This window comes from Embiotoca jacksoni, unplaced genomic scaffold (assembly GCF_022577435.1).
Source record: "Embiotoca jacksoni isolate LCO1_2020_lvr unplaced genomic scaffold, fEmbJac1.0.p SCAF_15, whole genome shotgun sequence".
NCBI classification, from domain to species: domain Eukaryota; kingdom Metazoa; phylum Chordata; class Actinopteri; family Embiotocidae; genus Embiotoca; species Embiotoca jacksoni.
The window spans coordinates 5,726,642-6,288,295 of record NW_027185285.1 but is presented as its reverse complement, the minus strand read 5'-3'; the positions used below and the strand labels follow the sequence as shown (position 1 = coordinate 6,288,295).

The 561,654-nt window shown below is 42.9% G+C and overlaps 22 protein-coding genes and 1 non-coding gene across 49 annotated transcripts; 11 read left to right on the top strand and 12 right to left on the bottom strand.

The window, feature by feature from the left end:
- Positions 1 to 7,858: 7,858 nt before the first annotated feature.
- On the top strand, positions 7,859 to 23,856 carry gprc5ba (G protein-coupled receptor, class C, group 5, member Ba). Of its 2 annotated transcripts, none has more exons than XM_069149137.1 (4): positions 7,859 to 8,727; positions 16,793 to 17,827; positions 18,051 to 18,202; positions 20,189 to 23,856. In XM_069149137.1, exons 2-4 carry the CDS (start codon positions 16,795 to 16,797, stop codon positions 20,231 to 20,233), a joined length of 1,230 nt encoding a protein of 409 aa, XP_069005238.1. In that variant the 5' UTR covers positions 7,859 to 8,727; positions 16,793 to 16,794; the 3' UTR covers positions 20,234 to 23,856. The 2 variants fall into 2 exon arrangements, with proteins under 2 accessions (XP_069005238.1, XP_069005239.1); XM_069149138.1 differs by having other exon boundaries at positions 7,860 to 8,727; positions 18,051 to 18,178.
- iqck (IQ motif containing K) lies at positions 20,629 to 39,623 on the bottom strand. 3 transcript variants are annotated; one of them, XM_069149140.1, is made up of 10 exons: positions 38,724 to 39,623; positions 38,512 to 38,639; positions 38,270 to 38,420; positions 38,058 to 38,155; positions 37,566 to 37,618; positions 37,357 to 37,434; positions 37,071 to 37,155; positions 30,447 to 30,558; positions 26,633 to 26,877; positions 26,148 to 26,236 (listed from the first exon to the last, which is right to left on the bottom strand). In XM_069149140.1, the coding sequence occupies exons 1-9, from the start codon at positions 38,773 to 38,775 to the stop codon at positions 26,636 to 26,638; spliced, it is 999 nt and encodes a 332-aa protein (XP_069005241.1). In that variant the 5' UTR covers positions 38,776 to 39,623; the 3' UTR covers positions 26,148 to 26,236; positions 26,633 to 26,635. The 3 variants fall into 3 exon arrangements, with proteins under 3 accessions (XP_069005242.1, XP_069005240.1, XP_069005241.1); XM_069149141.1 differs by lacking the exon at positions 26,633 to 26,877 and having other exon boundaries at positions 20,629 to 26,236; XM_069149139.1 differs by having other exon boundaries at positions 26,147 to 26,877.
- A 168-nt stretch (positions 39,624 to 39,791) lies between these two features.
- On the bottom strand, positions 39,792 to 64,758 carry sun1b (Sad1 and UNC84 domain containing 1b). 8 transcript variants are annotated; one of them, XM_069149129.1, is made up of 23 exons: positions 64,506 to 64,758; positions 62,047 to 62,144; positions 53,241 to 53,429; positions 51,289 to 51,533; positions 49,934 to 50,191; positions 49,645 to 49,779; positions 49,080 to 49,208; positions 48,131 to 48,214; positions 47,129 to 47,239; positions 46,848 to 46,967; positions 46,632 to 46,725; positions 45,949 to 46,007; positions 45,194 to 45,378; positions 44,731 to 45,006; positions 44,532 to 44,624; positions 43,822 to 43,913; positions 43,534 to 43,678; positions 43,066 to 43,380; positions 42,844 to 42,928; positions 42,152 to 42,267; positions 41,813 to 41,980; positions 41,612 to 41,704; positions 39,792 to 41,523 (listed from the first exon to the last, which is right to left on the bottom strand). In XM_069149129.1, exons 2-23 carry the CDS (start codon positions 62,127 to 62,129, stop codon positions 41,407 to 41,409), a joined length of 3,192 nt encoding a protein of 1,063 aa, XP_069005230.1. In that variant the 5' UTR covers positions 62,130 to 62,144; positions 64,506 to 64,758; the 3' UTR covers positions 39,792 to 41,406. The 8 variants fall into 8 exon arrangements, with proteins under 8 accessions (XP_069005230.1, XP_069005229.1, XP_069005231.1 ...); XM_069149128.1 differs by lacking the exon at positions 64,506 to 64,758 and adding an exon at positions 62,602 to 62,708; XM_069149130.1 differs by lacking the exon at positions 64,506 to 64,758 and adding an exon at positions 62,391 to 62,510.
- Positions 64,759 to 69,444: 4,686 nt separating this feature from the next.
- On the top strand, positions 69,445 to 80,123 carry LOC138198022 (centriolar coiled-coil protein of 110 kDa-like). Of its 2 annotated transcripts, XM_069149125.1 has the most exons (15): positions 69,445 to 69,603; positions 70,373 to 70,580; positions 71,539 to 71,667; positions 72,274 to 73,474; positions 73,644 to 73,765; positions 73,937 to 74,111; positions 74,695 to 74,804; positions 75,031 to 75,147; positions 75,312 to 75,413; positions 75,488 to 75,604; positions 76,047 to 76,120; positions 76,223 to 76,288; positions 76,414 to 76,473; positions 77,887 to 77,946; positions 78,346 to 80,123. In XM_069149125.1, exons 2-15 carry the CDS (start codon positions 70,419 to 70,421, stop codon positions 78,419 to 78,421), a joined length of 2,571 nt encoding a protein of 856 aa, XP_069005226.1. In that variant the 5' UTR covers positions 69,445 to 69,603; positions 70,373 to 70,418; the 3' UTR covers positions 78,422 to 80,123. The 2 variants fall into 2 exon arrangements, with proteins under 2 accessions (XP_069005226.1, XP_069005227.1); XM_069149126.1 differs by lacking the exon at positions 78,346 to 80,123 and having other exon boundaries at positions 76,801 to 77,892.
- A 2,001-nt stretch (positions 80,124 to 82,124) lies between these two features.
- Positions 82,125 to 84,669, top strand: LOC138198023 (serine/threonine-protein kinase pim-1-like). The gene is made up of 6 exons (XM_069149127.1): positions 82,125 to 82,777; positions 82,863 to 82,910; positions 83,003 to 83,212; positions 83,895 to 84,072; positions 84,199 to 84,372; positions 84,500 to 84,669. The coding sequence occupies exons 1-6, from the start codon at positions 82,715 to 82,717 to the stop codon at positions 84,610 to 84,612; spliced, it is 786 nt and encodes a 261-aa protein (XP_069005228.1). The 5' UTR covers positions 82,125 to 82,714; the 3' UTR covers positions 84,613 to 84,669.
- Positions 84,670 to 144,383: 59,714 nt separating this feature from the next.
- On the bottom strand, positions 144,384 to 163,162 carry pdgfab (platelet-derived growth factor alpha polypeptide b). 3 transcript variants are annotated; one of them, XR_011178247.1, is made up of 7 exons: positions 162,504 to 163,162; positions 161,101 to 161,197; positions 156,623 to 156,757; positions 155,202 to 155,392; positions 146,830 to 146,956; positions 146,100 to 146,225; positions 144,384 to 145,430 (listed from the first exon to the last, which is right to left on the bottom strand). XR_011178247.1 is itself a non-coding variant. In XM_069149124.1 (6 exons), the coding sequence occupies exons 1-6, from the start codon at positions 162,564 to 162,566 to the stop codon at positions 145,417 to 145,419; spliced, it is 627 nt and encodes a 208-aa protein (XP_069005225.1). In that variant the 5' UTR covers positions 162,567 to 163,162; the 3' UTR covers positions 144,384 to 145,416. The 3 variants fall into 3 exon arrangements, 1 of the variants encoding a protein (XP_069005225.1); XR_011178248.1 differs by lacking the exon at positions 156,623 to 156,757; XM_069149124.1 differs by lacking the exon at positions 146,100 to 146,225.
- A 12,618-nt stretch (positions 163,163 to 175,780) lies between these two features.
- On the bottom strand, positions 175,781 to 239,967 carry prkar1b (protein kinase, cAMP-dependent, regulatory, type I, beta). Of its 5 annotated transcripts, none has more exons than XM_069149118.1 (11): positions 239,829 to 239,967; positions 238,012 to 238,202; positions 224,865 to 225,035; positions 220,533 to 220,624; positions 201,303 to 201,364; positions 197,811 to 197,857; positions 194,686 to 194,844; positions 189,702 to 189,762; positions 187,023 to 187,144; positions 179,589 to 179,670; positions 175,781 to 178,837 (listed from the first exon to the last, which is right to left on the bottom strand). In XM_069149118.1, exons 2-11 carry the CDS (start codon positions 238,186 to 238,188, stop codon positions 178,665 to 178,667), a joined length of 1,146 nt encoding a protein of 381 aa, XP_069005219.1. In that variant the 5' UTR covers positions 238,189 to 238,202; positions 239,829 to 239,967; the 3' UTR covers positions 175,781 to 178,664. The 5 variants fall into 5 exon arrangements, with proteins under 5 accessions (XP_069005219.1, XP_069005221.1, XP_069005222.1 ...); XM_069149120.1 differs by having other exon boundaries at positions 239,893 to 239,910; XM_069149121.1 differs by lacking the exons at positions 238,012 to 238,202; positions 239,829 to 239,967 and adding exons at positions 228,086 to 228,131; positions 228,292 to 228,510.
- Positions 239,968 to 241,542: 1,575 nt separating this feature from the next.
- LOC138198019 (dynein axonemal assembly factor 5-like) lies at positions 241,543 to 266,549 on the top strand. Of its 2 annotated transcripts, none has more exons than XM_069149117.1 (13): positions 241,543 to 241,916; positions 242,507 to 242,691; positions 242,916 to 243,040; positions 243,256 to 243,374; positions 244,908 to 245,137; positions 245,551 to 245,775; positions 250,012 to 250,155; positions 251,635 to 251,803; positions 256,245 to 256,392; positions 259,381 to 259,531; positions 261,072 to 261,228; positions 261,466 to 261,657; positions 265,949 to 266,549. In XM_069149117.1, exons 1-13 carry the CDS (start codon positions 241,628 to 241,630, stop codon positions 266,101 to 266,103), a joined length of 2,289 nt encoding a protein of 762 aa, XP_069005218.1. In that variant the 5' UTR covers positions 241,543 to 241,627; the 3' UTR covers positions 266,104 to 266,549. The 2 variants fall into 2 exon arrangements, with proteins under 2 accessions (XP_069005218.1, XP_069005217.1); XM_069149116.1 differs by having other exon boundaries at positions 244,905 to 245,137.
- Positions 266,550 to 266,779: 230 nt separating this feature from the next.
- Positions 266,780 to 272,243, top strand: LOC138198016 (glycerophosphodiester phosphodiesterase 1-like). The gene is given in 8 exon segments (XM_069149113.1): positions 266,780 to 267,267; positions 267,948 to 268,061; positions 268,063 to 268,124; positions 268,532 to 268,637; positions 269,144 to 269,236; positions 269,633 to 269,677; positions 269,679 to 269,845; positions 270,479 to 272,243. Coding segments are annotated over 8 exon segments (996 nt in total). The 5' UTR covers positions 266,780 to 267,006; the 3' UTR covers positions 270,627 to 272,243.
- A 423-nt stretch (positions 272,244 to 272,666) lies between these two features.
- On the top strand, positions 272,667 to 276,594 carry LOC138198017 (MAPK regulated corepressor interacting protein 2-like). Of its 2 annotated transcripts, none has more exons than XM_069149115.1 (5): positions 272,667 to 273,028; positions 273,158 to 273,224; positions 273,793 to 273,935; positions 274,788 to 274,880; positions 275,857 to 276,594. In XM_069149115.1, exons 1-5 carry the CDS (start codon positions 272,974 to 272,976, stop codon positions 275,925 to 275,927), a joined length of 429 nt encoding a protein of 142 aa, XP_069005216.1. In that variant the 5' UTR covers positions 272,667 to 272,973; the 3' UTR covers positions 275,928 to 276,594. The 2 variants fall into 2 exon arrangements, with proteins under 2 accessions (XP_069005216.1, XP_069005215.1); XM_069149114.1 differs by having other exon boundaries at positions 274,721 to 274,880.
- trap1 (TNF receptor-associated protein 1) lies at positions 276,539 to 286,813 on the bottom strand. The gene is made up of 18 exons (XM_069149112.1): positions 286,594 to 286,813; positions 284,022 to 284,192; positions 283,848 to 283,930; positions 283,605 to 283,745; positions 282,812 to 282,883; positions 282,470 to 282,630; positions 282,177 to 282,286; positions 281,976 to 282,049; positions 281,112 to 281,267; positions 280,815 to 280,935; positions 280,585 to 280,654; positions 279,729 to 279,876; positions 279,376 to 279,561; positions 279,097 to 279,235; positions 278,919 to 279,004; positions 278,507 to 278,652; positions 278,040 to 278,112; positions 276,539 to 277,240 (listed from the first exon to the last, which is right to left on the bottom strand). The coding sequence occupies exons 1-18, from the start codon at positions 286,715 to 286,717 to the stop codon at positions 277,139 to 277,141; spliced, it is 2,163 nt and encodes a 720-aa protein (XP_069005213.1). The 5' UTR covers positions 286,718 to 286,813; the 3' UTR covers positions 276,539 to 277,138.
- A 1,097-nt stretch (positions 286,814 to 287,910) lies between these two features.
- crebbpb (CREB binding protein b) lies at positions 287,911 to 321,519 on the bottom strand. Of its 2 annotated transcripts, none has more exons than XM_069149110.1 (31): positions 320,672 to 321,519; positions 312,553 to 313,181; positions 305,804 to 305,971; positions 304,997 to 305,249; positions 303,890 to 304,003; positions 302,878 to 303,108; positions 302,660 to 302,759; positions 302,290 to 302,427; positions 302,071 to 302,188; positions 301,698 to 301,872; positions 301,513 to 301,575; positions 301,073 to 301,194; positions 300,281 to 300,469; positions 299,743 to 300,144; positions 299,346 to 299,510; positions 298,915 to 299,092; positions 298,009 to 298,127; positions 297,658 to 297,897; positions 297,348 to 297,436; positions 295,725 to 295,805; positions 295,506 to 295,562; positions 295,318 to 295,395; positions 295,157 to 295,224; positions 294,904 to 295,054; positions 294,517 to 294,663; positions 294,300 to 294,413; positions 294,023 to 294,188; positions 293,428 to 293,595; positions 293,017 to 293,178; positions 291,348 to 291,629; positions 287,911 to 291,227 (listed from the first exon to the last, which is right to left on the bottom strand). In XM_069149110.1, the coding sequence occupies exons 1-31, from the start codon at positions 320,754 to 320,756 to the stop codon at positions 288,927 to 288,929; spliced, it is 7,353 nt and encodes a 2,450-aa protein (XP_069005211.1). In that variant the 5' UTR covers positions 320,757 to 321,519; the 3' UTR covers positions 287,911 to 288,926. The 2 variants fall into 2 exon arrangements, with proteins under 2 accessions (XP_069005211.1, XP_069005212.1); XM_069149111.1 differs by having other exon boundaries at positions 299,743 to 300,141.
- A 374-nt stretch (positions 321,520 to 321,893) lies between these two features.
- On the bottom strand, positions 321,894 to 356,031 carry LOC138198013 (adenylate cyclase type 9-like). 2 transcript variants are annotated; one of them, XM_069149108.1, is made up of 10 exons: positions 352,588 to 356,031; positions 334,269 to 334,441; positions 331,862 to 331,975; positions 331,203 to 331,459; positions 330,951 to 331,053; positions 330,001 to 330,209; positions 328,931 to 329,090; positions 328,552 to 328,694; positions 328,367 to 328,390; positions 321,894 to 327,883 (listed from the first exon to the last, which is right to left on the bottom strand). In XM_069149108.1, exons 1-10 carry the CDS (start codon positions 354,398 to 354,400, stop codon positions 326,590 to 326,592), a joined length of 4,290 nt encoding a protein of 1,429 aa, XP_069005209.1. In that variant the 5' UTR covers positions 354,401 to 356,031; the 3' UTR covers positions 321,894 to 326,589. The 2 variants fall into 2 exon arrangements, with proteins under 2 accessions (XP_069005209.1, XP_069005210.1); XM_069149109.1 differs by having other exon boundaries at positions 331,862 to 331,972.
- Positions 356,032 to 358,189: 2,158 nt separating this feature from the next.
- On the bottom strand, positions 358,190 to 373,069 carry srl (sarcalumenin). Of its 2 annotated transcripts, XM_069149105.1 has the most exons (7): positions 372,993 to 373,069; positions 364,744 to 364,836; positions 364,269 to 364,364; positions 363,445 to 363,480; positions 362,179 to 362,295; positions 361,527 to 361,760; positions 358,190 to 361,399 (listed from the first exon to the last, which is right to left on the bottom strand). In XM_069149105.1, the coding sequence occupies exons 1-7, from the start codon at positions 373,051 to 373,053 to the stop codon at positions 360,588 to 360,590; spliced, it is 1,449 nt and encodes a 482-aa protein (XP_069005206.1). In that variant the 5' UTR covers positions 373,054 to 373,069; the 3' UTR covers positions 358,190 to 360,587. The 2 variants fall into 2 exon arrangements, with proteins under 2 accessions (XP_069005206.1, XP_069005207.1); XM_069149106.1 differs by lacking the exon at positions 363,445 to 363,480.
- A 3,089-nt stretch (positions 373,070 to 376,158) lies between these two features.
- Positions 376,159 to 390,372, bottom strand: tfap4 (transcription factor AP-4 (activating enhancer binding protein 4)). Of its 3 annotated transcripts, none has more exons than XM_069149101.1 (7): positions 390,170 to 390,372; positions 382,229 to 382,394; positions 382,032 to 382,130; positions 381,735 to 381,905; positions 381,486 to 381,632; positions 379,410 to 379,577; positions 376,159 to 379,263 (listed from the first exon to the last, which is right to left on the bottom strand). In XM_069149101.1, the coding sequence occupies exons 1-7, from the start codon at positions 390,289 to 390,291 to the stop codon at positions 379,105 to 379,107; spliced, it is 1,032 nt and encodes a 343-aa protein (XP_069005202.1). In that variant the 5' UTR covers positions 390,292 to 390,372; the 3' UTR covers positions 376,159 to 379,104. The 3 variants fall into 3 exon arrangements, with proteins under 3 accessions (XP_069005202.1, XP_069005203.1, XP_069005204.1); XM_069149102.1 differs by lacking the exon at positions 390,170 to 390,372 and adding an exon at positions 385,611 to 386,013; XM_069149103.1 differs by lacking the exon at positions 390,170 to 390,372 and adding an exon at positions 384,414 to 385,356.
- glis2b (GLIS family zinc finger 2b) lies at positions 390,373 to 416,204 on the top strand. Its single transcript, XM_069149100.1, has 7 exons — positions 390,373 to 391,193; positions 410,139 to 410,339; positions 411,285 to 411,415; positions 413,633 to 413,788; positions 413,889 to 414,022; positions 414,118 to 414,236; positions 414,409 to 416,204. Exons 2-7 carry the CDS (start codon positions 410,162 to 410,164, stop codon positions 415,149 to 415,151), a joined length of 1,461 nt encoding a protein of 486 aa, XP_069005201.1. The 5' UTR covers positions 390,373 to 391,193; positions 410,139 to 410,161; the 3' UTR covers positions 415,152 to 416,204.
- Positions 416,205 to 419,785: 3,581 nt separating this feature from the next.
- On the bottom strand, positions 419,786 to 423,969 carry pam16 (presequence translocase associated motor 16). Its single transcript, XM_069149104.1, has 5 exons — positions 423,862 to 423,969; positions 423,389 to 423,473; positions 422,403 to 422,539; positions 420,899 to 420,964; positions 419,786 to 419,976 (listed from the first exon to the last, which is right to left on the bottom strand). Exons 1-5 carry the CDS (start codon positions 423,862 to 423,864, stop codon positions 419,887 to 419,889), a joined length of 381 nt encoding a protein of 126 aa, XP_069005205.1. The 5' UTR covers positions 423,865 to 423,969; the 3' UTR covers positions 419,786 to 419,886.
- Positions 423,970 to 424,880: 911 nt separating this feature from the next.
- Positions 424,881 to 531,048, bottom strand: coro7 (coronin 7). The gene is made up of 28 exons (XM_069149099.1): positions 530,877 to 531,048; positions 528,721 to 528,817; positions 528,273 to 528,353; positions 528,059 to 528,129; positions 526,947 to 527,133; positions 525,744 to 525,820; positions 521,459 to 521,509; positions 497,642 to 497,725; positions 497,092 to 497,174; positions 432,049 to 432,103; positions 431,823 to 431,880; positions 431,573 to 431,718; positions 431,359 to 431,457; positions 431,170 to 431,274; positions 430,877 to 431,036; positions 430,593 to 430,768; positions 430,345 to 430,453; positions 430,177 to 430,263; positions 429,767 to 429,909; positions 429,398 to 429,502; positions 428,909 to 428,994; positions 428,609 to 428,750; positions 428,406 to 428,495; positions 428,113 to 428,229; positions 427,842 to 427,977; positions 427,526 to 427,617; positions 427,334 to 427,420; positions 424,881 to 426,805 (listed from the first exon to the last, which is right to left on the bottom strand). Exons 1-28 carry the CDS (start codon positions 530,934 to 530,936, stop codon positions 426,797 to 426,799), a joined length of 2,793 nt encoding a protein of 930 aa, XP_069005200.1. The 5' UTR covers positions 530,937 to 531,048; the 3' UTR covers positions 424,881 to 426,796.
- vasnb (vasorin b) lies at positions 451,213 to 475,665 on the top strand. The gene is made up of 3 exons (XM_069149098.1): positions 451,213 to 451,419; positions 458,529 to 458,590; positions 471,578 to 475,665. The coding sequence occupies exon 3, from the start codon at positions 471,609 to 471,611 to the stop codon at positions 473,664 to 473,666; it is 2,058 nt and encodes a 685-aa protein (XP_069005199.1). The 5' UTR covers positions 451,213 to 451,419; positions 458,529 to 458,590; positions 471,578 to 471,608; the 3' UTR covers positions 473,667 to 475,665.
- A 388-nt stretch (positions 531,049 to 531,436) lies between the features above and the next one.
- Positions 531,437 to 536,516, top strand: dnaja3a (DnaJ heat shock protein family (Hsp40) member A3a). The gene is made up of 11 exons (XM_069149097.1): positions 531,437 to 531,656; positions 531,937 to 532,073; positions 532,167 to 532,250; positions 532,373 to 532,579; positions 532,727 to 532,879; positions 532,973 to 533,120; positions 534,248 to 534,312; positions 534,478 to 534,606; positions 534,700 to 534,815; positions 534,930 to 535,027; positions 535,699 to 536,516. The coding sequence occupies exons 1-11, from the start codon at positions 531,449 to 531,451 to the stop codon at positions 535,719 to 535,721; spliced, it is 1,368 nt and encodes a 455-aa protein (XP_069005198.1). The 5' UTR covers positions 531,437 to 531,448; the 3' UTR covers positions 535,722 to 536,516.
- A 736-nt stretch (positions 536,517 to 537,252) lies between these two features.
- On the bottom strand, positions 537,253 to 542,452 carry hmox2b (heme oxygenase 2b). Its single transcript, XM_069149096.1, has 7 exons — positions 542,008 to 542,452; positions 541,682 to 541,840; positions 541,020 to 541,136; positions 540,785 to 540,902; positions 540,049 to 540,540; positions 539,528 to 539,651; positions 537,253 to 539,420 (listed from the first exon to the last, which is right to left on the bottom strand). The coding sequence occupies exons 3-7, from the start codon at positions 541,100 to 541,102 to the stop codon at positions 539,293 to 539,295; spliced, it is 945 nt and encodes a 314-aa protein (XP_069005197.1). The 5' UTR covers positions 541,103 to 541,136; positions 541,682 to 541,840; positions 542,008 to 542,452; the 3' UTR covers positions 537,253 to 539,292.
- Positions 542,453 to 548,363: 5,911 nt separating this feature from the next.
- On the top strand, positions 548,364 to 553,677 carry LOC138198003 (tubulin epsilon and delta complex protein 2). 3 transcript variants are annotated; one of them, XM_069149093.1, is made up of 9 exons: positions 548,364 to 548,474; positions 549,627 to 549,685; positions 549,983 to 550,550; positions 550,651 to 550,704; positions 550,809 to 550,887; positions 551,089 to 551,233; positions 551,611 to 551,706; positions 552,568 to 552,761; positions 552,935 to 553,677. In XM_069149093.1, the coding sequence occupies exons 1-9, from the start codon at positions 548,371 to 548,373 to the stop codon at positions 553,082 to 553,084; spliced, it is 1,449 nt and encodes a 482-aa protein (XP_069005194.1). In that variant the 5' UTR covers positions 548,364 to 548,370; the 3' UTR covers positions 553,085 to 553,677. The 3 variants fall into 3 exon arrangements, with proteins under 3 accessions (XP_069005194.1, XP_069005195.1, XP_069005193.1); XM_069149094.1 differs by lacking the exon at positions 548,364 to 548,474 and adding an exon at positions 548,488 to 548,887 and having other exon boundaries at positions 552,962 to 553,677; XM_069149092.1 differs by lacking the exon at positions 548,364 to 548,474 and adding an exon at positions 548,489 to 548,887.
- trnat-agu (transfer RNA threonine (anticodon AGU)) lies at positions 549,136 to 549,209 on the top strand. Its single transcript has one exon. It is a non-coding gene; the product is annotated as a tRNA-Thr (tRNA).
- Positions 553,678 to 561,654: the final 7,977 nt, after the last annotated feature.

The following is a 561,654-nucleotide window of genomic DNA, read 5'->3' as shown; positions in this document are numbered from 1 at the left end:
TTAATTAATTATTAGGCCTACTATTAGAACTGTCAAGCTAATACCGTCAAAGACAAATAACTAGAATATAAACAATGTTGTGCAAGTCTCTGCACTTGTTTTGTTGGTTAAATCAAAGCACCACGCGACGGTTTGGACGGTGTCCAGGTGTCTTTCATCAGGTGGAGGTAGTCGAGGTAAGTGAAGTCATTAACAAACTGTTTTCTTAGTCAAAAAGTCCGTTTCAAGCGTGTCAGCCATGCACACCTCTTTCTTTGTTATCTTTTACAGGGTTCGAAAGAAACGTTTGCCAAACAACAAATGTTTGCATTTCTTTCGTGAAGTGTCACGTGACAAGCGTTTGTTCAACGTTGGGAAAAAACATTGTTAGCAAATGTAACGGCACCAACCACAAAGTCCAGCTGATGCTGATGGGGACATGTCGTAATTTTTTTTAGTTATTGTCAAAAAGCAAAGTGAGCAGGTTCATTTTAGTAATGATAGCGTAAGATGAGAAATCAGATACAGTTACATGTGGATCATTAATCTCTGTACACCAAATTTAATTATATCCAGCTTTTAAGATATAAAAGCCTACATTTTCAACCGCAAGATGTCACCAAACGTGTTGGCTGCATCCTCTGGGGACCATGAATGTCTGTAGAAAATTTGAATGGAAATCCACATTATGTTGAGATAATGAGTTTGGATTGGATGTGGTGAAAAGTTGGAAAGAAACGAGCACAAAGTCCTAAAGTTTGTACATGTGAGTGAATTAGTAAAGATATTTACATTGAAAGGCTTGTCTGTTTATGTTTTATATGTAAAAACATACGAACTTTGAAAGCAGGAAGGTGAAGCATCAAATCTGCACTTTGCCTAATTTAAATACAAGCAACCAGAGAAAAACGAGGCTCTGACGACCGAATATCACCCCGTTTTGGAGCTGACAATATCAGCTTGCCGTCACTGTCACATACCCCCGTGTTGTCTGGCAACATTTTCCCACAGACACTCACCCTCTGCAGTCTTCTCACAGCCTCCCTGGTGAACAAGGCCAGGACCATGTCATGCCAGCAGAGAAAAGGAGAGGCAGAAGAATGGACAAGAGAGAGTGTAAGAGACGCCACATAACAAAAAAAACCTGGCCTGCCACTTTTGATTCGGGAGCTTGAAAAGGACAGCTCCGAAAGCTGGGGCCCACGTTGGCTGTTGCCATGGTACTCACCTAGGAGATGGCTCCTTGCTCCCAAAAATGGCTGTGCTCCTTTACTGGGGCGTCCAGTGGAGATTAATTTGAGTGGAGCTCCTTCCTTCCTGAGTCTGGTCCTGCTCACCAGTCCTGCCAGTTCCATTTATATGATCGAGCTTACAGAGGCACAGAGAAACACACGCCGAGCGAAATGTGGCTAAACTTTGTCTGCTGTGAGCAGCTGAATTCAGGCTGTTAAATGTATCACTTCTATATCAAACAGTCACTGCATGGGTTTCATTTTATTGCCAGAATAAAGCCTAAAATCTGAGCAAATGGAGCGACCGGGACGTGATGCAAATGCAGAGAGGGAAAATAGTGGAAGAGCGGAAAAGGGAGCTGAGTGAGAGATGCTTGACAGACAGAGAAAGCAAAGTGCAGAGATAAAGAGATGGAAAATGGCTTATAGATGAAGAGCAGGGACAGTTTGAGAGACATGGGATTTGTGACGTTGACACAGAAGAGAAGTCGTTCGTTGTTTGGACGAATTGATGGACCCACAGTATATTAGACGTGAATGAAATGGCCTGAGAGAGGGACATTAACAAGGCCATTACGAATGGAGGGAATTGAAAGCACTCTGGCAAAGCTTTCACTGGGCAAGACTGCTGCGGTGTCGAAATAGTCCGATTTTTTTTTACTACGTATCAGTGGTTTTGTGGGTACATCTGGCCAGTGTCCTAAATCAATAATCCTTTACTCTCCCCAAAACTAAAAAAAAATAGTTGCATGCTGAGACCTCAAATCCTCCCCACACTGTGTGTGTGTGTGTGTGTGTGTGTGTGTGTGTGTGTGTGTGTGTGGATTTGTGTGTGGATTTGTGTGTGTGCATGTGCATGCTTGTACATAGGCATAACACAGGCATGTGTATTTGAGAGGGGGGATGGGGGGGGGGGCATCAAATGACAGACTTTGTGAAGGATTATCTGTCTGTGCGGTGTCTGATTCCACACAGGGGGTGAGCAGCGTGTCTGAGCGTGGAAAAGCAGTTTGACTGAGTTAAAGTCAGACGGGCTATGTGTGTAACGAGCGCTCCGCTATCTGTGAGGCCTATGATCTCGTCCAATAACCCCCCTCCCCCTCCCCGAAGTCCATGTCCCCAATCTCTTCAGGACTCCGCAGACACGGGGCTCTCGTGTCAAGATTGGGTAGCGAAGCCCCCCCCCCCCCCCCCCCCCCCCCCCCCCCCCCCCCCCCCCACACACACACACACACACACACACACACACACACTCCACCCCGTACCCCGTCACAAACTCTGCCCCATGCCAAACAGGGCAGCTTCTACTTCGCTGGGTAATTGTGCAGAAGGGTGGAGAGTAACACAAGACCTCAAGAGGTTACAGCTTGGGCTGGAAGGAGTGGTTGAAAAAGAGAGACTAAGACAGGCGGTAGACTTTTACATAACTCTGCTGTAGTCTTAATTCCTCCCTCCTTTCAATTGTTTGATCACACGGAGCCTGCAGCCGCGCTCGTGGCTCTGCGAGGCTGGTTCATGCTGAATGTTTCAGTGACCAGTAACATTGCTACTGTTTAGCGGGTTGACGGTAACGTCGTGTTTACCATCTTAGTTTGGCACGTTATCGCCGTGTTTACAGTCTGGAAACGCTGTTTGCATTCATGTTTGCGCATCCATTCTGAAGGGCGGACCAATCAGGGGGCCAGTGTTGGTGTTTAGATACGATGACTTTGAGGTCGAGCGTTTTTTTGTCTTCCTAAATGTAGTAGTGGCAGTGTTGGAGTTTTAATGGTGTTCAGTGCTGATTGGTTAAAGGCTGCTCCAGTATTTTCAAAATGAACCTGAGGTTTACACCCAATAGGCTGGTCGGACCCATATACGCTCACATTTAGGCCTGGTAACATCGGATCACCAAAGTACAACAGGGAAAGGTTTGAATGTCCAAAGTTTTGCAAATATTGTGTCATATAAGTATCAGGAAGTAATACATTTGACCTGATGATGCCGTTAGATAAAAAGTGAAGGAGGGACATAAATGTGTGCACCAAATTTGATAGTGATCTATCCAGCAGTTGTTCAGATATTTCAGCCTGCATGAAATTTGCTGACTGACTGACAGACTGATATTGCTGTCCCTAAAGCCACACCTAAATCACCTAACCTCAGACATCCTCAGAAAGACGCTCGTAAAAAAAAAAAAGAGTCCGATGACTTTCCTGTATTCCACCGTCGTTTTTCTTCTGTGGCAATTCTGCTGTGCTGATAATAATAACAAAAGAGCATCCTTTACTCGATTGTGACTGAAACCAGGCGCGGTCCTTGAGACAGGCTTTAAAACCAAAATGTCATTTTCAGCATTTCGACACTGTGACTTGATGACAGAAGAGGAAGGTAAATCCTGGAGCTGCCTTTGTTCAACTGACCTCAGCCCGACCTTCCGAGGGTTAAATCCTCCAGCCATTGAGAAACCTGATAATCTGAGAGAAAGGCCTCCAAGGCTCACTGAATGAAAACAAGAGCGCAACGGTCCGTGTTGTGGTCTTTGAAGAGTTCAGATAAGACCGTGTGTGTGTGTGTGTGTGTGTGTGTGTGTGTGTGTGTGTGTGTGTGTGTGTGTGTGTGTGTGTTTGCGCGTGCGTGCGTGCGCGCACCAGAAATGTATGCATTAGGGTTTTTGTGTATGTATCCTCCGGAACATGCAGATCTACTGTAGGTTGTTTTAAGTTGACCTGACTAAGTGGCATTCACGTGATCTTTTAACATCGATCGTCCTTCTGTGGGGCTATGTTTCTTCAGGAGGTCGTGACATCTGCAGGTTTTCAGGATACTGAACAGCCGGAGGGTTCAGGTCAGATGAGGTCTGGATTATCCAGCTCGACATACAACCCTCATTACCTCGATGACCAAGTCAGCTCATTTCACTACACAGCACAGTTATGAATATGAGGTGCGTCAGTGATTTAGTATGGCACTTCTATAGAGTTAGGGTACTCACAAGAGACATACTTAAACAAAAGTCAAAGCAGTGGGTGCTTTGATATCTTAACATTTAGCTCTAAGTATTGGTCTACCTTTGCAAGTCCTACCAACTCAATGTCCCCTTTTTGTAAAACAGTCTTTCTGGTGAATATTTTCAATTTCCAAGCCAAACATGGGATTCATTAAGTGATTTTACTTGAGACCTCCTTTTGTAGTATTTGTAGTGTTCACTCACATTCTCTGTCCTTGTTAGATATATTGCAATCTGTTTAAAATGGGATGTGTGTCTGGAAACAAAGTGGTCTTTAAAATTAGATTCCCTTCCTGCTAATTTTGGACACCTGCATCCTGCCTTAGTTAATACATCCTGTGAGGTCACCGGCGCTAATTCTGATGCTTGTCGCTGGAAACAGATGCAGCGCGTTGGGCCACCCTGCTGTCACTGTGGGGTTTGTTGCGTTGAGCCAAGCGGGGCCTTGACAAGGCGAGGTAACGTCCGGGCCACATGGAGGCATGAGGAAGGATGAGAGAGAGGAAAGAGATACAAACAGAGGCCCGAACATGTGAAAGCTGTAAATGTTCAGGTTCAGATTTAGAGTACAACTTTATTGATCCCAAGAAGGGCAAATCATTTGCTGAATTCACAGTCCATACACATATCTTTTTAAAAACTCACAAAGTAGTAGTTTTGGCCATATGGCAGATGTAACAGTTCAATAAATTAACAAACATAGATCGACACAAGGAAACCAGCAACACTAGATGAGAAATGCGTTTTAAATTATGGTTATACATTTTTTTTTTAATAATTTTGGAGAGAAATGTTTGTTAAACACAGAGGTAACTACACAGACTTAAAAGACTATAAGATTATAAAATACAACACAGCATAATGCTGGGTCTTCTCTACCATTATAATAGCTACAGCACCAAAGTGTTTTTTCACAGCACCTAAGCCACTATAGCTTCACTATAAACTCTGTTACACTAATGTTTGATGATTATTATGTTCGTGGCAGAGAGTAAATTTTTGCACAAGCACTGTAATGATAATAGTCTAAAGTTAAGTGAAATTGCCCAGTTTGTAGTCAAATAATTACCCACTACTCCCCCACTGCTACCACAGCACCTAAACCTACCACAAACCAGGGAAACCCCCGATACTGTCAGCAGAAAGAGACACGGCAGACGGCGGCTGTTGTGCTGTTGTTCTTGTAGACACAAGACACTTTAAGAGAATGTGCTCTCCTCGGTAAAGGACCGTAACTCCCCAGGCAGAGCCAAAGTTAGTCAACTGCCTGTCAGTGAAGTTATATTAGTCAGCAACTGAGCCACACACATGATCACACTGATCCAGAGTTACCTTGTCACCTTCTATAAATACTGAAGCGGTCGCTCTCCACTGGCTGCTTCCATCTGAGCCTCGAGCTGATCATGGCACCGTACGGTAGATACAGAAGAAAATATTCAGTTTCAGTCGGCGCTTAAATTATTCAGGAAGTCTCAGATCAAGATCTCCTTTGCAAAAGATACACAACAAGACGATTCATTCACACAAAGCAGTCACACAACAGCAGCAATCACAAATATTATACGAAATGCCAGCAGATAAAGTTTTGAAGGACCTCTAAATTCTCTCATAATATATTTTGCACAATAAGATGCATTGTACTGTGAAACCAGCATTCCCAGTTCAGGGCATTGAATTTAACTGAGAACAATGTAAAATAAATATATCAATAATATGCAAAATAAAAAATAAAACATGTTGCATTTTTTTTCATAGTTGAATGACTTAAGCTTTGTAGAATATGTGTAAAATATGAATATAAATACATTCATTAATAGTTAAAAAAAAAAATCCAGGGGATTTGCTTTCATACGGGGGATTAAATAAAATGAATACAAGGCTAATTTAGAGGAATCGGTCTTATCATCTACCGCACCAGAAAACAAGTGGACCACTCTGTTCTGCAGCACAAAATGTCTCATTTACCTTCCCTGCTCTACATTCAGTAATTAAATGGTAATAAACCTCTTAATTGCCCTATTACTCTAACCTGAAGAGGTATTCACATTAGGATGTTCTTTCAAATCCATTTATTGTGATTAACTGTGCGTGATCGTAGAATGATTTCTTCCCCTGCCCACATACATTCACTGCACATATAAAGAGAACGAGAATGGGGACGGTATTGATGACACAGTGCTTGGGCCTGTCTGCTGATGGCGAAGTGAGAGAACCATTAATCTGCTCCTGCCTCCTGTTTTGAGCTCCTCCTCTACCTCCACCCCCTCTTCCCATGTCATTCTCCCAGCCTGCACCTGTCAGATTAGCCTCACATCCTCAGCTGCCACTCCATATGATACGCCTCCTTACTGCCCAGAGCCTGCATGTCATTTCACTTTGCATGCATTTATGACTTTGTGTGCATGTGAAAGGGAAAGTGTGTGTGTGTGTGTGTGTGTGTGTGTGTGTGTGTGTGTGTGTGTGTGTGTGTGTGTGTGGGGTGGGGTGGGGGGTGGGGGGGGGTGGAGAGAGACAATAAGAGGGCAATCCCCGGCGAAATGTGCATGTGACAAATGTGAGCCTGACTGGTTGTTGGTTCCCAGTGTCTCCCTCCTGTTGCAGCAAGATTTGGTTTCGTGCCATGAACAGGCAGAAGCTAAATAGTAGATTCATCACATTAATTGCATAAAATGAGAACTTGCTCTGTGGGTGGATATTTTACATCAGCAGCACACTAGCAACATTGTGGTCACCTGGTCAGAGGTGTCATGGCTGCTTCTGCTCCCGGGAGCCTGTAGTTTTGGAAAATCAGTATGAAATGTTGGCAGCAGTGGCACAAATCACTTCCACTGGCTTGTATCTTACACCACAGTAAAGGCATGAGAAGAGGAGGAGGAGGGAGCAGTGGGGGGGTTCCACCAGTGAAAACCTCCCTGGTAGATGGACTGGAGCAGCTGAGGAAACAAGCATGTGATGAGAGGGAGAAATAATAAGCATCACAGCAGTTTTAAGCCGGGAGCCTCTGAGAGAGCTAAAGAAATTCCGGAAGAGAGACTTGATTGCTTTCAAAATAATAGTGTCACTTGCGACGACATAAAACAGGCTTGCAGAAGAGAAGAGGCAGGGATTTGGAAGTAGTAAAACGAACATACAACAAGGCTATAAGGTGGAATAATAACATGGCAGAGTGTCTTTGTTGAACACAGCAACGTAGCTCACTTAACAGCACAATTAGTGGTTTTGTTGCTGCCGTGACACAGCAGGTAAAGTGGGGTGTGCATTGAAAGCAGGGTTGGTAGTTTGATCCCCAGCTCCTGCGGGGAAGACTTCTTAGGCAAGGCCCTAACCCCCTACATCGCTTCTGGTGGCTCAGAAGATAACTTGTGTGGTATCCTGCTGCCATGTCTGTGAATGAGAGGAAAATTGTAACGTGCTTTCAATAAAAGCACTCTATGCGGTTCAATTACCATTCAGTTTATTCAGCTTGTCATTTTTGAAAATCCATGTATTTCCGTTTGTACATTTGCATATATTATACATTTTATATTTGTATAAATAGGACTTTTTGACTTGGCAGTTAGCGGATAACTTTATTCTGAAAGGTGTAACCGGAAATTCATTTTTAATAGTTTGACTTGACGTTGTATCGGCATGTTTTTTGTGACTTAGCGCAGTGAAAAACAGAACCTCTCCAGCTGGATATAACAGAGCAGCAGTTAGAGTCCAAGTTGTGCTCACAGACCGTGAGAGTGACATCAAGGCAGCAGATTTAGGAGGAGTGTAATTGCACGTGTGAGTCTCGCTGCGGATTCAGCAAAGGGTCTACAACGTGTTAAAAAAAAAAATTCACGGATCAATGAATTATCCAGAGTAAAACAGTCAAAGTGAGGGAGGATAGAGGAGTCCGCGGGGACAGTGCAGTCCTGGAGAGCTGTCACTTTCTCTGTGTATATGTGTGGGTGCGTACAAGGATTATCATTACGCACGTTATGCGGAGCGCAGTTTTGGTGATGCATTCAGTCGGGAGAGGTGCAGCGGGCAGCAGTGAGTGTCAACCGGGATATTCAGCGGCATAATCAGCGCAATAACTGGAGGAAGGGGATCCGGTTGTTATGGGGGCACCGTTCCCGTGCATTAAAGGATTTCGTTCATTTTGATGAATGATTCGTCGTGGTTGCTGAGGGAAAGTCAAAGATGCGCACCGCCGAACAAAGGATTTAGGGGAAAACGATAAAGAATCTCTTTTCATATTTTAATCCTTACACCTCGTTGCGTTTCGCCTTTCCCCATCGGACTAGCATTCATGCTCATTCTGCCTCTGAGGACAACGGACACGGGCTGAATAACCGGGATCTGGTCAGAAACCCGGAGCGGGAGGAATCATCTGGGCTGATCGCATACAAGTCCATGTGGATGGAGAGAGAATACGCAAACACAGCGAGCGGTGCTCATTCCGAAATGTGACATTTTTGTTCTTCTGTCTCCCATCATACCTGACAACTGAGCATCCGTCTTCATTCTAGAGCTCATCTGTTTACATCGATCAAGGTACGTGCTGCTCACCATGTAGCCCGAAGAATATAATTAATAAAAGAAAAAAAAAACGGGGCTGTATGGAGATACCCTTGTGGAAATGTGTGCGCCTGACATTTTTCCAGTAGGTAGGACTATTTTTTTTTGCCGAATATCCCACAGGGGATCACGGTTTATTTTGAATGCATCTCTGTTTGTATTGTATGGTAAGGCTGTTCTTCGGTGTGTATGACCGCTGATGTGGAAGTTGCATCACTGACAGTCCTGGGAGAAAGGCGATGTCGATGCACCAAATGCATAGGTGAGTGAGGCAGAGAGGGCACAGCTACAGGACACGTTGTAGAAATATACATTTACGCACAGGCTGGGCGAACATGGCGTTGACCTGAAGGGGCATTTCTCAAAACCGTGTAAAACTTAACTAAGGACAGGTCTGTGGAGGACTCTGACCTGTGTGAAATTTGACGACCAAATTGGCTTTGGCACATTTTTCTCACGAGGATAAAAACGCTCACGTCTTTGAGTAGCTGCGCCTCCATTTTCATCCCACAATACACTGGGATATTTTTGGAGTGTCAATCACGTCTCCTTTTTTTAGTTTCGAGGTTAGATGTCATTCTTTATTTTTGGATAGCACACACACACACACACACACACACACACACACACACACACACACACACTCGCACACCTCAGTAACAATAGTCTTACTGCTGCTCCCTTAAACAAACACACTCTTCTGGAACTCCCCAGGGACCCTCCCATGTTGCTGGTATTGTTAAGTGACGGGGGTGTGCTGAAAAAAGAAAAGGGGGAAAAAAAAAAACAGCATTCTCTAAATGTATGTTTGCATTAAGCTGCTCCTTAGGTCAGCTAAAACTGGGGGTGTCCCCTTTAGAAGATGTGTCCCTCCCACACTGGCCTCAGAAACAAGAGACAGGGCCCTGGATAAGGTTGTCTAACTCGGGAAGAAATTGCACTTAAATGCCCAGTTGGGTCCAGTTAGACAAAGTAAGTTTGCAAGGAAATTGATGTCAATGTATGGATTGACTTTGTGTTGGCCAGTAGATGGATGATATTTGAGTCTCGAGCCATTGTCAGTGCAGGATTTGTGTACTCCGAAAGCTCCCAGGCCTATTTTGGAATGTTGTGTTTTCCATCATTAATCGATATTCAGCAGAGTGGAGCAGTTAATTCTCTGACTGCACACATATTCATGGGTTAGTTAGCCTCCTCTTGGGAAAAGATGAAGCTACAGTATCTCCTCCGGGCTGATGCCATATGGGCCCCATTTGGAGGATTGTGTGTGTGTGTGTGTGTGTGTGTGTGTGTGTGTGTGTGTGTGTGTGTGTGTGTGCATGTGAGTGTGTGCATGGAGCCTCTTTATGTACACATGACGCAGCTGAGTGTATGAGCTGGAGTACGATTGTCACATACATGCTACTCCTTTCGTACGTGCATGTGCTCCTGCACCCACCCCTCCTCCTGACGCGCACGGGCACACACACACACACACACACACACACACACACACACACACACACACACACACACACACACACACACACACACACATGCTCCAGGCATGAGGCTCGCTCCAATTCTTCCTCTGCACATCCGGCTGCTCCTTGTTTCTCTTGCTCCTCTGATCACTATCAAAGTCTCTAACCAAATCTGATCTCCCCAAGCTCCTGTGATCAACCCCCCCATTCATCCCACTCCAGATCCCATCACTTAATCTGTAATGGAAGATGCTTATATATCGCACAGAAGCCGAACACACGACACTGGAGGTCTGTGAGTTTGGTTTTTGGGGTTTTTGCATGCCTTCACATCTGACCGGTCACCTCATACTTGTTGTTAATGTTGGAGGAAGAGGGGAAAGAGGGTGCAGAGTAAAGGGGGGTGAGGGTTGAGATTAAACATTGGCACTGTTAATTGCCAAGGCAATTAGCATATGGTCTTGCTGTGAGCCTAGTCACATGGTAATGAGGCCTAATTAGGGTGGCCAGGGATGTCTGAAGAGGCTGGGGAAAATACTTCCACCGTCAGTTTCTTCATGATGGCACCCAGGAGGTTGGTGCAGTGATTGGAATACCTCTTTTTCAGTCTCGCCATTCAATATATTTTTTTCCCCTCTTAAACCTGCTTTCTCCTGTGGTCTCTGTCTATTATTTTTTTCCTAAAACTAGTCCTCCCAAAGCCTTTTAAATATTTTAGCACACCCATACGTCATTCCTTGATTTCTACTGCATCTCCTTCCCTCTGTCTTCTTCTTCATTCTTCTTTTATTCCCATCTTTTTTTTTTTATCTGTCACTACCAGCTGAAAAGGATACTACACTTTCTGTGTAGAAAGTGTCGACAAATCCGGACAGATCAGATGATGGAGTGCACTCTCCACATGGTTATCTTATATGAAGTAAGACATTGGATTTGTTTCTAGTGGTAAACTAAATGCATTCCTTTGCATTTGTTCATGCAAAAAAAAAAAACTGTCTGACAGCTCAGTCCATCAAACAAATAGTGTCGTGAATAGGCAGCTGCCACAAATGTTGTGTCAAAAATATTAAAGAAAGCATATAATACCTTAATGATAAAAGTTACCGTCGATGTTTTAATGCATAAATCTGTGAACAGGAAATCTGTATTAAAGTCCACCTGCGTCTGCTGCTGTGCAGCTGTGATCTCAGGTCTTTTTATTCCAGCAACCTTGCACAAGAAACATAATGTAAGACTTGGAAATCAAGCTGGTCACGTTTTTGCAGTTCTCTTCATAAGGTCTCTAACTCCAGCTGAATGCAAAACTGAACAGGTCATCTCTGGAAAGTTACAAGTCTGGGGACGCCCATGCTTCTTGCCCTTAATTGAGAAGCAAAGCTCCTCTCTATAGTGGATAAGAACATGTTTACATTAAACCAGACTCATTTAAACCTGATAATCTGCTCTCAGTTCAAGCCCTCAATCCACTAAAACTGAATTTTTCTCAACCAAATATTGAGCTTTTCCAAAAACAGGACAGGTTGGTGATGTCAGAAATGTACTGTACATTTAAAATAGGCGAGAGGAAGATTTACCAGCTAAGCAGTTGATGTTACCCTGGTAATCCTGTACAGAATCCTGTTCAGCTTTAACATTAAAGGGGTAAAGATCAGCCTGCTATCTGCAGCTCCCTTCTAACTGTGACAGTTAATGGAGTTGTTGGATGGGATTTAAAATGCAAATATGCTTTCATGAAATGTTCATTTCTGAGTGTAGAACAACTAAAGAGTGCCTTCATCCATGGACCTTGTCAAGTCACAATATGTACTTACACTGAGGTAATTCTTTAAAGAAATAAACGAGAATAATAAAATAAAAAGAACATATGGACATCTACAACACACGGAATCTAACAGCAATTAACAGTAGAAATAGATTAAATGTTACCAGTAGATTTTTAGCAAATAACTAATGTAAGAATGTTCCTATGTAGAAAATTTAACATGATGCACCGTTATAAGAAAAGGTCTATTAGTGTTACAGAAAACAGTGAATAATGTTGAAGTCATGAGTGGCATCACCAGCAAGCAGATGCCAGCACCGGACCTGCAAATGACCTGTTCACCTCAGCAGCTGGATCGGTGTGTCTCCAGTGCCTCCACTCTCTCTCTCTCTCTCTCTCTCACTTACACACACACACACACACACACACACACACACACACACACACACACACACACACACACACACACACACACACAGTCTCCATTATTGATCAAAGGGTCTGAATAAAATAGTTTTGAGAAAAATGAGAATTAAAGCAAGTCATCAAAATGCAATAATCCTACTCATTTTCACCCCACTAATTAGACAGCATCTGGTTGTGTGCTGTGTCTGATAATAATAGGCGGTTGTAATTGTGCAGGACGGCCTGCTACATTTCCCCCATCCCGCTATCCAGCCTGAAGCAGATCTGAATGACTGCAGTGCTGCACATTTGCCCTCTCACGTTTGTATTCCTGTTGTGTGTTAACAGCAGCGCTGTGAGGAATCCATGCTGCATGCTTTCCACATTCAGCTTCGTGTCGGGTTGTGCTGCCTGCACACACATGCATAATACATGCCACCAAGCTGAATGTTATATTTACATGTAAATAGAGGCTGCAGACATGGGCATAGTGCCTGGGCGAGTGACACATGCACCATGAATGCATGTAACCCCGCTACGTGCGGAATACAAAACTAAGATCGACCCTTAGAGTGCCAGCAGGCTACTTGGCACTGAGGAAGATGATGCCTGAGAAACAGCAGCCATGCAGCAGAATTGGCAGGAGCTGGATCCTTCCCCCAGTTACATAAGATGCACGGCAAGAATAAAGGCAAGGGGAAGGGAGGGTAGGAGGTGGGGATGATAGAAAGGATGAGAGGTGGTGGAGGAGGAGGAAGAGGAGGAGGAGGGAGCACGAAGAGGGAAGAAAAAGATGCCAAAATGGAAGGAAAAGGGGAATGTTTAGGATTAGACTGGGGATGAAAAGAGGAGGAAAACGTGGGGAGTGAAGGTGTGTGAGGCGCATCTCTCACAGCACATCTTCAAATGTAGCAGAGAGTTGAAACCGCTCTGGTGGAGAGGTGGCATTGAAATCCAACAGAAAGGAGGATTTCAAATGGAGGAAAGGGCAGAAATGGCTGGATGGAGCGGGAGTGACAGAGAGAGAAACATGTCTGGAAAGATAGAGGGGAGGGGACGAAGAGACGAGACGGCGGCAGCATCCTCCGTGCTGCACAAAGCAGGAGGCCAGAGGCTCGCTCTCTTTCCCGGTCTCTCTGCTCACATGACTCATATCTGTATGAAGGAAAGAAGAAGACTGGAGTGTGTGGCATGTGGGCTATAGGTGTGCGTATGTGATTTTGCACACGCGTGTTGTACGTGCGGCCACTCTCCCGTGCATCGTTCAGCTCTCTCCAGCCTGCCAGCTCGCACTCAAAAAGCAGCCAGAGCAACCGTCTGTGCAAGACGGAGGGACTGAGTGAGAGGGTGAGTGAGTTAAAAAGTCACTTGTGTGCACAACCCAAGCTCCGGTCTCTTGTTGTGAGCGTGCGCTCGTCTTGACTGTGTGGCTTTATTGTCCCTGTCAACGTGACAAAGAATGTGGCAAAGAAGACAGAAAAAAAAAAAAAAAAAAAAAAAAAAAGATGGAGGAGGAGCAGTCGCCTCAGCTTATTGAAGATGAGTGAATGAGCTTTTCACTCTTTGTCTCCTCTCTCTTTTGTTTTGTTTTTTTCCTGTGATTTCGAGGTGGGGTGTAACCATGGCAATCAGGGGCTCACTATTAAAAACAACATGATGTTTGGAGAAAGCTTCAGTTTTGTTCTATTTTGTTCAGATATGCATGTTCAAATCAGGTGTTTCTATGAGGATAAAGATCAACCACTGCTATTTAGCGTTTTGGTGACTCATCCTTTCGTATAAGCACTGATTGATGTTAATGTAGACCAGTCATAACCAGCAGCTTTGAGCCGCTGCAGTAGGGCAAGAAGGAAACAACAGGAAATGAGGGAGTGACGAATTTTAGTAATGAGGGGCATGAAGGAGATTTTCGGAGGGTGCAAATCTCTGAAGGATACATGAAAGAGCTCTAAACAAATGAATATGCAGAAAACACACATGGTATATGCACACAAACATCTTTCACTGTTATGGCCTCTGGGGTCTAAATAAATAATTATATTTCACGAAGTTGTCAACAAGTGCTGTCTAAAAAAAAAATATACAAAAAAACCCAAATGGATATGAGGAGAGACACATCAAAAGCTTGTAAATAAATGGATGGACCAGCTATGCTGGCACCACGTGTGTGTGCACGAGAGCAAGAATGAAGAATTATATTCCCCTCGTTTTGATTAAAAAAAAAAACAACTATGTCGATAGCAGCCGTTCTCTGACTATATGTGGTCTAACTGGTTGTGAGCTCAGTTTCCTAATAGTGTTAAATTCATAATGCCGTTTCACATTTGTATGGCGTTTCTGGTGTGAAAATAGTTTGGACATGGACAAACCAATGCCAAAATAAGATAAACCTGCTCGGACTTTTTAGAGCCAGCGGAAACTAGTTGTACACACTTGACATTTGACCATAGGTTGATAGGGAAAACTTAACAAACGGATGCTTATTTTCACATTCAGCCATTACAAATCAACTTGATCATCCATTTAGTGTCTTGTCTTTGACCACCTAGTGAATTTAAGTTAAATAGTTTCTCCTTTTAGGCCTGCTTTAGACTGAACATGATTGCAATATTTGGCTTTTTAAAAGCTTGATGCTCCATTTTAGCTGGTAGAGCTATGAAAGTGAACTAAACCAGTAAAGTTGCAGCCAGAAAGCCAAACAAACTCACTCAAAAGCCCCATAAAGCAGAGGTGAGTTGCAGATTCAAGTTTTAATTCTCCCTATGAGTGATCCCATTCATATTGCTTTTACATTGTAATTTGACAGGCTACGACGTTATCATAAAATGTTGATTATAGCTGCTTTACATTTTACTGTCATTGCCTCATAGGAAAATCAGAAATGTCAAAGCTTCATCATACAAACAAAAGCAGGTCTAGTCCGAGTATGTCTGCTTTTGACCGACGAGACTTCCTCTTCTTTCCCTTTGTTCCTCATGGTAAAATAAATCTAAATATCACGGGTCTGTCACCTCTCTTCTTGGAGTCTGCCTCATATGATAAGCTCCATGCTGGAAGGAGTGTGTGACCAGGCTGGTGTTTAGCCTGACCATGTAACTCAGCCTGACTCTGGTACAGTAAGAGAATATGAACCTGAGGATATCCAGTGGTCTTTATGTGGAAAGCAAATATCGTGGTACAGTCTATTTGTGGACGCAGTGACACATTTGATGTCACACTTATAGCGGGACAAAAAATTCTCTGAAATAAACAATCCAGTGTGTAGCTTCAAGCATGGAGAGGAAAGAAAAGTGCTTCGTGGAAGCGGATTGTTTAAAACTCAAATGTACGAGCCAGCGTGGAAAGAATTTCTAACAGCTCAGTGACAGCAACCTGGCAAGAAGATATGTTTGTGCGCGGTGTTGTGGTGCCTTTAAATACAGATCAGCCTCCCATAAAACACACCGCTTGTCAGGTGAAGCGACAGCACTGATCATCCCAGCAAAGCCCTCGATGAGAGAATGCGTGTGTGTGTGTGTGTGTGTGTGTGTGTGTGTGTGTGTGTGTGCGTGTGTGTGTGTGCGCCTGACAGCTGTGACGAATAAAGAAAAAGGTAGACTGAGACTAAATTGATTTGTGCTGATGTTTTTTTTTTTTTTTTTACATCACCGAGACACTTCTCTCAAAAGTACAGGAGTGTTTGTGCTTGCGCTCGAGGCGCTGTGTATTGGTGTGCACTGTATTATGTATTGTCTCACACCTCGCTAGATGCCCTTAGATGCCTGATAGTGAGTCGAATTGCTTGTGAGCACTAGTTCCTTTCTCTGTATCTCTGTTTTGTCATAAAAATATGCATGATGCTGCAGCTTTCCTGTCAGCGCTCCGGCTGCCGGTTCACCGGATCAGACTGGACAAATAGTATACCCGAAACTCTTTTCAGAAACATTGTACTGCGGGTGCTCGGACTCTCACCTTACATTGGGAATGAACAGAAGGCAGCTGGCTCTCAATTCTTCTGAGTTTGTTGGTATTTTTCTTACATGTGGGCTGTTGTTTCTCTTTGTAGCGGTTTGAAACACACTTTAAAACCTTTAAGTGGTTCAAAAAGAGTGAGGCTATAGGCTACTATTGGTGAAACAGGATATGTGTGTGTGTTTGAAAAGGCTTCAGTCAGTCACCCTGCATGAACTTCTGTCCTTTGTTTCCTCTCTAAAACACAGCGGTGGTCTGTATTGTCACACAGACAGATGATTACTGTATGAATGACTGACTTCTCAGCTCTATAGCTTTACAAACATTTATGACCAGAATGACTCACTGCCTTTCTCCCGCCTCCTTTTCTCCATTCCTTTAACTTTCTTCTTTCCCCCTCATTGCCCCTTGTTTCTCTGCATCATCTCGCTTTCCGTCTTCTCTCCTGTTGGTCTCTCAGAGATGGCGTTCCCACCAGTCCTCCTTCTCCCGCTGCTGCTGACTGTCGCTCATCGCGCCAGCAGTCAAAATCTCATTGAACCCGAGACTCTGCCCAGAGGCTGCGGCTGGGGCCTCGTGCGTCCCTACACCCTCCTCTGTGACCTGGACTCCATATGGGGTGTGGCCGTTGAATCCGTGGCTGCCGGTGGGGCGCTGACTGCCATGTTGCTCGCCCTCGTCCTGCTGTGCCGTTTACACCACATCAGCGAGGCTGAGAAGCGCAGCGGCGTGGGACCTATCCTCCTGCTGCTCCTCGGCATCCTCGGTTTGTTCGGCCTGAGCTTTGCTTACCTGATCGAGCAGGATGAGTCGCTGTGTCTACTCCGCAGAGCCCTGTGGGGTCTCCTTTTCGCTGTCTGCTTCTCCTGCCTGCTGGTTCAGGGCGTCCGCCTTCGCAGGCTGGGCCGGGAGCGTCGAAGCCCTGGCGGCTGTGCACTAACCGGCCTGGCACTGGGTTTGAGTGCCGTGCAGGGCATCATCGCTGCAGAGTGGCTACTTCTGACCGTGCTGAGGGAGGGAAGAGCTGCTTGTCAGTACCTTCCTCTGGACTTCTCACTAGCCTGCAGCTATGTGCTGGTCCTCCTACTAGCCGCGCTGACTGCCGCCTCCCTGGCCCTGTGCGGGAAGACACGTCAGTGGCGCTGCAATGCCGTCTGGCTGCTGGTGACCTGCCTGATGTCACTGCTGCTGTGGGTGGCCTGGGTGGGCTTCTATCTGTATGGCAACGCCTGGCTCGGCAGGTCCCCGGACTGGAATGACCCGGCACTGGCGATTGCTTTAGTGGCTCAGGGCTGGCTGCTGCTGATCTTCCATGCCATTCCTGAATCCCACATCTGCCTGAGACCCCCACCACAACCCACTGCCCCGGATTACTTCGACACATCCCAGAACTCCACACGGATGAGGGAGACGAGCTTCGACGAAGACATCCCTCTATCTCACAGGCAGTTTGTGGAGAACCAGGGATACGGATACAGCGACGAGAACACTGCAGGTACAGCACAGTCCAATATTTCAGAGCAAACGGACAGCTTGTAGGAGGAATGTAGGCCAAAGTGAGTAATAGAACACCATGAAATATTTGCATGTGATGCTAGAAATTAGTACGGAGGGAATTTTCTGTTGTGCAGGGAGTGTTTTATTTCTCCAAGAGAGACTGTGAAGTGATGAGTCACAGTGAGCAATCTCTGTTCGCCTCCCCGCCTTTTCCATTCCAGGCTTGAGAAGCGGTGGCGGTGGCGCAGCCGGGCAGCACAACAGCAACACCGGCGCCAGGCCCAGCGCTCCTTTCCGCAGCAACGTCTACCAGCCCACCGAGATGACCATGATCCTGAATGGGGGAGCGGTGAGTACATCCTCGCAGTCGCAGGTACACGCCGCTTACACGCCGCTCTCTCATTCGACCACGCCGACAAGACTGCATGCACATTTGTGCGTTCTGGACCACATGACATTGCACAAGAATGAGGGAGAGGTGTGAGTGTGTGTGCGCATTCTCAGTTGTGTGTGCATGCTCCCGTGCCTGTGTCTTTTTAAAAAAAAAAAAAAAAAATTATTGTGTGGGCACATGCATGGATGGATTTGTCACAAATGTTCTCTCATCTGATATTGATTTGTTTTCCGGTGATTGTGAGAGACTCCCAGGACTCTTGCGGGTGTAAATAACCTGCAAATGCTCTCTGTAGACTGAGTGATGCGACTTGTCAGCTGACCTGTCACAGCCATTATTATGCAGGATGAATGAGCGCTCTGGCTTGGCACAGGTGAACCACTTTCCAGCCACCGTGCTATATATTTAGGCCGCCACAACACCTTACGTAGGAGGTTGAAATGCGGAAGTAACACTCTTCTGACAAAAAAAAAGATCATTTGTAGTAACGATTCGTAGACATTGCAGCTCGGCGTCCTGATTTAGCTGACAAAGGGAACTTAAACACTTCTCTGTAAGCTGCTTTGCATAAAATATCATTAGTTTGCATGAACAGTGTTTTTGTGCATCCATTTGAAAGGCAGGCAGAGTTTATTTATAGAACATACTTAGGATACTCACAGGGAGGTGCTTTGTGTTAGGCTTAAAATATAATGATTACAAATGTCAGCTTTAACAGCAATTTAAAATGATAAAAATAATACGGATAAAAGCATAGGGAATTAAGTAGAAAACAGTAGGTTGCAAGATATGTCAGAATGAGCTAATAGAATAGTTTACCTTTTGGAAATTCACTACCTTGTGTTGAGTAAGAGAGAAAATCACACCACCCTCCCCACTGCATGGTGAATATGAAGCTACTGCCAGCAGTTGGCTTAGCTCAGCAGAAAATGGAAACAGGGAAACAGGGAAACAGTTGCAGTCTGGACATGTCGTTTCCAAATTGTGGTTGTTGTAGAACGATATAATCAAATTTGTGCTAAGCTAAGCTAATCAGCTGCTGGCTCAAGCTATGTACTTATACTCATTAGGTGACTTGTTAATGTATAACAGGATGAGAACATTTAGCAACAGAATGTGAATTATCAATACACAGCACAGTTAGGCCACTGATATTTCCAAGTCATGGTCAGGGTCATTGATTCTAACCTGCGCAAATCTCAGCCAGATAAAAGATCAATGACCCTTGTGCCCCTGCACTCTCTTTGCTACAGGGGGATGGCAGGGTAACAAGGCGGATGCATTTTGGTCATTTTGCTGACCAGAGGAATGGAATCCCTCCTCATTCCTCCTCGAATCGCCTACTGCTTGTACTAATATTAATCTAGGAAAATAAATAATCAATGTCCCATTGACCAATAACGGGATCGGTTATCAGGATTCCAAATTAATAGTAGTCTAATTTCAAGATTCAAATAAACAAACAGCATCTAAAAGTTGCCAATAAAAGAGACCGAGCACTTTATGACAGACAAACCTTGTATTTGTTTCCTTAGTACAAAAAACATTGCCCTGCGTGACAATTGACTGATGCAGAATAGCATTGTTTATAGAAAATATGAACTATAATACATAAAAATAAAAATAAAAATATTAAAAAAAAAAAAAAAAATGTCGCCATAAAAATGCAGGGGAGTAAATCTTTAAATCTTTTCACAGCTCTGAGTGGTGCCGCAGGTCTTCCTGTCAGACTGCAGGGAACAATCCACCAAACGGAGGACAGAGCATAAGCCTCCATGTAACCTGAGGCCCCCCCAAAAAAACAATAGGATTTTGAAATGACACCCTAGTCATAAATATATGTATGCTGAGATTTGTAAACAAGTGTGAACGGAACCCTTGCAGCTGCTGTACGCGCGTGTGAATATATTGTATCTTACTCTCCAGATAGTTTATCGTTGACAAACTTAATTTTTCCCACCGCAGGTTCCCTCTGCCCCTCCCACCTACACGGGGAGGCAGCTGTGGTGAGCGAGAGGTTTGGAAAGAGGATGTGTGATAGAAAACGAACAGAAGAAGAGGATGGAGAGGGTGAGGAGGGGAGGGGCCCAGGACAAGGGGCCCGATGTGGTTGGATTGGATTTACAGCACAGATGCCTACAGGGGCCCTTTCACTCCGTGTACAGACTTTAACACTGACTGCGTGCCAATCAACTATTGTATGAGTGTGTGTGTGTGTGTGTGTGTGTGTGTGTGTGTGTGTGTGTGTGTGTGAGATTGAGAGAAAGTAGGGAATGGAGGACAGAGCTAAAGCTTTTCTAGCACACAAATCTCTATGGAAGAGTTTAAAAACTTGAAATGTGACCAGCAAGTAGCAAAACAAGACATACCGATCTGGATCTGAAAATATCAACCTGCAGTATTCATTTTTAGATTTTTTTTTTTTTTTTTTTTTTTTTTTCTCGGTGTCGTGTGCTCTTCTGACACTACAGTGTTGTAGGCATCCTTGAAAACTGTGAAATGTGTCGCTTTTTTCCTGCTCTATCTCGCTTCCTGTGGGGCAGGATGTTTTTTCTGCTGCTCCTTCACAATGCTGGCACTCAAGTGGAAATTTTGGCTCCGTCCTCCATCTATCCACACTGTAGGTGAAGACAGAGCACATGGGCAACTGTACAGCTCGAGCACCGCCCTCTTAAAAATAATCCAGGCTCTGTGGGTGTGTATGTACAGGATATGAGAGGAGAGAGAGCGTGTGTGTGTGTGTGTGTGTGTGTGTGTGTGTGTGTGTGTGTGTGTGTGTGTGTGTGTGTGTGTGTGTGTGTGTGCGTGTATTCCCAACAACTCTCCAGCTCCAACAAACCCTCTCTTTTCTCCAGACTGTTACCCCAGTAAGCCTTTTTCCTCCCTCTCTGTCTCCGGTCTGCATTTCTCTGCGCCGTCTGTGAATATAACGCATAACTCTTCTCACCTGGTGTCATCCTCCCACCTGCATGGACACTTTGCAAACACAATCTGTGAAGCCCGAACTGCAGCTCCAAAAGAAGCTCCCAGTGTCCCAGACACGACAAAAGCAGCCTGGACGGAGGGATCACGAGCTGCTAATGAGCCGCCGTTAGAAGATACACGACGGAGTGGATTGGATTATGATTGGACGAGGAGGGCGTCAGTCATCAGTGGGGAGGCGCTGCTTCCACGAATCTAGGTCAGACTGCTGTGCTCTCCCACATCTCCGGTGGCCACTGGCGGCTTGAAGCAGCCAGGAGAAACTGTCACTTTATATCAGCAGGAAACTGAGCGAGGAAAAGAAATGCGCTCCCGTTCTCAGTTCCTCTACCCGTGTTTGTGTGTGCGTACGTGAGTGTTGTAATTTCATGAGCGTTGGCGGGGAAATTTCAAAGTCCAAGTTGGTTTTCTGGTGCTAAATATTCCTCCACACGAGTCTCCAGTGAGGCCCAGAACTGCAGAAACAAACACCGACGCAGATACAGTAGTCAAACTGTGAGTTACAGCCTATATATAGAGCTGCGGCTGGTGTGTGGAGATATCCTAGAGCCTTAGAAAGATCAGATTTACAGTGCAAGGTAGAAAGAGGAGGATCAAATATAAGAGGAGACGGAAGGTGGGGTGGTGGTGGTGGTGGGTGCGAAGGAAGGAGATAGCAAGAGACGGTCCAAGGGGAGTTGATGCGACAATGAAATCTCTTTGACTTCCTTCATTCAGCCTCCGATCCATGTGAGAAAATGGCTCCCTGGGTGTGTGTTTGTGTGCGATGTGGGGGGGCGGCCGTGTTGCTCTGCTCCATGTGGTTGTCTTCTTTATCTGGTTAAGCGTCTCTCCCTCCTCTTCCTCCTCCTCCTCCCCCTCCTCCTGTCTTTCTGTGGTCATCTATAGCTCAAGTCCCCGTGCCAAGAAGGACTCTTGTTTCACTGGAGTCTCTGTTTCACACCCTTTCCCTTCATCATGACACCAGCTCTCTCCATCACCCGGGAAGCTGTGTACATAGTAGTGCAGTAAAGCTTTGCTTGCTTGTTTACTTTTTTTTTTTTTAAACTGTAGGCTGAGTTTAGACACCAGTTGAAACACTGACCACTGCAAACTGATTTTCTCTCTCTCCCTTTTTTTTATTTTTTAAACTGGTTTGCTTTGTGTTCACACATTTGCTTGTTGCTACATTATGCTTTTATTTTTATTTTTTCTCGCTGGTGTCTTTTATTTTTTAAACTAGCATTTTGGAAATGTTTTGCCAACACTAGATATGCTTTTTATTTTTTTTTTGTTTGTTTGATTAATGTCCGAACAAATTATGCGAGTTGTCATTTAAAAGGATATACGTTGGTTGTACCTCCTATTCTCAGTCAAGACAGTGGTCCACTCTTTGCTGTCAAGGTGATACAAACATACTTATTTTAAATTTTTCACAAAAAACTACAATGGCTGTGAATAATTTTGGCACTTCATGCAGTAAACGATGACTTATTCTGTGATTCTTTGGGGATAACTATAAAAAGCAGTGCAGGGACGGCAGACTAAACTAACTTCAAGCCCACCAATAGTCAGTCTAGCGACCCCTGATCTTACATCAGACCTCGACTAAGAAAAGACTAGGGGTCAACTTTTAACTGCTGCTGTATGTTTATGTCTTACACACTGGCTATTCTAAAATAGGACTGGTACTTGCAGGCCAGCTTCATGCCCAAAGACAGCTTGTCTCGCTACGTCAGGCTCTGTTTGGGCCAACCCTGGTCAGAAACAGGCTGCAGGCCTCAGATCCATGCAAGAAGAACTGTCCTCAGGGTTTTGAATGGTCAGTTGTAAAGGGACAAAGCTCCTGAGTCTCAACACTCTTGAGGTAAAGGGTGGAGGTTTCAATTCTTGTGATGTTTTCACTCAATGTGGAGTACAAAAAAAAAGAAAAGAAAAGAATAATAACATGATGTGACTTCGTAGATTTTGCACTCGTCGACTACCTATCTGTGCATGCTTATCACCATTTCTACATATAAGACCTTTCTCAGACGTACTTTTGAATACTAACTCTATTTATGTAAAGGTCATGTGACAGCAATCATAATTTCAGTGTATATCAGACGACACACTTTCTTTAACACGAAAGAGAGCTGGTTGTTGAGAAGCAGAGATTAAAGTCAGGGGAAATGGTCCAAAATAGTATGATTCCCCAAAAAGGAACAAAATGCCACCATCGTTGGACCTAATAATAACTTCCTCTGTTAGTTTGAAGTCTCGAGGGTAAAAAAAAAAAGAAAAAAGAAAAAGAAAAAGGAATCTTCCGACTGATATTGTCTCTGTGTTTAAAATCAAATAGACTGTGGTGAAATTTGCACAAAACTTCTATGTTAAGTTTGTCGTCCCCAGGTAGCCCATTTGAACACCCATCCTCCCTGGGGTTGACATGTCCTTGCCTGTCCTCTCCTGATTTTTCTTGCCTTCGGACTGTTCCAGCGGGGCAGCTGACAGGGGTAATATTGGTTTTCACAGCTATGACTGTGCAGTGACGCAGCATGCCTATGTATAGAACTTGATCCCCCTGATTAGAAAAAGAACAAAAAAAAAACCCGGTTAACTCTCTTGTTTCTGTAACTGATTCAGGAAAAAAAAAGTTCAATAAAAGTGTCATGTTTGTAGTTAACTTTTAATTGAATGTGGTGTTTTCTTTTTCTAATAATACAGTTATACAGGAGAATATCAAAATGAAAAGCAAAAGATCTTTCATTTTTTAGGCAAATATTAATATCATTATGAATGTAAAAAAAAGAAGAGAAAAAAAGAAAGAAAAAACAATATAGTGTCAGGTATTTGTTATTTAATAGAATTGACCAATGTATGTAAGTGTAGCATTTACATTTAAAGGAAAAAGCTTCAAAGGTCTACTACAGGCTACAAACTATATAAAAAGGCAAAATCTCCTTAAATGGCAAAACATTCAATGATTATCTTTTTTTTGTTTGTTTGCTTGCTTGCTTGCTTGGAAAATATACTTATTTGCTTTTTTTTTTAATTTTTTTTACTGAGAATTAGTGGTAAATCTGAGGCTACGGCAAAAAGTTGCTATTTTTTAGCCTCGCCAAGATACTGAAAACGGGGTGAAACTCTTAACCTGTACAAAAACGCGTTTGTATAGAGTGATCACGGAGATGTAACACGTTGATGAGTAGGTTTTCACTGTGCTTATAGAAATATTTTGTTTCCTTTTTAACATAGCCAGGCAAACCGTTTCTCCTTGGTTGCAGTCTTTATGCTGACTCAGCTAACACGCTTGATCCACGGAGACGAGGAATGTTTTCAGACATACATTTTTCCTTTTGAGGATGCAGGTTGACGGACCATATCTAGCCAGGAGTTCAACTATCTTTAATTTAGGCCTCCGATAACCTGCGTAGTTGTAGTTCAAACAATGTCTGGCATACTGCGTACTTCTAAGAGCATGAAGTATTAGTATGACAAGTGTATTACTGAACTGTTTCAGTTTTACTGAACACGGGGTTTTTTAAATCTAGACTTCCACCTTCGGCCCGGAATCACAACTCGTCATGATCTGGCTGCGCTCGGATGGCCCGGTGCCTGCCTACTTCCCTTCTGCTGCCGTGCGATCCGGTTTCAGCCGGGGCCCCGAGTGCTGCCAGACTCTCTGGAGCTGGCTGCACTATCAGATGTCCCCAGAATGAAATGGGCTGTTTTATCACCTCACCCACTGGCAGCTGTCTCCCAGGAATCCACATACCTGCAAAGGGAGATACATGACCTCCTCCCCCTCCCCCTCCCCCTCCTCCTCCTCCTCCTCATGCCTCACGGTGAGGCAGCGCGCATCACCGACTGGGATGGTCAAGAACGCCGTCCGTCATGAGACCGCCGAGGCAAGAGGGGGGAAGCAGCCGTATTCTCTCAGGTACGCCGGGTTTGTGGAGAGATGGGAATATGCCAGGAGTGCACTTCGTTCACTCAGCTTAATTGAACACGCAGTAAGGAGAAGACGGTTAAAAACCTGGATGGTCTTTTAGTGTGGCATAAAAGAGAGCAAAGAGCTGCAGAGTCGGATGAGCAGCACGCAATGTTTTTTTTTTTGTTGTTGTTTTTTTTGCAAATCAAATTTCACTAACTTTTCACGGCCGATCCGTGACATTTGAGACGATGTTTGATCGCCACCGGCTGCCAAAAACAGATAGCCGAAGGTGCCGGCCTCAGTAAGGGCAATGCAAAAATGTCTAACCATCGGGTGCATGATGCAAAAGACCAAATACTAACTCAGCTGTTGGATGGATGGATGGATGGATGGATGGATGGATGGATGGATGGATGGATGGATTTCTTCACTACAGCAGCATGTACAGGTAAAGGGTAAAAGCAATAAAAAATTTAAAAAAAGACAGAATAAAAAGAGAGGTAGTAAAAAATATTAAACATTACATACAAATGAAATAAAATAAAATTTAAATTAAAGCACAGTGGAACAAATTTTAACAAACAACAGTGTGTATGCAGGATTACGCGGGAATAAAATGCAGTATGGACAAAATCTACGAGCAGATCCACTCCGTGCTGAAAATATTAGGCGAGCACTTTCATCATACAGTGAAATTCTTCTATGTATATATCTACTGTGATGTTGTTACTTTATGTCATGTACTTAACTTTTCTATTTTAGCCAAAGTCCAATTAGTAGAAATGTTATATTATTGATAAATTTGCACATTACATGTTTGTTTTTTTTGTCTGTACAGCTTCAGCATAAACACACTAAAATATCTATTGTGAAAAGGGCACCATGTGAAACTTCTTCTGAGGTTATGATCGCCTGCAAAGTGGTAACATCTCGGGAGAATATCAGACTTTACTTTTGCTGCAGTCAGACAGCTGTCAATCACCCACCGGAGATCTCGCTGATGTTTTTGAACCCTCTTTAATTCTCCGTTTCCCTGATAAGCTTTCTTGATAAACAGGACAGGGGGTGCTGCTCTGTGGTCACCGATTTCTGGCCCTGGGAACACCATGACCCCCTTGGTGAAGCGAGATGTGTCACTAGAGGAAAAGGAAAAGACAGATGAAGGAAATATGGTTATCTTCCAGTTGGGTATCAGCTAGAGGTCCTGAGAGGGGATATTAAGTCCGTTACAGGAGGTTTCACTCTCCACAGCATAATACGTGAACCGTGCTACGTGGTTTTCATTTGTTGGACGAGACTCGTGAAGGGAAGTGATCCATCAAAAAGGCAATGAAAGCAATAAACTAATTAGACACGGATCTCGGAGCATAAATCCTTGCCAGGCCATATCCAATTGGTTAGAGACGTTTTTAATGGCTTGTTTTGAGTGATCACTTTGGCCAGTTTGACATCAACCTAATACAGTTTAATAGCCTTTAAACACCAGGAAAACCTTGTACACAGAGTTAATGATTTCAGTTAGCAGTACCAACCGTCTAGCTCGGGTTGTGATTCCCTTGTAAAGACAGAGACGCCGCATTTGGAGATTTGTCAACAGGCTCGGACACAGTCAGGAAATTAGTCATGCTGGTCGTGAGCAAGTCAGCGGCCTCTGGGGTCATCTGAGTGGTGGGGGTGTGGACCGTGGTGCTCTGGGGGGTCGGGGAAACCACCTGGATGGACACGTCAGAGTTCCCGGGTTGGGGGCTCTCTGGAGGATCCGTCATCAACAAACCCACTGGAGACGAACGAGAACTGCATCTTTAATGTGTTTATTGATTTTCAAGCAAATCGTAATGCATTTTCATCGTTTAGAAATGCACATGCTGTACCTCGACAACAAGATTCACTGCGCTATTCTGCAGTGCTAAATTGTTCACCGAGGTGACTGAGTAGTACCTTTAAAAAAAAATAATAATAATAATTTTTTAACTGTTAAAAATGTAAAAGCTCAGAGTTGTCGGTCAGATTATTTCCAGTGAAAGATTTTATAGACTTTATTTTGCGCAACTTTCCAATTCTAACACAAACGTGTCTACATTGGTAACCAATTTGTTTTTAAAAATTGTAATATTAAGTATAAGTTTTGCTATTCCCAATTATAGATAGATACTATGGTTGTCTCGGAGGAGTAAATCTATGATGATCAGACAGTTACATTTGACCATTCGGGCCTCAAACAAGAGCGACAAACAGATTGTAAATTATGGCAGTGATAAGTTGCTTTGATTTATTAACACGCTAATGACTGATGAAGTGTACATTTGAACTAACCTGCAGTATTTTAGTCGAAAAAGTGCATCGATACTACAAGCGGCATCAGTGTATGGAGTGGTGGAGCCATTTAGTGCTTTTTCCTCATCTAAAAATTAATTTTCCCGTTTCAGATACCACGACTTTTTTTTGGGCTATTTATAAACAGGATGAGGAGGGTCTTTATATACGTGAAGATCTTAAAAACGGAGGAAAGTGCTACAGCAATTCACCCATTTCTACATCCATTTCATTTCATGATAAACTACTGACAACAACATGAAGTACAGCAGTCAAAACTCCAGCAACACTCAGTACATATGGAACAACTTTAATTTTAAGGTCACTTTTTTTGTTGTTGTTAAATACTACAAGTGTTGCTGCAATTTTGACCTCTGTAGACTCTTTTTTTCTTTCTTCGTGCGCCCTTGGCAGCGGGTGAACCTGCCGGAAACCTTTATCCAACAACATGAAGCACAAGACGAAGCTGTGACAACTGCCTCCGTTTTAACAGGGTGATGGTAAACGCCCAACGCGCCGGGCTACGGTCAAGGATGGACATGTGGTGATTCATTAACTGTTGAGAGCTGCACCTGTCAAGGGAGCTGTGACCTTTTGACCTTCTGACATATCGGCGTGTGTCTGCTCTTTGCCTTATTGTTCTTCTCTCCCATCGCTGACCGATTCTGATTTCAGACTATGAAATGGCCGGAGAGCTTTGCATGCTGGCTTCCCCCCCGGGGGAGGGGGGGGCAGATGAGATGAGTGCAGCTGCCGCTGCTGGACCGACTTAAAGGGCGTGCATGCGGTAGGGTGAGGGGTGAGGGTGAGGGGGTGGGTGGGGGAGGGGGGAGGCTTCCCTAAATAAATTCTTCCACACCCTCTCTCTCTCTACCTCTGTCCCACATGGGTCAGTTGTCTGCGAGTGCTGGAGGGCAGTGTTCGCTTCATTACACCCCCCCCCCCCCCCCCCAAAAAAAACAACAAAAAAAAAAACAACACTGGAAAAACCAGCCAACAAACTGCAACTTCAGCACCGTCCCCCCCCCCCCCCACCCCCCACCTCCCTCGCTGCTGTCTCGCACATTTCTGGTTCTCTCCCATTCTCGTCCGTTTCGGATTCTGCTGAAGAGGTCAGGCAATGGTTCCCATTCAGGGATGACCGTCTGGACAAGACCCCTCTCGCGCACCGACACGCTCTCTTGCACGCACATCCCCCCCCTCCCCTCTCCCCCCCCCCCTCTTTGCCAGAATGTCCAGGTCAGCAGTTAGCAGTAGCAGCAGTTAGCAGCGGGGCAGCGCAGCGTGGCCGTGGAAGAATGTCAGCTGAAGGCCGGCCGGCCGGCCTTCAGCTGCAGCTGCAAGCGAGCGCCTTTGTTGCGTGGAATGTTGCCGGTGTGGAAGCGACCTGCGCTCACGATGGTGTCGTTCATTGTTCGCAAAGCGACAAAAACAGAGAAAGTGTTGTGACCAGCTTTGACGTGCATTACCGGAGCGCGCGCGGAAGGCCTAAAGCGCGCGCGAATTAATAATCGTTGGGTCTTGCGAAGACAACAATCTTGTGTTACTCCTCGCTTTGTTTTATATTTAATATGTCAGAACTACATCTAGAGGCTGACTTTTTTTTTTTTTTTTTTTTTCTAAAATATGTATTCCCCCCCCCCCCCCCCCCCCCCCATGCATACGTCATTATTTTACAAAACATACATCTGAGGATTCTTTTTTTTTTTTTGGGGGGGGGGGGGGGGTTCCCACATAGAAATGGGTTCAGTACAAAGAACAGAACATTTTGAAGAAATTGTGGCATTCATCGTAAAGCATGCTTCAGTAAAATGTGGAGATTTTAATTATTCGGGGTGTACATGCTGTATTGAGGTATAGCTGTGCTTTGAGCTAAATGCTAACGCCAGCGTGGCAACATGCGTCCAATTATGATGTTAACATGCTGCTGAGCAGATATAATGCTAACTGTGTTTATCACTTTAGTTTAACACGTTTATATGGTCATTTAATTTAGCAATGAGCACAAAACAGGAATTTCATTCCGGTTTTTTTTTTTTTTTTTTTTTTTTAGATAAAACAATTCCTCAAATTTAAAAGAAGTTGATCTCGTAGTTGATCAAAAATGTCATCCTGGGGATGCAACGAAGGGAAAGTTATGAGGCTTCATCGCCATGCATCTTTTCATCGAGCTCAATTTCGCAGTGGTTCTTTTTGTTCGACTTGGGCAGCCTCTTGTTACTTGTTCTCCAAGGAGGCACCGGTCGGGAATCATCTTTGCGTCATTTCTACACCGCTGTGTGCTTTGTGTGCATTTCCGAGGACAAAGTTTTAGTCTCTATCCTTGAGCTCTAATGTCAGTCAGTCACACCGGACATGGGTCTGCATTCCCAGCTGCTCTGCTCTGTCCTTCAAGTGTACACACGGTACACACGCAGTACACACGATACACGCAGTACACGCACATTCACTCGAGGGCCCAGACACACAAATCATTTTACACGTCTCCGTCTTCATGTCACCCTGTAACTCCTCTCTTTCTTCACATGGATGGACCCCCCCCCCCCCTCCTCCCCCCGCTCCATCCTCTGCCATCTCTGTCACACAAACACACCCGTGACCCGTGCAGACATTCTCGCGACCTTCTCTCTTGGTCTTACTCGCTCCCCTTTTTTTTTTTTTTTTTTTTTTTTTTCTCGTTCTCTCTCTCTCTCTCTGTCGCTGCCCCCGGAGTCCACATCTTACAGCTTTAACGTCAAAGCCCCCCCGCTGGGATGAATACTGTATCTTTGCAGCGATTTATAAGCGTGAGACTATCCCGCGCACATGGTTAACAAGCGTATATGTGTATTCATGAACAGGGTTGATGTCTCTGCATTCTGGCATGTTTGTATGAACATGAACGCGTCTATCAGCCTATCAGCAGCTGTTGTCGGCCAGAGACGGGAGGAAAAAAAAAAAAAAAAAAAAAAAAATCAATGGTATTGTGTTGCCAGCCAGCCTGAGGCCCGGCGATGGGTGATACCGTGCGAGTGTGTTCGTGCGTGCGCTCACCTCGGCTCTCTTGCCGCGCCCAGAACCGCTCGACAGTTTTGGCAATGTTCTGGTTTCCCCTCAGCTTTTTCTGCCACTGGCGCAGCTGCTGCACATCTGGGCATGCTCTGACCTATAACAATCGCAGCACACGTGTGAAGGCAGCACATGCATATATTCACACAAGCAAACATCATCAATAACTTGATTAGGCTGCAAGCCAATCAGTACCAACAAGTCACCGCTGTTGTTTAAGGTGGCCCATTTAGAAAGCTTTGGTTAGTACAGCTTCGACTTGTACAGGGAAAATGGCTCATTTGCTTTGTTTGGAGACGCCACGTCTGGATTTCTTCATCCTTCCAGTAAATCAAATATTTATGTTCATTTTACAAGATTGATCGATTATATCTTTACTGCAAATTAAAACCAAATAGGTGAAACAACTTAATAAACATGCTGTTAGATACTCTGTCATCTTTCCTGCTAGTCCAGCCCGTCGTTTTAAAAGCTGTAACTTCTATTTGTCTATTTCACTTTTCTTTATCTTTTTTCTTACCATGGTGTATTTAACTGTACTGTACAAAAAAAACAAAAAAAACAAAAAAAAAAATCTATATATCTATATATAACTGTAGTGTTGAAGTATTTTAATCTTGATTTTTTTTTTTTTTTTTTTAATGTAAAGCTCCTTGTAGCTTTAATTTCAAATGTGCTCTTTCAATAAAGTTTGTTATTATTACGACATCCGACAGGTTCCTGTTGTTCTGCACAGTCGCTGTTAAGAGTAATCAATCATGTAAAGATATAATATATAATTAATGTAAATATAATATGAATATATTTGTGTACGTGTCATGTGGGCGGTAAATAGGTGGAATTATGCTGTAGATGTGTGCAGCCTTTTGTTAGGGAGCAGTTTTTGATTCTTCTTTCTGTCCAGGCTGTAGTTAGCATGAATTATGCGATTGTTCTTGGAGGAAACCCCCACAGTCGCTGTGAGTTTGTGTGAGGGCTGCTGGGTTTCCTCAGAGATTACTAAACAGGTTTGCTGCTTCAGATGAAAAGAAAACGTCCCCCGAATAGCACACTCTCCTTTCTTTATCTCCCCCTCCTACAACTGCTCCTCACTAACCAGGCCTCCTTCGCCTTCCGTTTCTTCCCTCTATCTCCTAGTTCCTCCCCTCTCTCTCTCTCTCTCTCTCTCTCTCTCTGGGAGGCTCTGGTCCTCCCCTCTCTTCTCCTTCACTTCCCAGACCTGCATCTCCTCAGATAGTGTCTCTCAAACCAAGTTCACCTCACCTCTCTCCGACACGTCAGTGTTTCATCCCGCTCCGTCCACAGTCTGTCCCACCTCAACCTCTCTCCAGTCTTGTTTTTACATTACATTTCATTCAGCTGACGCTTTTATCCAAAGTGACTTACAATGAGTTGTGTTTCCCACTGCTCCGTGCAACCCCAACATTCTCCCATGTGCCTGGTTGTGTGGCAACAATAGTGTTGCTATTAATGGGTATGAAAGTGGGGCTGTTATATAAGCCCAGCGATGGGTTTAAGAATGGGTAAGACGAGCGAGCTAGTTAATTCATTGGGTGTCACAGAGGCGCAACAGCCCCTCCACTGATGGGAGCAGACCATAGAAATGGAAATGAGGGGTGAGGGTCAGTGTTGGTTAGGGGGTGGGGGGTGGGGTTGGAATCAGTTGTGTTTGCTCACCATCGCCTGTGTAATCTGTTTGTGTCCGTGTGTGCCATTGGTGTCCTCCATGAATCTTAAATCTCCTTTTCTGCCCGTGTTGCTGTCAGTTACTCCTTAATTGATAGAAACGTTTGATGGGCAAGGAACCACACTGCTTCATAATGTGCCTCACACACACACACACAAAATCAAATTCAGTCCTTGGAAAGCTGAATGTACAAGCTCTATACAGTGTGTGGACGGTTTGATTGTGACAGCAGGAGACAAATAGCTGTGTTGAGTGAGTGAGTGAGCGTGCGTGCGTGTGTGTGCGTGTGTGTGTTTTGAAGCTTGTCTGTGTGCATCAGCACAGCTGATTAGTAGTGGTATGGTATTGTTTTGATCTTGTGCATGAAGCTGGCATCGGACTCTGTGCGATTGGGTTTCTTTGTGCTGTGTGTGAGCATAATGCCGTTTGACTGACACCAAAATGGTGTTCTTGGTAAATCTTCGCCAACACGGTATCTTCTTATAATCATCCGCGTCACTGCAGACGTGGCAGAGTGTGGTTTAATGTGCATGTGAGTCAGCCCCCATGCTGCGTGCTGGCATGAAGGCAGGGATTAGAGCGATTGGAAAAATGACCAAGACATCGCAAGGCCGCAGTCGTCCGCATGCATTACTTGAGATGCAAAAACGCAACCACAAGCAAATACACACAAACACACAGATAAGTTCTGTGGACCATCAGCAGCATAAGTAGACCCCCTCCCCCAAACACACGCGCATACACACCGCAGTAACAAATGGCATTCAACCATGCGGTGACAAAAAACTGTGCAGACGCTTTGTCACACAAACTGCAGTCCCGTTGCAAAGCCTTTCAAGCTGCATTCTTTTTTTTGTGTGTGCAGAGCTGCCTGTGAGACCGAGGTTCTCACCCGGTCTCACACTCTGCAGCGGCACAATGGCTTCTGTTTGGAGGACCTGGCCGCAGTAATATCACTGACAAGCTGCATAAAGACACGGCCACAATCTGCTCCATCTACCCTTCACACTCCATCCACCCACTCATCCATCATCTTTTTGTCCATCGATGCCTCCATCACCCAGCGACCTGTGGTCGTGTTTCAAGCCTCTCCAGTCTCAACCACAGTAAGTGGTTGCACTTTGACCCTACTGGCCTCTGTAAAAACACTGACAAGTTAATAAGGGCTAAAATACTTTCTTTTTTTTTTTTTTATTACAGATGAAAATTGAAATCACAGGTCTGACTATGTAGGCTTTTCATGCTCTGACCGGTCCGTCTCATTTTGGGACAACATGCCACCACAGCCCATCTGCAGGAGGGGCCAGTGAGGACCAGGCTACTGAATGTCCTGCGTGCCTGCTGTGACATATTTTCTGCATGAGTGTCCCTGCACGTGGTCCACCACCGACTTAACACTGAACCTCAATTCAAACCATTCATCTAACGCTGCCCTCGGATCATTTCGGCTGGAATCACAGACCTACTTCTGCTGTTGACGTTACAGTTCTCTCTCTGTCTGTCGGGGTGTGCGTGTGCGTATGTGTGTGTGTGTGTGTGTGTGTGCGTTTGTGTCAACCATCTCTATTGGTTTATGTCAAGTGGGATACCACTCAGAACTCGTAGTGCCCTACTTTTGAACAATAAGTGTGCCTGCTAGTCCAAGACGACTTCTTAGGCATGTAGGGAGTGTAACAGGGCTTTTTTTTTTTTTTTTTTATTCAGTCAAAATGATATAACCAAAGAAAATAATAATAATATAAACCTACAATTAAACCGTCACAATAAAATGTGTGAGCATTCTAAACACAGAAATCGCCATGAAAAGTAAAACAACTTAGGCTTTTGAAACACAAGTTTAAAATTTTGGGAAACATTTACTTTCCTACGCAAATGAACGCAAAGTGTAAAAGCAACAATTCAATATCTCATCGGTAGTTTTATGGTGGACTTTTGTCTTGGCTCAAGAGCTGCTTGACTGCTCCCTCGGAGCGAAGCCAGCTCTATCCCTCTGTTTGCCAAGATAAAGTACAAGCTTCTAGCTGTATGGCTTCATATTTACCAGACAAATATGCGAGTAGTATCAGACTTCTCATCTATACATCTCTCCACCAGAAAGTGAATACGTGTATTTCCCAAAAGTGTTGAACAAAAGAATCACATCTAACAACCCATCGTGGACGGAAACAAGATAACCAGTCAAAAACAAACATGCTAACTGATTTGACTTTAGTTCGACTAAATTGTGATTTATTATGAGGTTTGGCGGTCCAGGCGGTGGCCGTGCTCCAGTTAGGACAAGGCCAGCCATAGTGATTACACACTTAATAAATCTGCAAATGGACGCAGTGGAAATGACGATGATAAAAGCCTTCGTCTCTACCTGACCACAACCACCAATATTGATGGCCGAATTATCATGGGAATTTATTACACAGCAGCAACACTGCTCTAACTCGGCTTCTGAGACTTGAGTAATCCTGAGACGTCTTAGCGATCACTGAAGAGTGCGTGTGCGTGTGTGTGTGTTTGTGTGTGTGTGTGCACGTACATATGTGTGCATTGCAGTAGCAGGCATGGATGAATGGATTAGAGTTGGGTTAAGGCACACAGTGCAAAGTAGATTATGTAATATGTTTAGACCTAGCAGCTCTTTAGGGTTCTACGTGAGTGAAATAAGAGACAATCGCATTGTCTGGGTCAGAGATGCGAGTTAGCGTGCGTGTCTCTCAGTGTGTACTAATAACTCCCCCGCTGCTCTTCCACAGTCCTCAGCGTTTTGATGAAAGAGATTAATAATGGAGGGATAAAACTCAGATCCATGAACATTCGCCCCATCCCGGCTTCCTGGCCTTCAGTCTGTCTGTCTGTCTTTCTTAGCAGAACACAAGTACACACACACACACACACACACACACACACACACACACACACACACACACACACACACACACACACATGCTCTGCAGTCAGCGCTGCGTCAGGCAGGTTATATAACAGCTGGAGAGAGGGGAAAGAGATGGTGCATGTTGGGGGTTAAGAGAACAGCCTATATTGATCTTATACTGATTGCATATTCTATAGCAAAACCCTATAATCCTATTATACTTATATAAACCCTGGAAAATATTCTCAAGTACTTAAAAATCTCCCACTGAAGCAGGTTTTAGTGAAATACCGTTTTGTTATTGTTCACTTAAGAGAGGAGATCTGTGAAGTATGGTGTCTTGATTGGAAAATTACTTGAGAATATATGCAATAAATGATGTTTAATTTTCATTGAAATGGGAGACAATAAATTGTAACTTTCAATTACCACATGCCGTTTGGAAACACTTATGCCAGCAGAAGTTGGACTGTGCTTCACAGTGGAGTGTTTGTGCTGTTGACTGCTGTTTGTCTACAGTCAAGGTAACAGCAGCCGTGACACACTACAGCGCCTGACAGGACTCTGCCAACCCAAAATATCTCCACCCCGTGTATCATAAATAAGTCATGATCCTCTGTGTCTTTAAGAGGCCAATCCTCAACTTCAGACCCCGATTGCGCTGCTTCTCTCGGTGCCCCTGCGCCTCTCGGAGGCTATCTGAATATTCGTACTCTACAAATGTTGGCAAGGCTGCATTTGCCTCCATCTTGCTCCATTCTTAATCTGAAACATCCGCTCGCCTCTTTCCTCCCTTTTGTCATTCAACCGAAAATGTTCCAAACATAGCCCGAGCTTCATCCTTCCACATAATCTTCCCATTCTCTCCCTGTTGACTTATGTGTCTCTCTCTTCCTCTAGATCCCTTGGGGTGCTCGGCTGCAGTGCTATCAGTGGCCCGACTGAACCTCTCTCAGTTCCGGGTAAACACAGTGACGAGGGACAGGCAGCTCACTGCTGCCACCTCATGTGAGCAGAGGCCAATTAGATTTTGTGCAGTCAAAGGAAAATAAAAAATAAAAAGAGAGGCAGTGTTGCCCCCTACTGGTGCGCAAGCAGTTCAAAACTGGATACGTGCGCCACACATTCAATCCGCCTTTTCATGCCCACACAACAATGCTCAACGCCCACATGTGCAGACACAGCTTTAGGTCATTCAAATGCATTATAATCGTACATGCCAGCACAGCTGGCATCTTTTCCTCTCAATGATTTGTGCAGCGAGACTGATTCCTTCCATAAGCATTTAGGGATAATTTAGGAGAAAAAAAAAAAAAAAAAAGAGTTTCTGTTGAGACAAAAAAAAAACAAAAAAAACATGACCCTTGCTTGTCGTGTTTATCAAGTGTGTGAATGTGAAGAAAATCACTGCTATTTGCCTCTGGTAGTGTTTGTGTGGGTCTATTTATATCGCAGTACAGAGCACTTGAGTCCACAACACCCACACAGGAGGGAATTAAAGCCTGGCATCACTGATGACATAATCAAGCTGCTGAATAAAATTGCAGCCCCTGTGGAAGAAGGGATGGGATTATACAACAAGAAGGCATTGAGGGCCAATGCACATGCAGGAGGATGCCTATTTTATCCTAACAGAACCCCACCCCAACCCACCCCCCCTCTAGACTGGTCTCGTGAGATGGTTGCAGGATTCCTTCACGCTTTCTTCTTCTTCATTTCCCCCCCCACACTAACTTCTTAAATCAATTTGGCTATGGCCAAACTTATGTGTAAGTATGTTGAGTGATAGTTTGTAAACATTGTAATGCAATATGCATCCAAAACGAAGCAACATATTTGTACTTTTTCTTGGCTTTGAATGTGACAAACCTCCCTGATTTTCCAAGACTTTATGTTTGTGTTGATTGACCTTTTTTGAGGCTTTTCAGACCCATGTCAGGACCCTGCAACTAAATTTACACAGAGTCTTTTCCACTCTGCTAGCCCTTCTTCTTCTATAAGTGGTTGGACAGAAAGCCTCTAAACAACATTCTGCTTCAAGTCATGTCCGGTGTACCTTGTATCCCCTCCAGAAACCCTGAATGAGCAGTGCAGCCTGATCCTCGCTCAGCAGCAGAAACAGAGGGATGGGGGGCCTGGGGCTAGAGAACGGGAAGAGATGGGGGAAGAACGAGTGATGAGACAAGATGGGAGAGTATGTGTCTTCTTCTGCAAGAGCGTGCATGTTTGTGCATTGTCATAATTTAAGATTGTTTTCTGTTATAACCTCTAGACGGAACCATTAGACTATACGTGTGTGTAGCAAAGTGTGTGTATGTGAGGCACGTTGAGCAGACACTCACTGAATGCTGAGCCAGTCCTTGACAAAGGGGATGTCGAGAAATTTCACTGGAACCTGTCCTCGCCTGCAGGGGTTATTGCTGAAGAAACATGACCCATGCACAATTTTTCCATGCGCAGCACTTACAATATGACATCTGAGTGAATTTACGTTGAGTATCGAGTGCAGAGGTGTGTGTGTGTGTGTGTGTGTGTGTAGGAGGGCTCTTACTTGTAGAGCCACTCGGTTAGAAAGTCGCATCCATCAAACGCCGTTATTTTCCTCTGAAACACAAAGGAGCGGTTCAAAGTAAAAGTCCTGCATTCAAAATTTCTATTCACTAAAAAGGACAGAATTCTTATTAGCAAAATGTACAAGTGCTAAAACACAAAAACTACTGTTATTATTATTATTGAAGATCATATGACTGGTTTATTACATACATATAACTATCAGCATTTTATTGCAATAGTTGCAAAAAAAAAAAATGTGTGGCGAATTTCAATGTACTCGTACACACAATTTTATAAGCAGATAATGTGATTTTTTTTTATTCAAACGTTAATATTCAGTACAATTACATTTTTGGACAATAAATCTTTATATTTAAACATAAATGCATTCCAGTGCAGTGCAAAACAAATTCAAAATTTTAGAGTCGTAATAAATCTGTGGGGCATTTTAACCTTTGGCCACGAGATGTTTATCAAATGAAATATAGACCTCAAAACATCTGTGTTTCTTTGCTTCACCCAGCAAAGCCTCCAGTCCAGGGAGCAGCACCGGAAACACTCGGCTCTCCAAGAAACGTGGGACAGGACCTGACGCAAACACACCAATAAGTAATGAATACTTATACAAGTCTGGATAGCATGATATATTTGCATAGAGTGCCCCCCCCCCCCCCTTTGCAGGGCAGAGGCCTTTCATCTTACGTATATAGAGTTGTGGAGCAGATGCAGCTTCAGGGGCTGAAGTGCGCATCCGGTGTGAAGGACGACGTTTTTCTGACACGGAGCAGCCGGAGAGAGCAGGGTGGCCGAGAAGAGGGTCAGAGACTCTCGGAGGATCATCGTCCACAAACACCTGATTAAAAAAAAAAAAAAAACCACAGTTATGTCAAAAGTTGCTGCCAGACAGATCAGACAGACGGACGGTGCATATTTGTACCACTTACCTTGTCTGCGGTAAGTCCATAGAAAACAGGGGAGTGTGCGCTGCCGCTGTAGTGGGAGAGCAGAGTGCTCCCCGAGCTGCAGTCTGTCCACACAGCGTTGGGAGAGCTTGGCTGCTCAGCTTCAAACTCTCCAAAAAAACCCACACCAAACAAATAAACTTCAATTTCTCAGCTCACAAACGCCTGAGCAACCAGTGCGTCTATTGTCTTACCTTCACACACCGTTTGCCACAGTGATTTTTTGTCAGCGACTATCTTTGCCATGATCGTGCCTGTTTTCCCCCGAGTGGTTGCCAAGGACTGTCCAGTTGCCAAGGAAGTATATCCCCGACTTCCGGTGTAAACAAGTTTTAGAGCACAAGAGCAGCAAACTCGTTTTCTTTTTCTTTTCTTTTTTTTTTAACTTTAATATACGATCTATGAGCGGACACCGGTAAGACGTATCAGATTTCATTAAAAATTTTCACGATGACAAACCGTTTTAACTCCAAACTGAGTCTTTGGGAGCTTCACAAACTAATAGTTTCCTGCATCACGAGGACGTCAAAGTTAACTACAACGAACACAACAAATCATATAAAATAAGCGGAGTAGTTTTGTTAACAACTACTGCGACCGATTGTGTGGATGTGTGCCGTCCTCTTTGGGACCCCTAAAATGATCTATGGAGAACTTCTCTTTAATTCTACAGTCCCCAAACTGGCCACTAGACTGCAGCAAATAACTTGCCATTAAAAATAATTTACCGAAGCTCTGGCGAAATATTTTGATAAAAAGGGTTGATAATCTATTGATACTGCAACTAAAACAAGGAAAAATACTCCCAATAGTGTATAAACGGTTCCAACTTTAAAGAAACATTATTAAATTTGTATTTGATTTTTTTTTTTGCATTTCTATCCATTTTTTTTTTTTAATATTTAAGGCATTTTTCAAAGAGTATTTTAAATTCATGTGCAAACTAAGTAAAAACTCATACTTATTTTAGTCTTCCCAAATTGAGGGTCATCTGACTATAGTAGCAACCACCCGAATTTAATGTGAAAATGTGTATTTTTTGAAATAATGTAAAAATGGTATTTTAAAAGAAATACTAGTGTTATAAGGGATCCTTGTTTCTCATCTTTTAGTTAAGATATGATAACATAATAACAAGAGAGCAACATCTAAAGTTAACTCTAGTAATCTTAGTCTTTAGCCATGATTGTTATTCAGAAAATTTCTTCAAAATTAAAGTCTTTATTGGAATATATTCCAAAGCAGTTAAGTCATCTCATGACTGAACAAAAATAGCCATTTATCTTAAAAAAAAAAGTCCCAAGATGGTTCCAAAATGCACTGAACAGCTTTTGACAAAATATACATCGCAGTAACTCGTATCTTGTAGCCACTAATTGACTTGTTAATAAATAAGATTGTGAACAAAACATTTTTACACAACATTTTAGACTTTTTGCAACCAAAATGGACTACACACACCCCCATTTTTAAACAAATTATGAAAACCTGTGCCAAACATTTGTCTATCAAGTTGTTGCAGTGCATCCTCTGATATCATCAACAACCCCCCCAAAACAAAACATGATGAGCAACAGTAGAAATAATAGTAATACAATAATAATAATAATGACAGGATGATTTTTTTTTTTTATAAAGCAACACGGATAAAAGTAGATATCATGAAGGACCAGCTATCAATGAAATATACAGATTACATTCCTTCAGGGTTTGAGAATAGTGGGAGTCTGTGTGAGGAGGACATTTAACTGCGCTAGAGGGAGACAAGAGAATCTGGTCAGGAAAAGCAAACGTTTGTCTACAAGAGTAGTTATATTATTCAGCTTTCAACATTGAGTGATAATTTGAGATCCAGGCACAGGACTCAAACGTTCAGAGAGCACACACTCTCTCTTGTAAATCCAGGATGCATATAAAAGTTAAGAGTATGGTGACATGCGAGTATTAATCCATGAGTCAATTCATAATCAGACACGTATTTTGTCTAATGTACATCGTGAAGAGCCTCCTAATACTTGAGTCACATAGAGCTCAGGTCAGTGGTTTTATAGTGTTTTTTTTGTGTAGTTAAAGGAAAGTTGCATCCGGCCTCCTCTTGAGAAAACATTCAGAGCTTGTCCATAGGCAGCATGTTCAGTTACAAAACAAAAGTCTTAGTTATGGCTGTGTGAAAGTATGAAGCCAAGCCCACAATGTCGTGAACATAACATGTCCTGTGTGCACCCCTGGGGAGGGGCCGACCTTCAGACTGCCCAAACAGTTCAGTTGAAGCCTTTGCAGAGACTTGACAGGGAAAAAATAAAAAGGGAGTGACATGCCGGGACAGCATCTCAGGCAAAGATGCAGTGGTCTTGATCCTAAAAAAATTGTAGACTCTAATGGGAAAAGTAAAAAAATAAAACCCAAACAGTTAAATATATACGATAAAGAACAAAAAACATATCAGACTGAGATACAGTGTGTGAAGAAATGGCAGAGATGAGTCTGTAACCCCCGCATTCCGAGTGTCCACCTTCCTATAGAAGGGGAAAGTGGATCTGTCCGCTCATGTGAGCCTGGTGCCCTCATGGGCTGATTCAGTGCAAGAGGCCTTTGATGAAAAGGGGTCTGGGACTTTCAGCTTCTTCCGTGGATCCATTTCTCTTTAGCGTTCCTCGAGGCAGACTTTCCTGTTATCCTTTCAATAATACAAAAACATGTGTTCATGATTCAGTCTGGGCACATTCCTTTAACAATCCACAACTTCTGTGTCTTCGTGTCTTTCATACAAAAACGTCCTCAGTTCTGCAGAGTCCCCTTCGTTTTTAAACAAGTTGGCAAGAGCTATGTACAGATGGGTGACATGATGAATACCAGCGTTTAGCGGTGGCGGTTGGTTCACTGAGGGCGAGGTTCTCCGTGGACTCTGAAGCGGTACATGCAGGTGTATTCTGGGTGACCCCAGTTAGACAGCACCCGCACCTCGATGATCTGGAAGGCCTTGTCGTTCTGTTCCTGAAAGGGAAAAGAGGGGGAATATTCAGCAAATGCTGGCAGACACCAAAGTGATTTCTATTGGTGATGGAAGAGTCTCTTAAGTTACCATAACGGGGAAGGCCTGCAGTGACTCCCCATCGTCCTGGTATGTGTAGTTCCCCAGCAGCTTTCCTTCTTCTTGATACTCATCATCAAGACCCTGAACAAATAAAAAAACATCAGTAAAATCAGCCATTAGTCACTGATGCTTGTATTGGATTAACAAGTGTATCATTGTATGGCTTCAGGTCCGCTTTATATTTCTTACATAGACGGTGAAGTTGCGTGGGGCGCTGGTGATGTTTCCAGTTGGGGACAGAGCTTTGGGGATGTGCTCCACACAGAAGGATGTGGGAAGGATCCTCAGGGACAGCCGGATCACCAGATAGCCCTGAGATCCTTTAAACGCCCAGCAGTTACCTGGATACACATCAGGCTGATGGAGGGGAGGAGAAATGTATTACTTTTGATAAAGCAGCCAACACTTTAAGATGCTTTCTACAGATTGGTTATATTTACCTAATTACAATTGTTGAATGAAAAGACATTACATCTTTCCCTCGTCAGAAAAGTATTTCTACCCTGAACATGTCATGATGAGACTCACCTGGATGACAACACGTGGAGACTGGGAGAAGTACCAGAGCGGCAGGCCAAACAGACTCATGAGGGCCGTCTTGGTCTCGTATGTCTCAGAGCAGCGGGTGCTGAGGATGCTGCCACCTGAACACAAACACAGAAACAGGAATTATGGAATTTTTTTTTCACAATGATTAATATAATAATATACTTGACAATTTCAAACCTAGTGAAAGTTAAGAGCTTATCATAACTTCATAGCTGATGTTACACAACCTTTCAAATGTATCTAGAACAAAACAGTATAGCAGTAGTATAACCCAACAAGGCCATGGCCACTCTCAATTCTGCAGTCCTTCTTATACTAGCTATAATGTAAACACAATACTTGTTTGACTGCTTTTACTGACAGCGAGACAGAATCAGACTGAGGTGTTACGATTAGACATCTTCACTACTAAATTACCAGAATGTTCCGATGGTCATCCCCGCTGGGATTTTAATGATGTAGGTCAATAGACTGCTCACTAACACACTTAACAATTGAGTCTGAGCTTTTGCCATTAATACCATTTTGTCATCCAGCCTGCTAGTGCCCTCATTGCATAAGATATGTAAATTAGAGCACAGCACTGAGCTATGGAACAGCTAGTTTGCTAATCCTTTCTATCCATCATAGGGTTATGTTTTGACCCGAGATGGATGGGCTTCCTTTCTTACCTCCAGATTCCAGGGCATAGTCCACCAGGCCGGTTCGATCCTGGGAGTAGAGCCTCAGAGCATTCTGGACGATCAGCTTCACTTGCTGGGGTGGAGACACAGCACAAAAGATGAAGATTAAATAAGACTCTCAAAACATGGCAAACCAACACTTCAGGAGCCGAGTTTAGATAATGTGATTAAGATGGAAATCCACAGTAAGTGAAAGTGTACAATTATTACCTCTTCTGTGAGTCCCTCGGCAGCAGAAGCGTGCTGGACAGTCCCGGTTATGGTATGAACCATGGTCTTGGCTTGGGACTCTGCCTCAACGAGAGTCTGGGCGTGGTTGAGCGCCAGCTGCAGGGATATGTTCCTCAGGATGCTCTGCTCCAGTGAGGCCAGTGACGCCTGCAGGTCTGGTGTGCTCACGTAGCGTTGGGAAAGCCAGTGGATCAAAGACTCTGGAACCTCTCCCTGCTGCTCCCCTGATCCACCGCTGCCAAAGAACAGAGCCTGCAACTCTTTACGCAACTGGGAGGACACCTGGACTGAAATCTGGGAAAGAAAAACGCAGAAATACAACGGAGGGAAATATTATAGAATGCCTGTCAGGATAATTAATAATTCATGAAAGAGCATTACAGTATGGGAATGTAAAAGTGATATGACTATAAAGCCCCCCCCCCAAAAAAACGTTGTGTTACTTACCGTCTCCTGCAGTGTGTCCAGCTGCTCACACTTGCCCTTGCATCCCACGACGCCCTGCAGGTCCTGTCTGATTTTACTCAGCTCGACCTCGAGTCTCTGCACTTCTGCTAGCAGAGCATCATGTTCCTCCTGCTTCACACCCACCCTGAGCCAAAGACACAAAACTGCATGTGACTTTCCATAATCTTTAAGAACTTGCTCACAAAATGTGAATGATACATAAAAAAGAGAGAAAATTCAGTCATCATGTAGATTTGACAGTCTCTTCATTTCTCTTGGTTTTTGTACCTGACAGGAGCTGTGCCTGCTGCAGAAGTGACAACCTCTTTCTCTTTTTCCTCCTTCTCATGCTGATACTTCAGCTGCTTCTGCTGCACCTCCTACAACACATACACGGAGAAGTGTTACTGAAGGCAGAAACGAAAAGGCAATTTACAAAACCCCTATTGACCGATAAACAACATACTTTTATGAGATATTTGACACAGCACCACTGTTCCTTTGTATACAGACTTAAAACTTTTAAACCAGATCTGCTTTTATCTCGAGTCATGTCTGTCCTCACATGTTTGTCTTGCCTGTCTGAGCTAGTCAGGATATTGTTTTTCCTTTTATAACATTGTCTCTACAGTTTTTTTACATGTCCCTTTTTCTTTTGTCAGTAAAACTGTACCGTGTCGGTTCGTGTTAACCGTTTGATCTCTTTCTTTTCAACTTTTTGTGGTTTTTAATCATTTACTTGCTTTCTATGATGTTTTATCTACTACGTTTTCCTTTGTGATCACACTTTGTCCGTTTCTTATGATTGGGAAATAAATGGCAATTAGACAGGTAACACGGACATTTAATGTGACATCAGCTTATCCTGTAACACATATCAAAATAACTGATGAGAAATAAAGGTTAATAAGCCACCTTGCCACACATCTCCATGCATTCTATAGGCATGTTTTCAGGGTATTTTCTCAGTGGAAAAGCAGTGAATGGGTTGCACATACCTCAGTCTTGGCAGCCAGAGCGTTGAGCAGCATTTCTAAATCAGCCAGCCGTGCTGCCTGATTCTCTTGGTGCCGTTTCTGCTGCTCAGCACTCTGCAAAAAAGTAAAACTACATGTAAATTTTCTAAGCAAAATGTCACTCTTGTAACTCAACACTTTAACTTTCCAGAACAACATGTGTTTATCCTCATCCACCTACCTGTGCTCTGTGAGTGTTTTCCTGCTCCAGCTCTCCTCGCAGCACCCCAAGTCTCTGCTCCAGCAGGGAGGACACCCACAGTCCCAGGCTCTCCCTGTCGGTCTGAGTGTGGACCTGCTCCCTCAGGGTGCTGTAGAGACCCAAAATGTCCCCGTGACGCTGCTCCTGCTTCTGGCCACCCTGCTGGACTTGCTCCCATAATAGGGCTAGTTGGCGCTCGACACGTTGAAGACGCTCCAAGTCCACACTGGAGACTGACACAGGGGGAAGGATTGGCTGAGGAGGGCAATGAAGGAAAAAGGGTGGAAATGATACAGAAAGAAAGTTAACATTTTGTGGTAACAGTCATCCCTTGATTTCACCATACATGCAAGATATACATCGTGTAATAAGGTTTATACACCAACACATCACTCAGTGCTCTCTAACGATGCTTTAGTGCAGCTTCCGTTTTCTCTCTTACCGGTGCCTGTGAGACTGGGGTGGCTGGGGTCTGTTCCAGTGGAGTCTCTGGTGCAGGGACAGAAGCAGGAACTGGCACCAAGTTGGACAACAGCGTAAGGGGAGACACAGGACGCCACTCGGTTAGGTTTATGGCTGGGAGGTAGGCAAGCAGGACAGCAGTGGACGGACCCCACAACCATAAAGCTGCATAAAGACAATAAGAAAGTGCGGTTAAAAGCTTACTCATCTGCTGGTTGGTCACTCAAACAAACTCTTGACGGGGATGTTAAACTCCAAACATTGGAAATGTATTTCTATTTCTAGATCATTCAACATCACAGATACAAAATAGTCTAAAGTGTAGGTAAAGTGTATAAAGCAACACACAAGATATTGAAAATATTTGTATTTACTGTAAAGCTACAGCTGTAAAAACATGGCATCTTAGATTTAACTGTTTTCTTCCATCTAATCATAAAACTGGAATAAACAAGGAAAATCAAATCAGATGCAAGGGATAAGTATGTATATTGTGGAGTATTTCAGCAAGTAAACAAAGAATCAATAAGTGCAATTATGAGCAGGACTGAACTACAGAAAAGACCTGAAAAGGCTGATATGAATCAGGTACTGGATTTGGAGCACACTCAGGGGAGGTGTGCTGGTTATACCATCTACTGCTTCACTGCACACTATTTTTTCTCTCTATGTGCCCAGTGAATGGGTTATATCTGTGGTAAATTAAGGGAGTACTGCAAGTTCTTATCAACTTACCAAGGAGGAGCAAGAGGGGCAAAAGGAACAGCAGCAGCTTCCAGAGTTTGGGAAGGCATCTGAAACACAGAATGACACACTTATCAGATAAATACACAGATGACAACAGTGTATGTTATCAGTTCAAAAGGAAAAGGACCTTATTGAATCAAAACTGTTAAACCTGCTCAGGATAAAACGGGCATCACATAATACGCTCAGCTCAAGATATTGAATTAGATGTCAAAATTGTACGATTTCAAAACTCGAGGTAAAATTTTTTTTTTTTTAAATCCAATCATGATTGCTTTCACAGCTCTGAAGATCTGCTTTTACAATAACTACAAAATCAAAAATATGTATGCAATACATTTATGAATGTTGTTAATTCAGTGCTGTCACTACATCTTAAATAAGAAACGATTGTGGCCTCTTGGGGGCGAACTTGTATGTTGGGCAGCTAAACAATGAGTTCAAAGTCACTGCAAAGCGCCATAAAGCTTGGTTAATATTTCTCTTCAGGTTCATAAGTGACCACATTTCCATGGTTACATTAAGTTCAGTTTTTTGTAATTTCACACTTTGTTCATACAAAAATATAAAATGTAACCGTTTTAGTATTTTGAAAACCATTTACATGTTAAAATTATTTCTTCTATGCATTGCAAGTTTCAGACAGAAGTTAACAGAAGGAGGGCTCTTACCTTGTCAGAAAGAAAACGTTGAGGAGAGACATAAGAGCCACCAGCTGGTACCATCCTCTTGCAAGAAACCACAGAAGTCCCCTGCCTGCCTTCACTGGACAGATAGAAGAAATATATATATATATATAAAAAAAAAAAACACGTACAGAGAATGAGAACAACAACGAACCAGAAAATGCACATTTCTACGGAGCTGAAAAGAAAAGTAAAACCAACCTGGAGCTACCAGGAGCATCCAGAACATTGAGAGCAGCCTCTGTGCTGCTGTCCCAGCCCCTGATCCTAAAGCTTTGCCTGCTCTCGCAACACAGTAACCTGGCAGAAGGAGGCAGTGACCTGGAAGACAGGGTGAAAAAGCGGGAGGTTTAAATTGATTAATTACAGCGTAAATGGTCCACAGCTACAAGCAGGTTGTGCTGTAAACGTATGAGACCTGAACATGCATGTAACAGTATATTTATAAGGTGTCATCAACATAAAGAGAAGCGTTGGTTAACCTGCATAAACTAGGACGCTCCACAGTGCCCCCACCAGGCGTTGAGGCCTGGAGGACTGTGTGAGGAGGACGGTGTGTGTCTCAGAGTACTGCTTCCCTTTACAGTCATCACCTGCGTATGCCAAAATCATGAATAGCAGGCAAGCAGAATGCCCAAAAAGAAAAGATGCGTGAATAAACTCATAAATATCACAATAAAAAAAAGAAAACAGAATTTTGCAAATTATATAGGCAGAACAAATTAAAGAGAAGCAATCAAATTATATGTATATTATGAAAAAAATTGTAGGCCACTAGCATGCATACTGTAAACTCTGCCATGTATGTGAAGCCATACCACACAAAGCTTGATGAAAAAACTTCAGCCATGTTGTCTTCCCCGAGCTGTGTTTCATGATTGACAAACACTTTTACTGTGCACTTAATTGTTCAATTACAGGCCTCAATATTCAGTTATGTTATTGGCCTTGATCAAGCTGCATATTGTCAGAGCTACTTCACTCTGTTTTTCTGTCATTTTCCATTATTCATTAGTATTTAACTTACTTTATTTATAGTTTGTTCAATTTAATTTATTCCTGAATTTGAATTCTCCATTGTAAGACTACTTGACCTTTCGTGTCACATCTGTTTCAATTCTTTATCCTGTTTGTGTAAATGCAAAATAAAAATCCCAACGAGACTAAAAACAAGAAGTTGATATCTGGAACGACGGTCACTCATGTCATGTTTGGAGCTTTCGTGTTAAACTGGACCCTTGAAATAGGTTTGGTTTACAAACTAAAGTGAAAGAGAAGCTTCTGCAGGTCAAGACGGTCAACAGCCTGCTGACTACTTAAAGCAGTTCACACAACCTCTACCCGCTGGGTCCGACACAGGTCATGCATATAATTAACTCTGTCAATCATGGCTACACATAAGAAAACAAGGGCAGAGATTTAAAAAAAAAGAAAAAAAAAAAAGAAGGAGAACATGTGTATGTGGTTTGTGTGTGCAGGCTTACACAGGGAACCATTGAGATTAAGATGTGACGTATCTTCAGTCACCAGATCCTTCACATTCATGCTGCCACAGAAACTCGAGTGAGCTGCAACATACATACAACACATTTATTTGCATGACAAAGACGTGTTGCGTGAGAAGATTTTGACGAAGGTGCACGACGGAAGATGAGAAAATGCACATGTCACTAATGTGACGGCTGCGGAGCTCTATAACTTCATGAGGAAAATGAGAATAGAGGGAAGTGAAAACAGTGAAGAGAGTGCACAGTGACAACTCCTAGAAACAAGAATAAAAAAAATAAAAAAACGGTGGTGAAAGCCAGGCTTCAGGGTTGATCAAATTCTTCTGCGGCTGTGAAGAGAGCCAGCTTGAAATCAGCAGTATACGAGAAATAAAACTGACCTTGCACAAAGTAAAGCTGCAGTCCAATGATGGGTGCATGCTTACCAAAAACTAAATGTTTACTGATTGCAGACCATATCTGAGGAGCTTGAAATAAATGATGAGTAATCAAGAGGTACGAGTCAAGGAGTCTTGTTAGGTCTGCTTGAGTTGTCGTTTAAGTGGCCATATCCTCAACGAAAAGAACCACTAAAAGACTCGCAGCAAAAATGCAGCTCATCATGTGAAGCCAGGCAATGGTAGTTGGGCTTTTAATTTTGTTTCTTTTTTCTCTTCCTCTTTCAGAAATAAAATGCAAAGTTGTGAAAGTGCAGGCTGGATAGATTGAGAGAGAAGCAGATGTGATGGACGAGATTCTTCAAAAGTCATATCCCACTTCAAAAGAGAGTTTACATATTTATCCAAATATGATGGTTCTTTCTCCCTAAACAAGAAAGTAAGAGCTCAGGAAGGAGAGAGATTGTAGAGGAAAGTTCATCAACAGAAGAGCAGCAGCAGACGTCAGGAGCTGTGACCCTTTGCCCCTTTGTAGTAACAGCAGGTACCTTGTCCTTCATAGCCATCGGCCCTGGAGCCCATCATCCTGTGAAGAATGGTCTGCTTAAACAGCCACAGTTGGGATAACCCGGAGGACGCCGCATGTCTCACTGAACCCGAAAATGATGCAAGGATACCTGGTGACACACCAGTCCATATGCTCACTGTTAGTCAAAATGCACACCGTGTCATGGCTAGAGACAAAATGCTACAAATAAATATTGACGAGAAGGAGGTGAAGTTGATGATAGAAGAATTCCCCAAACATACACCGAGAGGAAAAACAACAGGGAGCTATGGGAAGTCCAATAAGGGGAAAAGGTAATAAAGTTACATGTGAAATACCAAGAGACTGCGAGAGTGATGATGAGAAGGCTGCTCAGACAGAAATAAAGAGAGAGAGGCGGTTTCAAATTAGCTGCATAAATCTCTCAGGACTCTTGAAGTCAGTATTTCTTTCAAGATCACTTGGAGCTGAGTAGCTCAGGAAATTGCCAAGACAAAAAACAGGAGAAGAAAAAGAGAGAGTGATGGGTAAAGGATGAAGACCAAAGAAAGTCTCTTGTTGTATACCTTTTCCTGATTGGCTCTTGGCCCTTGAACCCAGCCAGGCCACACTGTTGAAGACCAGGGTGACTAAGGACACTATGGGGGCCAGAGCTTGTTTGCCGTAGTGCAAACACGTTTTAGACATTGACACCAGGAACCCTGGAGAGAGACAACACTACCAATTATACTCCTATTATCACAACTTAAAGACATGGACACAATGACCTTTAACCTTCCAGCTCCAATAATTTCAACATTTAGAAGGAAAAATGTGAGAAAAAAAAACACGAGTCTAGACACAAGTGTTTCTCACCCGTCTTGTTCCTCCGACTCCTGTCTCTGGTGTATAACCTGGTGAAAGGTGAAGAGGGGGAAGAGAGGGCGTCGGTGGAGGCTTCTGCAGCATGAGATGATGACCATGACGAGGAAGAAGACCGTGTGATGAGGGAGTCCATCTTCTGAGAGTGTAAAGAGCAGTCTTTGCAGATGTAACCATTTGCGAGCGAGGTGTGGGACTTTGATGCATTGGCATCGCCGTTGACGCTCGACGAGCTGTGGGCGGAACTCTGCCCTGAGGACGCACAGCATTTAGAGACATTCGTTAAGAAAGACAGGGGAATGGTTAACTTCATAACGTATTTACACAATAGCATCACTAATTACATGTGTTGTTGCTTCAGTTGGATGGAATACTTTGTCAGAGTAACACATTGCAAAAGTAAATACCTGCAGGGCGGGAACACTTGAGCATGACTAGCAATAACACACACATTAAAAGTTAATAAAATACTAGTAGAAGTCTTGCATTTAAAATCACACTTAAGAGTACACGTGTCACAAGGACAAATACAGGAGATCATTCCTGCCCGCTGCAATAAGACTGTACAATAACTCACCTCTGGCAAAATCCATCACACAACAATAACACTGTTGTCTGTGTTCTTGGTTGTTTGTATATAATATATATATAGATATATACTGTACTGTATATACTGTGCATTTTATATTTTATATTTTTACTGCTATTTTATTGCTTTCTATTATTCTATTATTATCTATTGCTTCCTGTATGCTGCTGTAGCGAAAAAAAATTTCCCCTCGGGGATTAATAAAGTAACTACCTAACCTAACCTAACCTAGATTAGGGTTACTGGAAAAATAACCTTGAAATATGAATGTGCTGTAAAAGCACTCACTAATAAGCAGCAGCAGTGGGTGTTGTTACGGATTATTGTCAATACATGAACATGCAAGCCAGTAGAGTTTATTTTATTCCATTTGCACTATTTAGGGTGGTTTAATTTAATGTTTAACAAAGCACTGTATTCACATGCTACTTATTATTAAGTCATTGAAATCTTCATTTGCAAATTAATTAATAAACCACAGCTGCAAAACAATTAAATTAAAGTATAATAATATATATATAGTAGATAAATAAATAAAGTAAAAAATAAAACTGTTTGCTCTGAAACGCGGTGGAATTAGAGCCATAAGACCAAATGAAAGTATCTCTTTAATCATTCTTAACATGTTAAAAAATATTCACCATCTTCACCATATATTTCCTGAATGGTGGAATTAAAATGATCAAATAACCTCAATATTTTACAAAAACATAATGCTTCTTTTGTGACGGAATCTGGAATTATTATTTTTTGAACTGACCCCACTGTCCATCCACAGTTCTGGCGGTGGTTGTTGTGACGGTGTGTTGTTTCAGACAGGACCGGTCCAGGATGGAGGTGAGCTGAGAGGCATCAGACGCCGCGTTGCTTTCCTGAAGGTCGCTGCTGTTGTTGATCGGGGTACTTGTGGCTGAGAAGGTGAGGTTTTTCCTCGGTGTGGCGGCTTGGCTCAATGATAAAGTCAGGGAGCCTGTAGTGGACTGCTGTTTTCTGCTCCGTAGCGTCCTGGGACAGCACAGATAGGAACAGATAGAGCTGTGAGTTTTAGATTGTGTATGACTAGGAAAGGCATGTTGAAAGCACTAAAAAAAAAAGTATTCAAGATGTGTCCCGATACAGCAAATGCAGTGGCACAGGGTAGCGTGTCCAATGCTGACAAAATACACTCACTACACTTAACCCACATATATTCACACTTCTCCTAATAGCACTTTTACAGTAGCTGTGAATACGACTTTAGTCTATCTTACAACTATCTACTGACTCACTCGTCCAGATGGTACTTCTGAGTGGTTGTGTGCCCAGAAACATTCAACAAACTTCAAGAAGTTCCGGACATGTTGGATTCAGCAGGAATATTATGTCCAAACACAACAAAATTATAACAAAAACTACACAGATGGTTATCACTTAGATAATAAATTGTTTTAACAATCTCAAAACGTATGCCATATTTATATACAGTAAACAAGGTTCCCACTCCAAATCAGATGTAAAATTCCTTGACTTTCACTGACTAAAACTGAATTTCAGTGACGTATATTAACCAGGATCACAGTCTGCCTTTGTGCTAATCAGACAAAATCCACCGACATTATTTTATTCCCAGCCATTTGTGATCTTTATTTATTAGTTCACTGCCGTTTTCAGTACAAAACTTTTTTTTTTTTTTTTTAGCTACTTAAACAATAAGCGGAACAAAATATTTATTTTTAAATGGGGAAAAAAAAAAAAAAATTCCAAGGGCTGCCCTCGCCTAAAGATGCACCTCCACTGAGCTGCAACTGAGCTGTGATTGGCACCCGGGTCAAAGTTGAGTCTCCTATCGGCTATATGTGGACAGCATGCTTCTTAATGTTGGTGCTGCATCAAAAGGCTTCCTCTCTCATATTTTAATAGATCAATGGTAGTTTTACAGACTTTTGGCTTTTCTGTTGTCTAATTTACCCAATCTTTGAAGTCATCCTTTTGGAGCCAAAGCTCTTGAAATTTGTATTTTCTTGGCACGTTTGCCTTCGCTAGCACCTACAGGAAAACGCACAGCTTCACTAAAGTAATTGTTGATGAGCGGGAAGGGAATAAATCCACTCATGAAACAAGTCAAATAATATTGTATGCAGAAAAATAATGGAAATGATTACATTTTGATAAATGGCAATTAAAACTTAAACATGCAAAAAACTAAATTCAATGATATTCCATGAATTGGCCAAACAAATTATGAAATCTCCTGACTTCCCATGCTTGGAAAAGAGTTTTTATAAATCCCTGATATTTCCGAATTTCCATGACCAGTGGGAACCCAGAGTTAACCTACATGCTTCTCTTTCAGTTTAATTGCTTTATTAATTGTTACTGTGGCTCACTCCTGAATGTTGTTTTTTTTGCCAGTTATTTCAAAGTAACTGGATGACTGAATCAACTTATTTGTACATTATGTAGGAATTAAACTAAACCAACAAAACATCTAGGCTTAATCTAATGTCACTGAGCTCTGAAAAACTTCACATGACTGCGGTTTTAATGGTCAATTGGGAAGTTACTGTAATACGCCAACAGGTGCTTCACAACTTACAAATACCATACAAGTGGGTACTGGGAAAACTTATAGATGTATGCACGGAAATAAATAGATGAAAATGTTGATACTGTTGCTATTCGATAAGGCAACACATCAGAGTCAGGGAGAGAAGTGTCCATTGCTAGTCTCACCGTGTCTCTTTTGTGGTGCTGGTGTAGTTGCTGCTGTGGTTCTGGGAGTAATCGGCCAGGCTTTCGTTGCCATAGTTACCGGCACCGGTCTGTAGACGCAGGCTCCGTCGTGACATCCTGGGCGACTCGTACACGGGAGCAATCTGGTGCTCCTTCTCAAACTCTAACGCTGCCGTGGAGTAGCTGGAGCTGAGAGAGACGGCACGGAGGAATGCAGCAAGAACAGAAAGAGTGAGAAAGTTGGAAGAAAAAAAAAAAAAAAGTTCAATGAAAGGAGGACTTGTTTAAAAGTTCATTACAAGGCACGGCATTGCCATTAACGATATCTGCTGCATAGAAATTCATTTGGAGACAACAAACAGGCTCTGAGTGACTTAAACCACATATCTATACTGAAAGGTGATATCCCGCACTTCCTGATGTGTTTGGCTTTTTTTTTTTTTTTTTTTTGTCGAACGAAAATTAACACAGCCTGTTTATAGAGCTGTTGTCAGTGTTCTTGACAGGAAGTGACTCACTCACAAGGGAGACAGATAGGACAAAAGGATAAGCACACTGTGTCCCTGAAAATGAAATTTAAAAAAATAAACCAAGTAAACACCCCCAAAGTATGCAAGAAGGCTGAAAAAAAAGCAATCCAAAGCCAACCGTAAGTGGAAACATGCTTCACTCTGACTCACAGGGCCACACCCACCTGGCAGAGAAGGCACTCGGAGACAAGGCCAACATTCAGAAATGACTAACAGGCAACAGAGCAGCAGCTGCCACTCACTGGAACCATTAGAAAACATACTGTTGCAACAATGCCTCTTAGCTGGTGGAACCAGACAAGCAGTGAAATAATACAATACCTGTGCCCTCTTTCTAAATGATAGAAAAGCAAGTATAATTATACAAGTAACATAAAAATAATTTTCTTTTTTAGATATTTATTTGTTTTCACTTATACACTAGCTTACATTACAGGGACTGTCAATAGTCCCCAAAGGTCTGTTTGCAAGTCCGGACTTTGGACATTTGCATTCAGCCCGTCACTGCAGACAGAGAATAAACTTCCTGTTACCCACCTTCACTGTTTGAACAAGAGCTGGCTGCTTTAAGGCGCAAGAACGCACTTCCAGTCAGAGGCTGTTGTACAGTGTTTGCAAAGTCTTGCACACAACACATGATTTTCACGAGCAAATGAACTCATACATTTGCATGCATTTCAGCATGCACTTTTATTATACAGGTTGCTCTGCGGCCCTCCCTCTGACTCGAAACCCTGAGGATTACACGCTCCCGGCAAGAGCCTATTATGCGCTTTCGTCCTCCTCGCTCTGCCTCCTGATCCAACTGACTCTTCTCTGGACACATGACCAGGGCAGTACCTTTCCCCTCTGTACGCTGTTGTTCCAAAATGAACCAGCTTCTCTAAGCATTTGCCAAGGAGCGTGAATATAAATACATGTAAAAGTTGTTTAGGACACGTGGCCATTTACTGCACATATCTGCCATTTTTTTTTTTAAAAAGAAGCAAAAGCCCCAACTTCCACTTGTTTCAACACCAGTAGAATATCACAACGTATGCACACCAAACTAATACCTAGGAGTTGCCCAAAAATTGGGGCTGGGAAAAAAAAATTAAAAAAAAAATCAAGGAAAGAGTCAGAGATATGGATACAATGGTTTAAAACCACATAACCAAACAAAACTGTGCAACTGTTTCAAGTATATGTATGCGTGACAGAACACTCGCCTAGGGTAAAAAAAAAAAAAGAAAAGTACAAGCGAACATTCAGTCCCTGAAAAGACATTTTCTTTTCAACCAGAAGGAATGCAGATATCATCTGCAGTGGTACCAGATGAAACCACCAATATAAATCGTTTCAGAAGGCAGTGAACAGCACTGCTGCCTGCAGGAGCAAGTAACATAAACGGTGCTATTTTATTGACAGATAAACATCAAATTCTTATCCATGTACAATATCAACATATCAACATGTATACAATATTAATTTGCCCATTTGCCTGTAGTTGAAAATGACTACAACAATAGAGACCATGAGGACTCCGGGGGACACAGTTTAAGCAGTAAGAGCGAGTTAATAGTATGCACCTAAACACAGGTGGGCTGGATATCAACAGAACAATTCCTTTTCCATATCACTGTGTCACTGCTTGTCTTATTCAAATTTGATTCAAATATTGGAAAATAGCTGCGGGGCAACACCAAGTTTGTTTTTGCAAATCTGTTCGGAGTTTCAAACTCTATGTATGCATTCGAGTGGGCAAAATGAGCCACACAGCAGTTCATCCAGTGAGTGCGGTCTGCAGTGAGAGCACCACGCTCGTTTCCAGGTTACGTACTGAACTATAAAAATAAAAAAAATTAAAAAAAACTTTGCTCAAAGATACACGTCTTCTTTTGCATAAAAACACAGTTTAGCTTATCACACCAGATCCATGATTCATAATGATTGCAGGGAAGGGCAGGGCTGGATGTGTGTTAGACAAACAATGTACTGTCTGTGTAGCCCGCAGCCAAGTACAAACATTAGTGCAACCTTCTGCTCTACCTGGCAGCTCGTGGGCAAATCACATGGCTTTTCATTTGAACAACACCGCCACCAATCCCATTTTGATTTTACTAAACAGAGCGTGTATCTCCCTGCAGTGCTGGTAACAACTCCTCCTTCAAGATCTCAACAGAAGCTCCAAACAACCTTCAATTAGTTTGCAAACTCTTTTCACTTGTTCTGGGGATCCAAATTGCTCTGCGTGCCGCTCTCTCCCAGGCGGCTCACACGGCCCACATCCGTGATATAAATAAAGATGGACACAGAGCTTTCAGAAGAGAGCGAAGAAGACACAGATGAAGAGACAGACATACAGTATAGAGAGAGAGGACACTTCCATCCTGACATTCAGCTTCCTGGAAGCTCACCTTACGTAACACCGGAGCTTTGATTGTCTTCCCACACTCAGTGGGCACAGCCAAACTTTATTATAACGCACAACTACACAAAGAATCTGATCCGATAGGATCCTACATCCCACCAGCTTCTGGGCTGCTTTCTGGTTACATTATAATGCTGAGCAACAAGCAATGAACATGCAGTTTATTGCTGGTGGTAATCACGGGACAACAGGTGATACAACACTATCAGGATATATGACAAGACCTTAAAAAAAGATCGAGATAGACTTCAAAACAAAATAGCTGATCAGCCAAAACAAGCAATTTGAGGTTGGGATCTGTGATATTCTGAGCACCTCTGCAAACAAGTATTCAAGTTAACCCTATTTATACAGAACGTGATCTATGTTTGGTTTAAGATTTTTACGTAAATTTGATGTGTGCACGCACAACTGGAAAGTGATCAGAGCTTTCAGACAGCTTCCAGATGGACTTACTGGATCTACGCCATTCATCCAGGTGTAAATGCAACATGATGAATGCCTTTGCATCATTGAGAAAGTATCGGCCCACGGGGTGAAAGGGCCATCTCTCCAATGTCTGCTCTTTACTGGCTCATCAAGATTACGTACCTCGGAGACATCAAGAAACCTGATTATAGCGGTGAGGAGTTCACAGAAGCCACCAGGTAACTGAGGCATAAACCAGCTCGTCATCATTTCCTTCAGATTCATCCGGAGAGATACACGAGAGACAAATAAGCTCCAGTGACATCTCTTCTGGTGAGTTTACACCTCCAGTGCCACGTTTGGCTTCCTACCACTAAAGGGACCTGCCACCCGCCCACACACTGCCTGCTTTTTATAGTGCAGGCAAACTTTTTATCCCATCACAAAGCATACAGAATACACAAGAAGAGACATCATGTGAACATCAAGTTTACAAGCAAGGACAAACAGCTTGTTGTTTGTCATCTACACAGCAGATGTGGTTTGCATTTGAAAAGATTGAGAAAACATTTGGACTCCAAGAAATATCTGTTTGGCCTGCTAGAGAAAATATGCAAAATATGTATTTGAAGCAAAACATCATTTACTTTCATGATGTTTCTCTTTCATTCGGCAGCCCAGTCTGCATACAGCAAAGCTGAGCTCAGCAACTCTGCTGCTACACTGCTACCTGTTTTCAGAAATTTCTCTCCCTCCACCTCCGCAGTCTCACCCAGTATAAGCATTTAGTTTGATGTGAATTTTGAATATTTTAATATCCTGCTCATTAAATGTTGTGTATCTCAGGCACTGTAAGGGTGGGTTTGTGTTCTCAAGGATAATGTGTCGTATCACAGAGTCACGCCGCTAAACTAAAATGCATGTTGCTGCAATATATGGTAAAAACCTAAATGTGTGTCCTGAATGAATTGAATACATTTTTTGCATTTTATTTTTTTTCTGTTTGCTTGACTTCCATTGGTAAATAAAACGGTCAAAATGAAAAGAACATGAGATTAATTTCTGTTAAATACACAAAGTGATCACAATATAACCTAAGCTGAAGTTCTGGGATGCAAATCTATTGTAATGAGTTCACAACAAATAAATAATGTTTTGTCCTCTTTTTTTTTTTTTTTGTACAAAGACAGCACAGAATGCATTATTTGGGATTATTGCAAGCCCAAGAAAATTTGAGGCGACAGCCATGTATCTAAATCTTCTTGGGTTAGATCTGTTCCAACAACAAATCATTTTTGAGACTTGCTGCAATTTGGCTCAAGCATACTGAATATTTGATTATCCATTCCCAACAATTTATCTAAATCTCCTCCAACTGACATTATTGGACCTCTGGCAAAAATGCCAAATCACAGCACAAACATACAACAATCTGACTTCCAGTTTCTCTAAACTGTTTAAACAGTGGAGATTTTTTTTTCCCCTCACAATGCTGAGGACTATATTTACCAGAGACCAGGATCTGGGGGGGCTGGGCCCAAGCAGAGTCTTCAAATTTCCATCCAACTATCTCTGGGTGGGTAGGACTTGGCACTGCATTTAAGATTGCTCCAGCCCACCGTCATTTTTACTCCCACAGACAGCACTTCCCTTCTGCCCCACTTTCTCTGTGGTGTACTTCGCTCTACACGCTATAGCACTATAGTGTGCCGTTTCATGTTGCTGTGGTTGCTATGGAGACCACTTTAAACAGCTCCCAGGGTCCAGAGAGACTGCGATCAGTAACATAGGCTGGACATGTACCACGTCCAAAGACAGACTGAACACATGCCGGGCTCAGACAAAAACAGAAATGTTTCCGGCATGTGAAATACCTAAACATACGCTCACAAGAAATAACTTTGCCGTAGGCCAACTCTCCAGAATCCAGCTGCTGTCATTTGCTTGGTGCTTGACCAGCGGTGCCGAAACACACTTGGACCACATATCAAAACAACTGTGACGGCAGAATGAACAACAACTGTCCAGCTGGATCTCAGGGCACTCAGCTCGAGCTTGCTTTGGTTGCATCTCTGAACCTCGTCTTGCAGAGCATGACTCACGGGTACAAATCTGCAATCAACTACTGTATTTTATATGCTCACTCAGCTAATAATCTTAAATGAACATCAAGTTAATGAGTGATAGGCTTGGGGGGGGGGGGGGGGGGGGAGACAACCTTTTTGCATTTAAATAAATCTTTGTACGGATGGGAGGCTGAATGTGTAGGTTTTCTACTTTTATTATCTTACAATTTATGTATCTTTAACATTACTCATCGGTGCCTATTCTTCATAGATAGCCATATACGGTATCAGAGAACTCAATCAATACTGCTGCTGACTATTGTCACACTGCATCTATCACTTGTGGGGGGAAAAAAAAAGACACTCCAACCAGAGGCTCCAGCCCCACTGACCCACTTCCACAATCATCAAATATGAAGGGCCTGTGTGAGTCAATGCGCAACACACACACACACACACACACACACACACACACACACACACACACACACACACACACACACACACACACACACACTCCCAGTGACTACACGGGCGCAGTCAGCCTGTTTTTCTGGAGGTGGTGCAGCTACATTCTCAGCCACAGAGTACGACTGTTCCGCTTTCCAGCAGAGCTGTAAACTACAAGAATTTATCAATGCCTTACATCTCTAAATCATAGACCACTTCAGTCAAATGAAGGTGAGAGCTTGCATCTGTGAATGTGTGATATTTCAAAAGGAATGATGATATTACTACTCATTAATTCAAATTATCGTATTTCCATCAATTTCGACACCTCTTTCCATCATCTTCCATGAGAGATTTGAGCTTTATTTCCACTAAAGTGGAGTTTTATCTGAATAGTTTCACTGAGAACAAAAATGATTGTATCTTCTCCTATGAATTATACTATTTCCAGGAGATAAATTCAGAAGCTACAAAAATGTCACACTTTTATAAAATCAAAGAAGCATTAATTTGGTAAAGAGTAGAGTCAACGCAGCTGTAAGGAAGTGGGAAAGCACAGAAAACTCTCAATTTTCTAAATTAAACCTTGTTAGGTTATGAATCTATTCATTAAAGTGTTCCTCTTGCTGTAACAACACTCATTAAATCAACACAAGGCTGGTGGGCCATGTTGTCAGGGTTTTTTTTCCAAGGCCTCTGGAGGTGCTATGGTGAGGAGTAGTGGGTAAATATTTAACTAAAAACTATGCATTTTCCCATAATTTTGGATTATCATCGTTACGATACTCATAAAAATGTACTGTCTGCCGTAAAAAAATAATCATCATCAAACACTGGTAAAACTAAGCTTATGGCGGAGCTACAAAAGCTTAGGTGCTCTGAAAAAGTGTTACAACAGTAAAGAAAACCCTGCGTGTTGTCATGGCCACCCTCTGGTTTGAGGGGGGCTTCTCAGAGCTGATCATGGATGCAAACAGAACATGAAGGCAGGCCTCCTCTTCCTCTTTCTCTTGGACTATTCAATGGCACAAAACTTGTCGCTGCTCTTTTGAGTTTTGACAACAGATGGACCAACGGTTTCTGTCACCTGACCCTGCCTGTCTGCACTGCTCTCTTGTACTCCTGCATACCAAGTCTGAACACACTAAGCTGCAGCTTTGAACAAGTAGCAAATACAACATCTACTGCCAAGCTGTCCTACGATGTATTTAGAATGCAGGCAAATACAAAGAGATGCAACATTTCATTACGTTTGCTTCTCAGGGGGAGCTGAGGATTAGCAGCCTCTCGGCTGCAATGGACATAGGCTAATAAAAACAACAGATCTCTCTACTAGCTGGTCAAGAAGCAGAAACTATTAGTCTAATCCTGGGATCAGGGCCATGGTTGTGACTGTGAGGTTCATTAATAGCTCCTCAGCTGACTGCATTCAAAGGAATACGATTAGCTTGTTCCAGCCTAACAGTCTACCTGACAGATTCCAGTGGGGTGTCAAACTAGCTCATTGCACATTCATCTTACTCTGCCACAGTTCACAGGATGACTCAGAAGACTTGCTACGAGTTACCTGATTTTACATTGCTGGAATGCACCGTGTGCCACAAAGCTGACCTGAAACAATGACAAGTTGAAGTTATTTTGCTGCCGACACATCAACTACAGAAAGAAACTGGCACTGTTAACAGTACAGAACTGTCACATAATGTGACATATAATTGCCGAGAGAGACAACAGTCTGAGTTTGTTCAGTTGCGTTAGTGTTGCAGGTGTGCTGACTCCACTTTTCACAATGTGTTCTGCAAGACACATTGGTAAACCTATAATGAGAGGGCGACTCGATGTTTTACGAAACACTTCCATACTCTCACATAATAGTTATGCAATCACGCTTCCTTTCCCTTAAGTCAGACAGTGAGCAAAGCAAAGGGCGAGGTAGGATTTCATTTTCACACCCAAATACCTTTCTCTGTCTTGTTCATCAACAGTGACAGCAATAAAGACAAGAACATTCCTCCACATTCAGACCTTCTTAAAGAAGTGTCAAAGACGCCTACGGCATAAGCTGGATGAGGGACAGGCAGGTGTTACAGGTATGGCGTACATTCCCAAAACTAAGTCCAACACCAATTCTGACTTCTCTTAAAGGATCAACAAGTTAAGGTTAGCGAAGCCACCTTGATTCTACATTATAGTAAAAGTATGTATAGGTACATGCTGTTTTACCCTGAGCGAGGCCTTTCCAATTCCCCACTAAAGCATACAAAAAACACAGCCCAACTGAATCATGAGGCTGACTCATCAAACCACAACCACAGGGTATTTTTAGAGAAGGCACTAACTGTTTTACAAAACTTCTCCAAGCTAAAAAAAAAAACAGCAATCTAACAAAAAGCAAATACTTAAAACATCTTGCGCTGGATTTTTGTTTGCAGCCTATTGCCTTTTTAAATTAAAAGCTAATAATCTGAATCAGCTGAGAGACACAGGGCTCAACCATTAAAGCAAGTTGCATTCTATAAATGATATACAGTGAGCTCATTGCTCCTAAAGGCTTAAATCAGCACACACATAGTGAAGAATGTAAAAACAACCTCTGGGATAATATGAAAGTCTAGAAACATTTCATTATATTACACTTTCAAAATGACATGAGGAAACTGACAACAGTTATTATACTAGTATTAAAGTTGACATCACGCAATAACAAACTTTTAAAAGGAAACTACAACAAGATCAAATGGAATTTGGAGTAGCTGGTCGACACTGCACGTACAAAGTCTTAAAGCTGATTAAAATGCAACAGCAGCAGCATCTCAAGGACAAGTTTGCTCCATTCATGCCACCTGGAGCCACAAATGACATGCGTGGTGTAATTGAAATGCCATAGGACTGATTGCTTGATGCTGCAGCCGGAGTACCGCAGCACAGCACTGAGGTCTCACCTGAGAGAGTAAGTATAGCCGGTGTTCTCTGGAGCACACTGTGGTGGTGTATACGTGTGCAGCTGGGAAAAATCCATGGTCATTCTTCTTTGTTTAGACTGCAAGAGTTAGGATGCAAGGGATAGGACTCTTTTAGCCAAAAGGTGACATGGCAGAGGAAAATAACAAGAACAAACTAACTTCTACACAAACACACACACTCGCAAAAAACACATGCACTGCCTTGTTCAGCCCGTCTCTTGCGCACAAATTAGCTCTGCCAGTGAGCTCAAGCCTGCCACAGTTTAACCACTTTTAAAGAAAAGATTCAGCGTTGCATCTACACATTGAAAATATTGCAGTACCAGCAAATTCTCCGCCTCCTCCCCAATCAATTCTAGCACTATTCACTGGGCTGCTCTCCAAGAAAACACAACCACCAGTTAGTGCTTTGCTGAACAACCATGTCAAAAAGCCCAGCGCAGGCAGGCCCTAATGAGAGCTGTTAGACATTCCTTTTCCTCAGGAACACAACAATGCTACTGTGATTCTGCCTGTGGTCGAGAGCTGGCTGACCTCTTCCTGCATGTTGGCTCAGGCTGGTTGTTGACGAAGGCTACGGACACCAGTGACGCTCTAATGAATGACTTGTCTCTTCTCCTCCGGTCCGAAAACCTGGCGGGAACCGATAGAAAAGGCTGGCAGAGACAGGACGGAGCAATCCTCTTTCCCTTTGTGTCAAGCAGACTCTTCACCAAGACAGTTTCTCCTACAGTGACTGCTTGAGTAAGCTGGGTATTATGAAACCCAGTAAAACAGCAAGGGGTGGGGCTGACTTTCAGGCAATGGGCGGGAAGCAACCAGCCTAAGGGCTGAGCCTCTCATAGTGAAACCTGCATTATTTGAACAGGCTGTGTAAACACTGTTACCATAATACAGCTCCTGGTTTATCAAATACACTTGTAGTCCAATACAAGAATCCTGCAATTAAGTTTTAGTTTGTGAAGGTTAAAATGTTTTAGAGAGGTGTCAATTGAACTTTATGGTCATTTTAGAGGATTTAGAGACATATATAGTGACTGGCGCAAGAAACACCTCCTAGTATGATGCAATTCAACTCAATAGCACTGCGAACTGCATCCTTCAAAATGGCCATCCGATAACAGTTGAATATACAGTTATAACTGTGTTGTTGTATTGAATGGTACACTCAACTTTGTGTTGAGGCAACTGAGTGTATGTACACTGGCAGCCAATATTGCCAAGCACACTTTAAGTAGTTAGCCAATGTTGGCTATAAAAAAACTGAGTTGCCTCTTATAATGGTTTCACCCCCACTCTGCATTACATATGAATGTAATATTGTGTGCATCTAAATTGGTCTTTCTGGCCACAGAAAACTATTAACCAAGCTGCATGCCACTCCATCCAAAAAAATAAATAATCAAGAGCAAGAGGGACCTAAGCTATTTAATCAAACCGAGAGGTGACGGCAAAGTCGGAGCAGCACCAAAAACAGATGGGTTTTAAAATCCACCACCAAAATCTCGAAGCATAATCTTAATCATGTTTTAAATCCGCACCCAAGTCTCCAAGCCAAAAAGGGGGATAAAGGGTAACAAATACCCAAAAGCCAAGGGGACTACTTAAATTCAGCCTGGATTAATTTTTTTTCAACATGTCAACTGGTGCAATGAATAACGATGCAATCGCTGAACTGGGGACTCCAAAATTAAATACCAGACCCTACAGTGCATTAACTGGGCTACAACCACTGAGCTCATCCATCGAGAGAGAGAGAGAGGCTGAACAATAACAGACCACGAGGGCGTCCCGCAAAAACACACGTACAGGTAACATGCTACACAGCGGACTTCTTTCCCACAGTGCTGTGGTTCACCTCACATAACACGTCTGTTTTGCTGCCTCCTTTACGCAAACCACCTGCGACGAACTGGGCAAACAGCTGAGTCCTGCGGCTGTCGTCCACCTACTGTGAACGCACCGTCTCAGACTGGTGCCGTTTAAAACAACGCATTTACTTTAATTATAACTGCAGATTGTCCGGCCCTATGACTTATAAATCCGGTTACATTCTCACATTGCCCGTTGCTAAATTTAGACGCTATGTATTTAGACAACGCCGTCACCCACCGAAGCGCTGACTTACAGGCTTGAGCAACGACGCACTATTCCCATACCTCACCGCACACGTTCATTTAACATTTCTCAGCGAAAACACGCACTTACAGGCCACTATTAGTCATTAACGATACATTTGATGGACGATAATGTCGCAGATTTGTAGAAATTGCCGTAGAAAATAAGGCCTGAGGTTGCGTTCGCTGTCAAAACAGTTGTTGGTAAAGGAGCTCAGCAAAAACAAAAATAAATCCCAATAAAACGTAGACACATTCACAACAGAACATTTGAGCTCCAATAACATAGAGGATGTTATTCATAATAGCATGCCAACTTGCCCGCGTGATTTGAGTCCATGTATGTTATTATTCTTTAAGAGCGTAATCCATAGGAACAAGATCCACACATTATTATCACGGAAGATGCGCAAACTTCTGTCAGCATCCCGACGCGCGGAACCCCAAAGGTTCCTTATTTATGCGGGCCCACAGATCCTACTCGGTATTTTCTAGTAGAAAGACACAAAAGTTTGCCTGCAGCGAGGGACTGTTGTGCCAGTGCACAACCATCAGATTTCCAAAATGGCTTCCCGGGCGTAACAAAGCCAGAAGGATCGCTACCGAGCTGATCCTCCCACTCCTCGGCCCTCTATTGTCGGCCAGAGCTCACACTTTAAATCTATTGGAGGAAACGGCATCCACTGGACTACTGCTGCTGGTTAAGTGAGACTGAAGGTTCCTGCAACCATATCTGCCCTAAACACACTTAAACAGCATGACTGAATGATTGATTTATTATTATTGTCACTGTTTTTATTTATTTATTATTATTATAGTTCTACTTATGAAAACAACAAATACCAGCTCACTTGCCCCTAATAATTATATTTCAGTCAACCTGGGTTGTATTATTATATAAATAGTACCAGATTAAAGCTGGCCAGTCAGTGCTTTATTCCATTATATTTAATATCATATACATAGTCAGGGTTTTAAAAATGGTCCGTCTGGATCCCAACTGGACTTTTCTGAGTTCCTTGAAGATGTTTCATATCTCATTTGCAAGGCTTCTTCAGTTCTAACAGACTGGACGAGAGCTCCATGTTTTAATCTCCTCTAAGCTTGAGCGTTGTCAAGGTCACATGAGACCCACCCGGTCATCCTGCGAGTGGTTCGGGTCAACAATAGTCAAAGTAAGAATGGGTTTCGGATTGTTGACCCGCCCGGTCATCAACGACCTAAAACTCAAAACCAAACTCAAAAAAGGTTTACCATGAGCTGGACTGAGAATCTTCACAGACATCCTTAAACACTGAAACAAACTTAAACTAAACCATAGACTGCAGTAGGTTTGCATCATTACTGTTGCACTATTATGACTAGAAATATTTAAGTAAGATTTTGGGCAGTAAACAATTGCACTAATGAAACAGAAAAAAAAAATGGACATTATTGTCTCTATTAGCTCAGTCACGGTGAAACAACAATGAAAAATACAATCAATCACAAAAATGTCATAAATATTACTTTTGCATCTTTGCAGATAAATTAGTGTTTAGCTGAAGTAAGGCAGAAGACAGATGAAACAGAGCGCTAAAACAGAACCATACGATGATGATACATGTCCTGTTTGAATCTCAAAATGCACAGCAGTTGCTTTTACCATCAAAATGGTTGTTGTGGATCCAAAACAAAGTGTAAAAGAACACAACCGCTTAGTTCAATCATTACTTCCCATAAAAAGTGCAGTGACCACACTGGCTGTTGTGGTTACACATTCAGAAAGAAAAGAACTGGGCCCTGCAGTCTGCTGCTGGAGCAGATACACAGTTAACAAGAAAAAAAAAAGACAAAGTATGGGAGTACCGCATTTGACATAAACAAAGAGCAGCGTATGTACAAAGTAAACCAACAAATGAAATGCTGATCAAAAGAGCCTGTCATCATGGGAATGTAAGATGAAACGCATGTAGAATGTGACAAGCTCATTGGAATAATCAATAACAGAGGGCTGAATAAATACTAATCACAAGTTTGTGAAGTGGAGACCAGACACTCAACCTGCAAAAGCGAAAATCCAGGATCTGCGAGTACGAGTAAGTGTGTGTTTTCACGCAGCACTTCATCGAGCTCTAGCACAGACTGAAGTATGCTGTGCCCAAAGCTTTGTTCTCTTTACACTGTGCTTCATGTTTGGCTGCAACATAAAAAGGGAGTTAAAATATTACCAGACAACCGATGGCATAAAAACAAGCTTCCATAACCCGGACACTGCAGATAAATTCAAGCGACAGGCTAGTCACACTGCCAAATCAAACAATCTTCTTTACAGTAAAATCTGGATCAAGAATATCCACACTGCTAAGAACCTCATTACCTCTTAATTTGGCCTGTAACAAAGTAATACAGGGAGAAAAAAAACAGCCCAGAAAAGTGTAAACAACCACAAAAACATTTAACAAGAATACCTCAGGAAGAACAATGGAAGAGGGAAAGACAGTCTTCTAAAGGGACAGGCATGCAATAGTGCTATTCAGAGCTGACAAAAGTACTCAAGCACAAAAAGGAGAGACAAAAGTAAATGAAGTGCAATTTGTGCAAATAAATATGAAGAACGATCAGAGAAGATGTACGTATCTTGGGAGAAAGAAAAGGGGCTATAACCAGTGACGGGAAAGCAATTAAGATTCAAGTCAAAAGTATGTGACTTTATACTTTATACCACATTTGAAGTACACTTATTCAGCTTCTACTGTAACATTGATATTAGCGAATGTAATCTGATGTATATTTATTAATTAGTGGCCCCATTTAGGTGTCTTCAGTTATCGTCCGACATAATCTACTCCGGTCAGAGTCATATAAAAGCTATAGATACTGGGAATTTGTGTACAGTCATCATGTAAAATGGATTATATTCTAATTCATCCTGCAACAGACTAACACTAGAGACCCTAAAGTCCAGAAAAATAACATTAGAGCTCGTTGCACATAACTTGGGTGTAAAAACTATGATCTTCTGCTCCCCGGTGTAACACTTTAAAAAGGGGCAACTGCTGTACAACTGACCTGTGACCTCCGGGCATCCGAAGGAGGAAAATATCCACAAAGGCGCATTAGATATCACTGAATCCTTTACCGGACTCCTGAGAGCACACATGAAGTCTTGAATGAGGCGCCATCTGCTGGACAGCAGTCTGTAAACTTTAATCAGAGGGACAAAATATCAAATCTCACTGCGACCTTTGGACTCAAGAGACCGTAGGTGGGCTGTGCCTCTGCTAAAGTGTGAACAGCTGGACTATTCAAACCCTCTTTCAGATTTTACAAATTTGTCAATCAAGACTTTCTCTCATTCATGAGACCTCATGCATGTGCGTTTAAAACGAGCATTAAAACCTCACATTCAAGCCTGTTCGCTAAGTATGCAACCAAAAAAATAAATAAATCTTGCACATGCAATAACTGCCACAAAAAGTCGGTTTATGATCACGTTTAACGCGCACTCGAGCAATACAACAACGTTTACAGGGTACAAAGTGCGAGTATATGGCCGCTTCAAATGAAACCGGAAGTTTTCATGGATGACGTGACTTTGCTAAAGTTCAAGGAGGAAAAAAAGGCACAACATGCCGACGCACGTTGTTTAAATGTAATACAGCAGGACAAAGTGGTACGTTAACATCGTTCATAGACAAACTGGCACCAACATCGTTACCGAATGAAAGCCCATCTCGATGCTGGACTTGTTCGGGGAAAAACAGAAGCTTGAAGTCAATCTCTGTCGGCCTCACGGCTTCGTCATGATTCGTCATGATTCTTATTAGCAAATAATGTACAGTACTGTACACGAGGAATCCAGGGAGACACAAACACATGGCCGCAAAATACCGCCCCGCAGACCCAAACACCAAGAACCCCGCTGTCGAATTTAAGATCGGAGATGAGGACAGCACTCGTTATCAGTCGACATCATTACCAAAACAGAAGTTAAGACGACTCACGTGTTGACTGCGGCCGATTGAAGGTCAACTTGTCGGCAGTGTGTATATTCAGCCGGTGAAAGCTTCGCCGGCAGTTGCACATTCACTCTTCGGGAGAGGAGCTCGCTCTAACGTTCAGCCTTTCCCGCACACGCTCATATTTTCCGTTGCGACAAGCGCGTCACACGCAGCAGTCCTAATATGGTAAAAATGACCATATATGGGATGCGTTCAAACTCCGTGAAACAGGCTTCCAATATAAAACAGCATCACTTAGCGGCCACTGTCGAAATACAAACTAAGAGTGAAATGGACAGTATTTTACACATTAGTCTCATTGTAAAGAATAGACTGTATATGAAAATTATGTGATGTGAAGCCTGGGGGGGAAAACAATAGAAGCCTGTTTAAGTGTGGTCTTCTTGCAACGGATATGATCCCTCTTGTTTATTAACAAATGAATAAGTATATGCAATACGGTCATTACAAAGCTGTCATGTTCTTTGAAAATATAAACTTGCATTTATTTATATTCATATTTTGCTATTATGCGTTTGATGAGGGTGTTTTTATTACATTGAGGTGAAGATGAAAAGTTACAGACCATAGATTAGGGAAGCAGCAAAATGTGGACACAGAAACTGTTGATTAAACTTGCAGTAATGAAAAATACCATCACAATTATTTTTAAATGTATCACTTTAAGTCCTCTTTGTGAGCCTCCGTAATTAGTAGGCTATATAAACATTTAGAGGTTTATATCACATTAAAGAGTTCTCATGTATTTGTCAACAACAACAAAAACCTGTGAGCACCAATAACTCGAGGCTGGTGTATAAACAGATGATGAATAACATAGTGAAGTAGGCCTATTGTAATATGTCTGCATAGATGATTAATTATTGAACACTGAGCACGAACAAACACTATATTTAAATGCCGCTTATACATGCAAATTGACGGCACTTAAAGGACAGTGCTATGTTTGTAATCTACTTAAAACGGTCTGATCAGATCAAAATGTTGGCCACAGATCTCGTCCCCATTTCGCTCGTCTTCATTCTTCATTTTTCCTCTGGTTTCTCTCCTGCCTCTTTCCCGTCATGCGTCGTCACACCAGTCAAAAACAATGCAATCTACGTTAGATATTAAAACATTTAAATTCAGGAGATTAAATGAAACGGGCAATGAAATTCCTGAAGATAGAAAAAAAAAGGCAACGAGAACAGGTCGCCTGCATCTGTTGTTCTAGGAGGCGCTGTTGCAGCCCGGAAGAGTTGAAAATGATGATGATGATGATGATGATGATGGCCAAACCGAGATTGAATGAGAGGAGAAACGTGAGCCTACCTCCTGAAGCCGCCACTTTGTGTTTCGCTGCGACATCCGTACGTGTCTGACACTTACCGTAGGGACAAAGCAGAAGAAGATATTACTTTTTCTCCATTGTGTAGGTAAGATTACGCACGGGTGTAGTAACGTTATCAGCTGTGGTTTAGCAGGGCACATATGTACCAAAACGCCTCTCTGGCTTCTAAATACCAAAACAAAACAAAAAAAACCTGGATATCACTTAGATTATATCTCACAAACCGTCGTAATCATTCTTACTCTGTTATAGCTGATTACAGAAGGAAAGGCATTCCCACCTCCCCAGTGCTGTCACCAGGATGGATCAGCGTGGGGGAAGCTAATTAAGACAATTGGTTGCTGGCAGCAATCTTGAGGTCCTTTGGGTGAATTCAAACCAAACCGACGGATTTGATTTTTAACCGATAGGTGTCCATGAAGGTGACAGTAATTACAAAGCCATTTTCATTGTTTTGATTTCATCCATACAGCAGCTGTCCGTTCAGGCTAACGCCCTGTAATACATTACCTGATTTCTGTGAGGGGTCTGTACTATCATTTGCTGACTGACATTTAAAAAAAAAAAAATAGAAATTCTACTGATTTGACACTCGACTCCGTATGCGTGTTCACGCGACACGGAAACAGTCACCAGTGAAGTGTGACAGAAAAGGAATGGCAGGAATGTGATGAGAGTGATAAAAACACTGAGGGCAGACAGACAGACCCTCTTTTGTTGCAGACGATCAGTCCTGCCTTTCCACTTATGATCCCAGATGGTCAATCCAGTCCAGTGTAGTCAAACCTCACATGTCCGCAGACTCGTGCATGTCCCTCTAACTCCTCACTCAACACTCCCATTTATTTTGACAGCTGGGTGAGGAGGCTACATGGTGTGTGGTTCTCGTTCTGGGTGTGGATGTGCGGGTGTCCAGAGATGGAAAGCTACGAGGAGTTCTGCCTGCGGAGTTTGGTTGTACTGCAGGAGGAGAGGAAATGCAGGAAGACATGCCAGCCACTGTGTTCCCTGAAGGCTCGCTCTGTCATTCACTTCCATGGAAGAGCTGTGCTTTCGCCTCTGGTAAGGAAGAAGCAAACCGGCATGAAACCTAATCCTAAAGAGTCTGCACAAGGTGAAGCAAAACCGCTTAAAGTTTCCTTATCATAAGTGGACAGAAGGCACAGTTAATGGATGTTTTAAGAGGGTTGCAGATTAATTGATATCCAGATTTTCTTTGCCACATAGGAGGCTCCCTAAAATAGTCTGCATCTGTTACTCTCCTGCTGTAGCTGTGTTTATGTATCTCTATGCTGCATGGTAACGGGAAGCATTTCTCACCCCTCTCAACAGTAACAATGACAACGGTGTTATAAGACTCCTTTGGTTCTCCATATTATAACACCCTAAAACATATATGAGATACCTACTCACAGTTTAAATTGAATTAAAGATTTCTCTTTGACACATATCTGGAACGTAAAGGCTGCCAAACTGTCCTCAGACTTTTAGGCTTGTCATAGCAGGGAAAGCACCAGTCATAACATTAAAAACAACATAACATTTAGGAGAGCTTCTTCCAGTATCCTTTTATTGTGTAATGCTCACTGTCAATGGCTTACTGGCGCAATTAATGGAACTGAACCTCGGTTAACAAAATTTGCCTCACCTGTGTTTTTCCTGCTAAGACAAGTCAAAATGTCTGCTGTAAAAGAAAGGGTCTATTAGATCAGCAGTTGGCAGAGCACACAATTGATGACGAGGGACATCAAGGCTGTCTAATGTTATCCGGAGAAATCCATCTGCTCGTGACTCCTGACAAAATGAGTCTTCAGGAACAGTCAGATGATGGAAAGGCCAATGTGAGGCTGAGGGTTGTTGAAGATTTCTTCCACCTACAAATGAAAAAGAGGAAAAAAATATGCTGCTTTCAAAATATTCTGAAGGCATGTATTTTGTAAGTTGGAAAAACTCTGTCAAGACATTCTGAATTAATCTTTTCTCGTATGCGAGGATGTGGATAAGATTGTCCTCTTTCCAGTTGAGTGCAGAGCAGCGGAGTGAAATGTGTGGCCACAGACGAAAGGCGATCCAGCTGGAGGTGGACAGACAGAACCGGCAGAGAAACAAGCTTTTGGCCCGGGTTCAGGGCATACTGGCTCAAGCTCAGGTCAGTAACACAGTTCAGTCCTGGTCACAGGCCCCGGTGTGATGTGGAAGGAGGATTTAGCAGAAAAAGGGATTCAACACATTTTGTGAATACACTATTATGGAGGCTCACGCTGAGCGTTGACAAAATATGCCACATGCAAAATTGTATAACATGGATTTCACAAAAGATAAAGTAACATGCCTCGTTCTGTGTATCTTTTCATAAAATATGCTGAATGGATATGTTAAATAGGTCTGTGTGTCAGTAACGAGATGTACCACAAAAACTGAATTGCAGTCCGTCCCACAATCTCTAGTGACATTTTCAGACTTGAATAGAGGTTGTCTGACTAAACACTTTCTCCAGCAGGCTGTGCTATTAATACTGGATGATGGCCCTGTTGTGTCAATTCAACAAAGTAATGTTGCTAATTTGAAAATCTGCTCTGCTTATGAAATTTGTCTTTCAATAAATGCGATCAGTATTTTGTCTTGTTACCACTGTTTGTATGTCACTGATAAATGCCGCAAATCAAAAAAGCTTTGGTGAAATATGGCAAATAATGTCATCAGCTGGTTAGCAGGTATTTCACGATTGTTAATAATAACTTGTTGTCTTGCACAGGTACATGAGGTACAGATTGACGGCGTCGACATGCTGCCAGATCCTAAATCTGCGACAGTCAGTGGCTACACCCTGGTCACTGACTCACCTGGGCTTCCCAGAGACTCCGGATTTGGGCTTCAGACAAATGATCGGCCCGTCACTCCACGCTCCGAGACCCCCGTCGTCAATGGTTACAGAACAGTGAAGGAAGTGAAGGCAGAGAGTCAAGAGAAGAGTGAGGAGGAAGAGGAAGAGGAGGAGGAAGAGGACATTAGTTTGGACAGCCTTCTTAAGAGATCAAGGGAGTATGTGAAGAGGGAGCAGAGTCAGCAGGGATCAAAAGTTGTCCACACAATCAGCCAGACTCCCCCGCCCGAGACTGTCTGTGTCGAGGAGGAGGAGATCAGCAGCCCTGCGGGGGAGACGGGCGTCGAGTTTGGATTCAGCTTGCACCACAGCCCTGTTGGCCCACCTCAGAGCCAGCATCAAGCCCTGTATGACCTCAATGCTCAAAAGTCTGTCTGCCTCTCACCTAGTCTACCAGAACGGTACGCTTGCCTCCCCAGTCCGGAGTCCAGCATTAGTCCCCGTCCCCAGAGACGCAGACCACGCCCAGTTTCAACAGGGAACATACACATATCGTTCCCCATCGACCCAGCTGACCTCATCCCTCGAAGCCCAGGAAGATCAGGGGAAGGTGCTGGCATGGCAGATTGGGGAGAAGATCCATCAGGGGCTTCAGTGTCCTCCGGCCACTGGGGCTCAGCGGGGGGGGGAGATTTTAGCAGGAGCAGTGACCGTCGATCCAGTCACTGTGGTACCAGTCCAATGCAGGAGACCTGTAGCCCTGATAGTGCCTCCGTGCCCAGCTCAATGGGCCATCATGACCATTTGGCTACAGGATTTCGCCGGCGCTGCCACACCCTGGACAGCCAGCTGCACACCTACCTTGAGCACATCGACCGCAGCCAGGAAAGGGTCCCTCGCTTCATGGCAGGAGTAACGTGGTTGGCTACAAATAGGCGAACTCCTGCAGTCCCCTTAAACCAATCGTACGAGGTAGAGAATCCCTCACCAAATCTGCTGAGGTCCCGTGTGACTTCAGACTTGGGCCAGGTCACGCTCAGGATGGAGCCTGACGATTTGCAGGGGCCAAACATTGGCAGGAAAACACCAACTGTCCTCAGAAATGCAGCAGAGACACAAGCCAGCAAGACAGGTGAGTGAACTTGAACAGTACAACAGTGTGATGCACACTTTAAAAAATATATTACTATTATTATTGTTAAATTGCACCATTCCCATTGAAATCACTTTTTCTTCCATTGCAACTCGTATGTTAAATGAATAAAACCTTGAAATGGTAAAATCTCAATGCTCATCTACAGAGGAGACCAAGTGGCGAGCGCAGGCCCGGGAAAACATGCAAAGGCGTCTAGATGAGGAACATGCCTTGCAGATGTCTCTGCTCCTCGCTGAGCAGGAGAAAGAGCAACAGCACCTCCGTCTGGTCAGAACAAGGAATCACACACTATCTAGAAGTTGCAGATGTGTCAATTTTCTATTTCACTTTCTGTGTTTCTTGCTTCAGAGCAAAAGAGATCATTTTTGTAATTATACAGCGGGATAAAGCAGGTATAGATAATGGATGTGTCTGTGTATGCTGTATGCATGTGTGTAGGAGCTAGAACAAGAGAGAAGACTGAAGGAACAGGGGTGTGTGCGACCTCTAAGTGCAGATACTTGCGGCTGGAATTGCAGGTCTGTGAGTGACAGCTGCACCGTCATGAGCCCCTCTTGCCCAGGACTAAGCCCCTCCCACACACCATCTGAGCGATCACCTGGACACAGTATAGGTACCCCTTCACTTATGGCTGCGCTGAAGTTTGTCAGACTACATGTTTAGGGATAAGCGAGTATCATTGTGCATTTTACTGAAGGAATCCTAACTTGCATTTGTCACTGCCCCTTTTTGAAAACCTAAAATGTAATATTGTGGATTTTTGTCCATATTCAATTATTATTATTATTATTATTATTATTATTATATTCAAAACTGTTTGACTTGCCCTTCTTTTAAATATTTAAAGAAGATAAAACTATTATTTTGTAGGCGTTTAACAATTACAGTGTCCACGTAATCTCATCAGAGCTATGGATCTTGAATATTAACCTACTGATAAAACAGAGGAGTGTTAGAAAAGGCAAAATAACTGACAGGACGGAGCGTGAAAGACAATGCAATCTACATGTAGATGTATTTTTCTGTTTGTAGTTTGTTAGTATTTCCTTGTCTTTTCTTATAGGTCATACACATAATACTGTATATTTAAATGTTTTGTAGAAGATCATTTTACAGACTCTGACACCAGAATTGTTCCCAGGAAAAAGTTCTAGATGCGTGGTTGAATTAAAAATAACTCATGTTTCTTCCTCCAGGTTTTCCCAGTCCTGTCGCTTCTAGTGTATCCTCTCCCTCCATCCAGCCTCCTGTTTATCTGTGGGGCTCCTCTTGGGCAGCTGGCAAACCTCGGGCGAGGCTGAGTCTGGTAGGTCCAATCTGTCTTCGAAGATAAATATGATGTACTGTTATTTATTATAAAAATAATGATAGTATTTAAAGTGCTCTTGAATATATATTTATAAGTCAAATATATTTGCCCCTTATGTATGTAAGTATGTTGCAGTCTGGACATTTGGTTTTGGAATTTATCCTACTCAAACCTTCTCTAGCATAACATTCCCATCTTCTTGTTTCCTTGTTGTGATCTCCAGGTTCTGACAGCTGAGCAGCAGAGAGCATTCTCTCGAATTGGTGCCATCATCCGCGGCTTCCTCACACGCAGACTGCTCAAAACAGAGAAAGTCAAACACCTGCGCCAAACCATTGCGGTAAAATTTCTCTTTCTCACATCAACACCAAAATACAACAAAGGTGCTCAATTAATCAAAAACACCAATATGAGTATAAGAGTTATTTCATAAAATTATTATAATGTTAGTGACTGGGAAAAAGCTTACGATTATAAATGTGTTCTGTATGTATGTGTCCTCAGGATACACAGGAGTTCATCCGTTCATTTCAGACTGAAGCCCCTCAGAAGAAAGGCACCTACTCACCACAAGATATGTCCCTGCAGGAGAGAGTTAGAGCCCAGGTATGACTCCGCAGTGTACAGCCAGCTGAGGGCCAACTTTCTTTGTGTTTAAGTGCGTTTCTTTTGTCCCTCAGTTACGAGCAGCCCTGTATGACATCCATGACATCTTCTTTGAAATGCCTGTGGGGGATCACTTAGCATTGCTGCAACAGGACAGGGAGCTCCGTGCAGAGAGGAAGCTCCGAGACATGGTAACCTGAAAATACAAACCAATAATCAATCAAACCATAATTAATCGGAAGACATGGAAAAACAATTCAGGCAAATGTTCACTTGTCTATGTCTGACTATGGACTTGTAAACTTGAGGTTCATGCTTTGAGGGGTTAATATTGTAGCTTGATATGCATTTGTATGGTGTTCACCAAGGTATGAATTCACACACACGCATTGTTTGTCTTATTTTCATTAATACATGATTTGCTATGCATTACTGCCAGCACCACTAAATGCCACCAATGGAGAAATGGTGGCTAATGGTGATAACAACCACAATAAGCTGTATTTCTTATATGGCGCCTTCATTGCCAAGTGATTTACAGAGAACAAACTGGTTTATAACAACCTTATCACGTGCTTTGTGTTATGCTATCAATATCAGTGTTTTCATCATAAACTATGGATTATCCTTCAGGAGAAAGCCAAGAGCCCCAAAGAGAGAATGGTTCTCTCTGCTGCCACACAGAGGTCTCTGGACCGGAAAAAGAGGTAAGATGGGGGAAAAAATAACTCCGCCTTTTTAGATGTTCATGATTTCTATGCTGAAGTCTCGTGATCAGCAGTGTTTTATTCTATATTTCAATCCTTCAGGGTTGGTGAATCCCCAGCACAGGCTCGGAAGATGCAGCAGAAGCCAAAGAGCCCCACTACCAACAGGTGCCAAACACAGCCGTGGGATTTTATTATCACATTTGATTTGATTTTGGGTTTTACATTTTCTTGGTCATATAGTTCTTAATATCCATTCATTCTTTTTTCTTTTTTTTTTCCCCCTTTCCCAGAGTCATGAAACCAAACCAAGTCCAGAATTCTCCTGCCCCAGGCCAGCTCAACCGCCAAGGGTGAGTTTTTTTGCTTCACAATTTTTGCAATTGAATAGGGCCTTATCCTCCAAATGTAATTTATATTGAGAGATATTACTTACTCTACTCCTGAAAACCTGGATTCGGTGGTCATGTTACTTTTGTCCTGATTTACAATACCTTAAACCTTGTAGGTTTTATGCTCTATGCTTTATGTTTATATTTGACTGATTTCACTGATGAATGAAGTGGAATTCCAACATCCTTTTAATCACCTCTTGTTTAAAGCAACAGTCTACAGTAACATATAGATTTAATTTATGTCTTTAAAGTCAACACAATATGACAGTAGTTGTTTCCTCTCAGGAGCTGGTACAGGAAGACTCCAGAGGAGAGAGAGTGAGGCGCTCAGAGAGCCTGAAGAAGCAACACTCTCTTGGTTAACATGAGACACAATATACCTGACCTGTGGACTTGAATTATCAGTCTTTTATTACAAACCTTGCACCACTGAAACACAAGTCAATGCTGCTATTTGAATTGTCTTTAATCTACCGTCCAAAACCAAGATATATTATGATTATCTACTGAATTTATTGAAGAAATACAAAATGACACATTAACTTTTTTGACCAAATCTACAACAGTCTTGACTTGGATTGTTAAAACGCAGAAATCAGCCCTATACAAACTTGCAAGCGTTCTTCTGATTTCACCACTTTCATATCATATATTTGACGTTGTAATCACAAAGTCACATCTTTAGTTCTTTTTTTAGCAGAGCCATTTGGATTTTGAAATCGTTCCTGTCCTATTTGTGAGTTAGGGGTGGGTGGCAGCTTACTCGTTGCATGCAACCAGGGCAAACAACTTTATCCAAAACAAGTGCAAACTGTTTATCCAAAAGAGAAACTAACATGAAGCCATTTACTGAACACAAGATGTGTTAGTCATTGCCTTATGCCAGACCACAAATATTTTTATCCTTTCTCATTGTGATCTAACTTTTTTCAGTCTTGCTGTGACTTCTAATCAACAGTGAACACTGCAGCAACACCAGCAGTAGTGTTAAGTGAGGATATGTGTAATCGTTGGGTTTGTATGGTGACTCCACTGCTTCAAAATATATAAACATATTATTACTTTTCTTGAACAATAATGAAAGAAAAATGATAATACGAATGATAACCCCCTGACCAAAAAGCTCGTAAAAAAAAAAAAAAAAAACATCTTTTGTGAAACGAACAGAATCAGGACTTGGTTGAGATATTTTTCTCTACACGTACAAAATGAGGAGAAAAAATATGACTTTTGAATGACATTGATGATGTCACATCCAGGTAATTAGTTGAAGAGAGCATTCATTCTGAGACTGTTTACAGAGATTTCAAGTTGTGATTGCCGCTGACACCTGTCACACATTAAAAGCCAGTCTTTTTTTTCCTTTCCCAGAGTCATGAAACCAAGCCAAGGCCAAAATTCTCCTGTCCCAAGCCAGCTCAACCGCCAAGGGTGAGTTTATATTTGCTTCAAAATTTTTGCAATTGAAAAGGGCCTTATCCTGCTATTAAAAAACACACACATCCAAATGTAATTAATATTGAGATATATCACTTACTCCACTCCTGAAAACATGTATTGGGTCATCGTGTTGCTTTTATCCTGATTTACAATACCTTAAACCTTGTATGTTTTATGCTTTGTTTATATCACTGATCAGCATAAACACAGTAGTTGATGAGATATTTTGGTAACTTGTGGATTAGTTGGGTTTTGTTGTTTCAAATAATGAATTTGAATTCCAACATCATTTTAATCACCTCTTGTTCAAGGCAACAGTCTTCAGAAGAATATAGATTTAACTGACATCTTTAAAGTCAACACAATATGACAGTAGTTGTTTCCTCTCAGGAGCTGGTACAGGAAGACTCCAGAGGAGAGAGTGAGGCGCTCAGACAGCCTGAAGAAGCAACACTCTCTGGGTTAACATGAGACACAATATACCTGACCTGTGGACTTGAATTTTTAGTCTTTTATTACAAACCTTGCACCACTGAAACACAAGTCAATGCTGCTATTTTAATTGTCTTTAATCTACCTTCTGAAATTTTAATGATTGTATTCACGACCACCCTTCACCCACTGATATATATTTTCACAGTGCTAATGTTTTGACTGTTGCTGCTTGCTAAAATAATTTTGCGTCAACAACTGCTTGGTATAATGAGACTCTCATGGGTCTGGAGTGTTTATTTCTAAAACAGGTGCTTTTTTTTGTAAAGGAAAAAATAAGTAGCTGTATCTAAGTGCAAGCCAGAAGAAGGTCACAGGCTAAATGTAAATAAGTAAAAAAAAATATCTGTGCCTAAGAACTATGCCTTTGCTATCTGTAATATTTGAGCATGCCTATATACCAGTTGTCTTCATAAACATGAAGTGCTTATAGCTGTACATAAATTACCAATTATGAATATATAAATGCAGTATTTAAGTGTGTATAATTCACTTTAGGTATTTTTGTTCAAGGGCTTTTAGTACCTATTTGTGCTTTGTTTATTTAAAGGTACTGAGTTTATACTACTTTAACTCACTTTAGTGCATTTCGACATTTGGCTTAAATCAATGCAAAATGAAAAAATATCTATTTGTATTCACACTTGCATAAATGTAGCTTCACACAACTGGAGATACACACCAGACATTCAGTGTGGGAGTTTCCTTTCGACACAAAGTGAGTAAAAGTAAATGATTAACAATGATTAAGACTAAAAATAAAGGTCAGCCTCGTCATAAAATTACATTTATGTAAACATATTATATAACCACATGTTAATGAATTGGTAAAGTCACTTGTTCACTGCAGTGCCACATTGACTTAATACTTCTGTTATGTTGATTTCTTTCTCAGAAAGAACACAATTACTGGATGTGAAGTTTGCTTTTAAAAACGTTCTTTTTATTCAAAATGCCAAATTGTCATATATGACCTGAATAAATTCTGAAATTTCTTTAATATTATGGATATATATTTATGATGGAGTATAAAGATACACTGAAACTGGCTCAGGGGAACGCAAGGGAATAAATTACAGTGAAAGAACTCATGATGTGCTGCTGTTGGCATTAACATACACAGTGGAGAAGTAGTTTGTTTTTCAGAAATTACTAGGTATCCTCTTTATTTTTAGTAATTTTTGCTTACAAACTGAACAATAAATTGAATCCATTGCAACCACTACCATGAATCCAAGACTAAAGAAACCGCCTCAAAACTTTTTACAATCACATTTCAAGCAGTCTTTGATTACAATGTTGTTTATGCACCAGGTATTGCAATGACAAGAACAGAACTCGCAGTAATCACTTTCACTTGCAAAAATTGCTCCATATTATAGCCACTCTCAGTGTATATAGAAAGGGACACATTTCCAGATCACATGGAAGAGGCAATGAGCTCTTCCACTAATAAAAACTTGTATCATGATGCAGCTGAATGAATGAATGTAGTCATCCAATATCACTGACTTAATTTTAAATATTAACTTTTAAAAACGTACAAAATGTTTACACATTCACAAAACCATTCACAACTTCATGCGTCATGTAGTTTCCAGTATATAGACACAACCAAAACATATAATGTATCTATTGAAAATGTTTTCTTTAAATTAAAAAGATATTTAATTAACTATTCTGATCACTTTTTCACTTTGTCTATTTGGTTATTTTATATACTTTTATTTGTGCTTTTAGACAAAGAACTTGAGGAAACTTCTTCTCATTAGTTATATTTCAACCTGCATTCTAATTGTGACATCACAGAACAGAACCCTGGTCATAACACACATTTTCTCATTCGTTTTGAGAAAACTTACGAATCAACATGGATGTGAAGACGTTAGAGACACTTCACTCTCTGGCCTCTGAAAACAATTCAGGTCAGTGTGAACTTCTGATCAAGAGTTACTGCTGCTCCCCAGGCAATGCAAAACACCTCTTATCAAGTCATTTTGTGTATTTTTCTTAAAGCAAGTTAAAAATCTGCTTGTGCAAAACCATTTCAACCATTTCCCAATGCAGATATTTCTGTTTTGAATATTTTGTACACTTGTGTCTTTGACGTAGGAAGAAGTGTTATTGGAAACAGGATGAAATATGTTCACTATATGGTCAGATTTTTTTCACCTGTTTGAAGAAAATATTTTTTTTATGATTCAATTGTAGACAGAAATGACCTAATCAGTTTATTTGCACTGTGATGATAATATAATTTCACAAGGTGAAGTAAAAGTATTCATTACACAAGATTGCTTTTGTGTATTTTAAATATCATATAACTAAAGTATAATTACTGTTAACTTATTTTTATTGACTCCGAGTACTTTATATGTGTAATTATTGTAATAGTATAGCTGTCTAATTAATCTAAGGAAGTAAAACAATATTGACCAAAGTGAACTGGAAGACTCAAGTAGTTCAGTACAATTCACGAGTAAATCTATACTTTCCCAAACTTCCACCAAACCGTATGCTGAACAATAGTTTAAGTTCAAAATGTTTAATATTACAAAACATGACATTGAACGAGATGCTGATTTTTGAAGAACCATTTATTTAACATCCAGTCTGGGGAAAGATTTCCAACAAAAAGGGGATGCTCACTGGGTTTCTAATATTTGTAGAGAGCAGTGGCAGAACCACTGAGCCCAGCCATGGCTTGAGGAAGGACAGCTGCATGGCAACCATCATAAAGCCGGCCAGCATAAAACAGGGTTCGCCCAGTAAACCATCCTCTGCGGTGGCAGTGGACGCTGTGATAGCCAACGGGCCACAACAGAAAGAGAGCCCCCCCCAAAAAAAGCTGAGGGGTCACAGCGACAACGTGGATGTGAGTAACTCCACTGAGGTCCCAGTGTGGCATGTGATGGCAAAGGGCCTCAAGAGAACGGCTAGCTCCGAAGGAGAGACACCCAGCAAAAGAAAGAGGGCTGAAAACCACATCACGGACACCAGCACCAGTGAAGCCACCAAGGTGGTTGTGACAGGTGCCTCGACCTCCAGACAAATAAGTCTACCCTACTCAGTCAAAACCAGCAGAGGTGAGCTTATAGTGTGAAAGACTGTGCTGTGGTTTGTGTGTGGGCATATCAGCCACTCCTGACAATGACCCAGCCAAGTAACGGCCTGGCACATAACCTCCTGTAAAACTACCATTTATCCTTTCTTACTCTTGGGTTTCTGTACAGATAAAAGAAATAGCATATAGTGTGTGCGTGTGCGCGCGCGTGTGTATGTGTGTGTGTGTGTGTGTGTGTGTGTGTGTGTGTGTCTATATGAGTAAATATACTCATATATATATATATATATATAGAGAGAGAGAGAGAGAGAGAGAGAGCGAGAGAGAGAGAGAGAGAGAGAGGACTCAATCTCCTTATCTAATCCTCATCAAGAAATCAAATAATCATTTGTCAAAATGTTAATTTAATGATTTTGAGCCAACTGTAATTTAAAAAATATACAATCAATTTATACAGAATTTTCTAGCTGTAATGATTTATTAAAAAAAAGAAGCCAGTTTAATGTGTTGAAACTGGAGCACAACAAAAACACTCAAGGCTCCACTGAGGTTTTTTTCAGAACTTTCTACATGTCGTGGAGTTCCTCAGTGGATGGAATCTGTTTAGTTGTCATGAAATGTGATGGCAGTACAAAAGCTGTGCAATTTTCATAACACCTGAGCAAATTCTATTTACTGACAGATGCCAAAACATCTGTGGCTTTTAAACATGCCAGTAAGTGGACTTTGAGTTAAAAGTATAATATTTTCAGACCTGGAACAGTATTAGTATCGTGAACCATACCGCATGACTTCAGTGTCAGCATGCACACTGCAAAAACTGTGGATCTTACCAAGTAAAATTATCTTATATATAGATTTAAAATCTATCTGTCCTTGTTTTTAGTTTTAAATGGATCATCTATTGCTTTCTAACAGATCATTTGACTTAATTCAAGTAAATCTGACTTTCCTTTTCTTGATAACCATCTAAATAAAGATGCTTTATAAGGGTTACTTTCAACTAGAGGACATGTCTGCAAAACATTGACTTCAAGGCAGTAGAAGCCTTGAGGCAGTAGAACAAGAACATTTCATTTCAAGCATCAAGGGGTAGTCCAGGTAGTGATGTAAAAAGTTCCTCATAAGTCTAGTAAAGCACGTTCCTCTGTTTGTCTTTGTGTGTGTATAGCCGACTTTGAGGCCAGGTACGTCCAGCTCAACATGCTCGGAGAAGGTGGCTTCGGCTCAGTTTACGCTGGGAACAGAAAAATTGACAATTTAACAGTAAGTATTACATAGCCTATATATTCACACATCACACAGTCACCCTTCCCGCACTATCCCAAGTACTTGTAATTCTTTAATGTAGGTGGCAATCAAACACATCCCTCAGGAACATGTGGATCGTCATCCAATGGTGAGAGATCTGATCTGATGTCTCGGCAACAACTGCTGAAATCACTGTTGAACTTGTACACGGCCATTCTGATTTGTAATTTTTTCCTTCAGGTTTTAAATGGGAACTTGTACAGGATCCCCACGGAAGTGCTCCTCATGATGAAAACGACAGGTGGAGGCACATCTGCAGCAGTACGTTTGCTGGACTGGTACGATCTGGAAGAGGAAGTTCTCCTCGTCATGGAAAGACCAGTCCCCTCTCTGGACCTCCTGAGCTACTTGAATGACAACAATGGTCCCCTGAAGGAGGGCATGGCAAAGGTACTGAAGCTGGAGGACCGTGTTCAGAGCAAGTCTGTTCAGTAGCTGTCCTTAAGATCATGTAACATGATCAAACGCTCCAGAACTACTAAACTGAACATTTGGTGAAATATTCGTTGTCAGCTGCTGTTTCTAAGGTTAAAAATTAATTTAGTATCTCTGTTTCTCAAGACAATGTGGGCAAAAACTCCTCAAAATGCTCAGAAATTTGAACATCTGCAACTTCATGACAACTGTATCTGCTAATGAAGATCAGGTGATAGAATCAAAAGCTCCTGAACAACGATTAAATTCAGACACTAAAGTATTAAGTTATACTTTTGTAAAAAAAAAAAAAAAAAAAAAAAAGTCCAAAGAAAATCATATTAAAAAGTGGCATCCAACAGGAAAATTCAGGTTTATATACATATTAATAATTTGATAAAATTCACTACTCATCTTCGCAGTTGAAGAATATTATGAAATTCAGTATCAGCATCAGTCATTTGCAGTCGGTGATGATTTACTCCAAAAAGCCAATGAACAAACTCTACTGATGTTGGCTGTGAGCTTGCTATCATGAGCACAAAGTTTACGCTCAATTTGAAAGATTTATTTTTGCTTCACTTTGTGCAACAACTGGTGAATGCAAATGAATTTAAAACTTTGAATCAGTACCACCCAAACTTTGTCTCTGTCTCAGGACATCATGAAGCAGTTGGTGGACGCAGCCATAATTATGCACTCGGTGGGAGTCTTTCATCGTGACCTTAAGCCCGAAAACATTCTCATCCAAATTGGCTCCGATGTCCCCCGAGTGTGGGTAATAGATTTGGGATGTGGCTGCATCATACAGAAAAAAACATACCACCGCTTCTCTGGTAAGACGTCTATCTTCTGCTGCTGCTCTTCATTCACCTTTTGATCTCTGCAGTCATGACTTTTATTCACATCTTTGCATGCTTCTCATCCTTTATTGTCTCCATCAATCTCTCTGTGTGATGTAGGAACGTCCGCATACATTCCTCCAGAGTTCTACAAACATGGAATATACAGAGCTGAGCCCACCACAGTCTGGCAGCTGGGCGCGATTATGTTTGAAATGCTGGATGGATACGAACAGTTTAACACTACTGAGTTCATCCAAAATGAAATGAAAGTCAATAAAGAGCTTTCCCAAGGTAAGATGGCACCGGCGTTAGTGCACCACCTGAGTTTTGGTGGTAATATTTGTTCACCTTCCAACAAATCACTGCAGCTTCCACCCTGATCTTTGCTTTGCTCTATTGCTCTAATTTCCCTTCTCAGACTGCCAGGATTTGTTAAAGGCATGTTTGGCCTTGAACCCCGAAGAGCGTGTAACCCTGAAGGAGATGCAGCTGCACCCGTGGTTAACAATCCTGAACCCCACTCAACCCTGAACAACTCCCACCAGCTCCATAAAGACCTTCCATCTCTCTTTGGATTTGAATATGTAAATACTGTAAATATGTAAATACATTTTGAAGTCAAACAACTTGAAATGGTCTGCATTTTCTTTTCCATGATGAATGCTTTAACAGATAAGTAATCAAAAATAATTGGATTAGTTGCTTAACCAAGATAAAGACTGGAGATAGATTTTTTTTTAAATGATACTGCCTTTACAAAAACTATAAAGACACTAAAAAAACAATTAAATCTTTCCTGCACTGGCTTCCAATTTAACAACAGAAATGAAAAGGAAATAAAAGTATTTCAAGCCCTGTCTAAAGTATCTCTTGAGCAATTTAGGAATATACTTGAGAGGGACTGGTAACTTTACAGGGAATAGTTTACTTTCTTTTACACTTTAAACCATGTCAATGTCACTGATATTCATTCAGTAACCTATGTTTTATCAGATTTTATTTTATCTTGAATATATAGTTTGGTTACAAGGAGGTAGAGCAAAACAAACCTAGCTCGCTCCTGGCAGACCATGATCTGACTGATTCAGCATCAAACTATACAGAAAAAAAAACACGGCTGTGCCACATGGAGTGTCTCTGTGAATAGCTTTTACAGTTGTATACGGAATATTTGTTTAGTAGAGTAGTTCCAATAAAAAGTGTTCAGGTCTGGAGACCTGTGAAATTTTTATAGATAGTTTTGTATCACTGTCAGCACCACAATTACAATTAAGTAACCGCCATTGTGCTGCGAGGTAAAAAATCTTAAGACTTAAAATCTGTAAAATCAGGAATGTAAGGACGAATAGCTCTTAAATTCTCATAGATACTTTCCTGCACAATATAACCAACTCAAAGTACTCTACAATGATTAGACTGAGTTTATTCCCAGACCATCTGCAATAGCCATTGTTTTTGTCTAGCAGAGGGCAGTGATAAAAATGCAGAGAGAAAACAAAAAAGAACAAGAATGTTTCCCACTGTTGTGCCAAAAAGTGACTATGTACCTTAAACTGACTGGTGTCCATGGAAAGGCTGCATCCTATTAAAACTGTATCACAGCTTGTACGGGAGGGGGGGGGGGGACTGTAGCTATAGTCACCAAGTGTGTCCTCATACTTGGCACATGGCCTCATGCTCCATGCTAGGTGTTGCATTTAGAAAAATAGTAAATTGTATTTCTTTAACAATTTGTAGCCTATGAACAAATATCATAATTTCCCTACTGTAAATGAGACAGATTCATTAACTAGCAAATCATTGAAAACGATGTAAGTGACAAATGAGCTGATCCACAGTTTGCCAGATTATATAGTTAGCCTGTTATCAATCTACAGTGGGTACGGAAAGTATTCAGACCCCTTTACATTTTTCACTCTTTGTTTCATTGCAGCCATTAGCTAAAATCAAAAAAGTTCATTTTATTTCTCATTAATGTACACTCAGCACCCCATCTTGACAGAAAAAAAAAGAAATGTAGAAATGTGTGCAAATTTATTAAAAAAGAAAAACTGAAATATCACATGGTCATAAGTATTCAGACCCTTTGCTCAGTATTGAGTAGAAGCACCCTTTTGAGCCATGAGTCTTCTTGGGAATGATGCAACAAGCTTTTCACACCTGGATTTGGGGATCCTCTGCCATTCTTCCTTGCAGATCCTCTCCAGTTCCGTCAGGTTGGATGGTGAACGTTGGTGGACAGCCATTTTCAGGTCTCTCCAGAGATGCTCAATTGGGTTTAGGTCAGGGCTCTGGCTGGGCCAGTCAAGAATGGTCACAGAGTTGTTCCGAAGCCACTCCTTTGTTATTTTAGCTGTGTGCTTAAGGTCATTGTCTTGTTGGAAGGTGAACCTTCGGCCCAGTCTGAGGTCCAGAGCACTCTGGAAGAGGTTTTCTTCCAGGATATCTCTGTACTTGGCCGCATTCATCTTTCCTTCAATTGCAACCAGTCGTCCTGTCCCTGCAGCTGAAAAACACCCCCATAGCATGATGCTGCCACCACTATGTTTCACTGTTGGGATTGTATTGGGCAGGTGATGAGCAGTGCCTGGTTTTCTCCACACATACCGCTTAGAATTAACGCCAAAAAGTTCAATCTTGGTCTCATCAGACCAGAGAATCTTATTTCTCATAGTCTGGGAGTCCTTCATGTGTTTTTTGGCAAACTCTACGCGGGCTTTCATATGTCTTGCACTGAGGAGAGGCTTCCGTCGGGCCGCTCTGCCATAAAGCCCCGACTGGTGGAGGGCTGCAGTGATAGTTGACTTTGTGGAACTTTCTCCCATCTCCCTACTGCATCTCTGGAGCTCAGCCACAGTGATCTTTGGGTTCTTCTTTACCTCTCTCACCAAGGCTCTTCTCCCACGATTGCTCAGTTTGGCTGGACGGCCAGGTCTAGGAAGAGTTCTGGTCGTCCCAAACTTCTTCCATTTAAGGATTATGGAGGCCACTGTGCTCTTAGGAACCTTGAGTGCTGCAGAAATTATTTTGTAACCTTGGCCAGATCTGTGCCTTGCCACAATTCTGTCTCTGAGCTCCTTGGACAGTTCCTTCGACCTCATGATTCTCATTTGCTCTGACATGCACTGTGAGCTGTAAGGTCTTATATAGACAGGTGTGTGCCTTTCCTAATCAAGTCCAATCAGTTTAATTAAACACAGCTGGACTCCAATGAAGGAGTAGAACCATCTCAAGGAGGATCAGAAGAAATGGACAGCATGTGAGTTAAATATGAGTGTCACAGCAAAGGGTCTGAATACTTATGACGATGTGATATTTCAGTTTTTCTTTTTTAATAAATGTGCACAAATTTCTACATTTCTGTTTTTTTCTGTCAAGATGGGGTGCTGAGTGTACATTAATGAGAAATAAAATTAACTTTTTTGATTTTAGCAAATGGCTGCAATGAAACAAAGAGTGAAAAATGTAAAGGGGTCTGAATACTTTCCGTACCCACTGTATGTTCAAAGCAAATCCACCAGGTGCAATATAGGTTTCAGTCATTCATTCATAAACACTGGAGCCTGATCATTTGTAATTGAGTGGGATTTTCAACCAGAGGCAGCGTCCTCCTATATGGACGTAGTTTGTACAGGTATGGGGCTCCACAGGTAACTAGTGAGACAGAACTTCAGGTTGATGTTCAAAACACTCCTACAGAAAAAAAAAAAAAAAAACTCCCTTCGTTTCTTCCAAATATAATTGCACCCTCTTACTGAACATATAATATGCATGATTTGTGTAGGTAATGCCATCGCTTAATAGGTAGCCACAAACAATTCCCAAAAGACTTCCGGTGATTCGGACAGACCCCCGGAAGTTTGAACTAAATCGGAAGAGCTCGGGTTTTAAACAGGTTGCGCGCTCTGCTTCGGATGGCGAGAATTGTTTGGCACAGCTTTGGCACCACACCCGTCTGAGAGAAAGTTGAACGGTAGCAAGGAAAGGCCGCAAGGACACAAACCACGTGGAGTGGATAAGATAAAAGCAGAACAAAACGTTTGTTCAAAACGAACTTCTGAATGAAATCCATCCCAAGTAAGTTATAAGGAGTAACAATGGAAATCCTGCAGAGGATTTAATGACTATGCTTTTCATTCTGCGGTGAGTGTATGTTGAGTGCTGCAAATGCTGTGCGAGCTGACAATATACTATTAAGTTAGAAAGAGTGAGATGTTCTCTTGGTAAAAATTCCCGCCATTTACCTTTAGTGTTTTACGTTGTTGTAAACCACTTAATGAGACAATTACTGAGTAAAACTTGATTGAAAAAACCCCGTGAATGAAGGAAAAAGCTGGTCACAGCCGGTTGCTGTGTGGCCCGATTGTACCAGATCACATTTGAAATAGCGAAGACGATTGAATTCATAGTAATCTCGAAGATATTATAAATTCACAAGTTTGGGTTTCTGACAAACATTATTTTCATATCTTGAAATATTTTATTGAATAGATAATGATCAAATGTTTTCCTGTTTATACAGATTGGAAGGTTTTTTTGCACATCTATGCGAGAAAGAATTGTTTGTGGGACAAACAGTCGATGGATGTTCTATGAGCAGACAACGCTCATCAGATACGCAGAAGAGCATCTCACCAGTCAGCAGGACGGATCCACTCCACATCCAGGTCACCACTTCATTCCGACAAGATCTCACCACACTCCAATTAACAGATAAAACACACACACACTATCCAGGATCCGGACAGGTGAGCATTTGCTTTATTTGATATTATTTAGAATTTTTTTTATGTTGTCATGGGTTTTTTCACCCAAGCTGAGTTGGTTTAAAAGGTAATTGAAAATAAAGATGACAATGTGTCTGTGACAAAGAATAATCACAATCTTACTCAACAAATATACAATATTATTGAGAATTGTGTGTATATGTTAGTGCTAGGTGGCAGTGCGACAGTGTCCTTCCACAAGTGGATTGTTATTGCATTTGAAATGTCGCCTCACTGCTTGCTTCTCCGGTCATATGTAATGAGAAAATGCCTCTTCAAGCGCTGTGACCCTTTCATTTTACTGTACTGCAGATGTAATCACATACACTCTTGGTATTCAAACTTGTTTTCTGCTGAGGTGATGGAGTGAGTTACAAGTGTTACCACCACCCACAACGACAGGACTGGGCAAACTTTAAGGTATACAGTCTTTGGTCTAGGACAGTTTTTTTTAGAACCCCAAAACTTACAAACAGCAGACAGAGCACCTCTCTAGGGCACAAGTTATTCTGGTGCGTCTGTGGTCTCTTTTTCCTGTTGTTGAATTTACTATTGTGACCGAGCCTCTACCTGCTGTTAACGGACTGTTATAGCTTGTATACCCAGTATGCCGTTTGGTGGTGTAATTTGGTAAATGTGGGACCCCTCAGACACTTGACTCATCACTGATTTGTGCTTTGAGCATCAAACTGATCGTTATTTGGAGATAACTTCATTTATGAAAGTAAATGTGTTTCTCTGCCCATTGAAGAATTGCAGCAGTAGGCCCAGTTACCCATCAGAATAGCAGTATATGAAAATTTTATATAATGTGTGAAATTAATACAGATGTTTGATGAACCGGTAAATCGCATTAGTGTATGTGTGTGCTTTTTTGTATATGTACCGTGCACCTTTTATCACATCCTTTCTAAATACACCTTTACTTAGAGGCCTTGCCACAAGATCTTGAGAGATAGGACAGGAGCGGGTCAAGCACAAAGGTTCCAGTGCTTTGTTCTGGTTTGAAACTATTTATGTCAGCAAGTTTGATGAAATAAAACTGCACAATCAGTTATGTTTCTGCAAGAAAAGCAATTTTGCATGCCTCAAAAAACCTTGTAAATGATGTATTTCTAGCATGTAACTAAGCTCGAACACACATTCTCTCATTCTCACAGGGAAACTAAACTGTGTTTGCCATCCATGCCTCTGTCATTGTATTTGAGGATCTTTGCTCTTCTACCATCCATACAGCAGTGAAGAAGTTCTCTTTGCTTTCACTGCGCTATGGTGTGTTTTTGACAATGACTAAAGGAAGTGTCTTTAACTTTTATTGCCAATGATACCAAAAGCACCATTAACTAAATTAAACTTGTTTTCTTTTCCGAAGACTTTACTGAAGAAAGACTGACAGCCTTTTATTATATATGTGCCAATTACCATGTTGATTTCTGACGTCCATTTTTTTTTAACCTCTTAAACCTTCCATCCATTCTGAGAGAAATTCCTTCACATAAAGGAACTTTAAACAGCTCAACAGTTTTGAATGTCCGCACTAAGTGCATTGTAATGCCTGTTTTAAAAACAGATTGTGCTATTCTTGCTGTGACCACCAGAGGGCAGTAGTATTCAATGTTTTCATTTCATCCCACAGTATGCATGTTACATTTGAATATGGATCATTTAATGATTAAAGATTCAACATATAAGATTCAAGAAAGCTTGTAGAGGTGGCTCAACATATTAAAATATAGTCTATGTGGATATGAAAGTAAATCAGATCACAGGGTAATGATCCAGTAATATGTAATAAGGAGGTAATTGTTGGTTAGAAATAAAGGACATTTTACTACGTTGTAAAAAGTGTAGCCTCTAAAATCATATATTTAAAGTGAATGCAAAAAAATTCTATTAATATTCAATCTCCTCTAAATTATAAAGTCTTTTTTCATCAAGCATTAGAGAGATTATTAATCTTCCTTTTACTGTAGCTAATAGTAATACCTGAACATAACTGAACACATCGGGGTCTTTAATTCTGCAGTCCTCCAAAGCTCTGTGGAGCCTTACATCATCTTTTAGCTAAATGTTTCAGTTTTCCAGCGTGTACCGTTTTAGTTCATTCTGTTGTTTGTGTTGTTTTCAGCCACAGCACCCAGGTGTTTCAGTGGAAGAGTTATAATAACCGATTGTACACTACCTGACCAGCACCAAACTCCAAGCAGGCCAATTATGGTGTGCAGTGGAGTGGATTTCGCTGCTGAAGTGTCAGTTATTTCCTTCAGGTGTTACTGGAGACCAAAATAGAGCCAAAAGGAACCGAGTATTGGACTCCAACCCCCGTTGAAGTAAATACAGTAGAGGCAAGCAAACTGTAAGAAATGCCTTTACTATGCTGGAACACAGTTCAACAATGGCACAAATTAAAACCGCAAATATGACCATAGAAGCAAATCAACAAAAAGCTCATACTATATCACTAATTGGGATCATAAAGATATATATTTGATTCACTGCTATTATAGTGGACTCCAGTGGGTATAACTAACTGTTCATAATATGGAAGCTAAGTGTCTGTTTGTGTGACTCTTAAAATGAGCGTCCCTGTTCACCTGCCTCCAGTGCCAAGCCCAGCTGACCAGACCTTTCCATGACCTTGCTCAGTGGTGACAGCTGCACCCAGTCTCTATGGAACAGAACACCATCTCAGGACCAGTCAAACAACGGGTCCTTAAGACACGGTCCCTCAAGACAGACAGGCAGGCAGTCAGAACAGGTCTTGAGCAGAACCTGACTCAGCCCCAGCCACCCAGGTGTGCCCTGCTCGCCCCGGCACAACAGCTCCTCTATTTACCACTTGTTTACCTCATTTCCCTTCATTTCCCTGCTCTATATTTGTAGTCGTGCTGAGCAGTATGGGGTTTTCCTGATGTCAGGTTAATTCTAAAACATCAGAGGAACAAAATTAGTGGTCATATTGACTGTGGATTTGAGAATAAATAGACATTAAAAACAAAGATCTCATGAGTGACTATAATGACGGAGAACCACAAAGGTGAGAGGGTAAAAAAACAAACAGGTTGGTGCTCCTGTGGACTTGAACCAAGGCAAGTGGTCACCCTACAGAGCCCCCGTGTTTGCTGTTTCCTTGGTGCAGTCCTTCACAGGGCACAGCTATTAAGAAACCCTGTAAGCAATAAGACACCAATGCTGACTTTAATGTTGATTCTTATCTTGTTATTTTATTATTCTTATCCCATCTGCCCCTGAACTTTTACCAAGAACCACTACACATTAATGCTACCACTTCTTTCATCACCTGTAAAGCATAGTTATCAAAGTGAACTGCAGTATTGTTGGTGGTGCCCTTGAAATATCCTCAGCACTGCTTTGCCTGGAAAATGCCACCAGCAGCATTTTTTTGTATATGGTTCTCTCCAAATCCCCACATAAAGAACCAGATTAAATGAATTTGATTATTCAATGGGTCAAAAATGTCAAACTTAAAATTAAAAAATTTGTCCAACACTTCTTTGATTAAATATGCACAAAATAAATGACATTCGAGTGTTATCAGCTGTACTTTGCATTTGCTAATTAGCAAATGTTATGACTGTGAACATGGAAAACATCAAACCAATTTAACAGCTTGTTATCTCGTGATCAACTTAGTATGCTGACATTAGCGTTTAGCTCGAAGAACTGCTTCCTCACGGAGACCCTGGCATGACTGTGTAGATTCTTCGTCTTGTTTTGACACTTTTTAACCTTAAAAACCAGCTGGGAAACAGACAGGAAATATGAGGGAGAGATAAGGAGATGATGTGCAACAATATCCCAGTTTACAGTTTAAGGTACTGCGTACCAAATATTTGCTTTAGGAAAAAAAAAAAAAAAAAAAAAAAAAAAGACAACATATGATTCCCGATCTGTTCCCCTTTATTTTTTATTCTTCTGCTTCGTCATCACTCTCTTCTTCCATGTAACCCCAGGACCCCTACTACCATCTTTGTTGTCACCATCCCTCCAATCTGAGTGTGTGTATGTGTGAGGTTGTGTGCACAGGCTTATGTAGTGTGTCAGTATTCTAGCAGTGGGTAAACACTGCCTCTGGCCAAGAAAAGCTGTGGTGGCAGTGATGTTGTGCATGCTAATTGGAGGGAAGACAGGCCTCTGCACCGTGTAAAGCAGCTGGATTAACTTTGTGTGTATAAATCCAAATGAGCCAAGTAGACTGGCTCCATTTTAGAAGACCTGGTAATCCCTTCTAAAGAAACAGTACACAGGATCCTACTATGAGAGAGGCATTTATGGAATGATGCTTCCACAAAGGGATCATTCTGATTTAGGAGGCTAGATCTCGATTATGGGGGAACATTTCCTTTAAGAGTAATGCGGTTTGTCACCTGGTAACCAAACACAACCTGTCGCACGCTCAGGATATATTTGAGGAAGAGGAGCACCGTTAAGATTAATCTTCATCGGTCTTCTGTCTTTTTCTTTCTTTCTCACTTACCCTCCGTTTTGAGACCATAAAAGGCAGTGATGGATGGCAGCGGAGCCTCTGACTGAACAGGGAGCTGTGGTGCCACTCTACAGAGTCCCTGCAGTTTCTCCATTCAGCTCCATTCACAGATGACAGCATGAGGGAAACCCCCCTCTCCTACTGAGCAAAAACACCACATCCTGCCTGCCTTCCCTCTTCCCTCCCTTGTCCTTAGATCCAGACCTAGTAACACTGCTGTATTTTCACGGTGTTCGACAAACTGCTCCTTAACAACCAGACCAAAGGCACCAGGAGACCCATCTCTCAAACAGTACAGCTAAAATCAGTCTCAGTCTTCATGGGAGAGACAAAACCTCTTTCATGGTGTGTGTTTCCCTCTCATGAAACTCCAACATAAAGTTTAGTAACCAAATGTTTTTACACATGTTAAAACTACCATGTGCCATAACAGTTATTTTGATAGCATGTTTTTCACCTCATAGATGTTTTGTACTTGACAGCCAGAATGTCTTTTCCACCTCAGTCACAGTTACAGCATGTTAGGAATATGTGGAGTCAAGCATTGCCCACAGTACATAATAAAGTACAATTGGGTGTGATATATGGACAACATTTCATATTGCGCTTTATCCATAAAATAGAAACGTGCAGTCTTGTAAATCATTCCTAGTCTCACTTTACATTTCTATACGGAATCAACACCTCTTCACTCTACTAAATCTGACTTGAGAGCTGCTCTGTTGACAGCCAGTGTTTCAATGAATGGAAAAGTCAGCACTGAACACACAGAGTAGGGCATGCACTCATCCACACACACACACACACACACACACACACACACACACGAATGTTGATGGAGCCGAGGCTGTCTCACAACTCTGCGGGATTCTAGAAAATTGAACAATGTCCCCTTTGCTTCAAACTCTTCTTCCATCCCCTCCCTCCTTCCCACATCAGTCCGCCGTTCCTTCTCTAACCCAACATCGGTCCCCTCAACATCACCCTAAATATAGACAGTTTCCTCTCTTTCCAATGTGTTACTCGATGTCACGTGATACTTTCTGATACTGAATCCGTAAAGGAGCCCTGCACCGTGACCAAAAACAAAAGATTGACATTGACACTTGACTGCAGATCAAGGAGGATATACTTTTCCTTTGCATAAAAAAATAAAAAATCTGTGAATGTTTAATATTAACATGTAATAACAGTAAACCTGTCATTCAAAACTGAGTGATCCTGCTATTGAACCATGCGTTGCAGAGCAGCTCTGTTTCAGACTTTCTTAAGCACTGTGTGGGAGACAGTACCTGACTCTCCTATAGAAAAGCTACGGAGAAATTTTAAGACTATGCACTGATGAGTCGGTTAACCAGATGTATGCTTGCTGAAAGCAAACAGTTACTCTTCAGTCTTCATTTTCTTGTTTAACTGAAAAAATACATTTGCTAAAAGAGATATTGGCTTGTTTTTGCTTTCCAGCTATTGTTTCGCCTACGAGTATAGCAAGTAATGTCTTTCCCCTCTTGCCCTAAATGGCAGTAATGAGCATCAGTAGATGAATATTTTTCAGTAACATAAACATACTTAAATATTTGGGGTGAGTGGTGGGCTATTGATTATTTGGAGTATTATTTAGGGTTAATAAACGTAATTCCTCAAGTACGTGAACTTTTTATGGCTATATTAAAAGTAATAATCTCAAAGACGTTGCTTATGCAGAATGAGGTCACGCAATGGTGATTGAGCCTGTGCCCCAATTATAAAATCCCCTGCGATTTCACTGAATATTCAGGGTGTCTGTGGCGACATTCCTTGGAAAAATCACGAGCAAACAGTTCGGATGTATTTTCCACAACTTGTTCTGTTCCCTTTGGTGTCAAATACTTCCGTTTTGTCATTGACTGCTGACGTCTAAACACACAGACCTCCTTTCAACCTGAACCTTCTCGCCCTTTATACCTCACCTGACTTCTGTCTTCAAATCGAGTGGTCACAGCATCGATTCCAAAGTGCATATCTCTGTGACACCAATATTTTTTTAAAAAGACAATATTTGATGCCTTGGGAATGAGAATTGCCTGGTTTTGCAACAGCGAGCAGCAGATGCTCAGCCAGAGAGGGTAGGTGAAGCTCACACAACAGCATCGCTCTTTAACTGCAAACTGACTGATATCACAAAGTCAACACTGTTTAGATCGCTGGTTAATGAAGTGAAGTTCCAAAAACAAAGTTTCAGCCAAAGAGAGAAAAACAGATCTTCACTATTGTAACTTTGATGGGTCATTTCACCCAAGTTACTTCTATGATTTTTTTTTTTTTTTTTTTTTTTTTTTTATCAATAAAGTCTTGTAGTATCTATGTAACACAGTAGATTTCCTGTGTTTTAGTTTAGGACTGTCTTTAGGTCACTCTGGGAGTGAATGAAACACGGCAAATGTTTGCAGTTTAAAACAAGGAACTGAACTGCAATTTATTATAGTTATTAACACACAGAAAATCAAGGGAACAACATAAAAGAAAAATAACAAATTCAAATAATAACCCCAATACCGGTATTTCTCTCACAGTCAGTCAGTTTCAGTCTCTTGTCTTTCAGTCTACTACCCATGTAGTGTATGTCTGGAGGCTCTCAGACTAACTCTTATCTGAATCCTTTGCTCGTCGGTGCTCCGGCAGGAGAATCCAAGAAGACCAAATGCAGCTTCACCCACGGAGAAGATGATCAGGGATCACAGGGTCACTCAGCTCCAGCTCTGTGGAGGTTTCTGGGGATCGCTGTCTCCATCACAGATCCATACAAAAAAAACCAATCTGCATACAGCAGAATGAATATGATGTCAGTACTATAATTTCTAAACTCTATTGTTGGTGTAACAGTAAATGACCAGTAAAACAGTATACACACATATATATATATATATATATATATATATATATATATAATATTCACTATGGTCAATATTAACATACCACCATATTTCACACACACATGTACTCATGTCTCAGTGACATCTATCACTTATACCTAACAGACATTATTTAAACGTCCACCGTTACTAAGCAACACACTCAACAGCTGTTCTCAATCTGACAGTTTACTTCTGGCGCCAAAACAAGAAAATGACGTCATCGTTCCCGCTCGGTTCAACAGGTCCCGACGCATTAACCCTCAGCGCTTAGCTAGCGCTTAACTAGCCCCGTCGGTCACATGTAGCTCCACAATCACAGATATCAACCACGTAAAATAATATTCAACAACAATTTAATATTTATCTCCGACTGGTTTTTTTTCTCTTCTCTCCTGATCGGTATCTAGCCCAACTAAACAACTGTCCTCCTTTGTAGCTCTACAGCAACGGCTAACTCTTAGCAACGCATTCGTCACTCACCGGAGATTCTTCTCAGACTTAAAGAAACTTTTTCCTTCGGAGTCGGTCTGATTAACGATCAAATAAATAAAGATCCTCAAAAGCAGTGAGCAAAAATCAACCAAATGAGATTCTTCATGGTGTAGATCATGACGCTGCTGTTTCATTCGAGGCATAAAGGGTCGTCTACCGGGAGAAGGCTTTGATCTCCCGACGTGCACCACAGCGCCCCTCTGGTGAACGTCGGTATTGCATGTTTGAGTTAACCCTTTAGTTGCTGGTAAAACTAATGTGGGTTACAGTCTGATGAGGGACTATCTAACCATACAGATAATTAGCCCCCCTATTTATTTGTTTTGCAAGAGACAGTTGATTTAGCTTTTTCCAATGCAGTGTTACAAGTAAGGTGTTGACAGTCTACCGAGGAACTATGAAGCTTTTTGCAGCGTGTCTCTGTGTGACTTGAATGCAGTTTGCGGCTATGTGTCCTCAGTGTGAGAGCTCAGGCAGCGGGCGCACTTGCCGCCAGGCGTGGTGAGACTTCCATATCCTTAACTTCCTGTGATCTCATCTCTCACCCCACCAGTATGTTCTAAGCATGTGGTTTAGCACGGCCACACCACACAATTATGACCATCTGAGGATGTGTTTTTAAAGTTCTCTCACGCCCACTGCTTTCAGGGTTTTAATCAGCTGTCAAGTTTGTACTGTGAGGCCATATTGCATCATAAAAACAAAATTCCTCCTCTGTTAATGGAGTGGATCATCACAGGATTATTTCAGTAACAAGGTTAAGACACTGTACATCCTGTGTGTGGCCGGACGTCAGCTTCCATTCCATATTACATTACGGTTGGTTGTGATTTAGTGACGTCTACTCCTTCATTACTTCATACATACACTTAAAGCATGATTTAAAGTTCACACAAGAGCAACCGATTTTGTTTGTATAGAGGTAGAAAGCATAGCATCTCGTTGCTCTGTTTCCTTCTTTTGGTGACTCAACACTTATCCTGACAAGTGATTTACAACAGGCCTAACCATGGCAGACCTCCCCCCTATCCTCCTGCACTTAAATTTTGCCTCACCTACTTCGAGACAATAGAAAAACCTTCTCTTTGGCTTTGAGTCTTTGATTTCGCAAATCTGTCCAGGAGGAATTTTAATTTGTAGCCGGCCCCAAGAGAGTGTGACAGGGAGCGGGGAGGGCGAAACAGGTGCAGTGGGGTAGAGTTCCCTCCTTCCAGCTATGGCAATAGGCATTATGGACTGACCTGGGTTTATTTATCCACACATATTTTAGAGTAGATTATACCCTGTACAGCCATCAAGTATAGAGTTTTTTTTCTTGTGCTACTTCTTTGCTTTTCTGTCACCTCTGATAACCTTACAGAGAGAAACTGTAGCTATACAGAGACAAGCAGTCAACAAATATCACTGACAGACATGCATGCACTCTCGCTCATCATTTTTAATGGTGCAACAGTAATTAGGGCTCCAACCAAGTCATTTTTGTATTATCATTTATTGTAGTCATTCTTTTATTAATCAGTTAATTGTTTGTTTTGTAGATTGTCAGCGAGTCAACTACTACCAGTGATGTTGAATTTGCATGTCTATAGTCCTTTTCCACTAAGTGGGACATACTGTCAGAAATACATTACATGTCCGATAAAAAAAAAAGTCAAAATAAATGGCTACTTAACATGCCATGGATCATGACTTTACCCATGTTGACGGTTGCACTGGAGCAAAGATCATCCCATCTAATAGTTACTGAAATATTTCACTCAGCCCAACAGTGTAATCCTTTGCATGGCTAGCCATTACTTTCATTCTTGTTGCAGGTCAATATTCCATCAATTAACATATTAGTTTGTCAATTCATGGTTTCAGGTTTAATAATAAGGATACAAAAAGTTTGCGAGAGGCCCTTCTGATGTATGGTCCCCATCATGCAGCTCATCCACTGGGCCCTCCTCCCTTACAATGAAAAGCTTCCCTGCATTTGTTGAGCTGCTGACCTCCTCAATGAGTCTTCATGAGTGATGTTTTTTATTAAGCTTCTCCTTTGGCACATGGATGGAGGGAAAGAAAGGCAATTTAGAGGGAGAAGAGAGAGAGATCCTGATTTTCCTCATGGACAGCCTGAATATGACACATTATTAGGGGCCATTAAAAGAGGCAAATCCCCCAAAGTAAATATATACTTTTAGGCGAGAGAACAAGTTTTAATATTAGTAGTATAGCTAAGCAAAATAAAACCTATTCATGGCTTGACCTTTTCTCCTCCCTCTCTCTTGTCCTTCCCTCCCTTCTGTCATTAACACAGAAAACAAATCCAAATTTATTCAGAGTGGGAAAACATAAACGCAGGCATATGGAACTTTACTGCTGCATGAAGCACACAAAAGACAAAGTGTTGGCTTCAGCGTTGGGGTTAGGGTTAGAGAAATCCTTGTTTTATTGGCAAGACTTTGTTTGTATTCATTTGGGTTTATTTAAAACTTTCCAATCTGCCTGGTAAATGTTTTAGGAAAAATAAAATCTTGCTGTGAACTTACGAGGGTGGAAGCCGGGCAAAGTCCAGGAAGACTCAGCGTGAATGCTGTCTCTCTTTTTCACACACCATATTGACAGACAAATGGAAAGACAGAGACACATACTGTGTAGAGCCTCTCGAATACTTGCACCACTTCCCATCATTAGTGCCACATAGTAATGACATTATTTCTTATAATAGTTTGACTATTATCTCAACAGAGTTTGAAGGAAATAGAAAGTCTTTCATGAGAGAGACAGAGAGACATATCAAAGGAGCATTTAGTCTTGAGATTAAAACATTTTTAAGACTGTTCAGCCTGCAATCTTGTATGACCTACAGATGGCGCAAAATAACCAGTCAATAATAATGACCCGGCTTGGACCCAGGTGATTCTGTTTTAATGTGAGACAAGGAACACATTTGTGATTCCTAACGTGTGTGTGTGTGTGTGTGTGTGTGTGTGTGTGTGTGTGTGTGTGTGTGTGTGTGTGTGTGTGTGTGTGTGTGTGTGTGTGTGTGTGTGTGTGTGTAGAAGTGTGTTGCCCCCATTACAGCGTCTGTGAAGGAAGTTGGCTCACATTGAGCAAACATTAACCCTATTTCTCCAGCCGTATAACAGCTTTTCATACACTTTCATGTGCATGGGCATATTGATCTCAAGCACACATCTCTATTGTGTGGTAGAAAAAAAATTCAGTGTGACAGTAGGAAAAAAAGTAGCGCTGAAATAAAAGAGTGTATGAACTGTTCTGTTGGTTCATCCCACTCTTTTGATAATTAATTAGTTGACTAACCAAAAATGTCCAGGTTGTCTCAGCCTTCTGTAATAGTAAGCTGATTATCTTATCTTTGGGTTGTGGACTATAGGTCGAACAACATTTTGTAAGATGGCATCCGGTTCTTTGGGAAACTGCATTTTTTTTTAAATCCCAAACCATGAGTTAGTTAATCAATAAAGTAATCATTTGAGGGTCTGCAACCCTATTGGAAATGTAATAAACAGAAAAGTAAACTGCACTTTTTGTGAAAATAATTGTACACATTGATCTTACAGTAGACTAGACTGCACACATCTCTCTGTAATGTACATGCAGTCTTCTGTGACTGCCAAATGATTTGTATCTACCCAGTGTAAACATATAAAAGCTATATCTGACTGTGGGAGCCCCTCGCTGACTATTTGACTATAGAGGATCAGTGTTAGTGGAGTCCTGACTGACTTCACTGGGATCCTCCTTCAGGCTCCTCCACAAACAAAATGCAACCTCGAGGACGAGCAGCTGATTGATTCAGTTTCCACACTTCCCTTTGCTGCAAAGACTGTGGAGAAGTTAGGAGTTGACTGGAAAAGTACACATGATAGCACTCGAGGAAGGTATGGCACGGTTTAAGGTCAGGGAAGAAGGGGTTGGGGAGGCTTCAGACTCCTAAAAAGTTGCACCCATGTAGAAATCACTCGCCCTCACCATCCCAGATCTCACCGTCAACATCCTGAAAACACACCCGCAAGGACAGTATCAATATTTACTGTACCAATGCAGGCCTCCCTGCCTGTTATTGTGTGGGTGAGCTCCCTCCCTGTACCTGCCTGCCAGAGTGCCAGCCCATCCCAGGCTGTGCTATCGTTAAACCTTGATGGATGTTGTCCAGTGCGCATGCCACACAGGAATACTGACCTGCACCATGTCAAACCTTTTGGCTGGGAGAAAATGCCAAGATTTTTCTCCTTCCTCCTCATATTTTACTAACTCGAAGGTTTACATGTGCATGGAGATGGGAGACAGCATTCATAAGCATGTCAGAGAGGTCATTAATTCACCAAAACAGGATTTCAGCTTTTCTTGTTTTTGGCTACATTATTTCACACTTATTTTGTACTGTGCTAACTCCCTTACTTGCCCAAGGTCCCTTTCCTTCTCTTATTGGCCCCGGTTTCTTAGGCATCTTTGCCTCTAAGATAGCTTAAAAGTTTGGCAAGAAACATAGGAGAGGAAGGGAAGATATGCAACAAAGGTCACCAGCCGGAGTCGAAACGGCAGCGTCTCAATTGCAAGCTGCTTTGACTGCTCATCTAATGTCCTGAAGCAAAACTTGACATCCCAAAGGCCTCCCACCCAGGCCAGCCAAAGCCATAGGCTCTTATCAGATGGTTGCTTGTGGGTGGGATGCACCAGAGTCATAAAGCTTTACTCTGTAACTACCAACTCTTCAACTGATTGCCCATTAAATTGACCCAACTTCACCGTCCATCAGAAATAACAGGGCTGAATGGAGCAATTGTAGACAAAAGAGGAAGAAGGAGGGGGTAGACATAACAGGTCATACATCAAAGTACAGTATTTATTCAGTATACCCAATCTTATCCCCCAGTACTACCACTATCTAGTCCCAGGGGGTGCACATCTCATATGATATCAGTAAAAGAGGAGACATTTTCATGCATTAATAGTTAAAAAGGGATGATGTGGGCCAGTAGTTTCCTAGGAAACCAGGAGTGTGCTGAAGCTTTTGTAACTCAAACATCATGATGTGCCTGTTGAACCGATAGCATCTGAATGAAAGTCTCAAAAAGCTGGCTATCTTGTTCTCCTGTAGAGGGGGTTAAATGCCAAAGCTAGATGAGCCCACTGGCTTCAGTCCAAAATCCCAAGCCTATTGAGGTTTATTCAAGGTTTAATTCAACTCTGCCAAGAAATATTTATTTAAGAAAATTTGTTTAGAAGAAAAACTGAGAAAGATGAAAGAGAAGGGAAGAGCTTGCCCGTGGAGAAACACTACACAGAAGCATATTGCATTTGGAGCAGAAGCACCAAAATGCCTCAACATTGGATGGTTCCCAGGAGGGAAATGCACACAGATATCAAGTTTCTTCTTGTAGTTTGTTACACAAGTGCCTGAAGTTGTCTTTAGGTGTTTTCCCTCCTCTCTATGAATGTTGTCATGCTGTAGTTTAAAGGTGTTGGATTTGTGAGGAAGAATCACATTTACAGTGACGAACTCCAATTGAATGTAAAAAGGAATTTCTGTACAGAAGCATGCTATCTGACTTTATTATTTCTGTGTTTCAGTTAGGCTGATTTTTCAGAGTAAAATTGAAGTGAAGGCTGTTGTTGCAGCAATAAGCTGAGGTGGTGTAGTTTTCTCACTCCCTGTTGATGGTCCATCTTCTGTGCTCCATCTTTCATGTCAAACTGTCACTGAAGTCCTGCAGGGTCGAGTGTTGGGTCACGTCAGTGTGGTGCCAAGTGTCCTGGTGTCTCCATTGCTGTAAAGCCACTCTCAACACACATGTATGCACAAGGAATTTACACGCGCAAACAGGCGGTGCGCGCGCGCACACACACACACGCACGCACGCACGCACACACACACACACACATACACATACATACATACATACATACATACACACAAATGCCAGTGGTACACATGTGTATGTGACATGCTTAATGGACATGCATGCGCAAATATGCCCGCACAGACTGTAGACTCTACCACGACTCTAGTCTCTTTGCCACCTGATCAATCATCCCAACTGCCGTTAGATGTACAGGAGAGGCATTCCTTCCTAACAACTGGGGAAGGATGCGTGTGTGTGTGTGTGTGTGGGGTGGGGTGGGGTGGGGTCAGAGAAGGGAAATATATTTTTACCCTGCGCAAACCAAGCGAAAATTTCTTCTGTTGACTTTTCCGCAACAGTTCACGACTTCCTTTTGTCATAATCAACTATCAGTTTTTTCATTCCTTGTCCCGCCTTACTTCTCTCAGGCTCTGTGAAACAGAGCTGGCAAATGTAAGAAAGAAAAGAAAAAAAACTGTTGAAAAGCTAAAGAGGGAGTACAGAAATGTTGCCTCTAGCTTGTGTCGTGTTGATGCACGTTTTTGCATCACACTAGTGTATAAGCAGTGGAGGAGGAGTGAAGGGTAACGCTTCTGCGGATAAGGCACTTTGTCTCCCCTGCTGTCTATAGCTTTCATCCCGTCCCTCCTTCTCCTCGCCTCTCTGCCCTTTGATTTTTCTCTTTCTTCTGTTCGCTTAAAGAGCTGACTGTGCTGCTCTCAGTGAGTGCGCCAAGCTAGCATGTGTGTTGTGCATTGTTCCCCTCTTCCTCGACATGATGAGAAAAGCTTGAAATAACAATGTGTGGGGGCGGAGTCGGAGCCTGTGTTCTATGTTTCATCTCTCTGTTCTAGCATCTGCACATGACAGCGATGCTCTCTGCAGATCTCCCTCAGGTGTGGGCCTTCTGACCCCCTGCAGGATAAATTGCTCACTCATCCCTTTGCACACACACACACACACACACACACACACACACACACACACACACACACACACACACACACACACACACACACACACACACACGGACCAAGATGTAAGACATGTACATGCTAACACACTTACATCAGGGCTGCAGGATATGAATAAAGTGCGGGAGCATGGAAATAAGATAGGAAGCCATCTGTCAAATACAGCGCGCAGTGTTTTCCACCACAGTGAACTACCAGCAATAACGGACAAAAACCTCCACAAGCAAACACACTCTGGGGTGCAAACATGCTCCCAACTTTAACCTCTCTAGCATAAGGAGAGGACAAACGTGTGCACATCATGCAGCTATGAGGACAGGATTATCACGGGATCTGACCTGCCGACCTCCAGGAGGTCATGTGTGAGGCGCGGGCCTCAGCCGCTGGCCCCACAAACACTAGAATGTCTGACGTCTCAGGAATCTATGCAGCGCCGCTCTGCCTGACCACGCAGCACAAAACACAGAGCTCGACACAACAGTTGGGCCCTCTGTAGGGTGAGCAGGAGCCTGTGGAGGGCACAAACATAAAAAAAAAGAAAAAAAAAGAAAATGGACTCACTTACATCAGCTCATGATCAGCTGTGACAACAAGAGTCTGCTCTGTGCCTTTTGAGTTTCATTTGTAATTCTCTCATTTCTAGATGATGGTTTGAAGGTCAGACAGATAATCCTGCAAATTAGCACAAGCATAGTCAAATGTAAACCCTACCTTAACCCTGGGTAAATACCTTTACCTGGAGCACAGGGGGAAGTTTTGTTATGACGATACACTGTTAATCAAAGCTGTTAAATTTGGCTGGAATGGCAGAGCTGACGCAGCGGGCTGGGTGGCGGGACCAGCAACAGCATTTATTGCAACAGTTTTACTGTACCTCACCATTTAGATCCTTCGATGAACAACTCTTCATGGGCCTCTCCTTGTGTTCTCCCATGGGCCACATGATTTGGGTCCGTGTGTAGCAAAAGTGTGCAATGCATCGCGACCATATGTGAGATCAGATATGCAGTTCAGAGGAATGATGAAAGTCGAGCAGAAAAGCAGTGAAGGATCCAACCAAGAAAAATGTCTGTATGCTGGTGTCAGAACCGTCTCCACTATCTCATCAAACTCACCGGAAACAGGCTTAAATACCCTTATGTATCAGACGCTTCTCTGCTTTTTTGTCAGGAGCTGGTTGGAGAGATCTCAGGCTTTTCTAGTGTGGCAGATTATATCATCAGTAATCTCTTGGATCAATTCTACCTATCGGTGTTACTCTGCACCATGCTCCACACTCAGTTTCTACAGGTGCCAGCGCCTGACTTCTCAATTAGTGGCTTGAGCTTACAAAAAGTATCAAAGAAGAGGAGATTGATTTGAGGTTGACTCTTGACTCAGTGTTTATATTGTCAGGTGACCTCACAAGTAAAATTGGTTTCATTTAAAGCCACATGAAGGCTCTGCAGTGGTTATACATGGCTCCCCCTACCTCGCTGTCTTCCCTTTTGGACAACATCTCCCTCGTTATCCCTCTACCGCCTTACCATCAATACCACAGAAATCTCTGTGTTGTGTGTGTCTGCATGCACGGGCATGTATTTAGTATGTGCAAGTAAGCGTGTGCTTGTGTGTATGTGTGGACATGACTGCATATATCGAACTGTGTTTTTGTAGGAGCTCACACTGGCCGCAATCACTTTTGATGGATATCTACTCTGGCTTTGGAGAGCTGTACGTTTTCCAGTGGGTGACTCATGGGGCTTCTGACGGATGCCTGTACCAATTTACTGCTACTGCTGCTGTTCTTGTTCCCCACCTCAAGTGTGTGTGTGTGTGTGTGTGTGTGTGTGTGTGTGTGTGTGTGTGTGTGTGTGTGTGTGTGTGTCTATGAATAAGTGTCCTATGCAATGGCTGGTTGTGGTTGTAGTTTCCAACTTCGGCTTATAGACTTTCCACTCTTCTCTTGAACAGCCGACGAGGAGAGTAAAAGGAGAGTGGGGCAACCACAGTTCTTTATTGACACAACACACTCTCGCATACACAATAACTGAAACACACTCTACATAAAAATACCTCAATCCGGTTTTCCAGGTGACTCTCCTCTTGTTGTCAGATTCAGATAAAATGATCAAATCAGTAATTGATCTATTCAAAGATAAATGTGCCCTGAGCAGAATGTCATTATTTTACACTGCGTGTGGTACAGTGCAATGGTTACATAACTTCCATCACTGATCTGAACAGACCAATGTAAGGTGATAATACAATATCTGTTGACTCACCACACAATGCCGTGGCTCTGCTGGTCACCCAGTTCAGGTGTCATGTAGGAATTGCACTTTTGAACTTGAGAGCCCTGTAGTAAATAGATTTTAACCTGCAATGCCTTACTTGGAAGAGCTTATTTGTATTGCTTCAGTCATTATCAGCTTGACAAACAGAGCGCCTCACGTGCTCTTTCAACTCTTTGATATCCCTCGTGAAGACATGAAAGGATCGGCCAATAATCTGTTATACGTTTCCAAGACAAATACAAAAATAAAGTTGTCACTTTAATGTTAATTTAACAGTGATAAAGTGATATCAATAAATACCTTCCACAGTTAACAATGGCCTGTTGCATCTAAGTTTATGTTGGCTACCTGTATCCCAGGGGGGACACATGGAAATTGAATAACTAATTTTGATGATTTGATTAAAACAATGTGTCCATATATTGAAAACTGGTTAACATGAGTCAGAAAGTTGGCTAAAAATAGTGGATTAATAGTCAAAGAAGAATACATGCCTGAAATGTCTAAAATGAAGGTCAGAAATTTAGGCCTCAGTCTAAACTAAGCAAGTACAGACAGGCTGAGGATGGAGTGAATAGCCTCATCCACTGAAGTAAAGAAAAGAAGAAAGAACTTCTATCCCCAAAGACTGCATGGCTGTAATGCATTAACCATATTTAAGAACTATCTGACTAATTGCTGACTGGTCCAAACGTGTGGCCTGCCAGGAAGACATCCCACCTAGGAATCACTCAGAGATCTTGGAAGTACAGCTCATCCACAACACAGTATATTCTTTATTTTTTTTATTTTTTTTTTTTAAGAGAATGAGTAAAATCTTTTGACTTTGATTATGTATGAATGACCTGACCGCCTGGTCAGCGTCCATGCTTCCCAGTTGATTCTCTCCAGAAAAGGAATGCTAAATTTCATTTGCATTCATTTGCTGAGTCAGACGTCAGACCTTTTTATCAAGGATTATCCCTGGGTGGAAGGACTTAATTCTGTTCACTCTGTTTTCGTAACTCCCATCCTCATGTGTAAGCAAAGGAACCTAACACACCACTGTGACTCCTCTCTTCAACGCAGGCTATTCTGGGCTGAGGTTGCCCAGGACACCATGTTGCTACACCCAAATTTAGCTGCCCACAGTATGCCTGAGTTTAATCATCTGTGTTTGTTATGCAAATAATAAATATTCATTAATGGTTCTTCTACGGTTCCTCGGATTCTTCCTCATTATTTTGTGTCAGCTATGTAATCTCTAAAGGGATTTTATCCTTCTAGACTTCTAGAAATAATCCTAAACCAATATTGACACGTGCTAAAGAAGTTCACCTGCGGTGGCAAAGTTGGGCCAGAGGACTGTGAAGAGGGTCGTGGAGCCAAAGCCAAACCGCAGGACTGCACAGCAAAGAGAGGTTGGCCAGCGGAACAACGGTGCATCAAAGACACCAAGTTGAACCACCAACCTTGTCTCTGTTCCTCTCCCCCTCTCACGCTCATACCCTATTTTCAGAAAGACCAACATGAGGGTCAAAAGCAAAGCCTCAATTATTGTTGTTATCATTTCCAAACAGCAATTTTTCCACAGCACAACTAATTTAGGAATGTGTGATGTGCATGCACGTACATGCACGGGCACCTATGTGTGTGTGTTCTGTCCAGAAGCACGCACCTTTTCATAGATTTCTACATGTTTACTCATGCCAGTTTAGCTCATGGAGAGTCATTTTCTCTGAGTTTTTCTGTAGCCACTGGGTCCAGAGCCCCCTAGCTGCTCTGCCCAGTGCTGTGGCTTAGCAAAGGATGGAGTTGGCTGGGCATGGCCACTCTGGGCGCTGGTCCCATCCCCACATTGAGGTGATGAAGGAGAACTCTGTCCCCTACAACCCCACCCTCAACCACGGCCAAAGAGGTGAGGAGGCACCCAGGGGACATGCTGGCTGGCGTCTGAGGATACATTCACACAGCTGACACGACCAGGCTTGGATGCTCGCAAGGTGATGGTGCCAGCATGTCTTACCCACTGCTGCCCATGGCTGCCCTGCTCAGCTGTTCAGTGCTCCACCACTGCAGTATCGTCAGCATTTTCCATCTCTATCCCTTCATGAAATGATGTCGATCTCTGCAATTCTAGTTGCAGCCTTGGTGCATTGCTATCAAAGGAGGGATTAAACGGTGATGACAGAGGTTAGGTTGTGGTTTAGATGAGATTAAGAAAAGGTTTACATCAAAAGCTATCTAGTTTGTCCTTGTGATCTGTATGCCTGCACATTTAAAAAGTATTGCAAAGTGGCAATACTAAGAATGCTTTTTGGATTTGACTTTGACTTAAATGTTTTGCACTCGTGCCTATCCTACTAGGAAAGAAAGCTTCTCTGTGCACTTACTGCTCTCTTACTATACTCACTCAACTCACCCCCCCAATCTCTTGCCCCCTGAATAAGGTCATGCACTTGTTTTGATAACACAGCAGAAAGGTTTAACTGTGCTACCCCACCCAGGTGCTGGTGAATAGGGAGCTGTGACAATGGGCCATCAACTGAATGAAGCATCAAAGCTGCCACAGATGATTTGATGATGGTTGAGGGTCCCCGCATAAGGGTAGGGCCTCCTGCTTCAGAGAGCTGTTTGTGAGTGAAATACACCATCATACAGGCTTACTCTGCCTTTGATTTGAGTCTTTCGTTAAGTGCTATAGTGGTGCCGATGTCAGCTGCATCTCACTGATCACTGGCCAGCAGGGACAAAAGGCTGGGTTAACCAGGTGCATTGTCCCATTCTTAATGACAAACAAGAGCTGACTTGGGATTTTAATTGAAATTTTGCTGAAGAACAGAAGAACTGTAGATAAAAACAAAATGACTACAGGTCTTATTTCTTCTCCTCTTTTCTTTCAGTCGGTACACTAACCACTCAGTCCAGTCATGACTTACGAGTACCAGAGTTTGCCACCTGTTTCATGGGAAAGCAATGCTCAAGACAAGAGTTCTTAAATCCAAAGGAGGATGAAGGGAAAATAAAAAATAAAGGAGAATGGAAAAGCATTTAGTTTGAGCATGCCGAGTGCATACCAAGGCTCAGTTCACAGATTCCACAGACAAGCTGATGGAAGTGAGCCAGGCTGCCTAACATGGGAGGGGAGAAGAAATGAAAGAGAGGAAAGAAGAAGATGGAGTAAGAGGAGAAAAGAGTATGAGAAGGGGGTTGCTAGTTTAAGGGGGCATTAAGGAGATACTCTCTTTAATCAGGAAGCTGCACGACGCTGATGGACAAGAGACAGTGAGTGATGGGGGGAGATGGTGAGAGGGGAGGCAGAGAGTGACAAAGATAAAGGATAGACGCTTGAGTACCATTACAGCTGGAGTACCTCAACACCTCCCACCTCTCACCCCAATAACCCCTGCCTGCCTTCTGTTTGCCCTCATACCCTACCCCAGAAAAAACAACGGTCACTGTCTCCATGCCAAAATGTACTGGCTGAAAGAAAAAGATGAATGCAGCAGTGCAGGGAATCAGAGATGCGCTGTGAACTGTTGACAGAGACCCTTTGAGAGAGACCAGCAGTGTCGCACAGCCTTGCAAGGATTAATAGTTCAGAGAAATGCAATGAGACAACCATGCCACAAGTGGTTTGTCATGTTCTCGACAGTTTGTCTCTGTGATCCCACTGTATCTTACCCCACACACACTCTCATCACTGTCCCGACTCTAAGATCCCAGCGTCTGAGCTCTTAGACCAGACTCAGTGGATGTGTAGAGAACAAGCAACACTCTTTGTTCAATGACAACACCATCGTTCACTTCAGAGGTAGCTCACTGACAGACTGTTCGGTCACAGAAGAGAGATGGATGAAGACACTTTGTACCTTGAAGAGTGAGGAAGGGGAAATGAACTGATATGACCAAGAGATAAGCGATAGTAGAGGAGGGTGTGTTATTATCAGTAAAGGGGTAAAAGAACAGTAATAAGGGACAACATTAGAGAAGATAGAGGATAGAAGAGAGGCCAGAGCAATATGAGCTCCATCCTTGTGAGACACAGTGGCATCACAGGCCAGATTACTGTCTCCACTGTCTCTCAGCTGGACCTCTTTGACAACCAATCCCCATCCAGGAAAGCTTGTAACCCAGGCCATTATAGGGTGGGGCAGGGTCAGGGGTTGGGAGTTATAGAGCTGACAGACAAGAGAGATTGATGCCCGTTGACAAAACTTGAGCCCTACTCGTTCTTAGAAGCAGCCCTGCCTGCTCCCCAGGGGGGCTACAGATACAATCCCCCATCCCCTTTTTATCTCCAGAGAAACACACTTTGACTGCCCCCAACTTAAATGCTATCCCACTTTCCTGTCCAGTCTTGTTTGATCATGTTCTAAACTGTCAGAGGTAACAGCGAAAGGCTTTAGTAAAAGGAGAGCTCTGACATATATTTTGTTACTTCCAGCCGTGAATTCCTTCAGGGGCGCATGTGCCATTACTGTACGTGTGTCTATCAGCTATGAGACAGCATGGTGTTACTGGGAGAGGGTAAGCTGCACTGGGTCCAGTGGAAGGAGGTACTGAAGAAGTAAAAGTAATGCAGCATGAACTGTCACAGATAGAGTTACGTGGGGGACCAATTCCTCAGGCTGAAAACAGACCGTTAAACTCACAAATGGACTTTCAAAGATATTGTTAAGCAAAGCCAAGTGGCTCGGTAAGGGAAGAGGGACTGGTGAAAAAAGTAGACAGGGGTATGGCGTATTGTTTGTTGTGACATTAGATTGTTCGAGCACTTCCTCTGAAAACATGTAACATGGACCCTGGCTTTGAGTGCCAATCTCTTACTCTCCCGCTCTCTCTCGTCTCTCATTACATGAAGTCATTCATGTGGAACGCGAGAAGCCCTCTCCAGCCCTCGGCGGAGAGAAAGCGAGATGTTGGGTATATACTGTTTGCAAATATCTACAAAGTTGTAAAATTTCATCTGCAGGGGGGGTGTCGTTGTGCTCTGACACACACATGTCAGAGCAAAGCTGATGATATGAATGGAAGCCAACGAAGAGACTTCAGGTCTGGCTATGCAGTCATGGCAGTATTATGTAACACGCACACTTTAAACAAACTGACCATCAGCCTAAGCAAGAAATAATTTATCTCATAAATGATATCCTCATTTAAATTAATCACAGTTAAATTGTTGATTTAGCATCAAAAAAACCAATCACTAAACAGTATTGTTATTATTTTCTATCAATATAACATTATATGATCAATATTTTCATATACTGGGAATATTATTGCACATTTAAACATATGTTTAATTTGTATGGGTCAACAAATGTTATTTCTCAATCTAAATGCTAAAAAATACACATAATTTTCACAATGCATCTATCATCTTAAAACATATAGTGTAATCAGATAGCTATGAGGTTCAATATTCAAAGACTTATCTATGAAAGGTATTCATAACTTCACACATGTATATACAGTACGGCTGTGAATGATCCCTGGCAGAGAGTATAAAAACGGATCCTGATTTACCAAGAACTTCAGAAACGAAAGCTCATTTGCACCAATAAGCAAAATTGTCTCGGCAAACTTGCCGATGTTTTCGGCAGTCTTAAGAGAAACATTGAATAAGATGAACACATTTTGTTGCATCGTCAGGTTTGAACTAGTTGGCCTCGCTCCATCTCTGGCTGAGGTTAGTGAATATGGTGAGGATTAGGTGTAAACAGGGAATCACTGGTCGTTTGAAGCCAACCAGGAGGTCATGTTCACATCCCCAGCCACTTCCACCCTGTTTCCTCCATTGATTGGGAATGTTTATCACATTAGGAGGAGGTCAAGGAGGGGGTCAAGTCAGAGAGGGGCTAGTGGGCTGCCACCCTGCAGCCTGGCTAATGATACTGTCCAGAGCCTGCCCACAGACACGAAAACCTGTTGAGTAGGTTTTAGTGGATTTCACAGGTATAGAGGGGGAACATGTTTGATTAATTAAGGCTGAAGAAAGGTGGAAGGTTAGAAGAAGTAGCAGATAAAGAAAAGAAACAAAAAGCTTCTTGACTTTTTGTACCAAGTGATTCAAATTCTTCTCTCCAGTGCCCCATCTAACAGTTATTTACTCCCATTTGTCAATATCCCCAAGTCCACCATTAACCCACTCATCCTCAACTCCTCTTCTGTAATTTGCTGCATCATCCTTGTCTCAGATCAGCAAGACACTCACATCACAGCTTTCATCTCCAGACAGAGTCCTAGTTCAGCGCCTTTCCCCGTGACCCAGGCCTCGCCTTGGCTTAGCCTGGGGCACAAAGACATCCCTTTCATGAATGACAGGGCTGGGACCTCCCCTGCCTCCCTATTTGACCCCCTTGTTGCCCTAATTGTGTGTAATGCCAGGGCCATGCCCCACCCAACCCTAGCGGGCCCCCGGGCTGCCACAACGAAGCCCACGGGCTACAGAGGCCAATTATTTCCCCTTTTGTTGACATAGAGTCCCCCTCCCACATAACTCCTGTCCGCCTATATACTCCCGTGTCTCTCTGCCTCCCTCTCTCCCCATCAGGACCACCTAGGTGTTTGCAAGGCCCAATGCACACAAGGGCAAGAGTTTTTTTTTCTTCATCCTGTGTTGGCAGGATTGTCTCTGTTCTGCTCATGCTCGCTGCATACCAGCAGAGACAGCTATTAACAATGCGGCCTCAAGGCACGACCATGACGGGAGGGTGTGAGGGAGTCAAAGGTCACCTTTCATAGAAAGTCGTTTGTCTACTTCTTGACCGAGAATAATTATCAGAAAAGTTTATTATCATTGTTATTGTTGTTGTTGTTGTCGTTATTTCTGCTTAAAAATATATGTTAGTAGCCTTTCTCTTCTTGCTGGTGTTTGGTATGGAGCAGCTGATGGGGCAAGTTTGGTGGTAAACTTGTGTGTTACGATAACTCTCATGAGAATATTCTTTTTATCCTTTCATCTAAATTAAACTTTTTCTAGCTGTAGTCAACGCTATTCCAAAATTAAAAACATCAAACAAAGCTATCCATCCTTATTTTTGCAGGTTCGGGGTCACAGGAATGGCCAGGATGCCACGAAAGCCCCCCTCAGTACAGTTACAGTGACCCCTTAACCACATTTTCTATATGAAGTGATTTGTAAAATCTTTTGTTAGAAAGTCAATCATAGAACCACAGAGATGTACAAGATAACAATGAACCAACCAAAAAACATCCACAAAGAGACACAACAAGTCCACAAAGAGATGCAGGTGTCTTGGTCCCAGTTCGGTGGGATGGCGGAGCCTTTACATGGCCAGGGGCCCGTTGTGTCATAATCTGTCCATGACGGTAGGCTATATGAAATTGCAAATGGCAGCTGTTTAGTATGAACTCAATTATAAATGGGCATTTCAAGCAAAAATACTATTCAATATTCGCTCTGAACTGTTAGACAATTATTCAAAACCCCTCCCCCATACCACTGCACATGCACACACACACAGAAAGACAGAGAATGACATTCGCTGAAGCCTTAATCTCAGGTTAATGCCATCAAACTTCAAAAACCCTCACCTTTGACTAAACTGATGGGACGCATGTCTTTACCTTAATTGTCGGGATGAACATCAAAGTTAGCCATTAATTGTTGATCTGTGGATGGACCATCTGCTTTGCTCTCAAATGACTGTCCATAGCTGTGGTAGACTTATGACATCTTGGCTTTATCTGATAGACTTTACACTGAACCTTATTTTTCTTCATTTTTTTGTGAGTTTTTGATGGCTGTTTTTGCATGCTACTGATGTTTGTAGCATCTGAGCCTGGTAGTATCACATTCTTCTTCTCCTCCTTTTTTGTTGCCAGTTGGCAAAAGGAAGCTAGACGAGGGAAATAAGAAGAGTATACTGCATAAACACTAGCTTAAATTTTTTTTTATTGTAATGACTATTCCAATCAAATCATAATCCATTCCTATTTAAATAATTATGTTTGAAACTGAGTATTAACACATTATTACTCCTAAATAGGTACTTTGAAGAGAATAATAAACAACCATTTCAAAATAGAATAAAAACAAATAGCGCTGTGAAGAAAGACTATTATGAGTTCTATAAAAAAAAAAAAGTGCAGTCGAGGACAGCAAACTTTAAAGAGTAAACCTTTCTCATCCTGAGCCCTGCCTGTATGGCAGCCAAAAAGTAGAGAGAAGACAATGACAAGTCTGTGAGTGATTGTATTTTTGTGTGCGAGTTAAAGTCTGCACTAGAAAGCATGCCAAATACACACAGACACGCACACACTTCTGCAAGTTGTCAGGTATGTCACTGGCAAAAGGATAGAAATGAAAGAGAACTTCATGATCACACATTGATGAAAATGAGGTGGCTTGCCAAACACAGAAAGCCCAGAGGGACTGTTTGAATTCGTGTGCTTTTGTAAGTGTGTACACAACATGTGTAAATGTGAGTGCACAGCTCTTTAGAGTCATTTATACCTGTTTAAAACTTCCCTTCCAGGTGAGCAGCAGTAAGGTTCCACCTTTGCATTAACAGCTGTGGTCACACTTAAATCTTGTCCCTCCTCGCTGTGCCTTCTCTCTCCTCTAAGGTTGTGAGCTGCATGGTATTTGGAGCACAGTGCATTTTAACAAAGCTGCCTTTATGTGGAGCCACTCACTGTGGTTTGAAGCCATAACTACCTCTGCTGTCAGACCAAGATGGAGTGTGTGTGTGTGTGTGTGTGTGTGTGTGTGTGTGTGTGTGTGTGTGTGTGTGTGTGTGTGTGTGTGTGTGTGTGTGTGTGTGGCATTCGCTGGTATATCAGATTTGATCTCTCTGTTCGCCAGCCTAAAATGTTCACTCCACTTCTCAGTGTCCACACAAGATCCTCTCTGTGACAGTTATTGTTCTGCGGGGATACAAGTCCCACCAGGTGTGTATGATGTGTGTGACAGCCTGGTGATTTAGCACCGCAGGTCTGTGCTTTTTAACGAGTTAGAGGAGCCTCTGCAGATGGATGGATAAGTTGGACCCATGGGAGCCATACAGGCTCCTACAGAGAGGTCCCTGGGCCACCTGACTCCGCCTCAGAGATAGTGCTGTGACCAGGGTGTCGGCCCGGGGGTGGTGTGGTCAGGGGCCAGTCTGTGGTGTGACGAATGGGACACCTGAGCCAAACTGTAACACCGCCAGCGTGGTGGGTCCCCCTAATCACTCTGGCTGCCCAACTTCCAGCATCGGGTTTCAGATTCCAGGGGGTGTGATGGTGGAGCTCTGGCCCAGTGGGGCTGAGGTGTCTGGTTTGCTTTAACAACAAACATTTACAGACACTCCTGCACATACCACTCAGAGCCCTACAATACTCATACACAAACTCAAAAACAGAGCAAATTAGCACATGCTCTCACACATGTACATGACACGCGCGCCTCAGACTGGATCAGGATCAAAGTTTACAAGACTAGGTCTGACCCAGCAGATGGTAGATAACTGGAATTTTCTGAAATATGATCACTTATTTGCTAGATGATGCCCTTTCAATAAAGTGAAATGTATGAAGAGAGTATAGCAGCTGTTCCACCCCATTTAAATCTCTGGCCAGGCCACTTTTAAGCTCACCAGCTAAAACAAGTTTTAGAAAATGTTATTATTAGTCCCCTGCATACACAGTATTCTTGTGATCAAATAAACCTTGGCAGAAAATGTAATGGCCTGTAAATAAACACTTCTTTAAATTTGTCATTGACAGTTAAAGTATACCTACTTTGTGGTTTAAAGGGGGGGGTTCAATTGTACGAGGGCAAAACTTGATACTTGGCGATACAGTGCTCTGTTGACATGGCAAACTATCAGTTTACCATGTTAATTGAACATCTCATAGCTTGCATAGAGCAGATGGCCTGGGGTGAAACATGTCCTCCTGCCCCCACTCTTTGGGTTTTATTTCTGGATCAGCTGGAGGAGGTGGGGTGAGAAGGAGGCAGAGGATGGTCTCTGTGCCCAGGACTAAAGCCTCCCTGTTTGGGCACATGAGACCTCCTCCTCCCCTCATCTTTGCCGACATCCACCACGGCCAAATTTAGGTGAGGGGAAAACTACGCATGGAGATATTTCAGTAAACTGTGTGTCAATAGTGAAGTGTGCCAAACCAAACTCCATTTGCACTTGTTTCTCTACTTAATCGCTCATCTAAACAAGCTTGAGGGTTGGTGGGAAAGGAGGAAGAAGGGCAAGGGGGTGGGAGGTGGAAAGGTGAGGAGGCAAGAAAAGGGGGAGTGGATGGGGTTTGCCAAAATAAATGCATGAATGCTGTCTTTGACTGACTGGCATCTTTGAAGTGAGCTATAATTGCAGGCCTCTTGTCCAGCAGTGGAGCCTGTGGCAAGCCAGGCCTTGGCCAAACTGAGATGTTTGGCTGCAGCACAGAGGAAACGTCATGGCTTAACAATAAACAATATCAAGAGGCCTCAATGCGGCTTGATGTAGTGTCGTGCTTTGGTGGCAGCGGAGTGGAACCACGCAAACAAATTCAGTCACTGCATTGTTCGACCTTTAATTGCACAATCAGTGCACTGATAAGACACAAGTGTGGTTCCGAACTGGGTGCAACGATTAGAAATTCCCTTAGGAAGAGATGACGATGAGGTACCAAAGCACTGTAAGAGCTAAAGAGGATCCTCACAAAGCTCCTTTCACTGCAGCACGTATTCAGCCATTAGGTAACACTTTCGTCCTCTGCACTTTCAGAACAGCGCTACCTGTGTGTACTGTACTCTGCTGCTCTCTGAAAACACACCAATCGTCTACACATGTGTTTATGTGTTCATGCATGTACGTGTACATGGGTACGTATACATTGGGAGAGAGGGAGGGTGGGGGTGGGGGGGGGGGGTCCTGAGACATGAGAGCTGGACATGGTGGGGTAAAACTCTTTCTGACCACAGTGATGTTTTTCCACTGGGGGGGAAGTGTAGCAGGGTTACATGGACCATGATTAATACACGGCCCCTTGATGTCTTATTTAGAAAATAAACCCACCCAACTCAGCGATTATTAGACCGAACTCCCCAAAGAATACCTTACACAATGCACCTTTCAGCTGCTCTTTTTTAACACATTTCTCATGCCAAGGGTGTGTTGTCTGAGTTTTTTTTTTTTAATGTTCCACTGCAGCACTTGTGAAAGGGGAAAAACCCAGCTTGGTATTGCCTTACAATACCCCTCGGTGTATGCCTATGTAACTTTGTACTACTTTTTTAAAACTGGAAAAGTAAACGGAGGAGGGATCAGTTTGGTGTTGCGGGGAGCAGAACTCTACTTGTCGGGGCAGGGCTTAAAATGGCTGCTAGGTGTTTCTGGGTCCTTTGTTTCTTTTTCTAATGATGAGGATCCTGGACAGCTCAGTCTGTGTGATGAGAAGATGGAATGGCTGATCACCTTGAAGCAGTTATTTGATGTTCTCCTGGATTCAGGCAATGTGCCAAACACACATTCCAGGTCCTGCAGACACTGTGTCCCTTTTTAACTCGCAAGTCTTTGCACAGCCCTGAGAATTTCAATCAGTCTCTATTAAACCTGGTTTAATATGTATACTGTATCTATTCTTATATTTACATATATATAATTATAATCAGATTTTCTCCATGAAACTTAAATCAGTGCCTGATTTATGAAGCATATTAAGTCATGTCCTTTTATATATAGGCCAAAATGAGAAATTTACCCCATACGACATGTTCTGTCCTTAGACTCTTGTATTGGGTAAGAAAAAACGTTCCCCCAAAAACCTGTGCAGGAAAAATGGAATAAATCTCAGGAAGAGCAAAGGGAGGAATAACTGATGAACAGACATGCAATAGATGTGTACAGAGTTGTATATTTGCAGTATGGATAATCAGGATGACAAAATTATTGATTGATTGCAAACATATGAGCCAGGAGGAAGTTGATCTACCACCAGATAGGACCAGAGTCACACAACATCCACCCCATAGAGACCCGGAGAGAACAGATTACACAAACACACAAGAGAAGCTATAGCACTGCAGTCACACATAGGAGAAAGGAGCAAGAGAGAAGCCAGAGTGAAAAGAGAGAACAGGGAGAGGAGGGCTGGAGGGCATTGGTAGCTTTATTGAAACTGACATATCTTCAATAGCACAAAATTTCCTTAACTTACAACTTAACTTACAATTATCTTTGATAGACACCACATAATGCATGCATCCTCTCTCAGCCTACAGCAGATTCCCTCCTTGCATGCAAAGCCTGCTGCTGACTGGAGGAATCCAGATCCAGCTTGGGGGTGAGCGGGGGAACCTGGCAACCATCCAAAAGCTAACCCTCTTATACCCCCCACCAGTCACACATACACATGGCCCCTTTCCTCAGAGTGTACACACCTGTGCTTGGGTCTGGACCTCTCAGCACAGATTTTTTTTTTTTTTTTTTTTTTTTTTTTTTTTTTTTTTTTTAATTCTGTTTGATCCAACAGAATCTGAGGTTTTCTCTCACACTCAGGTGCTGCACACAAAACAAACTTACACATCTGCAAGCGTGGTTTAACACAAATGCACACATATACATGCATTCAGTTCATAAACTGTGCCTTCATGTGGTGAGCCTCACTAAAAGTTCCTTAAAACAGAAGTTGCACTTGATTTGGACTGTGGTTGTATGATGCTGAAACAGACAAAATAGCATAGATTAGTCATATTAAGTCTTTCATTTTGGAGAGTTAATTTTAAACATGCATGTTTAAAACACCACAGAGCCACCATAAAATTATTCATGTTAAAAAAACAAAACAAAAAAAAAACAAAAAAACCATTGAGATATTCTGTCTATAAACTCTATTTGTACACAGATGTTTTGTAATTCTTTTTTTTTTACTTGTTGCATTTAGAGATAGAATGTGAGGCGTTCAGGGAACATTGGGACATCTGTAAATTATAGCTTCTACTAATTATCTGCATGTGAGGCATTTTGGGGACATCTGTTAATTGTAGCTACAGAAAGCAATCTTGGTTACACTCTCCCCCTCTAAACTGCATGAGAACGGAAAAACAGTACCACAATGTGTAGTTTTCCTTTATCTTCACAATGGATTTTTATAAAATTGTTTCTGAAAAAAGCATTGTTCAGGAACCAGTGTTGAAGTCGGGGTATGGTTCCAGGTATTAAACATTTTTTAACAAAACCAAGCCCTCCGTCTTGCGACAGATTCGCCAACTACAGTTTGTGTGAAACATTGTTTGCCTCGTTCCTCGTATTTCCTAAATAGCTGTTACTATTGGTCAGGTAGCTTAAGTCTCATGAATTATATAGTCTTTGTGGTCTTTTGACTCCTTATGAATTTTTTTTCCCACTGTTGAATTCAAGCACAAATCCTGTCACAATTCTTTGATACAAATCAAAATGTTCAAGACGCTAGACTAGAGTATAGAGTGGTAGATAGAAGAAACAAAGCCATAATCAGATTCCTACAGGTGTTTGGATCAGACTCATTAATTAGCAGCCAGGGGAATCACTTCTATTCTCATGAACAATCATGCCACATGCTGTGGGGGTAAAGTGAGGTGGTCTGAAAGTAGAACAAAGAGCAGCAAATGCCCCTTCTCACGCCCATTCCCTCCCCTTATCACAGACTTGGGCTTACCTTCCCACTCCTACGGCTGAATCAGAATGAAGGGCTGAAATTACAGCAGTGCAGGCTCCAAATCTCCCTCCATTCTCCACACATGCCAGACACAGGGGAGGAAAGAATAACAGGCTTTACCGCCTCTGGCCTGCCTTTCTCTCTGGCCAGACCTATAGTTCGGCCCCACCAACAGATAATCATTACTGCTCATAAAGACATGGAGGAGAGGAGGAAAATGTAGAGGGATGAAGACAAAGACAGGGGAGAGAGAGCGAGAAGTGATACTGTGCACTGAGGCGAGGGTAGGAGGACTGAAACAAGGAACTGTAGACAGAAAAAGAAATGATCCAGATCAGAAGTATGAACCTGAAAATGAAAACGGGTTTAAAAGTTGAGGGGGAGAACAGGCAACATTTTACAAAAAGCCATGTTGGTTGTGGAAGTGTGGTTTAGATAAAAGAGAGAAAGTATACTCACAACTGATTAGGACTTTAAAAAAAAGAAAAGAAAACAGTTTGCAAAGGAGGATGAGGCTGACTAATATATCAACTCTTAAAAAAAAAAAAAAAAAGATGATAATGATGACAGAAGACAGACTTGGATCATATCCAAGTTAAATGAAAAACACACTTAAGCTGCAAGCAGATCCCACACACCTAGTGTTTCTCTGGGTCTCTTTCATCTACAGCTCTGAAGCAACAGCCAGCATACGTGAAAATTGTTCAGGTAATAAAAGTGTGGAGGGGTAGTTCCCCAAGTCCTCCTCAGCCTGCAGACAGCGTGCAGACAGATATAAAGCCTGCCTGTGCGGAACAAAGATGTCATACCTGGATGGAAAGCGAGTGGAGACAAGATGAGAGGAAAAAGAAAAAATAAAGTGACGCCAAGGACCCATGACAGCAAAACATTAGGAAAACCCAGCGTTTATTTAAGATTAATGAGCGCATCAATCTGTCCTGATACCGAAGACAATGATGGTTTACATTTAAAGAAGAAAAAAATAAATTACATGGGATTGTAAATGACGGCATGCCTTAAGTTTCTTTACATGCTGCCTGTACTAATAAATAAATCCTCCCTAACCACACTCTGGGACCTAATCTAACATGTATAACTCATATTGATGCATAATAACTCATAATAATCCAAACATTTGATCATGATCTGGCTCCCATACTCCCATGCCAGAATTTCCAAATTGCTTTATTTAAAAATTTTTGGAAGTTTGTGCATGTGCTGATAAACCCAGAATTGCCTGTGAATTATTTTAGTGGGACAAGTATTCAGACCCTTAAGTAAAATTAATACTGCAATATGAGAGTATGTACATGCATAATTTTACTGGTAGAGATACTCCTAAATGTTCATTATATTGTCTGTAAAAGCACAATATTTTATAAGGGTAATCTTGTACATAAAATCTCTATCTGCAAAATGAATCAGTAAATTATAACAATTACTATAAAATAGAAATACTCAAGTATAGGTACCACAATTTTGTACTTCAGTATTGTAGTTGAGTTAAACATTTTCAACACACAAACGCCAGCACAAAGAGACCTTTCAACCTCCCCAGTGTTGTCATCACAAAACAACTTCAATCTCATTGAATCTCATGATGCACTACCTGCAGTCATCTGTAATACTTATGTCATGTCTACAGCAGCACTTTTGTACTCGTGTGAAGACCAAGAGACTGAGGGAGACAGTAACCATGGGTTGAGAGGTGGCTCAAGGCTGTAGCGTGAGCCCAAAGACGTGTTTTGCTGATGTTATCTGGACAGCTGTAAACAATTCCAACTCGGAGCAGACTGGCCGAGACACTGGGACATGCTGAACACTGCGACATCTACTGCGATTGTAAACTGAAACATCCCACAAACCTGAAAAGCCCTGGCAGATGCACATGCTCTCGATCGGTCTTAAATACCTACATTTGCTTTATTTTGCCTTCCATTCACTCACTGTCTTGTTGTCTCTCATTTTCATCCTCCTCCCTTTTACTCAGTTTGTTACACACTTATGGATCTTGTCTCTGATGTGGATGTAATCGCACTTATCACATTCCCTATTCTTCTTGTTTTTTTCTCTCTATTTCAGCCTGTCTTTCTCGGTCTGTCACAGCTCATTGCCACTCCGTCACACGCACTAACATCATACCTCCGTACCTGCCATTTCTTTGGTGAAAAGATATGGCAGGTCCACCTCTTGGCCCAATCTCATTCAATCGAATCTGCCAGCTGAAACTCCTGGACTGAAACAAAACCACAGCCTAAAACATAACCTGTGAACATTGCTTTTTAATTAAAAAAACGTGCGGTGGGGTCATGAGTCTGCTGAAGTAGGTATGTGTTTGTATTATGTGTATTTTGATTGAATTGGAAGTGCAGCGGGAACTGTCGAGGCCTTGTCATGCACTGCTGCATCCAGAACAGGAATGATTTGAAGAAGTTCTGCCAAGCTGATCCATCACAGTTTGGTTGTGTGAGCTTTTAGTTTATTGGAGGACTTCCTTTTTCCAATAAGCACATACTTATAGTGAGTTTTTCGATGGTCTTCCAAACAAACTCATAAGGGACGAAGGGATGTCACTTTTTTTCTATTAGCTAAGCCCTCAGCATCCAGTTCATAATGTTTATGTCTGTTAGCAGATGGCTGAACCAGTGACATGTCTGCACAGACCTGCCATCTGAACTCAATCAGTGACTCAGAGACAATTAATATTTACTCCCCAGACATTTAAATGAATAATTTATCGAAATGTCCCCTTCAACCCTGTCTGATTGTCTGTGTAGGGCCATCTGTACAGTATCTGTGCACTTAAATTGTTAGGTGTTGACTAATATCTTGGAGCCGATTGGGATACGTTAGCAAGTTTTTGCACAGTAATGACATTCCTCAGTGTGTCTGTTTTCCTCCTGTGTCGTACAGTTTTGTTTAGAGCCAGTCAGCGGGTTGCTTCAAGGCAGACCTCAGCTTTTTCTACTTCTTTTCTTTTTTAAAAGGCTTGCCGTACAAAAGTACAGGTGAACAGGAGACAGCAGGACAAACAGAAACTCCTGATATTACGTGTGTTTACTGATTAAGAAAAAGAGAAGAAAATGCTCTTATTTGGAGAACAACAACTGCAGTGTGGTGGATACATTACATTTATGAGAGAGCAAGTTGAACTAATATTGAGTTTTGTTATGTAACAGTAGTTCCTGACTGGGACTACTTTCAATAATTGCAACACATGGGAATCATGGAGAAAGGTTGTAAAAAAAACAAAACAAAACAAAAAAAAGTAGCTTAAGGCCAAGTAACAAAGAACGAGTGAGGGAGAGAAGATCATGTAATGTGGCTGGTAAAGTGATAAAAGGAGAGAGTGTGGGAGGAAGCGGGGACAAGAGGAGGGTGTGTGTGTATGGTTGTTCTGCTTGCGGATGTTGTAGATGGTAATGTTATACCCCCTCTGTGTTTTGACATTTGAAGACTAATGGAATGGTTTCATACCAACAAAAAGTCAGACGATTATTAAGGCTCTTTTCCAGACGTAAATAAAGGGCACAGAGGCATCACTTTCCCATGAGGACACTGATGCATTTTTGCCTGATATCTCGGGCTTAATTGTTCAGATTACCACAAATGTTTTTCTAATTGTCTCATTATGCTTTGTTGGTCAGCTGCATCCTCTTGTGGTATGAAGGTAAGAAACTTAAGTCCATGTTGAAAAATGAGAGGGATCTATTCAGACAGACAGACAGACAGATAGACGATCCTCAGAGGAAACACGGTCTGCATAATTTGGATGAGGAAACTGTGGGTGGCTGGAGAGAGAGAAAGAGGGCTGGAAGTTTGTCAGATGGGAATGGGAAAACCATCCACATAATCAACAGTGTGTTCTCCTGTAGATGTGACCTTGAGTGACCCCTAGATAGATCAGGTAATGCCCTTTTTAAGCCGGAGACCTGGATTCATGAATGTTTGCTCAATTTCTGGTTTGATCCTATTCATATTTGACTTTACTGGCAGGTTAATCTTTGGTTGTCACATAAACTTGTGGTTTCACATATCACCAATGAACCACGGAATTAAACAGAACTGCGTTACATAAGTGCTGCAAAGCTAAGTATCAGTTCAGCTTTCCTGCACTTCTGCTTCTCTGTCTCGCTCACATTTTCTCTTTATGTCATTCCGTTGTTGACTGATCAGCTCGTGAACAAATATTTATTCCAAATCAGTATTTCTTTGTAGCTTTAGATGGCTCTGTCTAAATATGCACAGATCAGAGTTAAAGTTTGAAAAAAAAAATGCCTTTTATGTGGCTTCTTAAATGAGCTGCAACACCTTGACACTTTCTATAACTCAGGCAGCTACAATCTCGCTGTCAAGTGTGATATCATTCATCTAGAGCTGATAATGTCTTCAAGTCCACTGCCATCTCTCAGATACGGTTGCTGTGGTCGTTGCCAGACGACGTCTCTGTTGTGGTCATGTTTAAAAGATAAATCACGTAGTATCTTGTTTGTATAGTCTTTGGGGTAGGTGATAGAGAGTGATTTCATGGTTGAGCTGTCTTATTATTCAAGACTCGTGTTACAGCTCACCCCGCGATTACATGTTTGCCTTCTGTGCTCAGCTGCTTCTATTTACAGATAAGAAAGGTTTAGCTTCATAATATTTTATTCAACAATTTGTTTATTTTAGTCAGTTTCCCGTCCTATCACCATAATAGCTTCCACTCTTCCTGGCACCCTGGGCAATCCGAACTCCAAATATCTATCCTCAAAGTTACCTCTCAATTAACCTCCACACTTTCCAACCTGTTTTTCCCTCTTTCCGTGTGACCTTCTCACCCCTTTCTCTGTTTTTATATCCCTGCCCCCCCTCTCCCAAACACAGGAAACCTGTGCTGGAAAACTCAGCTTGTGTGTCACTCCACTTTAAAGTGAGAGTATCAAGCAGGAAAATAAATATGGGATAGAGAAAGTAGCAGCAGAACAAAGTAAAACAAAACTGCCGTGGCTGCATAGCCGGGTTCTGGCTGATGTCCATGTTGATAGAGAGGCTTTGGCCCAGCCAGGCTGGGAGGACGCTAGCGTTTCAAAAAAGCCGCCTCAGATACTATCAATGACATGTTGTTGTGGTGCTATTGGACTGCCAGGGCTATGATTGTTACCTTGAATATGCTTCAGAAGGTGTAAGGCAGCCCTCTGTCTTTCTAAACTCTCAATGAGTAATCGTTTGTACAGCCCAAAAAAGATTACCATGTGTCCACCAGGGCAACGGCTTTGTTGAACTCTCTTACTATCCTGCTCTTGTCCATTTTCCATGTTCCCTGACTGCCTCAGACCAATGCAGGCATCCCTGTGTGTACATCTATCGGTGATCTCTCACTTTACTAATCTTTCAGACCTGACAGAATCATATGTCTGACAGAGATGCACTTACCCACCGTGCTCTGCAACCACGTACAGTATCTTCATTGCCGGCCTACAAGGGGGCCACAAAGATATGATCAAAAAGCACAGACAGGATAATCATTATGTTTTAAAACTATGATCTTCTTCCACAAGTGGTACATTGTGGGATACTGGCTGTCAAATGCAGGAGCTTATTACATAAAGGAATAGATCACTTCTTTAATCACACATCAGAGACGCATCAATGTCATGGCGACAGGTTGGCCCGTCCCACCTTGTACACTTCTAAGAGGCGGAAAAATCTCAGAGACACACTGTCATACAAGTACCTCTCACTTTGCCTCTACACATGAACCGACACACAGACAATTTAAGCGGCTCATATCAACAGTACAAATATCCCCCAGTGGGTAAACTGATATGAGTAGCAACGACTTAAAGCGCCACACATAGGTGGGCAAGTGTTGAGATGAAAGGGGGAGATTTCCAAACAAGTCTTAACGGCTTTGTTCTAGAAAGATCCTGAGTGGAGATTTATCTGGTGGAATGTGGAGTGAAATCGCAGCCTGCATATTAAGCAGCCTGGCAAGGGGAAAATACGATACAGAGGACAGATATGTTTCGGTAGAGGGGGGTGTTAAGCATTCCTATAAAGTTGCTGTGGGGACAGTCAAGGCTGTGTTCCATGACCGTGTCCACATGTTGACAGCTTTACGCCTTGTGGTCCTGTACTTTAACTGCTGCCTTCGATAAACCCAAAAGCCATCGGCTCCACCGCCTACTGTACAAACTGAGAGAAAATCTGGCCTGGACTGAATCTGAAAGCTCACCAATGAACACGAGAAAGATGACTACTGTAGAATAGGAAGACATAACAGACACTTGTGTTTGAATAAAGCCAATAAATGTCTACATGCCTCCCCTCTCAACAGGTGCTCTGTCTAAAATCTAGACAACCTCAGAGAGCAGACATCAGATGTTCGTGTTGGTTGAGTTCGTCAACCTCTGAACCTCCCTCCTAACCTTTAAAAAGCGCATAGCTCGTCTTTGCTCAGTCCACCTCTCCGGTTTTAATCACAAAAGAGGACACATTGTTGGTTGCGGGTTCAGAGGAAAAGGTCTAGGGTTGTTTGTTAAGTTAAACAGTCATTTCACCAGAATTTCAAAGATACACAGTTTCTCGCTTAGTCACAGTGGTATGAAGCCATGCAGGGAGTTTTGATTTTATTTAAACATGTTTTGAGTTCCTGGTCTCTAAGGATGTTTGTTGGAAGTACTCTCCATCAGAATGTAATCGCTATGAAAACTTGTGACATCATTCTGTTGATCCTGCAGAGGATGTTGCTGTTGAATTTTTTTTTTGTGATGTAATCAGCATGGCTCCATGTGTCAGTTTGATCTGTCAATCCATTTCTTTAGTCCAGACTAGAATATCTTGGAAATTATTAGATTTCTGCATAGGCAGTCATGGTTCGAGACACTGAAGCCTAATAATGATAATTTCCCCCGTTAGCCATTTTTCCTTTTTAAAGACATGTTTTAACAACTACAGGATGGACTTTCATAACATTTTGCACAGCTAGGCTGTTCTTTGGTGCCAGGAGGATGAACCGTGATGACTTTATTGCCGCCTGGTGATCTTGTAGCACCACCAGCAAGTCGGACTTTCCACTTTTTCAGTATATTATCTAAACTCTTTCTGTGCTGTTGTAGATTAGCATTTTTTTTTTTTTTTTTTTTTTTTTTTTCAGAAATTCATGGTTTTCAGAGGATGAATCCTCATGTCATTCTCCTTTACTAGCACCATGTGGTTTTACGTTTTGTCATTACACGTATTGGATGGATTTGTACACATAATTGATGCTTTCCTTTGGATTAATTGTAGTCACATTGGTAATCTCAATTTATTTTAATCTTGTGCCATCACTTCAACTTCTTTAATGTCAATCCACCATATGACATACAGACATGCAGATGGATCGAAAAACTGTTTCTCAGTCCCAATGTGTGCAAAACTAAATAGACAAAACAAGAAAAGCATGAATATGCAACAAAAAAATAAATAAAATAAAACGGACAACGTCGTGCAAATATGAGTCCACAGTGCAGAAGTTCAGAGTTTATAGGGCAAGGGGGAGAGAGGGGAGAGAGTTCAGCATCCTGACAGCTTCAAATCCCCATGTCAGCATTTCGATTGGTCCAGTGGCCCGATTCGGTGTATGAACAAATACATGCTAAACTAATGCACAGCCTTGTTTAATGTTTGTTAGCCAAATGCAGCATAGCCTACTAACATGTTAAACTAAGACAATGAACATGGTCAACAATTTACCTGGTAAATATCAACATGTTAGCATTGCAATTGTGAGCCTCTCGGCATGGTGACGTTAGCATAAGACCTAGCAGAAAAGTTCAGGCAGGGAACTTAAGTCACACCAGCATCAGCTGCTTCGTTCCTGCTTTACTTGACTTTTTGTTTACCAGCTGACTAAATGTTCAGTTCTACGGATGTAAAGCTTGGTAATCATAACTTGAGAGACACAGTGACACACTTCACTGCCCCGTCCTCTTCAGGTTAGCACCTGGATAAAGTTTGATTTTTGCTCTTGTTTGGTCGGTTTCCGATCTTTGTTGCCGCTCAAATTCTTTGAGAGCTTCCTTAAAGAGCCTCATTCTATAGTGCGTGAATCTTAATGGTCGATTCCTTCATTTAGGCGTCTCTAACTGAATTTGTAATTTGGGCGAACTTTGGGCCTTCGAATAATAATTGAGAAGATCCCAGTGAATATCCAATAGTATTTTCAAAAAAAATGCCCATCCCAAGTGCACAGGAGGCATATTTGTGTCTCTGATCTTTTTAAGGGTTGTGTTTCCCAGTATGTGTTGATCCCTCTTGGTCCATGCGCAGCCCTCAACCAACCTCTCAACACCACTCCCTCTGTCTATTACCACCTCTCATCCTACTTACACAGAATCGCAGTGAGACCATCCAACCCTTGGGTCAGCTTTGATGACAGTGCTAAGTGTTTCTAAGTGCAGCGCTCGTAAGTGTAGCTCCCTGTTTGCCTTGATCCTGTTGATATGTCGCAAAAGTGGTGGTATTCTGCGCTTCACAGGTGTTAATTTTATACATGTGAAGTAGTCGCTTTTAAAACCAATCACGGTCACGAGGCATGGACTGATAAGTAAGTATGCACAAACCAAAGACAAATATACACATGTACTAAGTCTATGTTTTTCTAAGGGCCAGCTGATGAACTAATATACATTTGGTGTATACGAGCAGGCTACTTTTAGGCTGAGGAGGTAAACATTCTCTTGATCCTCCTATTTGGTGTGAAGTATATTTAATGGAGCATCAGCACTGTTGTTTTTAATGAAGTTAAAGTGCACACTACATGTGATATGTGCCTCAAATAGGTAAAAACCAAAACCAGGACAATAATAATAGTTTGAGTCAGTTTTGCCCCAGTGTCTTCTCTCCCTCCCTCCTTCTCCGCTCTCTGATCTTTTCCCTGGAGCTTTTAAAACCAGAAGAGCCGCACAGTAAGTGGATTTCAAAAGCGACAGTCTAATGGGGCTCTTTTATATGAAAGAAATAGCACCACTGTTTTATTAATGGGTGTATTTTTTTTCAGTGAGGAATCCTCAGAATATTCTCACTTAACGTTCCAATAATGGTACAGTCTGTCCCTATTACCCAGAGGTGGTTCATTCCTCTTCTGCAGGGCTAAGGAAGAGGTAAGCTGTAAATATGCCAAAGAATCCCTCTTTAAAAATTCCACACAAAAAAAAAAAATCGAGCCATAACTAATGGTGATAAAATGCAGTGTTAACAAAGGGACAATGAAGGAAATTCAGGAAGAGTCTGTGTGGCTTGGTCTAAATTAAGCTGTATGAGAAAATTATGAACATTGTACCACAAATGTGTTGTGTATCAATGCAACAATGTGCAGATAGTTTTTCTGATTCACGAAGTTTCCAAAGTGTTACAATGTGAGAGGAGAGCTTCCTTTTATTTTCACAGAGAAGAATGGTCCGGTTGCATGGTGCCCTGGTATCAGTGCAGGGCTCAGATATTTGAGTATAAATAGCGTGAAAAGAGGAATTGTGCCAGACAGGAATGTCCTCCTCAAGGGCATCTGTTGGACTGTGCCCAGCATGCCATGATGGGTGTTAAAAGTTGCTGGAGAGCCGCCAAAAGCAGGAGGGGAAAAAAAGGGCGACTGAAACAGAAATACAGAGAGAGGATGTCACTAAAGGAAAGACTTTTCCCTGCTCTATTTATGAGTAAGAGGGGAAAAAACAAGACAAAGAGAGAGGGGAAAAAAAACTGAGATCTATGAGGCAACAGGCTGACATGAAAAAGTGCAACTCAAAAGCTACTGTGTTGAAGAATTAAATAAAAAAGGCAAGAAAGAGATGAAGGCAGATAGTATTGTGAGGCCGTGAGGGAGGAAACCAGCAAAGAGAATATCTGATTGGCTGCAGGCAGAAGAAGACAGAAGAGGTGGGTGAAACAGAAGTTGGAGGAGTTATTTCACACTTCTCCTCAGCATCATACCCCTTTTTTCTCTGTGACCCATTAGTCCGCTGTGAGATACACAGACAATGACTACACAGTATGTAACAGAATGGCAAAGCTCCACTCACTTCTCATTTCTCTTTCATTAAGTCAGCCTAAATGTTCCTCCCTGGCCTCTTGTCAGTCTGACTCTCTCAGACTGTAAACTGAAAGTTTGTTTTTACAGGATGAAACACCGGGGCAACTGGCAGCTATTCTGAGCGGCCATCACCTGGATATCAGATATAAAAATGTACTGCTCAGGAATGGAATCTGAGCAAATGACCTTATAAAATAACATGCCGGAGGAGCTTTCAACAACTCCTTCGCACTTCTCAAAGAGAAAACCCAGCGATGCCACAGCAGAGCATAAAAGTGATTAACCAGGTATGTCAGATATTGTGGAGTGATTTTGTGTATGCATGTCAGTGTGTGTGTGCACCGCTGTGCATGAATGTTAGTGAGCTGTATGCAGCCACAGAAGCCTCATTTCCTTGTTTGTAGCAACAGGAGCTGCTGTCAGTCGCACAGTGACCCTGCTATTTTACAAGGGTTGGAGGTGAGAGGTCAATGAGGTGACACTGGGATTGTTGGGAGATATGGAGTGAACCAGCCTAGCCCCATCACAGGCGTGACATGTAAACAAAAGCCGGTGACCTCTTTCCCTGGGAAGTTTTTAGATGCAAGTAAAGTTGCTGATTTGGATTTTAAATCAATGGCAAGAAAACACTTAAGCTATAACTCATCAAGCTCCTGGGAAGCTGAGCGGAACACAGAAAACATGCGGTCATTTTGCCACCTCAGTGAAAAGCAGAATGAGGAATGACTACAAAGCAGTCATCTGTGGATTCCAGTGTCACAAGATATGAATCACAATGCTGACACCGTGGAGACACCCTGTAACTCCTGGCAATGGTATTTCAATGACGTTAGAAAAAGGAAGTTGATACCCGTAATGGGGAAATTTATGATTATGTGATTATGACAGGCACCAGAGAGGTCACTGACTGGGGGGGGGGGGGGGGGGGGGTTGTGTTGTGGTCCCGGCAGTGGTGCCGTCCCTTGTGCTTGAGATTTCACAGCAACAGTGAATTCCCGGACCCTGTTAGAGTTGTTTCATATGGTAACACAAAAGGCAGTGCAGGCTGCACGCCGGTCCTAAACACCAAACAGCCGGTCATGCTTGAGGGCCACTGGCTCGCACAATGGCACCCTCTGTAACTCCAGTGAGCCTGCAGATGTTTGCTTTTGATTTCTCGTCAGGCGAAGTCACACTCCAGAATAGAAATAAACACCTTACATCTTCCTTGGACTATCTGGCATCTGCCTCATCTGCTCTGTTTTTGGTCTTGTTGTCAAGAGCTATGTTCAGAGGTGGAAGATTCAATTTAGAACTCCACCCATTGGATGCATCTCTTGATCTGACAAACTTTGAAAAAAGGTGTAAAACGGTGTAAGACTGAAGAAAGACAGAAAAATCTTTGGTGCCCTCCTGTGCAATTAGTGACAAGTCAGAGAGGCCATATTTTACAAGTTAGACTTGAACAGCGCTGTGACCTGCAACACAGACAGGTGTTCAACAACATTTTCTGACTGTCTTTCTCTGCCCCCAAATTTGTTGACCTTCTTCTCTTTCAAACTCCCCATCTGTTACCTCCTTCATCCTCCAGGCTCTTTCACCATGACAGTTATCCCTCTTTAGATGCACATGAATTTTCATGACACAACAGACCAGATGCTTGATGTCTAACAGTCTAAATGCAATATATATGCAAACATGCAATAGTGTGAGGTTTCACCCAATAATTCTGATGTTGGACTTTGAAGATATTTTTGTAGCCAATGAAAAAAAGTGGTGATAAAATGTAATTTATTAGATCACAAAAGTAACCCGCCAATTTTTGTAGTGGGTACATTTTAAAGTGGATCTTTCTTTAGGCAGATTGTGCAGGGTGCAGCATGACGTAATCAGTGCCACGACCCCACTGTGTAGAAGCTCTGAGGTTAACCAGAAGACTTGCGTGACTTCTCTACACTTTAAACCACGCGATGCCACCTTGTAGCAGCAACCGCAGTGTAACACAGCTGCTCAGAAAGAACATGCCACCCGTACTTAAGCCTGGCACCCACAACCAGACGCTTCTGCCGCACCAGAGCCCGATGAGACCGTTTGTTCTCAGTCTGGGAACAAGAGATGAAAAGCGACAGAAGATGGGAAGAAAGAGCAGAATGTTGCCACTGCTGCCAGTAATTCAGGGATTTGATTTCGTATCTTTGTGCATTATCGTGAGGCGAAGATCGACATGGAGAGAGGGCAAGAATGGAAAGAAAAAAAGAGAGAAATGAGAGCAGTGTGGGCATGCTGTTGTTCACTTGACTATCTCTCTTCTCCATCAACTCGACAGCAACTCACCCAATAACAGAAGGACGGCTTTTCACTGAACCGAGGCTGCGGCAAAATCTTCACATCAACACATGCACGTCGTGAACATCTTGCAACTCAGAAGGATCACTTTCCCTCGATCTGTGTATCCTCTGCCTTTACAGACAGCTTGATTGATTTGATTGATTGGAGGTAATCTTGTTAAATCGCACAAACAGTGCATTAATAGTGGATGCAAGTTGCCAGGATCTCTACACCAAATCTCTTTATTGTCCCTCCTGTTGCTCTCTTTTTTTTTTCTTCATCCACTCTTTGGTTTTATCAACTAAACCTCCTGCTGTGTTCTTCCTCTCCACCACTTTCCTTCTATTACGTTAATACACTTAACCTCTATCTCATCCTGCTCTCCTCTCTTCTTACATGTGAATTACACACTTATAGAGGGCTCAGTGCCAAGCCCTCAAAAAAGGGGAACCATTGTCCTTATGTGGTCTGACACAAATGTTTCAAGCCTGTAATATCATCAAATTATCAAACACATTTACCTATTGCAGTATTGGTTTCCTCACTGTAAACATACTATCATTGTCATTCTCCGACTCTCATATACACGCGAGCCCTGTAGCATTCACTGTCTCGGATGAACTCAGAGCTGAAATGCACACTTGTGCCACTGGCATAAGAGCAACAAAGGTCTACACAGGCCCTGTTGTCCTGAGACAGTAAGGTAGTTATCTGTGCCACAGTGGGAACATAAAGCAGTCAATAGATGAATGCTATCTTTATATCTACTGCACCAGAGGTGATTTGAAACGCTGCCACTGGACGTCATAGAGCCCCACTCTGAAACACAGCCTTTGAAGCACTGACAGCACCGACAGAATCAGGCCAGCTCTTTGATACGGGTGGTGGGGAAAGGAAAACTTGAGCATTAAGAGAAGCATTATTTAGCTGGAGCTTCGTTAAAAATATTGACCTTTGAGAATGAGGGGAATAAAACATTGGACTTGGACGGAAAGACATGTTTTCACCCATCGTCAAAAGAAACCGTTCAAGCTTCACTTCAGGACAGAAAAAGGTGGTTAAATACTCTAAAAGGTAGTAAATGTTGCCAGTACATAATTCTTTGTGCGTTCTACATTTACCTTTACAGCTACTGTAAGTTCAATTTAAAACAATAACACCACAGAAGTACAGTATTCACTAATCCTAAAATGGGAACTTGTGTTGGTATTCTTTGTTTAATCAAAGTTCTGTGTTAGAACTCTGTTGGCTTAAGGGAATTTAGTCTTTTTTTTTTTTTTTTTTTTTTACTTCCTGTTTTCCTATCACACATCATGTAAATGCTCTTTCTCACTTCCTGCCCGCGGGACTTCAGGTAAACCAAAACATTACATCAGTGAGGAACTCGCGTCTCACCACGTTGGGCCCTAAAGGGCTTTCTGAGGAGAACGATAAACACAATGGCTGGCAGTGGGAGAGAGAGTTAATTACTAAAGCCGACTCACTCGCTAATGACTGCTTCACTTCTGTGTGGGGTGTTTTTAATGGGATTCAGGAGTCAGGCTGAGCAACAGCACAATCTGTTTTTAATGGGACTTTGAATAGTTAGAGTTGATGCGGTTGTGCACAGAAACTAAGCCACTGCTTTTACTTGTGGGTGCAGAGTGATCTCATTAGAGGCCTGGTAATAAAAGAATCAGGGAGTGATTACATCAGGAGGAATAGAAAAAAAACTGAATGATATTATCAACGGTTTCACACGACTCAGAACACAGCCGGAGGCATTTCACCACAGTCACACTTAACTACTGTTATTGTGCTATTATAACATAACTTTCGATTAGGTTAGATGTGACACGGTTGCAACTTTGGGTTTGGGTTAGGAACTAAACTTGGTTAACTACTGGTTAGAGTTAGGAAAAGATCATAGTTTATTGTGGGTTTTTTTTTTGTATATAATGTTATCTGCATCACCTGTGTTACTTTACGTACATTACGTGACTTAAGTTGGTTAAATAAGTAACCTACTTATGTTACCTTAAAGAAATCCACTGAGTTTTGCATTTTCACCCTTCTCCTGGGTAAACGTTCTGTTTGTTCCATCCAACCAGCCACGACCTCCTATCTACATGGACACTCTCTCTACTCCATCACATGACCATTTTACCAAAGGGCACCTTGTGCGTATCTCTCTGATGCTGATGGCTCTGAAAAAAAGTAATTAGTATCAGGGAATGAGAACAGGCTGGACAATGCAATACCCAGAACATGCAGGTATTATTTTGTGTACATTTTCAGCTCAACCTCAGCATGTCTGTTCAAAGAAGTTACACATCCATCATGGAAGTCAGTGACAAAATTACTGCATTCATTACAAAAGTGAAGAAGAATGGAAGTCACATCCTCTGCTGAGGGACTATCCTCATTTAAATGCCCTGTCTGAAGATGTAGTGAAAGAAGTAACCACTTCTTACTACGTCAAGCTGGCAGTCCAGCTCATACCTCTCTCATTTCAACAGTGACGCTTGGCACCAAGTGTGTGATCTTTTTTCTTCGGCTACAACAGCCTCCAGTGGCCTTACTGGTAAGGCCAAAGAGTAGCTGCTGGGTTTTTCCTGTCTCACGCAGAGTCTTGGTGCACTCTTTCAAAGCAGTGCCCTGAACTCACTTATGAGGTCATGAAAATTTTGCTTCCCACTATTCACTCGTGTGAGTCAAGATTCTCCACACTGACTGCATTAAAGACTAAGTGAAGGGCACGCTTGTATGTGGAAAATGACATTAGTCTGCATGGCAACCATTAGTTTAAGAAACTGTCTAGTGACATACTGGCTCACACATCTCATAAATTTCAGGTAAGATGTTGGAAAAGCTAAAATTATGGAGTGCAAATTTAAATGTAAATGTTTTTAAAAGGAGGGTTCAACAACCACATGTGTTGTAATGTGTTCTGTGACTGTTTTTATGTTTTATATGTGCTTGGTGTAACAGTTAGGAGGGGATCCTTTGCAAACCTACTCCCTCTACGGTCTAATAGTGCTTACTGAAAAAAGTTTGCACTTTTTTAGATGACCAGTGTGTGAGGTGTGATGCAAGCTCAGGAGACTCCGCTCAGAAAACGCAGAGAGGTGATTAGCATTGTAACAATAGAGACTGATGACAAAGCATCATCAGTTTCGGTGCGCGTAGTCACAGGGCTCATCATAGACTTATCACCTCAGCCCCATGCTGCACAACTGAGGATTACTGAGCTCTTTATAGGAACCAGGGCTTCCCCAGTCCTGAAGACCCCCCGCTGCTCATGGCATCGTACAATGTTCAAGCTCTGCTAATACACACATAGGCTCACACACATATAGCTGCTCAAACAGGTTCACTCATCTACCTGCATCTCCATAGCACTTCCTGGTTTCTTACTTTTAACTAAAACTTTGAAAAAGGTCTTATTTGAGTGGTTGACCAAATGGAGGTTTAAGGGAAAATTTGGGGGAGGACCGATTTGGCTAGATGTGTGCAAGTGTGTATTTAAAACCTATTGTACAGAAACTTCTTAAAGTAGAACAATAAAGAATTATTTAGTGTATATTTTCACTATTGTGACTAAATATTTTAATTGTGCACTTTTCTTGATGAAAGTGTTTTTTCTTCATAGAAATCAGGATATACTGAGCAGAGCATTGTAAGAATCAGAAACTGACCAACATGGTGACATTTGCTATCAAAAAATAAGTTGTCAATTGTAATTTTCCTCTGTTTTAATACGCACTTTAATTTAGTAAGTTTTTCGATATTAAAAAAAATCTAGATGTTATTCTGTTGTTGCTTTCAAATGTGGAGTGACGTTGACAACCAGCGCTTTTCCCTTTTTTGAATAAGGAATATATATGTATATATTTTTCATTAACTGGCTTTATCTTCATTTTCCATATAAAATAAAACTAATGATACAAATATGGTATGGACAGTAGTTTATATTATACTCTGTTTGAGGAGGACATTTTAGATTTTTTTTTTTTTCCCACCACTGTTTTCCCACATTATGAAATAGGCTTAATGCAGGTAGTTTAAAGCCTGATACAGTCCTGGTGCCTAGAAGTCTTTAGCTACACATCTACAGGGATGGTAATATGAGTCCATTAGTCCACCAGTCCACCACTTTGGCCCATACTGAAATGGCTCAGCAAATATTGAATACATTGACTTTCTCAACAGATGAATCATCCTGAATTTGGTGATCTGACATTTTATTTTGCCAGCAGGTTCGCATTTGTGGTTTTGACTGAAATGTCCCAAAAACAGTAGAAGAGATCTTCATAAATGTTTCCCTGAAGGTGAACTGTAGGCCAATCATATTGGTGATCCTCTGATATTTAATTTAGCGGTCAAAATTCAAATTTGTCCATCACTTTGTGTTTTGACCAATTGCCCAATAGAAACATGGCTGTCCCCTCAGTTTCTGCTGTACTTTGTGTTGTGCTAAGTAGCAAGCGTTAGCATGCAAACATTCTAAATAAATAATAATGAATGCTAAACAGTATCATTTATGCACTAGTATTTACGCAGCAAAGTTCAGCTTTTTTCGTTCGGATTTTTGTACTGAACGTATTTGCACTGATACCCAGTGAACGCAGCTTATAGCAACAAACTCCACTGTGTGATAGATGTGTGTGTGTCTGCTGTTGGATAGGGCTTAAATAAGGAAGGGGGAGTGAAAGAGGAATTCCTGGACCCTGAGCACATGTTCTGTTTTGCCCTCCTTTCTCCGTTTGCAGGTCAGAGATGTCAGTCATTTATGTTTGAGTGTATGTGCTGCCTCACGCAGTGGCCCACAATGATTTACACCTCCAACTCGGCACGTCAATGAATATGTCATTTAAAATAGCAGGTGTTCACATGCTGCTTAGCTCATGGAAAGTAAATTAAAGGGTGAGGGGGAAAGACAGAGGAGTGTGTGTGAGTGGAAGGAGACTGAACCCGAATTAAACTTTAAAATGGTGTAGTCAAACTGGCATGTGGGTCACTGAGTTTCCCGACCACTGCTGGGTCTGTTTCTCATCCTGCGACAATAACTTTGCCAGGCAACTTCCAGCAGCACTGGTAGCACTTATACTTTAGCTGTTATGAGCTTTGGTGAAAGTCATGTCAGAGATATTCAGGTCAGACTAAAACCACAGTGTAAAGCATTGGGGTTAGTGGGAACTGTGCATGCATGTGTCTGTGTGCTCCTGTTTCTGCACAATCTGCAATGACATCATCTTACTGAGCAAACAGAAATGTGAAAAACTGCATGTTGATAAAATCAGATCAAATGAGCCATCAGAAAATGTTAAAAATACAACAAAAGTAGTTCTCTATCCACCCAAGAGAAAAACTGAGCGTGAGGGTGAGAACAAGAGTTTAGAAAAGACATGAAGAACAACAATAGAAGAATATTGTGAAGTTAGAAGAAGACATTCACAGAGCAACCCGCATGCAACATGAAAAGAAAGATAAAAGGAAGAGAGCATAGATGAGAGGGTTTATGTATAGAGAAAGAAAAAGGGATTTGCTTTTTTGCAAGACATGACAAAGAGAACAAATGGGGTGCTGTGAAGTCTGAGAGCGTGCAATGTTAACATGCTGTCAGGGATCCCTACACGGTATTTCCTCTCCCCCGCCGTCCCCCCATCGCTCACTCCCTCATCCCCCACTGCCGTGACCTCCCCTCAGAAGCCACTCCGTCAAGCCGGCTTCCACTCAGGCTCCGTTCTTTCAGCCTCACCTCGCATCAAAGACAGTCATGTGGGGGGTTTCTTCAGTAAATACCCTCTCAGAAACACAGGCAGCCTTTAAGTGGATGTAACAGGAAGTCCACAGCCAGTCGACAGGGGTTCAGCAAGGTTTCTAACAGGAGAGATTGAGGTTGTCCTGAGATTATTTCTCTGATACAGTTGCTCGGCAGTCTGCCTGAGCATTCAACATATATTATATTGTCATATAAAATTGGACTTTAATTTTTTTAAATCCCTTTTTTTTTACAGATATCTGACTACTGCTATTTTTCTTACTGTTTTAGTATTGTGCTAAATTTACTGGTGATAAAATAATTCAAAAGTGCAGCTCTTTTAGACTTTCCTAATGTGACAGGACCAAAAACCTCAAATTATGATGGTGAAAGGAGTAATTTCGTGCGGGTGGTGATGTCTTCATCCACCATTTATCTACCATTTCACTTCACAGCCTCAATGGTAGCGAAAGAGAGGGCTACAGATGTGAGCGCATGTCAACAGGATTTCTGTAATTACAGGCACAACAGGGAGATAAAAGTTCTCCACCGCAGGTTGAAGTTGTGGCAGTTGATTTAAGATTCTGCATTTAACAAATTCAACTGTTACAAGATTATCGCTCATTTTCCAAAGATGCACTGTTCCTTAAAACTGAATGTCATCCACCAATATTATAAATGAAAAAACGAATCAAATCCTAAATCTTATAAGTAATTTTTTTTTTATTTTTTTATTTTTTTTTTTTTTTAATAGAAATGAATGTTATCTTAGGTGTTACCAGACCCACATTTTTGGAGTGAATATATGGGTTTTGCCACACATCAGTAATGATTGTTTCTTGTCCTTGCATCCTCGTAGACCTCAGGTTAATTTTGAAACTAATGGAGTAGCCTTTCGCCAATGTTGTGTGCGAACAGGGTTTCCAGACTAGAATCATAGAAAAGACTGAAGCTGTGAGCAATATTATAGCAGAGTCAGGCTAAGTAGGTGTAACTAATAACACCAATAATGGCTGCACTCCATTTGTTTTGCTCTAACAGGTCAATTATACCTCTTTCTTTTGTACAAAATACAACTGAGGTGGTCAGAATTGTATAGAAACAAATGAGGATCTATGTTAGTGAAAGACTAATAATTTGAAAAATGGCAACTGGCCACAACATTACTTTTTAGGTCCACTCTCATTGTTTTGCACAGCAATCGGCTGTTTTCAGTAAGAAACGCTTTAAAGACCCGCCACACTCTACCTGCCCAGAACCAAACAGCCGACACAATGAGCTACACCTGCAATGACGAGTCAAAATATCTGTCATGAAAAGGTCTATTACACCAGTTTAACAGCAGGTGCCACATAATCTTCCTTTTCTGGTAAAGATGTGTGTGTTCATCTACACTTCAGCACCAGGTGCATCTGCCACCTGCAAGCCAGCGTGAACAGTGGGAGGTCTGTTATGATGCTCTCATCATACCCCCATCAGACAAGTAGGAGGGTGACTCCTCCCTCAGTCTTTCCCACTATCTAAATGTGAAACTGCACAAACACACACACACCAAGGTCCAGAGTCCTACATTAATGTAGTTCATGCCTTTTTTTTTCTGTCTGTCAGCACAATGTCTTTGTGTGTAGGTGTGTGTTTCTGCCCATGTCTATTCACATATTGTGTTCCTTTAAAGATAAGAGAGCTGTGTGTGTGTGTGTGTGTGTGTGTGTGTGTGTGTGTGTGTGTGTGTGTGTGTGTGTGTAGGCTTCCTACCAAGTGTTGGAGTAAGGCTGTAAAACTAGGTGGTCTTATCACACTGTTGAATTATGGGATGTAGAGTGCCAAAACCATCACTTCAGTTCAACAGCTTTCATCAAGAGGTTGTAGGTTGTCTGCGTAGGATACTCATATCACTTAGTCACCATCTTAATGGAGCTTCCTTTTCGATCGCCACTCCTTCTTGTCTCGAAAATAATGAGGTAAAGAACATCCTGAACATCATCATCTCAATAAAGACAAGAAAGGGAAAAGAGAAAGAGGCCAGGTTCAGCTGAGTCCATTACTCCTCTGATGATCAAAGTAAACACTGATAAGGGTTACACTACAGTTAATAATACTGCTGGCTCAAGAATGTTGGCTCGGCTGGCTACTCCCGACCTCACACATATAACACAGATATAATTGTACACCCACACACACACCCACACACACCCACACACACCCACCCACCCACACACACACACACACACACACACACACACACACACACACACACACACACACACACACACACACACACACAGTCCTCATTCCTCAATAGCAGTGACACATTCCAAGCTTTCTTCCCCTCTTCCCACAAACCAAACACTGCTCACTCCTTTCTAATTGTAGACTTTTGATTTATTTGATGTGCAAAGGGAAACTGGCTTCCCTAGCTGCGCTCCCATCGGAAAACATGCATGCTCACACACTCGACCTCTCTCACAAACAAACATAAAGTAAAGGCAACGACTCCATGTATCTCCCTTTTGTAATTACAACACATACAAACTTCAGATCCCATTAGAACCTGACTTATCTCCCTCCAGAGACCTCGACACTCTCAGTAGTTCCTCTGCCACGCCCTCCCACACTCCCTGCTTCTCTTGCTTCGTTTCTCTGTGCATTTAACCTGACAGAGGGCTTGCCAAGTTTACTTCAGTCAGATAGTTCTTAGAGACAAAGCAAGTTGCGTACTTATGGGTTTCCAGGCTCTCTTTCAACCTCCACACAGATGCAGTGAATTAAAAGAGACTGCAATGGATTTGACGAAGAGGAAGTGAAAATCCAGTAAACCCTGTGCGCACTGGGTTGAATGGATTAGTGCATGTTGCTGTGTGTTCTTGCTAACTTTGAGCTGTGGTTTGTTGCTTAGAATGTGATTACTTGGTTTTTTTTTTGCAGGAAATTGAGTATAGTACTTGATAGGGTGAGTGTTGGTGTTGAAGTGTCACTGAGAGGATCCCACTGAGGGAGGCCACGGTCCATCTTTGGTTTATCAGTAGCATCAGTCAGTCTCCTTCCCACGGGGAATCCAGAGTGCAATGATCCCGTTTCAGATTTGTCTTTTGGGGCTACTTACAACACAATGGTCCCATCCTCTGCTGTGACCCAGACAGGTGACAAGGGCTGGGAATGTGACAAAGTATTTTTTATCAAAGAGAAGAGGAGAAAGGCAAGAAGTCTGTGGGAGGAAGGACAGGTGAGGAATCAAGGAGGTCTGATGTTGAGGACCTACTGCATCACTTTTCTGCAGGCAGTTTTTTTGTAAATTGTTTTGGTGCCTCTATAAGAGCTGCATGAGTTTTACTCGTATTCTTTTTCATTGCTGGTCAGTCCTGTGTCACACGCAATCTAACAATGCCATGCAAAGAGATTTGCAATTGTCCAATAAAACATGAATAGAGGTGAACTTTGCATTTTTATTTGACCTCGGAAAGATTAAAGTCAGGCCTTCACACCAACGAACAATGCTCTTGTCTCTCCTGTGTTGCCAATAAACCATTACCTGTGTGGGGAGATGTTCATGCATGAGAGGAACGTTTCTGAGGGACTGCCACCCAGGGGTGAAACCAGGGACCAGAACACAGAAGCACATGCAACCACCACCACCTCAACCACCCCTCTCCTGAATCAGCCATCGCTGCCCTAATCCAGTGTTTACATTCAACGCTGGGCAGTAATGATAGCCATGAGACCATGGACCACACCATGTCCCTATACACCCTCCTCTCTCCAACCACCCCCACCACCTTCCACCGCTAACCCAAAGCTGTTTTCACAGGAGCCAAATACCTTAAATACATAATTAGCAGGGTCATTTGTGCAAAGGGGGCCCCAGCGAGGGCATGAGCGTGTCCGCATGAGATTGTGGGGGGCAGAGGGAGGATGAGGAGTGTAGCAGGGGGAGGATATGAAGACGTGAGAGAGCGGCGGACAACAAAGAAGTGCATTCATGGCTGTGGCCCCAGACAAACTTGGCTGTCGCCATCTTCAAAGGCCACCTCTGCCTTTCCTCAAAACCCAGAGGCCACAGGTTGAGGCATAGAGGAGAAACATAACAGGGCGGCATGGAGCGGGGAAAAGTAAAAGGGGAGGAATGGGGAGGGAAAAGAGTAATGAACCAAAAATTAAAAAAAAAAAAAATCTGTAATATGGGAAGGAAACGGTCAATGCTAAACTGAGGAGGTTGTTCTGTCAATTAGATCAGGTTCTGCATCCAGAGACTTAAAAACATCCGGTTTACCTAAAGTATTTGATTTGATTTGAGACAAGAATAAATTTACAGTAAACATGTAAAAGGAGGGAGGTGATTATAGCTTTACAATTCATCCTCTACTTTGCACCACCAGCAACATCCCCATATGACCCGTGAACCCTAAACTCTGACCCTGTGCATTGTGGGCCGTCAAATCACAGTTTGCTCTCCGCAAGAGCCCAAAATTCCAGTGGTCCCTGTTTCACACCGGGAGACCTCCTCTTGTATTGTTCAATTGCACACACACACACACACACACACACACACACACACACACACACACACACACACACACACACACACACACACACACACACACACACACACACACACATACACAAAGCCCATTCAGTAGCCCTCTTCACACCTTATCTGCCCCCTCATGTCTCTGGCATTGTCTATAAAAGCATGTCCACTTAAGTGCTGCCCTGTCTGCCCCTTCTTTCTGTGGTGCCGATTACCCACATCCTGAGTCCACTTCATTCCCTCTTTTCTTCATTTCTCCATTTCTCCCCTCTGTCTCCATCCCATTGCACTCTCACTCCTCAGGGTATTCCCGCTCCTCCTCCTTCTTCTCGCCCCACCGTCACATATTGCTTTGTGTTTCCTGCATGCTGAATACACTGCTCACGCTATTCCAAATCCTCACTCCAGCCCTCCCCCCATCTTTATGAATAAACCTGTGCATGTCAGATAAAAAAAAACAAAAAAAACAATAAAATCAACCAAGCCCCTGCTCTTCCTTTTATCTTTACTTTATTGACTTTATCCCCTGTTCCACCGGCTAGCCGAGGTGCTGTCTCTCTGATCTGCGCTCTTTCATGTTTTGCCTCTCTTTATCTGTCTCCCTCCTGAGGTAATAAGCGGGGTGTATGGCAGTGAAGTGCAAAGGAGAGGGACTTTCATGTCCCTTAGCCCTGGGATTAGGGTGAGCTCCTCAGGGAAAAGTAATAAAGCCCCAAAAACGTACCGTCTGCTGTTGGTGGATCCTGGAATAATGCCCAGCTCCTGCTCAGCCTGCAAGCCTGGAAAAGCTCACATTTCCTGTATACACCACCATCCTCACATCACGTTTATGTAGTGCCTGCTGTGGCAGCAACAGCACATGTAGACTTTTAAAGCTGGCAGCATCTATGCATATTTTACTTTTTGTATATTGCAAAAATATAATGCAGTGCATTGGCATTTCATGTTTCTTTCCATAACCTTTGTGCCCAGTAGTCTTGTCTTCAGAGCTGTATGACATCTCCTTACTATAGTTACCCTTCAATATCATCCATGACAAACAAGGCACAGTTAATGGGACTCAACGTTCAGTGAACAATTTCATGAGCAGAAATATGTTTATTGTCGAAAACATAAATATATAAATTATGATTATTGCTGTTTTTATCCAATGGAAGGTCAAAAGAAAAGAAAAATGAAGGCTTAATGATAGCATAATAGCACTGTGTTGTAATCAAACAGCTCTCTGCATGGTCCCTGATTTACTGAGAACACTATCTTACATTGATGTAAATATGGATGTGAACAGTGGTGGAAAATCAGCCTTCCAAATATAGCACCAGTCAGCGTGTAGTTAATTAATTCACAGATGGGCTGTGGGTGTGTGATGTGACGTCCACAACTCAGCAGTAGCCATGTTTCAGTCAAACATTTCTCATTTGACTTTCATTTGATTCACTTCACATTGTACAGTGACTCATTCTTTCTTCCTCATTTCAACACTGAGTGGAAGAGGACCTTTGTTTTTGCACCATGTTGCCCTGGTTGCATATTCATCACTGCTATAGGAACTGGAAGGAAGTAATTGTTTGATCCACAGGGGCATGAGTTCAGGCCAGCACTGTACGGTTTTCAGGCCACCTCAGAGCACTCATCAGCATTTGTCCTGATGATATGAGGCTGGCTGCAGACATTAAAGTGTGAGTAACTGCACAGGGTGGACTGATCAGAGATTTGTTCTCCCATCAAGAGAGGAGTAAAGCCCGACTAAACAAGGAGCCCATTCATGCACTTGTCGATTTTCTTTGCTCACTCATTCTCTCTTTGAGGTGGACTTTGCTCTTTGCAGGCACATGTGTGCTTTTGAAGCAGACTGGGCGGGGATCTTCCTTATCAACATCAGTGATATGGGTGAAAAATAGCCTCATGTAGCAGAGAAATTGTGTGTGAGCACACACACAGGCATGCTGGCAAACCAAAGTTGCCCTAACATTTTTGTGAGTGGCATGCACACGTTCTGATGTGCTGTATGCATGTTTGTGGGACTTGTTACATCAAGGATTTGGAAGTGCTTATTACGACTACCAACTATGAAGTTGCCATGCCTGAGCCACTCTATCCTTTTATCCGTCCTATCTATTCTTTTCACAGCTCTGATGCACTGATACACACCAGGCTAAAAGCACATGCAGCCTTTTCTTCCTTGACAATCCCCCCCACCCACCCTAAACATTTTTGCATTTTTTTTTTTTTTCCCCAATGGATTAAATACAGGCATTCAACCACAACAAAAGAAATAAACATAATTCCTGCTTGGATATAAGTATGCATAATATATTTCATAACAAAAATAAAGCATCTTCCTGTACTGCCTCTAACATCTCCTCCTTGCACACATATATCCAAACCATACACAAGACTTGACATCAATCAGATATGCTGTAATATAATATGAAACATGACTGACAAGAAAAACAACAACTAAAAAAAAAATGACTGAGATTGTGATACTGATGGTTACAAAGAACCGGACCACACAGAACTCTTGCATGTCTCCAAAAATAATTAAAAAAAAACACCTTTTTTGTTCTTTCTTTTGTATTGGAAGAGACAGAAAGCAAACGTCCACACATATAAATAGTTTGTAAGTAGCGGTGCATGTTCCTTTTCAAATTTAACTGTACATAGCAGGTGGGCAAAGTCACAGACAACCAGGGGTCAAAGAGAAGATTCACTTCTCACTCAGGGCAAACATCTGATAGCTCAAAATGTCTGACGCTCCACAGAGTCCTTTAAAAAAAAAAAGTAAATCACTCTCCATCTATCTTTTTTTTCCTTTCCATTGTTTTTTTTTCTTTTATCTCTCTTTCTTTCTTCCGGTGTATGCAAGAGTCTTTTAAACGAGGCAAGGCACATAGGTCGAGTCAGTGCGCTTGAATCCCATGAAAAGCGCAAGCCGACTGCTATTATGTGTCTTCAAACACAGTCTGTCAAAATGTTCAACACAAATCCCTTTCGTCGTCTTCCTTCGGTGTCTTTCTGCCCTGCGCGAGCTCCACGGCATCTTCTCTTTTTGCCTCAATCAGCGGCGCTGTTCAGTTGTCTGAGTCGGTGGCATACCACAGAGGAAGTCATCATCACTGGTTATTGTTTTTTCTTTTTTTAAAAAAAGCACCTTTGGCATCTTATTTATTTTTGTCTCTTGTCTATTCGTCAGTTTCTCGACTTTACAGAAAAGTTTTTAAACAAACGTTGCGTGGCGGTGGGGAAGAGGACAAAGCAGGTATCCTGCTGGCATCCTCTCTTTAGGTCCCTCCCGCGTTGAAGTCACTTGTTCTGATTGGTCTCACCTCACATCCACTGTAAGAGAGAAAGACAAAGCTGAGATTAGTATCGTGACTTTACAAACACGTGTATTTTGGCATGAAAAACAAAATCTAAGATTTTTGTATTTGGAACCTGATTTCTTCAATCTGTTCATGCATTTAAAACAAACTGACACGACACACACAAGCCCCACAGTGTTTTCATTCATGTTTCTCCAGACAGTGATCAGACATCAGAAATTATTATGTCCAGTCAAAATAATGCACGTGTGTGTGTTATTTTGTGTGTGCCCAAAGTAAAGGACAGGACAAAGACAACTGTTCAAAATGAAGACTAAAAAAATATTTTTTTAGAGGGTGATGACACGATGATAAGGTGATGAGAGCCAAAGCAATCAGAGAGAGAAGGGTGACTTTTAAGAAGTGAAACAAGACAAACAGCTGTTTTACTTTATGATACAACACAAATAGTGCACACAACCACACACAAGCACAATGCCATCACACAAAGCAGATATATGCAGTGTGCATGCTCAGCAGGCCACAAACTCGGCATGCAGGATTTGGGCACGAGCCCTTCCTCTTCTCACACTGATTGGCTGTGATGTGATTGGTGACAGTGATTGGCAGGCCCTTTTTGTACCCTGATTGGGCCCAATGCAGCGCCAGAATGTAAGAGAAGGCTACAGTGCTTAAGTCCTACCTGTTCCCTTCACAGCTCTCCAGCGGACTTTGGGGAAATGAGCGCAACTTTATTATGTCACCAATAAATCCTTGTTGGGCCTTAGCTTTTTAGGTTTCCTTTTTTTACCTTTAGCCCTACGGTGGCCTGAAAACACAAAGTCGGGGAGGGTGGATAGGAAGGAGGGTTAAAAGCAAGAAGCACGGTTTACGATAAAGAAAAGAGGCACAACAGCCCTGGGACAGAAGCGGAGAGCGCAAACATATAACACACTATAAATACTTCAGATGCCTAATCAGCACACAATAGAGCGCTTATCTGCTCCTAGAGAGAGAAAGGCTTCAGATCAAGGCACTGACGGATTTACCTGCTGTCTTGCCAAGCAGCCTTTGGACAACCTCCCTTAACACATAAATTCACACACACACACACACACACACACACACACACACACACACACACACACACACACACAAACACGTCTAACAACGCACAAGCTTTATAGTTTTGCGACAGCAGGCCACCTCACAGGTGTGTCTGTTTGAGAGCAGTCATAGAAAAAGGTCATCCAGTGCAAAGCGGAGGAGCCAGACAGAGAAAAAGACCATCAGGCAGACATGAGCAAGGCAGGAAAGCAGAATGCATTGGGCATGACGGAGGGATGAGGGCGGGATTCAGCGATCAAACTCAGCTTCCGAGTGATTTTCCTGCAAAGATGAAGGTGCACTATTTATCTCGGCGTCACATTTACCTGTTTCTGCGTCCGAGTGCTCTACCACGTGATGTTGTGATGTGCACACACACTCCAGGTGATCTTCTAACCGCACAAAGACCTCTTTCAGCTTGGGTCTCCTCCTCACATACTCCACCTTTGCTACCTGAAGAGAGGAAGAGTGAAAAGGTTAGCTGCAGAGCCTGCACTGTCATTACTCTTCATTACGCACACACTCTTATCCCGTCCGCTGACAACAACCAGTGCCATTCTGTGAATGACGACACATCCATAAATCGATTCATTTAAAAAAAACCTTCCGTTGCTTTGCCTTGCTTTGTTTAAAGTGTGCCAGCATTCCTCGGAGGATGATGCATTGGGTTCCACTTGTTGTGTGCTCTATGGACTCTTAATCAGGTGTGAAAATGAATGGAGTAAGCTAAAATAAAAATGGCAGGGAAGAGATGGCGGGTAGACACCCTAAGGCCCAGGGAACGTTTACCTTGGCAGGGGAAGAGAAGCTGGGAGATCCAAGCCCTGAACATTCACATGCAGACAGATACACACCTAAACTCCCTCACCTTGTCCCAACATGTTGGCTTTAAACCACATTTCTTCATGGGTTAGTAAGTGTTGCAGAGCATGCAGGCAAGAAATACAGTACACTGGGTCTAATGTAAGCTGCAGAACCCCAGAAAGTAACCCTTCCAATCTAACAAACACAAAAAGCAATGCACAGGAATTCCTATCCTTCCAGGTAACACCCTCTGAGTTTAGGGCTTAGGCCACTACTTCCCACCCAACAGCTATGAAAACGACTGATCCTCGAGGGTTATGGCTACACTATGTTGATAAAGTCTTTGATGCAAGCTGACTAGAAAGGGTTAGGTGGAGGTTATGATGATCTTGTTGTGTAACTCAGGGGAGGTGAACCACATGCTTTCCCCTCTCTGATCTGAGTGCCAAGGGCAGGTAACCTCCCCATCCACCACTGAGGACCTGGGGGCCACATGGAGACAATATCCCCTCCTTCACCTATCCTGGTCACTACACGAGAGAGGATATTGGCCAGCAATCTCCCACTCTCTGGTGTTATGAACAACATGATTTTGCAGTCAGCATGAGGTTAACACGCACATGCACGCGCGCGCGCGCGCACACACACACACACACACACACACACACACACACACACACACACACACACACACACACACACACACACACAAGGCCAAAACTGATGAGAGTCTTTCTTCCTCTATCCCATGATGGCATACCGCCAAGACTTTGCTCTCAGTGGTGAGTTAGTCATGCAGACAAATGAACATACCAATCCCTGTCTGATAAAACAAAGTATAATGTTGACATTCACACAGAAAGAGCAGCTTCATGTCGGTGCTGAAACAAAGGCTGGGAGTTGGGGGGGAGGAAGGGGGTTCATCTGGTGAGGCTGAATCTGAGGCAGAAACAAGTGAAGGACCAGCAGTTTCACCAGCCACTCCTTTGCAACAGTTTCTTACCATGAAAGAGGAGAAAGAGAAAGAAGGAAGGGAGTGAAAAGAGGATAAGCAAGCAGAGGAGGTATGTGTTGCGCAAACAGAGGACAATGGTGTCTGGGTTAGTGGTGGTGTGTTTGCTGTTACCGGGCCCTGACGGAGAGGGAGAGCGGGTGAAAGGCCAGAGCAAGGAAGAACTAAGAGTAGGGAGGTGAACCATCACTCTCCATTAGGAAACACAAGGGTGGGTGTGCGCGCCGGTGGGTAGAAACATAGGAGGGTTATTTAAGGAAGGGGGAGGAGAGAGTGACCATGATCATGACTTGCATTAGATGACATTCATGTGTTACCTATTACCGTTTAGTTTCTGGGTTACCCAGTGGGGAAATTTATTACACTAACACTGACAGGCTAGACAGAGAAGTTATAAAAAGTGTATTGTTATTTAGCTCAAGTGCAGACGGCATCCCGGAATGACATAAGTTTCCCAGAAAGCCACTGCTAACGTTTAATCAAATTATCAGACTGAAAAACAGGGAGAAAAAGGATGAAGAGAAAAAGAGGAATGAAAGACGCAGCTGTCTCGGTGGACGGCTTGGCTGCTGTTGGTTACGGGAATGTCTGGGCTGAGGGGGCTTCAGAAGTAGCCAGCAGGAAGCCAAAAGAATCGTCCGTCTCCGACACTTACTACTGACGCGGATCCTAATGACTAACACACACACACACACACACACACACACACACACACACACACACACACACACACTTTTCTGGCCAAACAAACAGCTATTGACAGAAGGATGAAGCACTGCCACCCCCCACCCCTCCGTGATGGGAGGCCCAGCAGTAGGCTTGTCTCTTTGCCCTTCACACAGCATGGTTAAAAACACTCCCTGAGTTACTTCACATTCACACACTCGGAAGGGGATATTTGTCACTAAATGTATTTACATATCGGAGCTCAACACTCTTTCTTTCTTAATCTGTCTTGTTTCCTGTTTCGTGTGTTATGCGAAAATGTTAATGTATCAAGAAAAGGAAAGGAGGTCTTCTCTCGTGACCATATTTCCACTTCATCTCCACGGTTGATTCTGTAATTTTTTTTGCCACTTCTTTGCCTCTATACAAAGATCACCAGCTTCCTATCTGGCAGATTTCCCACATAAAACATACATCATGAAGAGACCCCCATGCTACGACAAGGGGCCCCGCACTCTCTTTGTATAAATCAAACTGCTTTAAATTCACTAGAAAGCCAGGGCCCTGAGAAAGAGTCCCCTGAGTGGCTGTGGAATGATATCTGATCCAGGGGGTTGGGGTGAGGCAGGGGGGTCTGGGAAGTGCACCCCCTTTGGTTTGTCCCCAGTGTCTCCGTGGCCTTCCTCGTGAAGCCAATTGTCCTACTCGGGTTAATTGGGAATTCCCTGAGCACAAAGCACTGATGAGAGCATGATGGAGGGGAAAGTTTTACTCCGGCCTTCCAAGGAAAACACAGCGAGGATGTGGATGTGCACCGCGGGCCATCGTGTACTGGAGCAGTGACAGAATCGAGTGAAAATAAATAAAAATGTATGCGTGCGTTTGGAAAGCGGAAGGGTGGAAAGCCGCAGGGTGGGGGAGCAATTCATCTGTCAGGAGGGAAATTAGGCAAAACAGACACTCGGGACTTGTTGCCCAGGAAAAAAAAAAGGGACATTTGTTGAGATGCTACAACTGTGAGGAAGAGAAAGGAGGAGAAGCTTTATGTATCTCCATCCTCTTTTGAAATAAAAGGAAGAAAAAAAAATGTTACCCTGAAGAAAGTGGCAACCCACAGAAGACAAATACTGAACATCAGACAAAGACTGCCGAGACAACCTGATGCTGCCCTCTGCTTCAAACCCACACAACACCCACATACTCTAGGGATGATGGGTGGAAGGGGTTATCACGCTGGCGGTGTGTCAAGAAGAGAGGAAGCAAGGACGGCATTTATCACGTCTCTCACAGGGTTGCAATCCCAAAATGACACTTCGTGCACACAACCCCCCCCCCCCTCCCCTACACACACACACCTCTCTCACACATTAATGTATCTCCAGATGTGAATATCTGTCTTCTCCCTGACCACATCATGTGCTGTGCTTCCCTTTTCCTGCAGAACCATCATGCAATATCAAATATCAAAGAATCCGAAGATGTATAATATTTCTGTTTCTTGCGTGCCTTTACAGAACTGAGAAAAAGACATTATGGAGCACTTAAACGAGTAAAAAGATAAGTAAGATATTAATGAAAGAGAGCAAATAATATAGAGTGAATGGCAGAGACTTGACAGAGGGATAAAATTAGAGAGTGGGAGATGGCTCCGTTTCAGGAAAGAGACAGAAAGAGCAAGGAGGGAGTGAACAACTATTTCACATAACAGATAATCAGACTCCAAGACTGAACTGACTGTGTGTGTGCAGAAGAGTTGTGGAGGGGGAGGATGAAGTCAGTGGGGAAGACCAGAAGGGAGGACAGGAGGGGAGGAGTGGAGGAAAATACAGAGATGAAGTAAAATATGATTAAAATACGCTGCTACTTTTCCTGCTCCAGTTGATGCATTCCAGCCGGCACAGCAGTAGCCAAAACTCTCCGGCTTCTGGCTTGGTCAGGACACTCCCATGGACACTCGCAACCCCCACCATGCACACCAGACACACATTTATACACACACAAACTCCCTCACCCTTCTTCATCAAGTCGAAAAGCTGAGTGAATCAAAGGGAAAATAATTCACAGCTGCAGGGGACTTCAAACAGGGAGGCCCCTCATTCCCATCGCCCCATCCCACCCCACCATTGAGATGATCATAAATCATTCTCACTGTATCACCATCACACTGTCTTTTATTTATGAAACACCCCGTAAGTCAGGGTCCCACACAACCGCAGCACTGCAGCTACTGCTTCCCCCAACACCCGGATGTGACCCACCAACGCTGAGATAACTGTCACACAGTGTGTATGTGTGTGTGTGTGTGTGTGTGTGTGTGTGTGTGTGGGGCGTAGGGAGAGATGTGTGGACCACCACACTCAGCACTGTGGCTATATCCGCCTGGCCTCTGTCAGCCTCCACTTTGATCCAGTAGCCATCAACACTTCATTACTCTGTGGCCTGTCTTCCTCTTGCTGCAGCTTCACACAAATGGCCTTGTCCCCGCTCTGCGGTCGGGGAGTTTACGTTGCAGAGAGTGCTCATTCACGCTCTCCCTTGCTCGCTCTCGCTCTCTCTCTCTCTCACCCAAGCACACGTTCTTCTTGGGTTTACACAGATGTGCCCTGATGACCCCCTCTGACCTCCGCAAAAAACTTTTACATATACTTCAAGGGCAATTAAAAGTTTCCAGTTAATTAAATTAGATAAACTGAACAGGAACAGTAATAATGTTGATTCGATTTAGGAACGGCATGAAGGTAATCAAAAGTGTTAGTTTACAGTTGTGCACACACGCACACCTTTCTTTTTTTTGAAAACAGGATTTGAAAAGAAGTTGTGAAAATCTGACTACAAAAAGGCCTTTCACAGCACAAATACTAAAATTGTAGGCATCATTATTCTCAGTATCTTCTATATTTGAAAGTAGAAGGCTCATTTACTGCCATCTTTACATTTTTGGAGCATAATAAATTTATTTCCTGGTATGCATGTGCTAAAATCCGTTACTTCTGATTTGCTTTTTTAAATGTCAGCTCAAATATCACAAAATATACGTGAAAAATGAAGGGGTACGTAGTGAACTGATGTACTGCAGAAGCCTTACGAGTTCACGTGTGAGAGTATGAGTGACAGGTCTATTCTTTGCCAGTGTCATGCCCTGTTTACTCTGGCCCACAGAAAGAACACAGAGAGGCATTTAGATTCAGACACACACACACACACACACACACACACACACACACACACACATACATATACAGAGACCAGTGTGCAACAGAATGCGAAAGTGCATGTCGAGATCACAACCTAACTCTCTTTCTATCCCACACAAAACTTCAGTCTGGTCTAAATCACCTGTTGTCTTTGTCGAGCAAGTTTCAGAGCCAAAAGCACTGAAAAAAAAACATCCGAAATACTGAACACAGCTTCAGCAGACTGAGACAAGGATATGAGAACTGAGGGGGATACTGGAGAAGGAGTAGGACGAACACTTGCGGACCAAAGGAGAGAAATCAAATGTGTCTGTGATGTATTAATTCTGACAGGTATTTGTGTATGTCTTTTCATGACATTATCTACATTAAACCACCTGTAAGAACAGCATGACACAAAAACAGTGTCAAAATGGCCGAGAGGTTTCTGCCAGCCTTCTGTGATAAAACGCCGCAAGAAAAAGAGAAGTGAGAGAAATCACATTCAATGGAAAAGCAATGGTATAGCCAAGATGCTGGGATACGGGGAGTGAATATGGTGTCATTGAAAGTGCAGAAGGAGGTGGGGGTGAAGGCGGAGTTAAAGGAATGCTGGGTTGATAGAGTCTGAATACATAAAAACATTTGCTCATTAGGAATTCTGCTTGCCTCTCATATCCTTGTCTCTTTTTCTGTTTCTCTTTCATGAATACTGAACCATCTGTAAATGGGTGGCATGTTGCTAATCTTTATAACCTCTCTCATTTGCTGTCCTTTCCATGCCAAGGCATGCACACAACACAAAAACAACACTGTAAATGTAACTTACATGAGCACAAATAAAGGTTTCAAAATATTATGTCTATAATTATATCAATATATAATAGTGATGGAGCAAAGTGCAAAAAATTAACAATGCAAAACACTGACCAAGGAAAAAGAAGTGACTTTAAGAGCTGCCCGTTTTCCTCCCGCTAGCCCTATTTTAAGTTGCCTTTTTTTTATTACCCCACCACTCAACAGGACAGGCTTGTACAGAATGGAGCCTGCACAGACCCGTGCTCTTTTTTTTTTTTGGGTCCACACCATGAAAAAGGGATGAGGGAGAGAAAGGGAAGCGGGGTAATAAATAAATAAAGGTGATTTTTGGACAAATGTACAGTGGCATGCGATGGAAAGAAACACAGCGAATATGTTCTTTTCCCATCCCTGGCTTGCAGAAGACAAACAAGGCAGACCCAGGGTAGACACACAACATTTTTAGGTTTCAAATATACGCAGGGAAAAGCACAAACTGAACCCTTTTCAGACTGCTGAGGGGACAGGCAGGAAAAGAAAGTTGACTGAGACAATGTTTCTCAAACAATGTGGTGAATGTCTCCTGACCAGAGAGAGCCCTGATGGAAGACCTTTCCAGGGACTCAGCGCCTCTTAGCTCCCTTTGCCAGTGGCTGGAACCACAAGGAACAGCCCCCCCCCCCCCCCCCCCCCCCCCAATGAAACCGTGCCCAACACTCCTGAAGGTCCCTCTCAAGTCTCTGTGTACTCATTTTGTGCTCAGTGTCATGAGGGGGACAAGGACAAAGTTGCATGGATCACGGCATTCCAGAAATAGCTGAATCCAGCCTTGTAGTGTCTCATACGCCGTCCTCAGTGTCTCTCCGTCCCTCCTCATCACTGTGATCACAGACAGAGCTCCTATTGAGGATGACAGACATCGACTGTCTGGCAGACGGAGAGACAGATGAGTGTGCATGCATGCAGACAGACAGACACACAGGGTTGTGCTGTATATCAGAGCTTGACACTCTTACCACACTATGAGTCAACATTTCTGACCATAAATCCTGTGCCCTGGTTGCGATGCCTTGTGCCCTACAATGGCCATCTTGTCAGTGCAGCCTATGACTTAAAACGGATCAAACTGATTCTCCTGCAAGCAATAGTGAAATCTCCATGACCTGTCCCAGTGTGCCAAGAGGAAGGAGGCAGCGGCACACAGTAATTGGTATTTGTTTTATTACTCTGCTGGTGAATCAAGGCGGCATCTTTTAAAGCCCTTCATAAAGAGAAAGCAATGTCTCCGTGCCCATGTCTGGTCAACATCACACTGATGGTAGAGAAGAGACAACGGCATGCAAAAATAGACTGAATGACAAACACTAAACGCAGTCAGAGTGTTCTAGGCTATCCTGTTTATCCCTTGGTTGTCTTTTACTCTGAGAACAGACCACATAACTCCCATACCTTTAAACAGAGCCAGGCTAACAGGCTGTAGTGTAAATACATCAGAAATACATCTCGGCTCTGACACCATGTCTCCTCTGATCCTGAGCAGGAGGACATGTTTCCAAGCAACCGATGCCAAGGAGCTTCCGGAACAGTGCAACCCCATTAAATCCCTCTCTCACCCTCCTTGTCACCTCGTCTCCTCTGGGCTTCTAGAAAAGACAAAGGGGCCAAACAAATGGAGTAGCAGTGCAGTAGCCAGTGACACTCTCAAGATACAGGAGGTGGTTTCTCCCTCTCCCCCTCTCTCCCTCTCTTTCTCTCTGTCTGTCTTATATCTGGCAGCAGCATCCCTCGCAGGTCTATCCTTCAACAGATGTCCTGGCCAACAACCCTGTCTCCCTGTTCTCTCTCTCCTCCTCCTCCTCCCTCCTGCTGTCCTGGCATAGGATAGACAGATGAGGAGTGAGGGTTGTGAAATGGAAGGAGAGAGCGGAGGATAGGTGGCGGCAGGATAGGTGGCGGCGGAGGTTAGGTGGCCAATATTTGGGTACTGGCCAAGGAGGCTCAGAGGAGAGGGGGAGGTTAAGGAGAGGATTTTGTAAAGGACGTGTGGAATGAGCATGAAGGAAGGCATGTGTTTTACTTACCTGGTGGGAGGGAAAGTGGCCAGTTGCATGTGGAAAGGGGTTGTGTTATAAGGAGGCGGTGAGTGGGTGTGTTTATCCCGGCGATACGGTAATAAGTGATTGTGTGTGGATATAAGCAAGTCCCTTTAGCTTGCAGACAGTTCATGCTGCAGGTGGGGTCTTACCTTAACGGTGCGGTGGTGCTTGCGGGAAGGGTGACAGCGCATGTTGCTGGTGTTGCAGCAGCCTGTGCAGCGCTTCACCTCCACACAGGGCGGCCATATCAGGAAGTTGGCAGACGTGGGATCCACCTGGCTCCTGGGGATCTCATAGATCACCGTCCGTGTCTTACACACCGCCGGGACGGCTTCCTCCACTAGAAGAGAGACAGGGAGCGAGACTATTCCAGTTAATGTTCTGCATCAGCATACAGTGACACAATTTAACACCGGCAAGCATGCGCTGGTGCACTGTTGTAATCGGTCCTGTTCTCTCACAGCTGCTCTGTGCATTCTTTCACTGCTCATTATTTTGATGACTCACTTGAGCTGTTCGTCTTACCGCAGATCACACCCAACCTCGTTTTTGAGGCTGTGAAGAAGACAAGCTATCCAAAAAGCTGATCTCATATTGGCTAAGGAGCTTAGGAGTCTGTGAGACGTAAAAAGGGTGCTCCTTTGTTCAGAGCCCTCACTAGGGTTAATGCGGTGTGACTTGGCCAGAAAACCTTTATGTCTGCCGGTGGAAATCTAATAATGGCCTTTAACACCTGCTGGCTGTTGCGAAAAGAGGAAGCCAGTGAGCATTCATTTCAGATTTGATGCTCTGACAGGCACTCAAACCTAAAGATTTGACAGAGAGTGTACCGTAAGGTACCATTATGTTGTAAAGATGACATGCCCATCACGTACAGAACGTGAAGGCTTTTGTGGACAGCTGCCAATATATACTGTACACTGTATCGCACGCTTATGATACGGCGCACATGCATGAAATACGACCAGCCACTTCATCCTGTGTTGCTTTCAATGCTGTGCTGCTGGGGAGAGATGTGAGGAACACACAACCAGTCGTAACACATGCATCGCACACTACATGGTATTCTCCACGCCTCGATCAGATATCGTACCGCGTGGCGTTTAATGAAGAAATCTGACTGAGAGCCCAGGCGAGCTGCAACTTGAACCCTGAATGCCTGGAATTTCCACGCTCAAGGATGTATTTCTCTCTTGACGTGTGTCTTAGATCTGTTAGCCTCCGGCCAATTAAAAGGCTTCATGTCAGACGTCCTCGTCAACCTCACACACCAGTCTCGTTTCTCATGATTCCTTGATTGACATAAATACTGGGTAGATGTCTTCATTAGGATTCCTTTTATCCTCAAAAAGGCAGTATAAAAGCCACTAACTATCAGCTTTGTATGAAATTAGTTTCATCTCCTGGGAACTCGTATGTCAGGGGTCATATTTAAGTAGAGGGTTGTTTTTATGGCATTTTGACGCTGTAATATTGTTTGCCAAGTTATGATGTGTATGTAGTGTGAAATTTGATCGTGATGCAACCTCTGAGCAACACAGTAAAGTGAATTGTATTCCTTCAGGCTTACCAATGCTCCTCTTGCGTCGGCTGTGTAGCTGGGAGCTCTTCAGGTCGTTGTAGTAACCGTGATGACGAGAGTAGTTCTTGTGGGGGTTGTTGTGCTTGTGGTATTTGGGCTGCTCAATGACATCGTTTCCCGTACCTCGTCAAAACAGAAGGCTGCCATATTAATAATGTCACACAGAAGCAAAGACCCTCCCCCCCACACACACACACAGAGCTTATTCAGCCAATGATCGAACTATGAGTCTGTAACCGCCACTGCAACTTTAACAGTGTTCAATGGCTGTGATGGGTGGCTTGGTAGGCCTCACCAGAAGGCTGCATGTGATCCGCCATTGATGTTTTATATACCCTTTCCACAACAAACTGCGTGTCGGTTAGTCACACAACCATAATGAGATGGTTTCTTGTGCCGTATGTTTGATTCTTTGATTCCCTGAAGGGCTTAGAGTTCCCTTTAGCATGCTGGCTTGCAGGCAATGGGGAGGGTGGACAACTGTTGCTGATGTCGCAAATTGAGGTAAACAGTCCAGAGTACACAGGGTGTAGGCAGGAGTTTTACACAGACCTCTGTGTCTAATTGCAAGCTTTGTGTGTCAGCCCCACTCGCTCATTTGGCTGAACTTCCCCAGCACCAGTAAAGTAACTAGACACAGGTGAGTCAGCATGCTGCTTCAAAAACAAGCAGTTTTTACAGACACACAGGGGACTAAACTGGTCATTTGACAGGTGGTACTCAGCCACTATTATTCCTGCACCTAATTAGTGGTTTCGTGTCTCTCATTTACTTGAAAATGTTTGCTTTTTCAACCATTCAGTGGCTTGGAAAAGTACATGTTTTGTTATGCTGCAATGCTAGCCCTCTAACTCCAGCCCAATGTAGCCAGTTCAGCTTTTACACAGTCATGGTCATCTGATGAAGCTTGCCTGTTTTGGTCCCCCGCCCAGAATATAAAGTGGATTACAGAAAATTGCCAGAGCAGCAATAAAATGATAAAGCTCAAAGAGCAGAGTCTGAAAGTGTTTGCTAAGTGGGTGGGTCTACTTGTCTGTAGGTACAGCATATCCACCCTACCTGGCTGACACAATCCTACACCTGTACACTTAACATGAACGATTGGTTGTTTATTTGCTTTTCAATGCCTTCCTTCTCAAGGTATGTCATGCTTTAGCCGCAATCTCCTCCCTTCAGTGAGAGTTAAGGGAATTTCCTTCCAGCTTGTCAGTCTGACAGTCAGTGACCCAGAACGACTGCTTAACAAAAGGGGAGTGTTGACTGCAAATGAGGCCAGGCTGAGCTTTCAGTGTGTTAGGCTAGGGTAGCCACACTTAGAGACATGCACATACTGTAAATAAGGCCACATACTCTTTAGAGTGCATGCAATACACATCAAAACATATTCCTACACTCTCTTCAGCACTGTCAGGTGGACTCGAGATAGCTGGCTCATTTTCCTACCTACCAACCTTATAACACAACAGGCCATTGAATCGCCCTGCACTTTCTCTTACTTTGCCCTACCTATCCCTCTCTTCACCTCCTGTCAGAGGAGGGACAGAACAAGGGAGGCTATTACACTGGTGGCCACCGGGAGACATAAGGGAGGTAAGACATAAATAAGTCCTTCATAGACTGCAGAGTCCCCTTTTCAGCACAATATAAGACCTTCCTGTTGTGTTTTTTTCCCCCTTTCTACTTAAAGAAGGGACACAGGAATTATGGAAAGCAGGTGATGAGTCATTAGGCAGGAAGATGCAGAGAAAAAGGAGGCAAGGTGAGTGAAAAAAAAAAGAGGGAAAATATATAAGGGTGTTAAAGTTAAAGGTGGAGACCGAGGGAAAAGTGGAGTGAGGGGTTTGCTCCTCTGCTGGCTCCAGGTGAGTAAAAAGTTATAAAACACCCGGAGCATTGTCAAACTGAGACAAGAGAAAAGAGGACAGGAGACAGTCTCTCGCCATGAATCAGGCTTTCATGACTGGCAAATTACTCCCTCCATTAGCTGAGGGCCTCGATTCCCTCCCTTTACTCCTCCTCCCCTCTGTCTGCCTCCCCTCTACTTATACAAATAGCCAACATGTTGTTGACTTGTTGTAATAGGTGACTCCATAATTATTTTCCGTTAGCCACTCTTCCTTGTTTTGTTATTATCAAGGGTTACATGGCTGACTTGAGTATTAGTTTAAGTATTAGTTTTAGGTCAGATGGGCCACGGGCCCTCCCTGTGGGTGCGAAGGCAGGTAGGAAGCAAGAAAACTTTGTTCTTGAGACACTGCAGGTTCATAGGTAGTCCTGCCAACTGTACAGCAGGAAAACAAACTGCCAGCTTGTCAGAAACAAAGCAGAATGCACGACAACTGGCGGCCTTTCTGAGTGAAGCAGGAATACAACCTCCAGATTCCTCTTGCTCCCTCCTCCACCTCTGCCCCATGCCAAGAGTCAGGTTTCCTTTTCTGTCAAAGTCCTTCACTGACAGAGATAAAAGCAGGCAGGCAGGAGGCCACCTCAGGAGGTAGACAGGGTTAGAGAAGAGGAATAACGAGGAGAGGGAGCACCTCGGGGGCCAGACGGCCATATGCAGACTTCAGCGGGGTCATCTCATCTGTCAGTCAGAGCTGAAGACGCCCTCCACACAAAAACAAATGCAAGTCTGCACTGAGCAAAGCAGCACTAACTGAAACACAGTCACGAGATAAGCTCTTTTCAGTGATCCATTCTTATCGGCTAAATTATAAAAGACATCCCTCCAAAGACAAAAACCTCAGATATTGACAACCAAGTGTGACACAAAAAAGATCACCACATAAATATTTTCTTGCTCACTAAAATGATAAAACAAAACAACTGACATTAGTCTTTGTTGGAGTTTCCATGTGTTGCATAGCTTTACAGATGTAAATAATATATCTGAGCCCTTTTCTTTCCCCTTCCCCTGTTTATATACGTGTACAGTTCAGCCTATACTGGTAGTTTTACTGTCACGGCCATCTGCAACAAAAGCTCAGAAAATACCCCTCTGGCTGGCGTCGAAGGTCTTTTAATGGGCTGGCAAAAGACGCCAAGCTATCCCTCAGACAGATTTATGTCCTCGTAATAATAATCAGCCTACTACTGTTACCCTGCAAAACATTGCTCTGTTTGAAGGAAGACGTGTTAATTCAATTATAAACACCTCTTCTCATGCTAGAGGCACTCCGGGGAATCTATTCTGGGCTCAGCCTAAAGCAGAGGAATCGCTGCAGTGGAGTGCAGGTGGCTTTGATTGTGAATTAATAAATTAAACACACTAATGATGTTGGGCTATTAGTCCTAATTGATACGTCTTTCAGAAAAGCAAACGCTTGGTTACACAGAAGAATTATTGAGTGAAAGACCAGTCTAAATGCTGCGTTGCTGAGTATAAGTTTTGAGGTTGCTAATGAGCTATGACCGGTGAGGTAGCTTACATCATTTGGGACAGTTAAGGCAAATTTTGTAATTACCTATTTCCATCAACAAATCTTTATGGGAGAGCCCTGAATTTGATATATGACCACAGCCTGTGTAAATAGAGGCTCATGTGAAAGCAAACAGCTTCTACCAGTGCACCCATGTAACTTAATCTATGACAGTCTGAGACAGACTGGTCCCCCACTGCAGAGGAAGCAGCACCTGAAGCAGAAGAAAAAACAACTTGACTTGCAAGCTGCTGTCTCTGTTTACAGGGCAAAAAAAACCAAGCAGTGATTATTGCAGCTAAAAGCATATGCACAGTGAAAGTCCACCTATCATATGTGCACAGTCAATGCACCTGTCATGGTTGCTGCTTTATCATGCATGCCAGGGCTGCACTTGGCAGCCTTCCTCTCTGGTACACAGAACCCTCAGCAATTTCCTGCACACAGGCACGTCTTTGGAGCTTAATTTCAGGGGCCATACCTTCACTTATTCCCTGCTGAATATAATCAGCAGAATGTGCCTACAAAACCTGCTCGTTAGATTAACTAAATATGCAGTCTTGGTTGGCTCTGTACATACTATTTAAATAAATGTTACTCAAACATCAGTTTCTCCCTCTGTTATACTGCCAAATGGATCCATAGATGCAGCACATCTTCAGTGATTGTTTTTTTTTTTTTAATTATTATTCAAAATTCACCATCCAGCAAAGGTGCTGTGCTGATTATTTTAGATACAGTATGATCTTTGAATAAATTTATGTCATGTTATTTAGCTTGATTATCAAGCCATCACGTGTTGCTTCACTTAGACAAAGATATGAGAAGTCCCCATGCCATTTAAAATGTTCAGGTGTCTACCATACTGCAAATAAAGCCATGCTCCTGGTGTAATTCACTGCAGCTTTGTTAAGTAGGCTACCATCCTTTACTCCGTGGTTTTACATCAGCAACAGCAGTTTTAACAGATCTGGACAACATGCAGGACATCAGGGTTCAAAATGTATCTCAGGTCCATTGTTAAAAGTATCAAGAGGCAGAATTTACCTACGGAGTCAATGTCCAGTAGCCGCTGGAGGTCGCTGATGCTATGGATTTCACTGTGGGACAGTCGGTCTATCAGCTCCTGGGGAAACTCCACTTCCTTCAATGGGCGAGCGGGTGGGGGCAAAGAAATCAAACAGGAGATGAAGGTTAGAGATGTGTCGGGTCAGTGGGGAACATTTGTGTGATTTATTTGTCTCTATAAATAAAGGCTCCAGGCTTAAACAACCGTCACAAGGATCAGTGATAAGACAACTTCCAAATATGTGCCAACAAAAGCAAGCAGGTCTGCCCCGTTGCCATACAGTCCCCTCAATCATGTAGAAAAGGTGGCGCGGAACCCCCTTGAGAAAAGATGCAGTTTAAATAAGCTTTGCAAAGGAGCAATGCAGCGTCCCTGAAGGATAAAGCTGAATTACACAATTATGATCATAAAGTTTTGATTAATTTAGCACCCGGATAATTTTTGAATAAGCACAATATTCCTGTATAACCTCTATTTTGGAAAATATTTAAACTGCTTTACCTAGCAGCATAAAAATATAACAACTACTTGAGATATTAATTGCAAATTTCGAATTGAATCCCAAACGAGCCACAAAGTGCTTGATTTATCTATGCAAAAAAAAAAAAGTATAGCCTACATATACTAATCTTGTCTCGGCTTTAAATGGTCTGTTTTCTACTGGAATTGAAGTCGATACAATCGGAGCGAGTTGTGCTCACACAAGCGGCACCTCGTCACTCTGTTGCGGTCCTGCAGGCACCTCAAGTTGAGCAAGCCGTGCAGCCTCACAGGAACAGTGGCTATTTATATCACTCCAGAGCGGTTCCCATGAACGCGCTTATAGCACAACCAAAAAGTTTGCCCACTTGGCTCAGGCTACAAACAGATTTGGCACAAAAGCCAAAAATAACTGCGATGTGTCCAGGCGCAGACGCAATGTTGGTTCTCTAAAGCGCTCAGTGACGACCCCTCAGTGAAGCTGATGTGCTGTTCAGTCTCGAAAAATTCATTCATATTTAGCCTACACTGTTCTTAGAGTAGTTTCTTTAAACTGCCCTTTTTTTTTTTTTTTTTTTTAAATATTCTCTTAACAGATAGCCTAGTTTGGATCGGTTGTAGGTCAATGAAAATGAAGAACTGCTTCAAATTGTGTTGGCTGTGTGATCACATTTATTTTCTAGTCTAATTACAAAAGTTAGAGCTATTTGTAGTTTTCTCTCTCTGGGCATCGAGTTGCTCTGTTGTGCGTGTAGCTCTTGGAGAAATGCGCTCTCTGTGGGACCTTTGCACCCTCACAGGAATAAAAAACCCCACACCACTAAGTAAGACACGGGGCCAGAGAGACACAGTCTTTCCAACCCCGTTCCTCTCTGGCTGTGCTGTGTCCCGGTAACTTTACCTCAGCGGTGGCCAGCAGCAGGTACGTCGTCCACAGCAGGAAGTAAGAAAGTGCGGCTCTCATTTCCCTTTAATTCAGAATTAACCTCAAATACGAAAAAGGTGCTATTCTGTAGGAGCCTCAGAGTCGCTCCTGGCCCCAGAGGATCCACAACCATCCCCTCGGGGAGAGAAACCGGGGTGTCAGTGCAGCTCAGTGGGTCAGTCAGACACCGTGCTGCACTTGCTTGAAACTGTGAAAAGCGTGAGGAAGCTGAAAGTTGATTCTCGTTATTCACATTGGACTGCGTCCTCTTGAATAAGCCCTTGTGCTGCAACTCGACATAGTTCCTCAAGCGCAAATGAGACAATCCCAAGAGACAAGCCTGACGTGCATTGCACTTGTGCTTCACCCCCTAAAAAAAAAAAAAAAAAAAAAAAAAAAAGCTTCTCCAGCCCAGTTTAATAAGATATCAAAGAAGACACGCGTCTCCTTTCTTTAGCAGAATGTTAGACTTGGACAGAATTAAGACGCACGGCTATTTTTCTATGTTAGTATTTAATAGTCCTGAATGAATATAATCCAAACGAGCAGATGCCCCCAGAAAATCACAAGGAGGAAAGTTGTCCGTGTTGTGCTATCCAGAGCCCGTTTTGCAGCAGTCTGCACAGGTCCTTGGCTGTGTAGGACTCTGGAGTGAATGGTGTCAGAGCGCCTCTGAGCCGCTGGATATAGAGAGCCAGCAGCTCCGTGCCCGTTGCGCCTCCCCTCTCGTTTTGGTGATCGTGCATCTATTCAGCGAAGGGAGCTGGTTGGCTGGTTGGATGACTTAAGACTCAAGAGCACGTGCCCCCCCCCCCCCCCCCCCCACACACACACACCCACACCCGCCATCTCCTCCCCCCTCTTCAGCCCGTGTGTGTGTGTGTGTGTGTGTGTGTGTGTGTGTGTGTGTGTGTGTGTGTGTGTGTGCGTGCGTGCGCGCGCGCTCTTCAGCAGCGAGCCCATTCAGAGATTCGGACTGTAATCGATATTGATTATCAGTGATCTGAAAAGTTACAAAACTGACATGGACAAACTGAGACAAAAAGGTTGGTGATGAAGATGATGATGAGATACTGTTCTCATCTCATTCCTCTCTGTTAACAGCTGAGGCACCGGTTGAATAAAGAGATGGGCGAAGAGGAAGTTATCAATTTACATTAAATCCCTCAGGATGTTTTATGATATACATGAAAAATAAAAATAAAAAATATAAAAAGACGATGATCATGGCGGTGTTGATGGTGGTGACTCGTGATGTCTCTTGATTTTGTGATAGTTAACACCGGCTTTTTTTTTTTTTATACATTTGAGGCCAAGGCAGAGGAATACATTTTGATTCTGTCTGGACATTTACGAGCGCAAATACACCTTGGTGCCTCAGAAAATGGTGCGGATGATGACAGTGACTAGTTAACTGTGGGTGTGTGCGTGGGCATGATTTTGGGACACAGGAAGCAAGTACTTTACTGCAGGTTCATCACAGACTGGTCCTAACTTGTTGTGAGGAAGCTAGAGGTAGCGCGGTCCTGTGCCGTGCCGTGCCGTGCCGCGCTGTGCTGGGAGGTCCGGGGGAAAAGCCCAAGGGCCAGATAAAGGAGACATACCTACAGGAGCAGAGACACAGACAGACAGCAAAGGTGACAATCAGCGGGGAGCCATAGGTCAGACAACCAGGTGGTCTGCCCTCCACCTTGTCCATTCAACTGGATCGCATAGCACAAAGCCAGCCTGAGGGCGCTGTGGCTGGAAACAAAGCACTGCAGCAGATGGCGGAATAATTAATGTAACTATTTTAATAGGCCTATGAAGTTCATTTTAGGATGGTACCAGTGCTGTAAAATAAATCAGATATTTTTATAATAAATTTCCCTCTGTTAAAGTCATTGGTGTGGCTCGATGTTCCCATTGAAGCACCTTTGTTAAAAGTTACTGCCCTGCACTGATCGTTCATTTCTTGTAACTGTGCGTTAAAGTATGTGGTGCTATGGCAAAAATGACTAAGGGTGGCTTGTGACAGGCAGGTTCATCATGACCCCTGTGCCCTAGGCTGTTGTCATGGTTACATCACAGGTCAGCCTCCCTGCCTGGACGGATGCTCTCACTCAAATTCATGACTCATGTTTCTTGTAGGTGTTCATTTCGCATCATGATGGGAAAGAGGGAGTCAGAGGAAGATGTGAGAGAGCAGGACACAAAGAGACGGTGATCATTTCATTTTTCAGGCAAAGAAGTGAGTAAAAGGGAAAACTGTTAGGAGAGGATGAAGCACTGGAGTCTTTCTCTGTTGTTCATCTGTATACTTCTGTTGTGTTTTGGTGACCATGCTTATAAATTGTGGGAGATTAATATGAAGAAAATAATCCTAAACTTGACACACAGAAGTGTAATGCAGATGTAAGATGGAGTCGATGGTCCAGGTGGTGCATGATGAAAAGTTAAAAAGAAAGAAAATATACAAAGGAGGAAAAAAAAAAAAAAAAAACTGAGCAGCAGAGTGAAAAGAAGAATCACTGGATTTACGTTTTAGAGGAGGAGAAAAAGTGTAAGCTTCAGGACCATAAATCCTCTCTTTCCCTCTCCTTCCTCCTTTTCTGCATGAGCTATTAGGCAACATGTTTACTGGCAACTGAGCCCTGTGTACCTAACAACATTAACCCCATTAAAGGATTTTATAGATGCTGGTGCACAGTAAATCTAGCCATAAAGACTCAGCGCAGAGAGGACGTTCTGAGTGAGGTGATGACTCCTGTTTCTGCCCCAGGCCACACATATTTCCCAATGAAAAGCATAGGAAAAGGGGTGGGCATAGGAAATAGGAAAAGGGGTGGGCGCTGATTGTCTAAGAATGTGGTGGATATGAGTAGCATGGCCTTTGGGGAATTGAAGTGTGCCTTTTGTCTGGATGCACTGTCTGTCTGAATCATCTGTGGAAGGAAGAAGTGATCATTTATGGAGTCTTGGTTGTAGTCAAGATATTATTTTATTTTTGTAAGCTGTAGTAAAATAGTGTCAGATCTGTTCTTTAATCAGACTAAACCAAGGAAGATGGAGATTAAGGAAGAAAAAGACTACAATTGTCACCTCGCTGTTGTTTGCCTCTAGTCACGTTGCAGTTTATATCCATGTTTCTCTGGACTCATATAGTGTCGAGTGAATACTTTGAAGGAATCCTTCTATGTGTTTACATGTTTGGCCAATAAAGCTGTCTGATAGTAGACAATAGTTGAAACATGGGTGTTGCTTTAAAGAAGCTAAAGAGTCTAACTTTCAACGTTTGGCACACATTTTCAACCCAACAGCACAGAAGATCTATACAATCACCGCAGTTTCAAGGTGGATACAAAACTTTGTGGCACTAATTTAGTATCTGACCAAAATGTGAAATATGGTCCCAATCTCCCCGCCTGCTTTTAAATTATTGCATCACATTCACAAGATTGAGACAAACGTGAGGTCACAGTGGCCTTTGACCTTTGACCACCAAAATCTGATCAGTTCATCCTTGAGTTCAAGTTAATGTTTGTGCCAAATCCGAAGAGGTTCTCTCAAAGTGTTCTATCGATATTGTGTTCACTTGCCGGACGGATGGATGGACCAAAAACACAATGTCAGGCATAACAATGCAAGTTCAAAGACAGTGTATTATTGAAACCTGTTTTTCCTTTGTGATGTACAGTACCTGTTTTGACTTTTTATCAGGTATCTTTCCTATAATATTCATGTTTTATACTTCAGAATATACTACTATATCCTTTGGCTTGGTTTATCGACAAAACACGAATATACTTATGTCAGTTCTGCCGTAGAATAGAATAGCAGACTTAAAGATAAGTTGCCTGGACTGAAGCGGGGATGCATTTCCATCCTGATCTTCCCACTCCACCAACCTTTAACGAGATAGATGCAGGTCTTTAATCATTATTTGTGCCCTCGTGAAGATCCTGTCAGGTCAGAACTGGTTGGCCTTATACACCTACGTGTCTCTTTTCAGTGATATTCTTAGCCATGGAATCATAGAGTCCTGACATGTATTGGATTTGCACAAAATAATTCCCTGTGTCTAAGTACAGTAAGCCTGAGAACACAGACATAATCATCCATAAGTCAATCTCAACTTGATCCCAGTGCAGCTGAACTCTGACCCTGCAATGAAAGCAAAGAATCTCACACTTCAATGTGCTGGAGAGCCATAAAAAGATAGCAGATAGCAGCGTACAATCGAAACTCAGAATACTGATAGCTGCATATTCGTGACCGTTACGATACCTGCAACTGTTATTTCCGTTGCAGTGAAAGCTATTACACATTTTTCCACTGGGCATCCCCAATCCGTGTCACATCATCATGTCAAAGGCCAAGTGGATTGCAGAGTGGATTGCCTTGCAACAGAGAAACAAACACAGATCTTAACCTGGTGTCTCCTCCAGCGACTCTCAGATGTATCACGAGCGTGCGTGAGTCATGGACACGGGGAGCAGGCCCTTTGTAGAGTGATCCCCTCCCTCCTCCTCAGGGTAGAATTAGGCTCCGCTAACTAAAGCCCATAGTAGCTCATCAGTGTCTATAATGATAAAGTTGATGCCATTAGTGGGTTGAGTCTTGATGTTTTTAGTGTGGGGCTGTGTGTTATTTGACACAAGCTCTTGTAATACACCCATTAGAAACAGCGGTAACGTTTATGGTCGGGTTACTCATGTACACACACACACACACACGGGCAAGTAATTCAGGTGAAATTTCCCAGGAGCAAAGGTACATTCCAGAGGCTGGTAGCAATATAGATTGGACTTGGAAATTATCCAGAGCAGAGTGCATATCCAGGGCAACCTCTATGCACATAAACAAGCAGTGGCACAGGGCATATATGCAATGAGAAGACTCTAACACACACCATTACTGCTTGTTCAACTGAGCATTTAGTGGAGGGAGGCAGAGTATGGCAGCTATACTTATAACTGGTCCTAGACGCAGCTGCTCTTTTATAGGAACAATTACTAGCAGTCATTTACAAGGCTTCATCTCTCTGACATGCGTAGCAAACTCAATGAAGTGCTCTGTGGGGCCTCACAGCACCCCTCTGGACCCCTTTTCCTTTCAGGCACGATAGGTGCACAGGCATTGAGGGGGCACAATACCCAACTGCTCTCTCATAAGTCACAATTGCAGTTAAGTCCACCTCTGGCATCAAAAAATGACGCCGCATGCACATATAAATGCACAAAGCTGGTGGGATGAGGTATGCAAGGCAAACCTGCAGCTGCAACAGATTATACATTACAGCAGCACACTTCAGTTGTTAAGGGACTGCAGCATCCTCTTTGTGTCATCTCCAGATCTGTCAAACTGCGGTCTGCTCTTGTCATAACTCTGCCTTGACTTTTTCACTCTGTACTCCTCCATGGAAGCCATCCTTAGAGTGCGAGAAGGTGAGAGACATGGCAAAAAAAAATACTCGGTGTGCATCCACCTCCTGTGGGTCCCTGGGTTTGACTCTGTTGTTTTAGTCAGAGATGGATTCCTGCCCACAACAATGCAGAAGAAGACAGAAAGCCTCAGCTCCACGTGTAGCGAAAATAATTCCTATTTAGAAGCAAAAACTAGACTTGCAGCTCGCCAGGGAGCAGACCCACATGTGAACTCTCTCCTACACTCACATAGACTGTATATTTGGGAACCCTAACACTTACACACCTGCACTCCCTCTTGCGCTTTCTTGCAATTTCCTCAAATGGACAGACAGACAGACAGACAGACAGACACACAGACATGAAGCAATCCGGGCACAAGTCCTTACATGCAGCTCCCCGTTCCCCGTGTCCCAGCTTATTTTCCCCTTTAAAACACTACCTCTTTATTCTCTATGAACGCGAAGAAAAAAAAAAAAAAAAAAAACTCTCTCTTTCTACACACACACACACTCAAACAGCAAACAGGGGACTTCCAGCCACTAAGAAATAGCAGCGTAATTGCCGGTGCTCTGTTGTCTATCAAGACCTGACCTTTTCAGCATGTGTGTGCCGTGTTGGGAGCGGTGGGAACCGGCAAGGAGGAAGACAGGGGTCTCCCTAGCTCTGTGGTGGTCTGACCCAATCCCCCCCCCCCCCCCCCCCCTCCACCACCTCCTTTCTCCACTCCAGCTCCCCCAAAACTCTGGGAACTCCCACTGCGTCCGCATGTTGTACAAGTTCGGAGGCTTGGAGGGGAGGACATGGCTAACCCACAAATCAGGCTCTTGGCCGGGGAACATCAAAGGCGGGACAGGACGATGTGGAAAGGACAGCAGGAGACAGAGCTGCTCTGTCTCACTGCGATCCCAAGGGGATGGAGGAAAATTCAAAGTCTACGTGTAGAGCCCAGACATTATAGTGGCACCAATGTAAGCTCTCTGGTGGTGCCAATGGGAAAATAGCGGACAAGTATTGCCTTACATGAATCTGGCCCCGAAATAAGGACATTAAAGAATGAAACATATACAGGGACATATTCATAATAAACATAGGACAATTTACAGGACTATATGTCAGTAGCAAGCGCAAAGAAATGGCTTTGACTTGCAGAGAAAAGTCATCCAAACAAATATTAAGAAACTGATATCAAGTATGAAAAAAAAGATGGAGGGTTCATGGGAGAGCTTTATCTAAAAAAATAATTAAATAAAAACATATTACAAGCTAAATGGAAAGCTTGCGAACTCAATGACAAGCCGTCTTTACGTCGCTACGTGACAGACGAGCTCAGCTCTCAGAGGGGGCACACGAAGCTGTCTTCTGAGATGTATTAGGAGACTATAAGCTCATAATGACTTCAATTGGCATGTCAGATGGGGCTTTGACTTTACCCTTCCTTCTACCCGTCTTTCACTAGCCACAGGCAGTCCCACTCGACGAGTAGGGACCTTGTGATGAGGGCCCTAGTGGTGGTTGTGATGGTGGTGCTGATGTATGGGATTAAGGCGAGATCTCTGTGCTTGACTTGAGTGACATTAGCTATCCGTGACCGAGATGAAGAGGAAAGAAAAAGACTTGGGTGGAAGTACGAGGAGAGAGGGTGCGGGGAGACGGGGAAGGGGGTTGCAAAGGCTTGAGGGAAAGGATGCCACCAAAATAAGAGCCCTGGATTAAAGGTTGATTAAGCCGAGTTGGAGAATGCCCTTTAGTGCTCCTGTTTGCTCTTTGCTTTACCATGCTCATCGGCGGCAGGGCCCAACACAACTTGAGGTATTCCATGACACAGAGCAAGTGCCCTGAATTGTGTGTAAGATTTTCCTCAACACAGTGCAATTCCTGTAGCAACCACACCTAACTAAGCCATGAAAGCACTTTACTTCCAGGAGAGAAGCCCTACCCAGTTTATGGGTCTTACCATGAAGCTGTTTCGCACGCATCGTGGTAACGATTAACAGTGGTTAATGTAACCCCTCTGCCCCAAAGAGCTCCCAGCTAGCTGTTCTAGAAACATCACTATGGCTGCTTTTAAAAAATAATTACAGCAGTTTTTTTGTTTTGTTTTGTTCTTTTATTGTTGTTGTTGTTGTTGTTATTATTGGAGGCTGTAAATGCAGCGCCAGCTCCAGTCCGACACTGAGATGCATGTCAGCAAGTGAGAAAAAGAGAAGGGAAAAACAAGAAGAGAGGACGCTCCAGTAAGCTGGACCCCCATTCCTTTTTTCTTGGCATCCTTGCCTTTATTAGATCGTGTATTGAAGAATGACACAGTGGATGATGTTTGCATGCATGCACAAGTGTGTGCACATGTGCATGGTTTGGGGTTTATATAGGATCTAGGACTCAAATGAGAAAAATTGCATTTTTGGTCCTCAAGCCTTTGATGACAGCCCATACTGTCATTATGGTGCACAAACCGGAACCATAATAATGCTTCTCCTCCTCCTCCATCTCCTTTTCCTCCTCTCCTAGGACTCAAGATGAAGTGTCAAAATCCTGAGGCAGAGAGAGATCACAACAAACTGATTATCAACAGGAAGTGGCTCCATTATGGGCTTAAGGATAGGAGAGAGTGCTCTCTGGTTTCAGCTCTCACTCAAATCCATGCATTCCTTCAGGGTTTAGGAAGAGCTGGGTCACCCCTGAGCTGGGTCCTGCAGGGTTTTAGGGAGAGCCGGGCCACCCTCACTCCTTGGCCCCGGGGAGCACAGCTGGGACCCAGAAGGGATTCTAGATGCTTGAGGACGGGTTGAAGGGTTGTGGATATCTCGGGTGGCCTGACAATCAAGATACACTTGACAGCCTGTGCGTTGTGTCTTTGGACACCCGCAGGGAGAGGCTGCGTTGTGAGGGGTGAAGCACATTTTCAGGGGTGAAGATTTAGTGAAGCATTCATATTTAATAGACCCTGACATGTTAATTTCTGCAGAGGATGCCAAATCCTTTCCAGACAGCAGTCAATGTCAATATACAGTATGATGTCCAAATTAGAGCATCCAAAAAGCAGACAAAAGATTTAGAAACACAAGATGCTTTAAGTGCAGGAATCTTAAAGAGTCTGGAGCAAATCATCCATCTAAAAGGTCTCAAGGCCAAAGATCTATTAACATTCCCTGAGTGGGCTTTTAAGACTTTTTCCTAAACAATCCAACAGGGACTTTTTTGCTCGTTGCATTCTTTCGTCTTCCTAATGTGATTAGAACACAGTTCGACTACTTTTATGATATGCACTCAGAACCGCTAACGATTCCTTCGAGAGTAGGAGGCACTGAAATAAGGAACAATTGAGACAACTGCTGAGCTGCCTCCCCAGGGAGTGAAGTCGGAGCTGAAGTGAAGAGAAGGATTGTGCTGGGTTGGGGTCAATGTGGGCAGGAGATTGCACAGTCATGTGCGTGATGGAATATCTCACTCAGAAAAATGCTACTGACTCGGTTTTTTCGGGGGTTTTTTTCTTTGCGCATGCAGAATGTCGGGAGAACATTTCGGTCTTTTGTTTGTTTTTTCTACACGTCGTTTGGAGGCGAGTCGCACAAAGTTCCGTTCGCTTGGAATAGCTTTGAAACTGAGGCCAAAACTGAGGCGAGTCGGGGAGGCCTGGTCTCAGTGTTGCTACATGTATACATGTGAATTATTTGCTTGTCGTCCAGCAGGAAATGAGGAACGATAACAAGCTTGGGAAAGAAAAGCAGAAAAACAAACAGATTGTATCTCATCCTCGCCTTCATTTCTTGCTTTCTCTCCTTCTCCTCTCTTTTCTCTCCCTTTCTTTTTCCCTTTCTTCTGTCTTATTGGGGTCAAATTTAAACACTGCAGCAGGAAGAGACATGAATTCAAAGTAAATAATTTCAGGTGCTTATAATTGTCTCGAAAATGTTAGTTTTGCTCAAACGGCGGTCGCGTTGTTTACCACACCTGTAAACACAGCCACTTAACAGGTGTGTTAGGGAGCACTACTACATAAAGTATGTAAAGAGTGGTTTGAAGCATTTCATGTCTGCAGGGGGGAGGGGATCACCACAAAGTCGAAAAAAAAAAGTACTACTTCAAGTGACATCCCTCGAGTCAGTGTCAACTGGGGCTGAAGAGTTTGAAAATAAAAAGGAATTCCAGGGTTGGAAAGAAGTGAGCTCACCAGACCTCCACAGGCCGCTCCACATCTCTGTTTGAGGAATGTGGCTCGATCAAACATGAGCTGGTAGTAGAATGATACAGACGAGTCTCAGACCAAACTGTCTGTGGAGTTGCATTATGTGTAATGTAGCAATGTGCCAGGTTTTGACTGGGAGGGAGAATGCGAGTGATTAAAAAAAAAAAAAGAAAAAAAAAAAGAGATTAGCTTTGGCAATTTTTATACTTTTTAAAAAAAAATTCCCATCACAAGTTTGACATCGTTATTTAAGGAATTTTAAGGTTCTTTTTAAGGAACCTTTTCTTTCTGTAGTGACACCATAACATGCCACCAACTGCTTTGGTCGTCACGATGCAGAAAGGCTGCTCTTTAACCGAGTCAGACCTTGTGATGATCTCCTGACCCAATGTTTGACTTCTCCTTCTCCTCCTGACCTCGGCTCGACACCCCCTCTCATCCCTAACCTTTCAATCCCATCAGCTTCACTGTTGCTCAGCCACCTGTGACCAGGCCTGGGCGGTGACCTTTGACCCTAGAAGGTCGCGATTAGAGCCGACAGTCATAAGCAGCAGAAGCGGGGACCAGGCAGAGATGAGATGCCTCTGGACTGAGAGCTTCAGCCCAACGAGGCTGAGCCCTGCTCCGGTGCAGTCAGGTCACCACACCCAATATATCTAGATGGCTGCTTATCAAAGGCGCTGGTCATTAGTGTGGGCGGTTGGAGGTTGATTTTTTTTTTTTTTCCACTAGGGTGTGTGGATTTTAGAGGAAAGGAAAAGCAGGGAGAATCAATAGAGGTTGGCAGGCATTTTAATTAGCCCGAATCTCCCCAGTCAAGGGGATAGAGTGGAGCAGAGATGGCGTCTATGGGAACTCGGAGAGCAAGAGAGGAGGGCAGGAAACAAAAGAGAGAATTCGGGAGAAGGGGAGGGGGGTCGCACAGCCACGGGCTAGACTTACTGTGCCAGATCTAAATAGCACCAAATAAAATATCCTCTCATGAGATCGTGGGTTACTGCGTGTGGTTATGGGATGCAACAAATACACATGCAAACACACAAAATTCCTCCCAGACATCTTATCTTGTAAATTTTTGGCAATCGTTATATAAAACGTGGAATTTGGGATGTGCTTAAGAAGCCATCCTGTAAAAGAGGAGGCAAAATGTTTCCACGGTGGGATAAATTCTTTCGTTCTCAGCGGACTTCACTCATGAGTGCACTTCAAAATAAAATGAAAGCATCTTGCAGGCCCTGTCAGTGAAGCTGGTGCAGCATTTCTTTACCTTCCACTTCCTCCTCCTCCGTGTTCATCTCCTCCTCCGTCTTTATATCCCCTACATCCTCGCTGAGTCTCGTCTCTCGGTTGTTTGGACAACAGAATGCACAAGACGCAGTCCCCCGTGGGAGTAGCTGCTAGGTTACAGCAAGAAGCTGCAGCAGCAGGAATAGGGATGGAGGGAGTAGAAGTAACGGTAGTGCTGTTGGGGTCATGCATCCTCCCAAGTTCCTCCTTTTTCTTCTCTCATCCACCAAATCTGCTTTGTGCTGAAGGAGAGTGAAGAGAAGCCCAGACAGAGCTAAAACTCTGCAGAGTAATATGGCAGAGATTTTTTTTTTTTTTTTTTTTTTTTTTTTACAAGCTGGCAGTAAACAAAAAATGAAAAAAATACAGTACTTTGCGTTTCCACTCATAATAACTTGAAAAAGCTGTTATATGAAGACTCATCTTAGAAGATATCACAATGTGTAGTATGGAGCTATTTAAATCTCTACCACTGTGTGTAAGGTTACTTGTCTGACTGAGCAGGAACAGTGAGATTCATGTGTTTGAACATTGACGTTGGCAATAATCAACTTTTCACCTGTTTTGTGGGATCACTGCATAAAAAGTCAGCTTTAATATGCTGTTGTTGACTGATTGTTGGATGGGCTCTTCTTTACCTGATGGTCTTGTTGCTCGTCATCTAAAGACACTGTTACCCGAGCTGAAGTTAGCTTGTGGTGAAATGTTTTTAGTTCCAATGTTACGGGCAAAGTAGGACTGCAGGAAGGTTATATGTATGAAAGTATGAAAGAGACAAAATGCAGAACTGAGAGACTTTAATCAAAAGTTAGCAAAGGAGTGTGTGAAAGTGTGCATGTTTGTTTGCACTCCCTTATTCTCAAACTGGCATAGTGCCACCGTGTCAAGACTTCATCTTACTGCTTGTGACTGTGCCAGGTTTTGTCCTCAACTGGCCCACCCAGTATGGCCCAGTCATGGTCATGCCTAATCAGGTACTCTGGCCACACACACACACGCACACACACACGCACACACACACACACACACACAAGTTGATAGCTTTTATGTTGTTCATTTTGGTGTGACCAGTCAGTTTTGCTTCTTTTGAGAGACGCACATGATGGATGTTTGAGAATAAAAGCCTGTTTAAGATGCACTTACTACCAGAACTTTAAACCGTATTACATGGCTTTGCTCAGTTGTCATGAAGATTGATGGTGACACGCGGGATCAGTTATGATTTCAACTAAAAAGCTTTCTGTCCATGTTGGCTCAGAAATCAAGTTAAACAAAGTTAATTCTTAACTTTGGAAATAACTTTTTCTCGGCGCTTTAAACCAATCACATGTGGTTCTTGTTTTGTATCAGTCTCCTTCTCAGGCTGTATGTGTAGTTCAAGGCACAGGAGGAACAACAGCCGCGTCTTCGTTGAGGAAGCCAAAGCCACAATAATGAAGCTTTGATCCAGAAAATAGTGGAGAATAATAAATAGTCATGTACTGTAGTTATGTTGCTTTCTAAGAGTCAGTGGTTTTAAAATGACGAAGCCAAATTGCACTTGTGTCAGTGTTGTCTGATACCAACCTGATAACTTACCAGTAAGGATGTGGAGGAGGAGGAAAGAGAAGGAAAAGTCAAGCATTACATGCAAGTGAGTACAAAAAAATGTCCGGTGTGTTTTAAAGCAAACCTGAAACCTCAGCAGATGGAAGGACAGTGCTTGTTTAACAGAGCTACAAATCCCAAACTTGTTTGAGCTCATGTGTGTTGCTGTGTATTGTCAAAGTGAAGACGCTGTATTAGTGTATGTGTGTATTAGTGTGTATGTGTGGGGAAGAGGGGGGTATTGAAACTCAATGTCAGCGAGTTGGGGGCACATTCCTGAGTTGATTTAGTGGGCATTAAGATGATGAGGAATGTGTCAAAGCTGTAGAGGCTTTAGTCCACTGTGGTGTAAACTGGCTGGGAGGAGCTCCGAGGCTTTCTGACAGCCAGCTCTGACGGATGACTGACACTTGGTTTAATGTGAGAAGGACGGAGAGCAGGGAGGATTGGAGGGCGCCAGATGGGGCACCGGGAGGCTGGGAAGGAGAGGAGGTACCTGCAGCATGAAATATGAAAAGTGAGATTGATGAGGGCCATTTGTACTTTAGAGAGGGGGAAAAAAAGGAGATTAATAGAGGTATAACATTTAGGGGAGGTATAGGTGTGGACTAAAAGGTCATGAGCTAAGATAAAGGGAAATTGAGAGAACTAATTCCAGTCAGGAGAGGAGGAGAGGATGCCAGAAGTTGGGATAAGCGAAGGGTAAAGAATGTGAAAAAGGGTCACATTCGCGCTGGGACGAGGAGGGGCTGATCAAGAGAAAATAATGACTCGAATCAAAAGGATTTCAGAAGCTTATCTTTATTTGCTCAAGATGGTTTGATAGTTGAAAGTAAAAGATACACAGAGAGAGAATACGGAAAGATTTTTTTTTTTTTTAAGGTCCCATTTATACAGCATCAGTCGCTGGGTCAGCTGTGCAACTTTGACAGATTACAGTAGATCAAAGGAAAGCAACACAATCTTTTTTTTTTTTCTCAACTCTTTCTTTTTCAGAACACAGAAGTCATGTCTTAAAAACAGCTGAATCAAACCGCTGTGTCGACCCAATGTTACAAACCCTAAGGTGGTGCAAAAGCTCTCATCTAGCGAAATAACATTAAGCAAAATTGGCTTTAAAAAAAGCATCAGGTAAGACGTGTGTGTGTTTGTGTTAAAGATTTATTTAGTCCTGAGACAGTGTAAGCATATACAGTATGTTTGCGTGTTTCATGTCAGTGTGTTTCAGACTCTGTTTGTGTGTGTGGACTGGACTGATAACACGACCGCCCCTTTGGAGTACCACAGCTCACAGATCAGATCTGAGTAACCTCAGGGAGGATCGGGATAATAAGCAACATGTCAATTTATTTGACTGCCACACACCAACATATCTGCAACATCTTAAAGGATAACTTGTGTGATTTTTTTTTTTCTTCTTTTTTTTGTTATTGTCATCAAATATCATGAAATGACCAAAACCAACAGTGAATTAAATCCTACTAACAAGTATTATCTGTGTATCCAAAGAACGATTTTAGCGCCTTCATGGAGCGCCATTGTTGTCCAAAAACTAAAAACACATTACTGAGCCACACTGCTGCAGTGGCTGACGTGTGATGTTGTATTAAAACTCCTCTCATCTTTCACAGCCGGCCAAAAGCATGTCTGCAATCTGTGTAAATTGTTGCTACTTTAGCTAGAATACAAGCTCTTGTGAGTGCATATGATTCCACAGCTTGTGCACAGGTGCCATGAGGTAATGCACGAGCTTCCGACGACTTCTCCATTATTTATTACCACACAGCCACCAATATGTCTGCCATCAGATGGTCCACAAAGCAGAACCACGTAAGAATCTGGTATGGGTGTCTGCAGTAGATCTGGCCTTAGCGATGTAGTCATGTCAATAAATACATTGCAATTGTGCTCATTATTAAAAAAATATGGGCAATGAAGTTCATTCAGAAACAGCTCCACACACAAATAGTAGGGATCGCTGTCATTGTCTCTGTGGAGTCAATTCATGTCTGAGAATTTAGAAGAAAAAGTACAAACAAAGACGTGCTGAACAAGAAAGTCTAAGGGCAACAGCGGATGCTACAATTACCCGTCGACTCTGTCTGGGACCCCACACAGAACTACGCGAGACCGGTGGCGCAACTGTGGTCAGTGTTCGCCATCCGAGGCAAAATGTGGCTGCGGGAAATGGGACCATCTGCGGTGTCGGGAGCTGCGTGATGGGGGAAACACCAGGATGAAGTTTCATGTGTTACATGAGGCCCTGAGCTACAGGATGGACAAAACTAGCTGACAGCGGAACACCGGAGTCTGAAGGGGAAAAGTGGAAAATCGTTTGGTCCAGACGAGGGATGGGCATCGAAATTTGGTACTGATCGGAACTGGTACCCGAGTGGCGCAGGAGCGCGGTATCGAACGGTTCTGCTATCGATACTGTGGCCAATATAAAAAAATATTTTTTTTTGTATTATTGCTACATATTAGTTATCCTGCACATTTCATCTCACCTTTTGTCTATTTTTTTTTTCGCTATTCCCGATCCAGAAGAGAGACCTGTGTCTCAGAACCTCCGAGCAAGGCGAGGAACTCGTATCCGGCTCAGCGTCTGTCACCGCGGGAGAGAGCCCTTCAATTTCTGATGCCAACTTAATTAGAGAGTGAAGCAATGCTAACGTCTTACGAGTTGAAAAGGAAGAAAAAAAAAATAAATCAGCAAGCGTTTACAGTACTAAATGTTAACCAGAATTCCAGAGACTGTACGAGTAATTGCTAAGTAAAGCTATGGTTTCCATTTATTTTGTGATGCAGCTCTAAAGAACAGATTGATAAACTCTATCATGCTTTACATACACAGTCAAGAGAGTTGAGAGTTAGTAGAACGGATTAATTGTTGGTTTTAGTCATTCTGTGCGCTTCGCCGTGAATAGAAAAAAAAAAAAAAAAAAAAAGAAATCTGAAAATCGACAAAGTTTGCAGGTAACTCTACATATGACTGCCTACAACAACCTCCAAACAAGATATCAGCAGTAAAAGCACATTTATAAAGCTCTGGAAATAAATCAAACGGCCAAGAATTTGTTTCCTCGCACCTCTAAAGCTACGTTTTAGGGAACAAAGGTCTGCGTAGTGCGTGTCTGATTTGATCTAGAAATGGCACCACGCACACATCAGAAGTGGGAAAAAAAAAAAAAAAAGGCAAAACCACAGCTAGTGAGCAAAGAAAGGTGTACTCACTTCCTCCCGCTGTACGTAAACATGACTTCACTTCCTTCATATTTTCCTGAATTTATTCGTACCCTTCGTAAATCGATGAAAGTGCAAACACCATTCTTTGTCAGTCTTGAAGCATGCATCACGTATGCATGATTCGTTTACATTGTATGAGTTAAATCATGTCTGTCCTCGCTCTGATTTTTACACTCCTGCGTGTTGTTTCGGACATAAAGCTACGTGACGGCACAGATCAAGTCAAAGTGCACAAGGTCAAAAGAAAGAAACGCGCAAAATGGGGAAAAAAAAAAAAAGGCAGGAAATGAGCGCCCCCGTCAGTTTGGCTGTAAAAACCCCCATGTCCTTCGCCCCGCGTCCTCACCCCTTCCCACCCACTGACCAAAACTCTGATGCTGATGTTGCACGCCCCTGCCGGTTGGGCCCTGAGGGGCCGACCTGTCACACTGTGAGAGAGATGAAGCTGTTGTATCTCTGGATGTTCCTCTTGAGGATCTCTGAGCACGGCCCCAGCACACGCTCAAAGCGGGGCCTATCCAGCTTCACACACTTGAGGGGTCCACGGGCAACTACAGTGGCTGCCCTGGGACGGTTCAACAGCAGGGCGATTTCACCTGGAGGAGGAGGAGGAGGAGGAGGAGGAGGAGGAGGAGGAGGAGGAGGAAGAAGATGGAAGATGGAGAGAGGGCAATCAGCCGGGATGTCATGAAATTGGAATTGTCAAATATTTGGAAGTACACTACTACGAGTTTTTAGAGCATGATACGTCATCAATTGATGAGGAAATGTGTATATCGCAGCCTCTCAAATGCTAATATTTGCCATTTTTACGTCTTATATTATATCAAACAGAACATTTGTGGGTTTTCTGCTGTTGTCGGAAGACAAAACAAAATAGCTTATGGTGCGACTTTCGGGAGCACTTTCCACCTTTTTCTGACATTTTGACAAACGACTAATCTTTAATTAATCATTAATGACAGCAATTATTAGTTGCAAACCAGACAAATTCTTGAAGAAATTGTAGGTGAAAAAAATGATATGTATAATTAAATATTCTACCTAGATGCATTATTTACAGCATCTTCTAAAAAAAAACAGTAAAGTCCATTTTTCTGTGCCAACATTGCTTAAAATTCATTGGAGGACAATGAAAAAGAATTCACGCTCCATGACCAATGCAACTAGCCTTTGACATTCCTTTACTATTTGACATAGCAGAGTTGCTATTTATGTTTCTTCTTGCGCAATTTATAATTGTAACGTCAAATAATAAGTATAATGTAAAATAATTTGTGTTTCAACCAAATAGCATTTTGTGAGCGGTGCCAAGCTAGAAAGGGAAAGATTTCCTTGAGCACTCACCAAAATAGTCAGAGGGTCCGAGGCGTCCAACCTCCACGTACTCCTCATTGTCAGACCTGCGCTGCAGAACAGAGGCTATTCCCTGGACACAGAAAAAAAAAAAAAAAAAGTTGTATGAAATAAAAGAGACACGGAGGCAAGAGGAAGAACAGGATGAGGAGGAAAGGAATTAAAGGAGGAGGGTGTGTGTGAAGAAGGGAAAGAGGAGGTGGTGGTGGTGGTGGGAGGAGGGGAGGGGGGGGGGGCTTTAGTTAGTAAGGGACTGAAAATCATCAGGAGGATTAAGCTGAGGAGAAATTCCTTTGCTTCATAAGAACACAGGTGCACGGGATTTAGTCCACTTTTCTATGGGACAGACACCTGTTGTGTGAGACGCGTAGGAGCAGAGACACAAAACAACACGCACTCATGTATTCCAAACGGGTGAGTGGGTGGGGGGGGGGGATGTGTCAGGGAAACTGATTGGTTCTGCATTATTTCCTCCAGAGTGTAATAAATACAAACATCTAAGCCCTTTAGAGGCTCAACCGATTCCTCAGTGTCTCCCATCACATAATCCCTTCATCACCATTCACCCATTTAAAATGGAAACAACTGTCTTGTCCAAGATTGAGCGTACTCCAATATATGGTCCCTAAATGACCCCCAGAAAACTGGTGCACTTTCACTCCAATAGCTAATCGAGCGTAGTCTGTGTGTGCATCTGCAAACGTACACACACACACACACACACACACACACACACACACAGACACACAGCCAGGCAACGATAACAAGGAACACACACGGATGGATGCAGAGTCTAATGCAAACTCTGGCACTCAGAAAAGACTGCGCGCACATTCACATGCACACATACAGTGAGAAAAAAAAACAAAAAAAAACACAGAGTGTGACAGCTGATATCTGCTGGAGAGACTGACTGGACTCTATCACAAGTAGAAGGAGGGGAATTTTTTTACTTCAGTTCACTGCGCAACCGATGTTCATGTTGTCATATTTTGTGTGTGTAGATGAGTGCGTGCTTGAAGCAGTGTTTTTTTGATGCAATGCATATTCACGTGAACGGCCTCGTTTGGCGTGCGCGCACACAGATATCGGTAGAATACGCACTTCCATGTGCTTCGGGGCTGCTGTTACTGGTAGCGGGCAGAAATTCAGCGGCGGAACTTCCCAGCCCGTCTCAGACCGCGTCACATAACAGACTCGACTCTTCGAGCGCTCTCCCTCACCGTCTCTAATCCTTTCTCTGCTCTCTCTGCTCCTCGGTTGCTGACCGGGCTAATAATGCTCAATATGAATATAATGAAGCTTAATGAGAACTCTCAAGACTGCCAGCGACCCACTGCAGGCGTACAAAGGCGAGACTGTGTTTCAGTGGAATGGGTGTGTGGGACTTGGTGAGTTTGTGCTTGAAATGAGCTGCGGACAAGTGGCTGATGCTGACAAAGTACGGAGAACGCCGCGCCAGTAAGACCTGGTCAAACTGTACTGGGATGCTTTTAGCACAACAACAAAACACAGCGGGGTGAATTTAGCTCCGGAGCAGGGGTTTCCTCACCACTTTAAAATAGAGCAGCGATGCTGTAGGTGACTGTGGCTGAAGGTGATGTTAATGCGTATTCAGCTTACTGACATGCGTGCTTACAACTTCTTTTTCTTAATTTTTTTTTTAGTCACTGGTCCTTCCTTCTTTATAGTCGTGTTCCTAAGTTATGGTGTTGAATGAAGGACATATTGAAGTTGACCTTTGACCTTTTGAAAATAAATTGCCATCGCTGCATCGTTTCATTCTATTTGACATTTGTGTGAGATGTTGTCATAATAAGGGTCGGAATTCTTGAGTTATGGCCATAAACACGTTTAGTGGGGTCACGGTGACCTTTCACCCCTAAAAAAAATAATCCTCGAGTCCAAGTGAACGTTTGGGCAATATTTGAAGGAACGTGTTCCCGAGGTTTCGCATTTACGAGAACGGGATGGACGACGAACCCGAAAAACATGATTAAAAAACATTCTGCTCATCTTAATCTCACTTCAGGTTTTCATCTGAATTTAGTATAAATATCAACCAAATTAAAAAAAAGTAAATATGAATTATTTTACATTTCTTTCCACTGCTGCGAATATTACGAGACTGTCGAAAATATCAAGATAAACAGATGGTGGCGCTAAAGTCTCCCATCAACACATATCTCATGATGTCATCCTATTTTCCATCTCCCCAATGTAGCCAAAGATGAGTGACAAATAAGTTACCAGCTTCATGCACATCATGATTTATCTCGAAAGTCTGTTTTCATTGCTCATTGTCACGTTTTATTTTATTTTATACATATTTTGTGGAGGGCAAAATTCAGACTCTTAAATTTCTGGCATTGTGGTTAGAGTGCAAAAAAAAAAAAAAAAAAAAGAAGAGAAGAGAGATGTGAATGGGGAGAGACTTGGGTGGACGAGGTACCGAGACTCCTGTGTTTACAACCAGTTGATTCCTCTCCTTTCCATTCATGTCCAAACAAAGAGAGTGAGACAGTGCAGCACCGCAAGTACAGTAGTTCATTGGTGAGCGGGCCTCATCCAGTGTGGTCCAGATAACCATCTCGTGATGTGCCACCCCGGTGGTAGCACTCTGCTCCGCAGATATTTCTTTTATAAACATAGGGAGAGCTTCCCCATGCCCGACACAGTGCAACAAAAACAGCAGAAGAGGTCAGGCAGAGAGAGAGAGAGAGAGAGAGAGAGAAAGAGAGCGAGAGAGAGAGAGAGAGATGAAAACAAACAGAGAGTATGTATGAATGAAAATGAATGCAAACAAGCAGCAGAGAAACCACTGACTGTATACAAGGAAAAAAAAAAAATAACAACAGAGAAAAGAAGAGTGCGAGCAAGTTTAAGCAGCAGCAGCAGCAATGCATCATCTGTCCCTCAGCTTAACGAGGACGTACAGGCAAGCCGCTTGATCACAGTCCTGAAACGAAATGCACATTCACATGTGTGTTTACACTTCAACATGTTTACAACGCACAGAGCGCAGACCGTCAGCTCGTAGTGATGTGTCACCGCGTGTTGAAAATGAATATAAAACAACATGCTCAGAGAAAGTCAGCGAGGAGAACGGTGATATCCTGGGGTAGCCTGTTCAAGAGGCCACCCAGTACCAGCAGTCCCTGCGCCTTCTCAGCCACACGCACACGCACACGCACACACGCACACGCGCACACGCACACACACACACAAATATCACTTACTGAATGTACTGCAGCACTGCAGCGTTTCTCACTGCAACAGCCTCGGGGCTGCTTTTTGAAGTTAAGATGACTCAAAAAAAAAAATGGTTTGACTCAATCAAGACCTGTTAATCTTTACCTTCCTTCTTGTGGCTGCATATTTTCACTCAGGCAAGAATGATGACCTCACTCGTTAACGGCATTGAGCTTCAGTCTATAACAGCAGTGTTAAACTGTATTAGCTAAATTGCATTTCAGTGAACACACGCAGGTTACAGGCGGCCAGCAGGAGATGTATTGTAGACAATCGACAGAGGATTCCTTCCCTGGGTGACCCACAGGGACCCTTTAGACCCCTTCAACGTGATTACTTTCGCGGGGGGGGGGGGGGGGGGGTCAAAGGACAAATGTACCATAACACACGAGTTGTTGTATAAAGTGACGACTGAGAAGAGAGTCAATACATTAGCGGAGCAGACGAGAAGGTGAACAACCATCACCTGATTTTACAGAATTTTCTTCAAGAGACTAACAGACAGTAACTTGAGATGTAGGTGTGACTTGGACTCTAGTACCATTCAAATCATTTATCAGATTGACTTGATCTGAAACTGGACTTTTAACGTCAGTGATTTGCGACCTCAGCAAGATTTCATCCTTTTGACATCGAATGACTTAATAATTAAAAGTGAGATCTCTAAATATACAAATAATGTTATGTAAAAGTATGTGACATATGTGCTCCACGCTTTCCAGACAACTCCTATGCTTTAGTCAATCAGAGAGCAGCCTATCAGCGACAGTGAGGGAAGGTGAGCTTCACACTTGACAACAGACATGAGTCTATAACTCAAACGATCTTATTAGTTGGTAAAGACTTTGCAGATGGAAACATACAAAACACCTATCAATGGAACTTAAAATGATTGTAATCGTGTCACAGACATGTCATTGTTTTTCTTTTTAAGGCACATGGTTTTAGATTGATTACTGAGGAGGAAATAGTACGTGTGAGGTCGTCTGTAGATTAAATAACAACACGAAACGGCAAAATAGGATTCAACAAACTACGTTGAGATTTAAATAAAACGACAGATTTTCTCACCCGCTATCCTCCTCTTTAATATTTCAGTTACATGTTTGAGATTGTTTTACTTTAATCCCGGTTTGATTGAAGACTACAGTTAGAGATACAAACCGTTACCATGAACCGGTGCGGTTGGTGTTAAAGAGGTATTCGTTATTCTTTTGGTAAATTTACTTTAATATAGTGTGCCGCTTAAAAAAAGCGACTGAGGACTTTGCACCCAAGACTCGAGATATTAATTTGTCCCATTTTTGCTCACAGTTTAGTGACAACAGAATATGTGAAACATGAACGTAGGAGCAGCGTGATTTGAAACTCTCACTGACATCTACCCCTGATGTTCCGAAACAGCGAGGCACAGATGACACGGCTTGAATGTGTGACGAGGAACGAGTGTGCATGTTGGGTGAAGAGAGGTAGAAGGCCAGAAGAAGGGAAAAGCAGGAGGAGTTGATGCGGGAGAAGGTGAGGCTCAGTCTTCACGGCCCCCGGAGCCTGTGAAGGCTTGTTTGTACAGTGTGAGAAAAAAAAAAAAAATGTAAACATGTCACTTTTCATTAGGGCCCCATTCCTGCCGGCAGGCAAAGAAAGTGATGTCTCTATACCACCCTTTTGTTAATCGTCCCCATCAGCAGCATGTAATTAGTGATTGTGGGGCTTGTCTTTGGCTGATGCACCAAAACCGCAGAAATAACAAAGCAGACAGAGGAAGAGGGAGGGCGGGGGAGTGAGGAGGAGGAGAGAAATCTCCGCCACGTAAACAAATATTGAGAGAGAGAAACGGAGTACAGGTACGCACATGAAAAGGAATCACAAGAGGAGAGGGTAGTGAGAGCGCAGGAAGCTGATCTTAATGCAAGACAAACTCACGCTCCAAAAAAAAAATCCCTCCTCTCCCCTTTTTAACTTGTGGTCCTTTTTGAATCAGCCTCCTCGCTTACCCATATGTCCCTGCCTTCTCTGACTCATCCTTCTCTCTCGTTCTCTCTCTGTGTGTGTGTGTGTGTGTGTGTGTGTGTGTGTGTCTCTCTCTCTCTCTCTCTCTCCTGCCTCCCTCCCGGGAGGCTGGGTCTCCTGACCCCGTGTGAAAGTCAGCAACACACATTCCACCACAGTCCACCCTGCTCTGGGAAAGTCAGGCTGCGCTGCACAAGAGATGGGGAGAACGAGAAAGCGAGGGAGGGAGAGGGAGCGCAAAGGAAAAGGAGAGAGAGACAGCAGAGAGGCGTTAAATAATGAACTCAGCTGCTGTTTGGTGCAGAAATTTGGTAAAAAAACAAAAAAAAAACAAAGTTACTGCAGGAAAACATGATGAAAAAGTAAACTTTGTTAATCCTCGTTGGTCCTCTTCCTCAGTGCGGATGCACCCCGCCTGGTTTTATAAAAAAAAAAAAAAAAAAAAAAGGATGAGGCTCACAGTGTGACACGTTCACATAGACCTCGACAACAAACCGGAATGCGCTGACTGGCTACTGGATCCTGATTTCTCTTCCTCTCCCTCTTCCTCCTCCTCCTCCTCCTCCTCCTCCTCCGTCTCTCCATCCTTTAATCCCACAGCTTCCCCTCCATATTTTTACTCCTCTCTGGGATGTACAAAGTCTCACACTGATGACTCATGCTTTGCTTGTGTCCTTTTCCATTTTCTGCATAGTCAAACTAGCTTTGAAAGGATTTCTGCAGCTTCTACTGGAGTCCCGCACTGGTGTATGTGTGAGGTGTATGTGAGATATACACAGTGCAGTCTATTAATATTTGGACAGGGACACCTTTTTTTTTTTGTCCGGTATGACAAGTAGCTCATTGGGGATAATGGATAGTGTCCTGCAAAAACGGTAAATTTTCTCAATTTAATTTGAGAGAGTCTAAACAGTCTTCACATCAGATGGACAGTGTAGGAGGCTTACTCATTTTATACATACAGTACAGTACTTCCCGGTAGCATATCTTCCCTGATCAGGCTCCTCCAGGACGGTACTGCAGCCGTCTTCAGTGTGACTTTCGGCAAGTGAAACACACACTGAGATTGACTGGTTGGGGGTCATGTGAAAGAATGAGTGCTACACCTTTAACCCAGCTTGGATGTGCAGCTCCTCAGTCAGAGCTCTAACTTCATGATAATGATTACAATTCAAATTCTGCGAGATTAGAGAGCCAAAACAACAGAAAATGTGTTGCTGTCCAAATCCTTGGAGACTGAACAGATGAGATATATTTAAAGAGAGGCATAGCTAGGAGAGTGAAATGAGGAGCTCCGGTGAAGAGAGAGAATGAGAGTGAGCCAAAATATGGATACGGACTGATTCATCACTCATCACTCGGCACCCTTGATAAAAAAAAATCCACCTCTGCCCAAGCCACTCCCATGCACTGTAACCAACGCACTGCTCACAAGGACTATTAACGGACACAGAAAGAGTTGGACAGACATAGTAAAAGACAGAAAGAGTGACAATGTGAGAAAGACAGACAACATTTTAAAATAAGAGCAGAAGGGATAAAGCAAAGGACAAAAACGACAGCAAACTCTGCCCCCCGCCCCCTCTAGACAGAGCCCTCTTGACTTGACCCTGGTGAAAGCTGCGTAAGTATGGAGTTAATCAAAAGTGTGTTAGGATGACAGGCAGGGGGCCCTTCATGAAGTCGCTCCAGGGGCCCCAGTTCCACAAAGCCTGCAGTGTGTGTGTGTGTGTGGGGGGGGGGGGGGGGGGGGGGGGGTATTCTTTGAACAGGAATCGTGGTTGAGGGCTGGAGCACCACCGGGTAGTCTGTCTGCTGGTGGCAATAAACGGGGATCAGTTCCGATGTCAGCAAAGAGCCCACCAACGTCTCTGTACGATGACATGTACATTAACCCCGGCACCGACCCGATGACACGTACACGGTCTCAGGCCCCGCATGTCAACACATACAGCTTAGAGGAAATGTGACAGTAAAGGGAAGCTACTACGCAGCATGTGTTTCTAGTGCTTTTCAAGAAAGCAACAAAACACAGACTCTCTCTCTCTCTCTCTCTCTCTCTCTCTCTCTCTCTCTCTCTCTCTCTCTCTCACACACACACACAAAGACACACATGAAGAGTTGTGTTTCCATCACGCCTTACATTGACATTGCAAACCTTACCTCTGTAATAATGAAGAAGTCATCACCAGGTTCTCCCTGCACCACTATCTTCTCTCCATCCTCAAACTGAACAGGCTCCAGAGCGTCGGCCACAGTCAGACGCTCCCACTTATCCAGAGACTCTGTGAAGAGACAACAAGTGTAGATCATGTGTTAATTACACTGATCTGTGCAATGTTTGATGCACAAACATGTATTTGTTTATGTTTCATGCCTTTTAGAGGTTGTTTTTTTTTCTTACGTGTCCAGTCAGCTGGGGGGGAGCGATAATTTCCCATCTCAGGCTAATCCAGTCATTCATCAGGAACCATTACCATCTCCCCTGACTGCCCTCTTTTCAAGGAGGCTCATGGTGCAAAAACACCTTGAGATTGACCCCTAAATCGCCCTACTGCTCACTCTGCTGGACTGTGGTGACAGAGATCTGTCCTCTTTGAGGCTCACTCAGGTCCAATCACCCCAGAAAACAGAAAAAAGTTTGATCCCCATGACAGCCAAGTGCCCTTTACTCAGCGTAAATTACTGTAGATAAGATCATCTGGTGCGTGCTAAAGTTAATATGTTCAGGTTCAACAGCCAGTGTATGTGGACTAAATAAGAGTAATGTTTGTTCAGTTGCTAAGAGTACGTTTGAAGGAGCAAATTACACTTTTTATTAAATGGAGTATGTCCCTCTCACTGTTGTAAACTGTGGTTCAGTTACAGTCCAGAAACATTATTCATAATTTTATGAGTTAAGGTTTCACTGAAATGGAACTAAACATAATATTAAATTGAATTTAGATTTAAGCAACAAAGCAAAAAAAAAAAATCTGTGGTGGTTCAGAAAATAGTATTTTTCCAAAAGGTCTAGTACGTTTAAAAAAGCACTGATTTCACCTTTCGTGAATAATTTCTGCTCAAACCTGTGACAGTATCTTTTTGAGTTTTTGCTGATCTTCAGAGTCAGTCCGATGGGCTTTCCGCCAATCCAACCACAGCAACAGTCACGTGGTTAGCCCAAGATATTTCTAGAAGCTGTTGGTATTTTCACTGAGACTAAAAAAGACAGCCACGCATCACGTGTGGAAATCAAAAGAGTTTTAAGCAACTCAGATGAGCTGATATTTAAAAAAAAAAAAGAGGAGCCACTTGATATCTCTTTGTAGATGATGCGCTAAACAAACTCGGCCTTCCTTTAGACATCAGCAGATTATCGTTGCCTAATTTTAGCAGTTTATACATTTACGTGTGGAATGTGATTTATCTGCTGTGATAACATTAATCTTTAGCTTTGTCTGGGTGAAAAGGTGATTCGCTGTTTTGATGTGAGGACGACGTGAGTTAGAGGTGTAAAACTGCAGCAGATTCTCTTTGTCTGACACGATTGTCTCCTCATGCGCTTAGTAACAGATCCCAGTGTGTCTGTTTGCTTGTGTGTGTGTATAAATGTGTATGCACTCAGGATTAACTAGGGTAAGTCTGGTGGTTTGGAGGTGTCCAGTGTCCCCTCCGGTGGGGGGGGGAATGGTGTCTGCCGGACCCAGATGGATGTCTTCTGTCTGGCTGCGAGCTAAAGGCAGCAGGTCCTAGAGGTGATCCTTAACAGCTAGCTGGTAACACGATACACGAATGTGCTGACTTGAGAACTTACATTTCACGCTTCGCGGATCCTGCACCTACTTGGATCACCTTGTCATACACATACATAGTAAACGCACAGGGAAGTGGCAATTGGGACGTTGAAGCCTGTGTGTGTGTGTGTGTGTGTGTGTGTGTGTGTGTGTGTGTGGTGAGTGTGTGTGTGAGTGTGAGTGTCAAACAACATGTTGGTTTTTCTCCCTTCACTCCACGACATCAAGGGCTTGTACCCAATTTCGTGGCTATCTCAAAAATCAAAGACAAACAAAAACCCTCCCCCCTCCTGCCCCTTCACCAATTCAAAGAGGCAGAGGCGAGAAGCAAGGCGACAGAAAGGGGAATGAAGGGAGGAAAAAGCACTTCGAAGAGGGAGGCGGGTGTTTGAATACAGGCCTCGACAATGCTGTCAAAAAGGGAGCCGCGGAAGAAAGGAGGTGAATGAAAAGAGAGCGGACCTCGCAGAGATGTTCTCCTAAGACCTGAATTGAGTGTATGCGTTTACTCAGCCAGCTAATAACTCTGTACAGGGGGCATGGCCTTACTCTATACACCACACACACACACGATCAAGTGGAAAAGGATGAGATGTCAGGTCCAATTGCAACTCATTTTGAAAGTCTGAATGAATCTTATTCGCCATCGCTCCAAACCCACTGGCCTGTGTAGGCTGGTGTTAGCCAAATTCCAGTGGGAAAGAGAGGCTTAGCTTAACTCCCTGTTCTTTAATTGTCCGCACAGATACAATGCAGAGTGTGACTGGCCTTAGTATGAACACTGAGAAGATTAGCACTGTACACACAGACCTTACTCAGCTACGGGCCTCGTGTGACAACGCGCGCCTGTGTTTATATGGGCTAATCTATAGTATACGTTGATTTAACTGCCTGCAGTCTGGACTCTTTGACCTGTTCAAAATTAATGCGTAGCACGGTCTGCACGTGCAAACACACTCATGCTCCGGCATATTCATGAATGCGGAGACAAACAGAGAAAGGAATATAAGCGCAGACGGGCACCTGCATCTCCATCATATGTTGCACTCCGATACACAAGACTTACCGAGAATGGAGACCTTGCTGAGGAACTCTTCATACATCTTTCTCTTTCTCAGTGTGCTGCCCTGTAAAACAAACGGGAAACACATTAACCATTAGACACGCTCATTGGGATTGGTAATTCTTCAACATCTCTGGAAGTATGAGAGTTGTTACCTTTGTTATTATTTGGAATGTCTTGGGTTTCGTTAGGCAGATTTGATTAACTGCGTAATACAGGGGATATTATTGTCACCTCTTGCTTTGATTGATCAGGAATTTGTCAAAGTAGTAGCAACCAAAACAAAAGTTTCTCTCAGTGATTCAGATCATTATTACTTTGGAGTGCAGATATCAGGAAGCGCCTCGCACAAAATCTGCACTTGTTCGTTGTCAGAGTTCAAATTGAGAGCATCTCTCAATGAGAACTTTTAACTGAAACAAATCCATTCAAATCTATTGATTTACAATTTGCCTACATGGCTGCATGTTCTTTATTCACTGGTCTTGTGTGACAGAAGTCATTTATTTTGCACAGCTGCCTTTTAATAGTAAATGAAAATGTAACATATGGGCACTGCCAATATTACAGTATTAGAAAATGAATTTACACAGCAAAAGGATGGGGTCATGATTATGGAGGTGTGTATGAGATATGCGGTAATGTTTATTGCATGTGTGTGTGTGTGTGTGTGTGTGTGTGTGTGTGTGTGTGTGTGTGTGTGTGTGTGTATGTGTGTGGCCCACCCCACCCACCAGGCAGGGGACTTTCCCCTTGCTGCCTCTGCCATGAAAATCAGGTGCTTCCTGACAAGTCTAGACCCAGAGGACCCGTTCCCTCACTGCGTTGCATTTCTCCTTCATTGCACAGAACCACTCGGAGCGAGCGGGAACATAAAGGGAGAAAATGCGAACGAGTAGAGACGATCTTGTCCGCCCTGCGTCTGCTTTTGCATATGGAAATGATATATTGAGGCTTGGGGTGTCTTTAGTGCATAAGTGCCTGGGTCCCGCTGCTGCCTCTAATTTCATATAATTTCACATTTTGTCTTAAAAGGGGAGAAAACGTTCCCAAGTGAGTCAACGTTGAGCTCAAAATCGTAAACAACATGATTAAAGGAATTCTAGCCTGCACTGCCTCCCTCCTGGATAAATGATTCGAATGTGTGTCTGTGTGTGTTGTCAGTGCGTGTAGGCAGAGCGTACGGTCTGTTTTTAGTTCTGCCACTTATATTTCGCTGCTGTCTCTGCAGAGATGAAACTTGCACTTTAAGCAAGCAAATACAAACACTCACACACGTGTACTCAGTCCCACACACACACACACACCTTCAAACACACGCACATGCATTGTGTCTGTTCGCTGTCTTTGAACTGATCTTCTGAACTTAAAGGCTTACCGTGTGTTCATACATTGCATTATACAGCAGGAAGGACTGCGTGGGCCAAACTAATGTCAGCAAAGTTCACTCAGGTGGATGGAATGAAAATGCTCCTTTGCTCAAATTTCTGATTCAAAAAAAATTCTAGTTGCCGTTTATCGTTGTTGGTGAACATCTTTTTTCTCTTTGCATTGTCTCTTTTTTTTTTTTTTTTTTTTTTCGTCTACTTGGGAGGGCCTGTGCACATGTTTCATGTACAAAACTCTCCTACTCCGGTTGGCCCCAATGTGTTCGCTCCTCCTGCGGTTAAAGATGAACCAGCCTCTGTGTCTGTTCGCTGTCTTTGAGGTGGAGTTATCAAAGACTTGAGGTGTGGATCGAAGCCAGACTAAACTTTCGGTACCTTACGCTCCATCACCCATCACCTTCATCGCTGTCCAATGTGAAACACGTACTCTCCACCCTTCACGCATCCCTCCTCATTTCTTGGCATAATTTCTCTTTTTTTTGCCTTTCGACTTGTGTTCTGTTTGTTGACATGGTCTGTCAGTTTGTTAATGGCTTTGTCTGTAGCTGTGTGTGTTTAAATACCAAGATGACACAACAAGGTGGGTATTGTATGACTGGCAGCAGCACAATGGAGAGAGTGTGCTTATCACAGCGAATGGTATTACATTGTTTACTTTATGTACTCCTGGATAAGGAGAGTGGTGGGTGTGGTGAGGTTGGTGGGGCGCCTCGGCTTTACATGATAAGATCACAGATATGTTCATATTGTACATAAACTGTGTCATCGACTTGCTCATTGGCTGAATTTGCTTCGAGACGATTCTGATAATGTCATGAGTATGTGTCATCTTTTACAATTGAGTGTGATGTAAGGGACAGGCTGAAGTCTTCGAGGGCACTTACACAAGAAACATGTAGACCCTCTGGAATTAACTATAATTTTCATTATTAATCAACTTGTTAAATATTTATTGATTCATGGATTTGTCAAGAAAATCCAATAGTAGTAAAAAATATCACTAAGGATCCCACAGAGCTCAAATATCTTCTTTTGTCCAACCAACAGTAATCCAAAGATAAACAATTTGTAAAACAATATGAGGAAATCTTCATATTTAAGCTGGAACCACAAACCATTTTTTTCGTGTTAAAATAACAAAAATAAATAATTTCTTATCAAACTTGCTGATTAATTTTGGGGCAGGATATGTTAGGTCAGGATTATTTCTTGAACGCTCCAGTGACTGTAAATGTAAAATACCATCAATCATTTTATGATTTGGAGCCCCAGCAGAGAAGTAGGACAGGACAGCAGATGTGAAAACAATGAAACTGATGGCAGCGGCAACACACCTTCAGAACTCCAAACTAACTAGCTGCAGACACAGGCACTCAGCGTAATTCTTACTGGGAAACACACCACACACATACACACATATTTACACACACACAGAATGCTCGTTGTAGTTGGCCTAAGACGTTGCCAGAATACCACACTTTGTAAAAACAGCTTTACAAATCATTGACAGCAATAATTAACTACAGGTTCACATAATTGAATTCTGTTTCACCCCGTCTCCCCTCCTGTTGCTGCTGGAAAGGAACGATGGAATGAGAGCTGCAGTGAGAGCGAATCCTGTCAAAGAAAGGTTACCAGGGCAGATTGCGCCCTCACTTCAGTTATGCGCTTAAGAGGTGACATGAGTGCTGGGCAGGCCAGTGCCAACTTCATACTGAGCTGAGAGGTCCAAAAACAGACCTTCTTCCGTCTCTAAAGGCCCAAACTGTTTGACAAAGTACAGAATTTTACTGACGGTGCCGGTGAGATTCACACAGGAGTTGGAAAGGTTAATTGGAGTCAATCTAATTTATTTGGAATAAGGTGTTACGATCACTTGAGGAAGTATTTAGATCGGTACGGAGTCGCTCTCTCTCTCTCTCTCTGTGTCTCTTGCTCTCTCTCACACACACACACACACACACACACACACACACACACACACACACACACACACACACACACACACACACACAATAAATAATTAATCATTCTAACAGCACCCAATATGTGTGTGTGCGCGAGTGAGTGTGACAGCTAGGGCAGAGCACCTTGTGTTTCCAGTTTAAACATTTAGACATTCCTGCTAGATAAGCTCCTGGAGCTGGAAGTGCGTGTACAGACATTAGAAATGACCCTTCCTCTCCTCTGCAGCCCTCACCCACTCCCCTCCTCTTCTAATTTTTTACCTTTCTTCATCTCAGAAAGGAACTCGAGAGACATTAAAACGGGAGGATACACTCCTGTGTGTGTTTTTGGAGGATAAAAATTTAAGTGTTTAAGGAGTCTTAAGTGGTTGAGTGGGAGAAAATATTGCAAGTGCGAGTGTAGAGAGTCTTCTAAAGTACATTTTTATTGAGTGTACATACATCTCACTTATTTCTGTATTGTGTCATTGTGTGGCTGCTGTTGGTGTACTGTATATGTTTGAAGCTTAATATTCTCCATTTTACAATGCAAAATGTAAAAGTTTTGTCAACTGGACTATAGTTTCTGCTGAAACATGAGAAAACTAAAGAGTAGGATTCTAACTAGTCTAAACTGTTTTGTCCTGAGGAGGAACTTAGTACAGTGTGATGCAGAGGCCAAATGGAAAAAATTATTAAAAAAATAAATACTTTAAGTATAAACGGCGTCTTACTCGCATAATTCCTTTGTCTGTAATGTCTTTGTGATAAGTGACCACTTTTGCGGACTTTTGCTTACTTACTACTGATGTATAACGACCCAAACAATGCAACGATGTACGTCTTCAGTTAAACAATAAGAAATTTACCAATTTAGATAATCCTCAAAGAGCAAACTTTTATAGATAACTGGTATTCACTGAAGATTAGCAGGTGATGTCCCACAATAGTGTACCATTATTCAGATAGAAAATAGATAACAGCTGCTATAAAACAGAAAAAAAACAGAAAAAAAAAAAAACAGCAGCTGTAAATTTCTTTCCATGTTGGGAGCGTACTGACTAAAATTGCTACTCTCTTTGCCTGTTGGTGGCAGCACTGACACAGATGCCTCCTACTATTGATTTTTCTTCTGATTTACGATAAAGGCAGTGCAGGTGTTAAACTGGTCTCACTGCAGCCTACTACATGTGAATGTGTTTGTGAGTTTCTGAGTTACAAGATGAGGTGCACCTCAGGCAGAATGTGTTAGTATATCATGTGTGCATGACATCATTTTGCACCCGTTTCTCAGAACATGCAATTTATTGTACGTATGCTTTACCTCTCATATATCTAATAGCAGCAGAATTTTCTGTCTGTCATTTTGTAATTGTATGAAAGGCACAAGCTGAAATGCATTTGTCTCACAAAATAGTTGTGGTTAATGCTGAAAGTGTGGCTGAATATTTTGCCTCTTTAGACTTTTTTCCCCATCCCTGTGCACTTTGGAAGTAAATGCCTTTGTGCCAGAAGTCCCCCATTTTTTCAACCAGTTTGCTACACAATGATAAGCTTGTGTTTGCAGCTTGAAGCATGTGCGTACAGCTTACTGTTACCTCAAAGCGTACTGAAGTAATATGAGTGTGTGTGTGTGTGTGTTGATGTTCGTACCATGAGAATGCGTCGGTAGCTGTCTCGGTCAATGCCCCACAGTTTAAGATCGGTCTTGGCCTTGACGGTGGCAGCTCTCGGGGTCCCATAGATCAGGGCCAGCTCTCCAAAACTACCTCCTTCTCCAATACTGGTCACCCACTCACCGTTCACATATACCTGCAAACAGAAGAAAAAAAAAAAACTAAGCGATGCAGAGGGTCTTATGAAGCTTAAATGCTTCTGAGGAACACCAACATTTGCTTGGTGTTATGTGAGGAATTTAAGTTTTTCTGTCATTTCAGCTTCCTGAGACACCTTCTCCGATCCTTGTCCTTCCCACTCTCACCCTCCCCAGTTTCCGGGCTGTTTGATATGCTCACTAGGCTTGTCCCTAAGTATTTGATCCCCACTAAGCCCTCAGATGAGACCCTCTAAAAGGCCTTCTATCTCTCCATCAATCCCTTTTATTTCCTTTGTCCTGTCTTGTTAGAGTCATCCCTGTGATTTGGGAGTGCTGGAGGTCAGAGAGCTGTGGTAGACTTTTGTGGGTCTATTCTCACATCTAAAACACATTCACACACTCTTACATGCTTGATCACTTGCACGCACATGCACACACATGCATAGCTCTATTTAGGCCAGCCACTATAGCTCTCCAGACAATACAACTTCAGTGAGCCTCATTCGGACGGTCTCTGGGGTCGTTACGGTTTCACCTGTCGACACACTATCCCCTATCTTGTTGACTTAATAACACAGAGAAAGGAGGGATGGGGAGGGAAGGCAGGAGGGAGGGTTGATCCCTCTGGTGGCTGCTGTGAATTGCCAGAATTGTTGCAAGCTACTATTCAGGTTCAGAGTAGACCAGAGTAGAGTCATCCTTCACTATAAACTGGGATGGCTTCAAAGAGATGCAGAGTGCTGGATGTGGTTATATCAACCCTCGAAGAACAATTATATGAATGTTGCAAAAGTGTTACATCAGAGTGTACAGGTAGTAGTATTTTTTTGACTGCACAGTTTTCCAGTGCAGTTGTCGAGCATTTCCAAAACTATGAGTCTTTGTTCAGTCGTCACTGTTGCATATGTGACCCAGAAGGTTTCACAAAACACTTTCAAATGCTTAAATGAGAGGAAGAGTAAAGCTGGAGTTAAAACTTGCAGAAAAGGTGGTTCTTGAGAGCTGAGATTGATTACTATATAGAAAAAGTGTGAAAACAATTCAAGCTTTGAACAACATATGCTGTCCTGCTGCTGTCAGAATATTCAATATGTAAATAGCAACAGGAAACTGAGTGTGCCTGGTGGTGATTAAGAAGCGACAAATAAAAGGCCTGATTGCGATTGAAAGATACTTAATGTTTAATTATAAAAAATATTTTTTTTATAATAAGTTAATCTTGCATTTTGAAATGAAAGTTTTCATTTATTTTGTGGTGTGCCCATATAAACACAGGCCAATGTCTGTAAGTGAACAGATTTGTGTGAAGACATGGAGGGGTGTTTACATTAGTGGCAGTGGTTGTCAGCTTCCAGGCAGTTTATGGGATGCTGGCAGATTTACACCCCTCCCTAATGAGAGACATCTCCACACTTTAATAACCTCAGCACTGATCTTGGAGTAGTTTAGTGCCTTGGCTGTGACTGGGAGGCAGCGGCTGTCTGTAGAGATAGAAGGGTGGATGGTGGGGTGAGGCGAAGGAGACACAGATGAGCATGGGGTTTGAGCAGGGGTGAGGTTGAGGGTAGGAGTCTTCCCACAACTTGGGTGCAGGATGACAGGATCCTGGCTGTGGGAGCAGATTCACTGGTGGCAGCCCAGAGCAGAGCAGCCTCCAGTTTAAGATATTGGAGGAGGAGTAAAGACAGAAAGTGATGCTGCAGCGGAGGGAGGGAGCACCACTGCCACTCTGAATGTAATCTATGCAAAACAACAATATAGAAACCTAAAGAAGGGGAGTGTAAATATAAAATATCAATATGGGATATGTCGCTGCAGCAAGCAACCAAATCTCCCCACTTCTGAGTTAAAGTTACACACATTAGAGTGTGTTGCAACAACTGACTTTTTTTTTTGTTTTTTTCATCTCAAACTAGACCAAGACATTTCAACAAACCACAGACACTAGATTAGTGGTGATGACAGCAAAAACAAATTCCCACTAAAAGGCCTCTATTGTAAGCAGAAGATTATTGTACATATCAGATGTTACACAAAAAGGCCTCACACCGAAGATAGGGCTTATAGTTTTAAAACTTAATTAAAGTGAAAAGTAAGAAAAGTTACATCAGGCCTGATGAACATTTGGCTTTGGCGAGTCGCCCTAACGTTTGATGAAGACCAGTTAGGGTTGAAGAGTTTTCTGTTGAGTCTAATAAATGTCCGGAATCTATAGCTGAGTTTGAAGATATTATAAATTTTTTCCATTTTTGAATTTCCCACTTTGTATCTAACCCAAATATCGGCTTAAATGTGCACACAACCGTTCTGAGGAAAAATACATGGCTGATTACTCGTTCACAGGAATCTTCAAGCACGAGTTAGTTCTTTCATAATCTTTCTATCAAGACATCATCTCCCTATTTCTACACTTCCTTCTTTTCTGGTAAGGTGGGTAAATGATATTGGCAAGCTCAGCCAACCTGTTTCTCTCCTCTTACCCACGGTCTCTGTGCTCACTTCTGTAAGCTGATAAGGTCACTTCCTGTTTAACTTTCCATCAGCTCCTGTTTTATCTCTCCACTTAACTCTATCGCTCTGTGTCAGGCTTGCTAAGACAAAAGATCTTCTCAGTTTGGGTGCCTTCACAGTGCATTGGACTCTACAGCTCCATGTTCAGATTGTCATCAGAGTGTAACTGAACTTTGAAGGAAACAAAACATGGGGGAGCTCCTACAACCTGTCCATTGTTAGAGGGAACATTTTGTCTCAACATGAGAGAAGATGGCTGAGTTTTCCACCGAGTCACAATCCCTCTTAAACCTTAAAAACAAGTGAATAAAAGATAATCGTCACATACGTCAAACTGGAATCCCCTTTAATTGGAAAAAAATGTCTTTGATCCATTTGAATGTTATTTACAGAAATTACTCTCTGGACAAAACATTTTGTGAATGTGCTTGTCACCGTGCTAGCCACTTACGTCCACTTCCCCTTGGTCAATCACATAGAAGTTGTCTCCTTCATCGCCTGGTGAGAAGAGAGGGGGAGAAAGTTTGAGAGTAGAAAAAGCAACAAAAACAGAAAACTTGTCCTATTCATTTCACCCCCCCGCTCAAGCTGTCAAAGGTGGATTTTTAAACCATTAAAGGTGCTCTGTAGTGTTTTCTTGTAAACAAACAGAAGTTATGTTTGTGTTCAGTGTTACTCACCAAAAGACACAGTGTATATCCTTGAACTCTTACAAACATGCTCCTCAAAAAAACAATAGCAGGCATTTTTTAAGCTTTTTAAACCTAGCCTTGTTTTTAAGTCTGTTTACCAGCGTCCAGTCTTCTTCTTCCCTGCCTTTACTGGTGCACTACTGCATATATTGGCCCGTTAGCGCCACCTGTAGACCAGTGGAGTAGTGCGACACAAATGGCGGGACTATGTATCATATCGTCCGCTCATGTAATAAGCAAAACAGGGACTCTCTCAGAAGAAAACAGCTTGTAGGCGTTTTGGTTCAAAGAGAAACAGTCGATAAAGAGAAACTTTGAACCAAAATTAATGCATTCAAAAATGTAAATCATTTGTAAAACCTACGGGCCAATCTCTGTGGACTGATGCTCAACAATAGAGCAATAAATTATTGGGATTTCTCTGCTTCATGTCTGTCAGATTCCGTCTCTTCTCCTTAAAAAGAGAGAAACTATTATTGTTCTTTGGATCTTTATAAATGAAGGGCCTCCAAGTTTCATGGCACACCCAGCTTCAAAAGTTCTACTGCCTCCTCCAGAATGCATATTTCACTGAGCCTGCCAATATCTTTGTGAAATAGGGCTCTCTCACCAGCAGAAAGCTGCAGCATGTTCATTACTGGTGCTTGTGTGGCTTAATAGTGGAAATTCTGAAACAGAAGTGCCTGAGCATGCAGAGCTACAACACCTCAGTATGATGTAAAGAACAAAGAGATCCACAGTGCATTACACAACTAAAGACAATAGCTTCATTTATTCTGTTCTATATAATACAGAATATTATATGTTTAATTCACAAGCCTCGGAAATGTTTTCTGGTCTGGTTACTGGATCTCTGTTGTGTCAGTGACAGAAGTGTGCTGGGCTTTCAAAGTGAACCACAACCCTTGAAGCGAGTCATGGGATCTGGTTGGCTGACGTCCGTTAAAAGCATCTAGTCTGGAGATAAAGCTGAAAAATGGCAAGTGTTCCTTTAATTATGCTATCCATTACATAGGGCTCGGGGAAATTATTAAAAAGGACTGACAGCCACATACGTGAGCACTGCGAAACGCTCCCTGCAGCTACCTCTTACAATAAGATATAAATGCAACTCCATTCACAGGAACAAGTGGGTAATGATGCATGAGTCTAGATGACACAAGTATGCATGTGTATGCATTTCGTAGGTACCAAGTTTGGGGTGTGTCGGCGTGTGTGTATATGTGTGTGTGTGTGTCCTTGTGTGTATGTTCACCTGAACAGTTGAAAGGCTGAGAGCACCCTGTGAGTAAAGTTCACAGGAGTTCACACGGCTAATTAATACTGAGTGGAGAGGGCTCGTTAATCATACAGCTCTATTTGTCACACAAAACGCTCCTTGTCTGTCTGACGGTCTGTCCCAGTTGAGACCCCAAACGCACGCACACACGCACACACACACGCACGCACACACACACACACACACACACACACACACACACACACACACACACACACACACACACACACACACTCACAACCTGCTGCAACCTGGCCCTCCGCTATCTCCCTCTCTCTGTCTCTGCCCCTCTTTCTTTCATCTCATCTATCGCTCTTTCAATTCCCTCTCGCTGTGTCTTTCCTTTCTTCTACTCTTCCTGTCTTTTATCACGTTGGTGCCCGGGCCTTTGTTTTACGCCTCTCCAACCCCCTGTGCCTGAGAGTGCAGGCAAATATTTGACTAGTACGTGCGTGCGCCCACACACACACACACACACACACACACACACACACACACACACACACACACACACACACACACACACACAGACACAGACAAGCAGCCCGGTGTACTCCGTGTGGCCATGTTTGAACACAAGCTAATTGTCGTACACACTGTTAAGGTTCTATTGCTTTGCTAAAAAGGACAACATGGTTAACATCCTCAGCCTCTAAGGTGTTTTGTACCCACAATGCACCATTAAAATGAACATGAATATTTTCCAGTTTTCCAATAAGGGATAACATAACATTTTCTTGTTACCAAAGAATGACTTTGATATATGTCAGACACCGCAGGTGAAATTAAAAATAGACAACAATTAAAATGAAAACTCCATTTTGCATGTTATGAGTAAATTCCCCTTTTGTTTAAATACCACTCAGGCCTCACAGTCGATAACTCCTAGCTGTGTCTAAATAGTGTGTGAGTGGCCCATAGCAGGGTTGTTTTTTTTGAAGCTGTACAGTAGTCCAGACATTAGCAATGACATCAGCCCTGTATATAGTATGTACCACACTCTATAGTGTGTATCACAATGGACTGTCTGGGACTGGGGGGCCCTGCAATGTTAGCTAGACTTATTATCACCAAATTAGGACTGATATACCCCCGGACGCTGTTTTAAGAGTATGTGGGAGAGACTGAGTGAGCGTGTGTCCAAGCACCAGTCAATGTAAGTGTCTGCTTGTAAGGCATGCGCCACAATTGTAAACTATGTGATTCTGTGCAGGTGAGAACATAGTATTATCTGAAAGTGGGAATTTGTCTATGAGAATGTGTGTTTTCAGTGTTTTAAATATGTGATTAAATGTGTCTGTGTCTGTGTTTGATAGGAGTTTGAGGGGGAGGGTGTGTGTGTGTGGGGGGTGGGGGGGGGGGCACTGGAAAAATATACAGTCTGGCCCTGCTAGCCTGTGTTCCTTCAAAGTCCAGGGATGTCTAGAGTGAAGGTTTTGACGACTGCAGTTAGGCAGAGGAGAAGGACGTGACATCTGGTGCAAACTGAGGGAATGTGTGAGTGGAGCAACGAGAGGAAAAGGGAGGGAACATGGGAGTGGTAGGACAAAATAAACATCAGTAGTGGTGGCAATGCAGTAGATGTATTCTTTGAGATAAACTAATCGAAGGTTATCTGAGAGAATTGCTTCCTTTCCATTAAAATGGTGAATGAAGTAGATCCAGTCTGTGCTAAGACAAATAAATTGATAAAATGGAAGAGCTGGCAAAACATTCCCTTTCATATAAACTAATATCAACAGTCTTCAGTGTTGTTGTTTTTTTAGCAGGGAATTCCCTTTAGATGTTGGTTATTTAGGACTTCATTAATTATTTCAATTCGTATTATAGATGTGTTGTGTTTTTCCAAAGTAAATCTATTTGTAATTTTTTGCGACCACTTGTATGTAAACCCAATTGTAATTTGCTCTATAGCTCATATGATTGACATCGACTCTACATAAAATCAACTGAACAAAATATGTATACAAACCTTGCTGGATAACTGTTTCCCCTGCAATGTGGGTGACCGGGAACATGGCGTCAAATATGTCACTGGAGAAGAAAAAGAGAGGGAAGAGGAAGAGAGGAGAAGGAAAGAAAGGAGGGGTGGGGTGGGGGGCACAGTTATTACCTGCATACTCGCTATTGTGGTAGATTATCCCACCATTTTTCTGAATGGTTTACTTAATCTCATACACAAATATACTGTACACACACACACACACACACACACACACACACACACACACACACACACACACACACACACACACACACACACACAAGAGTGTTGGGCGGAGGAATGGCATTATGGAAAAGACAGCAACCATCATCACTGTGTCAACTCTTTCAACAGGTAGCGAAGGCCAAGGAGACGGGCCGGGGAACTCTGGCTGACCCCAACACACACAAACCTGCACAAACCACATCCATCTGAATGTGGACACAACTGATTTCTTCATCATCCAACCAAACGCCCACTAGTCCCATTCAGAACCATCATAAAGAACACATGACAACTTATAGAGTTTAATGCAACAAACCCATCACAGTTTAGTTCATCATCAGGCTTTAACATTGAATTGTTTTCACTATTCCTTTCTGAAAAAGGCATTTTTGCAACTCTAATGCTATTTATACTAAACCTTGTCTAAATGCATTTACCAAACATGAGTATATCAGCATCAAAATTAAAAGTTTGAGCCACATTCTCTGCTTCTTTACATCATCCTGGTACTGTGCATATAGGCTTAAACACGACAGTGTTGTTTCAGCCCATGATCAAAGCCCGTATCTCTGAGTGTATCGTCCTTTAGAGGCGCTGAGAAAACAAACAAAATGATGGCTACGGCTAAGCACATAATTTCTGTTTCGTCCCAGCAGGGAAAGCGCCTGTTAGACTGTTGCTAATCGGACTGTTTAAATGCATGAAGCCTCTGAAGATTAGCGTTCCACTACTGGGATGTGTTGGAACAAGAGAAAACTAAGTATCCTTCCTCTCCTCCTCTCTGCCCGTCTCACCCCTTCGGGGTATATTTGTCTATCTAATCAGTTGCATACCTCCCGTCTTATAGAGAAATATAGTAAAAACAATAAAAGAGGGTCAGGCATATCAAAGACATACAAGACCTGCTGAGTGAATGTGGGGCAAGTCTGAGCCCATTCTCGGATATGTGTGTGTGTGTGTGTGTGTGTGTGTGTGTGTGTGTGTGTGTGTGTGTGTGTGTGTGTGTGTGTGTGTGTGTGTGTGTGTGTGTGTGTTTGTGTGTTTGTGTGTGCATGCACGTGTGTGTGTGTGTGTGTGTGTGCGTGCGTGCGTGTGTGTGTGTGTGTGTGTGCATTACTAAATGTGTGTATTTGAGCCAGCCCGTCTGTATCTGAGTACATACAGGTTATGAAAACACACAGGTTTGTACAAAATAATTTGTGGGTGTTGAATAAGTGTGTGCTCCTGACAGTGCACCAGACTTTGCAGCGCTGCAGAAATGAGAAGGCCTCCACGGCCAAACACAACTTGCAGCACACTGCAGACAAAGAAGTGTTGCTTTTCATGAAACCTCCCCGGCAAAAAACTGTTAAGTCAACAGATGTTGGGGCGAGATCTGAGGATGTTATTGAGTGGTTTGGAAGTGAACGGACCCTGCTGGTATTTGTTTATGTGACACTGAATAAAAAGCAGACTTAAGAAGGTGGATTGAGGCCAATTACACCCACAGGTAGGCCCTGTGCGTCGCAGCTGGCCACTGACTAACGCATACTTGAAGACTCGCAGTTCAGACATGCACACGTGTAAAAAGAAAAAAAACACTCACTCTTTGAAGTGTACAAGCCCGAGCTAAAAGATGCACAACCCCGTTTGTACATTATGTAACGATGTGGTACTGTGCATCCAACCGGTACACGCAGTTGTGCATGTCAACACACTCACGCACATTTGTAAGTGTAACAACATATTCATGCACAGGCTTCTTTGATGAAAACTTGCACACGGGCCCTCTGATATGACACGCAAGGCGCTCAAACACTTTGATGGTGGTTAGTCAGAGCAACATCTGCAGGAGTGCCCCCAACTCTCCTCACATCTGTGACCACCTGTGCTTGGCATGGAGTCTGTTTAAGTCACGTATAACTAATAATGTGTGGTTTATGAAAATAATTTCCTTGGCAAAACATGGAATTCAACAGTGTAGACCAATTTAAAGGCGTTAACTTAAGATTATAACAGGGGACATCAGTGCTTCTCAGCCATAAGCGTTTAACTTTTGACAGACCAATCCACAAAATGAGCAGAAGGCAGAAGTGATGCGCTCCTTAGTGTGGTATGACTGAATTTTGGTATGTGCCTTTTGGCAGCGATGTTGATGATGATGACACATCACACAGCTAAGTAGGATCCTCAAGATTGGGCGACAGAGTCATCGCAAGAGGATCAAAGACAAGCAAACCTGCGTTTAGGTAATTACACTTGACCACCTCTCTTTTCATGCTTCTCCTCTCCCCATTCAGTCAGTGAATGCATCGGTGAGCACAACAAAGATACGTATGCAGGTAATTACTTCCCCTTGTCTCTACCTGTCTCTCTTTCCCTTTCTTTATCCTTAACTTCCTCCATGTCTGCTCTCCATCACTTTTTCTCTTCCTCTCCCCTCTCAATTACCCCTTTCTTCCCTCTAATTCTCTCTCTGCTCCACCTATTTCCCCCCATCTCTCGGTCTATCGCCCCCTCTCTGGGTGTCCCAGATGTAGTGATTAATCTTGTCTTTTCCGCTACCTGTAGCCCCTCTGACCTCGTGAAAAGGCAGAGCAACCCTACTAACAATGGATGTGCTGTTCTGACGGAGACAGATAGAAAAGAGAGCGAGAGAGGCAGAGAGACGCTGCGGATTGGGAGGGGGGGGGGGGGCTAGGAAGTTCACCTCCACGGTAGGGAGGGAGACAAAGCTTCTGTCAGGGTTGAGATATGTGGAGATATGCTCTGCAATGCATGTGAATGATCCTGCACACAGGAATTGCAAAAAAATTGCACATGCGGCCTGTAAAATATTTATATTTCAGTACTCAGATGTTAATTACATTCATACGGTCTTTGTTCCCATTGTGAAATTTTCACAATATGTGCCCACACACAGCGACTTGGTCAACATGACATCACATCTACAGCTAATTGCCCATGAGTGTTTGTTTGTAGTGAAGGAAGCATGAGCTAGGGATGACACTTTTTTACAACATGGTATCACGCCAGAGTGTGTAATACACCCGTCAGTGCACTACAGCATATGTGTACGTGTCACGTTTTGCCTCACCAATGCTTGAAAACCGGGTGTTAAAGGTTAGCCACAAAAACGACTTATTCAGGACCAGGTAAAGATTTTATTAAAGGGATACATGTCTCAGACTTAAACCCTGGTCTCATGGGGGAAAGTTCTGGCTTTGATCTATCACCCCTTTATCACTTTTTTACGTTGTCACATGACCTCCATCACATTACTGCCTTCTTCCACCCTGGTCATATGTGCGTTTGCTTTCACACCGAGGTCAACCAAAACATGACATTGACACAGTATCCTCTTGTGAACTGACGGGTGCCTTAAATTAGTTGCAGTTTTATAACCTGAGCTGGCTTTCATAGCAATTGTGCATCAGTTTCAAGTTCAAAGACTTCAAGGGATTGACATGAAGCCAAAAGATGCAGTCATGGGTAAAACTATCATTAAAATGATAATAGAAAGAAAGAGACACCTTTACGTAACACCCTGCATTGCAATGTGTTGTGCTCACCGTGGAAGTGTTTTTCTTTTTAAGGTAAACTGGAAAATCAGAGTAACAGAATAAAATGCTGTCACCGTAGGGTGACATTTTTTCAACACAGTTAATGTGTTTCCACACGTGTATTGCATACGGACATTTGTGCGCTCCTTCAACTACTCTTAAGACGCATGCCCACAACAGCACAGCAACAGCCTATTATTGTTCTCAAACACTCATAAAAAAAAGTGGTTAACTTGGGGGAATTCAGTCATTAATGAAATAAAATCAGGCCTGCTTGTTGGAGCTGGATTGCTTGTTGTTCTTCCAGGTTGGCGATGACGGCCTCCCTCTCTCTCTCACTCTCTCCCTCCTTCTTAATCTCTCCTACAGCACAGCTGTTTGTTTGTTCAGCAACTGCCATCTTATCTTTTACATTACTACATCAACACACAGCACTGCCATTATACCATTAACACCAACGGGCTCTTTAATGGCGCGGCGTGCTGCCATGTCTTTGTGTTTCTTAATGGGCCGCAGAATGTTGAGTTACACAAGTCCTTAATGGGGAGACCGTCCAGACTGCTCACTCTGTTTGGGTGGAGGAGGTTTTGCAATATCCAAATAATCAACAACTCCACCACATGCGGGAACTTCCCAGCTCTCCAAGTTGTGTCTCAGCTTGGCAGCAGTGTGCCACTGGTTTGGCTTGTACAATGTTCATGCCGTAAGTGCTTGAAGGATTAATTTTCACTACCACAGTTGATAGTAATTCAGACTGCTGATTCTAGCGAACCAGAACAATAGTCTTTGTTTTTCAAGTCTAAACAATTCCATGATCTAAGTAATGGCCTGACAACACCAAATGTACACTGTCTGTAAAATATGTAAGATGGACATTGTGATCAAGTATATAACTGCTGTGAAAGGTTTGATCAGTTTTACACATCTTGCAGACGCTAAGATGCAGATGTGATCGTGAGTGAGCTGTTTGATGGAAACAAGGTGATATGTTTTCAGGAGGCGTGCTGGTTGGGCCTTCCCAACATAGAATTTACGCTGCATACTTACTGTAGTCCACCGAGAATTAAAAGCTCTTGGAGGACTGTAGAGATGTACTGTGCACATTCGCAGCAACCCGTAGTGGCAGGTTGCTATGAATAACTCGTATTACTGTTTGGCTGCTGTTGTGATTGGTCAGCTTAATGTGTAAAGCACAAGTAGTCACAAATATGAGAATGCAAAAACAATAATTTTTTTGACTGAAGATTGTTGTAAACAGAACAGTTTAGCCTGTTATCTTAGTCAGCTGGAAAACAGTTTTATGAGGCTGATTAAGTGGTGTACACAGTTTAATGTCCAGTGTTTAAAGTTAAGCACAAGCAGTTACTCACATGGAACAACTAACTTACCTCATGGAGCTCTGTTAATGACTACGCAATGATTTTCTGTTAAATTATATTTACGATTACATAAACCTGTAAAGCAGGTACACTCACAGATCCGCTCACATGCAGAGACACACACCACTGAAAACATGTAATATAATGTAACAAAGTGAGTGACAGAGAGAAAAAAGTGGGAGATAATTATACAGTATTGAAGTGTTAAGGGAGGATATTTATTTATGACATAAAAGCTTCTGGCACGTGCCCAAGAACGCCAGCAAAAAAAAAAAAAAAAAATATGGATGAACCTGGTCATGCCAGTTTCTGCCCATTTCTTCATATCGGCCTCCACACTCTGAGGGAAACCCCCAGCAGTGTCAGTTGTTTCTTACAAACCTCAAAGATCGCCTGAAACCACCAAACCCCAACTGTAGTCCATTTTCAAAACTGTACTCCACCTTGAATAAAAGAACTGGGTGAAATACTTCATGACAGCTACACTATGATTTTCGCCATAAGAGGCCACTGTAATTAAGGTTCACATTTTATGGTGGCTAAAAAGACCATTTGATAAGGATTTCTTTCCGTTTCGATCAGGTTTTTGCACAGCATAAAGTCTTAATGACAAGTACGCAGGACTGAAAACTCTTAAGAAAAAGGAAACCCTGGATTATCACACTCAATTAGTCATTTTACTCTCAGAGACATTAAACAAAAACACAGAATTTGAAAGACAACACCCAAAAAGTAGTGCAAACAATAACTAAATAGCAGAAATGTGTAACCTAGTACACACATTTCTGGCTGTATTGCAGCTGTACAATAGTGTGCCTCTGCTTTTTTGCTGTCAACTTTTGTGCTAATATTGTATAGAAAAAGGCACAGATACATTAATACACAGTTAGGTACAGTTCTGAAAATTTCCCCTCTGGGCCATTTTTAAACTTTTTACAAGGTCCTACTGTTTGTCTGGGCTAATGAGTGAATAGGCCTGCACCATGCATAGCCATGCACCACAGAGGTGGTCCTGGAGGTTTACAGGTGGACATAACAGTTTACAGCTGGTGGCGATGACCACTTAGGGATGGTCAACAATGTGGGAGGAGAGAGGATGTAAAGGTCAGGCGAGGATAAAGAGAACCTTCACTTTTCATAAAATCAACTGGCCTTTGGATTTGGCCCTCAGGTCAATAAAACTCCTGGTCTGATAAATGTCATAAGCTCCAAAACACACTTGGTGTTCTTTTACTTTGCCGTGGTCCATTGAACACTGAAGACTTTTTGAAATCCTTAATAAAACATTTTAGTGCTTTGGACTGATACTTTTGTTTCAACAATTTAATAGGGGGCTAATGTTCAGTGTTGGAGGTCTCAGTGGGTTCAGGTAGTTTGTGATTAAATGTTGGAAGACGTATTTGAAACCAGCAGAGGGCAGGGATCACGCTGTGTTAAAACCACACACCTGGCTCTGATGGGTTTATAAGGGGTGTAAACGTGGATGCATCCTGTTGCCTTGAAGTGTAGAAGTGTGTCTCAGTATTTGTGCGCTGCAGGACCAAAGCACCCGAGGGTCAGTGCGTTTATGTTGGTGATCTGTGTGACCTGTAGACGTCTGCTAAAATCCGCTGTCACTTACACTGCAATGCTCAGACCACCTGAAAGAAAGATAAGCATTTGGAGAGAGAGTTAGAGAGATGAAGTTAAATTTAGGTTTTCTTAAAACCAATCCCTGTGACTTTGAAACTGCTCAAGAGTCGTGGTGAGGTAGTTTTGCTATGTCAGGCATGTTACACGTGACAGTTTTTACTGACAGTGCAGATAGATATCTATATTAATTTTCTGAATCATCCTGTTAAATAACCAATCAACAAACTGATGATGACACATACTATCTCTATTAATTCCCAAATGTCATTCACACCTATTTAACCTACAGCAGCTGTTATTGATGTAAAGCAAAGCTCTGAAATTGCAGGGTCCATTTCTTGGGTCAAATTTATTCAGAAAGCTATATTTGGTGAAATATAACATACTCCGAACTGCTTCTTTCTTTTTGAAAATCAAACTCAAAGATCACTGACGGCTGAAAAGTGGTGCATTCGTCCAATTAAATGTAGGGGAGAGAGCTGTAAAACTGTTCTCGCCAGAAAACCTTTAGATCCCTGTGAGATAATGTCACACACCCCCCGCCCCCACCGATTTGACAATAACTGGTCCGCAGTAACTGAGATGTGACATTACCAGAGGAACAACAACAACAACAAAAAAACAGCAGACCATGTTACTAGGGTGACTGATTGATCGTAAACACTCGCTGATGCTGCATCTAATAAAGTAAACAAAACATACTTGACCGTCCATGAGTCAATCAAACGAATAAAGGAAAGCCAGTGAGGAGAAAATAAAACTAACTGCCCCAGTAGCTTTCATGAAACATTTGAAATATCAGGCTGAACTACCACTGAACCAGCACTGGTACCTCAGACCCTCCGAGACTGCCAATGCCAACTGCATGAGAAGCCAATCCGGCCTTATCACCTCCTCACCATGCCCAGTACCTGCAGTAGAACCAGTGATTTCCTCCCCCCTGTGCTGGCTCTGCCATGGCAGTGGGAAGGTTTAGAGAGAAAAAAATTATCAGAGAGGACAGAAGAAGAGATTTGATTGGGAAGAGCATGGTGTTGAGAAGCTGCCATCTGATGCCGTGAATACCAGACAGATTAGGCTTCCTATCAGAGCGAGCTCAGTGAACACCTTGTTCAAACTCGTTTTTGAATAAACAAACACACACATACTCACATACGCAAAAAAAAAAAAAAAAAAAAAAAAAAAAATTCCCAGCAATTGTCAAACCTTCTAACAGCGTTGATAATGAGTGATAATGATGTAAAAGTTGTACAGTCTCATTCTTCTGCTGGGACTAATGCTTGAAACATTCATGTCGGCATCAGGGAGGTAAGAGGACCAGCCTGAGGAGGAAGAGTGAAGAAGAGGGAGCAGTTGATAAGATGATGTGAGGAGAAGGCGTTACAGGGCAGAAAAACAAACATCAAACTTTGTCAGTATCTTCATGTTAAATATACGCCTCATTAGTATCTTGTAAGTTCAAAACTTTGACATGATTGTACGTCATTGCAGATGAGAGGTGAATTGTTTTCCAGGCGAAGAACCAGTTCCATATCTAATTTGTTTCCTCCTATAAATAATCTTAAACATTTAGAGTTCAATTAAGAAAAACTATAGAAACATAAAAATCTGACTTACACAATCATCGAAATATCTGACTACATTACTGGCCTCCTAGTGACACTGGTAGAGGCCCCCTGCTCCTTTTAATGGACTGTTGTGTGTATTCAGTGTGACAAAGCTGTTTTACAGGCCTACCTGATGATCCAACGCACACCACCTGCTGATGCAGCCATGATGTCAGCCTAAAAACATCACAAACATGTCCGACTCTGCTGCCTCTCCCCGTCTTCCCTCTCCCTTTCTCTCTCCTTCCCCTCTCCTTCCCCTCCTCTCATTTTTATCAGAGCAATGGTTAGGCTGCTGCGCTAACTTTACTAAAGCAGAATTTTTACTCCACTTATTCTAACTTTTATTTTCATCCTGCTGTCAGTCTACATCCCATTTCCAGTACTTGTGGATTTTCACACTTTCCTAACGCCACCTTTTCTGTTGTTCATAGCCCCAGGGCAGGAAAAAGCGAGCTCTTCCTCCACTTAGCGAGAAAAAGGGTCAGGCTGAATCAGGCGCTGACAGGACTAAGCCTCTACCTCTCTGATGTGTCTACAGGGGACGTGTCACTGGAATGAGGCAAAGAGAGAGAGAGAGACAGAGGGGGAGACATACTCTCTTCCTCACCCATCTTACGGATAGAAAAGAAGTAATTCCACTGAATGCACACAAATGTACAGTATAGAGATAAAATAACCCTATGTACAGGTGCCAAGAGCTGTCTCTCTCTCTCTCTCTCTCTCTCTCTCTCTCTCTCTCTCTCTTTCTCTGTCTGTCTGTCTGTCTCTCTCTGTCTCTGTCTGTCTGTCTCTCTCTCTCTCTGTCTCTCTCTCATACACACGTATCCTGACATGTTGCTAAACATCACAAGGCATGCCGCCGCCCCGCGGGCATGTCTTTTCCTCTCCTCTCTCCTCTGCCCTCCCCTCCCTCATTCCCAGCTCGCAGAAGACACGAACTACTACGACAAGATAAGCATTTGAGAAGCACATCAGGACGCAAATTGTCCTTTGTTGGGGTTTAAACCTGAGAGGTGTTTACACAACACGGGACATTATGCATGCACGCTCAAACACATTTACACGCTGAAACTGAGACACTGTGAAAACTCTGAAAACACCCGAGGGCCTGAGGAAGAAGGAGAGAGAGATAGGTGGCTGACTAGATGGAGAGAAATGAAGGAGGTATCCGCTAGAACTGCTAAGGGCTAAAACTGTATACCGTACTAACGAGTGTGTGTGTGTGTGTGTGTGTGTGTGTGTGTGTGTGTGTGTGTGTGTGTGTGTGTGTGTACTTGTGTATAAACCTCATCAACCAGCACTCTGGGCAGTGAGGTAATAGTGCACTGGGTGCATGTCGAGGAGAGACATAGCTGACATCTGACTGACGTAAGGCCTTCCCTTCTGTAAAAGAGACAGCTTCATCATTCACATAGACTGCAGACCAGGACTGTGTTGAGCAACCACCTATCACCTTATGTATAATATACTAACACCATGGAATGACCTGAGAGAATGAGTTTCATTCATGATTTTCGTCAATAAGAATATTGGTTATCTATTCTCTTTGTGCCTTTAAGAGCTTTTTGGTTGTAGTGTGCGCTATATAGGGCCCATATTATCGATAATGTAATTAATTGATCACCTGAATGAATATTAAAAACTTTTTTAATTTGGCTTTGAAAATGTAATTCATGAAGAAACCTTAGATGTTGTCATTACTGAGGAAAAGATGTTCTCCTGAAAATGACCAAAAAAATACCAAGGCTATATGACCTATTTACTATTTCTATCATCAATGGAGTGTCGCCTTTGTTTCTGAATCTATTTTAGGAAAAAACACTTTAGTTATGGATGTACTTTCTATCTCTCTAATGGACATTAGATTTTGCTTTGTTTCTGTCTTTACACTGTTTGTTACACGAGACAAAGCCTTGCGAAGCAACAGAATTATTTTCACAAATTAAGTTTCCACAGATATGTGAAACAAAAAGCAATCTGAATACAATTAATTACGCAGCCACGTCAACCCTTTTACGAGTTAGGTTACTCTATTCAGTCTTGTTATTATTAAATAAAACTATGTCCTGAAAAGCCCAGTCACTCTGTGATGGCCTGAAATCCGAAACACAAACTCTATAAAATGTCCCATCCTGAAGCTTATCAAGCATGGAAATAGGCTGAGTGCCTCTAATCTAAATGAAACTCAAACAGAGTGACACCATCAAACCAACGAGGAGGTCGTGGGAGAATTAACACACTATAACAAGACTGTTGTCCGTGCCTGTGCACTGGAACCTATCGCCATTGCATAGACAAAGCAGACGGGATGTATACAATAGGAGGCCATGGGCCGACCCAGGCAATTCTGTAAGGCGCTAGGCTGCTCTGTCCCATGCTAATGTGTGGTGGTCAGTGTGTGGGTTGAATTTCGGTCCTGGCTGAGCTATAAAGGCACTGAATGGTTGAAGGAACATCATGTCCTCACAACGGGGGCAAACGCTGGCTCGGAAGTTACTGTCCTGCACACTCGCACCTTTACCCTACATACAGTATTCATTCACATGAAGTGAAACGTGACGCTGTTCACGATCACAAATGACCCGAGCTACTCCTAACCAGTATACGACGACACGCACACGGGTGGCTCACCCTAAAAGTGTTAACAAGTGATTTTTATTACGCTTCCTCTTACTTGCTCCACTTTTGCTCTCACAGCAGTTCAGATATTTCTGAATGTTTTGTTTGTGGATGAACTCCTTCTTCCACTGTTGACATTTGATCTAGCTGATGTTCTGATCCAAACAGGGGGCCAGTCTCTCTGTTTGCTGCAATCATGCATTCACAAAAACATAAATTCACAGAGTACTTTTTAAAACCATGTATATGTTGTACGTCACATCTTGCCCAGTGTCTGTAAAAATGCATCAACAAACAAGTGCACAAACTCACACACACACACATGCTGTCACACATAAAAACACAGTCACACATGCACTGATGGCATAAACAGCTGAAAGGACCGAGATGAATCATAGCTAGCTGGAAAACTGTCCCGCACCGACTCAAGGGTACATTTTGGAGGGAACACAGCATTCTAAAAGGTCTCCAGACTCTACTAACTTTACTGCATTTCTCACTTTACTAACAATTTGATGGAGAAATGGTTGGAGTGAAGGATGGAGAAAGATGACGGAGGGGGTGGGGGGGCGGAAGAGGCAGCAGGGGACAGGTTGAAACACAGCAGAGGGTATGAGCGAGGACAAAAGTTTCCAGCTATCTGTGCTGTTGAGTGTGTGCGTGTGTGCATACATGTGTGCACTTGCTGATGTTTGAGTGTGTTTATCTGCACTAGTATGCAAACATCAGGCTGGCTGATATGAACTTCCTACAAATGATATGTTTGTGTTTGCGCCCTGTGGTTTGCATGGGCGTAAAGGTGAAGTTGTCTGAGCTGAAGCAAAGACGTGATATGCTGGGGGAGGTGAGAGTGCTGGATGGTGGTGGGGATGGTTGAGGTTCAGTCAGGCCTGCAGCTCTCCTATGGTGAGTGACCTCATCGGCTGGCCCCTGGCATTGTGGCAACCAGCACAAAGCCATGCAGGGGACAGAGAGAGGAGACTGTGGGGGAGGGACTGGATGTGAGCGTGGATGTAGATGTGAATGAGCCTGCATGATTTAGGAAGAGAGAGAAAGGGAAAGACGGGAAAAGAAGTGAATTCTGAAAAGGAGAAAAAGAGGACCACCAGGCTCTCAGGAAAAAACATGGATGAGAACACACAGAGAGTCAATGAGGGAACCGGTAGGACAGGAAACACAAACACACACTCAGACAAATAGACTAAACAACACACAACACAAACCTGCTAATTTGTTCATGGTGCATACTGCCGTTGTTGCGCGGCCCACCATAAAATACAAATCAAATGCAGTCAAACATCGTCACTATTCTTCCACCTGAACACAGAGAAGCCGGTCCTCTCAATGATGCGAAAATGCACTCAAATGACCATAAAGCCAGCACACACACTCCAGAAACTAAGGGATACTTCCTCAATAGTCATCTTCAAATCACGAGAAAAAGAGATTCGGGTGGGAGAAAACTCACAAACAGACATCCAGTTGGCCATTCGGTGGCTCTACATCCTGTTTACCCTGCACTTTATACTGCACTGAAGGACAGTCTGCAGGGGGTCACCAGACACATGAGTGTAAGTGTGCACGCCCATAGGCACACAATCACCTTGAGCCTATTTGTATATGTTGTTTCCAGTACAGCACAATAAGTGTGCCTGTCTAGATAAAGCAATAAGTTCAGTAGTCAATACCTGTTTCATCTGTGTGTGGCAACCCCCCCCTCCCCCCTTGGGGCTGCTATATGGTAACAACAGACTCAATGTAGGTACAGTGCTTTCATTTCACCGACACACATTTCAGAAACAACCTGCCTGTTTCAGATATTAACCCATTCACTACAGCGCAAAGCTCAAGTTCCACATCAGTTTTATTGAGTTATCAGATAAGATGACAACAGCTGTGTTCATCTGATATGGCCAGACAGTACACTATCTGTCCATCACACCCCCTCTGTTGTTTTGTCCCTTCACACAGGCCTTAAATAAACTTCCGCTGGAACATAAGATGAGATGAATCTCTCAGGCAGTTTTAGTGTCTTTCCCGTTGCCGTTGTTTGTTTATTTGAGTTTTCTGTCACTCACTGATTTATTTATTATTGTTTTTGCACCTCTTTAGGCACACACACACAAAGACACAGACACAGACACAGACACACACACACACACACACACACACACACACACACACACACACACACACACAAAGAGAGCTAGTACACTAAAGATGTTCCCTGTCCATCGGCAGGGGCTAGTGGGGAAGGTGCGGAGGTCAGGGTTTAGGGGTCAGAGGTCAACTAATCAGTCACTTCATCAACTCATTACTCTGCTTGTTAATAAGAGGATTAAAGCAGGCAGGATGAAGTAAGCACCACCTCTCCGCAACCCCTTTCCCCCCACTGTAGCCTTGGCTTTAAAATATTTACTGCACATTTTTGACTGTTGTGTTCGCAGTGCTTCTCTTGGAGTATTGTCTGGTTTTTGAGGTTCTGGTTCTCCACATATCAAAGATATAAGTACTACATTTACTTGATTTACATTTAGGTCTTGACCTGAAACGTTTCAGCAACTCCTATTACCAGATGGTATGTTATTTTAGAATATTAGAAAGTCTGCCAAGACAGTTCAAGAAATGGGATAAACAGGGTTTCCTCGTGCCTGCCAGACTATTTATGTGGCTGTACAGAGAGCAGGGCTTTGAGTGTGCGTACTGTCCCCAAGAGAGTGTTTTGTGGTATAAGGGCATTAGACTAATGCATGTGGATGGGAGTAGACAACTTGATGAGCATATAGATGTGTCTATTTGTGTGTGTTTTGCTTGTGTCGAGGGAAAAATAACTGCACCTCCAAAAGATCTCCCAGAGGCCTCTTACAAAAACTGTTGCAGAAAAACAGGCGCTCATAGGGGTTATTTAAGCAAGTGTGAAGAAAACCTGACAAACGCAGGCCAACATTAACATACAAAGTTTCATATTGCTTCAGTAAGAAGTTAGATAAGAAACCCTATTAAAGTAGGAACTGAAAGACAGTGTGTTTAAACAGGCGATCATCAACTAACCATTTTAAAAGACTGACTCTCAATGAGAATCTAATGGGGGGAAGTGGTGGAAAGATAGGCTGCAAATGAATGGCTGAGACAATATCCAAATTGTTGCAAAAGAGTATGACCCAATTCTGTTATCAATCCTGATATTTTCTATTTTAAACCTTTAATCTTAAAAGTATTCAAATCTATGTGCTATTAGTTATCTAAAACCAAAACACACTATCAGACATCCAGATGGTAAGATGAGATATTAGTTTCACTCGATATGATAACGATTGTACAGTTACAGTATTGAGACAGGTGGTGGTTGCAGGCTCATTTGAGTGTTAGCGAAGTAGGCTGAACACAATGTGAAATCAAACACCTGCTCTCAGCTTATCTTGTGTAACCATGTGTCTGTTTGTATGGGCATATCATAATGAGGTCATTATGGCAGCTGATAGGCAGCAGATAGAAGGTCCGCCCTGTGGCCTGCTGGCAGCAACACCATGGCACAGGTTCAGATATTACTGTAGAGAACAGAGGTCAAAGAGAAAAACAGATAAAGATACTGTCCTCTAATGGTTTAGTGTATGTTCATTCTGTCAGAGATTGTATTCCCAATAAACCATTATCTGTTTGTTTTTTTTCCAGCAAAACAATATTTCCAACTTTGTTGACACTAAAAATTGAATGACAGTTATATGTATAGTAGGTTAAATAGTGTAAGGCGGCATTGAAAGTCTGTGATATTTTAAAACCTGTAAATAATCTGGAAGTTTGAGGAATAAGAAACATCTAAAACCATAAGAAAATCAGTCACGTGAAAGGAGGAATAAATAGGTCAGCACTATTTCTCTCGGTGAGCAATTAATTGAGGAAAATTTGTGGCATCAACCATGTTAACTCCTTGGTGCAACATGTTTAGGTGATCGACTCATCAGAGGCTTGTTCAAGTAGATCAACTTGCTGCCATTGTTCACCTGGCTGTGCTTCAAGTTTCCAGCAGAGGTCTGTTTGCTTACTAAGTAGCACTGTGATGGTGGGAAAACATGGCATCAGAACAAAGGAAAAGTTTCAAAAGTAAAAGCAAAAAGGGACTTCCTCAGCATCAAATCATGGCTAGACAGAAGGTTTCTAAGGCAGCTGTACATGACACTCTAAAACCCTTTGAGCAAACAGGATCAGTTGTATCCAAAGCAGAATCAGGCAGACAAAAAAATTATCACAATATGCTTTAAATACTGTAAATACAAGAGAAATATGTTCTCAAAACCAGAGGTTTGTTAAATGTGAGGCGGCAAAATGTGTGACGCTTTCATTTCCAGACAGCTGAGGAAAGATGGACTACACACACCACACGCACACACACACACACACACACACACACGCACACACACACACACACACACACGGCTGGTGGGGCTCAAAGACTTTGAGGCCATAAAGTTTGACATATGGAATGGTGTGTTAATCAAAGACTCAACGCTCCCAGCTGGGGCAGACACACTGGGAAAACACTCTGACATGTAGACCTGAGAATGTACTTGCAATATGTGTGTATGGGTGTGCATGTTTCTCATGATAATGTAATTCCTGTCATCCTTTGTAGTGATGGTGTGCACGCGCGCGCGGTGTGTTTTCTTTATTCTTGTACCAGGATCTGTCTTTTTCCTTCTTACAGATTCACCCTTCTGATCTCAATTCAACTACTGCTCATGCAGTATATTGTAAACATTTTATTCTAGTATAGTATGTACACAATAAATCATTTTTGCATGATTACCTAATTATGTTGGGGAAAGTTGAGAGTTCAGACAGACAGAAGGAGCCATGTCTGTTTTGTTTTACTGTCCCTGCCTCAAAGCCTTTCTGCCTTTATATGTGCTCAGACAGTTTTGAAAAAGAGGTAACCTAATTATTGAATTTTTCAGAGTAAACACCTTAGCTCTTGCCTTCCCCCCATGAATACCCACATCACACACACACACACACACACACACACACACACACACACACACACACACACACACACAGACAGACAGACATTATTTATATCCCTTGCCAAGTGAGCCAAGGAAGCGAGCATTTACAAAACAGGATGTGATCAAAGCACCGACCACTGACTGGCTCTGTTTTAGTTGAAGTAATACGCTGCTTGTCCCGAGATGCCCTCCTGGATCATTTTTCTCCTGTCTGGCTCATTCCTGTAATTACACACATAGTCATTCCAGCCCCAACAGAAAACTAATGGGCCAGCTTCACTGCTGAAAAAAATCCTGTGGAAACACATGCACTGTATAATATTTATGTATGAGTGCTGGGGGAATGGCTTACACTAGAATCATTGGAATCCAATCTGAATTTAAATCACTCTCATTCATGCATGTGAATAAGAAGTAAAAAAAAAAAAGGTAAAGTCACACACACAGTCAACACTTTTAGTCCATTCATTATTATCTTAGAAAAAGGCATGGACTGGCATGATACTAACTGTACCCATGTTATTACTATTTTAAGTTTGAAGTTTGTACATTAAGTGCATACAAAACTACAGATTTTGATTGTTACTGATTAAAGTGTAGCATTGGACTGTGCTGTAAAATAAAGCTGAAAAGACATGTCAAAACATTGAAAGGAAGAAAAAGAGAATTGGTAAGCGGAGTAAAAATGCCATGCTTATAGAGCCAGTACAGTCTCCCAAGATTCCTAAAAAGGCAGATAAGTAAGTTAAGAACATGAGATAGATTATAAATCAGAGACGTGGTGAGAGACGTGTTGAGAGAGGATGAGACAACAAGCAGGACAAGAAGTCCACAAAAAGTAATTGGGGGGGGGCGGGGGGGGGGGGGGGAGAGAAAGCAGTGGCAAGAGCAGGGAAACAAAGAAGGCCTCATTGTTTTCGATCTTACTCATTACTGAAGGGGATGATAGCATAATATAGTGCTAATGGGGGAACAAATCGTGTGGTGTTCATCTTACATAACCGCTGAGTGAATAATTACACAAAATGCTTCGTTGACACACACACGCAGTTATCAGTCCTATGTTTTTTTTTCTCTTAATGTCTCACACAGACCTCAAATAAAATTGTCATTTTATGAATGTATCAAGGAAATGATTGCACAAAATAGAAACCATGCAGTTCAATGGCAACCAGCAGTAAAGAAAAATAAATCCAGGAAAAACAACCTCTTTTTTCATGTACCTGTCTGTCACTCCAAAGTTGCATGCACTCACCCAACCCCCCTGATGATGGGAAATAGTTTGTTCATGTTCTGTCATGTCAAATACAGGCCCATACCTACAGCAATTGTAAACTGTCACTACCCTTTTACCCAATGAGACCATATGCGTCAGAACGCCTGATAACCCGGATGGCCAGCTGTTTGCAGAACGAGAGAGTGAGAGGCAGAGAGTGGGAGTGCAGTGAGACTCCATCTGCTAATCTGCGTCAGTCCAAGGCCGTTCTGGCACATCTAGAGAAAGCTGATGTACTTCATACCGTGACTTCATCAATGCCAACGACAGAAGGCATCAACAAGCAAAAGATATTCTTCACTTAGAAGCTTAGTTTGGCTTGAGTTTCTGTTTTGCTGTCCGGCCCGTAGTAACAGGGATACACACTATTATTGTAAACTGTCAATACCGTGTGACATTTATGATGAGCAGAAATAAAAGATGTCTCTTTTTTTTCCCCGGCAAAATCTTACGCCACACTTGACCAGTGTCAACATGTAGTGCACTTTAAAGCGACTGAGCCAAATATAAAGGCCCTCTGGTTGCTTTGTGCAGTTTTTCCTTAAAGCTGGAAAACCACATCGGGCATACATGAACACATGTCTCTCTGTGGGGGCTCCAGGCACAACAACCGCAACACAACCGCAGTGCGACCAAGCTAGCAAGCCAGCCGTCCAGCATCATCAGCTGTGAGCGAAGAGTGAGAAAGAACAGACGAGAGGGAGGGACAGAAAGAGGAATAGCGAGTTAGAGGAAGGCGAAGCCAACTAACTGCCGTGTCCCTGTACAATCTAGCAAATCAGACAAGGTTTTCTGCACTGCTAGCGGCATGTTCACCCACAAATCCCACAACAACGAATTCCTGTGTGCGCTGCATTAATGGTTGATGCTAGCTCTATGTAGTGAGACAGAAAACATGACAGCCAGTTGAATAAATTCCATATCATGCATGATTTCATGGACTGATGACAACGCCATTACATAGCTTGGCATGCCAAGAGGCCTTGAGTATATCAAAACCTGATGGTTTATGGTCTGCTGCCAGATACTTTTCTGTTGTAAGTCTAATCTGCCACATCAGCCACCCAAGTACGTGGTTTCCAAACTGTCCGGATCTATCACTTGTTGCACCCGGCTCAAGGCTCCTTCAGAGGCAGTGACATGCAATCAGAGGCCTGCATGCCTGTGCCAAGGGAGCACGGTAAATTGTCAGCTGACGAAAGAGTGGAAAAAGTGTGTTTTGGGTTTGGTCTGTGGAGGCTTTAGCCAACAGGAAAGCTCTGGTGTTTTCCTCTCCATGGGGCATAATGGATTCTCCCCGCCAATGAAACACTATTCCGGCTGGCGGGCAGGACCGCCAGACACCTGAGAGCCTTTCCCACAACACCCCATCCCCTGTCAGAGCCAGACCCAGCCATCACTGGAGATCTGGGACAGATGGAAGGATGATGAGAAGATGGCTGAGGAGAGAAGGAATGTGGGAGAACAATGAATAGGAGCAGATGGTCAGAAAAAGGGAGGGATGGAGGGAAATTGGCATCTCTCTCTCCCGGAGACAACTATGAGAATTGTTGATTCCGTTGCACTGTATCAGTGCACCGCCGCCCATATCTGACTACGCAACATGATACTGATACACACACAGGTTCCCATAACAACCAGCAACACAATGCAATGCAATCCAGTTGCCCCTTACCCACCCATCGCTGCGCCCCCTTCACCTCTGCCTCATCTGTCCATATTCAGCTCCTCTGTCGTTGTGTCTCCGCTGACTTGGGATGCAGGCAATACTGGCACACAGTGGCCACGAGGGCAATACACTCAACAGGAACAATGACCTGTTCATGATTCTATCAGCTTACAAACAGACACTCGCATTTAGGCTGCTGGCATCACAGTGGATGTTGTGAAAGCCTATGAAAGATCTTATTGAGGGTCACACAAGTTTTGTACCTCCTCTCATTGTCATCCAGATGAGCAAACAGCACATTCTTAGAGATGGCCTTGGCCAAGGCGGTCATAGTCTTGTAGTCTTTTGGAATCACCTGTGTAGACAAAGAAGCAATAGCCATTATATTAAATTGCACAGCAATAACATTATGCAGGTGGACACATGAAACAAACCAGCACAAACACATAATAGCGCCAACATCAAAGGTAGACTAAATTGAGTAATTAAAGAGCAGAGTATTGGCAAACTCTGAAAGGAATATCCCACACGTGTGCCTGTGTATTTTTGGGAAAGCCCATCTGTTCAGGGATTACACTCAAAATGTCATACAGACTAAAGAATTCTCGAAAACCCTGAACTCATTTATAAAACATGCATTTTCATGTCCCAGACTCTGTGGTGTGTGTTCATGGGAAGGCAATGGGAAATTCTGCAGACACAACAAAGCAGCTGAAGTCAGTGAAAACCGTCTGAAAGCAGTCTGTGTTTATAAAAAGCCATCAGAGAAGAGAACTTACACTCACGTTGCCGTAGAGTAAGAAAAGCAAAAAGTAAGAGAAAGAGAGGAAGGAGGGAAAGGTTTCATAAACCCCTCTGACTACAGAATAACTGACAGAGGTATAGTGTAGTGTGTGTGTGTGTGTGTGTGTGTGTGTGTGTGTGTGTGTGTGTGTGTGTGTGTGCGTACATGTGTGTATGTGTTTTGTCTTTCGTTGTGGGAGAGTGGAGGGGGCAGGCTGTAATTAAGTTAAAGCAACAGATGTCTCCACATGAAGACAACCACACTGTGCTGCGTACAACATGCACACAAGTACACACACAACCACATCACATGTAAAATAAAAAGTACCAAAATTTGATCTGTCCGAAAAACTGCAGGCCTGGCTACTTAGTGGGCAGAAAGAGAAATAGGCTGGTCTGGAAATGGACGTGGAGTTGGAGGAGGACACAGATTTTAGGTCAGCTTCATACTCATCATCCACAATTTGCAGCTTTAGTTCTGTCACGCAGAAATCATGAAATGTTATGGCACTCAGCTTGTTACCAGCTTGCAAAATGATTTTACACTCCAAGTTATAATTCAGAGTGTGTCCTCTCTTTACTTGTCCAAGTTTGTGTGTTTTGCACAAAAAAACTTTTTTTTTTTTTCAGCTACACCCACAAGCAGTTATGAAATGTTCACAATCAAATTCAGTTGATTAAATTACGTGTGCACTGAAAAGTGAAGATAGGCTGGTGACAAGCTCATAATTTTTCAGCTGAACCAACAGGGTTACATGCAGCATAATTTTGTCATGTCTGCAACTCATTGTTTTAATGTGATCTTAACTGAAAGGCTTCACAATGTGTTAAGACTCATAGCACTTTACAGCGGAGCCATTTTAATCACAGAAGCAGGGTTAGCTAATTGATTGTGTTCTGTTAAATCATTTGAAGTGATGGTGTGGGACAATGTCAGTGCATAGGCTTTGAGTGTGTGTGTGTGTGTGTGTGTGTGTGTGTGTGTGTGTGTGTGTGTGTGTGTGTGTGTGTGTGTGTGTGTGTGTGTGTGTGTGTGTGTAAAACCTCAGTATAAATAAATGGCCAAATGAAATCCTCTCTCATACTGAAGCAATAATGTGCTTTCATGTTTACATGTTATTCTAATTCACTTTTCTCTGATGGGTCTGTTGTGTTAGGTAAGTGCATGAAGTAATTCCTTTTGTCACATGCGTGAATCGTTGCATGCGTGTGTTTCAGTCCATGAGATAGTGAGTGGCAGTGAAGAAAAGGAGGCTGGAGATGGAGGCAGGCTTTTTGCCACAACACATGACTGCAGGGTCTGGTGGAGACCTCAGAGCCATAAAAGTGAAGGCACGTGGGTGCATGCACACACCTGACACACAAACACACTGCATGCTCCAGTGGCCATGCAATTACAGAGTGGTGACGGGGGTTCATGCCGTTGTGTCATTACCCAGCAATTAATGGCGTGTCAAGTTAATTACAAACGAACAAGCACAGCCATGATACACCAGCTACAGTGTGTGTGTGCGTGTGTGTGTGTGTGTGTGTGTGTGTGTGTGTGTGTGTGTGTGTGTGTGTGTGTGTGTGTGAAAGTGAGTCATAGTTTCTGGCATAAGAGCATCCTTTCCTATAGCCCCGATAAATCATGGCAGTTTGTAAGAGGACTGATAACTCTAGCAGCCTTGTTGTTCACAAATATAAAACACAAATAGTCATCCAAACCAGAGATGGAAAGTAAATCTGAGCATAAAAAAAAAAGGAAAAGAACTAATTCACTGGTTTCCGGTCAAGTCTGTCAGTTCAGATGCAACGTTATCTGCAATAACCTCCTTTTTTTTAACATCATGTATAAAATAAACATATTCATAATTAAGATATGGCATAAGAAAAAAAAAATTCTCTTCCGGATTAAGTTTTCTTCAATTTCTTGTTTGCCTGTGCACTTAACTTTCTAATTCGTTTTTGTATGTACATGGGCTTTTTTTCTGTGCAGATAATCATACTGAGGGCACCCTGAAATGTGGGTATTCCTTTGTACATGTTAAAATCGACACAAATAACAGCAGTTGTTTTGTTCAGCATGAGTGGGAGTATCACAGACAGAATCTCAACATCTGTGCTGAACATCAGTTGAGCAGATGACTCACAAATTCGGTATTCTGCTGCAAATAAATTCCTTGATGCGTCCAAGTCTGTTCATTAACTACTGTCATAAATTTACACTGCTCATCTCCCTTCCCACCTTCACGTTGCTCCATTCATGCTCTTGGTGGGTGTTAACAGAGTAACAGCCCTGTTGTCAGCCAATAATCACAATAAACAAGCTCAATGGCTGCTCGTTAATCCAAAACTAACCCTTGATTTTGTCACGATTTTGTTTTTTCTGCCTGAACATATTTACTGTGTATCATTTCCTCCACCCACCAGAGGTCTCCAGTCTCCCTGTCTGTCTCTATGCCTGGTCTGTTGCCTGCTACGCCCACCTCACCTTTTCCCAGTTAACCAATCTGCCCCACGTGTTCCTTAACCCAGTCAGTACATATTCCCCTATGCTATGTCTCAAATCCCGTACTTACATTCTAACACTCGCTAATTTAAATACAAGTGCGTTCACACTGTCAAACATGGAAACATGCAGTCCACTATAGGCACGGTGCAAAACTGGACAAATTGGGTACGAAACGCTGGACAATTTCTACTCTCAACGGTCACTGTTATGGCTACGTAGCAGGAAGGGAGGGACCGCAGACCTAAAGTATTTTCAAACTGCGGCGGCTGAGGAAGCTACCGCTACAAATACAAGTTTTGCACATCCGCACAAAACTGTTTATTTTTCACTAGGTACCACCATACTGCTATTGGACAGCACTATGAGTGAACTGAATGGTGAACTCATTGCAGGCAAAAAAAATTGTATGAAGCGCTCTCCACTTTTCATCAACAACAGTCGCCATCTTTGCTACGTAGCGGAAAGGGAGGGACCACTAGCCTATTTTCAAACTGCTGAAATTGGCAGTCCAGCTGTTTGCGGCGAACATCGCACTATACGAATGCGAGATGTAAGCGTCCACACAAAAGGGAAACACGTTCACTTTTCAGTAAAATTAACAAATGCAGCCGGTAGATATGATGCATTCAAATGCTGCGGTCAATTCTGGTCAGTGCACAATGGCCATGTGCGATTTGAGACAACACTAAACTGTCCAAATTCACGGGCCACGCTAGTAAGTGTGGTAACATGTCGTGTACTCACGGAAATACGTGAATTGAGGCACAGCCTTTGTCTTCAGCCTTTATGATAAATCTGTCTCAAGTCTTAGTTGAAAGTCTTTGTTACAAGTATTTGTTGTTTGAATTGTTCGGTTTCCTGGATTTCTGATCTTGTTTCCTGTCAGCGTTTTGTCAGCTTATTCCTGCCAGTCTTAGGGACTGTTGTGTTCACCTGCTTACACATGGGTCTCTACCTTATCTCTACACATTGTGTTCTAAGTAGGTAAAGTTCTCTTCAACCTGCCACTGTATTATACATTTGGGTCCTTCCCCTAGCCGATCTATGACAGATTTCTGTTATATCTGGAAGTACCGTATTCAATTGTTTTTTTTATAGTATGTTTGTTACTTTGATGCTTTAATTTCTCAACAAATATAAGCACTAAACAAGCTTAAGTTAACCTTCGTTACTACATATTTGCAGGCTGACTGCATTCGTCTGTGCGTGAACAACTGAGTTCATATAAGCATAAATGTGCCCATAAGCGCTGCATGTACTGGATGTGTGTGTGTCTGTGAACAGCTTTTTATAGATACATCCATCGTCCAAGTCTGACCTTGCGTACGTAGCTGACAGCATCCTCCTCAGTGTACACCTCGGCGCTGACCCCTCCCCTGCGGCGGCGGGCCTTGACAACGGGGTTCGGTGGTGGAGGAGAAACCTCATCATCATGTGAGTCTGACTGGCTGTTAGATTTCTGGCGTGCCATGATCTGCTTGCATTCTTCCTGTAAAAACAAGGGGGAAAAAAACAAGATTTTTTTTTTTTTTTTTTTGAAGGACAAGCCTAAAGAGAGAGATACAGACAAAAATAAAATAAAACTCATCAGATGGTTGAGCAACACAGAGCCCCCGTTGACTAAATGCATGAAAATAGATGTATGTTTAGAAAAGCAGATGCAACTACTATTATAGCTTCAGGAAAGACAAACAAGATCATCTGACAGCATCTATTATTCCTTTACCTCAAAAAGGATCACATGAAGAAGGGCTGACAAACCTCTCTAAATGCCCTTTTCAACACCAAACATCATGTGGATTCTTAGGAAGATCAGATATTATAACAGAATAAACCTCAGATAAAGTACAATGGATATGTCCTAGTTCTGAGTGCACACTGTCCCGACACGTGGCTGCCGTGGCATGATGTGAATACATTAAATATTAACATCTGGAGGCCTGAACATACAAAGAGAAGAAGCCTCAACCAGGTACACTCCTCCTCTCAGATAACGAACAACAAGGAATAAGAATATCAAAGCAGAGACAGGCTGCTTCTGGCTGACGTACCCTTCAACTGCTGAACACTACGCAGGTGATGAATTATTGATTGCAAACTTGATTAACACATTAACATAAATACACAATAAAGCCTCTGATGACTTGTTCATATGTGAGAGTGCTTTCTGACAAAGGGAATGGGATAACAGTTTGTGCAAAGGGAGACATCATCCACTGATTTGTGTATTTCTACACAGATACTCACAATGGCTGCGTGGATCTATTTGCATCTGCTGGCATTGTGCGCTTATTCCTGTATTTGAGTGCATCGGTGTGTGTAATTAACAGCAGGTTCATTTACCATTACATGTTTTGGTGCAATAAGAATATCTTACACCGATTTTTTTTTTTTTTAGCAGTATTTCTGTAATGTTAAAGCCATTCCTCTGTTTGCTTTTTCAGTGCATTGCTACTGTACAGTCAGGAATGAACAAAGAAGTCTCAGACAGACAAGATTTCAGACAGCTAAGTGTGGCAAGAAGTGTCACTCTCACACTGTACAGCAGAAACACCACAGACACAAATAAACAGAAGGAGAGCGACTGGAAGAACAGATTTTTCAGACCACCAGTGTTCTGTCTTTCAAGTAAAGTTAAAACAATACTACGCACATTTTGGTCTTGGTCCACCAAACAAAAACTGAAATTTAAATTTACTGCAATTGTTGAGTTTGGCCGAGTAACAAGACAGTAAATTCACCATTTAGTCAACAAGCAGGTAAAATCAACAGACACATAACTCTTTTTCGTTACAACGCAGACAGAATATCAATCACGTTTCATGCGCTCCAGAAGACCCTCTCGTTATGTTGAGTCTAGAACTAAGTTTATTGATGTAAAATTCATCAGTAATTACTGTCATTGTTTCGCCTTTTTTCAAGCAAAGTGATCAAACATTCTCAGGTTCCATCTTCTTAATAAAAAAAATATTATTGCTTTCCTTTTTATTATAACTGACCTTTAAAATAGTGCACATTTTTTTTACTATTTTCATTGTTTTCTGAAATGTATGATCCTTCAAATGTATAAAAAAAACACATTTGTTTATGTTTCATTATAGTTTATTTATTTTGGTTTTGCTAAGGCCGTAATAATTTTAGTAAATTGTTTAAATCCTTTTCTATAACATTTAATATTTAAGTGATTATTGATAACTATGTGCTATTATGGATCGACGAATGAAGAAAAACTTACTTGTTCACATCACAAATGCAGAAAAAAGTTGCTTATTAAACAAATCCTCAATCTAGCTTTATACCACCATCCTAACAGCATCAAATTCATACCACCTCTAAATATGTATAATTCAAGTATCACCGTTTTCTATGAAACATACTGAGGGAATTTTTTCCACTGCAAAGCTGGAAAGGTGAGAGGGAAACAAAGCCCTCGAGCAGCTGGGATTAAGAATCAGAGTGATGATTTAAAGCCTTGAGCTCAGATATACTGACAGGGAGGGACAGAAAGAAACAAAGCGGGAGCAACGTATGACAGAGAGATCAGGAACCCCGCAGAAACAGATAAGAAAACCAAGAGACGAAGAAAGTAAGTGACAGTGAGAAGACATCATATCACTCGAAAACTGAGGCAAACAGAACTCCCGACCTCAAAACTCAGCACTTCTCTGCACAGTCTTTCTCAACTGTCTGTTTCAATAATCCCGACGGCGTAATTTGTTGTGCATGGAATCAGTCATACGTACATCCGTGCATATAAAAAGGATCTGCAAGGCATTCATTAGCTCGTACTTTGACTCAGTCTTTGAGAAACTATTCTTTCATCTAATGATCTTTGTGTCAGCGCATCTCTTAATTTCACCTCCTGCTCTGTCTGACTTTGTCTCTCTCCTGCTCATTACAGCCAACGGTTACTCCCTGTCTGTGTAAAACAATGGGATTATACAGATCTCTTGTACACACAAGTCAGAGGAGCAAGCAAACACACTCGAGGTCACACACATACGCAGAGTCACTGCCTGAGGGAACACAGCCAGCAGGAGGAGCAGAGGGGAAGCAGAACCAAAGAGCAGCATCAGTGCACACACATACACTTTCTCACACACACACACACACACACACACACACACACACACACACACACACACACACACACACACACACACACACACACGCAAGCGCACAAACACATGCACGGGCAGACTGCAGCCGAAGATGAGCGCTCTCACTCAGCTTAATCAAGGTGGCAAGTTCTGCAATCAAGTAACACACTGCTTCCTCCTAAGAGCCCAAACAAACACTTACATAGAAACATGAGTCTTTCTCCCCTCCCTCCAGACAAACTACAAGTCTGAATCACAAACTAGCAAACACTGTCAACATACTGCTGTCTAGATCCGTCACTAATGGTCACTTAAATTCACACACACTCACTAAAACTAGGCAGTGCCAAGCCTAGACAGAACTTGTACAGTGCTGTATCCTTCTTGATCGAACCCATTGGATATTACACAGCCAACGTTAGCAATCAGGAGTATTTACCATGGCACGGAGGTCCCCTGGCGAGGCCCGCTGTGTGTCCTGCAGCCTGTCAGAAACACCAGGCATCAAATCAAAGTGTGTGTGTGTGTGTGTGTGTGTGTGTGTGTGTGTGTGTGTGTGTGTGTGTGTGTGTGTGTGTGTGTGTGTGTGTGTGTGTCAAAGTGTGCATGGGAATCAACACACATGGATCCCCATCTCATACACACCTGACACACATGTCACGATGCATCAGCATCCTGACATTCTAGCACAGCAGCCGCTGTGTGTTCGTGCAAGTAAGCAGAGAATCCAAGTTGGTGCGAGACAAAGTGAGAGCGTGCAAGTGGCAAAATGTCTGCAATCCCCACGACACGGCTGCTGAAGAACAAGTCTACTGATGAAAACACTGATCACAGCAAAAAGCCTGTCGCTCCATCGCTCCTGCGCAACTCTGTGTTTCTGTGTTCTCCCTCTCTCCCTCTCTCTTACTCACAGTCAGGTGGCGCAATGAGCGGGCTCCTCTTAGTACCCTCCGTAACTATGACAACTGGGTACTGTGAGCATCCTGAATAGTTGTTGTTGAGTCTGAGAAGGAAGCTATGGTGGCTCACACACCTACATTCATACGCAAGCGTTCTGATGCCTGTTTACAGACAGCCTCGCTCTCCTTCTCTCTCTCACTCACACGTCACTCCCCCCCCCCCCCCCCCCCCCCCCCCCCCCACCACTCAATATTGACTTCTGTTCTGGCCAAATGGTGTGTCTGTATGTTTTGCACCAGTGAATGGATCCAAACATTCCCATGGGGATACATCACCATCCCGTACATTCCCTGTGTGTGCCAGACACCGCTCGGTACGTGCACTGTCCTTCTTGCTCCTTACTCATCTCCCGACTGCCCACACGCTTTCCTCTTATGTCAGAGGGTCAGCAATCAAGTGAAGGCTCTGTTCCTAGCACTAACAAGTCCTCATATTGTTGTGGTGCCTGTGCCTGTGACGTCTTATAAGTGTAAAGGTGTCTACAGAGGAGGCTTTGTTAATTCAAGGTGAGCTAGAAACAGCTTGTATGTGGCTTTAACTGCAATAGAGACTGAGCATTTCTTCCTTAAGCTGCTCTGTAACAACACATAGACAAGGCAGTCGAAGACGGCGTTTATTATTTGTAGCGCTATGTAGAGCAGATAGACAAAATGCATCTGCGTTCTTTTTATGCAGTCATATACTTTTCCTCTGTAGAATTAGTACTATTGCCCTACTCTTTTCCCCCTTCTCCTCTCTGCTCTCCCTGCGTCATCATCAGCGGCTGTGTGCCAGAAAAAGAGAGGAGAGGAGACAGAGGACACAGGCGTAGGCAGGACACAAAAGCTCGTTAAAAAGAGGGTTTTCCATTAGTGGCTATGGGTCAGAGATTAAAGAATGAAGACACGGACAAAAGATGACACAAATCCTATTCCACACACACTCGCTCCGAGTCACTGTTATTAAAACCATCAATTCCAATTTAAACTAATTTATGCATTATGATTCATATTAAAATGGGTCTATTCTGTTTTGTTCAATCCCTGAACCAATTTGCACCAAGCAGACATGAACAAAAGTTATGACTAACTCTGTTCCTGTGACTCACCAATAATAATCAGCCCAGCCACCCATCAGGCTCAGAACAAAAGCATTCAACTAATCAGAAAGGATCAGTGGGTTCGGTGCACAAATAGCTCAAAAGATCCATTCTTCCATGAAGTTAACTTCTGATATTAGCGAGAGAAAAAGGAAACATCCATAAGTGGTTACCTTAAGTAGCCTCGTCCGGTGACATAGATAGTTTCACTCTCCACTGCTGGGGCCGAAAGCATAAAAACAACAAGGTGCCACACAAACACACACACAGACACACACACACAGGTAATGAAGCATGCAGAGTTGATCCACCAGCGGAGCTAACAGTCTACTCAACACTCTGTTCCACACCATTACAGCACTACAATGGACAGAAAGTTCACTGCTGTATTAGCTCTGCGAGTGTGTAGAGTGCTATGAAATCATGTTCACGCTATTTATCGTTGCAACACGCACACGCACACAAACTAGTCCCACTGTCCACATGGCAACTCCCCATTGGGTGTATTAATTCACTAATATCAACGTACAAGATTACCTGTTAAAACTTAACCTTTAACCAACAGTTATTGTGACCTCAAACCCACAGCTACGTCTCAACTCTGAAATAAAACTGTTAAATCTGCAGGCATTTTGTCCATACAATGGAGCATCTGGTATGAAGTAACTGTATTATACTACTGTCTCTGGAATATCGCACAGACACAGCCAAAGAGTCATCAAACATTTTGTTCTGAATTTTGGGACTTTTACATATAAATGAATGAGACAGATGAGTTCACACAGTGTTGATTAAGCCAATCAGTGCCAGAAAAAATCTCTTTGTATTGCAAAGAGTGCAGACTTTTTAAATCTGTTGTCTGGTGAGACATTCGAGCACCAGCTGGATAAAAGCATAATGGATTTCCTCTACAGGCACCGAAGCTGGCTAACTTCCAGTTTAGCCCTATGCCAACTGGAATGGGGAAACAATAATCCCCATTTGTGCAGCTTTTTAGACTTCCCAAATGTTATTGGACTGAACTGAGTCATTTTGGGGTTGTGACACTAAAAAAACACATTTATCCACTGTTTTACAGCTGTAAAAGCAGGGACGGAGGAGGCTACAGTGGAGCCTATGACGTAAGCACGTGGCAACATTGTTTTTGTAAATACTCTGATTGACAAAACGGGGAGACTAAAATTCACGATGATCGATTTTGTAGACAAAACAAATTAACCAATTAATCAAGAAAATAATATGATAATTATTTGATCATTGTTAGTGGCAGTCCTTGAATTTTTTTAGCAGTCTATTATTGGAAACCAACAAGTCTGCCTGGTAACAGGTAAATTGACTACTTTACCAAACTTTATTATATTTGGATGGGACCTTATGTTACTGCTCAGGCTAACATGTTTTGTTGCAATCCTGTTTATTTTCTGAACATATCTTTTTTTTCTCACACAAACCTTAGAGTGGTAGGGAAAGGTGGAGGGATGCAACGGGCAGATGAGAGAGGACAAAGAAGGACCACCGTGGAGACGGGCTGGGGGTCTGATTTACCTGCAGGGGCCCAAGGTGAGCCAGGGATGAGGAGGTTTAGGCCCGGGTCACTGCGCTCAACACAGGCTGATCTGACAGACTGCCCTGCTCCCAGCATGGTGGTGATGAGTGAACACAGAGGCTGGAGACACTAATTACACCGGTGCTACAAAACTTTGCAAGTCTTTGTGCATACGACAGATTGTTTGTGATGCTGAACTGAACTGAGATTTCTAGATCTTTGCTGCTAAAATGCTGCATGTATGCATACCACTGGCACTGATCTAAAGCAGGAAACGAGACAAAGTAAAAGAAACAAAAGAGAGGGTAGAAGATAGGGGAGATAATCCCAAAGCTACACATAATTCTCCTCTAAATGCTCTCAGCAGACTCAACAAACAACCAAACCCTCCTGACGAATTGTCAATCAGAGGCCTTTGAAGGAACTGGTGGATTTGTTATGATAGGTCCTGGTGACAGCTGAATGGCTGGCAGCACAGAAAGGCTTCTCGTCTTACATAGGAGTGGGAGACAGTGACTGACTGACTGCAACAGTGACAGACAGAGTAAAGAACCTCCATAATGCGATAGGACTCATTCACAAACAGAGCTGATAAAGCAGGGTTTGTATTTGTCTTACATGACAAACTTAATGATGCTAAAATAGTCAATAAAATCACATTTTAAATGTATTCTAAAGGCAAAAAATGGATTCCTGAATGGAAATGTGTTTTTTTTTCCAAGTTTGGGGATGGAGAACTGAAGACATATAGCAAGTTTGAGTGGGACAACAAAGGATATGTGTTAGATGATGGGAGAAAACAAAGGAACATTATGAAAACTATGAAACACAGACTGCCGGGCCACGGCCCCTGAGGAAAAGGGGAGGAATGAAAAGATGAGAGAGAATCGGAATAAGGAAGAAACTGTAAAAAGCCAGGAGTGAAGCACGAGAAACAAACTTATGATAACCCTGTGAGGGTAAAGAACACAGGGGGCATTCTGCTAATTATAGAAAGACATACCAGCACAAGCACAGATAGAAGAAGCAGGAAAGTTTCAGTAAACTCAAATAAGAAAAAACTGTTATTTATGGTAAACATGGTAATTAAGTGGATAGTTTGTCTAGAAAGTATGCCACCACATTAATACAATTAAAGTAAATAGTATTAGTTTTTGATGCTCAAAACACACATGATGTAGTGAATGTTCAAATTTGTCAGAATAAAGAATTCAGTGTTAACAGTTTTCCATATTTTCACCATTCAGCAGAAAAAAGTTGCTGATGAAAACTTTCTACAAATGTTCTCCAAAAAATAATAAACACCCCCCCCCAAGGCTAATATAGGATAATTAGAAAGATAAAGGGGTAATTAGTGTACAAAACCTACAGAAGAGCAGGACTAAGGCTGTACTCACCCAAATATGGTGCTTGCTTAGACTCATGTCCAAGCATTACAGACATACAGATGGAGTTGAGGAGTGACGGCTGTCAAGGCACAGAAAACGTAGTTACCAGTGCAGATGGTACATTATGTAAAGATCAAAGTGTTGAGTCCCACATAGCTGCATAGAAAATCGCAGAAGGAGAGAGACACATCTTAAGTCATCAGATATGTTCTCATGCAAAGCAACAGAGAGAAAGAAGAAAGGGTGGAGACGTGCAACCAGTACATGATGGATTTTCAGTAGACAAAGCTAGCAACAGCAGTTCTAAGATACCAGGACACACTGTTAAGCCCAGTAAATATGCAAAATGCCTAATTCAAGAAAACATCTGTGCTGCCAGCTGTCCACTTCCTGAGTGACATATCCACAGTCACGCATTCAGTCCTGGCTCTTTCAGCTGATGCTGCCTGTTGGGCAGATCTGTAATGATGCCCAACAGGCTATTAGTCACCATTTCTAGTTTAGTGCAGCATTCCTTTGACCACCAAAAACAGATTTCTGCAGGAGTGATCACTTACAGTATTATGCACGCTCAAACAGGCACAAAGGACTGAAAATATCAATCCTGTCTATTTGACATGAATTCTTTGTTAATCACTGTTTTAATAGGCCGGTCGTCAGAGCTGTAATGCCATAACAAGCTTTTTTATTGATAAGAAACAATCTTTAAGCATACTTACACATTTTCAACTGCAGGCTCACGGAAAACAACAGTGCCAAACACACTGACAAATAGAAAACGGCTGTTAAAAGATTGCCCTCTCAGCTCAGTCAGCTAAGCCGACACAGAAATGTTTTGTCTTTCTACAATGTAGTGTGCCAAAAATGAAGGTTCACTTCTCTGCAATTACACACTGAGCTGAGCTGAGCTGATAGAGATGGGGAGTCGAGAACACCCATCTGAAGCTACTATTGTGGAGATCAAAAGCATCATTGCCATGCATAAATAGGCAGGATGAAAGGGAGCGAGGGCGACCTGTTATTTTTCCGTTCACAACATCAGCTGAGGACCGAAAACATGCCAAAACACCAAAACACCAAGACAAAAGTTAAAAACAAACTAGTCATACTGATGATTTGGTGCGCTCTCAAGACAGATCGAAAGACAGAAAGAAAAGAGAGCGAGTCTGTAGAGGACGGCAGAAAAAAAAAAAACATGACATCAATGAAAAAGAGTGAGATGGCAGACAATGGAGAAACCGAAGCAGAAAAGCAGATTTTCCAGATAAGAACACAAGTGCTGTATGAAATGGATCCTGTGCAGATTTCAAATGAGCTCAAGTCTGGCGAAAGAGGAGAAAGAATGCTCCAGTGATCTAATTGGCATACAGAAAAAAACCTGAACACATCAGAGGGCAGAGGGAATAAACTTTGTGAATAAAGGGGCTCATTGAACACAGGACAGACTACAGTCTATCTATCCTCTATAGTTGCCTTGACGAAAATGACTGAGAGAAGAAAGGCAAACGCAAACAAACGCAGAGGGTGAAATACAGGAGAAAATGTCATGAAAAAGGTGTATTTTCTGTTTTGTCTTTGAGTGCTTGAGAGCTACCTACTCTAAAAGACTGCCAGAATCAGAAATGAGAACTGAGACCTCGGATTCTACAAAATCATTTAAAATAGTCTTCCCACATTGAAAGTTTTTTTTTTTTTCCTGAGAAACAAAAGATTTGAGACATTAAGGAAAAGATTTTGAGAAACAGAACAGAGATAAGCCTTAAGAAAAGAATAGCAATGCAGACTTCAGAAAATACGATGGCAACAATGTTTTATCTGCTGCCCGAAATTCAGGTTAAATGGACATGGCTTTTTGAATGAAATATTGCCATCAAAGTTCCCCAGAGCTGGAGGAAAGGAACACAATAAGCCTCTTAAATAACTGGGACACCGCAAAAGCATACATGGCCTGTTTCAATTCCACGAATGACTGACCTCACAACAGCGTAAGCCCAGATTTGGATGGCTTGACTGGAATAGTGTTGGGCAACTGTGGACATGTACGGGCTGGAAGTCTTCATATTATTATTATTTTTTTTTATTTTTTTACTTTCAACCACTTGTATACATCAGGGGATTTCACTGACCACCATTCAACAACATAACAATTTAAGGCAGCCTCACAAAGTGCAAAACAGTGCACCAGCAAAATAAGTAAAAGAACCTGTGTGCCTTTCTACACATCAGGCTGGTAAAAAGTCAAAGATTCAGAGCTCACACACTGAAAACATTAGAGGTGCAGGATGTGTCCTAATAGGATACGCTCCCAACCAAATTTCTTTCAATTATGCAAATGTATATTTCCTGTCAAGTCAAGAAAATTATGATATCGAGGTTTTTTTGTTTTGCAATCATCTAAGCAGTCGGACTATTGTTATTTGGTCTGCCTGTTTGCTGCAGCACACACTTGTCCTGCACAGAGGGAGATTGTCGTGACAAATTTCCACCCCTAATAGGAGACCGTAATCAGAGCTTACAGGTGGATGCAGGCTGTTTCAGTGCTGTGTGTAACCAGCAGCACTGACAATATTGTGATACCTGCCTGAAGAGTGTAGCTTCTGCAGCACAGGCAACAAGACAAGAACACATTATAATGTATTGCAAAGGCTGAGAAGGATTCTGCAGAGAGCACCTCACATGCAATACTGTGGCCCGGCCACTTATACAGATTGCACTGGTGCCACTGTAAACCAGAGCATGAACGTGTGCTGTACCTTGTTTCAGAGCTAGTCATTTAGATAAGGTAATTAATCCTCCAATATAAATTCATATTTTCAATGTTCCTCTTAAGCGCGTTATGTCACTCACTTGTGAATAATGTAACATAAGCACTTGAACTTTCATGAAAAAAATGTAGGCCTGTTTTTTTTTTTTTTTTTTTTTTAACAAACCCACTATGGACTTTCTCAACATTGAGGTTTGATCACAATACAAGAATCTTGGAAGCTCATTTGTTATTGTGATGGAATGCACGTAGGGCAGGTGTACAACATGTCAGCTTATATCATGACTCGTTCACAACTTGCTTCTGCTGAGCTCTATCACCTCCATTAATATTCATGCTGCCTCTCTGCCTACGCAGCATTACAGTCCCCAGTAACGGTAGCAGTAGCGCTTCTATCAGTGCTGTGCTCATTTTGATGCTAATGCACCTTTTCCACAGCCAGTTCTAACTCTACTCTACTTGACTCCAGTCTCTTTTGATATCAGGTTATTTTCGGGTATTTATTTTCCACTACAGATAATAATCCTATCAGTGTAGCTGATAGTTGTATCGGCACCGCATGAAAATACTGTGACGTCATCCTCAACGCAACACAAACGGGGACATTGTTGGATATCATTGGCAACCAAACAGAGAAACGTCTCCACCTCCTCACTTGACCTTGGGGTGATTTTGCGGGTTGCCATCTAATCGAGTCGTCTGATGAACAGAAAACATTGCAGCCACTATAGTAACGTGGCTATTTAACAATGGCGGGAATGTTCAAGAAGTCCTGTGTGATGATTCTCCCTGTTTTCAGGTCACCATTTAGTATCAGCTCAGTTCAACTGGAACCTTGGCAAAGGTTTTGCCTGATGTAAAAAATTCATTGAATAGAGTCAAACCACGCAGCTAACACTCAGTGGAAAAGGGGCATTAGTGTCCCTGCGTGTAACTCTGTGATGACAACTGCTCCTGATTCTGAAAAGCTGACAGATGCAAACACAAAACTGGTTGCAGGACATCAAGCAAAAAGAGAACAGCTTGAGCTTGATCTTTGTGTACATTCTGTCCCAACAAATTAGACTTAGGTACAAACTGTGGTTGTAAGCGAGAGTTTGACTGCACTGCTTGGATTTATTTTTTCACGGTAATAAATGATTAAAAAAATATTTGAAGAAATTCCGTGATCATACTGAAAAAGCATTACTTGTATTTACTTGATGAAGCATTTAATTCATTAGAAAAACAAAAAAAAGAACAAAAATCTCACTCATGTTAATAATTTACCAAATCAGATGACTCTCACATGCTAGGACACGCATCCACACGCCACTGCAGCAGGGATGAAAACCCTCCTCTAGATATGAAGGATAGTGAACTTCATTCCCGTTGTATCTGTATTTGATCTCTCTCCACAATCACTTCTCTTGTTAGAGATTTCTTTCCAAGGCTACACTCTCCTCAGGTCACCATCAGCAGCCTCCAGCTCAAACTCTGACGCCTTGATGACCTCGTAAGAGTGTAAGAGTAGAGCCTATTGTTAAAAACAAAAAACAAAAAATCTTATGATCTGCTCATGAGCAAACTTCCAACTGTACCACTGCATGATGGAAGCTAAACAAAAGAACATCCATTCAGGCTAAATAGTGGAAGATTTGAATGTTTTATGATACTTCATCTTTTTGTTTTGAATTTTTTTAAAAAGCAATATGATGGGCATACTAATAAATTCCAGATTATTTAATCTAATAGGCTACTTCTAAATACAGAAAGACTTAAGGAAGCAACGTTCATGTAAAAAACATTTTGCTACTGCAGTGGTGCCAGCAAGAGACATCAGATTAGGTGAAAAGGGACACGCACACACACTCTCTAACACTGAGCGGTCACGTTGTTTGTGAACCACAGGGAATGTGCTGCAGAGGTTTTAACCTGTTTTCTAGTTATGATTGCTCTTTTCTCGCTATTCCAAAAAATTCTCCTCTCCTCTGTGCAGCTGTTATCTTTTAATGAACGTGTCATCTCTTCTTGACCCTCTGCCGACAGATAGCCAGACTGACAGACAGAAAGACAGGCAGATACAAAAAGTCTGCTGTCTGAGTCTGCGAGCAGGACACTGGCCTTTTATGGGTGCTCTTCTCACGTTCCCTGATGGGTTCTCCTATTATAGGATGGAAAATGAAAGCTCTTTTATAGGAGCTTGAGTACAGTCTGTCTTTAATATTGTAGCTAGCTGAGATATTTTTTGTCTCTTCACACAGTGTTACAAATCTTAGTTAAGCAGCTCTATCCTAACAAACAAATAAAACAGTTTCAGTCACTGTGTGCTAAAATACCGGGACACTTAATGGGATATTTGATTGAAAGAGCCTTCCACCTTTTAACAGAGCCTGTGATAACCACTTATTCAAATGTAAATGCTACTTCATTGTCACAGTCCATATAAGGACACAGAGGAATATGATGAGAAACACTGCTTAGTTAGCACAAACGGCAATGGAAATGCATGTCACACATCATATACACGTTAACACACCTTAAAGCTCACCACACACAAACAGCAGTCGACAAACACCCTCACATTACGAACAGAGGTTCAAATTGACAGACTTAAGTCATATGAGCACAGAACTTTGTTATCACCAACCTTCTCCAGTTTTTCAAAGTGCTCCCGCAGGAACTTCATAGGACGCTCAGGCTTAGCGATGCAGAGGTTCACAATGCACTCTTTGAGGATCTGCTGGATGTTGTGCTTCTGCACAAAAATTTCGCAGCCCTTCAAACTCTCGTCTTCTTCCAGAGTGGAGGAGGAGGAGGTGGCCATCTTATCTTTTATCTCTGTGGCAGTGGGAGAGAACAGGGTGGACCATGAGAGGAGGGGAGGGAAAGCAGAACAGAGAAGGGGGTAGAACGGCACAGCAGGGGAGAGGAGGGATGAGGAGAACAGAAAAAAAAAAAACACGAGTAGGGAGCACATACAGTAAGATATGAAGGGAACGGGGGGGGGGGGGGGGGGGATGGAGGAGGAATGGATTGTTGCTTATGTTTTCGGTGAGGGATCCCATGACATGAACATGATAATCACGGTAATTGTTGCAGGTGTATGCGTCTTAGTTGAAAAAAAAAAATCAAAGAATTTGTAAAGATCAATAATAAAGTTAGTACCTTGGTTGTGTGGTTAGGCAATATGACAATGCACGCTGCATGAAAATGTAATTTTGTCAATTATAAGATTACTTACATTACATAAAGTACTACCACCACGGCTATTCTAACTCAACTGCACGAGGGCCAGACAGGAAAAATCACCTGAGCCTAGGGCTACAAATAATAATAAGAACTTCATGTTAATACATATATTAGTACATGGAATAAACTAATCAATTGAGACAAGTAAAATACAAAATGATCACAGTAAGACAGTTTGGGCCTGTTTATGATATTATCTAAACAATTCCAAACAGACACAAGGCACTTAGAGGTGCTCTCAGTATCCAGACAAGCATTTTCTTGAGCAGCATCGAACATTTCAAACAGTCTAACTCGCCCCGCAGACCGCGGTTTTGAAAAGCGCTGTAGGGCACCATCGGGGCCACGCAGCAATTCAATGAGCAACTGGTTGATGGCAATACTGCAGTTCTGTGATATTTGGATCATTGCGATGACACACTGTTATTCGTTGTGTTTTAATTTACGGGGTAATCAGGGTTTAACCTTAGTCCCTGTTTGTGGGCAGGTAACGGAAAGACCACACAAAACATTGTGGCTAAACTTAAAACAACATAAACAATCATTTGCATTGTCTGACAGATTAAATAAGGGTATACACCTCGTGCTATAATATTTAAAATACCAATGCACGACCTTGTATGTCCTTTAAATGCGTTTTTGTGGATGCACATTTTTTGGAAAATGCTGCTTTAATTTGTGAAAGTAAATACTTCAGCAGGTGGATGCAAAGTAAGTTATGTAATAGTGTGTAAGAACTGACAACAGCGACGATTATGTCAGACTACAGATATTTCAGATAACAGAGCGACATATCTCATGGCAAGCCAGGAAGCTGAGCAGGTGCAGCTAGCTGTTGACTGCCATGTATCACTTCCTCAAAGGGAAAGCACGTCTACGACATGCATAATAAATAATAACCGGGTATGACTGTTGGGGAGGAGATTTACCGAGTGCAGTGTCTTCTCGACAAATACTATACCAGTGTCCAGCCATAATATATATTTTTTTTTTAATTTTTTTTTTTCATGTAAACTGTGGAGCTTGTGATGACACCGTCCAGCTGCATTCAATTGGCAGCTAACACAGCTAGCATTGCCAACCTCACACAATGACAACCAAAACCACCAACGAAGGGGAATTACTACCAAAGATCATAAACACTACCGAAGGCCTCGTCTAAACCGATGCTACGTAAACGCGGTCCGGTCGGTGCTCTCGCCGGTGTGTCCCTACCGTTATTTGTGGAGGATGCTCAGTGAGAAAACACCTCGCTGGTGGTGGGAGATTGATGAGGTACCGTTTGTTAGCAGGGATGCTGCTGCTGCTGCTGCTGCTGCCTCTGCTACCTCTGCTCTCTCTGCGTCAGTCCCGATGACGTCAATCTGTCATCTTCTCGACCGCAGCGGCGCTCGCGCTCTCTCTCTCGCGCTCTCTCTCTCTCTCTCTCTCGAGGCCAACAGAAGCGAGCACGCGGCAGACGATTTGCAGGTAAAAGAAAATAAAATTAAAAAAAAAAAAAAAAAAACTTAAAGGAAATATCCGCCCAAAAATGGAATTTGATAACCACCACCTGCTGCAGGGACAGCGGAGCACTTTCTCCAAAAGACTCCTCCAGCTCCGCTGTCACAAGCATTTTATATTTTATATTTTATATTTTACATTTTATATTTTTTACTGCTATTTTATTGCTTTTCTATTATTCTATTATTATCTTATTGCTTCCTGTATGCTGCTGTAGCGAAAAAAATGTCCCCTCGGGATTAATAAAGTAACTACGTAACCTAAACTTGGCAACGTATCCCAGTTTATCATTAAGGGCATTCATTGAGATATTTGGATGTTTCTGAGTCACATAAAGGGAGTCTATAATTTCCAAATAAAACGTAATTTAAAATTCAAAACGTTAAATCAACCTGAGCCCACAGATTCAGACACTTTTTCTACATTTTTTTTTGGGGGGGGGGGGGGCAGCAAGAAGGCCAGCATTGTTGATACCACCTTTTCAAAACTCTCTGTGCATTAGTATACCTAACAATGTACAGCATCTTAATAATATTTTATACCGAGAGCAGCAGGGACCAATCAGTCATATTTTGGAATAGGTACATGTTTTCCAAATGCCATGTAAGATAGATAGATAGATAGATAGATAGATAGATAGATAGATAGATAGATAGATAGATAGATAGATAGATAGATAGAAAACAGAGTCTGCTCATTCCTTAATTTCTTGTACACAGCGTTGGCGTTGGTCCTCCAGTCCCATCTGTTATTCATTTGGATACCCAAGTACATAGTGCTCATTACTTTCAACCTCCTCACCCATGATATTTGGTTGTCGTTCTCATCCTACACAACAAGTCGCTAAACATTACAGAATTATAATGTGCTTAAATTAATCCAGTCCAGTTATTACAAACAAATTGAGTTAGTTCTCACGGGGGACAATAAGAGTGTGTAGTGAGAAAAACTATAATAACCCTAAATTGTGTGTATGAAACTCAGGAGCAAGTTTATACAGCTGACTTATTTGAAATGAAAGCATTATTGGAATTTTAATTGGAATTGCTATTCAGAAATTTATATTTCTAGTATCGTGACATCACTTCGTTTAGACTGAGTTTTGTCAACGTGAATGGGAACATTTTAAAAAAATAACTTGATGGAAAAGGAGAGCTTGTGTTTGTAAATGCAAATAAAGTTTGAGACTTTGAATCCGAAACTATCGTAAAGCAGCCGTTTGTTTTGTCGTGCAGCTGCCAGTTGCCATAACGACGGTCAAGATGGCAGCGACGGCGGCAGGAGATGAACATGCTGCTTCTGAAGTTTTGAGAGGACTCGTTCGGCATTTAAATTGTCTAAACGAAGACAACAAGGCGACCAGAAAGAGGGCTCTTGAGTTAATCAAGAAAGAGACACTCGATAAAGGACTTTCCAGCAGCGTCTTACAGGAAGTATTCTCTGCTCTCCTCAAGCCTCTCCTCAAATGTCTGTCAGATCCGTTGGAAAGATGCAGAGAAACGACGATAGCGATGATAACGGAGTTTATTCGATGTGTCCCCAAACCGGAGGAGTCGCTGCCTTATCTCATGCCCTGCCTTGCTCAGCGGTTTGGGGAGAAGGAGATCCTGGAGCCGACCGAGGAGCTCCGGCTGTCGGCCGTGGAGATGTTGACTTTGACAGTGGAGGTGTGCGGGAAGCATTTAGCTCCCTACCTGAACGAAATGATCAGCATTCTGCAGACAGGCATCGTAGACCCCTTTCCAGATGTTAAAAGAGAAAGCTGCAGATGCGCCCTGAACTTTGCGAAGTGTGTGCCAGGTTGGTGCAGTTGTTTTGTTGTTATAATCAGTTACCATGGTTGCAAAACACGCAGACATGTTTGCGACACAAGAGGTCTCTTTCCTGTACCGCATAGCCCCCCCTGTAGTATTTTTCTTAATACATGTCCTCTATTAATTGTTGATTATTGAAATTGTGTCCTACTATTCCATTAAAAAAAAAAAAAACCAGGCCATGCACTGCTTATTTCACTATGTATGTTCCTCCTTGACCCCAAAGATTCATTTATTTTTGCTCATGCAAGCATTGAGGTGCCCTGACTGAAAGCACCATTCATCCGTAGCAGTTTACTTTAGTCAACATGAATAGTCGGACTAGTCCAGAAAATTGGCACTTTATATGCGATCCTTTTTTTTTTGTTGGCATCGAAGGACACTTTTGTCTAAAGCGCAAAACGTTTTCTAGCCTTTGAAACCACGCACAACATTTGAAAGATGTTAAAAGATAGTGTTACAACCAAATCCCAGCATAGTCTCATATGATAAAATTGCATTATGTCACTGTGCGACCCCACCTTTTGGTAAAAGAATTGAATGGACAGAAAATGTTTTCTCTTCTTTCTTCTGCAGAGTGCTTTCACATGCAAGCTGAGAATCTCGTGAAGCCTCTCATGCTGACGATCGCTCATCAGCACTTCCGGGTGCGAGTGTCTGTCATTGAAGCCACGGGGGCAGTCATTCAGCACGGCAGTGGGAAAAATGTAGATGACGTACTCTCCCACCTGGCTCAGAGGCTGTTTGACGACTCACCACAGGTACAGTTTTTACTAATAAGTCTCTTGTAGAGCTCTCTGTGTGTGTGTGTGTGTCCGCCCGCATGTACTTCTTATTAAAAGTTATTTGCCTTCCTCCAGAGCCTCTGCTGGTCTTAGAAATCAAAGCATTTCGTCTCCGTGTTGAGAAATTAATGCTTGACCTCTGGAGTGAAACATTCATATGCTGAATTGTTCTTTCTTTCTCATTGTCTCTTTTGGTCCAGGTGAGGAAAGCTGTGACTGCAGTTGTCGGTGATTGGCTGTTGCATATGAGAGACCGATATTCTTATTTCCACAAACTCATCCCACTCCTGCTGAGCAGCATCGACGATGAGATCCCAGAAATAAGGTTCAATTTGACAATGTCATTCTTTACTTCTCACTTCATAATCGAATTTTATAAAATAATGCCATATACCAAATATATTCTCCCAATGTTTTACATATATCTCACAGCAGAGACACCGACCTAAATATCTACTACCTATGTGAAATGCGGTGCATAATACTGGCAACAGTGGCAGTGTTATTTACTATATTGACTATTTTTTACCCCTCATGCAGACTTCTAGCAGCTGACTTATGGAGGCAGGTCGGTGCGCAGTGGGAGACGGAGAACGAGGATGATATCAAGGACAAGATGGACTTCCTTGTCACCCCACCTCCACACTATCCACAGGGAGGTCAGTCTCTTTCAAAGCAGCCGTTTCTTCCCCGCTCGCTAGCATTTTTAATTGAGATCGGCAAACAGATGGGTCATTTGGTAGATAAATGGAAGGACTCCAAACTTAACAAAGTGAATGATGAATAACTGTGGCCATCGCAAGTAGCCCTGTTACTCACTTTTTATGTCGACCAATTCATCTATATTTACAGCTGTTCTGGAAGTACCATTTTTAGTTTACATCCTTATCTAAAGTCAAAGCCCTGAGAGTTGTCTGCATGTTTCTGCAGCTGCACAACCGTGTAACCCTAAATGTAAAAACTACACCTTACTGCATTTAATCTCTTTATTACAGCTGTCCATGGTTATAACAGACAGTAAAAAATTATGCCTTCTGTGACAGCTTTGTTGTCAGGGCAGGCACTGGCTTTGAAATATAAGTGTCTGCCTCAGGGCCCAGGAATGAGTGTGAACCTGAACATAGTCACCATAGTTTTCCGGTGTATATATGTGTGTGTGTGTGTGTGTGTGTGTGTGTGTGTGTGTGTGTGTGTGTGTGCGTGTGTGCGTGTGTGTGTGTGTGTGTGTGGGAGGGGGTGGGTGGGTGGGTCTGGGTCTGCATTTTGATTAAAGCTCCTATACGTGTCCCAGAGCTACACATGTGACAATGCACATGAATACTGGCTCAGCCCGGGGACAGGGATGGAAAGGAAAGGAAGAGGCTCTCTCTCCTTCTTTGTCTTTCTGTTTCTTGCCATCATAAATCTGCCGCGCCTCCCAGTGTGAAGAGGTCACTGTCAGACAGTGAGAGACGACCAGAAAGGGTCGTGCTTGGTCTTGTCCTAGTGTGTTTCTCTGATTTATCTCTGTCTTCCTTTAGACTCTCTTCCTTTCTCATTAGTGTGCCTAGAGGAGAAGGAGAATAAGGTGGCGGTGTGGAGAAGGAGAAGGGGAACAGAGGGGGAACTGAATTTAAATGTAGAAGGCTATTTAAGAATGTGTTTCACTTGCTCTGACTAGTCCCTCGTGGCGAAGTTTTAATCATAAAAAGTTAGATGTCGAAAACGTAATGAGCTGGAGCCCGGTCAGTTGACATTTGAACATGAGACCCGGTGTTGTGTTTTTTTTTTTCCCATAGTGTTCAGATAGTTAATTACAATGTAGATTACAAAATTTCACAATCCTCATAAAAAAAAATAAAAAATACATAAACTACACGTGTACAGAGTAATGCAGCCAGGAAATATGTTGCATTGTGTGCTGCCATTGTTGACTTTAAAAAATAAAATAAAATAAAAAGGCTTGCCAGCTTTAGTTATATGACCATTTACACAATTTTGATGAAGATCAACAACATGCCCTCCTGGAGATTGGTCAGACAATGAATCTGAAAACCAAAGTAAATCACCAACTGAAGGTAAAGTAGATGCAGCAGGTTGAGAGGAAGTGAGTTCTTCTCAAAAAGTAAATCAAAAATTAATTTAATTGAATTTACATTACAAACTCTTTACCAACAGTATGCTAAAGTACTGCTTGTTTTCTCCTCCAGTAGAGCGTCCAGGGCTGGGCTGCAGAGAGCTGGTGGTGAGAAACCTGGGGAGGCTGGTACCGGCTATCACCCATGATGTGACCGATTGGCTGGTGCCGACACGGGTCCGGACCTCCCAGCTTCTCTCCGTGCTGCTGCTCCACGCCGAGGACCACAGCACCCAGCACCTGCAGCCTCTGCTGGCCACCCTCTACCGGGCCTGCACTGACTCGGAGAGGGAGGTAGTGAGTAATGTGAGTCCCACAAAACTGGTCGTCAGAATTGCAGGACGTTGCACAACACAATGTATTCCCTATTTTTGACTCGGGTGTGGCATTCAGTCATTCTCGCCCTGTGATCAGACACAGTGGAGTAGAGCCGTTTTGTGATATTTCAGTCATTACTACATGGAATGATTTCAGGACACGCCTGCCGAGTCGGCAGTTTTAGTTTCACGTGATTCCATCGACTGTCCTCAATTTAGACCGGGCCAAGCAGGGCTCAAGGACCTGGGATGCACCTGTTTATAGGAGGATTGTGTAGCTCTTTGATGTGACCAAAAAAAAGGGGAAAGAAAAAAAAAAAAAAGCCTTCCTGTGTTCATCTTCCTTCGCATGCCCCCATGTTTCTGTGTCCTCACTCTCTTCCTCTCTGTGCCCACCACTAGTGCCTGGCAGCTGCTAAACTGTTAGGGACCTTTGTCCCTCCACCCGTCTTCCTCAAGCTGCTGCTGGAACACGTGACAACCGCGTACTCTTCCTCCCACCCCTGGGCCCCCCTCATGGTGCTGGCTGCGGTGCTGGGAGGCTGCTCCAAACCGCTCCTTAAACCACATCTCCTACAGATTGCCAACACTCTAGCCCAGCCCGACGTCTGCCAGGAATATCAACAGGTCAGCAGAGGGAAGCTGGGGTTTGGTTGTGGTTGACCTGTTTTTAACATATTTACCTGAGAATGACTGTTCTTCCAGTAATGCCATCTTTCTCATTCACGCCCACTACAAACACGTCCTTCCACTTTAGTTAACTGAGAAGCGTCAGCACCTATGAAGTTTACTGTGAAGGGGGAATAAGCCGCTGTTTAAAATGTTTTGATTGCCGGCTTTCCTCGGCTCTCTTTGGGTGCCATGTCTTGATCACCCCCCCACCCCCACTCCCACACCCCCGATCTGTGTACACTACCTGCTTCTCTTCAAGTCTTGTTAGGTGATCTTGGCCGTGTCAGAGAAGGTCATTTTCTGCTCTGTCTGTGTACCTTAGCACTCTTATTTTTGGCAATATCAGTGCAGCAGTCATACTGTATATTTCTTGCCTAATTTGACCCTTATGGAAATAGGTTTCGTGATAAGATGCCACATGTCTTAAAGGGGCTTGAGCTGAAGAGTCTTCAGAAGAGTTTTCAATAGCACCACTGTACACGGTGAGTTCAGTGGGTTCGCTGTTGAGCAATTCTCCAAAATGCCAACCCCGCTAAAGTGACAGTGAGGCCACATGGTGTTTTTCGAATCTAACATTTCAAGTCTTTGATCAAACTGTCTCCACTCACGCGCAACTTTGAAATGTGTGCCTGTAATTTTGCACATATCTGGGGTTTTTTTTACACAGCAGAAGAAATTATTTAAAATATTTCTCCGCAAATAACAGTCTGCCAGTGGAAAAATCCCATCAAGTCCGGAGCAGACTCTTCTTTTCCTCTTGCACCAAATATGTTTCTCTTTCGGAATCAAAACAACAGTTGTCTGGCAGCGGGCTATTTTCTGATCCAGCAGCACCACTGACTCACCTACACCCATGACCCCATCCCCCTCTCAGAGTGGACTGCAAGAATTTCCTGCCAGCGATAATGATAACAAAAATCCACAAATTTCACGTGACCCCTGCATGGCTGCTTTGACCCGCAGAGCAGACAAGGCAGCACATAGGCTTTGTTTTTTTTTTATAGCCATCCGTAACGTCTTATCACCGGACTGCGGGTCAGCCATGCCTTCTAAAAGAATCCCTGAAATTTCAAAGCCTGCCTGGTCAAGGCCGGTGATAAATGAGGAGGGAATCTGACCTCCCTCTGTCCTTCCTCATTGCTATCCGGTGGGGTCAACCAGAGAGAGAATTATCAGGATGGGACAGTCACATGCTGTCACACAGATGCAGGCAGACCTCTGCTTCCTCTCTGTCTGTGTCTCCATCTATCTTCCTCTCTCATTCTCTCTCTCTCTATCTCTCTCTCTCTCTGTTTCTGAGGTCAGAGCATTGTGATTCAAGAGCCCGCCCAGACAAAGCACCTGCAACATTCTTTGACAACAGGCAGAGGTCATTGCAGAGAGAGGGACCTGATCACTCTGTAGCTGTAAATAACACCACTGGAGACAGAAGCACCTGCATTTAGCCAGCCTTTTTTCTCTTTGTGCTAAAATGCTGACCCAGAATATCTTCTGATTGTTCACACTCGTCTTTCCGACTTGATCATGGTTTATTTGCCTGCAGACACACAATGCGAGCATACAAATAGTGGACCTGTTTTATTTTATTTGACTCTTTATAACACTTTAATAAGGCATTTTAAGAACTTTAAAAATACGTTCGGATCCAACTGCAGAGAGTTATGTGCCACTTGACCCAGAGGGAGAGAGGAAGAAAACGCAAAGTTTGACTTGGACAAAATGAAGCCTGTTAAAAAAAATGATATATAAATAACCTTCAAAGAGAACAGAGGCAGGGGGGGGACAGCAAGGCTCTGTGGGGAGCTGAAGATTTTAAAACTGATATATGATGCTTCTGCACGACGTAACCTCTCCGACTCTTTCAACTCTGTTTTCCTTTCTTTATTTCAGTCGGGGGGGAAAAAAAACTGCTTAAAAAAGTAGATGACAGATGCACAGCAAAAAATACAAACACTGGTCATAAATTTAAGATTATGTCTAGAGCTTGAGTGAAAATGAAAGGCGAGCCAGTGGTTAAAGAAGCCACTGTGTGCTGAGGTCCCATGTTTAATTTATAAGGGATTTTGCTTATGAATCACATGCGGGTTTCCTTTTAAAGGGTGATTCCGCAGAGGATTAAAACGCCCACCATCACACACACCTTACAAAGCTGAGTGTTACTGTGTTTAAGTTGCCATGGTGACATTGGCATCACAATATATGCAGGGCTGGAGTAAACTGGTAGACAGTAAAAAAAAAAAAAAAAAAGGAGGCTTAGAGAATTAGCCGGCTAATTTACTACTGAGCATGTGACAGTGAGCATGCCGTCTTGGGGAAACTCTGTAAAAAAAAAAAAAAAAATGCCACTGTAGCCCAGAGGAACAGATCAGCGGGAGAGTGGTTAGAAAATACGGCTCTGTGTCTTTTCATCTTGTCTGTGCATGAAAAAAAACCTCACAATTTCACAGCTTAAAGTATTCTGCTGACTATGTAAACATACTTCCATACATAAAGCATGTCTCCTGGTTGCCTGCATGTCTGTGCTTTGTCATGAATGACAGATGGACACTGCTCACTGCTCCACTGAACGACAGATCAAGAGAGAACAAAAAAGGCCGGAGAGCAAACTTTACCTGACTGCAAGGGGTCGCCATCACACCGACTCCCCCTTGTTTGTTTTCCTGTTGCCATAGCAATATGGAGTAACTGTGGGGGGGAGGTGGGCTTCCCACTGGATAAGACTCCATCGCCTGGTGTGGCTCCTTTTAAAGACGAGCTGTATGGGTGTAAATGATGTATCCAGAGGTGGACAGATGCACACACGCTGTGTAATGAGGCCCCTGGAGCGTGCCCAGGCCATTGAAACCAGGTGTATCTCGCCTGGCTCCAGGTGTCCACCTAGTCATTACATCGCACCACTTTTTCCGCTCTCGCTCTTTCTCACTCTCGTCCAGCCCTAATGGTTGTTTTCTGCGCACGTATAATGTGCCCATCTGCATGTGTGTACGATAATGTGTGTCTGCCCCCGTTTGTCACGTTATTTCCACTACTGCCTCCCTGGCGCTCCTGCTGGGGTTATGTGCCAGTGAATGGCACAGTCGCAGGCAGGGGTTTCCCCCCCACCCACCCACCCACCCACCCGTCAATGACGTGTGAACACTTTCAAACAACAGTGCACAGTGCAGTGAGCACGCTGTTTTAAGTGTTTGGTCTGGTCACCTACAGAAATGAGGGCAAGTTGTGGTTGCTCAGAGCTGCATGGAAGTTTAGTGTAGCCTCAGGAAAATCTCTTGACAGACCTGGAATATATATATATATTTTTTTTAATTTATATATAAACATTTTCCAGAGTGTGCTCAACATTATTGCAAAACAAAAACATTTGCGTGTGTCTCACAGGCTGGAAGTACCTTAGTTCCCCTTCTTTCTCACAACTTTTTTCTTTTGTAACGCTCCAAGCATCTTGACTTGGCATACCACCTCCAGATTAAAGCTAAACAATCGCGCCTCAAATTTGGGAAAAGATAGAGCACCCCCTAGTGACAGAGCACTGGTATTTGTCATCCAAGCAGAGTGAGTTCCTCACACAGTCCCCCTCACGACCCAAAGCAAACACTTGCTTTGCTCTCAACCTTCCATATACAAGAAACACGCACGATCTCTCGATCTCAAACACACTTACACCTTACACCCTCCCTCAGTGTCCTCGTAACCCCCACCCGCCCCCTCCCCGCCGCCCCAATGAGCCCTAATGACAGGCTGCATGAAAACAGGAAAAGAGGCCATGATCCCAGTGATGGCATGGAAATTAGCCTGAGCTTCAGGTCTTTGTTTAAACATGAGCTCACCACAACACTGGCTGACAAGCGACAGCTATCACACATGCTCATGCTTGGCGATGGAAAGAAAGTTCTCACACTCAGCCTCTGCAGCTTGTGCATACTTATTATTTGTATGAAATAAGAGACAAGTGGTCACTTACTTATTCCATTATTTAGGGAGTTATTTGATTAAAAAGCAGCATTGTCCTTCAGAATTCACGATAAGTAGATTAAGGAGATGGTTTCCTGTGAAAGACAAAGTGGCGAGGACTGCAGGGAGGTCCATCAATAGACGCGGCAAAAATTTCAAGCATCGTTCTTTCAGGATCTGTATCAAACCGGACAAATTATATTTTAATAATGCTTCCCCACTCTTGCTACTCTTTTCCAGATTATGTACTTGGAGCAGTTGTTGGCATGCGTGGATATGCAGCTGCATCAGTGTGAGTCAGACTGTGGCTCAGTTAGCCTGCAGCTGTTGCAGGTGCTGGTCACTGTCCAGAGCCTCTCCACCGAGCAGCAGCTCAGCGAAAAGGTGAGAAAGCTCAACAGTATGAAGATACAATCCCAGATGCGTACTTCTTGACGCTTTCTTCCTCATGGGCAAATTAGCATATTATTGTGCAATTAAATTCTTCTCTGAAAATCTAATCTTTTTCCTTCACTTTTCTTTTTTCTATCCTTTTTTTTTTTTTTTTTACTAGAACGGTAAGCAGGTTTTATGAAGCAAGAGCTATTCAAGGAATGTAAGCATTTGTACAGGTTCAAAGTGGGCATGGCCAACAGTATAATTACCCACTTAGCCAGGGGAGCTGAAATTGCACCTTTGGAGTGGAACTTTAAATCCAGTCTTGGGTGAAAGGAGGCGGGTGAAAGATGACGAAATAGAGGGGGGAAAAACAGATGGGAAGAGTAGAGTTGTATTTCTTAGCAGGATTGTGTCATCAGCTCAGCCCCATTCGGTTCCATAAAGTCGCATCAGGCCTCAAAAGCCAACTCGTATGCAGGTAACAAGCTTCCTTCTTGTGGTCCGCCTCCAAATGCAAAGCACAGACAGCAGCAGTGACAAGCGAAGGCAATGGTATCTGAGGTCAGCGTGTCATCTGACTTCTCGTCGCCATCGTAGTCTAATGATAGGGAGAGGAGCGGGAAGGAACTGGCACAGATGCTTGCCAGTCACCACATGGGCCACCAGTGTGACTGTGTGTTTATGTCTGTCTGCGTCGGTGTGTACGTTCACACGGAGAGCTGTATTAGAGAAGAGATGAGACGGAATGGATTAAGAAAGAGAGGAAGGGTGAGAATGGCCTTGGGCATTCCCGGACCCAGAGGAAAAGCAGATCTTGTTTTCTCATAAAAGGGGCATGTCTTTCCCATCAACGGACAGCTCAGGGTTGTCTAGCTCTCTTCTGAAGGGGTCGAGCTTAGACTCGGACAATGTCTCTGTCCATGTCCATCCCTAAGGGACTGTGAAGGGAACTATGAAGTGCCCCAAAGGTCAATTCCCCTGCCCTAAAAAGTCAGCTAATTATTTACTATCCTAACTCTCATTCCTGCCCTTTCCTCTTAGTTCAGCTTTATTGGTGTGTGTGTGTGTGTGTGTGTGTGCGTGTGCGTGCGTGCGTGCGTGCGTGTGTGTGTGTCAGTTCCTGTGCCTTTGTGACATCCTGTATATCTGAGTTTTTGTTTCGAAGGGGTTTTATGTGAGACCTTATCATGTCTGTGGTGTTGTTCTTCCCATGATTTCACATGATAGTTTCACCCATGTGAGCTTGACCTGGAGAATTCCTGAAATTATCAGAAAACAACACTAACAGTTCAACTTAAACACAATATTCTGCTCTGTTATCACTTTTTCCTCATCTTTAAGCATTGCTCCCACCCAATGTTTTTTTTTTTTGTTTTTTTTTACTACAGTCTTTATGATTTCAAGTATAACTTGCATCTTAACAATGTGTTGTCATCAATTTTGTCCCCACCTCCCTCTCTCCCTCCCTCCCTCCCTCTCTCTCAGGCCTTGGAGAGTGTACAGCTCTTGTGTAAGGTGCAGGGCCTGGACTCGGTGATGAAGCTTTATAGACAACATATGGACCAGCTGCTGAACTGGCTGTCTGCCTCTGTCAACACCTGGTCCTGCTACTCCCCACAGAGACTCCAACTGCATATCATAGTCACACAATCAGGTGAGATCTGAAGCCTATACATGCACAAGACATTGCAAAACTATACCACAGGTGCACATATAGAGACACACAAAAGAAATACAGTAAGGTTTTGAGAGATCAGTCCGCCAAGTCACCAGTTAATGATGACAAAATCAAAACATTGGTCATCAATCTGAACATGCCGTTTGGCTCCATTTCACCCCCAGCATGTTTGTGAGACTGTAACCTATGTAATGTTTTATTAGAAATCATAAATCATATTTGAAGCATTCAGTCAATTGTCCTGGGTAATGTACTGGTCTGTGCTGGTCAGAGCAGTTGTCAGCACCATCCATGTTGATGGATGTGAGGGCGGTCAAATGACCAAATGTTTAAGATGAAAATGACATGATTCATTACTTCACAGTCCCCAAGGCTGTGTGCACAGTGTCATTGTCCAAGACCAACACCCCTCAGTAACTGTCACTCAAAGGCCTTCAAACACAGCAGAGGACCTTGTTACGCAATTAGAGAGGCTCATGCTCAAACATGCCCACACAGGAAAAAAAACATGGCTGTCATTAGCACCAGTTGGCTAACTGACTTTTGTAAATCCCTGTCTGTCTCTCTGTTTGTCAATCAGCCTATGTGGTCCATGCTTGGTGTCTGTGTTTGTGGTGCACAGGGTTAAAAAGCTGTGACCCCTGGTTTTGGTTCTGAGACTTCACGTTACCTCCCCTTATACTATTTAATCCTCCATCATCACCACCTCCCTGTGCCACCCTTTAATCTCCATCTCTTTCTCCCTCCCTCCCCTCTCTTTCTAATTGACTAGGCAGTTGGCTACCTCTCTAATCCTCACACACACACATACTTGCACACACTCCCACAGCTAACTGACCAGTCCATTCTAAGTCCACTCAGTGATCCCAATGCAGGTCACTACATCAAACAGCAGCAAAGCTCCCTGCTCTTGACCTTCTCTTGGATCAAGGCCACTTTGAAGCTCAGTGTGTGTCTGTGTTTGTTTTATTTGCACATGTTGAATGCTGTTCCAAGCCTCCATATAGGTTTCATTCTTGCAGATGTGATGTTTTGTCTATTAACACAACCCAAGGACTTTGCTACAGGCAGCAAAACAGACAGTGTGTGACCACTGTGTTTGATGTGCCCATGATTCAGGGAAATCAGCCCCCTTCTGCACAATTGACGGTAGTTTATGTGACAACTGAGAATTGGTCAGTTTGCTTGCTCATCAGCTCTTCACCCACTCCATCTGTGTTTGTTGGAGACGGGAATAATTGTTGCCCTCTCATATCCTCCTCACAGTCTTTTTTTTTTTCTTCAGCTGGTGTCAGAAAGTCTGACTTTATGTAGTCTGGAGCAATTACTCTCTCCCGCTGTAGATATTAGGGCCTTGCTCCAGGACAACATATTGGATAACATGTTGACTTTCTCTCTAGGCTCTGTATTTTTCAATTTTTCTGTTGGCTGCTGAGCCATATCTACAGTCACTCTAAGACGTCTTCTCAAACACCTCTGATGCAATGGCACATCCGTGGATTCACACATTCCTGTTGGATGAAAGCGGCCTCTTTCTAATCTGTCTCTCTCTCTCTCTCTCTTGGTTTTTCTCATATCTTTTTATGATGTTGGCTCACATCCTCAGCCAGACTCAGGATTTCCTCTGTCTTCTCTCATGTCTGTACAACTCAGAGTCCAAGCAGGGCATGGACACCCATTACTCATTACACACACACAGAGCACTATACATGACTCTGTAAACATGCAGTCAGACTATTGGTGAATAAGTGTGTGGGCATGAATGTAACTGGGAATATTTGCACTAAGTGTTTCTCATTTTCCTGTCAAAGGCTTTTGTGTAGAAACACTCTGTCTTACAAAGTTCTTTTTACGTCTCATTTCCTCTGACTCTGTTACTGTCTCACCCGTCCATTGAAGTCTTAAAATCGCAAGGCCCCTGTCAGCCTAACAAAAAGGCCTGAAGTGTGTGCAGACTTTTGCTTTTTGTTTGTCATTTGACAAAGAAGAATTGATAAATTAGACAAATGCAAGAGTATTCTCTCTGTTAACCTACTTTTGGATAGGATAGGTTTGCTGTTTAGTAGTTTGTTAAGAAACAGAATGAATTTGAGTCCTCTGACCATTGACCCAGAAGTAAGGGACATTTAGGAAGACTTTAAACAAAGAATCCAGGTTCAAACACTGGTGAAGGGCTCTATTTTTGTTGCACCCCAGTGACCAGCACTCCAACAGTCATTTTGAGACCTTGAAATGTGATTTTTGTACATCTGTGATATATTCGGTGCCAAGCGCTGAGCACACAGCAGGTGTGAGGAGAGGCTAAACGGATAGGAGGCTCATTCTAATAAAGCAATGCAAAGTGGCTTTTTTGAAATATGCGGAGCAAATGCGCTGCAGTGACAAAAAAAAAAGCTTAAAATGTAAATAATCATGTTAAATTATTCTATCCCCAGCCAGTATGTCTTTAAATTGCCATATAAATGAATTCTTATTGTGTTTAAAGAACAAATGTCTGCTCTCTGCATCAATTTATCAATAAGTGTCAGTGAATCATACATTGCCAGCTCTTACATTGCACACCTGCTTTATACTGCACTTTTTCTTCACTTTAATTCATCCTTGTGGCAAAGTAAAGGAAGCAGGATGAATAAGTTGATAAATCTCTACCCTCTGATTAAAAGATGCAGCGCCAGGTCGCAGTGCCATTACGCACGACTGTCCACTGTGTTTACCTTTATTAACATAACAGCAGGTTGCTGCAAAGTAACCCCAATTCATTCAGCACGCAGCAATGGTATGATTTATGACTCATTCAACCTTTATTTAAGATTCTCTGAGGGCAACCCTCATTGACAATGATTCTGAGATCACATATGGAAGAAAACAAACAACAACATGCAAATCATGTCAAAATCATCAAAACCCTTGCAGACAGGCGGCGGACGGTTATTAATTATGTTCCAGATGTGTACAAAAGGTATGAGAGTATTCAGTTTTAGTTCACATTGTAAGAGATTCCATGAGTTTGCTGCACTTACACTAAACGGTTAGTCCTAGAACGACGTACCTGAAGAGCCAGCCACTCACTGCAGCAGGTTAGACTTCCAGTGCAACAGAGATGTGATGTATGATGGTCATTTTCCAGTCAGGGCTTCATAGATATTCAGATACCAGTGGTTGTTGCATCTCTCGGTCAGAGAAGGTGAGCCGACCTTATCATAGAGGATGCAGTGGTGGGTATTGTAGCCGTCATCGGGTAATACATCTTAGGGCTGAGTGGTAAACTGAGTCTAAAGGCCTTAGTGTGCAGGCAGCAGCATTTCTATAAATAACATCTCCATAATCTAAGACTGAAAAGATGGTTGATTCTACATTCCTCTTCCTGCAGCTCGAGGGGAAGTTGGATTTATTCCAGTGGAGGATCGAAGCCAATTTTAGGTTTTGATTCAAAATAGTGATTGAATGTGAGTTTGTCATTTAAGCCAGATGCCGAAGTATTCGTTTTCTGTAACCCTTTTGATGTTTGAACCATTGGTATTCGAGATAGATTGCTATTGTCTGAAATTTTAGATCTTGGGAAAGAAAACATGAATTTCATTGGATTTGCTTTAGGTATTGCATTAAGATTATTGAGGCAATGCTGTAGTGATTGAAAGGAAAGTTGCAGTTTCTCGATGGTTAATGCGACAGAATCAGCTATACAGTATAAAATAGTGTCGTCCGCATACAGATGGGTTTGGAAGCCAAGTAGAGAAGACACAAATTTCATGAATGTCAATGGTGAATAGAACAGAACCCAGAACGGGTCCCTGCAGTCGATAGTTTATGTGGGAGATGTTGGATAACCACAGTTTCACAATCCTGTGTGGTTTTGCATTGTGTGGTGCAAATGCTTTTGTGTCACATTTTACAATACATCATGATCATTTATGAGGTGGGATACAGGAGCGATAAAACTGAAAGAGCTGGGACTGATGTGTTTATATAACAGGCTTCAACAATTTTGTATTATATTTATCATCATTGTACAAGTTCAAATTTTTTTTTTTTTTAAACACGCAATCTGCCTTTGGCTGTGTCTTTGAGATGTTGTGTGCTCAGGTCATGCTGCTCTGCACTGCACTGCTGCACCTACATGAACCAAGGTAGCAGGTGTGCATGGAGAAGCCTACCGCTTTGTGTTTGTTGTTAATCTTGCGTGGTTAAAATGGGGCCTTTAAGATCCAAAATTACATTAGGTTTAATCCCAATGCTGAAGAATTCTAATAATAGGCATGTCCGGATTAAGATAAATGCCACGCCACTTCAACATTTCTAGTTTCATGTCATTCCTTTTTTTTTTTTTGCCTTCAATTTTACATGTCCCATATAATGTCCAATAAAGTTGCAGTGTGCTAAAAATGCAGCAATGTTCACCATTTGTGTGTGTTTATAGGTCCAGTGATCGGGGAGTTTCTGAGCCAGTTGATGCCTCTTCTCCATAGCTGCCTCCAACCAGACAGAGACCCAGAAATCAGGATGAGCATCTTCACAATGATTGCCAAATTACTACTGGACGCAAACAGCACACTGGATTCCCAGGGGTGAGAGAGACACATTTTCCCACACTAACTATGAAACTAACTTTGGAAGGAGCTGTTTTTGTTCAAGAGAAGTTCTTGTATATTTTACACTGAACAAAGACACATACAATATGCTGAATTGTAGTTTCATTTTCCACATATTCATGACTGCATGATGCTACAATGAGCTTCAACCTCAGTGACTTTGAGTTCGTCTAGTTTTCCGAGTAATCATTACTAGCAGTGCTCACATTTTTAGACTGCCTCACAATGACCTCCAAATTTGCACCAAGAACTAGAAATGCACACACAAAAGTTATTTCATGTCATTATAGGCTTTTTGGGGACCTTGATTCATAGTAGAGTTGATGATAGGAGTTATATATCCTAAATATCAGTAGTGTCCTAGAAGTGATAAACCTCATTCCATGCACAGCACACAGATTGTAAGAAGTCCCATTTAAGTTAAAATGTTTTCCTGGGGAGTATCAGGTAGACAAACTCTGACTAGTCTATCACTTCCCAGCTTGCTGCTGTCTAAATCTCTCATCAGTAATTTGAATGCTTATTAACTGATTATGGAGAAAGGATAGAAAGGATGTATGACACCCAGAGAGGAGCCCCTCTCCCCCCACCCACCCAGCCAGCCTCCAGGGTCCCCTCTGAGCCCTCAGCTGTGCAGCGCTCAGCCTGGGCTCAGACCTCCAATCGGAGGGAATGCATTAAACCTGAGGCCTCTCTGGGTCCCAGCGGTCACAGCAGCTGCTCCCGTCGATCAGAAAGACAAACCCTGTCTGTGGGGTTGCCATGGACACATCTTTTCTGTGTGTAACCAACCCTAATGCTGCAGCCAAAAGGTCTGTTTTGGTTCGTTGGTGTTTCCATTGGTTAATAGGCAGAACAAACTGCTATTACTTGTATGGGAGCGCATTGAAAATGCCTTTGCCTTGAATTGGCAACAGAGTAAAGAATCAAAGACAAAATAATATCCTTGTCAGTGAAATGTGTCACATAAACAACAGTAAGTGTTCTTAAGCCAGAATATTCTGCCACCTTTGCCAAAAATGTGGAATTTGGACATTCTGCTTTCATCAGATTTTTTTTATCCATAAGTGTGCATATCAGACAAAAGAAGTCTCTGTCTGGTCCCCACTTCCAACGTGGCCACCTGTGCTGCTAACTGGTTCCTTCATTCCTGAACTATATCTCCGGTAATCACAGAACCACGAAGAGACAGAAATCATGTTCTACCTTCAAAAGGTTTCAAATAAATGCTTAATTCACACTATGTGGGGCTCTGTGGTCTGCCATAATATTTCCATTCATCCTCATCTCATCCCTCCATTCATGATTTACGGCCAGATCTTTTCTCAGCAGATTGGAGGCCACACACACTATATGTCATCAAGAGTACAATGATAGTCATAGAGAAAACCTCTTTGCTTTGTTCTGCAACCAAAATGACATAATGACAGCTCCGCCATAGAGCAACCTGAAAGGGAAAGTTTGTGTATATGTCAGTGCCTTTCATCCTCACACACTCACGCTGGATATGAAATTTAAGTAGAAGGTGATGTGAAAGTTTATACTTTTTTTTCTGGATGTGGCAGGCCAAAATCATGTGCCACTTGCAAGGCAGATAAGAGTGTGCTTTCATGTGTGTTTGAACTGCAAAAGACATTTTTGTTTAGGCTTAATTTCACATTTCAAGACATACGAGAAAAATTATATTTGGGTTAGATCTCCCTCTTATTCCAATTGTGGTTTCCTTGTGTCAGGAATTTTCTAGATTGTAGATAAACTAGTAAGATGAAAGAAGACAAAATGAAGCAGATCCAATTGGGCATTTTACCCTGTAATCTGCAACCTACTCTAGAAACAAGACTTCACCTCAACACGTTGGCCGAGTCTTTAATTAGTTTTAAGAAAAAAAGATTTTAAGAGTTGAGGAAGGGATAATAATATAGATCTATTCCAGTGTCAACTATTTCATAATATGTTGAATGTAGCCAAAAGTATATATAGAACAATTAAGCTGATGTTCAAAGCAGTGGAATCTGTTTGAATGTGGTTCTGTGCATGAGACCAAATTCTTTATATAACTAATTCTTAGTCTTTAATGGCAGCTCCATCAGACTTAGTTATTTGGACAATAAATAAGAACAATGACATTTGTTCAACCCTGCTTGATAAGAAACTGAATTGCTTGCACAGATTTTCTGCTCTGTTGTTTTCTGAGAGTATTTGTTTGGGCAGTAGCTTTGTGAACATCTCAGAAGCACAGAGAGCTCCAGTGTGCAGAGACCCATGCTGTGTACAGTCAGAATTCCCTGGCACCTGGTGTGTGTGTGTGAGTGAGTGAGAGTAAAACATAAAATCCTACTCTTCCTTCCATTGGACATCGTCCCCTTAATATGGAAATATGTCTTTCCATCCTCTGGCGTCACTCGTGATGAGCTGTCAACACCTGTGAAGATGAAGCACTGAGCTAATGCTGCAGCACAGCCCTGGTTGTATCAGTGGCACACAGTCTCCCCCTACTGGCACTGAAACGTTACAGCACGCTACGGTGCAAACGCAGCGCACGGCAAGTTTAATGTGACACCAGCTGAACAGCCAAAGACTAGAGGCAGACAGGAGGTGGTTGGCAGTAAAGGGCAGCGCAGACTCTGGTAGATTGTGGATGTCCGAGAGCCTAAGCCGGCGTGGAAAAGAGAGGAAGACGGGGAAAAGAAGGACACCCAGATGTTGTAGTCGTTGCCTCCTGCTCTCCTCCACTCCCCCCACCCTTCTGCCTTACAAAGTGTGGGAAAGTGACTGTATGATTGTGTTGCAGCAGTCATGTTACACTCCCAACAGAAATCATTGTTCACTTGTCTTTAAATTGTTTCAGTGCTTTTTGGTTGCTGTTGAAATATATGAATACAAAAGGCTGTTGCATGAGGCAGAGAAATGTCTCATTCCGTCTCCTTTTTTTTAATTTATTTTTTTTATTATGCATTTTTCCAGGCATTTCCGTGATGAGTCGGAGAAGTTCCTGTGTGACATCGTGCTTCCTAACCTGGTGTGGCGCGCAGGCCGCACTGCTGCCGCCGTCCGCACCTCAGCCCTCAGCTGTCTATTGGCCCTGCTGCATGGAGGGGCCATCACACCTGGACAGGTACACACGGACAAAGACACCGCAGAAAGGACATCTACAAATCCATCTGCCTACACAGACACGCATATATATGTTCTTCTTTTCTACTTCCACCTGTGCGAAGGGACTCATAAACATTGGAAGCAAACACCGGATGTCGGCCCTCTCCAGTAGGACGGCCTTTTGATCTCCAAATCTGCAGAAACACTTTTTATTGACTCAGCTGTAAAGGAAAAGATGTGGTAGTGCATTCTTGTAATCCATCAGGGGTTGACATTTACTTCAAACTCTCTGCTTTGTCCATTTCACATCAAAATAGACGCTCCCACATGGCCATTTAGGAAAAAATATTGTCCATCATCTTTCTCTCCTTGGCTGAAAGAGTTGGCCACAGTAGGTAGCAGGTGTACGTGGGGGCAATCGGGTTCACATACCTTTGTCCCCGAGGAACAATGCTCCCACTGTTCTGGGCCCTCGTTGTATGTAGGAACTATCACCGGAACGTGCCCTTGCACCTGCCTGTCGGAGCATGTGCCGAGTTACAGTACGTGCGCTCGCACAAGCACACGCACATCTGGCTGTGCTTGCCCTTGCGTGCGCAGAGTGACCAGTTGAAACTGGCTCACGCACCTCTTCCGTTCACACATCTTTAACTACAAGGCAGTGCAAACATCTGGGGGACAACGTAAGCATGGGTGTGGGTGTGTGGGTGTAGGTGTGTGTGATCAAACTACTCTTATCTAATGGCACCCAAATGTCCTCAAGAACAGAAATCCTGGAAAGTGGTGATTTAATAAGACGGCCTTATTGTGAAAGTTCGGGACATGAATCAGATTATGGTTAAGGTGCCATAAACAACATGTCCTGACAGATGTAAAAACAGAGAGTTATGTGTACTTCCACATGCAAGTCAAACAGCCTTTCATTTCGACGGACAATGTTTCCTCACTACTCCCTGTGAAAACAATTAGCAGCTCCAGTTACGCTTGGCACTCTCAGATCGTCAGTGATGTAATACCGGATCACTTCTCTGCCAAATTTTCCTCCTCTTTTTTGTCTCCTTCCCTCCCTCTCCCCTCACTCCTTTTTTTTTTAATTTTTTTATTGTTTCTCCTGCGTGGTTTCGATAGCAAACGGACAGGGTGACGGAGGTTTTAGCCATCACCTCGTGGTCTGTGGCTCAGCGCACTCAGCGCACTCAGCCTCACCTTGTTTGTCCATTACCTCTGTTTCTCATCTGTCGGTGTGATGAAAACATCTTGTTCTTCTGGAGTTGGGCTCGAACGTTTATATGAGCTCAAGTGATATTTCACTCACACAAATCAAGACAATAAAAAGTTAAACTATTCTGGGGATGTCTAAGGTGTCTTGAAGTTGTCACTCCAGTAAGCTGCGAGTTTATAACCTCGTAAATCAAAGAAAAAAGTTGAAACTTAACAACACCAAAACAACTCTTTCAATCTGATTTTTGTAAACCACAGACAATATTTCTTCTTCGGTGAGCATGAATTGTATCAACTGTGCAGGCAGACTTTGAGTTCGGTATGTCTGACTTTTGCAGCTGCTCTGTCTGGATGAGAAGCTGAGTCCCCAGGTGCTGTCGGCCCTGGAGGAGGACTCTCAGATGAGTAGACTGTTGGCTTGTCGCTCTCTTTCTGCCATACTCGGACTGATAGGAACCAGTTTGCACCACGAGGCTCTCATCAAGATTTACCCTGGTAAGTGACAAACACTCACATGCAAAGTAATACACTACTTTCATTTTGTATCATTGCAATTAGTTTATGTACCTGACATAATCACAAAGTAGTGGAATACTGGCTGTTGGGGAAACATTGACTTAATTCGTAATGTCTGCTCTCGCTGCAAGTGAATGTTGTCAGATGCCAAAAGTAACAGAAGAATTATTTTTTTTTCTCCTCGTTTTTGTTTTCATTGTTTCTTTTCCTCCACAGAGCTGCTGAAGCGTCTGGACGACAGCAACGAGGAGGTGCGTGGTGTGGCCCTGCAGGCAGTGGGGCTGTGGCTGTCCAGCCTGCCCAAAAACTACAACCCTGAGCTCTGCACTCCCCATCTGCAGTTCCTCTTTCAGAAGCTCCTCCTGCACCTGGATGACCCCGACAGCTCGGTGCAGGACCAAGTGCTCGGTGAGGCTGGGTGGTGTGGTTTGGTAACTCTGTTTTGTCTAGCTGGCCTCAAATTATTATTTTTGTTTTGTTTTGTATTTTATTTGATGTTAATACTTAATTATACTTATTTTATAAGAATGAGGGATTATTGTGAGTGGGACACGTGACGCATAACGTCCTCATGTCCATATACTCTGCATGATTTCAAAAGATGATGCGCGATGGGCCACATGATCTTGATGAAGTGAGAATCGTATTCAGCTGATAAATATGGTGTATGTGAGGCTGTGATGAAAGCAGAGTTTGGGTGCGATGCGCTGCAGATCAGCCTTCCGTGTCCGAGACACTCACAGAAGGATGAGAGGAATTCGGGGTGTCTCCTATCAAACATCTGATTGTTGTACTGGCACGCTGCCAACAGACCCTCCAATCCCTCCTTTCAAAAGCCCTCTGTTATCCTTCTTTTTCACGCAATTTATCACCAAGAGCAGCGTGAACTATGTCCCCTGCCAGAGTACGGTAAGTCCAGTAAGGGCCGGGGCTGGTGGTGGACTTCAGGAGTGAAACACAAGATCCAGATATGGATAAACACCCACCTAGAGAGAGGTAATTTACAGGCTAATATGTGTGCCTTTAAGTGCTGACACACATACTGTACATACATACATACATACAGTACACTTTGGGTAGACTGGGCTGTGTGTGTGGCAAATCTCTGCCTCTCCATTCAGGATCGTTCTTCACAACCGTCCCACTTAATGACAACCACATGAGGACCCATACCACCTTTCCACATCTGTCCTCGGGCCCATCCCGCTTAATCCCTCCGTCTTTTATCTGTCAGTCTCTCTTCCTCCTCTCATCCCCTCGGTTTTTCGACGAGGGCTCGTAGCTTCACGGCTGTGTTTTATTGATGCATCAGTGGAAATACTTTTCCTGGAGCGCGGAACGGAGGCACAGCTCCTCTGGACTTTCACTCTCTCCCACTCTCATGGATGTTAGCTGTCATTACTTCTGACAGGACGCAGGTGAGCGCTGATGCCTTAGCCAGTGATGAGAGGAGGCCTTGCTACGGGATCTCTCATCTACAGAGAGACAAGAGAAGAAAAAAAAAAAGAAAAGAGGAACGCATTCTTCTACTCACCAGATGCAGCAAAGGCTTCCCTACCATGAACTGTAGCCCAACAATAGCTTTTTAAACACTTAATTCTTTTTTTTTCTTTTTTTTTTTTTTAATCATTGAACAGGCCTTCAAGCAATTTTAGACGTGTAAAATAACTTTATTAACAGCCATAAACTCTATATTTCTTGTAGAGGCGTGATTTTGTGTGTTGTATTTTTTTAAGGACTCCATTTAATAGAAATACACTGTAATTCTGTATGTTTCAGTTTAAACATGAAAGGAATCCCTGAGAGTTCCTTTACTGTCTAAACCCATCCTGAATATGCAACAGTGATTTATCTTGAACTCATAAAGGAGGAGTCTGGGGATATTCTTATTTTCATATTGTCAACAAATCCAATGAAAATCCCCAAATCAACCTCAAATTGATACTAATAATTATTATCTGTGAAGTCAAAGCCTGATATGTCTTATTCCTGCTATAGAGCGCCGTGGATGTCTAAAAACTGAGCCTCACTGGGTGACATGTTCCTTCTTTTTCCATGACCATGAGCCCTTTAGTTTATTTTGAGTTGATCCCACATACGCCATCTTGCTGCCATAAATACTCACTAAAGCACCAAATCTACTGTAGAAAATATCCCCCCAACAAATGAACAACTTAATCCTGTTAGAGTAACATCTGTTAACAGCAATAGTACTTTAGACTAATATATTGTCTACCTTTTATAAAAAAAAAAAAAAAAACATGAATGCTTACTTTGTCTGGGCTTCAGGCTGAGAGTCTTCGACGTAAGAAGCAAGAAAAACACTTCAGCCCCTTTTCCATTGCCGGTATCAGCTCGGCTCTACTATACTCTACTCTTTCTTGGTTTGCCATTGTCCGTTAGATACCGCTTGCTACCTGTTATCAGATACTTTATTTGGTATCGCCTCCGTTGGCTCTAAGCAAGCTGAGCAGATTCTACAGGTTAAAGTGATGTTCTTGGTTTCGGTTTTCATGGCTGATCATAAATTAAAAAAAAAATACACAAAACAGCCTCTCCTGGGAACATAAATTGGTGTAACCGGGCTAACATACAGTAACGGGCCATCCCTAAACTGATTTGGCATTAACTTCAGATTGTGTCAACATATCAGCTCCATATAGTTTAAGTATACTGTATGTGCCAGCGTGCTTGGCCCAGTTCTTCACCCTGTGATGCTCATGTCGTACTGGTGGATTCATAGACAGCCTCGGAGTCTCTTTGTGAAATGAGATGACCTCACATCTTGCTGAGTGATCGTCTGTGTCTGACAGCGCCCATAACCGGCTGTGCCCCAAATGTGGAAGCAATTCCTCACTCTCATGCACGACTCTGTTTGAAGCTTTCTCTTTTTCCCTCCTTGCTCTCTTTCCTCCACTCTATCTCTTTCTGCTCGTTCCTTTTAATAGTTGATCCCATTCTTATGCTTCTTGTATTTCAAACGCATATCTGTGAAGCGGCCTGATGTCTGCAGCATGTCCTGACAGAATGATGGACAACACTGCCATCCCCTCCCGCTCATCCCTCCTTTTCTCACTGTTGGCATGGGTGTAACTCACTTCTCACAAGCCATCATTGTTCTGTATTAATTCAAAGTCACTCCCCCATCCACATCCATCCACGCAGACTACAGTAAACACAAAAGCTAAAAAATCCCCTCGATCTCCTTGAAGAACAAAGGCGGGTATCAAATGATGAGTTTACATGAGCAAACTCATCCAGAGTGATGGCGTGTCACCGCTGGAATACCACTTCTGCACAGTCGTTTCTGAAGCATTTACCCACCGACAGCAATTGAAGTAATTCAATATAGCTCTGAAAGTCAGCAGAGGATGTGGGAACAAGGGCAGAAAAGATTTTAACAGCGAATGCTCGCCTCCCAGTGGAAGGAAAAGAAACCTGCACATCTTTGGGTTGCTAACTAAGTATCCTGTAGTACATCAGTGCCATCTGCCGGTGTGCAGAAAATATAGAAAAACAAAAGCTTCTTGATGCCCACAAAGCAGTATAAGGCTATAAAACTATAGCAAAGTCCTACCCAGCTCTTAATTTGTACCATTTGAAATGTCATAAAAGAAATGGCAGCTCATTTTCATTTTATTTCAAGGCATTTAACATTAAATTCCTCACACCAGAACCTTACAACATTATTCAGAGCAACCCAACAATTCACCAGTTCCCATATGCGTGACAATTATTTTTTTTTACTACCTCTATTTTTTTTATTCTGTTATTTTTATTGCTTTGCCCTGTATCTATAAATGCTGCTGCAGTGAAATAATGTCCTCTTGCGGGATTAATAAAGTATCTATCTATCTAACTATCCATCCATCCATCTATCCATCTAAAAAAAAAAAAAAAAAACTAAAAAAAACTCCTCTTTAACAGGAAGAAAAACCTCCGACAGAACCAGGCTCAGAGGTCCATAAACTGGGTCTCCACTGAGGAGCCCTCACAAGAAAACCTTATCGAGACTTCATCACAAAAGTCTGAAGTCTGCAAAGCAACATCTGGATAAGGCAGTGGTTTTGGAAACGAGAGCAATGGACGGTTCAAGTTAAAATTTAGCTATTTGCAGCAGCAGTTTATGAAAAGAAAGCCTTACCTATTGTTAGTGATGGGAGGGGAAATATTCTGCTTTTGGGTTTTGTGGCAGCCACCAGCAAATGTCATGCAGTTTTGTCAAGAAAGCGAGAAGTAGGTATTTTTCTTAACACTTAAACACACGCTTTTCCCCTTGTTTCCTATTAAGTGGTTTTAAGATTTGTATTCCTCACTGACTGATGTTTCCAGCCTGTTCCTACTCTTTATGGAGTCTCTAGTGATGAACAAAAATTGAACGAGCTATTGTCGAAAAGCACAAGTTTGTAGTGACTCTTTGTTACGCAGTTAAGTATGATTTTTAAATGGACTTACATGGAGCAGAGTATTCTGACATGCTGCTTTCGTACTGGCACTTTAGGATCTTTAGTAATTGATCAAACTACTTGTACTTGTCTCCGCTGCAGACTAGCGTTAGTCAGCATCAGGTCAAGTATTTTTTTTTTCAGCCTTGAATGTTGTCTGACTTTCTTTGGTCTTTTGTTTGATTTCCATCCCACGTCCAGACTGCTGACTCCTCTCTGTTGTGTGTGTGTGTCTCTGGTTTGCGTGTGTCCAGAAATCCTGAAGAAAGGCAGCTCCGTCCATCCGGCTCTTCTGAAGACGGAAGCGGAGACTGTGAGGGACAAACAGCGGAGTCCTCTCCACTGCGACCAGCTGCTGCGGCACATCAGCTCGCTGCCCTCGGAGACTACAGCAGACTGTCCCGAGTGACGTCGAACACGGAGACTGATGATCTGTGTCTTGACGGAAAGGGATTTTACTCTTTGTTCATCAAAGTTGTGGTTGAGTAACAAAAATTGTATTTTTGTGAACTTTTCAAAATGTGCTTTAATGCGCAAATGTCTCATTTGCTGTTTGTTTTAGTGCAGCTTTCCTGTGAGCGTTCCTTTTATTGTGCTCCTTCAGTTCTGATGTTTGGTTTTTAATGAAAAACTACTTCTGAATGTGGATTGTGTCGCTGCCTTTGATGGATCCGTGTGGATACCTTGCACACAAACTCCCAGCATCCAAGTGGGTCAACGAAACTGGTCATGTGATCTTTGTCTTCAAAATAAAAGTTAGGTTCTGTTTTTTTTTCTGTTTTTTTTTTTTCTTTGTCAAATCGACTTAATGAGTTGTTTAAATACGTATAACTAAATTAAATAAATCGGAATGATTTACACATAACATGAAATCATATTTGAATACTATAACCTGCGACAGAAATCATCCTAAACTGTTTCAAATCACGTTTCTTCACTTCTATAGGCTGCGTTTCAACACATGATAATATGCTTTTATTTTTCATATTTTTGAGCGGATATTTGTAAAGGTATTTTGGTATTTTCTCGCTTTACATTGACGACAGCAGCGACGCTCCTTCTCCTCCTCCCCCCCCCCCCCCCCCTCCTCCTCCTCCCTCCTGCCTCCCGTCCATCCATCCATCCATCCGCTGCTCCATCCCGAAGTGAAACTGCTGATTCCGGATCATCTGTGCGCGGTCTGTTCTGTGACCCACCAACATGTAGTCACCGGAGTGCTGACGGCAAAGCTTCATCTATGCTACAAGCTCTGAACAACGACTCTCGACCCTCCCGATCGTTCCTGTATTAAACATATCGCCCACCTTGCGCCATGCTGCAGATCGGAGACGAGGTGATGTATTTCTCGGTGGTGTTTCTGCTGGTGATGCTGGTGACCAGGAGCGCCACCGTGGCCTCGCTCCTCACCGCGTTCCTCTACGTGTTTATGGTGCTGTTCCGGTTTCCTCCGGTGCCTGCGGACCAGGCTGGTCGAGTCCTGCGGCCCAGGGTGCCTTCAGGCAGCGTCTCGGTGGTGGCGCACCGAGGAGGCAGCCACGATGCTCCGGAGAACACCTTGGCAGCGATCAGAGAGGTCAGACTCGCAGAAAGACATCTGTTCTAGTGACAATATGGATCATAGGAGAGGCTGATTACTGTAGAGAAAAAGTACTTTAGAAATTTGAGGGGGGGGGGGATGCATATGAACTGATGCTATCATGATAAAGTAATTGCGTAACCCCAGACTTTTTTTTTTTTTTTTTTTTTTTTTTTTTTACATAGGCTGCTAAAGGTGCTGAGTCAGCTGTGCCTGCAGTGTCTCATAACTGTCCCACAGGCTGTAATCATCCTGTACACTGCACTTACTAAAATCCTTCTGAGATTGTACATTTTATCTGCCCGGTTCCTTCAAGTCCGAAACGGTTTCTTTTATTCTGACAAGTTTGTTCAGCTTCATAGGACAAAAATATCATTGGACCATTTTTCTTCCTCACCTGGCCTCAACTCACATGCAGCTTATTGAATGTCATTGAAAATGTAAGATACGAAATGTATTCTCCTCTGGCTTTTAACAACAGCACAACACTGAAAAAGCTCCTCAAAGGGTCAACAATGACACCCTAATCATGCTGACGTTGAGGGCTCGACTTGGCTGCTGCTGACCCGCTTCAGCATCCTGTAACTGAACATTTTAGTTTTCTAGGAAGGATTACCATTCAGTGTTCACTGACTCTGAAATGAATTAAACTGTCTGTGCACTTAACGTCTGCTCAGGCCAGCAGAAACGGGGCAACCGGAGTGGAACTGGACCTGAGTTTCACAGCCGACGGAGTGCCGGTACTGATGCACGATGAGACTTTGGACCGCACCACCAATGGTTCTGGGACCAATTGGCAAACTTCAGTTTGTCCATCTTAGGAAACTAGATGCCGCTGCTCGCCACAGGCTGAGGTATGCTGCACATTCTAAGATTGTTTCATGCTTTAAAAAAAAACACAAAAAAAACAAGACAATGTTTTGATGAAATGGGAGGTACATCATTGGAAATCTTGGAAGTTTGCCTCACTAAAAACTTTGAGATGTACAAATGTTTGTTTTCTTGCATCCATCATCCTCTTCCAGTATGCTGTCATTTTAAGATTTGGCTCTCAACCACATCATGTTTTATCCTATTTTGTTTGAAAATCTCACTTAATTTTGTGCATACCTAATGTTTTACTCCAAAGTGGTTTCAGGAAATATTTTTTGACTCATGAGAAAGGAAAACAATAAATAACCTGGAATGTATGAAGTTCATACACCTAGAATATCATCTCAGTTTTTCCTCACAATACGTCTGCGCTCTCTGTCATCTCCAGGGACAAATTTACTGCCGAGAAGGTTCCGACTCTGCAGGAGGCTGTGGAGGAATGCATCAAACACCAGCTGACCATCTTTTTTGATGTCAAAGGTCAACCTGATAAGGTACTAAGATATACAGTCAATCTGCAACAGACACACCACAGTAAAAAAAAAAAAAAAAAAAAAAAAAAGAGTTCGTAAACAGCGTCTCTTAATGCATTAATGTAAAGAGGCTCCGAAAACCTCATCCACCGCTTCTCAAAATGGAGAGAAAGTATGCATTATGCAGACTCGGAGGCAACATTTGTGTACACAGAAAAAGGTGGACGCAGTAGCTGAACTAAGTTAATGCACAATGATGAGCTCTCTCCTTCTCCTGGAGGTAAACTGAGATCCTATATTTATTCATGATTTCGATTATTTGTGTGTTATTTGTGCACATGGATAACGCTAATGAAGAGTATTACAGCAGAACTGCCGCTCAACGCAGTGATCACAAAGACTTAAGTTACAGCTGCCTATCTGTTGTGCGCGCAACCAGTCAAACTGCATTAACCTGGTTAATGTCCCGCAGCTACACAGTGTTGGTATTTCTCCTGTTTCTAATCGAGCATTCAAATCATTTCCAGGTTGCAACAGCACTTCATGAGACGTATAAGAAGTTTCCGGTCCTTTACAATTCCAGCATCGTTTCCTCCTTCGAACCCAAAGTCATCTACAAGGTACTGAAAAATATAACCGATCAACAAAAAGACTTTGACGTCGAGAAGGCGTGACGTGCGATTCAGACTTCACCGATCAAAATCAAACATCTCTTCTATCAATTATCGTTTCGTGACATTTGTTTGTCTTTTATCTAGTTTTCTTTTTCTTCTGTTCATGTTTTTTCATTCACTCAAAAATCTTGTTTCTTAACTAAACTATTTATTGTCCAAAAAAAAAGGAGTTATGTCTCGCCCTCAGCTGTTTAATGCCTAAAACGAAAATGTCTTTCGTGCTCGGTGTGGATTCTGCTTAAAAATTGATCCACGAGCTTCTTCAACTGAAATTTCCGGTCCCCCTCCTAATTTCTAATTCAAGACCACGTCTCACTGACCTCCGACTCTTCTGATCCACAGATGCGTCAGACTGACCCCCACGTGGTCACAGCTCTCGCCCACCGGCCCCTGGAGACTGAGCCGTTTTGGCGATGGCACTCCCCGTACAGTGTCGACGTGGGGTCAGCTGTGGACGGGTGCTCTGGACGTCCTGTTGGACTGGGCCCACCATCACATCCTGTGGAAACTTTGTGGAATCTCTGCCCTCCTCGTGCAGAAAGACTTTATCTCACAGTGCGTGAAATCAAATGTTGGTTTTTTTTTGCTGAGACCTGCAGGGGGGGGGGGGGGGGGGGGCGGGGGGGGGGGGGGGGGGGGGGGGCTAGTGTTGAGTAGCTGCTCAATAGTGGACAGCAATATTCTTGAGTTCCCAGCATTCTCTAATAATCTTCGAAAAGGAATCCGTTCCCTGCCAGACGTATTGCTTTGTTATAGGACGTCATGGTTTCTCAAGTGAACTGTGAGTCAAGTTTTCCTCCACTTTCTTACAGTTAATTAATGATGGGATTATTTTTCAGATGGACCGCCAGGAAACTGATAGGATCGAGCGACTTTAAGCTAAAAACACCAAAAGAACTTGTGGAAAAAAATTTACAGACTTTGTATTTCGTGACAGAAGTTGAATTGGAGTACATGGAGCCAGATGCTTTGGCCTCGTTTTCCAGACCCAGAAGCTACATCCACTTTGACATACAATCGGTGGTAAAAACCTAGATATGAATTGGATAAGTAAGTCGTAAATAGACGCCGCTTCATTTAAAAGGGGTTCGCTGTTCCATACTGTGTACTGTTTGCAATGGGTCTCGTTCCCTATTTACGGAACTATATGTCATTTTCTTCCCCTTCCTCCTCCTCCTTTTCGATCAGGGACTACATTCAGTACTGGGCAGAGCGAGGAGTGGAGGTGGTGGGGTGGACCGTCAACACCGCGGTGGAGAAGGACTACTACCGAAACCTGCTGAAGATCAGCTACATCACTGACAGTCTGCTGGAAGACTGCGATCCTCATTTCTGAATGACGCACGCACACGCACACGCACACGCACAGACGGTGGTTTAAAACATGCAGGGATGATTACAAATCTTAAATGTTTTCAACTTTTAAAATCATATTTTTTTACAGCTTCTTAATGAATACATTTGAAGTTGAAAGGTCACTTGTGTGACAAAAAGAGATAATCACTACATTTCCCAGTTTCTTCTCCTTTCAAAGAACATAAAATACTGAAATACACAGCTGAAGTTCATTATAAGGGGGAATAAAACCGCAAATTTGGTGCTAACCCGCCCTGTGGTGCCAATCAGACAACGCGAGCTCCACTGTAATGTAATGATTCACTGAGGAAAGGCTATTTAGTTCCCTGTAGCTGGCATACAGGCGACTTCCCCTCAAACTCTACAGTAAACCACGAAGGCTCGACTGCATACTTCTTATCCTTATCCTACTACCAACAGCGATACCTCCATCTCACCTGAACCCAGGGATTAGGACTACACTACCCTCAAGATCTTTTCTTCCGTCCGTGCTACTCTTTCATCGGCTTTGATGAACCTTTTAAAGAGGCACCAGTGTATATAGTCATGACGTTACATTTTGGCATCCTATTTAATGCCCGTTGTCGTCGATATTTGATTAATAACAGACTCCAGAAGATCTCTTGTGAATATTCCATGACTCGACATGATGAAACTTGACCGTGTGCTTGAAACTCGCCTTCAACCACGAAGTGCCGCAGAAGAGGCAAACAACTTTGCCGCAGCACATTCATGCTTAAAACCGTACGATAATTATCATATAATTTGATTGTAAATCACGACAGTAAAATGCGCCGCTGTCTGAACTCTGCGACGCAGGTGGTGTATGTTGCTTCGGGCGTTCAGTGTGAGGCAGAGATGAGTGCACATAATATGGAAAAATATATATATATTTTTTTTATTTTATTTAAGTACAATCAGAATGATTTATTGATTTTGTGATCGGGGCCAGAGCTAGGATTTTTCAAAAGTCACTAAGATCATGAATCCGTGCCGCAAAATGAAAACACACACACATAAAAATGGTAAAACAAATATTTCATTTATTATTATATTTCATCATATTTATTATTATATTTAGCCTAATGTTTTAGTTATGTGTAAATAATCTGTTTACATGTTTCTTATTCAACGTGATCCAAATGCTGCTATAATATTGTTAACAATAATATAATTTGGAGGGAGAAATCATTTTCTTCCGTCATTACATTTTGAATTGTTTAAAAGCCTTAAAGGTCACCATGTGTAATTTGCCTGTAACCGTAAAACAAAAATTTGTGTCGTTAATATCTCCAATTCCACTGCAGGAAGACATTGTTATAAAAAAAAAAAAAAAAAAAAAAAAAAAGATTTAAGGAGTTCACGTTGGTAAAAGATGAGATTCTTCCTTTTTTTTTTTTCTTCTTTTTAATCAATATTTTTGCTGGACCATTTCTGCAAGAATATGTCGGCCTTCGAATCCACTGAGAAAATGAAATTAGGGTCACGCATCAAAACATTTAATCTTCCTCTTGGCTGAAACAAATCTTTGGAATGTAAATCATCTTTGAAAAGTATTGTGTTAAGTTTCCTAAAAGAATAAATTTGCTAAGAAGTACACGATTTCCCCTTTGTATTCATTTCTGTTACTTTTAGCGCATCACTTTAAAGATCCCGGTTGCGTTGTAAAGATCTGGTTGTGCGTAATAGGATTGTTCTGTGCACCCGGGCTGTCCCGTGTGTGCTGTAAACACATCAGACCATCAGATAGGGGGCTTTCTTGAAATTCACTCGTCTTGGTGGGGTGGGGGGGTGGGGGGGGGGTTACTTTTACTAAACACGGGTGTGGAAGGAGGATGTTCCACCAAATATCTTAATAGGTTTTATCAGACTGTACATTACGAGGCAGATATGGAGAGACCGTTTTATTACATCCTGCAAGTTTGTAGTCAGAGGGGGAGTGGGGGGGGGGGGGGGGGGAATGAGAAAAGCGCAGTTTTAGGGTCCTACGCTGTGGCTCTTGGAGCCCCCCCCCCCCCCCCCCCCCGTTTGACAGGGTCGTTCCAATCCTTAGGACACTGTCTCTTTAAAGCGCCGAAGGAGGCGTGTACGGACGTCGGGAAAGGACGGCGTGCGCGTCTTAAGTGTCTCACGAAGAACAGCCGGTGTTTCAGGCTCCGTGACATTGTGGCTGAGCAGTTAAACCGCAGCACCGAGGGGGCGGGGCGGCGGCAGGTGAAAAGGAGGAAGGACGCTGGCTTTGAGATGCGCCCCCCCCTCCCCCCCCGTGCCTGCTCCATCTGGGAGCCCACTTTCAAAGTGCCAAACTTTAAGAGTTCACTCTGCGCATGATGTACGCGATTACAAGAGGTCCCAGCAAACTGGTCACCCAGCGACGGACAGGTGAGTCTGTGATAACATTTCAACTCCCAAGCCAGGTCACGTCTTTAACACACTTTCAGACCTTCATCTGGCTGGTGATCGCTTGTTGTTGTTGTTGTTTTTTTAACCAACTTAAATCTTGTTTTCTAGGGCCTACGCAACAGCTTGACAAAATAAATGACTTCAAGCATAAACAAACGTCCTGGAATATGCCCGAGTAAGTGTGCAACTTCTGGATAGAGACACCTGTAATGAAGATGCTTATTCAAGTGTCTCAAAAGTTTTTTTTTTTTTTTTGTGCAGTTTTTACTAAGAGCAGATGTTTGCCAGATATTTCATGTTGGTTAAAGTGTTTGTTAAAAGTCTCGTGGCAGCACTTAGACGTCGTCAGCCAGAGACCGGCAGCAGTTCCCTCATCATCATCATCACCATCATCATCACCACCACCATTATCAAATCATCAGCGAAGGCCTCGGTGATCCCAAACACACCTTCACACTCGGGCTCGCCACATGGCTCGGTTTTGCCTGCTGGGTCGTTTTCATGACTTTGAACCAGCCCCGGCAGGCCCCATTTGTGTGTTTGGGTGACCTTGGGGGAAGGAACACGGTCCTTCATTCAAGCTGTTGTAATCTCTGACTCCGGCTCAAACAGCCTTGCTTGAATTTAGGATAATAAAAAAAAAAAAAATTACCAGCTGAGAATGAAATTTGCTTTTTTTTTTTTTTTTTTTTTTTTGCCGAAGTCATCAGATTACCGTTTTCTTTCTCTTTCCACCCGTCAAGCCTGCCCGCGGCCAAGATCGTTTTCAACCGTCTGAACGGGAAGAAGTACCATCACCACCCCGCTTCGGCTCTCCCGGCGAGCGGTCAGCCTGAGGACCGTTTCACCCCGGCGCACCAGGAAAACGTCGAGTTTGCCTACGACGGTAAGGAAGTGATTGAATCGTCTGACCGGAAATACGAGTAGACGAGACTGAACAACCCTCTTCGTTGTCTTTACTGTATCCACCGCGCGCGCACACACACACACACACACACACACACACACACACACACACACACCCCGATCCCTTTCTTGGCTGTTTGTGCGAATGGCATTGTTTCATTATCAGACTTTTTTTTTTGTTTTATAAGAGCTGCTAACCAGCCTCTCCCTCCCCTTCAACAGGCCTCACCCACACAGCGCCCACAAATAAGATATTACATATAAGCAATAAGATAATAATAGAAAGCAATACAAAATATAAAATGCACAGTATATACAGTACAGTATATATATATATATCTATATACATTATATACAAACAGCCAAGAAACACAGACAACGGTGTTATTGTTGTGTGATGGATTTTTGCCAGAGGCGAGTTATTGTACAGTCTTATTGCGGTCGGCAGGAACGATCTCCCGTATCTGTCCTTTGTGACGGCGGAGCTGGAGGAGTCTTTTGGAGAACGTCCTCCGCTCCTTCTCTGAAACGCCTCGGTGCACGATACAATCAGACGTATCCATCCGAGTTTTCTAAAAGTGGCGACCGGGGGGGCGTCCGGAGATGAAATCGGTCCCAGTTCACGCGCGCACAACATGATTTGAAATACAAACGTTTGTCAGGAGTGGCCGCCCTGCGAAGCAGATGCCCCGGCGGGCTTTACTCGTTTGACACTGCGGGTGTGACCCCCCCCGTGGTGAAGGACTGTCTTTTTTTTTTTTTTAGTTGGACCGATAAGGACATTTTCGGTGTTAACGGCGGCTCCGCTTGACTCCGGTTGTTGCGTTTCCAGCCTGGCGGGAGGTGTCACAGCGAGAGCAGGGGCCGGAGGTGACCCGGAGGGTTGTCCGCTACAAAGAGACCACTACCGGCCCACACGTGGACGGTGAGTACAGCTCGCTCGCTTCTTCTCATCGATGCTCGTGTCCTCGGGCCACGAGTCAGCGTTTTTAAGCGAGCGTTTGTGCCCAAAAACAACAACAACAACATTGTTTTAGGCTTTAATACGATTGTTCGGCTGTAAAATTACATTTACAGTGTTAAATACGGCAACGGCTCCCGCTTGCGGTCCACAGGCGCCGCCGTATCCTGGACAGCAGGTTGTGTTCGCTTGCGACGGCCTGCCAACCGAGGATTAGTGGAAAACGCTTCTGATCCTTCCAGCTGGACGGAAGCGAGCGGACATCAAATACCTCTCTTGTGGGAAGAAATGCGCGCGTCTCCAGAAACTGAATTTAAACCGTTCGGATCAGGACTCGGATTGCCCGACTTGAATAATTGCATTAAAAAATGTATTTGAATTACATTGCATACTTTCATTTTGTACCGTTTCGTTTTAACGGTTGCTTTGAAAAGCTAAATCTGAGTAACACAATTCGTTTAATATTATTTTGAAGACCTGAATTTGGGCGGCTTCGACGTCTTCAAAATCTCACGAAAGCCGGTGCCTCGCAAATGTGATCAAAAGTCACACTACAGCGTGTCGTCCAAAATACGATCAAAAAGTCATACTATAGTGTGGCTTTTTTGATTTTTTTTTTTTTTTTTTGGATGAAAAAAATGTCATACTATAGCATGACGTTTTGGACGACATACTGTAGTCTTAAGTATTTTTAATTTTTTTTTTTTGGCAGAAAAAAACGTCATACTATATGGTAACGCATTCGTTGCTCGGGCCCTAATAATTGTAAAAATGGTCCGTTCGCGATTGATCTTTAAATTTGTCGTGTCCCACGGTGACGTCGGTCGTGGAGTAGCCGGGTTTACGCCTCGTATTTGAGCCTTTCCACTGTTTTTTTTTAGGGCGTAACGACGACGCACTTTTAATCTCGTCTCGTAAAAGCCCTTTTCTCCCCTTTCAGACTTCGTGCCCTTGGATCTGGATGAATGGTGGGCCCAGCGCTTCTTGGCCAACATAGACAAGCCGTCCTGACGCTCTTCCGCGATTTGATGCTCTCGGACGGTCGGCAGGCGAGAACGGAGGGAGGGTGGCTCGCCAAGGGAGGAGACGGACGCCCGGGCGGGAAGCGCGACGGGTCCGAGGTCGTCCGCCCCCGCCCCCCTGTCCCCCCCCCCCCCCCGGTGTGGTTCAAATGGACCGACGGCGCTGGGACGCTGAAAACAAACTACTGACAAATCGCCTCACTTGAACTCTCGCCTTCCAACTGCCGTCCATCCGCCTCTTAAAACATTCAGTCCGTCTCGGACTGCACGCAGGAGGACGTCTCTCAGCAGGAGGACGTCTCACAGCCGTGACGTTACTTTGAAATGCAGTAAAATTGTATTTTGAAGAAGTTCTGGATTTTCCTCTTTTTTTTTTAAAAAACCGACACAAGTTTTAGTTAGTTCAGTTTAATATTAATATGAATGCAAACAGGGCGCCGCCGACAACCGCATAAATATTTAGACAGTATTTGGAATCCATTTTACAGTAGGCCCGTCGTCGACGCTTGAATGGAAGCGGAGCCGAGCGTGACCGTTTCATCACGGGACGCGCGGCCACATTTCAGGTTTTCGGCTCCAGATAAACCACAGAAGTCAACGTAAAATATTAAATAATGGATTTATAGAAAAAAAAAAGAAAAAAAAGAAAAGAACAACAGCTCTATTTAGCAGTCTGGACGTCTTGAACTTCAACACGTCCTACGAACTCGACGCGCCGTCCCGTTATATTTCAACAGGACCGTGAATGCGTGGGGATCAAATGTTTTGGACGAACGACTCACTTTCATCTTCGCAGCACCCGGGTTTGAAAACAATTTGGCAACGCGAAATCGTTTTTTTTTTTTTTTAAACGTCTCGGCGTGATCGGAATGTGGAAGTCGCAACGAAATGACTCGGCGGGTGCGCGACCGCGATCTTCGGCGACCGGCCCGTTTTGTGGTGGGACCCCTCTGAAACGATATCGCCAGATACTTAAAAAAAAGTCTTGACACGCGCTCCGTCCTGAATGAAGCGCTCCGGAGGGGAAAGATGTGATTTTTTTTTTTTTTTTTTTTTCTTCTTCTTCTTCTTCTTCTTCCACGGCTTCACATGAACAAATGTTCTTCTGTTCTCTGGCTTTTGTCGGCCCTTCAGCTGCTGCAAATAATTCGGCGTGCGGGGCCGCTCGTCGTCCGAACCATGTCGGTCGGCACGTAGCCCTCAGTGCTTCTCCAAAGCTTTAGTCAGGAGGTCGTTGAGGCGGGAAACCATCGGTCTGGGATCATCGTTCAGACCCGCTGTGATCATGGCGTTGTCGTAGATCTGAAAAACGGAAATAAAAAAAAAAAAAAAGAGAAGTAAATGGAGAAAACCGGAGCGATGGGATTAAAGCCAGTTAGCAAAAAAAAAAAAAAAAAAAAAAAAAAAAAAAAAAAAAAAAGTGGACAGAAAGATTAACTACCATTACAAATTAGAAATCTATGAATGAAATCATCCTGATTATTTGAATGTTTTAAGTTATGAAAATAACAAAAGTAACTTAAACGAGCTATGTTAATCCTCAAAGATAAATTGGTAGTAAAATAATAACTGGGACCAACAAATAAAGGCTGATTGCGATAAAAACACCGAAGTGAAGTAGAGTCACCTCTAGCTTCATTGCTGACGTGGTTTAAAAACGGCGTGATGTGCATTTCTATAGCGGTAAATCCATCAGTACGACTCTGCTGCTCAAAGTTGTTGTTTTTTTTTTGTTTTTTTTAAATACCCGCTGCACACAAACCGTGCGTTCAGATGTTCCACTGTAAAAGCACAAGTGACCAATCCCAACGCGGCATAAATTCGGTACACTTCCTGCCGGCGTTTCAAAATTAAAGCGTAAAAAGAAACTTTAGGGTTTGTGCATTTTAAGACGCGCTTAAAATGAGGGACTCAAGAGCGCGCGAAGGTCCGAGCTCGCTGCGCCGCTCGAGTTTTTGCGCGCGGCAGAAATGTACGTTGTTCCCGAATTTTCCGCGACGCCGCGTGAACGGGGGGGGGGGGGAGGAGGAGGCGGCGGCGGCGGCGGTGGGGGGGGGGCTCGCTTCACATTAAAGCGAATCCTGCTCTTGAGCCACGGTACCTGTTCCAGTAGCAGTCCGGCCAGGTCCGAGTTCGCGTCCTTCAGTGCGTGCAGCTTCTTGATCAGGTCGTGTCTGCGAGCGGGCGGAAGGGTGCAGCGCGGTGAGACGTGGCCGTGGAAAACAAGGAAAAACAACAACAACAACAACAACATCGGAGGAGTTAATTGGCTCCCGGAGATATTTAACTTGTAAAGTGTCTAAACTCTGCAGCTGCGGAGTATGTGTGGAAGATAAGTGACTCAGCTTCGTAGGCTTTAATAAGTGCTCCTTTTACACTCCTATTAGGTCATTAACATTACAGCACATTCAAAATGGCAGCAGAAAGGAGATGGGGGGGGGGGGGGGGAAGAAAAATCTCCATCTCTGCAGGCATGCCAAAAACGAATTTAAAAAGACTGGAGCGTTGGGACGTTTAACAAGGTCAACTTCGTCGGGTGTTCTCGGCCCCATGCGACTCCCCTCTCACCCCGCGTTGATCTCCAGCGTGGGCTGCAGGATCTTCGCCCGCTCCTCGGCGGTGCGGGCCAGCTGCTGGGTGCGCAGGAAGTGGCGCGCCGCCCCCATCTCCAGCACCGTGATCATGGCGGGGTGGGTGTCCAGGCGAGGGGTCAGCTGGGAAGGAAACGCAATGTTGGGAGATGCTTCGTCATGCCGGGCGAGAGCGAGGAAATGCGACCGGAGGAACGTTTTAAAGATTCGGTGTCGTTACGGAGCCGATTTCCGGAGTCGGGATGCCGGCGGGGACTTAAATATTAAGAGGCAAGGCTCTGGGTACGTCAAATATTTCGGGTCTTTTGATCCTCGCGTGGGGCCACACAAACGTCCCATCAAACTTCGGTGTCTTCGAATACGCGGCAGTCTTTTTTTTTTTTTATTACCTTGATGTTGGCGACTCTGGGACCGAGAGTGTTCTTCATCCAGGCCACGAGGTCGTCGGCCTGCTCCCGTGTCAGACGCTCCGATTCTGCAGACGGGGGAAATAAACCGGGAGTCATTATTAAAAGTCGTGACGGCAGAAAGAGGAGTCCTGATCAAAACTGAAGAGCGGCGCGGGACCCGGTTTGCTGTCCTCGAACTTCTCCTCCTTGTAGTGGTCCACCACGATGTCGGTCTCCACCGAGATCAGTTTCTTCTTGTCGAACTCCCTGAGGTGCAGCAGGGTCAGCTCGTCGAACTGCTCGTAGCAGAACAGCACCTGCACGCACAAACGGACGCACGGTGGCGTTGCTGCGGGATTTTCCCAAATCGGCAAGTCGGGAGTCCCTTTTGGACCGGTAAAGAGCAAACCGACCCGTGTGCTTCAAAATCAAATCAAAATATTTGCTGAAGTCTCACCTCCATGTCCTTCTGTTTCATGGCCTCGTAGTAGGGGGAGTGCTCCGCCAGGTGCCGGTTGGGGGAGCACAGGTAGTAGATGTTGCGCGTGCCGGGCTTCATGCGCGAGCCGTACTCCGTCAGGTTGGTCTGCTGGCCGGCCGGCAGCGCCGACGACTCGAACCGCAACAGCTTCGCGATATCCTCCTGCGGAGAGAGAGAGAGAGAGAGAGAGAGAGAGAGAGAGAGAGAGAGAGAGAGAGAGAGCGTGTTTCGGCCGCATTCAACTCTTGGCCTCCGACGCAAACTACCGGCGATGGACTCGTGTGACAAGTGTGTGTTAAAAAAAAACAAAAAAAAACGAAGGCGGTCACCTTGACGTCTTGCTCCTGGGTGGTGACGATGCCTTCCCTCATGAAGAGGCTGTAGTCCTCGAAGAACTTGTTGTACTTCTCGGGCTCCTTCTTGCTCTGGTCCAGCAGGAAGCGGATGATCCTCTGCTGCAGGACGTCTCGCAGCTTCCTGCAGAGAGGACGTTAAAAACAAACGCGATGATATCAAAGAGTCCCGAGTGAAGAACTTGAAATGAAACGGTGACCGTACGAGTCAAAGAGGACATCTAATGCTTTTGGGGATTTTTCTTGTCAATTATATTTTTGGTATGATGTCAGATGTCTTATGTTAAATACATGATTCCAAAATTTAAGGTCAATATATATATCAAAATTGTGGTCATTTACAGAAGTCTACAAACAGCCGTCCACTCCACAGCCTTTGTTCGTTGTTCCTGGACGTGTTCCACAGTCAAACTTTGGACGGGATCAAATGTGTGTGTATGAATATAAGGAGTTGATATTTTGAGGAAAGAATAAAGCTACAACTTTTGGTTTTCGTGTCATTTAGCGCCAGAGAAGTCAGCGAGACGCAGCATTGAGAAGCTGGCCAATCAGAACGGGCTCACGAGGAGGAGGAACTTAAAAGGGACGGCCTGTTTCAGACAGGCTGAAACGAGGGGCCGCAGAAAGAGTCATTAAGATAAACGGGGAGGTTTTTTTGTGGGTTTTTTTTTTTTTTAAACTGTAAATGTTATTAAAAGGCCCCAAAACAAAAAAATATTAGACGTGGAACTGATCATAATATTTCTCTTTTAAAAGAAAGGACTTATTCTCTCAGTAAAGATCCAGTGAGCTTCAAAATCAACCGTGTTTGACCCCCCCGATGTCGTCGTACCTGATGAGGGCGCTCTCCTGCAGCAGCTCTCTGCTCAGATTCAGGGGGATGTCTTCACTGTCCACCACACCTGCACGCGCGCGCACACGCGCACACACACACACACACACACACACACACACACACACACACACACACACACGTGTCAGTTCGGCATGCACCAAAAAAAAAACAAAAAAAAAAGAAGAAAAAGAAAACAGTCATGCAGAAACACGTGGGAGGATGCAGACCTCGCAGGAAGCGCAGCCACTTGGGCAGGATGTCGTCGGCTTTGGTCTGGATCAGGACCTTCCTGCTGAACAGAGCCACGCTGGCGCCCATCTCCCTGCTCACGTCGAACATGCTCGGCTTCTGTTGACGGAAACATTAAAAAAAAAAAAAAAAAAAAACTCTGAAGAATGAATCATTTATTTAAAGGAGTTCCCTGAATCCAATTTGGACCCGGAGACGAGAGACACCCCCCCCCAGAGCTGAATCAAGTTTAAATCGTCGGAATTGGGTCACTCGCGCGCAAACGCGCTCCTCACCGCTTCGGGAACATAAAAGATGCTTCGGATGTTGAGCGGGGCGTCGGCGCGGTAGTGCAGAGTGTATCTGGGTTTGTCGTAGCTCTGAGCGACGTAGCGGTAGAACTCCTCGTGCTGCCAGTCGCTGATTTCCTTCGGCTCCATCATCCACAGGGCCTGAAGGAGCACGGAGGTCGCAGACGGTCACTTTCACAGCGGACTACGTGACGAGTGGTCAAAAGGCCCGAAGAGCCCCGATCGAGGCACAAACAATATGAGCATCAAAGCGGTAAGAACATCCGTTTTCGACCATTCGCCTCTCACAGCAAACTTTATTCTAAAATGTTACATTTTTTTTTCATTTACTTTCTGACGACGTGTCCAGGAAGGAGAGTCAAATCTTAAACATGTCAATTGATAGTTAGAGATTTTTATGAAAATAAAATCACAGATTAATATTTTTCTTATTCCATTCGTACTTTATATTTCTGTGTAACACTGTAAAAAAAAAAACAACAAAAAAAAAAACATGCATTGTCCTATCCATTTATTTTTTTTTAAATACTTAATTGTTTTCTGCTTACAGTTTCTTTTTTTTCCCCCATTTATTTTGAAATGATTAATATAATTTGTACATACCGTGTCAACACGGTATTTATTCCACGATGTTTATTGATAATCTTGGCCAGAGAAAGTTCTACATTACGTTGCGGCTGTTTTAGATGAGACGATGGTTTTGGATTTACTATGTAGTAATGAAATTCACCGGTTTTGTGTTATGCAGAACTTACTGCTCAGGAAAACGGTAAACTATCAAAGCTGGAGCACGTGTTAAACGTTTGCCTTTCCGCTCAGACCGAGGGAACAACAGAACCAGACGCTTACCTGCAGAGTGTTGAGCCGGCGTCCATTCAGGAAGATGGGGAAGCTCACGAAGTTGCTGTACTTAGTTACGACCTCTGAAACAGAAACGGCAGCTTGTCGTCATCACGTGGGGAGATGCAGCAGTGCGTTTCCTCGCTGCAGTCACAGTTTACCCAGTATATATATATATATATATATATAAAAAAGTGGCAGCAGTTCTACCTTTAACTCTGTCCTCAGAAGAAAACTCCTTGCAGTCGTCTTTGAGGTGCAGAACGATCTTTGTTCCCTGCTGAACGCCGCTGGCTTCAGCAATCTCAAACGCTCCAGAGCTGAGGGAGACGTTATCGAAATGTTTGAGGATCACATTTCTGGTTATATTCATTTCACAGGTGAAAAAAAATTAATTAATTAAAAAAAAAAATATATATATATATAGTCCTTTGTTCTGCTGTAGAACAGGATCAAGTTGAGGATATTTCTCTTTAGAATAATCTTTCTTCCATCGCTCTTACCCGTCTGAGGACCACTTGTATCCGGGCGCACCGGGTTCAGCGGAGCGGGAGTAGACGTCCACGCGGTCGGCCACCATGAAGGCCGAGTAGAATCCAACTCCAAACTGCCCAATGATGGTGCTGCTGGCCTCCGCCTGGTTCTGCAGCTCATCCAAGAACGCCTGCAGAGACGGAGTGAGAAAAGAGGGGTCTGCAGAGCACGTCGTGATTACAGTGGAGTGGCTGACCTGATAGGATACGCAAACCCATACGCTGAACAGATTTATGAAATCGAACATTTAGCAAGGAAAGGAAAAGACGCAAGGGTGGCACACGCGTGACAAATTGAACAGCGGCGCTCACCTTGGAACCGGAGCGGGCGATAGTCCCCAGGTTGGCCACCAGCTCCTCCTGGCTCATACCGACTCCTGTGTCCTGTTGGAATACAGAGAATCCCAGTCAGTCAAAAAGACGTCATCCCAGCATGCTGTACCACATTCGTCCACCAGGTGGCACTCTGGGTCAAAAACAGCCCCCAAGAATCAAGAGCGCAGCTGCAGGAACCATAATGGGGGAATCAGGGACTTTAACAGGCTCTTAATCGCATTTCTGCTACAAACCAAGATATTGTGGATTTACCTCATGAAAAAGGTAAAGAGCAGAACCGGCTACAATTTGTGATATTACCATGTCATTTTTAGGCAATGTGAGTAGGTTAGTGAAGTAAAAGAAAGCACTCATATTGTCGCATGGTTTTCTATCACCTTTACACACAATCCAGGTGGCCGCCAGCAGATGATGATCAGCGGCTCAAAACAACATAATCGCATCAAAGTACTTCACTCTTCATTTACTAGCATATTATTTGTTTTTGTTTTTTTCTACAATATTGTTCAATCTTAAAAAAAAAAAAATCCCCCAACACTTTTTTTTCCCCTCCCTTTGGAGGTTCCATCCCAATTTTCTTTTGATGCGGAGAAAGGATGCTTGACACATTTTCAAGTTTGCCTTCAAAAGGTTGCACCGGGTCATGTCTGAGCCATCACGTTAAACGGTCAGTTCTAAACGTGCAACTGGAGGACCAACAACAATATAAAACTGATCAGCTTAAATTCCTGCAGGTTGCAAATCTTCCACAGACTGACAGCGGGCGTACCTGGATGGTAAACGTTCCCTTCGTGGCGTCGCTCTGCAGGTGGATCTCCATTGGAGCCGTTTCACCACCTGCTGTGATCAGACGGTGGCGCAGTTTTTCCAGAGCGTCGCTGCCGTTGGAGATCAGCTCCCTGATGAACACCTAACGGGAGGAAGGGGGGAAAAAAAAAAAAAAAGGAGTCAGTTACAGAACAGCAGTTCAGATTGAAAGTATACGTGTCTCTTATTTTGCACGGCCTCGCACCTCTTTCTCAGAGTACAGGGACCTCGCAACAATGTCCAGCAGCTTCTTCGTTTCGGCCTGAAATTCATGTTTCGAGAAACTACCTGGAAAGATCGGGAAGAAGAGCGGCAGTCAGATTAACGCGACTCGAATGGTCGGCTGTGTGCGCCTGAGCATCTTCAGCTGGGTGAGCACCTTGGACGGACTCGGTGTCACTGATGATGGTGTGCAGAGGCTCCTCCTCCGGCTCTTTCTCGGCCTCCTGGGTGCTGTAGCGCGACTGCTGGTTGAAGCCCAGGCGGGACCACTGCGCGCTCCGCGCCGTCGGACGACTGCTCCACCTCTGCTGCTGTCCGACCTGCAAGTCTGAAGTACGGCAGGATCGAGAGGGTGAGTCTTCTTCACGAGGAAGCTGTGACGTTGGTATTTTTTTGTCCTTTTCCGTGCTTTAAGAGGACCCGCGTCGATCGGTGTTCTGATTAACATACTTAATGCACGAGTGAGAAATACCCAAATACCCAAACTGTGGATTTGATCCCTCCGCTAAAGGAGATAATGCTTTTGTAAGGTGCGCTTGTCAGCAGGATTACATAAAAAAAAAAAAAAAAAAAAAAAAGCTAGCAGCCCAATATTTTTTTCCCAAACTTGGGTCGAAGCGTGTAAGAGACCAAAGAAGAACTCGTTACATTTTGGAGCTGATCTAGATCACAAAACGGATGCGTTACCCATCTTTCACTTTGATTAACACTGGGAGATATTGGGACATGATGCCGAACAAAATGCTACACGTGTTAAAAAAAAAAAATCCAGTAGTTGGTAGTAAAGTTCTGTAGAAATAAGATGAATGAAAAGCGCAGTCCTCGTTGACCGGCACCAGTAATCCTCCGAGGATACACGTGAAGGGGAACAATAAGTGAAAGTGACTTTGGGAACGTTCTTCAAAAGTGACTTTGGGAACGTTCTTCAAAAGTGACTTTGGGAACGTTCTTCAAAAGTGACTTTGGGAACGGTCTGCAAAAGTGACTTTGGGAACGTTCTTCAGAAGTGACTTTGGGAACGTTCTGCAAAAGTGACTTTGGGAACGTTCTTCAAAAGTGACTTTGGGAACGTTCTTCAAAAGTGACTTTGGGAACGTTCTTCAAAAGTGACTTTGGGAACGGTCTGCAAAAGTGACTTTGGGAACGTTCTTCAAAAGTGACTTTGGGAACGTTCTTCAAAAGTGACTTTGGGAACGTTCTTCAAAAGTGACTTTGGGAACGGTCTGCAAAAGTGACTTTGGGAACGTTCTTCAAAAGTGACTTTGGGAACGTTCTGCAAAAGTGACTTTGGGAACGTTCTTCAAAAGTGACTTTGGGAACGGTCTGCAAAAGTGACTTTGGGAACGTTCTTCAAAAGTGACTTTGGGAACGTTCTTCAAAAGTGACTTTGGGAACGTTCTTCAAAAGTGACTTTGGGAACGTTCTTCAAAAGTGACTTTGGGAACGGTCTGCAAAAGTGACTTTGGGAACGTTCTGCAAAAGTGACTTTGGGAACGTTCTTCAAAAGTGACTTTGGGAACGGTCTGCAAAAGTGACTTTGGGAACGTTCTTCAAAAGTGACTTTGGGAACGTTCTTCAAAAGTGACTTTGGGAACGTTCTTCAAAAGTGACTTTGGGAACGGTCTGCAAAAGTGACTTTGGGAACGTTCTTCAAAAGTGACTTTGGGAACGTTCTGCAAAAGTGACTTTGGGAACGTTCTTCAAAAGTGACTTTGGGAACGTTCTTCAAAAGTGACTTTGGGAACGTTCTTCAAAAGTGACTTAGGAACGGTCTGCAAAAGTGACTTTGGGAACGGTCTGCAAAAGTGACTTTGGGAACGGTCTGCAAAAGTGACTTTGGGAACGTTCTTCAAAAGTGACTTTGGGAACGTTCTTCAAAAGTGACTTTGGGAACGGTCTGCAAAAGTGACTTTGGGAACGTTCTTCAGAAGTGACTTTGGGAACGTTCTGCAAAAGTGACTTTGGGAACGTTCTTCAAAAGTGACTTTGGGAACGTTCTTCAAAAGTGACTTTGGGAACGGTCTGCAAAAGTGACTTTGGGAACGGTCTTCAAAAGTAACTTTGGGAACGTTCTTCAAAAGTGACTTTGGGAACGTTCTTCAAAAGTGACTTTGGGAACGGTCTGCAAAAGTGACTTTGGGAACGGTCTTCAAAAGTGACTTTGGGAACGGTCTGCAAAAGTGACTTTGGGAACGATTGTTGAGGAACGTCTCGCGCGCATCTCCTCCGAGCTGTTGCGTTTGTGTTGGGCGATACGGACAAAAATCATTTATCACGATATATTTGACCCAATACTTTGATATCGATACTGCGACGACATTACAAGGATGACTTTTAAGTGCTTTCACAAAATATTTACACAAAACGAATTTATTTATTTTTTTATTTTATTTTTTTTAAACGTGAATGTGGAACGTGGATACAATAACTACACGAGTAAAGACAAATAATAAAACAGGAAAAAGAAAGCGCGATGTCATATCACGATATTTAGTCTCACAACATATAATATGAGGCAATAACACGGTCTGACGTAATGACGACAACTAAAGTTATGTCAGCAACTAATCGATTTAAACTCATCTGCATCTGTCATGTAGTTTGTTTTTTTTTTAAAGTGGGCTGTAGTAACAAACTGGCTCGCTGTTATTAACCCGCAGGTTTCGTAAATGGAGCATTTTTGTGATCTTGTGGCCGTTAAACTAGCCGGCGATGCTAACTCCGCTTACCTCCGGTCGAGGCGCGCGACGCCGCTCGGCTGCTCAGCCCTCGTGCACGTGATGACACAAGTCGTGAATTGGCCCTCTGAGAGGAGCCGAGGGCGAACCGAGCCAGAGCGAGATAGCGGGACATGATGACACGCAAGTTGGGACCAGAAGACAAGCGACAGGTCAACCCGACCGAGAGGGACACACACACACAACACGCTGAACAAACGACGCAGACGGGACCTTGGGGACTGCGCGCGCGATAATGACGTCAAAAAGGGCGTCCGCCGTCTGCCTGATGAAAAGCGGGAATTATTACGCTGATCGCGTGAATTGTTTCATTTTCGTGGATACGTGCTGAAATACGAGTAGTCCTGTCTGTGTGTATATATTTATTCTCAATCTTTTAGTCTCTAATTCTCTTCATAATTTAAAGACGATAAATTCCACTTGAAGGTCAAACCTTTTTTTTTTTTTTTAGGATTGGGGAAATTTTGGGCGCATTCGACTTTCTGCTCACTTAAAATGATGCACGCTGCTCTCACAGCGTTGAACGACGACGAGAAAAGTCCCGACTTTAGCCGGCGCTGCAAAATGTCACGACGTCACATGATATTATTAAAGCGGCTGCAGATGTCCGAGTCGGTCGCCTGCAGCTGCTCTTGTCCGGCTGCACCGGGTCGGAACCTCCTCTATGACACTCCTCTGTCCCGATAGGTTTAAAGTTTCACCGAAACTGCATGACGTGACGTTTTGTCTGTATTCTCAGACCTTCCCAGCAGTTATCTGTAAATTATCTTTCCTAATGTAACACGGACACACTGTAGTTTTACATCGAGCAAGAAAGCTGTAAAAAAAAAAGAAAAAAAAAAGAGGTTGTTTCTGTTAAACATACTTAAGATTTAACTTTACGTGTCCAACACCGATGTAAACTGCGTCTTATGGAAATAAGCCCAAGTGAAAATGAAAGGCAAATCACCCAATGTTCGGTTTATGCAGGCCACCTGAAATAGAAAGGGTGTCCGATCAGAAAGCAGGAAATAATTGACTGACAAGTTGGCTGACACTGACATTTACAGACCAGACACGAAATTAAATCTAAGTATGTTTAATTGAAACAACCTCTTTTTACAGCTTTCTTTCTGGATGTAAAACTACAGTGTGTCCGTGTCCACATGTAAAACTACAGTGCGTCAGGCTCTGTAGTTTTTTTAGAAGATTGAGAAAATAATGGCAGAATGCTTGAAACTTATGATACTGAAAATAATCATTAATTGTAGCCCGAACGCTGATCCCAACAGAATTTTTTTTCCCACACAGAAAAATTAAGATGCAGAGTCTGTGGCACACAGGTTTATTTAACAATATGGTATATAAGTACGAAATGAGCCATTTGAACCAGTTTGTACAGTGATTTCATTCTTATTTTCTGCATATTTACAGTACTGTCTAGCTGCATGATTTACATTAGAGAATAGTTTACCATCAATTCAAGTTTAATGCGAGAGAAAATGATGCACAAAACTCTCTGAACACAAATCAGCAGTCAAACAAGTTAATTTCCCACCACAGGAAAAAGAGGTTCAGGATTTAATGAGAATTTCTTTAGACTGAAGGAAAGACAAAGCAATTTTTGAACATCTGCAAGACAAACACTGGGCCCAGGCCAGTAAAAAGAACATTCCGGCACCTGTGAACATTAACAAGCTTCAATGCAGGCTTCTCTTACACCTGCATGTTGTGTTTGGGTGTGTGCAATAGTTCCTAGATCTATACAAATACGTTAATCTCCTTTAGACTCTGCAAACAGGAAAGAAATTAAGGCTTTCCTAAAGGCAGTCCTTTTGAAAAATGGCATATGAGAATAAATTAGCTAGGAACAGAAACTGAGCAAGATGTGAAACCTGGCAGAAAATTCCCAGACAAATAATTTTTACAGTCTTCTCAACACAAATATGATATTAATTTGCAAAGGTACAAAATAAAAAAAAAAAAATTAAAGAATAATAAAATGAAATATTTTTTATTTTGAGAAGTTTAAAAAAAAAAAAAAGAAGAAGTCAATACCAGAGCATAACAAAAGAAAAACAAAACAACACAAAGACCAGGGCAAATTCTTGCAAGGCTGGTCTGAACCAAAAATATATTCTTTGTCTTTGTTGTCTTCTTTTCAACAGCAATTATTAAATCACTCTGTGTGTTGTAAGAAAAAGTAGTCCTTGGTTTCAGGAAAGTTCACAGTCCGTAGGCCTCGTAAGACTCGTTTGTTTGTATTTCTTTTAGCTTTTTACATCAGCAAGTACAAAAATGTCTCAGCTGAAAACAGAACAAGGCCTTTCTTCTGTCTCAAAATGCTACAATCCTTCAACAAATTTCTCTAGTGTGTCTCCCGTCGTGTCTCCCACCATACCCATGTCATTACTTAACCCCCCTCGGTTTGGCGTGTTAAGTTGCGGGAGCATGGCGCTCTGCTCTGGTGTTCCCATGTGCCCCTGCTCCATGGAGCCTGACATGGGACCTCCAAGGCTGGGGTGGGGAGAGCTGGAGTGGAGGGCGCCATGCTGAGGCGATGGCTGGGGTTGTATCCGCGGGGATGGACTGGAATGAGGGGCCTGCTGCGAGGGTGGGCGGGGCGATTGCACTGGGGCTGGAGAGCGTACTTGGTTTCCCAGGGTGTTTGCCATTGTTTGGCCAGGTAAGTGAGCTCCTCCCTGGGCTTGGCCTTGGAGCATGTGAGGTTGTGGACTCATCGAGTTAGCCTGTGCTGGAGAACCCATCTGCTGCTTCAACATCTGCTGCTGCTGAAGCATGCGCTGCTGCTGGAGGAGGTTTTGGGCCCCATCCATGCCCATGCCAGGTTGGCCCATTTGAGATGTGGGAGGGAGCTGCCCCATGGGCCCCCCACCTCCTTGCATAGCCATTTGCTGCTGCATACGGAGCTGGGAGTAGCTTGCCGGGCCCGGCGGCTGCTGAGGGAACTGACCGTGGCCCTGAGGCAAGCCTCCCTGCTGCTGCATCTGCTGCATCCTGAGCATCTGCTGTCTGCGGTACAGCTGGGGATTGCCATTCTGAGCAGCATTCAACATCTGGCCTTGGGGGCCCATGGGTGCCAATCCCTGGGGACCCGCCTGCTGAGGAGGCTGTTGCTGAGGTGCCATGCCCGGCCTCTGCACCTGGTTTGCCATGGCTGCCATGGCCTGCATTCCTGCCTGGGACCCCAGCATGGCCTGAGGGTTCTGCTGCTGGGCCTGTTGCTGTTGCTGTTGCTGCGGCTGGTTGGCCTGGTACTTGGCTGTCCTCTGTTTAATGAAGGCAGCCATAAGCTGGGGGTTCGACTTCAGGATGCTCAGGACCTGCTGTTGCTGCTGCGGGGAGCTGGGAGATTTGAGGGTGCGCAGTAATTCCTGCAGGGCACTTGGGGCAATGTTACCAGGCATTCCCCGGGGCATGTTTTGTTGCTGTGGTGTCATGCCCTGCTGTGAGGGCCCCTGGGGAGGCATGACCCCAGGCATTTGGAGACCCTGTTGCTGTGGCATCATGGGTCTCTGCATGAGCTGGCCCTGCTGAGGCATTGGGGTTCCCTGAGCCTGCTGAGGGGCCATGGGGCCTTGTTGAGCAGGGACTTGCGGCTGATGATTCTGCATGGGATTCTGCATCCCTGGACCCCACTGGCCCTGCTGCATAGGCTGCATCACCTGGGGGCCCCGTGGCCCCTGCATCATCTGCATTTGGCCCTGCATGGGCCCCATCATTCGTGGGTGATTCATGGGCATCCCATTCATAGCGTAGTTCTGCTGATGCTTTGCCTTGGCTACCATCTCAATCTGTCTGGCCACCTTCAGGGCTGCCAGCAGTGGCTGCTGCTGCTGCTGCTGCTGCTGCTGCTGTTGCTGTGGAGGCTGCTGCTGCTGCTGCTGCTGTGGAGGCTGAGGCTGCTGTTGGAGTGGCATGTTAGGCATAGGAGACTGCTGCTGATGGTGAGGGGATGACTGCGGCCCTGGTTTACCCTGTGGCACTGGTGTTGGGGGCTGACTGCTGCGCCCGTTGTTGGGGAAGCCTTGGGCGATATTGGCAGGGTTCGGTGGTGGCTGTTGCTGGGGCTGGTTGGGCATGGACTGGGGAGTCTGTGGTGTGTTAGGCTGCTGGACAGAGTTTGGGGTGTCGGGGGCAACTGAGGTAGGTGGAGATGGCATGGGCATACCCCTTCCAGCCATGGTGGCCATTCTGCGCCGCATCATTTGAGCCTGCTGGAGCCTGTGCTGCAGCTGCTGCTGACGAAGTTTGTGCTTGATGTTGAGACAGAAAGGAACAGGACACTTGTTCTCCTGACAGTGCTTGGCATGATAACAGCATAAAGCGATGAGCTGCTTGCACACAGGACAGCCACCATTGGTCTTGCGCTTGCAGCCCTTGGTGTGCTGAACCACCCTCTTCATCTTCTGGCATGAAGGCAGAGAGCAGTTGGCATTGCGGCATTGGCAGGCGTGGACCAGGGACTGGATGCAGCGCTGGATGCTGAGGCGTCGACTCTCCTGAGGGCTCTTGGAGGCCTCCCCACCCGGACCGTTGCTGTCGTCGTCTATACCCAGACCCCACTTCACCATCTGGTGCTCATGGCCCTTAGTGTTGTAGCAGTTAATGCACAGGTCGTAGTCCTGATGACAGGTAAGGAAGACCACATTAGGGGTATGTCAAGATTTAAACTTGGTATTAATTCAAAACGGATACAGATGTAGATTTGATAACAACATACGTCCAATGCCACTATGTCTTACCTCACAAACGGTGCAGTGCCAGCGAGTCTCCACATGGTGCTTGCACTCATTGCAAGTGTACACAAAGCGGTCCTGGCCCTGGTTGTGCAGCTCCACCAACATGCACATTGTGCTCCATTTGCATCTCCTCAGTGAGCTGAACTCCCAGTGCTTGTCCCTGGCCAGAGTCAAAAAGGCGTCGCGTCCATCCATCAGGTCACACGTGAGCATGGGGTCAGGGTCCATGATGGGCGGCAGGGTGTTAATGACTGGCCCGGCATGGAGGTGGATAACGAAAAATACCTGGTAGCAGAAAGGAGAGGAAATATGTGTGTTAGTTGCAAGGACAGTCAAAGTATACTGTAACAAGCTCTCAGTCCATCTGTGGTGGGAAAACATTTTCACATGCTGATGAGTCCAGTTGTGTGCCTATAAGATGTACAGTAAGACATAATAATAAACTTTATTTGTATAGCACTTTTCTAAACTCAAGTTATAAAGTGCTTCACATAAAATAAGCCATTAAAACAAAACAAAAAGTGAATACTAACAATCCTTAACAATACAACACCCAACAACACAATGATCATATAAAACAACCATAACAACAAATAAAAAAATTTTAAAAATTAAAACAGGGTATAAAAGAAATAAAGAGTTGATCACTAAAATCAACTGAAATCAGCAAGAGGCTCGCCGATAAAAGTTTTTAAAGAGATTTAAATATGTCAGAGTCTGCAGACTGTATTTCCTCAGGCAGCTCATTTCATAACTTGGGGACTGAAAATGCTTTGTCACCCTTAGTTTTAAGATGTGTCTCCAGAACAGATACAACTTTTTTGTCTGAGGATCTCAGACGACGGGCAGGCTTGTAAATTAACAGTAAAATCAATTCTAAAACATACTGGAAGACTAAAACGGGTGTGATGTGGTCCCTTTTCCTGGTTTTAGCCAAAGTCTGGCAGCTGAGTTCTGTACATTTTGATGTCGACTGATGGATTTTTGATTGAGGCAGGTGAAGAGGCTGTTGCAGTAGTCTAGGCGTGAGGAGATGAAGGCATGTATAATCGTCTCAGCATCATGAAATGTTCAAATAGGACAGATTTTTGAGATATTTCGAAGGTGATAAAAACAGGACTGCACAAGCTTTGTGATATAGTGTTTGAAACTCAAATTGTTATCAAACCAAGATCAATCAAACCCCAAGATTTTTTGCGACAAGTGTAATGTATTCTACAAGCGGGTCAGCAGATGGGTGGATTTGTTTGGTTAAGTGTGGTGGACCAATTACAAGAATCTCTGTTTTGCTTGAGCCGAGTTGTAGAAAAGTTCGTGACATCCAACTTTTCCCGTCATCAAGGCAGTCGTGTAGAGAACTCAGCATGCCAGGATCAGAGACACTAACGGACAGGTATATTTGAGAGTCATCAGCATAAGAGTGGAAGGAAGCACCGTGTTTGTGTATAACTTGTCCAACGGGGAGCATATACAAGGGAAATAAAATTGGTCCCAAAACGGACCCGTGCGGGACTCATTGAGAGACAGAACCTCTTCTGTAATGATTGTGACACACATGTAAAGCTACCAGCTTGGTCTCAAAATACTAAACATGTTTGCTGCAATGTTGCATGGAATGACATTTGAGTTGTGGAGGAAAGAAGTTCAGAAATCTGTTTGTAGGGTTTCCCACCTCCTTATGTTTCTCCATCGTGGCGTAGAGCTTCTGAGACAGATCATTGGCTACGTTTGGCATCCCAGGCTTCTTCTTATTGGCTCGGCTGACGCTGCTCTTGTTTTTGTTGGTTTTCTTGTTGTTCTTCTTTTTGGCATTCTTGCTGTCAGCTTGGGCTCCCTTGTAATAGAGGGACATGAACATTCAGAGAAGCAGAGATTGCACAACAGGCAAAATGAGATTATGCAATTAAGCTGAGTGGTAATACAGTGCCGGAGTGACTGCTGAAAGCTTTTATATAATGAGTACTTGAGGATGATAAAATGTGGGGTGAGACGGAGGCCTTAGCACAGATTTGTGATTCTGGCACAACATGAGCCTTTTTTTTCCCCCAAAAAAAAGCCCAATCTACAGATCCATCTAACTCACCTCTGTCATCTCAGAGGAGGCCGTGTTCTCCTCCTTCTTCCGTTCCTCTTCCTCCTGCTCCAGCTCCTTGATGCTCTCCTCCAGTACATTAGGCCAAAAGTCACCCTCAAAGTACGGCAGCTCATAGGCACTGGTCAGCCTGTCTTCGGTTGCCTGCTTGAAAATGTCCTGAACACAGACACGCAAGGCTTCCATCAGCCAATTGTCCCAAAGTTTCTAACACGGACAAGTTCAATTGAAGACTTTCAATCAACGACACATTTAAATATATTACTCAAAGATTCTTTTGGGTTTCAGTGTCACAAAACCCTCCAGCTTAGAAATACAAGAAAACAAGAACAGTAATTCTTAAGACAACACCACACAGGTAATATGATTTCAAGCTAAATTGATTGGTGTAAAATGCTGTGGAGTACTACAACCTGATCATTTTTATTTTACATACATATTTCACATCAGTTCAGCGTAATTGCATGGTATCAGACTGTCGCAGACACCCAGACTTAAAAATGGATATTCTAACCGAGGAGGTCTTTGCAAACGCAACGTCCCATGGTGGTCACACAACGACGTTATATTGAGGTAATTTTCTGACCTTGTAATCATGTAAGATTCTCTCGGCAAAAGCCTTGTCCAGCATCTTTCTGTACCACTCTTGGAGCCTCTTGGGCTTGGGGATCTTCTGGTCAGGAGGGTGGCAGTGGAAAATATAGTCATCTCCTTCACTGGGTGGGCAGGCCCAGATGTGTCCGGTCACATACCTGGTCAAAAAGTAAATTATGAGCCACTTAGCACTTGGAAGATTTATACATGTATCAATACATAGCTGGAAGGGTATAAAATACTAGTGTGTAAAGTTACTTTTCACTCACCCAAGTTTCTTCACATACTCCAGGTAACCTATTAAGATCTCATGGTACACTGCAGTCCTTAGCAGACGTGGTCTGAAGAAGTGAATACTGTCGAGGTATGATATGTAAACCCGTCTGAAAAGAAAACATTGAAAATATGATTTAAGTGCAAGGCGAACAAAATAAAGTAAACTCAGAGGAATGGGTGACATGAATGTTATTTTTTTTTCTGTTTTACCTGGTATTTGGAAAGGCGCACTCCGAGCCGTACTCCTGGACGTGCATGCCAAAGAAACAAACGTCCACCCCGTCTATTTCCTCAAATGCAAAAAGTGCTTTGGTTCTGTAAGGGAAGCTCTCCATCATCTCGCCTGAGTCCACAAACCTGCAGAAAATAGAAAAGCATTTAACAAGACACCTGCAATGTGAGGTGGTACAACACAACAAATGCATAATCAGAGCGCAATATGTTCATAAAAACACAATCCCGGACTCCTCTCCTGGTTTGTTTATCGGATAAGAGCGGAATGCGGTGATGATAAAAGCTGCTATGGAATTCAAGATTTATCAAATGTTCCTGACAATCTGGATTAAAAATACTGTAAAAGCAGGGGGAGAACCTTACTTAGACTTCATGCCAGGCTTAATCTCCACAGTTTTGTCAGAGCTGGCCACCACTCGCACAAACACTTCACCAGCTTCTGGGTGGTTCTGCCTTTTCAAGTACTTGTTCACTCTGTCCTCAATGTATGTCCCCAACCTTGTAGACTGCAATCCTTTACACACACAAACACATTTAAGATGAATTCAGGTTTTAAAAATTCTGACATTTATGTGATTAGATAAAGAAAAATATGTTACTGCTGTAAGTAACTTACGTTTGGCTGAAAACTTGTTATCTTTTCTTGTCTTGTTAGACTTTTTCAGACAGTTGTCACAGACAAAGCTAAAGAAAAAGAAAGATTAAACTGTTTAGTGACATCCCACAGTAACTTGTATACATACTTGAATATGCTCAAAAGTTGTCCAAGAGACTTACCCTGAGGGCCAAATGACATCGTAGTGCAGCACGCAGATCTGATGCATCTTTCGTCCGCAGTCTTTACACTCAACAAACCTACAAAGAGAAACATTTTCTGTGTTTTACAAAAAGCAGTGAAGAAGCATTACTGCCAACACACACACAAGTACAAGTCAACCTGAAGCTACGGTCCAGACAGTACTCACGGTTCGGAGTCCAACATGTCATTTTTCTTCTTTTCAAACTGATCTTTTGATATCATGCTGCACAAAAAAAAAAAAAAAAAAGAGACAGAGACAAGCATGTTGATGTTGGCTCCTGTGACTATTACTCCCTTCATAAAATGAGGTCCTGACAGAAAACAGCCTGATAGTCTCCAAGATGATCACCAGGTAGTGTTCAGACACCCAGGCCTGGGAACTTACGTCTGTGGCTGTGCCGGGTCGTCCCCCAGGGTCACACTGTTGCCCTGGATCTCGTTGAAGCACTTCTCACAGAAGTGATACCTGTCGGCAATAAGGCCATATTTGGGTGAACTGCAGCCAGCACACACAGTAGCAGCACAGGCAAACCGGCGTACAGGTGGCAGAATGCAGAGTGAAGGAGCACATAGCAACGACCGAGGACGGAGCATGGGCAGCGGACAGACGGAAGGACATACACAGGCAGAGGTACAGGTTAGTCACAATTGAAATGGTCACGATCCAGTCGCTCTCATTCAAACTGGAACAGAAATTGGGGAAACATGCTAAAATGCTATGTTAATGACATAAAATGATTGTCAACAACAAATCAATGTTCGACAACACGGTCAAACCGCATGCTGGAATATAAAAACACGACAACCCTTTCACGACAATCATTTATGAAACAAGCAACATGCATTAACAGTTGGTGAATGGATGATCTGGTTATGTCAGGTCAGACAGAAGGAGTGATAATCCAAAAACAAATGTGGACTGTAACATTCCTTTTATTGAAAAAAAAAAAATCCAAAATTCCTTTTATTGAAGTCAAAGGTATTAAAGTCTTGATCTGCAAAATACAGGTGACCTACAACTCCCTACTGTACCTGAATGCAACCGGTGTTGCTCACTGCACCTTTTATGTACACTGCTGTAGGCAATTTAGATTAAGATGCAGGTAAATGCTAAATCTTGCTTAGATGTTGTGAGTGCTTGAACAAATGACTTTTATTCTCGCTAATGATATGAGATAGAGGTATGTCTCATGCTGAGTTTTACACAGCCCTCCAGCAACTCATTCACCACAGCCAAACAGAGTTGTGTGATGTAACCTGGACAAGCAATAATTTCCTTATTGATGTGTCATGTAATTTTAAGGGAAAAATCTGTTTACATTCAAAGTTAATGAAAGAAGAGCATTCGTGGAACCTGTCTGTGCAATCTGTGCTTTTATGTTGGCTGATATCATCCATGTCACATTAAAAAAATACAGCTTTTGGCTGGTGTCCATGAAGTGTTTCAACACCGTAAAATCTTTACACATGCATGGTACAAAAAGGGTAGGAATACATAGAGTTACAGAGTGTGCAGGCGCACATCCTGAGCCCGACAGATCGGGGCCTGACAAAAGTTTTTAGGCAACATAAGAAATCCCCTAAATTCTCATAAACACTGCCTTGTTGTTGGAAGTCTTCCTTTAACTTGGTAAACCTCTTCCATTTAACTGTGAGTATCTGCAATCGTTTAACTGTGTTGCATTTTAATGATATGGAGGTGCAATAGCATGTTCTGCACAGAAGGGGGTGCTTTGGTGCTGGTTTTCGAGAACAAGTATGAAGACAACATGGTCCCTGTGATCACGCAAGTCGTGCAGAGCCACTTTATATGACAGTCAATGGTGTCTGCAACACTCCTATAAAAGGAAAGGTCATGTGCATTAAGTCCTTAGGGCTTTGTGGACTGCTCTATGTGAAGTGATGTCTTTAGCCGCGTTTTATCTTTAAGGCTGGACCTGCATGCCAACTTTGCATTCTGGCTTCTTCACCTCTTTACCAATCTCTACCGCTCAAAATGGATTTTTACCTGTTCTGGTAGCTGAAGTAAGTGCCATCCCTGGAGATGGTACACAACTGTTTGCCATAACAGCACAGCGTCTGGGGGGAGAACTCGTACTGTGGAAAAAGCAGTGAAACATTAAGATCCATATCACTGTGACAGGCGGGTGGTTGCTCCTCGTCGAGAGTCAACGGTCACAGAAAGGTAAAAGTAAATGTGAACTAATAAGATACAGATGTAATAAAAAAAAAAACTACAGTCCAGCATTAAGTTGCACTGTAGTCCAATTCTGTTCTCATCTCAGTTTGTGTTCACTCCCCATCCTGTATTGTCTCACCTTCCTTCCACAGCAGTAGCCCAGACCCTGCATGACCGGGTCGATCTCTGCTTCAAACACTTCGGCCAGTTTGGTGCAGTACTTGTAGACTCGGGATGTTTTACGGTTGTACAGCCAGGCATTGTTGAACATGAGCCACACGTCGTCCACATATTGCCACGGCTCCTGGTACTGACCTGTATCCAGCTTCCGCTTAATGGTGGACAAGTCAATAGGGTTCTTCACTATGTCAAAGTAGTCCTGCAGGGGCAGAAACGTTTCCAGGAATGAACAAATGACCCCTTACAATGTTTATATGAGTCTTGTAATATTATAATAAACTGATGAGTATGCATGATTGTAGCTACTCACAGGGATGCCCAGTAGCGTGGGGTCTACAGGTTGTCTGAAGGGCAGGGACTCTGGGTCTTGCCTGTAGAGGGCCTCGAGTGTCGGCATTAGGGCTTGTCTCAGCTCCTCTGGCTTGAAAACTGGACAGACAACAATAATGTTATCAGAGACCAAACACAAGCAGCAGACGTATATCTGCATGTATAATATCCTGTGACAGGCCTAATTTAACTGTAATCTAATTTGATAAAGGAGCAGCATTAATAAAACTCCTGTCACAGGACACGTGGTGTACAGTCAACTCTCAGGTGACATAGACATATAAACTCTTGATTTCCACTGCAACATTATCTTAAATAGATGTGTCTTTACAAATGCAGTGTGGTGTCATCATGACAAGATCTAAAGAGCTCTTTCACAATAAAGGTTGCAGATGCCTATGAGTCTGGCAAGAGATTCACAAGCTCTCCAAATTATTTGGAAAAAATGATTGCACTGTGGGGAAACTCATCTACAAGTGGTGTAATTTAAAAAAAATACTGCGAAACTGCAGACCAAGAAAAAAAAAACGCACTGATGCAAAAAGTGGTCTTCGGCAGGTAAGTCTTAAAACTCTTGGATTCAAAGTTCATGTATCTACAACCAGAAAGAGACCGCATACATTGGACCTGCAGGGGGGTTGTGCCATGACAAAGAACATTAGAGCAAAACCTCAGTTTGCCAATGAACATAGAGGCAAAGACCAGGCCTTTTGGAATAGTTTGTTCTGGACAGACAGACAAAAGATCAAATTGTTTGGCCACATTAACAGTAGACATGTTTATATGAGGATATCAAAGAGAATCAACTGTGAAAAACTCCACAACTTCATGTATTTATTTCTTCACAATGCATACAAAGATTAACAAACGAGATCAATATTCGTACTTTTTTTACGGCTCTGGGTGGTGGAAGTAGCTGACGTGCCGTTGGCCCCACTTTCCTCCTCTTCTTTGGGTTCTGCCTTCACCTCTGGCTTCTTCTCCTCAGTTTCCATTGGTTCCTGCTTTGGTTCTGCTGCATCTGGCTCTTCTTTCTTCACCAGCGGGGGTTTGGTTTCATCTTCCTGTTGTATGAACACAAGCATTGTTAACAAGCTAACCAACACTGATGAGTCAGGAAACAATTAAGGATTTAATAGACGTGGAAGCATTACTTTTTACATTAGGAGAGTGAAAAAAACACAAGTCAGATTTACTATTTTGGACATGAAATGCGAGCAGAACTGGTTGGTTGTGGTGGACGAGGTTTGTAAAAGTGATTGGGGTTTTTAGTCTGATCACCAATAGAGTAAGTGTACTTAACGATGATGTACATACCTCCATTTTTACATTACTTTGCTTCTTCCCAGAGTTGCTGTCGTCATCTTCATCTTTTATTTCGGGTTTGACCTCAGTGTCAGGCAGGGCTTGCTGGGAGCTCAGCTCAGCCACAGAGCCTGGGGTAGGCACTCTGTTATCTATACTTGCTGCTGCCTGGGACAACTTAAAGGGGTGAAAGAGACATTCTGATCAAAACCCTGATCATTTATAAAAAACTAAGGTCATTAGTGATTTTCACTGAACAAAATATTAACAAATCATTTCCCTTTAATATCACTTTTAATTGTTTTGTTTTTTTTATTAAAAAGACCAGTTAGATGCTTTAATGGGAGCTGACAAAAGCACAAGCAATTCAAGAGACGCATCAGCTTTGCAGTAAGAATTAGTATCTCACCGGCGTGCTGGGGTGCTGTGCCTGCACTGAGGTGGGCTGCTGCTGCTGCATCTGGCTGGGTGGTTCAGGTTGGGGCTGCAGGGGTGTCAGAGGCTGGGAGGGGTCAGGCGGTGTGGCCATGACTGAGGGGGGACCAGGGAGGCTACTGGGTATGTGGGTTGGGGTGGAGGAGGGCCCGCCCGTGGAAGCAGGAGTGGAGGGCTGAGGTGGCACCTGGGCCTGCGTGGGAGCGTGGTGCTGCTGCTGCTGGAGCTGCTGGAGTTGCTGCTGCTGAGGCTGCAGGCTGGCAGAGGCATTAGGTGGAGGGGTGGTACCGAGGGTGGGCTGGGATGTAGGGCCGCAGGGCAGCTGGGAGCCCAGGGAGCCCAGTGCATTCAGAGGGAGGTTAGAGTTTTGCGGCTGCTGGAATAAAGACGGATGCACTATTAGCCTACCAATACACACCAGGTATACAGCATATACCATATGCCGTATACTGAAGCACTAAAGGCCACGTTTAGACAGAAACATGCAGGGACACACATGAAACTCTCCTCACCTGTGAGACAGCAGCCTGTGGCATGGTTTGCCCCAGGCCTAAATTCACATTCATTGCTCCACCTGCAGTTACAGGAAACTGGCCCTGTGGCAGGAATTGGCCTTGGTTGGCTGGCTGAGACACCATGTTATTAGCATGACTACCCATCATTCCTTGAGTCTGAGGCATCCTTGATGGGGACATGCCCATCTGGAAAATGAGAGAGATTAAACAAAAAGATCAGTACAACAATCAGCATCAAGTGGGAAGTGCCTGTCAATTCAAATGTTTTACCTAAATGGAATGCTGCATATTTATACATACTAATCTTTACAATATTCTTCAAGAGGACCTCTGGTGTGGCTTACAAATAATAAATAAACTCAGCTGAATCAAAGCACGACATGGCAACAATCTACAGCCAGCGAGGAACATTAAATGGCTGTAAGCCAGGCCTTAAGCTCTGCCATGGTTTCATTACAGATTATTCATTGGCAGCCAGGCATCTGGTTCATAAACGGATCAGGACCAGGAAGCACATTTCATACTGATGCTTTTGTGTCAAAATGATAACAGAGTGATACATGAACAATCAGTCAAAGACAGGTGGGTATTTCACAGCCAAGAGGAGGAAATAAATAATAGAGCCAAAGAATGAGAAAAAAACTAAAGAAAAAAAACTAAAACACTGGGGAAAAAGAGAAACCAATGTAGACTGGTTTCAAGAAGAGTTCATTTCCGGAAAAAAAAGAGTACATAAGAGGAAAACAACAAGACAAGAACAAAACAGTGAGAAAGAGGGGAAAATCTAACCGCTGGGACTGAGCTCATGTTCATCTGCTGTGGATGGTTCATGGGGGAGGGAGCCCTCGCTCCCATGGGTGCCTGAGACATCTGTGCATTCTGCATTGCCATTGGGTTAAACTGATTCATTCCTGTGGGAACAGATACACACACACAATCATATACCTGTTTAAGATACTTGGGAGTTATTAATGAATTTAATATTCCATGTCCTACGAGGCTGGCAGAGGGACTGAACCAGCTCGCGTAAACGTCACATCTCGGAGTGGTTAACAGTCAGGTATGTACAGAAAACTGGCTTCATATGTGAAATTGTCGCTAATTTTTGGACTGACATTAAAGAAATCAAACCGCTAGTGTTTTTAAGAAGTAATGTATGTCAGCCAAAAGAGAGAAAATTGAGCACTTTTTTTTTTTTGGAAAACAATTGCTAAAACGGCAACACATACCTTGGGGCACCTGCATCCGGTTCATTAACTGATTTGGCATGTTGGGCATAGGCGCAGGTCCATCTGAGAGAGGACAGGATTCATTTAAAAGTTGTTCTCAGTTGCAGAATAAAACATCATGGTAGTTATAATATTAATATGTGTTATAGTCTGTCAACCACAGTTTAAGGAGTAAAGTTACTAACTAGGAGGTCGAACGGCCTGTCCTGGGCCCATGGCGTTGGGCTGAGCCATACCGGGCTGCTGAGGCCCGGCTGGGCCCACCATGCCAGGCTGTTTCTGGAGCCGTGAGCGCCTCTTCTCCTCCAGCTCCTTCTGGATCTTGTAAATCTTTTCTGCCAGGAAGTGGTAATACTCATCCTAGTTGAAAGGAAGAGAAGAAACAAAAAGTGGACATTTTTAAAAGTCAATGTCTCAGTCTTTGGTTCAAGTTTAAACTGTCTACCTTCTTTTCACTATGAAAGGGCATTTAGTTTAAAGCATTACAAAAGGAGGACTGTCATTGGAATGCTGTCATGATAATAGAAAGCAAGAAATATGTACTAAATTAACACGTACCCTGCTGTTAGCTGACTCATACATGTCACCCTCAACCTTGCGCGCATATGCCACCAGGTTCTCCATTCGCCGGTCCTTCAGTGCTGCGGGGTCAGGGGTGGGGAATATGGCTTGTACTCTGAAAAAAAAAAAGAAGAAAATAAAACTCACCAATCACCTGTTGTACCATGACAGAAACTGTGTATCTATACACACATTTGCTTTTACTGTTGGACTTACAGTTTGTGCACCAGGTGGGTGCGCAGGTCCTGAGTGACGTGTTCATGCCAGACCTTCCTTATCCCCGTGGCAGATAGAGGCGTGGCGGCGGGCAGGTTTCCCATGCCACCTATTACTGACCCATCTGGCATCAGCTGACTGCAGGACGGACACAATTTTAACAAAATGTGTAAAGTTGCTTCAGAAAAAGATGTCTGTTCTCCAGACACATTTTACCAGAAGTACAGAGGAAAGACTGAGACTGTGAATTTACCATTAACTATCACTGATTGCAGAGGCATAAATTCATTAGGAAACACAGTAAAAACAGCAAATGCCCTGTCAGCAGAATCCAGGTTTCAAGTGATGTTGAAAGGATAAGAAGACTTACTTGCTGAGTGAGGAGGGGAGAGAAGAGTCGGAGTGCATGCCAGTCTGGTCGGAGGAGGGGGTACCCATGCCTCCAGCCATCTGGTTCATCTGATTAGTGCCTGATAAACACACATAATCATTACCGAGGGTTAACAAAAATACACGAGTTGACTTTGCTGGAGGGACTTGTACATAAACCTTTATAATGGAAGTGAAGTCTTTTTTTTTTTTCCATACCTAGCGGGTTCATATTTCGCATTTGCTGGTGCTGGGGGCTTTGCTGAGATGGACCCTGGACCTGAGCAGGGGACTGGTTCCCATACGGCAGGCCTAGGGCTGCGTAGGCCCTCTGCATGGAGCTGGGGTCAATGTGTGTGGCAGCACTGTTAATGGCTGTGGCGCTGGGCTGGCCAGGTCCGACTGTATTGATGGCATTCTGCAGGCCACCCCCAGGGGAATTTAGCAGAGCTGCAGGGAGAAGACGAGAAAAGAAATGGTTCGGCGATACCAAATAAATTCTTCAATTAAATATGTACAAATAATTAACAGCTGCTTCTGGTGCTTCTGCATGCCTTGTAATTTCTAAACATCAAAATCTATAAATAATAAAACACAAATAATGGAAATTAGTATAACATCATTATAAAAATAAAATAATAAATCTGAAACTTGAATTATTAAACATGTGTTTCTGTGCAAAGAAAAAAAAAAATCCCTGCAAAAGAAGGTCTTCATGGACCTCCATCTAAAATCCCTGCGCTGCTCCCTGCTGTGTTGATAGCTGACAGGGAGCACGCTGCTTCTGTGGGGGATTTAAATCTGTCATAGGGGGTTTTAACCAATTAGAGAGCACACTGTCCTAAGACCCTGCCCCCACTGATAGCTGAGCCACGAGCCCCTCCCCTGGGTGTCACATTACAGGCCCGGCCTTTCTAGAGGAATCCTCTTGCTGTAGGAGCTCTGGCAGTCGGCAAGCCAGCACAGCCATGTAGAAAGGAAGCACAACCTGCAGGTGGCCCCACTTCATACTACTCACACTTACTCCAGGCTCGCTGCTGTGAGTGGAGCCTGCCTTGTTGAACAATTTATACGGTTTAAAAGATTTTTTTTTAAATGACCACAACTGTGCAGCTATCTAAACACCCATCAAGAACTCGACATTATCGACTTTTAAGTTAACCCACACATATTTTTACATGGATTTATAAATTAAGGAGGTGAGATAAGGAGAGCTGCTGGAGTTACTCACGCTGCTGATTCCTCTTGTCATTTGCATTCTTCAAAGGCAGGCAGACCGGACAGTCGTGCCGCGTACAGTTCTTCCAGTGGGAGATGATCTGTCTGGATGATGCACAGTGAGCCACTGGAACAAAATAAACAGCAAACAGAAACACAGTGAGGTGCAGCACAATCCGACTGAAATAATACACCACAATGAAAGCCGGTCAAATGCAATGCGCAAACAATTACGTAAACGCGATTAGTGCATATGCCATAAAACCATAAATCCAGCCTTGTGTTTATTATGAGTGTTCATACAGTATAAACATCACAGTTCAAAGTTCATAAACCCTCGGTGATCTCCTTACAACCCACAGCTGTCAGAGGGAAGCTGCCATCTACTGGGGCAGATGATGAAATGTAGAACTGCCATCATGACAGCGGTTTTAAAAAGATTAAATTCATGGTTGCAGATGCCGTCAGTCACTGGGGCTTAGCGAGTCAAGGGGGATGAGTGGCTCTATTTAAGCAATAAAACACAAGCGGATACAAGGGTGCTCTGCTTTACATTGTACAAAACAATGCTACCAAAAACCACGGACAGCATCTCATTTTAAAACAGTGGTTAAACATAAGACCAATTTACATATATTTCTGGCAATCTTTAATCACAGTAATTGCACAAGCGTTATCTGTCCTCAAAGCAATTTGTCTGATTATTGTTACTTAAAGGATGCAATTGTCAGTCTTCAGCCACATAAAGTTAAACAAACATCGCAGGCGAGAGGTGATATGATGATGCGGAGGCAACATCATCATTAACACCTTTAACCGTTTTCCCGTAGCATGTAAACGAAATGGCGCCGTGCCCACATCGCAGGCTTTAATTAGCTGTTGCTCACACAACATTACGTTAACCCATCTGTTAAAAACCTAACCTGCTAATTTTCCTCCGATTTTTATCATCAGGTATTAACAGGGATTACCATTAAAACATCTTAACATCACGGACACATAAAAGCTCGCACGAGTTCAAATCTTCTGTGCATCAAAATATCAATGAACCACCACGTGGAGAGTGAATACGAGATGGGACGTTAATCCAGAGCTTTGAGAACACATCACTTTCACTCACCCTGGCAGGATTTGCCGGCCTGGCAGTGGGTCATGTGGTTGAGTACGTTCTTCATGGTGCGGCAGTGGGGCAGAGTGCAGGCCCTCACCTCCCCGTTGGCCTGCTCCCGCCGCTGGCACTTGTGTGCGTGGAGCAGCAGGACCAGCTGCTGCTGAATGAGTTTTCGCTTCTCCGGGTCGGCCGTCGGGCCTGTGGATACACCGGCAGCCCCGGGGACCATGCCCAACGATGCTACCTGCTGCTGCATCTGGGACTGTAATGGAGATCCGATACAACATGCAGGTTAGACATGGGTCAGAATATCGTGTCGCTAACTTTAGACTTTTAAGTTCAAAGTGAAAACCGAATAATAAGTATCACGAATTGGAGAATAGCTTAATGAATAGCAGTCGACTCATCGTCCCCTTTCATCCCTAAAACCAGAGCTCAATTATAGTTGAGATGTGACGACACATCTGTTTGATGAATCCCAAGCGAAGGCTGCTTAACCAATCTCGAGCCACAGCCCGGCGAGCACCCACCGTCTTCCCCTGCAAGTGTCTAAAACTTGGCTGAAGTTTGCTGAACACAGAAGGATAATTAGGAAGATTTTAGGTCCAAAACGCCCCTCCCGACGATCACAGGGACGCTCAAGATTCTAGGCTGGTCTGAACCGACTTTTTGAGCGAATTAACCTGCAGTGCTGGCGATTTGCAGACATGATCTTAATGTTATCGACTAGATCGGAGTCTCCCTGATTTTGAATGGCAAATATAAAAAATAAAAAAAATAAAAAAGTATATCTATCACATGCGAACTGACTCTCACCAGGTTTGGCACACTCCCAGCTCCCTTCAGCTCAGCAGAAAACTGGGGCAAGTTGTTGGAAAGGGCTGTCTTGTTCTGGAGTTGTTGGGCGTTGACCCCGGCTGCCCCCATCTGCTGCACCCCAGCCTGACCATACTGCTGGCCGAATGGAGCTCCTGACATTGCCATCTATAATGGGCAAACAGGACAGAGAGAGGTCAGAAGATGTGCACATTATGCAGCATACCATCACAGTAGATCTACCCGGGTTGACGCTAGATTGGATCTACCGGAGGGACACGCATTCTAAACTCTACACAGCTGTAATTGGTTCTATCAGTGTCAGGCAACTGGCCCCTAATTCTAATCCCGACCCTAACTTTAATCCCCCCACAACGTAACAACCAATCATAGGCAGAGCATCCCTCCCGCTGATCCAATCTAGCCAGAGTCATCAATCGTTTCCCCCTGCACTTAGTGTGAGTCTCCGAGTGCACAAACAAACACATTGAACTGCGACATGTAGTCGGGGTTAATAGGAAACCAACAGCACATTTTTTGGCTCGCAGCCTCCAAGGACGTTAATCCGGCCATCGGCACGCGGCCGGCTTTCTCGCTCGGCAGACAGGCACTCTCTTGACACGAAACCTCTTGGCATGAGGATCTGCTTTTCAGGCAAAGTGGCGTAGACTTTGCTGCACGCTGTCGTGTTGTTTTGTCTCTAAAAAGGAGACCTATTATGCTTTTTCTGTATTTCTGTCATATACATGATGTTATGGTCATAATTAAAGTGGCCAAAGTTTCAAATAATGAGGAATTTAAACATAATTCCTGAGAAAAAAAACCTCAGGATTCAGACTGCTCTGAACACTCAGTTTACAAAGAACCAATGTCAGCTTTTCACAGATTTCTTTAAATGGTCATCTGCTCCGGCAAAGCACGCCAGCAAGTACAGGGATGCGTCCGCCCACCCACTCAGTCTGTCAATAATACCAAAAAGCAGTTATCAAGTGACGATATTCCAAACTAAAAGCCCGTCAAACTACAGTCTAGCACATTGCCTACACACACTATTAAGAGAGGCAGAGAGAAATGTATACATGGTTTGCGACTGAAAGACTAAATCGTCATATCGAACAAAAAGCCGGTTGTGACCGTAATATTTACCAATTGTAATCTATGTTGCTGCAGATGTTCTGGCTGGCCACTCATATTCCGGATCGGATTCGGGCTTGAACATGTGCAGACTGATTTTAAAGGTTGGCGTTTCCAATCAAGAACAATAAATGTATTTTCCGCACCGGTAAAGCAATGAGATGGGAGTCACAAGAAAGTGGCAACCCACCAAGATGTCACCCATGGGTCAGTGACACGCCATTCTGAAGGATCGAGTATGGCATTTTTGCTGTCGCCATCTTGTTTTTTTGGAACCAGGAATGACCATATTTGGATGAACTTTTAGGGAGGGGTGCCTTCAAGAGTCCAGAGGAAGGCTTCTTTCAGACAGAGTATGAATTGATGGGCTGCACAAATGTAATATACGATTTTTTTTGTAATAGTTCAAAGCTACACAAGAATAAACATAAAACCGGGAAAGGAGCATAGTAGTTCCTCTTTAAAATGTGCTGAAGCTGTTGCAATGTTCGTGGTGCCAGCACTGGCAACACCTCATCTGCCCAGTTACACAGTGCATCTCATTTTTCTCTTTCCTGTTTCCCAGCCAAAGACATTCCACTAAACACTCTTGTCAAAAACATTTATAAAACATATATATTTACAATACATTTATTTGATTTGTGTATATTTAAATTGTATTAATTTAACTGCACTTTCTGTTTCCCCTGTCTCTCTACATTTTATTGTTCACTGTTCACCTATGGGTACACCACTTTCAGACATGACAGGAAGGTAAGACTCGTTTCAGTACTGCCTACATAACCAAATGTTGCCAGTAGCATTTCTATCCTATCTGCTGCTATTACAACATTGTGGCCATACTCACAGATTCCTTCTTACCTATGGCTACATCTCTGACTAACATTTCAAAAGTGCTGTTAGACCACAGCTTTTTTTTTCTTTCCTTTTTTTGTCCAAACATTTGCTGACTTTGCAAAAATGTTTTAATTAATTTGGTCACAAAATGCAAACCATCAGCGGTATAGAGCCCTGCAAGGGCTGCTTGAAAAAGACTTAAAGAGCTTAATTATTCTTCAGAAAAGAGCTGCTATCTTTCTTGTTCGGTCATTTCTTCCCGTCTCTTCCAGGCCCTCAGCTTGAGTTTGTCTTTTGCCTGACTCGCTCTCTCTCTCTGTGGTGGCCCAAGCAGCAGCCTGCTCTGCTTTGCAGACAGAGCAAGCCCTGCCCAGCGGAGAGAGAAACCATGACACAAGACAGAAAGACCAGCTTGCACAACAGCTGAGCAGAGCCTGCACTGCTGCCTGCCCCTCCCCCTCCCTTGCACAGAGCCACACAGATGCCTGCCTGCCTGCCGCTCATTCACACATTCAGCCTCCACTCACACACGGGTTCTCCCACTTGATGCACTGCACGTACGATGGAGGAGTGACGACCAGGCAAGAGGACAGCACTGCTGTGCCCCTCCTCTCGACAAGTCCCCTTTACTTTTTCATTATCGGTTTCGTAAACTTTTACAACGGACGTAAAAACGCGGCCTTAATTTGAATATGGCCAAATACTTCTGGAGGGATCTTTGAGTTTCACTTTTGCTTACTCTCATTTGTACGAAGGACAGCAGGTGTTAAAAAAAAAAGGACATGCGGTCCGGTCCGTGCTGCATTATCGTTTATTGTACTATGTAGCTGTATGCGTGTGGCTGTCAATATATTTCTGGTTAAAAGGCTTTATTAAGTCTAAAAATAACAATTAAATGTGTGCATAACACAAACCCAAGGACCAAAAGAAACATCCATCCATTTTCTTCCGCTTATCCGGGATTGGTTCGCGGTGGCAGCAGGCCAAGCAAGCTGGCCCAGACTTCCCCTTGCCCCGCAACATTTTCCAGCTCAACCTTGGGGATCCCGAGGTGTTCCCAGGCCAGCTGGGAGATATAATCCCTCCAGCGTGTTCTGGGTCTTCCCCGGGGTCTCCTGCCAGTTGGGCCCGCCTGGAAAAGCTCCAGTGGGAGGCGCCCATGAGGATCCTGATCAGATGCCCAAAACCACCTCAGCTGACTCCTTTCGACGCGAAGGCGCGGCGGCCTAGACTTCAAGTTCCCCCTTGATGTCCTGATCTCTGAGGCTGACCCCGGCCACCTGTCGATCTCCCGCTCCATCCTCCCCTCACTCGTGAACAAGACTTCGAGATACTTAAACTCCTTCGCTCGAGGCAGGCACTACTTCCCGACCTGGAGGGAGCAATCCACCGGTTTCCGGCAGAGCACCATGGCCTCAGATTTGGAGGTGCAAACCATCATCCCCGCCGCCTCGCACTCGGCTGCAAACCGCCTCAGTGAGTGCTGGAGGTCGTGGTCCGAAGAGACCCAACAGGACCACATCATCTGCAAATAGCAGAGAGGCGATCCCGAGACCCCCAAACCCGACGTTCTCCTCCCTCCGGCTGCGCCTTGGTATCCTGTCCATGATGGTCACTAACAGGATCGGTGACGAAGGACAACACTGGTGGAGGCCAACACCCACCGGAAACGAGTCTGAGAATATGAACACAGCTCCTACTGCGGTTGCACAGAGACCAGATGGCCCGTTGCAGCGGCTACGGCACCCCGTACTCCCGCAGCACCCCCCACAAAAACCCCAGAGGGACCCGGTCGAAAGCCTTCTCCAAGTCCACAAAACACATGTAGACTAGATGGGAAAACTCCCAGGACCCCTCCAGTAGTCTTGCGAGGGTAAAGAGCTGGTCCACTGTTCCACAACCGGGACGGAATCCGTACTGCTCCTCTCGAATCTGAGGTTCGACAAACGGTCGGAGCCTCCTTTCCAGCACCCTGGCATAAGCTTTGCCCGGGAGGCCGAGTAGTGCGATACCCCGATAGTTGGAGCACACTGTCCAGTCCCCTTTTTTGAAAATGGGAACCACCAACCCTGTCAGTCCATGGGCACTGTTCGGTACATAAGCACAAACAACAGTCAGAGTCTTCCTCCCTGCGACCCGCAGGCGCATGGAGGCGACCCTCTGGTTCTCCGGGGAGAACTCCAACACATCGGCGCTCAGCCAGGGGCTCATGAGTATCGCCACTCCCGCCCGGCGGCTCTCACCCTGGGCAACTCCAGAAAAAGATAAAGTCCAGCCCCTCTTCAGGAGCTTGGCTCCAGAGCCAGTGCTGTGCATGGAGGTGAGCCCAGCTATATCTAGCTGGTACTGCTCCACCCCCTGCGCCAGCTCCGGCTCTTTCCCCGCTAGCGAGGTGACGTTCTACGTCCGTAGAGCTAGTCTATGCCGCCGGCGATCGGCTCGCCCGGGCCCCTGGCCCGGCCCCGCCCGCCGCCCGGTCTGCATTGCACCCGACCCCGATGCTTGTCCCTGCGGGTGGTGGGTCCACAGGGTGGCTGCTCCATGTTGTATCTTCGGGCTGAGCCCGACCGGGCCCCATCCATGGGCGAAGGCCCGGCCACCAGGCGCTCGGCGGCGAGCTCCCCTCCTGGGTCTGGCTCCGGGAGGGTTCCCCGGTTTGCCTGATCCGGGCGAGGTGACCTCAGACCCGTGGGCTGCTATTCATCAGGGGTCTTCTGAACCGCTCTTAGTCTGGGCTCTCCCCTGAGACCAATTTGCCTTTGGAGACCCTACCAGGGGCTGATGCCCCGGACAACTTAGCTCCCAGACCAAAAGAAATATAATCCTTAAATTTTTTAATATGATGAAAAATTCAAACAAAACCTGGCAAACAATTTGGGCAAATCAATCACACAACTGAAAATGAGAAGCTGTGCTCTGGAAGCCAACAACAGATTATGCAAATGCTTGTGTAATATCAGCAATTTACCCGTTAATTTTTTATATCTTACTGTAAGTATCTCTTGTTCCAATTTGCTCTAACAATTCCCCTTTGTCTTTACTAGCAGAGCATTTACATTAAAAAAAAACTTTTTTTTTTTTTTTTTTTTTAAACTTAAAAAATACTTAAATATACGCCATGTTATTTCTTCCAAAGTACTGCTGAAGTCAGTTTTATTTCTCCTGATTTATACATCATCCAAAACATCACTCACCTACACTTCGGCAACCTGTTTCTCTGATGGCAGCTATACAACAGCCAGATTCTAACCACAGACAGACATGCGCATACTGGCACAAATGTGCGTCTTCCTCTTTCCCCATTTCTTCATCTCAAACATAATCACGGCATCTCAAAACAATGTGAAGGCATTTGTTTCAGTATTGCATGAAATATGACAAAAAGAGTCCATAAACGGTCACACGTAAAAGCTGTAAGTTTTTTTGTTTTGTTTTTATCATAATGTAACAAAATATCATCAGGCATTAGGGCGTCTATATGGGGGGGGGGGGGGGGGGGGGGGGGGGGGTGCTTGTTTCATGTGGTGACGTCTGCTGAAATAATATAGAGTGAGAACTAGCCTGCTGGTTTAACCTTGGTTTCCTGTCAAACCACAAAGCCCAAAGGCTCTCAGACAAGAGGGAAAACATTTTCTCACATTGAGCACTTCAAAGTCTACGAAAGCAAAGATATTCACGTAGAAATACAACCACAGGGACACCAAGGAAATCACTTTTCATTCACGAACCTGCTTGCAGTACCGTGACACAATTTGCAGGTCTTGTCTCATTTGTATTGCTTATGCTTGTTCTCAGATTATAAAGGCGTAAGAATACAGTAATAAACACATCAGCATCGATCTGCTATGAAACTCTCTGCTGGGCCAAGTTAGCCCCACACAGACGGATGCATTTGAGTGCCGATTCAACCCCCTCAACTGATTGCCTGCTTCCTCCAGCAGACCCAGGAAGAAGAACAGATCAATACATGGAGAGTGGGAGATAAATGATGGCAAATCAGCAATCGGGTTAGGTGATAATACTATATTGAACATATCTTTATAAAAAAAAAGATGAGATAAAAGGAGGAATTCTTAAACAGCCCATAAGGCATACTACTTGTTAACAGTAGCCCGTTACACTACAGAATGAAATCTATTTCTGACCATCTGTGTTGTAGTGCTTTGGTAAAGTACTGTCCACTTCCTAAAAAAAAAAAAATACATATCAGAGTTGAAGAAGTTTACAAAAGTCAATAAATGCTATCCTTTTGGTGTAAAAAGTAAATCGGAGATAAAAAAAAAAAAATTTAAAAAAAAAAGCACTCCTACAGAAAGCCATGCATTTGCAAATAAATCAACATCCTTGAATATGAAGACAAATGAGGTAAAAAGATGTAAATGATCTGGCAATTGTATCTTCTGCAGGTGATGTTGCTACGTCAATTTATTATATAAGCAATGTGAACATTAGACAAAACCATAGACTGTATATAAAAGTGGATGCAGTTTCCGGGTTTGAAAAATTAGGCCGATGCGGAAATGCCTTAAGCTGCAATTCCACAGAGTGCCACTAGAGGTTGTCTTAAAAAGCCGCCGGCTCCATAGCTATTCAAGTTGTCTCATGAAATACAAAGTCAATTAATTTTTTCCACAAGTTATTTTGGTTTTGCTAGCTAAAGTCACTCCTCCGTATTCGTTTTCTGGTGGTCTATCTTAAAATAATCCCGGCATTAATCACTTTACAGAGCAAACAACTGGTCACTTGTGGGTTTAATTAAGCAGAATTTTGAACCTCACCTTATTCATGCTTCCAGCTTGCTGAGCATTCAACGCGTTGTGTGCACCCAACTGTGGCCCTCCTTGGGTGAGTGTCTCTGCCAGCACGCTGCCTCCAACACCAGGTCCACCTCCCACTTGTGTCCCCTGCATGCCTTGGCCCTGGTACTGCATGCCAGGCCCAGGTCTCCCCCGGCCTGCTGGTCCCATACCCCCGTTCATCACCTGTCCAGCCTGGCCCATGACACCATGGCCCTGCCCACTGTTCAACATCGCCTGGTTGAAGCCCATGCCCGTGCTTCCGTTGCCTTGTCCAGCAGCAGTGCCTCCTTTCTGGCCCTGGGGAGACTGATGATTGGGGGAGCCTTGCCCCAGTGGACTTTTACCCAGCACAGCGCTTAGCTGGCTTCCCACCATGCCTCCCTGTTGGGGGCTGGCAGAATTAAGACCGCCTCCCAAGATGGAGGAACTTCCTGGTCGCAGGAGCTCTGACAGCTGCTTGTGTTTAGCAGCTGCATCAGGTACGATTGAATTGAGACCAGGACCCCCTCCACCTGGGCCCCCATTAGAGGACATTCCCATTGCCAAGTCTCCATTGGGGATGAGCTCATCTGGAAGGTCATTTTCCAGGTCAAAAAGCGACACAAGATCTATAAAAATAAAAGAGAGACAGGAAAATAAGAATTAGCCATTATCACTGATACATCTACTTTATATAGTAACAAAGTAATTGAAGAGGTCACTAACCATCAAAGACAGAGATAACCTGTGAGTGTAACTGTGTGGCAGTTTCTCTGTTTTAAGAGAGAATCTGAAGATTTATTCAACTACAATTACAATTATATTAATCAATTAGGAAAAAAAATCCCAAGCAAGAGTTCAGTTGTCTGTTTTAAAATTCTTTTTTTTTGGTGGATTTTTAATTTCTTCTGCATTCAAGGCACCTATATGACAAAAAAAACACGACTTGGTAGGACAAAAGTTCAACACGCATGGCAAACTATCGTCCAAACTAAACCTGGCTTCATTATTATACAAAAGGTAAAGATAATAAGTAAGTGTATGTTTATGTATAACAGCCCTCATAATTCAACTGGAACCACAGGGAAGTTATCACAATATAGTTCAACAGACATCAGCCAATTGCATAGATATCATTACTGGTGTACACGTCAATTAATAACAAATAATAAAAAGCAAAATATATGTTTTGGAGCAGTATCACCATTCTATAGTTTGTGCACCAGAGTAGTGACAAATTTATATTTCATCTTAAAAGTGCCTATCTTATTTATTGGTCATAATTTTGAATCAAAAACATTTATTAATATGTTATGGCAACTTATTCCAAGCTGTTTAAAAAAACAATTTTATTTATTGTTAATGAATCCAATTTAAATGTTATCCTCCAGCCTTATCTAGGCTTGGCTATGAACCAACCCACTCACTGTGCTTATACAGGCATATTTGGTAGGCTTCAGTATGACACAAAATATGAGAAAATTTGGGGCGGTTGCACCTGAGCAACAATTAAAACTAAAATCACACAGCAATTTAACTGTGGAGTGTGCATTTAGGAAATGCTGAAACAGTACCAGACATCAGTTTGTAACATCTCATATTGGCTTACCTTATTCTATTCCAAATTAATCAGGTAGAATACACTAAAAAAATCTTCCTCTGGTGACTTGGTCGGTGTGTGTGCATTGGCACATATGGCAAACGGTTCAAATTAAAATTACACTAAAAGCATATCGGTTCCTGCTGTAACTCCACAGTAACAATTGGGAGAAAGAAAAGGTGCAGGAGGAAAGCTTCTGCTCTGCAGCTAAGAGCGCCCTTGTGGCTGTGCAGATAAAGTAAACATGAACACTCAACACGCAGATAACAGTAAGAGAACATTAATGAAGGCTGAAGTCCGAATCACGCGTCCAAGCCAAGGTCTTTCACGTGAGGGTGTGCCACAGCAGCAACACCCCCCCCCCCCCCCCCCCCCCCCCCACACACACACACACAGCTCAATGTCTGGGTCGTTAAGGCTGGAGAGAGATCCAACCTGTTTCCCAATGAAATATGGCAGCAATTAATAAGAGCTTAAATTTTATAGCCACAGGCCTTCAAGGAAACACCTGAGCTGTGTCTATGGTTAAAGCAACAAGTCTCTGTAAAGCAAGAGATGCGGATGGTGCATAGGTGAGAGAAAACACCTGCAACTTGGCCTGAGGCTAATAGAGCAACAAGACGGAGACCACGGAAACATCCGTGGACCAGAGAATCCCAACATTCGAGTCACACTGTTCTCACCTGAAGGAGGACATCGCCGCTATCGGCTCTAATTCACCCAAAGCTTTTCAGCAGTCACTGGGAGATAATAACCGGCTGTGCAGCAGACTGTTGGTGCCTTACCAGAGTCAGAAAGAAACGGAAAGAGCAAAATACCCTCCCTCTTCTCTTCCAAGACAGAGCGAGCAAAGTCACTCAGCAATTACAGCAGTGATAAAGGGACATTAAATTCATAAAGAATGGCAATGAAAGCACACACATCAAATCATACCCACTGAAATCACTACTACCAAGATACCATGTTGTGGCCACCACAAAATACAATAGAGACAAACTCCAAGACTACAAACCTGGACCACAGCCAGTTGGAGAAAACACAAAACATAGGGCCTAAATTAAAGAAGGAATTAAATTATTCTTTTCATATTTTAAACCCTCTCCTCTTCTTGTTACAGGCGGGTTAAGAATTTCAATGTTTCTACACATCTGACAATGAAAACACTTCAACTGGACTTTGATTTGAATAAGGGGTAGTCGCTTGACCTGTGCCCAAATTATAGACTTTCATTGAGAAGTTTATTGAGGCAAGATTAGGTTTGTGAAACACAGTAAATTGCCGCAGCTTTTACACATGTTCTTTTTTTGGCTGGACCGTCACAGCGCGTGAATATCAAGTTACACCACTTGCTGGCAGAATGCCACGTGACTGACAGAAGTTATACCGTGGGTCGTCCAAGCGCTGCGAATATGCATTTTGAAAGAAAAGATTATTTCGGTAGCAAACGGCATTATCCAGATGAAAAAATATGGAAAACAGTATTTTAGTAGTCATGCCGCTGGGTAGGAGAAAGATGAGGAAACAATCTGTCCTTTCCGAGTCACTTATTTTGGTCATCCCATTTTTCCCATTCATAATATATTTTAATCTCAATATAAACGGTAGTCCCTGTGCGCAGTAGCAAATATGTGCAGCAGATCATGGTGATCTTTTGTGTGACGTTTACTCAATGTGACTTGTTAAGGCATAAATCTTAGAGAGAATCAAGTTATGGATTCAAAAATACGAAAATGATCACTTTGAACTGAAACAACTTCATCTAATTTTTGTTAGATTAAAACTCAATATAATAATCCCCCTGGAAATTCAAATTAAAAAGTTCCCCGTACGGCTTTGCTTTGAAAGTCATCAAGTTGAATCATCAGTTGAAAAACCCGCAGTCGACCGAGATTCATCAAGTCAAGCAGTCATTCTTTTTTCTTTTCTTTTTTCTTTCACTCACAAACATTGGATCCTCTCTCTACTTTACCGAGGGAAGACAGTTGGGTACTGGAGGCAAATGGAGGGCAACAAAAGCGACAATGGCGATGCCCCTGCACCACACTGAGGTTAAGGACCGGGTGTCCCCTGATGGGGAACCCACCGCGGGGAAAGAATAGTCGAATCTTGGTACTGAACCGCCAACTCCGGTTCAACTGGAAAAAAATACAGCCGTGTACTTCCCTAGTTCCCTTTGGCAGTTTTCTAATAAAAAAAAAGTAATGTCCACAATCATTGTTGATCACCAAAATACGTCGTGTCTTTGAGCTCCGACCGAACACAATGAATGCGTTTCCCTCATCATTAATAGTAATACATGTATAATGTGATCATTCTTTCCTTATTGTGATAATCAAGCTTTTTTTGTTCTGAAATTTGTCTTTTTTTTAGAAGTTAGAAAACAATGTGTAAATGGAGCGACATAGAAGTAGGAACAGGTTGGTAAAGTGTCAGACTGACACAATTAACAGACGAAATTCAAAAATGTAACAATACATAAAATAAAAAAAACTGAGGAAACATGTAAGTCGGTTATTTTCCACACATTTGATTGCCAGCACATTTGTAAAGCTTTTCATATGGTGGAAGAAGAACTCTGATGACTTCAAGATGTACAAATTAAGTGGCACAGAACACATGTAATACTGGACCTCCAGTCATTTGCCGCACCATGTTTAAGAAAACCACAACAATTCAGAGAAATGGACAGGAAACATGTTGGGCAGTGCTAGGCGATGTGAACATAACATGTGGACAAAACATTTTTTTTTTTTTTTTTTTTTTTTTTTTTTATTCTCGATGGCTGACAGACATTGACATTTGAATGTGCCGGGGGAGATTAGCATTCCGTGGATGTTTCGAGTAGAAAGAGAAAAAGCATGACTGGTTGGCGACTGATGACACCAACACTTCTCCTGATCTTAATCAGCTCCACCTCATCCTAGGAAGGAGCCAACCAATCAGTAAGGCCGGGTGATACGGTCGACATCAAATATCACGATACTTTTAACCAAATACCTCAACACTGTAGGGATGACTATTAGTGCGTTCCCAAAATATTTTCATAATGCGATTTTTGATAAATATTAATCAGTAATTTGGATATAATAAGTAATTGTATAAAGGCTCCCAGTCCAGTAAAAGACAACACGCTCCATGTCGTTGTGTTATGATATCCAAAATCAAAGACAATATTTGGACTAATATCACGACAGCGATATAATATCGATATCTTTCGCAGCCCCAAACCGGAGCATCATTTGCCAACATACCAGCAGGCTGCTGAAAGGCCATATTTTGACGCTTGGCTGTTTTGAACGTGCGCTAATGCTAACGTTGCTGAAGATACTCCGCCGGGGGTTAGCACTCGTACACACAGACCAGACGGAGCAGTAGGACTGGAGAGCGGCTGCCTCTGGCCCGTGGCGTGACACGCCCACTCAGCCATACAAATGAAAACAAGTCGGACACTGGTCTGTGGCCACAGGCCCAAACACGTACTGACACGAGACCAGGGCACCATAAAAAAAAACGGTCACACATTAACATAAACATCAAAGGCTTCTATGGCAGCTCTGTAATAGGCTCTGTGCCCGTGAGCTTCAGCTCTGTGTGCAGTGGGCTGGATGTGGCAACAGGAGATGTCCGTCTCACTTCCAACAACGGAAATGAATGGCCAATGACAAATGTGACAGAGTAGGCCAAATGCGTTCGGGTACGTTGTGTTAATGAATGCTGAAATCATTTGAATCTGGGCAGAAACTGAATAATGACATTAAATAATTCCTGAACACTTTAAATTTGAAACTTAATCACCACGCCATTTATTGCATTCAAATAATTCATTTTAAAAACCTCATCTGAATTTATGCAGTCTGAATTCTCTAAGCTCTGAATTTAAGAGTTTATGATGTGAAATTCAGATCTTAACATCTGGCACACCCACGATGAGAAATCGAGTGTGATGAAGCCATCACACTGTTGGTCTGTGAAATATTTTTATACCAATAACCATGTGCTATCTTAAATTTATATATTAAAAAAAAAAAAAAAAATTAAAAAAATTATCTGCATAAACTTTTGGGGGAAATTTATGTTCATCTCACAGGTTCACTGGTCGTCTTCATCCCGAGAGGAGACTTCCTTGAGAGCAGGTCTCTAAGAGACTCTGTGATGCCTCACTGAGTGCATGCGCTTCTGCGCACGTCAACTCAGACAGAAAGGGCTTCTGGCAGCGATGGGGGAGGAGGCCCGGCGTCCGCCTGCTTTATTGCCCAGAGAAAGTTCCCGTCACCCCTCTGAGAAGACGAGCTACCGCGGCTGAAGACGGGACAGTCAGCTGGCTGGATAATGCAGCCATCCACAAACGGCAAGGCAGACCAAATACAGACATTTGCACCCATCAGCTATTTGTTGATGGCAGACACATGTTTCCAATCTCCGCTGCAATTTTCAATGACGCAACTACACACCAGTCTATATGTATTTTCTATAAGATCAGAGTTAAGAGGAGGCCGCTGTTGTGCATTACCTCAACCGCCTTTCCTGAAATGTAATGGTCCATAGTTTTTTAATGCTTGCGACTCGCAACTGTACAATGAATGCCATCGGAGCCACGTCTAGTACACAGAAAGCATACACGCACAGCTAGGAAGCGCTCAGTAGTATGTTTCTAAACAGATTCCAGACTGGCTGATTTTACCAATAACGTTGAGCTGACTTACACCATCGTGTTTTATACTTTATAACTAGCAAATAAGAAAAGTCCAATTTGATTCAAAGGTGAACTTTGCAATGAAAGTGCACTCAGATGTTTCCAAACCTGCCATTTAATTTCAACGTGTGCTGAGAGACATGAACACCGAGCACTCCCTGAGATACATGAAATGTTCTTTGTTATGTACAAACCATATGTGGCCGATTGTAGAGTTTCCTTTTTAGGCAGCATCCACGTTTTTCCCTCTTACAATCAGGGTCACTGTTCTCCGTTTCATGTCACCGTCCATGTAAAATGATTTCATTCATGATATTATGGGTCTGGGTTGCATGAACAGACGCCAAAAGTTCTGTTCAATATTTTTGTGTTTTAAAGCAACGGCAAATATGTCGGCCCGTTGCTAAGTTATTAATATTATTATGCACAAAATATTTTGGCAACGCTCAACTCTTGGGTGTCTGTCAAACTTCAGACAACTCCAAAAACATGCTATCCAAAGTTTGTGAAGTAGATACTTTTAATTTATAGCTCTAATTCAATGATCTGAAACATCATAGTGGGAAACTGATTAAATATTGACGTATCTCTCATTCAGAGATGAACTCGACACTCATTTTCAAAAAGATTGTCAGCATTTGTACACGAGTGAAAGGGGGGCTCATACGGTAGCTGAGAACTTCTCCAAATACACCTACTACCTGCCCAGGAGACCGGCTTTAAAATTATAAAGCAAAACTGTCTGAAAACTAAATTTAATAATGACCATTGTAAAATTCCTATACAGGACTCTATGTAGCATCTATAAGTCTATCCCCGATAATAAATCAGTTATAAATAACACTTAACTCATCATTTCACACAGAGAGTCCAATGAAACGCTGTACTTCCTGTCAATCACAATTTATTTATTTTTAAAATCTCACTTGTTTTTTTTAACAGCCCGACTACTCCAAGTAACTGAGCAGAGTCGCTCTGCAGGTTGCACTGGTGAAGACGCAGACCACCATCACCACCACCACCACCCCCCCCTCCTCCCCCCCGGGCTACTTTCTGATAGCCTTATCATGGCAGCAGTTTTTCTCGGCTCAGGAGTTATGTTATGCACGTGTTCTACCCCCCCCCCGATTAGGAGGCAGCAGAAAAGTTTGATCGAGGTACCAAAGGAATGCAGTCGCTCAGTACATTTTCTCAGATCTTTTGGTTGAAGGGCTGATTCATCAGTGGAAGACTGACTATCATTTATCCGGACGACAGTACAGGTCCAAGTGCTTGTGCTGTCAAGAATCTGCACAGCCCAAGTGCCAATGAGCAAGACACTACTTCCAATGCGCAGATAGGAGGCAGTATTTTCATCTGTGCTGGTGGATTGGAAAACAGTTTCTCTGAAGGGATCAAAGGGGATCACAATATTTTTTACAACGTCAGGTTTGTTCATGCACAGGTGCCGAAGGATTACTCAAGAAAACACTAAAAGCAATGTAGGTGCAACTGTGGTATTTCAATTGAAAAGTTGGGAGCCTGTTGAGCAGTTGCAATCCTCGTGTGATGGAGATAGAGTGAGTTTGCATCTTTTTTTTTTTTTTTTTACACCAATTGCTGTTTATACCGTTTTCAGTGATTTGTAAATTAAACCAAACAATCCTACAGAAACTTAATGCCGTTTTCCTCTGATTTTAGCACAGCATCCTGAAGTGACTGATGGGTTTCCTTCAGTTGGATCTATGCAGTCTCATTGAACAACAATACTGTACAGACAGCAGGCTTAATAAACAGGGAGGTTATTGCATGTTAGGTGCATTTGTAAAACCGTGTTGTGTCCTCACCTGGGCCATCTGATCCTGAGAGGGGTGAGTTAAGCTTGGGTCGCTTTGCAGTGGGGGGTCCGACATCCAGCAGATTGTCAGCCATCCTGGTCGGCAAATGTTATGAATGGATGGTTATGCAGGAGAATAACAGCAGGACCAGTCCAAATCGTCAGCTTCTGGCTCGTAGTAGCTGGTAACTTCTCCTAATGTTACGCGTAAAGGAGCAATTTAACAGTTTTGTTTTTTTTTTCCTTCTCGACGGGCAGACTGGCGAAATGCTGCCTGGTTTCAAAAGAAAGGCAACAGCGCCACGCTTCGCCGCCGAAGATCACCCCATGATAATCCAACACCCAACACCCACATAATTATCGTCAATAATTACGTCCAAAAATTATTTCAGTTCGAGAAAATTAAAGAAAAATCAATCATAAAATATTACGAAAAGCGTAAGCAAATCCCTTTTTCCGCAGATCGCCGGTTTCACGTCTGTACAGAATCATTTTTTTCGCAGTCGAAACGACCAGCCATAAAATCTGTTTTGGGCTTAAATAAAAAGATCAAAATTCAAAAAATATTTTCTATGAGGCGGATTATTTTTCTCGTCGCTGTCTCCCGGTAAACAGAGCGTCTCGGGACGGAGATACGGCGAGAAGCGGCGCTCTCTAAAAGGGAAATCAAATATACACTGGGCTGTCGAGGCGATAAAAAACCATGTTACCATCACATGTTTGCATTAATTCTCATCGGAAGGACTAACACTTCGATTTTCCGCACGAAAAAAGCCGTTTGAGCCCGATCTGGGTAGCTCCGATCGTTTTTTAAAATTAATGCTCCCCCCGAAATCCCGATTCTGAGCCGCGTCAAGATGGCGGCTGTTGATTCCTCCGATACAAAAAAAAAAAAAAAAAAGTTTTTTTTTCTTCCCAGCTAGACTGTGGGGGGGGGGGGGGGGAGGAGGGGGAGGGGGGGAGGAGGGGGAGGTATCGTGCTATGACGCCCTGACGTAAACCCTGTGTCCCACCGTGCGTCATGTGGACGTACGTGAAGTTGCCTCTAGGGGTGGAATAACAAACAAATAAATAAATAAATAAATAAATAAATAAAAATCCGAAATTTACTGTCGTTTCAAACTTTACAAACACACACCAGTCACCACTGCAAATAGAACATACTCATTTGTGTGTCAATAAAAGTACACAGGTCAACATACGAACACTATAATCCCCTTATTACACGTGAACAGAGACGGAAAGCAAATTTTATTCAAGTAATTTTCAGCTGTGGTGTAAAGTGACTAAATACATGCACACGAGTACTGTATTTTACAGTATACTTCTACTCAATTACATTTTAGGGGGAAATACTGTAACATTATGGACATTATTTGACAGCTTTAGTTACTTTTAAGATGAGAATTTGACACAATCTATAATACAACATGCTTTTAAAATACAAGACATTGTTAATGATTAAACCAATGGCTTCCAACCTTTTTGTTGTCGGACGTCCTGAACAGTGTGTAATCTAGGTCATATTTCAGATGTCAATGAGATGTTATATCAATAATTTAATAATGATAACATATCAGTCAGAGAAACCAAATCAGTGCTTTTAGGTTACTACCTAAATAGTATTTTGTTGCCTATGTACTTTTAGCTACTTAAGTAGGATTATTCATGCAGGACTTTTACTTGTAATGACGTATTTTACTTTACTGTGTTGGTACTTTCACTAATTGATTTTGAGGTAATTGGCCTCAGCGTCATTGTTACCATTTTGTATTTTATCTTACCTATATTTATCTGACAGCTATATTTGTTCCAAAATTAAAACATGCTGTAGAATGTGATTCTGTGCAATACAATTTCATTGACCAAATACACCATTAAAATGCATTGTTAAAATATATGTATATATATATAAAATGTAACAATAATATGACACCCTGTTAAGAGTTAATTGTGCATAATAATAACTTTTGATACTTCGCTGTTGTTAATATGAGTGCCTCTGGGATCATTTAAAATTGTACATATGATAAAATTATACATTTTATAAATGTTTGACAGCAATGTTTAATCTACAGCTTCTGTACCAACTCCTAACACTAAAATGAATTTAAAAAAAAAATCAAAACAAGTTATTCTTAGAGTAAGAGCACTGTTGAGTGTATATACAAAAGTATTTACATATTTCAAACATATTCAAATTAACCAAATGCAAAAACAGACATTTTAATTTCTCTTCTTACTTTACAAGGAAATAACACTGGAAGTATTCAGACCATTTGTTTAGGTAAACCCTTTGCTTAAATAGCAATGCCACAGTGGCAAGTAAAGGTGCTATTAAAGACACTTACATCAGTAAAAGTACACAATGAGCCTATATTATGAGGATGATATATTGATATATTGAAAGAACTCCTTACACAGAAGAATGACCTCTGTCTGTTTAACATATTATATTGCTGGATTATGATGATGCATTAATGTACGCTACATATACAAGTACGACAAGTACAACAGTTCTCTCTGAAATATGATAGTGAAAATAAAATATGCAAAAAAATACTGAAGTAAAAAGCAAGTACTTCACACCTACACTTGAGTAAATGGACCTCTATAGTTCAATCCATCACTGGCAAACACAACCATACCTAGACGTAGTGTACAGGCTATAAATTCCACTGGACAACATTTCCCAGCAACTGTTTTTATTCAATTTGAACTTTCACTTCGCCTATTGGCGTGCTATATACAAAACATATCCAACCAAAGCAACAGTTCGTTAAAACTTGGCAGGAGCGGTAGTAGGCTACTCCAATACTGCCTACCAGCAGATAGCTTGTAGTGTCTCCGCCATTTTATTTGGCTAGTTTAAATTAAAAAGAAAAGGAAATCTCTATTGATTGAAGCCTTACTGTCTTACCATGTCATACTTTTTGCGACGATAAAAGTTGACTTAAATGTTCAGATCACATTCCTGCTAAGAATAGAGCATCCCTTCCAAAATACACACAACCACACAGTTTAACAAACACTCATAAAGTTTTTACACACATGCAGGCAAACAGAACTCACAAATAGTATACAACAATATTAAAATTACCCAGTTTTTTAGACTATTTAATACTCTAGAACATGCGGTTATATAAATAATAGAAAATGCTCAGATACTATACAATATAAAGGCATACTGTACATAAAAAGTGAGTGCCTTGTGCAATTGTATTTTAACAGTGACTATGTAAATGAGCTTGAACGTGCACAACTCAACCTGCAAATTAAGTTAAGACAACATGCTGAACAAAGAAAATACAAGAGATGGCAATGACACTCTTTGGCATTAAAATTTACCCAGTGTGCCATTCTGCTGGTTCAGAATGTCCCTTACATCTCAATAAATCCGACCAAATCCACAGATATGCTCATGTTTGCAGTGAAACAAAGGGGAAAAACCCTGATAATCAAATCTGTGACTTGACACACCTTTCTCACTATTCCTGTTTGTCTCAAAAAATGTTTAGTGTTCATAAAAAAAACACATTATTAAAAAGAGCTTATCAAAATTACCAAGGAAAAGAAAAAGAAATGTAGCTTATATGCTTTACCTGACACTTAGGAATCATGACCTCTATTAAGCGCTTAACCTTGTAGAATAACAATGATTATAATAAGCATCCCTTTATTGTAGTGTAACAAACAAAGTTTGGGCTGGTACAAGGGTTGTGTGCTCACAAGCAAAAGAACCATTGAAAGCATTGTTATTCCATGTAAAACAACCCACCGCCATCTGGCAAATAAAACAATACAAAAGGGAAGGTCAAACAAAAAAGGAATTCAAAAACTGCTAAAAAAAAAAATCCAATTAATTTAAAATATGTTTGGTATGTTTACATTTAATTGTATACACAAAGAAAAGGCACAGCTAAAATCTCAAGATTTTAGAAGACTTCGTCAAAATTAAAAGTGATTCAAGCACAAACGTCAACATTCTCACAGTCTTCTTTTTGAGGAATGTTAAGTGTCTTAAGGAATGAAAGCAACTCAGAGCTGACAGTGACAAAAAGTTAAAAGGCACAAGCTACCCTAACTCCAGAGAAAACAAAACAAGCAAACTATTAAGTTATTAGGGTAATGTCACATGCAGCAGTTGAAATAAATGACTTACTGATAAAAGAAGGCAAATTGGTTCTTTATTTTTCTAAATAATTGTTATTGTCCTGTTTGCTTCGTAACTTAAAGGTTCTGATTATACAATTCAAAAGCACGAGGTTGTGTTGTTTAGGATATTTGAATGTCAAAATGAAGACAAAGCAACAAAACTTTTAATGCCTCTGAGCACACAATCCTTTTTGCTTAGAAATAGTGAGAGAGAGAAAATGCAACAGCGAGCTAGATCTATAACAATCTGACATTATAGCACGTAACAAAATTTATTTTCAAAGGGTAAAAACACCTAGGGTTAGGAAATACATTTAGTGCACTGCCTTTGCATTTACAGTGCTATTATTACATTAAATTCCATGCCATTGAAAGTATGAAGCAGCAAAAGCATCCAGCAGTTTGCATCCAGTATTGTCTTTCAAATTATAAAAAGCAAGGATGGGTGCCTCATTTAAACATTTCAAGTTTTGTGTAACAATAAACACAATTTAACATATTTAGATTTACATTTATGTGACATTCCACTTTGATTATCCATGTCTTAAAAGCACTATCAACTAACACACAGTGTAATCCATAGCAAACCTAGGCAGTTGTTTTCTCTAATCCACCTAAAGTCATGGCGAAAGACACTGCAGGTACACCAGAGCCTTGTAGGATCCATTGAAACACTCATAAACACTGAACACAGCTCGAGTTCCCACAAGAGTCTGGATCATGGGTGGAGGGCACAAACAGTAGTAGCAGTTGATGCTACAAGCATGCTGATTAAATGTAGCCGAGATCATCATGCCTCAGTGATGAGGCAATACAAAGCTCTTAACTGAGGCCAGAGAAAAAGCTGCCACATCGGCGAACATGTTTTTTTTTTCCCCCAACGCGGTTCCTTTAGTGTTTGTAATCCTGCTGTGTCAACAGGTCTTTCGAGTAACTCAGAGACACCTCTTCTTATTAAACCCTGCATGATCTTAATATACAGCGATACAAACACACACTGCATGCATGCAAGTACACTCACACAACACACAGCTCAGCCTTGTCTGCTGCTAGCCTACATTGAGAAGTCCCTGCTGAGACTTTCATGAAGAGTTTTCTGGACACAGGCTTTGCAGCATTTTAGTGCAGATTTTACGAATACATATCTTGAAGTAACATCTTTTATCAATTCCCTTAACTCGACACATATTGTGATGCTCGTCGCATTGTTGCTTTTCTCTTTGATAAAAGGCAAAAAATATCATAGCAAGAATAGTTAAAAAGTAAACTATGTTCATAGCAAAAGCAAAGCTATTTTTCTTTACTTTTTTCCAAAAAGTTTTGTAATTTATAGTTTTCCCTTTATAATGTTATTCCCTTACTCAAAAAGGCTTAGTCTACATATTATTCTATTCTAAAGGCACTTAAAAGACATGAAAGAAATTATCAAGATTAAAGGTTTAAAGATAATCAAGTAAGTTAATGGCAGACAATGGGATCTGTAGCAGGCAAGAGAAAGTTCAGTCAGCTATCACATCTTCACTTCACTTTGTGTTCCTGCCCGAGACCATCTGTGTGGTCCACCCAGCAACCTTTGATAACATCAGCCAATCATATCTACACTAAAAACTGCCTGATTCCTGGCTGAAGAGAAGAGGCCTGTAAGTGTTTCCGCATCCTCTGTCTCTACCTGGAGTCGGACCAAATGTACAGCGATTCTACAAATGCCAACAGGCAGGTGTGAGAGCTTAAAGGGTTGAGGATGGATGATAAAAGTGCCATTTTAGCAAATTCTTAAAGTCTGGTTGACTCTCCATCCTCATGTTTGTCCTTCTTGATGTCTTTCAGGGACTTTGTTGAATGTTGAGTCGTATCTTGCTGAACCGAGGATGAGATGATGAGCTGTTTGTTATTTGGGGGTCCTTCTATAGTGGTTATATGTATAGCTGTCAGGCCACTATGAGACACAGATCGCCTGGCCAGAGAGCTCTCTGTGGTGGGACATCTTTCACGGCTGTCTGCTTCTTTAACGTGGCTAAGCCCTGTTGTAGTAGAGGAACCAGTGCTAGCACTGGGTACTATAGTATTGGTACTGCTTGCAGTCATGCTGGTTGTGGGCACCATGCTGGCAATTTCATCAGTGGGTGAGCGCCCAATGCTACCATCCACCTGTGCTCGGATCTCTGGTGAGACTGAGAGCTGGTACTGAGGCACAGGGCCACTCTCACTGCATTTAGGGTAAAGGAAGGTCTTCATCTGCCCTTTGCCTTTAACATTGACTGTGCCACGATAATCAAACTCGTAATCCATGCCACTGAGCACGTAATAGCTCTCTTCGCTGACCTGGACGCGGCACTCCACACCTGTTGTATCCATGCGACTGGCAATGTTGACAGTGTCACCCCAGATATCGTAGAGAAGCTTTGTAGTACCAATAACCCCTGCTGTTAGAGGCCCATGATTGAATCCGATGCGAAGCTTGAAGCCAAAGCCTAGCATGTTCTTGTTGAAGTCATCCACGACACACATCATTTCTAGTGCAAATTCAAAAAGAGCACGGAGGTGGGCATGAGGATGTGCTGCATCTGCACACTGCTGAGCATTGAGTCCTGCTGCTGCCATGTAGGTGGCACCGATGGTCTTGATCTTTTCAATATTTGAGAACATAGGCTTTCGTAAGAGCTCATCGAAGTCGCCAATTAGCTCATTGAGGACACGATAGCATTCCTTTCCTCCCTCATAGCTTTCTTCATAAAACTCACTGAAGTTAACAATACTGGCAAATATTACACCCACGTTGTCATGGTTCTTGGAGTAGCTCTGGGTGACCTTAAGCTGCTCAGCCACATGGATGGGAATGATATTGCGAAGCAGCCAGTCGGCCTGGTCCCTCATGTTCTGAATCTTGATGCGGTGTTGATCAGCTTCTACGTTGCCATGGTAATGCAGCCGGTAACTGACCTCAAATTCACGGTTAAGGAACCAGACCAGGAGAAGGAGCAGGAAAAAGGCCACACAGGCCTCTGAGGCTAGAAGGTCCTGTGGGTCAGACCTTACGATGGAGCTGTTGTTGTTCTCGCCAACGGAACTGGTTTAGAGAGAGACAAACAGCATAGATGGGGTTAAAAAGTCCAGAGAAATAGACAAACAGAAGGTTAGAATAAATAATAAACCAAATAAACTTGCATTTTCTATAACTACTGTACATGCAATTCATTGCAACTACAAAAGCAACTACAAAAGCATTTGGCAAAAACCTCACCACAAATCCATCTCTCTACATCAAAGGACAATATTTTCCAAAAAAAGTAAACTAAGGACAACCCACTGACAGAGGGACTGGGATGCCGACCATGAATATCTACGTTCCCAGTTTGAGTCTGGCTGGGGTTATCTGTTGCACCCTCATTTCTTCCATTTGCTTTAATTTTAGTACTCCTTCTATCTAATAAGGACATGGTGTATAAAAGCCCTTTGCTTTTTCAAAGTACTGTCTGTTGTCCCGTTTTAATGTGAACTGTAAACAGTTAGAAATAATGACACTAAAAATGAAAACAATAATCACACTTACCAGAAAAAACGATTATGAGCTAAACTGGAAGATTTGAAACAGAAGTGACACAAGTTAATACATGAAGCACAAAAATAAGCTTGTACCTTTTTTTGTCATTTCAATTAAGGACCCAGTGTCCTCACATTATCTCTATAGTATTAGTCACCACACACCTCCTTTTCATTAATGTCTGTCGGTCATACCTGCAGGGTAAGCCGAAGAGCGGGACAAGCAGTGCCAGTCCCACCAGTGTTGCTAATGTTGAGCGCATCCAGTAGCTGAGCTGGCAGAAGTTACAATAGTGAATGATGGCTATGATGACAGCACAGCAGATGAACATGGTAAACTGGGGAAATATGAGGCAGAGAGCAATATTAGTCGAAAGAAACGGTCGTAATAACTATCACATACTGTAAATTATACTGACTGCAAGCTATTTCAACATGTATGTGTAAGACAATTCAAAAATGAAATTAATTCAGAGATGGAAGTTTTAAAATCATGGTCACTCAAACAACATTACCAGTATTTAACACCCTTGTGATCATCTAAACAGAGAACAAGCATGAAACTTAAGTTCACCTGAATGGAGAGATGCATGTCACAGGTGACATGGGTGAAGACTGCCACAGCCGGCAGGGACACCAGGACAGCGCCGATAAAGTGACGTGCTATCCAGCTTGAGATAGCTCTCATCAGCACCCGAGTGCAATACAGCACGCTGTCCAGATGAAAAGCCACACTGGAGAGGAAAAACAGGAAGCTATGAATGATAGAAATGACTATAATGTACCACATATATTATAAACTTGAGCATCCTGTTTGACCCCAGCCTGATCCCACATTGAATCATAAACTGACTCTAGGCATGATTGTCTACACATTGGTTTGTATTAACACGGCTTCTCTCTCAAAGGGTCACTACTAAAGACCTATTCCTCCTATAGATGAATTTAGATCTAATGTCAGCTCACCCACTGTGAGTGACAAATATTTTCAACAGTCATTATAATATCTACTGTCCCTTATTGTTTTAAGGAAATGCATTTCTAATACTTCCTGCTTGAGTTTTACCAAGTCGTCAAATAAATAACCGTGCCAACATTTTCTTGCCTGTTTCTCCCTCTGCTAAAATACTTTTTTTACACTTAGAGGTAAGCTCACCACCCACTCAATTTTTCCATTTGAAAGCACAAAGCACATGCCCGTCAGCAATATGCCTGTAAATGTCATGTATCACAGTCCTGACACAATTTCCTTACACATAAAAACAACACATGCAATTGTCTGATGACTTCAAGAAGGTATAAACCCTATCAGTTCTTCTACCCCCTGTATCAGGGGGCTTAAACTGAGATTACTTGGGGGACTCTGATGGTTTTTAACATCCAAGGGGCATCTTGAAGGATTAAAATCTTCTTTTTCCCACCTCTTCTCTTCCTTATTCCTCGCATTGCACTCCTAATTTTTAATTGAGTTGTGTTCCTTGAAATTGGCTTCCCCCCCCCCCCCCCCCCTTTCAGATTGGATGGTAAACTTTCAACTCCAGAAAAAAATAATGTATTAATACCCTCTATTGAAACAGTCCTTCAAGTCAGCTGGTCCTGAACAATTGCCTGTTTTTTTTCAGAAACTTGTATTCAGAATCTCACCGTATCGCAAACAGCAGAGCCAGAGCCTCCAGCAGTGCAGCTACAGCTGTCAGTATGAGTTCTGGTGTGGACAAATACTGCTGGGTAGCAGGCAGTTGAATTAAACAGGCCAGGGAGAGAGCCAGAAATACTGAGCAGCACAGCAACATGTCCAGGAAATAACTGAATGTTGGGCTGGCAAATGTCTGCACTGCTGCTTGATTCTCCACCTGGGAGGGAAGACAGAGAGGAAAGTAGGGAGGACAGAATGAAAATAACATTGAACATACCACTTCAAACCAGAAAAAGGAAATGAATGGAATTTGTTTCAATATTGCATTCTATTTAAGGAAATTTACCCACAAAGCAGCTAAAAAGATTAATTTATTTAACATCTCTTCCCTCTGGATGTGTTGGAAATTAATTACCAAACAATTAATAGTCATTTAACAACTTAAATAAGTCTCAACTCTTATCAATCCCAATTCTTATGTGACAACCAGCAACAGTAGCGGGCATGAAATAAAAATGCACTTCTTAGGTTACACCAGCAGAGGACAACAAAACCTAATACAAAACCACTTTTGAGGTCCTGCAGTGATTTCTCTTTGCCGCAGTCTTGACCAGTCTGGTCTTAACGCGGTGCTAACAGGCTTCCCAGACAAGACACAGACAAACAGGAAAACACAAACATGCAGGATGACAAACACACTGAAATACGAGTGCATATTCATGCTCATATAGAGACAGGGAGAAGGGGATGGCTGGAATCATTAAAAAGACAGACAGTTTTAAAACTCTGCGGGATTGTCAAATCACAGTCAGACCAAAGGTAACTATTTTAAGCTCAGAGCACGCTAATATAATTTCAGAAATATCCAGACACACACAAATACATTCACATTCACTACACAAGCAGGCATATGGGTACCATTACATTTCACACAAACATAGCTCAGAGACACACACACCTCCTCCTGGTAGCTTTTCCGGTAAGCAGACTCCAGGCTCCTCTCCAGGAAGGTGAGGCTCAGCTTGTTTATGGGCGGTTTGTAGAAATAGTCCTTCATAAGACTGTCACAGACACAGGAAAGTCAGAAGGAATCGTGTGTTGTAATCATCTGATTACAATTAACTATCCACAACCGAGATTAACTTCTGTGCATTACAATAAAAAATGTGTATAGGTCGTGTTAATGCATTTATCTACAATTCATGGTTACCTGTCCTCCTTGATAACATCCACAAAGTGAGCATCACTCCTCTCCCTGAAGTTCTTGGATCGCAGAGGGATGAGCGCTGAGTGGTCCATTCCCATGGTTCCTCCACTCCATGACTTCTTCTCCTTCTCCTGCAGCATCTCACACAGCGATGTCTGGCTGTTGTTCAAGGCCTCCGGCTGAGGGCTGAGCAGGCCGTTCAGAGCCTTGGGACTGCGCCCTGCAGACACCGCCGGGGAACACTTCAGAGTTGAAGAGTCCTAAGGTAAAGAAAGGAAAGAAAGGTCTTGAATTTCCCAAAAAAGAAGGAGCAATAATGAATCTTTGCTTTCAAAAAAGGTCAGGAATAGTACAAAGTCATCTCAATAGGAAATATGAAGGTTAAAGACTGCTTCAGTCACACCAATTCAAATAAATGTGTCTGTGGCAAACTTTATCTGGGTCTCATGGAGTTCTATTTCTTTGAACTATTTTTTTAGACCTTCTTTTTGCTGCTGGGTCCTGAGTAAATTAAACCAGAGACAGATCACAATGCACCGATATTTGATAGAAACATCATGACATAAAATACACGATGGACATTTTAACACTTTTTAAACATAAAAGTCAGACATTTAACATTTCAGATAGACAGTTAAGTTCAGGTGACAACACAGGCTAACCTTGCTGCTGTTTGTCTTGCGGTCGTCATGGCAGCCATTGCGCACCATTCCTTCCTCCAGAACCCGATCCTCCCCTTCTATCGGGGCCACATCGCGGGACAGACAGGGGGACTGCTGCAGGGAGGTAGAGGTTGGAGGCAGATGGGAAGATTCAGCATATGGGGGCAGAAAAGAAGAAAGAGAATTAATAAAGTGGGTGATACAGATCAAGGAGAGCAGAGAAAAGCATGAAAAGATGGCACAGATTGGGGATGATGAAATAACAACGGAGCTATGACAAACACACATGGATGTTATCACAACAGGGTGGTGGCAGCAGAAATAATAAAACATGTCACTTGAACACAAGCAAGAAACGCTGTAAGGAGTCTTTCATTCCTCTTACAAAATGTTATTAGTTTAGTATAAACCTTTTTTAATGAGGATAATAAGAGCAGCTGTAGAGACTGAGAATTGTGAAGGGAGACAAAGAGTAAGTAAGAGGTGTGTAGGAGGTCTGCTCAAGGTCTTTATTTTCATGTGAGTGTGTGTGAATGAGAAATCTGTGTGACAGTTTTGTTGTGCTATGCCCGTCCATGACACAGATAAGTGCAATGCACTGTGAAGGATGTATGTACACGCTACACCATGTAAACACACAGAGATAGCACACACTGTTTACCTACATGCTACATTAAACAGTCAAACATGTATTAACACACCTGCCCTGAGCTTCCTTTCACACACTCAATGTCATGAAGTCATTTAAAGATCATTCAGTGTGATCCATATCTGGATTTGTGTGTGAGTCATACAAAAGATGAAAAAACATGAAATGGAGAAGTCGTCAGTCGTAGGCAGAAATGCTTGATAAATGTTTCCTTGGTTGAGATAGCGCATTAACATGCCGAGGACCCCTCACTGATTCCTCCGCCTCTCTTCATCCTCTATCTTCCTTCCCCCCCCCGCGCTACTACACCTCCTCCCTCCACCTGTTCTGACTGTGAGCTGAATGATCTGTGTGGGGATCATGGGGTGCATGTGTGTAGAAAGACAGATTACTCTGGATGAATATATGGCACAGGAGTGTAGGGTTTTGACGGTAATTAAAAAGGTTTTGGTGACTCCATTATTTTTTTTAATGATGATCCTCTCAGTTTCCATGCTTTATTGATGAATGTACAATGCAAAAAACAAAACAACAACAACAACAAAAACCCCAAAAACAGTAAGGCACACAACATCAAGGGATCCTAAGAATGACAAACAAAAACACAATAACTCCCCATAATAGCCCTCCAACCCCACCCCTCCCCCTTCCTGTCTGCTGCCAACCCCCCCGATGAAAATAAACCTTATTCAACATAAAGGCGTTATAAAACTAGTTATTCGCCAAAATATACATACATCTGTGATAAATTCAGAATTTCTGGACATGTGGCCATAAGTGAAGTCCTCATCTGGGGGGGGGGGGGGGGGGGGGGGTTACAGAAAAGTTCAGAAAACATGTCAAAAATGGTTGCTACTTTTCACAGAATGAGTCCATTGGCCCTTTGAGGGTAAACGTGATTTTCTCCAACTGGAGGAAAAACATAGTGTCACGAAGCCACGTAGAATGTAGAGGCCGAATGGGAGATTCCCAGGATTTCTCAATGCTCCTGGCCAGAAGAACAGTATCCTTTTCCTGCCAGGAGCTTTGGGAAAGCAATCATGGACGGATGCTGCAGCTCTACAGAGTAGTGGGTCTCTAGGCACGCTGAAAAGTGCGGGCAAAGGGCAGCTACCGATTCGAATGTTTAGCCCTTCCAAAATAGTTCTGTAAGTGGCACAATTTAGAAGCAAATGAAAAGCTTTCCCTGAAGGCAGAGCTACGGAGAACAATACGGATAACCTATGTTCACTTGATAATGTCGTGTATGTGCCGGGGAGAAGATCACTTTTTATTGCCTAATTAATAGGACCTCACTGTTCTGTTCTCAGATACATATTTTTAGGGATTTAATGGAACTGAGGTGCTACGCAAATGGAAGCATATTTAGGAGTACACACATACAGGTGCATCAAAAATGAAGAAAGAAATAAACAAAGATGCTGTAACCACGTAGGGTGCACAAAGGTAAATTCATGGAACAAATAGAGAAATATGGATGCATGTTAATGGCAGGGATGAAAGTCATTCTGTTTTTTTACACCTCAACACAAGACAATAGAAACCTCCTTGCATGCAAAAAATGCAATATTTATGAAAGCTTCTGATACACCTACATACGCAAAAGCACACAGAGAGCAAAGTTGAGCATCAAAGAGGCTGTCGTTGAACATAGAGCTCAGTGTTCTTCCTCAGGCGATGTCGATGTTTAAAGATAGAAGTTTCTAGAAATATACTTCAACAACAAGGATGATTTTCTCAGAGATAGTTACTACTCACCTTGGCTCTATCTGGAGGAAGGATGCAGGCCGAAGGCGCTCCATCAGGCGTGTGAACTCTGGGCAATGGACATCGAGGATCTACATGCTCCGGTCCAGCCAACCCCATCTGGGAGCAGTTACATTGATTGTGAGGCTCCACCTTCCTCCCAGAGATCAGGTAGGTCCTCAGGCCTGAAGAGAGAACAAAGACAGAAAGAGGAACAATGTGGGTTTAGTCATCCCTGTATGGATGAAGGCACTGGTGGTTCTGGGGTTGTTTTAGGATTCAGCAGAGGCTCAGCACCCAGGATGAATTCCCTCTGTGAATTATATAAGCAGGGGGGTGAGAAGCACCAATCAATGTCTCGCACTTGGAAAAGCCAAGGTCATACGCATGACTCATTCTTGTTTCCATACATATATACATAAACATGATGTGTAGTGCGTTTGTGCAGGCTTTTGTATTTTGAATGTAAAAATTAAACAAATGAGTGACATATGCAACATTAAAGAGACCAACACTGTGATGCATAAAGCCAACGTTTATTTCAAGGTTCATGTTTTCTGTCTGAAATCATCTCACCAATTTCTCTAATCTATAGCTTGAGGAAGAATTTCTGTATAGTAAGTGCTGGATTTCTTCTATTCATCCTGTTTGGATCTTGACTTTTTCCATAATGAAAAAAATTTATCTTTCATTTATGTATAATACAGGTGCATGTGTGCATCTTCATGTGGGGTTCATGTATTTGATGACGTGAAAAAGTTTCAGACACAATGAAGTCCAGCCAAATATTTGAACACCTGCATCTAACCACTCGTATCAACATTTTAGCATTTCCATTACTGCTAGAGGGTTTGTGTATGGGTGGGTGTTAGTGCAACCCTTTTCCCCAAAATGGTGCAATTCACCAAAAACAATTACAAAACCAGCCAATGGATGAATAAGGTGTTTTGAGCTAATTTTGACATTTCATCTGTTTAGTTGAGATGTGGGATGCTTTGAAATGCACAGGATGGTTTCTTCTGTCTTTTCAACACAGGGCCATCAGGAAGCTCCCACTCAGCAATTTGAATCATTACCGCAGACATATGGCTCACTTCCTGTTTGGGTTTTTGTTGCCAACATTGTTGCTATGATAAATACACGAACATAAACATAGACAACACAGCTTTAGTGTTTGGGAGTCGTAAAAACCTCCTTGAGAAGAGGCGGACCAAGTGTGTGTGTGGCTGAGCTCCTCTTCATCCCCCCCCCTCTCCCCTCCCATTCTGCATCACTGTGTTGTGACAAGCCACAATCACAGTAACAGGTATGTGTGTGTGTTTGTCAGCAGCACAGGTAAGTACCTGCGACTGTGTGCTTGGCCACAAAATTCACCTGTCAGTGAAGCCGCAGCCTCAGGCCCTGAGTATTGTCTGCGCTAAGTACTTTAGACAGGCCTGCCACTGCCTCAGCTGAGCCACCCTGGGGCTTCGCTCTCCGACACACACACACAGACCACACCGATGACACAAGGGTACACAGTCTCATGTTTAAAGATGCACATATACAACCGAAACTTATGGGACAAATACGTAAATAAGCACATGAAGAAGCAGACACAAAAATGGGAGCGCAACATGCACAAGTACAATTATGAGACACTCACAAGAAACACCCCCTCTAACCACCGACACACAGTCAAACAGATATCACAGTGAGTGGAGGTGTAGATGGACGGCTTCACTGTAGCTGGGTCGATAGCCAGGTGGATGAGATTCAGGGATGGGAATTGAAGGCGGTAAACAGCAGTAACAACGAACTAATTCCCCGAACCATTGATGCAGAATGGCTCGGCAGACGAAGAGAGCTTTTGGCTGCCTCTGAAAATGAGAATGTGCGAGGGTGGCTGTGTCAAAGACAGATCCAGAGACACAAACACACACACAACGAACGCACACAGCGTTGACTGATTTCATTAGTTTGCTAATCAAATCCTTCACTGCCTCCCACCAGGACACACACAGAGTTCTGCTTCTGCTCATGGGTCAACAAGGTTAATTTCCCCCTCCCTCTAAGTGTCTCCTGTCTTCTTCTGTCTCCTCCTCAATATCTCTGAAGGGAAACTCAGTTTCACTCAATTTGCATAGGAACCACAGGTAAAGATATCGTGGAATGATGTATGAAATGCAGCAAAAAGATGTCAAATCATGCCTGATTTTCTCAAAGACCGCAGGCAGAGACTTGATGGACGGCTTCAAGTGTTTACTTGTCTTTTCATTGACATTTCTACAACCCAGATTGTGAGCATTTGAGTCATAGAAACAGTCCCATCTGTTTTCAGGCTAAAGCACGCAAAAATACTCATGTACTTGAGTCACTTTTTTTTTTTTTATTAATATATGTAGTCACAATTAATGCAAATCCTGCTGTAAAAGCAATGGTGGCTGCTGAGTAATAATAAAACTGTATAAGATGGGGACCAAGCCAAATCCATCTCAACCCAAATCACTGAACCATTCAGCCGCTATTCCCCAATAGTGTAACAGCTTATTAAAGATAATGAAGTATTTCAAGATGGGTAAAATAAGTACCAACACATTACTAGAGAGAAACGGTAAAAGGCAGAGAGAGCATTTGTAAAAGATAATTAAAAACACAATGCCAGGCATGAACACAACAAACAAAGACAGTGAAAAATAAAACTCTCGTAACTGAAGGAAAACAAAGACAAGCTGATAGCTAAGGGAGGTGACAGGAGGTCAGCTGTGGTTGGCCGTGTCCATCACTTCCAGTTTGCCCTTGCCTTTTATCGTAATATGTGCTTCTGGCTTGATTTCAGGTGTTCCCCTTTGGTCAAGGGTCGTGCTTAAAGTGAAGAATCCACAGCCATCCTCTCCACAGGTTAACATGGGTGTATGTGAGGTTGACCATCTTGCTGTCAGGCAGCTGTTTTCAGGTAATCACTTCACATGTCAGAGTCTTGCAAGCCAGGGAAGAACAAGACAGATCAACTGTAGGGGCTTGCAAAGTTGCACAGCATGTTATCTGTGTGTGTTTGTAAGAGACATTGCGTATGTCTTTAAGCAGGTGTGGCCCTGTTCCTTGCCAGTTGAGGAAAATCTCTCATCTTTGTAATCTAGCCTTGCAGGAGCTGAAATTACAGTGTTGTCAGGCAGTGGAATGCAGCTCTGATAAACTGGTCTGACTGGCAGCTGGCTCCACTGCCCACTCCAACAGGGTCCAGCATCATCAGAATATAGCTGTGCTCTAAAGGCCTCGTGGCAGGGAGAAATGTCAGGAAACGTCATGCTGTGTGTTCCAACTGATGTCTTTTGTTTCTTTCCTGTGTGTGTGTGACTACACATTTGTCACTTTTTCCACATCTGTTTGATGGTCTCTGAAGCAGGTATATGCATGTGTTGGCCCTTCTCCATTTCCGATGACCTTGGGCTAATTGAAGAGCATCATTAGTGGCAGCCTCTGGACGTTATGGGACTTGAAGTGTCCTGTCTTCTGCTATCAGCTGACAGGGAACAGTAGATAACCTTTCCCCGTGAGAGCCCAGTCACATTATCTCCCTCTCCAAGCCCCTTTGTTCAGAACAGAGGAGAGCGAAATGAGAAAACCATTCGCAAACAAATAACACTGTTGCCCGTACGCCTCCCTTCCTCTCACCTCTTCATAGCACGTCCAAGCTCTTGTGGGACAATGGCCACCCCTGAACCCTTTTTTCATGATGCTAAGAGTACCTCAGTGCAGAGGTTACGTGTACCAAACGAAAATAAAAATACAGGAGAAAGTGGATGCAAATAAGACAGACAGACAGACACAGACACACAGACACACCGACAGACACACAGACAGACACACACACACACACACACACACACACACACACACACACACACACACACACACACACACACAATACACACAATGCAGTGGTCATTTCAGACACTCTTAATATAATCCTCCACTGGCCCTGAGCAAAGACAGGAACGACTGAGTGGAATACAAACAACCAGCAACAAAAAGCCTGGCTGCTCCACATCCTTACACTGCCCTGAATACAACAAATAGCACAAAAAGAAGGAATAAGGCCAAAGAATTATTCAGAGGGGGAAAAAAAAAAAAAAAAAAATTCCCACTGGAAAAGCCTACATAAAAGAAGAGAATAAGAAGAGATAAACTGTGGGGGGGAGGGGGGAAGCACATGAATGCAACTGGTAATGTAGTCATAAATATGAAACTTGCTGGACGTTTATCACAAAACAGCACCTTTTATTTTACTCTCCATTTGCAACCTAAGTGCGACCGAGAAGCCCCCGATGCTGTCCCACGGTTTATTAAAAGCAGCAGAACACCGAGGGCAACAAAGAGAGATGGAGGGTTGGCCGATATGCTTGGATCAGCACACATACACACACACACAAACATATCATGTGCCTCATCTTCCGAATAATGAGAGGTTTATTTTCCAAGGCCAGGTATCGGAGCAGGAGGGCAGTGGAGCAGGTGGCGCAGGGAAACTAGCACTGCTGGGCTGGGCAGCTCTCCGTGCCATTTGGCACCGACAGCAAGAAGCCCCCCCTTTCTCCCTCCACCGTGTCTCCATCCAGGGATATACGGTACATCCTGTCCCTGTTGAGGGGAAGAGGGCAGGAGAAACAGGTGGAAACCTGTCCAGCACGACAGGCTGTATAGGAGGACTTTATTACTGCGGCATTTTGCACAAAGGAGAGGCGGTAGAGATAAGAGGAAGAGATTGCACAGATTTCAGGTACAGTTTAAAAAGAGAAAGAAGTAAAAGATAAATAACGAGTTTGTGTGATGACTTGTAGTGGTGGTAGAACTAAAAATGGGTCTGCTCTCTGCGAGTGAACCCATTCAGTCAGAAAATATGAATGACACGTGCATTTTTCACAAGGAATCGCAGAGGGACTCACACTGTCAGTTCTGTCAGTAGAGGAGCAGCAGGGAGCTTGTGTGTGTCTCCGGGTGGGAGGAGGGTAAATGGCGACCTTCCACTTTACAGCTGAACACTTGGGCTGAGCCCAGGTTATTTTTTGGGCTCAATTTCTTCTAAGGACATAAAAGAGTGACTTACTAGGGAAGACTGTCTCCTCTGACAGAGAGTGTCAAGCACAGAGGACTTATTTACGTGCCGACTTTGGCAGTAGCACGCTGTCTTCTGAATAATATATAGGGGAGGATGTTTCACACAATGCTTCATTTACTACACACATAAGCAAGAAAGATGAGCAAAATGATGATTTCTTAACTGTATTAGTTGTTCTGGGCTATTACATCCAACTGCCTCTGTTATCAAGGTCAATGATTATGTTTTTGTTTATTCGGCCTCTGGTTGATTTACTACAGATTAGGACTGAGTGAAATAACGGTATCTCCGAGCTTAAACATTTTCCTGAGTGACTATAGTTACCTTGTCACATTGTAGTAACAAGTTAAAATTGTATTATTGTATTTTTTTCCACTGCAAAAGAGGAATCACCAGTCGATTATAGTGATGTGAGAAAAAGAAGAATAAGAATTTTATTACACTGAGGTTTTCTCATGAAATTTTTTGTGCACTGAAATGGATCAGAGACTAATACACCGGTTACAGTTGCTTCAGAATGCTGCAGCACTTTCTTTTCTTTTTTTTTTTAAATGTTATATTTATGTGTATTGTTCAGTACTTAAATTGAGCAGGTCAGGCTTATCTCTCTGACCTGTGGAACCCCGATCAGTTAAATAAACTGACTTGTCTTGGCTTGGTCAGGACTGGTGGTGATATATAATAGATGATAATGGTTTATATATGTACATGCATGCTTCCCTGCACGTTAAGCATGCAAGACCAACAGTCTTTATTTTGAAAGTATAAAGAAAAATTGCATGAATAACTCACAAATCTAGAACCATAATGGGTGCACGGTTGGAGTAAGAGTTTAAAAAAAAAAGAGCAGCACCAGCACTCACACTTTCCCACACTTTCATTTGGAGGACATCAAGAAACTCAACATTTTTAAGTGGCACCAAACAACCATCTGACCACCACAGCGTTTCAGACTGGATACAACCAAAGCCATGCTTGATTATGTCAATGTGAAATTCAGTGAAGCACAGCTAAAATCAACAGAGTACTTCTCAAATGCTCAGAGACCCCAGATAACCCACAGTGACCTCTCCACATGAGTTACATAAGCCTGAGTCCAGAAAAAGAAACAGCAGGTCTTGCACACACCTGGGCTTTCTCAGCATTAGCTTCCCAGTTTTAGGGGGGAAAAAACATGTCCTTACACTGTGAATTGTGTCATAGTACATTTCTGCTTACACACAAACACACTGTCCCTGTACAACAAGCCATTCAGAGGTCCCTCTTCCTGTTGCAATCAACAAAATCTGTCAATATCCTTCCCCTCTTTTTGTCCCTCCATGCAGTAAACAGAAGTGGCACCAAAATGAAATTTCCATAGTTGGTCTGTGATTTGTTCCTGGCTTCAATCTGGCCCTATTGTGGCTCTCTCAAAACAACAATAGAAACACTTGACATCTCTCCAAAGTCTTTAAGTCTCGCTTGGTTATGTCTGTCTGTGCTCTCTTTGTATTCTGTGCCTGTGATCCCTCCATCCTTGACAGTCCCAGGCTGTCATGGTCTGCTGGCAGAACAACAGATACAGTTGACATCCCTCCAAAATCTTTAACACTCCGCTCTTCCCTCTCCTTTGCTCAGTGTTTTATCAATCTCGCTGTAGCTCGCTGTAGCTCACTGTCTGTCTTTTGCTCTGCCCCCGTCTCCCTCTCTCTCTCTTTCTCTGCCCCAAATCCAACTACCCTCCATGTTCTTCTGTGTCCAAGCCGATATCCATTTGCCTCATCACCACAGTGGCATAGAGGGCTGTTCTCTACGAAGAATTGCTCCAGCTGACATCATCCCAAAAGCTCAGACTCACTTTCCATCTCCTGTCTTTTACACAATCTTCCTTCACCACTCACCCCCACATTGTCCTCTGAATATCAATTCCCCGCCATCCTCTTTTCCTTTCTTACATAATGGTGACCATATGGCTCTTTTGCAATTCAGCACATCTGTTTACACAGCAAAAATAGTCTCGTGTGCATTAATCTCCTTATCCAGCACATTTACTGTACAATTTTCTTTTATCACAAAAAACAGGTGAAGACATTTGCGACTGAAATGTATAATTGCATTTGTTTCCAATGCATCTTAATCGATTTCAAACATTTTCTTGAACGACTTCTAATTTTCTCTTGTGTCAAAACAGAATTGAAATTGACCTCATTCAATCTTTCACTTGTTTAAATAAGATGATGAAAAGACATAAGAACTTCCATCACTATAAAGAGGAAAACTCAAAAAAACAATATGAAAAATTATTTTAGTTGTTGGACTATGCATTTTTACAGAAAATACAATGGTATTTAAACTTTTTAAAGTAATGGGAAACATTTAATCTGTCCCTTTATAATATAACTCTACATCACCAATTTTGGAGACATGGGTTTCACAAGACAGCAACAATATTACATGAACTTCAAAACTTTTGGCACAAAGCATCAAATTGTAAATCTCTCCTAAAAGTTTTTTTTTTTATTTTTTTATTTTTTTTAAATGCTTTTGTATGATGTCATATCTAACGTTTTTATCTTCTTGGTTTTATTCTAGACCTTCAGATGCATATATATATATATATATCTATATATATATAGATATATATATATTGAGTGCAAAGAGCTAATAGTGTTCCTCCTTTGGTTATAAAATAAATCTTAGGTCTGCTGTATAATACTCAATTCATCCCTTTTATAATAAAAATGAAGAAAAAAAAAGGAAATTACCATGAAAAGGAACACACTTTTCCATTGATTAATTGTCAGGTGTTTTTCCTGTGAGTCTCGCTTATAACTGAAATTTGATTTCATCACATGCTGAACTATCTCAATGAGAGGTACTACTGACCCACAGCTATGAACAGCACTCACCTATTGATTTAACAGTGACCATGTTTGGGACTCTGGGTAAATGATCAAAACAAGCAGCTGACAGAGACGAATATCTCCCACCCTTTCATGCACCACCAGTCCCCGTCTTCTGCTCCAATACCTTGTTACACTTTGCTAACTCAACATCAGTAATGGCATCGTCACTGGGAGTTGATGAGGAAAATTAACTGGATCTTATGCTGAGCACTGTGCCGCTCCCAGAGGACTCTTTATCGAGAACAGTCAAGTGATACAGCCGTAGTAAATGAGGATGCTAACTACAAGCTCGGCTTTAGAAACTCCTGAATCATACTGTGTTTGAGCATGGCAGCGAAGACAGAAGTCGTATCACATTGCTTTCACTGTGACCTCTCTCCTCTTTAAAAGCAGAATTGACAGGTTCATTAAATCTCATGGGTCAGAAAAGAGGGCCAAAAAAAGATTCAATATGGGACCCGCGAGGATAAACATTGCTGTGCCATTTGAAACACAGCAGAGGCAGCACTCTCACTCATCAGTTACAGAATGAGACAGCAACAAGATGGAGGGTAGAAAAACAGGGGGGGAAAAAACAGACAAGGAGTGACAAATTCAAAGTGATAAAAGGATGGGGAATGACCTCTGTTGGGAATATATCAAGTACTTAGCGCACGCACGCGCACGCGCACGCACACACACACACACACACACACACACACACACACACACACACACACACACACACACACAGAAATGGCCTTTAGGAATGACAGTATGGGGGATTCCTGGAGCTATAAAGTATGAAGGAGCATCTGACAGCGAGAGGGAAAAAAGAAAGGCTGCTACAGGCTAAAACCAATGGAGGGAGCTGAGCTTGAGGCTTGGAGCTCAGTTCACACGAGACAGGAACCAGGCACACCATCTCTCCAGAACAAGTGCTGCAAAACAACATTTCCATTATCAGTTTAAGAACAAGGTTAGCAGTGAGTGTTATTACAACAACAACAAAAATCCCACAATATTTAATTGATCCAATTAGTATTGCCTGTGAGGCCAAAGCCTAATAATGAATTCCTCTTTGCCTCTATAGTTATAGAACCATATTAAAAACACAACTTGGTACTGTAAATTCTCACCACATTAGCCAAAACAAACATGAATTTAACCAAAGCTGAATGAATATACATGCTTTTATAAATGTATGTCTTTAGCTGGAACAAGTGGGCTTTGGGCTGTGAGCCACAGACACATGGAAATGGACTAGCGCATTGTCTGGTCTTCACTGATAATAATAAAAAAAAGTACAAATTATTTCTTTGATGAAAATTTGGTTCAACCCAGCAGCCTCACAAAAAATAAGGAAATTTACACTAATACCCTTCACATAAGAACAAGTCATCATGCTCTTATACAACAAACCACAAATCATCAAAGTACATGGAGTATAGGTATGTACGTTGTGCATCCACGACCTCAACTTAGTGTTCCAAACAGCAGCGGAGATATAAAAAAAAATACCTGAATTACTGAAAATGATCCATCTGGCATCAAAAATAGAAGTAACCCAATTAGAGTCTTAGTCTCAGAGAGACAGCTGTTCCACTCCTGGAGAGCTGATTGTCCCATTGATATCAAATCTATACGCCAATTCTCCTGGTTGAAACAGTTCAGTTTTCTGTTTCCAGTCAGTAAAACGGTTCTCTTCACATGCTAGATCAGTTTGCATCACCTGTAATATTCCCATTACCCAGCAGCCAAAAAGGTATGCTACAGGGCATAACAGGATATTTATAGAAGCCCAAAATATTTTTTACTACGGTCCAGTAATATACCTGGTTCACTACAGTCATACCAGCATAAAATGTATTTGCTACTTTATGACTCATCTGGAGTTAAACATTCCAAATCATAACAAATGTCAAGGAGGACTGTCAAACATTAAAGATAAATAACTGCGTAGCCTAGTATATGCCACATATTATACCGACAATTGGTACAGAAAAGGAAGTGAAGACAATGTTGCAGAGAAAGAAAAAAGAGGTGAGAAGGAAGGTGAAGAAAATGTATTCCATAAATGTTTTTAAGAGTAACACAGGAAGGACGTGAGAGACAAGCGTTTCAAAGTACTTCCTCATCCTCTGGATAAAACTGGACTTAGATATTCAAAAATTAATCTCACAACCTTAGCGGCTCATAATAAAATACTTAAAAGTTATGCATTATAACAGACAAGTTATGCGCATAAGAAGGAAGGAAGGAAGGAAGGAAGGAAGGAAGGAAGGAAGGAAGGAAGGAAGGAAGAAAGGAAGGAAGGAAGGAAGACATGTTGCAAACACACACACAACCATGTGCAGTCAATCCATGCATGTTGAGTGCAGTAGCAGGCTTCAGCAAGCACTGGCTCCCCGTCATCTTCCCTCATTCATAATTCACACAGTCATTTATCACACATGCACTCCTGCTGTGCACACTAACGAGTCACTATTGTACCACAAACACGGACAGGGTGTGGCTGCACGTGTGGGTGTTTTCATTTAGCATACTTCAATGCAAAAGTGCAAAAGTAAGTGTTTATGACCGAGTGGTGTGTGGTGGGTGGACTGAGAGGTTATTGTGCGTCACCTTAAGAGTGCGATCCATCTGTCAATGTCAGTAAAGGGTTGTGTGCATCTGTTAAGAGGAGGGGTGGCATTTTCTGTACCCTTGATCACAAAGGGAAAAAAAATGCTTAGGCTGCATCAATGACTCATGATAGCAATTTATCACCAGAGCATTTACACAGCCACAAGGAACCTAGTTTAGCTCTAAGCACAGCTCACAACCAGGTACAGGGAAATACACACAGATGCTTTTACTTTTCTTCAGGGTCTACAAATATTTGAGACTCAGAGTTTGTGCAAATTTGTATCCGTGTAGTTTTCCTTTAGAGCAGCTTTTTCTTGCTGAGCTCACACAAAAATAGGCCTTCGCTTGGCTTTTCCCACAATATGAAAGCCAGAGATTCAAATGAATGAAGTGAATTTGGCCCCTTTCTCTCTGTCAGAGCAGCAGTACTTCCATTTAAAAAAGAGCCAGCTGACCCTCACCCCTTTCAATAGCCTGTTACCATGGCAATTGCCCTTTGCAGGTCCAGGGTGCAGGGCTGGAATAAGTGTGCGTGTGTGTGGCTGCAGATGGTAAACGTTGTTACCCATGTGCTGAAGCTGGTGTTATGACTATGAGGTGGAGATGGACAAAAAAAAAACTGATCCGGTCTCACCCGCTGTGTTGAAAATATCAAGAAGATATCTCAAGATTGCATGATTAATTATATATATATATATATATATATATCTTTTGGTTTGTCCTCTATAAGGTAGCAAAGAAAGTCAAATTCTATGAGCAATCATGTTTACATGCCTCCTCTCTGGGAGACTGATGAATATTTTAAATGCAAATACTACAAGGAAAACTCTTTGTAGACCTACTATGCACAATAGTTTTCAGGAGGAGAAGTAACACTGTAGCACCAGTAATTAAGAGGATGTTTATTATCCTGCAGATCCACTATACAGAGCCTCTTTAAGGTCTAATAATACAAATATCTCTCAATGACCTCCTCCACGCAACAGATCAATATATGACTGCGCTACATTAGCTTACCTGCATTAAGCCACCAGTTTAATGGTGGCTAATGGAGCGGCGGAAACACAGGTCCAAAGCACATGACTATCCCATTTCACCAGATCAGGCGCACCGGAGCATAAATGGACAGTTCCTATGATGACATCAATTAACAATTAAAGCCATATCTTGAGGCGCTGGTGGCTGTTCTGTAAGCAGCAGCAAAAACCAAAGAGAATCCCTCCGTCCTATGACCACTGCGAGGTCACCTACTGCACATTATCCTTTGTAGGCACTACTATTGATTTTGTTTTGTATCCTGACCTCAAACTGCCAAGAGGCCTCAGAGCAAATGTCTCCTTGATGACACGTTTTGTAGCATGTTCTACTCCACATGCTACATGTGCTGGGTTTGTTCTACAGGCTCAGCCATGTCAGCTACTTGCAAATGCAGCTTCTTATCAGACAGACAGTTGTGCTGCTGATATCAGGTTCTCACATCCACCTCACCCTGGGTCATCTCTGTCAGAGCAGATAGAGGTACGACACTTCAGCATTGAGCCTATATGACAGCTGTCCCCTATAGGGGGACAGAGAGGTCTGTGGGGTTCCCTGACACTTGTCAGGTTGAAGTGAAGCACAACAGGATACATGGATGTTGTGAATACAATCTACAACAGTATAAGTTTAATAGAAAGCTCTCTGAGTGAAGCGGATAAGAATATTTGCAGCTCTGCAATATTATGCTTTCTTTTCTTGATCCGGAAACTAATTATACCACCTCGGTACAAATCTTTTATTGCTTGCTGGGTCGATGCAGCAAGCCATGCCCTTGCTGCCCAATTGTCCTGAATGAGTTCAAGTTTTGCAATTCTGCTGAGTAACACTGTGATACAGCAGATTACCTAAATCATTACAGCTCTAAAAATACAGCTAATCACCACATCATAGACCTTCAATAACCTTGCCACAACAACCCCATGTTTGCAGAGCCTGACAAAGGTTCCTAAGGCTCTGCAGTCTTGATCAGTATGATAAGGCCAAATATGACAAATGGTGAGATTGCGTTGTTGCGGGCGACAGTGCCATGCTGGGCTGAACTAATACGCAGTGGAGAGCGATACTGTACAATGCAGCGTGATGTATTATGCCATTACTCTGTAGGCAGAGCTGTAATCTACCATGCAGAGCCAAGGTGTTCCAGGCAGGGCTCGGTCACTGCAATACAATATAGCAGCTTAGGGTGAGGCTGGCTGTTTTGTCCCCTGGCAGCCTCTGTGCAGTCGTGTCTCCCTCCCAGACTTTCAGATGAAATGGCCACTATAGAACACAGTATGCATTTTAATAGTAATCCCTTTATCTAGGTGCAACTTATTTGACAAACCATCCTAACGGTTGCCACCAGAGCTTAACCACACTCTACGTCTATGTCTGCCCCTCCCAACCCCTCCTAGCAGTCAGCCACTCCATTCGGCGCAGTCCACTTCACTATCGGCCCCCGTGTCTTTCTACAGTAGAGCTGACTGCTGACGGTGCATACTGATTTGGGATCAAGCGCGCAGACAAAAATCATGGCAGGTATTTGATTGCTGGCAGGGGGAAACGAGAGTTGCGTGTATCTTAAGGGGGAAAAGCCAAACCGTTTAACTGTTTGTCATGTACAGCAGCGTGTAGGCAAAGCACACACAAACAAACACATATGGTACTTTGGGAGATGAAATCCAGAGGTTTAAATGTGTACAGCCTTTTTTCCTTAACTTTTGCTTCACTCTCGAGCTCAATACTGAGATCCAGTTGCATGACGTAGAGAGGAAACACTGCTCTTTAGAACTAACATCACTTGGACAAAACCAGGTCTCTGCCAGCAAAACTGGACCACAGCTAAATGTATTTCATCATCCCTCTCACCTTCCTTTCTCTACGCCTGCGTCTTTAAGCGTAACATCAAAACCAGTCTCATTTATCGTGGTCAAGGTCAAAGGAGCCATTATAAGTAATTCTCCACTTAGCTTCAGGCAAAAACTGTACACTTTGCTGACTGACAGCCCATCCCTACGGGAACAGCCTTCACATAGTAGGGGCAGGGATGTGTGAAAGTCAACGTGTGCATGTGCATGCGAGTCTCAATAAGGCACAAATGGATCTCTCGATAACTAACTTCTGCTGCCGGGCATGAAGTAATAGGGCCAGAGTAAAGGGATTCAGAACCTTCATTATCAGGAGCATTTGCAGTTAAATTCTGCTCTGTGCTCAAATCTATCATAATGTGGCTGATCAATTATTGTTCCAAAGGCTTAAAGGTGGACAATAAATTGGGACAAATTAATGTACATCATTGACCAGAAAGCAAATTGTCTTCTGTGTTATGGCAAGCACAACCTCTGGCCGCTGCTTTTCTTTGATATCTACATGACATGAAACCTTTTCTTGTTGTCGTCTCATCATAAATAAACACAGCCATGACAGCCTCATTATAGGCAATCAATAGAATTTGTGGTGATAAAAAAGAACTGGCTGGCAGGCAGTTGATGCGTTTCTGGGTGAGGATAACACCAGGCCAGTGTGGGTAGATACGATGATGTAGAATGAATAACATTAATCACTTTAGCCAAGGAGATTACCCAGTTTTGCATAATTAGAAATCTCTCAAAGGGCAAAGAGAAGAGAGCAGCATGAGAGAAGGTAAAACTGTATGTAGCTACCTCAAACAGCTTTGCTCCATAGTTTGACTTGGAAAAGGTCAAACTCACAATTTCAAACTCAATCTGAGAACATGCTGGACCTTGAGGCAGCTGGTTGGTGAGAACCCTGTACATGATGAGAGGAGAGGGGCCATGCAATTATACAAAAGAGCTGTCAGAAGTTCAAATTAATCTAAGTGTTCTTTAAATCATCAAAGTGGAGCCAGTGCTGATCATTTTGATCATTTCTCTTCTTTTATTCATTCAGCTTGAGCTCCTCCAGCACCAGTCTGGAACATTCGCAGCAGGGAAGAGGATGCAAGATACATACAAAACAGGAAGACTCTCAAGAAAAAGAAGAGTCTTTTAAGCCAGAGAGACAAGTCATTTTTGACCCACTTGGGGGTATCAGAAATAACTCATCAACATAACACTGACACTGCATCACTTTTTAAGTTGCCATGGTGAACTCATTAGCACGCTGCTTGTAGTTGTTAAACACTCCATTAACTCCCCATTCAAGACCAACTGCTCATGCATGGAGCAACCCAGGTTAGTCGGCCCTCCTTCATGCCAGTTGTCTCAACCGGGGTTGGACACAGGTCTAGCATGGGTTGTTTTTCCCATGAATGTGGTCCTCAACATGGGGTTCACGAAAAATTGGTTGTTATGTGAGGCAAGCGAGTACAACATAAGAGCGTAGCCCAAATAAGCTCAGCTACACACCCGGTAGTGACGTATGCACATGTGCGATCAGGACTGGACCTGCATCTTCTGTGAATGTTGACAACACGGATTTGACCAGTTTCCAATCTAATTTTTCCCATGAATGTGGAACATCAGACCTGTGCCGACTGTCTATTTGCTGTGGTGTTGAGCAGGTAGTGCAGTGGGTCTATAGGGCTATCTGGCTGAAAAAGATGCCTTCTGTGGCCACAAATTGTGCTATGAGATCTGTGAGAGTGAATACAGTAAAGCTGCAACAGCTACAACTGTGAAAAAAAAAAACTGACTAGAAAGCTCCATGAGGCTGAAGAGAACTGCCTATTCAAAGGACACTTCTCTGCAGGTTTGTCACCAGCAAAACATTTTATGTCATTACATTGTTTTCATACTGTCATCTGATACATTGTTATTTAAAAATGTCCATTATAGCTGCTTCCACTAAGCCACTGCAGCAGTCTGGGCATTACTTGGGAAAGCCGTTGTTAATTCTATTGTAGTGTAACAGATTAAGGCAATAACTAAAGTAGCATCGCTTATAATAATTAAATTTTTACTGTAGCACACACATAATCTTCAGTCAACATCAGCTAACAAACCATGCTATTTCCCCTGGAAACAATGGCTTCTTGAAAGAGTCCAAACAATTTTTGTACCCGTGGTGACCCTGTCATGAGCAGAAAAATAATAGAGTCACACTGACAGTCTCCTCCAAAGGGATAATCTTCTGCAGGTGCCATCATTCTGCATTAAGCACAAAGAGAAGACACAGACAGGTACTTCCCAGGAGACAAAAATAGCTTCAATTTCCAGAAAATGTACAAAATAACATGGTCTGACTTCATGTCCCTCAGAGACAAACACACATAAAGAACCTGGTAGGCTATGTATACTGTATGAAACAGCTTTTTTTTTATATCACTATCCTTCCAGCAAACTGTGCTATGATTTACAATAGGGCTATAACTAGCCATTTTTGTTATTGGTTATATTTTTTTGAATTTAAAGCTAAATGTACTTGGTAATCAATAAATCCTTGAAGTCATGTTTTTTGGCTCCAGTTTCTCCAATGTGAGGAACTGCTATTATCTGCTTTATGTCATTGAGGCTGAAAATATTAGGGGTTTTGGACTGATAGTTAAACAACAACTCAGTGTTGCAAAACATCACAATAGGCATTTTTCAGTATTGTTATTGAATACCAGATCAATCAATTACTCGGATTGTTTGTTTTCTTTTCTATGAGCTTATTTCCTCATAAATCATATACCTTTAAATTTGTCACTATGTCAGCAAAAACAAGCATCTAAAGATCAGTTTGGGCTCTTGAAAACAGGAGTAGGCATTTTTCACTATTTTCTCATTTTCTGCAGTCTTAACAATTACTCAGAAAAAGGATTTTCAGATGAAATGGTAATGCCATTGCTAACTGCAATGCCATCGAACTGCCTTACTTGTATCACTGGGGTGTGACTGAGCCACAACCTTTCCATTTGTTGTTAAAACCATAGGCCTTAGGTCAGAGCTGAGGAGGCAACAGGATGCAGCTGTAACACTCAACTGACCACATGTATCTACACTCCAGGTTAACTTCTGCTACAATCAGCCACAAATAGCATATACAGTATGTACAGCAGGAAGCTATGAATAAGAGAGTAAACGTTTGGAAAAAAAGAAACTTTACTCTGGCTTCACCCTGAAGTCAGAGAGGAACTGTAAAAACACTCAGGAGCCAAAAACTATTTGTGAGAAAGTAAAATATCACAGAAACTCAGTAATAACATCAGAAATACGTAGAAGATAGCTGCACAGTGATCAGTGTCTGGGTCAGAGCAATTTACCTCTGAGTCAGACAACAGGGACCAGACCTAGCCGGGATCCATGCCTGGCTTGGTGCTACCCAAGTGATTTACACAAACTGAGCAAGACAGAGGGGGGAATTTTACAGCACTGGAGAACAACTCTCTTCTGACAGCCAGCTCTCTCACTGGCACAGCAAATCTACAAGGAGAGGATAAATTTTAGAAGGGGAGCTGAATACATGATGGAGGCAAGAAAGAAGTCTAGACAAATCAGGAGACAACCGGGGGGGAGAGACTGGGGGGGGGGGGGTAACACTCTGGGTGACACATTCATCATCACAATGAAAAAGAGGAGTAAGGGCAAGACTGGTAGTCACTCTTTAATCTAAAGAGATGATGAGAGAATGTAGGCCAATAAATCACCCCTGCAGGCTGGTAAACAAAAGCCTTCGTCACTCGATCTTGCTCCTTCATGGGTAAAAGGACTGATTTACAGAGAAAATTATTCTGTCTGTAAATAGCCCTGTGGGTATGCCTATAAATTGATAATTTACACACCCAAATTATTAATGTGTACACTTGAATTGCTTATGTATGTGAAACACCACTTCATACTAATCCCTGCTTAAAATGCTCTGGACAAAATCAGACGTGCAGGCTTCAAAGACAGCATAGTGAAACAAAAATAAACCTGCAATGCTGATTCAAAAGAGCAGATGAACACCATCTGCAATACCTTAGTCAGACGCTGTCACTTCACTTACAATGGATGATAATGGATCAGCCAGCCTTAAATGATGAAAAGAGACATTAAGCTAACATTTAGTCACACTAAAGTTATTTGCATAAATGAATCAAATAAAAGCTGCAGTCAAGCTGTTTGGAGGCAGGGAAAAGACAAGACAGAGACAGGTGAAGATAAAGCTGCAGCCAAATCTCTATTAGAAAAGGCGACAGTTGCATTAAGTTGGAAGGCAATCCCTGAGGTTCTCAGCGAGGTTAAGGGAACAGGACATATTGAGGACGTCTGGAAGGCAATGTAACTGACCAAGCGAAGAAAGAGTGGGCTGAGCCTGGGTGGTGGGGGAGGATGGGGAGGAAGATGGCGTCTGTCTGTAATACAGTCTCATAGTTTCAACACCACAAAGGGCACTGATAACAAACTCAAAGCTCTGCCAGCCCATCAGTGCCAGGCCCGATACGTTATACTTAGACAGTGTCGACTCAATGGAACTGCTCCCCTGCCACTGCTTTGATCCACCTGGAGGGGTAACTGCTGATATGCTGGCATTAAGTAGAAATTTCCTGGGATGGCAGAGAAGTATTACAAGACATTAACTTAAATATAAAAATTGTCAGTGTTCGTGGGCTTATGGGGAATTGCTGCTGCAATAAGTCTCTGCTCATGACCTTAGAATTATTATTATAAAAACTAAATATACCTCTTTCATATGGCAAGTTACAGCAGGGAATTAATAAAATGATAGACACAAACATTAACTAACACTATCTCTACTCGACATGGTCATTCATGACTTATTCTCAGAGAGCACTTACCTTTGAGTTGGTCTGCCACCACACTCTGTCCTATTCTCTCAATGACTTGTCCGTCTTCATGCTGGTAGCGGTCATCCAGGAAGTTGGCAGTGGCTTGTGACAGGTGGACCTTCCCGGCCACACCCAGTTGCTCCATCAGATTGGCCAGGTTGACATCGTTGGACCAAACATCAAACTTGAAGCGTTTCATGCCCAGGATACCGCACAGTATAGTGCCAGTGTGGACACCAACTCTCATGTTCACCATCTCCCTCTTCTCCTGGCAGAACTGTTCTATTGCTTGAATCATGCCGAGGCCCATCTCTACGCAGCAATATGCATGATCCGGTCTGGGTTCGGGACAACCAGCCACACAGTAGTAACAGTCTCCAAGAGTGCTGATCTTCTCACAGCCGGTGAGCTCACAGAGTCTGTCAAAACGTCCAAACAAGTCATTGAGAAGTCCAACGAGGGCGTGAGCAGATTTGTTGGCAGACATTTTGGTAAAGCCCACAATATCCGCAAAGAGTATGCTGACTGGCTCCATCCGTTTCATGTTGAAGGGTCTGAAGATGATCTGGCCTCGGGGGATGGAGGTTTTCTTACGTTTGTTGTTTTTAGGGCTAGAGATGGCTGCAGCTGCACCACTGGTGGAGTAGCGTTTAACAGAATTATCACCCATCTCATCATCACCCTGCTTCATCAAATCGTCAGCCACGATTCTGGGCATGACAGAGTGGATCATTCGCTCCTTCAAGGCTTTCTCCACCTCCAGATCTTTGCCATGCATGATAGCTTGTCCCACCTTAAGGAAGGTGCTGCGTGACCGCACCTCAGACATGATGAACAGGTGGATTCCAATAGCATGAGCGCAGAGATGGAGCAAGGCTTTGGCTGGGCCTTGCCAGCTTAGTGCATACCAGTCTGACAGAGAGGCAAAGCTCCAGTTCTCCCCAGCCTGGAACAGGTGCACCCAGCCCAAACTCTCAAAAAAGACAGAGTAGAGAAACCCGAGCAGGACAGAGGCATAGAGACGAACATGGAGAACGCTGTACAGCAACAGAAGGACCTCGATACAGAGGGAGAAGGAACCTACAGGAGAAAGACAAGGGGACCGGGCGCTACCTCCCACAAGCTTGTCATATGACAGATTGTATGAGGGCCCCATGCCACTAAACTCTTCCGCCTTAATTGCAGGTCTGGGAGTCTCTTGGTCCCTGAAGCGTGATGTCTGAATCTGGGGGGCCAGGGTCAGGATGAAGGTTACAAAGATGAGCAGCAGGGATGCCTGGTTGTAGCAGCGAGAATATAGCTTGGTAAAAGTTAAGAGGAAGAGAAGTAGGCAGAAAAGCAGGAAGGAAGCAGTAGGAAGGAGAAAAGCAGCCCTATCACAGCGGGAAGGATTGGCAGCAAAGTACAGTCCCCAGAGGAAACCAACAGCTACCAGGTAAAAGAGCACATAGCGGAAACGCCGCTGGGTCTGAGGGAAACACCTTTCTCTACAGGCCTCCTCCAGGATAGCAGAGTCAAACTTTGGGTCCCAGAAATGACCTGCAGATCTCTCAAAAAGCTGAGGCATCTTCTTCTGAGCACGAAAACTCTTGACCACCGGCCTCCTCAGTCCGGACTCGCCAGAGCTACAGCTAGAGGAAATGCTGTACTTGCAGTGCTTGGCTCCCCCCATGAAGCCTCCCCCAATTGAACCCAGTGGCCCGCCTCCGTGCTTGTGTTTGACACTAGTGCCAATTCTCACCGAGACGGCTCCATCTCCACTTGAATCACAGCTCACTTCTGTGTTGTGAGGCAGCAGTTGCTGATGTTGGGGCGATGCCATGGTATCTTCTAATCCATCCAAAAATCAAAAACTACTCAGAAGGCACAGTTATTTCAGAGAAAATTAGGAAGTAAGGCAAAGTATGTGGCCACAGTAAAACAGTAATGATTGTTAAATCTCAAAAGTCAGAAAGAGAGCACAAACAAAAACGTGTTCAGAGAAAATCCCACTCAGTTTGAAGTGCTCCAAAACACCAGCAGACCATCCAAAGTTTCTGAGTAGTTCATTATTACCTCTCTTGACGTCAGTCCCTGCATTCCTCTACATTCCCGTCTGTTTTGACGCACTTGAAACTGCAAGGTTCAATCGCTGTCTGCTCTGTGCAAGTCCAAGTCGACTAAGCAGCCTGCACTTTGCGTCACTCATTGGAAAATATTTGGAGAAAACTCAAGAGAATTACAAAATAGTGTGCGTAAAGGGAAATACTGGGAAAGGGGGGAAAAAAACGAGGACGTGAATGACTTAATGGTTTTGTTTTTTTGGACAGCCCGCTGCAGTCGAGATACTATGATTACTGATGCATGTCCAGTCCCGTTTATCCATTCAGTTATTGCCACTTCCACTGAACAACGGAGCAAAACTTCCTCCACAACAGGTCGGGTGCAGTGTTCGACTCGAGATCTGCCGTTTGGAGATGCAAAAGGCCAGCGTTTGAATTTAAGGCGTAGGTCAACACCAGAGACTAATTTACAAAAACTGCCATCAGAGATTTTATTTATACCGACATACTCCTTGCTGCTGGGCCTTATCGCTTCTCCACTCGTGGACGGAGCCCCGTCCTTTCCTGGCTTTCCACTCCGGAGTCTCCACCGCTGCTGCGTCTCCAAACTCGCAGGAAATTTAGTGCACGGGGGTCTGCAGGAGACATGCATAAGACGCGGTGCGTGCAAAATCACTCAAAAGTATTTGGTGTTATTGCAAGCGTTTTTCTCAATGACTCGTGCGCAGACGCGTTCCTCAAATGCACCCGTCTTAGTGTTGCATCGGTACTGCTTTGGTATCCACAGTTACGCTATATATCAACTGATCGGCACATTGCACCCCCAGAAAATATCCAGATTGTCTAAACATCCTGGCCATGGCGGTTCCTGGCTGTATACTCTGTGTCAACTGCACATCGGCGAAGAAAAACGCAGCCTTGGGCAGACTACATGAAGATACCATCCAGTCCTTTCGTTTGTGTGAAGTAAAGTTTGCACGCGACAGCTTGGTCCCCCACCTCCCCCCCCCCTTATAAACGCTAGAGGACGAAAGCCGAGAGTCGGGCTATTAAAAGGTCTCCACCTCCGCTCCACACACCCCACACGGCAGTCCCACAGGTTAAAGCAGAGTGCTGCCAGACACTTTAATTGAATTGGATGAGATGGAGGAAATATCGTCAAATAATTCCCTCTTAATCCAAGACTAATATGAAAGATTAGGGTTGCTTCATCGTCCAGCCTTTCCATCCACAGCGCCAGCCAGAATGAGATAAGATTTGTCTTATCCCCGGGTTATTTTACCATAATCGGGGCGCTGCACAGCAGCGTCGACATGTGCAGGAACCGCTGTGAGCACTATCCTGGCGCGGTGGCCAACACAGTGGCCGCAGCCGCCACCATCTTCTTGTCTGTGCGCTGACAGCCGTCCAGCCGCGGGGAGTGGGAATGTGTGTGCGTGTGTGTGTGTGTGTGTGAGAGAGAGAGAGAGAGAGAGAGAGAGAGAGAGAGAGTTAAGTAAACCAGAATAGAACATGATCACCTCCTTTGCCTTTAAAAATAAAACCTCATGTTCATAATACCCCATCATTGGGCGTACACACTATCCCCACCCTTTAATGAGATCTTAAAATGGCGTGGTCACCTGTTTATTACAAGCCTATATTTATTCCAAAATGACCGTTTCATGGCAAGTACGCTACTTCATGGCCAGTATTTATGTTTGCCAACTTGCCAAACTAAGGAAGAGAACTCAATGAAAATCAATGTGTGCTTTTAAAGTAGCCAATCATAATTAATAAATCACGATTGTTAATTTTGAAACGCTTAAGCCCGCGCATATCTCTGTCATGTTTCTTAAAGATACTTTTTTACAGCAATCATTAGGTTATAGCTCAAGCACCAATTACTCTAATGGTGTAAAAGTTCAAAAAAGAAATAAACGTTGTATTGAGGCTCAGCCAAACATAGATCGTATGGTGCCTAAACACCTGAATGGGATATTTGGAGCCAATGAATCTACTATCTATATTGTAGGCCTCCTCATTTACTTTCCAAATTTGCCAAATTTTGAGCCTCATCCAATCAAATAGGCTACTTTTAATGCTCGTTTATTTTGAAAATAATTTTCTGCATTTCCGTTTTGGTGGTTGGCGTCAACTTGACGCTTCTGTCTCGCGGGGGGTGGTTACAGTCGAGGGACGTGCACGCACTTGGTGAAAAGAAAGAAACGCAAAGGTAGCGAGCACGTTCTTTAGGGAAGGGTGGAGACGTCTTCTAATGAGCGAAACATCCACCTTCAGTTCAAAGACAAAGCCCCTTTGTTTAAATTTAAATTTAAATAACCTGCTTCATCAGGTAAGAGGTAAGAGAAAGAAGTACTCAAATTAATAAATGAATGTATAGGACAACTGATTTGGTTGAGCGATGGAAATATTTAACTGACAAAAATCTGAATTGATGCAGACTAAGAAAATGTACAGTATGTGCAGCACAGATAAATAAAGAACCCCCAATTTGAATGATTTATTCAGCTGCCTTTGAGAATTCCTGCAGTGGTCCTCTAGAGCCAGGACTTCACAGAAAGGATTCCCACTGGGGACTGTGCATTGTGCAGCCCACCTGCATGAAGAGGAAGAAACAAAATGGTTCCTTATAAGAAGAATAAAATGATTTCCTTCACTTTTAGATGTCAGTGTTATTTACACTGCTGAGTTTGCATTGCAAAACTTTAGATACAACGCAGTTTTCATATTGCAAAAAAAATCACTCTACTGGTGCAAAAGAAAAAAAAAGGAGGGACATCATTAACACTGAAGACACAATACATTTGGCTATTTATTGTGAGCGTGCTGTACCTGTCGTTGGGCACTACTATGCTTAATGTAGTATTTTATGTATTTGCAAAGGCAAACGTGGTTTGTGTGTGCCTAAAATCTCAAAAGTATTTTGTATCAGATTACGCATCTACTGTACAAATGAATTTACAAAGGACTGTTTTTAAAACAAATATAAAGCAGAAATGTTTCGCTAACTTGTGTGACAATTTTGAAAAACAAATATTTACCACAAAACTGTAGCGTTAAATTGTCTTTTAATGGCCACTCGCTTTGATTTATGCTTAGAAGACTAGTGTTTGAGTGCTTGTGAACTTCAAATCCAACTCCATTGACCTACTCAGAATCTATGTGAAGGGAAAAATGGGAGCGCAGAATAGGTTTACACCTGTGAGGCGTTTTGGAATGCACACAGTAACGCACGCAGTAACACACACACATGCACACACACACACACACACACACGCACACACACACACGCACACACACACACGTGCACTCACACACCTCTAGTCCCAGTCACGACAAACTGTTGGTGCAGTGCAGCTGTGGGATAAAACCAGCTTTTAAACCCCAAAATGAGAGATTGAACCCGGAGTTCAGACTTTGGGGAAAAAAAGGTGCAAGAGAGAGAAAAGAAACAGAGGCACAAATGTAGGCAAAGATGTGGTGGAGAAAAATATACAAGAAGGGGGTGGACAAGCTTTTCTTCCTTCATTAGGATGGATCATTTTACCAGAACAACCACAGCGTCGCACTGTCAGAAATATTTATTCTTGATGATCAATCTTCCAAAAATTGGGCCAAGGTTAATTTATTTTGTATACCAAAACAAAAAAGGTTAATTAACAACTACTTCAATGGGACACACATCCAGTCAATATCTAATTCACAGCTAAATGAGGATAAGTGGCACTGAATTATACCAAAAGCACAACCACATAATTTCATGAAGCCTGAGCTTTCACCCCACTATTCACTTTTGCCATGATGAGTGGTACTTCTGGTCTGCCTGTATTACTCATTTACACAGCACTCTCTAGTGGGCATGTCCTGGATCTGCAGTGTAAACATACTAAACACACCCAGTGGAGCATTCACACTCAAACAAACAGAAAAAAAAATTCAGCTTCCTTGGAGTTTGTTTGTTATATTCATCTGCATCATGCCTTTAGAGGTTAGTTGGAACAAGCACTAGGGGTCAGTGAGACAGGACGTGGAGGGAACTGGAAGTGCATCTGTCCATGAGTCAACTCGGGAGGGAGCTATTAGTTAGTAACACCTGTTTTTTGAGGATACAGGACTTTGTATTTAATGCATTGTTTGACATTTTGGAAAATATACCGATTCACTTTCTTGTTTAGTTAGATGAGATGATAAGTACCATTGCTCATGTAATGTGTGGTTAATATGAAGAAACAGCCAGTAGCTGCTGTAGTTAGTTTAGTTTAGCATAAATACTACAAACAGTTAGCCTGGCTCGGTTAGAAGGTAACAAAATCCACTTGAAGCCCTTTCTACCGCTAACACTAACACACTGTGACTTGCTTGTTTTATCCCTTTAAAAACCAAAAATGACACGTTGTGGTTTTGGGTAGGTTATGTGTTGTTGTTACGTGATAGGTACGGCCCGGAGCAATAACATGCCGGAGTCTCCGCTGGTTTCCTGCCAACTTCTTGATGTCAGACCTTGTCCGTTGTCTGAAAGGTGTATTTCCCAAACTGTCAAACTGTTTTAAGCAAGTTTACCATGCCGTACTCCCGTTCACTGAGGGACGCCACATATGAAGTTGCAACTTTGTGCGCATTGGTGTTGTCTGTATTTGGGGTTTCCTTCTTTCCATAGAGGTCAGGGGTCAACTCATGAGTCCTCCACTTCATCTTTACCTCCATCCCACCTGTTGCAAGCTAAGAAATCCACTTTGACAGAGATCCACCGTCACAATCTGGCAGTGATGTTTCAAAATATGCAGCAGGATTTTTTTTTTTTTTTTTTCAGTGCACATACACAGCTTACTTCAATGCCCGTTTGGAAAGAAAAAAAAAAAAATCAATAAATATCTTTCTAACCTGCAGAAGAAAAAAAAGACAACAACAAACAAATCGCAGAATAAATGGATAAAGACTATAAAGCTATAATTCAAGCACATCATTCATGTGCTATTTTTATGATCACTCAGTTATAAAAAGCTGGGAAGCAATCTTAACACAGTATTGAATTTCTGCCAAAGACCATCAAATTTATAGACTCAAACAAAAACAGTAAGAACAGTTAAGAAGTGAAGCTGAATGAAGATACCCACTCTGAAGACTCTGACCCTTGAACCCTGACCTCTGCTTATTTCACAGGTTGTCAACAACCAAGACTGATAGCACACAGAACTTAAGATGAAAAAGGCCTTTTTGTTGCATGGCAGGATTGGTTCAGGTGTCAGTAATACAAGGAAATATTGCTTGTTTACATTAGAAAAAAAAATGCATGCATCTATTAAATAAGATGTGCTATATAACATGCAATGTTATTCTATTTCAAAAGCAAAGGTCTGGATGACTACCCAAACACAAAGGCTTTGTATAGCACCCACAAAAAGGCTACTTCAAAAATAACTTCTGAAGCTTGTGGAATTTACCTGCTGCAATGCAATTCTCATAATTTTACAACGCAGATTTCAGTTTCCACTTTTTCTGTTTTATTCACATACAAGGGAGCTGGTATTTGACTATTTGCAGTCTCAGGATTTCAATTTTTTATTTGATCTTACTTTTCCAGTTCTGTTTATCGTCACATCATTAATTCCCCAACCCCAAAGTCCCAGACAGTCCAATGTGATTGTGCAGGGGAGAGAGGAGGGTGTGTATTTGAACAAAACTCGGTGATCAGTGGCGTGTTCTCATTTCTTCAGCACTTGTGTCCTTAAGATGCCTTATCAAACAATGCCCCCCCCCTCCCACTATCTGCATCATTCTCACAGTCCCTAAATGCACCTCCCCTTATTCTCCTGAGGACAAAAACAAACATTAATCTTCCCTCCTCTGTCTCTTCAACAATACAAGCATTCTGACAAAAGCAGGGTTGGCTTCTTCCACCAGACCCCCCCCTCTCTTCACCGCCTCTTTCTCCTTACTTCCTCCACTCAAGTTATTTTGTGTTCCTCAGTTCTTTCGGTAACGATTCTTTGGCTTCTCACCACAACCAGTAGCCTCGCAAGAGGACAGGCCCGGCTGCTTGTCAGAGTTAATGCTGCTTAGAAGGGCGGGCAGCTCGTTGGTGATTGCCCTCTCAATCTTATCCAGCAGACAGCCTCCCATGTAGGAACACTGAGTTGACAGAGGCTTGAAGTTGGTGACCGGGTTGACGCCAAAGAAGTCACGATAAGCATCACGATTCGGCAGGTCAAATTTGCTGACGTTGGTCTTGGCGAGGATGGATTTGAAAATATAGAACTTGTCTGGGTCGTCCACAATCTCTTTAAAGACTAGCTCTGGGTCACTGAAGTAGCTCATCTTCTCTTTAAATGTCTGGACGTAGCGGTCTACCAGCAGTCCGTGGATGCGTACACGGATGCCATGCTGGCGGATGAAGGCAATCTTGTTCTCCATACGGTTTTCAATCACCTGATTGAGATCTTCCAGGAGGGAGATCTCCTCTCGCTTGAAGAGCTCACGGCTGGTGTCAGGTGCGTAATCATACGGCCAGAAGGAGCTAACATAGACACGAGGGGGTTCAGTCACATTGATGAGCGGAGCTAAGCTCCAAAAGAGCGCCCCATAGACTCTCATTAAGTCCTGGGTGGCCAAGTGGTCAGCCTTGTTGAGGATGATGCGGATCTGTGACTCACGACCCTTCAACTGACGGAAGAGCATCTCCAGCTCAAGGCCAACATCCAGCTTGGTGGGGTCAAACACCACGAAGATCAGGTCTGCCCGGTCAATGAACCACTGGCAAACATCATTAAAGGGATAGCCTAGATGGAAGCAGAAAATAAGTGTTACAAATAAGTACTGAGTTGCACCCCGCTGTTTTGTATTTTAATCAAAGCATCTGAAAAGAAAAAGAAAAAGGGAAACTGAGGGTGAAACTCTCTCTTTTACCTCTCTCCTGCTGCTTGCGGTTCTCAATGATTCCCGGTGTGTCCACAAAAGTCACACGTTCCAGCAGCTTGTGGGGCATCTCGATACCGATCAGCTTCTCCAGGAAGTTTTGGCCAAACTTCTCCAGAGGAGAGAAGGAGCGGGAGCTGTCTGCTGCCATAACAATGCCCTCGACAGAGCGGATCTTCTCCCCGTGCATAATAACAGTAAACTCAGAGGTAGTAGGCTCAGCTCCTGTAGAACACAGTCATTGATAAAGAGAAGGAGCGATCAACAAGAATAGTAGTGGGAGGGGAAATGGATGGGGAACACTTTAAAAGGAAGGAAATCTGGCAGAGATGTGAGAGGATACATGAACATGCAATGGAAATAGTAAATAATTGCCGCAGAGGCCTGAAATCTCTGTTTAACCTTGATAAGATGTCCGTGGGTCTAATTCAACAGAACCTCTGATGGTGTCTGCCTACTTCGTGGCCACAATGATATTCTTACACTTCACTCATTACTTAACATTTAGATAAAGATGTCTAATGTTCCTGTACATTTATGAAGACCTTTTGGCTAAGCTTATCCTTATTCTATTTTAGTCGAGAGGATTTCGACATTTGACATTCTTTATTGCTAATTTAAAGTGAAAAAATATGTATCATACCTGTGTAGAGCTGATAGGGGCTGTCGTTCAAGCCCAGGAGGTAATTGATCATTGAGGACTTCCCTACACTCCAGGGTCCCAAGAAGAGCACCATGGGCTTGGAGGTAATCTCTCCATCTGTTGGGTAAAGAAAAACAAGTTCATCCCACGTTTTAGATACAAAATTATGAAGTAACCAGTTACACTGAGATTTTCTTGTGCTGATAAGAAAGGGTGTGAGAACTTGAGTTGTTCTGTGTTGTCCTGTTGGCTAAAGTCTCCATTTAACAAAAAAAAAAAAAAAAAAAAAAAGAAAAGTTTAATGAAAAAAATCAATCAAACCGAGATGTAACCTGGGGTGTTTTTTGGGATGAACTTAAAATTTGACACTCCCAGTCCAATGCACAGAGGAACATTTGGTAAGACTTAGAAAGAAAATCAAAAACAAAGATCGGCAAAGACACACATGTTGAAGCTGTTAATGTGTTTAATAGCAAAAAAAAAAAAAGAAAAAAGTCCAACAAAAGGCTGCAGCCACAAGTCACAACAGACGACAAAGCAGAACCATTACTCTGACAAAAGACTCAACGTGGCAATGCTTTCAGAGCAAGCTGTGTGTCTTATAACACGCTGCCATGTGTGTTGTGAGTGGACGCAAAGTTCTCTACCGGTCTAAACTTGAATGAATTCAACAGAACATTTTGTTAAAACTGTAACAAGAAAAAGAACACACAAAAAAAAGAGAACATCATAAAAACAACGATACTTTTTGAGTTTTTAAAACAGTATTGAAAATGCTTACAAAAATAAAGAACAAAGGTACAAAGTCAGTTCCCTCCTAGCTGAACACTGACCACCCTTTCCCAACAGTGTCCCCCTCCTCAAACCTGTGTGTCATTTGCTAAAGCCAAAGCTGCACATGCTGTCTCCTCCATATTTTATAATTCACACCCCAACTTTGTAAATAAATATGGCCCCTAATTTACTGCTTAAACACTAACTAACTTAAAGTCTATTCACTTCGTGCAATAAAGAGCTGTTTTCTTAATTTGCATTTTCCCCTTTGGATTAACATACGGTATAAAACTGCTGCTCTCCATGGATTAAAGCTCTTACTCATGGATCCCTTTGACGACGCCCAATCCGTGATCTTAAATTGGATGTCACCCAAAGTGAAACAAGTTCTGACCCACAGGGAGCAAATGTATAAAGACACATGAAGGGTGAAAGGAAGGGGCTGAGCACTTCAGGCAGTGCCATGCACAGGTAAGCCCTGCCCACACCCACCTGTGGCTGAGTCCCCTAGGGTTCGTCCAGGGTAGGCTGTTAGATGAGGGGAGCGGAGGAGATGGGGACGGGGGGGAGGACAGGAGAGGGTGGAGTACAGAGAAGTGAGGGGAACAGGTGGAGGAGAGCTCAGTGAGGGAGTGAGGTTTCTACAAGCAACAGGGAGGGAGGCAGGGTAACAATGTACATGAATGGGTGGGAGATCCTGGCTGGAATCTAGTCCCATATTTGACCTGCAACGTGTCAAACATGTCGGTCAACAAATGAAGGGTGTGTGGTCAGGCGATGAGGTGACTTTACTCTCAAGTAAATGTTCATCTAGAGACTTGGTACAAGTTGAACTTGAATAGTTTGCATGCAAGCCAAGCGAGAAAAGCCACATTTCATTTTGGGAAAAAAGAGTTTGTTCTCTGCAGTTCGGTGTGCTGCTAGAGTGTTGAGTTTACTGTTACAAAAAGTATGGGATGAAAAATGTGTTTTTGGAGAGGGAAATATTTGAAAAGTAGCATGACAGGACATTAATACCCTTTTCCTTGACGAACAGTGTCACATTTATAAAAAACAGCTTATTCCAGTGTGATCTTAAATTGAAAAAATGTTATCTGTTACACATTCCCTTTATTTTTAGACAATTATAAATATTACACGTAAGTCTGGGAGCCTCACGAATTGAAAAAAAAACAAAAAAAAACAAGATCTTGCTGTTATGTATCAGTAAAAATGATGCAATCAATAAATCAGTCACTGAAGCAACCAAAACGAAAAATCCACACAACAGAACAAAGTGAGGTCAAGTGCAGACGCAGGCCAAGCTCCTGTCGTACCTGAGATCTCGTGCTGCCTCAGCTCGTTGTACTTGTAGGCCTGCTCCATCGGCTTGATAGCGGTATGGTAGATCTTCCGCAACCTCTGGATAGCCGCTGAAGGACAAGAAGATAGAGCAGAATGGGGTAATTAGGGGCAATAGCTTTTCCACTTGGGACTCATTGTTGCATGTTTCATATATTAATGAGCTGCAAGCACTTTTATTATCCAGTACTTTACAGAAGAATTACGGTAAGACAAAAAACCTTTCTGATACAAACATTTCTGTGCCCTCACATAGTTTCTTGCGAAATCACTGACCAAGTACATGTCGAGTACATACTGTATCTTTATAACCAATCGCATTCTCTCATTATGTCTTGTATAACGCACGCATGCACACCTCCACCAGTTTATGTGTAAATTAAAAGGAAGTTTGATCTGCTTTACAAAGAACTTTTTGTCCACATCTATGGAATCATCTTTGCTCCTCACCTGCATAGTCTGCTGCTTTTTCCTCAGCTGCAAGCCGCAACGTCTCATCGATGTGAGATCTGTCTCTGAGGACGGAGATGATATCTTCCTCCTCTGTAAAAACATTGCATGAACATCAACAACATTAAACACATTTCACTTGGTTCAAGACCCTTGTGTATGTCTTTGATGATCTGATAAAGGTTTCATGAAGTGGACCCAGGTGGTCAGATCTGTTGCAAACAAATCCAGTGACAGTTTAACAGGGGAGCTCATACTGGGGCTGTTGACAGCTAGTGCATGTTCAATAAAACTCCGCTACTAAATCTATAATGCTGCCGTTTCTGGATGCACATCAATCCATACATGCTGCATCTCAATAAGTACCTCCCCTGCTAGCAATTTGAGTGTGACACAACAAAGTCACAAATATTGGATGACAGCTTTGTGTTGGATGCCAATATTATTTTCAGACAGAGCAGAGATTTAAGCTGCCTGATGGTCAAGTTTGCAATCTGAGCCTTGCTTTCAGCTGCAGATCCTGTCAGAGTAATTCTTGACAGAACAGAACCAAAACAGAAGCCAGAAGGAAAAAGGAAAATCATTCCTAAATCGCTTCCTTTCTGTAATTTGAACATGTCAATTTTGACAATAACACCTAACCTCACCCTGCACCAAAAATCCATCAATTTCAAAACCAGATTGTGTAGTGATTACTGTTTAAATATTAGTTTTCTTAAAAACAAAATGTATTTTCATAGGTATTTGGAGCTTTAGAGTAAAACAAAGTCTTTAATTGTTACATTTTTTTGAGAGTTGTCTTTGTGAAGGGCTGAGTTTCTTTTTAATCACACGATTTACATGCCTTTTCCAGAATGGCTTTGATTGACACCGACTTTATAGTTAGTAAGGAGGACTACACAGAAGTGGCCCATTTGAGGCGTCCCAACTTGGAGCAATCCTAATGACCAAGTTTGAAATTAGGTTAAAATAGTTGCATTAATTAATAGATGTATTCTATTGTTTAAATATATGAAACGTGAAAATACACATTTAAGAGCTATTTGCCAGTTCAATCACACTAATTTCACATTTTATAGAAGTTTTAGTACATCAGTTAGGTGTGTGTGTGTGTGTGTGTGTGTGTGTGTGTGTGCGTGCGTGTGTGTGTGTGTGCGTGCGCGTGAGAGAGATAACATATCCGAGAGAGGATATTTGCTCACCCGTCATGTCCACTTTTGAACATATCGGATTACTTAGATCACAGCTGTTAGTACAATCAGCTCTTAATTTAGAAAGTAAATGCTGAAAATAAACAGACAAAGACATGTGTTTCACTATGGGCTTTATAACAACATCAAAGATACGACCGACAGAGAGAGGGACTTCCCCCGTTTCATAACAGACCAGGAGGAGAACTCAGAGCCGGACCCAACTGTTCCGATCAGTAATATACATGAGACAATGATGTGCAATCCTCTGTCTTTTCTAGTCTATATTTACCTGCCAATCACAGACTTATGTGAGGTATGTCCTTGTGTGCCCAGGCCTCAGAACAGGCCCCCCCATAACACCTCCCACACTGCACTGCTTCAGACAAGCCTGCCCCAGCTATGAGATATACAAACCAGCGGCTGGGGAGTCTTCTTGGTTCACACTTCCATGGGAGATTATGGATGTCAGTATCCAAGCTACCAGATACTACCTCAATATAGTTGATACAGAGATCGAAAGGTTTCATATAACCTCGTACAACTTCCTGCACATTTCTTGAACTCCATGGCAAAAAAAAAAATCGGACAAAAAATAACGTTTGCAAAATTGTTCTTCTACAAAATTTAATAATACCTCCATGAAGGATCAGATTCAGAAAGCATGAAAAATGTATGCTGTTGCTCAGAGCACGAACCTCTGATCTCAGACTGGCAAGAAACAGTTGTGTGCATTTATGTAATACTCATCACAAACTGACTGGGGTAAAGAAAAAGGAACTTGCAGGGGGAAGGTAAAAGATTTATTTTCTGTGTTTAGGACTGAAGATATCTCAGGCCAGAGGGACAAAACTTGAATAATTTTATGTACCATTCTGTCAGAATACAGTGTCCCTTCAGTCGTATACACTATAGAGTATGTGCCAGCTCATTTCTGCTCTGGGGTAGCATACCGTAGACGGTATATGAAGATGGATGACACGTCCCCAGGCCTGTTTACAAACAAACCATGGACCACACCATCAAACACTGACACTGGTATTAGCTTCCTTGCAAGGGGGGTTATTTTTTTCACATAAATATTGTCAATCATAATGAGAATTCTCCGGCATTACAACAACTTATATTCAGCCCTGATGCTTCAACGGAAAGTTTTCTGTTAAAAAATATATTAACAAATGCCTTCGTTTTCTGTATCAGAACCGAAACTGGACTAAGAGAAGGTTTCCATTACAACAAAGCAGAGTTGGATGATGACATTGGTGTCTACACCTAATAATAAACTGTATATGCCGGGGCATCCTGCACCACAACCTGGAGTAAAGCCACTGGCCATGTGGTCAAGGACTTCTAGGGTTTCTGGTCCGAACGGCACGTTGATTTGGCAAAAACTACTGGTGCATCAAATGACAAGTAGAATCGTCGGAAGGCCTCGTTTGTTTACAAGCTGGAAGCAAACTTATATTCCTATTGTTCAATAAAGCTGTTTTTCATTCATAAAAGAACAGCCAGCACTTGCAATTAATCAAATGATCTTGATAGCATATCAGACCACAGAAAATCAAAAGGAGCATTTCAGTATTGCACAGCTAAATGATCATAAAAGCCCCCCCAACCCCACACTAGGTAGGGTGGCTCAGGCTTTAATTACGCACCCAAAAGTTGCTCCTTTGCTGTGTGGCAGCGGTGACACAACGCAACACTGCTGATTCTCTCCGAGTCAACCTGCTAAAAATAAGCCAGTGTAATTCTGCTGCCGGCATGGTGCGAGAACAAGAGAAACCAAAAGGCTAATAGCCAGAGTAAAAGTAGAGTATGAGTAATACAGCAATACTGGAAAAGATTCACCAAAAAAAATAAAAATAATAATCCATTCTTGTGGGTACGTATTTGAATGTATATTAGGTTATATGTTTTGTTTTAATTCACAAAAAGATACTGTAGAATATCGTGAAAGGAAAGAAGAGTCTTTCTGAAGCAGTTGATGCAAGAAAAAATGTCTGTCACGCATGTGAACTCATAATGGCGAGAGGGCCATGTCTCTGTTCTAACTCAACGCACTGAATGTTAATGCAGAGATACAACTTTTAATTTAAAAGAGAAGCTCAGAGACATTAAATCAGATTTAGCTCAGATGATCGCTACATGCCAGTGCAAACCTCCCTTTGTTCCCATGACCTTTACAAACACCAAAAAGTGATGTCATCCATCTGTGATCTGTGGCAGCCATTTTACAACTGCAACACAAGGCATCACAGGTTGGTCGCATGTCAAATTGAGCCACAGAGAAACATTACACACAAAGGAATTTAGGTAGTCTGAACAAACACTGGTTAAAGTAATTACACTGTGAAAAAGGGCGTTTTGTTTTTTTTTTGTCTCAGGGAAGTAACTCAGAGGGCACTGAGGATGACTCCACTGAGGATGACTCCGCTGAGGATGACTCCGCTGAGGATGACTCCACTGAGGGTGACTCCACTTAGAGGCTGAAGTGGCTTTTGAGGACCAGAACTCATCTCCTTCACGCCGTATCATGCTCTCACTGCACTACACGGAGCTCACTTGAGCTTCTGTAACTTGACTCATCAGTCAGAAGTCGTTTCTTTTAACACCAGCCTCTTGACTGGGCCTTAACTGCTGTGAATTTGTTAACACATTCCAATCCAGTCAATCCCTGGTGGAGGCCCCGCGAAAGAGCTCCACAAAGATCAGAGAGGTAATGTTGCCTGCGGACGGCGGGGCCTTGCATCAGCACTCAAAATGAACCCTGCAGGCGCCAGGGGAGTTGAACCCCGGACATCTGCGCCCACAGCCATGTGTCCTCAGTGATCTTGTTGCCACACAACCCTCTCACAGTTTGGAGAAACATGCTGGCGTCATCGGCACATCCTGTAGGAATGTTGCCGATTTAAGCCTACGGCTGCCTCAGCGGCAAAATAAGTCACGCCTCAGCTTTAGCTCCACTGTGAAGGCAGTTCAGTCATCAGAAATAATGTCAATCAACGACTGCAAGTGTGAAATGCCTTCGCAAACAAAGCTCTCCGCGACACAGAAAAGTGTTTGACCTTTTACGGAGTTTTTGCAGAAATTTACAGAAGTTTGCAATTAGAAGGCTGTTGAACAAATAACAGGCATACAACCCTCAGCCAGTGTCGCTGAACGAACATTAAACAACACGCGAAAGTAAAGAGACGTATTATTTAATTTACACAAAGCATACAACCAGGGAACATCTTAACGTGTGATTTGTTATTATACGTGTGTGTGCTGGTACACATCAGCAGTTGTGTATTTGCACTGTATATATTAGGTATCTCTATATGTGTGAAACCCCGGGATCATGTTCTTGCAGCACAGTGGTGGTAAATTGAATTAAACCAAACATGATGAGGGCAGCAGGACTGGAACCCCCCCCAGTTAGAGGGTTTATCCCGAGCATGGGGGGGATTCAAGCAACCGAAATTGAGGGCAAAGGGGTTCCACTTAAAATATCGATGGAGAGGTGCTGATTTGATTCAAATTTAAAGAATCTCAATGAACTTTTTACATAACCATTGGTTTTTAAGATAAGGATTTTAATTTCAGTAATTAAAAATACAAAAACAAGTCTCCTTGCTCACTTTAGAAAAGCCTAAAATATACAAATCACATTTCTTTGAAAATAAAGCTGTAACTGTTAAGAAGCGCTTGTGCAGGGTGTGGTGAGAAGAGGCCAAAGATGGCAACAGGTGGCACAGCTTGTGGAGCTCGTACTCCCCCATAGTCAGAAATAGCCCTACAATGGGTCAGAAGATGGACAGAGGAGGGGGCAGAATGACTGCAGACTATTTTGAGGTTTTGACTATTAGTCGGTCTGGAGACTCAGAGACATCCACATCCCATAGAGCTGACTGTATTATACAGGCTAACCAAGTGAAAGGTACCACACATTTAGGTTTTGAATACAGTACTGATTCTCGAGAAATAAAACGCTTTATGGATTTCCTTGTTTCTAGAAATGTAATTCAGTCACAAGCAGAATTCAGTCCTTATTCCTTCCACAGTATAGATACAACACTGTGGTTCAGGCAGGGAGTGTTGACATGAAAAGGTAGACTACCTTCTACATCTAAATGTTGGCACATTTTGATTCACTGTGATAAAAAAAAACAAAAAAAAAACACCAAACATCTGCGACAACAGCAACTATTCTGTAAGTCCTCACTGACAACTAGCCATGAGGTGGATGGACCGGCTCAAAGAAAGGCTGGAGGGCAACGGCGCTTTACGCCGAGGTGTTGATCTGATGCCTCTATCCCTGCTCTCCTCTTTGAGAGCCAGCAAAGGACGCCAGGTGCCCTTGGGACTGGTGGGGCGGGGGGGCTTGTCTTAAGGAGGAGTGTGTAGTAAGGCAGTCGAGTATGACTGGTGTGTCTCTTCTACTACTGCCAGTGTAGGGGTGTCCCAGACATGCCACATGCCATCAGACAGAATCATGTGGAGGCTGTCCTCCTTTAACTTTCAATGCCTCCTCTCTGCAAAGGGAGGAAGCCAAAAATGTTATAACTGTACTGAGGATGGGTAGTATTACCACCAACTATAAACACACTAGTGTAAAGAACAAATCTAAGACCCAAAAAGGCAGAAATGTCAGTATTTATTTGAAGAGAAACAGAAATATTGTACACATGGCACTTTTTTCTGTGCTGAATCTGAGGTTCTGAGTGTTGCGTTTTAGCAAAATGCTGTTTTTATATCTGAATTTATGGTAGATTTATGTTGTATTAGCAGTTGTTTTTTTTAAATCGCGTTTCACAGCCAAACCTTATGTTTGACATCAAGAACTGACCACAGCTTCAGTCCTTGCTTGATCAGTCTGTGCCATTCACACAAGACCGGGTTAGAAAAGTGTTTATAGTAGTCGCAACTCTACAAAATTTCCCCACTGCGGGATTATTAAAGTCTTATCTTATCTTACTATAACCATAGAAACCTATGTTTATCATCACATGCCAACGCTGATCAGTGCAAGACCCACATACAACCCTGGAATTGAGCAGCATCATGGAGCCACATTGGTCATTTGATGCATGTTGCAAAAGTCAGACGAGCTACCTGAACAGGACAATAAGATTGACATGAAGGTGTGTTCACACTGCTACACCTGAGGCCAGTGATGCCCAACCATACGAAAAGGGGAAAGCGAGACATTGTCACAGCAAAAAGATTCTTCTCCTATCATGTCTGCAATGTCAAAAGTTTGTGTCCTCACTTTCTATCAGAGACGGCTGTATAATCAGTTAATGAAGTGCACGCTGGTGAGGTAATAAACTGGTTCAATCTTTAGACTTGATTTAAACACATGATGAAATGAATGTAAGATTTCACAAAATCATTTGCAGCCTTCAGCTGTGTTACAAAAGCGTATACAAAATATTTGAATGGCTCTGCTTTTTCAACAGGGCGGGGACATTAGACAACCTACGATGAAATGATAGCAAATTAATTTCCTGTTCCTTTAGAATTAATTACCCTTTCAGCTCTTCTCTGCAGAGTTAGCTACTCCATCGCAGTTCCTGACAGCGATCAAACCAATCAATAACACGAATAATAACCCTCTTAAGTGGCAAGGAGTTCATGATTCTCATAATTGTCCATATCCAGCGGATTTTACTATCAAACCTACTGTGTGCTCTGCAGCAATAAATCCATACACAGTATGCCTAAGCAGTACATTTAGAGACAGAGGCAACTAAAAGACACCTGCATGTGCCTGCGGAAGGGATTTTTGAAAGCGTGAGTTGCAGCCACAGCCCGGCCCCTCCTGCCTGGAGAATGCATGTCCCTAAAAGGCCAACTGCTGGGAATAAATTGCGATTGTGACAGTGCAGAGTGACAGCAGCTGTGCAGTGTATCTAAAGGGGAAGCACAGGTCTGGGAGGGGGGGAAGAGTCAGGGGAGAAGCGGGTCGAATGGAGGGAGGGAGGAACTGTAGTGGACAGTGTTGGGTTTCAGGAGGCCTTCCAATCTTAGACACCTGACAGCAGCCTGGAATATGGAGGCCCGGGTCCGGACAGTGGAGCTGAACGCCACCCCAAGGACGGACAGGGGTGACAAACAAGGGTAACAATAACAGCGCCAGTCCAGACCCGAAGACCAGTCCGCATTTTTTGAATGGGCAACCGGGGAGGAGCTATACGTGATCAGTTCATGGGTGCCATTTATTGTGAGAAAGTTATAATCTCAATTTGTTATTGTTATGAATGAGCATGACAAGAAATGTTGCTCACGGTAACTAATTTCTCATCTTGTAGGAGAAAATAAATTTATGAACCAATCAAAGAGACCAAAGGAAGGAATGCAGAAAAAGCTCAATGTCCATTCAGGCTCCCACGAGATTGTTCTCCTTTCTTTGGTTAGACTAAGACTTTCCATCAGCTGGTACCGTGCCCTATAGGACAGCTGACACACTGTCAGTCCACAGTGGAGGCTGTACAGCTTTGAATAACCCTGAAATTTCCTTCTTCAGAAACTCCCCAAACTGTGAGATAGGGCATTAGTTCATACAATCAAAACTCTCAAAAGTTATGGTTTGGTATTTGCCCTTTAATTCAAATATCTAAAAACACAAAACAGTCGGCTCAATCCATGATTTTATAATAGCTGCAGCTGTTTAAATATGAACCGAGACAGATTTGATATAGTACTTCTTGGTGGCAAAGAAAGACCGGGGTAACATTTCTGTCTGTCTATCCTTGGCTGGTGGTGTACTCTGCTTCAGTCAGTGCAATTCATGGCCAAACTGCCTACATGATGTACACAAAAGCCTTCCAGGACAACCTACTTTTATCCACCAGACCGCTCACCCTGATCATCCTCCAAATCTCTGAAAAGTCACTGTATATTCAAGCCGACAGAGCAAACAACTACAGCAGCATTCATTAAACATTCATTAAACCAGCCTCTAAACTTACACCACATCGCTATTTCACAAATCCGCAGTGCTTGTACACAAACATATATCGAGTCCACCACCTTATAGAAAACAGGATGTTTTACCAAAATTCTTGTGAGTCTTACCTGCTGTGGCCTGCAAAAGCAGCAGGCCGAGGAAACAGCAGATCGAGACAGTACCCTTCATGATGGCTGCCAGGAGAACTGTGATAGTCAGACAGACTATATATACCAAGGCAGGAAGGTTAAAGTGCACAGAGAGAGAAGAGGCGGGGTACAGCGAGGGCCAGCTGGTGGAGGGGCCGAGATCTGCGTGTTCGAGGTGTTACAGGAGTCATAGCATGCCAAAGGGACTCCACATGTATAAGCAGCTGACTCTCCTTTTTAGAGAGGCTGCAGCTTAAGGCCTCAACATCAGTGCAAAACCCGGCTCTATCCTCCAGAGCAGAACCAATCAAGTTCTCGTTGACTGTAATTTTGCAAAATTAGGATGAGACACTGGAAATAGGTCAGCTACATGTTTCAAACAGAGAAAGACTTTTAGAGACATAATTGTGGTATCAATGTGCTCATATAATGTTTGAAAGAAAGTCAAACTACAGAATTCTTTCTTTAACACATACTAACTTCAGTTAAACAGACTAAAAAGGAACATTTTCTCCGTCTGACCTAATAGCGGAGAAATAGTTTTAAAGAAATAATAATTTTTTTTTTGGAAAGACTTCCTGTCTTGTTGCACATTAAATGAGAACACTCACATCTGCACAAAGACGGGCTCTGTCTAAAGTTTGTCTTTGGACGGAGCTGTTTCCACCTGTTTCCAGTCTTTGTGCTATTTGAAAACCAGCTGCTGGCTACACTTTATATCTAATGTGGTATCCGTCTTCACAATGTTGGGCAAGAATGTGAATATTTATCAACATGTCAAACTACATCAGCCTATTCCCCTAACCCTCATTAAAAATACTGAAAGGGGACATTGACTTTCTCTCAATTAATGATGAAAAACACTATTAAGACACGTTAAGAAATGCTGTCATGGCTTTCAGTTCATTTAGGCCTAATAGACGCCGGACTTCCATTATTATATCCACATAGCCAACAAACATCACTTACTCGCTGAGCTGGGTTGACTTAAGGTCTCTGCTGTGTTGGGATGCAGCAGGAAAAATGAGTGAACGAGAGGGCATGCAAGTGCGCACGAATATTGCGCGATTTAACTAAAGATGCGACGCCTCGTAGTTTTTTGCAAAACGAACTAAAATGGTTCCTACAGCATCCTTTCCTAGATTTAAAAGAGAATATGACTCGATGACCTGCCACTGTTGCTTTGCTGAAGAATTATACTAAAATGACTGTAGCAGCTTTAACACCCCGACTCCACAAACTTTTAGTAAATGTGCTTCCAGCAAAGCATAGAAGGGAACTGGCAAAACCTTTCTGCAGTAAGGAAGACACCACGCTCACTTGACTGCCATGTTGGTAGAAGTAGTTCCCATTGGAGAGTGTGTGATTGTAAGAGAGGGAGAAATGAGAGAGCTAAAGAAGAGGGCATGTCTGGAACAGAAAGACCCCCTGAGTCAGCCTAGAATCCCTAAACGCTAGGCGGATTACTGCTTTATCACACACAAGCAGACACAGTGTAGTGAACATAATTCCACAATTCCTCGGGAATCAACATCTCGACTGTAAATTAATCCCCAAATATGGCAGGAGTTTCTTTACTGAGCATGTCCATCCCAAATGACTTGGAAAGCATGTCCAAACATTACAGCATGTTCATTTTGGACCGTAAAACTGCCTTAATCCTGAGGAACTTCACTGGTAGTGGGATTGAAGGCCAGGATTATTTGTTTATGAAAATCTGGGTTTGACGAGCTTTTAGGAATTGTCATCAACATTAATTCTCCGTCAACTACAGATTACGAACGCTGGCATCAGTCACTGTTCTTTTCCAAGTGAGCCTTGTTTATTTGTTGCAGCTTTGATGCTGCTACTGTCACCAGCAATGGAAAATAGCAGCATATAAAATGGTTTCAGTAATGAACGCAGGCTGATAGTTTAATAAAGTTTATGGGACCATAAACGTTGGCAGTTTTCTCATAAAACCTGCCAAAGGTTGAAGGGCACCAGGTACAATAGTTATTTTTGTCAACTCGTATGCATCAAACTGGACAGTGGCAGTATTTATACTGTCTCATTTACTGTACTTCCCTTCTGTAAGCGGCCGTCAAGTTTAAAAAAAACAATCTGAAAATAAGGACACCTTATACACCTAATGTGTTAAATTAGATGATATCTTTCTTTGAAACTTGAGCTTCCCCCCCCAAAAAAACAACAACTATAAAAGATGTGAAATCGTTTAAACATTTCTCTTCCATTCAAAGTCAGCGGAGATTATAGTGCCGATGAATTTAAACTCTCACACTTTTAACTGGTTTGCTGATAGTTTTAAAAGGTAGTTTAGAGTAAAAGTTATTTTCAGTTCACCAGGTAAAAGGAGACACCTTTATATATGCTGACTCAGGTATTTTTGCTTCTCACCCAAACAGAGGAGCATCATAATTTTTTTAAAAATATTTCAACATAGTCATCATTAGAAGTGCAGTTGTTGTTTCTAAAGACAGAAATCAGAGGTTTGTATCTGCAGTATATTCAGTGCACACCAGCTGTTTCACTGGAGTTTTGTGTGCCAGCATTCATCAGAACTGCTCTCGTTTGGCATGATGCCAACTCGGTACTAAAAAAGCTGTGCTATTTGGTGTATATCCGAGAACTCGGATAGATTCACACGAGTACACAGTCTGCTAAATGAGCAATATATTCAGCTCGTGGTTTTGGACAATGACTTTGCTCGTTAGCAGTTTGTTGTCTGGACACCAAAACCAGCGGTATCTCTGAATGGATGTGTGAGGGTGCGAACAAGAGGCATGGAATTGATCAATGAGTGTCAGAAGATGATGGCAAGAGATGCCACACACAGTCCCTGGTGTACATTTGAACTGTCACAGAGAAGGTGGTTGGTCTTAATTTAGCAAGGAGCTGCTGAGCAGGAGAGGGAAGGGAGGGGGGGGCTTTAAAATCCCATCCACCAATCGGGAACAGACACTTGTGCATCTACTGTACTGTTTGAGTTACGGCCAACCAGAACTGGAAATGACACAGATTCAGCTGGTTATGTCATTATTTCTCTTATAATAACAGTAACTCTCTCAGAACTGTCATCATTTCAAGTGAAATAGTATTATTTGAGAAACAAAAGCAAAAAAAAAAAAAGACACTCAAAAATACCCACTGTTTAAAAAACAAAGTACAAACTTTATTATTCTGTCTTTACAAAGGCACAAGCCTCTTTTCCCCCCCAAAACATTTCTCTTAAAAAAAAAAAAAAAAAAATAGCTTCTTAATGACCATATACATTGACAGGTCTAACAAAGAAAAATGTACAGAGAACAATCAAAAGGAGAGGGAGGAGACGGAGCTGCAAAATGTGAGGAGACACAGGAGATATTGACAAGACATAAACAAAATGAGAATAAAAGATTGCAAATGAACAAAGATGTAAGGGGGCAAACAGGAGAAGATGCAGGAGGACTGGACATGGAGGAAAAGGGGGATACACAGCTGTGCAGTTTTTACTCATAACCTCAAGAGCTTCAGCTGAGGAGATGCCCTTTTTATACAAGAGGCAAGCTCCAGTATGGTACAGTAAGTGCTTTGTAATCTTGACCCATTTAGTGATCCCCAGGCTCAACCCACTTATCTGACAATCTGATATGTCCACATCACATTTCCTAAGACACAAAACAAGAATGTAAAACACAGATGGAAATAAACCAGTTCTGGGATCAGCAGTAAAACTGTCAAATGCAGAGAGGAAAAAGCAAAGGCTCCACAAAACGCAGAGCATGCAAACATTTTCCATATCCAGGAATCCCCTTCCTATAAAAGGTAAGTACTAGGAAAACGTCCCATGGTTAGATTTCACTCATTTCAGTGCAGCTGACATCAATATTTGTTAAAGGGAAATTCCATGAAATAAATCATAACGAGGTGCATTCAATTAAACATTATCTGTCCAGCAGTTCAAAGCTCCATCTATGCATTGATGCAGGAGGGGGAGGCGAGTTTGTCACTAAATGCTTTTTAAAAATATCTGTGATGTGTCAAAAGCCCTAAATGTAACTCATCTTTAAATAGAGCAGGTGTAACTTTTTAAAAGTAACCTTGATGGAAAAATTGGGTAAAATATGGAATGTCGACATTTCATTGTGGAATATTTTTTCCACACATCTGGCTTTAATAGAAAACACTAAAGGGCCAGAACAGTCTACACGTAATTTCAACCAGAAGTCAGTATTCAGAAGCATTCTGAATACTTGAATGTAGTTAGTATACAAGCAACCTTGAGGCAACCGTCATGAAACAAACATACTTGAATTCAACAAAAATAACTGGGAATATATATTCTAACACACCCCGGGTGTTCAAAAGCCCGACTGGAAAAGTGAGGTGAAAACCAAAGGGATTCCAGTGGCCACCAAACGGCCCAAATAAAGTGTTTCAGGTACTTCTCTCAAACCCCAGGGCTGTGTTAAGGCTGGCTTCACAGTGCCTCCCTGCACCCACGGGCTATTAGTAAGGCAAGCTGCTGCCTCTTTCCGCTACATGTCTTAAAGTCGATCTGTCTGTCAACCAAAAGTTCCAGGCCTAAGAGCACATTTAAAAGTAAGATCCAAGAAGAATTCTGGAAATAGCATGGGACACTAGACAGAAAACCCACAATAGGTCACATGGTCTGTATAAGGAAATGCATAGAGCATGTGTGGTCTACCCAGTCACCTCCATGGCACATTCATACAATTGTGCATTCATACACATTCACTGGGCATTTTCCTCGTATTTTAAGAACACTCTGCGCTGATAGATGTCCCAAAATTTGGACAAAATTCTACACTGACAGGGGCTAAATTTAAAAAAGAAAAAAAAAAAAAAAAAAAGTGATTGTATGTCAGTTGTACTTGCATGTGCGAGTTTTTAATTTCAAGCCAAAAGTGGTGCCGGTGCAGACTGCCAGAGTCTCGGCGCACCTCTAAGCCCTGCTGATTCAAAACACTAAAAGAGACACACACACCAGTGAAAATTATTCAATAGGGCCCAAAGATCAGCTTATTTAACAAGCCAGGTGCTTTTATACTCAAGACGGGAGGGTGCCAAGAAATGCCAAAGCAATGACTTTTTTTTTTTTTTTTTTTTTCTTTTCTTTTCTTTTTTCTTTTTTTTTTGTCAGGCCACGAGTAAAAAGCAAAACAGGCCAAAGACATATCTGGGATTACTGGGAACCCAGCCCAGCAAAAATGGCAACAAACAAACAAAATAGAGTTGTGAACCAGTAAGTGCACTCTCGTTTCGAGCTTCGCTTAATTTCCTGCGAGCACCAGTCAGCCGTGAAAACAGCTTTTAAATTCTCATCAATGCGGAACCTTTTTTTACTTTCTGGCTGAGGGAGCCTTAAGAGAAACGAAACATGAAAAATTAGACTTCACAAGAGTAACATAACATATTCCTTTCAACACGAAGCCTAAAAAGGTGGAACTTGAGGACAGTCTTGTTCGCTCACAGTGTCTCTCCAAACAGCTCAGACGGGCCAGGAAGTGAGGGAGGTTTAAAGGATGTTCTCGTGCTGGGCGGTGATGCCACGCCACTGGCCTCCTCATTGACTTTAGTATCCTGTTTCACACATCAGTCACACAGCTTCAGGGCCACATGAAGATAACAGTCCCGGTAGTTAATGGAGATGTTTAGCAGACATTCGAAATTCTAGTATCCAGTATGACAGAGCATTTATACATCAGTCAGTGAAGTAGTCACTCTAATGATCTTACTATAGATTAATATAGACATGAGTTTGTGTGTGCGTTGAGTAAATGAGAGAGCAGGGAGCTGTATATAAGCAGAGAAAAGACGCAGGAAAGATCACGTGTACGAGTTTCTAAATGTAAACCTATTCGGGCTGCCTATTACGGTACAACATGGTGTGTACTGGAGGAAGAAAAAAAAAAAAAAAAAAATCAAACTAAAAAGAGTGCTTCAATCTGACTACTAGCCCTGTTAATGTCTACTAAACAAGAGTACTGTGAGTTGTGTAACCTCCCGTAGGCCTCGTCTGCTTGGGCCTTTTGTGTGTAAGTGTGTGCGTGAATGTGACTGTAAGGTTTGCGAGACGTTGGGGATGAACTCAAGGGAGTGAACAGTCATCGGGCCCGTCGCTGTTTGAGGCCGTGTCTGAGCCTGCCGCATCGGACAGGACATGTCCCGAAGTGACAATGACCGCCCGTCGCTGCTCTTCTTCACCGACACCAACCTTCCCCTGGGTGCCCTCGATGTGCTGGATTGCCTGGAAAAACGGGGAGGTACGGCATGTCAGAGACAACGGCACCCTCTGGTGTTCAGACGTGGAGGATTTTTCAAAAGACCTCGGGCAGCAGTGTTTATGATCAATTCAATTCATGACGGAAAAAAAATGTTTGGACCGTGTCTTACTTGAACAATGGTGTCCAGGTTCTGTCGTGATGTGGACACTGTATTGATAACTGATGCTGGGCCCATGGTTACCACGGTAACATGATGGGGTTGAGGAGTCTGGACAGGTGCGGGGACGATGACTGTGGCATGGTGTGTCGGTGCAGGGGGAGTAGCAGGGGCCAACACCTGGAAAGGTCCAATTGTTACACATTATTCTCATGTCACTGCTTCATTCGGCTAACAAGTGACCGTAGTAAATTATAAACCTGCACAAACTACTGTAAATATACAATACAGACATACAAACAAGTTAAAAAAAAAATACAGTATCCACATACACAGGCACTAAGACACATAATTGCGAATACAGCTGGGCAGCATATTGAATACTGAGCAGACCAGATGATAGGAACCTCTCTCTTCCTGAATGTTCTTATGTTGACGGAAACATTTTTCTTCCTGCGTGTTTTGAGCTGCCTCGAAAAACCAACAATACTGAGCGGTTAGTTGTTGTTGTTGTTGTTTTTTTTACCCCGAGGCAATCAAAGGTTATTCAGGTTATCTCACGAAGACTTAAAGTTGGTGTTTTAAATCACTATGAGCTCGGCCAAACAGGAGCAAATGAACCCATAGCATTTGAACAAAGGGAAAAAGTAAGCACTGTTTAACTCAAATTTAAAGGCCACCAAGCCTTGTCCAACTGGCTATATAAATGTTAAATTAAAAAAAACGACTATTTTCAAAATACTAATTTCTTTAAAATGAGCATGAAAGTTTATTCTTCATATAGAAAAAAAGTAGTTTCATGTTGGTTGGTGGATCTTATAACATCTTATAGCTGTTATTAAGGGAACTTAATCATTTTTGTCAATCTAAAAAGTTTTGTGGATGATAATATGCATACAAAATTACTTTCTCCTAAAATATCTCCAAAGTTAACACGTGATATTACAGTAGAACATGTGTAATGCATGCAATATTGATTTTAAGCTGGTAGGGATCTCTTAACAGTAACAAAAAAGGAAATGTATGAATTAATGTTTCTCCCGGTAATTTACTGTTACTAAGTTAATTTGGTCAATTTGTGGTGATACAGATTCGACGAAGTGTTACACAGCTCTACAAAGACACTGAGTCGAAAAGTGCTATATGGCAAATTCAGAGTGTATCAACCATCTTTTGCAAGAAGGGCCCAGCTGCTACTAGGATGTGGAAGCGCAGACCTCACGCGACGATTGATTTGGCATCGTGTTCGGTTACGATAGGCCTGCAGAAACAGGATACTGCGGCTGTCGGTGCAGGAGACGGTCACAGCCCAAAGACGTGTGAGTGGCTCGTTCAACACACTGTAAATCTGTCTTAGCTGCTGACAGCTCTGATACTCTGGACAGGGAAGGGACTCTCTTTGTGAAATCTACGGTACACCGCGGGTTAAATCTAGGCGTGTTTTAAAAAAAAAAAGAAAAAAGAAAAAGCAACATGTTTGATAAGAGTGACTGAAAGTCTGTCAAAATGTACACACATGAGGGGGGGAGCGATGGGAATTTGGTCCCTGCCTGCAGATGAATTCAGGCTAATGAGCCCAAAATAAACAGAGGTTTTTTTTTTGAGATACTGGACTGAAAAGAGTTTGTCTACTTGTCAAATTCAAGAGTTTACTGCACAAGAGCTCTCTAAAATATTGGCAAGTTACAAAACAGACAAATCTGCAGAGCACCAGTAAACTCTGACGAACAATTATTGATATACGGGATTAAACGAATAAAGCAAAAATTATATCATTATGGCAAATTAACCAAGTCAGTTTAATGTACTGTATACAGCCTAGTGACACAACCAAGGAAGTTGCATAAACTTGCCAAAGAAGTTATGATCAAGTTTATTAAAACACAAGAAAAAAAATCCTTAATATTTAGTTCTTTGTCCTGCCAGTTCGATGTCAGATCCAATGTTTATATCCACGTTAAAGGTTTATATTCCTGGTCTGTCAAATTTACTTCTGAAAAGATCAATTTATCTGCAAGATTGTAAAGTGTAAACGGGATTTTGTATAATTGGGAGAGTTTAGCAGTTCAGGAGTCAAATGTTTCCAACCTGTGGGCTGTGGGCTGGAGTGAGGTCCCTCTCCAGCTGTTTCTGCTGCAGATGGACAAGGCTCTGTGTTTGGGCCTGCTGCTCCTGGAACTGCTGGGCGATCGCCTTCAGTTTCTCCGGGTACAGCTGGGCATCCAGCGAACGCATCTGACACACAAAGCATGAGTTAAAACAGTAGTCGGTGGACGCACTTTTAGACTTTTTAAGTTGTCTGAAAGTTTTTACCCTGTTGTAGTTTTTCCTCCCTACCTGATCTTCCAGCATCATCCTGACTGAGCGCTCTTTCTCCAGCTGCTGCCTCAGCTCGATCATCTCCCTCTTCAAGTCCTCAGTCTTCTCCTCCTCCAGGATGTCTGGTGAGCCAATCCCTTCATCTTTCTCCTCTGCACGCCTCCTCTTGGGGGAGGAACCACTTAACTCCTAGGGAGAGCAAACAGGAATTGGAAATCCGGTTTAAACGAATGCTAAAACTGATCAAAGTAGAAGGCGGAAAAATCCAGTAACACCCTTGTAAACAGTTTATGTTTTGGTGTGGCAATGCTTTACCTGTATGATTCGTTTCAGCTGACTGTTCTGCTGCAATAACCGCGTCTTCTCCTGCTCCAAAGTAAAAATGTACTCCGCTGTCTGTTGCAGGATGGCAGCCTGAAGAACAGTGTTACAGTTTGGTTATGAAAGAGACTTCAGACCCTTACGGCTACAACTAACTCATCACCCAATTCAAATCTCTGTTTATGACCCACCTTGCTGAGCTTCTCTCCGTCGCTGTGTGGGATGAGTGTTTTAAGTGCCTGAAATCCAGCATTGATGCTCTGCATACGCCGACGCTCGTTGCTGTTGGCAATCTCTCTGCGAATTCGCCTCTCTTGGTCCCGGGCTGTTTCTGGGGTCAGAGGAATGTTGGCCAGGCTAGAGGAAGAAAGGGGGAGGGGAGAAAAGCTCTTTGATGAACATAAATAGATGAATAAGACCTAGAAATTAACCATACATTAAAATAAACCCCAAATGATACCACTGCCACACTTATTAGCCCAGAAAACTTAACTTGTGTCTTCGAATCAGCTATGATTGGACCTCTGCAGGTTAACAACCAAAATGGACACACTCTGAATTTACATACCACCGCACAACATGTTAGTCATCTGTTAAAAAAAAGACATGCATCCTTGTGTACTATTAAACCCAATCCATTTTTTATTTTATTTTTTTAGTCCCCTTAGTCTAGTTTCCTACTAGAACTAGTTTCTTTCATTTCTCAGAATCACATAAGACAAATCCCAGCTGAGTAAGTAGTAAACCAATTCCAACCACTCGCAAGTCTCTCATTATAATAATTCTTAATGGAAATACTTTACACCCCGGAAATAGTCCCAATAAAAACAGCAGATAACGCCACACGGTCTTCTCCACTCTCCACCGCTGTAATGAGCCTGCAGCAGAACTGTCAAGTTTTCACGACATAAACGTTATCACATAAAATTGTTTTTACATTTACATGGCTAGAAATCACGCGGCAAATGAGAAAATGTGCAACGTCTGAATGATTTGGGTGAGCTGACCCTTTCAAATATGTATTTATGTGACCAACAAACAGCAGAAAGGAGTCAGTACTACAATTCCTGTAGTAACAGATGGAGCTCCAGTGCACTTGTCCTTTCTGCCCAACGGTGACAGATGTCTTGCGTCTACTGTGAATACTAATAATTGAAATAGTAAGAAAAATAAAAGCAACATAAGCTTTATTTATTCCAAGATTGAGTGCAGAGTGGCAAAGCAGGGATTAAAGAAACACTTATTCAACCCCATAGCATGAGTTCCAGCCAATGTTTAGCAGTATTCACCCTACAGTGAATACAAGTGCACTTGTAAAGACACAAGTGCAGCACACATGTTAACAAGGTATCTCACCATTACAGGTAACTCCAGCCTATTGTTTCTGATATGTAATTACAGCAGCACAAAGTCTATCAATATTTCCATACTTAAACTGTGGAGAAGAACCACGATATACCATATGCTGAAATTCAGTCGAGGGGAAATTTGAAGCGTATTTCCTTCAACATCCTCTGTATCAAGTTCAGTATCTCTGGGACCCTCTCTGGCCAAGCTCTTATCTGTACTGACTCAGCTGCCTCAGTGCAAACACTGGGAACAATTGTGCAGACACAGATGAGAAAAGGAGTGTGTGTGTGTGTGTGTGTGTGTGTGTGTGTGTGTGTGTGTGTGTGTGTACAGTCACACACACACGTAGCAACACCGCATTGGCACATCCAACAAACACATCCACCGCCAAAAAAAATGACCAAACTGGACTTGAACACACCGACTGCGACAGCGGATGAAGTCTGGGACCCAAGCAGAGTGGGTTAAAGCATAAAACAGGAGTATCAGGACCAGGAAACTGAATAGAAAGTTCATTGATAATATGAAGTCATTTTGTGTCAATTATGTAATAAGTCCAGCTTCTTAATATATAGTCAACTGAATATCTTTGGATTTTGGACTATTGTGCAAATGAAACAAAGCATTTGGTGTTGCCACCGTGGACTAGTAGGACTGTAATAGTGATGGCCATTTTCACAATTTTCTGACATTTTGCAAACCAAACAATTAATCACTAATTAACATAGTTATTAGTTATGATCCGGCAGCTTAAATGGGAGGGAATTGATTGATTTTTTTTTTTTTTTTTTTTTGGTCATTATATCATGAAGAAAACTGATACGTCAACTTTCATTTGTAAGCCATTATAGTATATTTATAATTGAGTTACATGGGCTTTAACCTTGTGCTCGTGGCGCCAGAAAATATGTACCCGTCACTTTTTATTTTTTTTATTTTTCTTGCTTTCAAGTTTAAAAGGCATTAAAAAAAAGTGTCTAGTTTTGATGATTTTCAATATCGTGCACCAATTTTCGACTGACTCACTATGAGGTTTTGAACGAAATCAGAAAAGGGACTCCATTTCCCAGACTGCCCGCGTCACCACAATCAACAGCAGATCCCTCCGCCTCCCTCTTCAAACACAGCTGCGGACGTATCGACGGGCCTTCGGCGACGCACACACACACACACACCCCCTTATTAATAACAACACTTTAAATTTGCCTGCCTCCCCGCGAATGCCAAATGTCCCTTTACCGGACACGCCAGAGCAAGTGTATTTTTAATAGCCCCCCCCAAAAAAGGTCACTCCGTCCTCGCAGTGGCCGGCAACACCTCCGTTCTCCAAGCAGACTTTTTCGTGTCCTCCGCCATTACAACAATGCGGCAGGCAGCATGGCAAAGAGGTGCGGGATGAAAAGACGCAGAGGAGGCGACTCGAAAGCGCGAAGAAGACGCTCAGAAACGCCAAATAAACTATCGTCACCTCACACTGGGGGGGGGGTCAATACCGCGACAGCCGTGCATTTTGTTTTTACGTCGGGGCTGAGCGAAAACAAGGCGCAGATAAACGTGGTGGGGGGGGGGGGAGGTGGAAAACGATCGCCAGAATCTCCCTCATCACTTTTTTAGCACAAGCCACAAGCATGGCCGCACTGCCCACAATAACTTCGGCTCGGCGTGAGCAAAAAAAAAAAAAAAAAAAAAATCGGTAACCACCACGATGCGCGTGGCGAAAATAGACCCTTTCCCACCGCCGAGACACCGTCTTAAGTATCGCCTTTCCCTTTCTTGTGCAAATCACAGCACCCGTAGGTAACGGTGGGAGATTATTTTTGAGGATAAAATAGATCGAGTGATGCGCTCCGGAGCGGAGGAGCAGCGTGGTGTTGCACGGAACCACGTGGTTTATGTTTGTTAGCCACGAAATCCACCCGATTTCGCAGCCGAATGTGCAAAAATAATCCAAACACAGCGGACCGCCGTGGTCTGAGAGGGTGCCCTCGCTCGCCCGGTGGCAAAATAACGCGGGGGGGTTTTTATGTTCATTTAACGCCGGCGGCTCCCCGCGAGAGGGTCGCGTACACAATAACAGATCAGATCGAGCATGTTTGTCTCAGCCACATCGCTAAGTGCGCGTACCTCCGAGCGGATGACTTCTATCAAACAATAATAATAATAATAATAATAATAATAATAATAAACACCGCATGTCGGATAAGGCGCGTGTAATATACACACCTACAAAGACCACCAATCACTTCTTTCTCCGTTTTCCTGAAATGTTGCAAGGATGGCACCTTCTGGGATGGTACCATGAAATACTCCATGCTCGCCTCTCGCCAGTTTGGTTCCCCCCCCCCACCGAAAAAAAACAACAACAACAAAAAAAAAACAGCAAACAGTCTCCGCAGAATAAAAGAACAAAAAAAAAAAAAAAAAAAAAATGATGACGTTAGGGGGCAAAAAAAAAAAAAAAATTAAAAAAAATCCCGTGATCCGACGCGGGTTAATTCCTCCCCCCCCCCCAAAAAAAAGACGCGAGTGCCTCGTCCGTGTAATGTAGTACTTTCAGGCTGCTGAGAGTTGTAATGTTACTCGACTTCCAGCTGATGGGGTTCCCTCGTTGTGTGTGGCGCTCTACCTCTCTCTCTCTCTCTCTTTCTCTCTTTCTCCCTCCCTCCCTCCCCTTCGCTTTCTCCCTCCGCATGACCGTGTGTGTGTGTGTGTGTGTGTGTGTGCGTGCGCGCGTACGCGTGTGTGCAGCTGATCGGATGGCTTTCAAGGCGGGAAACAGCTGGTAGTAGTCACACACTGCACTACCAAAAGCCTCCTTCCGCAGAGACGAGGGACTGCGTGTAAACAAAGGACTATTTAGTGCAGAAACACACCGACAAGAACACACATGTAGAGAGAGGAGGAGGAGGAGGAGGAGGAGGGGGAGGAGGGTTCAATTACTTTGAACGGCAACGTGCGGGAAAAGCCGTGAGACCTCATTTATAATTAAATCTGCCGTGTAGTGTCGAGTTAAAAACACTCCTCTGGTTGGTAATTATTTGCAGCCTGTATTAAATCGAAATATTTCTCTCCTCCAGTCTAAACAGTCTTACTTCTTGTGAAGCAGGCCTACGCTTCAACCCGTAAACATTTAAAGCGCCCATGCAAAATAAGGTTACCATTTATTATATAATCAGATCGCTTGGAGTCTTTTTTTTTTTTTTTTTTAATTTAATTTTTTTTTTAATTTTTTTTTATAGACTATCAATAACCCACATGTCGATTGCACATTGACAGCTCGGACTGATAAGTAAATAAATAGCGGGACCACTACAGGGCGGCTACTCCAACAGCTGCGATAAGCGAACAAGAGGGATCAGCTGACGTGTTGGCAGCGCCGCACAGCAACAGCTCACCGAGGAGGGCTTTCAGGGACACGCTGCTTGCTGGCTGACACACCACGGCCCGACGTGTGCGTTATTTGCTCTTCACCATTTTGGGTGCGACGGGAGGGAGGAGGGGAGGGGGGGGTTTGGGGAGGGGGGGGGGGTGGCAAGTCTGCAGGAGGCAAACATTTTCTAATTCGACAGATTTCATGGAGGCTAAATGCGCGCCGTCGGCTCCAGCAAACAAAATGGGAGCAGCGAGTTTGATCTCGCATCCGGAAACGTGAACGGCAGCTTTATCTCAGTGGTGGCGCTCGTCAGCGTTTAGTCTAGCCTACTTGCTGCTGTACAGCTGCCGGTCGTCAAGGGATTTCTTTCAGCTGTGAACGGTCGTCACATAGTGACCGGAAACTGCGCAGGTGAATTTTAAAAGAGAACATAGGGGATTCAAAACCTGTATTTTAAAAACGTAATAAAGAATAGGCTCTAAGAGACAGACTCCTTTTTTCCTCTCCATTCCAGACTAATAATGAAGAAATAATGGAAATATTGAAGTAGAAGGTCACTCATTAAATAACGAAATGAAAAAGATGGTGCATAAGATAGAATCATTTCTATGCAATTCAATTCTTTATGGGTCAGGATTTTTTTTTTTTTTTAAATACCCTATTAGAAATAATCTAAATGTAATTTTTAAGTTAAATAGGCCTAATATTAATTTGCTGAAGACTCCTGAACCTCACATTAGTATTTAAATGTGCTTTTTAAAATGGCCACATAGTCTATGTGTAGGTTAAAATGTCCACGAATCAGAGCAAAAGATTATAGCCTACTTTAATTTTAGAAATATGATTGCTTAGTCCCCTGCTTACTTATTGGTTATTACAAATTGTAATATCAAGTAGATTAGATATAGTGTCGATGTTTTATAGGTCCGACAATGGGCCAAATTTCGAGCTGTAGTCGCTAAAAAAGCAGTTAAAGTCAATTCAGGATCACAACATGAAGACATGCTGAAATGCATGGGCCCCACACCATAGTTTAATAAGTGTAAATGATTAGTGTGTGGCGATGGTGTTGAGCCACGTGGCTCTGTCTATAAACTGAACAGCCCCAAATAAAATGTAAACCTGAAATTTGGTGTTTATTTTCAGGTCTGTACCATCAAATGGAGTATTAAATCTGGACCATAATAGAATTAAAATACATGTATGGACTGGATCATCTTTGTTTTAATAGGTTTTAGTTTTTTTGTACTATTATTTTTTTTAAAATAAAATATAGGACTCTTGAGGTAATTGAACCTTCTCCCAGGTAACTTTATGCCCTCTAGTGGTGGCAGGTGAAAATCTGAAGGGCGCATTACTTGCTCATACACTCTTGTGGTGCACAGGGTGCACACCATGCAGCATAACAGACACACTGGATGGCACAGAGTGGACAAAACTGAAACGTATCATAACAACATACAATAGTCTTGAGACTCATCCAAAGCCAGGTTAGTCAAAATGATCTTTGACCCTGTACAATTTACCGCATGTTATCTTAAAAAAAAAAAGTTGTGATGGTTGTTATGGCTGATTGTATTTTGAGCTGGTATTTACTGCTTATTGGTATTTCTCTCAAATTTGACCCACTTGTGTGGATGTTTTAATAAAAGTGAGTTATGGTACTCACTGCCTGAATTGATGGCGCATCAGTCATAAACATTGCAATATTATGACATTATGTAATAACATTAAAAAGCAGAACAGTTTTCTTTTTCAGCACTGATTGAACGAAACTTAAAGCTCAGCGCACAGCACATTGCTACAAGTTACAAAAAAATGTTCTCATGCGATAAGAGAAAATTGTACTCTTACATCACAACCCTAAGAGCTTCACCAGTGTCTTTTTGTGTGTTTTCTTGTGATTAAGGCTCCACCGACTTATACTGCTTTTATACAATGCAGCTAAATAATAACATTTTCAATATTTGAAATTTAAAATCTAACACGTGCAATATTTTCTCCTCAACTGTTTCTAAACAAGTTGATGTAATAATATTTTCTTCCAAACACAATCTTATGGTAACCTTAAAATGTTATGGTCTGTTGTTTGTATTTAAGTGCTTTAGTCCAAAATTTATTTTCTAGGTGACAAATTTGATTTCTTTTCCTCACCAGCTGCATGTACCTAGCCAAAGAATAAAAGAAAATATGACAGTGGCTCAGTTTAGTCAAGCTGTTTTTTTTGTTGTTGTTGTTGTTTTTTTAGATACTTGTATCTCACTGAAATATGGCTTTGCTGATTTTTTTTTTTTTTTTTAACAATTAATCAATTGATCTGTAAAACATGAAAAATATATTGTTTTCATTTAGTAAAGTTCTTGGTGCTATCTTCAAATAGTTCATTCAGTCCAACCAGGAGGTCCAAAGATGTTTTGCTTGAAATAAATGACATTAATGATTATTTGATTAATAGAATAGCGGCCAAAAAACATTTCAGATGGAAATACTGTATCTTACAAAGCTTTCAGATCCCTCTGGTCATCTGGGACAGGTTTACTCTGTGTGCACTCAATCAAAAGCGAGCAGCTTTTAGTTTCTCTGCTGCCACCTGTGGAACAAACTTCCCAAATACTTGAGGTCTGCTGTCAGCTTTTTTTAAAATCAGGGCTTAAAATGTCAATGTTTGCTGAGGTTTTCCTGTAAATTACAATGTACAATTTTAATTTCTTGTACATCTGCCTCTATAAATCCCTTCGAACTGCCTTGTTTTTTGTGTGTGTATCTTTTAAATGCTATTTAAATTTATTTTCAATACCTTATTTTTCATGCATTTCTATGTGTCTGTAAAGCACCTTGAACTGCCCCTGGTGCTATATAAATCAACTTCACCCCTATTACTGACACCTGCTTAAAGTTTAGGACTTTATGCATAAAACACATAATTTGTTTATAAAATATGACACACTGCCTTAGCTACCTCACAGCCTATAGTTGGTCAAATTAATTCCACACAAAAATCAAATTAATAGTAATAATACAAAATTAAAAAAAAAAAAACAAGAAACCATTAATACAATCGTATAGCCTAGTGTGGTATTGCTGTTTTTATAAGGGGACAGTTGCTCCACCACCTGGACCATTATAGGCACAGCATGTCCCTGCAGATCATTTCGTGGACCTGAATATGTGAACATTAACCACAGGTATGAAATAGTTTTGGTGTTGTTGCTTTATGGAGGTGGAAATATGTCTACTTGTATTGTTGTAAAATGACTGTCTGAACTTTTACATTATGTAACGGTGTTTTCATCGTTTAAGGACAGCCTGTTGAGGCAGAGCTGGTGGCCAACATGAGAGCAGAGATGTCTCCAAAACGCAGAAGAAAACATTTAACAGGACCGCAAATAGAGAAATAGAGGGGTGTTACCCTTCACGATGGCCTGTTGTTGGTGGGGAGCTGAGGCGGAGATGACCATGAGGGCAGGGAGAGAGGGAGAGGGGGAGAGAGGGAGAGAGGGAGAGTTTGGAGAGGAGCCGGGGACTGCCCATGGTGGATGGGCGGAGCAGTAAGCATGCGCTGAGCTGGCAGACTCTGGGCTGGTCCTGACGGGCTGGCTGGGCTCCGGGCGGCTGTCTGTGCGCTTCAGACGGTCGTGGTGGAGACTACCATCAACACTCCGCGTCTCCTAAAGTGTCAGAGGAAAAAAAGCAGAAGAGACACGGGGATAGCTGCGCGAAAAGAACGCAAACAAACCCTACCTCGGCATCTGGAAAAGCACCGAAGAAGAAAGAGACGATCCTCCCCCTCTACCCCACACCCCCGTGGCCAACCCGCCCTATCCACCCTACCCACCACTTCGTGCCATCCCTCTGGTCTGAACTGCCCCCCCCCCCCTCACCACGACCACGCCACTTGACCAGCGTTGCCATTAAGCGATGCGCTTTGAATTTAGGAAGGCATCACCTTTGCGCTTTTGATGCACAACACAACCAGTGGTCTTCATTTTTTTTTTTTTTTTCCTCAGCGGGAACAGTTCAGGCTACGGATTTGGGTGTTTACACTTTTTTTGACGGGTTTCCAGTGGCATGATAAGATGCTAAATATCATCCCAGGACAACAGACAAGGCTGTCATTCCACAGAGAAGTCTTTATTTGAACAACCAGCTGTCACATACGCTGCGTTTGAGTTTATGTTTGATTTTTCCATGCTTAGAAATAATCCCGACAATGGTCTGGGAACGGACCGCCTCTCCAGAGACCTAGTAATATTTTTGCAAGACGTGTCAGCTCTATATTTCGTTTTTATCGAAGGAAAAGCGACAAATTGACGAGGAGTCACTTGACACCGACGCCGTTTGAGCCACAGGACTTTGCGTGCGAAGTTTGCACCGTGAAAGACGGGACCGAGCCGGAGATATCTCGGCCATATCCACGACATTTTCACTTTAAGGTAAGCCGGAGCAACCCTGTGGTACATCTGTGATGCATGTTAGTTCTGTGTTTCTATGTCCGTTGTCGTGCGTCTCCACGCTGGTCTGAGTGCGCTCCCTCAATGTGAAAAACTGCACGAGTTGAAACAGGGCAGTGACCTATTTTCAGAGACTATCCAGCGGTGCGCCGAAATCATGCAGTTTGGACTCCCCGCACTGTCATATCCAAGGCCGGTCGTGCCTTTACCGGCGATTGTGCCATTCACGCGGAAGCCGTGCCAGTGTGTTTTTAACATGGGAGCGACCTTTTTCCGCCTGTCTGCATCCTTTCCTAAACTACCATTACACTCCTCAACCCCGAGAGACATTTTTAGAGCACTGTCACAAATCCTGCCCTATATAGAGGCGTAGCTACATCACAGCTCAGCCAGCTGTTGTGCAAGATACAGGCTTGTACTGAGCTCTCTGATGTTTGTCACAACATCTGATAAAGAGTTCAACGGCTGCCAGTCACATAAACCAGTGATGTATTGGTAAATGAAGAGGGTGGGTGAGCTGTAACCTCCACATCCACTAAAATCCGGTTACCGAATTGCATATATTTTACACGTGAAGACTTTTCACATCACACAGCAGTTGGATGATAAATATGCTTTGATTTAATGTCACAAAGCACGCAGTGTTTCCCCTCAAATATGGTCTTAATCTCAACACGTGACCATTTCTTTATGCCTATTAACCTCTTTTAATGTTTTGCACAGTAACTGATGATTGGGATCTTTGTCTTGCCGTTTTATCATTTTGTTTAGTCCAGTTCTAAGTTAGTTGAGGCCAAGCACACAGGGGGCGAGGATGAGCACAGGCAGAGAGGCCTAGATAAAGAGCTATTTTCCTCCAATTAAGCAATTCCACTGTCCCTAAGCCTAATTGTGTGCACACTGGGACTGGGTTTGGGATGGACCTTCTCCCCATTGGCTGCCTCCCATGGGCCCATTGTTTTCAGAAGATGCCAGGGGAGAGAGCCGAGCCCTGCCAAGGCAGACCTAACAAGGCCTGTGCTGGAGGGGAATAAGGACGGATCATTAAATAGCATTAAGCCACAATGCCGATCGAGGCACACTCGGGGGTTGCAGTTGTGTTTTGGTTCACGGATGGGATGATTGAATATTTCCAAGGTGACTGTGCGTGGTGTTTTTATGAACAATATAGTGTGTGGGTGCATGAGAGGAACTGTCACACAGATAGCATGTGAGACCGGAGGAGGTCTGGCTCTCGGCCCACTGGACCTCTCTCAAAGTATGCGGGGAAGAGGAGCAGTGAAAGAGGCCGTACAGGCTTTTCTGCAGAGGGAGAACTTTGACTCTCTCTTCTCCCTCCCTCTTCCAGGCCCCTGCTATTTAATCCATAAACCTTCTCTGAACTGTGAACACAGGTGCTGCCCACTTCCACATCCTGCTCGCTGCATTGTTTATCCAATCAGCTGATGATCAGTTCAGCTGCAGGTCAACCATAACATCTATCTGAGAGAAAGACTGCAGGCAAACGGAGAGGCATCTATCACCATCGGCACTTTTTTACTCGGGCGACACCTTCTCTCACACAGACACTTAGTCACTGCAGAGAAAAGACTCTCATCTCCGCCATAAAGCCAGATGTCCACTGGGTTCCAGCTGTGCATCTCTGTGGTGACATTCCATACTTGCAGAATGTGTGTGTGTGTGTGTGTGTGTGTGTGTGTGTGTGTGTGTGTGTGTGTGTGTGTGTGTGTGTGTGCTGGCAGTTTTTTGTTTTTTTTTGCTGTATATTTTCTTGTCCGGACTACATACTTGGCCATAAGTACTTGGACAGCTGCTGGCAGCAACAGCTTGCTTAAAGTTTTGGTCAGAGTTGCAGGTTTGAATTAGAGCACCAGTGGATGTACCCTTAAGGCTTTCCACCATGAGAGTCAACCAGATCCAAGCATGGGCATGGTTGTCACCCCCCTCCTCAGTTTTCCATGTGTCCTGATATTTTGCCCCACACCACAACTCTGTGACATCATTCAACTGAGGTCCAAGCTGTGAGAGAGAGGCAGCTGTTTTATGGTGGAAAAGGTGAACCTTAATGGCATAATCCTGCGTCAGAGAGCAACCACAAGGCGTGTGGTAGCAGGATGGTGGGAACCCACAGTGCACTTGTACTTAATATCTTAAACCAGGCTAATAAAAGTGGATCGCATCTCATTTAAAGACGAGCATGATCAGTTTGTTTCTTACATTATGCAGGGTGCCACCGCATAGCAATTCTCGTCTAAAATCTAAAGTGATAAGTGTAATTTAGAGTTTTGACACTGTGTGGTGTGGGGCACACTTGAGGAAAAGCCTCTGAGGATTGCTCTCAGTAAGTGGGTGGGATGTAAGTTACACAAACTACACTGGTAGGACCAGTTTGAGTGTTTTGAATTAATATCGCAGTGGGGTTCCATAGCTGCTGGGGATTACGGTCAGGCTGAAAGGCAACTCAACAGCAGGGGACGAAGGATTACAGTGGTCAGTGCATGAGGCAGCATGCAGGGAAAACAAGGCACCTGATACACACTTGCATTTATCTTCCCAGGGATAAGAGCTGCTTTGTTTTGGCCTCCTACAACAGATCCATCCTTCCTGTGGTTGCACTTGTAGACAGTTAATACCAGTTAGATTGTGATTCGTGCATAAGGAGGTTCAAAAGATGACTTTTAACCACTATTAGTTTTTTTTCATGTGTCTAACATGTTCAGTGGAGTTGCCTACCTCAGCTCTTTACCCATTTTTGGGCTGAAAATGTCAGATGCATGGTGTTGCCAGCAAGATGGACAAAGCATTTGATTTTGTATGTATTTGTAAGGTTTTGGCAAAAAAAAAAAAAAAAAAGAATTAAATTGCAAAGAAAATTATGCCTCTGTGGTGATGTTTCACAATGTTTATGCTTATATGAATTATTACATTATATTTCATTTAGCTGACGCTTTTATCCAAAGCGACTTACAACATACCGATGGTACACCATTGGGAGCAACTTAGGGTTCAGTGTCTTGCTCAAGGACACTTTGGCATGTGGACAGGGGGAGCTGGGGGTCGAACCACCAACCTTCCGATTAGTGTGCAACCAACTCTACCGACTGAGCCCTGAATGATTTGCCTTTCATAATTTATTATTATTGTCATTCAGGTGCTGACAGGGGCTTCAGTTGCTCAGTTTGTCATTCATTTGGAGTTACTGGCAAACTCTTGGTCAGTTTCCAGCTGATGTGGTTGTATGTTATATAAGCTGAAATTGTATGAGCCACAAGTCTGAAGACATCAATGTGACTCAACTAAAATCTCATGAAATGGAGCTGATTCAATGGATATACTTTTTGTAAATTAAACTTGATAATGACGGTAAATGACTTTCATATGATTACGATCCTGGTATTTACCCTTTTTTCCACAAAATATCCTATCCTTAATCATTGCCATGTGCCCGTGGAGTGACACAGTCATACTTTGGAGCACTGCAGTGTGATGTGTCTGTTTGGGGTGACGGCCAGTCTCCTGGACCCATACATTAAGAATAGCCAAAGCGGATACAGAGCTTGACTCATGTTAACTTGCAAACTGAAAGACACCAGTGCATACTGCTTTGCTCCTTGACTGGCGGGGCTCACACACTGCATTTTTCTCCAGTTAAACTGTAACCACTAATCACCTCACCGGCCTCACTGTTTCCTCCTGGAGCAGATCATTCCTGGGTCCCCAGGCTGAGTTCCAATGGCCCTTCAGGGATATAAGGTCTAACCTTTTTTTTTTTTTTTTTTTTTTTTAAATCACCTGTGTGGGACATCCCAAACGAGTGCTGGGACTCTGATGTTTCTATGAAGATCCTACATGGTGAAATTTAGGGGTCAGTTCCTCTGCTGCAAGTCTGCAGGCCTGCATTTCCAAAATAAACACAGACAACTCAGTGCTTCGGTCCAGCTACCCCGCCCTACCTCTTCTCATTCTCTTTAATGCGCCCTCTGCGCTCCCCGCTCAGTATTTCTACCATGAGAGAATTTCAGCTCGCAAAGCCCCTTAAACAATACGCAGACCACGTCTGGGGCAGGCAAAGCTTGATGAGGAAAAGTTAAAGGAGAAAATAAAGAGGAAAGCTAAGGCATGAAAGAATAACGGCAATATAAAGGAGCTGGCACAGAAGTAGAAGCGGGAAAGTGTTTTTACAATGTACATTTTTGGTTAGTTTCCAGTGCCATACTTAATATTTAACTTCTGGATGAAAGTAAATCCAGTTTGACCCTTTTGTAAATGTGGGAGCTCAGTTGAGGGAGCTGTAAATTGTACAGTAATATGCTCACAGTAATGGAGACACAGCTGGTTTGTATTATTATTTACTTGCTTGGTCAACACCCTGCAGTTCAGTATGACTGAGATATGCATGTGTTGTTTGAGGAGAAAAGGAAGGGGAGGAGTCGGAGAAGAGGGGCTCTGTCTGTAAGTATGGGCAAGGAGAAATGTAGTGAGAAGGGTGAGACGGGGGAGAGGGACTGATGGTGTTTTTATTTTACAGAGGGGATGAGGGAGAGATGGGTGAGGCATTTCTGAGATTTAAACAAGGCTCTCAAGTCTGGGCCTGGGCCTGGCTCTCTGTCTGGGCATATCCAGTCCTGTCAGCTAGCTTCCAGACTTTGCCCCTTTCACCCCCTCCTCCTCCCTCCCTCCCTCCCTCCATCCCCAACTCCCTGGGACTTCATCTCCTCCTCCTCGTTTTTTTTTTTTTTTAAACTCCGCTTCTGCTCCCTCTTCCCCTTCGTCCCTCCCTCTCATGTTCGTCTCCCACTTTCCATGAGCCCCCAGCTTCATAAGCGACGTGTACATTATATAAGACATTCTCCATCTTATATATGCAGTAAAAGAGAGGGGGAGAGAGAACATTTTTTTGGCCTGTAAGTGTTTACCTTCTCTGTGGTGTTGTGGAGATGTTGGCAGCACTAATTTAATTCATATGTACATTGGTTGTTTTTTTTTTCCTTACAAGGGAGCCTTATGTAATTTGGGAATGTTTTAAGTTTGAGGTTGCGTTTGGTGAAATAAAGACTTATTCTGACCGCAGAGGCTTCTATAAAATAGCCTCACTATTTTTATTTGGTTGCGAAAAGTTAATTGGCTTTCAGTGGCCATCTTGAGAGTCGATAGTCACTATCTTAAAACACCATCCTTGCTCCTTGTTTGCTCGGGTCTCAATAAATGGGACTGTCAGTCATGGTGGGCTTTGCTATTCCTTAATTGATTCTAAATGTCAGTATTGATTCAGGACAGAAGAGTGTGCAAGAGCTTCAGTATCACCCTGACCTTCAACGCTAATTGAGATTCTCTCTCGGGCTGATTCTTTCCAAGGCTGCCGATATACTGTATGATTGCATTTGTCTACAGCACATATTGGCTCTTGCTGTTTGCCGTGTTTCGCCAAATGTGAAGTGGAATTGGCTCCAGATCTTTCTCATGCTTGTGTCCAACAGATCGCACGAATTGGATGTGTCAACAAATTAAAATCAAGAGTTTAGTACTGCTCCATTTTACAGCATTATGCTCAACTCTGTCTGTCGCCATCTCAGTCGCCCTCCATCTGTCCCTTTGCATCTGTCTCTCTGCTCTCTTTTTCGGTTTCCCTCTCTTGGATGGAGCCGCAAAAAGATGAAAGCTGCAGGGTGGAGCCTGTCACTTAGTTGAGCTAGAACACAGAAATACAGAGAGAAAAGGAGAGAGAGAGACAAAGGGAGGAAAAGAGAGGAGAAAAAAGGACTGTCATATTGACCTTGTCTCATTGCCAGCCGTGGTGGGAGGGGACGCGGGGCGAAGGGTTACTCAGACAAGACAGGCGCTCAATGTGAAGAGGGAGAACACAGGGCTGCCGTTAAGTTGGCACGGCCTCACGGGGAAAAGACAACACGGGCTTTGTGTGTACATGTACTGTATATGTGTGATCACTGGAGAGGGAGGCAGAGGGGCCAAAATGGAGGTACAGCAGACAGTATGGATTTAAAGAAGCAGGAGCCCCGTGACGGTCCTGCTGCTGGACGGCCCCCCGTAACACTCACACAAACACATATCGCATCACTTCGTCTACTAATTGCTCTCTGCTGTTTTGTATTTCTCCCTTTTCCTGTTTTCTTCTCCTTTCAGTATGCTTTGCTTCGGGAAGCCGAGCCTCGGCCCTGTTCCTCCGCCTCTTTGTGCATAAACACACTTATGCACACATACTGGCAGTAATGGGGACACTCCCTGTCCAGAGCACATGCCCCCTCCCCCTCCCTTCTTTGCTTTTTTTTTTTTTTTTTTTTGTGCAGCATGGTTGGTGCACAGGTGTCAGCCAGCCAGCCCTCCCCAGAGAGGTGGAGGTGAAAATGGAGAAAAAGTTACGACATAGCAGACCTAGGCCTCTGCAACACCGCAGCAATAAAGAGAGCGCCGACCACCCCACGCCTTGCCCCCAGGAGGTCGTATTGCATAAAGTTGTTGTTGAGATCATATTTCCCCAGCTATTGACTAAGAAGACCGTCTTCCCAGGGATTACACTGTGCACCCTTGACTTATTGAGTTGCGAGCAAATGAAAGTGGCTGGGGTCGGTGTGTAAATGTGAAAGGGGTTTGTTTCTCATGCGTGTGGTGCCATAATATCCCCGTCCAGGAAATGACTGTGAGACAGACGCACCCCTCCCAAAGCTGGAGCGGTACCACGGTGCTCTGAACTGGTCTGAACTCCAGCACACACAGCCAGCATGCTGCTCACTTGTACATATGTTTGTACATGCACGTCTGTATCGGTGTACAGAAGGGCTGTGAAGTCAAGTGTGTTTATGTGTGCCTGCACTGCATTGCCTCGCCTCATATACCCCATACCGTCATCCTTAAAGTTGTCATTGGACGTTGACTCAGGAACTGCTGCTGAAATAAAGTTCAGGTTTGCTGCTTATCGTAGCACAGTTTTCTATATGCATGTTATCCCTAAAAAGAAACTCCCACCTTCAGCCTGTTTACCTGTGTGTCAGCGAGGGGGGAGGCAACAAATCGTTCTCCCGTTTGGCTTAGACCCGCTGCCGGGTTTGCACCAGTGAGGAAATATAATAGCCATCTACTGTTGAGTTCAAATAAAGATGCTTTGTGCATACTAAAGCATGGGGTGGTAATTCAGTGTTCAACTTTCATACATCCTCAAATGTTGTTAAACTCGCCTGTTTCTTTTGTTTTGAGCTAAAGTCATCTCTCTTAAAGCTTACGTCTTGACCCGCGTTTTAGGGAGTGGCCCCTTGTGGCTTTCTGTTTGTATACGTGTGTGTGTGCTGAGAGAACCTGGTATTTTAAAGATTTAGGCAGGTGCCAGTGCTTTGCATTCCTAACCTGACCCTGTGCTCATTTCTGCTGCCTTTAGGGGAGGTCTGCCTCTGAAAACGGATAAAGCTGGGGTGAATGTCTGTGATTTATGTGCATGTGCGTATACATGCGTGTACATTTGCACCAAACCAAGGTTTCAGCTTTTAAAAGCCCTTCAAAATGCTTTAATCTCACTCACCATCCCTGTTTAAGTGCATCTTGGTCGATAAGATCACTCTTTGCGTGGATGCAGATCTAAAGTGAAAAGAATTTAGCATTCCGCTCGATATTCATTGCATACACACAGTGCTGCTAACACGTGCCATCTGCACCGCCCCAACAAGGGAACATGGAGAAAAGGAAGTTTCTGTTTGTACCTCCGGATCAAATGTTAAAATGACACCTCCACAAATATTACTTGTATTTTATACTGCGAGTCTAGCTGTTAGAATAATGCTAATGCCGGTGTGAGTCAGCTGGAACGACAGCCTTTAGTGTGGGAGTAGAACAGAACCGTCACTTCCGAAATACAGGTCCAATCCAGCAATCTGAACAAAACAGACACAGCTGGTTGGTGGGCTGATGGGGGGGGGGGGGGGGGGGGGGGGGCAAGACAAGCAGGGATGTAGTGCTGTTTGATCTTCCGGAATCAAATTCGTTCAAAGCTTCCTCTGGGACATTTAAGAAAACTTTCAATTTTAGTCAAAATAGCCCCCACATACCTCGCCACATTCACACTAAACACAAACATGTTTACCTCAAATTTAGTTGTGAATAAGCGCAAACTGTAAAGCAGAGCTGTTAACTTTTATCACTGTACTTTCTACTCTATCGCCCCGCCGCCAGCTCTCACAGCCTCAGACTGTTTTCCTCTCTTTCCCATTGGCTTCATTCCTTCTTTTCTTTCGTCTCCCCCACCTCCCTTCTTTCCTCTCCTGTTGCTTTCCTACTGAGTGCGGTGGGGTGACGCCCCTGCTCTGCTGGTGAGCCAACTCCAGACCCTGTGATTGCACGCAGGAGTTGAGGATTGCATCACTGACTGTGGGGGGAGAGGCCACAGGAATGGACTGGAAAAAAAAAAAAAAAAAAAAAGGGGGGGGGGGTAACAGAAAGGACAGAGATAGAGAGACGTGAGATGAGTCGATGAAGGAGAGGGAAAAGAAGGGGAGACAGTGATTACAGAGAAGGAGTGAGAGAGTGAAGAGGAAGTCAAGAAGGAATCGAAATGAGGGAGGGTTTTGTTTATGTGGAAGTATGGGAGAGCAGAGATGAGGAGTGAGGGTTGGAGGGAATAGATTCAGTAGACTGCAGGAGTCAGAGAGGACCAGCAGTTACTGGGAGGTCAAAGTAAGCCAGGGTGGGGATGTCAATTACATCTCCTGAGTGTAAAGATAAACATCTACTCCTCTCCTCTTCTCTTCTCTTCTCTTCTCTTCTCTTCTCTTCTCTTCTCTTCTCTTCTCTTCTCTTCTCTTCTCTTCTCTTCTCTTCTCTCCTCTCCTCTCCTCTCCTCTCCTCTCCTCTCCTCTCCTCTCCTCTCCTCCTCCCCCCTCTCCTCTCCTCTCCTCTCCTCCTCCTGGTGGTAGGCCCCATGCTGCGCTCATTGGTTCTTGCTGCCCTTTGCTGCACTACAAAACTGCTATGTTGTGAAATGCCCCACATTATTGTAAGATTACTCATCGCTCTTCAAAGCCTACAGTGCCGTTGTGTGAAGTGCCTTAAGTATTAGTGTTGGGAAGGTTCACCGCCTGAACGGTCAGAGTCATCGACCTCGGTGGGATCAGCTGTTTACCGCTGGTTGCTGTCCTCATACTGCAGTATAGACTGGAAGATTTAGTTGATTAAAAGCGTACGTAGCTCCATCTGATTTTGAATGGAAGTAGGTGGGAGAAAAACAAACGACCGACTCAACACATGTTGCTACACGTGGCCTCAATCACATACTGTTTATGTCATATAGCAGCTGCTAGCGAGTCTAATAAATTGACTGTGGCTGGAGTGAACTTTCCTCGCCTCATGCTAATGTGCAGCCGTTCTCTCCTGCTGTACCTGCCTTGTCTCCTCATTTGTTCTGTCAAAATAGTTCCGGAGATTGTTTTGATTGCGCAGCAGATTTTCTAATGATACTTCCAGCCTATGGCACACACACACACACACGCACAGACGATTACAGGAAGAAAAACACAAAGCATGAAAATGTTCTGTGTTAAAAGTTGAGACACAATTATTGATGAAGTCAACCTATTTGGCAAAGAGAAGCATTTTTTTTTATTCTGATTGATCATGTTTCCCTTTCCCGAAACCTCCCATCATCCTTTCATCTATCCATCCCCACGCCTCCCCACCAATAGTCTTGTCGGGTTACTGTGTCTTGCGATAATCCCTGGTTTAGCAGACCATAAAGCTTACTGACACAATGTGAACTCTCTGGCTTTTTATAGATCATTTGTGGCCTAATCTCACTATATGGCGGACTAAGGACTGCCTGGATGCTTTTAGGATGAAGAGTCAGGTAGAGTGTTTGGACTCAAATACAAAAATATGCAACCCTGACAATCTCCCTCTAAAGTTTAATGCTGCGTTCGATCTACCTTAGAGGTCTAAACTGGAAATTGACTGTTTTAATACAACAAGTCGGAAAAGCCAGGTTAGATTTAACTACTAATAAATACGGACTTATTTTCATTTTCAACTAATAGGATTATAATTTTCTCTTTTGGTAAAAAAAAAAAAAAAAGTCAATGCAAATATTTTCTAAATTAACTGATTATGAATAAGGTTTATAATGCATTAAAAAAAAACTGTGAAAATACCCATCAGTTTCCAGACACAAATTATTTCAGCTCTAAGTGTGTGGTATCACATTTCTTGATTCTGATCATGACTTTGTCAGATATCGCATATTTAATATTCAACTTCATTTATCAGCATGGCTGCAGTTGAAAGTCAATATTGCAATCGAGAAAAATCGAATCTACTCTGAATTATAGGACATTCGGGTACAACATTTACTCAAAGTAAACGAACATGTTAAATGAACACAGTGGTCCCTTGGGGAAATTTAGGAACGCCTATGTGTATACCAAAAGTTCTGCCTCGTAAGGAAAATGTTACCGCTCAACCACTCAAGAGTTATCGCTTTCTGTGTGTGCTCTTCCTTTCTCCTGTAGCAGTCTCCATTTGACAACAAACCGCAAGTGAGACCCGCCCTCCTCGTTCTGTGCCTCCCTCCCTCCTGGCACCTTCCCGCCCTCCCCTCCTCCCCTCCACCCCTCCACCCCTCCACCCCCCTCCCACCCTGCCTGCTTTCTGCCTGGAATTCCTCAGTGTCTGAAAGCTCTGGCTGGAGGCCATCAGTAGTTCTCTGAGAAGCTTCCTGTTGCACTCTCTCCCTCCTGCAACCCATCTATCCTTCCCTGTTTTCTTTCCTTCCCTCACGCTCTCTTTTCTCCCCTGCTCTGTGTTTTCTCTCAGATCTCTTCCTTCTCTCTCTTCTCTGTAATATAGTTCGATTCTCGTTTTTTAAAACCCCCAAAAGATCAAGTGGCAATTACGAGCAGCTTATTACTCCTTGTGATGAAGCATGTTGACGCACGTGTTGTTTCTCTCTATTCCAGCTGTGGAGACACAACGGCTGGAATAGAGCCTCCAATAGCCCTCCCCCAGCAGTAATAGCATGCTGCTATTACATAATCCTGTGTGAGATCCCGTGTGCCTTCTTGCAACATGGGTCATAGAGGAAGGGGTAGAGGTTTAAGTTGTCGGCATGAAAAACGGAGCGAGTAAAATCTTTATTGTGTTAGGAAATAATTTGGCAATTAATTTGTCATTAAATCCAGGGAAGGGTGCAGTAGAATGTCAGAGAAGAACGAGATAAACAAACTAGAAGAGAAAACAAGAGTGGTAAATGTGAGAGAATAAACCAAAGCAAGGAAAAGAGGAATAAAGACAGAAGAAAAGAGAGAATGAGAGGCGAGGAGGAGGAGGAGGAGGAGGAGCAGGAGGAGTGGAAACTGAGGTTTCCTGTCTGAGGAGGCGGCTGGCTGAGGAGGACAGAAGCAGGAAAAAAAAAAATCTCTCAGCTGTGTGTGTTTGTGAGTGATCCATCATAGGGTGAGAAGTGTGTGTGTGTGTGTGTGTGTGTGTGTGTGTGTGTGTGTGTGTGTGTGTGTGTGTGTGTGTGTGTGTGTGAGCCGAATTGGGTTCACTCGTGGTTATGACACAAGGAGTGAAGGAGTGACCATTTTTGGGGTTGTTTTCTTGTGTCTCCAAATACAATATTGCCCTGAGCTCACATCAGTTTTTTTTCCATCGCCAATGATGATATGTGAAAATTGCTGCATCACATCCTTCTCTGACTAATCTCACATGACTTTGATATGAATCCGTGTAAATCTGACAATTAAGGAAAACGGCAAATGGGAATTGCTTTACTTTGAAGAGTGCAAATGCTTTGATCTTCTAAATCACATTATTATTCAGAGTATTGTGTGCATGAACCTGCTTTAAAAAAAAAAAAAAGTGCCAACATTGTTTATTTCCTCTTAGCCTGAGTTACAGATGTAGAACCCAGGGGTTAGAGGTCACACCACACCCACACCTCATTCAATTACCTTTGACCCTGTCCTTCCCACCTGTTGGATGGAAAAAGCAGCAGGTTTAGACAGGACGGACACACCAACTGTGGGTTTTTACACGAATCGCTGCTAAAGCGCAGAATTACAAAACCTAATGGAAACATGATTGGGATTGGAAGGATTGATATCTAAGTGAATGAGATAATGGTACATAATGGTCTGATATTCAGTCATGGATATTAACATGTAACTTGGGTTGGCCGTAGACTCGCAGTATAAATATGTACTCTATGTATAATATATATGGGAGTATACCTCATATTTTTTAAGTTAATAGTAATAACCTGGATATTGACTGAGCTGAAAAATAGCCTTGTCAGTGCCCTCTGACGGGAGACTAATTATAAGCACATCTTGTTGGTGCAAGGCTACCAGAAGACAGCATCAATGGAAAAAAAAAAAAGTAGTGCTTGCACACTTTCTCTCTCCAAGCCAGTCCAAGTTTAATGACTGTGTTTTGATCCTACATGGATCAGCATGTCAGGATGTTCAAGTATCTACTTGATACTATCTATCTAGATGGAAAACAACCCCGTATTTATACACTACACTCGGCAACAGGCCGACGAGTTCCGTGACGGTAGATGTGGTTGATCTTCCAAACTATATAGGGTGATACTGAATTAGTTTGAAAGCTATTAGTTACCTGTAAACACCACAAAAGGATTGCTTATTTTCCATGATAGGAGAAGAAAAGCACTCTTGTGGTGCTTGGTGAGGGCTGTAGTAACGTGGTGTTGACTTGCCATCTCCACTTACAGATTTTTTGCTGACTCGGTATAACTACCTGTCTTCACCTAACTAAAACCTATGTCTTCAAACTCATCAAAAACTCATGATGAGTTACCTTTGACCCTCACAGGATGCTCTGCTAACACTATACAAGCTCATACACCCGAGTATGACACGAGTACAACGCCGTAGCAACAAGATGAGCGTTTGCAGTACATCACTCGGGTTATCGAGTGGGCACGTCCCTTCACCGGTGTTTTAGGCCCACGACACCACGGGAAAGCTCAACAGCAGTCCCGGTGTCCCAGAACTACTCCCCTCAACACTCACACCCATCACCTCTGCCCTACCTGTTTTACATCTAATCTAGTATGACTTGTGCCTAAATACTTTGGCAATGTTGTCTTTGTTCAAAGCCACAAGTTCATACTTGCTACACACGACCCCCGACATTATTCCCTCTCCATTAAATCCAGAAACACCCCTACTTGTGCCTAAATATTTTTTGAAATAAAAAGGTTGCGTGCAGCTTCACAGCATGACCTGCAGGAATTATGACCACCTGCATTTTGATTTTAACGCAGCATTATTGTTCAGTGTTTTAGAACAACAAGTCAAAACTCCTCAGATTCACACCGATTAATGCCATCAGCTGTTAAAAGCTATCGTTCCCACCACGCTCTGTTTCTCAGTCTCTCTGTGTATGCATGTGTGTATATGTGAGAATGAAGGGGAAAAAAAAAAAAAGAGCCCGGGGAGAGATGGCTTGCCTCCTAGAGACCACCTCCCAGGGTCACAGCAGGAGGGAGATTAGGTTACAGCCAACCTCAGAGGGGGTCAAACAAAATGTGTGCACAATCACATTCTCCCACTCTCTGAAACCCTCCCAGAAAACACAATATTACACAATACCATTTTGTAACACAATCATCTTATACTGCGCGGTTATGATATTTTCTGATGCTTTTTGTTGGCTCTTGGTTCTACGCCGTCGGACCGAGCAGACCGGGCTGAAATACAATCCCCCCTGCGCAGATCTCCTCAGATCAGATCGGGCTAAAGATCAGTCGGTCGGAGCAGGGTCAGCACTGATCCATGAGAGCCTTGCCTCGCAGCACAGAGGTGTTGAAACACATAGCCCTCCTTTGACCTGATGCCCCCCCCCCCCACACCCTGCGCTACCTCACCCTTTTAACTAACCATCCCACCTTTCTCACAACCTCCAACCTCGACCCGGGATCGCCTCCAAACGCACGCGCTCATGCTTCATCAAAGGGACTTGCGTTCGGCAGTGTAGGACTCAGGTGGGAAAGGGCTGTGCGGGATGGGTAGATGATAAGGGTTGCTAAAGAGGACACGCACAAGCGTCTCTTTGAGGACTCTTTGAGGACTCTTCCTCCTCCGCTTCCTCCTCACCCTGGTATAGATCCTCGCTGTGGCCCCCTCGGTCATCCCTCCTCTCCTCTCTCTCTCCCGTTCAGCTGCTGTAGTCAGTGTTTACTCTGCGAGAGGGCCCGGAGAGGGACAATGCCGCCTTTCAGAGACACCGTCGACCCCACGGCTGAGCAAGGAAGTCTGCATGGGGGCCAGCCAACACCCTTTCCCCAAACTTCACGGCCACCCGCCACTAAGCTTTATACACACACTTGCATATCACACAGGCATGCCCACACAGAACACAGAGTTCTTTCCTTCTCCGTATCACTCGTTCTCTCCGTCGCCCTTTCCCTTTGTCCCACAAGCCCCCTCTCGCTGACTGTGGCCGTTTGGAGGGTATAATCAAGATCCGGTTCTGTGAGTCACTCCCCAACCGGTCTCTACTATTTACCCACTGAGAAATAATCACGAGGGTGAAATCTAGCTGTGGGAACTGATTTTCCAGCAGTTGTAGTGGTCGACTGTACTGTGATCGGGTTTGACCAGATTACATTACATTACATTTAGCTGACGCTTTTATCCAAAGCGACCTACAACACACCGATGGTACACCATCGGGAGCAATTTTAGGGTTCAGTGTCTTGCTCAAGGACACTTAGGCATGTGGACAGGAGGAGCTGGGGATAGAACCACCAACCTTCCGATTAGTGTGAAACCCACTCTACCGACTGAGCTACAGCCTCCCTAACCGGTGGTTAAGGACAAAAAAGACCTCAGCAGCCAAGTTCCTGTTTCGACTCTCGGCTGGTCGCAGTTTCTGCAAGATGTCATTCTCCCGTGCCTATATTTCCCGCACATCCTTCTCAACTTCCTAAATGCAGTTTTTTTTTCCCCCTCAGCCCTTCAATTGAGGAAGATTGATTTTCTGACTTGCCACTGTGAGGAGTTTTTCTCTTACGCCGGGATCAGACTCCATGAATTTAGTCAGTCTTTTACACAATTTAGTCTTTGCCGACAAATTTGCAGTGTCGGGCCTGAACGTGAACGTCGGGATTGACAGGCGGGCCTTTTTGTGCGACGTGATTGAAAAAGAGCGATCGGAGGGTATAACCAGGACACCCAACGGCACCTTGACGAAATGTCTAGCATGTCCGAATTTCTTTGTTTTTACCTGCCTACTTTGACATATCCTACGACGTGTTCATTGATGTCGACTGATAGGATTGCATCACAACCTAGTGCCTCTGTAACCGTGATCCACAACTTCTTCACCCTCGTCCCCGGCGACACAAAAACTCACGCACTAATGCAAACAATGATTGGTCCCTTGTCATACTTGTTGCCAGTATCCTGACAAAAGAATGTATGGCACATTGATTTGCTAACGTGACATAGTTACTATTGCAAAAGACAAAATATATCGTGTAGTCTGAGCCCGGCATTACTGCATAGCCACTAGTTCAGATAAGTGAGGAGCTGTTGTTTAGATGGTCATTTGTCTAGCCTTCAGTTGCCACCATTCACTCATAGCATTGAGTGTAATGAGCAGCAGTGAGTCACTTGCTAACTTTTGTCCCTGGGTTTCACCGCTCAGGCTACATGCAGGTCACCTGAACTGATTAAGGTTGTGGAGCTGATATCCGGAAAGGAATTCCAGCAGACAATACTCCGGGGGTGGGGGGGAGGCTAAAACTAGGCAATATTTTCATTAAAATGAATATTTTCCTGTCAAACATTAATCAACATAAACTGATAATCAAAGTTTTTGCTCATTCATTTTCTAATAGATTAATTGAGCAGGTCGGCAGAAGCGTGAAACCTTAATAAGCAAAATGGAAACGAGTAAAATAGTTTGGCTCAAAGCTTCTTTATTTCCCTGTAATTTTAAGGTGACACTAAACTAAAAGACGGATACTCTACTGCAACACACTGCTAATTTAAACTGGCAACACGCAGCAAGCTGAATGATGGCAACAATGCTCTTTATTATGGATGGGAAAGGATGGCTTTTAATGGGTGTCTGTTGTTTGAGTGGGAGGGGGATAGCTATAGAGGCATGCTTGATAAATAGGAAAAGATGAGCTGTGCAGCCCATTATGGAGGTATATGTGTAATGGTTTGCAGCTGCCTGAGAAGAGTGTATGGAGACCCCTGTCGTGTCTCACAGTGAGAGACGTGGAATCACGTGGTATCAGATGCCAAATAGATTTGTACTCCAGTCATATGGATCCAAGAGTTTCATATCTGTTCCTCGCTGTTTTATGGCTTGGATTATAATGCCGATGGGAGGCCAGTTTGCTGTTTGTGCCCTCGGTGGATGAGAGCAGGATTTGAAGCGAGGTTAAGCTGATTCCTGGTCTGCTCCTCGGGGTAAGGGCTTTTACTCGTTTAAAGTGGATGACAGGCGATTTTCTGCTTTGGCCAAACAACAAAGCCAAAATTCTTCCTGGAAGTGTGCGGCGCATGAGTTACAGTAAGTTAGTCATATCCACCCATTACAGACGAGAGAAAGAGAAACTGAGATGTGGTATTAACTGCAGCTACAGAGAAGGCTTATTATCCACTCTGACAGATCCAAATATGTTTATTTTCACATCTAATGACCACATAACAAACTCTATTGATCAGCAGTTACCAATAAAATCTCCCTTTTATCAGTATAAACATACCCTGGCTTTAACTGATGGAAATTCAATTTGATACAATACCGATAGAGTTGAAACTCTTTGTTTATCAGTCTGCACAACTGAAACTGGACACATGCAGCAGCTCTAAGTTGGTGGAGGACCGTGTTAGTACAGAAAAGCCCGGTTGTCCCTGTCTTGTATTACACCACCGTATTTATTATGCACATTTTATATTTCAACCTGTAGGAGCATGCAAGATACTGTAGGTGTTGAGTCAAAATAATTCAAAAAGATACGTTCAGATTTTCGAAAACCACGAGATCATTTCTGAGCAGAACTCCAATGCTATTTTGAAACCTGAAGTGGTGACATATTTGTTTTTTGTTGAGTGACTGGTTTATTCTGACCTCCTCCCAGGATAAATGCATGCTTGTGTGTGTTTTTCTTTCTGCCTACGGTGCCTTAAGTTACATGTTGACATTTTGTTAAGTCATTCTAAGCTGCTCATCAATGGGGATCTGTGGGTCATGTGCTCTTCAGCGGTCTATAATCAGATAAAAAAAAAAAAAAGATGCTTCTTTTTGTGCATGTGAGGGACATGAGCGTCTGTATATGCATCGCAGCGAGATCTCACTGATAATGCCATAATAAGTGTGTGCATTATCATCCTTTTATCTATGGCTGATTGAGTCTCTGCACCACCTCCCACCCCTCTGGCTGTGCGTGTGCGTGTGTGTGTGTGTGTGTGTGTGTGTGAGAGAGAGAGAGCTGGTGGCCATCCCTTGTTGGGATAGTGAACCTGGTGACCTCCCTGCTCCATGCCTCCCAGATACAAGGGCTTCTCATGTGGCCCCTGGCCAGTCACTCTCAAAGCCCACCATTCACTACTTAGCATGGATTCTATGAGTGTGTGTCAGCATGTGTGTGAGGGAGGCCAAGTGAATTTGTTGAAATTACAGTTTGATTAATTACTTTGTGTGTGTGTGTGTGTGCGCGAGCATTCATGTATTTCTGTAAGTGTGTATGTTTTTGTGTGTATCTTTGAATGGTATATGTTACATGGACACTTGGAACTGGAATATAGGACACTCTCCATCCGTGTGTGTGGATGGAAAATGCTTTGAGGAGATGTGTGTGTGTGTGTGTGTGTGTGTGTGTGTGTGTGTGTGTGTGTGTGTGTGTGTGTGTGTGTGTGTGTGTGTCTGGTGAGAAGCAGTGAACCCTAACACATTGTGTGCTTTAATTCAACAGGACTGTCCCGAGTGTCGCCTGTACGTGTGAAGCAGTGAACGCTGCATAAGAACGGAATCCCTCATTTATTTACATTTGAGTTTTAAAAAATGTGGCCACACAAGGTCCTTATTTCAAAAATTATGTTTTCTTCAGGAGATTTTTTTTTTTTTTTTTTTTTAATCAACCTTAAATTATAATTAGGATTTAAACTCGTATATAACCAATGCCTCCAACTAATGGAGTTCATCTAAGTGTCCAGTGGCTGAGAAAGACCACAAATGGAACTCAACATGACAGCTAGATGAAGCGTCCTGCCCGCAGCCCTCCGGCTGGGTCCAGAGGTCAGTGTGCTTAGAGGAGGGAGGAGGTGGACGGAGTGGGTACAGCTGGACTTGAAGGCCTGCGGGGTTGCTGGTGGGTCTCGGAGGTCCCTGATGTCTGAAGGTGCACACTATGGGGGGGGGAGGGGGTTGGGTTGGGATGGGCTGTGGTTGGAGGGAGGGGTGGGGGGGGGGGTAAAGTGACAGGGTGCAAGGACCGGTGACTGGCCAAGGGGTGGGTTGAAGCAGGGCGAGCGGTGGGGGTGACCATCTGGATTGGATTGTAGACATTCCTCACGAAGAGTGTGTGAGTAAAGGTCAGGATGAAAAAAGAAAAAGGGGTCACTGAGATCTCAACGTGTGTGTGTGTGTGTGTGTGTGTGTGTGCGTGTTTATTTTTCTTTGGCTTACTCAAGGGTTTCAGTTTATGATTGTGGTCTCTTTGCCATTGTTGGAGAGTATTTCTTACCCAGTGGGACTGCGGAATGCGAGATACTTTCAACGAGATTTTCGTGGGAAATACTGCAGGTGTGAGAAACTGTTTTCTGCAGTCTGTCACTTTTTCTACTTGGAATGTAACGTTCGATTGTATGTGTGGTTTTATAAACGCCGGACCCGCCTTCCATGGGCCAACTCGGACTAACTCTACCCCGTCTGCGACTGTTTGTGCAGTTGGGAGGTGGTGGGTTGCGGTCATGCTGTCATTGGACGAACCCCTGGACCTAAAGCTCCCTCGGCGGGCCAGCGGGAGGGACAGAGGGACGCGCTCCCCTCCCCTCTCCCCGCTGCACCCCAAACGTGCTCGCCAACTCCATATGACAGATGATGGGACGGCCGTCATAGAGCCTGCATCTCCGGCATCTCCACACGCTGGTAGGTAACAAGTCAAGACCGAGAACAACCACGCTAATGGCTCCCAGTTGTGTTTTGAGCTCAGTGCCAGCCTCTGGCTTGCCAACATACTCAGTGTGACAAGTGACTATGGTACCATATGGAAGTTCGGCAGGTGTAATGCTGGTCACCTTAGTTTACATGTTTACATTTGAAAAATCAGCACTAATCACAGACTATTGCTGAGGCTGATGGGAATGCGATTACTTTTGAGGGTAGTCATAAATCACCGGCCAAATTTAAAGCTGTGACCCAATGGTAGCGCTAGATTAAAATCTAAATGTCATGTCAATTCATTGAGTTGCTGTAAAAGGTTAAGTGTGTTGGATTTTGGGGATCTATTGACAGAAATGAAAAGTAATATTTATCATTATTATTATTAGTGTGTAATCACCTGAAACTAACTAATTCTACGTAGGGAGCGGGTCCTCTTCAACAGAGGACACCATGTTTCTGCAGTAGCCCAGATGGGACAAACCAAATACTGGCTCTTGATAAAAAAAACTTTTGCATTTTTTTTTTGTGAGCTTTGTGGCCCCTGTAGATTTTCTTTCACACTTGTAAGGTGAGGGAGAAGTGAGGGATGTTCACTTGGTTGCAATCTGGAACCTCGCTGCTGGATGCCATTAAATTCTACACACTGTTCCTCTAACACATTAGACCAGAAACCACAAATGTGATTGGAAAAGTCAGAGGGTAACCAAAATCCTTAGGATTAATCTTCTGAGCACCGTTAATGTCTGTACAAACTTTAAACGTCAGTCCGTCCTGTAGATGTTGAAATAATTCAGCCTCGATCAAGTTCTAACCAGCAGGTTGGCTCTTCTAACCTGTGTGTGTGTGTGTGTGTTTGACACGGTGACACCAGTGTCCCTGTTACAGATCCCCTAAGTGAGAGGTCACTGCAACAGGTGTGTGTTTTCCCAGGTGTGCAGGTGGTCCCTCATGAACGAACAGACACCCCCACCCCTCCTGCGGTGGACCTGAGCATGTCTCCCTCCTCCCGCCACACCTCCAGTTCTCCAGAAATGACCAACGGAAACTACATCCCCTCAGGGGTGAGTATGACGGAGCTCAAACACACACACACACACTTACAAACCAATCTACGTGCTCCACCTTAGCCGAACTCGCTTTTTTTTTGGCCACCCATTGCTCTGTAATTCCCTCTCATACGTTTTCTGCATTCCACCTCCAAGTTGCTGAAAGAATAACCACACTTTCAGTGCCAGCGAGCGGCCAACGCCGTCCTGTCGGCAGCAGAGAGTGACTCAGCCTGCCGGGGTCAGCAAATGAGGAACAACATTGGGTTGTGTCACACTCGCATAAGGGAATCAGGCTCTGCAAGTGGTGGGAGGCCTCGGAGGGAGAGAGGGGGTAGCTCTTATCAAACACCTCTTGTGTCCCCAACAAATACCTCAGTCTGTGCAGCTTGCACTCAGTGGCCCTGCAGGCATGATGTGTGTCCGTGTGGCCTTGTGTGTGTGTGTGTGTGTGTGTGTGTGTGTGTGTCCATGTATAATCGGATTTAAGACAAACTACAGCCATGCAGACCTCACGCCGCCTAATTCAATTCCCATGCAATTGAATTGAGACATGCTGGCTCGGGCCATTCAGCCGCACCGTGTCCTGCTGAGTCCCACACGGCCCCCCGAGCCCACTGCTACACACACTTTACTTATCCCCTGTCCCGATCAGCCACAACATTAAAACCACCTACCTAATCATGTGTTGGTCCCCCTCGTGCCACCAAAAGAGCTCCAACCCGTTGAGGACTGGACTTCCCAGAGACTTCTGATGGCGTCACGTGGAATCGGGCACAAAGACGTGAGCGGCAGATCCTTTCAGACCTGTAAATTGGGACGCGCGGCGTCCATGGATTGGACTCGCTTTTCCAGTTCAACCTGCAGATGCTCGATCAGATTGAGACCCGGGGAATTTGGCGCCCAAGTCAACACCTCGAACTTGCCTTGTTCCTCAAACCAGTCCTCAACAATTTTTTGCAGTGTGGTAGTCAGGGAATGGCGTTGCCAGGGTGGGATGTGTCAAAGTCACATCCACATTAATGCCGGGACCCAAAGTTTCACAGCAGAACATTGCTCAGAGCGTCACACTCCCTCGGCCAACTTGCGCGCACCCTGCTTGCCGTATCCTCCCCAGGTAAACGATACACAAGCACTCAGCTGTCGACATGATGTTTAAAGTTCCATTTTTCCTGCTTTCAACACGTCGACTTCAAGAAGTGGCTGCTCACTTGCTGCCAAACACATCCCACCTCTGGACTGGTGCCGTTGTAATGAGGTAATCAGTGTCATTAACTTCAGCTGTCAGTGGTTTTAATGTGTAATGTTGAGGCTGATCGGTGCAGACAGGGCACTTTCCCTCCCTCACACATAAAAATAAATACTTACAGAGGAACAACTGCACACACATAGTTTTCCATGAAGAGGCACGGCTCGTTGCAGGGAATCGGTCTCATTTTATGAAATTTGTCACGTTCACATTTCTGACATGGCTGAAGAGGACGGGACAGTAAGAGCACTGAGATCTATTTGCATCATTTTTCCCTTTTCTGTCTGCGCTCCCCCAGTGTCACAAGAGAGTTCATACCTACTGTACGTCTCCCTTGTCCTAAATACAAATTTCCGTCGGGGCTCCTCTCTGTTTTTGGCTTGAGCGACGTTATTCTGTGTGTCTGTGTGGGTGAGCTGATGCATTAGCTCTCTGAGCCCCAGCTGAGGTTCAGCGAATCTTACAGCGCTCATGCTGAGCTCGGGGATGTAAGGAGGTTTTGTAGCGCGCAGCGGGGAACTACTCGAGGAGAAATAGAGTGGATTTTTGAAGGAAAAGATGAGAACCCGGCAGTTGTGTACTCCATTGATATAAATGAAAGACTTTGATTTTCTCAGTCGGTCAGGTCATCGGTGCCTGTCATCCAGCTGATGGTCTATTTTCTAGTGTGCTATCAAGTGTGACAGTGCACTCAGCAGTCTCAGAGCTTGTACCGCCACTGTAGAGCCACTATTGCTTAACTTTAGACGTGCACTCAGAATTCCGAACAGTGGCTGTGGGTTATTTATTGTACTTTTTAGGCCTTATAATGTCCCTTTCATTTAATTTTTTTGTGACTTAATACTTTTTCCATGGATTGCCATTCGATTGTTGTAACTTTTAACTATATTTCTTCGAAAGAAAATAGTACATTAATATTAAAGGTGTGCAGCAGTTTGATAACCCTGTTGCTCTTCTTCCTCTTTTCCTGTTTGTTTCATCAGAATTCTCACATCTCGCAGGCCTTTCAGTTCTTTGTGCCAATCGGAGCCGGAGCTGGACTTCACCTGCCATCCTCCATGTTCATTGGCCAGACTAGCGACAGGAGAGCCTCTCCTGACCTTTCAGCAGATGAACAACTGGCCTGTCGCTGGAAGAAGGTAAGACCCAGACAGTAAAATAAATGCAACTTATGATCCTGTTGCAGCCAAATTTGGATCAGATAAAAAAAAATTAAAAAAATCCTATTCCCTCCTTTAGTGCCATCTGCTCTTTGACTCCCTACAAGACCTGGTGGACCATGTCAATGACTTCCATGTCAAACCTGAAAAGGATTCTGGGTACTGCTGCCACTGGGATGGCTGCGCTCGCAAAGGGAGGGGGTTTAATGCTCGGTGAGGAAAAAAAAAAATCTTTCGGGTATAACCGGAGAGTTTCAGAGGTTGCTGATTAAAATGAACTAATTCATTTTTTTTTTTTGTGGCTGCAGGTACAAAATGCTCATCCACATTCGCACTCACACTAATGAGAAGCCCCACCGCTGTCCCACCTGCAACAAGAGCTTCTCACGCCTGGAGAACCTCAAGATACACAACCGCTCACACACAGGTCAGTGGGCAGCACCCGGGGAGTTATCAAACACAAAGGGCAAATATCTAAGACTTATAGAGCATTTTGTTTAAAAAAAAAAAACAACAAGCAAATAAAATAAATTGTAAAGTAAATTTCTGAGATATTATGAAGGAATTGTCAACATCTGTATCACCTCTCCTTGCTGCAGGTGAAAAGCCCTACATCTGTCCTTACGAGGGTTGCAACAAGCGCTACTCCAACTCCAGTGACCGCTTCAAACACACACGCACACACTACGTGGACAAGCCCTACTACTGCAAGATGGTGGGCTGCTTGAAGCGCTACACAGACCCCAGCTCTCTCCGCAAGCACATAAAAGCCCACGGCCACTTTGTGGCTCAGGAGCATGGCTCCCCGGGTGGGGTGGGCTCCCTGCTGAAGGGAAGTCGGAGTGGAGGGCTTAATAGCGGCGGGGGAAAGGATTCTGAGTTGTCCTATATGAGCGGAGCCCACATTATCATCCCAGGAGCAGCGGCTGCTCTCCTCGGGGGCCATGCTCTGCAGGGCCTCAGTGGTGGCCTGCCCCTGTCTCCCCTCAGTCCTCGGCCCCTGGACCTCAGCACACTGGGTTGCCCCAACTCCCCTCCATGCAGGTTGGGAGGCACTTCCCTTCTGTCCTTCAACGGCTCCCCGCTGGGCCTGGCCAAGTCCTCTCTGCTCTCCCCGGCGTTCCCCTCCTCGGCCCTGGGCCTGCCGATGGTGCCCTTGCTGGGGGCCGCATCTGAGCGCAGGGTCCAGAGCCACCAGGCGAAGAAGGGCAGAGGAGAGGGGGCAGAGAACGAGGTGACTGGGGGGGTCCTCAACCTCTCCACAGGAGGGTCTCATGACCCCCTGTCCTGGGTGGTCATCCCCCCAGGCACGGTGGTGCTCAAGCCAGCTGTGGTCAACTGAAACACAGGCGCTTACACACACACACGCACACGCACACACACACACACACACACACACACACACACACACACACACACACATTCCAGAAGAGCTCAGGGGGTCGGGATGGGAGGATCAACGCCATAGTGAGGGTATGGGCGGTCGGAGGTGATGGGAATTGGCTTGCACAATCAAATCCAGGCAATGCATGGCAGAGAGAGGTTGGAAAACAAAGCCGCACTCAGCAAAACGACAGAAAACACGACACCTCACAAGAAAGAAGTATACAAGAATCAAGTATACAAAGCGAGCCTCATGCATTGTTGGGAAATTAAACTTGGGGCCCAAGTACTCTGTTCAGGAACAGAGCTCTGTATTTCTATCTCCGCTCTTATTTTATACTTAACTCATTCCTGTTTGCTGGTTCTGTGGACAAGATCCATGAACGTGACCGTCTTAGCGCTCTGTGTTCTTACAAAAGTCCTGATTCATCGATAAGTATTTATGTGACTGTACGTTGACAGCGTGCCTCCAGCTTGGTATTGAGATACGTACGTACACCAAGAATCACGCACTCACAGTTAGGCAAACGTGCACGAATTAGTTTGTTTTTTTTCTTCTTAAATGATTTTAAAGTTACGACCTATTTTTCACAGGCCGCTGTGATTAATATGATTCAGGCAAAGCTTGCTCAACCAAAGCAAGTGAACTCAAGCTGTCTCCGACTTGTGCAGGTGGCTGCTGCAGCGCCGAGACAGGTCAATTAAACATAGCACTTAATAGTGTCAAATGGTTATACTGTAGTATTGAAACCTCAAAACTGCTGCTAACCTCTCTGCTCCCCCAGCTCAACAGGAACTGGGGAAGAGCACTTCTGACAATCTGTCCCCAGCGTGGGGAGGGTGACCAACGTAGACCAGCCTAGTCCACCAGAATGTGTGCCAGGTGTACAGACTAGGGGCTTTTAGGGCACAGAGCGAACTGAGGACTTAACCCAGACAAATGGTCAATCATCACTTCCTCTTTTTCACAAGTGAAATTTAAGGCACTTGCGTGGCTGACCCCCCCCCCCCCCCCCCCCCCCCCCCCCCCCTCTGGTGAGACACGATGCACGACATCCTACTTGCCATTTATAGAACTGGTACTGTTTTGCTCCTGGATTGTCCAGCTGCTTTCCCGTAATTGAATCAACACGGCCAGTTTGTGTATGAAAGGGCCACTGTGGCGATAAACACTACTGTCTTGTATTTTTTTTTTTTTTTTGTAAAGCAACTTGACCCAAAACCAGCTGTGAAAAACAGGTGGTCGTCTCGTGGAAGTCCAGCTCGGCCTGGTCAGTTTAGGTTTTGTCCCAAGTTTAACAGGTCTCATGCCGTGCCAAAAATACCTGGAGAGGGGCAAGCCGGATGTTCAGATTGTGCCACAGAGAGGGGGTGGGGAGGGGTGTGTGATGCACTCAATGCCACATATAGCTGGACTGACTAGGAAGCCACACTATTGCAAACTGCCTCATTTTATTCTGTCCAAAGGGGCAAATAAAAAAAGACACAAAAAAAAAACACAAAAAAAAACAACAACCTCGTGTAACTTCTGGGAAACTTCTCCTCATGGTTCGATTAAGCAGTCAACATGCACTTACTACAATATATTCTATGTTTTATGAAACTTTACTACAGAATCCCGGTTCTTTGAAAAAAAAAAAAAAAAAAAAAAAAAAAAAAAATTGTGTAAGGGTCGATTTTTGCTTGTGGGGTCCTTCAAGGCTTGTGTTGTTTAGTACTCATGCGTGTTTGACGTCGACTGCCATGTCCACAGACGAGAGGGAAGCCGGCCGGGGAGCAGGAGAGGATCGTCACAACACAAGGAACATTCCCTCAAGAGACTTGACACAAACAACTCTCCTCTCTCTTGTCCTTTCCTCTTCCTTCCCCCCCCCCCTCCCCTCGCCGCCGTCTGCTTACGTTGGCCGTCTTATTTTACCACCGCCCTCTCTTAGGGGCGATACTTTTGAGTTATATATTTGTGTCATTATTTGTTGCCGTTGTTCAGACGAGACATTTTTTTTTTTTCTTTCTGATGTTGACGTTGCTTGTGTTCTGCGACGGCTGCTCAGCAATCGGATTTCTGGTGTCAAGCACGAGTCTTTTGAGGGGTTGAAGAGAAGAAGAGCGGGAGAGATGGCGGGGCAGTGGTTGCAAACACGGGGTTTGGGTCACGACAGGGGTCCCGAGGTGCGTTTGATCAATCTTTTCTGTGGTCATTTATGCTTTTTAGCGACGCTGGAGTCGAGGGTCACATGGTTTGTTTATAGTCTGTCCGTCCTTTTCAAAAATATCATCAGGATGGATTGCCACTGAATCTTTATGGATTCCATAAATTTCATAGGGCCACCATAAGGTTGACATTTTTGGTCAGGAAAAGTTACTTTTTGGTTGATCTGCTGACAGCAGTATGTCCAAACTAAGGCCGTACACTGACTGGTGGTCGTAGGTACAGATGATATTGTTTTATTTTGAGGGAGCAAAAGCTAAAAAGGTTGGAACCACAGCTTGTGGGAGACGAATTTAGTTGATGTGCATATCCAATGGACCAAAGGACATCACATTCCTCGATGATAATCACATTGGTGTATTAACTGTAATTCAGGGAGGGTGTGGGCGCAACATATTTCTTTATGAAGCATTTTAACACCAAATTATCCTGGTTTTTAATTTGGATTCGCAAACTCTGCTGCCTTTTGTCGTAACTTTTCATTTCCAGTCTAAAAGGAAAGGGGGCAAGCAGAGAAGTAACATCTGACTGAGATGGCGAGCAGCACTGTGAGAGCAAAGAGAAAGGCTTGGCTGAATGAATAAATGAATGGACAGGCGACAGGGAGAGACGAAGGCAGAGGCTGTATGCCAGCAGAGGAAAAGCGGCAGAGGATAGCTGTGCTGTGCAGCCGCCCTCCATCTGGCCACCTACCCAGAAAGCGGCCCGCTCCGCTCTGAAGTCACTGGCTGTGTTGTGCCCAGTGTGGCAGCCACTCAGACATACCAGCCTGCAGAAAACTAGGCCACTGAACTCTGTTTGCCCTCTGGTTGTTTTTTCTTTTCTTTTTTTTGTAGATTAAACCCAAAAGGCTCAACTCCCCCACCTCCCGGCCACAGAGCCTTTACCAGAAATGGGGGGGGAAAAAAAATAAAAAAAAAATAGGCAAACTAACAAGCCACAGCCGCAGTAAACAGAAACAAATATAACCCTCTGTGCTCTGTGAGGATTCACAGCATACCTGTGTTTGTGCTTCAGTAAATCTTAGTCATTATTATCTCGGACAGGACCCCTCCTCCCCCTCGCCACCGGCCTGTCTCCGGGTCCAGGTTGGGTGTTGGAAAAGAATCTCTCGCTCTGAGTGGACAATCCTTGCGTGTGATGTCATCAGAAACAGGTGTTAAGTAGGGTAGACATGGTTTCCATGGCAACAGTGAAACCCACAGATGCAGAGGCTCTCCTCTTCTTCCTCTCTCATCTGTCTCTCCTCTGCTGGTCGAAGCCAGGGACAGAGACTCGGCATGGCGGCAGAAATCTGAATAATACGACACGGACCTGACCACGGTCCACATATTTTCAATATTAAATAAGCTGTATGATCCATTAACCCTTTGAGCTCAGCCTGTAATAAATTGCACTCTCCCCCCCCCTCATAGCGTGTGTAGATACGGGGATGCTGTCACTTCTTTTCTCAGTCTAGAGCGTTAATCGTCAGTTGTTTTGGGAACCAAGAATAATTGTAAAAAAAAAATCTTCCTCAGTCGCTAAAATGTCTGAATTTAAAGTCTTATTTTTTGTCATATAACATTCTAAAAGAGGTACGGGCTCCTGGAGATATTAAAGTAACCTTCACTTCCTGTTAAAGAACTGAAATCCAGGGCACAAAGCTGTTTCCTAGTTAGGTCAGTGTCATTGTCAAGGGGTGCCATTGACTGAAGTGCCACAGTGTTGCACAAAGGGTTAATGATAAGACGAAGGCCACGCAAGGCCTGTTCCAAGTTATGTTTTTGCACATTTGTGAGATATTATGTCAGTATTTTAATTTTTCCAAGTGCCTTTTTATTTTAGGTAAATATAGAAGTTATACAATATATGAGAAAAAAAAAAAAATTATTATATGAAAATATATTTTTTCCTGGCATCATGTTCTGTGGTTGAACATGCAGAATTTTAGAGTTGTAAAAGTCTCCAATTGGTACAACATAGCGGTGTTCTCCTGTTTTAGAGGAATTTTATTACGATATTGATAATAATGTCAATGAAAACAAAAAATGTTTAATAAAGTTGCATTTGATACGTGTTTTTTTTTTCATTTCCGTTTAAAATATACTACGAAGGCAGATATTTCAGACCGCTTCTGCTCCTGCAGGCCGACATTTGCACACTTGATAGTGGCGTCGCACTTCCTCTGAATCCAAACAATCATATTACCGTGATTAACATTCGACAAGATGCAGTTTCATTCTCTTCAGTGTTCCTAAACCACCACGATGATGATTTAGATGCCGGCAAACCATATAAAACATGGCACCGATAGGTACACGTGTACAGCTATTATTCCTTGTCCAGCAATGACATTCATTGGGCAAATTTTTTTTTTTTTTAAATACCACAAAGTCTGTGACTACAGAAAAGAAGAAGGCTTTTAATCGGGTTATAATTTACAGAGGACGGGGAGAGGGAAGACGGGGCATGAAGGACGAGCACTAATTCGCCCTTCATGCCTTCATGTTTCTGGACTCTGCTGCGATTGCTGCTTTTGTTGTGGTGTCTGAATACTCAGCTCCTCGTCCAGACGCTCTTTAGCCCGCAACACCTGGACACACAAAGTGACATCGATGACGGAGAGGAAAGGAAGACGCTTTTAAAATAGAAAACGACACCGTGGTTTTACAGAGAGACACAAGTGAGAGACTGACTCGCTGACATCGTTTCCCCACACGCGAGTCCCGAGTGATGATTTGATATATAATTCAGATACAGGCAGAGAGAGAGAGAGAAGAAGTGGTCATTGTTTAGATGTTCATGAGCAAAACGAGTTCAAAGAACGACAGAGAGCACTGCCGAGAGGCGTCGTCCACCCGCTGCGCGGGTTCCAATTTGGAGACATTATACACGGCTGCAACGACACTGATGGCGCGCAAAACTAAACTCGAGCTGCTGGTCCGGAGGGTGAAAACACTGGCGGTCAATGAGAGAAACGACACTTAAAAGAGGCAGACTGGCTCAGTGGCACGCCGGATATCACCGTACTTCACAATGAGCAGGAACACTGCAGAGTCGTATTTGAGCTTGTTCACGCTTCCGTGTAGTTTCCATGTGTTTTTAAAGCCCTACGCTGCCGCACGACGGTGTCCGTTCAGAGGGAGCCGCTCGGGTTAGAAGCGGTTTCCAAAACTGTGATTGGGAGAAACTATAGATTGCAAGCAGCGAAAACAGACACGCAAATCTTATCACACAATATTTCAGGTATTACAGTCTCACACTTCTTAATTACGTTGCTTTGATGATTTACCGACGCCATATTTTGCCATTGTGAGCTTAAGGCAATTGTTTACTTTTATGGACACCGATTCATATTTTGGTGACGTTGCTGTAGCCGTCAACTCCACAACACATTTGAAAATTGTTTAAAAAAATAAAAAAGGAACTACGGTGCTCGATATTATAATTATATAATTATAACGCTCAAATAACAACCAAGCGAAATGTCTAAGGTCTGAAGACGCGATACTTACTTTCGATTGTAGGTACAATGAACCGCCGACTGCCTTGTCATTGACTTTAAAAAGGTGCTCGTAGTTCTGTCGGAGATAAAAAAAAAAAAAAAATTAAAAAAAAACACTTCCGAGTTCAGGTAACAACATTTGATCTTCATTTCAATATCACACCAGCACATTTTCCAATCATTTTTAGAGGAGAACAAAAACGGAACAAATCGACCCATCGATTTATGTCGGTGGCTAATTGCACGTTCTTGGTATTAACTCAGAGCCACATTATCCGAATGGATTCAATCATTTCATCAATAATACAGACAGATCCCGGACGAACAAGGGCGTTACTTCTTTTTGCAGACAGCGGTGAAGCCACTTCCCAGAGAAATGTTGAGCCGTTTCTGAGTGTTTTCCGGCTGCTGGGATGAAACGCTACCGTTTCTGACTGATGGAGGAACTTGAGTTGAGCGCTACGAATTTGGCCAAACGTGGGACTTTTTTTTTTTTTTTTGCAAGTTAGCCGTCTGAGAAATAAGCAATACGTTGAGTAATAATTGAGAAAATATTGAATGTTTCGTACACAAATAGAGGGCCGCGTTAGAGAATTGCTTCATCAAGACACTCGTGTACCCGTTCGCTTTGCATTTATGGAAAAAAAAAAAAAAAAAAAGGTTGCGGGATTACAGGATGTACACGCAACAAAAATAGAAACGCAAAACTTTTGTTTTTGCTCCCATCCTTCGCGAATTGGACACCTCGGCCGTCGATAAAACGCACCCGCGTTCGCCGTCTGTAGCTCACGGCTTCCCACGCCGTAACCCCCCCGGCAAGCCGCCGGATGTGGCGGGTCCCGGGCTGACCAGGTGGCACCGGAGTCGTGAGGCCGGTCGGACGTGCCACCGAATTCTCTGAAACAACGTTGTCGACGGCTTGGGACAGTGAAATGAACACCCGACTCGCGGGGGGGTGGGGGCGCGCAACGGTTCTGCTGGAACTCCTGCGGTCGGCGGTCCGCACGCTCTCAAAACTCGTGACGTCCGCGGTTGTGTCGTGTGATAGGAATGTGTGTCCTTTGACTTTGGCCCATCCGAGGCGCGTGCGTGCAAAAATCACGCCGTTTAATCAGCATCTCGATGTTGCCGCGCGCGTCAGGTGGACGGATTGTCTGGGCGAAGGTGGGGTGCTCGCTAGAACAGACATTCACAAATTTGCGAAGCAAAGTCAGAGAGAAATATACTTTTGTAGGCATGGACGAAGTCTCCGATCATTTATTTCAAGGAGCAAAAACACAAGTGTTGCGTTCATATTTTTGTTTGGAGTATTTTGACAAAAAAAAAAAAAAAAAAAAAAAAAATACCGTATTCACTCAGGCAGACATTTTTAGGAGATAAAACAAAACAAAACAAAAAAACTTGGTGATACTTAACAAACACTACAGAAATGCTGCAACTTGCATACTAACTCTTGGAACATCAACTCTCTGGCCCATAATAGGCACTGATGATTCACAAGAGTGCGTTTGTACCTTCTGAATGTCCTCGGGAGTGAGTGTGGAGACGTTGAGGATCTGCTGGGCCTCTTGCAGGCTCATGCCGGTGATGCTGGAGACTGCAGCTGACTGCGGACCTGCGCTGCTCCTGGCCCGCGCCGCGGCTTGGCTGGCTGCGTGGGGAAATACAACGCAAGACAAAACGGTCGAGACAAATCATGAGCCCTGAACGAATGCGACGTCACCGTGCTTTGAACGCGGCGGCGGCAACCGGCGATTCCTTTCGTGAATACTGCTCTGTCGCAGAGGATGCTGTATCTCAGGGGGGAAAAGAATAAGTGACGTGAATCTGAAGTTGTTGTTGTTTTTAAACCCTTATTAAACCAGAAAAAGTCTGATGAAGATGAAAAACAATCGGGTGTCCTGGCTGAGACGGCACAGCTCGCATGGTTACGGATCGGTTTGCAAACACACGCAGCAATTTACAATGAAAACAGAGAACAAACTACAGGATCCTGATATATCAAAAAAACATGTGTCAAAATGCGTCACAAGTCGATGACTTCAGGGATCATGAAGGGGTAACGTGGATAAACCAAAAACATCAACAGAGGGAGCAGCACACTTATAAACACCCTTTTTTTTTTTTTTCTAAATTCAGTCCAGGCTTTAGGAATAAACTCCTGGCTGAGGAGCAGAGTTCCCCTCGTTTTTTATGAAGGATGTAAATCCCCTTGGCGAGATGAAAGTAGACCAGGAATACCCTTATAAATAATCAAATGCCAATAGGTGTGAATTCTATTTGAACATTTTGTCTATATGCTGTAATTCCATCACATATATATATATTTTTTCAAATATCTATCACACTTTCTGAGAGACAAATGGAAGAGGCAACTGGCAATTTTGACTGAAGGAATTATTAATGGCTGAAGAGAACTGCTTTCAATGAACAAACTGAATAATCGACTAAATGTCTAATCGATTATAATCGATGTCGCGGGCCTGCTCGCGAGTCATACCTGCATATTCCTGCTGTAAAGCACGTGCGAATGCACGTCCCACCACCTGGGCTCCCATCACTATGATCTGTGCAAGATATTTAGCCTGCAAGAGAAGAAAACAACATCATATTCATGTGGAAAAACACAAAACAAAACAAGGCCAGCTGGTTATAAAACCTAATATACAGTTTGACAGTCAGTTCAATAAGTGTCTGCAGGTGATGACGTAAGCAACGACACCTGGATGACATCTAGTAAATCTACGACACGGTTTCAAAACGCCGTCGTTTCTTTTCTTTGGGTGTAACGTTACTACGTTTTGGGAAGCTGGCATCTTCCTTAAATGTGATGAAACAACGTCCGAGGGGAGAAGAGGAGGAGAGGAGGAGAGGAGAGGAGGAGAGGAGGAGAGGCAGCAGCTCCACAACGTCTCCTGCTAATACTAACAACAGCCCGGCGTAGAAATATAAACGCGGTAACTGCGCTCTTACCATTTTTATAATATCGCACAGCCTCCGCGGACAGCGCGTTGTCTTCTGTTTTCACACATGCACACTGAAGGTTACTGAAAAGGTCAAAGTTCAGTGAAGCGCCGAAAATACGCGATTCAAGACGACTCCGTTGGAACGGCGATAGTTTCGACAGCGCCACCTGCCGACGGGGAGGTTGAAGCGCAGCTTTCTTTCGCTTACGCTCTAAGCATCGACTTGATCATATACCAGCCTCAAAATAGTTTAACAAGTTGCAACAATGACAGAGATTAAAAAAAAAACAACAAAAAAAAACAACAACAACAACATATAAGAAAATAGCAGAATAAGCAAATAAAAATAAATAAATACTTTGAGAGCTGAAATAAGGTCCATTGATTAAATAGAATTTTAAATCTGTGTTATTTCCAGAGAACTCTTGAAAGGTATGTTCTTAAAAAGTGTGACCTCAAGAGTGAACATGGTAATATCGGCTAGTCAGATTGCTTTGGTTGCTTCATTTTGAAAAATCACCTGAGTGGTTTGAAACACACCAGTTTGATAATCTGTAGCAGGTAGACCAGTCTCTACTCCACAAAATAATTGTAATTTTTGAATTTAACAAATAAATAAAAATTGCATATTTTTTAAAGAACTAATTTCTCAACAGGAAAACCATAAATGAGCAGGAGTTAACCTTGAAGACTAAATCCCATCTACCTTCCCTGGCCACATGTTAAAAAGGTCTCTTGCATCAAACAATGTATTTTGCAAAATTAACAATATTATGCACAATATAGAAAGGGACACATTCAATTTGTCATTTTTTTATTTAGGATTTTTTTTTTTTTTTTTTTTAATAAAAATGTATGTGCAGTGTATCCAGAAAGTATTCACAGCGCTTCACATGTATTTTTTGTGTCCCTAACAGTCTCCAACAAAGCAACACTAATGCATCTGAATATTGCAATTTATTATGCCTCTTTGACATATCTATTGGCTGTTTATCATGGAAAGTTAATCACACAGGAACAAGCAGAAATGGTTCAAAAGGTGTTTATTGCAAGACAATACTGAAAAAAATCCACAAACCATTACTCAAGTAAGACAGAAACAAAACAACTTTTTACTCACTGTATAAAATACAAGGTTCCCCTTTTTAACACACTGGAAGGCAAGTTAACCCCATCCAAAAATGACAAAGTATGGCCTTTGAGAATCACAAGTACATCCAGAATACATCACACAAACCCCTATGACACCCACCGTACATGTGCTCAACATATGCTCAACCATACGTGGCTTAATGGGCTTGTTCAGCTCAGTCCATCTGAGGCTGTAAACAATATAGATATATAGATATTGCTATAGCCCTGAAGAGAGACTCCATGATGGCTGTTATGGCTGCATTGTAAGTTATTAATACTGTACTGTTGTCAAATCAACACAATGATTACTTATTACTACTTAAAATTAGATCAAGAAAATTAGTTCATTTAGTGGGGAATGTCCCCGAAACAGTCAAAACACCAACTAAAGTCGCTTTCCAGCAAACTAACTGGAAGAAAAAAAAAAAAAATCATCTTAAAGAATACAAATCTCTGTCTAAAAACTGAAGAAGGAGGTGGTTTGGCTTTCAATGAATAACATTTGAGTCTCATTGATCTTGATCCCTGCTCATATATCCAATGCTGGATGGCAGAAGATTCAATCAAATCTAACTGGTACAATTACAGTAAAATATAATTCTGTTAAAATGGCATTTTAATCTAATTTTGGTGAACAAATAGAAGCAAACTTAATGTTGTTGTCATTAAAAATTCCAGTTCATGGCCAAACATGAACACTGGTGAACCCTGTTGTATCCTCAGAGTGGTTTTTTTGCTGCAGAAGCTTGAACATGTTACAGTATCTGTGTGTTTTACCTGACCAAACAGGAAGACAAGGTTTGTTTTTGTTTTTTTTAACAGCTGCTGGATGTTCACTGTTCACTTATATAAAAATTAATTAACTCTTTTTTCGTTTTTTGCCATGTTACATTTTTCGAAGACACATTGTGACGGAGCGTGCTCATATGACTGGCCAGTACAAAATGCAAGCAGTGGTCCACTGTGGAGATAAATGTGCACACATTTAACAACTCTGTACATCGTAAGTCAGATATTCTGACATCTAAACACAGGCAGCCATTTCTTTATACAGTATCAGGACACCCAGGACTGCATTATCATGTTTAAATCACGGCCCCACACCACAGAAAACAGAGAAGCATGACTAAAGTACTCGTCCATTATTTAAAAAAAGTTGTTTAATGTCAGTGAAACCCATAGTTAGGTCTGTTTTGACCACTGAGAGCTGCTGTAATGTAGAATAAAGCATTAGAGGTATTATTGCTATGATTGCCTGCAGTTTTGCTCACTTTAAACTAACCATGGATGAACAGAAATATGGTTGAGTTATTCCCAACATATGATTTCAATGTATTTACTGATAATTATTGTTGTATAATCCCTTTATGGTGATAGTTGTAAACAGAATGAAAGAAATTCTCTGTCTACATGAACAAAACAGAGTAGTTACTAAGTGAGATTTATCCCAGAATGATGCATCATCATGATTAAGAATTTCAAGGAATCAGATTTAACCAAACATCAACTAGACAACGTGACATTTCATTTTCCAAACCTTAACAGATATCGTCATACACACAGTACTGAAACCAGAAGGTCTTTTAAAAAGTTATTAAGATTTCCCCCCCACCCTTCCCCTCACCGTGGGGGCTTTCACATTGTGCAGTATTCTTTGTTTGTTCAGTACGCTGAGATGTTTGATGATCAAGCTCAGAGGATGTCTGGGTGGCACAGTCGCACACACGATTGGCAACACAACACTTGAGCCGTCTTCTCCTCTTTGCTGTTGGCACCACGACTGAACCAAAGGCACGGCGACGACTCCTTTAGTCATCCTGAATGACGGAGAAGTCAGCAACAGTGTATTATTGACTGGCAATAAAAACCTGCATTTTCTTAATCTCCTCCGGGTCCTTACAATCCTTTCTGTTTGACAGTTAGCGCTCCACCACATTTTAAAAACAAAACATTGCAAGAAAAATAGCTAGATAATGTCAAAGTTATTAAGGCTTCTGAGCTCCTAAAGATACACAACTGCAACACAGGAACAACAAAACAGAATGAAACCCTTATAATATGATTAAAATATATATAAACAATAAACACAAACTGCCTCTTAAAAAATACCACAGTTAAAGGAACACAATGTTTACAATGAATGAAACTCACAATAGTAGTATTTGTTGCAGAGCTGCTGCAGATTATATTTAACTGTACAGGGATTCATAACACCGAATATAACTGATCAAAAGTATGTGTCGGTATCAGATGTCTGTCTTTAGGGTTACTGCATCCTCATTAAAACAAAACTACAGAAAGCTTAGACACTCATCTTCCCAGACGTTTCCATCACATTCACTCACCCACTCGTCTTCATCGACCCCCTCGAAGGAATCCTGCGGCAGTGGGTCGTCCATGTTACCCAGCTTAGCCACCATGGCACTCAGCAGCTGGATCACACGTATTCAGTGTTAACAAGTATCAGACCCTCACAGGTGCGTTTCAATTAGCAGCAGTTGGTTTATACAATGAAAAGTATTTCAACTCGTCCTCACCTCCTCCTTCTTCTGCTCATCAGTCTTTTCCTCCAGGTAAACAGACGAAGGCAGGTATTTTCTCACTGGGGCCTCTTTGGGGGCCTCACTCACTGGGGAAAAAACACACATGCACGCACGCACGCACACGCACACACACACACACACACACACACACACACACACACACACACCTGGCATCAAGCACAGAAACATACCAGGACATGTCCAGGACTGACATGTAGACTGCAGAGGTAAGCATATTCATTTAGATTGAGAGCTATGTTAGATAAGGGCACGTGGAATGTATACATAGTCAGACTCTCTGTATCTGCACCTGGCGTCATATCTTTTGGCTTCAGGCTGATATTCTTGTGTTGGCCGTTGGAGCCGGAGAGCCAAGCGGAGCCCGTCAGTGCTGGTTCCCACCACACCTCTGTGTCCGAGTACACATCGTCCTGGAAAAACTCTTTCTGGAGACCCAAAGAAGACAAACACATCGATTTATACACTCTAAAGTTAATCAACAGTCATTTATCAGAAACAACCACCAGGAGGGAAGGTATGTAGTTTTCCCATGTGTCCACAAGGTGGTGCAGTTGGCTCACCTTGACCCGTGGCACTCTGAAGCCCACTGGCTCTATGGTCGTCTTGGTGAGCATTAGTCCGACAGCGATCTCCACATCACGAACATTGCACTCCGTCTTGGGTAGAAAAGCCAAACCCTGCAGACAGGAAACAATCAGACAGAGTTACATGTTTTCTAATTACCCAAAAAATGAATAACCCAAAAGGTCATGTATTTGTGATTATAATTGTACTTGCACAAAAACACATTAGTGTCTGTATGCTCAGATGTTTAGCAAAAATATAAGAAAGTCACAGGAGGTTGGTTGGGTACCTTGTGAGGCTCAGGAGAGTTAAAACTGCTGCATTCAATAAAGTATGGATCTTCAGGGACAATCTCATAAATGTGCACTCTGGTGTCACCCTGGAACAATGAAAGGAATCAAACTCACGTTACATCTAATTCTTATTTCATTCAACTTGTAGAACAGTGGCAGTAGATTATCTCACAACATATTTGGTAGTTAGTGTGCTTACTTTTCCAGTGAGGATGACGACACCGGTGTCGGGGTCGTAGAAAGGGATGAGTGTGGAGGGGGACACGTTCACAGGAGTGCTGGTTATGGCCCCGGAGGACAGGGAGTCAGCAGAGTACAGGTACAGTACTCTCTCACTGCGGCTGGAGGAGAAGGACAAGAAGGGTCAGTGACTCGACCAATTACTCAATTCCACACTTTAAATTCAGCAGGGGACTGAACACCTTGTGCAGGAAAATCACAAAGGTCAGTGTTGCTCGAATGGTCAACGTGCAAATAAAGAACTAATTCTTTCCTGCACCTGTCAAATCCTGACACCAACAGGCACTTGCCACCACACACCCACACCACACGGGCCCCTCTGTGGCCCTCAGGGCCTGGGCCCTCCTGTAAAAAGAAAATAGTGTGTGAAAAGTGTGTCTGTGAGACTTGACCGTAGGAGCAAAGAGAGCAAAGCACTGAGATGCAATGTTTCTAACTTGTCGATAGCAAATCACAAGTGGCCTTTCATTTTTTTTTTTTAAACAGCAATACACCTCAATCAACACAGTTCTGTAGCCTTAAAGAATTAAATCTTATTCAATTAAATTTAAGCATGAATATAAGCAGATTTTTCTGTTCAGTCCATTAACATTCAATTGAACCTTTATAAATTCATCTCTCTTTGTGATTCAGAGCTGTGTACTGGTATTACATTGTTGTTTCACCATTTTCACAACATAAACTAAAAGAAAATTCTAAAATGTGTTCTGGTTGTAGCCTTGTATGTTGCCCATTGTGTTGTACATACCTTCTCAGGCGCAGTGGACTTGCGAGGGTCATAGATGCGAACCTTCCCATCCTTGCAAACTGTGGCCAGGAGCTTGCCGTCAGGGCTCCACGCCATGCCAAACACCTGAACGTGAAGCACAAGAGGGAAGGAGAGAGAAGACAAAGAGGAAACTCAGCAGCCTGTAGAATGATCAGCTCATGTTTTCATTTCAATATTTTGTAAGGAGACATTATTAATGTCCAAACTGCACGTACAGTCGCCATTTGCAGCATCCTTTCTTTAGTTTAGTGTCCCATTAAACACTTTGTACTGACTTAAAAGTATTTTTTCTGTATCTGGTCTTGTCTTAATAGTTTCTGTGGTGTTGCATGGTTCTTGGTTCCTCACCTGGTCCTGGTGTCCAGTGAGAACTTTGACCTGTTCTCCACTCCTGAGGTCCCACAGCCTGACTGTGAGATCATATGATGAAGACACGAGGAGTCCGCTGGCCAGAGGGTGGAATTTAACGGAGTAGATCTTCTCCGTGTGGCCTGTGAGGAGTCACAGCAGCTGTCAATCATCTGTCAGATTATTATGGAGCCCCTGAAGGGTCATAATAGGATTTTCTTTGTGAACTGCTATGGTGTTCCCGGTACCTTCCAATAACTTTGTTCTGATTGACAGAGAGGCTGATCTGTATCTTGAAACAGTATCATGTGCATGAGCACATGCACCCTCAGCTGTGGCTGAACCACTGCAGCTGGAAAGATAAGATTGATTGAGCTGATATTAGTGTACCCTCCAGGGATCCGTCCTACCTTGTAAAATCAGCTCAGGCTCAGTCAGGGTCTCTTTCAGCCCGCCTTCTGGTAACTGCCACACCCGGATCTTGGCGTCCTCACCGGCTAGTATGGACAGAAAGAGAGACACAAGTACGTTAAATCAACAGTCAGACTCTTAAATACACAGCATATCTAGTTACTTACCAACAGCAAGTCTGTGTGCGTCAAAGGGGTCCCAAGAGAAGTCAGCCACATTGGCAGAGTTTTGGATGGTAGGCAGGGCCGTGTCGGGTAACCGGCCAGGTTGAGAGCGCTGAGGAGAGAAATAAAACCACTCATACACACACGTTGCACAGTTGTCCCAATGTAATGTAGTACAAATACACTCAACACGGAGGCCTAATGCAGTTTTACTAGTCGACATCCCTGCATTTTTATTGCCACTGCTGTACCTCAAATATGGCAATCTGGCCTCCAGAGATGGCGAGGGGCACGGCCACACGTTGGCGGTTTACACAGAAGCCGTCACACTCGCCTGGAGTCGTCAGGTTGATGCCACGAATGTTGGTGATGTGAGTGTCCTTGTGCATCACTGTGCCCTGGATGTGACGGAACTTGGAGGTCGGTCCTGGATAAAAGATCATTTGAAATTGACAACAACAACAACAACAAAAAAATCATTCATACTAACAGGAAAAACACCAAAAGATGTGTATGTTTATGCGTGTGTTTATACCCAGCAGGCTCTGAATTGTCTTGGTGCTCTGGCTGGGACTGGGGCTGGGGATGAAGCCTGAGGAGAGGCCGGAGGTGGAGGAGGGAGAGCGTGACGGGGCAGCACTGCTGCTGGGAGTGCTTAGAGGACTGCTGGAGGTTGAGCAGCCACGAGCCTGATCCTGTAGATAAGATAGATACCGCGTACCATAAATGTTAAATAAAGTCCGCATTAACCAAACCTAAATGATAAAGTGTTTTGGGTAAATCTAAACCAGGTAATACAGAAACATTTTCTCCGAATGTGTCTCTGACCTCCTTACTCCCTCCACTGGCCAGTTCCTTCTTTACAGGTGTCTGTTTTCCTGGTGAGGCCTTCGGTTTGGGCTGTTTGTCCGGGTGGAGGCTGACGTTCTCCACCTAAGGACAAACAGAGCTAACTGTTGCAGTCTGTCTGTACAGTGTAACGACTGGATAAACCTGTGAAGAGAGGAGATTTCTGACCTGCTTGTTCCCTCCCTGCCACCACTCCTCAGCAGACATGGCCGGAGTTGTGCCCACTGTGTCTGGGTAAATGTCCTCATGAAACTCCTGTCCTGAATGCTGTAAGACAATACAGGACAAGCATTAAAACAGCAATGCAGAGAGGTACATTACTTTCACATGTTGTGAATCTTCTGTGCGTGTGGGGTGGTCAGTGCTGTGCATCTATACACACCTTGCGAGGCACTTGATAGCTGACTGGTACAATGCAGCTGTCTGTCAGCTGAAGTAAACGCATCACCTCGCAGGACATCACATCCAACGCCAGTTTGGGTACCATGGCAACCCCTCGTGTTGAAATATCCGTCAGACAGTGGCTCACTACAGATATAAAATATGGAGGGAAAATGCATAAAGGAGCAATAAAATACCGGGAGGGAGGATGTAATAAAGCCGGAGCAGACAGATAGCAAACTAAGCTTTACCTTGAGAGAGGAAAGGATCAGAGGAAGAGACTTCAAAGCAATCGATCACAGTGTCACCCTGAGCAAAAGAAAACATTGTTAGATCATCCACCGAAAAGCCTTATAAGATGATTATTATCAGCTGAGAAGGGAATTATGCATTGAATTGTTAGCAGTAGACTTTTAAAATACATAACTGTTGTCACCAGACAGAATGCACCATCGAGGGCATAAATGTAGATCTTACCATGCCAGCCAGGAGGAGCAGACCGGTGTCTTCATCAAACAGTGGGATCAGCATCCTGGCAGTGAAGAGACAAAAGAGGGAGAGGGGACATGAGAAAGGGATTTTCAAAATATTCTCGCTTGTTCTTCTTTACATATCACAGGTTGTATGGGTTGACGTTTTCTTAAATTGCCACTAGATGGTGGAGAATGCTCAATTTTAGGGTAGAGGTAATGCTGTCCAGTGATCACTCAGATACTGCTGCAGACTTTTTGTTTGATGAAACTGAATCTTGACCGTCACATTCAAAACCCACTGTGATTTCTTCTTCCACATGTTTATTATCAAAACCCATTAAAACCATGAGGAATATATTTAAATATTAAAAACTGACTTAAAAATCAGAAAACCAGACTTGAGGTGACCAGGGAGCAGAGCTGCAACCAAAAATTATTTGAGTTCTTTATTTATTTACTAATAAATTGTTTGATCAAAAGATCAATTGATCAATCTAGCCTTTTAGTCTGTAAATGAAAGAAAACAAGGAAGTTTCCCAAAGCCCAGTGATAAACACAACAGTCCAAATTCCAAACATATTCCATTTGCTAACTTCTAAAACATCATAGAGCCTTTTGTTTGATACTTATTAAATCGTTTTCTGCTAGTCGAGTAATCACTTGAACAACTAAAGCCTCCAGCTCTACGTCAAACCTTCACCCACGCAAGGCAAAACAAGGCAACAGTCACCTGCCTCCTCTCATGATTTGATTTAAGAGGATTGAAGGCTCCGGAAACTAAATGAGCTTTGGCTCAAAGGGGAAAGTACAACTGGACGTAGTAACCACACCAAACCGGAAATACTTTCTCAAATACCGGCAATGCTGGAAAATCTCTTTTCTTATTCTCAACCTCCACAGTGCCACAGTCTGTTCTCTTCTTTCCTCTCTTCATCAATAACAGCAACAGGCATCCTGCTGTATTATTTTCACAGACAGAAGAGGACGGAGAATGCTGGCTGACCTAACTACTTCACATCACAGGGCACAGATAGGCTGATTGAAGTGGAGAGGCAGTTGATTGGCTTTTGATGATGACCTTGCGTAATGGTACTATTCTCGGGGAAACGCCACTCAGCTGCCTCCACATCAACTGAGAATGACAGACCGGTGATGTAATGCTCCAAGTATGACAATATAATGACAGACTTAGTTTCGGTATCTTAAATGTTAGCGCATGGTGACACGCAAAGGTTTACAATGTGTACATGTCTGAGAGTTACAGAGAAAAACACAGCGTGACTGTATGTCAGGAAGTTGAAGGGATTTGAAAAACAGGATTTTTCAAAGCTAGAAGATCAGGATCAGCCATGAGTCTGTGTAACAGCTGACATTATTTATTCAGTTTACTGTGATAAGGATCTGTGCATTATTTTCATTTGAGTCTTTTGCCACATTTTTGGAAGTAACTTTGCTTTTAACAGTTTTGAACGGTGTAAACGTTGGAAATGATGAATCTGGTTCTTGTCTCGGTAAAAGACAATTTTTTTTATATGATGGTAGGATCAGAAAAGTTTTTTTTAAATTTTTTTTTAAAAGTAAAAGAAATAAGATGTAAAATGCTAGACACCCTAATAAACAAGGTAACATGTTTAAAGATGAAAATACTTGCAAAGAAGTGAGGCAATAGGAAAGTAGTAATGCAATTAAGTAGTGCAGCAGTGCAAAAATGTTCCAGCTGCCAGTGTGATTGACTTAGTCAATTAGTCCATTAGTTGTTTTTGATGAAATAGTCTTAAAGCAGCAGCGAAAAAAGGTTCCAATTAAAGGAAATAATTAAGTCATTATGTAATGTTGCTCATAAATGTTTGCATTTTGTCCTATTTGAGTTCATGTTAAGGGGGTGTAATTTCCTAAAAGGCAATTTAGATTAGTATGTCACGTTCAGGATTTCCCGAAGGAGCTTCTTTCCCTGCTCTGCCTGTCCCAGTTTGTCCTCTTTACTTCATGATTTGGTCTTTGATATATCAAAATCTGCGCACGCATCAGACCTGTGCCTCCTCTTTTCTCTCGCATCCCTCCCTCTCTCCCAGGCCTGGGAGGTCAGCGAGGGGCACCCACGCTTCGTTAGGCCGACTCTGTGTTCCCATGTCCGAGTCAGCCCACAGGGAGTCCCTAAACACCTCCATTCCCACACCCCTCTCGCTGCCCGTCCTCCTCTCCATCACTCACTCTATCCGTTGCTATTCACCAACACTACCTTTCTTGCACTGTGAGCAAGTGCCGCAAATCCCAATTATTTCCCCAAATTGCCTTGATTTTTCTCTGAGGTCTTATCTGTGGTTTTCTCACAGTAAATGTACAACAAGTTAAACAGCCACATAATAGGAGTCAAGCTTTATCACTGATAATGGCCTCTAGTTACTGTCGTTTTTATGCTCCACCTCACCATCAGCCCATTTTCCCACACAGGAAAACACATACACGCGTGCATGTGCATATTTACGCACACAGACGCACAAGCACACGTGCTAATAATGCGGCCCAGTCGCGTATGTGTACAAGCATTAATGCGTGTGCTGTGGAGACACCCACACAGGGTTAAGTTTGCGAGTGAGCTTGCTATGCAGATCTCGATCACATGGGCTGATTATCAATGAAAAGAAAAACTATTACAGACCTCATTCAGGAGAGGTTGTAAAAGGAGGTGTGTGTGTGTGTAGTACTGACTCCAGCCTGACACACTAATCCAGACGTAAGGCCTTTTGAGTGTCGGGTGTGTGACTCGAGCAAGTTTAAGCACAGACACATGTTAAATAGTCATCAAATAAAACTGCAAAAAAAACATAAAAATCTGAGAGGTGGCATGCAGTCAGAGAAAAAAATGAGAGATAAATATAGAGGGAAAGACTCAATGGTATCAGCAGAGTAACATGAATAACAACTAAGTAAACTCCTCCTTGAAAGATTTGACTCATCGCAGCCTCGCACTCTCAGGCCTATCTTCACCCACTAATGTCTCAACACCTTTCAGACTCTCCCAACACTCTCTGCAGTGAGCCCGGCTGATGCTCCAAAATCCGCCTGGCTTCAGTCTGTCACTGGAGCTCTGCTCCTATCAGAGTTTACACAAACCAGAGAGCAGAGAGAGAGAGCACGCCTCCTGTCTCGTCTGCCATCGCCTCACACCGCTCTCTCACACAGGCCCAAACGGACATCATAAAAATGACCTTCTGCCAATGACAGCAGCCTTCAGCACCAGCAGATATGATGGGTGTATTACTCTAGAAAGCATCTGCGTGAGAGTGATTGTGTGCGTGGATAAGTCTGAATCAACCCAGGTATATTATGATTATGAGAATGCGTTGTCATTTGATAATGTGAGATAGTGTAAATCATTGGAATAACTGGCTAATGGAGGGCCAGATAAATGGACATGTGGATGACAGACAAGTGCAGAAATGGTGTGTGTGTGTGTGTGTGTGTGTGTGTGTGTGTGTGTGTGTGTGTGTGTGTGTTTGTGTTTGAATTGGGGAGTGCACATAATTGGGCCTCTGCAGCTGGAGCTGTAGGTGGAGAGAAACCTCAGAGTTGATAGAGTTCAACTGAGCAAAAATGTCCAGTCATCATCGGACAATAAGAATGGCCACTGCCATCAAACTGTGTCTATACATCCACCAGATGTATCCTTCCAGATACACATTCGGGTGCAGATATATATATATATGTACAGAGATCATGAATTGTATTCTCATGTATGTGCTTCAAAAATATGAAAATACACAAATACCAACACACTCTATGCTTGTGTGAGCACATATAGGCACAGAGATAGCATCAGACACACACAGCAGAGTAATTTATACAGTATAGATGGAGCTAATGGAAGTTGCCTGTAGAGGTATAAGGTTATTGGTTGAGCTACAGCAGCTATGACCCGATCAGTATCAGTGAAAGGGTGCATTCTCTGTCATATGAGATCATGGCCTTTAGCTAGCCTTACTCCAAAAAACACCAGCTAGATGGCACAATAAGCTCCAGATGACAGGTAGGAGCTCGCCAGAGAGTAGAAAAGAAAAAGAAGAAGAGGCCTTTGAGGAATATGAAACCTAAACAAAGCAGCTGGTTGTCTACATCTCAGTTTTTTAGAGTAGTCTTCCACACAGTCACTCCATTGCTCTCTAAGATGGACTGCAACCATGTATTATCTGCAAATAACTGCTACATTATCATTGTATTTCTAAGTATTGTAAATCTAATATAGGTATTTCTGTCAACTATATATGACAAATACTGTATATTATTCTGTCCTGGAGGAGATGTCTTTCCCTTAAATCTATTATTGAGGAAGTATATTTCTTGATCTGAATTGAGGTACTAACTGCAGAGGATATCATACTTAGAGAGCCCTCCGAGGCTCTGCGCTATAATCACAACCATTCTGACTTCATCATTAATCACAGCAGTGAAGAGTCTCCACGGTATTGTGCGTACATAGGATGACCCCTCTTTAATTCACTAGTTTTTCTCTCCGTAACCCAGCCTCCCTCCTCCCGTCATCTTTTATCTGTTCCCTGGTTGTGTAATCCCAGTCAGTCGGAGTGAATGAGCTATCTCAGAGGGTGAAGGGTCTGCTGAACGGTGAACTCCATCAGTCCACTTTATCAGCCCTCCGGCCTCCACTGTGTGTGACTGTGGGCTTCCAGCTTGTCCAGCTGTTTTAGACTATATCTGCTGTCCTATTGGTCAGTGATGGTAACTTAGTGTTTCAGAGTGAAACTAGAGCCATGGCCATGAAATAAGGTTTGGGTTTTCACACAGGATGACAAATACACCTGCGGCAGGCTACAGCAATAACAGTGGACATGTTGTTGGGAGGATTCAGTCATTGATTTTAGACTTAAAATAGAATTACCCTGTTATCCAAAAAAAACCACGTGGTCAGTGTACTTTTCCCACTCTCGTCTGAGCATTACATTCAGTGCTAAACTCTTATTTGGTGAAATTCTGTGACTTTAAATGGGAGTAGTGGAGATGTTAGTAAGCTCTAAATCGGACAGAGGCTACAGCCCATAATCCAAGTGAAACAATTCATGAAATGTATTAAAACCGCAGTTGGTATAAATATTCATCACTGGCTTTTTCTTGGAATCTAAACCACTGACAGAAAGACAAACAGCGATGTGGATGGATATGGGTATTATAATTATTCTGTGTTTTTTAATCCAGCTACATTTTCTTGGTTATATGCGTGTTTTCTCATGAAGGAAAAACAAGAGTCTATAGCCCTGTGAGCAGCTCTGTGAGACTGGGGTACACTGCTGGTGTAAGGTTTACCTTGACGACCATCTCAGTTTAGCGTGTTAGCAGGCCAACATTTGCTAAGTAGCACTTATTACAAAGCACAGCCAAAGCCAGTGTCATTAGTTTTGCAGGTTTGTGGTCATAAACCAAAGGATTGATTTGGATTATCAGCACAAAATTTCATGACAATCCATTGAGTAGTTGTTGAGATAGTTCAGTCTAGAGCAGAATGGCTAACCGACTGACCGGAAGAATAGCATTGTCATCTGCAGTAACATCACGCATGTGGACATAAAGGGAGGGACCAATACTCATAGCTCAAATTGAACCGTAGCCGTAAATCATCCAAAACCCTTTGACACATTTCAATAACATTGTAGGCCTTACTTTACCTCCCCCTCACATACACACAGTAAAAGGCAGATTAATAATGTGGCAGATGTGCTGTAGTTTGGTGAACTCTTGGCTGTAACTAAGAGCTGTATCTCCCGTGTTAAAGTATGACTATTTAAGCGCACGCTTTTTAACTTATTTTCATAATCCCTGTCTGATGAAGACAGTTCATATGACCAGCACATTATCTATTTATTGTGCTACAACCTTGCCCTCTTCCTGTCTTCATTGTTTGCTGTGACAGAACACACTCTTTTATGTTTCACTGTTATTAGTCTTGTGTAAAGGTAAAGGAGTTGGACACAGCTAATGGTTTTATGCACATTTACACTGCGGGCCCGTGGGTGTTCACATTACCTCGACAATGGAAGGAGTGGAGCAGAATAATCCACTGATATTAAAAGGGAAAGTGAACAACACAGGAGCTGTAAAACTGTCTCCAGGATGGTAAATCCTGGGCTGGTTTCTAGTGTTCTATAAGAATGTGAAAAAAAAAAAAGAAAAAAAAAAAAGGAAGTCCTTTCCATCGGAGATATGAGAGTAAAAATTATGCACAATCTTGGCAAAGATCACCTAAAGTCAACAAATGGTTTGGCATTGATTAGAGCATTCAAACTGAAGCAGCACGATCCAACAAAAAAATACTTAGGTTTGCCAAAAGAAAGCAAACAAACAATATATCACAGCTGATCAACTTTGTCACCTTTGTAAACTCACAAGTTCACACCGCAATCGAATTTATGCACTTGTGGTGTCTAAATGTGTACAAATGTTTCCATTCGCAGCATCAGAGCGCCTCCGGCTGCACCACAAAAGCTTCTTCACTACATCAGTTACACTAGCTTCTAAGTGAAATACATTTCACTGTCCAAACTGATTTTATTCTCATGAGTGAAGACATAGGTCTTGTGTGAGTTTGGAAATAAGGAAGGGGACAGAATAATGTCCTGGTGGTTATTAGCCCTGTTTGTACCTTTCTGTTGCTTTCAAGAAACAGAGCTAAGGATTCATTTTTCTGAGACGTAAATCCCTGGGGATTTATTTTAAACCCTGAAAAACTCCCTCTTGAGGTATTTCCCGAATTCTCAAACACTTCTCTATCCATCTGGATAGAAAAAAGTCGCCAGAAGAAGAATATTTTACCTGCTTCCAAAGTAGCGTCTGAATTTCCAAATCTGTGCAGCCAGAGCAAATAAAGACGAAGGTCGTTTCTTCTAGCGAAAACTTTCCTTGATGCTCTCGCACATATTAAGCAAGGAGGTAATTTCCAGTTGCCATCTTTGTTTGTATTAGAAAATTAAGTTGAAACTTGGGATAAAAGTCTTTTTCAGTCTAAATCAGACTGAAAAATCAGACAAGAGTCTTTGAAGTAGAAGAAGAAAGAGGAAATACCTTCAGAACAGTAAGTAAGTGTGATGAGATGAGCTATTAGGTTATTCAAAGGTAAGTAATAAGTATCTTAGCTCTTTGGCTCAAATCTATTTGATAATAAAGAAAAAGCACACACAGGGGAAACACAGTAGGTTCTTATACGGGTATGGTCTAAAAGGCTCAAATACGGCTCTGCCTCTGGTCGTACTGAATGCTGAAGATATGATGAGTTCAAGGATCCTCAGCAGGTGTTTGAGTCAGGCTGCACAGTGCTGCTGAGAGCTGAAATGTACTAAAGTGCAGCATACTGAGCGTGTGTTTTGTTTCCACTACGTGTGTTTAATAAGTGTGCTGGGTCCGCCTGCCTAGCTACCTTCAGTAGCCAGTTCATTAGAAGGGAATTAGGGTTGACGCACTGCGTTCCTGAGTGGGGAAGAAAAGCTAGGATTGTCAGTGGAGGGGCCAGCTGTGGCCGTGTCTGAGCCCCAGTGACGAGGCTCTCAGATGGGCTGCCAAGCGCCTGCTCTCCCCTTTGTCCTCGCTTCATCGGGCCCCGTCCTCTGGGCCCTGACAACCAGCACATACACACACAAGTACATGCAGTGGCACACATTCACATGCGTACATGCATGCTCCAGATTTAATTAAACTCACCGAGTCCCATGTCAAAAGGTCTGCAGTGATCGCTCTGACACCCACCATAAACTCCCGGTTCCACATGCGACCGCAAGCAAAGTTGCCAAACGGAAAAAATATGCCACAGCTTCCATAGTAATTTCCCTTCTGTCCTCAAGAAACAGAATAACGCTTCATTACCATTCCAAGTTGTCGTCAGTATAGCTCCATCTTCACACTGACACAAGCAGCCCCAACCAGGGCAGCACATCTCTCAGTTAATCCCCCTCTGCTGGGCGGAACAATGAGCCCGCAACAAGACGACTGGTACCAAAGCCACATATCACATCTTTGAAAAATACCAAGTATGTGTCAAAAAACAAGCCCTTGTAATGCAATAGACAATTATACACGTCTCAAGACAACTCAACGCAGAGTGCTGTTTGACCACGACGGACAGCGCATCTGTTTTACATAATGGTAACATGAAAAATGAAAACCGGAATCTTTATTTTTACAAGAGGAGACACAAAGAGAGGCCAAACCAGGGCTTAAATTGGCGGACCAGATACTTACACTGAACTATTAAACACACACAGTTCTGAATATCTAAGATAAATAAGAGAAAGTAAAAAAAACACCTGCAAAATGACACACTCATGTCACCTCCCACACACAAACATTCACACAGACCTTTAAATGCGTGGAAAACTGGTCCAGACTTGCTAAGTTATAAAGCAGCCAGATCACTGGTCATAAACTGGCAGAAGACCTCAGGCCCTCCACATTCAGTGCTCAGAGGGGGTGGGCTTGCTGTAGGACGTGGGTGGGCGTCAGGGACTTGGGGTATACAGACTGAAAGGGAAGTAAGGTAGTGAAAGCCCTAACAAAGAAACAAATCTTTAAAATGAGCACACACGTGAAAATTCACTTACAGTAAGAAAGCTTGGAGCTTGCTAACAGAAACAAACAGCAAGTGAAGTACCATGGGCATGTTCTTCAGTTTGTAATCGCATCTCTGACGTCTGTATCTCTTAAGTGCTGATGTCTGTGGAGCCCCGGAAGAGATGCGTTCCACGTTAACCTCGGGGGTTCAGCATCAAGGGCCCACACTAGACGACCATTAAATGACCTGTCGTCGAGGGCCTGGGAACCGATCGGCAGCCATAACTGCCTCAGCAGAGAGAGGGGAGAAGAGGAGATAACAAGGAAGACAGAAAGCGACTGGGTGAGGGTCACGACCGCAACGACCCTCTCTGCTGTTCGGTCATCGAAGGAAAGTCTTGTCATGGTTGCGTGTTAAATACTGAACACAGTCCTGGAGGGGATGAAGTACACATGTTTGAGAGGAAGTGAGGAAATGGTGAACTGTTTTGCCCTCTTGACTAGATGTTGATTGATTTTCGGCCAATAGCAGTATTTCACAGTTATTTGTTGATCAGCAAAATGTCCGCCAATACAACACAGAAACATTCGGATATATTTGCAATAAAAGTACTTAAACTCTGGCGGCTTTGCTAGTTTGGCTACTTTGAAAGCTCACAAATTGTCTAAAGAAATATGCTTTCGACGAAATAGAGGATCCAAAGGCCTTCCTATTTTTGTGTAAACATGAGTACATTTTACAAGTTTAAGGAAAGGAGTAACTCACGTCTATTAACAAATATATGTGTCTGTCTCTTCAGGTTAAGTGTTTCATTAGCGGTCTCATTCAAGTGTTTGTCTTTCACATGCAAGCCCATTCTAAAGGAAAATGTATTTAAAAATCGCATAAATCCCAACAGTAGAGCTAAAGAAAAATTCAACTATGTATATCAGCAGTTACTTAAAATTTGCATTGCTCATTATCACTGTTAACGCTAAAAATACTCCTTATGAATCCCTTTAAAATAAACCACAAAATAGAAAAGTCACGCTCTAAATCAGCCATAGATATCATATGCTGCACTGCAATTATGAATTATTCTGCATACCACAGCTATAACTTAAAAGTAACGATCAGACATTTACCCTCGACTTGGCCACGGTGAGTCAGCAACTCCACATTGATTTTTAATAGGGAACAAATTGGAGATGATGACAGTGTTAAGTTCACTCTAGTCTATTTTTCGTGCTGTGGAAAGTCCATACTGTGGCTCTTCTACCCGACACCTACTGAAACACTCAGTAAAGTCTACTATGAAAATACAACCCACCAATAACAGACTCGATGAATGACTTACTGCCTTGTTAAAGTATTGTCCAGCTAAACAGAGCGTGGTCAAACTCAGACGGACAGTATAGAGGCCTAAGAGCAACAGCCCAGACGGTAGCGTGGAAAATGCTACAGGTGAACTGTTATGTCACATGTCTTGGACGGTTACTGATGAATCTTTTTGGTGACTGCTGCTCAAGTCTTCAGCCAAAGTTCCTTCGAAGGATTGCAGTCCTTGATTTTTTACCAAAGCTCATAATGGATGATCCAAACCTTTCAGAACATACTTGCCCCGTTGTATGTGACTGCGTGTGTGTACTGTACGATACTTTCCTTCAGGGACAGCCAGGACAGAATTATTGAAAAGGCTAGAACCATAAAACTCTGTAATTTATGGACATAAAACTTTACTATTCAACATTTGTTTTTCCTTGGGGCCTGAGTACGTGTGTGCAGATGAGTGAGAGGATCAACTCAAGAGAGTGAACGGGAAAAATAAAGAGAGAAATACAAACCCTAAAACAACTTCAGACCTGCTTTTTTTTTTTTTCCATTCCTGCTTGACTAGAGCTACAAAAACATTCTTGAGGCGTTCAACAGAGCGCCTTTCAACAATCGTCATTCACGCATGTTTGGACTCTGTGGTGTCTTCCAGCTCTGCTTTATCAGTCAGTTAACAGAGTTTATCAGTGCCTCTGTCTCTGTCTCTGGTACACAGCGACTGTGGATCTGACTCATCTCTTTGTGACACACACACCTTGCTGGATGCGACTGTGTCCAAACTTGCTTTTTCTGGTCCATCTCAAACATTACTTTATCTCTCGTATCCCCTCCACTGATCTCTCGCGTATCTCAAGAGAAGAAATTCCACTTTTGCTGAATAAAAGATAAAAAGCAAATGTTTGGAAATACAAGAAAATGATTGTTTTCAGGGGGACAACTAAGACCTTTTTGAAAAAAATTACATGCAGGGTTTTAGGGCTGATAAAGTCATTCAGTTGAGGTAAAGACATAAAAATAAAAATTTGAAGTGAATTTAATTAGTCCCAAAAAAATCCTTGTCCCACATCACGATGCAGGTCTAAGAACCTCAACATCATACCCGCAGCCTAACTTTGGTCTCCATGCCTCAGCCTCAACTTTCCCCCTTTGTCCTGGGTCGAACAACTACGCACGAGATCCTGTGTTTTACTGTTAACACACCCGCACTAAATCATCTGCTTTAATGACCGAAGCAGGAATATGTACAGTGAAACCAATAAAAACCTCACAGAACAGAGCAGATTTATTTTAAGAGACACGCTGAAGGACTGAGGGAGGGAGAAAGGAGGAAGGGAAGAACTGAGCGAGACAAGTAAGAGATAAGATTGTGATCACATTTGTGTGGTAAATCAAAAGTTTTGCATGTCCTCATACGTGTGTGAGAGAGCCCTTTAAGAGTGATTTTGAGCTCTATCGTGCAACATCTGGGGGAGTTATTGGACCGAGCCAGAGAAAGAGAAAGCAAGAAATTGTTACAGAGGACACCGTAGCCTTGACTTGATAGCGTTGATGAGCTGCAACGACCAGATCGACTCCTCCGATTACTGTCCCCATCACGCATCGAAACACACGTTTTTTTTCTTCTCATTCTTATTCACCATCTCTGTCTGTATCTTGGTCTGGGCAGAAACCACAGGGTGCGACCACCCATACAGAGTTATAGCTACTAATGCAGAGTTTAGTATTCAAGCCATACGAAGACAAGACCGCAAAACATTTTAAGTATGAACCTTACATTGTAAATAGAGTTTATTGTCACAAAGAGAGTAGGAAACAATGCATTTGACAAAGCGAGATGCACAGATGTAGCCAGAGAAACACATGCTTGCAGTGTAGTCTGTGAGCCTCCATCTCGTTACAAAAAGCAGCGTTGACCAGACATTTACGAGCCCACATTCAGGCTCAGCCCCTTCTACCACTGCATGACGAGGCAGCAGATGCATATTCCTCTGGAGAATAAAGCTAAGTGCTGCTCACGTTGCATCGAATTACACTCAGACAGGCTTCAGCCTTGCAAACACGGAGGTGGCCGAACTGTCGCGAGGTGAAAAGAAGCAGGGAATCCAAAGTAACGGTCATAGCTAAAGAAACAAGAGCTTCTTCTTTGCTCTTTCTTTTCATTTAATCAACTTCTTGACCTTTTCTCAATGTCAAGACCTTCACATCCATCTTTTCATGTCGCTGTTATCGGGGCTGTGTGACACAGCTGAAGGAACACTTGTTATCTGTGCTGTGTGCATGTGTTTGTTTTTATTTAACCCCTTTTATTGAACTCGGCAGGTCATTTTAGAACAAAACCACTCAGAGACATCTTGATTAAAAAACTAAATCCAGAAGGACTTAGACAAAGGCATGGTATTTTAGTATCATTATAAAACTACACAGAGACAGAATCAGAAGAAATTTTGAAATGCATAAAGGTAGGAAGGGCGCCACAACAGTTATAATGCATCAAGCCAAGACCAAACAGTCTCCATGATTGGCACCAAGAGATGGTGGAATAAAGAATGTAGTGTACAATATTGAAAAATGTATGAACACACACAATATAAGAAACTACGAGATGAAAGAATGATACTGTACCTCTAATAATGTGTGTGTGATTGGAAGGGAACTGGGTAGAGTAGATGGGCTTTGTGTTTGTGTGTGAAAAACAGACGTTCATTCAGTATAACTAAGTTTTATACGTTTAAGACCTTTCACAGTGCTTTATTTTTTCAGTTTCTTTGGGGATGATCTCAGCATTGTGCTGTGTTGCTTCCTCACAGGACGGCACGCTCCTGCAGCATAATGACTGGCTGGCTGACAAGGCCTCAGGCGGACCGACGAAACCTTTCGGTCTGTCACTCAAGTGGACTGAATGGGATCTGACTCACTATGAGTCAGAGGGGTCGAAATTTTTACTTTTAATCTATAAAGCAATTATGATAAACACATCTTGTGCAAAAGATGCTTGTACATTGTTGTGACATAAAATGTAAATTACCGGTCTCCAGGCACCAGGCCAACCTGATGTGACCTATGCAGCATAGCTGCTCTCATCCCTCTGATAGAGCTTCTGCTATCGTATTAAAACAGGAGTACAGTCATAGTGAGCATACTGTAACAAAGCTGCAGTCATTACCGCACTAAACCACAGGCATGCTGCTGTTACCCAATAACTGGCATACCAAAGTGCAGTGTCAAAATATGACTGAGAGGCAGGAAGATGTGAGCACAGGAGGAAAGGTAAGAAGAGGGAAGAGTTCATGCGTGCATAATACGGACAGTGAAATGTAAAAATCATACAAACGTTCACGGAAACATGTCAATCAGCTCAGTAATGCAAGTTGGTCGGGATTGTTTTCATGATGAATTGTTGATCCTCTCAACAATAAAAATCTGCTGTAATTGCTTGTCGAGCTCTGAGGCATAAATGGCCCAGCTGTGCTGCTCTGTCACGCTGCTTAATGAGAAGTGTTAGCGTGCACAGAGTCAACAGACTAGTAAACCTCAAAGTGAACTATGGTTTGACCTCCCTGGGTCTCTGTGTTCACTGTGTTGCCCTCTTCTGCATCAAACAACAAGCTGCTGCGATCACTAAAACTTTAGTGTACAGATTCTTGAGGTCTCTGTGTTGAGGGTGTTTTCATGTTAACATAACCAGCTCAAATGAAGCTCTCAGCTTGCTCCAAAGAGGCCCAAATGCCATAATCAGGCCACAGGGAAATGACAAAGAGTTCCAAATCATCAGAATAATAAAAACCAAAAAACCAAAACAATAAACAGACGACAAACAGGAGCCAGATTTTTTTTTAATTTTTTTTTTAAAATTATGACATTCTGTCTGTGCTCGTTAACACAGCCTGTCAAACCCGGCCTCTGACGAATGGTGAGAAAGAGTAAAAATATATTTTGGGTAGGTCCTTTTTAACCCTAAACATAAAGTTTACTTCAGGATACACACTGTTCCACGAGTCTCTTTGGTTTGTGCTTAACCAAGGATGAACTCCAGTAAACAAGATGGATAATAAAATTAGTACTTGCTGTAAGTGTTATACATACTAAGGAAGACAGCTTTATGAGCAACAGATTGACTTTTATAATGGTCAAAGCTGACAAGAGAGGATAGGTGGGAAGAGTCAACATTTCACTTTTATCCATTGCGCTGCATTTGATGATACCATTAAGTGCTTGTTCTCCCACAGTGACAACTTCTGCTTTGATTACACTCAGTATTCCTCTCACTCGGTTGGCTATGTCTCTGTCCCATCCAGGTTCCCATAGCAGCCCCTAATTAATCATGCATGTTCCTAGCTTCTCCCTGTACTTTCCCAGGTCTCTCCTCCTCTGCACGGCACTACTTCCCATGGACATTTTTCCTTGCTGATGGGTGCTGAGGCGTTGTGGGAAGAAAGGCAAGCTTGGGCCTTGAGGAGGGCCCTGGTTGAGCCTCAAAGAAGCCAACACATACTGCCGTCAGAGCACATTTATGTGTGACGGGAAGACATGTAAGTGGTGGACAGAGGGGGGTGGCGTGCATGTGCACAAAACACAAATGAACACAGATGCCAATACATATGCACATACGTATAACTAAACACTAACGAAGGAGATGCTCACCTCACCCTCTAAAGGACAGGGAGAGGCTGGGAGAACAATGAGTAGAAAATAAACCATGACAATCATCCCCAGGCTCTCCTATTGATGCGCATGGTTCCCAAAATTGCCTCCACCCTCTCCCTGTAATATCTGCGCTTCCTAATTGTACTATACACTGAATACTGCGAAATATGAAAAACACTACTTATGTAATAAAGTAATGTGAAAGGTACAGCCCAGTACAAAATGAAAAAGACATTGTCTAGAGAATTCTGTGAAGCTGAAGCTCTTCTGCCCCAAACATCCAACTTAACAAAATGCATAAAAACCCATTTTAATAGCTCCCAGAAAAGAAAAAAAGAGTCTCCTTTAAGCTCATGCAATAACTATTTTCTGCTTTAGTTTTCCTCTAATATGCATGACCAGAGCATTGTCATGGTTGAAAAATAAGGAGATTATGACATATTTTAGGTACAAAGTGGCCTTGTGTGGTTACAAAATATGCAGTGCAAGCAACTTTTAGAAATTCATAGAGCACTTCATTCTGTTTTTGGAGCTGTAAAACTATCATCCTGTTAGCTTCAAATGTTCAAAAGACATCGTTTTGTTGTGTTGACTGACAATATGGGGTGTGAGTGAACAAGTGAGATGTCATTTTATGGTGACTTCTCACTGACTCTCTGCCCGTCTCTCCTGCAGAGACACGTTCCTTCTTTGTCGTCTACTGAACTTTATGAGCTCCTAAAAGTTAAAACCCCACAGGCATGTTGTGAACAACAAAAAACGAATACCTCAAACCGAGACATATGCTCATGTTTTGGAATAGATTAACAGGCATCATTATGGAGGACATGGGTGTATAGTATGATTATATTTGTGTCCTCATGGTGATCAAGTGTTTGTCCCATTACAGGGCCTATCCATGGAGGAACAGTGAAGTGGTGACAGGGTCAAGGACAGTACGTAGAGTATATACTTTACCATATACACCAAGTATGACTAGCATAATCACAAGATACATGATAGCACTAAACACATAATTCAGTTTACAACAAAAGTGCAAGTGAGCAAGACCACAAGAAGCAGGAAAAAAGTAGGAAAGTAGTCATTTTCCACAACAAAAATAAGAACAAACCTATCATTAAAACAAAGCAAGAACAAATTGTTTATCATGGGTGAATAAAAAACATGTAACTATGTTGATTTTCAAGTTTCAAAGATGTTTCCATATAAAGAAGTTATACAATTCTGATTTAACATCAAACAATGACTTTTACAGGAGGGGATACATTTTAAAAAGACAGAAGTAATTACTGGAAACAGGGTTATATAACAATAAAAAAAAAAAGAATATGTACATCAGACTATGAAGACAACCTTATAAGTTTAAGAGAGGAAGGACAAAAAACGTTTAGTCTGTTTCGAGTCAGTTTAGCCTTTGTGATAAGCTCTTTGTCCTTGTGTGGACTTGGAGATAAAAAGGTGTCTATCTTTCTTATAATATTATTTTTCCAGGGTCTTCACAGTCATATTCATTTTACAATCACACTGCATTTGTCATGTCATTTCTAATTATGTTTTTTCAACTATACCCCAGAGCAATATAGTTCCAAACAATAAACTATGTGTCAGGTAAGATCTACAGTGATGGCTACAAGATCCATAAATGTGAGTTAAAGTTGAACTTGAAATAAAGTGTAAAAGTTACAATAGATCACAGAGGCAAAAAAAAAAGGCAAATGAAGTCAGAAATGATGACGCAACGTGAGAGAAAGTTACAAAAAAAGATTGGGTAGGAAAGAGATGGTGATGAAAGTCTGATTAGCAAAATACTTTGGCATGGGTTTGCACAAAAAAAACTGATTTTCAGGAGTGAATGAAATGAAAAGGAAAACAGGGGAATTTGAGTGTCGACTTTTTATGAAATCTGACAGGAACAAATCTCTGTCACCCAGCACCAAAAACAGCGTGGAGCTGTGTGGCGAAGTGCTTGGAGCTTTAAACCCTGAGCAGGCTGCGAAACTGGCTCAACAAACTAGTGTTTTATAGGTTCCCCTGGGCAGTGTTATAGGCTGCCTCACCATCTTTTACTGAGCCACAGTGATTAGGAGCCCAACGTGCTGACGGGCACATGAATTGCTGCTGCAGCCACTCGACTGTGATTTACACCACTGAACCAATGCCTGTGTCTGTCCTAGAATATACAAAATATGTGGAACAGATTTCAATGACACTGAACATTTAAGCAGAAAACAGTGGACGGGACATCAAATGAGGCTGAAACCTGATCACTACAGTTGCAACAATGTGCACTGTATTAATGACAGAGGAGGATAAAAGGCTGTCAATTCAAAACACATACTGAGTGGAACAACTGTCGACACATTTCCTTCAAAATCTGTTGAACAGTACAGTGCTGTGTATGTTATGATGGGATGAAATCTGCTGTGGTATTTTTAAAGAACTTGCTTTGTTACAAGCTCCTGAGAAATGTACTTGAAATAAGTCAGGAAAAAGACCACAGTTAATTATAAGTGGAAATGTAAATGACAAATCTATTAAATGACAGCAGCATTAGACCTGATAACACTGGGTTTTGAAGGATGATTCTGTTAAAAGTCAATTTTTTTCTAATATTTTGAAATATGACTCGGATAAAAAAAAAAAAAATAATAATTAAAATTACAAATAAGAAACAATATTTGGCCACTAGAATTATATCTTTGTAGTGTGGGTGCGGTCTTTGTAATAATACATACCGAGATACATTTTACAGATAATATATCAGTTAAATGATTGAATAAAATGAAAAAGTAATCATATAATTTCGCAAACTTGGTCCTTCTTGAATAAAACTACTGCTTACTGCCAAAGGAATTTGATCATTTTATCAATATAAAAAGTTGCATTACTTACAGTGTTGACCCCTTTTCTAAAGTAATGTCTTGTGTTTACTGTATTGTATTTTTGTTTACTCTGACTGTCATTATTGCATTACACATCAGCAGTAATAAACAATTGATAACAGTCTTCAGTCTGGAGGTCACTCCTTGAGTACATGAGCTCTGGAGACGCTGCTCCTCATCAGCATCCAACAAACACAAGCTGAATGATTAAGATAAATAAGTATACCTGGATAACCTCAGCACCGGTGTTGTAGTTTGGACAGAGGTTTATACAGAGTGAGTAAATGAGGTGGAAAAAGGGCACAGGCACAGACTTTGTGAGCCTTAAACATGGGTTACAAAGTACGGCAGGGTGTGATTTATTTCTTACCCCTTCTTTATTTCTCTTGAACATGCAAAACTTAGCTGTGGCCACGACTGAGGAGCTACATCTGGACCCTGCGGGACATGCGTGAAATCATTTCTATATTCCTGTAATTTACTGTAATGCCTTGCAGATGGGAGTGTGCATTAGTGTATGTGCGTGCGTGTGTGTGTGTGTGTGTGTGTGTGTGTGTGTGTGTTACATGGATAATAACTACTACAGTAGGAGCAGAAGAAGAACGAACAAGAAATTCAGGAGCCACAGACTGCATGGAGACTTCTATCTAAAAGTAACTGATACCAAAAATACACGGCTCAACAATTGGAACTAAAGCATTGCTTGCCGTGAGGGTGGGGGTGGTTTCAGGAGACACATGTGACGGCCAAAGGGCCCAAGACAGGTCTGTATGTCAAATCATTTTCCTGTTGGGAGTCTTTATACCTCGAACCACAAGGGACAGTGGCATTACCACAAGGAGAAATTTGTGCTGGTTTCCATACATTTTTACAACAGGAGAAAACAGAAGCTCTGCAGGAATGTGCAGGTCAACCCAATACAAATATTGGCAACAAGAGGCTTCAGGCTTCTGTATAATTCAGCGACATGTGGCTAAAAGTACACATCAGAGGTGACACAGTTCTTGAGAGCTATCACTTTACTGTACCTTGGTGGGACTGGCTGACATTGAAATAGGCCCCCAGCTGCCAACGGGTAGTTTGTCACTGGCGTTAGGAAGTATTTGATAGCTTTCTCAGCTTGAAGATATCTCTGTGAACCGAGTGACCATATGTGCTAATGTACACTGCACGTACACTGTGGAGGCAACTCGGAGTCCATCATATGTTAATGTATAAATAAAGTGTCTGACCAGATAAGATAATAAAGTGATAGATGCCAACATAGAGAAAAAACACCTCTTAGCATAAAACTGTCGTTTAAAATGAAGATGGCTGTATCATATAGGTCATATTTGTCAGTTTGATTTGGTGTGAAGGATCCATCATATTATTTGTCAAAGTATCTATGAACATGGTGTTTACTCTTGTATTTTTCGGAAGAAAAGCTCAGTAAAATGATGTCAAGTACTTTAAAATGCAAAGTTACTAATTAAGAAATAGTCATTCAAATGAAATGTAGCAAACCGGCTGTTAGAGTAAACAATAAAACCTGCAATGTCTCTTGCTCAAAACAGGTCATGCAGGTAGGAATTAAGATATCAGCGAACTGAAAGTAGGCTGGAATTTCTCGACTTTACACTCAGCCAAGCTGCAAGGTGAGTTGTTTGCTGCTCTCCGATCCGTGCAGGAGTGCGCCCAACTGCCGTGCGCCTCGTCTCGCCCCTCCCATCCCTCCGCTTAACCTCTCCTCTGTGCACACCAATAAAGCGCTTTTTGTCCGGGGAGTCTGCACTTGAGCGCATTCCTTGACGTGGAGGCTGGTGTTCCTCTCCCAAGGATCTGATGAAGACCGTTCGTTATACGTTTTAATACGTTCACAGAGAAACTTTATTTGGGCGAGCGCACACGCGGAAAACTACCGCGTCTGGAGTTACATCGGTGAAGTGCTGTGCTCGGATAAAGACACAAGCGCGACTGCGCTCCCAACTTTACTTCGCCGAAGCTAAGGGTAAGAGTTTTCTGCTTTGACTAATAAAATAAGGATGCAGATTAAATACTTTCCCAGTTCTGTCGCTTGGTTCAGGATCGAAAAGTTCTTAAAGACGCGCAAACGGGGTGACAAACAAGAGTTATGTAGAATATATAACTTTAGGAACGTCGCAATCGATTAATTGCACTAATTGACGGAATGCTTGTTAAGTTTAAAATCCAAACTCATTGTCAGGTTGGTGTCCCGTTTCATGCAGAAGCCACTAACAGCCGGTGTTGAGTAGTGTTTGCGTGTCCTGGAAGACAACTCCCTGAACGAATAATCCAAAAGCCTCCCTGTGTTTGTTTTGCTGAAAAACGTAATGCTTTTAATGTACAGTGTGTTACATAATAAGACGTCCTGCCTTAGTTTTTTTTTTTTTTTTTTTTTCTGTAAATGCACATCATCCTTCTCAAATGCAAAAACAGTAGATTTTTTATCATTTTTGAAAAGAGTAAACTGGACGCGCCACTGACTTAATAGATGTAACAGGTTTATTGGCGATCTCGGCACCACTAATGCTTCCGATCACCAAAAACTGACAATAAATCAGAGTTCCTTTGTACTTGGGAGATGCGTAAAACTCGAGCGTGTCTGCGGTGCAAAAGGAGCCGTCGGGGCGGTAATGAGGCGGATTGGTGCTGGACCGCAGGACGCCGTGCAGCACGCAGGGGCCGAGCCGATTGTCTAGACCGCACCAAGTCGTGTTCACCACAGAGGACAGCTGTTTTTGGAACCACACAGGGGAACGTCCCACAACACAAAGTTCAGTAGGACGCAAGCGTTGAAGTGGTCTCAATAGGCACGTCACTCACAGAGGTAAAATATGCAAAGTGTGTGCATTTAGTGGGTCATTTTAGCCGAATGAGGACAAAACCAGATAATTTTGAAATTTTCTCTATTTCTTTTAGAAATAATGAATGATTTGAAACTATTGCTGTAGTTAGGTCTCTCTTCCTGGTGTTATAATTATATTTTTCAGACAGTTCTAGTAGTTTTGGTGGATCAATGTTTTTCACTTTAAAGCAAATACTATAAAGATTATCAGTGATGCTGATTCAACCTCCCTCGGAACAAAAACAAATATTGAAGATTTTATTAGGCTGCTATAATCCACAGCCCTATTTCAGGGATGGTTGAGAAGAAAACATCTCAGCTGTGTAATTCTGATGCCGGTCTTTCAGTCATAAGCATGATTGGTGCCACACAACGACATTAAAGATGTCTATCAACAGCTGCTACTGACAACAAATCAACTTCTTTATTGTTGTAACTCATATTTGACTTTGATTGAAACATGCACCAGTTCCAAAACTGGATCCAAGGATGAACAGCTCCATCATTTAACTTTCGCTAAAGGCGTTTCAGTGAGGAGACAGAGGAATGAAACAGTTGCTCAGATATGAGGAACACTACACACGGAAATTAGGGAGACATCAGTTTCCGTCAGCAAGTGTGCAGTAGAGCAGTGAGCGATGAGGTCAAATTCCTGAAAGATTAAATCTCGGAGTGACCGATTCCAGCAATAAACTAACATCCAATAAAGTGACGTGACTCGACACGTTTAGACCGATCACGAGAAGGAACGTTACAAGGAACTGTCAGAGTATCTGTTTTTTCCTCATACCACAGTCGCAACTCGCAAAATAACTTGCCAGTATAAACGTCCTAACAGGTGATCACATTATGATTCAGTAAAAAAATAATCTCACAGTGATAAAACTGAATGAAATGCCAGAGAAATGTAATTATTTTTTTTAACATGAAAGACTTCTCAGCCCAAAAACCCACACGTGAACCACGGATCAAAATACACCCAGGCTAATAGATCATCATTTATGCCTTGACTTGAGATGCTTGATTCATGTAATGAAAGTCTTCTGACCGCAGCGTTCAGACAGATTAGCATCTTTTCAACTAATCTTTCCTGGGGGCAAACAAGCAGCACAAATTACTCCAATAGCCCCACTATTAACCCTTCTCCAGCGCAGTTGCTCGTTTCATCGCCATGTGTTTCCTCAGAGACTGCCATTATGCTATCAGAGAAGCTACTGTGTCATTGACAGTGTGTAATCTGTTTATAGTAAGCTACCAGACACAGCAGAGCAGCCACAGGAGGCCAATTATCCTTCAATAATGTGGAGAACTTTCAGGCTACTATGTTGTGCAGAAGGTAACACTTACAGTACAAGAGAGCGCTTGTGGCCCCGGCTATACATTGAAAAAAACAATTCAGAAGTGTGCCAGTGGAGTTATTTTCTAGATGTGAAGCCAGACAAAAAGATGCAGAAACTTGCAGCTTTCTGCTTCTGTGTTTTGCTCTTTTCACAGCAGACTGTTGTATTTGTAAAGCCACTTATACACTTCTCAATGCTGAAAGACAGATTGGGAGAAGTCTGAGGGGATAAATATAGAAATGAGGCAGGGTGCTCTCCACCTCTGATGTCAAATTAAAATCACAGCTTGTGATATTAGTTGCATAACATAAGCCCCCCCCCCTTCCCCCCCGGGGATATTTCCTGCCCTTAAACATCAGTCTGTGGACGGGAAGCAGGACCAAGGCGAAGTAGCCCTCTGCCATAGAAGCCAATTTAAACAATTAAGCACAGGACTGCTGTCCCACCGCTGTGACAGTGATGTTGAAATTACATTACCCACCCAAGATCTGGCTACCAACATTGCGTCAGCATGTTATTCTTTTTTACAAAATCAAGGCTGGCATTTCATTATCTGTGTCAAAGAGCTGGAGAGGAAAAGAGCACTGATGTCTAAATCAGCTGCAGACAATGACTGAAAGTTGTGTTCTTTGCTTTGTTGTTTTGAGACATGACTGCTTGACATTTTACAGCAGCTTGTGGTTCCTGGAAATTTTAGATCACCAGAGTTCTTCATCTCGAATGTTGCCTATTTTCTTTCTCCAAACTTTGGAAGAGCACTATCACATCGCGCCTCATAGCAGCCGAGTTCTGTTTTACGCCAATTAGGGGCAGAGCCTGAAGCATCTCACCCTCTGCATCAGAGGGATTAGAGGGTTAAAAGTCAGGCGCTGAGGCGAGGAGGCCTGGGGAAGGGACGAAAGGAGAGCTATAGGAAGGTAGAGGTAGGAGAGCAGGACAAGAGTGGGGCACTCACACAGCAGGCAGGGAGAAGGGAGTCGACAGGGCAGAAAGTTGGAATAAGTGTGTGTGTGTGTGTGTGTGTGTGTGTGTGTGTGTGTGCGTGTGTGTGTGTGTTTGCTTTTCTCAAGACCATGTGAAATTGAGGGCTCATCACAATTAACAAGGAGTCTGTGCGAGCGAGAGGGCGAATTCAAGAAGTACAAATCCTGCTTCGGTCAAAATTAAAGCCTTCAGTGTGCCCCTCCTCAGGTGCTGCACAGTGTGGGGAGGGCGGGGGGCAGTTCTCTGGTTGACAACCAAGAGCCGGAGCTGCTCCCTATAAGAGGCATCTTAAATAAAACCCCCGGCTTCAAAGGCCTCAGCCTCAAACATGAATGCTGAACCAGTGGTATGCGGAGGCAAACCCCAGCCCGTACGCCTGCCAAGCTAAATTGAAGAAGAGCTTGCCGATGCAGCCAAATGATGCGTTCAGAAGAACCACTTCAAAACCTTGCATAAATATACACACACATGCGAAGGGATCTGAGGGCTCTGGAGTGCCCCAGCTTGAGCGCAAAACCCCAAATAACTGCTGTCCTCCATGTCCACATCCACACGGAGACACACATTCTCACTGTCGTTTGCATAAAACTACCATCTCAAACTTTTACCATTCTATTCAACTTTTCACTATTTTTGAACCTTCTCATTCTTGATGGAAAATCTGCAACCAGCCAAAAAAAAAAAATCCCCCAAATTCCTAAAACAACTGCAGTACAGAAGCGAGGGACTGAAACAGAGTGAGAGAGACAGATGGGGAATGAGAGAGAGAAGATGAGAAGGAGGATGCTCATCCCAGAAAGCCACCACAAATTGCTGCATTTAAGTGGGGCTGTAAAAAAAAGAGAAATGGCTCTTAATCTAAGGTTGTAATTACTTCTGGCCAGAACTGTAATTAGGAAATGACTCTCGAACCAGATTTTACTGGGCAAGAGCAAAGCAAGGGCACACGCATGCACACACACACACACACACACACACACACACACACACACACACACACACACACACACACACGCCTATGCTGTTTGGCCAAAACCAGAAGTGGATAAGACAGATCTCCCTCTGTGTCAGTCATAATAACTAATGATAATCACACAAACAAGGACTGAGATGAACATTAACTCATGACGTTTGACTTATTACAGACTGAAAAGAAAATGGCAGATAGTTCAAGGGAGGTGTTTGTCCCTGTTGGTTAAGTGTGCGTCTGCTCACCATCAGGTCACCACGTGTCTGAGACCATCTTTGTCATAGAAAGTAGTGGCACACTTTCATGCAGGCACGTATACACAACAAGCCGACACGTACGCACCGAGCTGCTGTCTTTCATTTCATCAGACAACCTTTTAGTTCTCCGGTCCTCTTTTCCTTAAAGTCTATTTCCGTCGCAGCCGGGAGACTGGCGCACAGATAGTGTTGTTATCGGTTGCTGTCCACACTGTTAGAGAGCCAGCGGCAGCCTGTGAGAGAAAATCTGTGCATGTATGCGTGCAAATGTCTGAATGCCACCACGCATGATACCGAATCTCAATCACTCAACACTGCAATCAGAAGGAAGGCAGTCTTGACAGTACCACAAGTCACTGCTTGTCACTGCTACAAATCCAAACCAACTAGAAAGAGCACATAGTGTCACATTAAATGTCAAACACCAACAGCAAAATGAAAAGCTTCTCTTATGAACTTTTGGGTTTATATATATTGACCATACGCGGGGCTATAAACTGTTGGCAATTTCACATGATGCCACAACAAAGCCGTTCTAACATTAATTCCAGACTGCTCAGCTCTCTCCTGCCTTGAGAGAAACCAAACCAAACGGAGAAAGAGAAACAGGGTGACCCGGAGAGAAGGAAAAACAGGGAAGAACTGTGAGGTGATATTTATGTTTAACAGATGAACGCAGAGGAAGAAAGAAAATTATAGTGAACGCAAAGGTTAAAACGTATCAGTGCTCCGAAAACGGGAAAGAGGAAATGACCGACATAATAGCTCCTTCAAAGAGAAACTAAATATCAAAGTAAACCAATGATGGCGAAAGGAAATAAAATAAGAGGTACCGGCAGGTGAAAAGACACTACCAATGTTTTGGTAGTGCGCAATCTGTGTAAATTAAGGACCAAAAGTCTCATAGACAGATGTGGAAAGGGCAGCCTGAGCTATTAAGGCAAACCAAGACCAGAATATTGTTGTCAACAGTTTTGTCTTTTTGAAAAGTGCTTCAGTCATTGAAGAAGTTTAGTGGTAAAGATGATTTGCATCTATTCTGAGTGTCCAGTTCCACTTTGAAAGCTAAATATTTACAGTGCAGTCGAGGGATTGCCCGATAAGGAAACACGGTGACCTCAGGAAACTGACCGCAGCAGCGTCAGCCCACGAGAGTCCTCGTAGCAGCGACACGCACACGCACACGCACACACACACACACACACACATTGCAAGCATGCATTGTGTAATTTAACTGTACAGACCAGCGTGTTGTATGCAAATAGCAGAAAAACATGAACAATGAGCCGTACGCTACAAAGCAAAAGCTTCTGTGCAGCAGTGCAAATCCCTCCCACATACAAATAAACACACGGATGCAGAGTGCAGCCGAGGCATCAACACAGGTCAGCGAGCCAAACCGAGCGCTGTTCTGTGACAGGTTATTTTCAGACGTAAACACTACACTCTAAACGTAGAGATGAGTATGTACTGCAGCGCTGCTCAGACATGGCGCATGCAAAGTGAAACGAGGTTTCAGGTGTTACAGAATCAGGTAGAGCACGTGGTTTAGTCGCTCTGTTTTTCCATGTCCAGACACTGACTCAGAGCTTAGGTATATGAAATATGGCTTAAAACCACTGCCTGGTGGAAAGATACTGGAAGAGTGAGTCCAGTGCAGTCACGATGAATACATGCTAGTTAACAATCTGTCTGTGCTGTACAAATGGGGGACAGAAAAAGCAAGAAAAAAAAATAAATAAAAATCTGCTAATTATCTCAACCAGTTTTATGACCACGCGTTAAATTAGTCAAACAAAAATGTTAAAAGTCTGCAACTAGAAAGAAATGTAGGAGCTGCTCTGCCAAATGTCTCCCACTTATAAAACATCTATCAAGTGGTCACTTTGTGTGGGTTTTCCCAAAACTGAATCATGTTTATGATCCCATAACCACGCTCAAAAATAACATTTGATATTATTTAATGCTGTATTTGTAGAAAGCAGCAAGAGTATAAATGCACGCACAAATTGTCCTGTGGTTATGGATAGTGAGTCAAAACACAAAGTGTGATCAGTTTGTGCCGCGCAACTCACATACAATTAAAACTGTTCTTGGCTTTAAATCGGAATTAAAGCCGTTCTTTGTTTGACCTCAGGACTGTGCCACAAGGTTAAACAAACACCTGAATAAAACGCTCTGAAATATTAACAAAACTTTGCGATCAAATTTCACTTTTAGAAGAAAATAGCTGTGCACTTTATACCTCATCCGCTGCTAAAGAAGGTGAAACTAAATTTATCTTGCAGATCACTCCAGGAACTGTGCTATAAAGACAATACAACATACTGTATAGGGGCACCACGCTTAATTCAATGCTCCACTCGTACACACTTTCGGGGCCACGTCTGATGGGCTGATACCGCAGGACAAGAAGCTGACAGAGTGGAGAGCGGTCGGCCTGCATTCTTCCTCTCGCGCTCCGTCATTCTCTTGTGTTGCGTACACGGCCCGCCGCCAGCGCTCAGCAGGCTCCCGCACACAGCTGGAATCCAACCAATTAACAGGAAAAAAAAAAATAAAAAAACTTCCTGTTTTGTTTCGTCGCCATTAACAATGCATGACACGGGAGCTGTGTTCCAAATAAGCGGAGAGAAGAGTGAGTCAAACACACACTGCAACATATTTGGGTAACAGGTACGATTGTTGTGTTATCTCCAGGGGAAAAGAAGACCTGAAGAAGAAGAGTGGAGCGGGAGTAGAGGAGGACGCATCTTCACTTGGTGAGTGAAACATTAAATCAAATCTGGCAGGTTTTATTAGTCATCTGTGTCACTATGAGTCGGACGTGGCCGTAATACAAACACTGTCAACATGAGGAATAGTTTGCATTATAATACAAAAAACAGGCTGTTTGTGACGGACAGCGTAAGTAATGTTGTATTTCTAACACGCATTATAATAACACACCCCTTTGAATATTTGCATCCAGAAACCCAAACCACACGCTGTTGGCGGTCTTTACTGTGTTAACCGTAACACCCGGCTTCCTCAATAGAGTCCTTTCACACAACTCTGAGCCTCTTAACAAGACTGGCAGGAGAACAAGAGCGTCTCTCTTAACACACACACGGTATTTAATGGATACAGTGAGGCTGTGTAGGGTTACAGACAGAGGGAAAAGGAAAAGACAGAGTGGAGCAGGTTCGGAGCATAATGTGCCGGTCTGGTTGCTGAAGTTATGGAGCTGTGGCAGAAACAGATGCGATAAAGACCCGGTTTACCACCTAAGAAAGAGACATTCTTTAAAAAGAAGCAGATCCATTTCAACTGATTTTCATTTGCATTTTAAATCTCCTCACATTTAAAGTCTGGCAATATCACGACATTTTTTGTACGGTCAGCAAATCCCATGAAAAGGGGACCACAACCAGCAAGGAATTCATCCTATTAACAAGTATTGTGTGTATCCAAAGCCTGATACAGCTTATTCGTCACAGAACTTTTTAAAAACATATCAGTGAGCCACATGGCAGCACTGGGTGACATGTTTCTTCACTACAATGAATGCTTTCATTTTAAGTTAGTTCATATATACAACACCATGCTGACATTAATATTCACTAGAGCACGAATATTCAAAAATGCACAGCTGAAAATAGTTTCCAGAAAATGCACCATGTTTAGGGTACCACAGAAGGACTTTATGGCTTTATTCTTTAAAGGTTTCTGTGCTGATCACAGACAATAAAGTTCAGAAAAGCGGAGAAAATGCATACAATCCACTCAGTATGTAGCCAAATTTTTTTTTTTTTTTTTAAAGAAAAACAAGAAACGAGACAATGATAATCCTAAAGTAAAATTTTGCCAAGTTCTCAACATATATTTTTCAAACCTTATCTAAAAAGAAATTCCATTTGTGTTAGTTATTAGCTTTACAGTGCACATCTTATTCTCTGTTCAACTTTAGACACTCCTCCTGACCCCTCACCATCCGTCCTGCCTCGGTGTTGGGCTAGTTGTCAATGAGCTGTGACAGGGACTATGTGGGCTTGTAAAGACACATACACACAGCCTTGGGCCTGTGGACGCACATCGCTACTCTCGCTAATTGCCTCAACTCCTCCACCTCTCCGTCTGTCCCGGGCCAGTCCTCCTCGGGGGAAAACAGAGAAGACGAGCGAGCAGCAGTCTGCAGACCTCTTCTGCTGTTGATTTTTGGCCGTAACATATGGACACATTCCTCAGGTTAAGGAATTTGTGCGCAGCGTAGCTGCTTGCTCGCTGCTTGCTCGCTGCTTGCTCGCTGCAAATTATTTGCGATGCAGGCAATGCTTTAATGTCAACACAAACGCTGACACTGCCTCTGCATTTATTCTCGAGTTTCAACATCAAAGCTCGCACACTGCCTGGAAATATAGCACACACTCTGATGTCCCGTGTTGCGTCTTTTACCTGCCTTTTTCCTGAGTGCTGACTGTACCACTACAAGTCTCTGCCACACCTCCATGTCTGCAGTTGAATGTGAAGTGAAATACGGGTGTATGCACATGACCAGGCTCTGAATCCAAGCCAAATGTCTGGTTGAGAGCCGTCTGTGTTTCCCATTACTGCGACTTGTACCTGTGTGTGTGTTACACTTAAAGACATGAAGGTAAAAAGCAGCGCCAACACAAACTTCCCCGCTCGACGCTTCGGCAACAGTGTATAATAGTCTGTTAATATTGTTAATATTTCGACCAAAAAACAAACACGTAAGAGCAAACAAGGGTGTTCCATAATATTTATACACGGTGACTCGACACACAGCCTCACCGACATCAGAACATACAGCCAAGCCACACACGTGTGAGCAAACACACACACACAGGCAACCATTGTTCCGTGTGTTACAGGTCAGCTCAGGAATCTGCTTTACTCGCTTGATGACTGGCATGAACGGATGTGTCGATGAGAGCAAACAAACTGCTCTTTATGGAGACAAATTACTATTCACTGCTAACAATAACAAAGCATCATTTATTTCTTCTCTGTCTGAGGGAGTCTGTCCAGGCTCGATGTATATGACAGTATGGCTAACCCAAAAGGCAGAGACGTACAGACACACACATCCTTGCATACTGAAGGGACAGATCTGAGCCATAAACGATAACAAGAGACCGTCTCTCTCTTTATTCAGTGAATGGGTTATAACAGTTGTCAGGATGAAATATTCTTTAAAGGACTGCGTTTTTTTGTGGCATTAAACGTAAATCACAAACGTTTCAACACATATAAGTATTCTGACATGTTTTTAGAGCTCTGAATGCGTTTCCTCTTAAATTGCAGGCATTTACTGGTAGCCATTCAATTTCAATCAACAGAGAAATCTAAGAGCAGGCTTAAATCTTAAGCAGATCATTCTGCTAAGTAGTTTTGACATTAAAAGGAGTTCATATTGTATTCATTTCAATGTTTGTTTGTTTTAATGAAATGCAACTTTGAACTGCTGAAAGTTGTAAGTTCGATTGTTGTCTTCAGCAGATGTAAACTCTGAATTGTGCGCATCGACACCCTCAAGAGAAATACAGGCTACAGAAGGCTCACTTGTTTATCCATCCACTTCTGTCACAACCCTCCTCGCCTACCTTCTCCCTCGTCTTGTTTGGGCTAGATATCAGGAATTTTCCAGCAAATGCACACCTGCTGCAGGCAAATTATGTGGGTCCATGTTGATGTCTTAATAGACTGTTGCTGACTGAGGTCTTTACACTGCGTGACATTGTAGCGCTCACCTGTTTAATCAGATGTTGGCACAGGTGGAGTAACGCAGGTCAATGTGGTTATCAAACTAGGGGCTCTAAGACTGATGCTGGCTCACAGCCTCCTCTCGTGTGCCAATTTAGTGTAATAACATTGTCAGATTTACTTCATAGTGCAGATTGTGAATTAATTAATGAGGTTGTAATTTATTGTTTGTAAGCCATGATATGGAATTGGATGTATTTTTGTTTTATATATCAAAGGAAATAATTGTGCCCCGGCAATGAAGAAGCGGACGACACACTTTACCAAATTTTAATCTGTGTCTAAGAAGCCACTTTGAATAACACTGGAAGCAATTCTTTAGTAAACAAGTTAACAGACTTTGAATGTAATCACAGGGCACCTGAGGCCATAGAGGAGAGGCATGTCAGCGCTGGGGGTGGGGGAACTGTGCCGCCTGACTACTGGTTTGCCAGCCAGTCTCCCCCAGAGCTGGAGTAGTACCAACAGGCAGGAGTTTCACAACAAATTCCTTTGTGACATCCTAATCAGCACAAGTGATCTCCAGTTCACATTTATCTTGTGTATGTGGCACATGTCAAGAGTTTTTTTTTTTTTTTTTTAAGAAAAAGGGAGAGACAGGTAGGATGCCTAACTTTAGAAGAAGATTGTGGTGCAGAAAAAAATGCGAAACATTCCACCTATGCCATATTTACGATCTGCACGACATCGTTGAGGCAATCTGTCACTCACTCAACAAAAGGGACTACCAATCAATTATCAATGGCATACTTTAAAGCTGAGATAGAATCTGCTATGAGTAATAGTGAACAACAACCAATAAATCACTGAGATTTAGATCAATTTATCAGCAATCAATTCGTCTCTTTCTCCTGCCCAACATATTCCCTGTATTTTTATGCCATATTGCTTCAATCAAGATAGCAAACTCCTTTTATAGCACCTGAGACGTCATCGAAATATCACAGCAACAAGATGCAAATTTGAAGCTCTTTTCTCCTCAACTTTCTTGAAACTCACTGAGAAATGCCCCTCAATGTTTCTCATCTTGGTTTAATATTTCAGTGAGAGATGGCTGAAGAGTGTTATTTTTTATATAAGTGTGACCACACACTTGTGCGCCCTGACCTTCAAACTTCTGCACACAACGGTCCTCTGCTAATCAAGTGTGAGTTCGTATGCAGCTTTTCCAAGTCTTCAAGTGCCTCAATGCTGAAATGCATTTTGAACAAAATAAACAAGTTGATGTTTACCTGTCAGCACCAGCACTGCCCTAAGTTTCTGTTTACCATCCCATTACTTTAGCCTGGACCTCTCGCGAGCCTAATTTACACTTTGACGGGAACACGAGCCCTTGCAGGGCTGTTGTGGCAGGTGGAGGAGACATGCCTTCATTAGATTCCAGTCATACTCTTGTCAGCTGCATGAACAAACCTGAGAGAAGGGAAAGAGGTGAGCAGAGGAGCAAAGGGAGGACAGGGCGCAAAGGGGAATTTCAGAGATATATTTACAATGCGTCACACTAGAGTGACATTTATTAGCTGTCCATTGCACAGAGTATGTGTGGGACTACTCTGTAGGACTGGTTCACTTTTTGGAAAGCAGAGTAGATACTGGGAGATAGTAACTACAACATGTTCAAATCTTAAAGTTGATCCAGGCGTACAGACCGGCAGGCGGATAGTGAGCAACTGTTTCGTGTGACACTGTTTGTCCAACAAGGAGAGTCAGCACGCCAGTCAGTCAGGCCTGCAGGCACTCAGTGAGCCTGCTTGCCGCCTGACTCATACACACCCTCCGATTCAGTCAAGCTCTAATTTGAATTCTTTGCACAGTGTTGTTGCAACAAAGGACGAGGGTAAAAACTCTGTCAACATCAGGCTGTGCACTAAGTATGGTACATCCCTTGATCTTATAATGAAAAGATGAGAAGAGTAATGGTTTACACATGCTTATATAAGTAATATTAGTTATGTGATTCTGGCTTACTCTAGCTTTTTAATCATATATGATCACTCTGACTTTTTCTTTCTGGGATGGTTAATAAAACAAATAAGTTGTGACAATGGAAGACAAGCTTCCATTCTCTGCTAGAGAGTACTAGGCAGTACTATTAGCAGAAATACATTCTGTATTTCGTATCAGGCAGATAAAGATCATGGTGGCTGGGTGACAAACACGCATTGCACTCGTGTCAGAGCTGGAGTGAATGTCACTGACTGGTGTAGGCTGAGTGTCGGAGTGTGCTCATTGCTGTGTGCTTGTGCCTGACTGATAAAACTGGTCCATCCAGCCACTTTACAACACAAACACAAACACAGCACAAACATCGTACTGTCCCCGCTCGCGCCCAGGTTTCTCTCAGTCTTTTTCGAATCGCCCCTTGCTCACTGAGACCAGTTGGCTTTGGGTTTCCCTACCAGGAGCACAGAGCTGTGGACAACACTGCACTCAGGGTCAATGGGCCAGAAATCACAATAAAGTTTTGATTCTGGCAGGAGCCGTGGAGAGTCGTGCACAGGATATGAAGGCACAAGCCAAGGCCTGGAGGGAATCCAGTTTTGTGACACTAGGATGTCATATTTACTGTTTCCTGGTGATGTAGTGCTTTTGGACTCAACAGGCTGTGACTCCTGCATTGGTGTGGTTTGTTGTTGTGTGACTGAGAAGAAAAACAAAGAAAGGGACAGAGGGAGACAAAAGATTGACAAAAGTTGCCGGTTTGAACACCACAGAGAAATGAGAAAACAGATCAAAACCCATGTTGTCAGCGGTGGACTGAAATCCTTTGTGTCTGTGTAATGCGAGTGTCCTGCGGTGAAGATCTAAGACAGAAGTCGTTGTGTGCATCTATGAAAGAAATACGACTGTGACCTCAACGACTATCTGTCCCCAGAGGTCAAAGGGCAGGGTGCGCCGATGAAAGACGCGTGTCAGTGTTGAGACAAAACAAGTGGACGCTGTGTGTGTGAACTGAGACAGAAGGAGATAAGAAGAAGAGTCAGCCTCTGCCAGTGCATCCTTTGTTTTCCCTCTTGTGTGCCTTCATAGAAACAAAATCAGGTCTAGCATCTACAGCACCATCCGTCATATCCTTCGGCAATAAAACAAAAGGAAATGGTCCACATTTCCTCTTGGAACTCGTAGTGTCTGACCTCTGTGCTCTAAAGCTCAGAGGAGGCCGAGCTAGACTGCACACATGCTGTTGCAGACACCCAGCTCTGGTCTGCTCTGCCTGTTTCCTCTCCCCTTTCGCCTCCTCGCTCTCCTGTTGAGGAGGGAGTGTTGCAGTCGGCTCGGACTGAAGGTTTGGCTGAGGTCGCACAATTTACTCCGGCACGCTCCGGAGGTTTTGGGTTTCATGTTGCCCCGAAGGAGAAGAGAAAGACTAGCAAAGCTTCAGGTGTACATGTATGTAACTGGACCTGTGTCAGACAGGGCCTGTTGTCTGTGTTGTCTGGGCCACAGTTACAACAGAGAACACAGAACACTGAGCAGAAGTGGAAACACTAATCTAAATCTGACCTCTGACCTCAAGGAGTCGCTCCGCAGCCCACTGGGTTTGTTGTCCTTTGGACTGATGCTATCTGACCAGATGAACTTTGCAGAGGCTTTCAGGTTTCTTTTTATTTCTTCGTATTACTCCTTGAAGCAAATATTTTACAATCCAGTTCTTTAGCACATGAAAAAGTGTTAAAAATGTAAATACTCACTTGAATCCCAAAATCAAACACTGTGCTGCCCGGTGCCGCTCCTATATATACGCAGTTTTTGTGAGTTTTACTATTCCTCTACCCTCCCGGTTACCCCTGGACTGTATATTATGCTCTCTTTCAAGTTCTCCAGCTGCAGGCTCTAATGATATTGCTTCACATTGTCCTCATAAGCAGGCCTGGTCCAAACCATAAATCCTGAGGGGCCGCCTTTCACACCAATAATAAGCTACTTCTCAACTCATTTAGATGCACGTTCACAATGCAGAGAGCAAATAGTGTTGAATGAGAAAAAGGAAAAAGGACAGTGAACTAGAGTCTGTTACTAGCATCCCTGTTGTTTGAGTGGTTATTTGTGTTGATTAAAACACCGACCCTTTGACATCAGTCAAGGTGGACTTTGCGTACGATGGATGTGGCAGTTACAGGGTCTTTTCTTGTGGCCAGACTGAAATCAGCTGGAAGCTTAGTATGCACAGCAAATTGTAAAACTACTACAGCCCCTAATCCGCCTCCAGACCACTGCAAAGCCCAGCAATGATATTGTGGCTTCAAGATGAGTATTGCCAGTGACAGACATCATTTGTTTTTCATTTCATGTCCTGCTCCCCCCCTGACTGTATTTGATTTCTGTCTTCTTTATTGACCTTGATTTAAGTGCTATGACAGTCCTATTTTGAGATATCATCTCTCTTTGCTTTTCAACAAGGTTACTGCTGGCTTCTTGATCGTGATCTTCAGACATATAATCAGTTGTCTTTTGATACATTTTACCATTATTCATACCGACAGCACAAACTTATAAAAGAAAACCTTTAATAGCTTTTGAGTGATCAGGTGTATTTGTCAGTATATATACATGTTACATTTCATTTCATATTTTAGAACTTACAGGAAAATCTGTTTCCCTTTTATGCTGCCAAAAGGAAAAGGATGACATCAACAGCTAAGTGTTGCTCTACTCGGGCTTCCATCATATTGTATTTGCCTACCTAATATTGTTCAACAGGTACAACCAGCACAAAATCAAACACATTCGAGATGGATCAGCTCATGCCACAAATAAATACCTTACTGCATTAGATGCGTACCAGAAGGCTTAAATGAACATAACTGAAATTTTCAAATGCATAGATGTGCTACATGTCTCTGCTGTCTGCACAACTGCTGTATTCTCCCTCCCGCACTACTTCTCCAGTCATCTTTTTCATCCTCTGATATTCTACACAACTCTTGTTTCTCCTTCGCAATTCTCTCTTGACCCCTTTGTCATGTTGATGGATAGCCCCGCTGGATTGTGGATAACAAGGTCGAGCTGGGGACATCGCTGACAGTGGAAAGGGATGGGAGCATGAGTTTGTTTGGAGGAGTAGTCCTTTGTCTTCTCATAGGTTCACAGATGGAAGAGTGGCAAATAGGGGGGTTCAGAAGGCTTCCTCAAAAGCATTTCTCTGTGTGCCTAAATAACAGTTTACAACTTGCTTGAATTCATGTCTCTGCACTACTGTAGTGAATCTACACAAGCAGCTTAGTCCAATACCCTGTGCAATAGTACAATATTTTAGTAGTCCACCCCAGAGCCTGCAGACCCACAACACTGTAGATCATACTCTAATGTGCATACCACAAGCATTGTTCCTTTAGAAGATAAGGTCCCTGAAGACAAGGGGCCTCTTTAATGGGAGTATGCACTCTGTAGTGAGCAGCCTTATCCCCTTACTGTGACTTGACATGGTGCTCCCCTTTAGTCTGTGGCCTGGCCTGCTGAATTATGCACAGTGACCTATAACTCGTGCACACACATACACATACACATATATTACACACCACAACTTTCTACCCCTTCTTGTACCCTTCATTGGCCCTCAGTGTTGGCCTTCAGCTCTGAAGATAAGGACTCTTGACACTCAGCCTGCTGGGATTTAATTGCTGAAGCCCACTTCACCCTCCCAAAGCGAGGCCTTATCCACCCTGGTGCCCCTGCTGACAGAAACCTGCTCTCGCCTCTACTGCTCCCCTGCTTGTGTTTTCTTTTCTTCCTCCTCTTGAAAAGGAAGAAAAAGCAGGATAAGAAGAGAGCTTTAGGGGGAGAGGAAGATGTGTTTATTCCTCATGCCTCCTCCTATTGCTGCTTTAATTTTTCTTTTCAAGGCGCAGGCCGTGTATTTCACTTACTGTTTTGCAAAGAAGTTCCCATGGTCTCTTTGGATTTTCCTCTTACTGTTTCTTGCCTTTGGGTGATTCCACATATTCATCAGCCAACATGTCTTTCTCCAGTGCAACCCACAAACCTAGACTCGAGCATAAAGGAAGCACAGATCTAAGAGCAATCTGGTCACATTCACCCAATCCATTCACTGTTTATGAACGAAAAAAGCTTCCTGTCAATCTGTAGAGAGAGAAAGACAAGCTCATTTTTTCAAAGTCAGCTGCTGCCTGTTTCAGGAATGTCTCAAGTGCACAGGGGAGAGAAAAGGAAATTACAACTCAAGAAAGGAGGAGGAAGGCACGAAGGGAGGGGGCATTCCTCTTTGAGCAGGATGATAAGATTGTCTTTCTACTATCTCTCTCTCTCTCTCTGCCCTCTGCCTTCACTCACACAGTACACCTTGGATCGACACTACAACGACGCCACAACTCTTTACTTATCTCACCCACTGATCTGCACAAGTCACATTCATCCAAAGAGAAAGAAAACATGCAAATATAACGTATCAACTCTATGGTTTATCTGTGATCTGGCAGCATTCACTGGCTGAATCCCTCCCTGTCCACCATCACTGCTTTTCCTCCACCGGGTTATCAGATGTGCCTGGCCCAGTTTGGAATGAGGCACACTCAAATAAACATTCTGCCCCAGGGAGCGATGGTAGAATCGCCACGATGAGTTTCTACGAAAAATATTCTCAGTTTTATCTGCATAGCTCACTCTCGTCTCATAGCTGCCTTGATATTGTTGTATATTCTGGCACAGGACCCTTATACCTGTCTCTGGCCCTAATATACTGTACCACAGAGAGGTTTCTCTTCACCTTTGAAGTTTCTGTCTCTTCACAAGGAATGAGGCAATTTATGGACAACTCCGGACACATAAGATACTTCTCTTACACAAATAAAAAAAAAAGTGCATTCAGTGTCTGTTCTAAAGAGGAACCCTGACACACACACATGCGGTATCATGTACTAAAACTGAAACACAGTACCTCACACACACTGATGATGTGAAAACCTGAGACCATCTGCATACGCTCCAGCTGTAGTTTGATTCTCCCTTCATCTCCTCTTTATCTTCCTAAATCCTTTTATTTTTGCACACATATGCAGCACGGCAGCCATACTTTTGCTTTCTTTTCCCTCTTCCATCCAATCTTCCAATTTATGTAATATAACCTGCATTGTTCTCCTAGACTGTTTGAATGACATCAACTTATGACTCAGGGTTTTATTGATTGCTACAATCAAAACTTTACTCTCTAGCAGGAGCAACTAAAGCATTCTTACTTTGAACTGCCCCGCAGCCACTGAGACATGACCCAAAATCCTTTACAACTCTGTTCATGTAATTACTCACCTGTTAAAGTGAATTCCCCACGGCACTGTGTGTAAATTATGGGATAACGGCAACCCTTCACCTGTGCTGCCCATTGAGCTGTAGCCAACAGCAAACGATCGCCATTAGAAGTTATCATTACTCTCTAGACAAGATTTTCCATAAACAACTGCAATACTAAGTGGGTTGGACTTCTCTGCATGGTTGGCAAAAGTGGGCAGTGAATCTATGCTGTAAGCAGGTGCTGACTCTGAAAGGTAACTACCTGCTTACAGCATAGATGCCTTAGCTGCTGTATTCGCTGCTGCATTTGATCAGGCCTTGAGGTTTGAGCAGGTTCATTTCAGTGGCATATGGCTGCATAGAACAACAATTATGTCCAGTTTGAAAGAGTTGGCAGTGGGAGTTCAACAGAATACCGCGATTGCTTTTAGTTTATACAGTAGAGAAAGAAAATAAAGAGCTCAGGGACTCTTTCCAAGGAGATTGCGAGAGGAAAGAAAACTATGCTGAAAGAGAAGGAAAATAAATGCCATTGCAGTGGCGTGATGAGATGATACTCTCCCTTCCTCTGGCTCACTGATGCACCCTTGATCTCCTCTCCAAGTTCTGACATTAGATCCAGTGGGCTTTTTTTTTTTGTAAAGGAAATGTTTTATTAAACAGTGAAAAGAACGAGAATATTTTTTTTTTTTTTTAAAAAGTAGAAATTCTTTAAGTTCACGTATTCTAATGGTATTGCAACATGTACGAGGCTTAAGTTACATTTTTTGTTAACAGGACAGACAAAAGTGGTTTAGAGGCGGCTTTGACAGCTGCTGCATAAGTCAATGAAACAAAAGTACTGCATCGTTTAAATATTGTTATGAGTTTATCTTTTTGCAAGTGTGGACACTAGAGAGCTGTCTGTGTATGTGGAACAAGGGGTTAAACAAACACCAATCTGAACATTATTTAATTTTGAATTAAATAATAAATAAATAATTACTAAAATATGTTTTTTTTTTTATTTAAAAAAAATAAAAAATATTTTCTAACATCACTGACCACAACACGCACACACAGAAATGTGCTTTGAAAGAATATTTTCATATAAGATATCACTTCAAAAGAAAACAAAAATTGTTCAAAAAGAGAATGAGCAAGTGAGGAAAATAAAACATCAAAAGCAATTCCTTTGACATTTCTGGTAAATAGTGACAACCGCAGGTAAGCAATGTGAGAAAAGAAAACCTCTCTGTGTGTAAAACTGTACGTCACACATACTTGGCTTCTTATGAAGGTATTTATGCAGCAAGAAAATCAACAACTGCACCATTTAAGGCACTAAAGCAAGCTCCCTCAAGCATTGAAGTCGAGCAGCATTCATTATTTCAGTATGGGTTGTCTAAATGTTCAGAAAGAAAGGCTTTGAGATATCAACTCCTTCCAATCATCGCCCCAATACATTACACTTAAATCATGATCTCAAACAATGGTAAATGTAAGAGACCAGGGGAATTCTGGGTGTTTTTGAGCAAACCAGGCTACTGTGTCTTTAGTTACAGATGAAGAAACTTGACAGGATAAAAGCTGTTTTATGAAGATCAGTGGCCAACAGATGGACGTGTTGCCTTTTCCCCCAAGGCCGTCTCACTTGACAGTGCAGGATGATAAACTGCTACACAGACTCTTGTCTTAACTACTTTCTTCTTTATCTCCCCTCATTCCTCTCTCCCTCTCCTCTCCATCATCCCTTCCCTCCTTTTCAGCCCTTTCATGTACTGTGTTGACACTATAAGAGAGTATTTGTTTCGCAAAGCTTGGGCTCAGGTGAAATGGATTCAAATCACAGAAACATATATTTGTGATGATCTAATCACATCAGTATTTTTCATCCTTCTCCAAGTTTGATAAGTATTGCTGACCGTCAGTCTGAGTAACAACAACAACAACAACAACAGAAAGTGTGTGTTATTTATTTTACATCTATGGTCAGGGAAGCATCTCCAGGCTATCAGCAAAGCTCCTCTCCAACTTTGATAAATCATCCACAGATGCTTTGCTATGTGCAGTATGGCATACATACAGCCACACAAAGCTGACAATGGGCTTTTATGAAACTGGAGAGACATGAGCAGTGTTTACGGTTAATCATTCAGAGGACATTTGTTTCACTGGACCTCGAGACAGAAAAACATTCAAAGTTACTTTTCATTAGACATCATCTCAGACACGGCAGTGTTTCCCAGCTGTGGAAGTATCCAAATACAAATTGTAGGATAACTGGAGAAGTAGAACTATTAGAGATTATTGCAAGAAGAATGTGGCCCTCATTGAGCCAGAAAAGTGTGGCAGGATGCCCCTATGTCAACTTTTCCCTGAGTATGGGGGGAAAAAAACTCCCTCTGAAGACTGAGGTCATAGCTACAGCTCTATTGTTTGAGAGACCTTGTGACAAAAGACTGCCTTTGATCACTGGCTACGTATAGTTAATCCTTTGATAGTAATCTCACTTCAAGAAACACAGTAAAGAACGAAATGGTGAATCAATAACTGACCTCAGCTGCTTTGGAAACTAGTCTTTAAAGGGAGAAAACTGTTTTGGAAAAAAGATTCTCTATTGTGCTGTATCTGTAACACATTTCTTGATTTAACAGCTCGATTCTTTGAAACTTATGATAATATCAGCGAGCATTTACTGTGTATTTCTATGAATGATTATGCAGTTCATTAAGAGTTTATATGTTCTCTCATTTCAGGCTGAGCATCGAGAGAGAAAGGGTCTGCACCATGAAGATCTTTCTCACTCAGCTGATGCCCTTCCTGCTCCCCCTCATCCTTCCCGATGGTATCTTCTCCAGTGATTGCCCAAAAGATTGCTCCTGTTCCACTCCAGAATCCATTTTATGTTTCCAGAGACGGTCCTCCACCATTCCCAGGGGAGTGGCCCCATTCACAAAAAGCCTCTACCTGTTTGCTAATGGGATTGAAGGCTTGACAATTGAGGACTTTGATGGTCTAGAGGACCTGGAAATGTTGGATCTCAGTCAAAACAAATTGACCAAACTTCCTGATCGAGTGTTTGAACCTTTGACTTCTTTGAGAAACCTGGACTTGTCATCCAACCAGATCACCCACATTTCAGAGGAATGTTTCCAGGGCATGGCACTGCTTGAGCGCCTCTATTTGTATAGTAATCATATCAACACTATCCACCCTGCAGCCTTTAATGGCTTGGAGCACTTGCTGGAACTCAAACTGCAGGGTAACCAGTTAACATCCCTGCCTACTCTCTCAATGCCACGACTGCTGCTGCTGGACCTTCGCTTTAACGTCTTTCCCACTTTGGGTCCTTCAGACATTCAGACCCCGAACCTGGAGTCACTAAAGTTGGGTGGTGTGGGGCTCACCAGCCTGAATAAGGAGCTCATAGGTAGTCTGAAGAATCTCCATGAACTGGACATCTCAGGAAACCAACTGGAGTCCTTTCCCTCAGTGCTAAAGGAGAGCCAAGGGCTGATTCACCTCAGCCTGGCTGGAAACCCAATGGGTCCTCCAAAGGTTCAGGAACTACAGAACCTTGGAGAGCTGCAGGAGTTGGACATCAGTAGTCTCAACCTGCAGGGCCTCCCTGAAGAGTTCTCCCAGCTCTTCCCCCACCTAAGAAAGCTCACCATAGCAGAAAACCCCTTCAACTGCCTCTGCAACTTAGTATGGTTCCCGAGATGGCTCAGATCCCAGAGCATCACGCTGGAGAGAACAGAGGAGACCCGGTGCCACTTTCCACCTATCAATGCTGGAAAAGTATTAGAAAGACTGGAACACAGAGATTTTGGCTGTCCTACTACAACCACGGTCACCACTAGTACTGTCAAGACTACCACCACCCTGCCCGTTCCTGTCACTACCTTCCCGACTACTACTAGAGCTGTTGCCGTCCCAAGGGCCAGTGACAACCCCACTGACAAAGAGGATGACTCTCCCCTACCCCCTGTCCCTGCATCCCCCAGTAGCAGTAGCATGGACACAGATGAGGAGCAGCATTTCTGTCCCTCTCACACCTGTCTGAATGGCGGGACTTGTCGTTTGGACCAGCATGGTCAGGTAGAGTGTACCTGTTCACACGGTACCTCTGGCATGTATTGCGAAGTCCAAAACCATTACCCGCCTTCACCACCTGAAGCTGAACTCCCCATGGCAACTATCACAGCAGATGCACCAGACATCAGCTCACATCAAATAACTGCAACCTCTATCCTGCTGGACCTTCACCGCTACATTGAAATGCGGCCTTACATCCGTGGGATCCGCCTAACCTACCGCAATCTCTCTGGGCCAGAACGCAGACCAATTCAACTCAACCTTCCAGCATCCTTCCCTGAGTATAGACTTAGGGGCCTGAATCCCAACTCCACTTACACTGTGTGTGCCAGTCCATTAGGTGCTCCTAGTGGCATAGACAGTGTCTGCACTGAGGCCCACACAGCCCCTGAAATCACAAGCGGCTCTAATGCACAGTTTAAGGACCCAAAGCTAACCACTATGCTGGTGCCTGCAGTTGCTGTCTTGCTACTGCTGGTACTGATAGCAATAGCAGTGGGAGTGGTATGCTGTCTCCGCAGGAAGAGGGCCAAGGGCCACCTGGACCTAGACTGTGAGCCCTCCCAGCTAGAGTTGGATGGAGTCAAAGCTAGCCTGGACAATGGAGCATTGCCTCACAAACAGCCCCAAATTATGATCCCTGAACCTGCTGTACAGAACGGCAATCTGGAGTATGAGGTGTTGTTACTACAAGATCACTGTACATCAAATAACAATATGTCTTCACACAAGCCTTCTTACTTTTGAAAACTTAGATCTAAAGGAGAATGTTTAATACTTCAGCTCTCTCCCCGCGAGTGAAATACAGACAGCAGGAACTGCTGTTGTGAAAGTGGAGGACAGTTTCAGCCAACCAACCAGCAAAGGGGAAACTGGAGTTAGATTGAACTCATCCCCCTTTGGTTGTCCAAGTAGACATTAAACAAGTTCAAAAACATTTGTTTGGACTTTTAAAAGCATCGGAAATGCTGCATCTTGCTCTAATAATGTTTCCTCACTCACATTAACCCCTCATGCTGTGATGCTGGGACTGATGATGTGTTGTCATTGGTTGAAACTTGGGGTTAAGAGACATTAGGACTTCATGCCCTCTTTTATCTGTTCATAAAGGAGTGTGCACTGAAATGGTGTTGTGCTGCCTTTCCCCATAACAACAGCTCAACTAAACAGTGTCAGCATTTGCTTTTGCTGCACGCTGTAACTCCTCAGTACTACCCCAAAGGGATCAGTGCTTGCTGTGAATGACCTTCCAGACACCAAATGAAGTTGTGCAGAGAAAATAGCTGATGCTTATATTGCTTTATTTGGCTCTAAAACATTGCTACGTTTGTATGTTTTTTTTGTACATGTTTGTTTGTGTTTATTGTGCAACATTGTGACTGTTAACAGCCCTTAGTACCCTCCACCCCACCTCTTGTGACTAACAGACAAAACAGCAGATTAAAATCTTTGAAGATTAAAACTCGTTTGGTACTAGTAAAGTCAATCAAAGGGCTTTGCACCCAGAATGTCAGACAGTCTAAGTAGTTGTGAGTCTGGACAGAGTCGAGACTAATTCCCCTTCTCCATACTGAAGTCCTCAGCCTGCTTTGCAATCACAAAGGGAGAAGGTAAGCAGGATTACTAACAAGTACAGAGGGAAGTAGTTGGATGAACACCTTTTGTTTTAGTGCTCAGTGCAGACTTTCAACCATTTTGTAGCTTGTTGTAATTACATTAAACACTCACGTGCCTACACCACAGTAAACTTTCAGAAACCTTAATTTATTGTTTATATTCCCTGTAAGGGAAATGGTTTTATCCCTCGACCATAACTCACATACAAAATACTACTTGGCCAGGCCGACAACAAGCAAAGTAAATAGTGGATGTGTATTGTGTTTCTCTTGAGTAAAAATAGCCTACTTGGTGTGCACAGTTTCTCCTTGGCAAGGAGGGCCTCAGTTTTGCTCACTTGTACCTAACCAGACTATGGAAAGGCCAAATGCATAGTGCAGCAAACTGCATAGTGTTTGTATTGTAGTGTGGAGGATAATGAGACTTCCATTGAAAGATTACTATACAGACATAGAGGGCTGCGATCCAAATCTGTGAACATGGGGACAAAGAAGTTAAAGTAACATTGTGTGTATGTGTGAGTGAGTGAGTGAGTGAGTGAGTGAGTGAGTGTGTGTGTGTGTGTGTGTGTGTGTGTGTGTGTGTGTGTGTGTGTGTGTGTGTGTGTGTGTGTGTGTGTGTGTGTGTGTGTGTGTGTGTGTGTGTGTGTGTGTGTGTGTGTGTGTGTGTGTGTGTGTGTGTGTGTGTGTAGCTGTCAACTTCAGTGGTTATGCAAGTGCATGTTCTGTCTTGTGCAAAGACCTGCAGATTTTCTATCAGTTATCCCCCCTTTATGTGCCCACATGCCAAGGAGTACTTTAAGCCCCGAGCAACTCTACCAATAGGCAAACACACCAAAGACACATGTGTGAATGTCTGTGTTACCTACAGTATTTCCAGCGCACAGTTATCAGTTCCGTGCCAACAAAATGTCTTGAGAATCCACAATCAAGTAATGCAACTGGAATATTTGTTTGTAAAATACGATACATTGAAGATTACCAAAGTATTTTCAGTGTGACTGTTAATTTTTTCCCTGTTTATTTTGGGAAACTCTTGGTTATTATTTGTTGTTGTTTTTTGTTTTTTTTTATCTGTGAATTTATTTGTACAAGTGGAAAAAAGTGATATTATCATTAAATGAATATCTAAAAATAAAATGGTCCCAGTTGTCTTTTTTGTTGTATCCACCTTGGTGCCTGGAAAAAGTCATAACATAAACAGACAGGCGTGTGGGGGCATGGGTGTGTGTTTGTCATTAACGTTTCTTAAAAGCCATCAGTCAGCAGTGAAGGGGGAGATCACAGGAGCAGAGGGAGATCAGGAAAGACAACAGAAAGAAAAGTACAAAAACATGTATAATTATATGGATGTTGTAATCACCAACACACAGGACAGTGTGTGTATGCGTGCGGATGGATTTGTGTATTGGTATATGTAGTGGCAAGCATATTAAAGTGTGTTGAAATTGTTAGAAAATACAAGACTGGCAGGATTTTAACCTACTGAATTTTAAATGTCTTGTAACAAGAGGTGTGAAAGAAGTGCGAATTGTCATTTGAGCAAATACATAACAAAAGCTTACACCATGTGAATAGTACACACAAATTTTACTCTCAGGGATAGACAGTTTGATACATTTAAGATAGCAGAGGACTAGACTCTAGATTTAGATGTAAAAGGAACCAAAACAAGATTTTGACCTCCTGATTGTGCTAGGCAATTGAATTGATCATAAAATATCTGTGCAAAATTTCATCTAATAATTGAGCTATTTCAATAAAAGTGGAAGCCAGATCAACCATCTGATGGACCAACATTGCCATTCCTGCTAACTAAACAGTGTTAGTGTGCAAATGTTCTGCATAAGTATTGGATTCTCTTTGCTGCATCCAACAGCGTACCACCACCCAAAACTAACATTAATAAGACTGTTTAATGTGCGCTTTCATGGGACGAGAGGTCTTGGAATTTTTCCTTACCAGCAGTGAGCTGGAGGCAAAATGGAAATAAAGATTGATTGAAAACAGTCAGATTCAGGTAGTAAGTGGATTTAACTGTTGTGAATGACTCACCGGTCTAAGTCAAATGGGCGAACATTGTTTGTAAACCCACACAATAAACAGGCTGACCACCCATGTGTTTTATGGGTAGGATGCTGGTAGGGGTTCAAATCAGGATGCACGCACACACACCCACAAACAACAGCACGCATATACTAGCCCATAGCTGGGAGCTGTTGTGTAAGGTCCCACGCCAACAACACAAACACATAAAACAGCACCACTCCTGTTATGCAGCCACTATTATATCAATTTGCTCAGAGAGAGCAAACTTCCTGAAATAACACGGGAAACAATGCACCCCCCCCGGAGGTCAATAGGTTTTAATTTTCTGTTCTTCTCAGACTGTTTAAAACTCCCATGTTTCCATGAATGTTCAGTGTTCATTAACACACACACACACACACACACACACACACACACACACACACACACACACACACACACACATTGTTTAAGCTGCAAAGAGGTTTAGCTTCCTTTATCCCCTTATTTGGCAAATACGAATGTAAAAGGAGAGGACAATGGATGGGGATTAATTGCATGCATATTGTATGTGTACATACTGGAGAGGCTCCAGGTAAAAGGACAGATAGACGATGTCAAACAGAATGAGGCCTGCAGCTGAAACATCTTTCTGCCCTTCACTGTGGCAAGCCATCTGTAAATGCTCATCTATGTGCAGAAGAAAAGGAGAGGGGAAACAGAGGGAGTTTGTGTGTGTGTGTGTGTGTGTGTGTGTGTCTGTTTCTCTCCCTCCAGAAAAGCTCCACTTTTTTTCTGCTGACTTTAAGAGAAACCTGGTCCCTGGATAAGAGCCAACTTAAAAGCTCACACACTGCCTGCGCTCCTCAATGGCCCTCATTGTAGTTTCAAGGGACCTTTTTCACAATTATCAACCTAAGAAATCCACATGGAATTACTTAAGTACATATTTTTTTTCACTGTATTCCTCTTTCACTCTCCTTTCTGCTTCTTTATCATTCTCTATTTTTGTGTCTAATTTGTTTCCAAATTCAGGACTAAGGGGTGGCAGCCAAGGGCAACGTGTTGATGCACAGGGTCATGTGGCTGCAAGCAGCATTTGTATTTCTTCCGCACTTCCAAATCTTTTATTTAAACATCTTTTTCTATCTCTTTCTGCCTCTCAGTTTTCCATTTTCCAAAACCCCCGCTGCCCACACAGCACAGCTGACCTCCCAGTAACCTCAAACCATCTCATCAGCCTCTGCCAAGATTATTTGCTGTCAGCATTTTGAGACATGAAATAATTCCATAAAAGTCACAAAATGAAGCATTCATCATCTCATTATAGAATAAAAAAGATGTTATATAAATAACTGAATGATATCTTCCAGTATACAAAACAACTGTTTGGGGTAAGCAGCATAAAACACTGACTGCTTTATCAAAATTTCCTCATTATTATTGAGCAGTGTTTAGTTTCTGTGATGTTACATAAAAGAGAAGGAAAAGAAGAGCTGAGTAGGGAAAACACACCACCACTTTGTTTTTGGAACCTGGTTCTTTGGCTCCAGTTTTTGGCCCTCTGCGTGTTTCCCGACAGTACTCAGTAAAACGCTCCTGCCCCACATTCCACCTTCCCTCCCTCTAAATCTTTCTGAAGCACTAATAACAGATGAAGGGTGGTGTGCCACCAGTTCCTCTCCAGCCATACAGCTGCCAGCCTGTGCCAGCAGATGGCTTATAGACGCTGCTCTGGCAAAAAGCAGCGACGAGGGAAAGACGAGAAGTGAGAGAGAGATAGAAAAACAGGAATAGAAAGTAAGGCAAAAATTTGACTTTGGTTAGTACTTGGCAACATACATTGGCAGGCACACATGCAATTCATTTCACGTGCTGCTCGGTTGATTATTAGATATAAAAACAAATGGCAGTGTGGTTTCCTTAAATGCTGATATTTTCTTTCATGCTAGGTTTATCATTTGTGTCTTTTTCACTCACTGTTCCTCCTCTCAGTAGAATACAAGCTGACCTTATCATTTTTAATTGAAATGGACAATGCGATCTGGCAGTTAGGTTATTTATAGGGGAGATGAATGCGGGTTCTAAATGTGTATAAATATGGATCAATGCATTGCTGGCCTGTAGCCTAAGGAATATAGCTGACAGGCTGTGTCCCAGTTTTAGGGAACCCAAATGTGTATTTGATTAATCGCAGACAAAGTCTGAACTCTGCATCCTATGGGCTGTTCCAATAGCTACAATAGACCAGTAAATACTTTTACCAGGGTTACAAATCATTGCTCAGGCTGCAACATGCAATTTCTTACACTGTGGATTCATCTGATAATAATGTTTTCTAATCATTGTTTAATAAAGTCAAGCAAATTTTGAGAGCCCAATATCGCAAATCACAAATTTGTCTAAGGGAGCCTTACAGTCTATACAATACAGTATACAACACTCAATTTGTGTAAGGAAAGCTTAATTAATTGTAGACTGTATCAATCATATAGTTTATGAGTGGTTGAAAATATTAAAGCTCAAAAAGTAGTTAAAATATCCCCATAACCAAGAGATCAATGTGACATCTCCAGATGTCCAGATGTCCAGATGCCGTTGCCTTGTTCATCTTATAGTCCAAAACTCAAAGTTATTGAGTCTGCTGCGACAAAGGAAACCAGAAAATCATCACGTCTAAGAAACTGGAACCAGAGACTGTTTGACATTATTTTCACTAGTTCTACTTGAAAAAAAGCTGAAACTGATTAAACCACCATCAAAACCATTGCACGGTATTTTCTTCTTAATATTTTTCCTCATTCTTTTTCAATGTTTGTTTCAGTGTAGAAGTCACTGTAGCTCAGGTCTTTGTCAAACAGTCATCTGGGTTTTTTTTTTTTTTTTTTTTTACAAGATAGCAAAGTGTTAAAAGGTTCAAAGCAAAAATATAAACATAATTGAGGAAACCAGAAATGCAGTGATGATCCAACCAGTGCAGTAAAATAAGAAGCAGAGGATGGAAAGAATTAGATGAAATTAAAGAGGTGGAGCGATGATGAAATGTGAGGGGAGAGCGAGGGGGATGGGTGCTGTTGCTGGCTGAGTCCAAGCAGGGCCACATGCACTGAAAAGTTGATCCGTCTTTGGAAATGTACTGATGAGAGGTACTGAGGGGGGGGGGGGGGGGGATGTGGAGGTGTTTTGTGTGTTGTGTGTGTGTGTGTGTGTGTGTGTGTGTGTGTGTGTGTGTGTGTGTGTGTGTGTCCCCAACAGAAAGCACCCTTGGAAAGTAATCCAAATGTGCTTCTCATTTCAAAGGAATGGAGCGACAGTGGGTGGGGGAATTTTATCTATTTAACCATAAGCAAATGAGTATTATGGTATTAATGAAGAGTAGCGGAGGTTGGAGTGGATGGAGAGGTCATGGAAGGTGAAAAGGAGTGCAGCGGGGTTTGAAATACTGGTCCATATTGGTGTAAACTGTTCTATAACCAAGCATGCCAGAGCAGTGGAATTCAAATAAGCTCCATTACACTGTCAGATGAAGCCTGAACGTGTAGCTAAACTAATTAGACCCAGTAATTCTCGACGAAGCTCATGTGAGGACACAATTTCATGATCTTTCCTTTTTCCAAATCACAATTAGCTGTAAGCATGTGGGTGCATAGCTCCAATAAATCGATTATGGACTTCTCAGCTAAATTCGCTTTGGGTCAATAATGAAGACAGACTTAGCAAAACACAAAATTTAAAGCGAAACAGAGACATGGCGCTTAAGTAACCTTGAAGAAGTCACCCTGGGATGAGTGCAGGGATGTCGGAATGTAAACGAGCCTCGAGGTTGCACACCTCACACGGCCTTTGTAAAGGCAGCTGCGATGAAAACTGATGAAGGTGTAAGTAGCTGTTCACAGTGTAGTCAGAAACATCAGACACGAGTGTTTGAAAACTCACTGGTGAATCGTCACCAACAGTCACAGTTGCCACACCAGCGTCTGGCAGGCCTCAGGCTTCATACAATGCTTTCTTGTTTGCTGTGATCCAAAGACAGCAACTCTTCCAACCAAAATCATCTCAGACAAAGGAAACAAGAAAACAAGGCTAGTGACAGTAAGTGGGAGCTTTATGAGTTTTCTAAAAAAAAAAAAATGTCCTTATGGTTAAAGTATAGTATCAGAACGCTTGTACTGCTGCCACTTTACAGACAGGGAAAACTAAAAACTCATGGCCAAAAGAGAGAAAACACCCATGTTTACTACACTTAACTCTTAGTGAGGCACAAAGAGGCCTCTACGAATCTTACTCACACAATGCAGTGTTTACGGTACATACTTGTTGCTGGTAAAAGCAAAATGGCTGAACTGATTTTCCTCAAGCATTAATTTAGACAATCAATGAGACTCTGACTGATAACAAACCAGAACAAACTTACAACTTTAGGGCATCTCTGTCTGCTACATTTTGTATCTATTGGAAATGATCCACCTCCGAACAACAAAATGACCCCATATGTCTTTTGAGCAAGAAGCTTATTACACGTTTACGTTTTAATGTGAATCAGCGTTTAATGATCGTATGAATAATGACAATCTAATGTCCCGGAGAAGTGACTCGGTCCAGATGACATTTGCATAATGTGAGTTTTACCTTGTTAGGAGGTAAATGTGCATGGTTCAATGGTCCAACTACGATTTGCGACAGTCTTTTAAAACAGCGTCTACAGTTGTCATCAATACGGAGGTTCCATAACTTTAAGGTTGTAAGGTGCACGTCATCATTCGAACCCAAACCATTATCTTTTTCCTAACCCAGTGCTTTTTGTGACTAAATCTAACCAGGGGTGCTAATTTAGGAAACACTCCCTTGGATCGTATTTGAAGGACCGAATAAACATCCTATTATGGTCGTATGAATTGGAGGACTTGTTGGTTTGTGTCCTTGGAGCTGAACATAAACAAAGGACGAGCAATGTTCAACTCCCTATGACTGGACACTTATTAAAATGATCATGGGGTCTACGATCTAATGAAGTTACTGCGAGTCTCATTAGTCACTGTAAGGGGCCACGGATGATCTCTGCTTGGCAATAATTAAAACAATATTTCTCAGCGCTCTGCTGCGTCTCACCAGATCAGCAGAAGTCCTGCTGACCCAGCAGAAGAAAGAAACAGTGTCGACAAAGATTTGCACTTAAAATGAAGCTGAATGAGTGATCTATGGTTGTTTTTGATATGCTGTAAAATGCAGTATTAAGTTCAGGTCAGGAAAGCAGTTTCTTAGCGTATGCGTTCAAAGTATTATTTAACTGCAGCATTTCCCACTGTTAAAATTCCACTTAACTATTAGGAAAATGTCCAAAACACCTTAAAAAGTACAGCTGCAATTAAGGATTTTTAATTGTGATGTAAATAGAGCCATGTTAAACATCTGCAGCATGTATGGAACTGATCTTAAACTGAGCCTTGGAGTTGTTTGATGTTAGGAGAACCTAAATTTGGACCCAAATCCTGCAGATCAGTAACTAAAATAAGACAGCACACAGTCTCTCATGTATTAATACGTCTCTTCTTTCAACTGAAGGAAAAACATCTCGCAAAAATAGTGGTTAGTTTGACTTGGAAACATTTCCTATAGTCTTTCTTCTGTCTCTCATCTCCTTTTCATTCTTCCATTTTTCCTTTTTCCAGACATACAAAGACATTTATCATAACATTTCATACCATCAAAACCTGCAGCAGTGTAATGGCCATAACTTAAGAGCAGCACACTGACAGGGATCAAGCTCTCCAAAGCCTCAAGGTCAAGCCTTCAAGCCTCTGATACATAACCCTGAAGGCACCAGCAGACATTCATCAAACGTTGCTCTGTACACATCCTGCATAACTTTCAAACTCTACTTGCATCACAGCCGTGCTATGTATACACATCTGCAGATTTCAAATTGTTTGTGGCTGGAGCTCCTGTGTAATCTCAAACCGAGCAAAGCTATGCTCTAACTTGGGTGGGCATATTACATGGACGGGAAGTGAATGGAAAATACAAAATTCCACTCAATTTATGAGCTTTAACAACATCAGCACAAACAGATAACACCCTCACATTTTCAAAGTGAAACAACACCGCCTCAAGGCAATGTAGATTGGCACTTATGGTATGTGTGGAACACATTTTTCAAATTGGATTTACATGATTTCTACACCATGTTTGTGTGTGTGTGTGTGTGTGTGTGTGTAGAGTGGATGGTGGCGACAGGCACAGATTATGCGCCTGTAATCCTTTTCATCACAGTAAGCACTCAGTGTCTCGGTGCTAGATGGAATGATTTACATACACCTCTAACAGGATGGAAAGCCCTCCCTACATGTTACAGTGGATTAGAAGAGGCAAGTACATTTTGTAAGCTTTCATGAGCAGATTTCATGTGTTAAACAAAACTGCTCTCGAAATATTATTTGCCAGGATGAGGGGTAGGCGGGTAAGAAATATGTTAAACAACTGAAACTTAAACTGTGTGAGGATGTGTGCACACATAGCACGCAGAGTGTGCCGTCCTAATGTGTTCTGGCACAAAGGCCGACTGCATTAATCCACATCAGTCACACTAATTCCATTTCCTCCAAACACACGTCCACATGCAGCCCAAGCACAACCATCCACCGGCAGAACATATTGGCCATCTCAAACCATCCCGCTGCCACAGGGCTGAGGCCACCTGAACTTTGACCTTTGACTGGGCCATCAACTTGCAGCCGACAAACACCTGTTTGTTCCTAATAACACTCGGAGGAAGGGGTGCGTTTCATAGCGAGTCATTACACTCAAACACACAAAATGTTGATCCACTAATCCTGTCCGCAGAGAGGCTCTGAACAGTCCCAGGTGTCGGGGTTCTGATTAGTAGTGACACAGTGAATGAGTAGCAGACCAGGATCAGGCTGATTTTTAATCATTTAATCAATTTGTCTGGTAATTAGAGACGGTGGTTTATATATCCTGACCAGTCGGGCTTAAACAAGGACAAACGCACACAGACACACACTTCTATAGACCAGAAATAATTTATGTTGCAAGCACATTGTGAAGCAAACTTTGACAGGTCAGCTGTCCAACATGTTTTTTTTTTTTTTAATTTTTAAATGCATTTGTTAACAAGATTGATCCTGGTCAAGATGGACAGCACAACACTGATTCTATTTTAAATTCTAAGTTCAAAATATTATCAAAATAAGAATATAGACAATTACATTTTGTATTCACCCTGATACTCTAACCACACCAACAACAACATCTTAACCCAGTCCAAACTCCCAAAGTAAAAAAAAAAAAAAAAAAAAAAAAAAAAAAATGGAAAAAATAAATGAAGGAGGCTTCTGAAGAGCAATTCAAAGAGGGCTTATCTGTCCTTCTATGGTTAAGAGTGCAATAACAGCTAAATGGTCTGCATTGATGTTGCGCTTTATTACCTTACCGGTCGCAAAGCACGTTACACTGTTTCCCATTCACACACACATGGAGCAGACATGCCAGATGTGACCAGACTTGTGAGCGGGGGCTGTTTGAAAAAGTCTTCCTGTTTGCATCCACAGAGGAGCATGAAGCTGAACTCTTAAGAGTTTGACAAGCAGCCATGAAGCAGCAAATCAACTGTCTTTTGTCAATGGATCACAAAATAAAAATGTCCTGGACTTCATGGTGTAATTCATGACACCATTCTTTTCATTACAAAATGCCAAAATAACTAAACTGATTATGCATGTTTGTTTTTGTTTATCTTTCCAAAACTCAACTGATGAATAGAATATAACAGGTTTTCAAAAATGTTGAACGCAAAATCAAGAAAGTGAACCTGTTTCCAGCTGTACTGCCAAGCTACAGTAATACATCTTTTACATAAAAAGACAAGGCAAGTGTGTAAGTAGTTTGTATAGCACATTTCAACATGAATTGAATCGGACTAAACAACTTCCTTGCTGGACAGAAGTAAATCTTAGGATTTATGGTAGGCTTTGGAAAATGATAGGCAGTAATTTATTCACAATTTATATTTCAAGAGCTAAAACATCTTCACTACCTCAGCATGTGGACTCACAACCACAGCCGAACTCTGTCCAGTCAAGCTACAGCGGCCAAAGACCATTGAGCCCACAGGGCCTGGCCTGGGTCTGTGGGGGCAGAAACTGGTATGAGCCAGGCTGGGTGGTGCTACGGTCACTACAGCACAGTGAGAAACTCACCACCACACAAGACAAACACAAACAAGGACACCCGCAAGGCAGGCTGACGCCGCGTGCCTCTGTGGGTGCCTGCCAGCCTGCGGGCGTGGGCATGGCGGCACAGCACCCGGTAGGGCACCACGAGTGGATGGGTTCACCCCAGTGGAAAGTCTACATCAGCTCGCATGGAGCCCGCATGGGCACACAGACACACACACACACACACACACACACACACACACACACACACACACACACACACACACACACACACACACACACACACACAGATGTAGCTATCACTTCCCAAGAAACCGCAAGCTAAATGTATCCTCAACGCACGGTAGAAAATAGCATAACTATGGGGAGGAGGAGGAGAGGGAAGGGAAAGGAAAGGAGTAGGGGGAGGTTGACACAAAGACATAAAAGTAGAGGGCAGCGATGGAGGAGTGAATGTTCCGTCCGTGGAGAAATGAATGGACAAATTAGGACCGAAGTGATTATGGTGTGACCAAAGAGGGAAACAACTTAATAAAACAAAGGACTGAATACTGAGAGCAAAGATAAGGAGGAAGCTGTGGGGAGAAAGACAAAAAGACATCGGAGGGGGTCTTATAGATAAAACACCCCTGAAAAAAGTAAACAGCAGCAGACAGATGTGGGGTGGGGGGGGGTCCTCCATTCAACCACCACATATTTTCCCTCGTAAGGGATATAATTTACACAAACCCACTAAAGGTCGGGAGCGGCAGCCAGGATGTTTTTTTTTTTTTTCCTTCCTTTCTCTCTTTCTATGTCTCTCTCGCTCTCTGTCTCTCTAAGTATCCCATCATTTCCATATATTTGTATGGGACTTATTCCAATAATTGTAGATTTCAGGTTGGGCGATGCTCTGGAGTATTCTTGAGTGATATTCAAATGCTGTTTGTCTTTCAATGATCTTGTTTTCTTTTCAGTGTGCGGTTGGCAGGCTGTGGTGTTCCACTCCAGTTTCAATATCTTGCATCCTTTCCTCTTCATTATGGTCAAAACACCGAGAGAACGGGAGATGAGGAGGGATGTAAAATGGCTGGTTAAAGGAAGGATTTTGCAGTTTTGCGATTGTTGTGAATAAAATGTATATGATTTTGCAGCAGCTTTTCGCAAAAACAGCAATGTAATTATGTGATTTGGTTTTTGCGGTAAAATTGCAGGAATTGGAAAATATTACAAGATGAGAATTTGTTTTTGATGTTTTTTAACTACTGCCTAATTAAGATGTAATGATCTCCTGTGATAAGAAGCATGCACATTACAGAAAAAGCGGAAAATATTTGAGTTCTCATCTGTTTTTACATTTTCTGACCTTAAAGAACCATGAGGTACAAAGCTATTAAAAAATACTTCATCACAAAAGTGACATAGCTTTACAAAAATGTCTGTGGCTGTCATATAAAATACATAGTCGACATCTGCTTTAAATGCTTTTTAAATTATGTTAATTTAACACAAACTGTATGCCCAAACCCAAAATAACTTCCACAACTGCAAGGGTTTATAAAACTTGTGTAATTTAATACATACTATATGGTGAGACTGATGCAGGGAAGTATGACGATTGGTAACCTAATTCTTAGGATAAAACCGCGTTTCCCATAATCCCATAATCAGTCACTTCTGGTTTTGCCATTTTTTCCAGTCAAACAGCATCGGGTTCATTTTGATCATGAGAGGAGAGGACGACGAGCATTGCTGACTGTAAATGAGAAGTTGTTTTTGTTGATAAAGTTTTGTTCAGAAAGACTCACTATGTGCCGTAATGCCTCCGGCAGGTCTTCCAATGAGAACGTTTATTGCACAAAAATTTGGGAATTTAGCAAAATTACAAGCCCCTGTGAATATTACAGATATTGGTTGAATTTGCATTAATTATTGTGCTTGCAAGATTTCCTGAAGGGCAAGTGTTATTTCTAAAAGTCTTTGAAGTGACATTCAGTTTAAAGTGCAAGATTAGTACGGAGCGTGCCGTCAAGTTTTGAAAAAAATGAATGGCTGAAAATACTGTGTGATTATGGCTCTCAGTCTATGTTAGTTTGAACAGTAGCTAGCTCGTAACTGACTGCGGAGACAGTGCACAGTCTGCCAGCTCACAGCTGTGAGTCCTTCGAGCTTCACAGCAGCAGTGGACCGTGGTTGGACCATGATGGCCAGCATGTGTGCAGCACAGTTAAGAACAATACAAGCCACCTCACCACTTTGTGTGCGTATATGTTTTTTTTTCGCCATTCTTCCATCAAGCCCCTGTTCTTTCAGTCCGGTGCTAATGAAAGTCCCCCACCCCCCACCCCCACCCTTTCCCCCGCGAACACCACCCAGGTAGGTCTGAGTGAAAGACCCAGCAGCTCCCCAGCTTTGTTCCCTTGGACTCTGAGGAACAAGTGGTCCCTATAATGTTTTCCTACAACTGGGCCTCCTCCTTTCTCCAAGCTGTTCTTTTGGTCAAACATGTTTGTCTAAGGTGCTTTGTAAAAGAGTTGCTCTTTCACCCTCACCCCAAAGCCCAATCCACACACAGCTGGCCCATAAAGAAAACCACTGGGAAGGAAAAACAGCAGGATACAGTAAACATTTAGGGACTAAACTGAGTGGGCACATCAGCTTTACAATGACTGTCTTTCAGTGGCTAAACATGTTACAAAAACAAGTTCCTGGTTTGGAAGGAACATAGAAAAGCAGAGAGCTGACGAAAGATATGTACATGAGAGACAAGACATTAGGGTCATCCAGTACAGTCAGGTTGGAGCGACTTATTTAAATTGAACTGATGCAAAAGCAACAGACTGAAAAATGAAAAAAAGAAAAAAAAAAAAGAGAAAAAAAACAACAAAGAAGTAGAATTCATACTGTTTGTTTTAAAGTACACTTTTTTTGTTAAAGTATTACAGATGCAGCGCTTGAATGCATGGCTAAAGACAGGCATGGATGGTTAAGTCTATGTCACTCGCACTGTCAAATCCTACTGAGTGATGGTGAATGCTGTTTGGCAATGGTCTGCGTGTGCTGAAAAAAAGACAAAGAAATGGCAGACCCGTCCAGGCATGTATGTGGATATGACGGTGTGGAACATTGTAAGGCACACACGTGTGTGTGTGTGTGTGTGTGTGTGTGTGTGTGTGTGTGTGTGTGTGTGTGTGTGTGTGTGTGTGTGTGTGTGTGTGCGTGCGCACGCGCGACTGACCGGTCCAGCTTGCCGGTAGGAATGCAGCCCCTCCAGCTCTCGGTTGGGCCGCTGTGTGAGACACCTGTGCAACACACACATTCATGAATGAAGTGCACTGGAAGAGTGCCCCTCTTTGTATAATGGGGTTAATAGCATTGCTAAATCGCATGCCCTGTGTGCCAACACACACAATTCAACGGATGCTATGGATGAGAAATTCCATGGACTTTATGGGAAACAACAAAGCACAGCAAACCGTGCCGTAACAATCCTCCATGTGGGTCTGTTTGCCTGCGCCAGTGATTGCAGCTACACTGGCAGGTCAATTTTCACTACTATTCAATAGCTGCCAATTTGAAACAGCAGATTTAATTGGTTCTTGAAGTGTTAGAACTAAAGATGCCTTGAACTTAAAACACTTTCTCAAACCCGACAATCACGATGAAGTCTGCTTTTCTCATCATCTTTTGTTGCAAGAGGAAAAAAGTTTTAGACAAAAGACAGCAGAGGCACAATAGGGGACTTAGACTCCCAGCTCTTACAAGACTCTACCTCCCACTCCTCAACTCTTCTGCCCCTGCGGCCTAACACAAAGCGTCCATACAATAGCTGGCTGACTAATTGACCTCGCTGAAATAACGTTAGCTGGCCTCATACAGAGGACTTTCAGTCGATGTTAGAGCAGGAAAGTCCACAGAGGTTTCCTCAAGAGCGCACAGACTAAAGACCAACTGGTTCGCCCCCTGAGGGTCCTCCACCTTTACTGCTACTCCAACTTGCTTGGCACAATGGTGAAATTATTTCCTGGCCAACACCACCCCCTCAACTCTCCAACCAATTACATTTTGATTAAATTTTTTAATCTGCTTAGGCCAAGTGCACTTGTACAGACGCTCACATACACACAACCCTGAGCAGAAAAACAGAGGCCATGCAGGTGCAGAGTAGCTTTTGTTGTCATAACATTTCCATAGAGAAAAGGGAAATTCAACAGGCAGTGATGCTGTTCAGTTCTTCCCTTGCTATTTTCCTCTCTGCTGTCCACATAGTCAGCAACATGTGCACACATATACACACATGAGGATAAACACACATCTTTCATGTAGGCATGTTGACTCTGTATATCAGCACAATTAAAGTAGTAAGAACACACAAACACACGCGCACACACACACACACACACACACACACACACACACACACACACACACACACACACACACACACACACACACACAGACAAAGAGCAGCAGCATGCCTCAGCACTTTTCCCATTAAACTAAGCGTGGCATATTACTCCTGCCTCACCGACATGTTATAGTGTGGGCAGACAAATAGGACCCACATGGGAAGTGACATCAGCCAGAAGCACATGTGGCCCACCTGCCACCAGCCAATCAGAGGGCCTCCCCGATAAAGAATTTCCCTCTGTTTTCTTCAGTTTCTTTTCCAGACGGCGGACCTGCCAATGACGGGCCGCAGATCACTGGTTTCTATCATGGAAACATGATCATAAAAGAGAATACAATGAGGAGACAATCCACCTAGCCTGCTCCCTCGATTAAACGATTGGAAAAGTCTGCTCACTCAAATCGACTTAAAAAAAAAACAGGAGGAAAGTTGGGCTGGATTTGTAGTAATGCCAGATGTGAATGAGTGCTGTGCAGATATTACACAGACCATTTACACATGAGAAGTCAGTGGTTGAGATACTATTATTATTATTATTATTATTATTATGTAACGGAAGAAAATACAAAAACCTTGAGAGATTACATTGAATGGTGAAAAAGCTACTTACAATATAAATGTGTCAAAAAAAATAACCTCTGACGGTTTACCACGAGATGCAAATCCCTTGTTAAGGCTCAAGGATAGAAAGGGCAGTTTTCACAACAAGTTACAGCAACAAAGCTGAAGAGTTCTGGAGCAAAGTGTTATGGTCAGATGAGAAAAAGATCAACCTGTGTCGTGTTAGAGTGATGTTACCAAAAAAGGAAGATCTTGTCATCTAAGAAATTCAACCTCAACTGTCAGACATGGGGAAGAAGGACCCTCTACCTTTGTCACTTCTCACAGCAGTATTACGACAAGTGCAAACTTACACAGAAATATGTAGCCTGCTCACAAGCTAGCAAAATGCATCCAAGCTTATTGGACAAAATAATATCACACAAGAAGACAACAATTCTCAAGCCATAGGAATTGTTGTTGTTGTTTGTTGAATTTATTTTTGGCCTACTAAAATTCAAGAATAGTGAGTAAAGCATAAAAAAAAAAAATGAAAAAAAAAAAAGTATATCGTATCCTTAAGTAACCCTTAAATTAAAGCTAAAAACAAAACACAACAAAACTGTGCTACAATATTTATGGTTTGCATTTGCTTCAAAAGCTTTTGATGAAATGGACCATCATGTTTAGAAAATGGGTTAGGTTCAAACTACCACAAATTTGAGCCTGGTCCTATCTTGGACTGTGTAATTTAAGAAGTTCCATCTATTTTCATCTCCTCCATGTGTCCACACATATGAATTAGGTGGTCATGAGCGACTCCTGCAAGTCTTTCTTCATCTGTATCTCTGTCACCCCCTTTGTACCGCCATTATTCTTTATTAGACTGTGAGGTGTGCAGCGACACGCTGCCAGTCTGCAGCAGTCCCAGTCAGAGGCAGCAGTGGAGTCCAGGCTGCAGGGAGGGTGTGGGCAGGGAAAACCATCTACTAATGAGAAACACACGTCTCTCCATCGCTCAGATGGTTCTTTCTACCACAGCAGAAAGAGCTGGCCGCCATCCAGGAGGTGACTGGCCTCCAGAAGCGAGGCATGATTTAAAAAACGGGAGCTCCGCCACGGTTCCTGATTCTCGTGAAAGGTACAATCATGAGTCTTATAAAACACATGCATGCGATGAAAGACACTTGTGGAGGAGAAGGAGGAGGGTTAAATTAGAGGACATAAAGTAGAAAGACGGACAGACAAGGGTGGACAAATTCAACAAAATGAGCACAGTGAAGGAAACGGACGGCAAAAATATGAAATTATCTCTTATTTCATATTTGATTCTTCGAAAACAGTATAAAATAAAGAAAATAATTTGAGGATATATGGAGCACAAAGGCAACCTTGTGGATTTTTTACACAAGCTACTTAGTTCAGAAGATTTTCAACCTCTACGATCCACTTGCATTGATACTAGCAGCGAGTTTATTCATCCCCTTGCTTAGCATCCATGTGTTGTGAATAATGACCTATGCTGTTTTCAGTTTGGCCCTCCAACTTCTGTCAACCCCGCCCTCCACACATCTCTATCAGATGCTCCGCTACTGGATATCTACTCCACAGAGTAGCAGAAAAGTGTTGAAATGGACTTAGGATGGGCCAAAATAGTGTGAAGGCTTTTGGTAGGGCAAAGATCCCAAATGTTATTGGAAGTGCATTTTTATTAACAAGGGGGGAAAAAAGAAATTTTTTCCAGATGTTGGAGAAAAAACAATATCGGCAGCTGCAAGTGCAACTCTGCTGCTGTTTTTGTTAAGTATGAAAAGCGAAGTCTGACTGTTTCAAACTCTGAAACTGAGACAGATTAGCACGAAGTTGCAGAGAGCTCCTTCCAGTTTCGAGTCATTTGTGTAATTACTTTAACAGCATTGAGACGCTCTCAACTGCCACGTAGTGCAGAGCAACTGCTTTTGACCAAATACGTTCCAGCTTTGTCTGCGTAAAATTAAAATCCTAACTATAAAAGAAAAAAAAAAAGAAACGTAAAAGTGAGTGGAATAAGAGAGGGGGATGGAGGAAGGAAGGAGGTGGCTGAAGGCGGGAGTGAGAGACTTTCTATTTTTCCTTCTGTGGCGAGTTCACACAAAAGGGTCCTTCTCATCCCTGGAGTGCTGAGCACATACCTGCGGGATGAAATCAAAACCCTCTGTGAATTATATTAAACATCCCCTGCCAAACGCTCCACATACTTCCATGTGTTTTTACCAGTTCCGAACTGCTCCATTAGGTTTTGCTCTAAATGAAAACCCACTTAATTTGAATCCCAGACGCTGGCACCTTCAAACACCCAGCTCCCTTTCTCCGTTTCATCTGTGAAGGGTAGAGGGGGGAAGTGAGGGGACAAATGGTGACAGACAGAAGATCTAAGAAGTGGCAAGGTAATGATAAGGAAAGGATTCTCTTAAGGATAACATCTGTATTTTTGACAGGATAATAAGCTCAGGAATCATAGGCACTTTGTTCTGTTGGTTAATCACAGGACATGAAAGAAGAACAGAAGATTTCTCCAACGAGGTGTTATGGAGAAAAAGAAGGTCGGGATTACCATATGAGCTTCCACAAAAAGCCAATAAAAGCTCACAGAGAGACAATATCTCTAAAATAATATGAGGGGATTTCAGTGCTCCCTCCTCCTGCTTTTTCATCCTCTTTTCCTGGTCAAACTCCCCCTCTACTGAATCACAAGCTGAAACCCCAAATGACTAATAGATTCCAGACACCATGTTTCAACTGTCAGAACGCCAAGTTCAGGTTCTTTGACAGAGCCTGTGCGGTCACATCTTTACTCTACCATCCCCCATAGCCATCTTGGAGAGGGGGTGCAGCAGCTGAACAGTCGACTCAACCCTCAGGATCACCTGAAGATTGTAAGTTTTGCCTTTGTCTCCTCCTTAAACATTAGTTTCTGAGCTGGACCCAAACAACAAAGCTCTATTTTCTTTAAGAAAGTGAACTCTGAGAAAGGAGCAAGGTCAAACTATCGTTCAAATATTCTGTGGTATTTTTTTTTTTCCTCTGGTTTGGTTAGCGGTGCTGCAGCTGCACCTAATCCCCACAGGAAAGCCTTCATCTGGGACTGATTTTAGAGCGCCTGGGCCGGAGTGGGAGAAAGGGGGGACTGTTCTGTAAAAGGCTGGTTCCCCTGTGGGGCGCAGGCCTCTTCTCAATCCATCTGATTAAAGGGAGTTTGGCTCAATTACACCTACTGACTGGGCCCCGCTCTCAGGCACGACCCGCATACGAAAAACACACAGAAATAGATTGTGGAGCGTGAATAAGGAGCATGAGTGCAGGCATCGCACCTGGGGTACTCCCATCTGTCCACCACAAAGCCTCAGTCCGTCCGCTGACAGCACAGGCTGTCAGCACTGCTTGCCTCAGAGGGCACGTTCTTTGTGTAACCCGTGACTGGATTGGGAAATCAGTGAGGTGGGCTCTCCAGGGACGGGTTTATGTCCTCTCCAATCAACAGGCTGAATACAAGTGGGCACCAGGTCACGGTGATCTGTTTTAATCAGCCTCTCGCCAGAAAAAGACAGAGCAGCTAAGGGTTAGCATGATGAGTACATAACAGAAGATGCATGTGTAAATGTGTTCCCTTCGTTTGTGTCCTTGTTATCGAGGAGAGGAGAACATTGGCAGTGACTGAGAACAATTACAGGGGTCACAGACAGAAATTTCAGGTTACACTTTTGTCATGCTGGATCCAAACTCCAGGTGACCCTTGGAGAACTCACTGTCAGCTTTATGACGCAATTACAAGCGTGTATACAGGCAAACATCACCGAGAGTCAGCTATGTTAATTCTGTGACTGTGGTGAATATGTGGGTGTAGCAGCTAAAGTGGGTGAGCATGGACAATTAACGTGACGTCTCAAGCATTTACACAGCAACCTGGTTGCAATCGTGCCCAGTTGTAAAGTTCACTGATTGCAGCTGGTTTAAAGGCCCAATTAAACTCATTATTATAATTTGGGTTTATGAAGGGAAGAGTTTGAGGGCGAGAGTAGTACACAGAGATCCACACTATTCTCAGATGTCCAGATCTGCAGCTTGCATGGAAAACGGGCCTGCAGTAATCACTTCCTTTACACAGTTCAAAACACCCCTCTCAGACTCATCGTCCTCCGTCGCTCACTTCTTCAGTCTCCATTTCAACCCCAACCAAAAAAATAAACATTTCCCCTCCATTATTCTCCATCCAAATTATATTCCACCCACAACTCTATTTTACTGGCTCACGATGCGGGGCCTCTTTGTGTTGTGACACTCCAAAGAAAACAGTCCTACTGAATGTTGTGGACAAGCACAGCTAACCTGATACAAGCCAGCTTACTGCTTCAATTACACACCATGTTTACCGCGGCCCTTTTAATTAAAACCAGGGAAGTACAAAAAAAAAAAAAAAAAAAAAAAGAACAAATCCATCTTTATATGCATCGGAGGCTTAAAATGACAGGGAGGAAATGCCCCTTTATGGATGTTTGACTTTGAGCTTCCTCGGCTGTTTGTAAAATGGCATGGTCCAATCTATTAAGCGCAGAGAAAAATGGAGACAAGGTCTCCTTTTGATTTTTGCATTTTGTCTTCCCCGTAGCTGCTTGGTCATACACGAGACACATGCACTGATGCAATGCTGAACTAAAGAAAAATGATTCACAGAAAATCTACCATGATGACAAACCAGAAACACGGAATTAAAACACTGCCAGAGGGAACTTGAGGGCAGCCTCAGTCTGAGAGGAAAAGGCTGACTGCTGGCAAAGTGTAGTGCCTTTGCCCAAGAAATTACACAGTGAAATACTGAATAAATGGAGGTTAGCATGAGTAAAAAGAGGCCCAGATACGAGCCTTCACCCCCAACTTAGATTATAAAACACAAATAAAAAAGATAAAGTAAGACTGAGTTAGCAAAAACAAATATTTTAACTTTGCAGAGAAAAGAGCCTTTCGGTTATCAGTGATTATTGATTGCAGGCTACGTCGAGGAAGTATTCAGCTTAATAAAGGGTTTGGCCAGCGTTTAGTTGGATATGACTGAAGTAGTTGTTGCATTTTCCCCTCAATTTAACTTCTGAAACCTTGTTTGTCTTTGACAAGATTTTTGGATGCTGCAGAGATCAACAGACAAGAATGGCGTTTCAGGCTAAAACAGCAGTTTCGGTCAAGAGCCTGCATGCGACCATGGTGAAAAGTAAAGATGGAAATGGGAGGATAGGGAAAAGATGGTACATAATGTGCAATTAATGAACATAAAGGATCTATTAAACATATTTAACACAAGCAAAAATGTTGAAGTTAAGAAAGAGCTCATTGGAAATGGCAAAAAGGAACTAAAAACAAGTTTAAAATCAAATGGAGCTAATATGCTGAAAAGAAAATTAGAAACAGTAAAAGTTAGTATTCACACTAATCTTTCCAGTCACAGCACAACGTATTTGGGAGAATAAGAAGAGCTAGATGAAAGAAAGGTGAAGGCAATTTTGCAGCTGAGAAGTGAGAAATGAGAAGGAAAAGAAAAAGAAAAAATTTCAGTAAAGGGCAAGGTCTCATCTGTGTTCTTTTGATTGCCTGCCTCTTTTATATCGGTGCTGGTGTGCAGGCATGTGGAGGGGATGTGGCCTTGTGAGGGAAAGCTCTCTGACACACCATCCCAGCATATGATAGCATGGTTAAAGTGATTAAATACAGAACATTCAACATACTGCAGATGGGACAGCACACACTCCTGCAATTTCTTTCCACTGTAAAAATCACAGTTCTTTAAAATAACTTGTATCAAAATACAGGAAACCAAAGAGCTCGTCTCAAATTCAAATTTATTTAATAAATCCAAGATGATCTGCTATTCTGTGGATTTCAAAAAAGTGTATAAAAGACTCAGAAAACCAGACGTGGGCTGAGTAAGAAGGTGGGAGGAGGGCGTAACAGCTTGTCCCCAGATGAGCAAGATACAAATGTGTTTGTACATTCTCTTCAAGTTGTGCCATCGTCACGCCAACAAAACTGCAGCTACAGACTCTGAGTAAACTTCAGAATTTCCTCTGTCAGAGACACCACAGAGACAAATCTCCCAGTAAAATGAATCAATTTACACGACCTTCTGTGGCTTCAGAAGACTGTTATGTTTATAAAAGTGCTCTGTGGGGATTTATTTCCAGACATGTAGTGTGACTCTTACAAAAGATGTATTTGCTTCGGTAATAAGGAGTGAACAATAGCATTTTGTGGCATCAGATATCCTCTATTTCCATTAAATGCATGGTGGCACCAAACAATACAAAGATTGCAAAGAGGCACTCAGACAGGCAACTTTCTGTCTCAGTCTAAAGAAAAGGAAGTGGAGGAAATGGAGATGAGTGTCAGGCATGAGGGCAGAGGGAGGAGGCAGAGCAGAGCTTGTTGTTTAGGATCTTGCAGTGTAAACTCCTGAACATCTCATAAAATGGAAAAAACAATGACATTCCTCGGAGCCTGCTTCCCTTCTGTAGTGTTGGACTCATAAAAACTGTTCACACTATTTACATCAATTTAAACTGCACAACTTCACACTTTCTGGTCCAACCACACGCGGGCACACAGTTTCAAATACCTGTGCCAAGGAACAGATGTGGAATCTGTGTAGACTTTTCAAAGAAAGGCAACACATTTATATACCCGAGTGCTACTGGCAGCTACCTCACTGCTTTTTTGCTGTAATAAAAATGATAATAAATTGACTTAATCCACCACAGCATGCTGCAAAGTCCGGTCAGTTCTGGTTTGGAATGACTTGGCCCGCCAACCTGTTTATAATAGCACTAAAATGCATGAGCTGGATCTGACAAAGGAATCCTCACTCACACCCCCTCTGCCCTCTTTCTTCCTCCATCCCTCCATTCCTTTCCTCTCTGGAGTCCAGCCACGCTCCTGCTATCCTCCGGCCCTCGGAGCCATGTTTGGAAAAATAAACTGAGCAACTAGCGATATGACAAGCGGTAAGCTGAGGGGAGAGGTGTCCGTGTGTTTTATCGAAGGGATGAAAACATGCACACACTATTTCCTCTGCTGAGAGAGGACAGGAGTCAGTGTGTGAGGCTCTGACCCAGGAAAGGGCAAGACTGTGAAGGGGCAGTGTCAAAGCTTTGGGAGGTCCAGTCAGTGTGTGGAGGCCCTCCATATACATCCATTCCAAATATGCAAATAACACACTGCTCACATTCACTGTATGCTAGGTATGTCACATCACACACAGACACGCTTTGTACTGTAAGACATGACCCTTCACTCTCACTGACAGACGGGCGTTATGTCAGTGTCATGACCGTGTGCGTCAGTCATGGGAGGCAATGGCCGCAAAGTGAGGCAGCACTCACCCACTGGAAGTGCCGAGTGACGCTGAGCTGACTGAGGAGCTCAGCTTCCTGCTGTCCCAAAGTCTCACCTCTCGGCTGCGCATCTACACACACAACAAAATGACACAATGAGTAGTGTAAACACAGGCAGACACAGAAATGCATCCCCACAGACAAAGCATGGAGCATCCACCCAAACTTTAAATAGTAAAGTACTTTTTTTCAGTGTACTGGGCTGAGAAACTCTTTTGAAATATCACATGCTAGAAGATACCCTTATGAATCATCACCAGTTTGTGCAACCACTGGTCGTTCAGTGTTGCTTCTGGGTAATTTTCAATAACTTGCGCAATCAGCATTGCAGGTGGTGTTTAGCTTGGCTTGGGTGCTCTGGAAAAAACACTCGGCTTCTGCGCCTGAGTGTAATAATGTAAGGTAAACCCCTGATAAATGTGTTTTTAAAAACATCTTCAGAGATTACACTGATTCTGTTAGTCTACAATTTTCAGGCAGATAATTCTGCAATGGTCTGACAGAAAAACGTTGTCCGAAAGACAACAAACTTTCTCACCATATCAAAGCCGGTGGTCAGTAGGAGGTCATCTTTGGCCCACAAGATACGTGAATCCTTGTTGCTCTGAAGGCTCTTGGCACTCTGCGGGAAAAATAATGCAAAAATGTAACTGCATGTTCCCAACACTATCACAATTTAAACACATCTTTCTTGACTACTTTAAGTCAATGTCTCTGTGATGAACTCACAACTTTAAACTTGACGTTGAGATCTAGTTCGCGATAAAGAAGGGAGTGATGAGTGAATGATTTGCAGGCAAGAGAAAAAGACAGAGAGGGGAAGCAATACAGACAGGATTCACAGGTGCCTCAGATCTCTGTGGTCGAACAGAACGGGACTTGTCCCATGAAAGGAGTGCTTGTTATTGTTAATGAAGCAGACAAGGTGACTTCTGCCCCGAGTGCAGCTTAGATTCCTCAAAAACTATGACGCCGCATGTATGCATGTATGTGTTCGTAGTCCTGAGCCTTTGTTTCACTGTTTCCATGGGGAATATGTGTCAAAACAGCAGAGCCAGTTTGATAGGTGGTCTTCAAATACAAATGACACCTGTTGTCAGAGGACTAAAGACTAAAAACAACTGATAGTGCTGAAATGAGAGGAATGTGCGTGTTTGTAAAGACAGCACATAAATGAAACGCAAGAAGCAAATGGAATGGATTATTTAATGGTGTCAGCTTGAAGAATGTCTAGCAGCTATTAAAAAGATGGTCTTCATAATCAGGTCTTTAAAACTCTCTATTTAGAGCTTATCTATCAGGACACATAACACTTGTAATGTCTCAGAGCCACAGCCAGTCAGTGAGCCCCTTGTATCTGTGCATTAATACTGGAGTTACACCGAGCTTTCCCATAAGGCACGGGGGTTAGCGATGAAGTTTCCATGGAACAGGAGCTGTTGGCCTCTCAGTCTACTGTGTCTCCCAAAATCACTGTCATCTTCTTTTTTTTTCGTGACCACGCTAAACTTCAGGAGCATGACTATACGACTGTGTACGGCAAGAAGAAAGAAGCTTATATTCTAACACTCCTCTCCGCAGAGTGTGCAGCAGCCTCATTCTTGTGTAACTTTTAAATGGTCGCAGATGACAAATTGTAAAAACAAATGGGGAGAATTGAAGCTTTCATGTTGCAACCCTGAACCCACAGTAAGTCAGAGGGTAACTGGGCACTGCACTGCACAACCTCAATTAACATATGTTTGAGTCCATTGGGCGCTTCCCATGTTGAAAACTGGAGCCAACAGTTGGACGAGTATGGGATGACACACACACTAATTAAATCCAGTTTGAGAGGAGTTCTGCACACAACACATGTGGGTCCTATCAATTCTAACGCAAAGCCCACTTCCTCTTCTCTCCTTTCTGATGTCACTCTTGCCACACTCCCAATCATCCTGCTGGTTTGAGAAGTGACAGCTGAGAGGAAGAAAAGGATGATCTGGTTATTTCATTTTCATCTCAAACAAGTGTTTCATCACTGTCTGTCCCTCCCAAAATCCTTTCCAGGCGCTTCTGATACATTCGGACTACAAATAACATACTTTAAAATGTTAGTTTGCTCAGTGGTACAGCTGTCCTAAGGACCGAGGACAATGTAACATAATGAACGTCATTTTAGCCAGTGGAAATGCTGTTTGTTTTATTGATTTCAGTGAAAAGGAATTTTAAAAGATCACTCCCTTCCCCATGAGGGTGCGGTCATTGTATCTTATCTTGAGTGGATAAGGTCATACAAAAATGAGACACTGATTTTACGATGACTAATGTCCTGATCAGCAACCACTCGGGCCGTAACTACAAACATGCAACAGCTAAATATCACGTCCTCAGAGAGGTTGTACAGTTTGTACACTGTTGCTATGTACTATGTTAGAATATGTAAAAATAACTTGCATACATTGACATAATTTACAACGCTAGACTGGGAAGTTGTCCTCCTTCCAGTCTTTAAAGGAACAGCAAACACATTACTTAGGAATAACAAAGAGCAAATTATTTGACACCCAGAATGTCTGTGCAAACATGACAGTAGGAAGTTATTGCATCCAGCTGATGTACAGTAGATAGAAACAGCTATAGATGCAACACTAAACTCCTCCCATAACCATAAACTGTCAATTTTACATGTGTTTCTGTACAAATGTAAATACCCAGGCATACTATGTAAATTAGAAATTTAACTCTGAGCCCGACTTCATGCTAAATTAAGCTGACTGCGTCTTGGCTAACAAATATGACAGCAGTACCGGTCCTCTCATCAAACTTTCAGGCAAGAAGCAAAGCTTTTTAACCTACGTTAAGCTATGTATAAGATACATGAGGATGATAGGGACATAAATCTCCTCCTCTAAATATGGGTTGGATGTCAAACAAGTTTATTTCAATTTTCTTTTGACTTTTTCACTAAATGTGAAGTTCAGGCCAAGGCTCCTGTGCTGGAACCGTCCCGGTCAGTGAAAGAGAATAAACTATAAATCCTCAGCTGAAAGTGTGCCTGTCGACCACACTGGTGGTTCAAACTAAATTTATTGTTCTCAGCAAAGAAGGAACTTGACACTACACATGCACACACCGGCAACAAATGTGCACCTCCACTGCTGCACCTCTCTCAGGGATGATACGTCTTTGTCCGCACTGGTGTTTTAACTGACACCATCTGTATGTCATACAGATGTTTTCTGGCTCCTGACGTGCTCCCAAATAGCTTTATCCTCTAAGAGGGTTTACAAAATACTCTGCTGACCTGGACCTCAAGCATGTTTCCGAGGTAACACTACCAAAGCACTGACAGAGTTGATAATAAGTTCTGGATTGAATAAACACCTAAATCGGGACTGAGAATCGTTTTTCAGTCTGCAGGCAGCTGGTATGCCTCACATGCAGGTAACTGATCTCATATTTGCCTTGATAAGTCCATACAAGTGAGTCAGTTGAAAAATAACTCCAATGTACGACAGAGGTCCAGAGTAAACTCAGAACTGGAAAAAAAGAAGCAATAGATCAGAGAGGAGAGGGAGAAAGGCTCAAGCTAGAGGGGTATAAACAGACATGGAGAAAATTAATTGCCGCTGAGCTGTTCATCAGCGGCAACGATGGCTGATTTCCTTCCAGGGGCAAGACAATGGCCTGGTATTCTGACCAAACTAGGAACAAGTTGAGCTCAGACTATTTTAAACTGCTCAGAGTCTGTTTAACAGTGGCGTTGCTTTCAGGAGCCACGTGTTGTCTGATTCATATTTCTGGCCAACAGCAGGAGATTCCAGTTGTGTTTGTATAACATGCAGGAATAAACACCATAAACTCTGCATCATCCCTTTTTTTTGCCTTATTCAGTCATGCTGATCCTCTGCTGAGCACCAGATGAGTTGATCAGTTTGATGGCCACGTTTTCCACAGCATTATTATAAGTATTCTCTAATGAGATGAAAAGTAGCATCAGGTGAACAACACTAAGCGTAACACCTTGCTAACACCCAAACCAGTTTAGCAGATACATCGTTTACCACATTCACCTTCTAAGTTTAGCTTGTTAGCTTGCTGATGTTTTCAAAATTGACAACAAACACAAAGTAAACCCAGAGCTAATGAGAACATCATAAGCTTAACATAATGAGTGATGATAATTAAAGTGATTACAATTCATCCGCATGCAAACATGAATGTCTGTACCTAATTTCATAGCAATCCAACCAGTAGCTGGAGAGGTATCTAAACCTCATGATGGCCCTTGACCACCCAAGAGTCATTTGGGTTCATCCTTTGGAGGGAAATGTCTGTACAAGAGTTTCCTAATTGAGATCGGTTCAGACCATTCACCAACCTCAGAGCCGCACAACTATTATGGCCAAAGAAGACAATTAGGGCTGTAAACAAGCTTCAAATCCCACCCAGACAAACCTCTATTCCCCTTTTAGACTTGTCTATGAACTGGGGAGGACAAAAAGACTAATTTCTTCTTCAGGGCAACAATAAAAAACCCACTAAAAATACATCACCTTGCTGTGAACCGGCTCTTGAGCTGAACAACTTAGTTGCACCATTACAGCATCCCTCAGGCTTTTCACTACACAGCCTGAGCCAGCCCGGCGAGGCAAATAAACCGGCCTGCCGTCTCTCGGCAGACAGTTATACATGCTCAATAGATCACACCGCCGTGATGTCATTCTTCACCCGGATCTGAAGGCACGTGCAGCTTTGAGCCTCCTGATGAAGATATCTTTAGGACTTGGCAGCTGAAGCCATTCAAGCACAACTGAGGATTAGGGGTGTGTGCCGGGCCTCTGCTCACCTTTTCCCAATAAACAGTTTTTCAGGAAGCAGAACGGAGCCATCAGAGAGCTACACTACTACTAACACTCCAGGGCAGCCAGAGGACACAACATCTGGACCTTGTGAGTGTGTATATAAATGTTGCCAAACAGTATCTCTCCTCTGCAGTCATAAATTTAACTGAAATCCCATTCACCTAGAGCCCCCCCACCACCCCTCTTCGCAGTTAAACCTTACCGACATGCTACAAATCGATCATGACACACTTAAAACGGGAAGAGAAAGACAGGGGGATGGAGAGAGAGGAGAAAAAGGAAAATAAGACAAATGTTTTCCTTAGCAGCTGAACAAAGGACAGAAAGACAAGAGAAATTGTTTATGACTTCACAAAATACGCGCAGGAGGTGGAGAGAATCAGCTACACCTGCTCGAATGACTGCCTCACATACACGGTAAAGGAAGTCGAGGAAATGATCTCACATCTGGGAAAAGAATATCACCAAACCAGGTGTCAGTGTCAAGATGTGGAAAAATATATTTTGGACTGTTAAATAACAAAAGTAAAAAATTGGGTCTAATAACAATAAAGAGCGAAGGTTATCAAGGAGAATAGAAAAAAAAAAAAAAGGGGGTGAAAATGTTGCTGGCTGCGATAATTTAAATGAAACTCCAATGACACCAGGCAGGGTTTACACTGAGGTTAAACACTTTGCAGGCTGGGATGTACAAGCAGGAAAGTGCCAGTCAGCAGTCTGGCCAATTATGGTTTAATGGGTCTATTAAATATCCTCTCTCAATATAAACAAATGAGGATCGCTCCATCTCCTTCTATCCTTCTCCCTCAGCTATTTAACTTCTGAACTTGAACAGACGGTGCGCACATTTGTGTCAATCGCCAAGAATGTTGATTCACCCACCAGGACTAATATCAGGTGTCTGTATGCACATATGGGAACCATCAGCATCTCTGCATCTCTATCTCTCTCACTGCCTGTCTCCGTACAGTAGTATTCTTTGCACTGTTCTGAATACCAGCTCAATGGGGATCTAAGTATTTAACAATGAGTGCCAGTGATGCAGAAATTAATTTAATGTGCTGGGAGATCGAGGTCTTGTTTTCACAGCGCAGCCCGATAATACCGTGTTGACAACTTCCAGTCAGATCATTTGTGTTTGGAGTTGGTCTCGATCATATGCTCCATCTCTGGCATGTTCAAACTCATCCCTGCTATTTCTACTCAGATTTATTTTAAAATTTTAATTTATCTTTCCAAATATGGGAAAAATATCAACCTCAGACATATTATTTGTTTGTTAAAGGAAGTTCAACATTTTATTTCCAAGAGGTATATATGAAGATTGATATTACATTCATATGTTACATACAAGGTTATAGCCAGCCTGTTAAGCTTAGAACCAAAACTGGAAATGGGAAACCAGCGAGGCTCACTCTGTCAAAAGGTAACAAAATCCACATGCCAACACCTGTAAAGCTCCCTCATTAACTTGTCATATTTGTTTCATTTTTATAGATACCTAAGTGTAAAAATTACATATGAAGCCACAACAAATCACATTTCCCCAGTTGCAACTACTCCTCTCTTTGACCTGCTTTGTATTTTCTTTAAAGACAGATCATTCCTTCCCCCTTCTCTAATCAAAACCCTTACTCCCTCTCAGTCGTTTCATCTATGGTTAATTAGACTTTTCGGTAATTACTAGGTTTTCATCATCTTGTTCTGTTTTCATGGCCCATTTAGGTTGTGTTTTTAAGTCAGGAGTCGCTATCTTGAATATAACTCTGACTCTATAAGTCTCTCAATATAGGAAAGAGAGGGGGGGGGGTAAGAAGAAGAGGACTTGGGGGAAAGGAGGGTGGAAGATGGAAATCAAACCAGCCATTTTATGCTTTCATTTCCTCCGCCGCCGACCGCCACTTTTTCTCCATTAATTGGAACCATATTATATGTAGTTCATTTCTCCCAAAATTCCAGAAGCCACAAACCGTTCTCTTATTTTTCCGTACTTCTTCCCCTGCTCTCTCCCTTCCTGGAGATGAAAATGAATGTGAAAGGTCAGAAGCTGTACAGGGACTGCAATCTAAGGGAATGACAACAGAGAGTAAATCCTGAGGTGCAGCTGTATTAGTATGAATGTAAGATGTGACCCCTCTGACATGTGAAGGTCATACAGTGCACCCAGAAAGTATTCACAGCTCTTCACTTTTTCCACATTTTATGTTACAGCCTTATTCCAAAATGGATTGAATTCATTTTTTTTCCTCAAAATTCAACACACAATACCCCATAATGATAACATGAAAAAAGTTTGTTTGAAATTTTTGCAAATCTATTAAATAAAAAACGGAAAAAAAAAATCACATGTACATAAGTATTCACAGCCTTTGCCATGACACTCAAAATTGAGCTGAGGTGCATCCTGTTTCCACTGATCATCCTTGAGATGTTTCTACAACTTGATTGGAGTCCACCTGTGGTAAATTCAGTTGTTTAGACATGATTTGGAAAGACACACACCTGTCTATATAAGGTCCCACAGTTGACAGTGCATGTCAGAGCACAAACCAAACCATGAAGTCTGTAGACCTCCGAGACAGGATTGTATCGAGGCACAGATCTGGGGAAGGGTACAGAAAAAATTCTGTAGCATTGAAGGTCCCAATGAGCACAGTGGCCTCCATCATCCGTAGGTGGAAGAAGTTTGGAACCACCAGGACTCTTCCTAGAGTTGGCCGCCCAGCCAAACTGAGCGATCAGGGGAGAAGGGCCTTAGTCAGGGAGGTGACCAAGAACCCGATGATCACTCTGACGGAGCTCCAACGTTGCTCTGTGAAGAGAGGAGAACCTTACAGAAGGACAACCATCTCTGCAGCACTCCACCAAGCAGGCCTGTATGGTAGAGTGGCCAGACGGAAGCCACTCCTCAGTAAAAGGCACATGACAGCCCACCTGGAGTTTAAAAGGCACCTGAAGGACTCTCAGACCACGAGAAACAAAATTCTCTGGTCTTATGAAACAAAGATTGAACTCTTTGGCCTGAATGCCAAGCGTCATGTCTGGAGGAAACCAAGTACCGCTTATCACCTGGCCAATACCATCTCTACGGTGAAGCATGGTGGTGGCAGCATCATGCTGTGGGGATGTTTTTCAGCGGCAGGAACTGGGAGTCCAGTCAGGATGGAGGGAAAGATGAATGCAGCAATGTACAGAGACATCATTGATGAAAACCTGCTCCAGAGCACTCTGGACCTCAGACTGGGGCGAAGGTTCATCTTCCAACAGGACAATGACCCCAAGCACACAGCCAAGATAACAAAGGAATGGCTTCGGGACAACTCTGTGAATGTCTTTGAGAGGCCCAGGCAGAGCCCAGACTTGAACCCGATTGAACATCTCTGGAGAGATCTGAAAATGGCTGTGCACCAACACTCCCTATCCAACCTGATGGAGCTTGAGAGGTCCTGCAAAGAAGAATGGGAGAAACTGCCCAAAAATAGGTGCCAAGCTTGTAGCATCATACTCAAAAAGACTTGAGGCTGTAACTGCTGCCAAAGGTGCTTCAACAAAGTATTGAGCAAAGGCTGTGAATACTTATGTACGTGTCATATTTTCATTCTTTATTTTTAATAGATTTGCAAAAATTTTAAACAAACTTTTTTCACTTCGTCATTATGGGTTATTGTGTGTAGAGTTTTGAGGGGGGGGGGAATTATTTAATCCATTTTGGAATAAGGCTGTAACATAACAAAATGTGGAAAAAGTGAAGCGCTGTGAATACTTTCCGGATCCACTGTATATGTCAGATAAGTGAAATATTAAAACACTGTTTTATTTGCAAGATTACACTTACAACAGATCTCTTGTACATCAGAGAGTCTTGAAGAGGGATTGGATCCACAAAATCCTGCACGCTTTCAATCACTTGTACTTTTGTGTTTAAATTATTTTTCCTCGGATCGCCGTTAACATAGTGTATAAAAACAGTATGCAGGATTATTTAAAAAATTTAAATATAAATATACATAATAACCAATTTGCAAATACAAATTGAGTATGACGTCTACTGATTCAACTCAGACTTCCATCAAGCACTGAGCAATAAAAAATGTGATGTGAGCCAACAGGACAATGAGCACAGCTGTCTACTCTGCAGACACCAGGCAAGACCTGCGGGCCCCAGCGGAGGGTCTCCAGACTGGACTGCTCCCCAGTTATATATAGTATCCAGCTAGAATGGGATATCCAGAAGTCTTTTCTCTCAGCTGGTTGTATGGATTTTTCTTCTTTGCTGTCCATATCCTCTTCTTCTTAGCATTAATGGGAACAAGTGTGGAGAGCTTAAGGTAGGAGACAGCGATGGCTAGAAAATGTGAAATGAATCACAAAGAGAGGGAAAATACTGCACCCTTACATGAGGTACATCAATCTTAGAGGGATCAGGAGGGCATTTCCTCAATTTCATCCTGCACACTTCCCACATACTGCACGTGTATCATATATCCTCCTTTATTATAAGGTGGCAGGTGCAATGCTGTCATGTATGTTCTTAGAGTTTGGCTTTTTGTTACAGAAAAAAATGAAATCATAACAGATCAAATAGCAATGAAAGCTACAGATTATCATTTGATTTAGAAACACAGCATAAACTAAAACTTGTGAATATTTGCAATTTTTTTTCTTGAACGATTAACACGATAGTTACAGATTGATTTTCCATCTATGGACTATTGTCTTTATTATTTATTATTTCTGCACCTAAAACTGTAACATTATCATGACTAAATCCTCTGTATCAATAGTTACACAAGCTGGCCCAGTGTCTGCACACCATGGAGAACTTGTGCAAGACTGATCATCACCAGTTGCCTGCCTGCCACAAAGACGTCACTCTGTGTTTTCGGAGGGGCAGGAAAAATACTGGCCCAAGGAATCAGTCTACCCCAATGGAAAAATAAATCAGAGGGGGAAAGAGGTAGAGGAAAAAAGGGGGTTTAACAAGCTATCAATTCCCTTTTGGACAAGGAAGAACAGAACTAAAGGGGAAGAAAGTTTCTGAGTGTTAGGAAGAAAAAGAGAAAATGCAGCGAAAGGCAGAAAAGCTCTCGTCTTTCAAGACTAAGCATAAAACTTTCCTTTTTGACAAAGTTTACAATTAGGGCAGGCTAAAATGACCTAAAACATCCCCTCCCCTTTGTTCTCCGGGTATTTGCCACTGCTGTACACTTTTTGATATTTTTATGAGGTTGTTCTTCATGTTTGTTTTCACTTTTTGTTTAGTATTTCCTATATTTTTATGTCATTGTTTTTTGTGTTTGTAAAGTGTCCTGGGACCATGTTCCATCGGGATTTTACACTATAAATAAACAGAATGGCATTGAACTGAAAGACAACAACAGCACAGGTCAGAAAGATGATTCGAGGTTGCACTGAGGAAGAGATGTGTGGTTTGTCCATCAGTGGCTAAAAATACAGGCAGGAAAAAAAATGGACTTTTAATGTATAAATGCAACAGCCGCAGTGCAGGAGGCCCCAACTTTCTCAGCAGTGTAGGTTTTCTAGAGCCGGCAATGTGCACCATACCGCCAATGCTGCTACACTCTTTTGTTCACTGCAGTCTCTGTTCTATCTATATCTATATATAAATTCATATACTTTCCAGATCACCTAAATGAAAAGAGCAGAGATCATGTAAAACAGGATAGTTCATATTAAGTTCTTTATCATTTGAATGAAAAATATTTGTAACATTTCATCTACTTAAACCCCCACTCAATTCTAATTTCCCTCTCTGTCCTTATCTGCGGGTATCGTATGGATGTAGAGATGTAGTATAAACCCGGGGGAGCCCAAAGTCAGCATTGGGAGGAGGTAGGGGCGGATGGATGGGTTGACAAGACCTTGGACTTTAACAGGGGAAACAGCTGATTGTTTCCAGGTTCAAACCAATAGTCTTTTAACCATGACCATTTCACGACCTTAACCTTATGAGAACTTTCACACAGAATGCGAATATTGTTGCAGCAAAAATTATGTTTAATTTTTTGGGAAGTAGGTTGAGTATTCGCACCACGAATATACTGTAAACATCAACCTATCACATTATGCATTGCTGCATTTCTGCTATTGTGTTTACCTCTCGCTGTAGAGAGTATTCATTCAGATGTTGGACTTGAAGCTCACATGCAGAGAGATTTACTGGCCACCATCCACCCCAACTTTAATGAAGCAGTGAGAGCACTGGGCCAATTAAACAAGTGGTGTAAAAATGGAATTATGGGAAGTAAATAATCCCTTGTTGTAATCCGTGCTGTCTGACATTATAGTAAAGTTATTAATCATACATTAGGATGTCATAAAATGTTTTATAAACTCCAACCCGAGTCCTCTTTAATGTTTTTCAAACTAGGCTATAGTGAGCCAGACATTGTGATTTTTGGTTTCGGCTACTTGAACAAATCAGTTTAACTACTGTTCTCAAAGAAATGAAACACTGAAGTGGTAGGGAGACCATGATTTTTGGGCCGTGGTGTTAATTGGGACGTGTGGCTATAGCCAGAAATCTAACAAGCCAACAGTTCCAGCCTGGGCTGTAGTCACCCCTCTCTGGGGCTTGGAGGACAGATTGGATCCAATTGCACCGCAATGCGAGCACAGTGGCACCACTGGCGCTGTGCCTACCGGCAGGGGCCTCTCTCTGGGAAAACCACCCAAGGTCACAGAGGCTGGTCTTGGATCAGAGCACCATCCAGAGTTAGTTGGTTCCTGGAAGTGACATGATTAATGTTCCCACTGAATTTCCTGAATCTGTGTTTCGGTCCAAAAGAAGTACCAGCAAGCCAGAGGAGATTTCAAGTGCATGTTGGGTGATCTCCCAGGTTTTTTATGGTTATTGTGGTTGAGGTTCAAGCAGTGAATAGTCAAGAGATGCACTTAAGTGGCTTCATCCTTTACGTCCAAAGAGAGATCCATGGGACAGGAGAGGGCACTAATGACAGAGGAAGGACTGACGCTGCTGACGACAGAAAGAACTCCTGACACCCGGCGCTGATGAAAACCTTCCAGACTTTCCCCACACAAACAAAGAGATGATTCTTTGAGAGGGGGCTCTTATGAAGACAGGGTGTGTCACACAGAGCAGGAGCACTCAACACACTGCTCCTCAGGCCCGCACTGATGGAGACACCATGAAGCACCTCAATCCTTGGAGCCTGTCCAGCCCTCTAAGTGCCTGTTGTCTTTTACGGCTCTTTCACAACTGCGATGGATACAGTTGGCTGGCTGTACTCCCTCCCTGAAACCACATCATAGGAGGCTTCACATCTTCAAAGTACCCCTCCGCATTTGTATGGAGGCATTCGTTTTGAACAGTGGGATTGACACGTGTGCGAGGCATGTTTATGTCATTCACATACATATGATCATGGAATTTGTCACCCCGCGTAAATACTGGAGGCTATTCCTTTGTTTTACTATCCTTTCCTAAACTACAATTTATTTGCTGTATCAAAGTGAGATATTGGAACTGTCCTTTCCAAGGGCTTGAGAAATCATTGATATTAATTGTACATTACAGCGTAGAAAAACAAGTTTAATGTGATTATAATTACAGTGGAAGTTAGCCTAAAAGGACAATGAGATAAAGCAAGTGTGTATAATACTAGCTGATGGTGCAGCTTATATCTTTTAAACACTGGATATCATTTCAATGCCCACAGTCCAAGTGTTAATCCTCTGGCATACTGTATGTGGAGCAGCAGAGAGTAAAGGAGCTGAGTGACAGCTTGATTTATTGCCTCATCTTCACTATGCTAACAAACACCTCAGTCTCCTGCCGCTGGTCACGCTCCCACCCAGGACAGGCCCTCTAGCACTAGCTTTACCCCAGCACTCAACAGCTTCACTCAGGGACAACTTCTATTTAGCTCTTGCATGAAACCACAAATTACAGCAAACCTGTTGTCTTAAGACGTTCAATTAGTAAAAGATGACCTAAATCGACTTTTGTTGGAGAAGGATGTGGCATTTACAAGACATGTGTGAGCCAGATTTCAGGGCCCCCTATGCTAAACAGTTTCCGCAGTTAAGAACTCATTATGTTTCAGAACACTGCTCGTTTGCTTTGGCCTCGGAGAAAGAAAAACATTCAGGATTGATGCAGGTATGTGCACCCGTGTCCCTTTCTCAGAATCTGTGGTAAGCAGCAACAGCACTGGGGTACAGTGCTTTCTTTTTCATCCTTAGGAAGACACTGCAGGGGAGGACTACTTTCATGGGGCTGCTGGTGCCGGCTCTTCTCTACTCAGCTCGACTCATTTATGGATTTTGTTTCCCACTGTAGATAGTGACCCCTCAGTACAGTGCCGTTACTATAGTGACGCCGCATGGAACTGCTGTGATGTCATCAACACGTTGGATTCTTTTGTCTGCAACCAAAAAGAGGAACGTCCTCACCTTCTCAGTTGAGAATGTGTTATTTGCAGGTTGCTATTAATCGAGTAGTCCCTTAAAAAAAAGTATGGCCACGAAGTGACGCAGTGATGGTGCTGATTTTCTCTGACCAATCAGTGGTCTGCAGGATTTTTACGTTACCTTTTAGTGTCACAGAACCTTGAAGGAGGTGATAACAAAAAAATTATGCGCAGTACTATCTACAACTTTTGCCCAGTGGAAAAGCAATTAAAGCGAGTCGAGTCAACCCAAACTGAGCCAGTACCAGCAATGACAAAGGAGCATAAACTGGACCTTTGAATACTCCTGCACCATTAACCACTGCAGTGGGATTTAAAACAAAGATTGTATAGAAATAAAGAGCAGTGATGCCGCTGCCCAGCTGTAACACAGTCACACTGTAACAGCTCCAAATATTCCCTTTTACTTTAAAACAAACATCACATTAAATACAGTGTTGAGACAGAAAAAATTTGCCTCGAGTTAATTTACTAAATTTTCTTCAGTTCATTAATATTAAACAATATGGGAAAACTGTAGAAAAAAATAGTAACGCTAGAAAGGCAATGTTTACACTTACATTCTCCTATTTGGATGCCATCAATGATTTATGGCTATGATTTCACTGATATATCACTTTTTTTTTATTGTTAAGCGTGATCTGTTCTACTATTTTGCCAATTATCTCTAATAATATAATCACCATATAAACACTTTCATTTTCCACAGTATAATGATGTTGACATTTTGACAATTTTCATAAAGAGCTGAAAGGGCTTTGACTATTCTCTATACTGAGAGCTGCTGAGGTAATGGAAATTTGATGAATGTATGGAGACCAAATCAAATACCAGGTAATAAATAGCCATAACTGTGAAACTAATCATTGTAGGCCAGGATTTTCCAATCTAGTCATGCGTGGAATATGCATTAAACTTGGCTTCATATACTGCAAAGAACAAAAATAATTTGTTGTGAGAAAGCAACAAGTTGCATGGACATGTCTTTTTGTCTGTGGGAGAATGCTCCTGATCCCAAGAGAGAGTTACTTTTCTCGGTTAACTAATTATGAAAAGTACAGGGTGAATTCAGGTCTTAAAACTCTCACCTCTCACATGCAGCACCACTGCCTGACCTCTTAGCTATCCACAAGCATGATTAAACTAGCACATGGAGAAAACGCAGGCTGTGCTGACCGGGATAATTGAAATATCACCAGGGTTTGGTCAAACTAAGGTCAGGCAGCCTTGCCACGGAGGGAGCCAACGCTGCACTTTATTTCCCTCGGGGTACTCTGAGGTTGGTCTCAGCTGTGTCTCAGATCTTACTCTCGCTTTCTCCAGTGGAGGCCTACTGCCCCACGCATGGATGTAGATCTCATCTGACAGGTCAGCTTCTGCTTCCGAGTATTTCACCAACTCTTTAAATCTGTTCACCGCTATGCTGAGTCTGCATGTTGCTATGATTTTGATCATGTGTTTATCCATTGTATGTAACTGTATGCACACACTAATAAATCTTCTATGTACTTAATTCATCATGGCGACCAAAAGAGGTCTGATACTACTACGTGGGAGCTCGTGAGATTCTGAAACTGTGCTGAATCGGAAGTGTTGATGTTACGAGTCATTTCTTACATTAAATAAGTCAAAAGGCTTTCTATCCCATTCAAAATAACAAAACCACTGTCATTTAACAAGTAACAATTATCATTTCTTCACAGATTCTTTGCTCTTTGCTTCGTCTTCCTGCTTCTCACCCATTTAATCAAAGAAACTGTTCATACAATGTATGACTGGCATTTCTATTGTGCTGGATCTTCACTCTCAGGATGTGGCAGGAGAAAGAGCTAATCATCATCCATTTTTGGCTCCAGGTGTGACCCATATGTGAGCGTATAAGGCCTTAATTAGTTGGAAAATAAGAATCCCAGAGCAGCCAGAACACTAATGAGGCCTCTGCTCACAAACAACACGCACATGTGAGCAAATAGCTCCGTTGCTGCCAGCTGGCATGAACTCTAACCCCTATCCTCCAAAAAAATAAAAATAAAAAAACTCACCACCCCCCCAGAGCACACAACCGAAGTACACACACAGACACAAAAAACAAACCCTGTTCATTAGTAGAAGCAGCTAAAACCCCTTCAAACTTCAAATCTCACCCTCCAAATCCGTGACTCTTTCAACCCTGGACTTCTAGACCCGCTCAGCTGCTTCTATAGCAACCACACTGATTCATTAAGCCATTCTTCTGTTCAAACCCGGACACAAAAACATAATTTTGATTTTATTTTTAATTTAATGTAATTCTAATTTAGACATCAAACCAAACCAAAAGCAACTTTAGCACTTTGCTTACAAAGAAAATAAGAGCAGAAGAGTTAGTGTAAGTCATAAAAACTAAGCACCGATGGCTAAATCATAAATGAAACAGGCTCCATCCAGTGCAGCGAATGGAATCTCCTGATTTTATGCCACTGGATAACAAAAATATTGTCCCCTCATTAGGAACGAGTCTTTTCAGTTTTGCCAGATCCTCTGAGACTAACTGAGACTGGCAGTGGGGCAGTAGCCAGTAACACAGGGAGCTGAGAGAGAGCAGGAAAAAAAGATAGGAGAAAACAAGTGGGGTGGGGGGGTGGGGGGGTACACCACATCTGGGCTGAGTTAACCACTGGCTATTACCAGGTCCTGAACCCAGCGGGGTCTGATGGAGAAAGATGCAGCCACAAAGTACTGGGCAAGTTACAGACAGTGAGTATTCACAAAAAGACAGAGCACAGCAGTAAGACAGTCGGGTCGGAGAGGACATATGTGCTCTGTATGTCTGCACAAAAAAGCAACAGCTATGCGAAAAAGATCTGAAGTAATTTCACACAGCGAGGGAATAAATGCATCCTGATGTAGCAAGACGAATACGTCAATGTCAAGCAACGCTTGCGCAACATGAAGTTCTATCAGCCTGAGAAGGTCAAAGGTCACGGGGATTACACAGGTTAGACGGGGATCTGCCTACTAATGACTACTAATTGGCAGCTTGACTTTGGCACAATTTCAGACATATGTATTTTCAAGTGCCTTTTCTCTGTGTCACGCCCTGAGATTTCTACAAGCAGGGGAGGATCTGTTGCTATGAAGAACAAAAATGTCTCCACTGCCAATGTGTAAAATGTTAATATGTGTTAAACTGCGTGCTTTAAGTTGTCACACAATCTCTCGGGAAGAGGAAAATGTTCAGAGGACGATGCATATGTGCATACAGGGATATTTCAGATATGACGTGTTTACAGTCAGAAAGGGAAATTAAAATTGAACACATATTCCGCAGTAAAAAGCTGTGTTTATCAGCGAAGAGAGACTGGCCACGAAATCACAAGTGGTCTTGTTCCAGCCATGATCAGCTATATTGGCCATATAGACAAATACTTTTTAAAATACAGAAGCATTTTTTGGATCGGTTTTTTGTTCAATTATGCAGCTCGCAGAGCTGGAATTTGGAGCTCCGCGTTGAATAAGCCTGTGACATATTCTTGGAATGAGTTCCTGTTCTTTAAAGACATCATATTTCACATTTCACAATATTGACTCCATATCCCCTTGGTGTTAGTTTTAGACATTCTCCAAAGTCTAAACAAGCTTCATTCTGCGGGAAGTATCAAAATTTCAGTCTCTGGCGAGCATGGACCTTCTGCGAGAAGAAATAATTTGTTGGTTCAATAGAATACTGAACATTTTTGAGACAGTGAAAGGAATTTCCATAACTGTATTGACATCTGATGCACATTTTATGTAATACTTCTTTGACTCTTTAAGATTAGATTTGTCTTTGATATTGGACCCCAAAACCTGTGACTCGGGTTCAATCGGTATTCAATATTTTAAGAACATTTTGGAGGCAGATACCAATAGTCAAAAACAAAAAATTAATATCATAATGTATTAGCCAATATTGTTTATTCATAATAGAAATAAACAAAAACAAAAATCCTCTTTTTTTGACAGCTCAATATCAAAGTCAAAGTAAAATAAGATTAAAGGTAAACTCTTAACAATTGTCCAGTATTTCACAGGAAGTTGCAGAATGATAAATTATGACATGACAAATAATTATTATTATTTTATTTTTTTTAACTTGCATTGAAAGTGGGAATTCTACAGCAGTTTATTTCAGCATTTTTGCCCACAAATTGATTATATGTGATATATCCATATTTCCACACTGTCAGTATATTGATGGATCTGTAATAATCTATGTAATCTATCAAGGAGAAAATGTACTACATAGAGTTAAGTAAACCTTAAAACCTCTTTTTGATGCTTTAAAACAAAAAAAACAAAAAAAGCATCAAAGAAAAGAAATGCAGACAGACACAAAGTTCACACCATGTTTCTGAATGTTTCTCCTTCATGGCTGTCCCTCTGAGGCTACATCACAGATACAAACTAAACTGTTCTACAACAGTCAAAGAGCTTCATTGTGCTGCCTGCCAGAGTCCACAGAGTACACACACACACACACACACACACACACACACACACACACACACACACACACACACACACACACACCTGCCTGTAGTTTATTCTGCCTGTAATGAGAAATCTGAGCACACATATACACCCCCCCCCCACACACACACACACATGATCACACTTTTCCAAATATAAGCATTTAAAGACACAGAGATCAGACAGACGTACAAATGTCGTTTATTATTCCTGTGATGACAAACACAAGAATGCGAGAGAGACACACACCTACCAGGCAGTTCAGTCTGTGTCATTTATAGCGGGATATAAAAGATGGTATAGCATTGAAACCACTTTGCTTTTCCTTGGCCCTGCCCAGCGTTCCCTCCTCAAGTCCAAACCCATTCCAGCCCATGGTCCTCTCTAATTTCACCCCAAGCAGCAGAAGCATGAGCAGAAAAAGAGGAATCTGGCCCCCAAGTACAGCAAACTATTCCCTTTTCCTGTCTCCCTCCTCTTCCAGCGACCACAGATCGACAGCTCTACGGCCAGCGCTGGCCCAAAACTATGAGGGGTATTTTCAGCACTGTAATTTGAAACACACATGGTAAATGCACAGGCACACACTCGCATACAGAACCACACACTCAGCAAATACGCAGACATTGGGGATAGATGAAAAGACAGGAGAGCGGAGAGGAAACACAAATGCTCACAAAGGCACGTGTCCCGTAAGGATCAGGTCAGCATATGTCCGTTCTCCTCGAGTGCGGAGTCTGAGGAGTCTTACAGTTCAGTCCAGGAAAGTAGGGCGGAGGCCTCACTACATAGAGAGGTGAAAGAAAGTCATCTAAAAACAAGAGGCCACTATAGCAAGGGAGGGTAGGACCGAGAATAGCAAAGCGAGTCAAGAAAACTGTTTGTTTGGTACTTGATGATTCACCCCTTTGCCATTATTACAATGGCAAATTTTAAATGTGTGATTTAAATCTAAAAGAGAAACTCGAAGGTTTTCATTGATTTCGGTCGACTTTAATCATCTGAAAAGCTGAAACACTGAGACAACAGCTTAATAACACTGTTAACCATGGTTTCACTCACTGGGCCTTTAACAAATGTTTTGCTCATCTCTTCTTTTCTTTACTTTTTTTTTAATGAAGCTTTAAGTAACATAACTTTATTTAATTATTCAAATCAATTTGTAATTCCTCAACCAACAAATAAGTTGGAGGTTATGTAACAAGATATTTGCTCATATACATGTTGAAACACCATTTTAACGGTGAAAGACGAGAAATTCAGGCCAAACAGAAAGACACAAAACAAAACTTAAAATCTTGAAACTCGACCTGCCTTCAGTGGTGAAACAGGATGAGAAGGGACACCACATGTACGGACACACTCTTTCCTCATGTGTGCCAGCCAGCTACCTAAATACAACCGTCTGTGCGTCCGTGCATGCACGTACACAATCGCGCTGATTACAGACCTTAACTGCGCCTTGTACAGTCTTATTTGCCATAAATACAGCCGGAGCAGGGCTGTAATTAGGGACTAAATTTACCCCACCTGGCCAACGGGAGAACCCAGTTCGGTGCTGGCCACAGGGATGAGGCAGCCCCACTCCACTGCGCTGCCCTGGGAGGAACCAGGACACCAGTGGAACCACATCGATCAACACAATGTCCATAGATGTAACTCAAGGGATGTCCAAATGCAAATACCTGATAGACACAACATTATTTTTTTTTACAGCTAATGGACGACTGCCAGTAGAAATACTTAATTGATCAGCAGCACACGATGGATTATACGCTATGGGCCTGATTTACTAAAGGTTTGTGTGTATCAAAAAAAAAAAATCCCATGCTAATAGAGCAATTTAGCACCCGCAATGATATTTACTAAACCTGAAAGTAGAAATAGGAGAAGTGATTGTGTGTATTTTAGTACGACTGAAAGGCACATATTAATCAGGTGCGCAAATCTGGAGAGACGGCTGCTCTTATTAGTTTGGTGAGAAGGAGACGCAGGAAAGCAAACAATATGGAGAGGGCGTGTTTTTACACCCGTTTGATGCCAGAGGCATAAATTATTCAGACATATCGTTTCTCCAGCGATGACATTTCTGAGTTATTGAACGAACTGAATGATGATTGACAGCCACGTAGTACCAGCAACGACAAAACTTCTTATGACTCAGCTTTTTCCTGCCTCTGGGTCATTCCAGCGTATCGCTGCTTAGATATCTCACCCAGTCCCGTTATTCAGGTGTGCTTTCGCAGGTACTGAATGTGTCCCGCAGAATTCACAGGTAGCTTCATCAGGTTCACGAGCACTCGCGAGGCACTGAATGAAAAGTCACCTGCTCATCACAGAAAGATCTGGACCTGCTGATCGGTGATTCTGACAATCTGGTTTCTGGTCTGATTGGAACTCTTCCAGGGCAGGTGTGCTTTCATCCTGAGCACCCAACTGGATTGTAAAATAGACACTTAAACCATTTGATGAGCAGAAATGAAAGCACATACATGATGTGCAAAAGCAGAGGTGACAGTCAGTTCCTTTTGTCTAAGATAATCAAAAAAAAATGTCTTACACCTATATATTTCACTTTGTTTGTGTGCCACAGGGACATTCAAACTCAAAATAAGAGCAAGTCATGCTTTAAAATGCTCCCTAGCTTTCTTGAGATATCCTTCCCCCAGAAATGTTTTCAGAGAAGAGCTGTGGCTTCGCTTGATGAGGATAACTGACTGGCTCACATGTACAAAGCCAAACAGACCTCCCAAGTGAGGTTACAAATTCAAATAGTTTGGCCATTTCTCTGCCCCACTCTGTTTACTTTGTGGCCACACTGGTTATTCCCTGCCATCACATCACATCTGCAACAACAAACTCATCAACATGCAAAGTGGAGAAAGTGCTTGAAAATTCCCTCACATCATACACAAACAAGCTATTTTGTGGAATCTCCTTGAAACCACTCATACAATGTGAAATGTGTTGTGTTATGTGTTATGGGGTTGAACAGCTTTGTGGGTCACACTCTTCTATGTGTCTAAACTGCTGCACTCATCATGTTTCAGTGCGTTTAGGATTCATGGCCTGCACCCTGTAAAAGCCCTCTTCAGCAGATGCGGTGCTAATAGGAGTGGCGGTGGCTCTCCCACTCTGCAGAGCCGCACATCTGAAAGCTGTCAGGGTGAGGTTCTGCCGACTGATCCCAGAGGGCTCCAAAGCCAAGCCTCTCAAAGCTGGACTTTGGGTATTTGAGAGAGATATGGAGAGGACAAGAAAGCAAGAGAACGTAAAACCAAAAAGGCAAAAGCAATCCTCTAATAACTTTGATCTGGGTCCCAAGTCTCCTCGGTTTGAGGTGGTGAGGCCATGTGCTGAGTGCAGAGGAGGACAGTATGCTGACTCGCACATCTGCACATCTTGGTCTTCTCCATGGCAGTGAGATGGGGAATTAATCAGAGAGTGGGGAAAGAAGAGAAGACAGAGACGTGGCTCAGTGGTTGCTCGGTGTCCTGACGGGCGAGCAGTCCAAAACAACCTTTTTTTTTTAATACCGCAGACTGTTTTCAAATTGACATCTGACAATGACCATTAGTCTTCTTGTGGGCTTTGCATTGATTGCGAGTCTGAAATTGACAAAGTAAGAAAAAGGGAGAGAGAGAAAGACAAAGAAAAGAGCTTGCTGCTCGAGCAAGCAGAAAACCAAAGCTAAACATCCAATCTGTATTTCATTGTGGTTGCATACCGTGTTCAAAAATACAATAGATTTCAGGTAGTGGCTGCACACAGATTTCAAGCACTACTGACTGCTGAAATGTGGTGATGACAGAGTCGTTAACTCTTATACTGACTACCGGTTTCAATTAAAAGCTAGTATATAGTTGTTAGAGGAGGTAATGGGGAAAAATCCTGCACTGAGAGAGTTTTTCAAGCCAAATCAGATCAGCAAATGTTCTGTTTCCCGGCACCAGGTTTGGCGCCTGGGAGAAGCACTTTCTAAAACATATGAAAGATATAAAACTCAAAAGAGGAGCATCAGCAATTTTATACAACAAAGTCTGTTTTCAGTTCCTGGAAAGTATACTGAAACTGTAAAGAAAGACTTTTCAGAGGGTCAGAATCTGACTAAACTGTCTCTCGTGATGTCACTTGAGTCAGTTAAGGAGCACATTTGAAAATGAATAAAAAACGTGGGTTCGGAGACAGAAATATGTGATTTTACAACACCTCTGTAGCCAGCTCTTTAGCTCTGCTCGGGACTAGCAGCTTAAGGTTCCCTTAGCTGCTTCTAGCGTAACAAAATCAAATATTCGTCCAAACCGAGGTGAGTATTTGAGTTGCATTTTTGGTAAATTAGGCACCAGGTTTTGACAAGAAGAACGTGTGAATAAAATTTTTTTTTTTAAAAAGGTATCAAAGTCAATGCAGCTGGGTTTAGATCTGCCGTAAGAGCTTCTATGTCTTTCCACTCTTTCTGTTGCTCTCCACTGTCATCTATCTACTGAAGTCAAAAATGCCATAGACTTGGCTAAAATGTCCTAGCGCAGCACATCTCCCGCCACCAGTAACCACCGAGACAGACAGACTATCCAACATTGATTCAATCTGAACTAATGAGCCCCTGTGGCTGCAGCAAGTGATTTACATGCAACATCAGTTTTACTTTACTTCAATTACTTTGTCGTTTTTTTTTTTTTTTTTTTTTAACAGAGCATGCTAACTGGTCAAGGACCTGGAATAGCAATTTTCAGAGAATTTGTAGCACTGATGAAAAGCTGTGCTTGATGCCCGCATTCAATGTCTCCTGAACGGGCTGCTGAAAAGCAGCGAGCTGAAATGCCATCAACACTGACACACCTGATGTAAAGAATGAGGTTAGAAGACTGGAGAGAAGCCGCTTCCATCGCTGGCTCTCTCTGCCTTTCAGAGTCAGTGACATCACATAACTCAGGAACAGTACTCCTTTCACGACGGTCTCAAAAGTTTCGAAACCCATAAAAGGACAACAGGGTCTACACATGCCCACAGGTGTATGAGCCCACAAATATGCAGGTATGCTTCTCTCTCGCTGCCGCACAAGCTGATGTACCTCCAGGTATTCCAGTGATCTAATATCTAATCTGCTGCGGTATGTCGTGTTTTTGCAGGATCCCACATATTTACAGACGAGAGCCCACAAGGCAGGCTGGCCATCGGCATAATTAAAACTGCCTGGGAGGTCCACCACTGAAATGTGTGAGAATATTTGCTTTATATCGAGCAGCCTTTCACGACACATACTGCCGCCACCCCCCCCCCCCCCCCCCCCTCCCTCAACACACAAATACCCTACCATTCCACTTCCTCATTGCCGTTGGCTTAAACAGAATCCTATTGGTTCAGACCCGGTTGTCAAAAAAAAGGGGACCAAAAAAAAAAAAAAAAAAAGGGAGTGGTGAGAGTCAAGAGGTTCACACTAGCGTAGTGTGGCATGGGTACCCGTGGGAAGAGGACGGCATCATGTGCAGCACATCCATAAATCATTAGCAGATGAATTACAGTGGCCAGCGGTGAGCTCTCTGGCTTACTGTCAACATGTTTATCACTCGATGTAGTGTGCAAAAAAAAAAAAGTCCTTATCCTAAATGGCTGTTGAGTGACACTCTGAGCTATTTTGCCCCACACCTGCATCGCCAGTGTTTTCCAAAGTGTAAGGAAAGGTGATTTTTAAGATTTTTCTTTTAATGAAGGGAGATTTTTAAGATTTTTTTTTTTTTTTAAGAACAATGAATAAATTGTGTGCGTCTAAAGCTTTTAGCTTATTTGTATGTGTCATAGAGCCTCACTTCTGTAAAAAAAAAATAAAAAGAAGCTAAACCTGTGTGGATAGTCTGGATACACAGACCATAAGAACCCCAGCAATACTAGATTTTTGGGGCTTGCGCTAATACCGATATTAGGAAATAGAAGAATTACCTGATTGATTTATTGGCCAATATTCTTTTTATCTATAAATATAAATAAAAATAAACTTCTTTTTTTTTTTTTTAAATAGGCCCAAATAAATGTATAAATGTGGTTATCAAACACTTTTGACATTTGTAACAAAGATATGTAACGAGGGGTTGATATTTTACAGTTTATTGTCCACACTGACATCAGTGCACTGAAACAGTAAACCTCACTGGTGATTTAATGCTTAAAACTAGCTATAAAAATTTTTTAAAAATCACATAGAAAAAGCATCTTTTTCTACATCATGTTCTGTAAAACAAGTTTTCGTATCAACGCATATCAGCCAACATATACAGCAATTTATCAGTGATAAGTTAATCTCAGCAAATATAATTGACTGAGTGATATATCAATCAGGCTCTGCAGATAATACTTGTTCAATTCCTTGTTGGCATTGCTCTTATGACAACATTTGTGATGGAATATGTGAACTATAGAAAAAAGGGACAAAATAATCCTTTAATTAAAGTTCTGTCTGTACTAAATAAAGGGATTTCTACATGGGATGGGTGCATTTCATGTACCTGCCTCTAAGAGCAGTTGCTGGTTGTTTTGGTAGTGTGCTCAGGGCTTTACTGACAAACTTACCTGAACAGGTGTCACCTGGGCTCTGGGATCAAACACCCGCAGCATCTTGTCCTGGGCAAGCAAGAAAAACAGGAGAAACTTTAAGAACACAGAAAGTTAGGTCCCTATGGTGATGATTCATTGGCACCTTGGTGCTCCTTCTTATTCTCAGTTCAGTCTAATGAAACAGCATCTGAAGTTAAGTAACACTAATGTGTGAAGGCTGTTGAAGAGTTAGAAGTTCAACATGTAAGAGAGGCCAAAGAGCATGTGCAAGGTCACGATTTGAAGTTCTCAAAGAAAATGGGGAAGGAATTAAAGGCTCCACAGTTGGCTGTATTTTTTTTCCATTAAAATTACATGAATGACTGAAATATGAAAGCTACATCTTGAAAGTATTAATAAAAAGTCCCTCCACCTCAGTATAACTCAGATGAAGAACAACACAAGCTCTCCGAAGTTTCCTCATTTATCAGTGAGATCTTACTGATCCATCGTAAGCAAATGCAATCCAGTGACCTCTCCGCGGCCTCGTGTGCCTCGACCCCAGCCAGCCCAAACACACATTCGGCATCAATCAAAGCAGCCAATCAGAGAGACTCCGGCATGATTGGGAGGAAATGGGACCTAATGGGATCAGGCTGTGACTGGGACATGCGTGTCTGCAGCCATGTCACTCAATACTGCTGTGTGACTGTGATCACAGCAGCAGCCTGACATATGAAGCTGACAGCAGGTAATACCTATAAGTACTTAGAGTAAACCATACACATACTTAGTAAACATATACATGTCAAAGGGAATCAGGAGGCTGACTATGACACAGTCAAGGACAGACGTATAGACAGAGAGGCACTGTGGCAGCCATCAGCCTCACAATATAAAAAGCAGACATCACATGTCCTCCGCTCACAGACAGCAGCATGTTATTCTGCCGAGTTCAAATACACATTGAAGAATATGCTCGGCGCATCAGCTTGTTTTCATCGTGCTCCCCTCAGCAATCAAAGAAGGCATCCATGTGCTTTTTTTTTAAAAATCTCGAATAGCAAACAGGGGTTTTTGACCAACGTGCTGATTCTTTCTCGGCCTCTCCATCCTGTCCGTGAGTGAGTAAAGCCCACCCACGAATATGATGCCCCTAAGCTACATCTTCAGGTCTCTGTGACCCGGGACTAAGCCAAAGGCTCAGAGCATCGCAGGAATACAAACACACACTTTTCCCCCTCATAGCCACATTTCTGCTGAAACCATCTCTGAGCTATGAGCTATCTGTTTTTTGATTAGCTCATCTGCTAGGTATTTTGGTAGATTGCCAACCAGAGCTGCTACTAATGATTATTTCCGTTATCGATGAATGTCCAAAAAAAAAAAAAAAACCTTGACAAAATGTCAGAAAATATAAAAAGAAAATTACCATATTTCCCACAGCCTGAGCTGATGTCCCAAAAATTATTTTTGTGGAAGCAATAATCAAAAACCCCAAAGATATTCTCTTTTCTATAATGTAAGACAAAGAAAAGCATCAATATCAAATTAAAGAAGCTTAAACCAGCAGAGTTTGGCATTTTTGCCCAAAGAGGGACTAAAACGATTATCACAATAATTACAAATGAATTGCTTAATCATTGCAGCTCTGCAACCAATCATCATTTAATGGTACAATCACTTTCAAGCTGCTTCCATCCTACCAGCTAATGACTTCCCTTTGAAAACCAAACACGCGCATATTTACTGGACATACATCATTATACAAACATACATTTGCCATATTAAAGCCGTTGACTGCCATATCATCTCGAGTGTTGTAGTGCAAACAACTACATATGAGGGCAGAAACTATCTGACTGTGCAAACACACAGATGAGGGGCTACTCACGTACAGATGTGTTCACCAAGTAACCACACACACCCACACACACACACACACACACACACATTCAAACAAGCAAACACACTCTCTTAAGCCTATGACAATAACACATAAACACACACACCACCTAAACTCATAAATGCACAGATGGAGGGCCCAGATAGCTGTGTGTGCATTTGTGTGTTTGTATTTTTGTGTGTGTGTGTGTGTGTGTGTGTGTGTGTGTGTGTGTGTGTGTGTGTGTGTGTGTGTGTGTGCGCATGCTGAGACAGCTGCTGTTTAATCAAAGTGATGGAGCCTCATTCTCAAGCTGCTGTTAATGAGTTTTCACCACGAGTTGGCTGCACACAACTTTCACATGTACGGAAACACACACACACACACACACACACACACACACACACACACACACACACACACACACACACACACACACACACACAGATGCTGGGAATCTTCAGCCAGGGGTGTTCTCTCTCTCTCTCTCTCTCTCTCTCTCACTGCTCATCAAACACACGGTGCTGCCAGCCCTTCGTTCCCAGTCTCCCACGGTTACGAGTGTCGAAGCCTGTTGAGATTGGCAGTTTGAGACTGCAGGATGCTTTAATTAATGTTATTTTCCATCACTGAAAATTTTGTAGGGAGTTTAGTACACTTTCAAAATCAAGGTGAGCTGTGGACCATAACTCCAACGACACCTCACTTCTCACCATCATACCGCCCCGCCCCGTCCATCACTCGGATAAACACAGGCTTTCCTTCGTCTCTGCTCTCGGTACCTGTGGATTTCATTCCTCTCAACTGAATACCGCCTTCTCTCTATAAGTGTGTCGTGAATATACATCTCTCCAGGTCCAATTGAGGCCTGTCATGATTCCTGCTCTTTGGGATGGTGGTCTCCCCCTTCATCTTCCCCCAGCCCCGTGCCCCAATGTTTACCCTACGGGAGAGCTGGGGGATTGGACCCACATGTTGGCAGGCCCTATTTGCTTTAATAAACTGGATTGGAGAGATTGAAAGGGGCCTTTTGGGTTAAATGACACCAGAGCCCAACAGGGCAAGAACCGAGGAGGCCCCCCGGCCTCAGATCTCAGACCCCCTCCACACACCCCCCACCCCACACACACACACACACACACACACACACACACACACACATACACAGTTTCTTCTCAGGTGTCTTGTTCTTTCAGCCTACACTGAGCCTGATGGGGTTGGTAGCTCTGGTGAGGACGATTATCCTGTCAACTTAATGTCACGATTTGGACACAGCCGGTGATGGGCGTCATAATTTGTTCCTTGTCAGAGTAAAAAACAAACAAAGGAGATTGGACCAACAATCATATCCGTTAAATACGTGCATGTGGTATATGTTTCTATGTCAAAGGTTATTTGGTGTTAAGCTGAAGTAAGCACATCACGCATTGTCCGAAGTATTCACCGGAGGTCTCTGCCTCTTTTACACATCAGTCAGTCTATGTGTGGTTTCAGTAATTCACAGTAGTGCACAATATGAGAGTTTAAACTGAGCAAAAGAAATAAGTTATATTAACTTCCAGTGATGAAAAAGGCCCTGGCTCTTCCTATGAACCAAATATAATCGTGAAACAATTCCAACTCAACTATAAATCCCTTCATTCTCTGCCCCCTCCTCATAAACTCATGCCGCCTCCTACCTTCCTCTTCCTACGTCTACAATATTAACAACCTAATGGAAAGCCCTTGGCCATATAGCTGCACTTTCTATCGTGAGCAATTAAATCAGTTTCTTCTTAGCTTTTCCCAGTACTCTACAGACCTGCCAAAGAAGTGTTGGTTGTCAAATGCTGTGTAGACTTAAACTTGAAGAGGAAGGTTGGGTTCAAGGGGGCAGAGAGGAAGGGGTGCTGGGGATCAGGGATCAGGGGTCAGGTGGGGTTAAGATAAAACAAAATCCTTCACACTCAGCCTGTTGCCATTTTTACTGGCTTGATTGCCAAGTTACAAGTTTCCAGTCAGAGGCAGAAAATCTCTACAAGCCCTCTATCAATGTCTTTGGCAACACTATTACCACATTAAATTAAATTGCCTATTACTTCTTTAATGTTATTTAGGGCTTTCCAAGTTTACCCTTTTTTCCCTCTAAAGAACTGCTCTCTAATTCCTCATGTAATGAGTCTAATGTGTAATGTGATCCCCACCCTTTTTTTATGAGCTTCACCCCTGTTGACATTTTGATGAAATAAGCCCCATGTAAACAGATAAGGTGCAGCAACGTTTGACGTGTGGCTTTGCTGAGACACTAGCAGCATCTAGTGGTCATAAACGGCAACTACAGCAATCAAACCTGCTTCAAGGAATGGAACAAAATACAGCTTTCACTTTATTAAAAATTACATTTGAGCCTTGCAGGTCAGTGTAACATAGATCTGCTGCAGTGTGAGCTGTCCTCACCTTGCAGGAGGAAGCCAGCAGGGAACCGTCCTGCTTCCAGCTCAGACTCTGCAACAGGTCTCCGTGCTGCTCCAGAACTGTAGACACACAAATCATAATTTAGAGGGGTAAGAGAAGGAGAGGCACTATGTGAAAGATGAAAACAGAATTTTGAGAAGGCATAGGGAAAAAAAAAAAAAAGAGAAACATGATAACACAATGAACACGGAATGACAGCACACAGACGAGACAAAAAAAAAACACCAAACTAGAGACGTTCTGCAGGAAAATGCAGGGGGGAGATGAAGCTATAAATCAAGCACAGAGATCAGAAAACACAACAATAAAAGTATGAATGATTTACACCGCGGGATGGATCGTATGTCCCTACAGGTTAAGCATATGTGAGACATTTTGAACATGACACATGTAAGGCTGCAGAAGTGAGCACAGCACAGCTTGTGTGAATTATTGAGTTTCACCAAGACACTGGAAAGATGAAGGTTGCTCTTGTTAAGATAGCTACACATGAAGTAACATGACATGAGGTCAAACTGTAGAGGAACAAACAGGAGCCCAAACACACACTCACTCAGATACAGATTTGTGTCATTCAAATCGTGTTCCTTAACCACATATGTAAAGAAAACCACGACAAATGAGGGCGATGAAAAACATTGTGTTTGTGGAAGGAGGGTAATGCTCATGAAAGGTTGGAACAGCAGTGAGCAGCAGCAGCCAGGCCAGCTGTCATGGGATGGGGAAGGAGGAGCGCAGTTGTGTAGGATGTGTGTTTGGGGAGGGATGTGGGGGGGAGGGGGGGTGAGGCCAGAGGATAGTGACTATATCCTGAGGCCAGCCCGGAGAGACTGGGACCAGGACTGCAAAACCAAAACATTACCTCTGCTGCTCCGGCACTTAGACAGAGCCACAGGGCTGTAAAACGTAGGCAGCGTCAGTGTCCAACCGAAAATAAAGGCCAACCAGACACTTTACTCCAAATATACATTTATGTTACACACGGAAACAAAAGATGGCACAACATAAATTGAAGACTAACCGACAGAGACTGAAATGTTCAATGTAAAGTGACAGTACATGATGTACACTAAAGACTTTAGACAAAAAAATAATTTGTGAAGTATGCTTTAATTGTAATTTGCATGCTAGAAAAAAAAAAAAAAAGCACGTGCATGTTCTGCTCATGTTGCCAGCTGCAGTTACCTGCTAGCGGCGCGTCCTGGCGGCTGGTGTCCCAAATCAAAGGAGACTTTGTGGTGCCAACTGCCAGCAAACCAGAGGAGGTGGGATGGAAGTGCACCAGCTCCAGCCTGCCCTGACCTGGACACAGGGTGAGCTCTGGATCGCTGGGCTGCTCCTGCTCTGGGTCACACAAACGCCACAGCTTCACCTGCACACACACACACATAGAAAGAAAGATATGAAAATATTAGTTTCTTCCTCTCCTCCATCTCTACATCTATTTCAGGCAAATCACACCTTTTTTTTAATTTATTTTACACTTTTCTCCTTTCTCCGTTTTGCTGGGAGTCGTCCTGGCACATTGGTGAAGTTCTGCTCGTTTGCACATTATGTGAAACGTTTATGATCAGTCTGCTCAAACGAGCCCAGCCGGGCTGAACGCCCACTTCCCGGCCGTCTGGCCATGCAGAGGGAACACACTACGAATTAATATATCAAGATGCAACATCAACCAGCCATGAGGTGGTCGTTAAGTGATGTGCGCCTCTGAATGTTGATACTGCACTGAATAATTTGGGGTTTGGGCGCAGGTTTGAATTTCCAGTCGCTGCCGACAGATCAGACTAAATAAACCGGCATGATGATGACTTTATAGGTTAGTCAGTAAAAATACATCACTGGAGTCATATTTCATTTCACTTGCTCAACACGACCAAGTCGGTGAAACAATATGCCCTGCTGGCAAAAGATAAGAGGAGCAAAAGCGCTTTGCACACCGGGCACTGCGGATCACATCAGTGTGTGTGGCGATAGGTATGTGTGTTTACACAGGTCTGCGAGGTAGACCGAGCTGCCGAGTTTGAAGATGCAGACCCGCACTCAGCACATTCCAGTGAGCTGGAGCACCTGTGGCTGAGGACAATGTGCTGAGAGGAGGGAGTCTTCAAAAGGTTTGAACAACAAAATCTATGGTGGTTCATGTTGCATTCGAAGCCCTGCCGGGAACAACAAAGCCTGAAAGAATGGAGAGTGAACTTATGTGTAAGTACACCGCAAGAAGGTAAAGTGAGGATAAAAGGAACAAACGAAAGAATGAACAAGGTCAGGGAGAAGTAGGACATTAAATAGCTTACCGTTTCATCTGCAGAGCATGTGGCCAGGAGACTCTCATCAAAAGGAGAAAAGTCCATATCAGTCACCAGATCTGACAGAGAGAGAGAGGAAAACAAATGGAAATGAAAACTCAGATCTGGGTCACATCTGTCTGGCTCAATGTCATTTCTGGGCAGCAGTGTCTGCATTTCTCATGTGATTAGTTTATTTTACAAAAGGATGAAGAAAAGCTACCAGAGTGGCAAGAAATGTGGGTGACTGTCCATTGGCCATTTGAACCGGGTTTGACTGAAGACAGGCCCAGCATACCTCCACCTGCAGACACACACACACACACACACACACACACACACACACACAACACAGAAATGTTATGAAACATACTCTCAAAATCTGCTTTGTGAGACTTCATAGTGGATCACAATCCAAAATGTCCACCCTGTTCAAAAATCGACTTTTAGGATCACAAGAAAATATGAATAAAAAAAAAAAAAAAGACATTCTATCTTTTTTCCAAAGGAATCCTTTTTGTTTCATTTTAATTTGATTGATGTCGTTATGTCAATATTCTGGACTAAATAAACTTAAATGAAAGCACAAACGAAGCTGAAACTATAAAGAGTGGCTACTTCAATCTGCAAAAAGCCAATGTTACTGTTCAACCACACTCTCATAGCCTTACCAGCCTGCTCGGTATTGAAAGCCACCAGCTTGGTGCTTGCTTTGATGTGGTTCCCCTGGCAGGAGAAGGAGCCAGCACGAACATGGTTGATCCATGCCTGGGTTTAAGAGTAAGGGAACATAATGGGTGAATTTAGGGTTTGATAATGAACATAGATGAATGAAAACAACAAAAAAAGCACCGTTTACACTGAAGAATCCAATTTATTTATATAATGTTACCAAACACACATGACCAAGTTGCTGTCACAACCATAAAGAAAATAAAGTGAACACAGCAAAGAACAGGAAGGATCTAGCCAAGAGGACACACACACACACACACACACACACACACACACACACACACACACACACGTGCCTCAGAATGAGCAAAGTGTTGAGGAAGTGGAAGGACTCCCTGCGTTGCACCGGAAAGAACTCTTAAAACCTCTTTCATAACATTAACAAGGCAAAAGGGGCAAGAGGACAGTGTGTCTGTGCAACACGCTCCAACAACTACTCTACCGCTGAGCTGCTCCTCTGAAAACTTATGAGCCACCGTGACGGTCACTTGGCCCACAAGGGACCCTTCACGGCCCCAGCAGCTTTGCAGAGGACAGATGCATGACTTGCTCTGTTTATGCACTCGTGCATTTCAAAGCGCCACTCGTACGTGTGCAAATAACAGGATCACAAGTTCCAGAAGAGTTTCTGCCAAAAGAGACGTAGACAACAACATGTAAATGGGGTGTCAGAAGCTGTGTGGGAGCAGTATCGGCTGGAAACTTAATTTAAGCCTCAGAGTGTTGATTACGATAATGACTGCTCACCACCACCTCTGCCAGCAGCTAGCTGCAAAGATTTCTTATCTACTTAACATAATCTTCTCTCGACGGGACCTGTGACATGTACAACTGTTCCACTAAGCTGTTTCAGCATCCAGGCTGCGTATGGAGGATCTGTACGATATCAAGGACCCCTTTATGTTATGATAAGGATCGTCTTCCCTTAATTATGCATTTTGATCAACGCGTACAAGATTTCTTACTCCGTCAAAACCTGTGTCTCAGGATTAAAGAGTGAGCCACCTGCCGTTATGAATCCATCCACAGGCCCGTGATTTGAAACCAACACCAACGACTGTGTCCAGGGGACTACGGGACACTTGCCAAATGAGAGCTGCCTCAATTCATTCCCATGCTACCCCCTGCGACTACTCACTCAAGCTGTTCTGGATTTATCCGAGAACAAAAAGGCCCACTCATCTTCGCTTTGCCTTTCGTCTTGTTCCATCCCTGTCGAACTCACCTCCTGTCACTTGTCCCAGTTTTGAGTGTTGCAGTGTTTGAAATGACAGCACACAAACACTTCAGCACGGGGGGAAAAAAAGCCTCATCTGCACATTAACGTGTTCTGTTGCGTGAAGGGCTAGTTTAACATTCACAGGCGAAGCACCACCTGCTGTCTTGAGATCCTGTGCAGAGATTGGAGAGACACCAACACCATTCACTGTCCCTGTGCATACCAAGCATTTTACTGCCAGAGTAAAAAAAAAAAAAAAAAAAAAAAAAAAAAAAACAAGGCAGGAGATTACGTAATGCATCACAAGGAAGGGAAGCTGCAAGGCGTTGCAACTTTAAACAAATGGGTCCAGATCAGGGAGAAAATGGCAGATTTGTAAGACACTCGTGTCCCGTCCAGACATGTCGCCTTTTTGCAATCTGCAGGACAACTGTCACTGACAAATAAGCATCACGGTAATAATATCACTCGTGGCATTTGCAATTCAATTTGGGCGGACATAGTAAATCTCACATAACTCCAGGTGTGCCAACAAAAACCTGCAGAATACAGCACGAATTTTGAAAAGAAATGGGTGAAAACTCAATGACTGATGGGCGTCTCCGCAACATCCGATGAAGGCGAGCGCCTTCATGTAAACCACATGGCTCGTATATTTTACTAAAAGCCCTCAGTTAGCACGAACGCCAGCATGTGGGTTCAGATTTGTGTTCTCATTCCTGTGCAGACTTTCCAGATGCAGGAAGTTCAACATCTCTCTCAGAGACAGGCGTTCCCCCCCCGAAACGCCACTTAAGCAGCGCAGCTAATTACCGATGCTAACATTAGCCTGGAGAGCTGTCTCGGGGAAAAAGATGCTCGTGGGCTACTCACATCTTTCTTGGCAATTTTTGGAGTGGTGTTTTTGAATTTGGAGGTCTTAAAGCGATTCATGCTGCCCTCTCAAGCTGACTTTCGTGCCTTCCGGGTGTCTCTGTCGAGCTGGTTGATACTCGGCAGAGGGATCCTTGCTGCAGCTGACAGTTCAGACGCGTTGCTCGGTGTTCGCTCGATTTGCTCCACGGAGCTGCCCGATTTGGCGGGGTTTAGCTTTTCGAATACATCGGAACGCGACATTTTTGTTACGTGCCACCCCGGGTCATAAAACATTTGCATTCCTATTTTACTTTGAAACTTGTGTACACAACCAAACTGAATATATTTGAATACTAATAGTCTTCCGGTATTCCGGTATCATCTCTAGCTATTTGGCGAAGGGTTAATAAAAAATTTTTTTTTAAAAAGGAATAATATTGAAGATAAACTTTTACAGCTGGTTTTTCTTTTCTTTTTTTTTTCTGAAGAGAGCAACATCTCGCATTAAACAGAACATCTTTGCGCTCTTCGGTGACGCCCCCTCCCTCCCGGACATGCGCACTGTGTCCGAAGCGGCGGCTAGTGCAGGAATGATGGCGTCCTCAGCTGCTCGCTGCTCCTCACGCTGGATTACGGTTATCGTGTCCTCTGGACGTCGGAGGGCCGCCGGAGCTGTTGTCTCCTCTGGCAGTGGAGGGGTCCGGCGCATTTCTACGCTGGGTGCGGAAAAGCTGTGGCGCGGGGGCAGCCTGGCGTGCGGCGGAGCAGGGAAAGCGTTGACATTGAGAGCGCTGTCAGGTGAGTGATGCTAGCCATATGGTATCGGCCCAGGCTAGGCTAGGCTAGGCTAGGCTAGGCTAAACTAAACGTGTTGCAATGTGTTGTTTTACCGAAGTGACAAGAGGAGCTTGAGACAACGACGCAGCTGCTTTGAAGCGCGTTACAGAGAGTTGATGCGATCAGTTTGTTTGCTCACTTTCAAGCAAAATTGTCGAGTTGGATATCAAAAGTGATGCAGCCGCAGCACCGCCAAACAACATCTACTTATTACCCTTCCACCTGCTGGACACCTTTTCAGGCCTCAAGTCCCCCCACGCTGTCTGCTCGCTGTCCTTTCACACAAGTGCCCCTGTTAGCAGCAAGCAGGACTTCTACCAGATTCTCGGGGTACCCCGCACTGCAACGCAGAAGGAGATCAAGAAAGCCTATTACCAGGTTCATTCCCGCCTCACACACACATTGTTTTGGTCCTCGGCTGACCGATCACTGCAGTAATTGACAAGTGCGTTTGTGTTTGTTGTCCCTCAGATGGCCAAAAAGTACCACCCTGACACCAACAAAGATGACCCACAAGCCAAGGAAAAATTTGCTCAGCTGGCTGAGGCGTACGAGGTTTGGCTCCATCAAGCTTCCGCTTGATAGATCTGCTGTTTTATGTGTTGCCTCTGTGTGTTTCATTCAAGTTCATGAGGGAAACGATCGACCTGTTAAATCGTGCTCTGTGTTCCTTACAGGTCCTCAGTGACGAAGTGAAGAGGAAGCAGTATGACACGTTTGGCTCAACGAACTTTGATGCCGGTCAGGCTGGTGGCGGGCAGCACTACTGGAGCGGACAGGCCAGCAGTGTGGACCCAGAGGAGCTTTTCCGCAAAATCTTTGGAGAATTCTCCGGAGGCCGTGGCTTCGGAGACTTCAACGCCATATTCGACCAGCCTCAGGAGGTTCGTTGGAATCTATAAAAGCCACGTAGAGAATTTGATCTTTGCTTTGAGAACTCGGCTGATTCTCATTTGGGCATTTTTATTGGCACGTATATTCAGAGTGATGACTCTCTGGCCCCCTGTTTTTTTGTTTTGTTTTTGGCGCAGTATATCATGGAGCTGACGTTCACTCAGGCAGCAAAGGGAGTCAACAAAGACATGTCTGTCAACATAGACGCAGCCTGCCAGCACTGCGATGGTAAAGGCCACGAGCCCGGCACCAAGGTGCAGCACTGCCACCACTGCAACGGCTCTGGCATGGTAAGAGCTCCGACGCGCTGTCTTTCTTCTTTACGGTGTTTTTAATATTGCATCATGAAGCACATGTTTTGTTTTGTTTTTTGCTCCCTGTAGGAAACAGTAAACACGGGCCCCTTTGTGATGCGCTCCACGTGTCGTCGCTGTGGCGGCAAAGGTACGGTCATTGCCACCCCCTGCCACTCCTGCCGTGGGACGGGACAGACCAAGCAGAGGAAGACCGTGATGGTTCCCGTGCCTGCAGGTCGGTCACACTCGACTAACCGTGGAGCTGAGTACCGTTTACATGCTGTAAATACCTCGAGGGTATTTTTTACCATCATTGAGCACGAAGAGTAACCCAGCAGAGTATTGGCCAAAGTTGTTTTTTTTGTTTACAAAATCAATGAAACATTTCTTTAAAGTGCAGCTGCACTGATGAACAGAATTCATAATGATGTACATACATTAGTATGAATGAAGTGCCTGTTGCTCTTAACTAAAATATATTTTTACACTTCTCCAATTAAATGCTTTTTTTTTTTTTTTGCCTCAGGTTAGGTTTGTGTTTGGCTTCTTTATCACCAATTTATCAGGCATATTAACTAAAAACTGTGAAAAGTAGTCCACCATTAAAAACGTAATTAGCAACACGATAAAGTTGGAGTTTATTCCTGAGAGGAAGTTTATCTGCTGGTTTTAGGCTCTTCACTGGCCATAAAGGCTGTAAGAAAAGTAAATGTACATGTTTATCTTGTATGTCAACCATCTTTAAAGGGAGAGTTCGGAACTTGTTGAAGGGGGTTGTACGAGGTACTTCTCCACAATCAGTGTATTACGGATGGAGGTCGGCTCATCCTCACTTTGGAGAAGCAGACAGCAGGTGGGAAGCTGAGCTATGTACTGCTGTGGACAGGGTCAGCAACAAAATGTGCATTCGACCCCCCCCAAAAAATATCATTTTCGGTGTACGCTATGTATAGAATACTCTCACCGCTTTACTTTGCTGACAGACAGCCTTTTCTGATGGGAAACAGAATCCATGTTATTGCTCTCTTCAAAGCCACCAGACTCCTTTCACAAAAGCAGGCATTTTGCTTCGCAGAACTTAGGTGTCGCTGGTCTCGATTGGTTCGTTAGTTAGTGTTATTGTGTTGTTTTTGAAGTCACACAGTATCTATGGATCAGTACCTCATACAACCCCGCTTCAAAATGACCAAACCTTCTCTTCAAAAATCTCAAGTATAAAGTGAAGTTCGGACAACCTCTGCCCACCTTTCAAGCCTGCAGGAGTTTGATCGTTTTTTGTCAGCACATTATTTATGCAAAGGAAGACATCGTGACGCCTGTTCAAATTCGAATGAGTGTTTACCTATTTGTTTTGACTTTCAGGAGTGGAGGAAGGTCAGACGGTGAGAATGCCAGTTGGAAAGAAGGAGATCTTCATCACATTTCGGGTTGGTATCACCTTCACGTCCGCTGCTGCTATTTGTTATTTGTACAACGAGGCATTGAGCTGTCTGAGCTCTTTGACTCCGAATGTGCAGTTCAGACACCCCGTGGTGGACCTCCTTTTTGAAATGCTGACAATCGGACACGGTGTGTTGTCGTGATGTGTCCAGGTCCAAAAAAGCCCAGTGTTCAGGAGGGACGGTGCAGACGTCCACTCTGACCTTCAAATCTCTGTGGCACAAGCCATCCTGGGCGGCACGGCCAGAACACAGGGCCTTTATGAAACGCTTAATTTATCAGTAAGTAGACTCTCCAGTTACCAAGCTGATGGGGAAACATTTCAAACATGTATAGTACAGTAAGTGACTGGTGTTTTTTGTCCTCGTCTTCAGATCCCTGCCGGCATCCAGACCGACCAGAAGATCCGCCTGGCTGGGAAGGGAATCGCTCGCATCAGTGGCTATGGCTTCGGAGAGCACTACATCCATGTCAAAATAAAAGTACCCAAGTAAGAGTCCACAGGCGTCTTTTTGCCCCAGTAAAAATGTCAGATGGAGAAGACTTTGTATTTGAATCCAATGGCTGTCTCCCAATAATCCTAAAATGTTGTTTTCCTGTGCAGGACTCTGACAGACAGACAGAGAGGTCTGTTAATGAGCTACGCTGAGGACGAGACAGACGTAGAGGGGACGGTGAACGGAGTGACTGCCACTACCACAGGTGAGAGGACAGTCTCACTGGAAAAAAAACACTTTTCCTACCCCCCCCCTCTTCTTTTTTTTTTACGTATCTGTCCCCGATGCAATTATTCACGTAGAGCAGTTAAAATCTAAATTATTTAAATTCCATTTCTGGTGGCCCACATTGCTGCCCATAGATTAACATCTCTGATCCACTGAAATGGGGTTTCAGGAAAGGAAGTTGTGCTGCGTCATAAGCCCGGCTGATGCAGTGCTACTCTCTATCCAGGTGGGGGCAGCAGTGGTAAGCGGTCTGAGGCAGGGCAAAGTGGGCATGACAAGAAGGAGGCAGAGGTGAAACCTCAAGGGGGCTTCCTCTCCAAATTAAAGAAATTGTTTAGTTCTTCCTGACAGCCACAAACTAGGTAGGACTGGTTATTTTATGTTCAGTGATTGTTTCCCACTCCACTGTCTTTTTGTTCTTTCGATCATAACATGCTGCATCATGCAACACTTTTATTTTCTGGTACTTTTTGCTGTCTGGTTTGTGGCCGTCACTTTAAAAACCACGTACGCATGCACTGCTGCACTCGGTTAGATGTCTAGCCAGTCTGTGGGATGTCCTTGATAAATCTTAATCTTTTCAGTTCTGCCGTTTGTCAAAAGGAGAGACTGTGGCCATTTTTAAGCTCTTCTTCCTTCCTCTTCAAGGTAAACGATCATCCTGGAACTGAGAGGCTCCATCAGAGGGGCAGAGGGGAGGACAGATACATTATGAAGAAAGAGACGGAGGAATGGGGAGGGCTGGTTGTTGGATGAGGCCGACGAGGATTCTGGATGGATCATTTACAGACCTGCCAACCTGCCCACCTAACCCTGTAGTGAAAAAGCCGGAGGATTACCTGCTCCGTTCCTCTGCCAAAGTGGATCCATACAGACAAGAGGATCTTTCCAGTTTGCCAATCACCTCTCTGTCAAATGTCCATTCAGGCCATTGTGGTAGCAAAAGACATTTCTCATAGCAGTTGCTGTGTGTTGGTTTTCTGTTGATTGCCAAATGAGAAACAAACTGGTGACGGCAGATTCCACGCGCACAGAAATTATTGTGTTGACAAAGACTACAGATGGAGTCTTGAGTTTTATTCAGGGTTAGATGCCCCTGTTACTAATCCTTCAGTTCTGTATGTGTTTTCAGGCTCGATTTCCCATTTTCTCAGCACCTTACAGGACGAACGTCGTCAGGCTACATGTTTACCCGTGAGTTTTAGTGTTGGGCTGTTTAAAGGTGTGTCTGCAGTGGATATTCTGATGGAGGATTTAACGGTGGAGAGGTTTCTTGAACTGTGAGCACTGATGACTGTGATCTGTCCCTCTGACCTTTTGCATTATGAGCGGGAAAAAAAAAAAAAATCCCCTTTTAGTTCTGAACCATAATCTCATTTGTACATACGGTTATAGATCATACATGCATCAACGTGTCATATAGAAGCGATATAGTGTACAGCTATAATAAAGCTATTGTCTGAGAAGCGTGTTTGTTTTCAATAAATCACAGAAGAAATTACGCTAAGAATGCGTTGACGCTGACACGTTAATATATTCGTATAAATGGCGCTCACTCATTAAAATACTAAACACTGCTAAACTGCCTCCAAAGTCTGAATCAGGGCTGCACCTAATGAGTATTTTCATTAGTGCTCAATCTTGATTGTTTTCTTGTTTAATCGGTTACTTGTCGAAAATGATTTTAAAATGTCAACCAGTTTCCCAAAGGTGCAGCCTAAAAATATATTTTCTCACTTAACAAGTCCACGTCAAAATATATTGAGATTATTAACAACCTAAATTCAGAGAATATTGGCATTTTTTTTTTCATTGAAATGGCTCAAAACAATCAATCATAAAAATGGTTGGGATCAATTATTACAGCATATTTTGAAATGTCTGTGCCAAATTGAATGGTAGTCCGCCTCATAGCTGTTGGCATATTTTTCACCACAAATGTTAAAACTAATCACGGCACTAAAAAGTCTTGGGATTAACGATTTCAGTAGGACTCGTCCTCTGGAGACCATTCTGTAAAACATTTCATGTCCGTCCATCCGTTGGGAGATATTTCAGTCTGGACCGACGCACTGACCAGCATCGCCGGGGCAATGCTGCAAGCAACTGGAACGGACCAAATTAATTCAAATCAGAGGGCCTGTGTGCGTTAAAAAATAATCATCTAGTTGTGATCAAAAACACCAATCCAACGCCAGCATGAAACAGGAAAACAGATTTTTTTTTTTTATTATTATTATTTCATTATTGATAGCACAACATACTCCTGGATTTTCACTCTCTTACAATGAAAGTGCTCTAGAAGGTCACTAATAAAGCTCCAGTTAGATGCACAAAGGGATTAAGAGCATAGTTAATGTTAATGCAAGAGAATTCAAAATCAACATAAATTAGTCAAGCACTCCAGCCACTTGTACGTTTCATTTATGGCCACAACCACCTGCACTCCTGAGATTCAAGTAAGTGTCCCTTTCAATATGTCCAAAAAAAAAATACTGAAGTATTTTGACGTGGCACACTTGCATCATTAAAACAAAATATCACATAGAAGAGTATATCTGGCGGTCTCCTGTTTTAGTCATTGCCATCTGACTGCAACATGAACCTGAGACTTTCAAATAGAAAACACTTTCATCACCTTGATCATCATGGCCTGTGATCAAACAGCTGCACCACAGCTGTTATCCTAAATGATCATTTATTAATCAAGAAATACTGCACGTCTATTTATGTATGAATGCGTTATGCAAATGCACAGCGTGGGAACCCAGCCGAAATGTTATCAGCAGGTTTCGTTTGGTACTCTCTGTTTTTGAAAAAGTTCATAAAATACCATTATTGTGTCAGGATAAATATCAAATCGCAAAACAGTGCAATTGCACTGCGTAGAATACAGACATCACAAAATATTTCTCCTTATCTATTTTGAAAAAAAAAAACAAGTGTGTACTACATACAGTATGAGTGATGCTTCCACAGTTTAGTGATGTTGTATACTGGCATATTCATAACAAATGGATACGTTAACCAGAGCTGAGCTGCTGAAGGATCAATATATTAGTCATTCATAATCAACCACAAAGCTCACATATTTACCCTTCATGTGGATAAGCTACATGGCTATTGCAAGAAGGTAGACAAAACCTTATCAATACAAAAAAAAAAAAAAAAAGACCATTTCCTTGTAAAACAGTTGCACTTATCTCGGTTAACACCTTCGTCCTAATATAGGCTCCTGCGGCAGGTAGAACTGAATCGTTAACAAGTCATTCATCTTGGATAGTTAAGCTGTGCAATTAAATCAACAGGCAGTTGTTTTTTTTCTGAATGCAAGATGCACTATCACATAACCCTTAAACAGTAAAATTGAACATGCACCAGGAGAGATTAAAATATCCTGTATATTTACTATTATCTGAAAGCCGTTTATTAATCGGATGATTGATAAACGGCTTCGCTTGTCATAAAAAAGCTTTTGAATTTTTTTTTTTTTTTGCTGACTAAGTGCACATGTACAAGGTTTTGGAGGCCCAGGAATGAATCGTGAAATGTGACTGTTTTCACATTATGCTTGGGACAGCAATCAGTGTGTAGAAGTGAAATAAAATACATGATAAGGTTACCAAAAGTTTACATTTCCAAATAAACTTTTGTTTTACTGTCGTCTCATTAAAGGCTTCATTAAAAATCCATTTAGCAGTCTGTCCAGAAAAACCCTACTGCGCACCACATATGCATAGTATGTTTTAATATGGTTTATTAAGCTCACCAGGATGATAAATTCATCATTCACTGACGTACCTCCATTTACTCAATTACAGTTTTGGGGAGAAAATATCACTTCAATCTGACTATCAGAAAACAGCTTTAGTGGGTCTGGAGATTCGACCAAACACACTGAAGGAGGGACACAGAATGGAGGGGTGGAGGGATAGTGCAGAGGAGGTAGAGAAATTAAAAAAAAAATTAAAAAAAAATGTTTTTGAGAAACTGTAACAAGTTGCAGCTTGATGGATGGAGTTGACATCTAAATGGTCCTATACGTCATTTCGTCGGAATTCTACCGCTAGAAACAGATTCGAGTCTTATTTTCCGTTAAATTCAAACATGAAATAAACTTGGACCTGATAAGAATGTTTGTATGAAGCTATGAAGTGGTCTGCAGTTTGTGGAACGTCTCCTTACTGTGCTTCCTTCTACGTTGCTCTTTTCTCTCTGGCGGCAGCGGAGTGACAGACCGGATCACATCAGATACCACGCAGCCAACCCAGCCAAGGCGGCAAACCAGGTAGCAAACAGGACCTGTCCTGTCGGGTGGCGGAGGACGGCCATCGCCAGCTGACAGACGTACGCCGTTCCACCCGATGTCGCTGCGACACAGAGGGAGGCGCGAACGCAAGCTTAGATTGAACAAAAACGCGGAGGTCCTCGAAACAAGTGGCATTTGTGCATCAACTCCCGATGGAACAGTACTTACCCATTTTGGCAGCGTAGTAGGGACATTTGCTGATGTCTCCACCCGTTGCTCCGTGAACAGGCATTCCAGCATCTAAAACGTCCTCCTGGATGGTTTTACCGATCTCCTCCAACTCCTCAAACACCTGCCGGAACCAAAACAAGTTCTGTGAGGTTGTACTCTCTTCTACAAAATGATAATAACATAGGCAGACAGGAATGTTTGTTTTTGGCTAATAGAGCCAAGGACACACGTCAAGAAGTATCATTATCAGTCTGCCTTTTTTTTTTTTTTATCTCATTGGGTTTTCAATTGCCCCTTTGCTGCACTGGTTTTGATTATGTGATGTTTTTAAAAGTGAGTGTAGGTACTGTCTATTACTGCATTATTTTTCGGTAAAAGAAATCGGAATGGCGGAACATTTTCAAAAACTTGGGTCACGACTTAATGACTAAGGAAAAATGACCGCTGCATCGTCACCACCGGGGACCACATTTCTTCTTCTCTCTCCTTCTTTTCTCTTCTCCTGCCTGGCCTCTCACCTCCATGTTGAACATGAAGGCCTTGACAGCTTCGTCCACCAGCCTGTTCTTTGTTTCGATTTCCAGCTCCAGCTCATTCATCCGACTTCGGTACAGCTGCTTGAACGCTTTGGTACTGTGGATGGCATCGAACTGATAGAACTCCAGGCCCTCTCCTGTTGGCGGCAGCTTCAGGGCTCTCTGTGCCACCTTCTTCAGCACCTGGCCCCCGGACAGGTCCCCCATGTAGCGGGTGTAGGCGTGGGCCACCAATAGCACCGGGTCCTCCTGTCCTACTTGGTGGATACGGTCCACGTAGCGTTGGGCGGCTTGGGAGCAGCTGACCTTGCTCTGCCATTCTGGCCCATAAAAGTACTCCAGGTCACGGGCCAGAGCTTCATGGCGGTGCAGCTCTGCCGGAAAATAAAGAGGGGCAAAGTGGGGGTGGTCCTTGTTCCTTTCAATCTCCTCCTCCATTGCAGTGTACGTGTAGTAAAGCGCCACAGCACCAAGCTGAGGAGACAAAAATGAGTCAGACATCTCTTCTGACACATTTCAAATGCGAATACTAGTTTGTTCATTGCTGTTTGACCCCTACAGTTAGTTTGCTTGTCTCATTCTTGTTTTTCCCCCAGTTTTCTTTGCATTTTTTTTGTATTAAGCATTAATTACATATATTCCCTTATTGTCTTTGTCTTGCAAATTACTCTTTGTGATCAAAACGTGAAATTTTCTCCCTGATTTCCTTCAGACTGACCTTGAAGAGCTCTTTGCGGATGCGTCCCCTGAGGAAATCTTTCACAAACTGAGTGTTCTCAGCCTTTTCATGAACCTCTTTGGTCCCTGCTGCCAGCATCTCAGACAGATCTTCAGGACTGGGTTATGAAAAGAAAAAAAAAACAAGAGGGAAAATATGTATTTGACAGAACTACAACAGCATAATTAGTCTGCAATCTTATTTCACAACAAATAATACCGGAAATCATTTTTACCTGAGGGTGCCCTCTTTCTCCTCATAGACAGGCCCTGCTCCATTGGACACACTTGTCCTCGTCTCCATCTTCTCTGTTGACATTAGTGGTGTGATCTTTACCGCCACCTAGATTACCCTAGAACCAGGACAAGTTTTTTAAAGTAGCAGTGTATTCACATTCAAATCACGGACATCACAGTTGGATAATATTTCATCAATATATTGGCGTTGATACATTTTTTTTTTATCAGGGTATAGAATACATATATATATATAATATTGATAGAACCTATAATAGTCTGTAACTGTCACACGAACTACGATTGCGTGACAGCTTGTCAGAATAAACAGGGGAACAATGAAAGGCTGCAGTGGTCACTGTGGTTTTCTACAACTGAATAGGTGGTGTGTGAAAGAACAATAACATAAGAACAACATATAATCTATACATTACATTATTGACACATTGTCCAGAATAAATAAGAGAGACCGCAGAGCGTAACCTAAACAACACAATAAATCTGCCATTAAAAGTAATCAGGCTGTTGATACTGTTACTTCTGCACAACCACTCAAATACTAACAACACCACAGTAATATTAATTATCCTTTTGAATGGGTAGGATCATTAAATGCTTGTAGCTCCAAACAAAAGAAGAAGCCGTGTGTACATCACCTTACCCGAGAGGCAGCAGAGGCCTGATCAGAAAAAGGGGGAGCTGATTATAACCCCTCTCCTCTTCACAGTAGACCTCCGAGATGAAGATGACGATGATGACCACAGGAAACACGACTTTTGCCAGGTGACTCTGCTGCTTTAAGGTTTTGACCCGATTTCGTCTAAAAGGGAGATAACACTTGTGTCAAGAGTGGAAAGCTGATGCGGTCTGGCAAAGGAGGGGGGGGGGGGGGCAGAGGAGAACAACACCCGGGCCTGAACTACGTGAACACAAAGCAAAACAAAAAGCAGCTCAGACAACAACGGCGCGAGGCCTTCTGGCGTTTACCGGGAGTCTCGGGAGAATAACCAGAGGATACAGCCGAGCTGCTGCTGCTGAATGCGGCGGGTTATTGAAACGACACAAGTTCAGTTACCCGCTCTAATCAGAAATCACAAGCTCCGACCGACTTCCGTCGATGCACAAACGCCTCACCCGACGCCCTCCGACTTGCTCAGAGCATTATTTTTTTTTTTTCACGACCCGCGGCTGACTTTACCGGACGACGCTAGCCAAAGTTAGCTGGGAGCTAGCTGACGTAGCAATTTAACGAGCTCGCAAAGTCGTTCAAAGGTTTGACGAGTGCAACACTGCGTTGGGTCCACGTGTTTATTCACTTTTAGTATTCGCCGGGCTAGAAGGCTTTGGTATCGTAAAGACATGAAGCGCAAACAAACCTTACCCCCCCCCCCCACTAACACCGTGAAAAGCGGTTCACTTGTTAAAAACCCGCAAACGAGGATGCGGACTCGGGACGGAACTTGTGCGTCCAACTCCGCCCCCTACCGGCTGCGACAGTCAGGTGCTTCTTACCGGAAATGATGACGTAAGTTTGTAGTCCACATCAAACGTGTAGTTCTTTCGCAGAACTACTACTGCAGTAGTTTTTTGTTTGTTTTTCTTCAACTGCCACCAGTGGTGGAAGAAGTATTCAGGTAATTACATCACACATTACGTAAGACAGGTAACACAATACCCCAACTGTGAAAATATTCTATTACAAGTTATATTCAGAACTTTATTCAAGTAGGTTTAGTATGTAGGCTAAGAAGGCCTTGTTGTCAGCAAAATGTTGGCTACTTTAAGTACCCTATGGAAAGTACACGCATTTAAATGCTCCTTGTCAGTGTTTTACGATGATGTTTTTGGAGTAATATTACTGCTGCAATTATTTAAAAGTTGTGTTTATTTTAATAGGCTACTTTATGTCGCTCACTGTTGCTTAGTTTAAACAGTAATCCATCATTTCCGTAAGATAATCATATTTGTATCGTTTTTGTTCCGTAAGAACAACGTAGGCTATCTCCAAAAAGTCAACAAGCTCAGAAAAACAATGCATTTTCCAGCTGATCCAAAAAATATTAGGATAATTTTCTCCGCTAATAAAAGGAACATCCAGTCCTTTAGTTTGTCAGAAAAATTCAGATAAAAAAAATTACCAAATTTGGAGACATTTTACTGGACAGAAAGGATATGAAAAACTGGAGTTTTAAAAGTAATGGAAATAGATAAAGACGCTATAAATAAGAATGTGCATCTCTCTCGCATAGTGAAATGCAAATACAGTATCCTATATTTTTTTGGGGGGGCGGATGTGGCTCAGATGGTAACGTGGGTTGCCCATTAACCAGAAGGTTGGGGGGTTTGATCCACATGCCGAAGTGTCCTGAAGGTAGCCCTGTCGCTTTTGGTGTGTGAATGTGAGTGTGAGTGGGTGAATGGAAGGGAAACTATAAAGCGCTTTGAGACCACTAAGGTGATAAAGACCTAAATAAGTGCAGACCATTTATGTAATACTGTCAAGAATTCAGGAAAAATGAAGACATTTAGATGGACCATATTGACAAGCTGAAAGAGAATAACCACAAGATGGCATTCCCTCTACACAAATACAATGGTTTGTCATACAGTTGCTCTTTTCTCTAACAGCTTAAATCAATAAGCCCTATCAAATGCTTTTTTTGGGGGCCAGTTTATAGCCTTTGTCTTAGCTTTAATAATGTTTTATCCTGAACACACATTGTATAATACTGTTTGAGAACATTTGTTTTTATTATACATGAGAGGGTTCTGTTTAATCCAGGAGAAATGTATCAATCATTCTTGAATACGGATCCATATTTAAGTGCCATTTTAACTGACAACACCGCAGTTTACTCAAATCAATTGCAAAACAGGAAATTGGATATGCTCTCTGAGGCCACACTGAAATTATTACAAATCTGTAGTCTTACATAACCACGTAACAGCATCAATATTGTCATCATCAGTTATGACGGTGTTTATTGCAGTGTTGGTGAGTCAGCTCATCAGTTCTTATTCAGTGGAGTGTCAGTACAAAGCTTTTCCCTGCCTTTTATGGGGCCACCTGAGCACAATACCAACTATTTTCAAGCTGGAACACCTCAGTAGACACATTTGTCAACACAAAGGCTTCTGAATGAATGTAGTTCTGCAGCCAATCTGTACAAATCAGTCTCACTCTTTGCCTACGTAATGAACACTTGCATTTTCTACATTATAAATGGTCATGTTAAAATGGAACTTTTGTCATCATTAAAGAAAAAGATAAGATTTGTCAAACTGTGGAGATTAAAGTGGAGACTTTGACATCTGGATCCAAAGACAAAACTCCATACCAAACTTAGTTGAAACACATGAATTGACGTTGTGAGATCTTGGAAAGTGAAATGGGCAAAAAAGGATAGTCAACAATTAGGTATTTGTCCAGAGCCAGCCCCAAACACACACCAGCTACCAGAGCTTTACCTTAGATGGAGATTAACCTGTTGGTCTTGGACCAACTAAACAGGGTTTCTGTGCTGCTGGGGTATGCCAGTTACAGATCCAAAAGTGACAATGATTTTGCAGGTGTTTTTGTGCACATAATGATTCATGTATTCTTGTTCATCAATAATGTATAAGGTGGTTGGTTATATTTCTGAGCAGATTTGTTCATCAGTGTAGGATTCTATGCAGTGAACTTGAAAGCCTGCGTGTATGTTGTATGTGTGTATACGCTTGTGTGACTGCATATGTGTGAGCGTGTGACTGTCAGAGCCTGATATTAGTCTGGCAGCCGCCTGCAGTGTCAGATGCTCTGTTGGCGGGGCAGCTGAGTGCCTTCCCCCCTCGCTCTGCTACTGAGCCACAGGAGGCTGGTGGAGGGGAAAGATGAGCTAACAAGATGATTCACTTCCCTCCGATGGGGCCAGCAAGCTGTGGCCATCACATTAAATTGCTTTGGGAAGTGCTTTTGTACCAGTTATGTGGTTCAATAAGTAAGGGGGGGGGGTGGTGCAGGTATAAAGGGAAAGGGAGAAGAATTGACAAACTTCATAAAGGCTACACTTGGGAACTAATTAGATGAGAATCTCTCAAAATGAATTTTCTGATATTGAAAAATGTATTCTTTTAATTTATTTTGCCCCAAGTTTGCTTTGTTTGTTACCCTGTTGTCCTGAGGACGCCATATGTGATTTCAGTATGCTGTGGCACGCTAATGAACACGCCTCATAGAAATGTAGCAGGTGGTCCATTTCACCATTGTGCCATTCATAAATATGAGCATGATAATGAAACATTAAACTAGCACCAAAGCCAGGACATTTTTCAAAAAAGACACGAGCACCCATCGTGTGCTCCTTCTACCGAGGCACCATCGAGAGCATCCTGACCAGCTGCATCACTGTGTGGTACGGGAGCTGCACCGCCTCCAACCGCAAGACCCTGCAGCGCATAATGAAGGCAAATGGTAGGATCATCGGTCCTCTCCTCCCCACCCCACACCCTCGGGACATCGACAACACCCGCCTTTCCCGCAAAGCAGTCAGCACCGTGGGAGACTCAACCCATCCCTCACACAGCCTCTTCAGCCTCCTGCCTTCTGGCAGACGAGACTATCAAGATTCAGATGAGCATGATTTCACCCAGGAAGGGAGAGACCCTTGTGGCTTTGTGTCTAAAATCAGGTTTCTAAAATTCAATAAAAATCAGCTTGACTCCATTAATTACTAGCTTCCTCAGTGTAGTTATCAGCTGCTAAAATTGTAGCAAGATTGCTTGGGTGACAGACAAGCAGAAGCACTGATCTCAACCATCCTTTTGATTTGTACAGTTTATTCATGATACGTTGTTCCATTCTCCACATATTGGGCCAAACAGTACAAGAAAGCACACGTGTAACTAATGACATTCAGTGTGCCAGTAAACCAGCATGCACAATAACTGGCACATATAAATGGAAACCAGACATCATTATTGTTATTGACTGCACCTGAGGTTGATAAGCCAAAGTTTCTGCTACGAAAACACCTAAACGTTGTGTATATATCTGCTGTTTATTTATCTAATAATCACACCACAGGCGTACAACATGGTGACTGTGTATGAGCTGCCTCAGTGTTGAAGCCTCCTCGGGATATTTTACTGCGAAGCAGCAAATAAACACCAAACTAGCCAAGAGTTTCTCATATCCTTACTCTCCTTCACAACATTTGTAATGACTCACAGGGAGAGCAATAAATGAAACTGCAAATGGGCTACTTGGAAACATAATTACAAAAAGTAATGATTGCTCATCGAAATAACGAGCAGTGCTCTTCTGACCATTTGCAACAGGTAATTTGAATATTATTACACATTCATGAGCGGAGTATATGAGTAAAACATGATGAATAAAGGGTGCAGAGTCTTCAGTCTGGAGCATCGTTACACAGTTTAAAATGGCAGAGATAATTAAAACTGCCAGCAGTGATATGCGGGCCCTCGCATGCTGCACGTCGGGGATCCAGCGGGTCGGAGACGCCAGCTCCCCGACGTGCAGCACGCGAGGGTCGGCATATTCCCGCTTGCAGTTTGAATTTTTTTCTCGATCTCGGTCCTTATTCTTCTTTAAAAAATAAAAAGCTTTTTTTTGGCGGCTTTAACATCTTCAAAAACTCATGCAAGTTGGTGCCTGACGCATGTGCAAAGTTTTGTGAGGTTTGGAGCATCGTTTGACCTTAAACATCAACTTCCTGTGTCACGGCGAAACATCAAACTTAGCCGCATCGCCTATACTATACTATCGCTATACTATATACTATATACTCTATACTATACACTCTATATATATAGCCAAACTCTATGACTCTATACTCTATATACTATACACAAAAATGAATTGTATATTGGGTCACTTTTTGGACAACCTTTTTATCATATTTTGGATGACATACTTTGGCTATTTTATGACTTTTTGGAGTCATAAATATCAGTGTGTTTTCAGTTTTTCTGACATGCAGAACTCTCTTTTTCACTCTGAAAAAAGAAAAGCCTCTTTTGGACTTTTATTTTTATATTGTTGCTGACCTTTGGTTTGGTATTAGTATGACTGCATGTACAAACCTGAACGTCTTACCTTTAGAGGGACTCACCTTAGGGGGACTTGGCCCCCATGCACCATGTGGTTTACCCTTAGAAGGATTCGCCTTACCCTCACCCTCTGTGAACCATGTGGCTGACCCTTACAGGGATTTGCTCTCCGTGAACAATGTGGCTTATTTAGGGAACTAGCCCTCTGTAAACCATGAACCATGTGTGATACCTGTGGGGGGCTCGAACCCGTGCCCTCATGAGGTCGTTCCCAGCTCGGCCTCGTAGACCGCTGGACTATCTTCGGCGCCGATGAATCACGGCAGGAGAAAGTGTTTCGAGGAGTTCACTCAGAAACCGACTCAACCGACAGTCTGGTTAACTCAACAGGTAAAAGATTCTACTTCACCAAGGTTGCTATTAAGGGTTCAAATTCATCACTGTTGATGGTGATTCAACTTTTAGCGAAGTTAATACGTTTGGAGAAATTGAAAAAGTTTTGCATACACTACACATTACAGGAAGATATTTAATATCACTGCAGACCCCCTTTAAAACACGCATAACTACTATCCAAAGAATGTATGCGGCAATTTTGGTCGCATTTGAATGAATATTTGTGGACTGTGGAGTTATAGGTTGTAGTGAGGCATAGATATGTCATAATGCAGACTGCCACCTGGGAAGTTTGGTGGTGCAGTGGATGGCAATGTTGCCTCTCAGCCAGAAGATTTGGGTTTTGACTCCCCCCCCCCCCCTTTGTTATGACTTTCAAAAAAAAATTATACTATAGCATGTCATCCAAATTATGAAAAAAAAAAGTCATACTACAGCAAAAAGTCACCTAAAAGTCATTTTTGGGTCACTTTTTGGACGACGTGCTATAGTATGGCTTTTGGGTCACTTTTTGGCCTCCACGGGCACACTAATCGACGAAAACGAATTCTTATGATAACTTTTAATTCCAAACGCCGGGGCATCTCTTTAGGGGGCGCTAGCGAGCCATTTGGCCACGCCCACTCGCGACTCCACTAAAATACTAAATTTTTCGCCGGGAGTTGTTTTTTTTTTTTAATATGATAAAGCCTCCAAAAATGCAGTAGTTTACGGAGAATCATAATAATCGCTTGGATTACAATAGGGCTTTCGCACCATTACGTGGTAATTAAGGTACAACCAAGAGTTTATCTTTGAATGTTGAAGCAACCAAGAAGCACCGTCCCTCCCACCCGCGACACTTCTTCTCGCGAGAAGTTAGAACTTACGTTGAAAGCGTGGTAGAGATAAAGTTGTAAAATGTGTTTCTGTTTGACTAGTTTAGATCAAACACCGTATGTATTTGGTCACGAAATTGGTGATGACATCGATTACCTTCTTCAGCATTTGCACATTACTCAAAGGTGACTTTTTTTTTTTTTTTTTTTTACAGCTAGAAAGGGGGGACCGGGACTTCCGCGTCCGTTAAGTTAAGAGTTCGCGGGTCTGACCGAAAGAGCTCCCGGAAAATCGATGTTTTTCTGTGAAGATGCAACAGACGATATGTTCCACACTTTTTTTTTTTTTTTTGAGGATGTGTCGTTTCCTGTAACCTTCTCGGATAAGTGTTGTCCTGTCGTTGATTCGGCGTGAAAACCAGTACTTTTAATCGTTAGTTTGGCGTTGGCAGAGAAGTAAGGTCACGCCACGGTGAGACATCCAGACGCAAAAGTATGTCGCTGCTGTCTACGGTTGAACAAGCCATCAAGTTGTACAAAGTCGAACAAGCCGAGATAAATGACAGAATTAACATCTTCAGAGACCTGTTACGGGGCTTGTAAGTACCTGTCTATTTGACATCTTATCCCCGCTGATTTATCGTACGTTTTACTTGTGTCGATGCAGATGTTTGATGTTGTGTTGGCTCCAACGGGTGCCTCTTCGTGCAACATATTTGAGAACATTCACTGAGGATATAGAGATCAAAAGTAATTGGAAGTATATCTACTCTCCTGAGGAAGTCTTCAGACCTCGCTGGCTTGGTCGTTGTTTAAGTACGATATCTGTGTGCGGTGGCCTTCATCCGGCGCTGTGGCTTAGTTGGTTAAAGCGCCTGTCTAGTAAACAGGAGATCCTGGGTTCGAATCCCAGCAGTGCCTTTTCTGGCACAGACTTTTCTAACCTGCAAAGCTGTTTCCCAAGTATGTATTATGTATTTGCACAGCTCCAGCACGAGTTTAGTCGATAGAATTACCCTTACAAAGGATTTAAAAACTCTCACATTGATATGAGTGTTGGAAAAAAAAAAAAAATCTATTAAGGAGATCTATGAGAAACTATGTACCTAGATAGTAGAACACAAACTCTATTAACAGAAAAGTTAATTAATAAAACTGCAAGTTTCTTACATTATTGCAAGTTGGAATGTGCTTGTTAACTCCGAAAAGCTCCAGATTTTAACTTGCTGTAACACACAGACTGTGTTAATATTCTTTATTTGTTATATATTATCAATGCCTTAATTTGCTCTTGATGGTTAATTTAATGGTATATTTACATGATGTCTTTTTACACAGAACACCACAACCTCAGGAAGGCGCTGAGGAGACAGATTTAGCAGATGATGCTGCAGCAGGTAATAAAAAAAACATTTATTTTTTGGGGGGAACATGATCAGATCTGATTGATCACCAGAAATAAAGAACTGCAAATTAACCAAAGCGAGGTGATCGTAGTCTTGTATGATGCTATTATTATGGCTGTTTTAAATTGTAAAACTACTTCATGAATGTTGTAAATTGATTGTCTGTGCTGCCAGTCAGGTCTCCCTCGTGAACGAGATAATCTGTGCTAGTACACCTATAGTATAGTTATAAATGAAGTAGTAAAACCCATGAACTGTAACCACATGTTGCCATGCTGCTGTCTTCAGATGCAGATACCTCACCAGGGGTGAAGGAAGATATAGAATTGCTTGAGCGAGCACTGAAGAGAGCCCTTCGGGTCCGCACTGGCTCAGAGCCCTCTGAAAAAGACAAAAACAAACCATCTGGACCTCATAAGGAGTCTGCCACACCCATGGATGTAACACATTCATCTGCAGCATCTAAAGGAAGCCAAGCAACATTCAAATCAAATTCTAAATCTGCTAGTCTTGGCAGAAACGCACACAAAAAGACTGGATTAAGACTTGCGGGTAGCCACAACCCTGGACACTCCAAAACCACAAATAATAGAAACATAATCCCAAAAGATCCATCCTCATCAGCTGGAGTTCTGCTTCGCCAGGCTTCTCGGAGACAGCAGCAGGCTGTGTCAGAGTCTGTCTCCTCTGATTACATCTCAGCCTTGCTCTCTAAAAACAAGACTGTCAGAAGCAGCGTGCTGAGTGGCGATGAGCTAGGCAAAGCCACATCTTTCTCAACACCTTCTTCAAATAACATAGTGCCTTTTTCACACACACGTGAGTCTGGAGCATGCAGTTTGCTTCAACAGAGTGGGTACGTTTTACACCACGGGACTGTCAAAATATCGTCAGTTTTAAAGGGTGACAAAATCTGTGCTAATACAATCATTCTGTTTGACTTTGCTTCATGGCAGGACACCTTCTGACCACGCGAAAAAATGGAAATCTTTAAGGAGCAAGCAAAGCAGGTGGCTTTTTTTTTTTTTTTATCACTGTTCATTTAAAAGAAAGTTACTGCTGATGTCTCAGTTTGTGTTTGAGTACTTAGTTTCCTTCTCTACATTGTCTTTAGGTTGTGGGACAAAGTCATTGCCCTAGAAAGGAAACCTGCGCCTGGGAGGAGTCACTTCATGGAGAGAATGAGAGCGACGGTATCCTTCCTTTTTTATTGTGAAGTCAGTTAAATGGGCAGAAAGACGTCAGACATGTTTTCCATGTTGTGTAATGTCGAACCTGGAATTATATTCAAGGACTCGAGTGAGATTTTGAATACATTTGATTTGTGAACTTTCATTCCTCTAAACAGTCTGTGACAGTGTGTCGGTCTTGCCTTGACACCTTCACCCCTTTAGTTTCCCAAGGACTGGCCGTGTGGTTGCCCAGATCAGACCAGGGCTGTGGTGGACAGGCTGACTCGGCAAGGGCGTGACCTCACACAGCTCTTCCAGGCGGAGGAGGTTCTCACCAAACAGACCCCAGAATCAGCCACAGAGCTGGGTAGGAGGCCTGAAGAGAATTACAAATGCAAAATTAGGAGTGAAAGAATCATGAGAAGTGGAGTAGACTGATGACACAATGATGTGGGTGAGAAAATGATATGGTGGGAAGAAACTGAACAGAGAGATGGCAGGAAGTGAATTTGTCAGAGCTATTTAGACTGATGGATATATTGATGTGGAGCCTTTCTGCTGCCAGTAATTCTCAGGATCCTGGACAAGAGATATTTCTTTCTATAGTTGTAACAGCTATTGTGGGTGGGGAATGACTGAAAACACACTTTTAGTGGGGTTACATTATACACCTCCACTTCTGCAATACATTTTACATTGCAATTGTAAATGTGTAATTTCTTTTAATGATGTATTTCTGTTCAGGTGGTAAAGAAATCAAGCATGATTCCCGTCTGACACTCGAAAGGTTGCAGCTGGACGCAGCAGAGCTCCAGATCTCTGCAGATCAAGTGAAACAAGGTAACTATTCTGTTTTAATCCACCTTTCTGGAGTATTTCTTCCCTCCAACATACATTACATAACAGCTTGACTTAGATTGTGTGAATCAGGTCATAAGCCGCAAAATGGATTCTTGAAATGATTAATGACACGGCACAGACTTTCGCACATTGGTGGAGGAATCATGACCTGCTTTTTGACCCTGGTCACCCAGCTGTGTTTGAATAGCGGTGCACAGGTGTCCGGATATCCTTCAGTTGGTACCTACACTATGTAACAGGTTACAGTTTCCATTACCTCCAGCCATACAGCTATAATGAAGCTCAATGCCCAGAGATTTTCCATTCACACCACTCAAATGACGCTCTCACCTTCAGGGAGGAAGATTTGTTTATGTTTACCAGTTAAAGCTCCAGTGCAGCACAAGTATGCTGCTAAAGCTGGTGTGACACAGAAGTTTACGGTAATTTCTAAGCCCACACATCTCCATTTGGTGCTGTGAACAAAAGCATCCAATCTAGCAATTCACACCCAAAGCTCAGTTAGTGTTTTATTTCAGAGCGTTTTAATACCCAGACAGTGATTCATCATTTATTACATTTTAACAGCATTTGAAGAATGATTGTGATGAATGTAGCGCGCTAACGAGCTAATGCAGTCTCTCCATCTCGGCGTATGGAAAATGAAAACAGAGCTGCCGTGAAATCTCAGTGGCAGATCAGTACTTTCCTTGGCCCCGACAGATCACGGTGGGGTTTTAAAGCTGTCTCCCCTGACGTGGCTAGGCATAGACTTGGCTATTTAAAGCTGATGCAACAGAGCAGAAAAACGTTTTAGGGTACGGTTGCTCACGCTCTAAAAATAAACACATTTTCCGTCAGACTGGAAAGCATGGGATCGATGGAGGCCAGAGGGAGGTTGTCTTTGCCCCACTGGGGCAAATGGTGCGTGGGGAGATGGGATAACTGCACCTCTGCCCCAGATGATAACCTACACAACAGAGGCAGAGCTCCAAGAGCTGGAGAAGCTGCGGATGAGGTTGGCACTGCTGCAGCAAGAAGCTGAGCTGGAACAGGTAAGAGCTGCGTTCTTCAAGCACCTGGTAAAAAAGAAAAAAAAAAAAATGTAAAAAAAATTAACGAGATACCTAATTAATTACACGGTCTGTGTCTTCTGTTGAGTAGTAGCCATTAGCTACTCCTACTAATAAGAAATAATGTGCCGACTGTCTCCTCTGCTTTGTGATAGGCTCTGTCGGATGCTCTGTCCCCTCAGCTTTCCTCTATAGCACCTGGGCCTGGATGTCCCAACCCCAGTGTGCTGAGACACTTGTACTCCTTGCTGGGTGAAGGAGGGCAGCGATTCCCCGCGATAATCCTGGACTCTGAGCCCGAATGACTTCTGAGCATGTTGCACTGAGATACCAGTTTGTAAGCTAAGCATCAGGTAGGCATACATGAGAAACCTCTCAGTACACTGCAATCCAGTGCCATTGAATCATACCCCTCTGATGTAGTCAATAAAACAAGAATATTACATGCAAAAAAAAAAAAAAAAAAATATTTGGGAACATGTGTGGGGTGCAGCTGTGGGTCAGGAGGTAATGCCAGTTGTGCACTAATTACTGCCCTCCATGTTGGGAAAAAAAAAGGGGGAAAGATTAGGTGCATGCAGGTTACATGTAAATACAAATGCAGGTGTAGCCCCAGTGATTGACTGGGGACCATTTGGTGTATCCTGCCTCTCACCAAATGGTGTATGGGATAGGCTCTGGCCGCCACTATGATCCTAAAGTTTAAGCAGGTATAGATGATGGATGGATGAATGGATAAACAGGTGACCCTAATAAAATGATAACTCAGAGGATTTGTCCTTAAATCAAGAATCAAGGTGATGATTGTAAAGGATCTGCTTTTTTTTGTGTGCTGCCACTATTTTGTTTTTTCAGATACCATGTAGGGACCCAAATGAATTAAAAAACATGAAATTGTTATTGTTTATCTTCTTTCTAAAATGTTTCTTTCTGTGAAATGCTCGTTGTATCCCATTTATAAATGTCAACATAAATCAGTACAACATTACAGACACTAGATTATATCAGAATCTTGGCCAACTAAACATGACAGTATGGATTTTTGATTCCAGCTGGTAATCACATTGATCTCATACTTAAATTATATATAGTTCTGTCTTTTATTTTTTTTAATTTTTTGTTCAATTGAAATCATGATCACTAATACCAAGGACAATGTGTTACTTAAAAAAAACACAACCTTGAGTCCCTGACTGTGTCAGCAGGTGGCACTCAACTCACAGAGGAGGTGACCACAGAACAGAGGAGCAGGTGACTCATGTTAACCGATATTTAGTGTTACATTACTGTGGCATCAAAATTCATCCAATAAATTGAGAGTTTTATTCAGTCCATGACCTTAAACTGCATGGAGATGACTAGTTTCTTTAATACTAACAAGTGATGGGTAATAATCAGAGTGCCACATGTCTGTCTGCCTGCTGGTATCTGGATTAACATGATGTGACAGAACTGAGGTCTTTCAAGCTGTTTCATTCCTGTCTTTCACTGAAAACAGCACAGGCATCATGACTTCTGGCACATCCTTCATATGTTCCCGTTTCCGAGGAACTTGTTCACCATAAGATGCACCTACAGCCTTTCCAATGTGTTCCATCATGTTTCGTCACAAGATGTTTTTTGATTCACATATTGAGTGTATATAATCTGGCATGCGTTAAATGTTAGTGCATATGGGGATGATACTATGTCTCTGTGCTTTGGTATTTGTGGATTTGCCTGCTTCAAATGTGATGTGAGGGTGTATGTGTGATGCAGGGGGGCTTGGATAGGCCTAAAAGCCTCGTGCACACAGATACGTGTGGATAGCAGGGGATGTGCCAGACTGGGCGACAGGTGGCGCTGGGTTTACACAGCAGGACGTGGGTGTTTGAGCTCTGCTGCATCAACCCTCACACACGCATACACACAAACACAGAGACATTGCACACCCAGAGCCGGCTGAGTCACAAAGACAATGTGGCTTGGGGGCCTCCACATGCTGCAAGCTGGAAATGGCACGTTTCCCTGAGGAGAAAAACAAAAATGAGATTGTAAAAGGGAGAAAGCTATTTCAGCTCCAGTCTGTCAGGTCCAAAACAACAAGCGCACGTTAATTTAGGCTCCTGACTTCAAAGAGAAACACATTCACACATGTTCACAAGGCCTCCACAGTTTCAACACCAGAAAGTGTCCAACCATACGTGGATTGCGGCCATGTCATCTGTACGGGACTTTGGCAGTGCGCTGCAGGCTTCTGGTCTGTCCATACAATCTTGTGTGTGTGAAGTGGAGTAAAAGAGGAGGCAGAGAAGCATCCTTGAGATCACATCAACACGACACACAGGTCCCAGTGGGAATGGCGCCTACGCAACTCAGCCTTCCTGTGCCCTGCATACATCAGCTTCTGCCAGACTTTGACTGTCACCAGCAGAGCTCTTCTACTCCCACCAGCGTGGCCCTGCCCTGCCCAGGTTACCAATGTCTCACGCCTTTGTCCCATTTTATTCTCACGCTTCTTTTTGCCTCGTAATGGAAGATCTCGGGCAGTTTTACTTTCCGTGGAAGAAGTTTCCTGGAAAGCGTTGCTGTATGTCCTAAATACTCTCACACATTTAAATTGCCACACAAATTCCATCCTGCTCTCCACTTTTTTTGTAATTTGTAATTGTCTTTATCCAAGTCCTCTGCGACACCGGAGTCCCGAGTACAAATCCACAGAAACCGAACAGTGCTACCAAGAATCCACTTCTCTCCTTCAAATGTCCATTGCTCTTGAACGTCTCTTTTCTCCTGCGCCCCCGCCTGTCACAAACACATTCCTCACTTCCCTTCTTTTATTTCTCTTTGGCTCATCTCCATTTCAGTGGCTGATTGAGCTACAGCAGAGATTAAGTCAGTGAGGTCATCAGTTTGGCTGCCTATGGGTTTGTTATTGATCCCTCCCCCGCCCCCCCCATTATATTAGATATTTCTTAATCTGTTAATGAACGCCTTGTGGGCCTTAAAGAGGAAGAATATTTGTATCTAATTATGAGGAGAAAACCTGTTGCTAAACTGAAGCCATGAGGATGTTTTGTAAATTCATGGAGAGGATTTTCAGTTCAAGCTCACTGGATGCCGTGTTCCCACACACCCACATCTCTGCTCCTTCGATACCCAAGATGTTAAAAAATGGTTAGTTCACAGTTAATTTCCGAAAAGCTTGGAAACACAAAGACAACGCAACCAGTAATACCTGAAGATAATAATGGACGATCAGATTTTTACACGCATTTGTCCTTCCCTAACGTAGCTTTTCAGATGTGAGGAGTAAGATTAGCAAGCCAAGGAGAAGAAAGCTGTCTGCATTGATTTTGTTTTAATGGAGGAGAGTCGAGCATGCTGGGGGATTAACTACTACCAGGTCGCCTTTCATTCAGAAAGAACTGGCATCAGCAGTGTGTGTTCTTTGTGGGTGGGAAATGAGAGGGGGCTGCGTGTGTTTTATGGGTGCGTTTCTATGACGTCTTTACATTTGATGTCCTCCTACAAAGCAGTGTTTTCAGGTGTACATATAAAGGGAGGTGTGGGTGTTCGTAGGATTTCTGTTCGATGCTGATGTCCACCCAACAATTGGTGGGGTGCCATAGAATCACCGTTATTGTATTGCCGTATGGAGGCGATACATCCGTACCGTTGTGTACAGGGACTGCTCGTTTCCTCATCAAATAAAAGAGATAAAGAAGGATTTCCCAGTAGCCTCTGATTTCCAGGTAGCATTAGACTTCTGTGTTCCAGCCAGTAGGATTTTATACTGCAGAAAAACAAAAAGAGACTGCAATTGAGAGGCAGTGATGGGAACATGAAGAAATAAGGGAGCAGTTAACTCCTCTCCCCTCCCCCTTCCTGTGTTTTGTCAACCCCTATTCTCCCTGCTTCAATGTTTGATGTCACCCAAAAATGGACCAATCACAGCGCTTGGACTTCCCAGTTTTTCAGCCGCAGCTCCTCCCTTTCTCCTGGTAGTTTATAAATCTGCCGTCACTACGCTGTGCAGAGTGTACAATGTGCTGCCACAGAGCCAGCAGGCAGTGCACAGAGAAACAACCAGAGAGGGAGGGAGAGAAGGGGAAAGTGTGAGTGGATTTCAGCGTTGATTTACAAGCCTTCATCTGGCGCGCCCCAGCCATTCCTGCACCAGTCATTTCTTCGGTCTCCTTCTCCTTCCTCTCTTTCTCTGTCTTTCTTTATCTCTTTCTGTTTCTCCAGGCCGGACCTACAAGTCTACGAGTGGGATCCTAAAAGTCAGCACTGCTGATCCAGCCAGGATCCACCAGCCCACACTGTCAGGATGGGCTGCACGACGGGCCATCTGGCTTGCCAACCACAGCCCCAGACCAACTCGGGGCAGGACAGTCAGTCCTCGGACGCTGGTGGCGCCAAAGTTCCTGAGGTGCTCGCCTCTCTGGAGCGTCTGTCCCAGGCCACTGGAGGCATGGAGAAGTCCTGGTACCGCTGCATCTTTCCCTTTGGAATCATTTCTTTGGTTATCGGTGTAGCAGGAACCGGGGTGACCTACACTTATAATGACTTACCACAGACAAAAGTGGTGTCAGTGGTTCTACTTGTCATGGGTCTTTTGCTGTTGCTGATGGCAACCGCTTGTTGGACTGTCCACAAGAAGAAGAGAAGGAAAAAGAAAGAAGGCGGTTCGTTCACATCTGAGCAGTGCCCCCTGTGAAGCACATCGGGGAGAGCAGTTTAAGGAACTCAAAAACAGACATGCCCAGGGCGGGGAGCTCAAGGTTTGGCTAAAAAAAAACTCCGCTTCACCTCCTTCCAGCGCCAAACCCCCTCTATTCTTTATCACAGAGTTTGGCTCAGCTCATACTGGAGATAACTTGGGTGAAGAAATTGTGGAGAGTTGAAGGACACTGAAGATCTGTTTTGTCTGTAGAGTCTGGACCAGTATTTTTTGGATTGGGAAAGAGGGATCACCAATGTCTCGCACACTCTTTTATCATCAGATAGCAGGTGTCCAGTGTCAAAACAACTTCTGAGGAGACACTCACAAATATGCATCGCACTCTGCATGCATATTTACACTCACGGATGGGCCCTCGCAGTCCTTGCTGACATATGCAGTTACAGTGGGAGCTCACACAGACACCTAACACGCTATGCAGAGCTGCTGCTGGAGTCAATGCTGGCGTCACTAGGCACGTCAGTCACAGCATTCCTCATCCCGGGACAGGTGACTCTCCAAGAGGCCATAAGTGGGCCAAAGACGGCAACCTGATATCCAGCTGAAAGAGCAGCGCACCCGCGTCAGCGGCCAACGTCATTCACTCGTCCTGTGACACTGCAGCAATGTGTTGGGGGCTTTTTTTACGCAATGGGAGAGTGGAACTTGAGTCCAGCAGGATCTTATTGGCATCTGTGTGGACGATGAGCTGCAGAGGGCAGAGGACCTGCTGGGGAAGTGCAAGGTGTTTGCTCAAATCACGATTCAGGTGAACTGAGACTTTTGGAACTTTACAAACGAGGAACAAAAGATATGCACATATGGTCATGTCCATGCCAAGCAAGACAACCTTTTAGTAAAGCAGCCTCCTCTGAAAGGCCTTTTGTAGCTTTAGCTTCACATTACAAATGAGTGGGGCTCTGACTTTCTGACTGACGGATTGCCTTCCTGTCAATGTGCGAGCATTTACGCCCAGCCTAGTGTCTACGTGGGGCACCTCAACGCCGCACAGGGCAGGCCAGGATTATTGAAGGACACTGCCCGAGGGGACATGCCACTGCAGGGACACTTTGGCTGATCTTGCGCCCCTATGGCCCCTCCCGCTTAGTGCCTTGAGCAAGCACCGTAATGGAAAAAAGCTCTGTCACATTCCCCCGTTTCCATCTGAACTCCTGAGAATTTCCCCCTAGCTCTTTCGCTCCCTCTTTACCCAACAGGACTCTCCAAATCTATCTCATCCCATTCATTCTACATCCCTGCTCTCTGACTTGATCACACTCATGTCTCCACTGTGATATAGCCCGGGAGGTGTGAGTACAGCCTTTTGGCACAAATTAAGACGCCCTAACGTGAGCCCACAGTCCACAGACATTCATGTAGTCGTTTTCTCTCCGTGCCAAAGAAATTGGATTATTTTCTCTCCCACAGTGGAAATAATATTGACGAAAAGTAAGCGGCGAATCCCTTTGTCAGTCTGGAAACAGGGTTCAAGGCTGTTCTCCAGTGTTTTGGCTCGCAGTGGCTCCGGGGTTTCCCTTTCCTACAGATTTTCTTTCAGAGAGGGCGAGTGAATGTAACTGCTCAGCTCAACATCTGTGAATAGGTGCTTTCTTTTGTTGTGTGTTCTCACGGGATGGGATTTACACAGCAACATTTTCTTCTTGTCTTAAACATTCTCCTTAACGTGAATGAATGTAACATGAGATTTAAAAGTCAAATCACAGAAAGAGTGAGTGCCACAGAATGTATAGAAACTGAGAGGAGTATAGACTGTTTGTCTTCATGTGAAGGACTCTGTACTACAAAAACTGTTGATGATCACTGTTGCATTGATCCTAGCTACCAATATGACGCTTGCTGAGGAAAATGTGTTGACGCATCCAGCAGTTAACACACATTTGCCAAAGACTCTCTTGAAGGCCAGCTTGCAATTTGCATTTGTCTGCCTGTTTTCATATTATCAAGCAATGGATCAGTTATTTCTCATATGTTTTGCAGCTCAGTGTGCAGTTAGCTGTCGTTTTGCATACTGATTGTCAGCCAGACTCTGTTTAAATTAAAGAAAGGGAGGGGAAATAAGGAGGTCGTAGTGGAAGACAAAAACTGAACCTGGGAAGTCATTCCTTTCACATGTATACAGGAATGGGGGGGGTGGGGGGGTGGGGGGTTACACCTGCTTTTAGATTAGGATCAGACATCCTAAACACAACAGTATTAATCTTGGGAGATGTGGTGGAAGCAGCAGTGAAAATAACAAGTCTTCTTTTGAGCTACTGACAAAAACGAGGGTTTGCAAACACCTTCATACTGTGGGGCCACATCAGCCCTTCATTTCTTTCAAGGTAAATTAATTGCTCATAAATGTACTTACGGGTATGTCGTTATCTTTTGTTTAGTGCAGCGGTATCCTCTGATCTGATGAGTAAGACAAGAGAGAAGCTCTAAAATTACATTACATTAAGGCTTGGCTACCTGTCTGTCTGCCACCTTCAGACGTGCTCACTTGGGTTATGGTTTGCTCTCATCACAAGGGGTAGGTGGAGTACAAGGGGGGCCTCAACATGTTTCATACACAGAATTGAACCATTCATGTTTGTGTTGAATTATTTATGAGGCCAAAATGGTGCAGTTGTAAAAAAAAAAAAAGGTCGACAGAAGAGTTTTGGATGAGAATGATCTCCTGCCTTTTGTTGATATTGCTTCTGTTGGAGCTGCCTATAGTCACTGATGTGAAAGAGAAATAGGTTTTGGAGCACAGAGTAAGAAAGAGAGCGAGAGGGTGATAGATCATTTTATTTTAGGGAAACAGAGAAAACAAGACAAGTGAGGGACACACTGTTCTACTTCTCCCATGGCTTGTGTACCATTGTAGTTTTCACATGTATATTGATGTCGTACATTTTGTTTGCATAGTTATACTTTTTATGCTACATTGTGCCAGTATGTTGACACAATAAATTTATGGAAGGTGACCAGAAATTGTTTGCGCTGTGATGTGATTTCCCTTCTGCCTTGTGAAAATTAAAGGGAAAGTCTACCTCTCTCTGCTGCGGGGAAATATGTCCCTCTCTCAGAAGACAGCCATGCTGTCTGCCTATGCTGTTTGTCCCTCCAGTGAGTGACAAAAAATATGTTGGTTTGTGTGCCCTCTAATATTTGGTGCTGTATATACAACGATTTTTTTTTTTAATTTGTACTGTATATTTCTACTTATATGTAAATTCTAATTGTTTATGGATGTATTATATTAAATAAATCCTATGTGAACACCTTTGTCTATAGTGTAAAAGTTAGCATCTCAAAGAAACCCCCTTAAGCATATCTCTTTTGGACTGATTTTCTTATGGAAATTATTCAGATTCGTCTTAAGGGGTCGCAGCATTTAGTTCTGTCCTGATAAACCTGGAAGAATCTGTGGACAGGGCTAAAAATATAGAAGGCAAATGGGGAGTGGACAATGAGTAGACAATAGACTGTTTTGAACAGCGTGCACATAAGATTATAATTTTCACTGCATTCAGTCTCTTTACATAACACATAAAACATGTCTTTGGTTCTCTGAAATTTCAATTTTGCATATCGACTCATTGCCATGTGCTGCCCTGCCAGTGACTTGTTCAGATACCCAGAGACATGTGGGGTCTTCTGGTTGTGAGGAAAACAGACTGGCCAGTATCAACCAGAATCAAAGACACCCTCTACTGGCAAAATGATAAAATAGGGAAACTACCCTTCCTGATATTCTGCATGGTATTTACATATAGCGGTAAATTCACTCAGTTCACCAAGAGTTTATTTCATTTTTGAAGTATCAACACATTTCATCAGACACTGCTGGGAAACTTCTGAGGGTGTGGAGGGAACAGTGTTTAGGTCTGGATAAAGGGCGGGGAGGCCAACGGGGGCAAAGTGCAGGTATGGTGGAAGTGGTCAGTTGGATTGCGAGGGTCAGCAGAGATTACAGGAAACCAGATGGGAGCAACTCATCTGCCTCTCTATCTCCAGGACTTGGCTTCAAACCCAAGCATTTAGCACTATTTTTTATTTTTTATTTTTTTTTTTTTATTTTTTTTTATCAAACTTTGAATTACAGTATACAAAACTGACATCAGTTTAATAATGCAAAGCCAGGAGGGTGCAACAAGCAGTGCAATGTGACAATGTGAAGTT

Coding starts and splice junctions, on each gene's coding strand:
- coro7 (XM_069149099.1), bottom strand. CDS start 530,936: ATGAATCGCTTTAAGACCTCCAAATTCAAAAACACCACTCCAAAAATT. Junction 521,510..525,743: donor TGCTGGCTTCCTCCTGCAAG/GTGAGGACAGCT, acceptor TTGCTTGCCCAG/GACAAGATGCTGCGGGTGTT. Junction 428,230..428,405: donor ACTCTCCTGAGCCTCACAAG/GTACCCAACCAA, acceptor TCCTGTCTGCAG/GGTTTGGCTTTTCTACCCAA.
- srl (XM_069149105.1), bottom strand. CDS start 373,053: ATGAAGGGTACTGTCTCGATCTGCTGTTTCCTCGGCCTGCTGCTTTTG. Junction 364,837..372,992: donor GCTTTTGCAGGCCACAGCAG/GTAAGACTCACA, acceptor ATGTTTTTACAG/AGGAGGAAGATATCATCTCC. Junction 364,365..364,743: donor AAAAGCAGCAGACTATGCAG/GTGAGGAGCAAA, acceptor CTTGTCCTTCAG/CGGCTATCCAGAGGTTGCGG.
- trap1 (XM_069149112.1), bottom strand. CDS start 286,717: ATGTCCCGCTATCTCGCTCTGGCTCGGTTCGCCCTCGGCTCCTCTCAG. Junction 283,746..283,847: donor CCCTGTACTCTGAGAAAGAG/GTGCGAGGCCGT, acceptor TCCTCCCGTTAG/GTGTTCATCAGGGAGCTGAT. Junction 280,655..280,814: donor GTGGCTGCGCTTCCTGCGAG/GTCTGCATCCTC, acceptor GCGCGCGTGCAG/GTGTGGTGGACAGTGAAGAC.
- dnaja3a (XM_069149097.1), top strand. CDS start 531,449: ATGATGGCGTCCTCAGCTGCTCGCTGCTCCTCACGCTGGATTACGGTT. Junction 532,880..532,972: donor ACTGCAACGGCTCTGGCATG/GTAAGAGCTCCG, acceptor TGCTCCCTGTAG/GAAACAGTAAACACGGGCCC. Junction 533,121..534,247: donor GATGGTTCCCGTGCCTGCAG/GTCGGTCACACT, acceptor TTTGACTTTCAG/GAGTGGAGGAAGGTCAGACG.
- LOC138198017 (XM_069149114.1), top strand. CDS start 272,974: ATGATGTACGCGATTACAAGAGGTCCCAGCAAACTGGTCACCCAGCGA. Junction 273,029..273,157: donor GGTCACCCAGCGACGGACAG/GTGAGTCTGTGA, acceptor CTTGTTTTCTAG/GGCCTACGCAACAGCTTGAC. Junction 273,225..273,792: donor ACGTCCTGGAATATGCCCGA/GTAAGTGTGCAA, acceptor CCACCCGTCAAG/CCTGCCCGCGGCCAAGATCG.
- hmox2b (XM_069149096.1), bottom strand. CDS start 541,102: ATGTCAACAGAGAAGATGGAGACGAGGACAAGTGTGTCCAATGGAGCA. Junction 539,652..540,048: donor CCTTCATGTTCAACATGGAG/GTGAGAGGCCAG, acceptor TGGTTCCGGCAG/GTGTTTGAGGAGTTGGAGGA. Junction 539,421..539,527: donor CTACTACGCTGCCAAAATGG/GTAAGTACTGTT, acceptor TCTGTGTCGCAG/CGACATCGGGTGGAACGGCG.
- pdgfab (XM_069149124.1), bottom strand. CDS start 162,566: ATGAGAGCCGCACTTTCTTACTTCCTGCTGTGGACGACGTACCTGCTG. Junction 156,758..161,100: donor ACTGGACATTGACTCCGTAG/GTAAATTCTGCC, acceptor TGTTTTGACGAG/GTACGGGAAACGATGTCATT. Junction 146,957..155,201: donor AGCACCACCGCACCGTTAAG/GTAAGACCCCAC, acceptor TCCTCTCTTCAG/GTAGCAAAGGTGGAGTATGT.
- LOC138198003 (XM_069149093.1), top strand. CDS start 548,371: ATGTGTTTCTGTTTGACTAGTTTAGATCAAACACCGTATGTATTTGGT. Junction 550,888..551,088: donor TGGAGAGAATGAGAGCGACG/GTATCCTTCCTT, acceptor TCACCCCTTTAG/TTTCCCAAGGACTGGCCGTG. Junction 552,762..552,934: donor AAGAAGCTGAGCTGGAACAG/GTAAGAGCTGCG, acceptor GCTTTGTGATAG/GCTCTGTCGGATGCTCTGTC.
- glis2b (XM_069149100.1), top strand. CDS start 410,162: ATGCTGTCATTGGACGAACCCCTGGACCTAAAGCTCCCTCGGCGGGCC. Junction 411,416..413,632: donor GAAACTACATCCCCTCAGGG/GTGAGTATGACG, acceptor TTGTTTCATCAG/AATTCTCACATCTCGCAGGC. Junction 414,237..414,408: donor ACACAACCGCTCACACACAG/GTCAGTGGGCAG, acceptor TCCTTGCTGCAG/GTGAAAAGCCCTACATCTGT.
- sun1b (XM_069149128.1), bottom strand. Junction 46,008..46,631: donor AACGTTTTCTTTCTGACAAG/GTAAGAGCCCTC, acceptor TCTGTGTTTCAG/ATGCCTTCCCAAACTCTGGA. Junction 42,929..43,065: donor CCGAGGGACTCACAGAAGAG/GTAATAATTGTA, acceptor TCTCCACCCCAG/CAAGTGAAGCTGATCGTCCA.
- pam16 (XM_069149104.1), bottom strand. Junction 422,540..423,388: donor TTTACAGCAGGAATATGCAG/GTATGACTCGCG, acceptor TTCCCCACGCAG/CCAGCCAAGCCGCGGCGCGG. Junction 420,965..422,402: donor CTCCCGAGGACATTCAGAAG/GTACAAACGCAC, acceptor TATCTCCGACAG/AACTACGAGCACCTTTTTAA.
- LOC138198019 (XM_069149116.1), top strand. CDS start 241,628: ATGATAACGGAGTTTATTCGATGTGTCCCCAAACCGGAGGAGTCGCTG. Junction 241,917..242,506: donor CTTTGCGAAGTGTGTGCCAG/GTTGGTGCAGTT, acceptor TTTCTTCTGCAG/AGTGCTTTCACATGCAAGCT. Junction 250,156..251,634: donor AGCAGCAGCTCAGCGAAAAG/GTGAGAAAGCTC, acceptor CCTCTCTCTCAG/GCCTTGGAGAGTGTACAGCT.
- iqck (XM_069149139.1), bottom strand. CDS start 38,775: ATGGCAAAGATAGTCGCTGACAAAAAATCACTGTGGCAAACGGTGTGT. Junction 37,156..37,356: donor AAGGACTGGCTCAGCATTCA/GTGAGTGTCTGC, acceptor CCCGTTCTCTAG/CCCCAGGCCCCCCATCCCTC. Junction 26,878..30,446: donor GGCGCGGCAAGAGAGCCGAG/GTGAGCGCACGC, acceptor GTTCGTCTCCAG/TGGGTTTGTTGATGACGGAT.
- LOC138198023 (XM_069149127.1), top strand. CDS start 82,715: ATGCTCGGAGAAGGTGGCTTCGGCTCAGTTTACGCTGGGAACAGAAAA. Junction 82,911..83,002: donor ATGTGGATCGTCATCCAATG/GTGAGAGATCTG, acceptor TTTTTCCTTCAG/GTTTTAAATGGGAACTTGTA. Junction 83,213..83,894: donor TGAAGGAGGGCATGGCAAAG/GTACTGAAGCTG, acceptor TCTCTGTCTCAG/GACATCATGAAGCAGTTGGT.
- LOC138198013 (XM_069149108.1), bottom strand. CDS start 354,400: ATGGCATCGCCCCAACATCAGCAACTGCTGCCTCACAACACAGAAGTG. Junction 334,442..352,587: donor GGTGGCAGACCAACTCAAAG/GTAAGTGCTCTC, acceptor TTCTCTCTTCAG/GCCTGAGGACCTACCTGATC. Junction 331,460..331,861: donor GCAAGACAAACAGCAGCAAG/GTTAGCCTGTGT, acceptor TCTTTACCTTAG/GACTCTTCAACTCTGAAGTG.
- prkar1b (XM_069149118.1), bottom strand. CDS start 238,188: ATGGCCACCTCCTCCTCCTCCACTCTGGAAGAAGACGAGAGTTTGAAG. Junction 197,858..201,302: donor GGAAACAGTTATCCAGCAAG/GTTTGTATACAT, acceptor TCTTCTCACCAG/GCGATGAAGGAGACAACTTC. Junction 187,145..189,701: donor CAGCAAGGTCTCCATTCTCG/GTAAGTCTTGTG, acceptor GTCTCTTCACAG/AGTCTCTGGATAAGTGGGAG.
- LOC138198022 (XM_069149125.1), top strand. CDS start 70,419: ATGTGCGGGTGTCCAGAGATGGAAAGCTACGAGGAGTTCTGCCTGCGG. Junction 73,766..73,936: donor AGCAACAGCACCTCCGTCTG/GTCAGAACAAGG, acceptor GCATGTGTGTAG/GAGCTAGAACAAGAGAGAAG. Junction 76,121..76,222: donor TCTCTGGACCGGAAAAAGAG/GTAAGATGGGGG, acceptor TCAATCCTTCAG/GGTTGGTGAATCCCCAGCAC.
- crebbpb (XM_069149110.1), bottom strand. CDS start 320,756: ATGGCTGACAATCTGCTGGATGTCGGACCCCCCACTGCAAAGCGACCC. Junction 303,109..303,889: donor TGACAAGAGGAATCAGCAGC/GTGAGTAACTCC, acceptor TTCTCCCTGCAG/CTCTGCTAAATTCCCCTGGG. Junction 293,179..293,427: donor CCTCCTCTGAGATGACAGAG/GTGAGTTAGATG, acceptor CTCTATTACAAG/GGAGCCCAAGCTGACAGCAA.
- vasnb (XM_069149098.1), top strand. CDS start 471,609: ATGAAGATCTTTCTCACTCAGCTGATGCCCTTCCTGCTCCCCCTCATC.
- gprc5ba (XM_069149137.1), top strand. CDS start 16,795: ATGGCGTTCCCACCAGTCCTCCTTCTCCCGCTGCTGCTGACTGTCGCT. Junction 17,828..18,050: donor CAGCGACGAGAACACTGCAG/GTACAGCACAGT, acceptor TTTCCATTCCAG/GCTTGAGAAGCGGTGGCGGT. Junction 18,203..20,188: donor GTACATCCTCGCAGTCGCAG/GTACACGCCGCT, acceptor TTCCCACCGCAG/GTTCCCTCTGCCCCTCCCAC.
- tfap4 (XM_069149101.1), bottom strand. CDS start 390,291: ATGGGCAGTCCCCGGCTCCTCTCCAAACTCTCCCTCTCTCCCTCTCTC. Junction 381,633..381,734: donor GGATGATGCTGGAAGATCAG/GTAGGGAGGAAA, acceptor TTTGTGTGTCAG/ATGCGTTCGCTGGATGCCCA. Junction 379,578..381,485: donor CTCCAGCCCACAGCCCACAG/GTTGGAAACATT, acceptor GGACCTTTCCAG/GTGTTGGCCCCTGCTACTCC.